The sequence below is a fragment of the Aquarana catesbeiana genome, linkage group LG01, assembly GCF_042186555.1.
Source record: "Aquarana catesbeiana isolate 2022-GZ linkage group LG01, ASM4218655v1, whole genome shotgun sequence".
Lineage (NCBI taxonomy): Eukaryota > Metazoa > Chordata > Amphibia > Anura > Ranidae > Aquarana > Aquarana catesbeiana.
This window is the reverse complement of record NC_133324.1, coordinates 729,546,264-730,122,979: the sequence shown is the minus strand read 5'-3', so window position 1 is coordinate 730,122,979 and position 576,716 is coordinate 729,546,264. Positions and strand designations below refer to the sequence as shown.

Below are 576,716 nucleotides of genomic sequence, written 5' to 3'. Positions count from 1 at the left end.
AAGAATTAAATAAATAAATAAAAATATCCCATAGTTTGATCCATCAATACATTTATTGGGTTTTTTCTTACCAAAAATATGTAGCAGAATACATATTGGCCAAAATTGATGAAGAAATTTAATTTTATCCATTTTGTTATTGGATATGTTTAATATTGACAGTAAACAAAAAAATGTTTTATTTTCAAAATTGTGGGTTTTCCTTTGTTTATAGCACAAATGAAACAAAAGGTGATCAAATACCATCAAAAGAAAGCTCTATTTGTGGGGAAAAAAGGACATACATTTTATATGGATACAGTGTCGCATGACAGATGCAATTGTCAGTTAAAGTAACCCAGTGCCGTAAGAAAAGAAAGAAAGGGAAATCTCATATAGATACCTCTATGAATATGAGTTGACTTTGAAGGCACATACAATGACTTCAGTAAAAACTTAATTTATTTAAACAATTCATAAAAGTAGATAATGGCAAAAGGTAGGTCTTGATACCAGGGCCGACCAGGTAGGGAAGAGATGGCCTTCCTATAGCAACAATATACAGTATGTGTGTACCCTACACTTCAAACATAGACAAATGAGATAGTGATTATACAAATAGTGGATACATAAATACAGATATTCTTGTCCGATGGCTTGGTCAGGAGGGGGGGTAAATCTTCCGGTGGGCAAGTAGTTAAAGTAGTAAACTCTTTTATTATTTCAGTTAAGTATTTATATGCATAATGTAATTTTTCACAGTAATGTTTTTTTTTTTTTTTTTCGACAAAATACATTTTTAAGCACTGGATTCTTTTTTATAAACTGTGCTGGCTCCCTCTTACTCAGTGGTGTTGCCCTGAACAATGTGCATAGCACATGACTGATCCTCCACTCGAAAAGCAGCCTAAAAACAAAAAAAATTACACTGTATGAGTAGGCTTGTATTCTGAGCTGCCTGTGTGTGTGAGCACGTGGGAACACACTAATAAGGTTGGCTCCAGGGGATCCTGAGAGGCAGTGGAGCCACCCTGCAAACAGGAACTGAGGAGGGTGATATTTTCAGAGGAAATTAAAAAGTGGTTGAAAACAGAAGACAGAAGGGGAACTCTAATTGCATTTCACCGATCCACACCATTCACCTTATCATCAGAAATTAAAGACCCAGAAGGTAGATACCTGATACTCATGGGTTATATAATGGATACAGCAATCACGGTGATTTCCTACTACGCTCCTAACAAACAACCTACACCATTCCTCTCACATATATTACAAGTGATTAATACACACAAAATAGGAACAGTGATAATGTGTGGGGATTCAAACCAGGTCCTCCTCCCATTTCTAGATAAATCACCTTTTACACCATCCAAAATAACCTCTAGATTACCTTTTTCTCAACTTCTTTCCAAATACAATCTGGTAGATTCATGGAGAGAAAGTAACCCAATGAAAAAGAAATTCACTTATTTCTCGCACCCTCATCAAACCTTCACCAGAATAGATCATATTTTTCTAACAATAGGAATGATACCAGAAATTATTGCATCAGATATAATTCCGATTCCGTGGTCTGACCATAATGCAGTATACACTACTATAGCCTCAGCCATACCAAAAGCGCATGACCCAACGTGGTACTTACCGGACATAATGCTCAAACACCCACTACATCAGAAGGCCATTGAACAAGCTTTAAAGGAATACATATCAATTAATAATACAACAGACATCTCCCCAATAACACTGTGGGAAGCTCATAAGCCTGTCTTGCGTGGTACAATACAAAGACAAATGGCACTATTTAAACGGGAACGCAAAAATCTAGCAAAAAAACTAGAACTCAATTTTAATGCAGCCTACATATCATTTCAAGATAATCCATCCCAGAGTACAAAATCTCATCTGGAAAAATCTAGATTGGAATACGATCTATTTCTCACTGAGTCAGTTGATAAATCCCTCAAACGCTCCAAACACAATTTCTACATGAATACAAACAAACCAGGTACATATTTGGCTCGGGCATTAAATTCAACTAACAAATCTTTCAAACCAATACGTTTGAAATTATCAAAAAATGTTTACACTTGTAATCCAGTTAAAATAGTCCATAAATTTCACTCACATCTCGCAACTTTATACAAGACAAACAATGAATTTAATCCTACAGAGGCTGAATCCTTCTTCTCAAAAATAACCTTACCTGAGTTATCTCAGAATCAAAAAAGCAGTTTGGATGAGCCTATAACTATAGATGAAGTTGCTAACGCCATAAAAGACCTAAAACTTAACAAAAGACCAGGCCCAGACGGCTACTCGGCTTTATACTATAAAACATTCTCAGAAATACTCTCTCCCATTCTCACTGAAACTTTTAACAAACTTCTAGATGGACATTCTTTTCGGCAAGAAACACTAATGGCAATTGTTTGTATGATCCCAAAACCCCTTTCTGATGATACTTCCTGTGTGAATTATCGGCCTATCTCTCTGTTAAACCTCGATATTAAATTATTAGCAAAAATAATAGCAAAACGCCTCAATAGCATTATAGGAAAATTAATACATAGAGATCAAGTAGGCTTCATGCCAAATAGACAGGCAGGCGATAATATACGCAGGGCAGTGTTATTGGCACATATTGCTAAAAAACGGAAAATCCCTTTATGTTTTCTATCTCTCGATATTAAGAGGGCATTTGACACAGTATCCTGGCAATATATGCAATATTCATTACAAAAATGGGGTTTTGGACCCCACTTTTTAACATGGATCAAAGCATTATATAATAAACCCAAAGCCTATATAAAATATGCTGGATACAAATCTGAAGCCTTTAATATCGAAAGAGGTACCCGACAGGGTTGCCCATTATCTCCCTTATTATTTGCCCTTATACTCGAACCCATGGCCCAATACATCAGAACAAACCAAACTATAACTGGCATTGAAGTAGGAGGTATTACACACAAATTATGTATATTTGCAGACGATATATTACTTTTTCTATCATCACCACAGGTCTCTGGTCCTAACTTAATACCAGCTCTTGATGGATTTGCAGCCCTATCCGGCCTTATGATTAATCCTAAGAAATGCCTAGTGCTTAATATTTCACTCACAAACATGGAATTGATCCCGGCTAGGGCTGCACTCCCATTCACATGGGCAGAAAAATCAATCACATATCTTGGAATTCATTTAACAGCATCTCATTCTGACTTATTCTCAACCAATTATCCTCCTGTATTAAGACAGATCACAAATCTAATAAAACAATGGTCGCAACTTCCTTTATCCTGGATAGGGAAGATTAATGCAATCAAAATGACTATTCTACCCAAATTGCTTTATCTATTCAGAGTCCTCCTTATTCCAATTCCTTCCTATTTTTTGAGAATAGTACAAAAAAGAGCAACTTCGTTTATATGGGGCTCTTCTAAACCACGTATACCTATACACACACTACATCTTCCCAAAAATAAAGGAGGCCTGGGATACCCTAATTTTACTAACTACTACAGAGCAGCACATTTGGCCAGTCTGTCCAAATACCATGCAAAACAGGAAATCCCATTATGGGTATTTATAGAGGCTTCAGAAAATGACCCTCTATTAATATCAAATTTATTATGGCTTGATCCTAAAGACCGCTTTAAAATTCATAATCCCATAACTAAGCACTTCTTATCTCTCTGGGATAAACTAAAAACCAAATATCAGTTACAATCTCCACACAATCCTCTCCTTTCTTTTATCAGAAATCCGGCCTTTTATCCGGCATGGATCTACCCAAATTCTTTTAAAGCTTGGACAACATCAGGCATTCAGACACTAAATGACTTCATAGCATCTAAATCATTCCTTTCATTCCCATCGCTTAGAGAAAAATATGATCTACCAAACTCTGAGATATTTAGATATCTCCAAATCAAAAATTTCTATACACCATTCCTAAAGGGGGATACACCATTATCCCAATTATCCATTTTTGAATCAATCTGTACAAAAGATCCATTTGCTAAAGGTACAATTTCATCACTTTATAATCAATTATATGGAGTAGTAAATCTTAATAGACCCTCTTACGTTCAGAGGTGGGAGGAGGACCTGGGACGAACTTTAGAAGACACGGACTGGTCTAACATATGGCTCACATCTAAGTCATCTTCACCCAACATCTTAGCACTGGAGACAAATTATAAAGTCCTAACTCACTGGTACCTTGTACCCGCTAGAGTGGCAAAATATTCACCTAATACCTCAGCTCTTTGTTTTCGAGGATGCCCAGAAATAGGCACATATTTACACATATGGTGGACGTGCCCAGTAATCCAAACTTTCTGGAAGGAAGTCTTCGTGATCGCATCTAAAATATTTAAAAAAATAATACAACCAGATACATATTTAACTTTACTTAATCTAAAACCGGAATGGTTAACACTCTCTCAATTCAAACTTATGATCCAACTAATAACGGCTGCAAAACAAACAGTGGCCAAGGCATGGAAATCTCCTACATTGGTACTAGTAGAAACAATTCACAGAATGAATAATACAATGTCCCATGCTAAGATGGTAGCCATCGATCAAAATCAAATTCCAAAATTTGAAAAACTTTGGCATCCTTGGATAAAACAACAGTTCCTGTCAAACTTCAATGACTCTGTCCTGTTGCCATGGTAACAGATTAAATGACTTACAGTGACACCCATTCTAATGCCCCGTACACACGGTCGGATTTTCCGATGGACAATGTCCGATCGGAGCGTGTTGTCGGAAATTCCGACCGTGTGTGGGCGCCATCGGACATTTTCCATCGGATTTTCCGACACACAAAGTTGGACAGCAGGAGATAAAATTTTCCGACAACAAAATCCGATCGCGTCAATTCCGACCGTGTGTGGCCTGTTCCGACGCACAAAGTGCCACGCATGCTCAGAAGAAATTCCGACACGGGACAGCTCGTTCTGGTAAACTTAGCGTTCGCAATGGATACAGCACTTTCGTCACGCTGCAATGTAAAAAATGGTTTAATACAGCGCACTCTCTTCTTCTTTATAATGTGACAAGAATTAAGTAGTTTTCCTGCTCATATTCACACACACTTCTCACAAACTTTTATTTGTGTTTTTTTAGTGGGATTCCCTCAATATAATGTTATTAGTTGTCACATCTGACAGTTTTATATTTTTTATGTTTTTTTTTTTTTGTTTTTAAGCCTTTTTTTTTCTTTAATGTTTGGATTTTTTCCAAGGCTGATCTTTGTTCAATGTTATTTTTATTTTTACTCCAGAATATTTTTGTGTGTGTTTTGTGTGGCAAGTTACCCCAACACCATTGATATCTTTTATTATTTAATCTCAAGGAGATTGTTTGTTGTTGGTGTCCCTTGTTCATTTCACATTGTATATTTGAAATGTACCTGAATCCTCACAAACCAACTGTCATTTTTGAAGTAAAACACATAGGAGAGTAGAATTCAAAACAAAAATATTTTATTAAGGGATCAGAACCAAACAAAGAGGAAGGCAACACTGGATCAACAGGAGAAATTAGCGAAGCCTGGGACCCCCACGGCAGACATCAATTCTTAAACATCAAAATTGGTGGCCTGAGGAGTCCATATGTAAGGGAGGGCAGTCTGGTCCAGAATTCACAGAGACTTGGATAGCAGCAGATGACATCTGTGTCCCCAGGCTGTGGTACCACAAGAGGCTGCATTTTTTGGCCGACCAGACTGGACCCAGGGTCCTCACTTTCTGGTCTTCCTTTCACACTTCCTTCCGGGCTGTGGCTGTGCAGTTGGAGATGTGGCAGGAGGAGGAGTAGGACCTGGAGGAGGAGGAGGACTGGGAGGACCTGGAGGAGGACTGGGAGGACCTGGAGGAGAGGGAGGAGGAGGAGGACCATCCCAAAGCTGTGTGTGAGGTGTAATTTGGCCCCTCATACCTTTCTCCAGAGCCTCTGATATGAGGGCCTCACACATGGCTTTTTGGCCCTCCTCCATCCTCTGCATTTTATATGCTATGAAGGCAGCAATGTTCTCCTGCCTGGTCTGTGGTGCTCCCAGGACCTCTGTAGCCCTCCAAAAGAATCTGATAGCCGCCACCTCTAGGGCACTCGTCCTACTGCCACTTTCTCTTTTCAGGTGTGGTGGAGGGACCTGCAGATCAGCCAGCCGGCTCGGCCCGGCCACCTCCTGGCTGAGACTTCCCTGTGTATGAAAAAGGGACATAGTTGTAATGTTTTGCATCATCAATCACAATCCTAAATTAGTACTCCAAACTAACATCTAGTTAACATCATTGATTGGACAAGCAGAAATATTTAGAGGAATGCTATACCTGGCTCAATCTGGGCTCCTCCACATGTGGCCTGGAAGGCCCAGGTTGGGCGTCAGAAGCCTCAGCCAGGGGGGAAGGAAGTGTGGAAGGAAGACTGGAGAGGGATGGCCTGGGTTCAGTCTGGCCTGCCAGAAAGTGCAGCCTGTCGTAGTACAGCATCCTGGGGACATAGATGTCATCTGCTGCTCCGGATCTCTGTGAATCCTGGACTTTCTTGCGCTCCCTCAGATATGTGCTCCTCAGGCCACCAATGAAAATCTTTAAATAAGTGATGTCTGCCGTGGGGATCACCTGCTTCACAATTTCACACAATTGCTCCAGTGCTGCCTTCCTCTTTGCTTGGTTCTTGAAATGGGGGTGGGTAATCTCCCACAGACAGGGCAGCTCACTTAGCATATCAATGAATAGTGACATGAAGTCAGTATCTCTCATTAAGATATCCATGTTCACTGCAAGACACAACACAAGACAAAGCCTAATGTCAGACAAAACTCTCCTAATCTTGTTACAATATAGGCCTCAATCTAGAAGCAGTATAGGCACAAGTTTGTCTCTTACCTTCGTTCTTACGATCGGCGCGTCCAATGCTCCTTCCTCCGCTCACAGATCGTACGTAATACGCACGCGTGTTACGCTTTATGCACACTGCGCATGCATGTAACTCCGCCCGCCCCTGACGTTCTTTCTAGTGTATTCCCCGCCCCTTTTCGTTCGGCGCAGTGGGTGAAGAGCATGATGGCAGAGTTACAGCAGGTGCGGGCTAATTATAGCAACGAGGAGGAGGAGGAGGAAAGGCCGGATCCAGGCACGTCCCGATCCAGAAGGAGACGTTTTAAGGCCACAAATATGTCATTTGGGGAGATGTTGGAGATGGTACACATCATGAGGAAGTCCGACTATGACGGAAAATATGGGCCTTACCCCAACCCCAACATCCGAAAGGCAAAAATCATTGGTAAAGTGGTCAGGAGTCTAGAGCGGAATTTCAGGGTACGAAGATCTAAAGATCAGCTCAGGAAGCGGTGGTCGGACCTGAAGTTGAGAGAGCCAGAGCAGTACCGAAAGATCCGGAGAGTGCTGCAAAAAAGTAAGTAGTTGTGCTGTGTTCCTATTCTTTCTGTCTTTATTACGTTCGTTCTGCTCCATATGCTTTTATTAATTGTAACGTTTAAAAGGGCAACTTTAATGTTCATGGGCCCATTATTCGTTCGTATCAAACATTTTTATTTCGGCCTCTAGAACACCATTGTTTAGGCCATATGCATTTTCACACATTTTTTGGGGCCTACTTGGATGCCAAAGATTTGTTTGTGTAGATGGGTTTGTTACTAGAATGAAATGACAACTAGATTGTGTGTAAAGAGAGGACACTGAGCAGCTGTTTTCACATCTGGACACTGGAGCACTAGTGTGGGACCCCAGAACACCATTTTTATTAGGGGGGCACACAGGTGCTCCAGTGTATACTATAGGGGGGGCTACATCTGTGAAGCTTGTACCAAACATGTAAAGTATTGCAGCTTGACAAAGGGCAATAAAAAAAATATACATCTTGGAACTCTGCTAAAATAGACAATTGTACCCCACTTCCAAGCAATGTTTCCTATTTCTAGTTCTGCCATCAAATATCTGTGTGCTAATTATACCATTTTTGTTTTACATAGGGGAGAAAAGACTCGGAGGACAGCCCTCATCCGAGGAGACCACAGACCCCCCACCTATGGAAGAAGGTGAAATACCCCCAAACGAAGAAGAAGAGCAGGAGGAAGAAGAAGACGTGGTGGAGATTGGCACCACAACAGGTGAGTGTCTGCGACCACAGGCTCAGGTAAAAGAGATGGATGGTGGCAGATTTTTGAGACCTTTTTTTTGTTCTTTATCTCTTTTTAGGTGATCGTGATGTGAGGGATCCTGAACGCTTTACTTCAGAAAGTGCCCAGATACTTATCGGGGAGATCATGGGGTGTAATCTCCAATTGCAAAACATCCAGAACCAAATCAGTGATGTTATTAAAAAAAATAATAACATCATTGATGTTTTGGGGCGAATTTAAACCCCACAAAATCACCTGTTTTATTAATGTGGTCCAATCTTCAAAAAATTTTTAAAATGTTTAGAAAAGCCAAATTTGGAGGATGCACACAGTGTGCCAACATGTGCTATCTGCCATCACGGGAGATCAATGGACGCGTTTTGGGGGTGCAACACCTTCCTCAATTATAAAGTCGCATTGAGGAAGGGCTTTCTCCCCCAAAACACGTCCCTTGATCCCCCCTGATGGCAGATAGCACATGTTGCCATTCGTAAATTGGTGTGCATCTTCCAAATTTGGCTTTTCCAGGGGTGATTTCCCCCCATCTGAACGCTAGATCAAACCCAGTTCCTAAATACTGATGTCTGATCTAGCCTTCAGGTTTTACCTAATGTGAACTTTGTAAGTTCAAGTTTTTTGGCTTTCTTGTTGGTTTTACACAGGCCTGTTTTATCTGAAATGGATATTTTGATTTTTCATAATGCTACTGCAAACATTGTTATACAACAAACATGTTGGTTTGTTTTAAAAACCTTTGGTAAATGCGCATGTGATTGTGCAGGTATAAAAAAGTGCCTTACTCAAGAATGTGTGGATTATTGTCTCAACACTACAACACTTTTGGGGTGATGTAATTGTTGTTTTATGCACAAATGGGGGTTATTTCCTAAGGGCAAATCCTCTTTGCACTACAAGTGCAGGTTCAGTGCAGTTGCAAGTGCACTTGTAGTGAAATGTGTTTTTGCATTTAGGAAGTACCAGCCAACACTGTTTTTTATAAGGTTACCCAATCACGACATTTTCTGCACTCAACACATTTCTGTCAGGGTCAGCTAAAACAAACACAAGCAGTAAATGTCCACCAAGAATTTCTTTTGGTTGTTTTTTATTTGAAAAAGGTGTCACAGATTGTCTGGCATATTGATAGCCCCCCTACCCGCAAAGAACTCCAGGTATCGTAACCGGACATCACGGGCATTCAGGGAGGGCAAGCCAGGACGGCTGCTTTCAAGTGCCGTCATTGTTGATGTATTTGGGATTCTGGCCTCAGGCCCAACTGAGCCAGCATAGTTGGCTGAATGTTTTTGTAGAAAATTATGGAGAACACAGCAGGCAAGTATTATATGGTTCAGTTTATACGCCGCCATATGGATGGGTGTCATAAATAATCGGAACCGGCTGGCCAGGATTCCAAATGTGTTCTCCACCACTCTTCGGGCTCTGGCCAGCCGGTAATTAAAAACCCTCTGTTCCGGGGTGAGGGTCCTCATCGGGAATGGCCGCATCAGGTGGTCCCCCAGCGCAAATGCTTCATCAGCAACGAACACAAATGGGAGACCTTCAACATTGTCCTCTGGAGGTGGCAAGTCCAAGCTGCCATTCTGGAGACGCCTGTAGAACTCCGTCTGGGCGATGACTCCACCATCGGACATCCGGCCATTCTTCCCCACGTCCACATACAAGAAGTCGTAATTAGCCGACACCACCGCCAACATCACTATACTATTAAACCCCTTGTAATTATAATAGTACGACCCCGAGTTGGGTGGTGGGACGATGTGGACGTGTTTCCCATCAATTGCCCCTCCGCAGTTAGGAAAGTCCCACCGCTGGGCAAAGTGGGAGGCCACAGTCTGCCATTCCTGTGGCGTGGAAGGAAACTGTTGAGGAAAAAACAATAAACATTACTATTTTTTCACAGAAACCTGGCAAGCAGATTAGACACAAACATTATGGGTCAACCTCCAGATAGCATTTATTAAGGGGAATTTAACAACAACAAAGTATAAGGTACACCTATCATATTCCCCCTCCCCCCCTCATGGGCCATTTCTAACATTATAGGGGGGGGGGAACTCTTGGACAGGTAACCCTCTTCACTTCATTGAGAGATGAATGCCTAAATACAGGGTATTACTTGGAACAGCCCCTCCTTAGTTACACTATTGGCAGCCCACTGGACAGGTAAGAAGTGTCATAATACAAAGATATAAATACACACTGTACACATTTGAGGACATTTGGACATTCTGCTATGACCTATCAAGATCATAATAGGATACAAGAACTTTAAACAGTACCATTGGAAAGTATACAGGCAGGCCCTTGCACTACATGCTTTGGGGAATTAATCCATAAATCTGAGCACTAAAGAGATGGGTATAGTGTGTATGGGTTTGGCAAAGTCAGCAGATAGATGATTGAAGATAGATAATTGGGATCAGCTGACTTAGCAGTTGGGGGAAGGAGGGTTACAAAAAATTTGGGGACACCACAAAAAAAAGCCTCTGCCACTCTGCCTGAATTTAAATCAAAAATAACATTTCAAAACATTTTAGGGGGTGTTTGGGGTAAAGCGCTACTATGGAGCTGATAAAATACATTGTTAAGTGACTACATGAGGTGAATATAGGGCAGGAGACACCATGCTGGGGAGGTTATTGAAGGGCAAATATGTATGAAGGACCTAAAATAATAATTACATAAAAATCCAGCATGCATGAGGACAAAGGGGACATTCACAGCATATTACAATCATGGTAATTATGGAATGAGGGAAGAAATACAATATATTATCAAACATTCAATACAATAAAATGTGATATAAAAGGATAAAAATCTTACCTTCATATACTCCTTCTGTAGGACCTGTATGATGGCAGAACAGGTCTCTGGGATGATGATCCCCAGAGCCTGGGGGGAGATGCCTGTCGAGAACTTCAAGTCCTGCAGACTTCTCCCTGTGGCCAAATACCGCAAGGTAGCGACCAACCTCTGCTCCGGAGTGATGACTTGCCTCATGCAGGTATCCTGCCTGCTGATATAGGGGGTCAGCGAAGCCAACAAACGGTGAAATACGGGGTCCGTCATCCGGAGAAAGTTCCTGAAATCATCAGGATTATTCTCACAGATCTCACGGAGCAAAGGCATATGACAGAACTGGTCACGCTGAAGCAACCAATTCTTGGTCCATGAACTCCTCCCCACCCTGTTCATGGACTGGACTTGTGTCAAGGTCAGGACCCCAACACCAAGCCCCCGCACAGCACGAACTCTACGAGGAGTACGCATACGAAACATGGCTAGAAAACGGTTGGCTGCTCAGAACAAAGTAACAGAACGCACTGAAGAACAGCAAGGCCTGTGAAGAGCGACCTGAAAAACAGCAACGAGCGGACAAGATCGCACAGAAAACTCCAATACGAACTGACTGCACGCACTGAAGAGCAGATACAAACCCACAAGCACAAACTGAACGTCAGAAAACGATCTGAAAGCCACGAGTCTGAAAAAGCGCGAATCGTCTCTCACCAAACTTTTACTAACACGAGATTAGCAAAAGGAGCCGAAAAGGTGCCGCGCTTGGTTCTGAACTGGCCTTTTCTAGTCTCGTCGTACGTGCTTGACGTCACCGCGTTCTTGGCGATCGGAAATTCCGACAACTTTGTGCGACCGTGTGTAGGCAAAACAAGTTTGAGCCAACATCCGTCGGAAAAAATCCGAGGATTTTGTTGTCGGAATGTCCGAACAAAGTCCGACCGTGTGTACGGGGCATAAGGCTTCAAAGAGAACTAAAAAGAATAATAAACTGACGAGCGGGACAACCTTGTGGACCATACCTCTACCTTTCAACCCTTTTTCTTCTTTCTCTTTCCTTTTCTCCACCTTACGATTAAAGCTCATTATCAGAATTTATTTGACCTATATACACTCTACTTGTAAACAATATGTATAGTAGGTATAAATCATTTAAATACCTACAAAAGTAACTAAGGAAATGATATATATCTTTAATTTAGGTTTACGTGAACCCAATGTTTAATATTTGAAATTTCATGATATTTACCTATATAAACCCTACTGTAAAACAATGAGCTTACTTTATAGATCCTTGTAAACTTACTTTATGTATCTTTATAACATTGTATACTCAATAAACTTCTTTTGACAAGGAAAACAGAAGACAGACATGAAAACTTGTAAGTGCCTAAGTATGCTGGTGAAAATCAATTTTAAGGACTCCTCACAGTAGCCCTATTAAAATGTCACTAAGGGACTTTTCGTTAACTTCTTTGCACAGCAGATCAGCTGCAGTGCAAAGAATCACAAGGTGTTACAGAGAGTTGTGGTGCTGAAAAATGCATGTTGCATTTTTCTGCACTGCAATTCTCCACAGCTTCCGCCTGTTTTCCAGTGTGAACAGGGCACATGAAAAACAATTGTTTTCTGTGTGCCCTTGTGAAGACCTGCCTTTTTCCATTCCTGAAAATTGTAGATCTAACAAGTGTGAATGAGCCCTAACATGGCAAGATTAAAGGGGTTGTAAATCCTCGTGTTTTTTCACCTTAGTGCATCCTATGCATTAAGGTGAAAAAACTTCTGTCACTAAGCAGCACCCCCCCCCCCCATTTTACTCACCTGAGCCCGTTCTTTAACACACCAGAGACGCGCACACCCTCTCTGGCCGGGGTCTCAGCTCTTGATTGGATAGATTAATAGCATTGCAGCCATTGTCTCCCGCCACTGTCAATCAAATCCAATGACGCGCCCGCCGCGGGCAGGGCCGAGTCCGGCTTTTTGTGTCTATGGATGCAAAAGCTGGACTCGGGAGCGCACCCACACGGGTACCCCCAAGGAGAACACTTCTCCTAGGTGGTTTCCCGATGCAGGAAGGAGCTACTAGTGCTGCTGAGGGATCCCAGAAGAGGAGGATCAGGGCCACTCTGTGCAAAACAAACTGAACAGTGGAGGTAAGTATGACATGTTTGTTATTTAAAAAAAAACACAAGGGTTTAGTGTTTTTTTTAAAATAACAAACGTGCTATACTTACCTCCTCTGTGCAAGGGTTTTGCAAAGAGCGGCCCCGATCCTCCTTTTCTGGGGTCCCTCCTCGGTGCTCCTGACTCCTCTTCTTCTCGAGCGCCCCCATGGAGAGCCACATTCTATGGAAGCACTGGTGTGGGCGCATCCCCAAATCCTGCTGACACAGACAGCAGGACTCGGCCCTGCCACCCGTGTCACTGGATTTGATTAACAGCAGCGGGAACCAATGGCTCCTGCTGCTATCAATCTATCCAATGAGGACCCGAGACAGCAGCTGGAGCTGCTGTGCAGGTCCCTGTCGCTGGAACGATCAGGTTCAGGTAAAAAAAGGGGGGGATCTGGGGGGGTGCTGCAGTACAAAAGGTTTTTCATTATAATGCATAAAATGCATTAAGGTGTAAAACCGTGAGGGTTTACAACCCCTTTAACCCCCCCATTTAATTCCCTATGTGCTGTCCACTGTAGGCTCATGCTTCCTGATGAATATAGAACATTACCTCTGACTTAGCAGCCACTGTGTTAGACTTCTGTAGAGAGACAACTGCTTACACAGAGAATAAGGGAGTACAATCTGGTCCAGAAGTCCAAGAGATCATGAACAGCAGCAGATGACATGTATGTTTCCAGGCTGTGGTCATACAAGAGCCTGCACCTTTTGCCAGACCAAACTGAACCCAGGGCCATCACTCTCTGGTCTTCCTTACACGCTTCCTTCCCGGCTGTGGCTCTGGTGTTGGAGGTGTGGCAGGAGGAGGAGTAGGACCTGGAGGAGGAGGACCTGGAGGAGGAGGAGGAGGGCCATTGGTGAGCTCACAAATGTGGCTTTGGCATGTGAGTTGGTCCCTCAACCCTTTATTTAGTGCTTCTAAAATGAGAAACTCAGATAAGAGGCATTGGCCCTCCTCCATTTGCAGCATTTTGCATGCTGTTAGGTCAGCCAAATCCTCTTCAACTCTGTGGGGTGTTCTGAGGGCCTCATTAGCCTTCCAAAATAGGCCAATTGCTGCCTCCTCCAGGTTACTCCTCTTCCTGCCACTTTTTCTTTGAAGGCGGAGGGGAGGGACCTGGGTATCGGGCAGCCTACTTGGCCCGGCCACCTCCTGTGTATGAAAAAGGGACATCGTTTTAGTTTTTGGTTCATCAATCACAATCAGAAATTAGTACTCCAAACTAACATATATTTAACATCATTAATTTGACCAACAGAAATATTTAGAAGAATGCTATACCTGGCTCAAGCTGGGCTCCTCCACATGTTGCTGCCTGGAAGGCCCAGGTTGGATGTCAGAAGCCTCAGCTGGCGGGGAAGGAAGCGTGGAAGGAAGATTGGAGAGTGCTGGCCTGGGTTCAGTCTGACCTGCCAGAAAATGCAGTCTGTCATAGTACCACAGCCCTGGTACATAAATGTCATCTGCAGCTGCTGATCTTTGGGAATCCTGGACCTTCTTGCGCTCCCTCAAATAAGTGCTCCTCATGCCACCAATTAGGGACTTCAAATAGGTGATGTCTGCCGTGGGGATCACCGGCTTCACAATTTCCAGCAATTTATCCAGCGCTGCCTTCCTCTTTGTTTGGTTCTTATAATGTGGGTGGTTTACCAGCTACAGACAGGGCAGCTCCCTGAACATATCAATGAATATGGGGATAAAGACCTGATCCTTCAATATATCCATTTTCTCTGCAAGACACAACACAAGACAAACCCTAATGTCAGGCTAAACTCTCCTAATCTTGTCCCAATATAGGCCTCAATCTATAAGCAGTATAGGCCCAAGTTTAAATGTTACCTTCGTTATCAAGATCGGCGCTTCCGATACTCCTTCCTCCGCTCACAGATCGTATGTACTACGCATGTGCGTTACGCTTTACATACACTGCGCGTGCGTGAAACTCCGCCCGCCCCTGACGTTCTTTCTAGTCTATTCCCCGCCCCTTCTCGTTCGGCGCAGTGGAGAAGAGCACATGGCAGAGACACAACAGGTGCGTGCTAATTACAGCAACGAGGAGGAGGAGGAGGAAATCCCGGAGCCATAAACGTCACAATCGAGAGGAGGAGGAGAAGATTTAAGGGATTCCAATATGTCCTGTGTGGAGATGTTGGAGATGGTCGACATATTGAAAAGGGCCGACTATGATGTGAAGTATGGACCTTACCCCAACCCCAATGTCAGAAAGGCCAAGATCATGGCGAAAGTTGTGAAGAGTCTGCACAGGAATTTTGGGGTACGACGATCCAAGGATTAACTGAGGAAGCGGTGGTCGGACCTCAAATTAAGGGAGCACGATCAGTATAGAAGGATCAGGAGAGTGCTGCAAAAAAGTAAGTTGTTGTCCCGTGTTCCTATTCTTTATTTTTATTACGTTCATGCTGCTCCATGTGTTTTTCTTTATACTGTTGTAAAATAGCAACTTTCATGTTCATGGACATATTATTCTTTCGTAGGAAACATTGTTCGTTCGGCCTATAAAACACCATGTTTTGTCCAGATGCAGTTCTATACATTTTTTCTGGCCTACTTTTCCTAAAATAATTTTGGTGTCTAGATGGGTTAGTAACTAGAATGAAATGCAAACTAGATTCTCTGTAAGGAGAGGACACTCAGCAGCTGTTTACACATCTGGACGCTGGAGCACTAGTATGGGACACCAGAACACCCTTTTTATTAGGGGGCCCACACAGATGCTCCAGTGTATACTATAGGGGTGTCTCCATCTGTGAAGCTTGTACAAAACAGGTAAGTATTCAAGCTTGACAAAGGACAAAAATATTTCTTCATCTTGGAACTCTGCCAAAATAGACAATTGTACCCCACTTCCAAGCAATGTTTCATATTCCTATTTCTGCCAGCAAATATCTGTGTGCTAAGTATAGCTATTTTTTTTTACATAGGGGAGAAAAGACTCGGAGGACACCACTCATCAGAAGAGACCACAGACCCCCCACCTCAGGAAGAAGTGGAAATGCCACAAAGCCAACAGGAGGAGGGAGACGTTGTGGAAATTGTCACCACAACAGGTGAGTGTCTGCGACCACAGGCTCAGGTAAGGGATGGTATGCCGGCATATTTATAATACATGGTGTTTTTTTTCTATATTTGTAGGTGATCGTGATGTTGTGGATGAAGCTCATTTCACCAGTGAAAGTGCCCAGATCCTGATCGGGGAGATAATGGGTTGTAATAGGGACTTGGAAAACATCAAGCAAAACATCAATGATGTTCAAAACAAAATGAAGAACATCATTGATGTTTTAGGGAGAGTTTAAAACCCCTCGAAATCCCGAATTATTTCTGGTTTTTGCTCCGGATAATTTTTTGTCCTTTCTTTGACATATCCTCGAAAAGTCAAATTTTGAAGATGCACACAGTGTGTCTACATGTGCTATCTGCCATCCCGGGAGACCAATGTATGCATTTTGGGGGTGCAACCCCTTTCTCAATAATAAAGTAGCTGAGAGGAAGGGGTTGCACTCACAAAACACGTCCCTTGATCCCCCATTCCAGGGGTGACTTCACCCCATCTGCTGAATGCAATATCAAACATAGTTTATAAATACTCATGTCTGATATTGCCTTCAAATTCTACAAAAGTTGAACTTTGTAAGTTCCAGATTTGTGTATTTCTTGTTTGTTTTAAACATGCCTGTTTTACCTTAAAAGGACATTTCTACTTTTATTAATGTGACCTAAAAATTTTTTAGACAACAAACATGTTGGTTTGTTTTAAAAAACCTTTTATAAATGCACATGTGATTGTGCTTGTATTAAAAAGATTGATAATCAACAATGTGTGGCTTCTTCTTTCAATGCTCAAAAACTTTTTTTGTGGTAAAATTGGTGTTTTCTGTGACAATGGGGGTTATTTCCTAAGGGCAAATCCACTTTACACAACAAGTGCAGTTTCTGTGCAGTCTCAAGTGTACTTGGAGTGCAAAGTGTCTTTGCCTTTAGTAAATAACACCCAACAGTGCTTTAGAATTTTACACAATCACGCCATTTTCAGGACTCCCCAAATTTCAGTCATGGTCAGCTAAAAGAAACACAATCAGTAAATGTAAGCAAATATTTGTTCAGTTTAAAATATTTTTTTATTTAAAAAATGTCTCAGACATTGTCTGGCATATTGATGGTCCCCCTACCTGCAAAGTATTCCATGTATCTTAGACGGACCTTGTGGGCACTCAGGGGGGCAAGCCAGGACGGCCAGCCTCAAGTGCCATCAGGGTTGGTTCATTGAGATTAATTCCTGCTTCAGGCCCAACTGAGCCAGCATAGTTCACAGAATTTCTCCTTAAAAAGTTGTGGAGAACACAGCCAGCCACTATGATGTGATTGAGTTTATACTCCGCCATGTGTATCGGTGTAAGAAATAGGTGGAACTGGCTGGCCATTATTCCAAACGTGTTCTCCACCACTCTTCTGGCTCTGGCCAGCCGGTAATTAAAAACCCTCTGGTCCGGGGTGAGGCTCCTCATATGAAATGGCCGCATAAGATGGTCCCCCAGCGCAAACACTTCATCCCCAACGAAGACGAATGGGAGTCCTTCCGCATTGTCTTCTGGAGGCGGCAAGTCCAAGCTGCCATTCTGGAGACGCCTGTAGAACTCCGTGTGGGTGATGACTCCACCATCTGACATCCGGCCATTCTTCCCCAGGTCCACATACAGGAACTCGTAAGTAGCCGACACCAGCGCCAACATCACAATAATATTGAACCCCTTGGAGTTGTAATAGTATGACCCCGAGTTGGGTGGTGGGATGATATGGACGTGTTTCCCATCAATTGCCCCTCTGCAGTTAGGAAAGTCCCACTGCTGGGCAAAGTGGGAAGCCACAGTCTGCCATTCCTGTGGGTTGGAAGGAAACTGTGGAGTCAAACAAGAAAAAAAATTATTCATTTTGCACATAAACATGGAAAGCAGATAGGACACAAACATTCTTGGCCAACGTCAATATAACATTTATTTTAGGGAGTATTTAAAGACAAATGTATAAGGTCCACCTATCAGATTCCTCCCCCCCCCCTCTCATGGGCCATTTAAAAAAATTTATGGTAGTGAGGAGATGTTTTGGACAGGTAACCCTCTCCACTTCATTGAAAGATGAATGCCTAAATAATGTGTATTACTTTGGCCAGCCCCTCCTTACTTTACACTATTGGCAGCCCACTGGACAGGTAAGAAATGTCATAATACAAAGAGATAAATAAACACTGTACAAATTTTAGCACATTTTTCCATTCTGCTATTACCTATCAAGATAATAATAGGATACAAAAACTTTAAACAGTACCATTTGAAAGTATTCAGGCAGGCCCATGCACTACATGCTTTGGGGGAATTCATCCATAAATCTGACCACAAAAGAGGTGGGTATAGTGTGTATGGGTTTGGCAAAGTCAGCAGATAGAGGATTGAGGATAGATAGAGGATTGGTATCAGCTGAGTTAGCAGTTGGGGGAGGAAGGGTTCCAAATGATTTTGGGACCGAAAAAAAAAAGCCTCTGGCACTCTGCCTGAATTTCAAGCACACATCACAATTTTCAACATTTTAGGGGGTATTTAGGGTAAAGCACTACTATGGAGCTGACAAAATACATTGTTAATTTAGTAGACGAGGTGGATATAGGGCCAGCAGAGCATGCTGGGGAGGTAAGTGAAGGCAAATATGCATGAAGAACAAAAAAATTTAACATAAAATTCCAGCATGCATGAGGACAAAGGGGACATTCAAAGCATATTACAATCATGGTAATTAGGGAATGAGGAAAGAAATAAAATACATTATCAAACATTAAAAACAATAAAATGTGATGTTAAAGGATAAATCTTACCTTAATATACTCCTTCTGCAGGACCTGGATGATGGCAGAACAGGTCTCCGGGATAATGATCCCCAGAGCCTGGGGGGAGATGCCTGTCGAGAACTTAAGGTCCTGCAGGCTTCTCCCCGCCTCCAAGTACCGCAGGGTGGCGACTAGCCTCTGCTCCGGAGTGATGGCTTGCCTCATGCAGGTATCCTGCCTGCTGATATAGGGGGTCAGCAAAGCCAATGAGCGGTGAAATACGGGGTCCGTCATCCCAAGAAAGTTCCTGAAATCGTCAGGATTATTCTCACAGGTCTCAAAGGCATATGACAGAACTGGTCACGCTGGACCAACCAATTCTTGGTCCATGAACTCTTCCCCACCCTGTTCATTGACTGGGCTTGTGTCAAAGTAGGACCTGAACACCAAGCCCCAGCACAGCACGAACTCTACGATGAGTACGTATACGCAACATGGCTAGAAAACGGTCGGCTGCTCAGAACGAAGTAACAGAACACACTGAAGAACAGCAAAGCCTGTGAAGAGCGACCTGAAAATCAGTAACCAACGAACAAGAACACAATGACAAGTCAACGGTAACTCGCTGCACGCACTGAAGACCAGCTACAAACCCACAAGCACAAACTGAACAGCAGAAATACGATCTGAAAACCACGAGTCTGAAAAAGTGTGAATCGTCTCTCACCAAACTTTTACTAACACGAGATTAACAAAAGGAGCCCAAAGGGTGCCGCGCTTAGTACTAAACTGCCCTTTTATAGTCTCGTCGTACGTGGCGTACGTGACCGCGGTCTTGGCGTTCGGAAATTCCGACAACTTTGTGCGACCATGTGTATGCAAAACAAGTTTGAGCCAACATCCATCGGAAAAAATCCATGGATTTTGTTGTTGGAATGTCTGATCAATGTCCGATCGTGTGTACGGGGCATAACAGAGAAAGTGGTGACTATGCTGTCTGTCAGCGCTGTATGAATTACAAAAGTGGCAGGACAATATTACAGTTCCTTTGACAAATAAAACAGTTCACATATGTGTATTTCAACTGTATATTTAGCTGTTTACTTGGAGTTTAGCTTTAAATAAGCTATATATTTAGTTTAAAGGAAGACTTTTTTTACTGAAATATCCATTTACTAGGTTTCCATTTTTGTAATATCAATTTAAAGCATCATATCAATTATGTGCTTCAGCACATGCTGTACGTTTCTGTTACATTTCAGTGATCATTTGCTATGGACAGTTCATTAGCTGGGGAGGGAGCATACATATTATTTTGAAACCGTTTTAAATTACTTCTGAACAAAAGACAGATTTTCCATAAGTGCAGTCATATTAAAATGTACATTTCAAATGACCATGTTAAAGAGCACAACCAACATTATAATTATTTGAATATCCACAAACCATTTTTATACTTACACAGCACAGTTACACAGTTGTTAGCACTAAAAACTGGAGCAAAATAGATCTGAAACCCCTTGTCCCAAAAGCATTTGGGATAAGGATGGTGCAATAGGCACAAATGCTTTGCACAGTATTTAATTATTTTCTTAGGGCAAATAGATCAGGACAAATGCTGCTGTTCAATGAACCCTAAGGGGTAGGACTGTGTAACCAGGTGCTAGAAGAATGTGCCAAATTCAAGTTACTTATATTATAAGCAGTGGCTGCTCAGTTTTAGACACAGCTGAATGCAAATGGGACAGCCCTATAAAAACAGATTAGAAATCAAAGTTGTGGCAGAAATACACTCCAGAGTGTCACTGAGCAGAAAAACAGTCTTGTTCTGTGAGCTAATGGAGGATCCATCCTTTACCTGAGAACTCTTTTTAGGCACATCTACTCATCTTGTTGCTGATGGTTGCCATCTTTGTGTCAGCAATATCCCTGGTATAGCCATTCACGTTACCCCCTTTGATTTCACTAACACCAAAAAACCCTCTTACAACTTATCTGTGTAGCACCCTCCTAGGTAAGTGCTAGAAGAGAGAGTATAGTTTTTGGTCTTTCTGCTTACCAGGAAGATGGTCAGATAAAACTTAGAGTGCTCTCTGCCTACTGCTAGAGTCAGTGGATGGGTGTCAGTAAAGGGTATGCTAGAGAGCATTCTGAAGATAAGATGAAGTGCAACAAGTCTGCTGCTAGTGAGAGCAAGAAGACTTAATTCATCCATACATGTGGCATTATGGTTAAAACAGTGTGTCTGCTTCCACACATCTTCTGGTGAGGCCAAGTGGGAGTTGTCCTCATCCACTGTGAAAAGTTTAAGTTTGAGTATCCCACTAATCCCTTCCAAGTTCCCAAAATAAAATACAAAAACACCAATACCCTGGACTGGTCATTGAGTTATGAGCAAGTGGGAGTAAGGGTGGGACAGTTAGAAACCCTTAGTAACCAGCTGCAGGTAATCAGAGAGAAGCCTAAGAAGTCAACACTCAGCAAGCCCTACGGGGACAGTGCTACATCTGAATGGTACAGTTACTGAAATATAGCCTGGTCTCGAACCTGGGCAATCAACAGTGGAAGGGTAGACAGCCACACAACCCCCTATTTCATCAGGTCCTCAAACAGAGTTCCACTGCTGATGGTAGCAACAACATTTCCTGGAGGAATAGCACCTGTAACAACCAATGGTTCATCATGATCTGGCATCACTGGAATCCCAGTACCACTAGAACCACCAGCAGGTACAATTTCACCACTTCTTTCTAGGATCTGATCAACGTAATATTCTATCATCAGTAATTTGTATGACAAAGGTCCTATAGCCACAAGCACCTTTGCCGGTTTTCAACGAGGCCCAGCAGCATAGTTTCTGACATAGACAGCACTGTCAGGCTCAAACAATCTCACAGAAACATTAGCATCCTTTTTACAATGCAGTTCTTGCTTTTCATGTAGCTCCGATGTCAGATCAGGGTGTAAACGAATCAAACATGTTTTTAGATGACGGTTGATTAGGAGCTCTGCTGGGCTACAACCAGTGCTTGAGCATGGTGTCACATGTTGTTGCAGAAGGAAATTTGCAAGTATCTGATTCCAATCTCCTTGAACAATTCTCTTCAATGAGTCTTTGATGGTCTGAACCATACGTTCAGCTTGACCATTTGATGACGGGTGAAATGGTGCAATCGTAACATGTCGAATAAGATTGCATGCCATAAAGGATTTGAATTCTGAGGAGGTAAATTGTGTTCCATTATCAGACACGATTGTATCTGGCAACCCATGTGTAGAAAACAGCCTCTTTAAAACTCTTATGCCAGTGGCTGAGCAGGGGGATGTAACTGAAACAACTTCCAGCCATTTTGAGAAGGAATCGACAACAAAAAAAAATCTGTTCTTAAAAAGGCCCCACAAAATATATATGCAACCATGACCAAGGTGACCTAGTCACTTCTCAGGGATGGACTGAGGCTTTAGGTGGAGCATGACGGGTGGATTGACATGGTACACAGTTCTATACCCAATTCTCAATAATTTTATCTATTCTAGGCTACCAAACATAAGTTCTGGCTAACGCTTTCATGTGGACTATTCCAGGATGTCCTTCGTGGAGAGCATGCAGTACTTGGGCTTGTACTGCCTTTGGAATTACCACTCTGTTTTCCCATAATAGGCAAATTTTATAGGCAGACAGCTCATGTTGGCGCACTAAAAATGGTTTGAACTTCTCTTCAACTTTTGATTTGGGCCATCCCCTCCACACCCAATTGAGCACACGGGCCAGCAAGGGATTTTTAGCAATCATACCGGCAATGTCTCTAGCATGTAATGGAGGGTTTGGAATGGATTCCAACATGAGAACCTCAGTCACAGGAGGGACAAGGAAATCAGGAGAAAACAAAGGCAACCAGCTCAAACCATCAGCATGAGTGATATTCTTGCAAGGACGATATTCAAAATTACAGTCATAGGCATTCAGCATTAGTGACCATCTGAGCATTCGTGGGGAAATAATTTAAGGAGTGGGAGTACTTCTGGAGAACAACCCCAGCAAAGGCTTATATTCTGTTACAATGGTAAACCTCCGCCCATACAAATAGTCATGAAAATTTTTTACCCCGGACACAATAGCTAAAGCCTCCTTGTCAATTTGAGCATAATTCCTCTCTGTCGTAGACAAGGTCCTTGAATAAGATGCAATAGGAGCTTCAACACCACTTTCCAAAACATGACTCAATACAGCTCCAATGCCATATGGAGAAGCCTCACAAGTAAGAGTGAGTGTTTTTTTTTTTTAATCATGGTGTACAAGTACACTGTCAGAATATAACAGCTTTTATGGCTCAATGAAAGCTGTAGAATGAACGTCAGTTCACTGCCATGGAACATCTTTATCTAGTAAACGATGCAAGGGTTCCGCAACAGTGGCTTTGTCAGGCAGAAAAGAATGGTAAAAATTAAGTAACCCTAGGAAAGCTTGCAGCTCTTGTTTGTTTGTTGGGACTGGAGCTTAATGGATAGCTTCAACCTTAGAATCAGTTGAATGGATTCTGTGTTCATCAATTCTATATCCATCGAAAGTCCAGGCTGTTTACCCCAAAAACATACTTTTTAAGTTTGAGACCAGCATTAAAAAAAGTTTCAAAACAAGTTGTAGTTGTGAAGCCAAAGACTGAATGCAATCCGCTCCAATAAGAACATCATCAAAATAAGGTACTACACCTGGAAGTCCAGATAAGAGGTCCTCTATTAATTTCTGGAATATGCCAGGAGCAGTGGAAACTCCAAACTGCAAATGTTTTGCTCAGAAAGCTCCTTTGTGTGTTATTATTGTTTGTGCATCCGCAGCGTCGTCATCCACAGGTAATTGTTGGTAAGCTTGTGCCATATCCAGTTTGGAAAATACTTTTCCTTTTGCTAACGTAGTCAGAATTTCATGTACAGCTGGAATTTGATAGGATTGTTCCTGCAGTGCTTTGTTGATTGTACATTTATAGTCAGCACAAATTCTAACGTCACCATTTGGCTTTAATACTGGAACTATTGGGGTACACCACCTAGACCTCTTTCACACTGAGGCCGTTGGCAGGTGCTATAGCGTTAAAAATAGCATCTGCAAAGCGCCCTGAAACAACAGCTCCATTCACTCCAGTGTGAAAGCCCTCAGGCTTTCACACTGGAGCAGTGTGCTGGCAGGGCGTCAGAAAAAGTCCTGCCAGCAGCTTCTTTGGAGCGCATTAGGAGCAGTGAACTCACCGTTCCTAAAGCAGCCCTGCCCATTGAAATCAATGGGCAGCGACGCGGAACCGCCAGCAAAGCGCCGCTGTAGCAGTGCTTTGCGGGCGGTTTTAACCCTTTTTCGGCCACAAGCGTTGGTTGAAAGTGCCCCGATAGCAGCCGAATAGCGCTGCAAAAATGACGGTAAAACGTCGTTTTACCGCAGATGCCCAGGGCGGCTCAGTATGAAAGGGCTCTTAGGTTATGTTACAGATTTAAGTATACCTTGCTCCACAAAACGTGTAGTCTCGGCATCAATTTTTGGTCTGAGAGCTAATGCAACTTTGTGCGGTTCCATACGAATTGGGGTTACTGTAGGGTCTAATTTGAAAGAAACAGGAGGGCCTTTATACATGCCAAGGCCTTCTACAAAAAACACACTAAAGTCCTCTATCACATTCTGTAGAGTAACTGGAGATACATTATGAACTCTCGATAATGAAATTTCAAGGGGTTCAAACCACTCCCTACCCAACAAACTTGCTCTTTGTCCCTTAGTAATTATTAAGCGTAAACATCCTCTGAAATTTCCATATTTCACTGGTACAAAGCAAGCACCCTTAACTTCCACTACTTGTTTGTTGTAGTCTACCAACTGGATATCACAGGGTACTATTGAAAGAGCATTGTGAGGCCATAATGAGGTAAACGTTGCTTTTGAAATCAAGGAATATGCACACCCTGAATCTATCTCCATTTTGCATGGAACATCTTGTAACACAATCTCGGTATAACTAACTCTTCAGTCCTAATGAAGAGTTTTCCACTTTATACATATAGTCAATTGTTTAAACACCTGTAGGGGTTTCATCATTCGGAACAACAATTGGCGCATTCATGGAGTGTGCTGCCGTTGATATTGTCTGACAGACTGTCTGTATGTGACCTCTACGTTTGCACGTGTGACAAAATGTATTTCCAAAACGAAATATATTACGTCTGTGTTTTCCGGCGCAGCTGTAACCCTTCCTGTAAATGGAGCTGCGACATCAGTGTATGGTGGAAAGTCCTTTGATTTAACATTTACCTTTGCCACTTGATTTATATCTGGTGAATTATCTTTGCTGGATGAAGATTGAATTTCTTTTGAATGAAGGTATGCATCCTCATATGCAAGCGCTTCCTCTTGTACAGTAATAAAAGTTCTGTTTGGCTAGAAGTCTCTTCTGCAGTGCTTCATCTTGTACTCCACACACTAGCCTGTCCCTTAGCAAGAATTCTAAACTGGCACCAAAATTGCAATTTTCGGATAGCTTGCGCAGTTCTGCAATATATGCTGCAATGCTCTCGCCCAGTTTTTGGTTTCGTCTGTTGAAATGGAAACGCCTCACTGTTTCACAATGCAGTGGGTGAAATTTTTTTTTTTAACAGTGCCAGTATATCCTCATGTGGACAGTCTTTTGGTTTAGCAGGAGATATCAGTGAGTGGACAATATCTAAAGTCTTAGATCCAATAACACTCAGTAACACAGCTCTTTTCTACACAACATCGTCCACCTTATTAGCTTCCAGGAAAAACTCTAACCTGTCAGCATAAGAGTCCCATGAGGATGGATTAGCCACATCAAATTTCTCCATGTGTCCCAGAGAAGTCATGCTGGAGATATTTATAGATGTGTCTCTAAAAACACAAGTTCCGATTCTTCACTCAACTGGTTTCATGTGTTTCTGCAGTGTCCATTCACTGGTATCCCATCCTCGTAGCCAGTTTTGTATACTTTAAAATGTATTTGAACCGTCAACACAAACAGATATTTGACAGGACTTTTTACCTATATACAAAAACACCAATACCCTGGACTGGTCATTGAGTAATGAGCAAGCGGGAGTAAGGGTGGGACAGTTAGAAACCCTTAGTAACCAGCTGCAGGTAACCAAAGAGAAGTCTAAGAAGTCAACACTCAGCAAGCCCTACGGGGACAGTGCTACATCTGAATGGTACAGTTACTGAAATACAGCCTGGTCCCGAACCTGGGCAATCAACAGTGGAAGGGTAGACAGCCACACAACCCCCTATTCCATCAGGTCCTCAAATAAAGTTCCACTGCTGATGGTAGCCTTTTTGAGCTGGCTTGTCTTTAGGGGCCCCTGCACAAAAGCACAAACTACATAGGCAATATGTAAACCCGTGAATAACTATGATTTACTTTTGTATATTTTAAAATGTATTCGAACCATCGACACGGACATCTTTTATGTTTTAATTTTATTTTTATTTTTATTCTATTATATTCTATTTTTTGCTTATATCACTCTGATTTAATGATACGCATATAGATACATATATGTAACAACTGCATTTGGCCATTGTTCCTGATTTGCTTTATTATATATGCATGTGCTCTGCCCTCCTCCTGCAATACAAAATGCTCATTTCCCCTCCCTGGGGACACCGGAAGTCGAGCGCATTGGAGCGCTCCGGACCGATGCGCTATGACAGCCCTCCTTGGCCATTGTGGGTGTAACTGTTCCACTGCTTGGCCTATTACCTCCCTGTATGAAAAGGAGGCTTGGAGCGCGACGTCCGTTGCGCGATGATGTCACGCGCAGTGAAGTCATCACGTGACTCCGCTTTGAGTTCCCTGATTGGAGGATGGCTCTGAGCTAGGTTTAGAACTGTCATCAATGTAGGATATCACAAGGAAGTTAATAAAGGCTGGCTGCTTTATGCAGCTGATTAATATTCTGTGTAATTACCTATTCATGCTTTATGCAGCTGATGAGTATTTAGAGTGATTATCCATGTATATATGTGAGCGTGGTACAGACATTCAGGTTTATGCCCCAGTAGAAGGACGATGGTCTGAAACATGTCGGGTTGCTAAAGCCTACAGATGCTCTGTTACCACGCGATTTTATCTTATGCTCTTTTGTGATCACGTTTTATCTATTTAAGTGCACTGTCTAGCGCTTTCCAGCTTTTCAATAAAAGCATTTTTTATCGGATTCATGCCCTATGTGGAGATTTTTTTGCTCTTTTCTTCTTCCATGAATGGGACCCCGGTGAGCCCTAGCCATTTGTCTCTGCATACTCACCTTATCTAAGAGAGAGATCTGGATTGGTCGTGGACCCACATATCATTGGATAGCTACGGTCACCCCGGAGGGGACTCCCTGTCAGGATTTCTTCAGCCAGATTTCCCTGAGATTGTTGGATCCCTCAAGCTCGTTTGACACTCCACCGTACGGTGACTGTGTCCATCCCTTCTGGTAAGGTTATTCACTCCTATCGTTTAACGTTTTGAGTGGGATTTTTAGAAGATCCATGTGTAAAGTGCTTTCTTATACATAGCTTGCTCCAGTCTCCGCTCCACGTGCAGATGTGACACCACATATACCTACGAACCCCCAGTTTATGTGGACTAATATATGGTTCATCACACACTAATGGACTTTTTTCTTTAATTTGTTTATTTGTGATATGCTCAAAATATTACGCTCATTGCCTATATTGGTATAGGTTATGCATTTAGCATTTGGCCACTGATTCACGATATATTATTATGCTATATATGTTTAAGATGTATTTGCATATTTTTAGCGCTGCATGTGTTTAGTATCTATTTATTTCTACACTGTCTACCACATTGTTACATGCTGGCAGCTATCACTTGCACTACTTTTTTGTAATAGCGCAATTATTTATTGGCTTTATTTGTTCATCGACACGGACAGACATTCGACAGGACTTATTTTACATATATCCGACACAGCATACAGGAACCATAGATGCTAAAGATACATAGCTCTACCAAAACAATAAACAAATGAACATATTTACAATGCTTCCCCATACTGGATAGAGAGCAGTATAACACACTAATACATAACATTTACAATCTTACATAAAGGTAATTTTGGTAAACCACGAATATCAGTTCATAGGAACCCTGCATTGTAGATGGCTCCACAATTAGTAGTTGTGTTTGCATTAACAAAGGATAAGTTTGATTAGGACTGGCATGATTAAAAAAAACTTTAGAGGGAGAGTGTGGGCTTACTCAAACTATATGAAAGTCCCATTGCAATTTACCTTATGTCATGTTAGCTCAGTTCACAGCAATGTGCTATAGAACATACTGCATTTGCACGCAGCACAATGAATGAAATGCCATTTTGTGATATTTCAATAAAGTTAAAGAAAAGTAAACAGCGCAATGCATTGTAACAACATCACCCCTACACAGTGCACAGCAGCGGCAGCATCTTGCACAGAATATGTCATGCTGCTGCTGTGATTTGGCCCTAAGAATGGGGCTACTCAGGCTCTGTTTCCACTACTGCAAGTTGTTTTGCGACTTGACACATGCCAAGTCGCATGACAAGTCAAAACCTATGTATTTCAATGGTCCCCATTCTAATTGGTGCGACTCAAGTCGCAGCGACTCCAAAAAAGGTTCTTGCACTACTTTGTTCCGTCTTCGGTGCAACTTTTTCTCCATAGAAAGGTATTAAGTCGCAATGCAGTCGTATGTACATGTCTGACACCGCGACTATGTTACAACTTCCACGGAAGTCTACGGAAGCACATGATCTCTGCTCCTCCCAAATACATCACTTCCTATATTGATGTATGTGAGTGTGGAAGACATCAGGAAGCATGCCTAGGGCTAGAAAAAACAAGCGACAAGTTCATGACAATGAGGAAATTATTAGGCTTGTCAGACAACGTCCGGCAATATATGACCTCAGAGACCCAGGTTACAAAGATCATGCAAAGAAGGAGAGAGCATGGTTGGAAGTGGCTCGCATATATTATGAGACCTGGGACTCTTTATCAGCCACAGAACGTTCTTCAAAAAGTAAGTGGTTGATATATGCTGCTTAGCACTTTGCGCCTTGCACCTATTTAAATATTCTGCAACCAATGGGTGTGTATTAACAATGTGCACTGTGTTTTCTTGGTGGGGACTGCTTCTCCTGCCAGGAGATCACAATGGTTTGGCAGGAGGGAATCCCCTGTCAACACTATCTGTGTTGATGGTGGAATTTATATAGTTACTTTCCTGTAACCTGTGGCTGCAGGAAAGTAAATCTGTGTGTGTGTGTGGGCCAGCAAATAATATTTGACCACGGTCCAAATAATATTAAGTAATATTAAAGATGGCCCTGTCAACATCCTTCAGCACATGGCAAATTATGCAGGTGTCATGGGTAATATATTTAGTGGTTGTTTTAACACCATCCATATCAATTATGCAGCCTAGCAAATGAATGACCTATAGGCAGTTAATAAAGTTTATTTTTTTAATTTATTATTTGCTTTATATTTTGTAGTGCACTCGTTACAAACTCGATGGAGAAATCTCAAAGACTGCTACAACCGGTACTTACGAAAATTAAAAGAAGGAAGGAGTAGTTCCGGCTCAAAAAGATTAGCCCCATATGCCCATGCCGGGGATCTTGATTTTTTAAAACCAGTGTTGGAAATGCGAGAGTAAGTTATCAGCAGGCATATGTTACGAATTGTACATATCAAAATGTAATGCTTACTTAAAAAATATGTGATTTGTATTTCAGAACCCAAGCAAGCTGGGAAGACAGCACACAGGGTTTGGCAGCAGAAGATGAGTCAGAGGAAGCTGCTGCGGAGGAGGAGCAAGAACAATTCCAAGACAATGTTGACAAGGAACTGTTTGTAGATGAATCAAGGTCAACATCAAACTCAATGAATGATAAGGATGCAGAACCAGGGCCTAGCAATGTCTCCAGGCCTTTGGGAAGATCTTCAAGGGGAAGTGCCCGGCCTGTGAAACCCATGGATAAAATTTTAGATGTAGTCAGTCAGATGTCCACTAAAATGGCTGAAAACCAGTGTGAAGACACAGCATTTCTCACTGTAATTTTAGGCATATGTAAACAGGTACCCCCTGAGAAAAAATATGCACTCAGGATGGCTTTGATGTCAACCGCTCAATCATTTGTGGGTGAGGGGCCAACAACATCCTCAGCATATATGCAACCCCCCCCCCTTCCCCAATATCCCTCTTATCAACAATACCCTCACTTTCCAAGTACACAGTATGCTCCACCAATAAACCATCCATACTGTGACCAGTATGGTAATATGCTGAATCCCTCAAGGCCACGCATGTTGCATCTAATTCCTGCCCCCACTACCTCTACCCTTGGCCCCCCAACCACTCACCAACTTAGGCAGCCTACACCCAGTCAGGTTCCACCTTTTCTTGAAAGGAAATATTACTCTGGTCCATCAGTGGATTTCCCTGGACCAACCAATAGTTCAGTTTCCGGGACCACTGAAAACAAAACATACGAGCAATTGTAATTTTCTATTATTTTTGCTGTGGGTTTAAGACTTGTTCTATATTTTTTGGTTGGTTGTGGATGCCAAAACAACAACTGTTGAATTTTTGAGTTCATGGAACTTATTTCTTTATTTTTGCCTTCTTGCAAAAAGATTTGTCTTGTAAAAAAGATTCGGATTATATATTTTATTTTTTTTATGACTTTTATTTTTGTGTTGTTCAAAGTGAAATATTTTATTATCTTAATATTTGTTGTGCTTGTTAAAAAATAACAAAAAATGGTGTAGTTCACCAAAACAAAAACAAAAAAAAGCCAACAATTCATCAAAACTGTAAAGAGAAAAAATATGGCTATTATCTACATTGACCATGTAAAAATCAAACATTTAAAAATCGAGTTCCATTTTTTAAACAATTTGATCAGGTTATAGTTAACACTTCTAGCTATTCAAACCTAAAAATTATAAAAAGAGTCATACTGACCAGGCATATACACATTTTCATAAATATACCTGGCAGCATTTGCAAGTTGACATCAAAAAATGTTCTCACCTTCTAATTGACATCCTTGTGTAGTTGAAGAATTTGTCTTCATGAGCACGGAGGTCATTGTAAAGGACCCCAAACTGGCCTCTCACTTCCCTTTGGGCGATGATGGGATGGATCCAAAACCTATGCCTTCTCCTCCTCCGGTTATCCTCCTCTTCTTCATCTATAAATGCTGCTACAGCAGCCAAAATGACTGCTGACCCAACATATTGCATAGCCAACATGTTTGCTAACAAACATACAACACGTGACAATAAAAGAGGAAGGGGAAATAACTAAGCAGGATAAGGAATTACATCACTATGACTAAATAGCAGAACATCCAAGTCGCACAAAGTCGTTTTTAAAGTCGCAACAAATCGCACCACAAATCGCATCGCAAAGTCGCAGTGTAATTCGCGCGACTTTGGGGACGCACTAGTGGAAACATAGCCTTAGGCAATTTTCAAATGCAAAGTTGCACAGTAAAAAGCTTTCACAATCACTGAATATCTTTATGTGATATGAGTTTTCTTCGGCAAGGTTTTTATACATGAATGTATACAGCGGTATAAATGTGTCGAGTTTGCAGGAAACACCACCTGAACTACATATACTGCTCAGGCACATTGTTGGATTATATACATATACACCCCAATTGGGACTTTTTTTGAATAATAAGGTCCAAGTAAAAATGTTTGTTATTCCCTTTTTTAATGAATCTTGTAATAAACTGTATATATTTACCTAGAATTTAGATCTGTGCCATTAAAATCCTGCCATACCTATGGGTCTCCAATACTTTTGAACTAAAACCAGGGATATGGCACAGGCCAACCGAATAAGTTGTAACTTATTCAGCTGTATTTGACAATAAATGGTTACAGTATGTTAAAGTGGTTGTAAACCCTCACATATACTCAGTGAAGCGAATAGCCTCATATGATACACAAAGACAAATCCTCCTACATAAGTTTTACTTGTTTATCTGCAGTCTTCTATTGTCTACAACCCTTCAAAAGTGCAGATTAGATCCTTATGCATCTGTAAGGAGTACTGAGGAGGGGGCGGAGAGCTGCAGTTATAGCTCTTATACACTGTGAGAGCTGATTGAAGGAAAGGGACCCCCCCCCCCTCCACATAGGCAGAGGAACAAAGGAACATGCAGAGCTATATTCTAGCTGGGTGCGTATCTCCTCCCTGTCACAAATTGTATCTCGTGTGTCGGGAAAACTTCTCAGAAGTGACTCATGCTACTAACAGAGGAACAAAGCACCAGAGAGAAATGACACTTAGAGCTTTGGAGTCTGGACTTTTCTCTTTTTTTTTGCATTTGGATTGTTTACAAGCTTGAACCAATGGCCTGGCAGCAAGAAGCACATATTCTGCTAGTTTTCTTTTGGGTTTGGAAAGGTCAGAGACAGACCTATGTAGTAATGCTTCCCAGTGATTCTGATTTGACCGGGAACACATTTGGCAATGTGGTTCAGGTCATGTACCAGTGGGAAAACACTTTATAAGAGTTTGCATGAGCTAATATGTTAGGTAAGCATTTCACAATAGCAACCCAAATTTTGTTTCAGTCAGCTATATCTAAGGATTCTCTAAGGTCCTTCTCTCATTTTTCCATATATTGAAGCTTTAATGAGCCAGTGGAATTGGTGAGGACTTTGTAAAGAACAGAAGCGAGGCCCATAACGGAATGCATCTGCAATCAGATGCGTTCCCATAGAAGATAATGTGCTTGCAATTCGCACCGCAATGCCCAGAAAACGCACACTTTTTCGGGCAATGCGGAGTGCGAATGCAACGCACATATGTGAACCAGCCTCATTCAAATTAAGGTATTTTAAAATGTCATGCAAATTGGATACAGTGTAAGCCGCATCCAATTCGCATAGGTGTGAACCGGGCCTAATTCGCATGACATGTGAAAGGAAATTGTGTTTTATTGTTCCTGTTCACTCATGTCCTGTGCAGCCAAAGTGTGGATTCAGTGTGAATTGAAAAAGAGTCCTGTCGGTTTTCTAAGCAGTGCAGTCCAGCTCAGGTGCAAATTCAGGCTCATTGACTTCTATGGGAATGCTTGTGAATCGCACATGTCATTCAGTTGCGAACAGGATAAAATCCTGACCTGATCCTGATGTAAACCTGACCTGATACTGATCAAAAATTGACCTGAAACGCTGAACAACTACTTGTTTCCAAATTTAGAAATGGGCAGCTATAGATTGTATTTCAATGCTTTCAAATACTTAATCTTAGATAGCTAAAAATGAAAAATATTTATTGAATCTCCAGCTATATTTGGTATCCAATTCAATATGAAAATGCAGAGCGCTGATACATTTAGCTTTCATAAGTTAAAGCATCACTTTGTTGAAAAGTATTGTATTCTTGTAACTGTATTTGGTTTATCTAACTTATATTAGTAATATGTAGTATATTATTTCTTTTTTTCCAATTCATATGCCTTTTCTATAATTTAACCACATTTATATGCAGACCAAGCTTTTCAACAAAAGAGACCGTTACAAGAGTCCAGGACAAAAAATATTATGCTGACAGGGGTGCTTACAATAGTCAGCTTTAATTCATATTGTTTAAACTTTTATCCCATAGAAGAAACTGTTGCTTTACCTACTTAAAAAGTGTTGGCTTGAGTTAGACTTAATTTTTTTTTTCTTATTTAAAGTCAATCTAAAATTGCAAATCTATGTCCACAGGGTGCAACTCTGCTGTGATTTCCCTGCAAAACAAACAGCATTGTCAAGTTATTAAAGGAAATTGATAATAAAAGCTCTACTGGCCGGACTAAAAAAAAACACGTTACAGGGGGACTCAGAAAAACAAAACCTGCTTTGTTAATTCTATTGCCAGACTGCTATTGCTGATTTTGCCCATAGTTTCACTGTAATGGGTGGCAGAACAATGAATGATCTTTTCAGATTGGTTGGTATTGTTTGGTGCATATCTTTTATTACTTTTCAAGAGTTTACATCTTAAGCAACTTATATAAAAATTACTGAACCCACATTTTTCCACCACAGTAGAATTATTTGATAGTGAAGTGCCAAGTGCAGTAACAACGCAATGTATAGTAACTAACCAGACTTCGTCTCTCTTATAATAGATTTAATAAATATTAATTTGAAATCTGATCAGCTGGTTCAAGTTATTTCCCTTTGTGCGGATATACACATTGCAGTGCATAGGGCTGCATGTGTTTAGAATATTAATAAATTGTTTTAGCAAGCCAGACAAAATAATCATGTACACTGCATTTATCGCTAGACAATACAAAATATATCTGACACCAGCACAATACAACCCATGTACCTAGAGCTATGTAAAGAACATAAGTTGACAGCAATTCTTCTATAATTATTACTTATCACCAGAGCCTCCAAGATGAGTCACAAAAGTAATGTTACATTTAAAAAAAAAAAGTTCTTAGGAGGTACATAAACTGAAGACTCAGAATGGATAAACGAGCAACAAAAAATAATCTAACAAAATAAAAAAGCTTGCTTTTTAAAGAGATCCAAATTTATGATTAAAGATGGGGAAAATGTATATAAATGAAGGTGGCACACTAATTCCAGATCTCCATTATGTATTCTGGTTTAGTACAAAGTAGTGCTAGACAAAAAGAGTCGCAGAGTACAGCCATGCTTCAATCCACTCCAATTCAATAGCTGTGGCAGGTTTTAGGGCTTAAATCATTAACAACCTTGGAATGAACTTTTATCCAAATGACTGCAAACTGCATAAAGAAGCAAAGAAGCATTCTCAGTTGCTAACAACTATTTTATGCTTAAGGGAGAACCAAATCTTAAGCTTCTTTTTTTCTCTAATTACATTCTTGATATTTGTTTTTAAAGGTGCATCTGAAGTTCAAAGCATTTTACCATATTTGTCCATTAATACTATTATTTTTCCAAGATTAGTAATTAACATGAATTGTAATAATATGAACATGGCTTAAAACAATACCACCATTTTCTGGGTGACCCAAGCCCGCTGTGCTTTTGTACTGCCAGTCACCAGGTTGATATTTTTTTCTTGAAAAAGATATGTGTTGTGAACATAAAAGAGCTTTTATGATATAGAAATAGCCTTCTCCTGGTTTTACATTGTTGTTTTGCATATGGCAGCATGTGTCAGATATACAGAGCAAGCAGTAATGTCACCCCAGAGAGCACTAATATATTTTATTTATTTTATTTTGTGTTAAATCTAATTACCAACTCAGATATTATTTTGGATCATCGTCACTCAGTACAGTCTATCATAGCAATCACAGCCAAATGTGTGAATCACCAGTTTGTTGCACATTGACATTTCTCTGAACCCTGACCATGACATTGAACTGGGTCATCATATTTAGGGCTTATGTCAACTGCTTTGTTTTCCTGCAGATGCTGCATGTACTATTAGGGTGTGTTTGAATTGCATGTAAAAGAGGTAAAAAATAGCCTTTCTTGTGAAATTAACATTTTATTATACTGTAGCTGTCTGAACTGGCAACTCCTCTCTACCTCCTTACCTAACCTTTTATGTAGCTGCCGGGGTGGAACAAAGGGGAATACAATAGAGCAGCACGTGAGTTTTGGGGCTGTTGGCATCACATCCAAGATGGCAGCACCCAGCAGCAGCCTAAAGACTTTTGAATGAAGCTTTTACAAATAAATAACATGCATTAAATACATTAAATGCAAACATACACTATATTGTCAAAAGTATTGCGACACCTGCCTATACACGCACTTGAACTTTAATGGCATCCCAGTCTCAGTATGTAGGATTCAATATTGAGTTGGCCCACCCTTTGCAGCTATAACAGCTTCAACTCTTCTGGGAAGGCTGTCCACAAGGTTTAGAAGTGTGTCTAAGGGAATGTTTGACCATTCTTCCAGAAGCGCATTTGTGAGGTCAGGCACTGATGTTGGACAATAAGGCCTGGCTTGCAGTCTCCGCTCTAATTCATTTCAAAGGTGTTCTATCGGGTTGAGGTCAGGACTCTGTGCAAGTTCCTCCACTCCAAACTCGCTTATCCATGCCTTTATGGACCTTGCTTTGTACACTAGTCCAAATCATTTGGTGGAGGGGGGATTATGGTGTGTGGTTGTTTCCAGGGGTTGGGCTTGGCCCCTTAGTTCCAGTGAAAGGAACTCTTAAGGGAACAGTTTGGGAATGGCCAATTCCTGTTCCAACATGACTGTGCACCAGTGCAAACATTCCCATAGACACATGCCTAAACCTTGTGGACAGCCTTCCCAGAAGAGTTGAAGCTGTTCTAGCTGCAAAGGGTAAGCCAACTCAATATTGAACTCTATGGACTAATGCCATTAAATTTAATGTGCGTGTAAAGGCAGGTGTCACACTACTTTTGACACTATAGTGTATAATCTTATGGGAAGATTGTGGTTGAAGTGAATGTTCTAGCAACTCTCTTTAAATCTCTCAGAAGCAAGAACTTAAAACTGCTTGGGCAGTCCTGCCTAAAAGGTCAACTGTTACAGCAAGATGTCTACAGTGCATCATTCTGGGCACTTTCAAGCTTCTTCTTCAAAATTGTTCCATACAAGCTGGGGTAGGTGATGAAGGCCTTTTCAAAGAAATGAATGGTGATTACAAAGGGAGAGTGCAGACCCCACCTAGAAAAAGATCTCGCCAAAGCAAGAATTAGCGCTAACAGAAATCTAGCAGCTTCCACGCTAACAATACCGTCAGAATATTGTATTCTGACAACCGCCACTATATCTGACTGGACGGATGTGCTGTTCAATGCAAAATTCTCCCTTGGGCTTCTTCAACAGAATTTGAATGAACATTCAATTTTTGTCAACTGGAGTGGTGCCAGCAGGGCCATACACTATATGGTCAGCTTACCACTTTAAAGGGGAGCTGGGGAGAATTTTTTATCCTAAATATGATAAGTGTACTAATAGTTCATTTTTCCTTAAAACACACTTGTTCTCTAGGGCACTTCATAGTTAGAAAAGGAAGTGCATGACAAGTTAGATATGTTTTTTTCTTCATCTTCCATTTTCTGTACAAGCAAGAACAAACAGCAGGCTTGTCTCATATGTGCTGTGATTAATATTCTAAAACTGAACAGGTTTGTATAACAAAAATTTCACTAAATTATATAAGTACAACATGGTGTGTTACCACAGCCTATTTATGAAAGTAAGAAAGGCTACACAATATATATATATATATATATATATATATATATATATATATATATATATATATATATATATATATATATATATATATATATAGTGGGGACAGAAAGTATTCAGACCCCCTTACATTTTTCACTCTTTGTTGTTATATTGCAGCCATTTGCTAAAATCATTTTTTAAGTTCATTTTTTTCCTCATTAATGTACACACAGCACCCCATATTGACAGAAAAACACAGGATTGTTGACATTTTTGCAGATTTATTAAAAAAGAAAAACTGAAATATCACATGGTCCTAAGTATTCAGACCCTTTGCTGTGACACTCATATATTTAACTCAGGTGCTGTCCATTTCTTCTGATCATCCTTGAGATGGTTCTACACCTTCATTTGAGTCCAGCTGTGTTTGATTATACTGATTGGACTTGATTAGGAAAGCCACACACCTGTCTATATAAGACCTTACAGCTCACAGTGCATGTCAGAGCAAATGAGAATCATGAGGTCAAAGGAACTACCTGAAGAGCTCAGAGACAGAATTGTGGCAAGGCACAGATCTGGCCAAGGTTACAAAAACATTTCTGCTGCACTTAAGGTTCCTAAGAGCACAATGGCCTCCATAATCCTTAAATGTAAGACGTTTGGGATGACCAGAACCCTTCCTAGAGCTGGCCGTCCGGCCAAACTGAGCTATCGGGGGAGAAGAGTCTTGGTGAGAGAGCTAAAGAAGAACCCAAAGATCACTGTGGCTGAGCTCCAGAGATGCAGTCGGGAGATGGGAGAAAGTTGTAGAAAGTCAACCATCACTGCAGCCCTCCACCAGTCGGGGCTTTATGGCAGAGTGGCCCGACGGAAGCCTCTCCTCAGTGCAAGACACATGAAAGCCCACATGGAGTTTGCGAAAAAACACCTGAAGGACTCCAAGGTGGTGAGAATAAGATTCTCTGGTCTGATGAGACCAAGATAGAACTTTTTGGCCTTAATTCTAAGCGGTATGTGTGGAGAAAACCAGGCACTGCTCATCACCTGTCCAATACAGTCCCAACAGTGAAGCATGGTGGTGGCAGCATCATGCTGTGGGGGTGTTTTTCAGCTGCAGGGACAGGACCACTGGTTGCAATTGAGGGAAAGAGGAATGCAGAAAAGTACAGGGATATCCCAGATGAAAACCTTCTCCAGGGCCGAAGGTTTACCTTCCAACAAGACAATGACCCTAAGCACACAGCTAAAATAACGAAGGAATGGCTTCACAGCTCTGTGACTGTTCCTGAATGTGTGACTGTTCCTGAATGGCCCAGCCAGGGCCCTGACTTAAACCTAATTGAGCATCTCTGGAGAGACCTAAAAATGGCTGTCCACCAACGTTTACCATCCAACCTGACAGAACTGGAGAGGATCTGCAAGGAGGAATGGCAGAGGATCCCCAAATACAGGTGTGAAAAACTTGTTGCATCTTTCCCAAAAAGACTCATGGCTGTATTAGATCAAAAGGGTGCTTCTACTAAATACTGAGCAAAGAGTTTGAATACTTAGGACCATGTGATATTTCAGTTTTTCTTTTTTAATAAATCTGCAAAAATGTCAACAATTCTGTGTTTTTCTGTCAATATGGAGTGCTGGGTGTACATTAATGAGGAAAAAAATGAACTTAAATGATTTTAGCAAATGGCTGCAATATAACAAAGTGTGAAAAATTTAAGGGGGTCTGAATACTTTCCGCCCCCCTGTATATATGCACATACACAGTATATATTCCTTCCCCGCTCAAACATGCACTGGTTACCCCCATACTTAAAAAACCCTCACTAGACCCCACCTGTTTGAATATCTTAAGACCCATCTCCCTGCTCCCATTTGCCTCCCATCTCGTCGAACACCTTGTCCATGACCGAATGAGTCGCTACCTCACGGACAACAACCTTCTCGACCCCCTACAGTCCGGCTTCCATCCACAACATTCCACTGAAACTGCCCTACTAAAACTCACCAATGACCTACTAACTGCTAAAACCAATGGCCATTACTCTATACTCATACTCTTAGACCTCTCTGCTGCCTTCGACACAGTTGACCACCTGCTCCTCCTCAGCAAACTACACTCCCTTGGCCTCCGTGATTCTGCTTTATCCTGGTTCTTCTCCTACCTATCTCAGTGCACTTTCAGTGTCACTTACAACTCCATCTCCTCCGTTCCACTTCTTTGTACCACCACTCCCTCCCTTTAGAAAGTAAGCTCTATGAACAGGGCCGTCCTGTCCCTTCTGTATTGAACTGTACTGTAATTGTGCTGTCCCCCTCTACATTGTAAAGTGCTGCGTAAACTGTTGGCGCTATTTAAATCGTGTATAATAATAATTTTTATATATATATATATATATATATATATATATATATATATATATATATATTTATATACATGCACAGTCATGTAAAAAAAGTAAGTACACCTCATGAAAATTGTTGACCTTTTCAACATATTTGACCAGTCAAGGATACTGGATAAAGCTGGGTGTACATGAATAGTTTTTTTCTTGTTCAACCAGCGGGATTCCTACATTCACACAAGTGATGTTGCTACGGAAATCCCTCCTGCTGCGCTATTGTCATGGTCAGACGCAGAGATCAGTAGCTAGAGCAGTAGAGGGACTCCCACCAACCAGCAGGATTTGTACACACACAGGTCATCCTGGCAAATAAGGCAGGCTCACCTGAGGTGCGGAGTCTAAGTACTATCACCAGAGCTCCTGATGGTGGAGATGGGTTTTGCTGCTTGTTAGTACCAGGTGAATTCATAGCTGAATCAGGATGAATCAGAAGTGATGAATCAGAAGCGTAGTCAGTAAACAAGCCAAAAGTCGGTAACAAGTACAGTAGTTGCAAGTTGAGATCAAGCTGAAGCGTAGTCAAGGAACAAGCTAATGGTCAGTAACAAGTGGTAGTAAAGATACGGACGGCAGCAGGAAAGACAAAATCAAGATACTGGCTGGAGAGAGCATTATAATCTGGCAAACAGGAAGTGCGGAGACATGGTTTAAATCAGGAAGTTCATGGGAGGAGCAAAGAGTTCAAGGTTCAAGACAAACAAGGTTCAAGGCAGGATCATTCAAGGAATTGTCCAGAGAACTGTCCGTCGTTCCAGGTGGTTCAGCAAGAAGAGACATTCCTTGACACAGCAGAGGTTCTGGGTTCAAATTCAGGCTCTGACAGCTATTGTATTCTAACAGAAAGGACTCTCCTTCCTGTCAGAATACACAGATCAGCGCTGATCAAATGCTGGCTTTCCAGCAGGACCCTTCAACAGAAGCCAGTCTAATGACTGGCTTTTGTTGAACGGAGGGATATACACACATTGATCCTTGCCAGGTTCCTTTAGTAAAGTAAACTTTTATCTTAAATCATTGAGTACAATTAAGCAGGGCCAGGGAAAATGTCCAATTTACTCTCTGTAGCTTGCTGTCCATGTTGAAGCCAACACGGTCCTGCAAACTGACAACTTGTAAATATAGGATAACCAAAAGGATTATAACCAACGCTTTTCTTTGAAATTTCCAAAAATCACCTGTAGTTCAGTAGAACCAAAAGTCTACTTCAAGATTAATGTAACTTTGGGAAATTGGACTTCAGGGCCAAAGTACATATTGAACATCTGTTTTACCATTTACAACTGTTCCCAATTGTATTCTTATGAGTAATCTTTTTGTTCCTTTCCATTTGCAAGAAGAGTTGAAACACAGTATCTCCAGTTAAAAAGGAATGATTTTAACTTTGCATATCTCAACTGATAAAATCATGAAGCCCCAAGCCAGTCATGGACGGATAAAATCTACGCCAGGCCAGCAGGGGCCAGCCGAGATTTGATCCATCTAAGGGCAGCCTGGTCATACTGAAATTGATCTATCCATAGACTTCTGTATAACCAGCCTGTCAGATTTTTCATGTGATCACTGCCGGGTGCTATAGAAGCCAGCAGTGATCATTGTGTTCTGCTGGCAAGGAAGGCTCCCCCCCCTCCCGACAGAACACAATAGCACTGCAGGAGGGAGTTCCCTATCAACACTGACTGTTGATGGGGAAATCTAGGGATTTTCTTTCCCTCCACCTGTAGTAGAAGAAATAAAAATTGTATAATCTATGACTTGCTTTAATATATAGTATATGGTTGATGTTGTATTGAGTGATATAAAAAAAATCATACAGTAATATCATTTTTATATCCTATCCACACACTTCTTTCCCAATTACAAGAGTTGTTACTGGAAATTGTTCCAAAAGTGCATCTGATATTTCTAAGCTGTCTAACAATTAAATATCCAACGGCATATGTTATTCCTAGTCAAAATAGCTTGTATCAGAAATCATCAGAGAGTGTAACTAATATTTGTAGCTGAGTGCCACAGAAAACGCTATTTATTTAATTTATTTTTTTCCTAGCAAAATCAACCAACCATCTTTATCTCCATGCTTTATTATGTTGAGAGATCAATTTGAAAACACGCCCCTAGCATTTCTAGCCCTGGTCAACTTGAATAAGAGCAGATGATTCATGTATCATTTACTTCCTGAAATCAATCTGCCCTTAGCTCAGACATGCATTCAGAAAGGTATGCTTAGCTGAGAAAGCCCCTATGTCAGAAACCTGGAAGTAACTGAAGAAACGAAGAAACGAATACAAAAAAAGTTTAAAACAAGTAAACATAATATACTTTCCTATCTATTTCCTAATGCTAGCAGCATAAGAATTAAAAATAGTTGAAGTTGAATCTGTTCACAACAGAACATCGTAAAAGTTTGGACCCAAACTACAAACCCTATTAAAGTCTATGGGACCCGAACTTGAAAAATCTAAATTTTGAAGGCTTATATGCAAGTTATTGGCCATAAAAAGGGATTGGGGCCATTTTTTTTTTTTTATATAGTTTTTAAAGGAGCAGTGATTTTAATGATGCTTAAAGTAAAACAATAAAAATGAAAAGTTCCTTTAAATATTGTGCCTGGGGTGCCCCCTTAATCAGCCTGTAAAGTGGCGCATTTGTACCGTGTATAGAACCTGCTGCAACAAAGCTGACATTTATAAAGAAAACAAATGACATTTATATAGATTTTCCCTGCAAGCTTTCTTCATTTAGTAAACAACCACTGGGGGCCAAAATTGAGTGCACTCGGAACAAGATTAGAGATTTTTTTTGCAAACCTTGGATGGAAAGTTTTGCACCACAGTGAGCAAGCCTTATGTGAAGAAGCCAAATTATGGTACACTGAGGCCAAGATTAACATTTTTTTTAGATAAATTCTAGTGCCTGTTTTGCAGACTTTGGAAAGAAGTAACAGGTGCGGAAAAATTTGGGCTTTGGGTGTTGGTGTTGCCTTCGCACCAAAACCCTATACAGGTACTCTTCATAAAAGCAAGAATTGGCCTTGCTGTAAAAAAATGTAATTTGATGCCCCTGTCACATGGTTGTGGAAAAATTGGTCTTTTGGTGTTGGTGGTGCCTCCATCCCGTAACCTTCTAGCACCAAAACCCTATACAGGTACTCTTGATGAAAGCAAGAATTGACCTTAGTGTAAAAAATACAAATTTGATGCCCTTGTCACACAATTGCGGAAAAATTGCATGCTGGAAGTTTTTAAACTTCCTTTTTTGTCATTCATGCATATTTGCCTTCACTAACCTCCCCAGCATGCTATCCTGGGCCCATCCACACCTAGCCTAGTCACTTAGCAATGTATTTTGTCAGCTCCATTACCCTAAACATCCCCTAAAATGTTTACAAATGTTATTTGTGTCCTTAAATTCAGGCAGAGTGCAAGAGGCTTTTTTGGGGGGGCCCAAACTCATTTGGAACCCTCCCTCCCCCCCAACCGCTAAGTCAACCGATACCAATCCTCTATCTGCTGACTTTGCCAAATCCATACACACTATACCTACCTCTTTTGTGGTCATATTTATGTAGGTACTGTTTCAAGTTTTGTTCTCCTATTATCTTGATAGGTAATTGCAGAATGTAAAATTGTGCTTTAATTTGTACAGTGTGTATTCCTATTTTTGTATTATGACACTTTTTAACTGTCCAGTGGGCTGCCAATAGTGTAAGTAAGGAGGGGCTGGCCAAAGTAACACACATTATTTATGCATTCAGATCTTAATGAAGTGGAGACGGTTACCTGTCCAAAACTCCCCCCCCTAAAATTTTTACAATGGGCCATCAGAGGGGGTGAGGAATCTAATAAGTGGACCTTATACTTTTATCTTTAAATACTCCTTAAAATAAATGTTATACTGATGTTGGCCAAGAATGTTTGTGTCCAATCTGCTTGCAATGTTATGTGCATAAGTACTACCGTAATTTTTGTTGTTCTTGTTTGACTCCACAGTTTCCTTCAACCTCACAGGAATGGCAGACTGTGGCATCCCACTTTGCCCAGCGGTGGGACTTTCCTAACTGCAGAGGGGCAATCAATGGGAAACACGTCCACATCGTCCCACCCCCCAACTCGGGCTCATGCTATTATAATTACAAGGTGTTTAATAGTATTGTGTTGTTGGCGGTGGTGTCGGCGTCATATATGTGTTTTTGTATGTGGACGTGGGGAAGAATGACTGGATGTTGGATGGTGGAGTCATCGCCCAGACAGAGTTCTACAGACGGCTCCTGAATGGTTGCTTGGGCTTGCAACCTGTGGAAGACAATGTGGGTGGTCTTCCGTTTGTTTTTGTCACTGATGAAGTGTTTGGGCGAAGAGAACATCTGATGTGGCCGTTCCCCATGAGGACCCTCACCCCGCACCAGAGGGTTTAATTAATTAACCGCTGGCCAGAGCCAGAAGAGTGGTGGAGAATGCTTTTGGCATAATGGCCAGCCAGTTCAGTCTATTTCTAACACCAATCCACATGGCGCAATATAAACTCAACCATATTGTGCTTGCCTGCTGCATTATGCACAATTTGCTACGTAAAAATGCTACGAACTATGTAGCCTCAGTTGGGACTGAGGCTGGATTTCTTGATCAATCAACCCTGACGGCACTTGAATCTGGCCGTCCTGGCTTGCCCCCTCAAAGCGCCCGCAAAGTCAGACAAAAATATCTGGAGTACTTTGCGGGTAGGGGGGCCATTGATATGCCAGCAAATGTGTAAAACATTTTTTTTATATATTTTCTTTTTAAATGAACTAATATTTCATTGGATTTACTGCTTGTGTTTCTTTTAGCTGTCTCCTAGGTTCTCCAATGGGCTTTTCTTTTTGGCCATTTTCTTCAATAGTGCAAACGTAATTTATTTGATACATGAGGTGACAATCTCTTCTTCAGCTAACTATTATGTTGTGGGTCTGCTACACACACACATTGTTTTTGTTGTTAATGTATGTAATGCCTTAATGATAAAAATAATCATCCTTTTCAGCACCATGAATTAATTGTTTAGAGTCCCTAAAATGGCCTGATTGGGGCCAATTTTAGAGCACTGTGGGGGTTGTTTACTAAAGGAAAATCCACTTTGCACTACAAGTGCACTTTCAGTGCACTTGAAAGTGCACTTGTAGTGCAAAGTGTATTTGCCTTTAGTAAATAACCCCCATTGTCACTGTAAACTAAACACCAACTTATTCCAAAAACTGGTATTGAGCATTGAAAGAAGAAGCCGCACATTGTTGAGTATAAAACATTTTACTCTGCACATTCACATGTGCGTTAGAAAAGGGTTTTTGAACAATCCAACATCTTTGGTGTATAATATTTTTATGTTTGACATTAAAAATATCCTTTTTTTGGTTAAACAGGCATGTTTAAAACCATAACATACACAACTCAGAAACTTACAAAGTTCAACTTTGAAAAAGTGAAGGCAATATCAGACATGAGTATGTTAAAACTGTTGATCTTGCCTTCATCAGATGGGGTGATATCACCCCTGTAAAAGCCAAATTTTGAAGATGCACACAAATTGTGAGTCAAATGTGGATTTCACTCCTTATCTCATGCCTAATGTCAACATGTGCTAGCTCCCATCATGAGGGATCAATGGACGTGTATCGGGGGTGCAACCCCTTCCTCTCACCTACTTGACTTGGGAGGAAGGGGTTGCACCCCCAAAACGCGTACATTGATATCCCGTGATGGCAGATAGCACATGTTGACACACTTTAAAACTTGATTTAAAATCAAAAATTCCTCGACAAAACTGTATAATTTGTGTGTGTTTTAGATTCTGCCTAAAACATCAATGATGTTCTTCATTTTTTGTTGAACATCATTGATGTTTTCCTTTATCTTTTCTAAATCCCGATTGCACACCATGATCTCTCCGATGAGGACGTGTGCACTTGCACTGGTGAAATGAGTTTCTTCTTCCACAAGATCCACATCACCTAAAAAGAATAAAACACATAATGTATTATAAATATGCAGGCATACATCTATTACCTGAAGTTTTGTGTTCCCAGACACTCACCTGTTGTGGTCACTATTTCAACCACGTCATGAACCTCTCCTCCCTCCACATCCTCAGGTTGTGGTGTGGTGACTTCCCCTTCTTTAGGAGGTTGGGGGTCCCTGGTGTCCTCAGATGTCCCAAGTCTTTTCTCCACTATGTGAATTAAATAAAAGGTATACTTAGCACACAGATAGATGAGGCAAGAAATATGAAAATGAAACATTCCTTGGAAGTGTCGTACAATTTTTTGTTTTGGCAGAGTTCCAAGCTGAAGACATGATTTTTTCCCTTTCTTAAAGCTGGAATACTTACCTTTTTTGGTAAAGTATGACACATGTAGAGACCCCTAGTATCCACTGGAGCATCTGCGTGGGACACCCTAAAAAGGGTGTTCTGGTGTCCCACACTAGTGCTCCTGCATCCAGATGTGTAAACAGCTGCTGAGTGTCCTCTCCTTACACTGAATCAAATTTGCATTTCATTCTAGTTACAAACCCATCTAGACAGCAAACCTCTTTTAATACAAATAGGCATGAACAAATGTAGTTAACCTGCATCTGCCAAAAACATGGTTTAGTGAGCAAACAAACGATGTTTACTACGAATGATTACTGTGCTCACAAACCTGAAACTTAACCTTTAAATGCCATTTTAAACTGTACAACAGTAAAGAAAAGCACATTTAGCAGCACGAAAGTAATAATAATAATTATATAAGGAACACACGACAAAATACTTACTTTTTTGCAGCACTCTCTTGATTCATCTGTACTGATCCTGCTCTCTCAATTTGAGGTTTGACCATCATTTCCTCAGTTGATCCTTGGATCGTCGTACCCCAAAATTCTTCTGCAGACTTTTCACAACTTTACTCATGATTTTGGCCTTTCTCACATTTGGGTTTCTGTACGGTCCATATTTCCCGTCATAGTCGGCCCTCTTCAAGAAGTCCACCATCTCAACAAAGGCCATATTTGAGGCCTTAAATCTCCTGGATTGTGGTGTTTGTGGCTCCGGGCTTTCCTCATCGTTGCTGCTCTCCTCTGCATGCACCTGCTCTGTCTCCGCCATGTGATCTCCCACTGCGCCGAAAGAGAAGGGGCGGGGAATATACTAGAAAGAAGATCGGGGCAGGCAGAGTTTCACACACACGCAGTGTATATAAAGCGAAACACGCGTACGTCGTACACACGATCTGTGAGCGGAGGATGGAGTAGCATAAGCGCGGATCGTGCTAACGAAGGTACAATTTTAACTTGGGGCATCAGTGGCCTATACTGCTTATAGATTGAGACCTATATTGGGACAAGATTAGGAGAGTTTAGCCTGACATTAGGGTTTGTCTTGTGTTGTGTCTTGCAGATAAAATGAATAGATTCAACGATTATGACTTCCTCCCTAACTTCACTGATAAATACAGGGAGCTTCCCTGTCTGTGGCAGGTGAAACACCCTTTTTATAATAATAATAAAGTAAAGAGGAAAGCAGCGCTGGATCAATTGCTGGAATTGGTGAAGCTGGTGATTCCCACATTCCACCAAGGAAGAAGATGTGGAGGAGTCCAGCTTGAGTCAGGTATAGCATTGTTCAACATATTTCTTGTCACAAAATTAATGATGTTAACTAGATGTTATTATTGATCACTCATTTCTGATTTAACAAAGTGGTTTACATATCAATCGACAGTAGTAGCCAAAAATGATTGGGACAAGAATGAAAAATTCTGGGGTCAGAAGGATAGTCTTTTCTATTTGTTAACATTGAATTTGCAACAGTCATGAGCTCAAAATTGTGTGTGATTGATGACCAAAAAACTAAAACTATGTCCCATTTTCATACACAGGAAAGTGTCAGCCAGGAGGAGCGGAGGGGAAAGTGGCAGCCAGGAAGTGGCCGTGGAAAGTGTCAGCCAGGAGGTGGCCGGGCCCAGTAGCCTGACCGAATCGCTGGTTCCCCCCCTCTGCCTTCCAACAAAAAGGCCCAGGAAGGGGAGTAACGTGGAGGAGTCAGCGATTTCTTTGATTCAGCAGGCTACTGCAGCCCTCAGAACCACCCCCAATTTTCAAGAGGCCTATGCCTGCATGGCAGCCAGCAAAATGCAGGAAATGGAGGTGGGCCAACGCCTCATTTGTGAGGAAGTCATCTATCAGGCCCTAAATAAGGGGGTAATGGACAAACTCAAAAAAAAAAGTCACGTATGTAAGTTGGACCACACTCCTCCTCCACCTCCTGCCACAACTCCAACACCACAGCCACAGTCTGGAAGGAAGGGTGCAAGGAAGTCTTGAGAGTGATGGCCTGGGTTCGGTCTGGTCTGGCAAAAGATGCAGACTGTTGTAAGACCACAGCCTCAGATATGTCATCTGCTGCTGCTCCCGATCTCTCGGAGTCCTGGACCGGATTGTGCTCCCTATTAACCACCTCAATACAGAGCACTTTCACCCCCTTCCTGCCCAAGCCATTTTTCAGCTTTCAGCACTGTTGCACTTTGAATGACAATTGCGCGGTCATGTTACACTGCACCCTAATGAAATTTTTATCATTTTTTTCCCACAAATAGAGCTTTCTTTTGGTGGCATTTGATCACCTCTGCGGTTTTTATTTATTGTGCTATAAACAAAAGAAGAGGGACAAGTTTAAAAAAACACAATATTTTTTATTTTTTGCTATAATAAATATCCAAATTTTTTTTTTTTTTTAAAAACAATTTTTTTCCTCAGTTTAGGCCGATACGTATTCTTCTACATATTTTTGGTAAAAAAAATCACAATAAGCGTATATTGATTGGTTTGCGCAAAAGTTATAGCGTCTCCAAATGGGGTTAGATTTATAGCATTTTATTTTTTATTTATTTTTTTTTACTAGTAATGGCGGCGATCTGCAATTTTTATTGTGACTGCAATATTGTGGCGGACATATCGGACACTTTTGACACATTTTTGAAACCATTCACATTAATACAGCGATCCGTGCTATAAAAATGCATTGATTACTGTGTAAATGTGACTGGCAGGGAAGGGGTTAACACTAGGGGGTGATCGAAGGGTTAATATGTGTCCTAGGGAGGTGATTCTAACTGTGGGGGGAGGGGACTGACTGGGGGAGGTGACCGATCGGTGTCCCTATGTACAAGGGACACACATCGGTCTCCTCTCCTCTCTGACAGGACGTGGATCTGTGTGTTTACACACACAGATCCACGGTCCTGCTCGGTTGCTGGGTAATCGCGGGTGCCCGGCGGACATTGCGGCGGGCGCGCGCCCCCTAGTGGCTCGGGAAGGCGGTCACGTCATATGACGTCCGCCCAGAACGAGAGCTGCCTCGTCTCGCAGTCATATGACAGTGGGCGGGCAGCTAGTAGTTAAATGGACTCCTCAGGCTACTAATTTTGCCTGTCAAATAAATTATGTCTGCCCTGGGGTACAAAGGCTTCGCCAATTTCAACAGTGGAACATAATTTAACTCTAGGATATTACAGTTTCAAGCCAAAGTAAAACTGCTGTGGCTGAGGCAAAAACCATCATGGTAGTCAGGGGACTACTGGCACCACACAGGCTGATGCTTGATATAGAATCTTCTATCTCTAAATGGCCTTAACAAATATACCAGAAGTACTTTGCAAATGAACTACTTACTGCACCTACTCCAAAACTGGGTAGCATCTTACAGACCTTATACCTGTGCTTGGTTGTCTGCCAGTGACTGTAAAATTTCAATGAACTAGTGTGCAAGCTGAATTATATATTCTAAAGAGAGGCACAACTTATATGGTCAGGGATCTTTTTACTGCACTAAATCTACAATCAGTGGATGGTTTTATCACAACAGATCCAGTTGCCCCTGTGCTATAAGGTGTCCAAGATTTCCCCACTCAGTGACACCTCACTGGGCTGTGCAAAATACTGTATACACAAAACAAAAGTGTGATCAGATATAAAACCAGTGTCTTAGAAATGAAGACGCTTATCATTCTCTCTAAAGCTCGCCAAAGATGGAAAATCGCTCGATTGCCCCGTCAACACAGTCAGTGTGACGGGAGAAAAAAATCAGAAAATCTGACACACTGGTTGTACCCAAGTTGATCGATCAATCAACTTGGGTACATTCAGCCTGCCCATAAAAGGTTTGAATCTCGGCCGGTGAACCTCTCGGCCGGTGAACCTCGGTCCCTGCTGAACCGGCCAAGATTCGAACTGTCTATGGCCAGCTCAAGAGAAATTGTTTCCCAAGCACTTAATACTTTTTTATTTGCACTAACATACAATTTTTCAGGACAAGCTTTCAGGGTATGTCATCTTCTTCAAGGTCCCAGCAGTACTGATTCACAAAAGTTTCAGCAGAATGTTAAAAAAACACAATCTCTGAGGGAAAGGAAAAAAAGAAAAATAAACACACATAAACAAATGTACCTGGCAATGGTAATAAAACTATTATTACCATTGCCAGGTACATTTGTTTGTGTGTGTTTATTTTTCTTTTTTTCCCTTTCCCTCAGAGATTGTGTTAAAAACATTCTGCTAAAACTTTTGTGAATCAGTACTGCTGGGACCTTGAAGAAGATGACATACCCTGAAAGCTTGTCCTGAAAAATTGTATGTTTGCAAATAAAAAAAGTATCACGGACAGTACTCAATTGTCTCTGTTGCAAGTGCATTATACGGCTACAATCACCTCAACCAAGAACTTAAAACGGAGTTCCAGGCTTTTTCGCTTATTAAAAGTCAGCAGCTACAAAAAGTATAGATACTTAATTTTAATAAACAGACACTCACCTGTCCCATGGTCCAGCGATGCGGCCACCTTGCTCCGCTCTCCCTCCTCTCCGCGGCGCCTCTATTGAAACTGTGGGCACCCAGCCGTGACAGCTTGCGACTTCACGGCCGGGCACGCACTTCCCTTGCGCGAGTCGCGCTGTGCTCTCCGAGTGGACAGGCAATCTTCTGGGACCTGTGACATGTCCCATGAGATTGCTGAGAGAGAGGGGTCGCCTAGGGGATGAGGAGGAGTCAACTAGGCGGCCCATAGTCAGAAAGCAGGAAGTGAGACAGGAAGTCCCGCTCAAAACTAGGCACCCTCTCCCCCCCAAAAAAAGTTACATGACAAATGTGGCATGTAAGGGGGCGACGAGTGCTTAAAGCGGAAGTTCCACTTTTAGGTGGAACTCCGCTTTAAGAAATACTAAAACCAGTATTGCATGCCCAGTACGAGTACAATTACTTGCAAACTTAAAAAATAAAATGAGCCCTGTTTTATAACCTAACTACAGGATTAGACATGAACTGCCCTGCATTGATGGCTATAATGTCTTTGGATCTCATCACCTCCTAAGACCCAAGACAATTTGAACATGGGAGGGAGTCACCAAGGAACTGTAAGAGCAAAGCAATAACTATGTGAACTATACTGATGGTCAGACATACAGTAAATGCCCAAATACTATCTGATGTTTAAGCATGTGTTACTTGCCAGAGTCATGACAAATCCACTGTCACACACACCATTATTCCAGGAAATGACATCTCCAGATTCTTCTTGGGAGAAGCTTGTGATTCATATTCCAGGACTGCCAATTTCCTGTAGAACCGTGGACAGACAATTCGCTATAACATTTAAAGCTGATCTTTACTCCCAAAAAGCACTTTCCATCTTTTCAACACCATGCTTCTGAAATCTTAAAGTCAAGTTAAATTTGTTTATTCTATTTTTTATTTTTTATTCTGGCCTCCATTCAAAGGGACAAAGGGCTGGTGGAGGGCAGACCTGGTGGCTTAGCTTCCAAGGCCTGCTGTAAAAACACAGAAGAGATGGCCTGCTCCCAATGATGTCAGAAAGGAAAATGGTGGTTCAGGACCCTGTGTGAGGTAGCAGAGTGGCATATCATAGCAAGATAGCACATTGGTAAACCAAAGGAAGTAGTGTCTGAAAATGGACCACAATTTGTTTTAACTAAGTTTTTAATCCTTCCTTTGAGAGAGAAATATTGTGTAATGGAAATCACCCCAAGCAAATTTAATATTCATTAGAAGTAGGGTTGCACCGTTACCGATACCAGTATCAGTGCTGATACTAAGCATTTGCACGAGTATCAGTACTTGTGCAAATACTCCGATACCTGAAACCTATACTTTCAGGCTCAGTTCTTTCAGCTGTCAGCAGGATTCCCCCACTGACAGCTGAAATGTAAAAAGAAAAAAAAAAAAAAAAAGCTGGCAATTATCGGTTGTTAAGGCGAAGGGCCGCTGTGTCCTTTCCTTAACAACCGATGACTCATTCAGCTGTCAGTGGGGTTCCCCTGTTGACAGCTGAAGTGTAAATGAAGTCCTGGCAATTGGAGCTGTCAAAAAAGAAGCAGCCGGGCAATGTTTATCAACAACATTGCTCAGCTACTGAAATGGAAAGATATAAAGAAACATTGTTTCTTTTTGTATCTCTCTGTTTATTCATCTACAGATCAAAGGGATGAACTTCGATCTGCAGATGAAATCAGTTGAAAGCAACCTGTCTAATAATTTTTTTTTAATTTGTTTATTAAATGTTCCTCTGTTTAACCCCTTATTAACTCTTTACTCTAATCAGTTTTAAATAACTCCTTATTCTCCTTCTCCATGTGTATTATCATTTTCCTGCTGATTTTTTTGTTGTTCACTTGTGTTTTATAGACTATTAATAATTAAAACTTTTTTTTGTTTACTTTGTTAATATTTTTACACCTTTAATATATATTTACATATTTCAAAAAGCACAAAATAAAAAAAAAATACATTTATTTAATTTGTAAATAACTTTTCAATGCTTTGTACCATCGCTGACAGCTAAAGTGTTAACAAAACAGATGTGGTAGGTCTCAGTAATTGGTATTGGTGAGTACTAAAAAAAAAAAAAAGTATCTGTACTCGTACTCATTGTGAAAAAATGGTAATGGTGCATCCCTAATTTGATTTGAAGCCTTACGCCTGCCATACATAGATAAGATTTCAGCCAATTCCTGCTGAATAGCCCAAAATGTGTTCCGCAGGTGGTCCTGTCAACATCACCCAGCTTTACAATAGTAGATTTGTTCAATCACCTTTTGTTGAAGGAGAAAGGCAGAACAGCACCTGCATCCAGTCAAATGTAAGCACTGTTCAGGTATTCTGACAGCTGTGGGTGTCAGCTGTCAGAATACAATAGCTGGCACCAGTGCCGGGACAAGGTCATCCAGCGCCCAGGACAAAGATGCCAAGCCACGCCCCCCTCCCCTGTTCATGATGTGCAAGCTTAGGGGATCCTACGCCCAGTAGTCACTCGCTTGTCAAAATCACTGCCGCTGTCACTACTGCTGTCAGCCTTGTAACAGAAGGAAGGAACCCTCATCCCTTTAGTAAACCACTGGGCCCAGGGCAGCCGCCCTTCTTGCCCACCCCTTGTCCTGGCTGGCACTGCAGGTTAACCCATCCATGGTATTCAGCTTAACTGTGGCCCATTAAAGAACCTGAAAAAGAATTAAAGTGTAACTAAAGGCAAAACTTTTTTTTAGTTTTGGACCAAGTGGAAATGGATTAGAACACCTCTCAGGCTTTATCAACGCATGTGCCCCTGCTAGGGAGATTCACCCTCTCTATTTGTCTTGTTTACATTTATCATTGAAAATCAAAGTAAAAAAACCCCACATTTTAAGTTGTCCCCACAAAGGAAATTCAAATCTTACAAGGGGGACCCTAGTTCTGGTGTCCTGGGTGAAGGGGGTCCTAGGGATTGCCTTAATTTGCATGGATTTCCTCTCACTTCCTCTTCTTGCTATGAGACAAGAAATTAAGGTACGTCTCCCCAATTGGACACAGATGGGGGGCAAAAAAAAACAGAGAGGGGTTCTAATCTTCCCTTGCTCTTCACCAAAATGAACAAAACAATTGCCTATAGTTTTACTTTAAAACAAATTCATGGTGCATGTCACACAGCAGAAGGAAAGCTGCTGTTTTTAGCACCAAGAATTTTATCACATGTACAAATTGAAAAAGAATTGCTGCCAACTGTGTAGACATTAAAAAAAAACATGTAACCATGTAACCATGCTGTCTGCGTAAAAACTACTGAAAGCTATTATTCCAAAACCCACTGGCCACTTTCTCTGTCACCACTGATAGCTGTGGGTCTCTTTCTTCTAATGTTGGATGTTTAAAGCATAACTCCACTTTTGTTGAGAAAAAAACATTGCCCTCTGGGTGATCAGTGTACATTGCAAGGATTATAGCAAACTTTGTTGCAGATTCCTACCTTTTGTTATTCTGAAGAAACCTATGTGTGTTTGTCTGTGCCTACTGAGTAGGTCTAATGGGGGTGGTTTCATAATTAACTGTCAGGTATAGAGCTACAGGGCAATAATGAGGAAATCTGCTGGGCCTGCATCCCTTTAGACGGGTTCTTATTGAAAGTATCTCTCCAAAAATGACATTTTTGCTGCAAGGGATGCCTGAAATCTGACTTTTATCTTAGGCAGACTTCTGAGAAAATTGGTGCGCCAATCACACAAGCAGGAAATTATGTTTCTGGGGAGTGGTCAGTACACATTCTGTGTACAGGAAACTCCCGGTAGCCATATTGCAATGTATTCTCAGGATATTACATTGGCTGCAGATTGAAAATGAAAGGTAATTTTTAATACCATTCAATTAAAAAATGATTCGTGTCACAATTATATGCGCAATATTATTTTTTCTTTATTTGCTATTTTTTTTTCTCCACGTAAGTGGAGTTGCCCTTTAACCGCTGCCGACCAGCCGCTGCAGTTGTACTGCGCGAATCGCCCTCATGTTACATCGTTAACATATTCGGCCACCAGGGGGCACCCCCTGCTCGCCCACGGAGCCGATGTGAAGGCCCGGCGGTCGCGATCACCACCTGGCTCCTGCGATCGATCGGGGCACACCGAGAACCAGGACGAGAACCACACAGTTTCTGGTTCTCTGAGGCGAGAACAGAAAGATTGTCTGTTCATACAGAGTATGAACAGCGATCTGTCATCTCCCCTGCACAGTCCCCTCCCCCCTTCAGTTAGAACACACAATAGGGAACACATTAAACCCTTGATCGCCTCCTAGTGTTAACCCCTTCACTGCCAGTGACGTTTTTACAGTAATCAATGCATTTTCATAGCACTGATCGCTGTATTAATGCCAATGGTCCCAAAAATGTGTCAAAATTGTCCGATGTGTCCGCCATAATGTCACAGTCCAGATAAAAATTGCAGAACGCTCTCATTACTAGTAAAAAAAAAATTATTAATAAAAATGCCATAAATCTATCCCCTATTTTGTAGATGCTATAACTTTTGCGCAAACCAATCAATATACACTTATTGCGATTTTTTTTACCAAAAATATGTAGAAGAATATCGGCCTAAACTGAGGAAAAAAATAGTTTTTTTATATATTTTTGGGGGATATTTATTATAGCAAAAAGTAAAAAATATTGCGTTTTTTTTTCAAAACTTTCGCTCTTTTTTTGTTTATAGCGCAAAAAGTAAAAACCGCAGAGGTGATCAAATACCACCAAAAGAAAGCTCTATTTGTGGGGAAAAAAGGACGTCAATTTTGTTTGGGTGCAACGTCGCACGACCGCGCAATTGTCAGTTAAAGCGACGCAGTGCCACATCGCAAAAAGCGCTCTGGTCAGGAAGGGGGTAAAATCTTCCGGGGTTGAAGCAGTTAAAGTGTGTGTATAGTCATTTTTTTAGATTTGTATAGTGTAGGGCAGAGTTAAAGTCCCTGCTGGGTTATTTTTTTCTGTTTGTGTACCATTGAGGAAATTATAAGAAATCTACAAAGTGGGGGGAATTCCCTCCTTAGACTGTTGTCCCTGTAACAGGTGTCCCCATTGGAAGGTTTCCTTTTAACTCCTGTTCAGAGGACTCTGGATTTTCCCCTCACTTTCTTTCTCTGTGACAATGGTTAACATTAAAAATAGAGGGGAGAATCTTCCCAATTGGGACATAGATAGCAATAAAAACTTGACAGAGGGTCTTACTTTTTGCCTAGAGATGTGCCACTGTGTGTCCCTGCTTTTGCAGCCTCCTGGGATATTTGAAATGGATATCCAAGGAGGCTGCAGCAGCAGGAACACGCCATTCTCCCCTAGGTGAGAATGGAGTCAGGGGGCTGCCTTGGGTAAAGAAAACGCAAAATTGTATCGATTACTTACCGTAATTTTTCTATCCTGGTGCCAATCCATGGCAGCATAGTAGTGATAGAGCTCCACCTCTATCCCCTCCCTCAGGAATAGTGAATGGTATAAGGAGGCCAGAGGGAGCAGATCATCCAGGTAGTGGTGGACCCAAAGGCACCTCTCTCTGAGATTTGCTAGGGCTGCTATCAAGACTTTGGTGAAAGTTCTCAGGGAGGTGTGGAGACCAAACCGAGGGCAGAAGAATTGGAGGTGGACCTGGCCAACTGCAAACCTGAGATATCTTTGCAAGGATGGCAGGATAGGAATGTGCAGGTAGGCTTCCTGTAGATCTAATCAAAGCATTCAGTCTCCTGGCTGTACTATCTGGGCTATAGTCTGCAGAGACTCAATCTTGAATCTCTCCAAGAAGTTGTATCAGTTTAACTTCTTGAAGTCTATGACTGGCTTCCAACTGCTGTTCTTTTTCTGGACCAGAAAGAGAGTTGAGTAGAACCCAGTGTATCTTCCAGAGGATGGAATTGGTACCACTGTCTTTTGGTCTAATAATGTATGAATGTATCCCAGAATATCTGCTTTTTAAGGTGAGGTTGGGATTTTGGCGAGCGTGAAGCACCTGGTCAGTGGTGACCGCACGAATGTCCAGAAATGGCCGTGCGTGATAGTTGACAACACCTACCCATCCTTGCAGAGCCTCGCTCAGACCCCTGCAAAGTTAGCCAATATAGCCCCCACTGCAAGAGCCTAGATGGTCTGATTTTTAAAAACGATCTTGTGAGATCCTGGGGAACACTCTTTTCCCTTTGGGACCTCAGGAATGAAGCCTGGGTGCCCTTCCAACCTCTCCTCATTTCTCTGCCCTGGCAGAAGGCCTTGGAATCTCTTGCCCTTGAAGCATGGAAAGCATGGAAAGGCCTTGAACTTTGCAACTTCCTATCCAGTTACGCTGTTTCCAGTCTATATCAAAGAAAGACCTCCCATCAAATAGGATTTGCCAGCAACTTTGTTTGGATAAAACATCTACCACCCATGGTTTTAGCCAAAGGGCTATTTTTTCCATTACGGAATGGAGTATTGCCCTTGCTGAGCACCTGATGGTGTCAATGATTGCCTCCCCTATAAAGTCAGCCAACTTTAGCTTCTGTAGAGCCTGAATAATGTCCTTTTGAACACCTTCTTATACGGCCATTTCAATGTTTTGTGTCTATACCTTGATTGCAATAGCGACTGATGTTAGAGGGACCACTGGATTACAGGCTACCCCTGTGGACTGGTAGACCTTCTTGAGGTCCAAATCGATCCTCCTATCCATGATATCCTTAAAAGTGTCAGAATCTTCCATTCGGAAGGGGACATTCTTGGCCAAGTCAAAATCATTGCCGCATCCACAATCTGTGGCGTATCCAGGAAAGCCGCACCAGAATGGTATAATGGATAACTTGCCAGGCTGCGCTGTGGCGTGATCTGTCACCCACTGTATTCACCAGACACATTGGATGACATATCAGTGTACTGGTCCACTGCCGGTACCATGGGATCGCTGTGGTCAATCACCACAGATCACATGACAATTGTACAAAATAGATGGCTTCAATTCATGCCATTCATTGTGTACTATTGTGTTGGTTGTACTATTATGATTGGTCACAGTGATCACAAGGTACAGACAAGGCCAATCACAGCTCATCTGGACCATGTGATTAGCTGTGGCCAATCACAGCTAATCACAATAGTAAACACTGAATGAATAGCTTTCATTCAGGAAAAATGGTTGCTTATAACAGTGAAATTCACTGTTATAATCAATCATAGTGTGTAAAAAAAAATCCCGATCACCTCCCCAGAGTAGTACAGTGTTACTCTGGTCACAGTATGTAAAAAAAAATGTAATAAAAGTTATTTTTTAATTTTTTTACATACTGTCGCCAGTCTGTGTCCCTGATCACTGCCACACCTCGATACTCCATGACAGGGGTCTACGAGTGATACAGAAGGTCCTAAATATTTGAGCACTGAACAAGAGTAGACACAAATTTTTTGTGTTGGAACTCTTGGAATTCCTATTAACACATAACTAGTTTATTCATCAAAAGTTTTTTTGCCAGGTACAGGGAACTGCCATGGCAAAAACTCCCCACTCCCATTGTTATATATTTGTATTTTAGTTTGTATTCTTCTTTCATGAATTTTGTGCTGGAATAGGTATACAATGATGTTTATTTTGCCTCCTGGTGTCCCTTGGGTATTGTAGGAGCTGCCACACTTACTGCACATGCGCGGCATGTGTCATGACGTTTATTTACGATGGGCACGACAATGTCAAAAGCGTCCATTTTAGGTATATTTAAAGACATGGAAAGGTGACAGCTGCCTCTGAAGCAGCTGGTGTGTCCGGCGAAACCAGTCAGTTTCCAGCTTGGTCCCATAAAACCAGCCTTTGGGATACCTCCTCTCCTACCTCCCCCATTCCTTTAGGGGCTGACATCATCCTAGATATGGACTGATATACCTTTATTGCCACAAACAGAGAGCCACATGGATGGCTAAGTACATTTCCTTTACTTGAGTGTTAAATGGCTTTTTTGTTTCTCTTCAAATTACACTGATGACTCCCACACTGGGCAATAATAAACCACATATTACACAGTTGGAGAAGTTTTCATATGTGATTCATTTGCCATTTAAGGGAGGACAGCAGATGCCTCGCTAATGAACCACAAGAGCACTATATGTGATATTAAGGACATCCCTGCCTTGGAGTTTTCCAGTTTTATTTGGTGCTCACCATATAAGCCACCATTTCACTCTCATTTCAAGCAGGATACATAAGGACTAATCCCACACAGGATACCCTTATAGACTTCACAGGTTAGTAACCACACGCAGTGGCCCACCGTATCACCCTCAGCTGGGTAGATCTCACATCACGGCCCAACCAGTGTTGGCCACATGGGGGCGCCATTGTCTCCATGTGGTTTCGACTTTCTTGCATATCCATTAGCAGATGAGAAGATCCCTTATGCCGTGTGCACACGACTGGACTTTTCGTCAGACTGAACCCCGAAGGACTTTTCGACGGAGTTCCGACAGAGTTCCACTGAAGAGGACTTGCCTACACACGATCACACCAAAGTCCAATCGTTTCTAACGTGATGACGTACGACCAGACTAGAATAAGGAAGTTCATAGCCAGGAGCCAATAGCTGCCCTTGCGTCCTTTTTTGTCCATCGGACTAGCATACAGACGAACTGATTTTTCGACCGGACTCGAGTCCGTCGGAAAGATTTGAAACATGTTCTATTTCTTTTTTTTTTTTAATTTTTTATTTATAACAGACAGAGGGGGCCCACATGGACCAATGCAATACAATATATAGCATATCTTCACCACAGATCATTACATAGCATACCTATATGGTACAACAAGCCTTGTTATTGACAGATAAACTAGGATCACTCTCAGTCACCGTGTGATGTCACCGGTTTCTTAACCTGGGAGTATGTATGTTAATATCATGAGGCCTTGTTACTATGGTAAAACAAACATATGTGTTTACAGAGCCGTGCCGAATTAATTAAATACGGTCCCATGTGCTCCCTCCCTCCTTTTTCCTTTTTTTTCCAAAAAATTATAGAAAGGTCCTGTAAGCAGGAGAAGAAAGAGAGTGAGAGGAGTAAAAGAGAGGGGGAAGGGTGGGGGGGGGGATGGTCCCCAGGATCATGGAGCGAATTGAGTAGTTGTTGAGATGCAACTGTAATGCTAACTATCCTGTGTCCAGCATGTAGAAAACTGAGTTAAGCCGGTGTAGTTTCTCCTAGAGCCTGACCCTCATTAGAGTATATGAACATGTTCCACAACTGCCACGTTTTGGAGAATTTATCCTGTCTATTTTGTGCAGTATGGATGTGGTCTTCCATATGTTTAATTTCTTCTACTTTTTTGATCCATAAGTCTATGGATGGTTGAGTTGTGGACTTCCAATGTAATGGAATGCAGGCTTTAGCTGCGTCTAGAAGATGACGAAGCACGGACTTTTTATATGTCTTTGTGGGGATGTTTGCTGCATGCAGGAGGAAAAATGTTGGGTCATCAGTAATAGTGTAATCTGTAAATTTCTGTATCGTCTGTCTAACAGTTTGCCAAAAGTTTGTCAGTCTAGGGCATGACCAAAAAACATGCAGTAGTGTCCCTTTTTCCTTTTGGCATCACCAACAGAGGTCAGATGCCGTCGGGAAAAATCTGTGTAACTGTGCTGGGGTTCTGTACCAATGTGATAGAATTTTGTAGTTCGTCTCTTGGGTTTTGGCGCATATGGAGGATTTGTGTGTGAATCTCAGTATTTGTTGTTTCTTGGCCATGCTAAAGCTACAGTTCAGTTCTTTTTCCCATTTGGTTAGGCCTGGTGGAACGAAGTCTGATGGGGGTGTATTTAGAATGTTGTAGGTCAGAGAAAGTGTATGTGGTAGAATCCCCGGAGTTGAGTATATATCTTCAAATGTGGTGGGTATCTGTTCTGCTGGTGGGGGGTTGGATGGTTTTGAGGAAATGACTCAGCTGAAACGCCCTCAGGAAGTCCAGTCTATATGGGCCTGTAGGGTCAGTAAGTTCTGCGGTTGTTTTCCAGCGTCCTCCAACGCTAAAGTGGGAGGCTTGATGGAGGTCCAGCCTAACTAAATTCCCAAATACCGCATCTTGTAGTCCTGGTGTAAACAATGGGTTCCCTAATATTGGGTATAAAGGGAAATTCAACGAAGACAGGGTTGCCCGCGTAAGAATTCGAGCGCAGATTTGTATAGTGTTTCCTATTAATGGGTGTTACCTAATCTCTATCGGGATAGCTGAGTGACACCAAGGAGCCCTCCGAAGAGGAACTGGGCTTTGGTTTTGTTCCAGACTGGACCAGAGCTTGGTCTCTTGGTGACGACACCAGTCAATTAATCTTCCCAGATGTACTGCCTGATAATAGGCAGGGACATCTGGTAGTGCTAGGCCACCGGACTGTTTGGGAAGAACCAATATTTTGTTTGCAAGTCTCGGTCTTTGTTTAGCCCATACGAATTCCGTAAATGTCGATTGTACCTTCTTGAAGTAAGTTGCAGGTATGTTTACAGGTAGTATAAACCAGGAGAAAAAGGGGGTTAATTGGCGCTACCTAGAAACCCAAATGCTACTGCATATATAGGGAAAAAAAACATCCAAGTGGTTTTATATTAATACAGTGTTGCACACCAATGTGCATATCATCCCAGTATGTAGGTTAAAGAAAATACCACAGTGCCTGGTAGGAGTGAGGGGTCCTGGGATCTCTAATCAGTAGGATAATTTGTTGTACATATAAGCATAAGTTATATAACCAGTAAACAAAGTATTATATAAATGAACTTCCTGAGCTGGTGCAGCGTACTACCAGAAATAATCTGTTTTGTACATACTGACATACACTGTGTCAACTGTATAGAACATGGACAAACAGTCATTCAATTCAGTACATTTTGACTTAAAACAGCCATTCAGTTGCATATAATAAAGCTGGAACAAAACATATGCCTTAATGAGTATATCCAAGTGATGTATATTAGTCCCATCCGTTTATGTACATGGCTTGGGCATAGGCTATGGATCTCATAAATACCCTACAGTTCATTAAAGCCTGGACCCAGCATGTACTACAATACTTCAATCAAAGGTAATATGCAATAGTCCCAAAAGATGGTATCTGCATCAAAACAGGAATTCCCAGGGGTGACTTTGGTGCTTAGAAGGTTGTCTAGGTGACTTTTGTGCTCCCCCTTCTGATTTCCTACTCACCAGCTCCTGGTACCCCTGCAGTAGGCATGTAATACTTTAAATAGGAATCCTACGGGTATATCCTGGCCGATAGAGATGTTGCAATGCCCTCATGCATTAAAGAAAAAAAGGGGCTTCCAAAGCGTGATAACGTAAGAAAAACCTTTTATTTATAAAACCATAAATAAAATAAGAAGAGTTGAGTATAAGAGAGTTGAGTATGTTCGTAAGGTGAGTCCTTCTTTATTCGCGTGTCTTCATTTAAAGCAAAGTGTTTTTTAAGATTGAGCTTTCTCATAAATTTCTGTAGATCTATATAAGTTTCAAATTTATCCAGAGACTTCTCTGGAGCATACTTTAATCCAAGGTCCAGGATCTTCATTTCTTCATCGGTGAAGTGGACATTACCAAGGTTGTAGATTCCCTTCCCTAATACTCCCTTCTTCTTTTTCTTCTTCCCCCCTCTGGATATATAGGTTGAACTCCCTGGCCCCTAGGGGCCTCAACTTGGACATAGATCTTAACTGTTTTATAGCTAACCCATGAGGGGAATGTGTATGTCTATCAACCCCAATGGTTTGGGGATGGGATAGTTATACTACATCTTTGTCTATTATATACCATCTGACCCCCATTCTTGATTTCCTACAGATGTTGTACCACCTTAGTTAAATCCACTTCTATAAAATTAACAGTGCCCAGAAGGGTAGATTTAGAAGTCTACAATTCTATGGGCACTAGTGCAAGTTTAGGCACCTTTAGGTTACGCCTAGGCTGGGATGGCCCAATGTACTCCACTACAAGTTGCAAACCTACCCCTTTCTTTATACACATATGATCACAATAGACCCTTTGCTAGTATTCTCTACTAGGCATCTAATACACATAGTATATCTCTAAGTTCACTGTATACAGTATACACCTTATAGACTACCCCAAGGGCCTATATAAATTACTTCACAATAAATATGTTCTAATATTTTTAATAATGATTTACAATATATCACTATATATGAGTTCGTCTATTATTCCCTCTAATATTAATGAGGTGTAACATTAAACGTTCCACGTAGGTATAGAAATTATGTGCTCACTATACATATTTAATTTTCATATAAAGCATTTTTGTATATGTAGAATTTTTCATCACTAAGGGGGATATACCCTCTCTTAAAATATAGCCTTGAATATTTGACAAAATATACCATGTATATAATCTAGAGGTCTGCTTTTAACTATGATGGCCTTTGTATACATAAATATACAATATTATTCTACCCTCCTTACAATCACTTATAATGGTTATAATTAAAGCCAACAATAATCATGTAAGATGGAAATGTACCTTCCTCCATACACAACCAATTTTTTGACCTATAACTCCTTTCCGTTAGTGGCAGTTGTTCGCTAGATTTCTGACAATTCATACTTAACGTATGGGTAATGCTGCGGGTAACAAACCCTTATTTAACTAAATTAAAGTTTACTGTTAGATATACCTGGATGCCCCAATATTAATTCTTTAATTGCTTATCTGTATATGCATTCTGATTTGTATATTCATTTTTTTAGCTGCAATCAGGGGCGTTGCTAGGTCTACAAAAGATCTGGGGCTGGAGCCCATAGCAGCGTAGTAAAGAAAGTCATACGCTTGGGCGGGCATACACATGTATATACAGTAATATACGTGTGGGTGTATATATATCCCCAGAGAGGCCCACCGCTTACATCAGGGTCCCCAGAGAGCCCCCCCTTACATCAGAGTCCTCAGAGAGCCTCCCCCTTCCATCAGGGTACCCAGAGGGCCCCCCCACTTACATCAGGGTTCCCAGAGAGGCCCCCTTACATTAGGGTCCCCAGAGAGCCTCCCCCTTAAATCTGGGTCCCTAGAGAGCCTAGGCCTTAAAATCAGGGTCCCCAGAGAGCCTCTCCCTTACATCAGGGTCCCCAGAAAGCCCCCCCACTTACATAAGGGTCCCCAGAGAGCCTCCCCTCCCCTTGGGGACCCCTGCAGAGACTCGTGGCTATTGGCCTCAGATTCGGGGCTATAGCCCCAAAAGCCACCCCCTAGCAACGCCCGTGGCTGCAATATTGTTTTAGTGTTGATTATTACTTAATGACACCTCAGAACATTGCACTGCCCTGTATAGGGTATATCACATACCTACCAGCAGGGGGAGTCTCTTAATTGTACGTATTTCACAAAGCACACACTATATATATGGTATTCTAATGTAACACAAATGTGAGGGAGAGCGATACCTTAATGTCTACTATAATAATTCCACTCCAATTACTAAGTGCCATATAAATATTGAGACCCAGCTCTGGGAAATATATGACCACTTTGACTCTCCGGGGATTACACATGCAATCGAGCTCATTGGCTGCTTTATCCAAAAAAGGGGCGGGATAGACATGGACGCTCTCCCCATAAAATGCATAGTGTGTAATAGCGTGGTTACCGTCGCTGAAGATGTCACATGACGAAGCGCGCACGACGGAACTACGCACACCACGCCACTTCCGTATGAGTGGGTGGAATGCACATGCAACGCACAGCTGCTGCTATCCCCCATCTCTTTATGCGGTCTGGCTTTTAATGTTTTTTTAACTTGTTTACTGTTGGGAATCAGTTTTATCCTGCCCTAGTGTATACTGGGCAGGAATATACAATACTGTTTTGGACACTTTCTTATTTTATTTACGGTTTTATAAATAAAAGGTTTTTCTTACGTTATCACGCTATGGAAGCCCCTTTTTTTCTTTAATGCATGAGGGCATTGCAACATCTCTATCAGCCAGGATATACCCATAGGATCCGCTGTAAACAACAAGGAGCCGGGATTCCTATTTAAAGTATTACATGCCTACTACCCCTGCAGGGGTACCAGGAGCTGGTGAGTAGGAAATCAGAAGGGGGAGCACAAAAGTCACCTAGACAACCTTCTAAGCACCAAAGTCACCCCTGGAAATTCCTGTTTTGATGCAGATACCATCTTTTGGAACTATTGCATATTACCTTTGATTAAAGTATTGTAGTACATGCTGGGTCCAAGCTTTAATGAACTGTAGGGTATTTATGAGATCCATAGCCTATGCCCAAGCCATGTACATAAACGGATGGGACTAATATACATCACTTGGATTAAGGCATATGTTTTGTTCCAGCTTTATTATATGCAACTGTATGGCTGTTTTAAGTCAAAATGTACTGAATTGGATGACTGTTTGTCCATGTTCTATACAGTTGACACAGTGTATGTCAGTATGTACAAAACAGATCATTTCTGGTAGTACGCTGCACCAACTCAGGCAGTTCATTTATATAATACTTTGTTTACTGGTTATATAACTTATGCTTATATGTACAACAAATTATCCTACTGATTAGGGATCCCAGGACCCCTCACTCCTACCAGGCACTGTGGTATTTTCTTTAACCTACAGACTGGGATGATATGCACATTGGTGTGCAACACTGTATTAATATAAAACCACTTGTATGTTTTTTTTCCCTATATATGCAGTAGCATTTGGATTTCTAGGTAGCGCCAATTAACCCCCTTTTTCTCCTGGTTTATGCACAATTAGTAGAGTATCCTTGTGAAAGCTCTATATGGGGGAGGCAGCAATCTGTGTTTGTACCATATAGACCCATCCTAAGCGCAGTTTCTTTTCGTGTTGCTAACTATGTTTACAGGTAGAGAATGCATAAGGTAGAGGAATTTTGGGAGTATGGACATTTTCAGTATGTTGCACCGTCCCACCCAGGAGTGCAAGCCCGCGCCCCAGTTGTTTAGAAGTACCTGCACCGTTTTAAGTAATGGTGGGAAATTTAATTCATAGAGCCGTGATAGCGTGTGGGGGATCCGTGTACCTAAATACTTTAGAGCCGTGTTGGTCCATTTCAAATGAAAGCTGGATTGGAGGTGTAACAGCTGTGAGTGTGGAATTCCAACCCCCATAGCTTCTGATTTGGCGAAGTTGATCTTCAAATTAGAAAGGTTACCGTATAGTTCAAACTCTTTAAGTAGATTCGGGAGGGATATTGTTGGGTTCGTAATTGAGAACATAAGGTCATCCGCGTATGCGGACACCTTGTATTGGGTTTGATTTACCTCCACCCCCTTGATGTTGGGGTTTAGTCTTACGTGGCATAGAAAGGGTTCAAGAGAAAGAGCGAAGAGGAGGCGAGAGAGAGGGCAACCCTGTCTCGTCCCATTGGTGATTGGGAACAGGTCTGATAGCACCCCGTTTGCCCTGACTCTAGCGGTTGGTGTTGTATAAACTGCCATTATCCATCTCAACATGTTGTTACCAACTCCCACGTGTCGAAGTGTTTTGAACATAAAGGCCCAGTTTACACGGTCGAACGCTTTTTCAGCATCTGTGCTGACGAAGACACTCTGTGTTTTTGTGTGGTTGGCTGTGTGGATTAGGTTCAGATCCTTAATAGTGTTGTCCCTTGCTTCATTAGTGGGCACGAAACCTACCTGATCTAAATGTATTAAGTGAGGGAGGTTCAGTTGTAGTCTGGAAGCTATTATTTTGGTGAACAGTTTGAGATCCGTATTGAGCAGGGAGATTGGCCGGTAGCTTCCGCACTGGGTCGGATCTTTCCCTTCTTTTGGGATGACCGATATCTGGGCCTGCAAGGTAGAGTTGTGGAACATGCCCCCCTCTGTGTGGCTGTTAAACAGCTTTACCATGTGGATTCCCAGGGATGGCAGAAGGGCTTTATAATATTGAATTGTTAGTCCATCTGGGCCCGGAGCTTTCCCCGGTTTGGTGCTGCCTATTGCTGTTTGCAGTTCAGGTAGTGTTATAGGTTCTTCTAACAGGTCACGTGTTTCAGCGGATAATGTGGGCATTAGGGAGTCAGTCAAGTATTCCCTCATACGCTCTGCTGGTGGATGTGTCGTGGGAATATTATATAGTTTCTCGTAGTAAGATTTAAATTCATTTGTAATTTGTTGGGGAAGGGTCGTTTTTTGGCCTATATGTGAGGTTATGTGTGGTATATAAGATGCTGATCTTTGAGTCTGTAAGGATTGTGCCAGCAGTCTGCCACATTTGTTTCCAGATTCGTACACTTTTTTCCGGGTGATTTGCATTGCCGCCTTAGCTTTATATTAAAGTAAGTCGGTGATCTGCGTACGGACCGTGTCCAAATCAATTCCCAGTTGCCTGGTCGGGGTCTGTTTATGTGTAATTTCTATTGCCTGTAACTTGTTTATTAGTAAAGTCATTTGTTCAGTCCTCAGTTTTTTAAGTCGTGAACCATGTTGTATGAGGATGCCCCGTATCACTGCTTTGTGGGCCTCCTATACAAGACCCGTGTCACTGTCCGTGGTGTGATTGACTTGGAAATAGTGTGTTATTTCCCTGGTGACAGCTGCTAGCGTCTCCGGGTCCTGCAGTAGGCTCTCGTTAAGTCTCCATGGACTTCTTTGTCCCCTGTGGAAGTCTGTCAAAGCATAGCGCATCATAACTGGGGCGTGGCCTGACCATGTAATGGAGCCTATAGTGGTGCTCCTGACTGCTTGTAGTTGTCTATGGGGTATCAAGAGATAATCTATACGCGAGTACGTTTGGTGTGGACGGGAGTAAAATGTATAGTCCCGTTCGCCGGGGTGGAAAAGACGCCAGACATTTATTAATTGTACTGTATGCAGAGCCGAGTGAATTGCTTTACGTGTACCTTGGTGTATGGAAGAGGATCCCGTCAAGGTATCTTCTGAAGGGAGGAGGGGGATATTTAGATCTCCACCTACAATGAGTTGGCCCTCTGAGAAAGTTTCAGATGTTTCCTGATGAAAACGTCTTGGTGGCAATTTGGGGCGTATAGATTGGCTATAGTCACCTTCACGTCACCTATCATGCCCTTGAGGAAGAGGTATCTTCCCCCCCGGGTCTGTCTTTATAGCAGTCAGGGACCAAGGGATTTTAGCCGATATCTGAATGGAAACACCTCTGGATTTGGCCTCTGAATACGTTGAATGGTATACCGTCGGGTAGTATCTGTTTTTCAGGATGGGAAAAGCATTTTCCCGGAAGAGGGTCTCTTGCAGCAGAACGATGTCTGCCTTCATGTTTCATATCATTTTGTAGCATTCGTCTCTTTTCGGGGACGTTAAGGCCTTTAGCATTTAAGGTCACAATGTGAAGTTCGTCCATGATCCCGGGGAGCGGGGGTGAGGGGGACAAGGGATGGGAAGGTGTAATCAGAGAGGCGGTAGGAAGATGAAAGGAAAGTAAAAGAAATCAGAGGAAAGAGAGGAATGAGGGTAAAGATCCCTCTAACAGTGTTTTCAAGTTTCTAGTGAAATAGCAAAATATTGCTTAAACGCTCTACAGGAGAACCTGCGTATTGAGCGTGGGCCTAAGTGGGAGTGTGATCAGCGAGGGACTTGGGAGACACCCGGACACCGCCCGCATCCCCCCCCCGGCCCTAATTTGTATGTAAATTCAAGCATGTAGTAGATTGGTGTTTGTACAGGAGGCGAGAATTAAGAAGGTGCGGGAACCTCGGAAGACAACATTCCTATATAACAATTATTGCTTATCTAACACAAACGGCATCATGAGTATAGTAAGTATGCAAGCTGGACATCTAGCTAAAACAAAAACAAAAACATCCCCCTGATGGGTTACCTCCCCCCATCCCGTCCCCCGGGAACTAAATCATCAATTCTCTGGTACCACTCCTCTACAAATGATGTAGGACAGTCCGCGTGTCAGGGGCCGGCGGTGGAGCGAGGGACCGGCATCGAGGAAGTGACCTCGGCGTCCCCCCCAACAGCCCTCGAGTCACAGCCGCCCTGATAAACCCCCCCCCCTGTAGGTACCATGCTGTCGCCCATCCATGTATTTTCCTGGCAATGAGGCATCAACTTATTTGTGTAGAGGTTTCCCCCTCACAACAGAGTCTCGATCGTTTCATCTAAACACCTCCCTAGATTGAGTAATATGAGAAGAGTCACAGGGCCGAGAGCTCCCAATGGTATCAGGGATAAGGCATCCTTACAAGTCTTCTGGTCGGTGTGCGGACAGAATTTGTAATAGTAGTCAAGTTGCAAGGTGGGAGGAGTTAAGTTCTCTGTATGTGGCCCTCCGTTGTGCATCATGTGTTGGCATGGTCCCAGTAAGTATACTTTCGATGAGAATGACCACCGTGACTTGCAACTCGTGGTGAGGTGGTGGCAATACTCCGATGGGATAAGTACAAGCATTATGTTCGAGATGACGTGTCCCCCTATACGTATCCATAGATGACCCTTTGGGTGAAAGGGGGCATGAGTCCTCTCATTCTCTCCACTGTCTGTCCATGGGGTATTGCATAGGCCAACTGGTCAAAAAGAGAAAGAAAAAAAAAAAAAAAGGAAAAAAAACATCGCTAAACCAAAAGAGCAACAGTAGCGTGGCCCAAAAATAGCAACAATCACATGGCCCCCCTGTATCTCAGGATGTCCGGACAGTGTAGTGGGAGACTGCTGTCCTTTCCCAATAGTTGTGCCTTAGTTGCATGTATTGGAGCCAGAGGGGGGATAAATCGACCCTTGGCCAGGACGCCCCAACCAATTCAAAGTGTGTAAACCCCCCCGTCTCGTCTGGGTCCTGGTGACAGATAATAAGGGTGGTAGGTTAACAATCCGGGGGAACCGAACAGCAGGGAAGCCTCTCCGGGTTTTTAACAGAGAAAGTGCCATGGTGTCCATGCCTGCAGCTCACACATCATCAACTAGTAAAGCTCAAAAATCATGACTCACGTGTTCCGTTGCTATTGGAGGCCCGAGAGCGTCCCCGGTTTCTCTGAGAGCGGGCAGGCTGGTTGAGTCTGGACGTGAGCGGTCCTGAGCGGCCCGTCGGTTTTGGTATTTTCAGCAGCCAGTTGGGTACTGGGATCGGGTCAGACCCCAAGAAAGTGAAACAGGCAGGAAGATCCGCTTGCGAACGCAGCGTGAATGAGGATTGGTTGGAGCGGAATATGACCGCCAGGGGATACCCCCATCTATACGTGCATCCATGTTGTCTGGCTGCTTCCAATAGAGGTTTCAGCATAGCTCGGCGTTGGAGTGTGGCTCTGGAGATATCTGGGAGGATCTGTATGTGCGCTCCGTCAAATTCAATGTCGCCGTTATCCCAAGCGCTGTGCAGGATGGTCTCCTTTTGGGCGTACTGGTGCAGACGACAAAGAACATCGCGGGGCCTTGCAGGGTCTGTAGACTTTGGACCCAAGGTTCGGTGGACCCTGTCAATTTCCAGGGAGGGTGGAGGATTTTCCAAAAGTCTGTGAATAATAGCTGTTACCGTCTCCGCCAGGTCCTCAGGACCCGTTGCCTCTGGAATCCCCCACAGCCGCAGGTTGTTGCGGCGGCTACGGTCCTCCATTTCTTCAAGATGGAGCTGCATCTCCTGAATCTCCATGTTATGAGACTCATGAGCTTGATCTAAGGATAGAACTCGGGATTCCAGTGCAGAGGTCAGATTCTCCCCGGTGGACACTCGGTGATTGATCGTGTGCAGCTCTGATTTAATCTCCTGTATGTCCCTGCTATGTGCCTCCTCCACACGTTGTATTAAGGCCTCGATATCTGCCCTCGTAGATAGAGCCTACAGCATAGCGCGGAGGTCATCATCTAACCGGGTTTGACTTTGTGAGGGGTCTGCCGTCCAGGATCGGAATGCGGCCGGGGTCCCCATGTGTGGATCTGCGTCCATAGGAGTGTCAGGAGAGAATACCAGCGACACAGTGGGATTCCTCTCAGTGCGAGGGGCACATGGCGCGGATACAATGGCGCCCGGGGATAGTTCCTGCCTGGTAGCGTCGTATACCGAGCTGTGAGGTCGGGGTTCCTGTCCCTCTCGCTGTCGCTCTCGTCCTGTAATGTTTAGGGGTGGTCATGCCGTGTTCACCTGCAGTAAAAGCGGATTGTTTGGCCGGTGAAGTGCGGGTCGGGCCGGGAGCTCCTTCAGCACACGTCCTTACCCAGCCATCGCTAAGCCACGCCCCCAACATGTTCTATTTCTAAAGTCCTACAGATTTTTTGACAGAAAAGGTCAGATGAAGCCCACAAACGATCTGATCGGATTTGTTCCGTCGGACCAGCTCGGTCGAAAAGTCCAGTCATGTGTACACGGCATTAATGGACTTTAAATTAGCTCTGGAACATATTTTACCATGGTATTCCTCTTCAAGGAACCTTCAGCAACATTCAACCATGAGCTATATATCATCACTTTATAATATGGAAGAGGCAATGTCGCACAATTTTTGATTTAGTTGACACAAATTGTACCCCCTACTGGGGCACATACATTCATGAATATGTGCTAATATTTTTATGTTTTCACCTTTTGGGAGAGGAGGTTGTTTATACAACGTTCTTGCAGCTGCCATGGCTGTGTGTATTTTGGAATAATTGGCCAATTATGTTTTTATGAGATAGATAATGGATTTTGTACTGTTTAGATATTTGTGTTTAATAAAGCTGATTTTTATATTTCTATACATGTGTCAGATCACTGGGTCTTGTTACACCTATTTATGGATACAGCATAGTGTACAATTGAGGTTGAGCTCAGTCAGGCTTTTATGTCTCTCATATATGAATGTACCGACAGCTCCCTCTTAGTAGAAGTTAAGTTAAGTTCACCCCCTTTTTGGAATAATTCCCCACAATTTTTTTTTCTCCTTGTCTATTCTGTCTTGAGAACACATTTTAAACTTTTATTTTTCTCACAATGGTTATATGATAACACTGTACTACACTGATAGTATGTAAAAAAATAGATTTTTTTTTTAATTTCTTAATTTTCCAAAAAATTGTAACAAAAAAAAATGATAACTTCAAAAAACTTGCCATGCCCCTTATCAAATACCTCGGACTGTCTACTTTCCAGAAAGAGGATTTTTGAGGGATATTTATACTGTCCTGAAATTTTCGGGCCTCAAGAAATGGGATAGATTAGAACATCAGGATTGATCGATTGTTTTAGATATATTAACCATAGGTTGTGGACTTTCCTACAGACAAAATAATATACACTGATTTGGGTTATTTTCACCATAGAAATGTAGCAGACTACATTTTGCCCTAAATTTATGAAGAAATATTATTTATTTGCAAAATTTTATAACAAAAACAAAGAAAAACATATTTCTTTTTAATTTTCAGTCTTTTTTCGTTTATTTAGAAAAAACATATAAAACCAGTGGTAATTGTTATTAACCTCTTCCTGACTGTCTAAAGCACATAGATGGTGGCACAGGAGCAGCGCCGATGCGGGCTAATGTATCGGTACGTCAACTCGCATCTGAGGCTCGTGCACAGCTCCCAAAGCGCGCATCCACGAGCCTGATGATCGCTGTGTTGCCTGGACACAGCAGATCACATAACATGGTATAGGACCAATGAAATCGGTCTTATACTATGTGATCACCATGTCCAATGAGGACACAGTGTAAATATAAACAAAAGCTGCATGGTGCGACTTTCAGCTCCTTCTCCTCACAGGTCTGTCTGTGAGAGGACAAGGAGCCGGTGCAGCCATGCCAGACTGTGAGAGCATTGTAAAGTGTTTTTCAACACCACCAACCACTTCAAAGTGACCCTGATCATAACCTACCTATCACCTGTCACCTGTGCTGCCAGGATCAGTGTCCCTGATAGCAATGGGTCCTTGTGTCCGGTCATACCTGCCCCAATCACCAACCCAGTGTGCCCCAGTCACCAAACCAGTGTGCCCCAATCACCAAACCAGTGTGTGCCAATAACAAAATCAGTGTGCACTAAACACCACCAGGAACTTGGTTCCCAATCACCGCCACACCAGTTTGTTTCCTGATCACCACCACGCCAGCTCATTCCTGATCACCACCATGCCAGTTTGGTTCCTGATTACTGCCACGCCAGCTTGGTTCCTGACCACCGCCACGCCAGTTTTGTTCCTGACGACTGCCACTCCAGCTTGGTTCCTGACCACGGCCACGCCATCTTGGTTTATGACCACCACCACGCCAGTTTGGTTCCTGATCACCACCATGCCAGCTTGGTCCCTGACCACCACCACGCCAGCTGGTTCCTGATCACCACCATGCCATCCTGATCACCGCCATGCCAGCTTGGTTCCTGACTACCGCCACGCCAGCTCGTTCCTGATCACCACCACACCAGTTTGGTTCCTAATCACGCCACGCCAGTTTGGTCCCTGACCACCACCACGCCAGCTGGTTCTTGATCACCACCACGCCACCCTGATCACCACCATCGTCTGTGAGCCGTTACAGATAATTGTGAGTAATTTTCAGCTTATACACACACACACATAAAACATTGCCAGCCAGCTCACGGTGTCCCTGACCTCGGTCCAACAGTGTCTATTGTGCTTGATTCCTGACCACCGCCACACGCCAGATTGGTCACTGACTACCGCCACACCAGCTGGTTCCTAATCACCGCCACATCAGTTTGGTTCCTGATCACTGTCATGCCAGTTTGGTTTCTGATCACCGCCATGCCAGTTTGGTTCCTGATCACCGCCACGCCAGCTGGTTCCTGATCGCCACAACTCCAGTTGGTTCCTGATCTGTCACCAGTGTCCTGTTTATAACCACACCATCATCACGATCACTGCCATTCCAGCATCCTGATCACTATCCCAGTGGCTCCTGATCACCATCATCCTCTGTGAGCCATTAGAGCTAACTGTGAGTAATTTTCAGCCTCTGCACACAGTTTACACACACAGACAAAACATTGCCAGCCAGCTCACTGTGTCCCTGATCTGTGCCCAACAGTGTCTTTTTGTTAACCATACCAGTGGATACTCATCGCCTCCATACCAGTGGGTCCTAATCACTAGTGTTGACTACATGTCAAAAAAAACCTACACCACTGAAGAGGCCTTCCAAATTTTGAGTATGACGGACGAGAGTAGCAGGGATCGCTCCGACTCAGATTCAGAATATGATCCCATAGATGACAACGGTTCAGCATCAGATTCAGAAGAGGAACAGCCTCCAAGAAAAAGAATAAGGCACTCCGAGGAACAGCAGGCAACTACCTCTGTGACATGCCTAGAACTAGCAGTGCAGTTCATCCACCACGTCCATGTCAGCCACCAAGAACGATAGCCCATATTGTTGTTCCAGAGGCACTTTTAAATTCTGTGTTGCTACATTCAGATTCAGCAGTACCTATAATCACCCCATTCACAGCCCAGCTAGGCATTCAGGTAGAAACCCAAAATTTTACTCCAATTGATTTTTTAAAATTTACTTTTCACAGAAGCCTTTTTGAATTTGGTTGTTGACCAATGCAAACTATATACCCAGCAGTATATCACCCAAAATGTCAGCTCTATTTATGACCATTCATTTGAGTGGAAACCCCTGACAGTTCAAGAATTTAAATAGTTTCTTGGCCTTACACTAAACATGGGACTAACAAAAAAAATTAACTGCAGGCTTATTGGTCCACAAATGCCATACAACACATGTCAATCTATTCCACCACTATGTCCAGAACCTGCTATAAAATCATTATGCGATTTTTACACTTCAACGATAATATCCAGTGCCCTTCAAGAAATCACCCCGAGTATGACAAACTCAAAAATTCGGCCATTGATAAATTATTTTAACCAAAAATTTCCTGAATTATATTGTCCTGACTAACACATCTGTGTCGACGAATCCCTCATCCACTTCACTGGGAGGCTGGGCATAAAACAATATATCCCAAGCAAACAGGCCAGATACGGGGTGAAGATGTACAAGTCCCGCGAAAGGGCGACTGGGAATGCAAACAATTTCCGAATTTATGAAGGAAAGGACAGCAAGCTGAACCCCCCTGAATGCCCAGCCTATATGGGGACCAGTGGCAAAATTGTCTAGGACCTTGTATTCCCCCTTTTCAGGAAGGGGTACCACCTTTATGTGGATAATTTTATACAAGCTTGCCCCTTTTCCGCCACATTTACCTTAACAAAACTGTATCCTGTGGTACAGTTTGCCCCAGTTGGAAGGGCTTCCCACAACAACTAGTTACTACCAGGCTGAACAAGGGGGAGTTAGCCAGTCTGAGGAATGAGGAGATTTTGGCTTTAAGTAGCGAGAGAAACAGGATGTTTATGTCCTTTCCTCTATCCATAAAAGCAGCTCATTCGAAAATCAAACAAGGCAAGGTCCCATCCAAAAACCCCAGTTCATCCACGACTACAACCAGTTCATGGGGGAAGTGGATTTAAATGATCAGATATTACAGCTCTACTTAGCCACCAGAAGATCGATTCACTGGTATAAGTAAGTACCCATCTACATTTTTCACCTGGCCCTGTACAATTCCTACGTAGTCTCTCAGAAGTCCACACAAAGACCTGTCACTTTCTTAAACTATCAGGAAGAGATTGTCACATCCCTCATCTACCAGGAGAGTCCCGTACCTGAACAAATTTGTTCTGATGCAGTGAGCAGGCTGCACGAAAAACATTTTCTCAATATCTTCCCCCCTACCCAAACAGAACGCAAACCCCAAAGAAGATGCCATGTATGTTCCAAAAACAGAATTATTATTTGACAACTTTGCATAAAAAAAATACATTTTCATTTTCTTTCCACATTTTCCAAAATCTTGTGGCAAAAAAAAGGAAAATGTATTATCAAATACTTACTGTAATTTTCATTTCCTGATGGACTCCATGGCAGCCTACGTGTGGGTTAACCCCGCCTCCTCTCCAATGCTATAGGACCCCCTACCCTATAAGAATGAGCTCACCTGTACAGACTGTGTTCCGTAACTAGCCTACTCTTTGACCGATGGGTGGGAACTCCGTCTGCCATGGAGTCCATCAGGAAAGGAAAATTACGGTAAGTATTTGATAATAAATTTTCCTTTTTCCTGACAGACTCCATGTCAGCCTACGTGTGGGAAATAACTAGCCATTCCACACGGGTGGGTATGCTGAACAGCAATAAATATAATTTGACCCGTCAACCGACAGGATTTATAAACCAAAGCTCACAGAAGAAAGCGAAGCAGGCTCAGTAAAGTAATCTAACATTAAGGTTTTAATAGGGGCCCTTGAGGCCGCTTGCAGATAACGCCTGAACACACGTACCGGGCTGCTGCCCATGAAGCCGCTATACCCTTGGTGGAACGTGCCGTCACCGCCTCCGGAGGAGTCAGGATCCTATCTATATAAGGCTGATGAACAAACTGTACATTTCTGGACGAGGCTTGATTCAGTTTGTTACTGCCGAAATGCAGGATGGACAGGTAGACAGAATGTCCAAAAGGAAGGAAGTAGCTTGCAGGTATACCTTCAGAATTTCGTCCATGACCAGAGGATAGGACGATTTCCTGGATCCTATGGAACCTTGAGGTAATTCTTGGATTTGAGCTGAGCATGGGAAAAAGGACCATCTGGTCTGGGAAGAAGGACAGAAAAAGGTTCTTCGTAACCTAGGGACGTGACCTCCGAGACCCTCTAGCCAAGGTAATGGCTACTATGACATTGATTTCAGTTAAAAAGGCCTCCAATAGAAAGCGGGGAGGACCCCGTATTACTGAGTTCAGACAGTGAGCCAATGACAAGGGGAAGGTCTCAATTGGGAAATCTTGGTCTCCTTTTTGAGGGCTAAGCTTTAGTTGCCCTTGGAACGACTGGTGGACTAAAGGGTAAACAGCCCACGAAGTTCTGGAGAAGGCCAACAAGACTGAGACTTGGACCCTAAGAGAGCTGATGGATAGAGATAAATCTAGGCCGAAAAAGCTGAAGATATCCTGAGCTTTTGGATTTCTACATGACCTGCTCAGAGAATGAGAACTCAACCGACTTGTCCTGAATTCTCCTGTCGACCTAATTCATGCTCGTCCCAGTAGAGTTCATAAGAGTGGCAATCACCCTTGAAGCGCATCCGAGCCGGACAAGGGTGCAGAACTGTCCCTTGAGAAAGAAGGACCAGCCTGAGAGGGAGAGGCACCGGATCCCGGAAGCTGAGCTGGCTCAGGAGGGGGAGTCAGGGGCGATTGGCCAGTAAGGGGCTACTGCCACCACTTTGACTGCTTCCTCATGAGATCTTTGTAAGAACCTGAGAATTATTGGGATTGATAGAAAAGGCGTATGCCCTCTTGAAGCTAAAACGATCTGTCAGGGCACCCACTCCAGAGGCCTAGCTGTAATGACCCCGGGTTGTAACACCTCACCAGCTTGAGGTTGCCTGTGAAGAAAAAGAAAAAGATCCACTTCGGGATTGACTCCTAGGAACAGAATCCACTTGAATGTCTGCACACGAGAAGACCATTCTTTAGTGTCTGCGCATAGAAATACGATCAGACGATCTAGATTCGAGGAATATAGGCCATTGAAATGCCGGGCAGGCTCTACTGGGCCCAAGATATGATGGGCTCGATCTTCCGGCATAGTGTGGAGCTTCGAGTGCCCCTATGACTCTTCACATAGAAGATCGCCATTGTGTCATTCATTCTTTATAATACTGACTCTCCCTTCCGGAGATGGGAGAAGAACTGAAGGGCACACTAGGCTGTCCGAAGATCCGGGACATTCTAGCCCGGGTTGAGAAGATGCGTAGCCAACTTGCCTTAAGCCAGATCCTAACTGCAGAGGGCTCACCAACCGGAACCGCTGGCATCAGTCGTGACCTTGAACATGAGATGGGACAACGAAGTGGCAATTGAGCAGATTTTGCGCTGAAGACACCAGAAGAGGCTGCTCCACGTCGTTGATATGTAAATAGGTTGACTGTTGCCCCTTGATCTCCCTCGCTGCAGAAAACCTGACTGGAGCGGGTATAACCTCTGCAGAGACCACTTGACCATAGGGGTCGTGAAGACCGTTGAGGCGGTAGTTCTTTTTTTTTTTTTTTTAGGAGCCACCTGAAGCTGGTCAGGGTGGAGATAACCAGTTCCCTGAGAACCAGCAACTGGTCTTTGTGTTAGGATAGAAAGACGAGGTCATCGAAATAGTGATAAAGACGTACCCCTCTCGTTTAAATGAGGGCCACTATGGCCGGAGAAAATTTTTTTTTTTTTTTTTAAGACACGTGTGAGGTCATCAGCCCGATAAGGAAGAAGAAGAACTGTAGATGGTCTCGCCCAATTTGGAACTAGAGGTAAACATCTTTTAAGTCAATTGGGATTAGCCAATGTCCTGGCCGTATAGAAGGTCGACAGAGCCTTCCAACGTATCTACAAATTTTATATACTTGTATAGGTAAGATAGATCTAATACTAGACACCAAAACTGTTACTTTTGTGTTCAGAAGAGGGGAAAGTATACCCCTGGAATTCTATGTCCTTCGGGGCGTGTACAGTAACACCTGCTCCTGCTCTTCCAACTGAGTTAGCAGAGTGGAATAAATTTGGGGAAAGGGGTATTAGTGAAGGACCATGTGTGGCTCGATAAAACCATCTTGACAGCCCAGTAACCAGTGCTGGAGGCCACCCAGACGTGCCGGAAGAGGAGCAGACGAGCCTCCCCGCCCGAACTGCCCGGGGGGGGGCGTAACCCAAAAGTTTCGGCTGGTTCCCGACCATCAGACGCCCTACTCTTAGCGGGTTTTACGGAAGGATGCTTGCACTCTGCTCCAGTTCTTTATGAAGACCCAGCAAGGATTAAAACACAAGCTTCTCACGAGCGTTCAACACCTCCCGTACTGGGGACTCTTCCGACCGAGCAGACGCTTAATCTGGGGAAGGCGTAACTATAAGGCCCGTTGAACCATGACCGAGGATCATTTAGTCCAGGCCAACAGGTGAAGCAGATTGACGCCGGCTTCAGCTCCTTCACTGCTAAACTTCTGGAGAACTCTTCCGAAGCTCCCCTGAGTACGAAGACTGCAATCTCTGTCCAGGCTTCCATAACCTTTGGACATAGCTGCTAGGGCAGGGTTACAAGCCATACCGGCAAACCTGTAAGCTTCCTTGAGATCTTGATCTGACTTCTCTCGAGCCTGTCCTGCAGGACACGGCATCTTCTAAGGTAGAGCAACCTGTAATGTCAGACGCAACAACGCTGCATTTATAAGGGGAGTGTTTCCCCGACACTCCACTTCTTCTGTCTTGAAGGGATACACTCTGGAGGTATAGTTTGATGTGGAAGTTTTCTCGTCCACTTAGTTGCACTCCTCATCCTTTCATCCGTGAGGAGCAGAAAGAGAGAGAGAGAGAGCGCCCTTCCCCCAGGTGCTTAAAGAACTACTATGCTTAGGGGGGGAGGAAGGGTCTACTCACTTAAGGGCTTCCTTAATCGCTTTGACCCGTGGAGCATTCAGAGAGACATCAGAGCTTCCGACACATTCATCCCCTTCCAACTTGATGTCAGAAGAATCCGGAGAAGCAGCGTAGGGCTGGGAAGGAACCGAAACCCTTGGGCCACACCAGCCAAGGAGCCGGGTGGGATGGACAACTGGCTCCATGTGAGGGATTTCTCCCATCTCCTAGGGATTGCTTCCTCACCCCTTTCACAAGAGACTCCATAATCTTGTTTTCTGTTTCTTATCCCCAACCGCCCAGGCACAACGGTGGACACATACAGACTTGCCTTCCGAGACTCGTGTCCCACATCTCCAGCAGGCTCTGCTATCCGAGCGGCTGATAGGGTGGTGGGTACGGTGACTGGAGGAGGAATGGCAACATCTTTTCTAGATGGAGGAGGAATGGCAACATCTCCTCTGGATGGAGGAGGAATGGCAACATCTCCTCTGGATGGAGGAGGAATGGCAACATCTCCTCTGGATGGAGGAGGAATGGCAACATCTCCTCTGGATGGAGGAGGAATGGCAACATCTCCTCTGGATGGAGGAGGAATGGCAACATCTCCTCTGAATGGAGGAGGAATGGCAACATCTCCTCTGGATGGAGGAGGAATGGCAACGTCTCCTCTGGATGGAGGAGGAATGGCAACGTCTCCTCTCGATGGAGGAGGAATGGCAACGTCTCCTCTCGATGGAGGAGGAATGGCAACGTCTCCTCTAGTTGTAGGAGGAATGGCAACATCTCCTCTAGTTGGAGGAGGAATGGTGACATCTCCTCTTGTAAATGTTGTGGCCTGGCAAGGTCTCTGTCATCTGATCTCAAAAGGGCTGAAAAAAAAAGAATGGGGGGGGGGAACAAAACGCAATCTCAATCCCTTGAGACTTCAACCTCGGCCCCTCCCCTCGCCTGCACGTACCTTGTGCATGAGGGCTGGCTGTATGAAGGCAGTGACCTATCCATAACCGCTGGACAGAACGTCACCATGACACTGATGGTCTACAGATGACCCGGAAATGCTACACAAACCGAGCCAACCGGAAATATTATATATATATATATATATATAAGATATATATATATTTACATATATATTTTATTTATGATTATTATTATATATATATATATTTTTTTTTTACTCACAATCCAAACAGGAGTGTAGATACATGCTGTATAAAGTAAGAACGAGTATATAGAAGTATAAAGTCCTCTTTTATTTCTTTATTTATTTTCTTCAATATATGCATATATATTTATAAATTATTTATTTATTTTATCTTCAATTTTCCCCTTCAAGGGGAGAAAACTCAGTTAGACCAACACTGACCAGGCTGGGGGAAGTTGCCGCTCACTGTCTGCGGGAAATCCCGTCCTTGACAGGCGATGACAGACAATCAAGTCCCCCGCCTGAGTGACGTCACCGCTCCTCCACCACGCGCCTGCGCCGTGGGAGACAGCCATACGGCGCCTGTGCGGCCGCCGGAAGATTCGCCACTCCGCGCATGTGCGAGCCAAGCCTCGTTTTCACGAAGGCCCCGCGCATGCGCAGAACGACTGCGGCGGCCGCTACCCGGAGGCACCGCAGCGGCCTGGAACGCAGAAGCGTTCCGAATGCCATGAGGGGACACAGAGGTACCGGGGAGTACCGCGGAGAACCGGAAGACAAACAACATAATAGTATATACAAAGAAACGACTGCCATGGAAGAAGTAAGAAATTTGCAGACCTTGCCAGCCGATGATGCGTCCACCTTCAAGCATAATGAGGCATCCACCCTCCACGAGTGGGGTATTTTAGTGCCATGAAAGCTACTCGCCCGCTCATAGCTGGGCCCTGAGCCACACCGTACCATGGTATGCTAGATTCTGGAACAATCCGACCGGACGCCAACAGGAACAATCGTGATGTAGGTCCATGGAGGAGGACAAAAAAGGAACACAGTCTGTACAGGTGAGCTCATTCTTATAGGGTAGGGGGTCCTATAGCATTGGAGAGGAGGCGGGGTTAACCCACACGTAGGCTGCCATGGAGTCTGTCAGGAAAAGGAAGTTTCCAAAAGACTCCACGTGCCTCTTAGAAGATACCTTGGGGTGTTTGCTTTCCAAAATGTGGTAATTTTATATGTGTTTCCACTGTCCTGGTGCTCCAGGGCCTCTAAAAATGTGATATGTAGTCAAGAATTTAGATGTGCTTAATGGATGTGGGGCCCCTCTGTGTGACTAGGCTGTGAAAAAGTTTCACACATATGGTATCGCCACACTAGAGAATGTGTTTTGAGGTGTAATTTTAAGTACACCTCAAGCACCTTAAGTACACCTATGCTGTGTAATAGAAATATCCTATTAATTGACAACTTTGCATACAAAAAAAAAATCATTTTCTTTCCACATTTTCCAAAAACTTGTGACAAAAAATGAAGTCTTCAGAAGACTCCTCAAGCCTCTTAAACATACCTTGGGGTGTTTGCTTTCCAAAATGTGGTAATTTTGTGGGTATTTACATTGTCCTGGTGCACCGGGACCTCCAAAAATGTGATAGGTAGTCAAGAATTTAGATGTGTATTTGGCCCTAGAACACCTAAAGGTGTTTATTGGATGTGGGGCTCCTCTATCTGGCTAGGCTGTGAAAAAGTTTCACACATGTGGTATCGCCATACTCAGGAGGAGTTAGAGAATGTGTTTTTGGGGTGTAATTGCAAGTATGCTTGTGCTGTGTGAGAGAAATAGCTTTAGATGATTTTAATTACAGCTTTATGGAAAAAAAAAACACATTTTATTTACTTTCATCATTTTTATAAACATTTTTGCAAAAAATTACAACTCCAAAAAACTCACCATGCCTCTTATTAAATACACCAGACTATCTACTTTCCAAAAGGGGTCATTTGGGGGTTATTTGTACTGTCCTGGCATTTTAGGGCCCCAAAAAATTATATAGGTAGTCAGTACATCAGAATTGATCAATTTTCAAATATATATATATATATATATATATATATATATATATATATCAAAGTTTGTAAACTCTATAACTTTCACACTAACCGAATAATATACATTTGGGTTATTTTTACCAAAAAAAGTAGCACAATACATTTTGGCCCACATTTATGAAGAAAGTACATTTGTTTGTAAAATGTAATAACAATAACAGTTTTTTTTTTTTTTTTTTTACATTTTCAGTACAGTATTTTTTCGTTTTTTCATTTATATAGCAAAAAATTAAAAACCCGGTGGTCAATAAATACCACCAAAAGAAATCTCCAACAGGCCACGCGCCTTTCTTTTCCTTCTTTACATAATACTTTAGACTTCCCCTAATCAGCATAGGCAACGGGGTTGCATGATCTCTTCACATATAGTTACATAGTTGGTAAGGTTGAATAAAGACACCAGTCCATCCAGTTCAACCTGAGTGAGTGTGTGTGCTTGTCTACAATTGTCCCTATCCCTGTACATTGTGTCTCATTAAGATGCTCATCTATTATTATTTTTTTTTATTTAAGGCCTCCCATATAGCACCCGCAATTTACACAGCGCTCCACACATACATAACACACTCACATCAGTCCCTACCCTCAAGGAGCCCACAATCCAAGGTCTCCAACTCACACCCATATACCAAGGCCAATTTTGGACAGAAGCCAATTAACCTACCAGCATGTCTTTGGAGTGTGGGAGGAAACCCACATAGGCACAGGGAAAACATGCAAACTCCAGGCAGGTAGTGTCTGCTAGGTGAGAATGCTAACCACTACACCACTGTGTCGCCCATATATATCGTTAAGAAATACTACTACCCTTACTAAGGTCCTCTGCACCAGCGCAGGAGAATATCTTTTCTGTGTATACCTTTAAACACCTTACCTTACCTGACCTTAGGTTCCCTAACTTTTATGCAAATGGACCATGGACCTTGCCTGGCCAAGGCTGATCCCAGACTGGTACATGAGTTATTAGCAAAAAAAAAGAATACCAGGGCGCTAACTTACTTTTATGTTATTCGTAGTCCTGAGGGAGGGGGTTAGAGGTGGAGCTCTATCACTACTATGCTGCCTGCCAAAGATTGGAGCCAGGAAAATGTTTTAAAAAAGTAAACAGACACTTGCTTTATTAAAAAGTAGAGGAGGAGGGTTTTTTAGTGGGGGAGAGTCCTTTTTTGGATTAAAGATCAGTTTTTAGCACAGCTGTTTCAGGTACGACTATTACACCTACTCATTTACTGTGGGAAAGATTTTTCTAGCTAAAATTGGGCAGATCTTACAAAACATTGCTAAAGGCAAAAGAACTGTTGATTTTTCATCCAGAAGACAGAATAAGAATGCAAAGAATGGAAAACAATAAGCAGTAGCTGTACAGCCTACACAAGAACCGCAATCTTATATTATTATTTTTAGCAGGAACATGTTTAAGAAGAAACGGATATGATTAGAAACATAAGTAAAGCTTCTTCCACTGATGTACATGAAAGTTTATGAAATTATATAAACATTGCATCCAGTCTGAATGAAATTAAATCTAGAGAGTGGACCTAATTCCCTCTTTTACCTAAGGCAGGCCATAGACAGTGTAAATTTATTTCCTGCAACCAAGGGTTGCAGGAAAGAAATTTGTGCAATTCCCTCATCAACACAGACAGTACTGACAGGGAAATCCTTCCTATTGAGCAATTGTCTGCTTCCGGCGGGGTGGGGGGGCGGAAGCGGGCGGGGAAAGCCAGTGATCATTATTAGCGGCTAAAGTATAAGCTAAAGCTAAGCGATAATCGCAAGTGAATCCAGTAGGCTGGTTGTACCCAAGTTGATTGATTGTTCAACTTGATACATTCAGCCTGCCCACACATGATTCGAATCTCAGCCAGTTTAGCGTCTCAGGTTTAACAGCAAACTGACTTCTACTTCACTATATCTAAAGACAACACTTTTCCTTCTTTTTATGGGAGGATTATGTTTTTTCTTTGCCATCTGTGTATAATTGGGGATATTTCCTTTAACCTCCTGTCCTGTAGACTCAACAGAAAGTGGGAGGAAATCTTTCCAGTGTGAGGAAAATACGTATGTCAAAATTGCAGCATACAAATGATAGAGCCTATCTCTGTTCAGCCTTTCCCTGGTGCAGTCCTGCATCTTAGGTTGCTAAACATACCAACAAGATGAGGAACCCCTTCTGGAAGTCTTTGAGGGTTGAGGAATTCCCTAACTAGCGTAAATAAAGCTCTGGTGGTACACCTGGACTGGTGTTCGGATGCTGGAGTTAGAGCTGCATTTCCTATTCTATTTTTTTGTCTCTCCTGAAGCTTTCCCTTCTGTCTCCTGCTTTCATCATTGTTTTTTTTTTTTGTAGGTCATTTATTTTATTGCTGTCAAGTGTATTTATCCAAGCATTCTAGTTCCAGGTTTCTAAGGCCTGGTCTGTGTGTCAGTGGTGGCTTCCATGCATGCGCTGTGCAGGGAAGCTCGCTGCGGCGGCCATCTTTTTTATGGTAGCTGGGTTCACACATGTGCAGTGTAGATGGGCCTCTCAGCAGCCATCGTGGATGTGGGCAGGAGGCTTTCCTGATTGACAGAGGTTCTCTGATAGAGGGGGGGGGGCTCACTGAGGGTGTGGATAATGGGTAGGTATGGTATTTAATATCCCCTGATGATTTAGAAATGGTGCCCTTCTGCTGTTTCCATGTTGGTCTTGCTATAGGTAAGGAGGGGGAGGAGAATTTTTTGGGGGGGGTCCACTTTGGTTTTGTGTGCTTCTGTACATGGGTCTAACCTTTTTTTAACAGTCTTTCTGCTTTCTATTCTGCACAGTTTTGATGCCTTGCTCTAATATGAGCCTTCCACCACGTGACCAAGATCTCCATGTAGGGACCATCATTTTTAGTAAGTAAATAGATGGGAGGGAAAGTGCAATTTTTTTTACGCGTGGGGCCTTTTTTCCTGTCTTTTCAATCTGGACTGCTGTCAATCTTATTCAAAAAAGTCCAAGAGATTGTCATTATAGAATGACAGATTCTAGAAGAACAGTAGTAGCCCCCACAAGTTCTGTCCAAGATACTGCAAGGGTGCTCAAAAACATAGGCACTCATCCTCTCCTAAACACTTACACTGACCGAAAAGGAAAAAAGTGCTGGCCTGCAGTGTGGCTCCCATGCCAGACAAATCCAGGAACAGGGACTTTGAAAGCCAGCAGGTCACAACTCTGATTAAACAAGTAGTCCAGGATTAGCTGTCTTAATTCTCTAGCCACTTTATTCTGGCTGAAGCCAGGTGCGGGCCTAAAGATAGCCCTCCCATCAACAGCGAGGCAGCATGATCAATCCTCCTCAACTAAGGAGGTTTCGGGCACTTCACACTCATACATTATGCCAGCACAAGAGCACCGCGGGCCAAGTCACCTACTGCCACCTTACGCCTAGCTTCACCAGAGCTGGAAGAAAGCCACTCATCCTCCTCAGAGGCGGAGCAACAGTTTTCAGGTTTTAAGTATAGTATGGTCCAGAAGTTTATCAAAGCGGTGAAACTGGCCTTGGAGCGGGGAAGACACAGAGCCTCCTCCCAAAAAGTCTAAAACTTAATTTCCTTTTCTCAAAAAACAACCAGTTTGTTTTTGTTTTTTTTGCTGATGGGGGAGATTAAAGATCCGTTCCAAGAGGAGTGGCAAAAAATGGATAAGAGGCCTGCCACTTAGACAATCTGCCAGTGATGAATGCAGCAGTGATGAGGCTAAACAGAAGTGTAACTCTTCAATGGAAGATTTCTCCTTCTGGTATGTTTTGGACAGGTGTTTTTCGACATGAATCTGCACAAGGCACATCTGGCAAAACTCATCTCTCTAGCAAGTGCCTGTCAGGGCTGGCTCAGCCCTTCCTTCTCTGAGCTGGCCGCTCAGCTGTCAGCTAATTGCCAGATCTCATCTCTCTCCACAGTTAACTAGCTGTTGTGGATCTGCTCGTCAGTCCTGCCTACTTAAAGATCTCCAGCTCACTTCATTCCCGCCTTCGCCTTGGTCACATTACAAGAAACCATCGCCTGTGTTCCTGTTTAAAGACTTGTTTTGCTGACATCCCTTCTGGCTCCTTATCCTGATTGCTGTTCCTCTACTTGGATCCCTGACTTCTGGCCTGGCTGATTACCTGATCTGGTTACTGAACTTTGGCTTGGCTGATTACCTGATCTGGTTACTGAACTCTGGCTTGGCTGACTACCTGATCCGGTTACTAGACTCTGGCTATGGAAGGACGGCGCCAAATCCGCTGCTGGAGGATCTGTTCTGCAGTCCTAGAGCATTTTTCCTGGATCTGTGGGGGATGTACATCCAATCTGAGTGTGCTGAGGGGAAAAGTTAGAGCATCTGATATATTTGGTGGCATCTCTCAAAGGGACAGGTTTATTTGACCTATTGATTATAGGTCAAATTGTGAGGTAAGCTGCTAATGGTGGTGATGTGTGCAGCATGGTGGTGTGTTATACTCACAGAAGAGATGGATATTAATTACCGGCAATTTTAAACATTATTTTTCTTTGTAAATGTCAGTCCAGCTGCAGCACTTTCTGTACATCACAGAGATGCACCCTTTCACAGGCAGGATTAGGATAGCCCCCTGCCTATTAGCCCATAAAATGGGCATTTTTAATTTAACAGATTTAGCTTCCACTGATTTAAATGGGATTTTGGGTTTTGCATCCAAAGAGTCTCCAAACCCTGCTCGGTTCAAACCCAGGAAAGTTCAGCTCATCCCTACCTGTGAGTATAGAAATATAGGTGTTGATGTGTCGCGGCCTAGTCGTGTGTCCTGCACATGTACAGACATGTGCTGGAGGAGCACTGGTACTTTTTAACTAATTCCTGGGCACTTAAAGAGGCTATTTGAGTAGAATCCTCCACTGATCACCAATACAGTAGCACACCCAAGAGCCCCCTGACAGGACAGAGAGGCAGCAATGGGAGCCATTGGCTCCTGCTGCTGTCAGTCAAATTCTGTGAGCAGAGTGGTGGGGGGGGCCTAGCCATGTTGTGTGTCTCTATAGATGCACATATCCCAGCTCGGGAGCGAGCCCGCAGGTGCACCACTATAGGAAGCTGTTTCCGATGGTGGCGCACTGAGAAGAGGAGGACCCTAGAGCGATGGCAGGAAACCAGAGAAGAGGAGATTTGGGGCCACTCTGTGCAATACTATTACACAAATCAGGTAAGTATAACATGTTTATCAAAAATAAAATGAAGCCTTTACAAACGCTTAAATGTTTTAATTTGTTGCCTGGAATTGCTTTTATATATATATATATATATATATATATATATATATATATATATATATATATATATATATATATTTAGAAATTATGTAATTGTTGTGTTGTACTTTATAGTAATCATATGTTATTCTGTTAAAGTACAGATTATTTTTTGTGCCGCACTTTTATAATTTAGGCAACACTAGGTCATATGGTTTTAAAGTGTTACTAAACCTAGGACCCTATATCTTATCTCCCATAGTACTCAGAACATGGAAATGCAACTATTTTAGTAAATATAGACTGCTATACACCTTTTCTCATCAGCAGTTAGAGCAGTCTTTTTACTTCTATCAATGTCTGCTTAAAGCTTGTAGGAGGAGTTTTCATTCTCCCCTGATTGTTCAATGAGGCTGCAGGACCCCTGACCCTCTGTCTGGACAGTGCTGATTGGCTCTGTGCTGATCACATGCACTCTCCCAAGAAAAAAAAAACTCTCTAACAATACACACTAAACTGAGCATGTGCAGCTTGCCCCCAAGGCTCTGTTCTATGAGCAGATAGAGTGGGGACTGTGGGAGAAGTGAAGGATCAGAGAAGATAGGATCAAACAGCCTTTTTACACAATGTGGAGGATTAACCCCTTAGGTTACACAATGAGTATAATAAGCATGCTTTACTGCATATACAGACTGATTTTACTGTTGTGGATTTAGTAACACTTTAACCACACGCCACCCGCCCGCTGTCATTTGACAGCGGCAGAATGGCTCCCCTGCGCAAATCGCCATAGCTGTATGGTGGCCGCTTTAAGGGGAATAGGGGGCGCACGTGCCACCGCATCACTGAGGAGCTGATGCGCGTGCCTGTGATATCCGCGGGGCACCCACGGTCGCTCCTGACAGAGCAGAAACGGGGATCTGTGTGTATAAACACACAAATCCACGTTCTGTCAGGGGAGAGGAGACAGATCGTGTGTTCCTAGTATATAGGAACACCGACCGGTCTTCTCCCCCAGTCAGTCCCATCCCTACACAGTTAGAACACACAGTGAGGGAACACATTTAACCCCTTGATTGCCCTCTAGTGTTAACCCCTTCCCTGCCAGTGTCATTTATACAGTAATCAGTGGCTATTTATAGCACTGATCGCTGTATAAATGTCAATGGTTTCAAAAAAGTGTCAAGTGTCCGATCTGTCCTCCACAATGTCGCAGTCTCGATAAAAAATGCAGATCGCCTCCATTACTAGTAAAAAATAAAACAATTATAAAAATGCCATAAATCAATAACCTATATTGTAGGCGCTATAACTTTTGCGCAAACCAATCAATATACGCTTATTGTGATTTTTTTTACCAAAAATATGTAGAAGAATACATATCGGCCTAAACTGAGGAAAAAATGTGTTTTTTTTTTAAAAATTGGGATATTTATTATAGCAAAAAGTAAAAAATATTGTGTTTTTTTCAAAATTGTTTCTCTTTTTTTGTTTATAGTGCAAAAAATAAAAACCACAGAGGTGATCAAGTACCACCAAAAAAAAGCTCTATTTGTGGGAAAAAACAGACATCAATTTTGTTTGGGTACAACGTCGCACGACTGCGCAATTGTCAGTTAAAGCGACACAGTGCCATTTTGCAAAAAATGGCCCAGTCTGGAAAGGGGTAAATTCTTCCGGGGCTAAAGTGGTTACGTTGCATTCCAGTTGTGTGTTGCAGAAGTCTGCTAAAATTGTTCTTAATTTTTTGTTTTTTAATTAGTAATTTAGGCTGTAAAGCTCTTGGTGCTATCTTCAGACCACAATTCTAGTGCCTTTACTTTGCCATAGTTGATTATCATCCAGAGACTGTTGTAAAGTACAAAAAAGCAAAAATATTGTAACAAAACAATCTGTTTTAGCAACTCTCTAATCATTTGTATTGTTATTCACAGAAGCTGTTTTGCTGCTATGTAAATAGAATTCTTTAGACTGAAGTCTTTTCTTGACCTTACCTGTCCATACATAAGGCTATGGTTTACATGTTTATTGTTGTCCTGACACTTTCTTGATCACCTGGAAGTTAATCCTTTTCACTTAGTAATGTTTTAGCTAGCTCCTGTATTGGCTAGGCATTGCCTGATGATATCATTTGTTTTCTAGAGGTTACATAGCTTTGGGAGTGATAATGGCCCAAGCCTTGTACAAACATGGTGTTTGCACTGTTAATTTTAATTTATGGACTTTTAGCAACAATATTTGACACTCTATACAACTATGACATCAATTAAAATATGTATGTAGCGCTACCCCCGCAGGAGCTGCTGGTATTTTTATTGGGTCCCTTCTGCCCTGCACCTGTGATGACTCTTTCTGGGACCCGAGAACACACCTTCAAGGTTTAAAAAGGCTTTATTTAATGGCAAAGCCCTAGAATGGAATGGGTTAATTAACAACAATTTATAATATAGCAATATAGGCACCTTGTTAAGTGACACAATTCAAAGGGTGTCAATGTTTGTTCGACACATCCGCCTGGGAAGCAACTGGTACACAAACGTGCACTAGGCAGGTAGAGATATTGCCTTGTAATTGTAGATTAATGACAATCCAACACAGTACAGCAGTACAAATGGCATTTTTCAAAGGCAATACAGCCTACCTACTACCTAATGCAGCGTTGCCCTGCCTAACCACTGGCCAGTGGGACTATGTAGAGAGTCGGTGATGGGGACCTTGCGTAGGAGTACTCACTAAAGTAAACAAAATGGTGTCTGGAAGCCTCTCACCACTGATGACTGATTCTAGTCTTGAGGGGTTCCCCTGTGGCTGGTTAAAGGGTCCTTCCTCTTGAGTTAGCTCTCTGCAGCTTTAGCAGGTAGCTGGAACATGTGGTCACTGGGAGCAACTGGAATACAAGCTCATCCCTCACTGCATTAAGTAGTGTTCAGCATAGCAGCAGCCCACAGCCTAGTCCCTGCACACAATTTTGCATGTGATTCAGGTGCAGCACACTTTTTCTGGCAGAACAGATCCTCTGGCAACAGCATGTGGTCAGCAGGTCACAACAACAGTCCTGTGGCTTCTTGCAGCCCTATGCCCCTGTAAGGCAAGCTTCCAGGCAGTGGCGGCCTGTCCATAGAGGGCGCACAGGCACCGCCTCCCCTACCCATGCGTCCGGCTCCCTAATCTACATATCAGGGCACCAGACCATGGATTTCAATGCTTTTTGAAGCACCTGATTAGAGCCAGAGGCTCTAATAGGCTTCTAAAAAGTGTGGCCTCGGAGAGCAGAGCATTGCTGACTATTGTCTGACTATCCGTTTCAGTTCCTGAACTCTGGCTATGTTTTGACTACGTTTACTCTGTTTACCTTTTTTTTATTATTATTAAACAAGTGAGATTTAACTGTACTTCTGTCTCAGTCTGATTCATGGTATCTGACAGTAGGCGAAGGCCATGAATTTAGAAGATGCAGTCAATTTGTCGGTAATATTTTTTCCAGATTGGATGAGCAGGATCACCGCGTGGATCAGTTTGCCATGGCGTTACAAACGCTCCTGAGTCGCAAGGCTCACCTGGAATCTCCCACTGTGGCTGCTCTGGTACAACCGTGTTGCAGGCCGTTCCTGCTGTTGCACCAGTCTCTATGCAGACACCCGCCTCGAGTATCACCTCTATAAGAGGTATGTCTGGTTCCGCTCCACTTCTCCAGCAATTTGGGGGCGATCCAGTCTAATGCAGAGGGTTTCTCAACCAGGTTGAGATATACTTTGAGATGCTGCCCCAGGTGTTTCCCAGGGACAGGAGCAAAGTAGGTTTTGTGATATCTTTGCTTTCTGAGAGAGCTTTGGCCTGGGCAAACCCTCTATGGTAGATGCAAAAACCTGTTGTCTTAAGTTGCCCTGAGTTTGTGGCTTCCTTTAAAAGGGTATTTGACGTTCCCGCACGCTCCGCTTCTGCTGCCAAGTGCCTCATGTCCATCAGTGTATGTATGAGTATGAGAACTGTTGCCGATTACGCCATTGAATTCCATACTCTGGCAGCAGAGTTTGCTTGGAACAATAAGACCCTCATGGCTGCTTTTTCTCATGGTCTCTTGGATACAATCAAGGATGAGATAGCAGCCCGACATATACCCACTGAGCTGGAGAAATTGATCACGTTTGCCATCCTCATCGACTCCAGACTCAGAGAAAGACTCTCTTTTAAGGAGCGCTTGCGGAAGCCTCCTGCATATTTGTCTCCGAGCTTTGCAGTCCCACCCTTGCCTCCCTCACCTCCCATGCTTCCTGGTACCGAGTTGGTCAGTGAAGATGAATCCATGTACTTGGGCTTCACGCGTCTCTCTGTGGATGAGAGAACCCTTAGGAGGAGGGAGAGATTGTGCCTTTATTGTGGCCAGGCAGGTCACTTTTTGAAGTCTTGTACTACCCGTCCAGGGAACACCTGAACCTTGAGGTCCTGTCACGGACAGACCTTAGGTGGCGTTGTTTTGTCCCCAGTTATCCAGAAGGATAAGCCCCTGGTTTTGGTTACCCTTGGGCTGAGTCGTCCGTTGTGATACAGGCTCTAATCAACTCTGGGGCTGCAGGCCTGTTCATTAACCACTTAAGCCCCAGACCATTTGGCTGGCCAAAGACCAGAGCACTTTTTGCAATTCGGCACTGCATCATTTAACTGACAATTGCGCAGTCGTGCGACGTGGCACCCAAACAAAATTACCGTCCTTTTTTTCCCACAAATAGAGCTTTCTTTTGGTGGTATTTGATCACCTCTGCGGTTTTTATTTTTTGCGCTATAAACAAAAAAATAGCGACAATTTTGAAAAAAACGCATTGTTTTTTACTTTTTGCTATAATAAATATCCCCAAAAAATATATAAAAAAACATTTTTTTTCCTCAGTTTAGGCCGATACGTATTCTTCTACATATTTTTGGTAAAAAAAACAATAAGTGTTTATTGATTGGTTTGCGCAAATTATTTGGTTATAGCGTCTACAAAATAGGGGATAGTTCTATGGCATTTTTATTGATATTTTTTTTTTTTTACTAGTAATGGCGGCGATCAGTGATTTTTATCGTGACTGCGACATTATGGCGGACACGTCGGACAATTTTGGCATGATTTTGGGACCATTCACATTTATACAGCGATCAGTGCGATTAAAAATGCAATAATTACTGTGTAACTGTGACTGGCAGTGAAGGGGTTAACCACTAGGTGGTACTGCAGGGGTTAAGTGTGTCCTAGGGAGTGATTCTAACTGTGGAGGGGAGGGGCTGTGTGTGACACTACACTGATCACTGCTCCTGATTACAGGGAGCGGTGATCAGTGAGAGTGTCATTAGGCAGAACGGGGAGATGCTTGTTTACATTAGCATCTCCCCGTTCTTCCTCACCGTGAGACGATCGTGGGTATCCCTGCGGACATCGAGTCCGCGGGACCCGTGATCACGGTCACGGAGCTCCCGGCTGTCGCCGCCCGCAAGCCGCCTATTAAAGGGCAACGTACAGGTACGTTAATCTGCCTGTACATTCCCTTCTGCCGCAGTATATCTGCGTGAGGCGGTCGAGAAGCGGTTAATGCTGCCTTTGTATCGAAGCACTCAATTCCGCTGCAGCTGTGTGACACTTGCCATTGAGGCTCTTGACAGGAGACCTCTACAGCCTGCCCATGTGACTCATGAGATTGTTCCATTGTCCATGGCCGTAGGGGCTTTTCACCATGAGATGATCCAATTCCTAGTTATTTTCTCAGCTAAGTTTCTGCTGGTTATTGGTTATCCTTGGTTACAGAGGCACAACCCCTCTTTTGATTGGCTCCGTGCTGAGGTTCTCTCTTGGTTGCCACAATGCAGTAAGACATCCTTCCAGAAGGTAGCCAAGGTCCTGCGCACTTCTTCTCTCTCCTCCCTGTCGGAGGAGAACCGTGATTTTAGTGATGTCTTTGACAAAGGTCAAGCCGGTAGTTTGCCTCCACACAGTGGTATGATTGCAGAATTGACCTTCAACCTGGTGTCATGCCCCCTCGTGGCAGGGTTTACCCTTTGTCGGTCTAGGAGGATAAGGCCATGTAGGAGTATGTTGCAGACGCACTTTGTCAAGGTTTCATTCGCAAATCCTCGTCTCCTGCTGGTGCTGGTTTCTTCTTTGTGAAGAAGAAGAGTGGTGAACTGAGACCTTGTATTGATATCCATTTCCGTTGATTACAGAGTTATTTGACCGCCTCAAGGGAGCAACGGTTTTCACCAAGCTTGATTTGAGAGGGGCATACAGTTTTGTGAGGCTTAAGGAGGGCGACGAGAACAGGCCATTATGAGTACCTCATAATGCCTTTTGGCCTTTGTAACGCCTCGGCAGTTTTCCAGGAATTTATTAACGATGTCCTCCAAGATTTGTTGCAGTTATGTGTGGTGGTTTATCCTCATATTTTCCAAGTCCCTGGAGAGCCACCACACAGATGTCTGTCGTGTGCTTCAAAAATTAAGAGAGAACAATCTCTATTGTAAATGGGAAAAGTGTGAATTCCATTATGAACAGGTTAAATTCCCGGGTTATGTCATTTCCACTGCTGGTTTTTCGATGGACCCATAGAAAGTTTCAGCAGTCCTACAGTGGCCCCGACCCGTGGGTTTACGTCCTCTGCATCATTTTCTTGGCTTTGCCAACTATTATCGGAAGTTTATTCGTAACTTCTCGTCTCTGGTCAAGCCCCTGACTGATATGACCAGAAAGGACAGTAACCCACAGTGTTGGTGTCCATAGTCCATTAAGGCCTTTGAGAGTCTCAAGGTTGCCTTTGTTTCTGCTCCTGTGTTGGCACATCCTGAGCCTACGTCAGGGCTGTGTTTTGGCCTAGGCCGACAAGGCCTAGGCCTCGGGCGGCACTTTGCGGGGGGCGGCAAAAAGGGCCGCCCCCCACATGAGATAAAGCCCCCCCACCCGTCTTGCTGATTCCCGGCTCCCGCTGCCGCCTCCCGCACACTTGCAGCCCACGGCGGCCGGCTTTCTGTAGCGGCGCCACTGTGTATGGGCGTGCTTGGCAGAGGATGGGGGCGTGTATCTCACGCCCCCCTACTCTCTGACAAGCACGCCCATACACCACGGAGCCGCTACAGAAAGCCGGCCGCCGTGGGCTGCAAGTGTGCGGGAGGCGGCAGCGGGAGCCGGGAATCAGCAAGACGGGTGGGGGGGCTTTATCTCATGCGGGGGGGGCGGCGTGTCACTCGCGCCCCCATAAGCAACAGGTGACAGGTGGAGCCTTAAGCTCCGCCTACCCTCCCCTGCACTGCATCTTCTCCTCGGCCCTGGGGCTGTGACGTCAGGAGGAGAGAGAGGAGCACGAGGGAAACCCCCAGGACAGCAGGTACAGTGTTTTAATAAAGTATATCAGTGTTATGGACACTGGCAGCATTTGATGGGCACTGGCAGCATTTGATGGGCACAGTGGCTGCATTTGATGGACACAGTGGCTGCGTTTGAGGGTACAATGGCTGCATTTGATGGGCACGGTGGCTTCATTTGATGGGCACGGTGGCTGTGTTTGAGGGCACAATGGCTACGTTTGATGGCACAGTGGCTGCAATTGATGGGCACAGTGGCTGCAATTGATGGGCACAGTGGCTGCGTTTGATGGCACAGTGGCTGCGTTTGAGGGCACAATGGCTACGTTTGATGGCACAGTGGCTACGTTTGATGGCACAGTGGCTACGTTTGATGGCACAGTGGCTGCGTTTGATGGGCACAATGGCTACGTTTGATGGGGCACAGTGGCTGCGTTTGATGGGGCACAGTGGCTGCGTTTGATGGGGCACAGTAGCTGCGTTTGATGGGCACAGTGGCTGTGTTTGATGGCACAGTGGCTGCGTTTGATGGCACAATGGCTACGTTTGATGGCACAGTGGCTGCGTTTGATGGGCACAGTGGCTGCGTTTGATGGGGCACAGTGGCTGCGTTTGATGGGGCACAGTGGCTGCAATTGATGGGGCACAGTGGCTGCAATTGATGGGGCACAGTGGCTGCAATTGATGGGCACAGTGGCTGCAATTGATGGGCACAGTGGCTGCAATTGATGGGCACAGTGGCTGCATTTGATGGGCACAGTGGCTGCATTTGATGGGCACAGTGACTGCGTTTGATGGGGCACAGTGAGGCTGCAATTGATGGGCACAGTGAGACCCCCCGTGATAGCATTAAAACTCAGCAGCTAAAAATACTGTAGCTGCTGACTTTTAATATTAGAACACTTACCTGTCCAGGGATCCAGCGATGTCGACACCTCAGCCGATTTTCGGATTGGCTCTCGGGTTTTGCCACTATCATTCATGGTAAGGGAAACCGACCGGTTCCCTACTGCACATGTGCGAAGCGCGTTGCACTTTCTGAATGGCCCAGTGGAGGAAGGAGGAGGGAGGGCAAACTTCAGAGGGGACAGCGCAGTCTCCCAGAAGTGGGGAAGGGTACCTGTCAGAAACAGGTACCCATTCCCCCCTGAAAGGTGCCAAATGAGCCTAAAGAGGAAGGGGTGTTGTTTACAGATGATAGGGTGGGTCTTAAACAGGAAGGGGTGTGGCCTCGGCAGGATGGGGTGGGTCGTATTTAAATTAGGGGGGTGCATGCGTTTAGTCAGGCCTAGGGCAGCACAAAACCTAAATACACCACTGGCCTACGTTACCTTTTATGCTTGAGGTTGATGCTTCTGAGACTGGAGTTGGTGCCCTTCTGTCTCAACGTCCTACCTCTGAGAGCGCTATGCATCCTTGTGGCTACTTTTCCAAGAAATTGTCACCTGCGGAGTGCAATTACGAGATTGGTGAGAGAGAGCTGTTAGAGATCATTTTATCCCTGAAAGAATGGAGACATCTCCTTGAAGGTATCACTGTGCCGGTTCTTATTCTTACTGACCATAAAAATCTCACATTCTTGTCTGAGGCTAAACGCCTCTCTTCCAGAAGGGCGCAATGGGCTCTTTTCTTGTCTAGTTTCAATTACATTGTCTCATTCTTACCCGGTACTAAGAATGTAAGGGCTCGCGCTTTATCACGACAATTTTCTTCCATGTCCAAGATGAAGTCGGTTCCAGTTCTTGCGATTCCTCCTGATCGTATTCTGGTTATGGTTCGCACCAGTCTCACTTCTCCTTTGGGTGACAAAATTCTTGCTGCTTGGGTTCATGCTCCTCCTGAGAAACCTTGTGACCGCTGCTTTGTCCCAGAGAGTCTCCGTACTGCCGTGCTCCAGACTTACCATTCTCCCAAGGCTGCTGGCTACCCTGGAAAGAATCATCTCTTTTGGGCCATTTCCCAACAATTCTGGTGGCCTAGTCTACGTGCTGATATAACTGCCTTCGTAGCTGCCTGTTCCGTGTGTGCTCAGAGTAAGACTCCATGATACCTTCCAGTGGGCCTCCTACAACCCATACCCAATGGAGAGAGGCCCTGGATCCACCTGTCTATGGCTTTCATTGTGGAGTTACCCAACTCCCAAGGCAACACAGTTATCCTTATGGTGGTTGACCGGTTCTTGAAAATATCTCATTGTCTTTCACTTAAGAAGTTGCCCACTTCTAAGGAACTGGCTTCCATTTTTGCTCGGGAGATCTTTCGCTTACATGGGCTACCCAAGGTGATGGACGGGGCTAGTCAGTTTGTGTCCCGGTTCTGGCGAGCCTTTTGTGCACAGCTGGGAATTCAGCTTGCTTTCTCCTCTGCGTATCACCCACAGTCTAATGGGGCTGCAGAACGAGCCAATCAGTCCTTGGAGCAATTCCTACATTGCTATATTTCTGACCTTCCTTCTCTGAGCTGGCCCGCTCAACTGTCGGCTAATTGCCAGCTCCTATCTCTCCACAGAGACTCACCTGTTGATGATATCCTGCTCATCAGCCCTGCCTACTTAAGCCATCCAGCCCAGATGATCTCTGCCTTCGCCTTGGTCACATCTCTAGAGACGCTCTCCTGTGTTCCTGTTAAAGACTTGCTTGGCTGACATTCCTTTTGGCTCCAGATCCTGCTTGCTGTTCTACTATGCTCATCTCTGGCTCCCTGACGTTTTGGCCTGTCTGACTATCCATTCCGGTTCCTGAACTCTGGCTATGTTTTGACTAAGTTTACTCTGTTTACCTTTTTTATTATTATTAAACAAGTGAGATTTAACTGTACTTCTGTATCATTCTGATTCATGGTTTTTGACAAGTTCCTCCCCGCCAATCAGGAGGCAGGTCGTGAAACATGTAGCGAGATTGGCCAAAGCGTGAGGCGATCCTATTGGATGCCTAGCGCTTTGGCAGAAGAGTGCCACATGAGTGGGTAAGTGCTGGACCGCGCGTGGGGGGTGCTCTCAGTGCCGCGCCACCGGGGGGGCGTGGTGTTGTTTGTTTGCCGCCCCCCCAAAAGAAAAACCCACCAGCCACTACTGCTTCCAGGCTAACACTCTCTGGGCACACACAGCACAGCACAGTTCGGCTCCCAGGCTCTGTAAAAGCAGTCACAGAAAGTTTTCAATTCTGTTTCTTTACTCACAGAACACTTCCCGGGAATATATTGTACTGGCCAGGCACTCTTGTTCCCCAAGTGGTTTTGTGGGCTCTCTAAATGGGTCTCAGAGCCCTCTAATAAGATGCCATATGGATCTCTTGCTTCTCAAAGTGGTGGTGGGGCTGAAAAACGTCCCACAGCCAATTGGGGACCAGCCTGGCTTAGGCAGCTAATCAAGAGTCCTCCTTCCCCAGGGTTGCTAGGGGCAGGTCCTCTTCAACTGTAGCAACCGCCAGTCAGGGCACAGTCCAGTCCCCTCTCTCCCTGCAGCTGTCCATCACAGGAGAGGAAAACATTTTTTCACGCATAGGATGCATTAAGGTGAAAAAAAATGAGGGTTACAACCCCTTTAAGGCCTCCTTTACACAACTATTTAGCTGCATACATCAGATTCCAGCAGCAAGAATCAGTGGATTCTTGCGACTAGAATCACAGGTGAATACGAATAGCGACATACGTCCCTAACCACCGGTTATGCTGTGGTGTGCTGGGTGCTGTGTAATTGGCTGGAGAGGAAAGACACCATCCAATATATGCAGAAGTGCCCCAGGCATGCGCAGCTCATTGTACATTTGGTAGAAAACTGCAAGCTGGCAGATAAGTTTATATTATTGCAGAAGAGATATAGCATTTTTGAAAAGTTAGGTTTAATTCCACTTTTGGGTTTCCTTTACACTGCTGTTTAGCTGCATACACTGGGTATTCGCATGTAACCACATTTTGCAGGGTGTTCGGTGGGTATTCGCCCCGTCAAATGCCCTGCAATGCACTGCGTGCTGCACAGTGCATTCTGAGTCCTGATTTGGCAAAGCTTTGGGCAGTGAATAGCTGGTTGTTAACCACCTCAATACAGGGCACTTACATCGCCTTCCTGCCCAGACCAATTTTTAGCTTTCAGCGCTCTCACATTTTGAATGACAATTACTTAGTCATGCAACACTGTACCCAAATAGAGCTTTCTTTTGGTGGTATTCAATCACTAGTGGGTTTTTTATTTTTTGTGCTATAAATAAAAAAGACTGTACATTTTGTGAAAAAAATGCCCTTTTCTTTGTTTCTGTCATAAAATTTTGCAAATTAGTAATTTTTCTTCATAAATTTTGGCCAAAATTTATACTGCTACATATCTTTGGTAAAAATAACCCAAATTAGTATATATTATTTGGTCTTTGTGAAAGTTATAGAGTATACAAACTATGGTGCCAATTACTGAAAATTGATCAAATCTGATCAGGCCTTCAGTACATCAGGTGTATCTCATTTCTTGAGACACTAACAAGTCAGGAAAGTAAACATACCCCCTAAATGACCCCTTTTTAGAAAGTAGACATTCCAAGGTATTAAGTAAGTAAAATGGTGAGTTTTTTAAAGTTGTATTTTTTTCCCCACAATTCGTTGCAAAATGAAGATTTTTTTTTTTACAAAATTGTCATATTAGCAGGTTACTTCTCACACACAGCATATGCATACAACAAATTACACCCCAAAATACATTCTGCTACTCTTGCCGAGTATGGCGATACCACATGTGTGAGACTTTTATACAGCCTAGCACCTTCAGGTGTTCTACGAGCATAAATGACACATCTCATTTCTCAACCACCTATTACACTTTTGAAGGCTCTGGAGCACCAGGACAATGGAATTGTTCACAAAATGACCCCATTTTGGAAAGCAAACACCCCAACATATAATCTATGAGGCAAATTGAGTATTTTGAACGGTTCATTTTTTTCCAGAAGTTTTTGGAAAATGTGTAAAAAAAATGAAAACGCATTTTTTTTACACAAAGTTGTCAATTTATAAGCTATTTCTAACACATAGCATGTATATAGAAAAAATGACACCCAAAATACATTCTGCTACTCTTCCCGAGTATGGCGATACCACATGTGTGAGACTTTTACACAGCCTGGCTACATACAGAGGCCCAACATTGAAGTAGTACCTTCAGGCGTTCTAGGAGCATAAATTACACATCTCATTTCATTCCTACCTATCACACTTTTGAAGGTCCTTGAGCACCAGGACAGTGGAATTACCCACAAAATGACCCCATTTTGGAAAGCAAACACCCCAACGTATAGTCTATGAGGCATGGGCTGCAGATAGGTACTCGGGTACTCTGATGGGCTGCAGCATCAGGAAAGTACTTACCGAGGCCGAAATGCCGAGAGCAGTTCACCCTTGCGACTAAGCGCAGTCCGCCCCCTGGAGATGAGACAGGGAGTGGATGCACGAAGAGGCATAGGCTACCTCAGGGAGCAGGAGGTTGCTGACGTGAAGTCCTTAGTAGAGGGAGGCAGCTGTGCAGCCACTGGCAGGTGGATGATTTGCTGAAGTGGGTACAAGAGACAGTCCAGAACCAGGATGAGGGTCAAACATACACAGGATAAGTATAATCACAGCAGGCTGAGGTATATGGCAGGAAGACACAAGGATAGTCCAGGATACAGGCAGAGGTTCAAGGGCAAGGAGACAGCAGGCAAATCTGGGTCACGGGCAGAGGGTCAAACACTGGAAAAGAGCGGAAGTCCGTGTAACAAGCCATGGGTCAGGTTCAGGAGACAAGCAGAATAGTCGAGGTCAATCCAGGTCAAAAGCGGGTAATCAGGTCACAACAACATGAAGCAGAGATATCACAGGAAGCTGAAGACAAACCAGCAATTGATCTGTGTGCCAGAGTTCCTTTTATAGGCCAGCCCAAGGATCACGTAGGGTGTGCGCTATTGGGCATGCGCGTGCGCCGGATTGCCGGCCCGCGAATGCGCATGCGCCGGAGCGCCGTTCCGCCGCGCATGCGCGCAGGAGCACAGTTTTGACGGCTGGGGGCCATATTCTCCTGACATGCAGATATGCACTCGGGTAACTTGATGAGCTGCAGACAGGTACTCGGGTACTCTGATGGCCTGGTGACAGGTACTCGGGTACTCTGATGGCCTGGTGACAGGTACTCGGGTACTCTGATGGCCTGGTGACAGGTACTCGGGTGCTCTGATGGGTTACAGATAGGTACTCGGGGACTATGATGGGCTGGTGACTGGTATTCGGGTACTCTGAAGGGTGGTGACAGGTACTCAGGTACTCGGATACGCATATGAACTGTGACAGGTACTCAGTTGGACTGTGACAGGTACTCGGGTACTCAGATGAACTGTGACAGGTACTCAGGTACTCAGATGAACTGTGACAGGTATTCGGGCACTCAGATGGACTGTGACAGGTACTCATATGGACTGTGACAGGTACTCAGATGGACCGCCGGCCAATGGCTGTTTACCAGCGTCGGTGACGAGCAGTGTTCCCGGGAACACGCCGCCACCAACGTGCACGCGCAGCGCACTCGTGATTGCGTTCATGCGCCGTGCAAAGTGGGGAGGCACCATCAGTGATCACGTGGTAAACAACCATGCCCAATGGCTGTTCACTCCCCTCGGTGGCGAGCGGTGTCCCCGTGACACGCCGCCACAAAGGTACAGGGCTGCGCTCACACGATCGTGCGCATGCCATGTTTAAATGGACGGATGTCATATGACGCCCACCCAGAACAAGAGCCATGCCGTCTGGCCATCATATAACAGCCGGCGGGTGGCAAGCGGTTAAGGAGCAGGCCGGGAAGCGTCTTTAACAACCGATGAGTCATCAGCTGTCATTGAGCTTCCCCGCTGACAGCTGAATAAAACATTGCTGTGAAACAAAAAGTGAAAAAAAAACGGTGTGGGCCCCCCCCCCCAAAATCCATACCAGACCCTTATCCGAGAATGCAGCCTGGCAGGCCAGGAAAGGGGGAACGAGCAAGTGCCCCCCTCCTGAATAAATACCAGGCCACAGGCTCTGCCCCCCTGCAAGAAAGCACTTTGTCCCCATGTTGATGGGGACAAGGGCCTCACCCCACAATCCTGGGCTGTGGTTGTGGGGGTTTGCGGGCAGGGGGCTTATCGGAATCTGGAAGCCCCCTTTAGGAAGGGGCCCCCAGATCCCACCCTTCTCCCCATGTGAATGAGTATGGCCTACCCATTCACTAAAAAAGTGTCAAAAAGTAATAAAAACACAGAGACAGTTTTTGACAATTCCTTTATTAAAAAATATAAAAAAAATGTCTCCCCCATTGTATATCCATCCTCAATCATGACGCTGACGCCACCGCTGAACCCCAAAAAGGAAAAAAATAATTGCTGTGCTGTCAACTAAGGCAAACGCAGAATGCCTGGCTTGTTATTTGACAGTTCTCATATAGGCAATGGGCGGAGCCACCTGGCGGTGATGTTGCCTGGTGGTACCGCCTCTTGTGACATCACGGACCGATGCATGCTGGGTTGGTGACATCACAAGGGGGTGGTGCTACCACATGACATTGCCAGGTGGCCCCGCCCTTGTCTTGGGTAACGACGGAGCCTTTTTATTTCCTTATTAGGACCGGCAGTGCGGCCGGCGTTGTGATTGACGATGGATTTACATCAGGGGACACAGTTTTTTTATTTATTAATAAAGGAATTGTCAAAAACTGTCTGTTTTTTATAACTTTTTAATAATTTTTTGGTGAATAGGTAGGGGTACTAACCCATACTCATTCACATGGTGGGGGGGTGGGATTTGGAGGCCCCTATCTTAAAGGGGGCTTCCAGATGCCAGTAAGCCCCCTGCCCGCAGACCCCCACAACCACAGCCCGGGGTTGTGGGGAGGAGACCCTTGTCCCCATCATTGATCGGGACAAGGTGCTTTGGGACGGGTGGACCCTTGCCCCAAAGCACCCACCCCCTATGTTCAGAGCATGTGACCTGGTATAGTTTAGGAGTGTGGCACTCACCTACATGGGTCCGTGCTCGGATAAGGGTCTGGTATGAATTTTGGAGGGACCTCTGTTTTTTTTTTTTTTCTATTGCCGGCAATGGTATTGTATTGCAGGCATTTTAAATGTCATTAGATGCATTTGTATTTCTTTAGAAAAGTCATTTTTGCTGCAGCATGTTCTATACATGCTACAGATGCGCCACATTACAGGCAGACTAAGGGGACCCCCCCAGGCACTATATTTGTATATATTTTTAATATATATTTATTGTTGCGCTTTAAGCATAATTAAAATCGCTGCTCCTGTAAAAACGATATTTAAAAAAAAATGTTTTGCATTGATACATGTCCCCCAGGGCAATACCTGGACCCTCATACCATTTTTTTGGCCAATTACTTGCATATAAGCCTTTAAAATGGGAAGTTTTGATTTTTCAAGTTGGGAACCCATATTGACTTTAATAGGGTTCGCTGTTTGGGTCAGAACCTTTTCTCTGTTTAGGAGTTCTAGTGTGTACAGAACAGGGGGGTGTTCAGCCCATCTCTACTTGTAAGTAAAGTATCTCTCCCTGCTTGTACACTCAAACACAATGCTAATGCTGATTTGCTTATGTTAGTATTCACAGTAGTAAACTGTACTACTATTAAATTAAGATGTTTGTGAAAAAAGCATAAACTGGAATGCATTAATGTAATTGAGTTTCCCAACTATATAATATTCCCTTGAAGCTGAACTCCATGCACAAAAACATTAATTTAAATATAGTCCTCAGTAACCTCAAAGGATATAAATCTACTTTGTGTGCACCAAATGTCTTTGTAAACTCAATTATTACCTTGTAAAAGTAGCAGTGACATTTTCATGTCTGTGCAGGGAGCAGAGCTGTGGGAGGGAACCAGAAGGCCACACCCATTAAAGGCTTCCAGCCAAAAACTACAAGGAGGGGTGGAGGCCAGACCAGTCACTCTGCACAAGGAGAGAAAGCAACAGTGAATTATCCTTTTTACAGGAAGCTCCTGCACAGAGGCAAAGTTTCAGTCTGGATTACTGCACAGATCTGGAAGCAGGGTTGCAAACCGTCAGTACATTTACTGACAATTTGTAAAAATCTGTTATTTTTACAGCTGTTAGTAGTTGTTCGTTAAAGTAATTTTATGTCAGCAAAAATAAGCCTTTTTTTCAGCCAGGTTAGTGTTGGCTTGAAATAACCCCTTGACAGTTTGATGCAGCTTCAGCAGCCATTTTCTCAGGCAGAGTTTGGAGTCAGTTGGAATTATTTTTAAAGAGAAGCAGGCTGGAGTTAGCAGTGAAGCATTTGCCAATCCTGCTCCTCTAGTTCCAGCTGTGGAGTGATCTCAACTGTGCTGCCGCCTCTCTGAATAGATAGTTAGTTGGAACCCGGTGCTTGTCTGGCGGCAACAGCGCTTGAAGCCTGTGCCCATTGCCCCACGTGCCCAGCAGCTACACTACACTCTCCTCCTGAGTAACCTATTCTGCTCTTCTGCAGACGCAGCTCTCTATTATTTACTGCAAAGGAGGAGGATTTGGGGATAGAGCATTGTAGTAGGGGAGGAGGAAATTTGGGGGAAAAGGGGGCACCCCTGAACCCTGCACTCTGTATGCAGCGCACCCTAGAACTCTACTCTGTATGTAGCGCACCCCCAAACCCTGCACTCTGTATGCAGCGCACCCCTGAACCCTGCACACTGTATGTAGCATACCCCTGAGCCTTACACTCTATACTTAACACATACTCCTGGTATTTAATGCCCCTTTAGGACCCTCCCACTGCACAGGAGGGGATACTGCTGCCTCCTAAATGTGTTTTTTTTTTTCCAGCCGAATAGGAACTTTTCATTGAAATATTGTGTAACAACCGCAAGCCAAGCGTTTGGCTTGTGACTGCTGCGCGGCACCATTGAGCTCAACAGGCAAGTTCCACAGGCAATGCTGCCTGTGAAACTTGACATGTTGAGTTAAAATTGCTGCACTATGAAGCTAAGCATTGAGGCCATGGCAATGTGTACTCACCCAAGCAGCTGCTATGTTCATTTAGAGGTAGGTGGTCAGGGAGCGGTTCTGTTTATTCATCCTCTTTTAGGCACTATTAGGTGCAATCTGGTCATGTCCATTGCTCTCTTTGGTATGCATAACAGAACTTGTTTTTCAACTGTATCCCAGCAGGGTTGCAGATAATTTTTCATGCTGTGTTGGCTTGTTAAATGTAAACCAGGCTAATTACCTGGTATGGGTATTGTCAGTGTTCACAGATTGTTTATACTGTTTAAATTTAGTTTAAATTTAGTTTTGAATAGGGTTTTATTCAGGCTGTCAGTAAAAAAAGTGCTATGTCAGTAAATTTTACATGTTCTGTCAGTAAAAAAGCTGCGGTAGATTGACAACCCTGTCTGGAAGAAATACACAAAACACACCAAGATTCAGATATGAATACACAAACCTCTTCTATTTAGACGATATTTACTGAGCCAAAGTTCAGCTTTAAATGAAACCTTTCACGTAGCTGATAATCAACTATAGAAAGCTGCTATAGGTGCTAGAGATGCCTGCAGCAACAGCAGCCTACAGTCCTGCCACTCTGTCCAGATTACCACTGCGTTCTAATCAGGCACAGCTCTGACCCTGCCTTGTAATGATGATGTTTGCTTGCTTTCTTCCCTTTTCCTTTTGGTCCATAATTGGCTACTTTACTTTCCAGTAGTTATGTGCATGAGGCAGGGTGGCCTGGACAAACTTTGATACTAGTAGGAAGTAGGGCCTCTGGATGACTGATTGATTGGACATAACAGTGTGACTACATGCTGCAGTCTAGGTGACTGTTATTTATATCCTTTATACTTGTTTGCAGCTTATTTGATTGGCTGCTAGGACTGCCCTGCAGGAAATCACCCACTAGTTAACTTGAAAAGTTAACTTCGACAGCTCCCAATCCTGCCCTCCGTTCAATGCTGTGCCTCCCAGAAATGTTCTATATCCTGCTCTGCTGTTATAATAACAGCAATGGAGACTGGGGGAAAGAAGCAGCTCCTAAATGGCATGACAGCAGGTCCGGATGGAACAGTTGCTTGGTTCAGATCCAGACGGTGGTCTGCCATTTAGTGATGCCTGGTCTATGACATCATCATTTTACATGGGCTTCCTGTTGAAATGAAGTGTTCCAGACTACAGACTGCAGTGCAGTCCTGTAGTGACTGTTCATCATAATGCTTGTAATGGCAAGCACTCACACCATGTGTCCGAGCTGACCAATGAGAAGTACTTCATTCTTCGGGGACACCTCATGCTCTTCTTATTTGTCAGCACAGTCACATGGCTGCATTGACCAATGAGCACTTGCAAGTGCAATCATTCTGGATACTCACTTGGTGCTTTGTAATGCGTTCTTTTCAGGTACATACTGCTACAACGGCAGCACAAGGCATCACGGTTCACTTTGTGCAGCGGAGTCTTAAGTGATAGCCAGGATATTTGGAGTTAGTTCACCTTTTCATTTTTTTGTGAACTTACCCTTTACAAAGTTTTACTTCCCACAGCTAATATAGATGGCTCCCCGAAAGCATATACCAATTTACTTTATACTGTGTGAATTAGTTTGTGTTCTGACTAATAAAGCTGCATGTGCAGTACACAGAAAATGCCATAATGGGCTTATTGACCAACAAAATTCAATAAAGGAGTAACCCATAACAATCAGCAATTAACTTTGATCAGCCTAGGGTAACTTAGATTATGAAAGATAATGTTTCTGGTACATTTTTTTCCAAAAGTCCCCCGTAAATGCATAATAATGCCGCACATTCCGACAACAAAATCCATAGGATTTTTTCTGACGGATGTTGGCTCAAACTTGTCTTGCATACACATGGTCACACAATGTTGTCGGAAATTCCGAACGTAAAGAATGCGTACAACACGTATGACGGGGCTAGAAAAAGGAAGTTCAATAGCCAGCGCGCCACCCTTTGGGCTCCTTCTGCTAATCTCGTGTTAGTAGAAGTTTGGTGACAGACCATTCGCGCTTTTCAGACTCGTGCTTTTCCAATCGTTACTGCTCTTCAGTTTGTGCCTGTGGGTGTAGTCAGTTCGCAATTTGTTTTTCAGTGTGTATTTTATAGTACGTATTTGAATTTGCAGTGCGTTCTTGTCGGCTCGTTTCTGATTTTCAGCTCGCTCTTCTCAGGCCTTTTTGTTTTTCAGTGTGTTCTGTTAATTCGTTCTGACCAGCCGACCGTTTTGAAGCCATGTTGCGGGTACGTACTCGTCATAGAGTTCGTGCTGTGCATGGGGCTTGGTGTTGGGGTTCTTACTTTGACCCAAAGCCCAGTCCATGAACAGGGCGGGGAGGAGTTAATGGACCAAGAATTGGTTGCTCCAGCGTGACCAATTCTCGCACATGCCTTTGTTGCAGAAGATCCAGGAGAATAATCCTGATGATTTCAGGAATTATCTCCGGGTGACGGACCCCGTTTTTCACCATCTGTTGGCTTTGCTGTCCCCTTATATAAGCAGGCAGGACACCTGCATGCGGCAAGTCATCACTCCTGAACAGAGGCTAGTCGCCACCTTGGGGTACTTGGCGACGGGGAGAAGTCTGCAGGACATCAAGTTCTCGACAGGCATCTCTCCCCAGGCTCTGGGAATCATTATTCCAGAGACCTGTTCTGCCATTATACAGGTCCTGCCGAAGGACTACATTAGGGTAAGATTTATCCTTTAACATCACATTCTATGTATTTAATGTTTGCTAATGTATTGTATTTATTTCATCATTCCATAATTAAAATCATAGTAATATGCTGTGAATGTCCTCTTTATCCTCATGCATGCTGGAATTTTTAAAACTTCCTTTTTTGTCCTTCAGGCATATTTGCCTTCATTAACTTCCCCAGCATGCTATCCTGGGCCTATACACACCTAGCCTAGTCACTTAACAATGTAGTTTGTAAGCTCCATAGTACTGCTTTACCCTAAACACCCCCTAAAAGTCAACCGATACCAATCCTCTATCTGCTGACTTTGCCAAACCCACTATACCTACCTCTTTTGTGTTCATATTTATGGATGAATTCACCAAAGCATGTAGTGAAAGGGCCTGCCTGAATACTTTCAAATGGTACTGTTTAAAGTTTTGTTCTCCAATTATCTTGATAGGTAATTGCAGAATGTAAAAAAGTGCTTCAATTAGGACAGTGTGTATTTATATTTTTGTATTATGACACATCTTACCTGTCCAGTGGGCTACCAATAGTGTAAGTAAGGAGGGGCTGGCCAAAGTTAAACACATTATTTATGCATTCAGCTCTCAATGAAGTGGAGAGGGTTACCTGTCCAAAACATCTCCCCCACCCTAAAATTTTTACAATGGGCCTTCAGAGGGGGTGAGTAATCTGATAAGTGGACCTTAGATTTTTGTCTTTAAGTACTCCTTAAAATAAATGTTATACTGATGATGGCCAAGAATGTTTGTGTCTAATCTGCTTGCAATGTTATGTACAAAAGTACTAAATTTTTTTTTATTGTTTGACTCCACGGTTTCCTTCAATGCCACAGGAATGGCAAACTCTGGCTTCCCAATTTGCCCAGCAGTGGGACTTTCCCAACTGTGGAGGGGCAATAGATGGGAAACACGTCCACATCTTCCCACCCCCAACTCGGGGTCATACTATTATAATTACAAGGGGTTTAATAGTATAATGATGTTGGCGGTGGTGGCGGCTACTTACGAGTTCCTGTATGTGGACGTGGGGAAAAATGGCCAGATGTCGGATGGTGGAGTTATCGCCCAGACCGAGTTTTACAGATGGCTCTAGAATGGCAGCTTGGGCTTGCCACCTCCGGAAGACAATGTGGATGGACGCCCGTTCGTCTTCGTGACGGATGAAGCATTTGCGCTGGGGAACCATCTTATGCGGCCTTTCCCTATGAGGACCCTCACCCCCGACCAGAGGGTTTTTAATATACCGGCTAGCCAGAGCCAGAAGAGTGGTGGAGAACACTTTCAGGATAATGGCCAGCCAGTTCCGCCTATTTCTGACACCAATCTACATGGCGGAATATAAACTCAACCATATTGTGCTTGCCTGCTGCCTTCTGCATAATTTTCTAAGAAAAAATGCAATAAACTATGTGGCCTCAGTTGGGACTGAGGCCGGCTTTCCTGATCCTTCAACCCTGACGGCACTTGAAGCTAGCCGTCCTGGTTTGACCCCCCCCAAAGCGCCCGCGAAGTGAGACAAAAATATCTGGAGTACTTTGCGGGTGGGGGGGCGGGCATCGATATGCCACAGAATCTCTAAACATTTTAAATCTAATTTTTTTTGGATAAACTGAAATAATATTTCCTTTGATTTACTGCTTGTGTTTCTTTCTTTTGTGATTTTTTAAGTGTCACGAAAATGATTGTGGCAAATTAAAAAGCACTGTGGGAGTTATTTACTAAAGGAAAATCCACTTTGCACTCCAAGTGCACTGCAAAAGTTCACTTGAAACTGCACTGAAAGTGCACTTCAAAATTTGTGCTTGCTGAAAGTGCACTTGCACTTGCTGCAAGTGCACTTGTAGTGCAAAGTGGATTTGCTTTTAGTAAATAACTCCCAGTACCAAAACTGCTATTGAGCATTGAAAGAAGAAGCCACACATTGTTGTTTTTCTAAATTTTTACTCTGTGCACATTTACATGTGCGTTAGAAAAAGGTTTTATGAACAAACCAACTTATTTTTGGAATGACATTTTTTGCGTTTGACAGTACTAAATAGCCTTTTTTGTGTTAAACAGGCATGTTTAAAAGCATAAAACAATACACAACTCAGGAACTTACAAAGTTCAACTTTGATAAATTGAAGGCAATAACAGACATTAGTATGTCCAAACTGTGTTGATATTGCCTTCATCAGATGGGGTGATGTCACCCCTGTGAAAGTCAAATTTTGCACACAAATTGACAGTCAAAATTGGGATTTCCCTCCTAAACCCATGCCTAATGTCAACATGTGCTAGCTCTCATCATGGGGGATCAATGGACGTGTTTCGGGGGTGCAACCCCTTCCTGTCAACTATTTTAGTTGCCAGGAAGGGGTTGCACCCCCAAAACGCGTACATTGATATCCCATGATGGCAGATAGCACATGTTGACACTTTGTGTGCATCTTCAAAATTTGGCTTTCAATAGACTTCAAAAAAGTTAACAAAAGATTTAAAATATCAACATATGTAAAAATGTTGTTATGTTTTAGATTCTGCCTAAAACATCAATGATGTTTTTGAGTCTTTTTTCCAGATCATTGATGTCTTCCTTGATCTTCTGTAAATCACGATTGCAGACCATGATCTCCCCAATAAGGACGTGTGCACTTGCACTTGTGAAATGTGTTTCTTCTTCCACAACATCAACATCACCTAAAATTTTAAAAAACACACCATTATTATAAATATGCAGGCATACATCTATTACCTGAAGCTGTGGTCTCAGACACTCACCTGTTGTGGTCACTATTTCACCCACTTCATAAACCTCTCCTTCCTCCACATCCTCTGGTTGTGGTGTGGGGATTTCCTTTTCTTTAGGAGGTGGGGGTCCCTGGTGTCCTCTGATGTCCCGAGTCTTTTCTCCCCTAAGTGAATAAAAAAAAGGTATACTTAGCACACAGATCTTGGAGGGCAGAAATAGGAATCTGAAATATTGCTTGGAAGTGTTGTACAATTGTCTGTTTTGGCAGAGTTGCAAGCTGAAGACATGATTTTTTACCTTTTTAAAGCTGGAATACTTACCTGTTTTGGTCAAATTTTACACATGGAGACACCCCTAGTGTCCCACACTAGTGCTCCTGCATCCAGATGTGTGAACAGCTGCTGAGTGTCCTCTCCTTACACTGAATCAAGTTTGCATTTCATTCTAGTTACAAACCCATCTAGACAACAATGTAATAAACTTCTTGGAATACAAATAGGGCTGAACAAATGTAGTTAACCTGCATCTGCCAAAAACATTGCATTAGTTGGCGAACGAACAATGTTTACTACGAACGATTACTGTGTCCACGAACCTGAAAGTTGCCATTTTAAACTGTACAACAGTATAAAGAAAAGCACATGGAGCAGCACAAACGTAATAATAAGAATAGGAACAGGATTCTTCTGTACTGATCCTGCTCCCTCAATTTGAGGTCTGACCATTGTTTCTTCAGTTGATCCTTGGATCGCCGTACCCCAAATTTATGGCGCAGACTCTTCACAACTTTAGTCATGATTTTGGCCTGTCTCACATTTGGGTTGCTGTACGGGCCATACTTCCCATCATAGTCGGCCCTCTTCAATATGTCCACCATCTCCACCATCTCACCAAAGGACATATTAGTGACCTTAAATCTCCTCCGGGATTGGGATGTTTGCAGCTCTGGGCTTTCCTTGTCCTCCTCGTTGCTGCTCTCCTCTGCATGCACTTTCTCTGTTTCCGCCATGTGTACTCCCACTGCGCCAAAAGACAAGGGGCGGGGAATAGACTAGAAAGAACGTCAGGGGCGGGCAGAGTTTCACGCATGCGCAGTGTATACAAAGTGTAACATGCGTGCATCGTACGTACAATCTGTGAGCGGAGGAAGGAGTATAGGAAGCGCCAATCGTTAGAACGAAGGTGCAATTTTAACTTGGTGCATCAGTGGCCTATACTGCTTCTAGATTAAGGCCTATATTGGGACAAGATTAGAAGAATTTAGCCTGACATTAGGGTTTTTCTTGTGTTGTGTCTTGCAGAGAAAATGGATGGATTCAATGATCATAATTTCCTCCCCCTATTCATAGACAGGTACAGGGAACTGCCCTGTCTGTGGCAGGTAAAACATCCGCATTATAATCATAAACAAAAGAGGAAAGAGGTAGGCAGCGCTGGAGAAACTGCTGGAGTTGGTGAACTCGGTGGTCCCCACGACAACCATCCCCTATTTGAAGGCAAAAATTGGTGGCCTGAGGAGCACTTATAATAGGGAGCGCAATAAGGTCCAGGATTCCATGAGATCAGGAGCAGCAACAGATGACATTTATGTCCCCAGGCTGTGGTACTATGACAGACTGCGGTTTCTGTTTGACCAGACTGAAGTCAGGTAATCACTCTCCACTCTTCCTTCCACGCTTCCTTCCACCTCAGCTGAGGCTTCCGACGTCCAACCTGGGCCTTCCAGCCAGGAAGAAGTGGAGGAGCCCAGCTTGAGCCAGGTATAGCATTGTTCAACATATTTCTTGTCGTAAAATGAATTATGTTAACTAGATGTTATTATTGCTCACTAATTGCTGATTTAATAAAGTGTTTTACATATCAATAGACAGTAGTGGCCAAAAATGTTTGGGACAAGAATGAAAAATGCTTGGGGTCAGAATGATAGTCTTTTTTATTTGTTAACATTCAATTTGCAACAGTCATGAGCTGAAAACTGTGTGTGATTGATGAACAAAATATTAAAACTATGTCCCTTTTTCATACACAGGAAAGCCTCAGCCAGGAGGAGGGTGTGGAATGTGGCAGCCAGGAGGAGGCTGTGGAATGTGGCAGCCAGGAGTTTGCGGGGGTAAGTGGCAGCCAAGAGGTGGCCGTGCCCAGTAGCCTGACAGAATCCCAGGTCCCTCCCCTCCGCCTTCCAACCAAAAGGAGCAGGAAGGGGAGCAATGTGCAGGAGGCAGCGCTTGGGCTGATTCAAGATGCTAAGGCGGCCCTCAGAACCACCCCCACTCCTCAAGAGGCCTTTGGCTACATGACTACCAGCAAAATGCAGCAAATGGAGGGGGACCAATGCCTCATCTGTGAGGAAATTATGTAGAAGACCCTAAATATGGGGGTTGAGGGGCCAACTCACAACCAAAACACACCTGTGTGAGTTGGACCATCCTCCTCCTCCACCTGCTGCCACAACTCTAAAAACACAGCCTGGAAGCAAGCGTGTAAGGAAGAGTGGAAGTAAGACAAGAAAGTGATGGCCCTGGTTCAGTCTGGTCTGACAAGACGCAGGTTGTTGTATGACCACAGCCTGGGGACAGATATGTCATCTGCTGCTGTTCCTGATCTCTTGTAGTCTGGGACCGGATTGTGCTCACTATTATATGGACTCTTCATGCTACCAATTTTGGCTGTAAAATAGTTGATGTGTGCCCTAGGGAGAGGAAGACTACGCATGCTAGGAAACAAAATAATACATTGCAATACAATACAATACATCACTTCCGAAGTTGTGTTCTGTCGTACAAGAATTTTCATAAGTTGAGCAACCTCTTCATTTTCGATATGAGTCTAGCATGCAAAAAAATTAATAAATCTTAAATCTTACATTTTCTCTCCCTCCTCTCCTTGCTGTGTGTCTCTGAAATTTTAGGTGCATTGCTTCCAGTCCTTGTCACAAAAGGCCGCATCAGCGTTAAAGAGTGCTTTCACACCCTATATGACGGGTACGTTTTGTATTCATGCCTGCATGAGAGTGACAACTTTTGATGCTTTGCTGGAGATCCAGAGACCCTGATTGATGCGAAGAACCAATATGAGGTGTCCGGATTCTCCAGAATGTCTCCTGGCAACACTGTGATAAGTCATTTTTCATTTATTTATAAACTATTTTCAGGGACAGCCCGTCCATAAAGGGCGCATGGGCGCCACCCCCTATTCATGCGTCCGGCCCCTTGCAGGAAACGGGTCTTGAGACCCATCACCCAATTGGCTAAAAAGGACAGGTGATCCTATTGGACGCCTAAGAGGAGGGGGGGGGCCGCATTACAAAAGCCGCCGTGATGGAGGAGAGGACACGGGAGCCGCTGCCCTCCACCTGCCACCGAGATGGGGTAAGTGCTGGAAAGGCCGGCAGAGAGTGTGGGGGGGTTCCGCTGGCCGCTCAGGGGTGGGGGTGTGTGGTTGTTTGCCCCCCCCACTGCCTATTTTCCTTATTAGTCTATTGTCACATACTTTAATTTTGAATAGAGTAAAGAAATGTATAATGCCGCGTACACACGATTGGAAATTCGGCCTGCAAAAGAGCTTTTGGTCGGAAAATGCGACCATGTGTATGCTCCATCGGACTTTTGCTGGCGGAATTCCTAAATTCCTAAACCCTGTGACCTAACAGTCTAGCCACGAACAGTCATACATTCATCACCAGCAAAGAAAAAGGGTTTTCTTTGTGGCTGCCTTGTGGTGGCCGTTCTGCGGGGACCTTTGTGAGGGCTGTTCTGAGCAAAGAAGGGGTCCATCGTTCCCGTTGGACTATCAGTGGCAAAATCAGGGTTTCCAAGTAAAATTTGTCTTCCTTTTAAACAAAACCAATATATTTTTTCATAATTGAATATACTATATCATCTCCTATAAACGCCTCTGAGGAAGGGATTTTTTCCTGAAACATGTCAGGCTATTTGGAGGAAAACTATATTCATCTTTGAAATATGTAAACAATATAATGTGACGAAAATGTCCCCATTTAGGGTCCTAATATACTAATATAAAGATTGAGAGCAGGTTCTCAATTTTTAGGTCGGAAAAAGTTCCTATCCGAAAATGCGATCGTCTGTACAAATTCCAACGCTCAAAATTCCTATGCATGCTCGGAAACAATTCCACGCATGCTAGGAAGCATTGAACTTCATTTTCTCAGCTGGTCGTAGTGTTGTACGTCACCGCGTTCTTGACGGTCGAAAGTTCAGAGAACTTTTGTGTGACCGTGTGTATGCAAGGCAAGCTTGAGCGGAATTCCGTCGGAAATTTTTTTTTGGTTCCGTAGGAACCATTTTTTTGGTTTGATTGCTGCCTGAGTTGCTTTTAGGCTCCCCATACATGTTAAAATCTAACCATACAATCTCTGTACTATCAACTTTAGATCTTATCCAACTTTAGATCTACCAAAACTATGTAATATAGGGACCTACCTGAACTATCCGATCAATTTGTATCCAGTCAAGCGGGCTTGCACTTGCAATACATACTTATTTGTACATTTGTACACTTATTTGTACATCTAAAAAAAATTGTACAATCAGAGTGTAGTGTGTGTAGTGAGCTTCAGGGAGATTTCCTTTTACTTTCTGTCAGGATAAGAAGTAATCAAATATCAGGAAGCTCAGTTGACTCGCAGGTTTTTAGAAAATTCCCTATGAGAAAAAGTATACTGGAAAGATGGTGTAACATTCCAAGTTCAAGGCCTTTTAAATGAACATTGTCATTCCTTTCCTTATTTATTAGTAGCCGATGATAGACATGTATGATTCTCCTCGTTACGAATCGAAATTTGGATAAAATTTGAGTGGTTCGGAAATTTGGATGCATCTGAATCTCTGAATCACAACAGTAACAAATTTCAATTGATCCAAAATAAATGATAAAGAAAACAACAAATGTATTCGTATTCATTTGGATGGCATGATGCAGTCATTTGTGCCTTTTGTTTTAGTTTGAAGCACCATAAATAGTGTAACAACATAACGAATGATCCGAATTTATTTGGAGCTATTCGTTTTTAATTCCTGTGAGCATAGTGTGAATATTTTAATAAGATTCTTTATGTATTGGAGCTGAGACCATTTGCTTAATTTGTATGTGTGTGGCCCAACAAACAAAGTCAGTTGGAAATGGGGAAATTAATTCAATTTAATAACATCATGAATGAATACTTATTAATTCAGATGAGAGTGGCACTGTAGTCTTTTTGTAATTTTAGGTAAAATTTGTAATGGTCATTAGTCAGTTCCACAGTCAAATTCAGTTCTTAGGTTTGAAAAATTTGGGGCCTAACTGCATGAATTCTGTTGCATCTGAAAAAAAAAAGAATAATTCTGAATATTTTTGTTATATATGAATGACTAATCTCTCAAAATAAGGAATTAACACAATCAAACAAATATATATCTTCTGAAATACCCAAAAAATTATTGAACTTCTGAAAATACGAATTGATGTGGAACAACTAATATATACTCTCCCGAAATAATGAATTGTTTTGAAAATGAATCCTAACAATTATGACAAAACAAAATGATTTACTTAGCAATTTAAACCAAAATTAATTTTTCCGTTGTGAACATCCCTAGCCACTTCAGCCCCGGAAGATTTGGCTGCTCAATAACCAGGCCATTTTTTGCAATACGGCACTGCGTCGCTTTAACTGACAACTGCGTGGTCGTGCGACGCTGTACCCAAACAAAACTGATGTCCTTTTTTTCCCAAAAAGTAGAGCTTTCTTTGGTGGTATTTGATCATCTCTGCGGTTTTTATTTTTTTCGCTATAAACAAAAAAAGAGCAACAATTTTGAAAAAAAAAAACACAATATTTTGTACTTTTTGCTGTAATATATAGCCCCCAATTTTTTTTTTCAAAAAGCAAATTATTTCCTCAGTTTACACCGATATGTATTCTTCTACATATTTTTGGTAATGAAAATGGCAAAAAGCGTATATTGATTGGTTTGCACAAAAGTTATAGTGTCTACAAAATAGGGGAAAGATTTTTGGCATTTTTATTATTATTATTTTTTTTTTTACAAGTAATGGCGGCGATCTGCGAATTTTTTTTTTTTTCTTTATATAGATGAGTGGTGCCGCGCTAATCCTATATGTAAAACCTCAGGTGGTTTAAAAATTGGTCATAATTTATGTCACCAAAGGGTATATAAATAAAAATAAAATAGTGATAATAAAAATATTAGAAAACCGGTGGGGTATTCCTACAAGTGGTGTGTCTCACTTGACTAAAATAAAAATATTGGTGTAAGCAGATAAAAGTATGCGTGTTATAAACTTAGATCACCATAATCAATACCTGGTTCAACATAAGTAACAAAAAACAATTTTAAATAAAGTGCAGCGTGATTTAGGCTAAATATATATACAATCCAAAAGTGACAATGTGCATTGTGCAAACACTGTGCATAATATAAATGGCTACACCTCTGATTTCTTACGGTGTTAAAAAACAAAACTTCATATAAAGTGCAAATGTGCAAAAAAAGACCAAAAACCTCCAAAAATAAAATATAATAGTTAATGTCCCAAAAATTATGATACATATAATGAAAAGGAATTTCACACAGAAAAAATGTCCTTATTTTTGATGAAATCTGTGACAGTAATGTGCTAGCATGCGCATGTGGCAGTTAGAGTGCCTGGTGACTCAAATCTCATGCATCTTCGTGTGCAGACACTTCAGTGGGTAGTGGCCCCTTACCTTAAAGTAATGGGGCAACAGCATATGACCAAAAGAGCTCTTTATCTCATCCACCTAGGGGCTCCTGCGCATCCCTCACCGTCCTAGGATAAGGTTCCCTCAGATGTGATGCAGGAAGGTGTTATAAATAAAGTAGAAAAGAGCCCAATAGTATAATTCCGTTTACTTAGGTAACTTGTTTTTATTAGGCAAAAGCAGGTACTCACATTAGCGATTGAGTAAGACAATGTTTGTATCCGACGAGCGGCGAGCTCGTATACTTCTCACAGTGTGTGCAGCCTATCCCATCCCTACGCGTGACGTCACACCACACGTGACTTCTTCAGGGGATAAGTATAGGCTGTAAGAGTGTCCTTAAATAGTTTAATATTGGCCGGCAATGGGGGGCCATTTTCCCGGAGTTTAATATGTTGTGTTACGGCGGCCATTTTCCTAGAGGTTTTTTTTTTTTTTTGAAGCTCAGGTTCCGCTTATGATGTATGTCAGATGACTTTTACTAGCCAATAAGGGCTGTCAGCTAGTTTAATACCGCTTGTACTGTCAGCAGAGGGGGACAAGTACTGCTTCTAATACTAGGAGCCGAGCGGAGGGGGGAGCCAAATTACGATTTGAGCTACAAATCTAGGATTGCCTGCGGGATGATGTAGATGGTCTGCAACCGCCCTAGATAAGGTTTAAATCGGGCAGAGCTTGTAACACAATAATATAAATAAATATGATACTAAAGCGAAGGAAGAGAGAGGCAGCAAACACTGATACCATGCTAGATATACATAGTGAGTAAAAATTATATATAAAAAAACATATATTGAAGAAGCAATGTTACAAATAAATAATATGTAATAAACTAAAATAGCATTAAATTGTAACCAAAGGGCCTAAAATCTATAATTAAAATTATATAGAGAGATTGTGTATCTTTAATTATATGTATATAATAAAAATTGTATATAAAAACTCAAAATTTATTTTATTAAAATAATCACTAAACTTGGTTAAAATTAGAAGAGAGGCTACTCCTGTAAGAGCTTTTAAATACTTCCTTATGTTGCAACTAAGTAACAAGGGGAAGTAAATAGGCATAGGGAAAAAAGGAGATATAAAGGAAGGGGAAAATAAGGTCTTTTATGCCTTCCTTTATATCTCTTTTTTTCCCTATGCCTATTTACTTCCCCTTGTTACTTAGTTGCAACATAAGGAAGTATTTAAAAGCTCTTACAGGAGTAGCCTCTCTTCTAATTTTAACCAAGTTTAGTGATTATTTTAATAAAATAAATTTTGAGTTTTTATATACAATTTTTATTATATACATATAATTAAAGATACACAATCTCTCTGTATAATTTTAATTATAGATTTTAGGCCCTTTGGTTACAATTTAATGCTATTTTAGTTTATTACATATTATTTATTTGTAACATTGCTTCTTCAATATATGTTTTTTTATATATAATTTTTACTCACTATGTATATCTAGCATGGTATCAGTGTTTGCTGCCTCTCTCTTCCTTCGATTTTAATATCATATTTATTTATATTATTGTGTTACAAGCTCTGCCCGATTTAAACCTTATCTAGGGTGGTTGCAGACCATCTACATCATCCCGCAGGCAATCCTAGATTTGTAGCTCAAATCGTAATTTGGCTCCCCCCTCCGCTTGGCTCCTAGTATTAGAAGCAGTACTTGTCCCCCTCTGCTGACAGTACAAGCGGTATTAAACTAGCTGACAGCCCTTATTGGCTAGTAAAAGTCAGCTGACATACATCATAAGCGGAACCTGAGCTTCAAAAAAAAACAAAACAAAAAAAACAAAAAAAACCTCTAGGAAAATGGCCGCCGTAACACAACATATTAAACTCCGGGAAAATGGCCGCCCATTGCCGGCCAATATTAAACTATTTAAGGACACTCTTACAGCCTATACCTATCCCCTGAAGAAGTCACGTGTGGTGTGACGTCATGCGTAGGGACGGGAAAGGCTGGACACACTGTGAGAAGTATACGAGCTCGCCGCTCGTCGGATACAAACATTGTCTTATCAATCGCTAATGTGAGTACCTGCTTTTGCCTAATAAAAACAAGTTACCTAAGTAAACGGAATTATACTATTGGGCTCTTTTCTACTTTATTTATAACACCTTCCTGCATCACATCTGAGGGAACCTTATCCTAGGACGGTGAGGGATGCGCAGGAGCCCCTAGGTGGATGAGATAAAGAGCCCTTTTGGTCATATGCTGTTGCCCCATTACTTTAAGGTAAGGGGCCACTACCCGCTGAAGTGTCTGCACACGAAGATGCATGAGATTTGAGTCACCAGGCACTCTAACTGCCACATGCGCATGCTAGCACATTACTGTCACAGATTTCATCAAAAATAAGGACATTTTTTTCTGTGTGAAATTCCTTTTCATTATATGTATCATAATTTTTGGGACATTAGCTATTATATTTTATTTTTGGAGGTTTTTGGTCTTTTTTTGCACATTTGCACTTTATATGAAGTTTTGTTTTTTAACACCGTAAGAAATCAGAGGTGTAGCCATTTTTATTATGCACAGTGTTTGCACAATGCACATTGTCACTTTTGGATTGTATATATATTTAGCCTAAATCACGCTGCACTTTATTTAAAATTGTTTTTTGTTACTTATGTTGAACCAGGTATTGATTATGGTGATCTAAGTTTATAACACGCATACTTTTATCTGCTTACACCAATATTTTTATTTTAGTCCAGTGAGACACACCACTTGTAGGAATACCCCACCGGTTTTCTAATATTTTTATTATCATTATTTTATTTTTATTTATATACCCTTTGGTGACATAAATTATGACCAATTTTTAAACCACCTGAGGTTTTACATATAGGATTAGCGCGGCACCACTCATCTATATAAAAATCAACTATAAGGTCAGGTGTTTACCCGAATAGGTGCATGCAGCTTTTCCACCTCCAGCCATCTCCATACTTGATAGCGCAGGAATATTTCTGTTAAATATTTGATCTGCGAATTTTATCGAGACTGCGACATTATGGCGGACACATCGGACACATTTTTGGGTCGACTGACAATTATACAGCGATCAGTGCTATAAAAATGCACTGATTGCTGGATAAATGTCACTGGCAGGGAAGGGGTTAACACTAGGGGGCGATCAAGGGGTTAACTGTGTTCCCCATGTGTGTGTTCTAACTGTGGGGGGTGGGACTGACTATAGGAGATGAGAGATCGTGGTTCCCAGTTCATAGGAACTCACGATCTCTCTCTCCTCTCCTCACAGAACTGGGATGTGTGTGTTTATACACACACATCCCTGTTCTGCCTCTCGTGCCCGCAATTGCCCGTGGCTGAGGGTCATGTGCATCGGCACCCCAGCTGTGTAGCGGGCGCGCGCCTGCTATCCCGCTTAAAGGGACCAATGTATAGCTACGACAGTTCGCGGGATCGTGCCGACCTGCCACAGTATAATGATGGCGGCTGGTCGGCAAGTGGCTAGCTGATAAGGAATTTGCTTTATTACCATCCATAATGTAGTGTTTTCCCAAGCGAGGCCTGGATATGAAAGGGAACATTTTCAATTGTCGTCTGACACAGGCTGGGCAATTTGTGGTGTGCCCCTTTGGTATAGTAGCCAATAAGTGGAGAATTTTTTTTCATTTAAGCGTGTTTATTTGATTTTTAGAAAAGTCATAGTATGCATTAGAGCCATAGCGATACAGTTAGTAACGTGTCCCTCACAGATAGTGAAATCGGCAACTTAGGGCTCCTTCACACGGACGTATCCATGTACGGAGCCCGCTCTGCTCAGCGGGGATCACTCCATCGATCCCTGCTGTGCAGGCAGATGACAGGTCCGTCTCTGCACACTGTGTAGGGCCAGACCTGTCAGAATGCGGCTCTCCCCTATGGGGGATCGGATGAAGACGGACCGCAGAGTCTGTCGTCACCCGATCTGATCAGCAGAAGGATGGAAAAGTAGGTTTTTCCTCTGTCACACTTTTTCAGGTCGGAGTGGGTCGGATATCAGCGGACGTCTATGGAGCGTCCGTTCAGGTCCGCCTAAAAAACTGACAGGCGGACCTGAACGGATTGTCCATGTGAAAGAGGCCTTAGACTATTATGTGAGTTAAGTGGACAATTTTTAGAGATGCTATTCAAATGGAATTAAGCAATTTCAACACTTTTGTCAAGGGTACTTGTGCTTTCCATAATTTTGTACAGCCGGGGTCGGGCTATATAAAATACATATTTTAATTTATTATGTACCTGTTGGAGAGATTTTTGAACATTTCCTGTCCTGACAGGAAACTAAAAAAAATTTCCCTAACAGGAACACAAATAGCAGTAAAAAAAAAGATGCTAAAATGAAATGGGAAAGCCAGTGCTGCTGATAGGGGGGTTACAAGCAGGCCTCCTTTACCAGGTCCCACTAGTTCAGGAGACAGGCCTGGTAAAAGCAGTTTCATGGATGTAAACACTGGCTTGTGGGGTTGCCATTCTAATGTTCCTATGTTCCTCACTGCAGACTCCAGGTGTGGTTGCCTGGTTGGATGCGCTCTGGGATCGGCTGGTGCTGTCTGTTTCCCTCAGGATGCCTGAACCTGAGGAGGGAAGCGAGTGATAGAGATGTGTGCATGCCCAGAAACCTGCGCAGACTTGGGATGCAAAACTAAAGTTGGATAACATGAGGTAAGATGGAACTAACATAAAAGGAAGGCTGAATAAAAAAATAGGTGAGAAAAGGAAGGAAAGGTAAGGAGAAAGTAGTTTGCTAAAAGTAGGGAGAGTCGACATGGACACTGTGCATTATTGGAATATAAGCAGGTAGAGGCTGACTGGAACCAGGCGCATGTGTGCAGGGTGGGGTGTAAGTGGAGTAACATATGGAAAATTAAGCTGAAAGGGACGCATACTTGAGCTTTAAAAGTGAGGTGATATAAGGGGTGCCAAACTGGCGGCCCTCCAGCTGTTGTAGAACTACAAGTCCCATCATGCCTCTGCCTGTGGGAGTCATGCTTGTAACTGTGAGCCTTGCAATGCCTGATGGGACTTGTAGTTCTGCAACAGCTGGAGGGCCTCCAGTTTGACACCAATAATTCAGGTATCATTGACTGAACAAAAGTGTGATGAGGAGCTAGAATACATGTGGGCACAGACATGGGCTGAATATATGGAAAGCTAAACAGAGGTAGACCACTACTGATGTGGGTGGAATACAAATGGAGTGCTATGGGAATTGTGTACAAGAAATGCGGTGACATTGTCATGGTGGAATATGAAGCCAGATGATAGGGGTACAGAGGGACTGTCAGGTAGGCTGTACGAGGGGGGTCCCTGTCAGGTAAACTGTGCTGGGCCCATGATTTCTAATGGTGGCCTTGGGGAAGGCACTCACAGCCTCAGTTCTATGGCAGTCTTCAAAAACTGCAACTCCTCAAAGCAGATGTGCATTCACAATTTCCATCCCCCAGATCCACTCAGCTGTTTAGCAATTACATTGGATCCCTTTTAAATCAGAAATATTTTTATTTTATGTATAACACTTAATAAATATGATAGCACAAGGAGGTTTTAAAATTTCTGTGATGATAACTCCAACATAATATATATACAGTATATATATATATATATATATATATATATATATATTATTATTATACAGGATTTATATAGCGCCAACAGTTTACGTAGCGCTTTACAACTTGAGGGTAGACAGTACAAATACAATACACTTTAATACAGTAGGAATCAGAGGGCCCTGCTCCTTAGAGCTTACAATCTAAGAATACTGTATATACAGTTGGTCTTTAGTTATGTATTTTGCAGTTACATCGTTTCAGCAGAATACTTAGGCCTCTTGCACACTGCAGCTTGAAAAAGCTCACTACAGCTTATTTTTTTACTGAGCTAAAATACAGCCCATTCATTGTAATGTGCATATGCACACAAGCGCGTAAAACAAGGGTCGTGTATTCTTAAAGAGGAGTTCCACCCAGGGGGTCCATTAAAAGAAAAAAATTAAAAGTCAGCAGCTACAAATACTGCAGCTGCTGACTTTTAATTGGACATTTACCTGTCCCTGGGTCCAGCGATGCGGGGGATCGAAGCCCCGCTCGTCCCCCCCCTCCGCTCGTCGGCACCGGCATTTCAACTGTGGGCGCCGGGCTGTGGCTTCACAGCCTGGCACCCACTGCGCATGTGCGAGCGGCGACGCGCGCCATGATTGGCCGCTCAATCACCTGGGACCTGTAATGGGTCCCAGATGATTGACAGGAGGGAGGGAGCAGAGCCGAGCCCTTCCTGTGCCGAGGGGGAAGTGATGTCACCAGCCCAGGCAAAGGAAGAGGCAGACTACGAGGGACCACCTAGCAACAGGCATTTAGAGGTAAGTAAAAAAAAAAAAAAAAATATTCAAATGTTTTTTTGTTTTTTTTTTTTAGAATTTTTCAGGTATTTTTGTTTTTTTGGGTGGAACCCCACTTTAAGTAAAAAAATAAATAGAAAAATCTGCATGTTTGGTCAGTAGTTTATGCCTCATGTGCAAATGCACGCGTTCGGGCACATTTGTGTGCATTCGCACACATTTGCACGTAAATGTGCGGGAATTTGCGCAAAAATACATTTGAAAAAAGTCTGAAAAAAAGTAGATGCTCAAACAGGAGTATCGTGTGCAAGAGGCCTTAGGGGTATAAATGTATATAGTTATACTGTATATTTAGTTATATACTTTATATAGATTAAATTTAATTGTAATGTTTTTTAAATACATTTAACACAATATTAAAGCCAAAAGCAAACATTTATTATATTGCAGCTTACCAATTTTTAGATGTGATGGCTGTATTAGTTTTCTTTTTTCTGTTTTCTATCTGGTAATTTGGCAAGTAAGTCTGTTGTTTCCCAAAAGAACAAGTGCTCTTGCAAATTTATCAGTTACAGGGATGAAACAAACCATTCAGCACTGGCAGGGGTGCTTACGATGAGCAGTTTTATTTGTTTGTGTAAAACCTTTATCCGGCTAGGAAAAAACAAACCTGTGTGCTGACAGGCTCCATTCACACCTGGGCATTTTGGGATCACATCGATTCTGCCCGCAATCTCAAAATGCATTACAATCGCAAAACACAGGTTCAGGTGCCATTATTTTTAATCGCAGCTAAAACGCAGAGTGGGTTTGCCACAGTTGTTGCGTGGCAAATCGCATTAGGTAAAGCTTGCTCCTTTTTGGGTGACAAGCTTCACGTAATGCCATTTGTCGCACAATAATTTGTGGCAAACCCACACCGCGTTTTAGGTGCCATTGAAAATAATGCCACTTGAACCTGCATTTTGCGATTGTAGTGCGTTTTGAGATTGCAGAGATTCTGCCATGATTCCAAAACGTCCAGATGTGAATGGAGCCTAACTAAAGTGAGAGCTGGAGCTTGGCTTGAATTTGTTACTGTATTTAAATCTAGAACTTCTAACACTCCCCTCCCCCCAGGCTGATATTGCTGTTGTCCAAATGTCCCCCCTGTGCTCCTTCATCCAGAGTAGAGGCACTCTAATACAGGAGTGGTGCTGCTAACCACATTATCAGATAAAAACAGAGGGAAAAAAAGCCTAAAAAAAAAAAGAAAACTGATGCAGCCACAGCACCTAGGGATTGGTAAACTGTAATATATTACACTTGGTTTTGGGTATTTTCACCTCTTTCATTTTAGTTATAACATTTGTTGAAATGCAGATTTTCTTGAATATAGATATATTTGTTTATATAGATAGTTATATACAATTAAACAAATCATTAGACCTTGTTCACACATGAATAAATGTTATTTTGGAGCAGTAGATTTGAAAGGAGTTTTAAAAAAGTTAAAAATACAGTGAGGATGTACAAAGGAATATAATCAATAATCATTCAAACTCACTTCTTTTAAGCTTTGCTTTGGAAGAAATACTTTCCTATTCTCTAGTAATTACATGCCTGCAAACTTCCACCTTGGCCTCTTTTTCTGTATGTTTCCTAGTAGCTGAGGGATCATACAGCTCAGAGTGCAGCCACATTCATTGAAGCCGTGATGTAGGGCAACCATCCTGCACCTATCATTTCCTGATGATATCAGGTTCCTCCAGAGGCTGTCCACAGCATCTGCAAAATGCATCCAAACTCATTGTACACGCTATGGGCATGTTTACGGTATTCTTATATTGACTTGAATTGAGATGTTGGCCAAGCATTTCATGTTTCCAGCACTTGCCAAATGTTGCTGACCAGATCAAAATCAAAGCAACACAACATTATTTTTAGACCCAAAAGAAGAAGTTGTACGTTGGACTTCACTGACATTTCAGAGTACACATACAGGTGATACTCGAAAAATTAGAATATCGTGCAAAAGTTCATTTATTTCACTAATGCAACTTAAAAGGTGAAACTATTATATGAGATAGACTCATTACATGCAAAGCAAGATAGTCCAAGCCGTGATTTATCATAATTGTGATGATGATGGCTTACAGCTCATGAAAACCCCAAATCCACAATCTCAGAAAATTAGAATATTGTGAAAAGGTACAATATTCTAGGCTCAAAGTGTCCCACTCTAATCAGCTAATTAAGCCATAACACCTGCAAAGGGTTCCTGAGCCTTTAAATCAGGGGTCTTCAAACTATGGCCCTCCAGTTGTTCAGGAACTACAGTTCCCATCATGCCTAGTCATGTCAGTGAATGTCAGAGTTTTAAAATGCCTCATGGGATGTGTAGTTCCACAACAGCTGGAGGGCCATAGTTTGAAGATCACGGCTTTAAATGGTCTCTCAGTCTGGTTCAGTAGGAATCGCAATCATGGGAAAGACTGCTGACCTGACAGTTGTGCAGAAAACCATAATTGACGCCAGAGGCGTAACTAGAACCTTCAGGGCCCCGGTGCAAGAAATCATAAAGGGCCCCCTGTTCCCCGGCCCCCCCCACGATGGCGAAACACCAGGGCCTGATTGCAAGTGCGACCTTTGTGACCCGGTAGTTCCATCACAGGTGTCAGTAGTTTTATTTTTGTTATTTTATTCGTTTTGACCATTTTATTTAATTTACTTTTACAATTTTATCTTTTATTATTTTTTACAATATTTTATGAGCCCCGTTGGGGGCTTTGGTGTAATATCAGGGGTCTAAACAGACCTCTGATGTTCCCCCTTTGAGACAGAGAAAGCAGACTGAGGACACAGCCCTCAATCTCCATATCTGCAGTCTCAGCTTGAATGAATGGACAGGAATAGCTCTGTACAGAACTTTCCCTTTATTTGAAGCATAGTAAACACAGTTTATATTGCCTCAGGTATGAATGAACAGAGTCAGCGATCGGTGTGGATCACTGACTTTAATCATTAAGACAGGGAAAGGGCTGGTAAATGACACATTTACCAGCCCCTTCCCCATTCTCCATCCTGACACATCCCCCGCAGCAGGCGGCGAGAGAGGGGGGAAGCCGGCAGTGTTGTTGGGGGGGCGGGGGGAGTCGAGGGAGCCAGGGGGTATACATGGGCCTGGAGGGAAGCAGGAGCTGGATAGGAGGGGTAGTGAGGGCGACATGTAGAGGAACAGATCCCCTCCATTTTCCTCCCGCAGCCGCTGAAAGGCTGCAGGAGTAAAATGGAGGGGATTGATTGCTTTATAGGCCACCCCCCACTATCCCTCCTCTAGATTCTGCATTTGCAATCCCTGTACATACGCCCCTGTCCTTTCCACCCTAGAACAAATCCACTCTACTCCCCTAATCCTCTGAAGCGCAAGTTTTCTTAATCCCCCTTCCCAGCGCAACACCCCCCCAGCGCGACACAAATCCCCCCTCCCCCCCAATGTTTCAGCTTGGGCACCAGGGGCACTTGCCCCGCATCTCTTACAGGGTGCCAGGGGTCCCAGATGCTGCAATTGCCCCCTCTGAGACAGATGGCATCTCTTTGATTGGGGGGGGTAAGAGGATATGTGCTGGGGGGGCACATATCTGCTTATCCCCCACTCATCACTCCTCCTGGTGTATTTTCGTTAACCCCCCTCTGAGTATATAAAAACACACAGACCTCAGCAGCGTGGCTCTTCCAGTTCTATACTCCTCCTCCCCAGCTCCTCCTGTCTGTATATGTACAGGAGAACATCGGAGGCAAGGAGGAGGAGCTGGCTTCAGTGAGGTCTGCAAGGTGTGCAGCCAATCAGCGGGGAGACATGTCGGCTGCCACAGGGGGGGCAATTGCTGCATGTATGTGACGCGGGGCACCCCGCAAGTGATGTGGGGCAGATGTCACGAGTGACCACGCTGCTGCACCCCATTTGCCAGAGAACTGGAGCTCAGTGCCGGAGCTTGCTCCCCAGCACTGTGCTCCGGGAATTAGCTCAACATATTTAAAACGGATTTTGCTGGGGTAGGGACCCAGGGCCCCCCACGATGGCGGAACGACAGGGCCCAGTCGCAACGGCAACTGCTGCGACCCTGATAATTCCGCCACTGATTGACACCCTCCATAAGGAGGGAAAGCTTCAAAAGGTAATTGCGAAAGAAGTTGGATGTCCCCAAAGTGCTGTATCAAAGCACATTAATAGACAGTTATGTTGAAGAAAAAGGTGCACAAGCAGCAGGGATGACCGCAGCCTGGAGAGGTTTGTCAGGAAAAGGCCATTTAAAAGTGTTGGGGACTTTCACAAGGAGTGGACTGAGGCTGGAGTCAGTGCATCAAGAGCAACCACACACAGACGGATCCTGGACATGGGCTTCAAATGTTGTATTCCTCTTGTCAAGCCACTCCTGAACAACAAACAACGTCAGAAGCATCTTACCTGGGCTAAAGAAAAACAGACCTGGTCTGTTGCTCAGTGGTCCAAAGTCCTCCTTTCTGATGAGAGCAAATTTTGCATCTCATTTGGAAACCAAGGACCCAGAGTATGGAGGAAGAATGGAGAGGCGCACACTGCAAGATGCTTGAAGTCCAGTGTGAAGTTTCCACAGTCTGTGTTGATTTGGGGAGCCATGTCATCTGCTGGTGTTGGTGCACTGTGCTTTATTAAGTCCAGGGTCAACGCAGCCATCTACCAGGAGATTTTGGAGCACTTCATGCTTCCTTCCGCAGACTAGCTCTATGGGGATGATGCTGACTTAATTTTCCAGCAGGACTTGGCACCTGCCCTCACTGTCAAAAGCGCCCAAACCTGGTTCAAAGACCGTGGGATTACTGTGCTTGATTGGCCAGCAAACTCGCCTGACCTGAACCCCATAGAGAATCTATGAGGCATTGCCAAGAGAAAGATGAGAGACATGAGACTGAACAATGCAAAAAAGCTGAAGGCCACTATTGAAGCATCCTTGTCTTCTATAATACCTCAGCGGTGCCACAGGCTGATAGCTTCCATGCCACGCCGCATTGAGGCAGTAATTGCTGCAAAAGGGGCCCAAACCAAGTACTGCGTACACATGCATGCTAATACTTTTCAGAGGTCCAATATGTACAATCCTTGTTTTATTGATTGCATGTAACATTCTAATTTTCTGAGATTGTGGATTTGGGGTTTTCATGAGCTGTAAGCCATAATCATCACAATTATGACAAATCACGACTTGAACTATCTTGCTTTGCATATAATGAGTCTATCTCATATATTAGTTTCACCTTTTAAGTTGCATTAGTGAAATAATTAAACTTTTGCACGATATTCAAATTTTTCGAGTATCACCTGTATTTCATAAAAATCCAAATTTTTTTACATAAATGTTAAAACATTATTAATATTATAGCAAGTTTTTTGGGTGTGCATAACAGCAAGAGCAATGCTATATGCCAAAAACTGGTGTAGCCAAGTACAGAATATCATTACATATACGATAATACATGTTGAAATGCTGTAATCATCATTGGTCAACGCGTTTCTCATTTAACCACGTCAATACTGGGCACTTTCACCCCCTTCCTTCCCAGACCAATTTTCAGCTTTCAGCGCTAGCACATTTTGAATGACAATTGCGCGGTCATGTAACACTGTACCCAAATGAAATTTTTATCATTTTTTTCACACAAATAGAGCTTTCTTTTGGTGGTATTTAATCACCGCTGTGGTTTTTATTTTTATACGCTACAAATAAAAAAAGACCAAAAATTTTCCAAAAAAATGCATTTTTCTTAGTTTCTGTTAGAAAATGTTGCAAATAAGTAATTTCTGTTGATACATTTTGACCAAAAATGATGCTGCTACATTTCTTCGGTAAAAATAACCCACATCAGTGTTTATTTGGTGTTGGCAGTGATGGGGGACAGACAGATTTTTTTATTGGGACACTGAAATGTGTATAGGGACAAGGGTATATCAGTGGTGCTTGGTGAACTTTGTGGGGTGATCTGTAACAGCTCTCTGTGTAAAATAATCCTCACACAGAGAGCTGTCACAGACCTGCAGATTCCCCCTCTTCCCCCCCAACCCCCCCCCCCCCCCCCGGACTGAGCTCTCACTGAGCTTGGCGGGGAGACCTGTCACAGAGACACGCGTCTCTGTTTACATAGTGACGGCTGTGATTGGATACAGCTGTCAGGTGATCGGGAGGGCCAATCACAGAGCCCATATTCCGATCTCTGCTCAGCTTGATCCTGTGATCAGAATGATCACAGGATTGAGCCACAGCACGGCTCATGGGCGCGCTGCGAGCACTCGTTCTGAGGGATGTTCCTGAATGTCCACTCAGAACGAAGAAAGGACCACCCGGCCGTTTATGGGCAGTGGCCGCGTGGGAAGTAGTTAAGCTTCCTCAGGACTCATGAAGATGACTGCAGCTGTAATACCACACCTTGAGAATAGTGTACACCATGCGTGCGAGATATCCCCTGGGTGGGCACCAGGGCAATAAGAAGAGCCAACTGAAGGCAACCAGATAATTATCAAGACACAAATAGGGTTTCAATGTGAAAGACCAAACTGGTAAATATATCCAGTGCTAATTTGAAGCCTTGCATATCACAATGTGAGGCCTCCTAACATAAATTACACAGGATGATATTCAGAAAGGGGAAAGCCAAACCTTAAGCATCCCAGAAAGCACTGCGTTAGTGCATATCCACTCAAGTGGCCCATAGAAATGTATTCTTGCTAATGGTATTATATAGGGAGGACCAATTAGTGCCCAGGAGAAAGCCTCCAGCTGCAGCATTGTACGCTGTTTAGGGAAATGAATGCCTTCATCTGGCATTCATCTCCATGGAGTAAACGGCATACCTTGTCTAGGCAATAATGGTGGCAGGGCCACCCACCATGTATAAACAAAGCAAAAAATCAGCAATTTGCATTGCAGGGGTGGGTGGGAGCAGGACTGCTAATATGGGGGTAGAGCCAGCCCTCCTGTGCGGGGCCCAGGGCCAGGGTCCCATTGGTGCAGCAGAAGACCCAGAGGACAGAAAAGAGACTCCCCAATTGCTTTTGGGCATAAAAGGTTTTACTCATTTTCTGGAGCAGGCAAAGTAATCCTCCGTGCTTCAACAATGAAATTAAAGTTCTGGCCTCTTCTTCTATAGCAATTTTGCGGGGCAGGACCTAGTGAATGACCTACAGAGAGCTGGGACTAACGTAACAAAGGCTACCATCAGTAACACACTACGCCGCCAGGCACTCAGATCCTACAGTGCCAGACTTTTTTGCCCCACTGTATCAACAGGTGTTCCCACTGAAACAATAGAATGATATTGTGTAATATATATATATATATATATATATATATATATATATATATATATATATATATATAGATATATATATATATAGATATATATTTATATATCTATATTATATTATATATTATATATAGAATACTAAGATTTTATGCTACATTCCCTTCCATTAAATGTGCATTATTTTTATTTTATAATTTCCATTATTATCATGTACCAGTACAAAGTATAGTAAAAAATACTGGATAGTACACCGTATAGTAAAAATACTGGAAGGTACGCCGTATAGTAAAAGTACTGGATGGTACGCTGTATAGTAAAAATACTGGATGGTACGCCGTATAGTTAAAATACTGGATGGTACGCCGTATAGTAAAAATACTGGATGGTACGCCATATAGTAAAAATACTGGATTATCATTATTATTATACAGGTTTTATATAGCGGCAACAGTTTGCACAACGCTTTACAACATGACGGCAGACATTACAGTTACATTACAATTTAGTACAAGAGGAATAAGAGGGCCCTGCTCGTTAGAGCTTACAATCTAAAAAGAGAGGGTCAATTGATACAAAAGGTAATAGCTGTGGGGGGGGATGAGCTGATGGAGGAAGTAAAACAGTGTTAGTTAGAAGCAGGATAGGCTTCTTTGAAGAGAAGAGTTTTCAGGGATCGCCTAAAGATGGATAGATTGGGGGACAGATTGGGGTATGGAGTTCCAAAGGATGGGAGAAGCTCTGGAGAAATCCTGGAGGCGAGCATGGGAGGAGGTGACAAGGGAACTAGAGAGTAGGAGGTCTTGGGATGACCAAAGAGAGCGGCTTGGTTGGTATTTTGGGACTAGGTTAGTGATGTAGCTGGGAGCAGAGTTATGAATGGCTTTGTAAATTATTGTTAGTACTTTGAATTTTATTCGTTGGGTGAGTGGAAGCGAGTAGAGGGATTGGCAGAGAGGGGTGGAGAACACTGAATGGTTGGTAAGGTGGATGAGTCTTGCAGCGGCATTCATTATGGACTGAAGGGGGGATAGTCTATGTAAAGGTAATCCAATGAGGAGGGAGTTGCAGTAATCGAGGCGAGAGATGACCAGGGAGTGAATTAGGAGCTTGGTGGTGTCATTAGTTAAAAAGTGGCGTATTCTGGAAATGTTGCGGAGGCTAAGGCGGCATGATTTGGACAGGGATTGTATGTGGGCCTAAAAGGACAGTTCAGAGTCTAAGGTTACCCCTTGCCCGCAGGCATGTGGGGACGGACTGATAGATGTGCCATTGATCTTGACAGAGAAGTCAGGGGAAGGGGCACGTGGGGGAGGAAATATTAAGAGCTCAGTTTTAGATAGATTCAGTTTGAGGAAGTGGTTTGACATCCAGGCTGACATGTCTGTTAGTAGATCAGTGATGTGTGAGGAGATTGATGGGGTGAGCTGAGGGGCAGAGAGATAGATTTGGGTGTCATCGGCATATAAATGGTAGTGAAAGCCAGCTGACCCAGGGAGGATGTGTAGATCAAGAAAAGTAGAGGTCCAAGGACAAAACCTTGGGCGACCCCAACGGTAAGAGGAGTTGGAGAAGAGGAAGTGGAGTTGTAAGTGACACTGAAGGTGCGATGAGATAGGTAAGATTCGAACCAACGGAGAGTGCAGCCATGGAGACCAAGCAAATTGGGTTTTTTGAGGAGGAGGGGGTGGTCAACTGTATCAAAGGCAGCAGAAAGGTCCAAGAGTAAGAGTATGGAATAATGACCGTTGGTTTTGGCTGTTAGTAAGTCGTCTGTGAGTTTTAGGAGGGCAGTTTCTGTGGAGTGCTGTGGGCGAAATCCAGACTGAAGGGGATCAAGAAGGTTATTCTCAATGAGGTGGTCGCTCAGTCGGTTGTAGACTAAACGTTCAAGGAGTTTGGAGGCAAAAGGGAGTAAAGATATTACGCCATATAGTAAAAATACTGGATGGTACGCCGTATAGTAAAAATACTGGATGGTACGCCATATAGTAAATATACTGGAAGGTACCCCGTATAGTAAAAATATTGGAAGGTACGCCGTATAGTAAAAATATTGGAAGGTACGCCGTATAGTAAAAATACTGGAAGGTATGCCGTATAGTAAAAATACTGGAAGGTATGCCGTATAGTAAAAATACTGGAAGGTATGCCGTATAGTAAAAATACTGGAAGGTATGCCGTATAGTAAAAATACTGGAAGGTATGCCGTATAGTAAAAATACTGGATGGTACGCCGTATAGTAAAAATACTGGATGGTACGCTGTATAGTAAAAATACTGGAAGGCGCACCGTATAGTAAAAGTACTGGAAGGTACGCCGTATAATAAAAGTACTGGAAGGTACGCCGTATAATAAAAGTACCGGAAGGCATGCCGTATACTAAAAATACTGGATGGTACGCCGTATAGTAAAAATACTGGAAGGTACCCCATATAGTAAAAATACTGGAAGGTACGCCGTATATTAAAAATACTGGAAGGTATGCCGTATAGTAAAAATACTGGAAGGTATGCCGTATAGTAAAAATACTGGAAGGTATGCCGTATAGTAAAAATACTGGAAGGTATGCCGTATAGTAAAAATACTGGAAGGTACGCCGTATAGGTCACAATGATACAAGATGCCATATACCTATTGCTGAATTGTCCAGAATAAAAAGTCACCCAGAGACACAAAAAAAAAAAAAAATGAAAATAATAAAATGTTGGTTTAAGGAAACGTGGTAAGGCATAAAAATTGTTGGAAGTTTTGCAGAAAAGGAGAAAAGGGCAGGCAGGCGGGCAGGCATGGGGCTGTGCTTTGTCAATGGCATTCTCCTCCAGAGTGGCTTGTACTGCAGTCCCTGCACATCTCTACCTCCTCCCTACAGGAGCTGAAGGGGAGCAGGGTGTGCAAAGTGCAAGGGGAGGAGGAGAGAGCCTAGGGCAGCTCTGCACTGTGACCCAGCCTTGGCTGTGAGCTTGTCTGCTGTATGTCTGAGACTGGGAGGCTGCCCCTCCATATGTAATAGCATGTGTGTGTGTGTGTATGTGTGTGAGCTCTACCGCCGCCACTGCTGCCCTTTGATCCTTGCACTAGTGTTAGGGGCTTGAAGACACACAGGAGCAGCCATAGACGGTGGCGGCTCCTCATCCTCCTGCTCCTCACCATGTAGCCCCCCAGCACAACCACACACCTATAGATCCGATCCATTGAAGGATATTATTTCTTACGGCTGGCTGGCTGGGGGAGGGAGGTGAAAGGGAGGACAAGCCAGGTGCACGGCGCCCCAGATCTCTGACTCCAGGAGCCCCGCAGGAGAAGCCGATCTGCTCCTTTCTTCCCATCACCGAGGACAAGGATGTGACCGACAGACAGCCGGGATCCCCCCTCTTCCTTCCCCCCCTGATCGTCATCTAAGGGGGACAAAATGCCCCGGAGGAAGCAGGAGCAGCCCAAGCGCCTGCCGTCACGTAAGTCGGGGGGTCGTGCTGTATGTATGGGGGGGGGGGGAGTTTAGGGTTACAGAGGTGACACTGACAAAGACAGCCCGGGGTGATTCCTCTTTTTGAGGTCTCCGCCAGGCAGCCATGTTGGTGATGATCAGCCTGTGTGCTCTCTTGCTATTTTTTTTTTTCTGATGATTTTGTTGGTAATAGTATATAGGGATGTTTTGTAGAGGGCGATCCTCCTCCCCGCCCCTCCCCCTTCTCTCCGGTGCCCCCCATCTTACACCCCGTTTTGTATTCAGCCCGGTGCTGCTCCTGCGGAATCAATAGGGCTCTGTCCCCGGGTGAAGGTTGTGGCCAGCTCCGGCTGCTGAGCCTGTCGGCCCCGGGAGGAGAGGCAGCGGCAGATGCAAAGGGGGAGGGAGGAGAGGTTTGTACAGCAAGAAACCCGAGGGGTGGGCCGAGGAGGGGAGAGAGAGAGAAAAGGGGGTGTCTGTCTGTGTGTGGAGGAATCCCGGATTACATCGGGGTGTGGGGTCACATGAGTCACTTTCCATGACAATCACCAGCCTGCCTACCTCCTTCATACACAACTTTCCTGACACTTTCCTATGCAGGAAACTCGGATCTTCTCATCCCTCAACTTTTATAACTTGGAGGAGCTCTCTAAGCATCACTTTCCCAGAGATTCCAGGGGTCTAGAGTGCCACTCTCTGGGTTAAATAAAGGACAGCCTTTCTCAACTTTTTACCACTGAGGGACCCTTCAAATAACCCCTGATAACATTTATTGATTGGGAAGAATGTCCTCTTACGTTGGTGATCAGGGAAGAATGCCCCATTGCCTTGGTAGTCAGGGAAGAATGCCCACTTATGTTGGTGATGAGGAAAGAATGCCCCTTGCCTTGGTAGTCAGGGAGGAATGTCCTCTTACGTTGGTGATCAGGAAAGAATGCCCCCTTACGTTGGTGATCAGGGAAGAATGCCCTCTTATGCTGGTCACAGAAGAATGCTTCTTATATTGGTGATCAGGGTAGAATGCCCTCTTAAGTTGGTGGTCACAGAAGAATGATCTGTATGTTGGTAATCGGTGAAGAATACCCCCTTATGTTGGTCAGGGAAAAATGCCCCCATACCCTGGTGGTCAGGGAAAAATGCCACTTACATTGATGATCAGTACAGAATGCCCCTGGCCTTGGTAGTTAGGGATTGTCTCCTCGTACGCTGGTCACAGAAGAATGCTCCTTTTATATTGATGTTTAGGGTAGAATGCTCTCCTATGTTGGAAGTCACAGAAGAATGCCCCCTTACCTTGGTGGTCATGAAAGATTGCCCCCTTACCTTGGTGGTCAGGGAAGAATGCCCCCTTACCTTGTTGGTTAAGGAAGAATGCCCCCTTACGTTGGTGGTCAGTGGGAAGAATGCCACCTTACCTCTGTGGTCAGTGGGAGGAATTCACCCTTACCTTGGTGATCAGTCGAAAGAATGCCCCCTTACCTTGGTGGTCAGTCTAAAGAATGCCCCCTTACCTAGGTGGTCAGTCGGAAAATGTCCCCTTACCTAGGTGGTCAGTTGAAAAATGCCCCCTTACCTAGGTGGTCAGTCGAAAGAATGCCCCCTTACCTAGGTGGTCAGTCGGAAGAACGCCCCCTTACCTAGGTGGTCAGTCGGAAGCACGCCCCCTTACCTTGGTGGTCAGTGGGAAGAATGCCCCCTTACCTTGGTGGTCAGTGGGAAGAATGCCCCCTTACGTTGGTGGTCAGTGGGAAGAATGCCCCCTTACGTTGGTGGTCAGTGGAAAGAATGCCACCTTACCTTGGTGGTCAGTGGGAAGAATGCCACTTACCTTGGTGGTGAGTGGGAAGAATGCCACCTTACGTTGGTGGTCAGTGGGAAGAATGCCACCTTACGTTGGTGGTCAGTGGGAAGAATGCCACCTTACCTTGGTGGTCAGTGGGAAGAATGCCACCTTACCTTGGTGGTCAGTGGGAAGAATGCCACTTACCTTGGTGGTCAGTGGGAAGAATGCCACCTTATGTTGGTGGTCAGTGGGAAGAATGCCACCTTACCTTGGTGGTCAGTGGGAAGAATGCCACTTACCTTGGTGGTGAGTGGGAAGAATGCCACCTTATGTTGGTGATCAGGGAAGAATACCTCCTTATGTTGGTGCTCAAGGAAGAATGACTCTTACTGTCTTGTCTATAGCCAACTTTACAGTGATGGTCAGAATGCCACCCTTATAGACACCTAAAACGGTCATTGGTGTCATGCTGCTGGCTCTGCCAAGTGGCATTGGACCTGAAACTATGCTGCATCATCAGATGGTAGGTCAGCCAAACACAACTCAAGGAACCTCTGGAGGATCTCTAGGATTCTACTAAACCTTGGCTGAGAATAACTGGGATAGTCCTAGGTAGCACAGTGGCCAAATGGGCCTTTGTGTTTAGTACTTATGTCATTCTTCACTGATCATTGGTTCGAATCCCAGCCAGGACACTCTGTGTGGAGTTTGTATCTTCCCCCTGTAGTTGTGTGGGTTTCTTTTGGGTACTCCAGTTTTCTTTCAGGCTCCAAAGACATGCTGGTATATGTGGACTGGTCCTAGTTTGTGTATAAAAATTGACTATGCACATGAGCTATCGCCTTCTGCATGCCAGCCCCAAGCTAAGCAAATGGGCAGGGTTGAGAAATGACCTGTCAACCTACCTTGTAAACAATTTGCCTAGAAAATATAATGGAAAAGGCTATTAAGTGTATCAGACTTGGTGCCCAGAGAGCTGGCCCATAGAATCAGGGACAGTTTGATACATACATAAAGTCTTTCTTGGAAGCCATGCATATAAATTTGATTGCCATGTATCATTTCTCATTTGCATCAATAATTTGTGCCATTCAGTTGATCCCAACTGTTGTTGCATTTTGTTGTTATTCTCCTAATTGCTACATTGCACATGTGTGGGATGTTGACATTTCACAGGATATGTTGAGGCTGATCAGCTAAGGGGTTGGGAATGTTCACACGATAAATAGTGTGAATATTCATATTAATTATCCAATCATGTGAAAATCAAATTCTTCTTGACTTCTTTTATCTGCAGACGATTGGATAATTGTACTGTTTATTCACACAATTTATTGGGCATGGATTCTCAGCTGGTTTAGTAAATCAGCTGGGCTGTGTCATTGCTACGCCAAGGGTTAAGTGATCATGGGCTGAGATGGGTATGTTTTCTAATGTGGCTGTATGTAGAGGAGGACATCATCCTTGTTTACCCTGTACACCCTAGTTCAGCTGAGGTTTTCTGCATGTCTGTGTTTTCGCTGCCTGTGTGAGTGTCAGCCACAGTCGGTCACCTGAAGTTCACAAGGTTGGGGGAAGGGAGGGAGGGGTCAGGTTGTTGCTTCCCATTTGCAGCCATTTGCTCTCTGCAGACAGATCACGATCAATATCCATAACATAAATATATGTATGCATGTCTCTGACACCGGTAGAAAGGAGAATAGAGGAGGGTGATGACTAGAGTCACCGTGCAGGATAGGCATTAATAAGCCCACTCCGGTGGCACGCCATCATTGCAGTTCTTGCATATTTTCCTGATCTCTATTTTTTTTCATTCTCTCGGGTGGTTTTGTTTGATGTTCAGTGCTGGACGTCTGCTTAGCAAGCTCCCATCGCTTCTGTTAGTTTTTTATTTTTCACCATGCAAGGGGATCTGATCAGAAAGACAAGAGTAATGCAGTCTAGTCCATGAAGTGTGAGCACCAGCCTTTTTATATAAATCAGTCTGGGGTTATCCTGCAGACCAAATTAATCTTTTTCTTTTATTCTCTTTTATCTTCCACAAAGACCAGCATGGAGGGTTGCAGACTCTTTTCATCAGCTTTTTAAAATAATTAAAACGCTCAGTCTGCGTCCAGGGTCTATAAGAATACGGCTTGTTCCTGTTTACTAATCACGTGTTACATATTGTTTTATGTTACCATTAGCTCATAAATGATGAAAAGACATTTGGCAACTGTCACTTTTGCACAGAACAGAATGACAGTTGTAAAGAAAATGCTTATTGGGTGTGTAAAGCGTTAAGACACGTTTGAACTGTGAAGAGGTGGTGCAGCAGTTCTATTCAAAAAAAAAAAAAATGAATGCTAAAGATGTTCAGCTAATGAATGATGACCTGGGGAAGGGGGGATATTTTGGCAACTGTTAGATTTGCACAGTACAGAATGTCAGTTGTTTGGTATATGAAGAGTTAAGACATGTTTAAACTGTGAAGAGGTGGTTCAGCAGTTCTATTCAATAAACAGCCAATGCTGAAGACGTTGAACTGCAATTGTGTCTGTGCCAGAAATGTGCAAGTATCAAGGAGCTCTGCAGAAGGCGACCTCTGCTGAACAGTAGATGTATGTCGAAGTGGCAGAACCATGTGACCTTGACCCCGACCTCAGCTACTCCCCTTCAGCTCTGAGTCATTCTCCATTTTAGCTCCGTCACTGTGGGCCTGTACAGTGCCTTTGTGCTTGCACTGGATCTCTCTGACAGGCTCATTGTAATCGACATTCTCAAAACTCCATGCCTTTCTCCATTTTATCTGGCAAACTTGTAACATCAAGTCTTTCAAAAGTCATGTGTTTAGGAACGTGTTATCAGAGGCTGACATCAAGTTTATTCAGTAATACAGGGCCAAAGAGGTCACCCCAGAACTGTGTTCCGTGGTAACACTACTTTATTTAATCATCGGAATTATTTGTTACTACAGCTAGGTTTAGGCCTCATTCACACGGGCTGATTTAGTCTGGCAGCTGATCAGAGGTGATTCCAGTCAGCTTCAGCCTGGACGCATGTACAAAGCAATGAAAGGCTGACAGGAGTTGCAGCGGTACGTCACAGCCAGCGATTACCTGCAGATAGGGGCATATGGTCAGACTGTCTGCATCCAAGGCCAGTCCTATTTCCCTAGGGACTAGTTTACACACACATTGCCCTCCTGAAGAGCAATCCATGGGTGCAATATGTTTCTGCCTCACCACCTGTTTTAACCCTTAAAATCCCACTCCACGATGCTGCAACTACGTTCAGGGTGGTTGTGGCACAGCCCCATTTACTACAACCATTACTGGATTCACACTAGTGCGAATTGGATGCTGTTTTCTCCGCATCCAATTTGCATGTCAGGAAATTGTGACCAGCTCTCTATGGAGCTGGTTCACACATCTCTGGGGCGGCCGTGGAGCAGCCTGCACAGGCATCCTGTGCATCTTTGGCTTCCTTTATTGGCCGAATTAAGGCAAAAATTAATCCCTGAAACAGAACAGGAACGCACTAAACCCCTGCTGTGAGCTGTGGCCATCTGCAGTGTGAACCCAACCTGAAAGCAAAGCGCTGTGGCAGGTATACAGCCCCATCCAGCTTAACTACTGGGGGGGGATCACAGCATTTATGACTAGCTGTGCGATTACCTGCAACACGGACAGCTACCACTCCTGTCAGCCTGTCATTTCTTTATACAGGCTTTGCTGCCGCAGCTGTCCAGACCCACTGCTGGAACCAAATTGGGCTGTGTCAATGAGGCCTTGAGGCGCATTCACACCAGAGTATGGTCTGTACATACAAGAGTCACAGCTGTTGCGTATGGCCAAGAGCTGCAGCCTGTGCAAATCAATGGCAGGCTGACAGATGCTGCAGCTGTACACACTTCATATCACTTACATTGGTAGAGGGATGGATGAGCAGCCCTGGACACAGTCTGCACACAGGGCCACTCACCCATCCCTGTTTTAAGGTAAATGTTCAGATGTGTGTTATCTTGTTATATGTTAATTTTTTTTTGTACAGACTGCTGCTCTTGGATATTCGCAAACACCTATGACTCCTGGGTGAGCAAATCACACTCCTTTGTAAGCTGTATTGCCCTTTGCGGTCATGTGAATAGGACCTGTAATGTGTGTGTACTGGAGTATGTTGTGCAGGTGACGTGTGATGCGTAGTTACAAAATATTGCATTGTTTACTTTTTCACTTTTGTGAAATGTCACAAAATGACACTTCATTCAACTCTATGTGCCACAGCATAGTGTGACATTCTGAGTGCGGTGCCATGCGTTGTGCTGTGTTTAAAATGCAGGCATATTCCATGAGCCCTTGCTTGGAGTGTGTGTTGCTCTATGCCAGGGGGTGTCCAAACTTTTTTTTTCAGAGGGCCAGATTTGATGAAGTGAACGTGCGTGAGGGCCGACCATTTTGCCTTACATTCTTCACTGCGGTCGTGCCCTGTTAACTTGTTGTATGTGCTATGTCTCAACTGGTAGTGTCTCTTGACATTAAATTCCTTATAAACAGCCACAGTCTCATATCAGACAAACACAGTGATTCCATATTTCAGTGAAGAAATAATCCACTTTCCACCTGTCCTGGAAGCGGCGGCCCTCACTGTCAAATTTTCTTCTTATTTACAGTAGCAATTTTAGAAATTGACCAGAAGGGGAAGGGATCATGTGAGCACAGTGCCAGAAGTTTTGGTCTAAGTGTGTTCGGCCGATAACTAATACACTGCCCAACAAGAATTCTTGTCTTTGTGTTTGTGTGGTGAAGACACAGGAGAGGGAATGCGCCAAATCTGGCGATGTCCGAGAGATCACAAGAACGCCGACTGAGGTTCAGTCCCGCGGCGTCGGAGTTGAGCGAACCAGGGGTCAGGGGCCACAGGAGATAGATTTTACAAAAATTCCCGGGGGGACGTATTAAACCGGAACACAGGGCGCTTTTGGCCCAGGGGCTGGAATTTGGACATGCCTGATCTATGCAGATCAACGCAGCTCAATGGACATGGTGTGAATGAGCACTTATCGACATTCCTGCCTTAAAAATAGGGAGTTTTTAGGACAGCAGCAGATAAACGTAAAAAGACGTCATCAGCAAACCAGTATAGCATTCCTAAAAAGAATCCGCATCTGATATTGACTATAAACCTGCCTCAGTAAAAGAGAAGCTTCCATTGCTGATTTAGCCTCATTTCTAAGGTGGTTGTGTTCATCCTATGGAGTGTTTACCTAAGGCCCCATTTGTAAAGCAACCTCACATTATAAAGTACACAGGAGTCCAATGCAAGCAAAGCTCCAATTAAAAAAAAGTGACAGGATAGCAGAGCTCTATCATGTTACTTTTCAGAATCATGTGACTGGCCTCTCCTCCAATCATGGAGTGTTCTTTCAGGCATAATTTTGAGAGCACTCGGTGGGATGCTACAGGCTCCATACTGCAGCCTGCATTTTATTAAAAGTGTGTAACATTCAGGGTCTTTGTGGAGTGAACCAGATTTTAGTGCCACTTTAAAGTGTATATAAACTTTAGGCAGACCATAGATGTGTGTTTTTTTTTTTTTTTTTTTTTTTTATTAAATCAGCGGGTTGAATGAAGAAAAAGATCTTATTTTCCCCCCATCCTTACACTCAGCTCCCCGCTGAGCTATTGTATTCTGACAGAAGAGAGACTTCCCCATGTTAGGATACACTGATCAGTGCTGCCTGCTATAGCCTGCAATGCTGATCGAGTGGCAAACCACCGACAGGATGGGTGTACAGAAATCGATCATTAGATCAACTTCTTCCTGTACAACCAGCCCGCTCATACATGAATCGAAATTCGTCCAGTCCTTGCTAAACCGACTGAATTTCAATGCATGTATGGCCTCATTCACACAGGCATTTACACCCACAGTCCATGAATGGCCTGTGTCTTCAACTGACTAAAGCTGCCAAGTGCTACTCAGCACTTGACAGGTTGGCTCATTAATGCCTATGGTAACACGGCAGCTGCACAGACACAGCAGCTCATCCCAATTTGACCACCATGCAGATGTGCACCAGAATGGCTGTCGGATTGGGACCAATGGCTGTGTTCATGCAGCTTCTACTTTCCTGTAGACATGAATGGGCTGCCTGTGCACTTCTCCAGTCACTTAACCGCTTGACGCCAGCCATACGCATCTATGCGGCTGCATAAATGCGGCCTTGTTAACCACTTCAGCCCCGGAAGGATTTACCCCCTTCCTGACCAGAGCACTTTTTGCGATTTGGAATTGCTTCGCTTTAACTGACAATTGCGCGGTCGTGCGATTTGGCTCCGAAACAAAATTGAGGTCCTTTTTTTCCCACAAATAGAGCTTTCTTTTGGTAGTATTGGATCATCTCTGTGATTTTTATTTTTTGCGCTCTAAACAAAATAAGAGCGACAATTTTGAAAAAAACGCCTTAAATTTTACATTTTGCTATAATAAATATCCCCAAAAAATATATAAAAAAAACATTTTTTTTCCTCAGTTTAGGCTGATATGTATTCTACATATTTTTAGTAAAAAAAAATTGCAACAAGTATTTGTTTGCGCAAAAGTTATAGCGTTTACAAAATAGGGGATATTTTGGCATTTTTATTAATAATTTTTTTTTTTTACCAGTAATGGCGGCGATCAGCGATTTTTTTTTTTTATTTTATTTTTTTTTATTGTGTCGGACATTTTTGGCATGTTTTTGGGACCATTGTCTTTTATACAGCTATCAGTATAAAAATGCCTTGATTCCTGTATAAATGACACTGGCAGTGAAGGGGTTAACCACTAGGGGGCGGGGAGGGGTTAAATCAGTACTAGGGAGTGATTACTAACTGTAAGGGGGGATGGGCTGTGTGTGTCACTACACTGATCTCTGCTCCGATGACAGGGAGCATAGATCCAGTGACACTGTCACTAGGCAGAATGGGGAGATGCTGTTTACATCTGCATCTCCCCGTTCATCCTCTTCGTGAGGCGATCGCGGGTATCGAGTCCGCAGGACCCCCGACCCGACTCACGGAGCTCGCGGCAGGCGCGCGCGTGCACACAAGGCGGCAAATTCAACGTACGGGTACGTTACTTTGTGCAGCCGTGCCATTCTGCCGACGTAAATGTACAGGAGCCGGTCGGGAAGCGGTTAAAACAACTTTCTATCCAGTGGGGATCGGTAAGCTCCTGATGCATATTTGCGATTGGGATATATTGATAATGTGACCACTGTGACAGTCACGGCGGTCACATGACACGAATGTCCACCTCTGCCTCTTAGCTTTTTTTTAACTCCCAAAGGGCCAGGAGGCGGTCGGCCAGAAGGGGTTAAAGATGCAGCCCTCAGGGACTAAGTGTTTAAGTGCCCATGTGAATAAAGCACAACAATGAGGTTCTAATTTTCTACCTTTTTGGTCACTTAAAGTGATACTAAAGGCAAAAGATTTTTTTTGCTCTAAATGCATTCTGTACATTAAGATAAAAACCTTCAGTCTGCAGCAGCCCCCCTATTACTTACATGATCCCAATCTCAATCCAGCGATGTACACGACTCCCTCGGCCGTCCGGGACTCTCCCTCCTGATTGGCTGAGACACAGCAGCACCATTGGCTCCTGCTACTGTCAATCAAAGTCAGTTAGCCAGTCAGGAGAGAAAGGGGGGGGAGTCCAAACCACAGCTCCGTGTCTGAATGGATACACAGAGCTGCGGCTCGGCTTGAGTGCCCCATAGCAAGCTGCTTGCTGTGGAGCACTCAACAGGAGGGAGGGACCAAGAGAGCCGGCGAGTAACCCGAGAAGAGGAGGAACGGGGCTGCTTTGTGCAAAACTACTACACAGGGCAGGTAAGTATAACATGTTTGTTATTTAATTACTTCCCAACTGGCCTATAGTCATATGACGTCCGCAAGAGCACTCTGTCATCTGGGCGGGCGTTACATGACATCCTCTGCTATTCGCCGCTCCTGCGGGCCCTGGGGGCCCGCTGTGCGGCAATTGGGGATGAGGTGTGTCCCTCGGACACAGCCCATCCCAGATCAGTGTAAAGAGCCAATAAAAATAGTCGTGCGTGCCCCTGGGGGTGATCGGCGACGAGGCTTGTCACCCTGATACAGCCCATCCCCGATCACGGTAAAGAGATAATGAAATTGGCTCTTTACCACGTGACCGGCTGTGTCCATTTACAGCCGGCCACAGAATGTCAACAAACCGCGGTAGGGAGCTGTTCTCGGGTTCTCCTCCTCACACACCAGTCGTGCGTGAGGAGGAGATTACGGTAACAGCTCATTACCACTTTCAGTGTGCACCCAAACACACTGCTTGCCCCCCCTATAAAAAGGACCTGTCACCAGTCTATCAAAGTACCTGTTGCCAGCCCATCTGAGTACCCGAGTACCTATCCGCAGCCCATGCCTCATAGAATATACCTTGGGGTGTTTGCTTTCCAAAATTGAATCATTTTGTGGGTAATTCCACTGTCCTGGTGCTCCAGGACCTTCAAAATGTTATAGGAAGGAATTAAATTATATGTATAATTTATGTTCCTAGAACGCTTGAAAGTACTACTTTAATATTGGACCTCTGTATGTGGCCAGGCTGTGTAAAAGTCTCACACATGTGGTATCGCTATACTCAGGAGAAGTAGCAGAATGTATTATGGGGTGTAATTTTTGCTGTATACATGTGTTAGAAATATCATATAAATGGACAACTTTGTGTAAAAAAAAAAAAAAAAAAAAGTTTTCATTTTCTTTCCACGTTTTCCGAAGACTTGAAAAAAACGACGGAAAAAAATGAAACATTCAACAGACTCATTATGCCTTATAGATAATACGTTGGGATGTTTGTTTTCCAAAATTGGGTCATTTTGTGGGTACTTCAATTGTCTTGGTGCTCCAGGGCCTTCAAAAGTGTGATAGACAGTGTGCAATTTATGCTTCTAGAACGCCTGACGGTGCTCCCTGCATGCTGGACCTCTCTATGTGGCCAGGCTTTGTAAAAGTCTCACACATGCAGTATCACCATACTTGAGAGGAGTAGCAGAATGTATTTTGGAGGTGTAATTTAAAGTATGCATATGCTGTTTGTGAGAAATAACTTGTTATTATGACCATTTTGTGTAAACAAAACAAAAAAAAACAATAATTTCTTAATGTTCCCAAGAATTGTGGGAAAAAATTACAACTTCAAAAAACTCACTATGCCTCTTACTAAATACCTAGGACTGTCATTGTGGGTCATTTGGGGGGTATTTGTACTTTCCTGACATTTCAGGGCCTCAAGAGATGAGATTGTCAGTGCATCAGGTGTGATTCATTTTCAATGATTGGCACCATAGATTGTAGACTCTATATCTTTCACACAGACCAAATAATATACACTTATTTGCGTTATTTTTATCAAAGATAAGTAGCAGTATACATTTTGGTCCAAATGTATGAACAAAATGTACTTATTTGCAAAATTTTATCATAGAAACTAAAAAAATTTGTTTTTTTTTTTCCAAAATTTTTCGCTCTTTTTTCACTTATTTTGCAAAAAAACCCAGTGGTGATTTAAATACCACCAAAAGAAAGCTCTATTTGTGTGAAAAAAATGATAAAAATTTTGTTTGGGTACAGTGTTGCATGACTGAGTAATTGGCATTGAAAATGCTAGAGCGCTAAAAGCTGAAAATTGGTCTGGGCAGGAAGGGTGTATAAGTGTCCTGTATTGAAGTGGTTACAAAAAAAAAAAAAACAAGACTTTTGTATCACTTTAAATATACTATTGGCATACTTTTGTTATCTGTTTGTTAAGTGCAAAAATATACCTGTTGATCATGTTAAATGCACCCCTTTGTGCCTACATGTTACATTGCATGTGTGTTGCTTGGAAAGGGCAAGGGATATTCTTCATATGACCTTTGTGTGACAGCATTCCATTTTGATGATGTGGACAAGAAACCCTTACTTATAGCTATGTTATATAGGAGATCTCTATCTCAGATTATTCTTGGAGGAAGATTGACACAGGCTGTGTTGTATATTGTAATTGCCATTGTGCTGAGAAGCGAGGATGCAGAACCTTCAAGTTCCTCTGACAGCCTCCTCTGCTGGTTTGCCATTGCCTTTCTTGTGTCCAAATAAATGGGCTGACAGCAAATGGTAGTGTTTGATGGAGTTCTGAGTAGTACATGGCTGGATCCAGGAATTCTGGATCTTTATGGTCAGCTAGTAGAATTAAAATTAACTAAAGACACACCTCTTTTTAAGTTTTGTATATTAGAACCCCTGCCGTTTTTTTTTTTTTTTTTGCTGTCTGTGTCCCCATCACTGACAGTGAAAGTGAAATAGAAAATCCCAAATTTTTGGGTTGTCACCAGGACAGGAATAGAGGGAAAATCTCCCATTGAGGACATTAGTTCAGGTGATCCTGGTGAGAGCCAGGGATTCCATCACTAACTTCCTGTACTTGCTGTGGGACAGGAAGTGAGGAGAGACTCCCCCCTTCCCTCCATGAGACACAGATGGCATAAAAAAACCTGATAGAGGTTAGAACATTCCCTTACAATTTGCCTTTAGTTTTGCTTTAAGTGCCATAAAGCCAGATATACTGTAGTTTTCTGATTTACTTACCAAAGGATCTGTACATTTGACCAGCCATTCTTGTGAGACAAACTTCTCTGCTGGTAAGGAAGATACCCCTTGGTTAAGATTCAAGGGCGGCCCCTCCATTAAGGGCGCACGGGCACCGTACCCTCTCTCCAGCCACCCCCCTCTATGAATAATGGATAGATTTGTGCATTGCATGAATCAATCCATGGCTGCCGCTGCCAACCCCTATTCGGCTGTCCGGCTGCTTTTTGGATGCCAGGTTACTGAATTCCAGTGGCGGGGGTGTTTTTTTTTTTTAAAGCACCTGATTAGAGCTATAGGCTCTAATAGGCTTCAAAAAAGGTGGACTTGGAGCTCAGAGCTTTGCGCCTCTCCGCCAATCAGGAAACACGGGTCTAATACCCGTCACCTGATTGGCTGAAGGCACAGGCGTCCCTATTGGACGCCTAACAGAACAGAAGAAGAGAGGAGGGGGGAAGCATGGAGGACATAGGAGCCGTCCCACAGCTCGCTGCCATCACCCGCTGTGTGCCCCGCCACCAAGATGGGGTAAGTGCCGGGCAGACAGCGGGTGGGGGTCACAGTGGCGGCATTGGATGGACACAAGTGGCGGCATTTGGCATCTCGCAGTGGCTGCGTTTGATGGGCACAGTGGCTGCAATTGATGGGGGTTTTTTTCCGGTATTTTTCAGTTTGTTTGCGCTCCCCCAAAAGTTCGGGCACCAGTTGCCACTGTTAAGACTACTACTTCTGGGTCATCTCTCATCTATTTGGGCAGAAGCTGAGCAAGTTGGAGACAAAGATGTGACATATTGAAAGAATACTTGACTTTTCATTGTGGCAGGTACATGAGCTGAGCTGGGGATGTAACATTGTGAAGCTACATGCTTTTCTATAAATGAAAAACTTTAAAGGCTCATTTACACTATATACAGTGCAGCATGATAAAATGCATGTGCCCAGGTTCCTCATGAATAACACAACTTTTTTTTTTTTAAATGAGTATTTCTGTTTTTAAATTGATATAAGAGTAAAAAATACTCATAAGTGACATACATAGAAAACAGGGTTACAACATACATCCGCATACAGTGCGATATGGTGATTACTAATAAATAGTAACGTGCATTATTCTAAAAGATGTACGATCTGGCACAATTCAACAATACAGCATTCAATATAGTTATACTCAAACATTGTAGGAGAGCATTATAAAGGGGTTGTAAACCCTTGTGTTTTTTCACCTTAAGGCCCCTTTCACGCGGGCGGTTGTTCTGCCGTTGCTAAAAACATGTTTTGTTATTTTGAAAATTCCAAGACTCCAGGCACAGCGATCACTTGCAATTGTACATTGCGATTAGCTGCATTTACGTGCATTTCTATGCGGCTGCGTTTAGCTGTGGTGGAACATTCTTGTCATTTCTGATGTGCTTTCTGTTGTTTTTCTTTTCTTGTTGCCACTGCTATCTGCAGGTAAAATAGTACACTGCGATTACCTGCAGATAGCTGCAATAAATCGGTCCTGGATGCAGTCAAATAAATTTTTTCTAACTGTAACAAACCCCATGTAACGAAACTGTTGCTTAATGCAATGTGTGAATGGGGCCATAGGAAAGCATTGTCTAAGTTTAGCTGTGGTAGATAACTTGATCTATCTGCTGCTGATGCGGGGAGGAGCCACGAGAGCCGCCGGGGGACCACAGAAGACTATGATCGGGGCCACACAAAGCAAACTGCACAGTGGAGGTAAGTATGACATGTTTGTCATTAAAAAAAAAAAAAAAACGAGGGTTTACAAACCCTATAGCAATAATATCACATCATATACTTCATGTGTAACCATCCTACAGTATCAGGTGTTAGGTATAGTATTTTGCGTTTTTTGTAAACTTCATGGGGCATCCACTAACCTCATAAGTTTATATATACATAGATATAATCTGATTAATAAATTGGAACCACTCTACCAAAGTTGGGGGGTCAGGGGCTTTCCAATGAATAGCTATAGTTTTTTTAGTATAGAAAAGTAATATACTGTACATAATTGGAGTTTTGTACAATTGGAGAAATCTGAGTCTTCTATGTAGCCTATATGACCTGGATTGGTAAATTTAAACAGTTGCTCTTAACATTTGTAATATCGGACCAAAAGGTCCGTATACCTGGGCATTCCAATACCATACAAAAAAAAGATCCATTATTTGATCGACACTTAGAGCGTAAAGGAGAATGTAGCTTGCCCATTTTTTACAGTAAATATGGAGTTTAATAGATACAGTGTAAGTATTTACCTTGAAAAGTGTTGCCCTCAGAGGAGATAACCGAGGACAATTGAGAGGCCAGAACCTCTTGCCAGGCATCTTCTGGTAGATCAGGAATATCTTTATACGATTGAGATTTAATTGTCATAAGTCTCAGAGCTTTAGAATAAAGTAATGCCGAATAGTATCCTGAGATCAATTTACTGTGTCCTGGCTGAAAAAGCAATATTTCTAGATTGGAGGTACTCAAAGTTACATTGGTTAGGCCAAACTGCGCTGTCTCTTTGTGTCTCACTTGCAAGTATTGAAAGTAGGCAAAGCGTGGTATACCAAACTCTCGCTGGAAGTCCAAAAAAAGGTTTAAAGGTACCACTATTGTATAATTCCATTTAAAAAGTGGTGCTTCTTAATGTGCTAAAACATGACCATGCATAGAGCTTTGTGAAAAAATTCCAGTTCATATACTATAATAACAGCCATGGGCTCCTCTGTATTATTACACCAAAGTAAATCTAAAACACCTCCTTGCCAATAAGACATCACTGAAGCCAGGGGGAATCCAGTAGAGGTAAGTACCATGCCACTGCTCTCCCCCAATTGTTCACATAAAATCCAAAATTAAAAGTGATAAACCCTAAATAAATACTGTTGAGTATTAGTGAAAATAATCTTATGCTGCCACTAATATAGTGCCCCAAGATTGTACTCAATTACTAAATTCAGTTAAAAAGTGGGGCTTCTTAATGTGCTAACACACTTCAATAAATCAGAACTTTTATATATTACAGTGAAGGCTTCTCGTGACGGTGCATAGAGCTTTGTGAAAAAATTCCAGTCCATATACTATAATAACAGTTCATATACATCTGTGTGGTCCACACTTTGATTCTTCACCACGTGCCCCCAACACCAAGAACACTCACCAGAGTGTAACCTCTTTTCTTGTACAAAGAGTTTTATTGAAAATATATATCAACAGAATAGTACAAAACAGTGATGGATACATCTAGAATTAACAGGTATAAAATTGCCGGTATCCGGCAGGTAATACTGACATTCAAAGATTTAAGCTATGTCTCAGGCCACTCAAGGCTTAGGACTGGCGACATATTAAGGAGAGTCTTCATCTCGGCTTACTAGCCTAGTGGTAAACTGTAAACACAGAATATTATGTTAGCAAGCACTCTTGAACATTTAGAGGATGTCTAGTGAGATGTTATTGTAATACGTAACATTGCATAGGTAATAAAGGAAAAGAAAAAAAAACAGAAACAAAATCAAGTTAAATTGGTTAACCTCAAAAAAGCTAACGTAGCTTTGTATGAAGTAGTTTTTTTTTTGTTTTTTTTTTCTCTGTCCTTTTTTCTTTTTTTCCCCTTTTGTCCTCCTCTTCGCTACCTTAAGTATCCATTCTCTGAAGACTTAAGCCCAAGGGCCTGAATAAGAAAAAGCAAAGAAGAATTGAAAGTGGGAGAGAGGGGGGTGGGAAAAGAGGGGAGGGGGGGACCCTGGGGTGGGGGCGGACGGAGGCTCATTATAGGGAAAGAAGCGTTAGGTCAAATCTTGATGGGTGATTATGGGTCACCCAGGGTTGCCATATCCTGAGGAATTTATCATGCGTGTCCAACAATATGGCCGTAAGTTTCTCGTTTACCATGATATCATTCACACAGTTTTTAACTGCCTCAAAACTGAGGTTCGGAGTTTTCCAGGCCCTTGCTATGGTCAATTTGGTTGCGGTAAAAATATGTGCTGCTAGTTGGCGTTCAGGACGAAGAAGTTCTGCAATTGGTTTCCATAAGAGGGCCTCAAAAGGGTCCTGCTTTATAGTGGTATTTAAAAGATTGCGTAGTAGTGCGTATACTCTGACCCATAATCTGCAAACCCTGGGGCAGGTCCACCAGATATGGGCCATCGTGCCCTCCTGTGAGCACCCACGAAAACAAAGTGGGGAATAAGATGGGATGAAGCTTGCTAATCTAGCCGGGGTATAGTACCATCTATAAAAAACATTGTAGGCGTTCTCCAAGAAGAGAACATTCTTAGAGCATTTGGATAGCATAATAGTCATACCTTGCCAATCCTCTGGGTCTAATTGTTTTCCGAGTTCGGCCTCCCACTGAAGATGTTAAGGTCTCAATGGTGGCGTCTTGGAGTTAATTATAGCAATATATATGAGGGAGATCAGACCTGAGGATTGGGGGCGCGATCTACAAAGACTTTCAAATGGGGTCATGGTAAAGGGGGCCGATTGGGATTTTGTAAGCTGTTGGAGAAAATGCCTAATTTGCAGGTAGCTATAATGTTCCTTAAGGGGGATATCATGTGAGGAGCGTAAAGCAGCGAAAGGGATGATCTTGGCTGGGGTGAATAACAAATGGATATCTGTAAAGCCGTTATCAGACCACCATTTAAACTGCAGTGGATTATCACAACCTGGTTGAAATAAAGGGCAATGGAGGAGGCGAAGTAATGGGAGATGAGGAGAAATTAGGCCTGCTGAGTATCTGACCGCATCCCACAGTTTAAGATAGTGAGCCAGACAGGGACCTATGGTAGAGGAGCGATGTGCTTTAGGAAGCCACGGAAGAGAAGCTAGAGGTGTTCGGTGTGCGTCGACTAAATCCATGGTGGCCCATAGTGGCATTTGTTGTTTCTCATGGAGGTGAGATATTGGGGCAATACCCACAGCCGTGTAATATGCTTGTAAATTAGGAACTGAAAGGCCACCATTGATTTTGCGCGTGTAAAGTACCTGCCTCTTGATCCTGGGTTTCTTAGGGCCCCATATAAACTGCATAATTTTACGTTGATGTATTCGAATGATATGGGGGGGCACATGGACTGGCAGAACTCTAAAATAATAGTTTAGGGAGGTACGTCATGCGTACTGTCGCTATTCTGCCGAACCAAGAAATCGGGAGTGTGGACCAAGCATAGCCTCCAGCTTTCGGAAAAGCGGGGGAAAATTGGCTTGGTACAATCCCGAGTATCTCGGAGTAAGTTTAATACCCAAATAGGGTAGTGAGGTTAACCACTGGAATGAGAATGCCGATTGTAGGGATTCTAGTTCCAGGGCCCAAAGGTTGATAGACATCGCTTTAGATTTTGCCGGATTAACCGAAAGGCCTGAGAATGAGGCAAAGGAGTCTAAGAGGGAGAATAAATTGGGGAGGGAGATTCTAGGTTTAGTAATGGTTAATAAAATGTTGTCCGCAAACAGTGACAATTTGTGCGCGGTGCCTGCTATTTCTACTCCTGATATATCTGGGTGAGAGCGTATGGCCTCTGCTAGGGGTTCAAGTGCTAGTATAAATAAAAGTGGGGAGAGCGGGCATCCCTGATGTGTTCCCCTCTTAATAGGGAAAATAGGCGATTCATGTCCATAATAACGCACTTTAGCCTGGGGGGAGCGATATATGGCTGAGACCCAACTCAAAAAGGAGGTGCCGAAACAGTAATGAGTAAGGACCTGTGTCAAATAGGGCCATGATAAAGTATCGAAGGCTTTATTGATATCTAAAGAAAGAAACATTGTCTCTAGGGATCTTTCGTGAGCTATATGTTGGATTTGGAGGAGTCGTCTAATGGCATCTCCCGCTTGCCTACGGGGGACGAATCCCACCTGATCCTTTTTTATCAGGCGAGGTAGAAAGGAGTTCAGGCGATTGGCCAGAATTTTCGTCAATATCTTCATATCAATATTTATTAAAGAGATTGGCCGAAAATTTGCCCAGGAAGAATGGTCCTGATCTGGCTTAGGGATCATTACTATGTTTGCAGTGAGCAAATCTGGTGTAAATGTGTGACCTCCTTTGACCGAGTTATACATAGCCGCTAGGTGTGGGGCCAGAACCTCAGCAAATTTTTGATAATACAAAGCGGTGAAACCATCTGGGCCTGGTCTTTTTCCCACTTTCAGTTCCTTAATGCATTGAAGAACCTCAGAGACCTGTATATCTCGGTCCATTAGGGAGATGTGGGATTTGGATAGGGAAGGTAGAGATAACTCTTTTAAGAAAGCGTTCAGGCCCTGCATTGAAGAGTGATTTGGGGGGGAGTAAAGTTTGGTAAGGCGATGGCAGAATTCTTCCAAGACTTTCTCAGGGTTCCCCGTGAGGATGTTATGGCGGGTGCGCAAGGTTATGGGGGTAAATTTCGGGGTAAAAGTGCGTAGCCTATTGGCCAACTGAGCATTGGGTTTGTTTGCCTTAGCATACCATTTCTGGCGGGCCCAACGTAAGGAACGGTCCACATCGTCTGTCAGACATAGATCCAAGTCTGTGCGGGCTTTGTCTAAAGATCTGCGATTAGCAGGGGTGGGGGTTAACTTAAAGGCCGCCGAGCGGTCCTCCAAGTTCTGCTCTAACTTGCGTCGGGCCTGAATCCTTTCTGTTTTGCGTTGGGAGGCTATTCTAATAACGCGACCCCGGAGGACAGCTTTATAAGCCTCCCATAGTGTTATTGGGGACGAGACAGAACCTGCATTGAGTCTAAAATATTCTGCAGAAGCTTCTTGAATTTCGCTGAGGATCGGTTTGAAGGATAAAAGCGAGTCATTCATCACCCATGGAGCATGTTGTGGTTTGCTATGTAGGGATCGACTCACGGTTAGAACAGGATCGTGATCTGACCAAGGGACTGCTGAAATCAAGACCGATTCTATTAAAGGGAGATGTTTCCGTAGCACAAATGAGTGATCGATTCTAGAATGGGAGTGATGAGGATGGGAATAGTGTGTGTAGTCCCTGCCCATGGGATGAAGCTCTCGCCATATGTCCACTAAATCAAAAGTTTGTAGGGTTAGCAAGACTTTTTTTGAAGCAAGGGAGGGAGCTTTAAGATCCGCCGAGTATTTATCAAGGGCAGGATTGAGTGTCACATTAGAATCACCCGCCAACAGGAGGGTGCCTCTCTGATGGACCTGCAACAAGGAGCAGACATGAGACAGAAATGGGCCCGGATTGTCATTCGGGGCATAATAAGTCATAATAGTTACTTCATTGTCCTGAACAGAACCCTGCAGGAGAAGGTATCTACCATTAGGGTCAGCTATCTGCTTGTTACAGATAAATGGGACTGATTTACGTATAGCTATAAGGACTCCTCTCTGTTTAGTGGGACCATTAGCCATATAGACTTGGGGATAGTTTGCCGCGAAGTATTTGGGGCAGGAAGAGGAAGAAAAGTGTGTTTCCTGTAAACAGGCAATGTCAATTTTTTGTTGCTTAAGGTAGTTAAAAACCTTAACCCGTTTTTGGGGGGAATTCATGCCCTGAACGTTCAGGGACAACCAATGAAGGGTCATTGGGTCTGAGATGTGACGTTATGGATTACTCCATCCGCACATCCCAGGGTCCGAGGGAATGGGGAAAGGGGGGGAGAGAGAGAGAAGAATAGTAAAAATAGGAAAGAACATAAGATATAGGAATACCGAGAAGAACTCGGAGAATAGTATGTAGTGTGTACATTGACGTATCACGTCGTGGGCAGCAGAGCCCACAATGGGGTGGGACCATAGCCAAGACAAGTATCTTAGCCAGGTGCCAACTTTTGAGGGGAGCAGTGGTCCGCCGGAACCACCGACCTATAGTGAAGATAATAGAATCAAGTTAAACAAAATTAACATAGAGTTTAAACATTACTTAGAAATAGCATCAATATAAGTAGCTTAAAATGAATTACAGTATGAGAACCTCAATGCGTTGTTAATATTTGAAGGTGTACATGCGGGAGACCCTCCCGCCCCCAGGGGCGACAGCCACAAGACCATCCCACCCCAGAGGGCGGGTCGGGAACCCCACATCAAAGTGAAAGTGCCAGCCCTGTCACTCCACTGAACAGGAGTGAAGGGCCTCGGTGTGTAATCAAAAACAGCCAAACTATATAACAGTCAGTGGAGGCATGTCCCCAGCCTAAAACCACCTACCCTTCTCCCCCCCACCCCAACAGATCTTAAAAGTGATGTCTTACGCCTGGTGAACCCTCTAGTCCATGAGAGCCACCAGCATGGTAGAAGTGGTTTGGGGGGCAGACCAGTGCCGGAGACCCAACAGGGGACCCCATATGGGGTGTTCCATGCCTGGGACCGCCATCTCACAAGCGGGGCAGTCAACATTCGGGCAACGCCCACCCCTGCCAAGCAGTAGTCGACTCAGTAGGGCAAAAGTACGGCTGGTGGACATCCTCCAAGACAAGCTGTTGAGCTCCTCAAGTTAGGTTGGAATTTAAAACAAGAACAGTGAGTAACACACCGGGTAAGCGACCAAAAAAAAGAAGAAAAACAAGTGAAATGCACATCAAGGGAGGATGGGGACTTTCATCCGTTATTGGCTTGTTGGAAACGTTGGGCCTGCAAGTCCCGCAGCACCTGGGATCAAGATTGTGATCTTTGTGATGCTTGAGAAGATTGACGAGGAGGTCTGGCGGGGCCTGGTCGGGAATTTGAAGCCTTGGCATCAGGTTGGGACAGAGGGATGTCTAGTTGCAGATCCTGGAGATGTTGTTTTAGGCCTGATGGGGAGGTGACATGAAACTGGCGACCCTGATGGGAGAAAGAAAGTTTGAAGGGGAACCCCCATCTGTACTTGATCTGATGGGATTGTAGAACTTGAAGATAAGGCTTAAGACCTCAGCGCCTGGCAATGGTGACCGGCGAGAGGTCTGCGAATATTTGGAGGGGGTTGCCTTGGAAAGAGATGTCCCGCTGCTCTCGTGCAGACTGTAAGAGCTTCTCCTTGGTCCTATAATAATGGAATTTGATGATAACATCCCTCGGAGGACCTTCGGAGGGTTTAGGGGCCAGTGACCGGTGGATGCGGTCAAATTCCAGCCTGTCCACCGGAATCTTAGGGGCCAGTTCTTCGAAAAAGGCTATGGCTGTTCCCTGCAGGTCAGTGACCGTTTCGGGGATGCCGCGGATACGAAGGTTGTCCCTGCGGGCCCTATTTTCTGCGTCCTCTAATTTATCTTTGAGAGCGTCTATTTCTGTGGACATTCTGTCTACCTCCTCCTCATGGCCTGCCAACACAGTGGTGGCCAAATCCATGCGGTGTTCCAACTGATTGGTACGGTGGCCTATCTCCTTGAGGCCACGGACCAGATCTGAGGAAAGCTTTCGGGAGGCCGCCGTTATTTCATCTCTGACAATGCTGCGGAACTTGGCTAGCATGGCATCAGAGTCAGCAGGGTGAGGACTTATGTGGTCCGTGGGAAAGAGATGGAGACTTTCGGCTGGAGATTCCTGTCCCAGTTCAGAGAGCTGTGTGTCCTCATCAGGTTCAGGAGGATTGGGCGCCATTTTAGATTTGTTTTTGGCTGCAGCTGGAGATTTGCTGTTGTTCTGCCGGTTTTTTAGCTTGTTTTTGGTGGAGCGGTACATCACCGCTTGTGGCTCCAGGTATTCCTCTATCCTGTGTGGTACAGTGTTCACCTCCTCGTATCGTCTATGTTGTATTAGGTCGGGTAACGGTTTCCGACGGCGCAGAACGGAGGGATCAGACTTCCATTACCTCCGCTCGCGCATATGCGCCCCCCGTAGGCAGTGATTTACAGAGCAAGGGAAAGGATTTTGTTAGATATGAGGGGGGCATTAGTCAGTAGCCCTGTGGGTTTGTATAGTATTTGTGGGGGGGTGATGGTTGAGGGAAGTGGTCCTTAATGTGCCGTGAAGAAATGGCCAGCTGGGTATTGTAGGATAGTCAATATTCACTTGTAGCCTCTTCCCTCACTGTAGCAAGCAGGCTGAGGCCATGTATGATGGATGATGTATTAGGGATGCCTGTGTGCAGAAGGTCCAGGACAGTGTGGCAGAGGCAGCAGCTAGTGGGGGACACCAGGCTTTCTATTCTTTTGGCTGAGCCAGGCAGACAATCTCTGGCAGTATCCCAGGCCATGGGAGGGACCAGGGGGTTAGAGGACACAGGTGAGGGAAGGAGGCCTGCTGTGAGATGTGGGCCGGACCAATCACGGAGTCCCTTGGCGGGGATAGGGCTTCAGGAGAGAGTGGGGATCTGCAGGCCTTACTAGGCCGCACTAGGCCGGACCGGGCCGCAGCCGCTACGGGCGTCCCCGGAGCTCGGCAGAGCCTCCAGACCGTGCTAGGAGTGCAGGGGGACAGTCTGTGAGTGCGGATGGGGGTCCCCTTACCTCCAGATCCGTCCGTTCAGCGATTCCCCTGATAGGCCTCGGAGTGGCAAAATGGCGGCGGCCGCGGGAGTCTGGAGGCTATGCCTTACTGCCTCTTACAGACCGGCTACCATCAAAATCGTCGTAGATGCCGCTGCAGGGAGTCCCGGAGGGTAATCTGGCAGATCGTTGAGATTTGTTTAGGGGCTATGTGCAGGGATGCAGGCGGATTGAGAAGCAGGGCTCCGGAGCTCTTCTACAAGACGTCCGCCGCTGTTCACATCCAGACACGCCCCGAGCGTAACCTCTTTTATAAGAAGGTTAGTAATTTTAGTTACACACAAAGGAGTCATTTCAGTAAGCACATATATATAAAAAGCCTACACACCCCTGTTAAAATGTCAGGTTTCTGTGATGTAAAAAAAATGAGAGACAGAAATAATTTCAGAACTTTTTCCACCTTTTAATGTGACCTATAAACTGTACAACCCATTTGAACAACAAACTAAAATATTTTAGGTGGAGGGTAGAAAAAAAATAAAAAAACAAAAACAATATGGTTGCATAAATGTGCACACCCTTAACCACTTGCTTTTTTTTTTTTTTTTTACAAAAAAAAGACCACAAATTTTGGAAAAAAAATGTTTTTTACTTTTTTTCTGTCAGTAAATTTTCTAACTAAGTAATTTTTCGCCTTCACTGATGTGCGCTGATGAGGCAGCACTGATGGGCACTGATAGGCTGAACTGGTGGGCATTGATGAGGTGGCACTTATGGGCATTGATTAGGTGGCACTGATGAGGAGGCACTAATATGCCGCACTTATGGACACTGATAAGTGGCACTGATGGGCACTGTTAGGTGGCACTGGGCACTGATAGGCGGCACTGGTGGGCACTGATAGGAGGCACGGATAGGCATACTAATGGGCATTGATGGGTGGCGCTGATGGGTCGACACTGGGCATTACTGATGGGCATTGATTGACAGCAGTGATGGGCATTGATGAGCAGCACTGATAGGCGGCACTGATTGCCAGCACTGTCTGTCTGATTGGTCACTGATTGGTGGCACTTGTGGGCACTGATTGCTGCCACTGGTGGGCACTGGTGGCTGGCATTGGTGGGCACTGATTTGTGACACTATTTTGCAATATTGTAATCGGGGCACTGATGATCAGTGCCCTGATTACATTCCTAGATGTCCTCCTGCGTGGAGATGCCGCTGATCGGCTCTCCTCGCCACACACTCTGTCAGTGTGAGGCGAGGAGCGCCGATTATGACACTTCCTTGTTTACATGTGACCGGCTGTGATTGGACACAGCCGATCACATGGTTAAAGAGCCACGGACGCGGCTCTTTCCAGAGATCGGGGTGGCGCGTGTCCGCGATCGCTGCGCTGACCCTGTGGGCAAGCGAGAGCGGCCGCTCTGGGACGCAGTCATATGACATCGCCCCAGAACGAGAGCCGCCCCGCCGTCATTTGATGGTGGGCGGGCAGGTGGCAAACATTTAAACTAATACTTTGTTAAAGAACCTTTTGACTTTAATACAGCACTCAGTCTTTTTGTTTATGAGCCACGGTACATCTTGACTTGGCAATATTTGCCCACTCTCCTTTGCAAAAACACTACAAATCTGTCAGATTGCGAGGACATCTCCTGTGCACAGCCCTCTTCAAATCACCCCACAGATTTTCAATCGGATTCAGGTCTGGGCTCTGGCTGTGTCATTCCAAAACTTTAATCTTCTTCTGGTGAAGCCATTCCTTTGTTGATTTGAATGTATGCTTTGGGTCGTTGTCATGATGAAAGATGAAGTTCCTCTTCATGTTCAGCTTCTTGCAGAAGCCTGAAGGTTTTGTGCCAATATTGACTGATATTTGGTACTGTTCAGAATTCCCTCTACCTTGACTAAGGCCCCTGTTCCAGCTGAAAAACAGAGCCGAAGCATGATGTTGCCACCACCATGACGATTGGTGGCTCTCGATAGGGGAGGTCTGTGCTGATTGTTTGTCAGCGCAGCTCCCCCACGGATGCCTGCCCAGGACCACCAGGGATGCCCTCACAGGACGCCCACCAGGTATGCCACCCTGGACCACCAGGGATATGCCAATCAGTGCCCAGGCAGATGCCAATTAGTGCCCATCAGCAATGCCTTTCCATGCCCATCAGTGTCGCCTATCAATGCCCACCAGTGCCGCCTATCAATGCCCATCAGTGCCCATCGTCATTACCACCTCCATTGGTGCCACCTCATCGGTAGTGCCTGTCAGTGCAGCCTCATCAGCGCCCATCAGTGAAGGAGAAAAATTACTTATTTACAACATTTTATAACAAAAACAAAGAAAAACTTTTTTTTTTTTTTTTCAAAATTTTCGGTCTTTTTAAATTTGTTTAGCATAGAATAAAAACCGCAGAGGTGATCAAATACCACCAAAAGAAAGCTCTGTTTGTGGGAACAAAATTATAAAAAATTTGTTTGGGTACAGTGTAGCATGACCGCACAATTGTCATTCAAATTGCGACAGCGCTGAAAGCTGAAAATTGGTCTGGGCAGGAAGAGGGGAAAGTGCCCAGCACAATTAAAATCACTACTTCTGAAAAAAAGAATGTTTTGGAAATTTTTTTTTTGCATTGATACATGTCTTTCAGGGCAGTACTCAGGTCCCCCATACCCCTTTAATTGCCAATTACTTGCATATAAGCCTTCAAAATGGGTACTTTTGATTTTTCCTGTTCGGCTCCCATAAACTTCAATGGGGTTCGCCGTTCAGGTTAGAACTTCCCCCCTGTTTGGGAGTTCTGCTGCATGTCCACTTATTATATTTACCTAAAAAATATTCTTTTGTACTGGCATTATTTGTTTTTATTTATACCGTATTTATTTATACTTTATTCAGCTTATTAAATTAAAGCTGACGTGCTGTCTATTCACACACATCCACCTCTCCTCTTCCTCCTGCATTGCTGCTCCTCGCTGTCCGCCCCTCCTCACTACAGTATTTATGCTAATGTGGTAATGGTGTACATTTTAAAACATTGGTGCAGGTGTTTGGTTGTTTTGCCACACACTTTTGGACAATGATGGAAATTGTGGCATATCACTTTTTAAGTAATCTGGAGCAGCTAGAGCAAAAACACAGAGCTTTTGTGATGACAATGTTGATTTGGCCAACGGAAAATGCGCAGATAGTTACACTAAAACATATTTGACTTTAATAATCTCCCCCAAAGCACTGTTTCTAGTGGAACTGGTTCATTTGCCCATCTAGGCCACATCAGTAGATTAGTGACTACTGTGTTAATGTGCACTTTGTGGCTACTTTGTGGCTGTCTGCTCCATTGTACATGGGCAGAGGTAGTAGAGTTTACAACATGTATCTTCTTATGCATATTGAACTCCAGTAGAAGACATGCAAAGAAAATGTTTGTACTGCATGAATGGTTACCAGTAGGCCCTTTACAGCACAGCTCAGTAACCATGTACTTAAAATGGTTCTAAAGCCTAAAGTTTTTATTTTTTAACCTTGATGCATTCTCTGTATTAAGGTTAAAAAATCTTCTGTGTAAAAGAATCCACCCCCTTATACTTAACTGAGCCAATTCACAATCCAATCCAGTGCTGTGCATGAGAGCCAAGGTTTTCCCGGCTCTGTCCCTCCTCTCTGGGCAGATTGATAGCAGCAGGGACTATTGGCTCCCGCTGCTGCCAATCAAATGCTGTGATGAGTGGCAGGGGGTGGGGTCGAGTCACCTGGTCTGTATCAATGGACACAGACAGGGCAGCTCGGGAGTTAGCCCACACGATTGCCCTCATAAGAAGTGTCTTTCTATGGGGGCACGTGCTGAAAAAGAGCCAGGAGTGACAGCGGGGGACCCAAGAAGAAGAGGATCAGGGCTGTTCTGAGCAAAACTATTGCACAGAGCAGGTAAGTATGACATCTTTATTTAAAAAAATAAATAAAATAAAAAACCTATAATATCACTTTTAAGCCGGCCATTGATGGATAGAATTTCAAATGAAGTCTTAGAAACATTTGTACGAAAAAGTCTCAGAACATTTAAATGTTGTTTGAACGATTTTGTTAGCTTTACATTTTGGAATCAGTGGACAAAAAAACCCACATAAACTGTTAAGCTAGGTTTACACTTATTGAAAATCGGTAGGTTCAGCAGGAACCGGGCAAATTTCAATACATGTGAACCGTTGTCTGTTCAACAGAATCCCTGTTGTCTGGTTACAGTAGCAGTAGTAGTAGGGGAGATCCCTTCATCCACATTGCTTGTGCTGATGATCGGATCTGTAAGGGTTAGATTAAAAAAAAAAAAAACTCAGCGTATACCCTGCTTTGTTCGCAAAAAATGTTCCATCCTGCTCCTTCGAATTTTCTTGTTGCTGCAGGCGAAAATTATTTGACCCACTGATGATTGAACGAACAAACTTTCTTAGAACCTTTTCCTAAGAATTTTCATTCAAAGTTCTTCCCATCTATGGCCAGCTTTCGTTTTGAACTGCCTTATATAAGTAAACAATCTCATTCCATATGTGAATGCAGAGCATAAAACACTGCTCAGAGCTTCTGATCACCTTTGAAAATGTATAATATACAGGGGGTCCCCTACTTACAAACATCCGACTTACAAACGACTCCTACTTACAAACGGAGGGAGACAGCAGGAAGTGAGATGAAATCTACCCCTAGGAAGGGAAATTCACTCCTGTAAGAGTTAATATGGGAAAAAGGTGTCTCCACTGATGCTTTATCACCAATCCTTGTTTCCCTAATAACCCCAAATTTTCAAAATCCAATTGTCATTGGGACAGAAAGTGAGGTGAAATCTTCTGAACAGGGGCACAGACAGCAAAACAAATGTTACAGGGGTGATAACCCTTCCCTATGCTATCTACAAAACTTAAAAATTGATTTTTTGGCTGGAGCTACACTTAAAAAATGTACCTGTTCCGACTAACTTACATAGTTACATAGTAGGTGAGGTTGAAAAAAGACACAAGTCCATCAAGTCCAACCTATGTGTGTGATTATGTGTCAGTATTACATTACATATCCCTGTATATTGCGGTCATTCAGGTGATTATCTAATAATTTCTTGAAGCTATCAATGCTCCCCGCTGAGACCACCGCCTGTGGAAGGGAATTCCACATCCTTGCCGCTCTTACAGTAAAGAACCCTCTACGTAGTTTAAGGTTAAACCTCTTTTCTTCTAATTGTAATGAGTGGCCACGAGTCTTATTAAACTCTCTTCTGCGAAAAAGTTTTATCCCTATTGTGGGGTCTCCAGTACAGTATTTGTAAATTGAAATCATATCCCCTCTCAAGCGTCTCTTCTCCAGAGAGAATAAGTTCAGTGCTCGCAACCTTTCCTCATAACTAAGATCCTCCAGACCCTTTATTAGCTTTGTTGCCCTTCTTTGTACTCGCTCCATTTCCAGTACGTCCCTCCTGAGGACTGGTGCCCAGAACTGGACAGCATACTCCAGGTGCGGGCGGACCAGAGTCTTGTAGAGCGGGAGAATTATCGTTTTATCTCTGCAGTTGATCCCCCTTTTAATGCATGCCAATATTCTGTTTGCTTTATTAGCAGCAGCTTGGCATTGCATGCCATTGCTGAGCCTATCATCCACTAGGACCCCCAGGTCCTTTTCCATCCTAGATTCCCCCAGAGGTTCTCCCCCCAGTGTATAGATTGCATTCACATTTTTGCCACCCAAATGCATTATTTTACATTTTTCTACATTGAACCTCATTTGCCATGTAGTCGCCCACCCCATTAATTTGTTCAGGTCTTTTTGCAAGATTTCCACATCCTGCGGAGAAGTTATTGCCCTGCTTAGCTTAGTATCGTCTGCAAATACAGAGATTGAACTGTTTATCCCATCCTCCAGGTCGTTTATGAACAAATTAAATAGGATTGGTCCCAGCACAGAACCCTGGGGAACCCCACTACCCACCCCTGACCATTCTGAGTACTCCCCATTTATCACCACCCTCTGAACACGCCCTTGTAGCCAGTTTTCAATTCATGTACTCACCCTATGGTCCATGCCAACGCACCTTATTTTGTACAGTAAACGTTTATGGGGAACTGTGTCAAATGCTTTTGCAAAATCCAGATACACCACGTCTATGGGCCTTCCTTTATCTAGATGGCAACTCACCTCCTCATAGAAGGTTAATAGATTGGTTTGGCAAGAACGATTCTTCATGAATCCATGCTGATTACTGCTAATGATATCATTCTTATTACTAAAATCTTGTATATAGTCCCTTATCATCCCCTCCAAGAGTTTACATACTATTGATGTTAGGCTAACTGGTCTGTAATTCCCAGGGATGTTTTTTGGGCCCTTTTTAAATATTGGTGCTACATTGGCTTTTCTCCAATCAGCTGGTACCATTCCAGTCAATAGACTGTCTGTAAAAATTAGGAACAACAGTCTGGCAATCACCTGACTGAGTTCCCTAAGTACCCTCGGATGCAAGCCATCTGGTCCCGGTGATTTATTAATGTTAAGTTTCTCAAGTCTAATTTTAATTCCGTCCTCTGTTAACCATGTAGGTGCTTCCTGTGTTGTGTCATGAGGATAAACACTGCAGTTTTGGTTACTGAAGCCCCCCGATTCACTCGTGAAGACTGAGGAGAAGAATAAATTCAATACCTTTGCCATCTCCCCAACTGTTCCACACAAAAATGGAACTTCCGCTTTTCGGAACCCTCCCCCCCTCCGGTGTCACATTTGGCACCTTTCAGGGGGGAGGGGGGGTGCAGATACCTGTCTAAGACAGGTATTTGCACCCACTTCCGGCATAGACTCCCATGGGAGTCTATGCCTCTTCCCGTCCCGACCGCGCTGTCTGCTGGGAACACACAGCTCCCAGGAGAGAGCGGGGACCTCTAGGGACGCGCAGCGCGACTCGCGCATGCGCAGTAGGGAACCGGGAAGTGAAGTCGCAACGCTTCACTTCCTGATTCCCTCACCTAGGATGGCGGCGGCAGCTGCCGAGAACCGAGCGGGTTCTAGGCGTCCCCTGCCGACATCGCTGGACCCTGGGACAGGTAAGTGGCCATGTATTAAAAGTCAGCAGCTGCAGTATTTGTAGCTGCTGGCTTTTAATATTTTTTTTTTTTGGCGGTGTGGGTGAACCCCCGCTTTAAACATTGATGACTATCCTTAGGCTCAGAGAGATTTACCTCACTTCCTGTTCTAGACATCAAACTGGAAATGTGTGCAAATCTCCAGTGGCAACAGAAGCAGAAGTAAAACCGTTTATTTTTACTAGGGTGTCTCGTACACATGATGAGAATATCAGACAAATGATCGTCCTTTTTTTTTTTTTTTTTTTTTTCTCCATGCTAGTCTCATATCCAAGACCAGTAGGCTACTAAAGTTACGAAAATTCTCACGACAGAATACAACTTCAAAAGTGATGTAATGTGTTGTATTGTAATGAATTATTTCATTTTTGAGCATGCGTGGTCTTGGTCTTCCAATTTTTTAAAAATTTTTTTTGACACAAAATGTGCAAACTAAATGAAAATCATACCTTCTAGTATTGCACAAGAAAAAATGTTGTGTTTTGTCCCTTCGGATAATTTCAGGCGAACTGTAGTGATCGGCTCTTGAAAGCTGTGTACTAACAATCAGATTATCGTACGATCGCTCAGAAAGCGGTATTTTTTTGTCCAATTTTCTCATTGCGTGTACTAGGATTTTTATTCCAATCTGTGTTGCTATTTTTTTCCCTTGTTCCTGTCTGGCAAAACAATTGTCAAGAGAACAGGTGTTGAGGGGAAATCTCTTTATCACTTCAATACAGGGCATTTATACACCTTCCTGCCCAGACCAATTTTCAGCTTTTAGCGCTGTCGCAGTTTGAATGACAATTGCGCGGTCATCCATCACTGTACCCAAACTAAATTTTTATCATTTTGTTCCCACAAATAGAGCTTTCTTTTGGTGGTATTTGATCACCTCTGCAGTTTTTATTTGTTGCTAAACAAATAAAAAAAAAAAAAAAAAAAAAAAAAATTTGAAAAAAATAAAAGTTTTGCTTTTGATTCTGTTAAAATTTTTTGTAAATAAGTACGTTTTCTCTTTCACTGATGGGCACTGATAAGGCGGCACTGACAGGCACTGATAAGGCGGCACCGATGAGGTGGCACCAATGAGCGGGCACTGACGATGGGCACTGGTAGGTGGCACTGATGGGTGGCACTGATGGGCATTGATAGGCGGCACTGGGCACTCATGGGTGGCACTGATGGGCACTGATAGGCAACACTGGGCACAGAAAGGCAATCAGCACAGACCCCCCCCGTCAGGAGAGCAGCCGATCGGCTCTCCTCTACTTGCGTCTGTCAGACGTGAGTGAGGAAAAGCCGATCACCAGCTCTTCCTATTTACATTATGATCAGCCGTGATTGGACACAGCTGATCACGTGGTAAAGAGTCTCCACCAGAGACTCTTTACCTAGATCGGTGTTGCGGGGTGTCAGACTGACACCCCGCAACCATGATCGCCGCAGTGCACGCCCCCGGGGGTGCGCAGCGGCTCAATATCCTGCGGACATCATATGACGCCCAGTCAGGATATTGAAACCACTTTGCCGCCGTCATTCTGCTATATGGCGGGCAGCAAGTGGTTAATGGAGTCTCAGATTTTACTTTGTATCAGCCGTTTGCAATCCCTTTTACAGTATCATCAGAGGAAGGAGCAATTCACCCTCCAGTCAAGTCTGCTGAATGCAAATGAGCTGACAAAGAACATGCTGATAGGAGGAGAGAGCACAGTGAGCAGAGAGATTAAATCTGTTACTAGTCCTTCACCTTCTAATCTGTAGGCAGGGAATGAGATGACACCACTGTATTCCTTAAAGCTTTTGTTAACCTAAAAAAAAAATGGATCCTGTTCCCTTAAAGCATGTTATACAGCACAGTGCTTGTGCTGTGTATTTGGCCCTCTCTATCACCCAAAATACCTGGCTGATCCTGCCAGTTTCTACCCTCCCCTTTGTAAACTGACCATGGTTAATCATGGCTGCTGAGCCCTGACACCGTGGTCAATTAACGTGCCTCCTCTCCCCCCCTTCCTTCCTGTCGACTCCTGTGTCAGGGCCCGCCCCCCTCCTGCTGCTGAAATAACTTTTGAATGCTTTATATAATCCACTCTGTCTCCTAAGGATATGTCTGTGTCTGTGTTTTATTAAAAAAATGAGGATTATACCTAATTTTAGAGCGGAGCTTGGCGATCATGTCCCCCACTGACGTCAGTGGGGGAATCTCAGCCCCGCCCTCTGCATCTGTCAGATGGGGAGAGGAGAGAACCGGCGGGTCACGTGAGCGGCGATCAGCGCTCAAAAATTAGGTATAATGGTAATTTTTTTTTTTTATAAAACAGACACAGAGGGACAGCAGATTATATAAAGTCCTTAGAGTGGGTTAACAACCACTTTAACTGTAATAGAGAAAGTGCTGGCATCCATCTAGCAGGGCTGTGTAAATTTTAAGACTGGATTAACCGAAATGCCAATCATATGACAGGCATACCTGTTTCCTTATTTGTATTTCAAATGCGTTTTTTTTTTTTTTCACCTAGGTGGATGCAAAATCGGTCCCTAATTCTGCATCTGTCCCCCATCACCTCTAAGACTGAGAGCTTAGCGCTCAAAGACTGCCAGTCGCTCAGCTCTCAGTGTTCTGTGAGCAGAGATCCAGTGACTGCCAGTCACCGGCCCTTTGCGCTGCCCCTCCAGCGTTCACTGGAGCGCTGGGCTGTGGCGGGGGTGGGAGCAGCTGGCTCAGGCTCTCAGTGGCTCTCTGTAAGACTGAGCCAACTGCCGATCCAGGCTTCTGGGCAGATCCCGACCATATGGTCAGGATCTTTTTGGAGCCTGGACCAGATCTTTGGCATCAGTCGACAGCAGGCTTTAGCCTACTGTCAGCTGAAACTGGGTCACAGGAGTGCAAAACGAACTGTACTTCTGTGATCCCCAGGAGATGTGCAGCCAAAAGATCTTTGGCTATACTTCTCGTTTAATGTTTGCCTGTAACTTTAAAACCTGACGAGTTCCAACCTGCCCTTGCTTTGGGCCAGAATAGTTCTAAATCTTTTATAATGTGAATGAATAGAGCTTTAAAGGGCAGATTTTGATTGCCCTAATATGATCAAATTTGGAGAAAATGTGACCAGTTTGGGGTTTCGACTTCATATGTCTGTTTAAATATTGGAAATCGAGGTGCATTCTGTCAACGAAAGCTAAACTTTCCATTAAAATATGTATGCACCCTTGAGGAGGAATGATGCAGGTCCTTGTGACCAGTGTTGTAGTTGTAGTTTTAATATGTGGTCACGGCATGTCAAGTGAGAGTCACTATGCACTATGATTTATGCCTGTGGTTACCTGGAATGTCTGTATACTGTTTGTTACATATGGGTATATTTACCACAAGTTTACTCATGCAGCCACTTGTGGTCGTTATTGAGATTATTATTATGATGTCTCTCACTGTAAATGTTTCTCATGGAACACCTTGAATATTGATTCCATTGGAGAAACCCTTATAATAGTGTGTGCGTTTTTTTGTTTTTTTGTGTGTGTCTGTGACATGTTCTGTTTCCACTTGTTTGTTTTGGTTATTATATCATGAATTGTCAAAGTAATGGCTGCTGCGTGTGTTTTGTTTAAGTGGCAGCGCACATTATTAAAGGACACGTATAGTTACTTTTATATATATATATATATATATATATATATATATATATATATATATATATATATATATATATATATATATATATATGATGACTCTAATCTTAAAACTTTTTTTATTTGGTTTTATGTATAGTTTGTATATGTGCACAGGAGCCCCATATTTACTCATTCATTGTTCAGACTCTCTTTCCTGTTGATTTGATTAAAAAAACTGGGAATGAACATATAGTCCATGCAGTCAAAACTCTTGGCCTAAATAGGCTTGAGGCCATTGGATTACCAAGACAGCCATCAATAGCATTTTCAGCAGGAAAGGTTAACTCTGCCATCCTATTGAACTTATTTTTAGTAGTAGTTTGATTGGAAAAGGAAGGAGCAGTAGCACCCTGGTGATTATCCCTTTCTGAGGCTCGATTCACACTGCTACGATGCGAGAACTCGTGCGAATCCAGTATGGATTCCCGCATCCCATACAACTCACAGGCAGTTCACACTGTCTGGGGGTGTCAATACAAAGTTAATGACAACCCCAAATCGGTTTGCATGTAGCAGTGCGAACTGTCAATTCGGACAGAAATCGGATCGCATGGATGTGAACACCCATGCAATCCGATTCTGGTGCGGACCAAAAAAAGGGTACTGCACAACTTTGGTCTGAATGCGATGCAAATTCAGTCATACAATCTGTATGGCTGAATTCACATTGCACAGACATCGCATGTGATTTGCACAGCAGTGCGGTGCGAATTACATGTGATGTCTGACATCGCAGCAGTGTGAACCCATCCTGAATGTATACTGTGTTAAACTGACCACATTGTACAAATCAAGAGGATTATAGGAAGCTAATACTGTATAAAGATCTATTTAGCTACTTGTAATAGTTGTATTTAAAAATAGGTTTAACAATATATTAGGGAATACATAAGTAGGTTAATGGCAATGGTTGAAAACAAGTTCCTACTGGGAGTTCTTGTAGTGTACCCTCACTTTGATTCCTTTTAGGAACTGCCATTCAATTCTAAGGATGGGAAACTTGAAAATAGATGTTAAAAAAAAAAAATCAGGCCCTAGTATTTTCTCTTTTGCCTTCGTTGCTCTAGGATTTGTCTAGCTCTGTAGAAACCTGAAACAAATTTGCAAAAACGTGGTAAAATTTCTGAATCTATCCCATTTTTGCTGGTGTGAAGGATTGATAAGCATTATGTTTTTGCAATTTTGTGCCTTTGTGTTTCCCCCTTTGGGTCAGTGTATGGATTTCAAGAACAACATATAAAGTAGCTATTGTTGGTCCCTGTTCATTTATATCCTGTATATACATATAATGCCGAATCAAGGTTTTGTTTCTTTTCTTTTCTTTTCTTTTTATATAAAGCACTACATTAGTGTTAATATATAATTGGATGTATATTACCTTGAACATTTAACTGAGATCTAAGCAGAACAGAGCATTTATTGCATTGTATCAAATAATTTACTTAATGTGTATTTCAAATTTATGCAACTATATAAATTCTCAGACAATTGGGCTTAGGTTCAAAGGTTGGCAAAGGTTAAATGCCAGCCAAATTAACAACTGATTAATTTCTTTTTAATATTACAAAAATTAAATAATTCATTACTGGACCTTTTATCATATGTTATTGTTCTTTTATGAATAGAAGACTGGGCTGATTTTTAAAAACTAGAGGAAACTCCAATTGTGTGATGCAATATAAAACTTGGATGAGAGTGGGTAAAATTGGTAGCCCCCCATATTTTTTTTTTTTTTTTTTTTTTGTGATTTTGTTTTTATGTGTTTCGTTGTTCTTTTTAACCACTTGCTTACTGGGCCCTTAAACCCCACTCCTGCCCAGACCAATTTTCAGCTTTCAGCGCTGACGCAGTTTGAAAGACAATTGTGCGGTCATACAACACTGTACCCAAATGAAATTTTTATCATTGTTTTCACACAAATAGAGCTTTCTTTTGGTGGTATTTAATCACAGCTGGGATTTTTTTTTTTTGCTAAACAAAAAAAGATGGAAAATTCAGAAAAAAAAATCATGTTTCATAGTTTGTTATAAAATTTTGCAAACAGGTAATTTTTCTTCTTCATTGATATGCGCTGATGAGGCGGCACTGGTGGGCACTGATAGGTGGCACTGATGGGGACAGATAAGGCGGCACTGATGGGTGGCACTGATGGGTACCACTGATGGGTGGCACTGATGGGCAGTGGTAGGTAACACTGATGGGTGGCGCTGATTGTGGGCATTGATGGGTGTCACTGTGGGCACTGATGGGTGTCACTGTGGGCACTGGGGGGCGGTGGTGGGCACTGGTAGGTGGCACTGTTGTGTACTGTTGGCACTGGCAGGTGGCACAGATGTGCACTGAGAAGCTGGTGGCAGCTCTCCGTGAGATCGACCCCTTACTCCGATCTGTGATCTAGCGAGTCTCATAGATTTGCTTATCACAGAGTGCGCCAGGCGCGCAGGCCGCTCAGGCACGGGAGAACGTCAATAGACGCCCTCCCGGCAAAGCAGGTCCACGCTGTAGCCGTTATTCGGCTATAGCGCGGATCTGAACAGGTTAAATACTTATGTCTCAAAGTGTGGGATTTCTATGATGCTTTGAGTAAGTGGATCTATGCGCAGAGTAGGCATATCACAGTACTTTATTTATATGTTTTCAACAAGCTGTAAAACCCTCATTCATCTGTGTGTGTGTGTGTGTGTGTGTGTGTGTATATGTATATATATATATATATTGTATGTATGTATACTGTATCTCACAAAAGTGAGTACACCCCTCACATTTTTGTAAATATTTAATTATTTCTTTTCATGGGACAACACTGATGAAATTACATTTTACTACAATGTAAAGTAGTGAGTGTACAGCTTGTATAACAGTGTCAATTTGCTGCCCCCTCAAAAGAACTCAACACACAGCCATTAATGTCTGTGTGCTGGTGGGATAGGACTGCCTGAAGGAGGAGACATATATCGCTGTTCATGCTTGGTATGAACAACAGATGTGTCTCCTCACCCCTGACAGAATGGAGATCTGTTTGTTTACAAACATCGTGGCCGTCGAGCATGCTCATCAGCTCCGTTGTTGCGCTGCGGGTGTACACGCGCACCCCCTAGTGGTCTTAAAGCGGCCAACGTATACCTACGGCTATTTTCCCAGTTAAGCCAACCTGCCACACTGCGGCAGCTGGTCGTCTAGTGGTTAACAAACTATTTGTAGCAGAGTCCTACCATTTTCTGTTCTGAAGAAAAAACTGTTTGTTCCACTAACTAAGCCCTTGCAAGACTGGTTCTTGAATAGGTGGGCCCGATCCATTATAACCACCTGGTGCACTTTCAGTGATCTGATCTGAGGAACGTTGCAGTGTGTGCACCCTTTAGATCAATTAAGGGAGATACTCCCTAATGCCGCGTACACACGACCGGACTTTATGGCATACTTGGTCCTGCGGACCGGAGTCCGTCGGACAATTCGATCGTGTGTGGGCTCCAGCAGACTTTTTTTCCCCCAAAAGTTCGGACCTAGAAATTAAACATGTTTCAAATCTTTTCGACGGACTCGAGTCCGGTTGAAAAGTCCGCTCGTCTGTATGCTAGTCCGACGGACAAAAACAAACGCTAGGGCAGCTATTGGCTACTGGCTATCAACTTCCTTGTTTTAGTCCAGTCGTACGTCATCACGTACGAATCCATCGGACTTTGGTTGATCCTGTGTAGGCAAATCCGTTCATTCGTAAAGTCCGTCAAAGTCTGCCGTAAAGTCCGGTCGTGTGTACGCGGCATAAGAGTTAAACCCCTTAAAAAGGAAACTTTTATTGCATATGATGCCTAAAATTTTACTTAATGTTAGCACACTAATTTTTCATCTGCATTAAAGTTTAAAAAAAAAAACATGTTATACTTACCCCCTCTGTGCAGTTTGTTTTGCACAAAGCAGCCTCGATCCTCCTCTTTTCGGGTCGCTCTTCGGCTCTCCTGGCCCCTCCCTTCTGTCAAGTGCCCCCACAGCAAGCAGCTTGCTTATGGGGGCACTTGAGCTGAGTCACAGCTCCCTGTGTCCATTCAGACATGGAGCCCCGACCCTCCCGTCTCTCTTCTGATTGGCTAACTGACTTTGACAGCCACTGGAGCCAATGGCACTGCTGCTGTGTCTCAGCCAATCAGGAGGAGAGTCCTAGACAGCTAAAACACTTGTGGACATTGCTGGACACAGATGGGACTCAGGTAGGCAATTGGGGGGTGCTGGGGAGGCTGCTACACACAGGAGGTTTTTTTTTATCTTAATGCATAGAATGCATTAAGATAAAAAACCTTCTGCCTTTACAACTTCTTTAACACACAAGCAGCAAATTACATTTCTGTGTTGTTTTAAACACAGAATGCCTTCAGGTTGCCATATTGCATTAAAATTTGCCTCTCGCAGCTAATTGCAGGAGCCACCTGGGGTTCTCCCATATGATCACAGCCAGGGTGCATTTCCAACTGTGAATGCACCCTTAAAGCTGACATTCACTAGGCATCACTGCACTCAAGCCCCCAGCCCCCCAACCTTCACCATCCATTCCAAAAGTATGTAGATGAATTATTATTTTGGGCTTGTGTAGCTTGCCCACTGTCGAAAACTAGCTAAATTGATCATTAAAGAATGTATAGTAGCTTGCACATATTTCTTTATCGTACATCACAGGACACAGAGAACCATAGTAATTACTATGTGGGTTATAGGCCACCTTCAGGTGATGGACACTGGCACACCCTAAACAGGAAGTTGCCTCCCTATATAACCCCTCCCACACAGGGAGCACCTCAGTTTTTTCACCAGTGTTTAAGGTGTTGGTCACGAGTGAAGATGTGCTCTGAAGAGCTCCGCTGGAGGGATCCTTACTGGATTTAAACAGCCTCTACAGACCGGATCCAACCATAGTGCCACTGATGCCAAAGTGGATGGTACCCGGGCCTCGTATTAGAAGAACAAGGTTTTGCCTGTAATGTCTCTTTGGAGGGCTGAACCCTGGGACCCAGTGCTTTTGGTCATGCTCACATTACCATAAAGTTTTCCTGGTGGGGTGCTATACAGGTCCAAGGGAGTAGAACCCCGATAAAAAGGGACCCGGTCCTTGAAGATTTACTAAACGCAGCCCGCCGTGATGGGTGAAGGATGGATCTGTCTGATATCAGCAGAATCCTGCGGCGGGGATCAGGTAAATGGAGAATCCTAGGAACTCTAAAGTCCACCTATGGATTTCTTCTGTGAGTAAATGTTGTCATGCCTAATTTCTCTACTAGAGGGGTAAAGTGCACATACCTTTTTTCATGCTCCTCAGATCTCGCCCTGTGTTAGCAGCAGACAGCATGCTTAGTCTCAGCCACCAGGAGGATATTACAGGGGGGATTCTTGGATATTCCATGAAAAGTTAGCACCTTACTGCAGCTTCTCCCCCCCGGGGAGCAAGGGTGTTGGAGGGTACAACAAATAGCTTGTGCCCCCCCCCCCCCTCGGGGGCGTGGTGGCTCCCTGTGTTTCTTCCTATATGTTTCCCCTTCTATCCTCTCACGCTGGACCTGCCATACGCCGTGTTGGGGGACGGAATGGGGTGTGACTTAGCGCCGCGCCATGTGCGAGATGCGGCAACCACATGTATCACACATGTGCAGGCAAGGCTGCCGAGCCCATAAGACAGCTTTGGAGACATACAGTGCAGCTGGCTGAATGGACACAGGAGCAGTAAGGTCATGTAAAGCTGGTGCATACAGACATTCCCAGTACACATTTACTCAGCATCAGGCTGAGCATTAATAGCAGTTTTTCTTTGCTGGACTATAGCTCAGCAGGTGGTGCGCTGGTTACTTTAGTACCTTTGCTTTGGTGCTTAGGACTATGCCTTCCAAGAAGGGTACAGACACCTCAAAGAAAGGCTTCTAAGGCATCTCCATCAGGCTCTGAGGATTCTAGTCATGCTTCCACAGTACCTTCCTCCCCGGAGAGACCAAATGTGGCTAATCAGGGTGAGCTGTTGGGATTGTCAGTTGCAGCTGTTTCTAAGCTTCCAGCCCCTGTTTATGTTACTGAAGACGTTTGCCCTCAGCTTTGGTTGGGTTACTATAGAGGTGAGCTGTTTAATCGTATCCTCCTCCCGAAGTGGAAAGAAACGTGATAGATCTCCCTTCCCCACACCAGGCCCTCAAGCAAGGGAGCAGCAGTGATCACAAAAAAACACGTGATCGCATAACATAATCATAAATGCATGTTTGGATGGATATGTGTGCTATTTACATAATCACATAAGATGCTTGATCGCACAAGGGTGCTTGATCGCACAAGATGCTGGATCGCACAAGGGTGCTGGATCGCACAAAATGCTTGATCGCATAAGGTGTTTTGATCACACAAAATGCTGGATCGCACAAGATGCTTGATCACATAAGATGCTGGATCGCACATGATGCTTGATCGCACAGAGAGCTTAATCGCACAAGGATGTTTGATCGCATAAGTTGCTTGATAGCACAAGGGTGCTTGAGCGCACAAGGATGCTTGATCACACAAGGATGTTTGATCACGCAGAGAGGCTTGATCGCCTCAAGTTGCATGATCGCCTAAAAGTTGCCTAAACATGCATGGTTGCATAATGAGGCATGTTAATACATGTTTACTTAAAATATACAGGATTCCTCATATTCGCATAGGAATGCATGTCTGCATAGATACGTATTGCGTAATGTGGCATAACACGTTTCATAAACGCATGCTTACTTTGCAAAGATGCTTGTTCCATGGCACGTGTTACATGGATGCGGCTGTACAGCGTGCACTTTTCATTTTTTGCCTAAAAGCATATTTGTATGGACCATGCTTCCATAAAGGCATATTGCTTTGATACATGCTGTATACATATGTACTTGCTTCTTTTGGAACTATTTTTTTATGTTTATTTGCATAAAACTAACTGCCTCAGGGGAGAAGCCTACAAAACAGAGTCTCAAGGCCTCCTTATGAGGGGGCGCCCCTGCTCGAGGTGGGGGGAGACTTCTGTGTTTTTTTCAGGGGCTTGGCAACCAGAGATCCTTGATGGATCAGTCCTCTCTGTGGTACCTCTAGGCTACTCCCCAAAGAACCTATGAAAGTAAGCCTTTATGTCTGGCGCTAAATCGCTTAGAGCGGCACTACACTCCGGCGAAGGGGAATCCGATCGCCGGTAGACTAAGCTGGGTACTGCATGGGCCCCGCCGCTCCTTACTAGGGAGGGGTGGAGGAGGCTCGGAAGGTTTGTAAGCCTCGACCCCTTGCGAGAGGGACGCTCACGGCCTAGGAGGGATTGATGTCTCAGGGTGTAATCACAGAAACCCCCTCAGAAGAAGCAGGGTATGTGGTTTTATTAAAATCTCTTCACGGTACCGAAACCGATTGGAGATGTCAGACCCATTTTTAGATCTCAAAGATCTGAATTGCTTCCTAAACATCCACTCCTGTCGCATGGAGTCAGTCCGGTCAGTCATATCCACCCTACGGGGAGGAGACGTTTTAGCATCAATAGCCATCAAACATGCATATCTATATGTGCCAATTTTCCCAGCTCATCAGAAATTTCTACTTTTTGCGGTGGGTATTTACAAAAGTTCTGGCCCCAGTACTAGCAAGACTAAGAGGCCAGGGTATAGTGGTAATGGCATACCTTGATCTACAGCAGCAGGTCGTCTGTCGTTGACACAATTAAACAAAGGGTGTCCAGTACAGTCGGTAATCTGGAACACCTGGGCTGGATTCTCAACCTAGAGAAATCATCCTTGCAATCAGTAAAGATTATTTTTGCCCCAGGCAAAATTAAGGCTGTAAGGAAGCTGGTCCAGGTGGTCAAGGCGAGGAAGGGTTCTTCCATTCACCTTGGCATGAGGTTGCTAGGGAAGATGCTGGCTTCATTCGAATGTCCTATGTCCAGTTATTCTGTCTGCTTGGAACAGGAAGGTCTAAGCCTTGGATTATCCAATGAATCTGGCCCCAAGGTTGCGCCAGAGTCTCAGTTGGTGGTTGATAACCAGGGATTTTCAGGAAGGGAAATCCTTCAGTCCGGTTACTTGGAAAATAGTAACAATGGATGCCAGCCTATGGGACTGGAAAGCAGTCCTAGAAGAGACCATTGTTCAAAGGACATAGTCAGAGTCTGAAAAGTCCTTGCCCATCAACATCCTGAAGATTCGCACAGTATGTTTGGCTCTAATAGCCTGGACGTTCAGGTTGTGGAATGGTCCTGTCAGGATACAGTTCGACTGTGCCACAGCAGTGGCCTATTTCAATCACCAAAAAGGGGGCACCAAAAAAAAACTCATGCAGCCCAGAGGGAGGTGAACCATGTTCTCTTGAGCAGAGGAATATGTTCCTTGCCTATCTGCAATCTTTATCCCAGGGGTGGAGAATTGGCAGGCAAATTTTTCTGAGCCACCAACAGTTGTGCCTGGGTGAATGGTCTGTACATCACGATGTCTTTCTAGCCATGTGCTAGAAAGGGGGTACCCCTGGACATAGATCTAAATTCCACATGAAGTTAGACAACTTTGTTTCAAGAACAAGGAATCTGCTCGCCTATGGGCTGGATGCTTTAATGACTCCTTGGGATCAGTTCTCACTGATCTGTGTTCCCGCCAGTTCAGCTGCTACCGCGACTGTTACGCAGGCTCAGGGAGAAACGGAAGACAGTAATTCTAGTGGCCCCGGTGCGGCCCAGTAGATCCTGGTATGCAGGAATCTTAAAGATGGCAGTAGGGGGATCCTTGGTCTCTTTCATCTCTGCCAGACCTGCTTTCGAAGGGGCCGGTGTTCCTTCCTGCCTTACAAGCGCTAAATGTGACGGTTTGGCTATTGAAACCCACATTCTAAGGAGTAGGGGGTTTTCAGGTTCAGTAGTAACTATCCTGATTAATGCAAGATAGCCGGCCTATAGGACCATTTACTATAGGGTCTGGAAGGCCTACGTTTCTTGGTGTGAAACCAAAAGATGGCATCCTCAGAAGTATGTCATAAGTAGAGTCCTTGCCTTCCTACAATTAGGAGTAGAAATTAAGTTAACCGCAAGCACTATCAAGGGTCAAATCTTGGCTGCTTGCTTTGCATTCTCGGTCCGGGGCATTTATACAAGGGGTTTAATTCCGCCAGTTAGGTCGCCCTTGTGCCTGTGGGATTTGAGTGTGGTTTTGTTGGCTTTACAAGGTCAGCCTTTTTTTTGAGCCCTTGCATCATGTCCTCTTGATCCTTGTGACAGGGAAATTGGTGTTCTTGGTTCCGGTAACTTCCGCAAAAAGAGTTCCAGAGTTGGCAGTTTTTTTTCTTCTAAAGAGCCATACTTGATCATTCTTAAGGATAAGGTGGTGCTGCGTCCTCACCCATCCTTTCTTTTTTACCTAAGGTAGTATCTAGTTTTCATAGGAACCAAAGATGTTTCCCTAACTTTGTTTTTTTCCAGAACTCCATTCTGCTGAAGAAGGATTATTACACTCTCTCAATGTAGTGAGAACGGTTAAAGTCTTCCTGAAAGCAACTGATCAGATACGGAAGACTGATGCTTTGTGCTGCCAGTAGGGCCCAGGAAGGGGCAGGCAGTGTCAAAATCCTACTATTTTTTTGAGTAGATTCAGCAGGTTATTAGTCAGGCTTATGATTTGAAAAGGAGGATTCAGCCTTTTCGAGTTAGGGCATGCTCTACCAGAGCTGTAAGTGCTTCATGGGCGATGCATCACCAAAGCCAGCATGACTCAGACGTGGTGATCTTCGGTCCATACATTCACTAGCTTCTATCAGGTGGATGTAAAAAAGGATGAGGATGCCGCCTTTGGGCGCAGTGTGCTGCAGGCAGCAGTATAGGTCCTCAAGTCTGATGACGCCCTGATTGTTTGTGTCTCCCTCCCCTCAGATAGCATTGCTTTGGGACATCCCACATAGAAATTACTATGGTGCTCTGTGTCCCGTGATGTACGATAAAGAAAATTAGGATTTTCTTAACAGCTTACCTATAAAATCTTTTTCTTGAAGTACATCACGGGACACAGAGGTCCCTCCCCTCTTTTGGGACGTATGTATATTGCCTTGCTACAAAAACTGAGGTGCTCCCTGTGTGGGAGGGGTTATGTAGGGAGGCAACTTCCTGTTTAGGGTGTGCTAGTGTCCATCACCTGAAGGTGGTTTATAACCCACATAGTAATTACCATGGTGCTCTGTGTCCCGTGATGTACTTCAAGAAAAGTATTTTACAGGTAAGCTGTTATAAAAATCCGATTTTTTTTTTTTTGTTTTTTCTTCATTGTGATCAGGACAAAAAAGGTAAGTAGCTGAACTTTACTGAATGTTTGCCCCCTTTACAAAAGGACTGGCAGAGGGAGGGGCAACATTTGTAGGCCAACTAGCTTGACAATGAACATGTTGACAGGAAGGGGCCTAGAATGAGGAGAGGGATGAACTGGTCATCTGCTGCTGTTCCTGCATTGCCCAGTCAACAGAGTAGGATTGTGTTCTTGCCTAGACTGTAATGTCTGTGTATGTAGCTATAATGATTGTGCTATCTGGCAGGGTTGCCTGTAACACAAAATTGTTTTTTGTTGAACTGACCTGCTGAAAGAGATGATGAGTGTATTCTGAATGCAATAGCGCAGTGGGGTAGATGCCTGCATCAACATCACTTGTGTGGATGCAGGAATCTGTGTTTTTTTTTTTTTTTTTTGTTCTGCTTAACCTGCTGGTTGAACAAACTGTATTTATTTTGTGAAAAAACCCAAGCAAGGTGGATGATAGAAGAATCCCCCTCCCCTGCTGATACAATGTATTCTGACAGCTGCACCTGCCATCGATCAGCAGCTGCAGCATTGATCAAGAAACATTTTCCAACATATCCATTTAACTGAAGTAGATCAAACAGTCAACTTCTGTAGAGGAGGGGCGGCCACACACTGATCGAAATTTGGCTGGTCCCAGCATTAATTTGGATTGGCTAGGATTATTCTAAATCAGATAACTCATAAGGAATAGAGGATAAAGCTAGATATTTTTATTTTATTCTAGATTAATGTTTTCATACAACCACGTAGCTCAGTCATTTTCATTATACAGGGTGATTCATAAAGAAGTATACAGTTTCAACGCACCATAAAACAAGAACAATGTAAGATGAATTGTAGGCGAATGTTTTAAGTTTTTTAGAGCCCGTCACAGATGTTCTATATGTGCACCCTTGGTCACACGACACACATCGAACCGGTAATCCATTTCAGCCCAAACGCGACTTAAGATATCTGAATCAAGTGCAGTGATAGTGGCTGTGATACTCTGTTTCAGCTCTGCTAGATCGACAGGAAGGGGAGGGGCGAATACCTTGTTCTTTATGGGACAGGAAAAAGTCATAAGGTGTTAAATCAGGACTCCTGGATGGCCATTGGATCAGTGGCATGTTGTAGTCCTTGACTCGTCCAATCCATTGATGAGGAAGATGTTCATTGAGGTAATCACGCATGTCGCCTAACCAGTGTGGTGGTGCACCATCCAATTGGAGAAAAAAGTTGTCACTGTCATCCTGCAACTGTGGCACCAACCAAAGACTTAACATATAGATTTTCTGGTTGGAGGTTGAGCAAAAATGCTGTTGCACAACAGTTACAGATTCCACTTGCTCTATTCAAGAACACAAAACGCCTTCTCCACTGCAGACGCTGCCATTTTGACTGACCAGTCACATGACATACGCGCCTACACGTGATCGCCTACGTCACTTACCTCAGTTGCGGACACAAACTTTATGAGTACATCTATCTAACAGTTCGCAGTTGTGGCTGTGTCTTCAGCTGTTATGCCCTGTACACACGGTCGGATTTTCTGACGGAAAATGTGTGATAGGACCTTGTTGTCGGAAATTCCGACCGTGTGTGTGCTCCATCACACATTTTCCATCGGAATTTCCGACACACAAGGTTTGAGAACTATAAAATCCGTTGTCGGAAATTCCGATCGTGTGTACACAAATCCGACGCACAAAGTGCCACGCATGCTCAGAATAAATTAAGAGACAAAAGCTATTGGCTACTCCCCCGTGTATAGTCCCGACGTACTTGTCCCGCGTTCAGAAAGATCGGATTTTCCGACAACTTTGTGTGACCATGTGTATGCAAGACAAGTTTGAGCCAACATCCGTCAGAAAAAAATCCATGGATTTTGTTGTCGGAATGTCCGATCAATGTTCGACCGTGTGTACAGGGCATAACTGTTTTACAGCATTTGGGAACTGTATAATTTATGAATCACCCTGTATAATGTTCGGTACATTAACTGACTTTATAATAGAGAAAGCTATGGGGTAGACATGTATTATTGGGGGGGGCACTACATACTTGAGAATGGGAAAAATTATGGCTTCGCTAGTGTTTAAAACCGGAAGTGCTAACTGATGGTAGGACCCCCTTTTTTTTTCGAAGATGGATTATATGGGGTACTTATGGTAATGTCCAGAGGAATGTCTAAATATCCGAAACTGGTATGTGACCTAACATGGTTTTTAGAAGTTGGCATAAACATACTGACACGGCAGATACTTTTATGAACTTTTTAATAACCTAGGTTAAAGTGCCCCCTTCTTAAATAACTACTCAGTTATCACTCTGGTTTGTTTCCTTCCACTGTGTTTTTTTTTATTTTTATTTTAAATGGAAGTCCAACCAAGACTGTTCCGTCTTTTGGCTTGTAGCATTACGCTATGTTCTTTGTCTCTGGGGGTGTCCACTTTTCTCAGCAGTATCCTATTTAGAAGTTATTTTACTGCACAAAAAGTAGTGCTGTGAAACAAACCACTAAAGTTCAATCCTTAGTCCAACTCCACTTTAACTCTAGACAGAAAAAGAACCGGAGACAGAAGATATAGCACATGTATGGGGTGCTGTTATAGTGAGAAAAGCTAGCTTTGTGGGGGGCTTTTTCTCTGTGGTATGTAATCATTGTAAAAAATGGCAGTAACTGACATCTTTGTTTAAAAAATTCATTTTTTTGTCATTTACCAGTAATATTCAGAAATATAAATAGCTAGTGGCAGTTTTTCAAAAAAATAAAAACGTTGTAAATACTACAGGGTGTCTTTAATTGTCAACTCTTTTTGAGTGATTTTAATGTTTTGGCATCGCTGAGACTGCAAAACTTTAAAAAATTCAAGAAAAATACAAGCGGATATCTAAAATAAATGCTGTTAACTCTAGACTGTGTGATTCCTGTATGCCAATAAATTACATGTGTGTTATCATTATGAACTGCCTAGAACACTCCAGCTGATGGCTGAGCGCGCTGATCGGGAGACATTTTTCGGTCATGCGCCATCAACAGAAGCCAGCTGAACAGCTGCAGTACATACGGGCCGAATGTCGGCCGGTTTCAATTGAACCGGCCGATGCCGTCCGATGTTCAGGCCCATGTGTACTAGGTTTAAAACCAAATTCACATCCATGTTTTGTATTAATGCACACTACCTCAATGCATAGAAACATGCTGTAGGTTAACATCACTAATAATTTTGAATGAAACTCCAAAACACCTAAACATATATATATATATATATATATATATATATATATATATATATATATATATATATATATATGGACTGCTTTCACTTTACATGCAAAGTTGTGAATTTGCCCCAAATTTTTTTCAAATAAAAAAGTATGTTGTTCTCTGAAATTGCAGGGGACAGTTTACATAGAACTTTCAGGTTTTTTTCCTTCATAAGAAATATGTGGGTTGGTTTTCTTCTTGGTAGTAGGTTTGTCAAGGTGTCTGCAGGAATTTTCATATTCTTGGTCCTGGAATCCCAGGTGTTTTATTGGTTGCCTCGGTGCTAAAATCATTCCTGAAAATTTACCTTCCTGTTGGCCAGGATTGTGATGGGTTGCTTCACTGGCTATAGGAAATATGAAGCAGTGGGGCGACCAAGTTGGTTGTGGTTTCCTTTTTATAAAGTACCTCATAATTTCAAAATGTATTTTTCATTTTGTAGTCAAATTTGAGAAAACCCCAGTATATGTTTTGTGTTCCAAATCACACAGCATACTAAAAAATACTCCTTAACTTTTGAGGTGTTTCTTAGGCAGGGCATACAAGGTTCAAATCTCAGTCGCTTCAGCAGGAAGCTGAGATTCGAAATGGGTATGGGCAGGCTGAATGTACCAAGTTTATCGATGCTATAGCCAGTAGCAATAATCACTGGCCCAGCAGGAGAGATTCCCGCATCAACACTGTCTGTGTTGACTGGGGAATCAAGCGATTTTCTTTCCTGCAACTCGTGGTTGCAGGAAAGAAATTTGGCCCGTGTATGCCCGGCCTTAGGCTGGTTATACAATAATAATTTTTTTACGTTCAACCAATCTAAATCCATCATCCACACACTTGATGTGGATGGGGGAATCCCCCCTGCTGTGCTGTTGTATTCTAACAGCAGGAAGACTTCCCGACTGCCACAATACAATGATCAGTGCTGCTATCTATATGCGGTGGCACTAATCATTCTGAGAAAAATCCAACAGGCTGGTTGTACTTAAGACGATCGATAGATGTCCATACATGGATTGAAATTTTGCCGGTTCAGCAGAACTGCGATCGATGTATGGCTGCCATTCGGAGAAGGCAAGCATTTCACAGACTGGGGATGCTCTAAGCTATTCCTTATTAACAGACAATGTAGGAAGCCAGTTTTTAATTCTATAACCCTTTGCTAGGACAGAAGAGGAGGTGAAGCTGATGGCTCCTTTTAGCTTAGCCCCCCCCCTCTGTTAAAATAACTAAAGTAGTCAGAGCATTTACTCATTACTTCTTCTGTCTCCAGAGTATTATGCTAGGTTTCAGTTAGGGGGTCTGAATGAAAACCTCTTCTGCTTTCTCTTTAGAAACATAATGATAATCTGGGAGCCCAGTGTTATGGGTGCATGCAAATTGGATTTTTAAAACAGCTTACCTGTAAAATCCTTTTCTTTGAAGTACATCACGGGACACAGAGCCATAGTAGTTACTATGTGGGTTATAGGCCACCTTCAGGTGATGGACACTGGCACGCCTTAAGATAAAGAGTGCACTCCCTATATAACCCCTCCCATTACTGGGAGTATCTCGGTTTTGTAGCAAAGCAATACACGTGTATACCAAAGAAGGGAGGGACCTCTGTGTCCCGTGATATACCGTATTTATCAGCGTATAACACGCACTTTTTTCCCCTTAAAATCAGGGGAAAACCGTGTGTGTGCGTTATACGCCGATCCCCCGCCGATTGTGAGCCTTTTGGAGGCTCTCGGCGGCTTTTGGCAGCTCTCGGCAGCTTTCGGCCATTCTCAGCGGCTTTCGGCCAGTCTCGGCTGCTCTCTGCAGCTTTCGGCCATTCTCGGCAGCTTTCGGCCATTCTCGGCGGCTCTCGCAGTTCCGCTTGAGCCGGCGAAAGCCGCCGAGAGTGGCCGAGAGCCGACGAGAACGGCGGCGCCATTTTAAAACGAATTTCTGCAAACGAAGGGCAAGGCTACAGATGGACACTGACAAGGCTGCAATGGGGGTCAAGATTACAGATAGACACTGACAAGGCTGCAATGGGGGACAAGGCTGAAATGGGGGACAAGGCTGCAATGGGGGACAAGGCTGCAATAAGGGACAAGGCTACAGATGGACACTGACAAGGCAGCAGATGGACACTGATGAGGCTGCATTGATGGGCATTTAAATGTAAGTTTTTTTCCTTAAACTTCCCTCCTAAACTTGGGGTGCGTGTTATACGCCGATAAATACGGTACTTCAAAGAAAAGGATTTTACAGGTAAGCTGTTTTAAAAATCCTTTTTTCTTATTGTACATCATGGGACACAGAGCCATAGTAGTTACTATGTGGGATGTCCCATAGCAATGCCAACTGAAGGGAGGGAGACACAACAAAAAGTAGGGCAATAAGAGATTAGAGGACTTATACTGCAGCCTGCAGTACACTGTGCCCAAAGGCGATATCCTCATAACCTTTTACATCTATTTGATAGAATCTGGTAAATGTATAGACTGAAGACCAAAATGCGGCCTTGCAGATTTGAGCCATGGAGGCTTGGTGATGCACTGCCCAGGAAGCACTAACAGCCCTAGAGAAGTGTGTCTTGATTAGAGAGGGTGGAATCCACCTCTTTAAACCATAAGCTTGAACGATTACTTGCCGAATCTATTTAGAATAGTAGATTTCGATGCTGCCTGTCCTCTTTTAGGACCTTCAGGCAACACAAACGAAAACATCATATTCCCAAATCTGAGCAATCGCCTTTAAGTAGACATTGACTGCTCTCACCACATCAGAAAAATGTAGTGATTTTTCTTCCAAAGAACAGGGTCCTGGAAAAGAGACAGTAGAACAATATCCTTCTTTAGATAAAAACCTGATTCTACCTTTGTTAAAAAGTTAGGATAAGGACGCCATACTACCTTATCCTTGTAAACAATAAAGATATGGCTCTTTACAAGAAAGAGCAGCCAATACTGATACAATTCTTGCAGCAGATATGGTTACCAGAAAAAAATTATTTCCTTGTCAAAAAAGGACCAAGGGAATGTGTCGTATCAGCCCAATAAAGGCTGTTTTGTAATGCCGACAAAACTAAATTCAAGTCCTAAGGGTTCAGGGGTTACTTAACCGGAGATTAAGCCGTGTTACCCCCTGAATAAAGTTATGGACCAAAGAATGCGAAGCAAGTGGTCATTGAAATAATACTGATAAGGCTTAGAAAGCACTCAAGGCCAGCTTTATTTCTCACCCCATCTGCAGAAAAATCAAGGACTCTACCTTGACCTATTTCCTGGGGTGCAGCTCCTGGTTTCACACCAGGAGACATGTTTCTCAGACTCCATAATATATAACCATGGAGGCCGGCTCTGCATCAATCAAGGGAGAAAACTACCGAATCTGGCAGCCCACGCTTCTCAGAGTGTGGGCCTCAATAGCCAAACCGTTAAATTTAGCGTTTGTAAAGTAGGATGGAACTCTGGACCTTGCGAGAGAAGGTCTGGCTGTGAAGGTAGGGCCCATCAGTTCCCTACTGCCATCTCTACAATCTCTGCATACCAAGATTTCCTGGACCCCGCTGGGGGTCACAAGAATCAATGACTTCCCTTCCTGCTTGATCCTGTGAAGAAGTCGTGGATGCAGGCAGAATAGGAGTGTAAGCACAAATCAGTGCGGACCGATTCCACGAGACTAGCAAGGCATCCGTTCTGCATGCTAGCGGATCCTTTGTTCTTGACACAAAGTTGTCGATCTTTATTGTTGACCCTGAATGCAAACCGATCTATGTCTGGGATCCCCCATCCTTGACATATTGACAGGAAGATATCGGGGAGAAGGAACCATTCTCCCAGGAACAACTGCTGGCGACTAAAGTAGTCCACCTGCCAACTTTCTATTCCTAAAATGAAAACTGCCGATAGGCAAAGTACATTGTTTTCTGCCCAAGATAGGAAAAGATTTACCTTTCTCTTGGCCGCACAACTTCTTGTGCCCCCTTGGTGATTAATATAGGCCATTGCTGTGGCATACACGGATTGAATCCTAGCAGGACAATACCTTAAACTGAACGTTCAGGCCCTCAGACCAAGTGTTCTGCCTGAATTTCTAAAATGTAGATGGGAAAGGCCATTTCTGATCTAGGCCACTTCTCTTGGACAGCTGCCTCTTTCCAGACTGTCCCCTAACCTACACAAAAAACAAGGTTGGCATATGCTGTTACTATTTCCCAGGTAACTGAAGGAAGGATTTTCCCCTTTGCAGACTTTTTGGATGTAAACCATAAACTGAGGCTCCGGCACACCCAGCCTACAGCACCTGGTATTTCCAGGTGGTCTTTCATCCAGGCACTAACCAGGCCTGACCCTGCTTAGCCTTCAAGATCAGATGAGATTGAGCGCTATCAGGGTGATGTGGCCGCAGGCTTTGGAATCAGACACATTGGGAATGTAGAGCTTGAACTCTTTGTTTCAAGCCGATAGGATACTGTTTTGCAGCATTCTAGAATGAGACAGAGCCTAAGGAACGCTCGAATGAAGCCACCATCTTTTCCGACAACCTCACGCAAAGTTGAATAGGAGAACATCATCTTGCTTCGACTACCTAAATCGGTTCCTTTATGGCGCTGATCTTAGCCTGGGGTACTAATACCCTTTTCTGGGTGTACCTATGATCAGACCCAAGTATTTTCTTCATGGTTTGAAAGAAGATTCCTCCTAGGTTGAGAATCCAACCTAGATAGGTAGTCGAATGTGGTGACCATACTTTGGTCTAAGCAGGCTACCAACTGGTCTAACAAGAACAGATTGACTAAGTAAACCATAATCCATTATACCTTGGGCCCTCAATCTGGCTAGAGAAGGAGCCAGAACCTTTGTACTCGAGGTGCAGCAGCTAGATCAGAAAGCAAAGCTACACACTGAAAATGAAGATTTTCCACTTTAACCACTTGACAACTTTCAGCTTTCGATGCTCTCACATTTTGAATGACAATTACTCAGTCATGCAACACTGTACCCATATGAAATTTTTTGTCCTCTTTTTCATACAAATAGAGCTTTCTTTTGGTGGTATTTAATCACCGCTCAGTTTTTTTATTAAAAAAATCAAAAAAAAATCTTTGTTTCTGTTAAAATTTATTGCAGAGTATTGGCAAAGTATTGGCAGAGTATTGCAGAGTATTGCACAGTATTGCAGAGTATTTGCACATTATTGCAGAGTTTTGCACAGTATGGGCACAGAGCAGCGCTGTGGGCACTACAGATCCAGCCCACAGCGCTGCTAAAAACGATCTCTCCCCCTCTCGCCCTCTCCCCTCGCACTGTACAGATCGGTACAGAGTGCGGAGGGGGGAACCAGCATCATGACATGACGCCGGTTTGTTTATAAGCGATCGCGGTCACGGATGTAGTCGTCTTTCGACTATGGCCCGGTTGGCAAGTGGTTAAAAGAAGATATTACTAGTGAGCGAGGAAATATGGAGATATGCATCTTTGACGTTGATTGACGCCAGAAGTTCTCCTCCTTGTAGGATGGAGATAACAGATTGGATTGACTTCATGCAAAAAAAGAGAGATTATATTCAGGAATTGGATTTTAGATCTTTTGAGATCCAGAATGTCCATTTGGATTTAACCAAACCCTAACCTCTGCTCTTACATAGGGGCCATTCATGAACAATTTTTTGCCAAAAGATGACCGAATGCTTGAGAGAAAGATTTCTTTTTCTCTGGAACCTTAGGAATGTTTGATCTGAGAAAAATGAGGAGATGGAAACTCTTGGAACTCCAGTTTGTACATTTGGAGCTATTGGGGACTTCCGTCGCGGCTGCCTGGAGGCTGATGCCCTTGGCACAGAAGAAGGAGCTTCACTTAAATGACAAAAGGGGGTATATTTCTTACTAGAAATTCTTTGGATATATCATCCAAAATATCTGTCATAGCAACTATTGCAAACATAAAGCTGCCTCCTGGACCTGCTGAGCAGGATAACCTTGAACACCTGTTTAAACTGGTTTCTCAATGATTAACCAATTACTTTCAGCGCAGGCTGAGACACTCAACCTGCCAGAGAAAAAAGCTTTTAATAGGAATTCCAACCTCTTATCCATTGGATCCCTAAGTATTTGAGTATTGTCTCCTAGACAAGTCAAACGTACACACAAAGGATATAGGAGCATTAGCTGCTGATATACCCCACTTTTTCTCTACCATAGGATAAAGTGTGAAAAACTTTTAGAAGGAAAATAATGCTTATCTGGGTAATCCTCCAGATACAAAAAAAACTTTTCTAACAAAGAATGGACAGGAAAAAGCATGCACAGCTCGAGGAGGCTTTGGCGAGCCCAAACATTCAGTTAAGGGTACATAAATTTGGAACGGATCATTCAGCAAAAAATTGTACCATCAATCTTACAGATTGTGAATGCTGACTCTCCCGCATTTGACACCTCAAAAGAGGAGTCATCAGCCTCACCACGATCCCCTGAGGGAATCGTCTTCTCCTGCCGCAGTTCCTCAGTCTGAGGGTCCTAGGAAAAAGGAAGAGAACCTGTTGCATCTTGACCACACTGGGATGCAATTAAAGTCGCTAAACTTTTTTTTTTAAAACCTACCATGGCTAAGGAAAAAGATTAAAAAGAACAGGGGCTGCAGCGTTGAAAACAAATGCAAATATTTCATGGCCCCGATGCTCACTCTGACCAGCCACCCCTTCTCAGGGGAGGATGACATTTGTAGAGTAGGTTTTCCAGAGCTTGAGGGAGACCCTTTAGCTCCTTTTTTTTGGGAGTGTTTCAACCCCCCCTTCTGAACATAGCCCGATTCACAAAGCAGAGGTACTCCAGAAGAAATTGCATCCATTGCTTGAGCAATAGTCAGCCACTGCCGCTGCTATCAATGCTCAGCCTGTCGCAATAGTAAATGTGTCAAAAAGAATGCTTGTGTCACCAACATTTTTCATGCCCCTCTAAGCTCTTGCGTCCCTCCACCAGCTTAAGCAGTAATAATGGTGCTTTAAAAAAAAAAAAAAACACATACCCGTGCTGGACGTTGGAGGACACCAACGCCGTGCTAAGCTCGGCCCCCCCCCCCCCTCCGTTGCCCTCGCCTTCCTCTCTTTTTTTTTTTTCAAGAAAAAAAGTTTTCCCGCAGAGCGTGGGCCTCTGATCCTACCGGACCGACAAGTGAGGGGAAAAAACATGTCGAGGAGAGAGCCTGAAAGCCACCGACTAGCAGCGTTCTGAACGTTTTTTTTTTTTTATTTCTTTTTTTTTGTTCTTCCTCCTGATGCTCTTCCTCGTGAAGAGGGGGAGAATACAGCACAGGTGGGGGGTGTCTGGAGAAGAGAAAAGACCACCCCCAGACTTACTGGAGGTCTGCTGCTAGCTAGAGAGGAAAGAAGCCTGCTGCTCCGACACAGCGTGTCTTTTGAGGAAGCATGAGAAGGTATGTGCTCCATACAGCCCCCAGTGCTGACACATAGGCATGACAACATGTACTAATAAAAGGAGACATTTCATAAGAAAATTCAAACATTTCTTAGAAAACTCCACTTACCTTTCCCGCCAAAGGGTTTTCTGTGGTAAAACCAACAGACCCAATCTTCACCCTTCACAGTGGGTTCCGTTAACAAACCTTCAGGAGCCTGGGATCCTCGGGAAAACCCACAATCCTGGACCTGTAATAGCACCACCGCCAGTAAAACTTTATGGCCTTAAAACCAAAAGTACTGGATCCTGGGGTCCAGCTCTCTAAAAAGAGAAACGTTTACAAGCAAAGACCTTGTTTCTGATGTAATGAATATGGAACAGGTGGGAGCGTGACCGGATGGATGGGTGTGTGTGGAGTCGTGAGATGGAGTGAGTGAGTGAGCGCACGGACGCTGTGCGGTTCTCCTCCCCACCCCCCGCTCCTCTGGATGGCCGGGCGCTCCCCTCGGGCATATCCTTAGGCTCACCTGGGCTTGGATGTAAGCCGTCGGAAGGTGCAGAGAGAGTCTTGGGCACCCAACTACCTTCCAGTCCCCTCCGTAGCCCCTCTTGTTCCTGGTGGGCTGTGCGAGCCAAAGAATCTTCAGGAGTTACGTCAATCCCCACTCACCGGCGAATACTCGGGCTAGCGGACCGAGCGAGGTGAGAGGTGACCGGCCGCACTCAGTATTACCTGGGAGGATCCTGTCACCTGGAGACCCGAAGGCGCCGCATGGGGTACAGTAAGTGGACCAGTGCACATAAAACATCTCTTCAATGCAGGTAACACTCAGTTTAACCCTGGTAATGTGAAGATCCTGCCTGTGAAATCCGGGATGCTTCTCATGTCTCATGCAGCTCTCCCTACCTAGCTGTGTGGATCGCTTGATTTGGTTCTTGCCGGGGAAAATGATTTAAATATATTCCAGCTATATTGCTCAGCGTGGGCTCGGTATGGATGTGGAATAAGGACTGTGGGACCGTGGTGGGAGTGCTATGTGGGGCGCTCAGTATCAATAGTGAGATCTGTCTCTTAGGGTGAAGATACCCCCCATATACTACCCTGTGCATTTGCTAACTGAAGGGCAATCCAGTCGGCGGCACCTTTTACTTACGCCATTGAGCGTGGGTCATACAGTTTGTCTCATAACTCGGTGCAACGGTGGAGCCTACTGAGGGGACAGCAAGTATCACCCCTGGTGAGGCGTATATAAACAGTGGGAACCGGTATACGCCTGGTCATTTTTAATAGCGGTGATTCTACCCTTTGTTGGACGAATAGGGGTGCAGCCCTTTTTGTTTATTTCTCCTCCTCATACTCCTCTCATATTAGCACAGTGTTGGCTATCAGTTTGGAGAAAAAGTACAATGCAGAACCTACGCTCTGCTAAAGATAAAAATCCGCAGCTCTCAGTAGCAGTGTCAGCAGCAGCGAAGTTAGAGCAATATGCTCATGTCCCTGCTGTGACTCCCCCAAAGAAAGGGTCACAGGGGAAAACACACCGGGGGGGGGGGCACCTGATAGGAAAAGACAGGGTCAACAGCAGGCACTGCCATCGGGTGTTACTCAGGCGGCCCACTCATCCAAAACGCACAATACAAAAGGATTGGGGTCAAGTGATCAAAATATAAATGCAAACATGGAGGTTAGTACCGACCCAAACTTGCCCCAAGAGAAAGAACCAACTCTTACGGACGTATTTATGGCAGTAGGGGTGTGTAAAGAACTTTGTGAGCAGATGAGGGGAGTAAAAGCAGACCTGTTGTTGGTCAGGCAGGACCTACAGAAAACTGCCGAGAGAACAACAGCTCTGGAAGAAAGAGTAGGCCTGCTGGAAGATGACATGTCCCCCCTGATTAAAGAAATGAAATGGTTGAAGGAGCAGTTTTCCAAACAAGCTTCCAAACTGGATGAAATGGAGAATAGGAGCCGAAGGGATAATGTGAGGCTGGTGGGACTACCTGAAAAAAGCGAGGGCACTGACCCGCCAGAATTTATAGAAAAGTGGTTGGTGGACTTATTTGGGAGAGAATCATTTTCAGCATCCTTTTCAGTAGTTAGGGCCCATAGGGTTCCCTTCAGGGCTCCCCCGGCAGGGGGCTTCCCCAGACCTCTACTTATAAGGTTTCTTAACTATAGGGACAAAGTGGTGCTGCTCCGTAAAATAAGGGAGGCAGGAAATGTCTTCTTTAAGGGGGCTAGAGTATCTTTCTATGCTGATTTTTCACCAGACTTGCAGAAGCGAAGGGCAGAGTTTATTCAATCAAAACGCACCTTACAAAAATGTAACCTTCCCTATGCCCTCCTCTACCCGGCGAGGCTACGGGTAACAGCTTTGGGGGGAACCCTGTTCTTCGATTCCCCTCTTGGTGTGGAGAAATGGCTGGAGGAGAATAGAGAGAAATTTTTAGGCTCAGTATAGAGTGATAAGGGAGATATGATAGGCTTGGGATATACTGGTTTATTGGGGTGGGGACACACAGGCGTCTGTTGTGGGGTGGTGAATGGGAAAGGAGTATAGGAGGCAGCGTATGGAATTAGTTGGAGTTAGATGGGTAATGGCCACGGTTAACCCCCAGGGGGTTCACCTAGGCAGGTGGTGGGGGGTTAGGAGGGGGGATGGAAGGGGGAAGGGTGGGGGTGGGGGTAGGGGTGGAAGGGGGGGTGGGAGGGGTAGTATGATTGGTAAAATTTTCACAGGTAGTATATACACTCTAGGAAAATACCTTGGTAGGATCCAGGGTTTCACATCTAGACACAATGACAGGAAACTGGCTCTTAAATCTGTACTTGTAAAGCACATCTGTTTGTTTTTCACGTTTATATTAAGGTAGTGTGGATGTGGTTTGTTTACACCTTTTTTCCTTTTTTAGTTTCACTAACGTTTAAATGGATAAGGAGATATGGCCTCCACTGGATGAGACTACACTTGTGGGTTGTAAGGCGCAAAATATATCGTACAGTAATCAATTCAGTTTGAGGCAGAGGTATCTGGGTTCTTTTTCCTTATATATATTTCTTAATAACTAAGATGCAGGCCGAAACAGTGAAAATAGGATCCTGGAATGTTAGGGGTTTAGGGACACCGCTCAAAAAGTTGGCAGTGCTCTCCGTGATGGAGAACTATGGGGCAGACCTGGTTTGCCTGCAGGAAACTCACCTTACCAAGGATACAACCCAGTACCTGCAGTCGCATAAATTTCAATGTCAATTCCATGCGGTCCATTCTTCCTATAGTAGAGGGGTGAGTGTCCTGGTGAAAACTGGGGTGAAATTTTCCTGCAGGCAATCCAGGATAGATGAAATGGGCCGATACATTTTTTTACTATGCTCTATTGACAGTGTTATGTATGTACTGGCAAATGTATATATCCCACCTCCTTTTAATTTAGATGTTATGCTTAAACTGAATGAATTTCTGTTAGATAAAAAGGAGTTTCCGGTTATAGCAGTGGGGGACATTAATGAGATCCTAGATAGAAAGCTGGACCGCTTCCCGGTGAGAACCCTCTCAGAGCATGCTGTAAAGAGTCGTTTGAGTCAGTTTCTGGATGAAGTGGGGTTGGTGGACTTGTGGAGGGTGCGTAATCCGGGAGTGTTACAATATTCCTGTAGCTCAGTAACACACTCTGCTCTCTCAAGGATAGACTTGGTCCTGGGGAACAATAGAGCACTTCAGTTATCAGGCAAGATTCTTTATGGGCCAAGAGGTATCTCAGACCACTCCCCCCATGGTAGTTACACTGAAGGTAGGAGGATACAGCCCCCAGAAGGAATGGAGAATAAGCCCGCACTGGTTTGAGGTAATCAGAAAGGAGAATGGGGTTCTCCCCTCTCTGAGGGAGTTTGTAGGTTTTAATCAGGGTACAATGTCATCCACTGTGCTATGGGATGCTCTTAAGGCCTTTCTTAGGGGGGTCTTAATACAGCAGATGGCCAAATTTAATAAAGAGGCTAGGAGGGAGGAAGAGAACTCACTAAGGGAGGCACTAGAGGCTGAAAATAACTTCATTAGAAACCCAACCCCGGAGAAGGAAAAGGTATGGCAAGAGAAACAAGTGTATAAACTGGTTACCATGCAGAAGGCAGAGGCTAGGCGGTTTCTCCAGCGTCAGGTATCCCTGGTGGAGGGGGAGAGGGTGGGAAGAGTGTTGGCACAGTTGGTGAAATCCAATACGGCTCCATCAATGGTCCTCGCTATTAGAGCACAGAGTGGAGATATACTTTCAAGCTCCCCAAAAATAGTGCAAACCTTTAGGGATTACTATAAAAAGCTGTACACCTCCCAGAAAAAAGGTAAAGATGTAGTGATGGAGGACTTCTTGGGGAAGTTGTCGATCCCGTTTTATCACAAGAGGAAAGGGACTTATTAGAATCCCCAATAACAATCGCAGAATTACAACAAGCAATTGGGAGTATGGCGTGCCTTAAGTCGCCTGGTCCCAACGGATTACCAATCGAGGCCTATAGGCACTTTGGGGAGGTGTTAATCCCTGAATTGCTGAAAGTATTGGGGGACGCATTTGAGGGGGGTCGACTGCCTGCATCAATGTTAGCAGCAACAATTATAGTGCTACAGAAAGAGGGGAAAGATCCCCTAGATGTGGCTGCTTATAGGCCAATCTCCCTACTATGTACAGATGCTAAAATCCTGGCCAAGGTCCTGGCTGCTAGATTGAATGGAGTTATTCACAAATTAATACACAAGGACCAGACGGGCTTTATGGCCAATAGATCCACAAGTTTGAACATTAGAAGGGCCTTCTTGAACCTACAGTCTCCTATGGAGAATGAGGGCTCAAGAGCCTTATTGACCCTAGATGTCTCCAGGGCATTCGATAGTGTGGAGTGGGATTATATGTGGCGCGTGTTGGGGAAATTTGGGTTTGGTCCCTCCTTCATTGGATGGATTAAAATGCTTTATAACAGCCCTAAGGCAAGAGTAAAAATAAACAATGAGTTCTCGGATTGGTTCGAGCTAGAGAGGGGGACGAGACAGGGGTGTCCACTCTCCCCATTGCTTTTTGCACTGGCGATGGAGCCCCTGGCTATCTCCATTAGAGCGAGCCATGAGATAACAGGTTTCCACAGGAGGTCTAGTGAAGAAAGAATTGCGCTATATGCGGATGACATCTTGTTATTCTTGGGAGATATTAGGAACTCAGTGCCGGGTGCAATGAGAATAGTGGAGAAATTTGGTAGCTTCTCCGGGCTGGAAATAAATTGGGAGAAATCCGAGTTCCTACCACTGGACCCCTTAGATGCGCCAACAGTATACGGATTGCCTCAGGTGGCAATAGTGGAAGCATTGAAGTATTTGGGAATTGTCCTGACGAAGGACCCCAATCAATATATTAGTAAAAATCTTGTACCTCTTTTGTCAAAATTCAAACAAAAGATAAGCATATGGAGACGCCTCCCCTTGTCAGTAGCAGGAAGATGCAGCTTAATAAAAATGATTTGGATGCCTCAACTGCTGTACGTCCTGCATAACTCCCCAGTCTGGATTTGCAAGAGCTGGTTTAAAAGAATTGAGGCTCTTTTCAGGGAACTGATATGGAAAGGGGGACAGGCCAGGATACGGCTTCAAGTACTCCAGCTCCCTATTCGGGAGGGGGAGTTTGCTCTTCCTCACCCAGAGCGTTATTTTCTTGCAACTCAACTGCAGCAATTAATGGTGTGCGGAACTCCGGAGGGTGGTACTTCGAATGGTAGGTTAATATTGACAAGTGCTCGGCATAATACGCTAATTGAGGCCTTGGAGGCGGACAAGTTTTATCATGAATCCCCAACAATTAAATTGTTAACTAAGCTCTGGAAAACTGTTAAGAAGTTAATGAGACATGAGGGGTTTACAGACTATACCCCTATTTGGAATAATCACAATTTACAGGAAATTTTAAAAATTGGAAAAGCTAGAGGGTGGGAGGCTTGCGGTATTAAAATGCTAAGACAGCTTTACTCAGGAAATACTCTAAAAAAATTCCCTGAGCTGGTTAGGGAATTTAAGATTCCACAGAGTTCCCTCTTTCTGTATGGTCAGATAGAACACGCCCTCAAAGCCCAATTTAGGGATCAGCCTCCGAGATGGGAGGAAATGCCCTTTTTTTGAAATATACTTCAGGTAGTCCCCACTAAGGGGTTAATATCTAAGATCTATGACCAACTAAGTAACTCAGAGAACAGCAGGGGGGTACTCCAGAGGGTAAGAGCTAAATGGGAAGAGGAGTTGGGGGTATTGTCCCAGAAACAATGGAAGAGGATACTTGAGATGGGGTCCCTGGTGTCAGTGTCCCCCTCACAGAAGATCTCGCATTTGATGCTGCTTAACAGAGCTTATTATACTCCAAAACGGCTCTTTAGATTTGGTAGAAGGCCCAACGATAGTTGTCCCAGGTGTTGGGAGCCTGGGGGCCTTACTCACATGTTCTGGAGGTGCCCCAAGCTGTTCCGATACTGGGAGGGGGTGACTAGTAGCCTGGGAGATATTTTTGGTACCTTAGTGAAAAGGGAGGCTGTGGAATGTATCTTGGGATATAGAAGGGTAGAAGGGGAGAGGAGGAGCACCACACTGGCAATTTTGAGAGGCTTGTTTCAAGCTAGGAAAATGATAACGCTAAGGTGGCAATCAAAGGATCCCCCAACTGTGAAAGATTGGATAGCTACACTTAGTGATTCCCTGTGTAGGGAAAGATTGGAGTACATTAAGAGAGGAAATCTTCAGGAATTTGATAGAATGTGGAGGCCGTGGGAGGAAAAGGTGGGCTGCCTCAAGGGAAAGTTTGGTGAGTAGCAGAGTGGGCCATATTCTCAGTATGACAAGTCCGGTAGGAATATAGAATTTTGGATTGCACCGGGGGATTTAGGGTTGGTGGTGACATGCCATGTTAGGCAACAGTAGAAATCATGTAAATTCTGTGTTTGTGTAGGTTTTTGTATTAGAGGGTGTATGGGGAAGGAGGGGGGTGGGATTGGGGGAATGGGAGGGTTGGGGGTAAAAAACCATAAAGACCTTGTTTCTTCAGACACAAGGCCCAGGTACCATTCAATTTGGCCTAAAAGACACCTTGAATGGACCTGGCTGCATAGCTAGCCCCAGCAAGGATTGCTCCAGTGGAGCTCAGCACAGCACATCTTCACTCGTGACCAACACCTTAGACACTGGCGAAAAAACTGAGATACTCCCAGTAGTGGGAGGGGTTATATAGGGAGTGCACTTTTTATCTTGGGGCGTGCCAGTGCCCATCACCTGAAGGTGGCCTATAACCCACATAGTAACTACTATGGCTCTCTGTGTCCCGTGATGTACGATAACAAATTTTTTTTGGAAAACAATTTATAAAGTGATAGAAAAATCACTTTAAACACCTTTTAAACTCTAAAGAATTTAAATGAAATTGACCCAAATCTATTGTATCATAGTTGATCTAAAAGGGAGCATTCATGTGATTTTTTTTTTTTTGTGTTCTGTGGTTTAAAGAACACTATTATCCCATAGCTGCTAATAGTTATTTATGTGCATTTACTAATTTAAGTTAGTTTAATAGGGCCCTTCAAAAGGTCTGTGAATTGCATATATTCACCTGTAATAACATGTTTGCTGGAAATTGAGTCTAATAAAATCATACACTGGTGAATGATGAAGAATACATGATGTGTTTATAAAAAGTGGCCTTAGTAGGATAAAATGTTAAAATGCTTTCTAATTGTGTGCTCAGATTCTCTAAACTAAAATGACGACAAAAAGGTCTTTGATATATACATTTCTAGTGTGGCTGTTGTGTTGCATTCTTTTAACGTGTAAAGAGATATAAAACCAAAGGGTGATTTTCCACCGTCAACATTTGATTAGTACTACTAAAGTACAGTAATTATGTATCACAATATTATAAAAAAGAATATAATCCACCTAATGTGTATTGTCAAGATCTTTTCTTTTAGCTGCCGTATTTGTTTGCAGGACCATTATATACCCGACTTACCAAAAAAGATACCTACTTGCTGTACCTATTTTTGTAGTACACACAGCACAGTGATTCAACATGACTGCATCCATATTAAAGTGTAACTGTACATGAAGACATACCTCTGCCTCATTTTCCCTAGGCCTTGCACGGCTGTCACAGACCCATGGCATTTTAAACATTATTTGGTTTACATTCTGCTTGTCTGTAGGCAGGGGCTAAGAACAAGGAAAATGTCTGCTCCCCACGTAACTGTTAAATTCAGGACCTGTTAATTTAAGCGTTCTATTGCAGTGGTACACGCATCAACTTGCTGCCTATTTGGCACCTCAATGTATCAAGGAAATGCATCACATTGCATTGTAATGCACTACTGTGTGCTGTAGTGTACTGTGTTGCAAAACTTGGTGCATGTCCAATTAGTGTTTTTTTTTTTTTTTTTTTTTTTTTACATCATGGTACGTTGAGAGCCCATTAATTTTAGTGGGCTGTTTCAGTGCAGTGAACGTTGACCCTCGCAGCAATGTGTGTTACCAACATACCAGGAACCAGGTGTGAATGGACCCTAAAATAAACCTCATCGATGTCAGTGAGAGTATAAATAAGTTTTATCTGTGGGAGTAAAATAGATCCCATCATTGGTGCCAGTGGGAATAAAATAAGTCCTGTTGTCATTTGTGGCAGTAAAATAGGCCAAATCATTTTGTCAATGTGAACAAAAAAAAGTCTCCATGCCTATTATTCATACCAGTGGTAATTAATAAAAGGCCCATCGTTGATGAAACCTAAAGCCCAACTCCAGGAGAAGTTTTAAAAATTCACCCTTGCATTGGTGAACCCCCTGTAGTGCAAGGGTTAAATGCTTGCTTTGTGTAGGGTTGCACAGAAGGGAGTAAATACTTACCTTCCTCCTGGCTCTAGCAGGATCCCCCCTGCTCTGTAACCAGTCCCCCACAGTCTGCAGTGCCTGTCCAGCTCCAGTCGCACTCCAGCCTCCTCAGCATACAATCCATGTTAATGTATCTGTATTGTACTTCATGACGCCGAGGCTCTGCCCACCGATGGGAGTTTTAGGTGGAGGAAAAGAGTGCTGGAGCTAGCCACAGCAGGGATTTAAAGTACATAAAGCTGCGTGTGCAGTTACTCTTAGAAATAATGAACTTTTAAAGCGGGGTTCCACTCAAATTTTTAACTTAATCTTGCCCCCTTCAGTTAATTGCATAGATGTTGAAATGCCGCACGAAAAACTTTTTTATCGCTGTAATTACCTTTATATTGTACTTTATTGTGGCACTTCCTGTCTCTCCTCCCATGGGAGTAGGCGTTTTTATTGCCTTTCCCCGGCGCCGCACTGTCTCCTGGAAGCTTAGTGTCAGGCTTCCCAAGATTCATTGCAGAAACAATGATCATGCGTGTGAACAAGCTGTGAATAAACAGCATTCACCGCATCCAGGAAATCAATGCTTGTGGGCTTCACATACCCACAAGCAAGATGGAAACAGCCAGCATCACATTTTTTAAGTTATTCTTCAGTACGAAAACAGACAGAGGCTGAAATATTACACCCAAACTGTGAGTATTATTTTGGGGTTAGCAAAGTGTCTCAATGACCTAAAAAAAAAAAAGATTGGTCGCGACTCCTGCTTTAACCCAAGCAGTCTGGAGGACCCAACTGCATGGATGGATTTTTTTTTTAATTTATTTGGAGTTGGGCTTTAAAATAAGCTCCATTATTGGTGTCAGTGGGTTAAAGAAAGCCCTTTGTTGGTGTCAGTGGGAGTAAAACCCTGCTATGTGTGTCAGAGAAAGTAAAATACCCACTATCATCCTCTTTGTCGGTGTGAGTGGGAATAAAAAAACACCTTTGTTGGTGTCAGTGGGAGTAAAATAAAGACCTTCATTGGTATAATTGGGAGCAAAATAAACCCAACATTTGGAGTTATTGGAAGCATAATGAACACTCTCATTAGGTGTCATTGGAAATAAAATGAACCCGTAATAGGTGCCAGTGGAAGTAAAACGAACCCCATTATTGTCAGTGTGAATAGTAATAAACTGTATCTTTGCATTAATGGTGCTTCTTACTGCAGCACACGTTCTGGTGCTGCTACCTCTCATTTAGTATTTTAAGCTCCATGCACACTAGCGTTTTTCATAAGCTCAAACACAGCAAGAAAAAAATGCTGGGTGAAAAATGCTCATAATTGCATTTTTGTGCCAGCTTCTAGTAGCTTTTGGAAGCATTTAGAAGCTTTTAGGAGCATTAGCATTTTATTAGTGTTTTTGCAGTACATGAAGGAAAAAAAATCTTTAAAAAAAGCATTTTAGTAGCATTTGGAAGCAATTAGGAATATTCAGCGTTTCTTTTTTCTGCTGGAAAAACACTCCAAAGAACTGTACAAAAATTTTTTTTTCTGCTCCTAGACGATGAAGCTCAAAAAAATGCTAATAGCCTAAAGTTGTGTGCATAGACACATAGGATAACACTATTTAGCTTCTAGAAGCAGAAAAAATGCTAATAACAGCTTCTAGGAGCTTAAAAAAATGCTAGTGTGCACAGAGCCTTAATGTACTATCCAATGTATCCAAATGTACTACAAAAAATGTAAAACAGAAAAAAAACGTACAGAAATATTCTATTCTTAAATTTTATCATAAAAAAAACAGAATACAGATAAAAAAATTGTTTAATTATGGTGGCATCGCTAGGTGCAGGCCCACCCGTCCTAACAGCCCACAAGCCTTGTCTCCTCACTGCACACCTCCCTCCCCCAGCTCTGACTCCCGGCCACACAGAGCGCTTGATCCGGGCTCTCCCTGGCTGGATGCTGAGGCGGAGAACAGGGGGGCTCTGTATGAAGACACTGTATGGCGGTATCCTGTTGTACTGAGCAGTGGGGCTCTTTCCCTTCTCCGTGTGCTGTCCGGCCAGCTTCTCTCCCGCGAGAGACTCCTGTACCATGCCTGCAGTCCCTGGCTCTCTCCTGTACCATGCCTGCAGTCCCCGGCTCTCTCCTGTACCATGCCTGCAGTCCCTGACTATCTCCTGTACCATGCCTTCAGTCTCTGGCTGCCTCCTGTACCATGCCTGCAGTCTCTGGCTGTTTCCTGTACCAGGCAGTCCCTGACAGTCTCCTGTACCATGCCTGCAGTCTCTGGCTGTTTCCTTAACCATGCAGTCTCTGGCTGTCTCCTGTACCATGCCTGCAGTCCCTGACGACTGTCTCCTGTACCATGCCTGCAGTCCCTGTCTGTATCCTGTACCATGCCTGCAGTCCCTGGCTGTCTCCTGTACCATGCCTGCAGTCCCTGGCTGTCTCCTGCACCATGCCTGCAGTCCCTGACTGTTTCCTGTACCATGCCTGGAGTCCCTGGCTGTTTCCTGTACCATGCCTGGAGTCCCTGGCTGTTTCCTGTACCATGCAGTCCCTGGCTGTTTCCTGTACCATGCAGTCCCTGGCTGTTTCCTGTACCATGCAGTCTCTGGCTGTTTCCTGTACAGTGCAGTCTCTGGCTGTTTCCTGTACCATGCAGTCTCTGGCTGTTTGCTGTACCATGTAGTCTCTGGCTGTTTTCTGTACCATGCAGTCTCAGGCTGTTTCCTGTGTCATGCAGTCTCTGGCTGTCTCCTGTACCATTCATGCAGTCTCTGACTGTCTCCTGTACCATGCCTGCAGTCCCGGACTGTCTCCTGTACCATGCCTGCAGTCCCAGACTGTCTCCTGTACCATAGGAAGAAAAACAGGAAAGGCGCTTCTTAGTAAAACTGTATTTTTAATGATAAAATTCCATTAAAACCACTCGCATATAAAACTTAGTTGGTCCGGCGTGGGAAGCCTCAGTATAGCTATACAAGATTGCGTCCTCCTATGTCACATAGTCACGCTCCTTCTCCTGCTGCCGGCCGGTCTGTGTAGCGCGGACTTCCGGGATTCAGTGAAAATCCAGAACGAGGCTTGGACATCTGCCGAGCAGTCGATAGGAGGGCTGGGACGCTGGAACGCAAATCCAAGTGTATTTGCTGTACTGCCGGTTCCAGCGTCCCAGCCCTCCTATCGACTGCTCGGCAGATGTCCAAGCCTCGTTCTGGATTTTCACTGAATCCCGGAAGTCCGCACTACACAGACCGGCCGGCAGCAGGAGAAGGAGCGTGACTATGTGACATAGGAGGACGCAATCTTGTATAGCTATACTGAGGCTTCCCACGCCGGACCAACTAAGTTTTATATGCGAGTGGTTTTAATGGAATTTTATCATTAAAAATACAGTTTTATTAAGAGGCGCCTTTCCTGTTTTTCTTCTTTTGCATATCTGGAGCTGCTTCACCTCCCCTCAAAAGGCTGCCCTGTACATAGACTGTATATATCTCACTAAGAGTGGTTTGCTCTAAAGGACATTTTTGCTGATAACATTGATATATTATGAACAATGGGACTTGCGCTGCTTGTTTTTTCTTTCTTGTCTCCTGTACCATGCCTGCAATCCCTGACTGTCTCCTGTACCATGCCTGCAGTCCCTAACAGTCTCCTGTACCATGCCTGCAGTCCCTGACAGTCTCCTGTACCATGCCTGCAGTCCCTGACAGTCTCCTGTACCATGCCTGCAGTCCCTGACAGTCTCCTGTACCATGTCTGCAGTCCCTGACAGTCTCCTGTACCATGCCTGCAGTCTCTGGCTGTTTCCTGTACCATGCAGGTTCTGGCTGTCTCCTGTACCATGCCTGCAGTCCCTGGCTGTCTCCTGTAACATGCCTGCAGTCTCTGGCTGTTTCCTTAACCATGCAGTCTCTGGCTGTCTTCTGTACCATGCATGCAGTCCCTGACAACTGTCTCCTGTACCATGCCTGCAGTCCCTGTCTGTATCCTGTACCATGTCTGCAGTCTCTGGCTGTCTCCTGTACCATGCCTGCAGTCCCTGGCTGTCTCCTGCACCATGCCTGCAGTCCCTGACTGTCTCCTGTACCATGCCTTCAGTCTCTTGCTGTCTCCTGCACCATGCAGTTCCTGACTGTCTTCTGTACCATGCCTAGAGTCCCTGGCTGTTTCCTGTACCATGCAGTCTCTGGCTGTTTCCTGTACAGTGCAGTCTTTGGCGGAGAACAGGGGGGCTCTGTAGGAAGACACTGTATGGCGGTATCCTGTTGTACTGAGCAGCGGGGCTCTTTCCCTTCTCCGTGTCCTGTCCGGCCAGCTTCTCTCCCGCGAGAGACTCCTATACCATGCCTGCAGTCCCCGGCTGTCTCCTGTACCATGCCTGCTGTCCCTGACTGTCTCCTGTACTATGCAGTCCCGGATTGTCTCCTGTACCATGCCTGCAGTCTTTGGCTGTTTCCTGTAGCATGCAGTCTCTGGCTGTTTCCTGTACCATGCAGTCTCTGGCTGTTTCCTTAACCATGCAGTCTCTGGCTGTCTCCTGTACCATTCATGCAGTCCCTGACTGTCTCCTGTACCATGCCTGCAGTCACTGTCTGTCTCCTGTACCATGCCTGCAGTCCCTGGCTGTCTCCTGTACCATGCCTGCAGTCCCTGGCTGTCTCCTGTACCATGCCTGCAGTCCCTGGCTGTCTCCTGCACCATGCCTGCAGTCCCTGACTGTCTCCTGTACCATGCCTTCAGTCTCTGGCTGCCTCCTGTACCATGTCTTCAGTCTCTTGCTGTCTCCTGCACCATGCAGTTCCTGACTGTCTTCTGTACCATGCCTGGAGTCTCTGGCTGTTTCCTGTACCATGCCTGGAGTCTCTGGCTGTTTCCTGTACCATGCCTGGAGTCTCTGGCTGTTTCCTGTACCATGCCTGGAGTCTCTGGCTGTTTCCTGTACCATGCCTGGAGTCCCTGGCTGTTTCCTGTACCATGCAGTCCCTGACTGTCTCCTGTACTATGCAGTCCCTGACAGTCTCCTGTACCATGCCTGCAGTCTCTGGCTGTTTCCTGTACCATGCAGTCCCTGACAGTCTCCTGTACCATGCCTGCAGTCTCTGGCTGTTTCCTGTACCATGCAGTCTCTGGCTGTCTCCTGTACCATTCATGCAGTCCCTGACTGTCTCCTGTACCATGCCTGCAGTCCCTGACTGTCTCCTGTACCATGCCTGCAGTCCCTGACTGTCTCCTGTACCATGCCTGCAGTCCCTGGCTGTCTCCTGTACCATGCCTGCAGTCCCTGACAGTCTCCTGTACCATGCCTGCAGTCCCTGACAGTCTCCTGTACCATGCCTGCAGTCCCTTACAGTCTCCTGTACCATGCCTGCAGTCCCTTACAGTCTCCTGTACCATGCCTGCAGTCCCTGACAGTCTCCTGTACCATGCCTGCAGTCCCTGACAGTCTCCTGTACCATGCCTGCAGTCCCTTACAGTCTCCTGTACCATGCCTGCAGTCCCTGACAGTCTCCTGTACCATGCCTGCAGTCCCTTACAGTCTCCTGTACCATGCCTGCAGTCCCTGACAGTCTCCTGTACCATGCCTGCAGTCTCTGGCTGTTTCCTGTACCATGCAGTCTCTGGCTGTCTCCTGTACCATTCACGCAGTCCCTGACTGTCTCCTGTACCATGCCTGCAGTCCCTGACTGTCTCCTGTACCATGCCTGCAGTCCCTGACTGTCTCCTGTACCATGCCTGCAGTCCCTGGCTGTCTCCTGTACCATGCCTGCAGTCCCTGGCTGTCTCCTGTACCATGCCTGCAGTCTTTGGCTGTTTCCTGTACCATGCAGTCTCTGGCTGTTTCCTGTACCATGCAGTCTCTGGCTGTTTCCTGTACCATGCAGTCTCTGGCTGTTTCCTGTGTCATGCAGTCTCTGGCTGTCTCCTGTACCATTCATGCAGTCCCTGACTGTCTCCTGTACCATGCCTGCAGTCCCTGACTGTCTCCTGTACCATGCCTGCAGTCCCTGACTGTCTCCTGTACCATGCCTGGCTGTACCATGCCTGCAGTCCCTGACTGTCTCCTGTACCATGCCTGCAGTCCCTGCCAGTCTCCTGTACCATGCCTGCAGTCTCTGGCTGTTTCCTGTACCATGCAGTCTCTGGCTGTCTCCTGTACCATGCCTGTAGTCCCTGGCTGTCTCCTGTACCATGCCTGCAGTCTCTGGCTGTTTCCTGTACCATGCAGTCTCTGACTGTCTCCTGTACCATTCATGCAGTCCCTGACTGTCTCCTGTACCATTCATGCAGTCCCTGACTGTCTCCTGTACCATTCATGCAGTCCCTGACTGTCTCCTGTACCATGCCTGCAGTCCCTGACTGTCTCCCGTACCATGCCTGCAGTCCCTGACTGTCTCCTGTACCATGTATGCAGTCCCTGACTGTCTCCTGTACCATGCCTGCAGTCCCTGCCAGTCTCCTGTACCATGCCTGCAGTCTCTGGCTGTTTCCTGTACCATGCAGTCTCTAGCTGTCTCCTGTACCATGCCTGCAGTCCCTGACGGTCTCCTGTACCATGCCTGCAGTCACCACTGTCACTTCTGCCTGTTTCCTCCTCCTTCTCTCCACTAGCTTTCACCTCTGCGCTCATGTCTCCCAATAACCCTCCTATCCCTATCCTCTTCCCCCTAGCGATCACAGCCTTTTCCATCCCAACTCTCCCACCCCACAATCCCTATTTCACTTCACCCTCAACTACCTTGCCCTCACTTACCCCTCCCCTCCCATCCTGCCGTCGCCCAACTGCCTGCCGTCACCAAACTCCCGAACAACAACCGCCCCACCACCTCACAAACCACCCCTCTTCCTAGGTGATAGGTATCGGTAATTGGTATCGGTGAGTACCTGCAAAAAAGTATCGGTGCTCCTACTCGCTGTTAAAAAAAACATTGTATCGGTGCATCCCTAGTGACCTCTCACAGTGCCAGAAAAGACAGCAACCATGTTTACATAAATCAGTCTTAGATTTCCTAATTTACGGCCTAAGGTGTGTAGTAATATGACTGAACAATAGAGGAAATAAATCATCTTCATGATTTGATTTCATGACTTAAAGAGGGGATTGTAGTAATATGACTGAACAATAGTGACTCCATCTTGTTCTGGCTTTAAGGCAATGTGCTTTAAATTCAGTCTTAATTGCTCATTCAGGTGTATTAAGGGTCATGAAACACTAGGGATCTGTTACCAGTTTCAACTCCGTCAATGGATCACTAAGACACCACCAAGACTTCTAGTGCATTGCCCCCTCACCAGCCAAACCAACAGGGCCTAGGTTTATCGCTGTTCCCTAGTTGGCAGGCAAGATTTCTTTTTTGTGATGTGGGGTTTGGCCAGTGGAGGGGAGTGTTGCCACAGTAGCAGGTGAATGTCCTCTTTAGTGATCTTGTTGACTACAGAGTCAGGATCGTTGAGGGGACATGGCTTTTACAAAGGTAATAAAAAATACAACAACATGGAACCATAACGTAGGGATTATTGGGCATGTTTATTGTTCATGCAAAGTAGGCGGCTTAGCCCTGCTCACTCCTCACATGATTTGATTGACAGCAGCAGGAGCCAATGGCTCCTGCTGCTCCTGGCTTTTGAAGTCCAGGTTTTTGTTTAATTTTGCTTGCATTATTGAAGGCTAGAGAGTCTAACATTGCATCTGGAAGGCTTATTTTCATCCCAGAAAGTACTTTGTGGGGTGAAGCCTGTCTTTTCTTTAGGCGGGTCTGTACCATTGCTTGGCTTACAGATTCCCTTAGCTGTTTCTCCAGCCCACAGTGGCTGGGAAATGACAGAGCGGAAACTGGAAGTGACATTTATAATACATGTCAAAGCCAGAAAGCAGACAGCTTGACAAGAGTGCAGTAGCAGTTGGGAGCGTGTTTTAAAAGCCCTTCATACCAGCACTGTTTATAAACCGTGCTGGGACATACTAAACATTATTTGCTCTCTTCAAACTAATGTAATGCATCAGATACTTTTACAACAATTACCTTTAGGCCAGTATTAAAAAATAATTATGTTGCTTAATGTGATTGTAAGCCCTTACCTATACCCAGTAAAGTGACTAGCCTCAGATGATACACACAGAAATGAAACAAATCATCCTACATAAGTTGTACCTGTTTATCTGCAGCAATCTGTCCTGTACAGCCTTCCACAACACACATTTTACACAGCGCATCTCAGCAACAAAAAGCAGGGAGCGGGGATCTGACATCACACACACTGCAGAGCTAATGCACACAGCTCCGTGAAATCTGAGCCCTGGTTGGAGGGAAGTGACACCCCCTCCCCCCCCTCCACAGTCTCAGAAACATTGTTAGAAGGGAATAAGTTATCTGACGTGTGCTGAAGGTGGGTGGGCCATTTCCTGGGAGTCTGGGGTGTCCGCTTACTCTGTTAGCAGTGAGGGATGCAGAGAGATCAGAGAGGAACCAGACTCTGTGCTTTGGATTTAGGTTAGTACACAATATTGTGGGATGTGCTTTGTTCATTTTTCATGTCACTATTGAACATGGTAGGCATACTGTACTGTAGTATGTAAAATTCAGATTAAGGCCCCTTTCACACAAGCGGCTGTTCTGCCACTGATAAAAGCATGTTTTATTATCTTGAAATTCAGAGAATCCTGGCACAGTGTTCACTTGCAGTTGTACATTGCGTTTAGCTGCGTTGGAACATTCTTGCCATTCCTGATGTGCTTCCTGTTGTTTTTCTTTCCTTATTGCCGCTGCTATCTGCTGGAGAAATAGTACACTGCGATTACCTGCGGTTATGTGCAGATGGTTGCAGATAGCTGCAAGAAATCGGACCTGGACGCAGTCAAATTTATTTTTTCTATCCGCACCAAACCCAATGTAACAAAACTGTTGCAAAATGCAGTGTGTGAATGGGGCCATAGGAAAGCATTGTGTGAGTTTAGCTGCGGTAGATAACTTGATCTATCCGCAGCTAAAAGCTGAATTCTATCCGCCCGTGTGAAAGGGGCCTAAGGATGTTCTTCCTGAATCTAGACCTATAGAAGTGGAATGTGTTTGGTGAAAGTTTTCTGTTTTAGGACATAGTCCTTTGTGGGTTTTTTTTGTTTTTTTAGTTCTAATACAACGTTACAATTTTATAACAAAACTGCTGCAATATTTAAAAGGAGAGGGAGAGCAATTTGAATTATTGTGTACCTGTTTCTTTCCCCCTATTGAGAAGGACTAAAATTGTAACTGGTAGAAAAAGGCAAGGCATCAGATAAGCAGTTGTGCATCACTGGAGCATGAGAAGACTAATATTCAATTCAGGGCAGCAATTAATCACTCACAATAAGCAGAGTGTTCTTGGCCTGCTCCTTAATGCAAATTTGTGACCTATTCTAAATTGTAGTGCCAAACAAATGCCCACTAATCCTAGTGAAATATTTTGCCAAATGTGTGCCCTGAACATACCAAAACTGTTTTAAGACCAAACATTTTCTAGCCATTGTATTCTGTGTTTTATTGTTAAAGATGCAGTGGACCAAATGATCCTTATTCCTATATGCGTTTCTCAGATATTTTCTGATTCCTCAGGAGGATAAGAGAGAACTAGCACTAAATAAATATAATTAAAATTACAACTCAAGTTGGTATAATTATATTTCTGCTTCCATTATATTTGAAAAAGAATATATAATACAAAAAGGCTTTTGTTGACCACACATTCAACAAAAGGCTTTTTTAATATATGGTATATTATTTTTCAGATATTCCTCTTTGTCCATGTATTCATTCACTTAGCTTGTTCCCCTTTGCTAAAGGCCCAGGGAGCTTTGTGTCCTGGGTAACACTGCATCCAATCCACGCCTTACCATTTGCTCTGTGTTTCATCACAAATGATTGCTAATGTGATGAAAAAAACATCTCTTCTGGTATGGTGATCAGATCTAGTTACAGTAAAACCTTGGATTGCGAGCATAATCCGTTCCGAAAACATGCTTGTAATCCAATATTTTGTATATCAAAGCGAATTTCCCCATAAGAAATAATGGAAACTCAAATGATTCGTTCCACAACCATTTATTCATAAGTCCTTCAGTTTATAGTCCATATAAAAATATTATAGCCATGTGATAGGTTTTGTAACCATAAAATGTTCATCAACAAATGGAAGCCTCTACAAGGGGATTAAAGGCAAAATCCAGCAGGAGCTACAGAGTATAAAAGAGAAGAGAGGCGCCTCTAAGTGTAGCAATATAATTACAATTAATGAAGGTACAACATTTAGCAACTCACATGGTTGATGATTAAAAGAGGCACATCTAAGTATGCAGGCATCCGGGGGAAAGCTGTCCACATAGACCATCCCACACACCGCCGGTTTTCACCGCTGTCAATCTGCGATCATGACCGGGAAGACTACCCTGCAGTAGAACGATTGGAAAGCAAGGCTTGAAGCCCTCGTGGAGCGCAGCGTGGAAGGGATGGGGTCGATGGCGGTGCGGAGGATGGTCTCTGTGGACAGCTTTACATATGTGGACAGCTTTACCCCGGATGCCTGCATACTTGGATGTGCCTGTTTTAATCATCAACCATGTGAGTTGCTAAATGTTGTACCTTCATTAAATGTAACCGTATTGTTACACTTAGAGGTGCCTCTCTTCTCTTTTACACTCAGTTGTGACATGACGTTACTTGTATATCAAGACATCGCTTGTATATCAAGTCAAAATTTATATAAAAATTTTGCTTGTCTTGCAAAACGCTCCTAAACCAAGTTACTCTCAAACCAAGGTTTTACTGTACTGTATAGCTCTCACCTGCAGCAGTGCTAGATTGAGAGACCCAGGGATTGTTGGATATATAGTTTCTTCACAGGGAGTGTCAATTTTTCCGGATGTTCTATTATGGCAAAAAAAAACCCTTATTGGTTTCATTATTATTTTTTTTTTTTTTTCCTTAGAAAAAAAAAGCAAAAAATGAAATAAAGTAAAGCTACAGTGCACAAATAATGATCAAATGCAACAAAAGGGAAAAACATGAATGCAAAAAACACTAAATAAACTTAATAAATGTTAAATAACTTGTATACCAAGAACACCCTCTAAATTAAGAAAAAAAAAAGAGTATATTTAAAAGTAGTACAGAAACTATTTTTGGGAATCGGTGCGGTGCCGCAAATTCGGCGTCACACCAAATCGGACAGTGCCATTGACGGCAATAGCTGCCGATTTGGCATGCGATGTGAACCAGGGCTCAATTCAATTTTTTCCCCACAGTGTATGGTCAATTTATGCTGTTATTTATCCTGTTATTTTACATTTGATTTCACCACATAACTTAACGCTAATGCAATGTCGGTACATAAACCTTTCTCTGGAAATACAAACTTGGGCTCAGTTGACTAAATGGCAGGTATTCTTTTCCAATGTTTATTTTTTCTCATGATGATCTTCTCATCAAAATTTAAAAAAAGTAAGTAATCATGATTTTTTTCAAATGAACGTAGTAATTTATTGAAATCCTTTATTTCCCATAAATTTGGAAGCTCTAAGCTATCAGTATTCTACCTTTGTGAATGTTTGCTTGTTGATTTTTCTTTACCGATAAATTTGGCTGATGTGTGCAATAACATTTTCCATGATTTGAAAAAAAAACACTCCCGACTGCGTAAGCCATCAAACTCGGTGTACAGAAAGTACTGCATACATTAAGCTTTCATGACTTGGCTCTAAACCGATAGGTTCCATGGTTTTAAAAGTGTAGCCAAAGGCAGACCTAAATGCCCAAAACATTTGGACTGTGAAAGGGTCTAGAATGCATAGATAATATCAACAGGAAAAAATTACAGAAAGAATGGGCATGCATTATATATAAACCATGTATAACAAACTGAGCACTGATGAACCAGGAAGCTTGTGAGAAAAATGGAGAAGAAAACCAATCAAAAGAGCGGACTATTGGAGAGCTTTAGGGAACTTTTGCTCCTTCATTAATCCAGGGAAGAAATTTCCTACAGGTCATGATTTTTTATTCTGTACCAGTCCTAACAACTTTTTAAACAGTTTACGTAAATTTCCACACAGAGGTGCAATTGTTTTTTTTTCCCTCATGCTACTTTTTTGGGCGCAGCTTGAGGGGTTGCAGTGGTGACCCCAACCATGCTCCAGGGGGCCCGTGCAGCCTCCTTGTCACATTAGGTTTTACACCAGGGTCAGCAAACCGTCGACTACATACAGGTGACTGGTAGCTCATGTCCCCCTGTCACAGACTTTGGGCTGCAGGAGAACCATGGCCTAGAGAACTCTGTGTTATAATGTGTTCTTAAAGCGGGAGTCCGGCGACCAATCCTTTTTTTTTTTTTTTTTTTTTTAGGTCATTGAGACAGTTTGCTAATCCCAAAATAATACTCACAGTTTGGGTGTAATATTTCAGCCTCTGTCTGTTTTCGTACTGAAGAATAACTTAAAAAATGTGATGCTGGCGTGCATGATCATTGTTTCCGCACTGAATCTTGGGAAGCCTGACACTAAGCTCCCAGGAGACAGTGCGGCGCCGGGAAAAGGAAATAAACACGCCTACTCCCATGGGAGGAGAGACAGGAAGTGCCACAATAAAGTGCAATATAAAGGTAATTACAGCGATAAAAAAAATGTACGGCATTTGAACATCTATGCAATTAACTGAAGGGGGTAAGATTAAGTTAAAAATTTGAGTGGAACCCCGCTTTAAGTTATCCAGAGCTGGTCACGAATTGCTTGTGGCTTCTTATGCAAGTTAGTCGGGGGAGTCAGACTGTCTAAGGAGGTCATTGTTATGATAATAGGACTAGCGCTACTGTGTAAGGTGACCTTTGTCTGAGATAATGGGAGTAGCCCTTATCTGATGGTTTGCTGTATAAATTCAGTTTGTTTATAAAAATAAAGTAGTTCATTTTCAGGTGTACTCCAAGACTGGTGTGGTCTGGTCCTTGGGGTTTCTATAGTCAGATCCATTGGTCTCGTGTTCCAGGACTTGGGAAGCAGCTTCTTGGCGGAAATACCCAACAGGGTGTCCGGAGTCCATCACATTTGGTTGGCAGCGGTGGGATGCTTTCTTGTGCCTGGAACATCCAAACCACCATCAGGACCTTGCCGGATGAATCTTTGCTACTCCGGCAAAGCACACTCAAGGATCTGCTGGAATAAAGGGGACAGAACGCCAGCAACAAGTCAAAGGCAACTCTATTGCCATGTTGATGATGGAGAGTGACCAGGCCAGCGCCCAAAGCAGAGAGCCAGCTATGGAGGGGTCCAGGATGGCCGAGCTTCAGCGAGAGATCCAGCTGTCGCTATATACAGCACCACTCCCCCCCCCCCCCCCAAAGACGTGATCACCCAGATAATTGCAGACACGACACGTTGTAAAATGCTTGAGGTTCAGAAGGATATCGGGGGTACTGCAGCTGCAGAACGGGGTAGCCACAAGAAACTTCCCTACACAGCTTTTTGACCCTTCCAGGATGGGGTGGAGGAAATCGACCGGTACCTTCATGTCTTTGAGACCTAGTGCGATCTCCAGGAAATTGACGAAGCTGACTGGGTCACTATCCTCATCAGCAAGCTGTCTGGTCGAGCACTTGATGCTTTTAAAGCCATACCTGGGGAAGACAAAAAAAGACTATGAGCGAGTCAAGGAGACAAGATACGCAATCACCCCCGTAGCTCATAGGTCCAAATTTCGCAGCCTACAACGGAAAGAGGGCCAGCCCTATACGAAATGGGCTCATCAGATGTCCCGATCGGTAGATGCATGGTTCTCCGGCTGTCAGGCAACTACCTTAGCGGATGCTGCCCAACTGATCCTACTGGAACAGTTTTACAACCAATCCCCTAGTGAAGTTCGCTAGTGGGTCCAAGACCAAAAGCCCTTGACGGTAGACAAAGCAGTGGAATTAGCCGACCAGTATATGGATACCCGGAGATTCCACCAACCGGAGCCTCGCGGCATCTCCAGACCACCGCCAGCACCTGCCCATATCCAGCCATCCACCCAGCAATCAGTCACCCTCCCTGCAATGGCCCAAACGGCTATACCATTAAGAAGACCGGGCCTCGCTGTTATGGGTGTAATCAAATGGGACACCAACGAGCTAACTGTCCTCAAAATGTCAACATCACTTCATGGAACCGTGCTGCCCCTGGCCTAGCCTGAGCAGCTGCTCATTACCTGGAAGCTGCCCCACCATCTACCTCAACTGGCTGGGGTGAAGAGGAATTTGGGCTACTCCATGAGGTGAACCCGATACAAGCTGTTGCCGATGACAATCACAGGCATCACCGACAGGCTGTAAGGGTGAATGGGCGATCCGCCCAAGGACTTTGGTGCAACCCAGGAGGGTTACAATGACTGGGAAAACCAGGAGGTCCATAGCTGTGCGAGCGGCTGGAGGCAAAGTTTTACGTTTCCCTACTGCTCATGGATATGGATTGGGGCTCAGGATACAGAGACGTGGAAGTTGGAGTTATGAGAGATATACCCGCAGATGTTCTACTCATGGAAATTATTTGGGACATGGAAATTATTTGGGACATCTTTCTTCATCTTTCCATGTGGATCTATCCCCAGAAGCCTTCCCTGTGACCACCCGGCAGCAAGCAAGGCGAGCGGTGGAGACACTCGATGATGAGACCCAGCTAATTTCCCTAACCACGACCAGACTGTACCACCCTTCACCTGGGCCACCCCGACTGACTTTACCTGGGAACTACTATCTGACTTGACGTTAGCTAGTTACCGGGAGAGGGCAGGGATGGACCCCGGGGGATTAGAAAGGGAACGGATAGAGTGGGATCAGGAATTACTTTATCGGGTGACTGAAGAGAAGGGATCTCATCCAGTGCCCAAGCGGGAGCTGGTCGCGCCGCAGAAATATTGGCGCAAACTGCTTAGCATCAGACATGACATTCCCCTAGCTGGTTACTTTGGAGTGACCAAAACTGTTCACCGTTTGACTCAGCTATTCTTCTGGCCAGGGATAACTGCGTATATTAGACAGTATTGCCGTGCCTGTGATACTTGTCAGCGTGTGGGAAAGAAGGGCAACCAATCTAAAGCTCCTTTTGTACCCCCTACCGACCATTTGGGGATGTTTGAAGCTGTGGTGAGACCCCTCCCTCTATTGGAAGCTGAGGATATTTGACGATTCATCTTGCCAGACCTGGTGGTCAATTAAGCTTCCTGAGACTTGTAAGACGTAGGTCTTTTCAAGTCACCTGATTCTGGTAAGCCTCTTTTGATGCTCCGGTGATGGTCCCGCCACCTATGTAGACCCTCCATCCATCCGTGGTTCCTTATCTATCCATTTATTCATCTGCCAGAAGTGATTAATTTTGTCTGTGAGGAAGCTTGGGAGTTTCATTTTTCAACACACAACCCTCATAGAATTTTGGGGGTGGTCTTCTATTCCACTAGTCACTATTAATTTTTATTTATGGACTATATTGGTTGATTCGTCACATATGTATGATTTTTCAGATTTATCACACTATTTTTGTATTATTGGTTTATTATATTCACTGTATCTCAAATGCTATTTTGAAGCTGTTGAGGCGGTTCCTCTGACAAACATCCATGGAGAGACAGTAGTGGAGGCCCTGCTCCGAATTGTTGCCAGGGTGGGTTTCCCTCAGGAGATTATCTCAGACCAAGGGACTCAGTTTACTGCAGACCTAACCTAGCAGTTGTTGAAGCAGTTCATTTTCTGGTGTACTCCAAGACTGGTGTTGTCTGGTCCTTGGGGTTTCTATAGTCAGACCCATTAGTCTCTTGTTCCAGGACTTGGGAAGCAGCTGTCCGGAGTCCGTCACACCCCCTTTGTGCTCCCCTGGCCCCCTTCAGGATTGGTTTCAGGATGGAGAGCAGGGGGAGTGACCAGTAAATATGTCATATTTACCGACCCCTTCCTTTTCTGAATGAACACAGGGAGTGATCAGTACTGACCGCTCCCTGTGTTCATTTATAACTGGGGCCTAGTAAACTGCGTTTACTAGGCTTCAGTTTGTGGATGAACAGGAAGCTTTGTACAGAGCTGTTCCTCTGCAGCTGAGGCCGCAGAGATTGAGATTAAGCACTTTATCCTTAACCACTTACGGACCGCCCGCCGCAGTTTTACATCGGCTGTTTGAAGGAGGATATCGTTGTTATGGCAGCAGCTAGCTGCCATAACCCCGGTATCCCCTTCTTCAGTGGGCGGTCCACTACAAGATAAAAGTGGTCTCTGCGCTCCAAGATCACTTTTATCCGGTGCTCTCCACTTACTGGAGCCGTCTGCAGCGGCAGAGGCAATCGGATCCTTCCCGTGGCTGTGCATGGAGACGAGTGAGGGGAAAATGGCCCCCACCCGTCTCCATCCAATTGCTGGGATCACCTGTGACCACGTCCGCTAGTGAACGAAACGACGTAGGGAGGAGGAGCTACATTCTGACGTCACCGCTGTAGAATCAGTCCCGGAAGCTACGGGCTGCTTAGAAGCCGGCCGGCTCGTTATTTTATGTTCTATTCGCCTATCTTTGTTCACCGTTCTGTAAGTGTTCAATTGTCTTCTTTTTAATTCTAATAAATGTAAGGATTTACGCTATGTGAGGCTTTTTATTTTCATGGTGAATACATTATCTACTATATCGATCCATCTAGGGACCGTTTACATTGTTGCTGAGGAACCCAGTGCATGCCAGTGAGATCCCGGGCTGGGGTTACAGCCATCTGTTCGGTGCGGTCCCCTGTAATAAGGGACCACTGACTTCTGGTAAGCGGCAGTCCTTTGTGGTGGAGGAAATTTTTCACCTGTCACTTTAGTGTGGAACTTCACTATTATGTTTTGTTCTTTCTTTTTAATTTTCTTTTCACCATGGATTGATTTTCCTTTCACTATGGATTAATTCATATTTTCAGTCACTGGACAACTCATTATCACTTTTTTACATTCATATTGTGTCATTTTTCTATTTGCATGTGTTTGATGCTCTATTCGGTTCACTCTATATTTAGTTGAGTGTACCCAGTTCTGTACATTTTATGTGCATCCAATGTGGTTTATTGGCATTTACCATTGGGAGCTCATATCATATTGCCTCACCAGTCTTATTAACTAGAGCAACTTTTTGTCTTTTTGTTTTTGTCTAGTGTTGTATAACATTTTTAGTCGCAGCTCTTTCCTTTTACACTTTTTAGCGCAATATTTTTCCCTTTTGCATATATGTGAGTAGCGCCCGCATATAAAAATGGTGTTCAAACCACAAATGTGAGGTATCACCGCGATCGGTAGAACAAGATTAATAATTCTAGCCCTAGACCACCTCTGTAACTTAAAACGTGCAACCTGTAAAATTTTTTAAACATCGCCTATGAAGCTTTTTAAGGGTAAAGGTTTGTCGAAATTCTACGAGCGGCGCAATTTTGAAGAGTGACATCTTGGGTATCAATTTACTCAGCGTAACATTATCTTTCACAATATAAAAAAAAAAAAAAAGGGCTAACTTTACTGTTGTCTTATTTTTTAATTCAAAAACGTGTATTTTTTCTAAAAACAGTGCACTTGTAAGATCGCTGCACAAATACTGTGTGACAGAAAGTATTGCAACGACCGCCATTTTATTCTCTAGGGTGTTAGAAAAAAATGTATAATGTTTGGGGGTTCTAAGTAATTTTCTAGCAAAAAAAAATGTTTTTAACTTGTAAACAACAAATCTCAGAAAGAGGCTCGGTCTTTAAGTGGTTAATCTTCTTTCTCTGTCTCAAAAGTGAGACCTCAGGAGTCTAGACCCATGATATTTAACTAAAACCCCCTCAACAGGGCTGCTAAAAAATTCTAAAAAATAAAATTGTAAAAAACTAAAAAATAAAAAACTACTGACACCGTCCTCTGCCCTACTGAAACTGCTCTACTGACACTGTCCTCTGCTCTACTGACACCATCCTCTGCCCTACTGAAACTGCTCTACTGACACTGTCCTCTGCTCTACTGACACTGTCCTCTGCTCTACTGACACTGTCCTCTGCTCTACTGACACTGTCCTCTGCTCTACTGACACTGTCCTCTGCTCTACTGACACTGTCCTCTGCTCTACTGACACCGTCCTCTGCCCTACTGAAACTGCTCTACTGACACTGTCCTCTGCTCTACTGACACTGTCCTCTGCTCTACTGACACTGTCCTCTGCTCTACTGACACTGTCCTCTGCTCTACTGACACCGTCCTCTGCCCTACTGAAACTGCTCTACTGACACTGTCCTCTGCTCTACTGACACTGTCCTCTGCTCTACTGACACTGTCCTCTGCTCTACTGACACTGTCCTCTGCTCTACTGACACTGTCCTCTGCTCTACTGACACCGTCCTCTGGCCTACTGACACTGTCCATTGCCCTACTGACACTGTGCACACACTAACTGTCCATTGCTCCATTGACACTGTCCACTACTCTACTGACTAACACTGTTCACCTTTAACCACTTCAGCCCCGGAAGGATTTGCCCCCTTAATGACCAGGCCATTTTTTGCAATACGACACTGCGTCGCTTTAACTGACAATTGCGCGGTCGTGCGATGTTGTACCCAAACAAAATTGATGTCCTTTTTTTCCGCACAAATAGACTTTCTTTTGGTGGTATTTGATCACCTCTGCGGTTTTTATTTTTTGCACTTTAAACAAAAAGAGTGACAAGTTTGAAAAAAAAGAAACAATTTTTACTTTCTGCTATAATATATATCCCAAACAACTATAGAAAAACAAATGTATTCATCAGTATAGGCCAATATGTTTTCTTCTACATATTTTTGGTAAATAAAATCGCAATAGGCGATTATTCATTGGTTTGCGCAAAAGTTATCGCATCTACAAACTATAGGATAGATTTATGGACTTTTATTTTTTTATTGTTTTTACTGGTAATGGCGACGATCTGTGGTTTTTAGCGGGACTGTGACATTGCGGCAAACAAATCTGACCCCAAATTACACTTTCTGGGGACCAGTGACATTATTTATTTTTCAGTGCTATAAAAATGCACTGATCAATGTATAAATGACACTTGCAGGGAAGGGGTTAACACTAGGGGGCGATCAAGTGGTTAAATGTGTTCCCTCAGCATGTTCTAACTGTAGGGGGGATGGGCTGCCAGAGAAATGACAGAGATAGCTGTTCCTGATCACTGGGAACAGCAGATCTCTAAATTGTCCCCTATCAGAACGGGGATCCGCCTTGTTTACAAGGGCAGATCCTCGTTCTGCCTCTGTATACAGCGGTCGCGGGGGCGACCGGCGGACATCGAGTCCGTCAGACCTGTGGGTACGCTCCTGCAATCTCACATGCACGGACCGATGTACAGGTACGTCAGTTCGCGCGGGAGAGACGACCTGCCACATTATAAGTACGGCGGCTGGTTGGCAAGTGGTTAAAGTAGGTTACGTTTATAATTTTACAGTGACGTATATTTTATTAAATTTTTCTAACTTTTGTATACTATTTAATTAGGCCTTGCTAGTTAATTTCTTTAAAAAAAAAAGGGTGCCGAACCCCGTTGATCTTTGATCTTTCATGTTGTTCAGGTAGATCTCCACCTCCTAAAGATTGCCTACTCCTGTTTTACACTGTGTCACTGGGAAAAAGCGATTGCCACAGTATTCCACATAGGTATTTGGGTAAACACAGAGGATGTCACAGGTCCATATACACAGATTGATGGGGCAAGCTCTTTTCCCCAGCAGTACACTCTCTGCTCCGCCCCCCTGCCCAGTCCAGTACAGGCCCTCCCCATCCTGCTCAGCCCTGCCCAACTGTTCACGTGCATACAAAGTGGAGGCAGGCAGGCAGGCCACACTCTGAGCTGCTGGGTGAGAAAGGTGGGCTTGTATGTGAATTTGGAAGGCTGGGCCCTCTAAGTTCCCTCTATTACATACAAGCCCACCGGGAGTATCTTGGGACGCGGTGGAAGTAGGAAGTAGCAGGCGGGCGCCCAGGTCAACTTTGGATTGGGGCCCAAAAAGCTTCAAGCTATGCCTCCTGAATTCTGGTATTCCCAAGCTTCAATGTGAACTCCAAATATATGTATCATTTTGGAATGACACTGGGAGAGGTTTTTTAACATTTTTTTTATTTGTGGCCCTATTGGGGACATAGCACCACACTTCCTGTTTCTGTGACAGCATGATAAGAAGTAAGAGTAGTAGTTGTCACTGGGTCAGGAAGGTACAGATAGTATTAATGACCTGATAAAGGTTCTAACCCTTAATTTTTCCATAGAAAAAAATTGCTGTTAGCTGGTTTTCAGTAGTATTGTCTGCAGTTCTCAATGATTTGAACTATTATTATTATTATTATGTGACTTACAAATAAATGACTGGATTTCTGAAATCTATAAAAACATTTTTACTTTCATCATTGACAAATGACTGTGCATAAACCAATTAATACTTTCCTTCGCAATGTGAAGACAATGTGAATCCACACCTGGGGACGTTGTCAGACTTGTGATGAAACGCGTCGGAGGGAGCAACGTGCTGATGTCACCACGCTGTTTTACGTCCCGTTTGCACAGGCATTCCTATTATTGTTGCCGGCCGGCTCTTTTCCTGTTCTTATTGGAACTTTCTATGCTTGTTGACGTACACTTTTAATGAATAAATTACCACCCGGTTTTATCTATGGCGATTTCCCTCTATTTTGTCTCCGGATCATTTTGATCATCTACATCGTGTGGATTAGAATGTTCGGCTGCTGGTCGAGAATAAACACCTTCAGTCTCTAGGAGTACCTGGCCTGATCGTCCATCGGAGACGCTGGGAGGATTAAAGGCCCGGGCTGGGTATTAGCCACAAGCTCTAACGCTTGTGCAGCTGGTAAGCTTGCACTCTATGTGGTGGTGGATTCATATTGTCCCATAAAGTCGCAGGAGACAGTCACCGTATTGTGTTGTTACAATCACTCACTTATTTTTCCTTTGGAGGATTTTTCAGGACTGTTTATTTTATACATCATTCAATATAAAATATTTTTTATTGTTTTATTTTTAATTTTTATGTTTTGGACTGTTTTTGTCACATTTATTCACTTGCAGGTTTTGGGATATCGTATGCCAATTTCATCTTTTTTTTTTTTTTAGATATGTGGTTTGTGAGTGCAGCTCCTTATGTTTATTTTATTTGTGTGTATTTCACTTTGAGTTGCAGCTTTTGTGGTAGGTAACAGTGCAGTTTTTTCTTTATATTATTGACGCTTTAAGTGTTAACCTATAACAAGTAGAAATAGAAGCACTTATGGAAATTTGCCTAATCTTCTGTTCAAACATTGCAGTGTGCAGTGAGTTAGGCGCCTTTCACACAGGCGGCTATTCTGCCGCAGTTAAAAGCATGTTTTTTTTCCTGTGGAGTTCAAGACTCCAGGCACTGCGATCAGCTGCATTTGCACAGTGCGATTAGCTACGGTCGCGCTTGGCTGCGGTTTGCCATTTCCATGGCAACCCGACAGGTTGCCGAATCGCACTGAATCTTGAGGGGGGAACGCCAAAAATTATTTTTCCTTTCCCAATGAGCAACAAGCACGGGGATCCGACTCGGATCCCTGCCAATGCCCGACGCTGTTTGGTATGAATCTTGAAGGAGAACTCCACGCCAAATTTTAAATAAAAAAATGGCGTGGGTTCCCCCTCAGGGGCATACCAGGCCCTTCGGTCTGGTATGGATTTTAAGAGGAACCCCTATGCCGAAAAAACGGCGTGGGGCCCCCCCAAATCCATACCAGACCCTTATCCGAGCACGCAGCCTGGTCGGTCAGGAAAGGGGGTGGGGACGGGCGAGCGCCCCCCTCCTAAGCCGTACCAGGCTGCATGCCCTCAACATGGGGGGTGGGTGCTTTTTTTGGATATGTATTGTAGCAGAAAGTGAAAAATATATAGTTTTTTTTCTTTTCAAAATTGTTGGTCTTTTTTTGTTTATAGCGCAAAAAATAAGAACCGCAAAGGTGATCAAATACCACTAAAAGAAAGCTCTATTTGTGGGAAAAAAAGGACATCAATTTTGTTTGGGTACAGCGTCGCACAACCGTGCAATTGTCAGTTAAAGCGACGCAGTGCTGTATCGCAAAAAATGGTCTGGTCATTAAGGGGGTAAAACCTTCTTGGGTTGAAGTGGTTAAATGAAAATCGTATGATCTGCTATCATACAAGAAATTTTTTTCATGCTTGTCCATTCGTATGATTTCAGATGAATTATCATGATTGGCTTTCGAAAGCGATCACATTCGCTAATGATCAGATTATCATATGATCGCTTCTAGGCTTTGGGTGTATAAATATATTCCCTACAACTACTGCCATTTTTGTAATATGCATTAATGCGTATTATACTTCTACGTGGTATCTAGTGAAATACACAAATTACTCTTATGGCTTCATGTACACGGGACGTTTTTAACGATTTAACTTGACAGATAGTAACCCACGTTTAAAATGTCTGTTTTGCCACATTTACTTGCCACGTTTACTTGCCGCGTTTACATGCCGCGTTTAGCGGCTTAGCAGTTTGCGTTAACAAGCGTTTAAAAAAAAATAAATACATTTTTTTTTTTTCAAAATAGCCAAAAATTAAAAGCCTGTAAATGCGGCTAAACGCGAGTTACCAATTTTTTTGCGTTCCAAAAAAAAGCCTCTAAACTCAACTGCCTAGAAACAACTGTAAACTGTACATGTACTGATAAGATAACAGAGGAGAGTTCAGGAGCAGTTGAAAAAAAAAGCAGCAGTGTACATGAGGCCTAACTAGTACTAACTCCATCAACCTAGTTTGCATGAATATTGATCATGGCATATATCAACTCTTTCGTAATTGATTAGTAGACTCCAGCAGAAGTAATTTCATAACTGCAAACCATAAATTATCACCACTGGATTTGGTGCTAGAATTGTCTTGTGTGCAGCAGATTAACCTCTGAATTTAGTTTGTGGTTATACTGTGGTTACTGTCCAGTCATGAGTGATTACAGGTTTACCCAGATTACACAGTGGTACTTTTAGCTGTCTACACCGGTGTTTCTCAACCTTTTTTCAGTCAAGGCAACCTTTAAGAATTATGGACAAACTTGAGACACCCCATTCTAAAATGTAAAAACTATTCTAATAGCTTTACATAACGAAACAACATATACACGTAGGACACTCAGCATTTGGGGTGGTTTATTCTTCCAAAGAAAATACACTTTTGCAAACTGCTACTGAATAGTATTCCAATGTTTCTCTTCTCCCTCAGTTTCTGTCCATCATTTAGCTAATGTGACCCCCAACGCTGATGGGGAGGGTGAAACAAGGATGATATGCTGGAAAACTGACATCCTCTTTATCAACTGATGAAGCCATTGGTCATTAGGACGCCGGCAGCTAGAAGGTTGTAATGTTGCGCAATCAAAACCTGTCGCTTTGTGTAACTAAAAGGCAGGCTTCATCCATATTCCAGCTTGTATACAATTTGTGGGCAGTTTTTAGACATTTTGCCAAGGCACCCCTGAAGAAACCTTAAGGGACCCCACCCTGGTTGAAAAAGTTTGGTCTACACTAAGGCTCCTTTCACACTTGTGCGACTTGGGATTTGACTTGTGAGACCCCAAGTTGCAGGACATGTGAAATTCAATGTATTTCTATGAGAATCATTCCTACTGACACAGAAGTCTCTGCAACTTCAGAAAAGGTTCCTGCACTACTTTGGTCCGACTTTTAATGTAACTTTGGTCCAGAGAATGTAAAGTCCGATCAAAGTCACGCTCCAAAGTCGTGTTGGAAATCGTGTGACTTTGGAAACGAGCTAATGTAAAAGGAGACTAACAGACACTTTTTTTTTTTTTTTTTTTTTAACGTAGTCTTTGAAAATGAAAATGTAAATAATCATTCCTTTGTTGTAGACCATTTTCTAATATTTAAAAATTCAGAATACAACTTCTTTTTTTTTATTTTGTGTTCCTAAGCGTTTCTTTTTTTGCTTGTAGTAAATTAACATTGACATGCAGATATCTCCTTGAGAATTACAAACATTATTGCCAAGTTTACACCTGTGGCAGTGCTTGTCACCCCTTTGAAAAAGTGATATGCGGTGGATCACTTTTCACAGACTTTTGGCAGTAAGGAGGCTTTTTGTCACCTGTAAATGCATGCATTAAAATATTTTTTTGTGGTTGGTTGTGGCCCGGCCCAATTCACTTGAATAGGTCATGTTGGACGATGACACTGGGCACTGAACAAGGTAGGGGATAATATTTTTGCATGTGTACACCCCTGTCTGGCTTCCTTTGCAGCTTAAAGTGGTTGTATCGACATGTATTCTATAAATGAAGGTAAAAAACCTTCAGTGTGCAGCTCCCCCTCAGCCCCCCTAATACTTACCCAAGCACGAAGGATGTGCATGAGACCCGGGGCTCTCCCGGATCTCTCCTTCCTGATTGGCTTAGATGCAGCAGCAGGAGCCATTATGAGAACTAAATGTACCCATGTTAGCAATCAAATGGGCATTTAAATAGCAGCCAATTGTCTGCATGCCAAACCACAAGAGACATTTTCAGTAGAGGGTGCAATCACAGCCAGTGAGGGGGGAGCGGGGGGTGGGATTGAGCTGCCCTCTCTGTCTCATGGACGCAGAAAGCTGGCTCGGGAGCGAGTACACACATGAGTGCCCCCACTGCAAGTGGCTTGCTATGGGGGCACACAGCAAGGGGGTGGGGCCCAGAGCGCCAGCAGGTGACCCGAGAATTTTAGAATCGGGGCTGCTCTGTACAAATCCACTGCACAGAGCAGGTGGGTATAACATTTATTTATTTATTTTTTTTATTAAAAAATGACATTTACAATCATGGTAAAAACATGGTTTTCATTGTTTAACTGCCTATTTTACAGCACTGCAACTTTGTGCTCTCTGTCAGTAAGCTCCATTTATTCAGTTCACAGCGCTATGCAAGTCAATAAATTCTGGTTGATTTAAAGGACTTCTGTGTTCTCTCATCATCTAAATTTTGATGTATGTAGGATTACAGGAGAATAATTTATAGACAGATTAGGTCACGATTTACAAAGACAGTCACGGAACTTTTTTACATGTGGGTCTGCCTATAGTTGAATTTTGGAATTTTTCGGGTTTATCATTACCCCAACATATTAAACCAGCAACATGTTAAATATTTCAAAAACTTTATACTTCAATTTAGGTTGGAAATCTGTAAACTTCTTAATCATTCTGTCCTGCTTCTTTCCTGTATTTGAAATATCTTCATGATTATTTCACATTTTCTTAGGAACATACAACATTTGCATCTCGCCTTTCTTATTTAATTATAAGTGGCACAGTTTATGAATAAACTTGGTAGACATTAATGGTTTATTACACGGACAATTTTCTTACCTTTTACAGAGGCTGCTGGAAAGTGCTTTTCAAATTCTGTAATACTTGGCTTTCCTTGTTAACCTAAACAATCGTCTGAAGAGCATATGTGGCTGCTGTCTGGGTAACAGTGGAAGAAACCTTTTCTCTTAATACTCCCATTTTCTTGCCTTTATATTGCTAAGAGCATAGAACAAAAGAACAGCTAGGCTTGCTCTGATCTGATGGGAAGGTTTAATCAAAGTATAGTGTGCTCCAATCTCTTGACATGTAGTGATTTTACAGAACCCATCAGCAACAGTATAGTATTTTGCCTGTAAAAACACACTGCATTTGCATTGACAGCTACAGAGATGGGAAAATGTGCCCCTGAATTAGAAATAAGATGATGGAAAAAAGTGTACAGAGTTATCAGTCTGCAAATGAAGTAAAATATGTGATGTATGAATAGTAATGACTATTCTCAGAATGTGAACAAATAGGAGTAAGAGGTGATGTATGGCTAGGGGTTGATCTACTGTAAGTAAATTGGCAGAAGTGACAGGAGAATGTCGAAGCCCAGGGCAACTATATGTAAGATGTACTCATGTGGAAATAACCAGTGTATGAGCGTGAAATGTTGAGCCACTCACTTCATGTATGTTCATAATAATTTTCTGGATGTCAGTCCCCTTTTAAATTTCAGCTGGTGTATAAATGGAGTTCAAGGGTGCAAAAGTATTTTGAGTAATGGGGAATGTCATGTGTGTTTGATGGAATCGCTATGGCCATTAGGTATCCCAACACTCGCCATTTCAGATCATCCATTTTCAGTGTTTTACCTTACAGCCCCTTAGTTATAACAAGCCTCATTCTAGACGCAGGAAAACAGTTCTGGGTGCTCCCACTCTACTAATGGGGCTCCAGTGCTGCCTGCAGTACATCTACAAAGGTGGCCGATGTCTGCAACTTGGAATCATGTTGCCCTCTTCTAGAGTCTATCCCACTTTAATGCCCCGTACACACGGTCGGACTTTGTTCGGACATTCCGACAACAAAATCCTAGGATTTTTTCCGACGGATGTTGGCTCAAACTTGTCTTGCATACACATGGTCACACAAAGTTGTCGGAAAATCCGATCGTTTTAAACGCGGTGACGTAAAACATGTACGTCGGGACTATAAATGGGGCAGTGGCCAATAGCTTTCATCTCTTTATTTATTCTGAGCATGCGTGGCACTTTGTCCGTCGGATTTGTGTACACACGATCGGAATTTCCGACAACGGATTTTGTTGTCGGAAAATGTTATCTCCTGCTCTCCAACTTTGTGTGTCGGAAAATCTGAGGGAAAATGTCCGATGGAGCCCACACATGGTCGGAATTTCCGACAACACGCTCCGATCGGACATTTTCCATTGGAAAATCCGACCGTGTGTACGGGGCATAAGTCTCTTCCAATTTAGTCAGATGTGGCTGGTTTCTTTGCCCTATTGCAGGAGGTTTTTAAAGTCATGCATGACTTTATGGTCCGAATTACCCAGTTACTTACTGACTCTGCCTGCAGAGACCACAAACTACTTTCTCTACAGATTGTGTATCTGATCTGCCTGTGGCCTCTGAGCGATCTGCCGCTGAGACTTTATCTGATTCCAAAGCCGGCCATAGATTATTCATACCCTTGTATGGACAGGCTGATTGTACCCACGTTGATGTCAGATTTTTCATGCGATTATTGCCAGCTGCTATAGCTGCTAGCAATAATTCCTGTGTCCAGACCCAGTTCATCAAAAGGATATTTTTGATCTTTGTTTACATGTGGTTCATGCTGTGGTTCTACTGCTTCCTTAAAGCGGATGTTCAGTAATTTTTTCAGCTTTCCATCTATTAAATCATCTGCCCTTGTTGTTTTAACTTTGGATTGTAAAACATTTGTTTCTTCCAGTAAATACCTTATACAGCCCACTTCCTGTTTCTTGTCTGGTCATTAGCCTAGGCTTATGACTAAGGATGAGCTCCGACGTGTTCGCTTGCTGAACGTGCCGAGCTCGCCAGGAGGTCGGCACGGCGCAGCACTAATCACAATCAGTGAGACTATTACCTGATGTGCGGCTGCAGAGATCAGGAAATGTCTCCCTACCTGTGATTAGCGCTACGCCGTGCCGACTTCCTGGCGGGTTCGACACGTTCAGCATGCAAACACGCCGGAGCTCATCCTTATGACATCATGCACAGCTCTCTCTCTCACTCTTGTAAGAGATTGCCAGGAAGGGAGGAAGTCATACGAGGGCCAATGAAAGCTGCAGAGCTGGAGGTGTGTGTCTGTGTAAATCCAGGAAGTGAACAGGCAGCAGCTTCAGCTGGCCACAGTTAAAATGGTTGCAGCCGGACTTAGTGGAAGGAGATTTCTGCAGCATATTTGGCAAGTACAGAATCACAGTATATATAAAATAATATGCAAAGTGGTTGGAGGGAAGCTTCAGAATGGCAAAAGATGTTTTTATTACAAATTATGTGAGCAGACTGCAGTTCCTCTTTAAGGAAGACTGATTCCCTTTATGTCATCCCGGTGTGGTCTTCTAAGGGCACACCGACTTCTCACTTCACCATTTGCCTGGATTCTTTCCTAAATGCATATAACTGGGCACTAACATTTATACAGTGGGGATGGAAAGTATTCAGACCCCCTTAAATTTTTCACTCTTTGTTATATTGCAGCCATTTGCTAAAATCATTTAAGTTCATTTTTTTCCTCATCAATGTACATACAGCACCCCATATTGACAAAAAAACACAGGATTGTTGACATTTTTGCAGATTTATTAACCACTTCCCGCCCGCCCTATAGCGGATTGACGTCCGGGAAGTGGTTCTGTTATCCTGACTGGACGTCATATGACGTCCAGCAGGATAACATGCCACAGCGCGCCCCCGAGGGCGCGCATCGCGGCGATCAGTGGAGCGGTGTGTCAGTCTGACACACCGCTCCACTGATCTTGGTAAAAAGCCTCCGCCGGAGGCTCTTTACCACGTGATCAGCCGTGTCCAATCACGGCTGATCACGTTGTCAATAGGAAGAGCCGTTGATCGGCTCTTCCTCACTCGCGTCTGACAGACGCGATTAGAGGAGAGCCGATCGGCGGCTCTCCTGGCAGGGGGGGTCTGCGCTGATTGTTTATCAGCGCAGCCCCCCCCTCAGATCACCACACTGGACCACCAGGGATCGCCACTAGGACCACCAGGGAAGGGGCAACATGTGGATGGCCAGGTATGTACCCCATGGCCATCCACATGTGCCCAGTGTGCCAAATCTGTGCCAATCAGTGCCCACAAATGGGCACTGATTGGCACCATTATGTTGCAGTGATGCCCAGCAATGCCACCCTTAGGGGCATCACTGCAAACAAGCAGTGCCATCAGTGCCACCCATCAGTGTCCATTCATGCCACCTGTCAGTGCCCATCCATGCCCATCAGTGCCCATCTATCAGTGCCCATCCATGCCCATCTGTGCCAACTATCAGTGCCGCCTATAAGTGCCCATCTGTGCCACCTATGAGTGCCCATCAGTGCCGCATACCAGTGCCACCTATCAGTGCCCATCAGTGCCGCCTATCAGTGCCCATCAGTGCCCATCATCAGTGCCACCTCATCAGTGCCACCTCATTGGTGCCATCTCATCGGTGCCCATCAGTGCCGCCGTATCCGTGCCCGTCAGTGCAGCCATATCAGTGCCCGTCATTGAAGAAGAAAACGTACTTATTTACAAAAAAGTTTTAACAGAAACAAAGAAAAACTTGTTTTTTTTCAAAATTTTCGGTCTTTTTTTATTTGTTGCGCAAAAAATAAAAACTGCAGAGGTGATCAAATACCACCAAAAGAAAGCTCTATTTGTTGGAACAAAATGATAAAAAATTTGTTTGGGTACAGTGTAGCATGACCGCGCAATTGTCATTCAAATTGCGACAGCGCTGAAAGCTGAAAATTGGTCTGGGCGGGAAGGTGTCTAAGTGCCTGGTATTGAAGTGGTTAAAAAAGAAAAACTGAAATATCACATGGTTCTAAGTATTCAGACCCTTTGCTGTGACACTCATATATTTAACTCAGGTGCTGTCCATTTCTTCTGATCATCCTTGAGATGGTTCTACACCTTCATTTGAGTCCAGCTGTGTTTGATTATACTGATTGGACTTGATTAGGAAAGCCACACACCTGTCTATATAAGACCTTACAGCTCACAGTGCATGTCAGAGCAAATGAGAATCATGAGGTCAAAGGAACTGCCTGAAGAGCTCAGAGACAGAATTGTGGTACGGCACAGATCTGGCCAAGGTTGCAAAAAAAATTCTGCTGCACTTAAGGTTCCTAAGAGCACAGTGGCCTCCATAATCCTTAAATGGAAGACGTTTGGGATGACCAGAACCCTTACTAGAGCTGGCCGTCCGTCCAAACTGAGCTATCGGGGGAGAAGAGCCTTGGTGAGAGAGGTAAAGAAGAACCCAAAGATCACTGTGGCTGAGCTCCAGAAATGCAGTCGGGAGATGGGAGAAAGTTGTAGAAAGTTAACCATCACTGCAGCCCTCCACCAGTCGGGGCTTTATGGCAGAGTGGCCCGACGGAATCCTCTCCTCAGTGCAAGACACATGAAAGCCTGCATGGAGTTTGCTAAAAAAAACACCTGAAGGACTCCAAGATGATGAGAAATAAGATTCTCTGGTCTGATGAGACCAAGATAGAACTTTTTTACCTTAATTCTAAGTGTGGAGAAAACCAGGCACTGCTCATCACCTGTCCAATACAGTCCCAACAGTGAAGCATGGTGGTGGCAGCATCATGCTGTGGGGGGTGTTTTTCAGCTGCAGGGACAGGACGACTGGTTGCAATTGAGGGAAAGATGAATGCGACCAAGTACAGAGATATCCTGGACAAAAACCTTCTCCAGAGTGCTCAGGACCTCAGACTGGGCCGAAGGTTTACCTTCCAACAAGACAATGACCCTAAGCACACAGCTAAAATAACAAAGGAGTGGCTTCACAACAACTCCATGACTGTTCTTGAATGGCCCAGCCAGAGCCCTTACTTAAACCTAATTGAGCATCTCTGGAGAGACGTAAAAATGTCTGTCCACCAACGTTTACCATCCAACCTGACAGAACTGGAGAGGATCTGCAAGGAGGAATGGCAGAGGATCCCCAAATCCAGGTGTGAAAAACTTGTTTCCCATCTTTCCCAAAAAGACTTATGGCTGCATTAGATCAAAAGGGTGCTTCTACTAAATACTAAGCAAAGGGTCTGAATACTTAGGACCATGTGATATTTCAGTTTTTCTTTTTTAATAAATCTGCAAAAATGTCAACAATTCTGTGTTTTTCTGTCAATATGGGGTGCTGTGTGTACATTAATGAGGAAAAAAAATGAACTTAAATGATTTTAGCAAATGGCTGCAATATAACAAAGAGTGAAAAATTTAAGGGGGTCTGAATACTTTCCATCCCCACTGTAGGTAGGGAATCCAGGGAATATCCGATTGCCTCTTGGGGGATCAGGAAGGATTTTTTTCCCCTGTTGTAGCAAATTGGATCATGCTTTGCTGGGGTTTTGCAACCTCCTCTGGATCAGCTGTGGGTATAGGATTGTGTATATAGGATTGTATGATTTTTTTTTTTTTTTTTTTGGTTGAACTGGATGGACTTGTGTCTTTTTTCATCCTGACTATGTAACTATTTCAAGATGACTTAGACAGGCCATTCAGGCTTATGGTCTCAAGGTTCAGATAACTTCCTTTCCTGTTAAAATCCTTTTCTTAACCACTTCACTTCCTTAGGACATACCTGTACATCCTCAGACTGAAGTGGTTATAATGGCTGCAGCTTCAGGTATCCAATACTTTAGGGCCAGCAATGGGCCTTGCTGTAGAAGTGACCCAAGTGGCTCTACAGGGTGCAGAAGGGGGCCTCCCTCCTGCAGTCAGCTTTCCCCGTGCTCTCCGGTATGATTGAGAAGCCTGAGACCGCCACTGCAACTGGTCTGTCCGGCTGCTAGAACAAGGATAAGTACATGTGTACTCACCCCTCCTGTATGACGTCAGAAGCCGAAAGCGAAGGTTTAGTATATGGGGTTCACCATATGCACAGATGAGCCTTGTATACTATTTATTATAATTCCTGCCAATTGCACAGGATTGAGATTTATTAATGGGACCCGCTGCTGCACACCCTCTGTGTTGCGCTCTTTGTGCGTCACTATGCAACCTTAATTGGTATCCTGCGGGCGCAGTATAATCAGATTTCCGCAGTTGCCCTTTTTTCTTAGTGAATGACCCTGTAAGAGGCGTTCCTTGTTTTTATGAGCTCTCATATTTGTGGCTAATTCTGGTGCTTACACAGAATGAAATAGGATCTCTGGAGTTTGTTTTATGGCCTATCAGGCTGAGGAAGTTCCTTATGGAGAGGTTGCACTATTAATCTGTTGTTGACCTTAACATGACAGTGGGGTCCACCTAAATAGGTGAGGATACATTTGAGTCAATGCACCCTTTTAACATTCTGGACAATCTTGAGGGCATCCAATTCTAAAATGTAAAAAACAAATAATTTTTTATAACACAGCGACACCCAACGTTGGGGGCGATTTATTCTTTTAAAGCAAATACACAAGCAAATAAACAAGGATGTGCAGGTGTCCGACGTCCCCCTCAGCAAACAATAACTTAATTTGGTTATTAGAGAACTGGCAGCAGAAGGTTGTAATGGTGCACAATGAAAACCTGTGGTTATATTGTAAGGCTGTCGGGGTGATTAAGCTCTAGTGGTGCATGCGAGTTGAAGAAATTGTCAGTCCCAACTGCATTTTCAAGGGCATATCAGCCCATTTTTATTCAAAAGAAACAGAAAGTTAACTACAAGGCAGGCTTCATGCACTTGCTAGCTTGTATACGAGTTTTTGGCAATTTTTAGACACTTTGCCAAGGCACCCCTGAAGAAACCTTAGAATGTGGAATGCTTGCACAGAATGCAGATTTGAGATTTGAAATACATTTTTATTTTCACAGCAGTTGTGTGGAGCTCTTGCACAGTGGACTTGTAAAGACACCTTATTGTTTATGTGCACAGTATATGCATATATAGACATATATACTACAGTGGATATAAAAAGTCTGCACACCCCTGTTAAAATCTCAGGTTTCTGTAATGTAAAAAAATGAGACAAAGATAAATAATTTCAGAACTTTTTCCACCTTTTAATGTGACCTATAAACTGTACAACTCACTTGAACAACAAACTGAAATCTTTTAGGTGGAGGGAAGTAAAAATAAAAAACTAAAATAATATGGTTGCATAAGTGTGCACACCCTTAAACTGATACTTTGTTGAATCACCTTTTTATTTTATTACAGTACTCAGTCTTTTTGGGTATGAGTCTATCAGCATGGCACATCTAGATTTGCCAATATTTACCCACTTTTCTTTGCAAAAACACTCCAAATCTGTCAGATTGTGAGGGCATCACCTGTGCACAGCCCTCTTCAGATCACCCCACAGATTTTCAATCGGATTCAGGTCTGGGCTCTGTCTTGGCCATTCCAAAACTTAAATCTTCTTCTGGTGATGCCATGCCTTTGTTGATTTGGGTGTATGCTTTGGGTCGTTGTCATGCTGAAAGAAGTTCCTCTTCATGTTCATATTTCTAGCAGAAGCCTGAAGGTTTTGTGCCGATATTGACTGGTATTTGGAACCGATCATAATTCCCTCTACCTTGACTAAGGTCCCTGTTCCAGCTAAAGAAAAACAGCCCCAAAGCATGATGCTGCCACCAACATGCTTCACTGTGGGTATAGTGTTCTTTTGGTGATGCGCAGTGTTGTTTTTTGCGCCAAACATGCATATATATTGTAAGGTGTCGGGGTGATTAAGCACTAGTGGTGCATGCGTGTTGAAGAAATCGTGTCAGTCCCCACTGCATTTTCAAGGGCATGGGAGCCCATTTTTATTCAAAAGAAACAAAGTTAAAAAATAAACACCAGATTCCCTCGCAGGGGTATTCAGCATTACAGTCCTGCTTCAGAACAACCAGCATTCAGCCTTCCTGGCTAAAAACGCAGCACTCTTGCTCAGGCCTTACACTTTAGGCCTTGGTCTATCTCCCTTGATGCTCAGCACCTCTGTGCTTGCAGCTTCATGCGCTCTGGCTTCCACCTAACTCCTAAGCTAGAACTCCTGTCTGCCTGGCGGAGCTGTCTCCAAGGATGAGTACTGACCTGTATTCCTGGGATGATTATGAAGCCAGCTCACAGGTGTGCAATTAGTATTTCTGCCAAAATCAGAACACTGCTCATATGCATCTGTGACACGGGGTCGCATCTCATACATACACATATATATATATATATATATATATATATATATATATATACAGTGCCTTGCAAAAGTATTCACCCTCCTTGCCATTTTTCGTGTTTTGTTGCCTCACAACCTGGAATTAACATGGATTGTTTGAGGAATAACATCATTTAATTTACAGAACATGCCCACAATTTTGAAGATGTTTGTTTGCTTCACAAAAATGAAAAAAATTAGAACAAAATAACAGAAAAAGTCAATGTGCATAACTATTCACCCCCCTAAAGTCAATACTTTGTAGAGTCACCTTTTGCGGCTATCACAGCTCCAAGTCGCTTTGGATAAGTCGCTATCACTCACCTTGCCACATCTTACCACTGGGATTTTTGCCCATTCCTCCTTGCAAAACTGCTCCAGCTCCTTCAAGTTGGATGGTTTGAACAGCAATCTTTAAGTCTAACCACAGATTTTCAATTGGATTGAGGTCACAATTTTGAGTTGTCTTCAGAACAGAAATAGAAAGGAAGTCTTTCATCTGGATATTTGTAGATGTAACAAATGTCTGCGATTTTCCTAAATTTAGAGAGGGTTTCTTCTACTTCCTATTTTATTTATGGTTTCCCATTGAATCCAGTGGGACACAGATGGCAAAAACCCTGGCAAAGGTTTCAAAGCAAAACTTCAGTGAGCAAGTCAATTAATACCAGTGTTGATCAGTGTCGTTACACAAATAAGGCACAGAACAGGGACTACAAAAACATTGATAATTCTCCCAGCAAGGGGCATATAGCAAGGTTTTTGGTAGGGCGTAGAAAGTTGACAAAAATTTGTAATGCTCCATGCTATGTCCAAACATCACAAAAAGAGCCAGATTGTACATACAATTTTGCTTGCCTATGCTTGCAGTATGCGGAACGCTATGGCAGCCATGACTGCACGCTGCAAGGTGACAGGTGTTAGTCGATTTATGTGAGTGTTACCGGGTAGGAGAAGATTACTTTGCCACTAGTAATGGCCATTAGCACAATACATCACCCCTATAGTCTGGACCAGCCTTTTTCAACCAGGGTGCCTTGAGGTTTCTTCAGGGGCGCCTTGGCAAAATGCCTAAAAATTGCCCCCAAATTGTATACAAGCCAGCATGCGGCTGAAACCTGCCTTTTAGTTACACAAAGCCATAGGTTTTCATTGTACACCATTACAACCTTTTTTTCTACCAACATCCTAACAACTGACATCAGTTGATAAGGAGGATGTCAGTTGCCAGCATATCATCCTTGTTTGACCCTCCCTTGCCCCTCTCCATCAGCTTTGGGGTCTCATTAGCTAGTGATAGAGAAAAACTGAGGGAGAAGAGAAATATTGGAATACTAGTCAGTACCAGTTTGCAAAAGTGTATTTGCTTTAGAAGAATAAATCACCTCTAACGTTGGGTGTCCTACATGTGTTGGAGTTACTGCATTATGTTAAACTATTAGATTAGATTTTAGAATGGGGCACTTCTAACCTGTCCATAATTTTGGAGGGTGACGAGAGATTGTCTATCATTTTAAAGGCTACTTTCACACTGAGTCGCTTTACAGGTGCTACAGAGCTAAAAAAAAGGGCCTGTAAAGAGCCTCTTCTGTCTCTCCAGTGTGAAAGCCCGAGTGCTTTCACACTGGAGTGGTGCGCTTGCAGGACAGTAAAAAAAAGTCTTTGAAACCAATGGGGCATCGCCACCAAACCACCGGCAAAGCGCGGTTTTAACCCTTTTTCAGCCGCTAGCAGGGGCTAAAAGCGCCCCGCTAGCAGCCAAATAGCGCCGCTAAAATGACGGTAAAGCGCCGCTAAAAATAGCAGCGTTTTACCGCCGACACCTGCCTGCCCCAGTGTGAAAGTAGCCTAAGGGTGCCTTGACTAAAAAAAGGTTGAGAAACACTGATCTGGACAACTACAGCAGGGCATCAACAAGGTAGCCAGTTGGGACAGCAAACATCTTTGCATATTATCATTTAAGCGCCAATCAGACAGGTAACTGTCATACTGAGAATCAAGGGGACAGCAGTCATGATACCCTATGCTCTATTGGGTAACTATTCCATTCTAATTTGGCGTTCTGCTTTAACACTTGCCCACTCTATAGAATGATGGCCATACATAACAAGCTTCATTATTTTATCATCCAATCAATGTGCAATTCAATCAAAGCGATTGTATCTGCAACAATTGAATAACCAGATCTTCCCTTTGGATTTGATGTAGACTCAATTTATATCAGATTCAATCAAACTAAGTCAATGGGCAAGGTTTTATAAAATTGCATGGTGGAAACAGATGAAATCAGTAATGTGCGATTATATCTTCCAGCTAGCAATCCAACTCTACTTCCCCATGTGTGGCATATCAGTTGATTGGGTTGTCGACTGTAGATCATTTATTCCTGTTGGTAGGTATCGACCAAAAAAGATATTAATCATTTATTAAAGTGTGTATGGCTACTATTAGTCATTGAAATATAAAGGGATAGGGGTGTGTGGCGCTACCTGTACCGGGGTAATCTGTAAAGTATCTGTGCTATACCTCTGAAAATAAACCTGATATACCCTCTTAGAGATTATTCCATAATACTGTGTGAAAAACTACATAAAACACATCCCATACTTCATATAAAGTGATTAAACCTTCTATTACCAGTGGGAGAGATAGTACCATCAGAGTCTCCCCTAATGTACCACAATATATAACATAACAGTTAATAAACACCCTGTAGGATACCTAGTGAAGTGATAAGTGTCCCACAGAACAAATAAGTGTACTGTCACAATAATCTAAAGTCCATTGTGATCAACAGTCCCATATATTCAAAATATAAAAAGTGAAAAAAATGAAAAAAATTTTTGAATAAAATATATGTGAAGCTCCAAAATGGCAAAATGTTCTTATAATTAGTGACTCTCGTGGTGAAAGATGATGATATCCGGTGACTTTCGTGCTCCCCCTCAAGGATCCCCACTCACCAGCTCCTCACACCCCTGCAGGGGTAATAGGCATGTGGCAGCAGAAGATGAAGGGCTTCCCAGATCCAGTGCAGGCGTCAACACGTGTCTCCTCTGTGACCCAGCTTCAAACAGTACAACAACTCCTTTCATCTCATCCTTATAGGGAAAAAACAGGGCTCCCATAGTGTAGTAGTTTTATAAAAAGGATTTTATCAAAACAACGTCGATGACGAAACGCATAAGGAGGAGCTACGCATCTACATCATACCCAGAAACCAGAGCGAGCTTGGAACGCAGCTGAGGCGCACGCCGCTCGGCTGATGTGTCTCTTCCATAGCTCCCTCTATTTACGCTTTCTCCCACGCTAGTGTGAGTACTGGCTGCCCTTGCATGGGGAGTCTAGAGTGGTTTTATTGTGTGTTTTATAATAAAATCCTTTTTATAAAACTACTACACTATGGGTGCCCTGTTTTTTCCCTATGAGGATGAGATGAAAGGAGTTGTTGTACCATCCACTGTTTGAAGCTGGGTCACGTGTTGACGCCTGCACTGGATCTGGGAAGCCCTTCATCTTCTGCTGCTACATACCTATTACCCCTGCAGGGGTGTGAGGAGCTGGTGAGTGGGGATCCTTGAGGGGGAGCACGAAAGTCACCGGATATCATCTTCTTTCACCACGAGAGTCACTAATTATAAGAACACACTGCCATTTTGGAGCTTCACATATATTTTATTCAAAAATTTTTTTCATTTTTTTCACTTTTTATATTTTGAATATATGGGACTGTTGATCACAATGGACTTTAGATTATTGTTACAGTACACTTGTTTGTTCTGTGGGACACTTATCACTTCACTAGCTATCCTACAGGGTGTTTATTAACTGTTATGTTATATATTGTGGTACATTAGGGGAGACTCTGATGGTACTATCTCTCCCACTGGTAATAGAAGGTTTAATCACTTTATATGAAGTATGGGATGTGTTTTATGTAGTTTTTCACACAGTTTTATGGAATAATCTGTAAGAGGGTATATCAGGTTTATTTTCAGAGGTATAGCACAGATACTTTACAGATTACCCCGGTACAGGTAGCGCCACACACCCCTATCCCTTTATATTTCAATACCTTATCCCACCCCCTATTGGAGGTGCGATTCAGGGGAGGCTGCACACCTGGTCTGTCTGTGAGCGCGGAAAATTTGTGGTTGCTACTATTAGTCATGTTTTTTTGTATATGGTGGCATGTTTGCCCTGCTGCATTTGTTTATAAAAATGTTGCCCGCTGAATAGGAATTTACCTACCTAAAGTGTGTATTGTGTATTCTGAGGAAATTCTTGGTAATACTAATATTTCATTTAAGTGATACTAAAGGTTCGTTAAAAAAATAAATAAAAATAATGTCATACTTGCCTCCTCTGTGAAAGGGTTTTGCACAGAGCTGCCCCGATACTCCTCTTCTGGGGTCCCCCAGCGGCGCTCCTCCCCGCATCAAGTGCCCCCACGGAGAGCCGCATTTGATGGGGGCACTCGTGCGAGAGCCAATAGCCCACCCCTCTGTTTTTAGCAGACTGGACTGGACTCGGATTCAGGCGGGTATAAACGGACACATGTCCATTTGCATCAGCCTCTCCATAGAGAACAATGGGTGGTCTGATTAGGCCCGCCTAAACGGACAGGCAGATCCGATCGGTGTGCTTGTGTGAAAGGTGCCTAAGACCTTGTTCACACAGGGCATACACAACGTACCTTTACAGGGATGCACAGGTGTTCCGTGCATCTCTGTGCAGGCAGTCCCATTGGTGACGTTTGGGATATAGCACCTGCACGAACAGAGCCGTTGCTCCCAATTTTACATCCATGTAGGTCTGCATGCATGTCCCTGAGCTCACACTGTCTGCGTTCGGGTTCATGTACCCACACCCACACGGATGTCTGATTGGAAACAGCAGCTATGCCTGTGCAGCCGTTGCATGGAACACCTGTGCATCCATGTGCGGGTAAAATATTGTTTTGATAAACATTTGTGCAAATATCGTGCTGTCTTAAAAATCAGTAGCAACTTCTTTTTATTCTACTGGTGATGTGCTTTCAGAAAATGTATGGTTTGGGGGGTCTTTTACAAATTCTGAAAGCTGTGTGTTCTAATAGGGGAATGGCGCTGTTCACAGACAATAGAAAAATCAGAAAAAACAACAAAACAAAACCCACCAAAAAATGAGAATGAGAAAATGTGGATGAAAAAATGTGAAAAATATTGGGAAAAAAATGAACAATAAATGTGCAGTGTGCACCAAAGTCCACAACAAACTATGTGAGAGATTCTGGCTAAAATCCTGTAGGTTAATCCATTACGTATATTACATGGGATGTGAATGTGCAAGTCACTACCATTAGTGAAAAAAATGCAAAATCATACATGATACAAGATGAATGAAAGTGACATAAAAAATTATATCAGCATTTGAAAATCCCACTCACGTGCCTAATAACATAAACAATACATAAAAAATACATGTAAATGGGCCAAATAAACATCTGTGATCCCTCTGACATAAATGGTAAAAAAAATGTTGATAGAAAATGTGTATGTTTTTAGGTGAATTAATCAAAAAATGAAATAATGAATATGTGCGATCAAACAAGATATAAATAAATTAATGTATGTGATACAAAAAAAATCGTCCAATGTAAATTGTCCAATGAAGGTATATCAAACAGATATGTAATCCCCAGCGAATTTTCAATAATAGTGTGTCTGTGTTTGGCAGGCCCCCTCTTGTGCCCTCACTCACCAGAAAGCCCAACCCCTGCAGGGGTGAAGGGCATGAATAGATCCTGTGGCCGGAATCCTGGAGACCCGGAATCCCCCTCTCAGGTTCAGCGAGCCCCTTCCACCTAGATCCACGTTGTTCTTTTGTTCTGAAGAAAAAAAAAAATTCTGAATTCCAAATTCTGAAAGCTGTAAATGAAAAAGGAAAACCTTCAGATTTTCTAAAACGTTTGCGTACCTCCGATTTTCACTATTTCTCAAAAAGGGGCAATTTAAAATTTACAAATATTTGTTATTTATTAACTCAATACAGGTTTAGCTTTTATATTTAGTAGGAATTTCGCAGAAATTTAATAAAATGTGCTTTGTTTGTATCTGCTAATAATGATTTTAGTTTATTTTTACCGAAAATATTGCTTTGGTAAACATTTGCGCAAATACCGTGGGACCTTAAAAATCAATAGCGCCTTCTATTACTTCTAATGGTCCTATGCTTTCGCAAATTCTGAATACTGTAATGCCGCATACACAAGGTCGGATTTTCCGATGGAAAATGTTCGATGGGAGCTTTTTGTCGGAAATTCCGACCGTGTGTAGGCTCTATCGGATGTTTTCCATCGGAACTTCCATCACACAAAATTTGAGATCTGGATCTCAGATTTTCCGACAACAAAATCCGTTCTCGTAAATTTCGATCGTATGTACACAATTCTGACGCACAAAGTTCCACGCATGCTCAGAATCAAGTGCGAGACGGAAGCGCTCGGTCTGGTAAAACTACCGTTCGTAATGAAGATAGCACATTCGTCACGCTGGTATTTTTTAAATCTTTTAATGCAGCACATTCTCTTCTTCTTTTAGGATGCTAGAATAATGAAGTTGTTTTGCTGCTGATATTCACACAGAGTTCTGACAAACTGATTTCTTTATTATTTCTCGTGATCTCCTGAATATTTTATATATATATATATATATATATATATATATATATATATATATATATATATATATATATATATATATATATATATATATATTAGGGATGAGCCGAACACCCCTGTGACAGACTCACCCGGGACAGAGGCTATTGGAGGGGACTGAACGCAAGCCTCTTGCCCACCGATTATGGGCCCTAGCATTTGGGGGAATGGTGCTCTCTGTGAGCTGTATGCCTGGGGACCCTGGGGTTGGTGTTACTTTGGATTCAGCTCCGTGTCCCCCCAAAACACACAAACTCTGGAACCCGTTATATGCCATATTAGAATGATAAGACTGAATTATACTGTTGGGACACATCGTGTGAGGAGATGCTAATGTCATCACCTCCACTCACCTGTCTGATGTCAGCTATAATGGGTTTAATGTAAATAAGTTTATTCTAGGTTCTAAGGGTATTCAACTCATTGTTGTTTGTTCTAATTAACCCTGTGTTGATGTTTATGGTAATGTATGTTAATTGAATGAGCTGATCACATTGTCCTCTATACAATGTAGGAGACGGGACGACTCCTATTGGAGCTCATGTTAATTAGGTTAATTAGGTTAGCTTTGAGTCAGCCTGGTGTATAAATGTGTGTGAGATCTCAAATAAAGAGTTAGTCCTGATGTACTCCAAGACTGGTGTTGTCTAGTTCTTGGGGGTTCCTATAGCCAGATCCATTGGACTCGTGTTCCAGAACTTAGGAAGCGGTATACTGATGGAAGCACTCAAGCGGAGTGTGGGACGTTCCGTGACTTTTGTGGCAAGCAGCGGGAAAGCTTCCTGCAGTCTGGGACATCCAAACCTCCAACTGGATCCAAGATCAGCATAGCAGACTTCAGTCACCCCAGCGGAAATATGGACCTGGCATCAGAGTTCCCGGGGCTGCTGCGGATCATCCTTTCCACATACACCAGGACTGTGTCTAAGGATGAATACCTGGAGCTCAGGCAGCAGATTCGGGTGGGGCTCTGGATCGGAGCCCTCCGGCTCGCTGGTATAAAACAGGGCAAGTGCTTTCCAACCCAAGAGCAATGGGCCAGTGACCAACGGGCATTGCAGATGGCATTCCTGGGAGAGCGACCCCAGGAGCAATGGGTGACTGAGTTGGACAGGCTGGTCCAGCAGGAGATAGAGCTGGACAATCGTTATCGGGCTCTGCAATGGCACGCAGAGGAGGGATATTTAGGGGAGACAACAGAATGCTCTCTGGAGGGATATGACTTTGGCGGCCCTGGATTGCTGTGGGAGAGCCTTACAGATCATTTTATGTTTGGCGATGAAGGGGAACCTGACCTTGAGGACCTGAGAGAATATAGAGAGTCTATGCTCGGTCTTGCAGGGGTCTCAGAGCTCAAACCTGATCTGGACCATTTGCTAAGGAAGGAACAGCATCTGGAAAGGGCATACAGGAAACTGCTAGAACAAGTTCAGCAGCATGCCAGAGAATCGGCAGTGGAAAAGCCGGAGATTGCCGTCCCCAAACCTGAAGTGCTGACCACAGGGCAGAGCTCTGCTAACCTCTGCCCAGAAATGATAGCATCTTCTGGGTTCCATGGACAGGAGATGGTGAACCTCTATCCCCAGACATCATTTGCAGAGACATGGGATTTGATAGACTTTTCTGCTGAGGAAGAACAACCTGATGAGCCTCCAGCAGAAGAGCTGCTATCAGGGCCAAAGTTCACTGTGTTCTGCCCAGCACCAACAGTGGCTTCGGCCTTCTTGAGAGAAGAGGTAGTCGGCCTTTCTCCCACAACACTGACAGGGACATGTGATTTTCTGCCAGCAGCATCTATGGAGTTAAAACAAACTTCTCCAGCTGAAGATCTGGTAACTGAACAGAGGGTCCAAGAGCTCTGTCCCACACTTTTACCAATTCCAGAGACTGGGGATTTAATAGATGTTTCTGTAGAGGAGGAACCACCTGGCAAACCCCCAGCAGAAGTGCTGGCAACCGGACAGAGGGTCCAAGACCTCTGCCCCACACCTGCAGCAATTGTGGAGGCTCAGGGTGAGAAGATGGCAATCACTTCCCAGCAGCAGATACAGGGGGAGAAGGAAGAGGAGGTGTGTGTTGTCCCTCCCCAACAGTTGGCCAGGGTGGAGGAAGCGGGCTTTCCTCCCCAGCAAAGATCCGTGCACCTGGGGGACAGTACCATCGACATGTCGTCCCAGCAGCCAGATGAGGGAATGGAAAAGGAAGCAGCCGGCTCACCTCCCCAATGGCAGCTACACAGTTTGGGAGTGGAGGAAGCCAGCCTCCTGCCCCAACGGTTAGCCGGAGCGGAGGATGCGGAGTCCCCAGCAGAAGTGCTGGCAACAGGGCAGAGTTGCCCAGCACCGGCAACAACTACAGAGTTCCAGGGAGGCGGGGCAGTCGGCCTCCCTCCCCAACAGTTAGCTGGAACAGATGGTGTGGGGTTTCCAGCAGAAGGGCTGGCAACAGGGCCGAGGACTGCTGGACTCTGCCCTCAACTAACAGAGGATGGATTTCCTGTGAAGGTGGATGGGACTTCAGTCTCCACCTGTATACCCCAGGGATGCTGGGCAGTGGGCCCAGATCCCCAACAGCATGACAGAGTGAGCCCAGTCACCCTGTCTTCTCTCCAGCAGCAGAAAGGACTCCAGGGAGAAGGGCCAGTCCAGGCCTCTCCCCAGCGGCAGATATGTTCTCTGAGAGAGGCAGAGGTTGGCTGGGTGAGTAATGCTTTGTTTGGAACAATTTATTTGGGGTACTGTGTGGGTACAGGCATTAGAGGACTGGAGCTACTTACTAACTTCGGAGTCAACCCGTCTGGGGTCTCCTCCTGTGTTAGTCTCCTGCCAAAAGGGGAGAAATGTGACAGACTCACCCGGGACAGAGGCTATTGGAGGGGACTGAACGCAAGCCTCTTGCCCACCGATTATGGGCCCTAGCATTTGGGGGAATGGTGCTCTCTGTGAGCTGTATGCCTGGGGACCCTGGGGTTGGTGTTACTTTGGATTCAGCTCCATGTCCCCCCAAAACACACAGACTCTGGAACCCGTTATATGCCATATTAGAATGATAAGACTGAATTATACTGTTGGGACACATCCTGTGAGGAGATGCTAATGTCATCAACTCCACTCACCTGTCTGATGTCAGCTGTAATGGGTTTAATGTAAATAAGTTTAGTCTAGGTTCTAAGGGTATTCAACTCATTGTTGTTTGTTCTAATTAACCCTGTGTTGATGTTTATGGTAATGTATGTTAATTGAATGAGCTGATCACATTGTCCTCTATACAATGTAGGAGACGGGACGACTCCTATTGGAGCTCATGTTAATTAGGTTAATTAGGTTAGCTTTGAGTCAGCCTGGTGTATAAATGTGTGTGAGATCTCAAATAAAGAGTTAGTCCTGATGTACTCCAAGACTGGTGTTGTCTAGTTCTTGGGGGTTCCTATAGCCAGATCCATTGGACTCGTGTTCCAGAACTTAGGAAGCGGTATACTGACGGAAGCACTCAAGCGGAGTGTGGGATGTTCCGTGACAACCCCCCTGTTCGGTTCGCACCAGAACATGCTAACAGGAAAAAAGTTCGTTCGAACACCGTTAAAGTCTATGGGACATGAACATGAATAATCAAAAGTGCTAATTTTAAAGGCTTATATGCAAGTTATTGTCATAAAAAGTGTTTGGGGACCTGGGTCCTGCCCCAGGGGACATGGATCAATGCAAAAAAAAGTTTTAAAAACGTCCGTTTTTTCAGGAGCAGTGATTTTAATAATGCTTAAAGTCAAACAATAGAAGTGTAATATCCCTTTAAATTTCGTAGCTGGGGGGTGTCTATAGTATGCCTGTAAAGGGGCGCATGTTTCCCGTGTTTAGAACAGTCTGACAGCAAAATGATATTTCAAAGGAAAAAAGCCATTTAAAACTACTCGCGGCTATTGCATTGCCGGTCCGACAATACACATAGAAGTTCATTGATAAAAACGGCATGGGAATTCCCCACAGGGGAACCCCGAACCAAAATTAAAAAAAAAAAAAATGACGTGGGGGTCCCCCTAAATTCCTTACCAGGCCCTTCAGGTCTGGTATGGATATTAAGGGGAACCCCGGCCAAAATTAAAAAAAAAGACGGGAGGGTCCCCCTAAATTCCATACCAGACCCTTCAGGTCTGGTATGGATTTTAGGAGAAACCCCGCGCCAAAAAAAAAAAAAAACGGCTTGGGGTCCCCCCAAAAATCCATACTAGACCCTTATCCGAGCACGCAACCTGGCAGGCCGCAGGAAAAGAGGGGGGGACGAGAGAACGGCCCCCCTCCTGAACCGTACCAGGCCACATGCCCTCAACATTGGGAGGGTGCTTTGGGGTAGCCCCCCAAAACACCTTGTCCCCATGTTGATGAGGACAAGGGCCTCATCCCCACAACCCTGGCCGGTGGTTGTGGGGATCTGCGAGCGGGGGGGCTTATCGGAATCTGGAAGCCCCCTTTAACAAGGGGACTCCCAGATCCCGGCCTCCCCCCTGTGTGAAATGGTAAGGGGGTACAAAAGTACCCCTACCATTTCACTAAAAAACTGTCAAAAATGTTAAAAATGACAAGAGGCAGTTTTTGACAATTCCTTTATTTAAATGCTTCTTCTTTCTTCTTTCTTTTATCTTCCTTCATCTTCTTCTTCTGGTTCTTCCTCTGGCGTTCTCGTCCAGCATCTCCTCCGCGGCGTCTTCTATCTTCTTCTCCTCGGGCTGCTCCGCACCCATGGCATGGGGGGAGGCTCCCGCTCTTCTCCTCATCTTCTCTTCTTCATCTGCTTCATCTTCTTCTCTGCTTCATCATCTTCTCTTCTTCTCTTCATTTTCTTCTCCAGGCCACTCCGCATCCATGCTGGCATGGAGGGAGGCTCCCGCTGTGTGACGGCATCTCCTCGTCTGACGGTTCTTAAATAACAGGGAACGGGGCCACCCGGTGACCCCGCCCCCCTCTGACGCACGGTGACTTGACGGGACTTCCCTGTGACGTCACAGGGAATGCCACAGGGAAGTCCCGTCATGTCCCATGCGTCAGAGGGGGAGGGGTCACCGGGTGGAGACGCCGAAGAGGAGAAGAGGAGACGCCGTCACACAGCGGGAGCCTCCCTCCATGCCAGCATGCATGCGGAGCGGCCCAGAGAAGATAATGGAGAAGAAGAGAAGAAGATGAAGAGAAGAGCGGGAGCCTCCCCCCATGCAATGAGTGCGGAGCGGGCCGAGGAGTAGAAGATAGAAGACGCCGCGGAGGAGATGCTGGATGAGAATGCCGGAGGAAGAACCAGAAGAGCCAGAAGAACCAGAAGAAGAAGATGAAGGAAGATAGAAGAAAGAAGAAGCATTTAAATAAAGGAATTGTCAAAAACTGTCTCTTGTCATTTTTAACATTTTTGACAGTTTTTTAGTGAAATGGTAGGGGTACTTTTGTACCCCCTTACCATTTCACACAGGGGGGAGGGCCGGGATCTGGGGGTCCCCTTGTTAAAGGGGGCTTCCAGATTCCGATAAGCCCCCCGCCCACAGACCCCCACAACCACCGGCCAGGGTTGTGGGGATGAGGCCCTTGTCCTCATCAACATGGGGACAAGGTGTTTTGGGGGGCTACCCCAAAGCACCCTCCCAATGTTGAGGGCATGTGGCCTGGTACGGTTCGGGGGGGGGGGCGCTCTTTCGTCCCCCCCTCTTTTCCTGTGGCCTGCCAGGTTGCGTGCTCGGATAAAGGTCTGGTATGGATTTTTGGGGGGACCCCACGCCGTTTTTTTTTTTTTAATTTTGGTTCGGGGTTCCCCTGTGGGGAATTCCCAGGCCGCTTTTATCAATGAAGTTCTATGTGTATTGTCGGACCGGCAATGCAATAGCCGCGAGTAGTTTTAAATGGCTTTTTTCCTTTGAAATATCATTTTGCTGTCAGACTGTTCTAAACACGGGAAACATGCGCCCCTTTACAGGCATACTATAGACACCCCCCAGCTATGAAATTTAAAGGGATATTACACTTTTATTGTTTGACTTTAATCATTATTAAAATCACTGCTCCTGAAAAAGCGGCCGTTTTTAAAACTTTTTTTTGCATTGATCCATGTCCCCTGGGGCAGGACCCAGGTCCCCAAACACTTTTTATGACAATAACTTGCATATAAGCCTTTAAAATTAGCACTTTTGATTTCTCCCATAGACTTTTAAAGGGTGTTCCGCGGCATTCGAATTTGCCACGAACACCCCAAATTGTTCGCTGTTCGGCGAACTTGCGAACAGCCAATGTTCGAGTCGAACATGAGTTTGACTCGAACTCGAAGCTCATCCCTTATATATATATATATATATATTTTTTTTTTTAATCAAGATCTTCTTGTTTGTTTTTTTTGTTTTTTTTTCCTAGTGCTCTCTATAATCTTGTTTTTATTTTTGCATGTCAAGTTACCACAACACCATTATTATGTTGTATTTTGTATTGGTTTGTGTTGGTGTCCCTTGTTAATTTGACATTGTATTGTCCTTTTTGAAGTAAAACACATAGGCAAGTATTAGTGAAAAAAATAGCCATTTATTATGGGTCATAAGAAAATAAAGAGGAAGGCAGCACTGGAGAAACTGGTGAAATTGGCGAAGCCTTTGTACCCCAGGGCACACATCAAGTATTTTACTGCCAAAATTGGTAGCCTGAGGAGTCTATATAAAAGTGAGCACAATCCGGTCCTGGACTACAAGAGATCAGGAACAGCAGCAGATGACATATATGTCCCCAGGCTGTGGTCATACCACAGCCTGCGTCTTTTGTCAGACCAGACTGAACCCAGGCCATCACTTTCTTGTCTTACTTCCACTCTTCCTTATACGCTTCCTTCCAGGCTGTGGCTGTGGTGTTGGTGGTGTGGCAGGAGGAGGATGGTGGAACTCACACAGGTGGATTTTGTTTGTGAGTTGGCCCCTCAACCCCTTATTTTTAGTGTTGTATACACTATTTCCTCACACAAGAGGCATTGGCCCTCCTCCATTTGCTACATTTTGCCAAAGGCCTCTTGAGAAGTGGGGGTGGCTCTGAGGGCAGCCTTAGCCTCCCGAATCAGCCCAAGAGCTGCCTCCTGCACATGACTCCCCTTTCTGGGCCTTTTGGTTGGAAGACGGAGGGGAGGGACCTGGGATTCTGTCAGGCTACTGGGCACGGCCACCTCCTGGCTGCCACATTTCACAGCCTCCTCCTGGCTGCCACATTCCACGCCCTCCTCCTGGCTGAGGCATTCCTGTGTATGAAAAAGGGACATAGATTTAGTTTTATATCCATTAATCACACAATTTTCAGCTCATATCTTTTGCAAATTGAATGTTAACAAAAAGAAAAGACTAACATTCTGACCCCAGTATTTTTCATTCTTGTCACAAACATTTTTGGTCACTACTGTCTATTGATATGTAAAACACTTTATTAAATTAGCTATTAGTGATCAATAATAACATCTAGTTAACATCATTCATTTTACGACCAGAAATATGCAGAACGATGCTATACCTGACTCCAGCTTGGCTCCTCCACTTCTTCCTAGCTGGATGGCCCAGGTTGGATGTCAGAATCCTCAGCTGGGGTGGAAGGAAGCGTGGAAGGAAGAGTGGAGAGTGATTGCCTGACTTCAGTCTGGTCTGACAGAAAACGCAGTCTGTCATAGTACCACAGCCTGGGGACATAAATGGCATCTGCTACAGCCCCTGATCTCATGGAATCCTGGACATTATTGCACTCCCTATTATATGTGCTCCTCAGGCCACCAAGTTTGGCTTTTAAATAGAGGATGGTTGCTGTGGGGACCACCGGCTTTACCAACTCCAGCAGTTTCTCCAGTGCTGCCTGCCTCTTTTGTTTATGATTATAATGCGGATGTTTCACCTGCCACAGACAGGGCAGCTCCCTGTACTTGTCTATGAATAGGGGGAAAAAGTTATGATCATTGAAGCCATCCATTTTCTCTGTAAGACACAACACAAGACAAACCCTAATGTCAGGCTAAACTCGCATAATCTTGTCTCAATATAGGCCTCAATCTAGAAGCAGTATAGGCCACTGATGTACCAAGTTAAAATTGTACCTTCGCTAGAACGATCGGCGCTTCCGCTACTCCTTCCTCCATTCACAGATCGTACGTACGACGCACGCGTGTTACGCTTTATGTACACTGCGCATGCGTGAAACTCCGGCCGCCCCAGACGTTCTTTCGAGTCTATTCCCTGCCCCATGTCTTTTGGCGCAGTGGGAGAGCACATGGCAGAGACAGAGCAAGTGCATATGCAGACAGCAGCAGCAACGTCAAAAGCCCGGAGCCACGAACGTCCCGATCCCGGAAGAGATTTAAGGCCTCAAATATGTCCTTTGTAGAGATGGTGGACATCTTGAAGAGGGCCGAATATGACGGGAAGCATGGACCTTGCCTAAACCCAAATGTGAGAAAGGCCAAGATCATGGCTAAAGTTGTGAAGAGCCTGCTCCAGAATTTTGGGGTACGGCAATCCAAGGATCAACTGAGGAAACGATGGTCAGACTTGAAATTAAGGGAGCACGATCAGTACAGAAGGATCAAGAGAGTTCTTCAAAAAAGTAAGTATTTGTCGTATGTTCCTATTATTATTATTATTATTATTATTACTTGCATGCTCCTCCATGTGCTTTTCTTTACTGTTGTACATTTTAAACTGGCAACTTTCAGGTTCGTGGGCACAGTTATCGTTTGTAGTAAACATCGTTCGTTCGCCCACTAATACGATCTTTGTGGCAGATGAAGGTTAACTACATTTGTTCATGCCTATTTATATTAAAAGAAGTTTAGTACATTGTTGTCTAGATGGGTTTGTAACTAGAATGAAATTCAAACTTGATTAAGTGTAAGGAGAGGACACTCAGCAGCTGTTTACACATCTGGACGCAGGAGCACTAGTGTGGGACACCAGAACAAACTTTTTAGGGTGTCCCACACAGGTGCTCCAGTGGATACTAGGGGTGTCTCCATGTGTGAAAATTGTACAAAAAAGGTAAGTATTCCAGCTTTAGAAAGGGAAAAAAAATGGCTTCAGCTTGGAACTCTGCCCAAAAAGACAATTGTAAGACACTTCCAAGCAATATTCCTATTTCTGGACTCAAATATCTGTGTGCTGGCATGGAGGGAGGCTTCCGCTGTGTGACGGCGTCTCCTCGTCTGACGGTTCTTAAATAACAGGGAACGGGGCCACCCGGTGACCCCGCCCCCCTCTGACGCACGGTGACTTGACGGGACTTCCCTGTGACGTCACAGGGAATGCCATAGGGAAGTCGCGTCATGTCCCATGCGTCAGAGGGGGCGTGGTCACTGGGTGCCCCCCCCCCCCGTTATTTAAGAACCGTCAGAAGAGGAGACGCCGTCACACAGCGGGAGCCTCCCTCCTTGCCAGCATGCATGCGGAGCGGCCCAGAGAAGATCATGGAGAAGAAGATGAAGAGAAGAGCGGGAGCCTCCCCCCATGCCATGGGTGCGGAGCGGGCCGAGGAGTAGAAGATAGAAGACGCCGCGGAGGAGATGCTGGATGAGAACACCGGAGGAAGAGCCAGAAGAACCAGAAGAAGAAGAAGATGAAGGAAGATAGAAGAAAGAAGAAGCATTTAAATAAAGGAATTGTCAAAAACTGTCTCTTGACGGGACTTCCCACACAGGTGCTCCAGTGGATACTAGGGGTGTCTCCATGTGTGAAAATTGTACAAAAAAGGTAAGTATTCCAGCTTTAGAAAGGGAAAAAAAATGGCTTCAGCTTGGAACTCTGCCCAAAAAGACAATTGTAAGACACTTCCAAGCAATATTCCTATTTCTGGACTCAAATATCTGTGTGCTAAGTATACCTACTTTTTATTCACATAGGGGAGAAAAGACTCGGGACATCTGAGGACACCAGGGACCCCCAACCTCCTAAAGAAAAGGAAATCCCCACACCACAACCTCAGGATGTGGAGAAAGGAGTGGTTTATGAAGTGGGCGAAATAGTGACCACAACAGGTGAGTGTCTGAGACCACAGCTTCAGGTAATAGATGGATGCCTGCATATTTATAATACATGGTGTGTTTTTTTATTTTAGGTGATGTGGATGTTGTGGAAGAAGAAACACATTTCACAAGTGCAAGTGCACACGTCCCCATCGGGGAGATCATGGTGTGCAATCGTGATTTACAGAAGATCAAGGAAGACATCAATGAAAAAAGACTCAAAAACATCATTGATGTTTTAGGCAGAATCTAAAACACACCAAAATTTTAAAATTTGTTGATATTTTTATTTTTTAAGAAACTTTTTTGAAGTATAAGCCAAATTTTGAAGATGCACACTGTGTTTCAAAATGTGCTATCTGTCATCACGGGATATCAAGGTACGCGTTTTGTGGGTGCAACCCCTTCCTCGCAACTCAAGTAGATGAGAGGAAGGGGTTGCACCCCCGAAACACATCCATTGATCCCCCATGATGGGAGCTAGCACATGTTGACATTAGGCATGGGATCAGGAAAGAAATCCCCATTTTGACTGTCAATTTGTGTGCATCTTCCAGATTTGGCTTTCACAGGGGTGACATCACTCCATCTGATGAAGGCAATATCAACACAGACATACTAATGTTTGATCTTGCCTTCAATTATGCTTTTAAACATGCCTGTTTACCACAAAAAAAGGCTATTTTGTCAAACGCAAAAATGTTATTCCAAAAATATGTTGATTCGTTCAAAAACCCTTTTCTTAACGCACATGTGAATGTGCACAGAGTAAAAATTGAGAAAATCAACAATGTGTGGCTTCTTCTTTCAGTGCTCAATAGCAGTTTTGGTACTAAGTTTGTGTTTACGGTGACAAAGGGGGTTATTTACTAAAGGCAAATCCACTTTGCACTACAAGTACACTTTCAGTGCAGTGCACTTGGAGCGCAAAGTGGATTTTCCTTTAGTAAATAACTCCCATAGTGCTTTATAATTTGCCACAATCACGCCATTTTCGTGGCTCCCAAAAATTCATTCATGGTGCTGAAAATGATGATTTTTTCTATCGTTAATGCATTACATACATTAACAAAAAAAACAAGGTGTGTGTGTGGCAGACCCACAACATAATAGTTCGCTGAAGAAGAGATTGTCACCTCATGTATCAAAGAAATTACGTTTGCACTATTGAAGAAAATGGCCAAAAAGAAAAGCCCATTGGAGAACCTAGGAGACAGCTAAAAGAAACACAAGCATTAAATCAAAGGAAATATTATTTCAGTTTACCAAAAAAATGTATTTTTAAAATGTTTCTTAAACACTGTCTGGCATATCAATGGCCCCCCTACCCACAAAGTGCTCTAGATACTTTTCGCAAACTTCGTGGGCGCTTTGGGGGGGGCCAGGATGGGGGGGCCAGGATGGCCAGCTTCAAGAGCCGTCAGATGTGTTGGATTGGGTAATAAGCCGGCCTTGGTCCCAACTGAGGCCATATAGTTGGATGCATTTTTTCTTAAAAAGTTATGTAAGATGCAGCATGCAAAAACAATGTGATTGATTTCATTTTCCGCCATGTTTATTGCAGTGAGGAATAGGCGGAAACGGCTGACCATTATCCCGAAAGTGTTCTCCATCACTTTTCTGGCCAGACGGTAGTTAAAAACCCTCTGGACCGGGGTGAGGGTCCTCATTGGGAACAGCCGCATCAAGTGTTCACCTAGCCCAAATGCTTCATCAGCGACAAAGACGAACGGGAGTCCTTCCACATTCTCTTCAGCATGTGGCAATCCCAAGCCACCATTCTGGAGCCGTCTATAAAATTCGGTCTGGGCAATGACTCCACCATCCGACATCCAGCTATTCTTCCCCACATCCACATAGAGAAACTCATATGTCGCCGACACCACCGCCAACATCACAATACTATTAAACCCCTTATAGTTGTAATAGTATGACCCCGAGTTGGGGGGTGGGACTATGTGGACGTGTTTCCCATCAATTGCCCCTCCTCATTTGGGAAAGTCCCACCGCTGGGCAAATTGGGAAGCCACGGTCTGCCATTCCTGTGGAGTAAAACAAGAAAAAATAAATTAGTAATTTTGCACATAAACATTGCAAGCAGATTAGACACAAACATTTTTGGCCAACATCAGTATAACATTCATTTGAAGGAGTATTTAAAGACAAATATATGAAGTACACTTATCAAATTCCTCACCCTCTCTGATGGCCCATTGTAAAAAATTTAGGGGGGGGGGAGATGTTTTGGACAGGTAACCCTCTCCACTTCATTGAGAGCTGAATGCCTAAATAATGTGTGTTAATTTAGCCAGCCCCTCCTTACTTACACTATTGGCAGACCACTGGACAGCAGTGTTAATTTCGTCGACTAAATGAGTATTATTTTAGTCAACTGAAATATGACTAAAACAACTGAGATTACTAAAATACAACTAAAAGTCTAAAACTAAAATGGCATTTTAGTCAAAAGACTAAGACTAAAACTAAATTGAAATTTGACTTCAAAATTAACACTGGTCTGTAGTGCATGTTCATACCTCAATACCATAATAAATAACATATTAGATTTTTCAATCCAGCAGTATATAATGAGTTTGGAAATTGTAGAGAAATGTTAACTAATGCATTACAATTTAATTACACCCATTAGATTTTAGATGACTAAAATTAGTTTTAGTCGACTAAAAAGTGCTGGAGATTTTAGTCAACTAAAACGTAGGACATTTTAGTTGAGTAAAATGTACTGGAGATTTAGTCGACTAAATAGGACTAAAACAATTGCAGAAGACTAAATCGGGACTAAAACTAAAATGCCATTTTAGTCCTAAGACTAAAACGACATCAAAATTTGCTGGCAAAATTAACACTGCTGGACAGGTAAGAAGTGTCATAATAAAATGTATTTAGGGTAAAGCACTACAATGGAGCTGACAAAATACATTGTTTAGTGACTAGGCTAGGTGTGTATGGGCCCAGGATAGCATGCTGGGGAGGTAAGTGAAGGCAAATATGCATGAAGGACAAAAAAGGTAGTTTTAAAGCTTCAAGCATGCATGAGGACAAAGAGGACATTAGCATATTACAATCATGGTAATTAGGGAATGATGAAACAAATACAATACATGAGCATACATTAAATATATAGAATGTGATGTTAAAGGATAAAACTTACCTTAACATAGTCCTTCTGCAGGACCTGAATGATGGCAGAACAGATCTTTGGAATAATGATTCCCAGAGCCTGGGGAGATGCCTGTCGAGAACTTGATGTCCTGTAGACTTCTCACTGCCGCCAAATACCACAATGTGGCAACGAGCCTCTGCATCACTCCATCACTCCATAGGGTGTGATGGCTTGCCGCATGCAGGTGTCCTGCTTCATAATATAAGGGGACAACAAAGCCAACAGACGGTGAAAAACGGGGTCCGTCATCCGGAGATAATTCCTGAAATCATCAGGATTATTCTCCTGGATCTCCCGCAACAAAGACATGTGCGAGAATTGGTTATGCTGGAGCAACCACTTCTTCCTCCATGAACTCCTCCCCATCCTATTCATGGACTGGGTTTGGGTCAAACTAAGAACCCCAACACCAAGCCCCCACATAGGGCGAACTCTACGAGGAGTATGTAACCACAACATGGCTTCAAAATGGTCAGCTGATCAGAACGAACTAACAGAATGCACTGAAAAACAGAAAGGCTTGAGAAGAGCGAGCTCAAAATTGGAAACGAGCGGACAAGAACGCACTGCACAATCAAATACGTACTATAAAATACGCACTGAAAAACAAATGCGAACAGACTACATGCACTGAAAACCAGATACGAACCCACAATCACAAACTGAAGAGCAGTAACGATCTGAAAAGCACGAGGCTGAAAAGCGCGAATCGTCTCTCGCCAAACTTCTACTAACACGAGATTAGCAGAAGGAGCCCAAAGGGTGGCGCACTTGGTATTGAACTTCCCTTTTATAGTGCTGTCGTACGTCACCGCGTTCTCGATGTTCGGAATTTCCAACAACATTGTGTGACCGTGTGTATGCAACACAAGTTTGAGCCAACATCCGTCAGAAAAAAAAACATGGATTTTGTTGTCGGAATGTGTGATCGCGTGTACGTGGCATTAGGGAAAAATGAAAACCTTCATATTTTTAAAGAAATTTACATTTTTTGCGTACATTCGATTTTGACCATTTTGCAAAAAAGGCGGAATGTAAAAATTACAAATATTTGTTATGTATTAACTCCATACAGGTAAAGCTTTTATATTTAGCAGGAATTTTGTAAAATTAGCGTTTTTTTTCTCTGCTAATGGTTTTCGTGTATTTTTTGAATATATTGGTTTGGTAAAAATTTGCGTAAATACCGTGGAGTCTAAAAATCTGTAGCACCTTCTTTTTTTTTTTCTAGAGGTCATATGCTTTCAGGAAATATATGGTTTTGGGGGTCTTTCACAAATTCTTAAAGCTGTAAGGGAAAAATGAAAACCCTTCAGATTTTTGGAGAAATTTGGATATTTATATATATAGACACTTTTGTGTCTGTTAAATTTTCACCATTTCGCAAAAAGGCGCAATTTAAAAGTTACAAATATTTGTTATTTATTAACTCAATACATGTTAAGCTTTTATATTTAGTAGGAATTTTGTAAAATTTGCTGTGTTTTTATCTGTAATGGTTTTAGTGTATTTTTTGCAAATATATTGGTTTGATAAACATTTGCGCAAATACCGGGGGGTCCAAAAATTAGTAGCATCTTTTTTTTTTATTCTACTGATCATGTGCTTTCAGAAAATATATGGTTGGGGGGGGGGGGGGGGGGGGGGGGGGCATTTTACAAACTCTGCTTTTTTATTTTTCACTTCTAGCTTTCAAGGAAAATGGCAAAAATGGTCTGGCCACCTGAGTGTACAAAATGGAGCATAGGGCCTGGCAGCGAAAGGGTTAAAGTTTTTTTGTATGGTGAACATTCCATCATGGAGGAACAAACCACTAAATACATGGTTGGAATAGGAGTTGGGTTGTATGCTAAATGATTTGTATACTCTGCAGGAGAAGAGAGGGGACATAATAGTGATTTACAAATAATGGTGATCCCAGCGTAGGAAAAAAAAACTATTCAATCCAGAGAGTGTAAGAGGACACAGGGCCACACAATGAGATTGGATGAGAAGCGGTTAAACCTTAAGTTGTGTAGGGGTTTTTTCCACTGTCAGGGTGATAAGTATGTTGAACTCTTCCACAATTGGTGGTGTCAGCGGGGAGTATTGATATTTTTTTGTAAATCACTTTTTATTAAGATTTATAATACAGGCATACAACATTAAGCTGCATATCGCGGCAACAAACAACCAGGTCACATTGAGTTGTAACCAATCTTCAAAAACCCAAAAACAACCCCCCCCCCCCCCCACAACACAGTCAACATTTACCCAGATAAAATATGCACAGTCCTTGAGCATCCGAATGAGGCAGATATATAGTCCACTGAGTCAGTGACACCCCATAATCCAGAAGAGATGATGCATGTATTACATTTCTAAACCCCCCACCCTCCACCTGATCAGGAGAAGTAAGGACCATAAAACCTTTCAGTAATTATAACTTTATAATGTATTCACTTAAAAATCACCCACCACCTCAGGAACTCAATCCTCCTGCTTATGTATCTATAACAAGGACCACCCGCCAAGTTGTCTATGGGTCTAATCTGTAACCGTGTCTGTGGATGCCATCCAGCCTCCCCACACCTTGTCAAATTTGGCCCCAACCCCCCTACTCAAATATGTTGCCTTGTAAAAAGGGCTTGCCATGTTGATCAGGGACTTCCAAGAAGCCAAAGTTGGGGCAGTAGATCTCTGGAGTATTGATAGTTTTAAAAGACTCTTGGACGTGCACAGAGGCGGCTCTAGACTTTGTGAGGCCTTAGGCAAAACTTAGACATGAGGCCCCACTCACTCCCGAAAGAAAGAAAGAAAGAAAGCTGCCGAGGAGAGTGGGCGGGGCAGACACAGGGGGAGAGGGTGGGAGGAGGAGCAGAAGCTCTCTCTCCTCTTCTGTCTGGCTGTGTGGGCAGCAGGGGGGGAGATTTGTCAGATCAGGCTCTGCTGAGCGGCTCTCCCTGTCTGTGATCCAGAGATGTAGATGAGCTCCGATCACACGTCTCACTCGCAGCCTGTATCTCTCCCTGTAGCAAAGTGAGGGGATACGGGACTGTGTGATGGCGGAGATCTCTGCTGCTGGAAGAGGCGGCTGTCTAATTTGGTACACTAGCCAGCTGTGCAAGGCCCCTATGACTGCGAGGCCTGAGGCCACCGCCTATTTCGCCTAATTAGAGAGCCGCCTCTGGACGTGCATCTTAAAGAACACAACATACAGGGCTAAGGGAAATTATTATCGACACTGACACACGTACACCTACACAGGTTCAACTGGATGAACTATTGTCTTTATTAAACCTTACCTACTATGTAACTATATATACTTGTCCTTTTGTTATGTGATTTATACAGCCCTGTCAGACAGCCTGGTGACTGGATTTTTCTCTGCTACAGTAAGGCTTCATTCACACTTGTGTGACTTCGGACATGACAATTAGCAACCTATTCTTTTCAATGGCACACATTCAGATCAGTGCAACTTTCAATGCGACTTAGGTCCAGAGTGTGTAAAGTCAGGTCAAAGTCACACTCCAAATCTCGCTCTAAAGTCGCACTGGAAATCATGCCACTTTGGAGTCGTGCAAGTGTGAATGGACACTTAAGCAACAATGTTAGGTTGTCTCCTTTCCCCCAGCTTGTGATTAGACAGCGGAGGAGCAGCAACAGATTGAGGCCATCATTCCATTCTCTCCTGTTGCCTGCTCTTTGTCAGCCCATGTGAATGCAGGATAGCCCTGTGTGCTTGATGGGGTGTATATATCTATCTATCACATACAACACCATGCATCTGTAAAGTATTCAGACCCCCTTCACTTTTTTCCAATTTTGCAGCCTGATACTACATTTGTTTAAAAAAAATATCATTAACCACTTCAGCCCCTGAAGGATTTACCCTCTTCCTGACCAGGCCAGTTTTTGCGATACGGCACTGCGTCGCTTTAACTGACAATTGGTTGTGCAACGATGTACCCAAACAAAATTGATGTCCTTTTTTTTTCCCCACAAATTTCTTTTGGTGGTATTTGATGATCTCTGCGGTTTTTATTTTTTGCACTATAAACAACAAAAGAGCGACAATTTTGAAAAAAAAAACAATATTTTTTACTTTTTGCTATAATAAATTTCCCAAATTAAAAAACAATAAACAAAAACGAATTTCTTCCTTAGTTTTAGGCCAATATATATTCTTCTACATATTTTTGGTAAAAAAAAATCGCAATAAGCGTATATTGATTGGTTTGCGCAAAAGTTATAGCGTCTACAAAATAGGGGATTGATTTATGGTATTTTTATTATTTATTTATTACTAGTAATGGTGGCTATGTGGAAAGGTACACACCTCTCTATAAAAGGCCTCACAGCAGACAATGCATACTGTATCAGAGCAAAAGCCATAAGGTCAAAGAACTGCCTGCAGAGCTCAGAGACAGGATTATTGCTAGTCACAGATCTGGGGAAGGCTACAAAAAAATTCTGCTGCACTCAAGGTTCCCAACAGCACAGTGGCCTCCATAATTCTCAAATGGAAGAGGTGTGGCACAACCAGGACTCTTCCAATAACTTGTCACCCGGCCAAACTGAGCCATTGATCCCTATGGTCACACTGACTGGACTCCAGAAATCCTGTGTGGAGATGAGACAAAGTTCCAGAAGGACAACCATCACTGCAGCCCTCCACTCATCTGGGCTTTATGGCAGACCAGAAGTCTCTCCTCAGTGCAAAACACATGAAAGCCCACTTGGAGTTTGCAGAAAAGTACCTGAAGAACTCTGACTGTGAGAAACAGGAACAAGATTCTCTGGTCTGATGAAACCAATCATGCTGTGGGGGTGTTTTTCAGCAGCAGGGACTGGTAGACTGTTTAGGGTTGAGGGTAAGCTGAACGGAGCAAAGTACAGAGATATCCTCAATGGAAACCTGTTCCACAATGCTCAGGACCTCAGACTGGGCCGAAGGTTCACTTTCTAACATGACAACCATCCTAAGCACACAGCCAAGACAACTTAGGAGTGGCTTAGGGACAACTCTCTGAATGTCCTAGAGTGGCCGAGCCAGAGCCCTTACTTGAACTCTAGTGAACATCTCTGGAGAGACCTCATAGTTGCTGTCCATCGACAGTTCCCATCCAACCTGACCGAGCTTGAGAGGATTTGCAAAATAGAATGGTAGAAAATCCCCCAATCCAGGTGTGCAAGGTTTGTCACATCATTCCCAAAAATACTTGAGGCTGTAATTGCCGCCAAAGGTGCTTCAACAAAGTACTGAAGTAATCCTGGTACCCACTACAACCTGCTGGGTTAAATGTAAAAAACTGACCGCTCCGGTTGGAGCCACTGTACTAACCATCCGAAGTTAGTATAGCAATCTTCCCCGCTGAGTTGTGTTCTGATAGGGGGACAGCCCCCACGATGACTCTCTGATCAGCAGCCTCTGCCATTGTCTGAGAACACTGATCAGGTGTTGGTCGGCTGCTGGTTTTCCAGCATGCTTGTCCGGCAGACCGACATGGCCGAATGTCGGCTGGTTTTTATTGAACTTTTTTTTATTGAGAATTTTATTGAACCAGCCAATGTCTCCTGACATTCGGTCCGTGTGTAAGGTGCTTAAAGGGTCTTAATATGTAAGTGCATGTGATAATTTTGTTTTTTCTTTTTAATAAATTCACAGACATTTCTAAAATTCTGTTTTTGCTTTGTCATTATGAAGTACTGAGTGTAGATTAATGAGAACTGCAACATAACAAAATTAAAAAAAAGTGAAGGAGGCCTCAATACTTTATGAATGCAGTGTGTGTGTGTGTGTGTGTGTGTGTGTGTATAAACATGCCTGAAGTTCACTTTTAATTTCATTTCAAGCCATGTTTACATATTGGTGAGCCCAGGGCAGAGCAGTGTGAGGGTTTTGAACTGCCTGCAAGTAGAAGCTTAGGCTGGCTGATCTGCTTTTAGCAGGAGTATAGTGGAAAAAGACAGCTGACTTTACTGATGTTTCACTTACAACCTTTGTTTAACTCTGTCCTTACAGTAGCCTTCAGCAATGCATGCTATTCAGTCCTCTTTGCCAGAGCACAGGTGTCTAGTGCACCCTCAAATATTTACTTGTGCTGTTTACCCATATGGCTGAAATGTTTGGGGAGATCCAGAAGCTATGCTCTGCTGCAGGGCGATAACCTTGAACCTGCATTCACACCTAAGCAGATGTATTGTTTTCAATGGAGATGTGCATACAAATGCGCAAACTTGCTCTGCGTTCAGATCCATCACCAAAAATTGAAAAAACTGCATCAGGGGCCAGTTTACATGCATACACGTGGTAAGAACAGGTAAATGCATATACATAGAAAAAAAGTGTATTCTGGGTTTGAAAACCGAGCAGGATGTAAAATCAGATATGAATTTAAATCCTAGGTGCAGTGAAAATAAAAAAAAACAAAACACACAAAATAAGCACAAAGTTCATAAACGACCTGGAGGATGGGGTAAACAGCTCAATCTCAGTATTTGCGGAGGATACTAAGATAAGCAGGGCAAATAAACTCTCCGCAGGATGTGGAAACCTTGCAAAAAGATCTGAACAAATTAATGGGGTGGGCAACTACATGGCAAATGAGATTTAATGTAGAAAAATGTAAAATAACGCATTTGGGTGGCAAACATATGAATGCAATCTATACACTGGGGGGGGGGAGAACCTCTGGGGGAATTTAGGATGGACAAGGACCTGGGGGTCCTAGTAGATGATAGGCTCAGCAATGACATGCAATGCCAAGCTGCTGCTAACAAAGCAAACAGAATATTGGCATGCATTAAAAAGGGGATCAACTCCAGAGATAAAGCGATTATTCCTTCACTCTACAAGACTCTGGTCCGGCCGCACCTGGAGTATGCTGTCCAGTTCTGGGCACCTGTCCTCAGGAAGGATGTACTGGAAATGGAGCGAGTACAAAGAAGGGCAACAAAGCTAATAAAGGGTCTGGAGGATATTAGTTATGAGGAAAGGTTGCGAGCACTGAACTTATTCTCTCTGGAGAAGAGACGCTTGAGAGGGGATATAATTTCAATTTACAAATACTGTACTGGTGACCCCACAATAGGGATAGAACTTTTTTGCGGAAGAGAGTTTAACAAGACACGTGGCCACTCATTAAAATTAGAAGAAAAGAGGTTTAACCTTAAACTACGTAGAGGGTTCTTTACTGTAAGAGCGGCAAGGATGTGGAATTCCCTTCCACAGGTGGTGGTCTCAGCAGGGAGCATCGATAGTTTCAAAATTAGATAAGCACCTGAACGACCACAACATGCAGGGATATACAATGTAATACTGACTATAATCTCACACATAACTCCCGCATAACTTACAGTTCGTAGTATATGTGCTGATGCCTCTTCTGTTAAGTTGAAATCCTTCTCCATCAATGCCCCCACCCCTCCCCCCCAACACACACACAACCATAATCTTCTGGTGTGTTGGGGAAAGGGGGGGAATTAATGGAGTTGTGGTTTCTGACACAGGCTGACATTAAAGCGTTTTTTACCCCAGCATTTCATTTTCCTGATATGTGTGTGCTGTACCATTTAGTTGTTTGAAAAAGTACCCTGTTCTCTCCGTATTGCTTCCTTTGTGTCCCCCTGCTTTACTATTAAAAACTGACCACGCTAAGCAGGAGAACACATCGTGGTCAGTCAGTTTTCTAGCAATGCTGGTAATTCAGCCTGCTCTCCCCTAATGATCAGACTTGCCCCCCCCCCCCCCCCGCACAACCTTTTACTGGGAAGCTCAGTGCATTGTTGCTTTTCCTCCCCCCACCTGAGAACAAGGGAAACTGAAAGAATGTGATCACAAAAAAGGGAAAAAAGGTATTTATTTTTTATATCTATACACAAATGTTTTGCCTTTCCTTTGTTTTAAGCTGAGTGGATTGTCTTACAAGGTGATCGTTTATAATCACTTTAATCTATGCCCACCCTTTCCACCTTGCTCTTACATTAATAGAAGCGATAGTATAGCATCTATGAATGGAGGGGGTAGACTGTTCAGTCATGTGCCCCTCCTCCATTCATTGATCATTTTTCATTTATTGAAGCTGTAATACAGGCTTCTGTGAATGGAGGAGCTGGGCAGAAAGGGCAGACATAGCCAGGCACTTTGTATTAGCGCCCGTGACAGCTCCCATAGTTCTATTACCCCAACCACACTGGAAGATTATGGTGGCTGTGATTTACCTAGCAGAAGAGGATTTAGCACAAGGGACACATCCTTCTGGTTTCTAATTTATGTCCCTCGTGCTGATTTTTTTTGGTAATTTGATTGTAAAGCACAGGCTTTCAATTCATTCTTGTCTTTACACTTTTAATCTGGATCTAAATACAGGAATTTTACTGGTCATTTATGCAGAAAAACCATGAGGATCAAGAAAATTCTTGCGCTCATGTGCATGCAGCCATACTGGCTTTTTAAGTGTTTTTGCATATGTATCAAGCTTCAGTGTTTTGTTTGCAGGACTGGGCAAGATGAGAGCAATTCTGGAGGACCCACATATACAGTATCACGGGTTTCAGGCACTCCCATTAAAGTCTATGGGCCCAAAAAGCCCTGAATACATATAAGTGTGAAAAGGAACAATTAGGGCTCGTTTACATGTGTGTTGATTATGAAGAATGAAGCAATGCTCATTCGACTTCTGTACAACCGCTTTGCTGGAAAAATTCTGCTTGATTAACGCCTCCGGCAATAGCTGGCAGCGCTGATCAGTGTATTCTGATGGTGGGGAAGTCTCCATGTTATTGTCAGAATACAAAGGCTCAGCAGGGATCATTCCCCCATCCACATCGAGTGTGTGGATGACGGAAGCAAGTATTTTTTTTTAACCTGCTGATTGAAAAAAAATGAATCCTCCATGGGCTGCCTTTGAGGAGGAGCTCCATGGTGCGTGTGTGTGGATTTACAGTTTGTGTGTAATCTGAACTGAGATATTTCTCAATGACCTTTCTACAACCTTTTGTGAGTTTTTGTTATATGAGATGTCTATAGAATTGTATTCAGACAGAAAGAGTTTAGTACAGTTTTTGTGCTGTGTGTCTAAAACAGGAAGTACAAGATAAACAAATATAGTAGCCTGTGATCACACTAAACTTCAAGCATTAAAGCTGAACTCTAGCACATAGAGAAAAACAAACATTAAAGTGTATCTTCACCCTGAAATGAAATTACCCTCCTCCCCTCCACTAAACAGGGCAATTTATTTATTTATTTTTTATATTCACCTGGCCTATTTAGTTTTACTGGCCTTACTGGCGACTGAGGACATCTAGCAACAGAAATAAATACTGCGGGGGGGGGGGGGGGGGGGATTTTGTGGATTGGAGGTAAATATTGCAGCAAAAGCTGTTATCTTATCACTTATTATCTTGTTTGTTTGGCTGGAATAATTTTGCACATCTGTCAAAATTTGAACATCAAACCACCAGATGCGTACAGGGAGCACAGCTCAGTAAACCACTGATATGGTAATCTGGGAACCCCCTATTGTAAAGCTGAGAAGAAATTCCCAGACACCCCCAGTGCAGACCGCTTACTCTCTCTGATATACAGAAAGCCTGATGTAAAGAAATTGCTCACACCACCTAATTCAAACCTGCTTTGGAAGTCGGAGTGTGATTGGTGATAGAAAATGCAGAGAGGCATAAGCTGTCACACAGCACAGACCTCAAGAAGTCTATACCTAGTGACCCCATAGACTGTATTCTGGGTTCAGGAATGGATATATAAAAATCAAATTACATAAATAGATGCCTTTTAAGTAATGGCTTGCACTAACCATTGATCATTGAAAAAGCATGAATCTTTAGGGCTGCACAGTGAACTGACCCTACTGGAAACAATCTGTTTCAGTTTGTGATTACTCTGGGCCTACGTTGATCAATGCCGCCCAACAGACGTAGTGTAATTATTATTTTGACCTTATTTCAAATTCTGTGTTACATGAGACAAAGTTCATAACAAATTACTTTGTAGCATACATACAGTACTTTGGCAGAACATTTTGATGCAAAATCCTGCCTGGATGTTTTCTCTATCTGTGCTCTGACTGGTACACAATATTAATGTCAACGTGGATTTCATCAGTAACCTTTTGCAGCTATTAAGCATATGTAGTGCATCTGATTTTTTTAATGTTATTTATTTTACAAAATAATTTGTACAATTTACAACAGTAAACTAAAGTTAAAGTGATTTATAAAGCTTTATTTTTTGTTTTTTTATCAATATGATAAACATGTCATACTTACCTGCTCTATGCCATGGTTTTGCACATAGCAGCCCTGATCCTCCTCTTCTGGGGTCCCCCACTAGCACTCCTGGTTATTCCTCTTTGGTGAATGCCCCATAGAAAGCCGCTTTCTATGGGGGCACTAGTGCGAGTTCGATCCCGAGCTGCCCTGTCTGCATCTATAAACATGACCCTTGACCCTGCCCGCGCTCCCTCGTCACAGAATTTAATTTATGGCTCCGGCTGCTAACAATCTGCCCTGTGAGAAGAAAGTGTGTGGAGAAAGCCACTGCTCTCGGACACAGTGCTGGTTTAAAACCGGGCCTAGGTAAGTATAAGGGGGAGAGGGGGAGATCCTTTAGCACGGAAAGTTTTTTCACCCTAATGCATATAATGTATTAGGGGAAAAAACCTTTAGGCCCCGTACGCACTTGAGCATATTGGAATTGCAGGCAGAATTGCATAATTCTGCCTGAGATTCCAGAATTGCAACAAAACACATCCCTTTATGACTACAGTGTACCCATCTTCTTTTTTTTGCTTCTAGAAGCTAAATAGTGTTATTCTATGTGTCTATCCACGCTACTCTAGGCTATTACCATTTTTCGAGCTTCTGTATCTAGGAGCAGAAAAAAAAAATGTTTTTATAGGGTTTTTGGGAGCGTTTTCCTGACAGACAAATATGCAAAATGCCTCTAAATGTTACTAAACACTACTAACCACTTTTTTCAATCAATTTTTTTCCTTCATATACTGTAAAAAATGCTAATAAAATGCTAACGCTCCTCAAAGCAACTAAAACACTACTAAAAGCTGGCACACAACCGCTATTATCAGCATTTTTTCTAGCTGTTTTTGAGCTTCTAAAAGACACTAGTGTGCTTGGGGCCTAAATGTTTTTTTTTTTTTTTTTTTTACAGCAGTCTTTTTATCCATCACTATACAGTCTTTGTTTTCCTTGTTTGCATATTGGTGTTTGAAGAACATGTTTTTCTTTTTAAGTGGTTGTAAACTCTCATATATACCCAGTGAAGTGACTGGTCTCAGATAATACACAGGGATGAAAAAAATCCTCCCACATAAGTTGTACCTGCTTATCTGCGGCCATATCTTATCCAGAGCCGATAATTTATACTACTTGTCTGAGCTGTCGCCAGAGAGCTGAAGTTACACTCTGCAGAGCTCAGTGAGAAAAGCTCTGAGAGCTGATTGGATGGAAGGGACACCCCCATCCCTTCACATAGCACACAGGAAAAGAGCTGAGGTTGTTGTCACCTTTTTTTCTCTTGATGTCAGGAAAACTTGTTAGAAGTGACTCTTGCAAATAGCAGAGGAATGAAGCAGCACTCAGAAATGTCACTTAGTGGTTGATTTAGACCCCTTTCACACTGAGGATTTTATGCACTAAAAATAGCGCCTAAAAAGCCACTGTAAACTGCCTCTTCTGCAGCCCCGGTGTGAAAGTGCTGTTACACTGGAGCAGTGTGCTTGCAGGATGGGAAAAAAAGTCCTGCAAGCAGCATCTTTGGGGCAGTGCGGGAGTGGTGTATACATTGCTCCTAAACTGCCAGAGCCATTAAAAACAATTTCACTTTTCGGGCGCTTTTAACCCTTTCCATGGCCGCTAGCGGGGGTTAAAAGCGCCCTGCTAATGGCCGAAAGCGCCGCTATAACAGCGGTAAAGAGCCACTGAAACTAGCGGCACTTTACCGCTAGCGCGCCCCCCCGCCCCAGTGTAAAAGTAGCCTTACTGAAACTGGAGAGTGCAAAATCTGGTGCAGCTCTACATAAAAACCAATCGGCTTCCAGGTTGTTTTGTCAAAGCTTAACTGAGCAAGCTGAAGTTAGAAGTCGATTGGTAACCATGAACAACTACACCAGATTTTGCACTCTCCAGTTTTAGTAAAATCAAACCCCTTAGTGCTTTGGATTGAGACAAGCACAACACTAGAGTGGGATATGCTTTGTTCATATTTCATGTCAGAGGTTTACAGTCACTTTAAATATCTAATAAAATCCAATGCAAGACAGTTTTATGGCCTATTAGAATTTTTTTATTGTTATATTGGATGTTAGTGGTGAAAGGAATTTCGTTTTTTATATTGGGCACAAGTGCAGAAAGACCATCAATATACACATATCATAGAAAGGACAATGGGAGCTGTGAATGTTTCACCTTGATGGAATTTAAATACTTCTGTTTTGCGAGGCGACTTAGTTGGGATAAAAAAAAAGTTTGGATAGAACGTGGAAGTGTTCACATTTCTGGCAACATTTACCTGCAGTCTGGTAACCTACTAGGGAGGATAATTGTTACGAACACAGCCAGGCTAAAAAATTAGAGTTTCTAAGCTTTATCGTTTATACTTAAAGCGGGGGTCCACCTATCTATCGTTTTTTTTTTTTTTTTAGTTCATTCACAAACTTTTCTTCTCAGCATTACATACTCACATATTGTGTGTAATATGTCCGCCTGTGTCAGATTTCATCGGAAAGAATAACTTATATTATTCATTGCAAGCGGTTTCCATCTTCATTGTGGGCATTTGAAGCCCACAAGCATTTATTTCCTGGATGCGGTGAATGATGTGCTCCCAGCATTCACCGCTCGTTCCTGCACATGCTCAGTGGCATCCTGGGAAGCCTGAGACTAGCTCCCAGGAGACTGTGAGGAGTCTGGGAGAGGCTAGAAACACGCCTACTCCCATGGGAGGAGAACCAGGAAGTGCAAAGAAGAATAGAAAAATAAAAGGTAATTACGGCGATTTAAATTGTTTTAAATGGCATGTCAGCATCTAGGCAAGGAAGAGAATACATACAGATATTGTTCAAAATTTGGGTGGAACCCCGCTTTAAATGTTGGTTTTATTATGTTTCCATCATAGGAATGGTGTCAGGCTTAAAAAGAAAAAAAATGGTTGTTTAAATCCAGTCCTATGCCTCTTCATTTTATATCAGACCTACAATTCTAACTCCTAAAGGTTTGACTGCTCAGAAGGTTGGACAGTTTCTGTTCATTGAACTTAATGGTAAAAGATTGCTGGAGTGATATTTTTGTTCACATTGCAAGGATGTAAAAAGAAATCTGTGCTCCTATTAACAGTAGCAGATACTTAACATAGTTTAAAGCCAGCATTTTTTAAATCAAAAGGCAACACTTGCTGCAATACTAACCCTACTTGATAGTGGTGAATCTGCAGGAGACATCATCAGAAGACCAGCACCAGTCCTTGTCTGAGTTGATTGACAACCAGCGTCACTCAGCCCACTTACTGTGAGCCCAAAGCATCACCCACCCTCTGGGGATGTGTCTTCAACTCTCTGGAGAATGGGCTCACGGATTTCTGAGAATAATGCAAAAAGCATTGCATGATTTGACCAGAGATCCCTGTGAAAAATGTATGTATACAAGGGGGCAAGGGGGATTTGTAAATTAAAATTGGGGTCCCCCCCCCTTCAATGTGCCTGCTTGTTTTCTTAAAGAGCACCTTATGTCTATAGAAACATTGGAACACTCTAACATGGAAAAAACGTCCACTTTTCCAAGACGCTGACTCTGACCAATCCCCAACCCCCCCCTCCCCCCCCGATCCATCCTGACTTCTTTCTCCTTTCCCCTCATTTGTTTCTCAGACACTTTGATATGATTCATGTACTTACCAAAAATAGAAAGATAGAGTAGGTGAAAGGGGGGGCAGGTCAGAATATATTGTGTAGTATGGCCACATAGACTAAAGCCTCATACACACTGCTAGTTTTTTTTTCGTTAAAACCCAGTAGGCTAAACAAAAAAAAACTTGACAGCTCAGGTCTGAGCCGATGTACTAACAATCCGATGTTAGTACAGTACAGCGATCCCCCCTGCTGTCCTATTGTGTTTTGACAGGGAGACGGCATCCTCAAACCCCCCCTGCAACCGCCAGAACACTCCGGTCAGCGCTCTCTTCTATTGGCCAGCCAAGAGACTTCAGCCCAGCCAACTGACTTTTTCACTTAAAGAGCAATTATCGGGGCAGTTTGTTAACCACTTGACCTCTGGAAGATTTACCCCCCTTCATGACCAAGCCATTTTTTGCTTTTTGGCACTGCGTTACTTTAATTGACAATTGCGTGGTCATGCAACACTGTACACAAAGGAAATTTATTCATTTTCTTCCCCACAAATAGATCTTTATTTTGGTGGTATTTGATCACTACTGTGTTTTTTATTTTTTGCGCTGTAAATGAAAAAATAACAAAAATTTTGAAAAACAAACAATATTTTTTATTTTCTGCTATAAAACATATTCAGTAAAAAAAAAAAAAAAATTAAATCAAATTTCTTCATAAATTTAGGCCAATATGTATTCTGCTACATCTTTGGTAAAAAAAAAAAAAATAAGTGTATATTGATTTATGCAAACGTTATAGCGTCTACAATCTATGGTATATATACAGGAATTTTTATTTATTTATTCACTTTGTATACTAGTAATGGTGGCGATCAGTAACTTCTAGTGGGACTGTAATATGGGCAGTCTGACACTAACTGACACTTTGTGGGAACCAGTGACCAGCTTTTACTAAGGGATGTGCCGGTTTTTATTCCCTGCCTTGCAGGGAAACAAAAACCGCCGCTTTGCCACCTACAGGACAGATATCTGCATTGTTTACATAAACAGAGCTCTGTCCTGTCTTTCCCCTCACTGCTCAGTGGGTGCCATTTGCCTGCACCCACTAATCGGCTTGTGCTGGGTCTAATCACACCACGAACGGCGCGTGCGCCCCCTACCTGGGATTGCCGAATCACGTACTAGGTACGTGATCCGACACAGGAGAGCCACTTTGCTGCTTTATAATGGAGTAAAGCGGGCAGCGAGTGGTTAAAGTTATTATGTACCCATTGATATTGCAACCAACTTTCACAAAGTCAAGAGAATCTCAGTCATAGTAGTTGATAGAAAATGTTGATAATTTTGATTATTGACCAAAGTCGATGATATCAGTACAACACAAAGACATAAAAGGGAGGTGAAAAACTCTTTTAAGCATCTACATCATATAGATTACATATCAATACAGAATAGCCCTATCCTAGCAATTATTCTGTAAAGTTTTTTGCATTTTCATAGAAATGCATATTCATATTACAAGGCTAGACACAGCATAGATTCAAAAGAAACTGTGTAAATAAAAAACAATTCTTTTTTCACTTGGTGTATAAATAAACTAGCAGAATGCAGCACAGTCGGCCTGAATACACAACCACAATCAAAAGCTATAAAAAAATAGGTTCTCAGTCTGTGAAAAGATTTTTAAACCAACATCCTTCAAATAAAACTGACATAAAATACTGAATGCATTCCTTGCTGTTTGTGAGTAACAATAAATGAGATGCAGTTTTAAACAGTATTGCGCAATGGAGTTTGCCTCTGTCCTTTTTCATGCACCCTGAGGGTATTTATGATCCCACTGTTGGAAGGATGAGTTGGGTGATGCTGTTGCCTCACTGAGGATTACTGATTAAGCACTTGTTGATCCCTTATAGTTTGGAGATCGTAAAGTCTAGGTTCACCTTTTTGTTTTGTTTTTTCTAAATTCCAGCTTCCCAATGTACCAATATACCATTAATGTACCGCTGTTGCAGTAAAGAAAAATATTTCTTTATGTTCTAAGACAAGCCTTACCTCTAGTTTCTCCTATAGAAAACTCCTTCATTACTTCTTGCTACTCATCCTGGTTTTTGGGACTTGAAAACTGTTCACAGGGGCACTTTCTATTTTGATCAGCAGGGGATTTGTCTGCTGATCAGCGCAGAGCGGATGACAGGTCTCTTGCTCAGTTTATTCAGAGTGGACACTGATGGCCTGCGCTGCTCTGCGGGCAGCCAGGTGTAAATGAACTCTACTGTCGGTTTACACCCAACTACCCCTGATACAATCTGCTTAAACAGAGAAGGAAGGAACCCCTTCTGTTTGTTTTCAGTGGACCAGAGGTAGGCGGGTGTAAATGGACACAAATCCCTTTACCACCCATCTGCCCATAGGGGTAAATGGACCATCCGATCAGGTCCGCCTGAAAAAACTGTGTGTGAAAGGGGAAATAGTGAACTAAGAAGTAGTTCAACAGCTGACCTCATTAACACACACCATGCTCCTGCCCTCCCCGTCCAGTAGATTGCTCCCGCCCACCTCTAGTTTTATGCTTTTACAATGCAGACATTGTTGTTTGTTGTTTGTTTTTTTTGTTTTTTTGTTTTTTTTTTAAAGGTATAATTTTTTTTTTTTTTTATTGTTTACATACAAACAAACAAATATATACACAAATGCATATGTAACATCAATGGAGCAAACAGTGCTCAATCAGCAATGAAATACAGTTACATGGTATCCAGTTAGTGAGTACAGATTAATAGAGGAGTCACATTGTTACCTTTTAAATTCCAGCATGAGGACAAGAAGTCAACTAACATTTTCAGAGAACTCAAAGAGCAGGTGGTATAGTGCAATCTGAGCTAACCCAGGGATTCCAGATCTTATGAATTTTTTGGGGGCATCCTCTGGCCTCATACGTCAATTTGTATAAAGGTATAGCCTGATTGACTATAGTGAGCCAGAAGGCTATGGTAGGTGGGGATTGGGATTTCCAATGCATATTTATCTTTTTTTTTTTTTTTTGCATAAAACAGGATAATTCTTAGAAAAGTTTGCATGTTCTTAGATATACCTTCACCATCCATATATCCTAGCAGGCAGCTCAGGGGATTACAGATGTTAGGTAGCTGAGTGAGGGACAATGCAGGCATTGTTAGTGAGCACTGTTCACCTTTTATACACAGCTAGTGATTGTTTTGTATCTTCTTCTTGCATAGATCATTCATTTGGCAGAGTGTGCAGGACCTGAGTGATCTCATTTCATGTGGAGCAAAGCAGTAGTATTGAAAACAGAAATGTGTCCCTGAAAGTCTGTAAAGCTCACCATACACTATATAACCTGATTTTACAATCTCCTTTAGATCTACCATCATCATGTAATACATGAATCTGCCTGATTGGATACAGAGTGATTGGATAGATAAATGTGTCTTCCTATTATAAAGTTTTGGTAAATCTTAAGGAGATTGTACAATCATATTGTATAGTGTATGGCTACCTCCTATACACCTAAAATGAAGTAGTTGCGATTGTCGAGTGCAAAAATGCGTGGCAAAAATTGTGCAAACTGCAATGCGCCAAAATGCTCCATGAGCTACTTTCGTGCAGTTGTTGCTGATGCTTGTTAGGGCAGCATATTGAAATCAATGGGCTGTCCTACTTATGTCGCAGGAAAAACAAACCAAAAACCATGCGCTTCCATTAAGCTGTGTGAATGGGGCCTGAAAGTGATATTGGAACAGGAGAACCCACCTGAACAGTCCATTAATTTGTATCAAATCAGACAGGCCCTTGCACAACTTAGCTGATGATAGATCCAAAAGAGATTGTATAATGAAACTATATAATGTATGGCGACCTTAAAGATGAGTTCAAGCCGTTTCTGTGTTTATTAAAAGTCAGCAGCTACAAAAAGTCTAGCTGCTGATTTTAATAAACACACACTCACCTGTCCCACGAACCTGCGACAGGGCCGCCGAAGGCAAGGTTCTCTTCCTCTCCTCTCTGCCGGCATTGCAAGTGTTGGCATCTGGCTTTGACAGTCGTGCTGCGTGTTCTGAATGGCTGGGCAATCTTCTGGAACCTGTAACGTGCCCAGAAGATAGCAGGAAGGGAGGGGGAGAGGAAAACATCCACTCGTGGTGCCACGAGCGGAAGTGGGAGCTGGATACCTGTCAAAACTAGGTACCCGCTAACCCCCCCACAAAAAACGACATGCCAAATGTGGCATGTCAGGAGTCTTTAAAGCGGAAGTTCCATTTTTGGGTGCAACTCTGCTTTTAAGGTTGTAGGAAAATGAGTGGAGATAAAAAAGCGGTGCTATAGTAATGAGAGAGGTGTGGTTAACAGAAGTAAACACATCCTATTATGAAGTAAGACAGTGCATGATGGAATATGAAGTTCCTGGAAGGTCTTATGACAATACAGGAAGTCAGGTCTCAGAAAGCATTTTTTTTTAATTTGGAATTTTGAGAGGTGAAAATTTAGAGCTTCCATGGACTAGATAAGTGAGTGATGAACACATTGAGATTGCTTGGCCTATATATCAAAGGCTTTTATTTATGATAAAAAGTGAAATTCTGTGAACTTGGCCTATATCATCTGCCAAGATGCCTGGACACGGAGGGAAGCATCAGATGGCACAGTTTTCTTATAGTCTCTTTGCGGAATTTGGGAACTGTTGTGCACTAAGACATCACACTTTCTTACTGTATTTGCTTACAATTTTTTTTAAATTGTCTTCCTATTTTATGTCACTTTCATTTGAAGAATGTTGGTTTAAATCTTTTTCACAGATTGCGCACCTATTTCTTATAACACAGCACAGATTGCTTATCACTTTTATTTTCTCCACACACCAGCTCTTAATCCTGTGATCTTTAATTAGCAGTTCCAATTTACAATGTAATTGACTTCTTTCAACCAATTTAATAGACTTTAAATTCAGTAAATTCATAAAGCGGGCAGAGGACACACACAGCAGCAGGTCCTGTGCAAAACAGAATGTATATGTTACAGGCAGCAAGTGACATTTATTATAGTAGTAGCAACTGATCTATTTCTTGCACCTTCTGGAAAAATGAAGTGCATTATAATAAGTAAAGGTGTGTCTTAATCCCAGTGTAAGGATAAAAAACTATGCTGGTATTTTATTCTCATGCTGCTGTGTGAGTGAATCACTTGTTGCCAGTCATTACTTTTACAACACATTGATTTTGGAGTGGTAAAATTTAACTGCCAAAAAGAGGTTGCATTATTCTAGCAAGATATTGAAATTTCTCTGTAAACAGATTGTATTTTGTTTTACTAGCAGTACTGGGGGGTTGATTTCCTCAAGCTCCAATGCCAAATAACTGAATATGGCAATGTCATTGCTGTTAAGTTACTGAACTGGAAATGTCATATTTTAGGTCATACCCATTATCACCATACCACACACATCATTTTTGAACTACGTATCTAAATTTCAGTGCTGAGCTATTTTTGTGCATGGTGTTGAGAAAGAAGTCAGAATAATTTAATAAGTTATAATGATCTTTCTACCTATATGTACAGCAATTTTTATTGTCCATGTTTCCAGGCCTCTGCTTTCTTATGGGTGAGGATAAAGGGGCTTGAAAAGCTAGATTTCACGGCCTTATCCTAATTTACAAAGGCATATATAAAACATATTATAAAGAATAGTACTGGGCACGATGGGCGCTCTCCTCCTGTGCATATGCTGAACGTATGTCAGCAAATGCTAAACGCAAGACTTTTTTTTACTCCGCAAAAATATTTTAAACATGGAAATTAAACTAGCCACTTGCTTGCCCATATGGCAAAACAACAATCTGGCAGTCTGGTAGTGACCAGATTAAAATATACGAACGGTAACTTTGTTAGCGATGCAGAGGAAATATTGTCTTGCTTCCATGACTTTTATACCAACATGTATGCTACTTCACTTACAAACAATGAGCAAGAAATAGACATGTACTTACATGACTTGCAGTTTTCCACTTTGATGGCAGAGCAGACCGCAGTGTTAGAGGAGGATTTCATAGAAGATAATGTCAGGGAAACCAAAGCTTCAATGGCTGCCGGTAAAGCATCTGGTCCAGACGGCCTCCCACTAGGAGTTTATAGTCACTATATGGATGTTATGGCCCCAATCTTGGTCCAAGTGTATTCAAATGCTTTTCAAGAGGGGAGATTGCCGTTGTCAATGTATTCTGCTACTGTAGTGCTCATACCTAAACCAGATAAGGATCTCACTGACTGTGCCTCCTATCACCCCATATAATTATTGAACATAGACTTTAAAATTCTTACAAAATGATGGCCAAGCATTTAAACTCAGTGATTCTTAAAGTGGTTGTAAACCCTAGAAAAAAAAAAAAAAAACCCTGCAAGACAAAGGCATGTATGCATAGCATACTAGCTCATTATGAATTACCTGAGATTAAAGCCCCTGCAGCCGTCTTCGTACCCCGCTCCGCCGGCCGACATCGCTCCCGGAATTACTTTCAGGTATCACGGCCTCCGTTTCTGTGATTGGCCGGAGCCGCGACGACGTCACTCCCGCCAGTAACGGCACAGCCTAACTGAAGCGACGGCATGTACTGCCATTGCTTCAGTGCGCATGTGCCGATGACATCGGCACATGCAAATACAGGGGATATCTCCTAAATCGTGCAGGTTTAGGAGATATCCAGTGTAGCTACAGGTAAGCCTAATTATAGGCTTACCTTAGCAAAAAGTGGTTGTAAAGGGTTTACAACCACTTTAATTCCATTCACTCGGATCTAACTGGATTCATGCCGGGGAAGTCCACCTCTATAAATCTCCGTAGGACCCAAATTATTGTGCAGCTTAAAGACCATCTACCTGATACCTGCGAATTGGCCTTGCTTGACACGGTAAAGGCCTTTGATTTAATAGAATAGCCTTTTCTACCAGCTGCCCTGCGGTCGTTTGGCTTTGGAGAGAAATTCTGTAAGTGCATCACCATATTATATGATAACCCTAAGTCTTATGGCCTATTATCCGCTCCTATACAGCTACACAGAGGCACACATCAGGGTTGCCTTTTATCCCCACTTCCCGTCTCCCTCTCTTGCTGGTATTACACTGGCCAATAGGATGTAGTCGTTCTATATGCTGATGATTTAATTCTTTACCTTAACAATGCACAGGCCTCCCTGCAAATGGCTGTGTGTATTATAGAAACATTTGGTTCCTACTCGGGCATCAAGATTAACTGGCAAATATCTGCTCTTATACACATGCATCTCCTTCGGGAGAATTTTAGGGATTGCTTATAAAGGTTATGTATTTTAAGTATTTAGGTATTATTATCACAGTGAAACCCTCCGAGGCCTTACAGGTTAACATAGACCCACTCATGCACACAATTAGAACCAAGTTGGCTACATGGGCTAAACTGCCACTGTCTGTAGCTGGCAGAATTAACTTAATTAAGATGATTCTCCTGCCCTCCTGTTGGGCTGTTATGCCAAGCAGTAGGAGGGGACACTTGCCACCTTCCGTGGCTCACCCGGACTCTCCCATCCTACTGGGAGGCCCGAGTGACCAGCCGGCACCTCCACCAGCTGGCCAGAAACCCGAACAAAGCCGGAATCGGCTTTAATCGGGATTCGGATATACCGGTAGTAACCTGGAAGCGAGACCCCAGATTCCTCCATAAAAACACCTGTCACTGCTTATTACTGTCAAAGAGATGTTTACATTCCTTCTGACAGCAATAAAAGTGATCAGAATTTTTTCTCCCTTCGCCTTTCAGGACAGCACCTTGGAGAGAGGAAACACTGCGTGACAACGCCCCTTTAAATTCAGCTGCTTCCACCATGCCATCAGTTTTAGTGTTTCCTCCACCATGGTGGAAGCGCTGCTGGGGAACCAGAGGGGCTGCGCTCTCTCCAAGGAGGGGGTTTTGGCAGTACCTTTTTTCAGTTTTGTTCACAGACCAGCTCAGCCCCCCCCCCCACGCGCACGAGAGGGGGTTGCTCTGGTGTCCGTTTCTTCTCTGGCTCTCAGGAGTAAGGGTCCGCTGGTGGCCTTCTGCCCCGGGTGCTCAGAAGGGTGCAGGTATGCTCAGTTAGAGCGTCCTTTCCAGTTCTCGGCATGACCGCGCCGAAACCCGGATGGCGGGTGACGTCATTCCGGGGGCGGAGACTTCCAGCGGGGCATAGCAGCACGTTGCTCTGGCTGCTGGAACGCAGGAGGAAGGGGAAGGTCATCTGTCCGGGACTTCCTTCCGCTCCTGAGCGAGGGACGCCGGAGGAGCTTCATTTAAAGATCACACAGGCGGTTGCTGCAGCGCTCGTGATGGAGGAGACAGAGTCGTCAGCAGCGATGGCGGATGCAGGCTCCCAGGTTCCCGGCCAGGCCCAGGTAGGAGAGGTGCAGAGGCGCCTCTTTCCTTTTATCACTGGGTGTTTTTTTGTCTGGTGTGATGGTTAGAGCTTGCAGCTGTCTGCTATGGTGACACGTTCGTTAGCAGCTCAGCGTGGAGGGAGACTCTGGGGCACGTTGGAGAGTCTGCTTTGGGCACTGTTTCTTTAGCTCTATGTTCCAGTAGTATCTCGCCCTGATAAAGGGGTATGGGGGTTTTTCTGTCTTATGGAAAGCCACCGCCAATACAGAGAGAACTGCAGGAAGAAAATGCCCTTCATGCAAAAACCCATTTAAGGGACTCATGGGCTAAACCGCTTTGCAGATCTTGCATCTCAGGTCTAGTAAGGGAAGAATCCACACAAGAGTGTAAGGAGCTCTTTTCCTCAGTGAGAAAGGAATTAGCAGAGACCCAAGGGACAGTGCGTTCCCTTATGAAGAAACAAGGCCAGAGTTCCAGCCAAGAACAGAGCTCCCAGTCCAGTCTTCCTCCTTCCACTTCAAGACCAGTTGAAAGTGAGTCAGAGGAGGAAAAGAGAGTATTCTCCCCCCCTCAACAATTGACTCTGAGGAAGATGAGGGGGAAGAGGAGACGAGAACGTCTAGATACAAATTAACGCTAGAAGAGGTGGATGACTTACTAAAAGCGGTCTATACCACTTTGGAAATTCAAGAAGAAAAAGCTCAGCCCTCATTATGTGACAAGATGTATCAGGGGTTAGAGGAGTCTAAACATAGTTTTTCCTGTCCATAAAGTTCTGACCAAGACAATTAAAGTGGTTGTAAACACACATGAAAAAAAAAAGACCTGCAAGACAAAGGCATAATGAGCTAGTATGCATAGCATTCTAGCTCATTATGTAATAATCACCTCAGATCGAAGCCCCTGCTGTGGTGCCCATACTGAGCCAGAAAACCGGGGGTCCCTGGTCTGGTGTCTTCGCTCTCTGGGATTTCGGCAGTGCACATCCTTTCTCCCCTGTATTGCACATTGGTCGCCACCAATGCCAGTTTGTCCGGGTGGGGAGGTGTCCTGGGACTGGGTTCTGCTCAGGGACGCTGGAGGAATCCAGACTGCCGATCGATTATCCTGGGATATCGAACGATCAGACCATGTATGGATCATGGATGTCGACTTCGGGGGCTCCGGGTACGGATCCAGTCGGATTATGCCATGACGGTGGTCTATGCCAATCACCTGGGCGGACGAAGAGTGTGTTGGCAGCCCTGACAGTAGCCAGCATCCTCCGGTGGGCAGAACGCTTTGTTCCGGCACCCTCTGCCGTATGCATTCTGGGAATGGAAAAATAGAAAAAATGGCAGGCGGTTGCCTCAGTCGGCTAGTCTTGGTCCACGGGGTGGTCCCTTCACCAGGACATGTTTCATCGGATATGTCTCCGATTGGGCACTCCGGAGGTAGACCTGTTGGCGTCCCAGCTTAACGGAACCGTACTGAGGTTTCTGGCTCCTCTGGTTGACATTGCAGACACTCTGGTGGCCCCGTGGGGCCGGTATAGTCGGATCTACGCCTCTCCTCCTCTCAAGATTCTGCTGCGGCTTTTGCGCAGGATTAAGGCCGAAGGGATTCCAGTCATTCTAGTGGGCATGGATGGTCTTGTCGGTCTTGGTACGCCGACCTGGTGCGCTTAGTCGCTGACGTCCCTTCGCGACTGCCTCTCAGGGAGGTTCTACTGTCCCAAGGGCCGATCTTCCACCCTGCTTCAGTCACTGGTTTTTGAAGGCCTGGCTGTTATGAGCTAGGTGCTGAAGTTACGATGCTGCTGAAGGCTAGAAAGCCTTCCTCTGGGAAGATTTACCACTGGACATGGATAGCATACATATCCTGGTGTGAGGCGCTTGCCATTTACCCTCATTCTTTCTCGGTGGCTCGGATTTCGACCTTCCTTCGCGTGTGGGAGGGGGGGTAGGAGCAGAACTTGGCCTTGAGTACCATCAAGGGCCAGGTGTCGGCCTTGGTGGCGGGTTTCTTCGGTGTCCCCTGGTCTCGCACTCCCTGATGCGTACTCTTAATCAAGGGGTTCGACATCTGCCTCCACCGGTGCGGTCTCTTCTACTGCCGTGGTATCTACTCTTGGTGTGTTCGGTTCTACAGGAGCCTCCCGTTGGAAATATTCGGGAGGTTCCTCTGCTTGCTCTGTCCCAGAAGGTGGCTTCTTTGGTTGCTATCACCTCTGCTTGCAGAGTGTCGGAACTGTAGGCGTTGCCATGTAATACTTCTTACCTGGTGATCCACAAAGATGAAGTGGTTCTTCGCCCTTGTCCGTGGTTCCCTCCTCTGATTCCTTTTGACTAAGGATGTTGTATTACCTTCCCTGTGTCCCAGGTCAAAATGTCCTAAGGGATTTACCTTACATGCCCTGGATGTGTTCGGGCGATTCGGGTGTATTTGGCAGTCACAGGACCGTTTCGGAGATCAGACTCACTGTTTGTGATCACGGACGGGTCAAAAAAGGGGCTGTCTGCTTCTTCTGCGACCTCTGTAGACGGATCAGACAGACGATGACTGGTCTAGTCTATCAAGGGTTGGGTTCCTCCTTTCCCTGTTACAGCGCATTCTACTTGGCTGCTTGTTGCTTCTTGGGCCTTCCAGCATCAGGCGTAAGCTGCACTGGTTTGCACGGCAGCCACTTGGTCGTTAGTGTACACTTTCACAAAATTCTACGTGGACGTGCTGACATCTGAGTATGCTTCTTTTGGCCGCAATGTGTTGCAGGTTGCTGTTTAGAGGGTCTATTCCCTCTTGAAGGAGTATTGTTCAAGTTGGGCTCCAGTTTGTTTCTGTGTTGAGCTCTTGTTACCTGATTGGCTATTGTTTTAGCCTTGGGATTTTTCATTGTCCCACCCGTCATGTTTGGCACTGCTTTGGGAAGTCCCTAAGGTTCTGAATAATTGAGCGCTGTGTCTGTCAATGAACGAATGAGAAAATAGGATTTTTGACTTACCGTAAAATCAGTTTCTCTGAGTTCATTGACAGACACATCACCCACCCCTCCTAAGAAGTTTGGATGCTTCTGACACTGCTCGTTACTAAACTGAGGGCCTATAGCAGAGAGGGGGGTGTATATTACCTAGGACTGCCCATAAGCGTAGCCAAGTCTTTTTTCTGCCTAGTGTCCTACTCCTGTAGGGGGCGATATAACCCTAAGGTTCTGAATAATGGAGCGCTGTGTCTGTCAATGAACTCAGAGAAACCTATTTTACGGTAAGTAAAAAATCCTATTTTTTTTAAAGGGACAGTGTAAAAAAAAAGATATATAAAAAAAATTTAAAAAACAAGACATTTTTTTTTTAAAGTGCCCCATCCCTCTCTGCTAGCACGCAGAAGTGAATGCATATGTAAGTCACTACTACAAATGTAATCAGTGTTCAAACCACACATGTGAGGTATCACCGCGATTTTTAGAGCGAGGGATGTGCAGGGCGGGCTGTGTAATATTCAGGGGGGGCTGTGTAATGTAAAGGGGTCCAGATGTACAGGGGCTGTGTAATGTAATAATGTAAAGGAGGCCAGAGGTGCGGGGGCTGTGTAATGTTATCTTAATTTATTAGCAGGTGAATGCGGCCCTCTGTGCATTCACATACATTGAATCCTCCCCTTAGGCCCCATTCACACTAGCGCGTTTTTTGATGCATTTTGCATTTTGCAGAAATGCACGGGAATTTTTTAACATGGGTTCCTATGGAACATGTTCACATCAATGCTTTTTTGTATCTCTGCGTTTTTGGAAAGGGTCGGGGACTTTTTTTCATGCAAAAAGCAGCATTTTGCATGTAATGGATTTCAATGGACAAGCATCAAAAACGCAAGTGCACCGTTTTTGCAGCGTTTTTGCAGCGTTTTTGGTGCGTTTTTGGTGCGTTTTTGCCGTTTTTTTTTTTTTTATTTTTTTTGTAATTTTTTTTTAAGACTAAAAAAAAATGAAAAAAAAAAAAAACGCAAATCGCGGCAAAAACGCCGCAAAAACGCGGCAAAAACGCGGCTCAAAAACGTGGCAAGCATGAAAAAAAAACCTCCAAAAACGCTCAAAAGCAACATGCATAGGTGTGAATCGAGCCTAAAAGAGGAAGTAAACCCTGGTGGGTTTTTCTTCCTTTCTAATTCCCTGCAAAGTAAAGTCATAATGTGCTAGTATGCATCGGATGCTAGCACATTGTATGACACTTACCTACAAACGAAGCCAGTGTCGTCCCCAGTGCAGGCCACATCTTCACCTGTCTTCCTTCCGGGGCTGTGGACTCCGGCTCTGTGACTGGCCGGAGCCGTGTGATGTCACTCCCGCGCATGCATGCGGGAGCTGCCAGTCACAGCACAATCGCCTGAAGAAACTGCATGGGCAGCCGTTCCTTCAGAGCGCATGCGGCAATGACATCATCGGAGCAGTAATCAGTAAATATCCCCTAAACGGCGCATGCTTAGGAGATAATTACAGTACCTATAGGTAAGCCTTATTCTATGCTTACCTATAGGTACAACTTACAAAGGGAGGTTTACAACCTCTTTAAGTGGAAAAAAGTTGCTGACCCCTGCCCTAGAGGTTACAATATGACAGGCTCCTTTTCTATACATCCTAAGATGGTTCTAATTATTGACAACAAATCTGATTAAAATTTTGTGGATTTGAACAAAACCGTCCATACATGGCTCAAATTAGGAAAGAATTTTCTTTCGAAAATCGTAACTAAGAATTTTAGTTTGATTTTCGCACTATTAGTGGGAAATTAAAAAAAAAAAAAAGGAACTAATTTCTAATCGATGGGAGAATTATGTGAGAAATATAATCGAAAAAGAAATGTGCACGAGTTGTGACCTGGAATGAAATAAAGGTTCCCGGCTACAAAATTTATTTATTTTCTGTAACAACATGAGGTGAAATTGAAGGCTTGGCTGGTCAAATTTTGAAATCACTGATGGCACCATTAGATTACAAAAGCCACGAAATTTCTGATTTTCAAAAGAAAATTAGTTCGGAATTCGAACCATGTATGGCCTGCATTAGTGGTAAATGAGGTGTACTCATTTTTTCCACAGGAAAAATCTACATTTTTGTTAGATGTGAAGACTGAATACACCCAGTCACTATTTATTTGAATTAAATAAAATGAGGTGGCAGCCATCCTCAGAGGGTGTCCATTGCCTCTGTCAGTAAGGAGAGTAAAAGCAGGGGGGTGGAAGCGTCAACTCTGATGATTTTATCATATCATTAAGTGTTAGTGTAATATATACACTTACTGGTTCACAGGGTGGGGATGCCCATCAGGGGTAGAGATGTCCTGGGGTGTGCTGGTGCTGTACTGCAGCCTCCGGTGGCGTTCCTTCGGCTGTAGAGATGTATAATCCTGGCCACAGGCTGTTCTACGGATTTTTAACACTGCAATGGAAGTGCAATGGACCTGTGTGAAGACACAGAATTTAAAGGGATGCATTTTTCTAGAGCTTTTCTTGCACTTTTTTATTGCAAAAGTGCTTCAAAAGCGATTAATTAAAAATTCGAATAAAATACAGTATATAAAAATATATATATATATTTTTTAAAACTGTACATTTTGGTTTTCGGCCAAGTGCATCCTGAATTTTCAGTTTTAGGCCAGAATTTTCATTTTGGTCTACCACTACCTGCTACGGCAACTAGGATAGTACTAAGCTTGAACAACACAACACAATATTACTTTGGGTATAAAGCAAGAATCGATGTAATGTTCATGCATATCTATCATTTGGTAATAACTTCTGTCTTCAATTAGCCACCCATTTGTGTGTGTAGATCTTCAGCATATAGGGTTTTAAAATTTAAAAGCATTAACAATAATTAGCATATTCCAGACTAAATTTATTTCATTTTAAAGTTGAAAAACATTGCAGTGTAGATGATTATAGTGCTCCTGTTCATGGGGTATTATATCATGGATATAAAATCATTACAGTTTAATAATAATATGCTGTGCATCAATATTATATTTGCAGCATAGTGGGTTTAGTATAATGTAGTGGGGTCTTAAGCACTGTTTATTGTAATGTCCTTTAAAATCACCCAAAGTTACCTTGGCAACTGATGAATTGGGAGCATTGGGGATATGTGGTTGACTGATGCATAAGACGTTTGTCTTTAGAGATCATCATATTTGAGATGACAAGATTTATTGTAATTTTTTTTTTGTTTTTACATAGCAATGACTTTTATATAAAAAAAAAGCAAGATATGTACTTATTATTCTTCTTGTCCTTGCCATATTAAAACTGTGCATAACCAGTATTTAATACATGCCTTGTCTCACTCGTTGAATGATAAACCCACTCATAATATAAAAATGATTGATTGGTGAAGCTGGTACCTTTTGATACGGAGCTCTCATATCTAGATTTTAGGAGGAATTTAAAAGGCTAATTTAGGCTAGGTTCGCACTAGTGCAGCTTCGACTTTCATTTTGAATTTGTAATGCATTTTTGATGCATTTTTCATGTGAATGTGTTTTTTTTTGTAGGAGAAGACGACTTTACAAAACTCTGCCCAAAATGCACAAAAACGCATTTACATGTGTTTTTAGTGCCTTTCCATTGTAGTCTTTCAATGCCTTTTCACACCAAAGTAGCACCTGTACATTCCCCAAAGTCGCATTGCAGTTGCATTGCATTGATGTGAACAGGCACTATTCGAATCAATGTGATTTCTATTGTGATGCAATTTCTGTGCGACCCAAGTCTAATCTGAAATATTACTAGTGTGAACTAGGCTTTGCTCCTTCTGACTAGCAATACTAAAATATCACATGGAAATGTAACCTGTAAAACCTTGTGTTTGTATTTAACCTATTTGAATTGTTGTGTGCGTTACAGGATTGCTGTCATTATTCATTAATCTCATCGTTTTTATTGTATCTATTTAGTTAGGTGGTGTTTGCTGTGTAAAAAAAAAAAAAAAAGCAATGTTTAAATTTGTACTATCATAGTACTGAGATTTGTTTTTTATTGTTTGCCTTTTAAGATGGTACCAGGCGAGAAGAGGTTGAAGGGGAAGTCAGTGAAGAAGAAACCTGGTTTGGAACAAATTCAGAAACGCCATCTGAAGATTCATACGGTGATGTAGCTGATAACTTTAAATTGTCTCCTGCTGATCGAGGTCGAGAATCAGCCACATCTCCTGATACCTCTTTAGGAAGTGCAACTCCAAGTTTGGGCACTGATCTGATATTAGAAAATGAAATTTTCAAAGAGGCCTCTCATTGTAAAGAACAGTTGTCAACTTCAGCATCTTCAGTGGATGAGGATGACCAAGCAGGTCTGAACAAGCCATTAAGCAGTAATCTTCGACGGCTGCTAGAAGCTGGCTCTGTGCAGCTAGGAACTGAGGTCTCTCAGAATGGTAGGGATGACTCGTCAGGTCTTCAGTTTTCTCCCACATCCCACCATGCAAAACAACTCAGTGTTCTTGCCAGGAAGCTAGCAGAAAAGCAGGATCATGGTGACCAATATGGAAATGTACCAACTAATCGGTTTATTTGGAGCCAGGATAGATGGCTGCAAAATTCAAATAACACATGTGGCTTGTCGCCAGATTCTGCCATTCTCAAACTGAAAGCTGCTGCTAATGCTGTTCTTCAAGACCAATCACAGTTAAGGACTGAAGAAACCCTGAGGTTTGAGTCCTTTACTTCACCATTTAGTTCTCAGTCAGCTAGTTCCACTTTGGCAGCTTTGTCCAAGAAAGTCAGTGAGCGAGGTATGACATCAGGACAAGAGCGTCATTCTCCAGCTGGCCCATTCCTTTCTCTAGCATCCATGACCTCATCCGCAGCACTGCTTAAGGAAGTTGCTGCACGAGCTGCTGGTAGCATGCTAGCTGAGAAGAAAAAGCCCCACATTTCAGAGGACCCATTGCCACTGCCCGAAGACAAACAAGAAAAGGGTACTTCAGTGCAATCCTTGGAACTGTTACTGCTCCCTTCACCAAAAGGACGGTCTTCAAAATCTGGAAGCCAAGGTATAAAGCCAATAAGATATACTTTCACTTCTGTATGTTAGGATTATGCCAAAGCCTTTAATATTTTTTTTTCTCTGATCATCTTTTAAATGATGTAGGACTTGAAGTGGTTGTAAACCCCATTCATGAAATCTGACCTGGGCACATATATCAGTAGTGTTTTCTTATCTCTTTCTAAAGCTCCATGTGCCTTGCCTTTCTGCTGCTCCATTCCATTGTTATTAGCAGAATCACTTCTAACAAGTTCTCTGACACATTAGATAACAGCAGCTGGAATTTTGTTTCGGGGAGGGAGCTTAGAGACAGATAAGTAGAGAGCTTGTCTATTCACAGTACAGCTCTGCAAGTTTCTTCATTCCTCTGCCTATGTGGAGGTGGGGGATGTGTGTCTTTCCACCAGTCAGCTCACACAGTGTATGCCCAGACTCCACCCCCACTGCTGGAAGAAGAAACAACATTTCTAACATGATGTGCACTTCCTAAAGAGTGTAGAATGGAAAGACAGCAGATAAACAAGTAAAACTTATGTAGGAAGATTTGTTTCATCTCTGTGTATCATCTGAGGCTGTTCATTTCACTGGGTATATGACAGAGTTTACAACCACTTTAAAATTGGCAACTAATCAAATGTTTAGAAAAGATATTCATGTTTAACAAGCTATTTTACACATCCAGTAAAGCTTTGTGTGAAGTACAAATACCAATCCCAAAATGTGATCATCTGATTATTATCAAGATTTTGCACAATGAAGGAGTATCTTTTTACACATAGAGCTAGACCAGTGTGTCATCTTTATAACTGTATTGAGCATTGGGTATTTAGAGACCGAATAGTATAAAGTGTGTACAGTAGGTTTATGGACAGACTAGAAGCAGATTACCTTGAATTTTTGTCACACTAACAACTCGTCTGTGACAGGATCACTATGCAGAGCAAATACTCGTTGCTATGTATCCCTCCTTTTCTGTCTAGGTGAGTGAGCAGTTGCTGTCGAGTGACTTTTTGCAGCATTTTTATCAATGACGGAGTGGTGACTCCTCATCTTGTCAGTGAGAGAGAAATGCGTGAAACCAAGCAAGTCTTTGCTTTGCATAGGGATCCTGTCGATAGTGAGTTATTGCAATTGGTGTTACATGGCCCTAAGAATAAGTTGTATAAAAGGAGTGATGTTCAGGATAATTAGGAAAGCACCTGATGGGTGACTAGGTTGTTTTACACTATAGATAAAGAATATTGTGATCCAGGGGTACAGGGACATTCTTGTTAATTTTAATTTACCTTCAGGAACAGCCATGAATGCATTCTTAGCACAAATCGTATTGCTAAATGTACTGAAGTGAGGAAGAATAAACTTGTGTTCAAACCAATTAATTCTGCTTAGAATCAGATATTTTTATTTCAACCTATTTCAATAGGTTTTTATTGAAAAGATTTCCAACAGCAAACAAAATGTGACTCTTTTCTATACCCACTTTACTTTACCTAACATTACTTAACACAAATTTACTCTTTAAAGTCAAAATCAGACAGATTTTGCAAAGTGAATTAAATTAACTGCAATATTTTTTTTTTTAAACCGACTGCATAAAAGAATACACCAATTTAATTGGACTTACCTAAACCATCATTGGAGCAAAGAAAATCAGAGGTTTAAAGCTCTGTGCAACATATAAAAAGCAGAAATAATTTGGTATAATTATAATTTGGGATCCACAGCAGCTGGGATTCTCCATCTACGCTTCTGTTTACAATCCAGGCCCGATACTAGGCTTAAAGTGATTGTTTGTTTTTATTTTTTTTAACAAACAGTTTTATTCTTAGCTGCTTTAAACCTCCTTTTCTCGGGTCCTCCATTGGCGCTCCTGGCTCCTCCTCACTGGAGTGCCTGCATAGGAAGCTGCTTTCTTTCAGGCACTTGTGTGGGCTCGCTCCCGAGCCTCGCTCTCTGAGTCTATAGATACAGATAGCAGAACTTAGCCCTGCCCTCTGCTCCCACGTTACTGGCTTTGATTGACAGCAAAGCCAATGAGACCAGGAAGTGAGGGGAGAGAAGAGCTGCCAAAGGGCACAGCGTTGAATCGAAAGAGGGCTTAGGTAAAAAAAAGGGGGAGAGTGACTGAGGATACTGATAACTAAAAAGTTTTTTACAAGAAATGAATTAAGGTAAAACAATGTTAAGGCTTTATAACCACTTTAAGAGAGAACAATAGGACTAATCATAAAAAGGACAAGCAAAAGAGAAGAAAAGGGGGAGGGGTGGGACAGGTTGGGTGGAAGAAAAGGCTAGTTAGATCACCCCCAAACCATTTCCCATGCTAGATGGCCCATATAGAATCAAAGTCACCTGGGACCAAACCTTTCTAATCTTTCCCAGTCTTATCATGGAGTACAGCTGCCAGTTTTTTGTTCACTAACTACCATGCCATTTTTTGCTTGCCTTTTGTGACTGTTGGGTGCTGGACCACCAGCCTTTAACCAGGGTTTGTTTGGGTGAAAAAGAACAATTTATGTAAGATATATTTCTCATGTTTATTGCATGCATTTTAAGTGTGTAATACTTTCAGGTACCGTGCCTACGTAAAAAACCCACTCCCTTGGAATATTTCATATATTTTTGGGGCTAATTCACACCACTGCGCAGATCAACACAGGATTAACTTCAGGGCACAATTGTTTTCTATGTGCTCTGTTCATGGCAAAATGCTCATTTGAAGTGAGTTGCAGTGCATTGTGTAAAAATTCAGATGTGATGCATTTTTTCACAACACACCACATCTAATCTCATGTCACTGCTGGTCACCATGTTGCAGGTGTGCTGCATAAAAATTATTAAAATGTCAGCAAATGACCTTTTTATTAAAAAAAAAAAAATAAAATGGTGAACCGCGCCTTGTGTTGTAACAATGCAAAGCACTGCCCCTTACCTTTGCTACACAAGGGACACCAGCCCACACCAATTTTAGCATGCAGGCTGGTGTGAAAGAGGTCTTATTGTCATAGTACTTTGAATCACAGAGGATTTAAAGCTGAAATTTACAAATCCTTTGCAAATGATCTATATTGGATTGAGATCCAGACTCTGACCTGATCATTGTGGGGTGTTGACAGTTGTTTTTGACCTATTCTTCTGTTGTGTCGGTGTTATTGACTTGCTTTTTCTTTTTGAAACTTTTCCATAATATGGTGATTGGCAACGCACCTGGGCAGAAGTCATATGCTTGACCACTCTGTCAGCCATTGATGCTTGTAAGAGTTACCACAAATCCTAACTATTGTCCTCCTCACACAATCATGTTTCGTGGATTTAAAGCCCTACCTTATAGTTTTAATTTCCTAATGCTTGGTTTTCCTATTACATGGGATTGTCAGTGACTTGGAATTGCATTTATCCATTTGTGCCTTTTTATTCACCTTTTCACAAAGCTGCTTAAGTGTTGCTTGTCTTCATGGTGTAGGTTATGCCATGATACTGACTCACCAAAAGGAAGGGGGATGGGTGTCTGTGCTGGCAAAGGTAAGACAGTCCTGTCCAGGATGGCGATTTGGTGGTGGAACTCTGCACACTGCATCCTGTACCTACCTGCACTCTGCACCCTGTACCTACCTGCACCCTGTACCTACCTGCACTCTGCACACAGTACCTACCTACCTGCACCCTGCACCCAAATGCACTCTGCACCCTGTACCTACCTGCACCCTGTACCTACCTGCACTCTGCACCCTTCACCCACCTGCACCCTGCACCCTCTACCTATCTGCACCCTGTACCTACCTGCACCCTGTACCTACCTGCACTCTGCACTCTTCACCCACCTGCACTCTGCACCCTTCACCCACCTGCACTCTGCACCCTTCACCCACCTGCATCCTGCACCCTCTACCTATCTGCACCCTGTACCTACCTGCACCCTGCATCCATCTGAACTCCGCACTCACCTGAATTCTCCACTCTGCACCCACCTGAACTCTACACTCTGTATGTAGCACCCTCATGGTATTTAAGGACCCTCCCACACCCAGTTGCTGTGGCATGCTCAACCCCCCACCCCTCTACTTAGGGGAAAGGTGTGTAGCATGGTTGAGTTCCTGCACTCTCTCTGAGAATAATGCCTTGGGTGACACTATCAGTTAGCATTGTGGCAGGTTGGGGATGGCGCGAGAGGCGCATGATGCTTTAACCTGCTCAGTGCCCTACTGCCTGTCCTGCTGGGGGGGGGGGTGACACCATGTTTTGCCGCACCGGGTGACACCAACCCTAGTGACGCCGCTGCCAGTCCCTGCTGCAGAGAAACACCCCCCACACCAGGATATCCCCACCTCCATGGTATAAATGGTGTTATTTGGATGGTGCGCTGTATTGGATTCCCGCCTAACATATAGTTTGGTGTTGAGGTCAAATAATTCAATTTTAGTCTCATCTCATCACCTTAAATGCACTGTGAAGATTTTGAGGCCACATGGAAAAAGGTGCTCTGGTCAGATGAGACTAAAATTTAATTATTTGGCCTAACAGGAAGTGAAAGCTGAGAAAGTGATGGAATCTGAAAATCCTTTTAACCACTTCCTGCCCGAGGTACTCATATGACGTCCTTGACTTTCAGTGGTGATATCATCTTTTAGAGCCAGCGATTCTGTGCACCGTAAGAATGGACATCCCGCCTCCGGTGCTTCTCTGGGCTCTCCTGTGCCATCGGGGACCCGGAGAAAGAATCCGACGCCGCGGTATGACGAGCATAGAGATTTCCGGTGACCAGATTATCTCTATGACCGCAGGCCCGGGCGCAACGTTATGATGTCACATCTGGGCCTTGGTTGTACGAAGCTGCAATCGCGGCTGTAAAGCATCAGATCGTTCTTTCCAGCCTGAAGGAGAGATGTGGGGTCTTATAGACCCCATATCTCTCCATAAAGAGGACCTGTCATGCACCATTCCTTTTACAAGAGATGTTTACATTCCTTGTAATAGGAATAAAAGTGATCAAAATAAATAAAGAGAAAGTGTAAAAAAAAATAAACAATAAAAAAATAAAATACATTTTAAGCGCCCTCGTCCCGTGTACTTGCACACAGAATCGAACGCAGACGCAAGTCCCGCCCAAATATGTAAACACCGTTCAAACCACACATGTGATGTATCGAAGCGGGCGAAAGCAACTATTTTAGCATTAGACATCCTCTGTAACTCTAAATTGGTAACCTGTAAAAAAAAATGTAAGCGTCGCCTATGGAGATTTTTAAGTACCGAAGTTTGGCGCCATTCCATGAGTGTGCGCAATTTTAACGCGTGACATGTTGGGTATCTATTTACTCAGTGTAACATCTTTCACATTATACAAAAAATTAGGTTAACTTTACTTTTGTTATTTTTTAATTTGTGAAACTGTTTTTTTTTCAAAATAAACACGTTTGAAAAATTGTTGCGCAAATACCGTGCGACATAAAAAAATTGCAACGGCCACCATTTTATTCCCTAGGGTGTCTGCTAAAAAAACATATATAATGTTTGGGGGTTCTGAGTAATTTTCTAGCAAAAAAATGATTATTTTTACATGTAGGAGAGGAGTGCCAAAATAGGATTGATAGTGGTTAAACATTCAAATAAACTGACAAGATTTTAAACCTCCCATGGATAAAGTAAGTGAGCGAAAAATACATTGGGATGGCTGGGCTAGAAATGGCATTGGAAAACGCTTCTATTTATAATGAAAACTGAAATTCTGCCCAAAAAGGTGAACTTATCCTTTAAATGCTTTGTCATAACACTCTAAATGCTGCTTTTTCTGAACAGATAGGTCTGTTAAAGAAAATTGAAAAATAACAGGCTTACTAGTCAGATCAACAGGTAAAAATAAAGGGAAAAAAATATATAAAAAATATATATAAAAAACGAATTCAGCCACCATGTCACATGTTTTGCTTTGGAGTTAACTACCGCTTTGTTAATTTAAAATGTACTTGCACTGAAAAGAACTAAACTGACTAAGGCAATTAAATAAAAATCTCTTGTATACCTTGACTTGCTGGCCAAAGACCAGAGCACTTTTTGCAATTCGGCACTGCGTCGCTTTAACTGACAATTGCGCGGTTGTGCGACGTGGCTCCCAAACAAAATTGACATCCTTTTTTTCCCCACAAATTGAGCTTTCTTTTGGTGGTATTTGATCACCTCTGCGGTTTTTATTTTTTGCACTATAAACAAAAAAATAGCGACAATTTTGAAAAAAACACATTATTTTTTACTTTTTGCTATAATAAATATCCCCTTTTCCTCAGTTTAGGCCGATACGTATTCTTCTATATATTTTTGGTAAAAAAATTGCAATAAGCATTTATTGATTGGTTTGCGCAAAAGTTATAGCGTCTACAAAATAGGGATAGTTTTATGGCATTTTTATTGAAAAATTTTTTTTTACTAGTAATGGCGGCGATCTGCGATTTTTATGGTGACTGCGACATGGCGGACACGTCGGACAACTTTGGCACGATTTTGGGACCACTCACATTTATACAGCGATCAGTGCGACTGGCAGTGAAGGGGTTAACCACTAGGTGGCGCTGTAGGGGTTAAGCGTGTCCTAGGGAGTGATTCTAACTGTGGGGGGGAGGGGCTGTGTGTGACACTACATTGATCACTGCTCCCGATTACAGGGAGATGTGATCAGTGAGAGTGTCATTAGGCAGAACGGGGAGATGCTTGTTTACATTAGCATCTCCCCGTTCTTCATCACCGTGAGACGATTGCGATCACGGAGCTCCCAGCGGGCGAGCGCCGCCCGCAAGCCACCTCTTAAAGGGCAACGTACAGGTACGTTAATCTGCCTGTACGTGCCCTTCTGCAGCAGTATATCTGTGGCGGCCGGGAAGCGGTTAAAGGAGTTGTAAAGGCAGAAGATATTTTATCTTAACCACTTCGCCCCCGCGCTATAGCTGAAAGACGGCTGCAGCGCGGACGCTACCTGCTGGGTGGCCGTCCCTGGATGTCCAGCTGTTTACCTCCGCGATGCGCGCTCCCGCGGGCGCGCATCGGGGAAGTTCTGTGCTGGCCGTGTCCCTTGGACACAACCAGTCACAGATCGCCGTAAACGGCCAATCACAGCCATTTACAGTGCGATCGGCGGTGCCAATGAGAGATGATCTCATATGTAAACACATGAGATCATCTCTCATCGCCAGCTCTCCCTCCTCACACAGAGACAGCGTGTGAGGAGGGAGAGCGAACCGCTGCAGCGGTGAGTGTAAAAAAAACGGAAAAAAAGTCTTCAGTGTCATCTGTCATCCCTCCCCACTGTCATCCCTCCCCATTGTCATCTGTCGCCAGTGCCATCCCTCCCCACTGCCATCCCTCCCCAGTGCCACCCGTCCCCAGTCCCATCCCTCCCTAGTGCCATCCCTCCCCAGTGCCACACGTCCCCAGTGCCATCCCTCCCCACTGCCATCCCTCCCCACTGCCATCCGTCCCCAGTGCCATCCCTCCCCAGTGCCATCCGTCCCCAGTGCCATCTGTCATCAGTGTCATGTGTCATCAGTGCCACGTATTAGTGCCATCTGTCAGTGCCACGTATTAGTGCCAAATGTTATCAGTGCCACGTATTAGTGCCATCTGTCATCAGTGCCACATATTAGTGCCATCTGTCATCAATGCCACGTCAGTGTCATCAGTGCCATCTGTCATAAGTGCCACGTCAGTGTCATCAGTGCCACGTATCAGTGCCACATCAGTGTCACGTGTCATTGTCCTGGTGCTCCAGGACCTTCAAAAGTGTAATAGGTAGTCAACAAGTTAGATGTGTAATTTATGCTCCTTGAACACGTGATGGCGCTCCCTGCATGTTGGGCCTCTGTATGTGGCCAGGCTGTGAAAAAGTCCCACACATGTGGTATCCCCATACTCAAGAGGAGTAGCAGAATGTATTTTTGGGCGTTATTTGTGGTATACACATGCCATGTGAGAGAAATAACCTATTACAATGACAATTTTGTGGGGAAAAAAAAATCTTCATTTTGCAAAGAATTGTGGGAAAAAATGACAACATCAAAAACCTCACCATGCATCTTACTAAATACCTTGGGATGTCTACTTTCAAAAAAGGGGTCATTTGGGGGGTATTTGTACTTTCCTGACTTGTTCGGGTCGCAAGAAATGAGATAGGCCGTCAGTACATCAGGTGTGATAATTTTTTTATGATTTGCACCACAGCTTGTAGACTCTCTAACTTTCACAAAGACCAAATAATATCCACTAATTTGGGTTATTTTTACCAAAGATATGTAGCAGTATAAATTGTGGCCAAAATTTTTGAAGAAAAATTAATAATTTGCAAAATTTTATCACAGAAACTAAGAAAAATGCGTTTTTTTTCAAAATTTTCGGTCTTTTTTTATTTATAGCGCAAAAAATAAAAAACCCAGAGGTGATCAAATACCACCAAAAAGGAAGCTCTATTTTTATGAAAAAAAAGGACAAAAAATTCATTTGGGTACAGTATTACATGACTGAGTAATTGTCATTCAAAGTGTGAGAGCACCGAAAGCTGAAAATTGGTCTGGGCAGGAGGGGGGTTTAAGTGCCCAGTAGGCAAGTGGTTAATGCATTCTATGCATTAAGATTAAAAAGCCTTTTGTGTGCAGCAGCCCCCCTAACACCTGAGGGTCCCTCTCTGTCCAGTGATGTCCACGAGTGTCTCAGCTGTCCGAGATTCTCCATCCTGATTGGCTGAGACACAGCAGTGGGGCCATTGGCTCCCACTGCTGTCAATCAAAGTCAGCTAGCCAATCAGGAGAGAGGGGGGCTGGGCTCCGTGTCTGAATGGACACGGGGAGCTGTGACTCGGCTCGGGTGCCCTCATAGCAAGCTGTTTGCTGTGGTGGCACTGAACATGAGGGAGGGGACGGGATCGCAGAAGAGGGACCCAAGAAGAGGAAGATTCGGGCTGCTCTGTGCAAAACCCCTGCAACAGAGCATGTAAATATGCTGTTTGTTATTTTTATAGGAAAAAAAACAAGACGTTACAATCACTCTAACACCCAGGAAACCCTATAATTTAGGTTGCTCCGTTTTACAAATCGGTTGGGCCCATGTCATAAGCCTTGGTATTGGCCAGTGGGCTGTCTATCACATTGTGAGGCCATAATCAAAAGCCATGATAGGAAATGGAACACTGAGAAATGGAAAAATAGGAAACTAGGTATGCAGATGAATGAAAGTCAGGTGAGGAATAGGTTTGAAAATTGTGATTATAGCTGAACAAGTCAGACAGGTATGGTACTCTTTAAGAGAAATGATGATATTATTTAGGATGAATTCACCTGGGCATCGTGTGAGGACAGGTATGTCTCCTTTGAAAAGCAGCTTGTTGAGATATTCTTATGTGTGGCTCTAGTTTGTTTTTATAGAATATCAGCATATGAAGACTTGTAGATATCCTCCACATCGTACTTTGCTTAGATCTCTGGTGTACAGAGTAGTGGTAATGTAAAATGACCTTGACTTTCAATCTCAGTGAAGATTTAGTACCATGTTTGCCATTTCTGCAATGGGAACTGAGAGTAGAGCTCTCCTGTACACATAGAGCCAGCTAGATATTTTTCAGTTAACTCTTCACCTGTAATGTACAGTGGGGAAAATAATTATTTGATCCCTTGCAGATTTTGTAAGTTTGCCCACTTAAAAAGAAATAAAGGGTCTATAATTTTTATCACGTGTGTATTTTAAATGATAGAGACAGAATATCAACCAGAAATCCAGAAAAAAAAAACATATAAAGCAAATGCTAAAAATTAAGTTGCAGTTCAGTGAGTAAAATGAGTATTTGATACCCAAGCAAAACATGACTTGGTACTTGGAGAAACCCTTGTTGGCAAGCACAGAGGTAAGACGTTTCTTGTAGTTGGTGACCAGCTTTGCACACATCTCAGGAGTGATTTTGGTCCACTCTTCTTTACAGATCTTATATAAATCCTTAAACTAATTGTAAAGTCTCGTTTTTTTATTCAATAATAACAAACATGCTACACTTATTTCCTCTGTGCAGTGGATTTGCACAGGGCAGCCTGGATCCTCCTTTTCTTGGGTCCCTCTTCTGTGGCCTTGGCCCCTCCTTCCTGTTGAGTGCCCCCACAGCAAGCAGTTTGCTATGGGGGGCACCCGAGTCGAGTCACAGCTCCCTGTGTCCATTCAGACACAGAGCTGCGGCCTGGCCCCACCCCCTCTCTCTCCTGATTGGCTGACTGACTTTGACACCAGCGGGAGCCAATGGAGTCGAGTTAATGCCAAAGAGCTCAATTTTGGTCTCATCTGACCACAGCACTTTCTCCCAATCATTCTCTGAATAATTTAGATGTTCATTGGTATAACTGTACATGTGCCTTTTTGAGGAGGGGAATTTGCTGTGTTTGGAGGAAGAAAAATGCTGACTATGACCCTAAGAACGCCATCCCTACAGTCAAGCTTGAAGGTGGAAACATTATGCTTTGGGGCTGTTTCTCTGCTAAAGGTACAGACCAATTTGGGCCACATTGAGGAGCCAATTGACGGGTCCATGTATTGTAAACTCTTGGATGAGACCCTTCTTTCGTCAGCCAGAACACTGAAGATGGGTCATGGGTCTTTCAGCAATGAACCAAAACATACCGCCAAGCCAACAAAGGAGTGGCTCAAGAAGAAGCACATTAAAGTCATGGAGTGGCCTAGCCAGTCTCCAGACTTTAATCCTATAAAAAATTGATGGAGAAAGCTGACACTTTGAGTTGGCAAGCGGCAGCAAAGAAACTTTAAGGATTTAGAGAAGATCTTTAAAGAAGAGTGAACCAAAATCCCTCCTGAGATGTGTGCAAACCTGGTCACTGACTACAAGAAACCTCTTACCTCTGTGCTTGCCAACAAGGGTTTCTCCACCAATTACTAACTCATGTTTTGCTTGGGGATCAAATACTTATTTTACTCACTGAACTGCAACTTAATTTATAACATTTGTATCATGTGTTTTTTCTAGATTTTTGGTTGATATTCTGTCTCTATCATTTAAAATACACCTATGATAAAAATTATAGACCCCTCATTTCTTTGTAAGTGGGCAAACTTACAAAATCTGCAGGGGATCAGATCATTATTTTCCCCACGGTATGCCTAAAGTCTGTGGGATTTATAGAAAAAAAAAAAAGATAGATTGGTGGAACATTTAATGTTCTTGTCTCTAAGGCTTTTGTGAAAAATTAGGTTTCTGAAAATGTAAGTGATTTAAGCATTTGTGATCCAGAAAACTTATTTGTTAAGACTAAAGCAAAAGTGGAACTGTGTTTTTTTTTTTTTTGTATCTCTTATGCTCTCAAGGAATCTTATTGGGTTCCTTGAGAGCATAGTAATGTCAGTTACTAGACGAAACGTATGTCGGGAAGGTGACGCTCTGACGTCATCGCCTCACAATAGGACGGGCACTCGCCAGCTGGCTGGCGGATTTTGCTCTCTTGTCACTACTAAAGTGTAAGTGTTTTATCTACTTTTTAATAAATGTCATCCTACGGAGTTACACTATGGATACCTCTTTTTTATTCCTATGGTGATATTCGGTGATTGGCATTTTCCCTTATCTGCCCGCGGCCACGCCTCCAGAGGGACGCCTTTGGGCTAGCGGGGTTTCCAGGTCTCCTTTCCAGCCAGTCCACCTGCTGTTTGGTTCAACACACAGAGTGACGCTGCAGATCCATGTCCATCTGACCTCCGGTTTATTTGATCAAGCTTATTTAGCTTGCTATTCGGTAAGCGTGCACTTCAGGTGGTGGAGGATCACTACAATGGGTGTTTTCCTACTCTTTCCCTCTACACATTGATCTCTCTATGAACGGCGATCGGGGACTTCCTCCCACTGCCTAGTGGACTATCTGTTCAATTGATTTATGGACTTGGTGTTGTTTATTTGGTTTCACTATAATTTTGTGGTATTGTACTTAAATACCAGTGTGTATTTCTCACAATTTCACCCAGGTACAGATTTTATAGTATTTGTCACATACATTTACACATATGGTTTTAGGGTATAGCGCAGTTCCTTTTTCTTTTTTCTATATAATAATGTGGACATCTCACATTTGAACTGCAGCTTAATAGTTTTCCACATTCTTTTGAGCGCAGTGTTTTTTACATTTCCACCGTCAATTTATGCAGCGCTTTACATATTCATTTTACATTCACGTCAGTCCCTGCCCTCAAGGAGCTTACAATATAAGGTTCCTAACTCACATTCATATATATATATATATATATATATATATATATATATATATATATATATATATATATATATATATATATAGACAGGAGCCATTTAACCTACCAGCATGTCTTTGGAGTATTTCTGAGGCCAAGTAAAATATCCCCTTTCCTTGCATGTGCCCGTGTCTTTTTATTTTGTTGCATAGCGTACAGTACGTTCATGTTCCCTGTGAAGTGTTTGTTGAGATTAGATGTGTCCGTAACAAGGGTGCCTTGCTAAATATGAGCACTAGACACATTGTAAGATAAATGGTCCTCATGCCACAGTGCATTCAGTTGTCTGATGAGAAGTTTATTCGTTCTTTATGGCTCTCCATTCTAAGCGTTAGCAGGATTTTACGCATAATGACCAATAATAATCATAATAAAACGTCTTCTGATTACCAGGCAGATTATTTGCCAGTTGACTTGCATAACACCTGACTAGATGTTCAAATCATTTGTGCTATGAGAAATTCAGCTAGTGGATCATATTGTATAGCAGAACTGTTTCCTAAAACATTTACCTTGAAGGCATGCCATGAATGATAACCATCACAGTTGCTTGTGCTCTTAACTGAACTGTCAAGCCATCAAATGGCTGGTGTCATAACTGATCACATGTGCAGCACTATGGCAACTACAGATCAAATAAAGACTAAGATGACAGCTATAAAGGATAGGAGGGTTTAGTTCCTCTTTACAGAAGAAATTAAATTACGACCTTCATTTTCAGTAGAGATTTGAGAGGGCATGTGCCGTTCAATATACTTTTCAACAACATTATATACTTTCATGCACTATTGGTTGAAAATAAGAATATTATTAATAATATGTTTGTATAAATATATAATATAATATATTATATAATATAATAATATAAATATGGAAATATATATATATATATATATATATATATATTACTGGTATGCATATCATTTGGCAACCTTACTATTGTATTAAAAAAGAATGAAGAAAGGTGTACCGGCTTTGTCTATTATTTTATTGGACCATTTATTAATGGAAAAAGTAGATAATATATACTCACAAACAATAAATAGTCGTAAGCCTATAAAATCATTGAAGTAGCAACCTGGACAGTCCTCAACAACAGAAACAAGAGTTAACGCATTTTACGGAGTACACCCTCTTTAGCTCTGATGAGGAGGGCGCACCCTTCATGCTGGCTCTTGTTTCGGTTGTGGAGTGTCTTCAGCTACGAAGAAAAGGGTATGCCCCTTGAAATGTATTAAAGGTGAAGTCCAGCTTAAGTTCGTTTGGCTGTACTTCTCCTATGGATCACAGGAGTGCAGTTCATTTTGCACTCCTGTGACCCGTTTTCACCAGAGAGCGGGCTGAAGTTCGCTCTCTGATGACATCATGGATGTCAGTCCAGGCACCGCATCATTGTGACAATAAAGTCTGGATCTGCCAGGTGCCTGGACTGACACCTGTCTCTGAGAGCCTGAGACAGCCGCTCCGCCCCATCCACATTCCAGCGAGGTAAGTATTGTTCTAACAATACAGGTTAAATTTGCCTGCTTTGTGCAGTGGTGTTACAAAGAGCCCTGACCCTTCCTTTCTCGGGTTCCCCCGACGGTGCTCTCAGCTCCTCCTCTTCTGTGTGTGCCCCCAAAGAAAGCCACTTCCTGTGGTCCCGACCCGGGCTGTGTTCTGCTGTATAGATGCACAGTGCAGCTCGGCTCTATGCCCTGCTCCCTCCCATCGGCTCCTGCTTCTCCCTCTATGTCTCTGTGATGAGCACAGCGCTGGATCGATATAGGACTCAAGTTTATAGCAAGGTGAGGGGGTGGTACACTTGATGAGACATTTGTTTACCTTAAAGAGAACGTAAACCCTGATGGGTTTTACTTCCTCCTTTTTGCCCTGCAAAGTAAAAGCATAATTGGCTAGTATGTATCGCATACTAGCCCGTTATGTGCCACTTACCTGCAATTGAAGCCCGTGCTGTCCCTGCTGGTGGGCGCATCCATCCTGGCCCCTTTTCCTTCCGGGGCCGCAGACTCCAGTTCTGTGACTGTCTGGAGTCGCGTGACATCACTCCCACGCATGCATATGGGAGCCGTTAGTCACGGCACGTGCTAGTGAAGAAACAGCACGTCGTTGCAAGCGAATATATGGTAAATATCTCCTAAACCATGCAGGTTTAGGAGATATTTACAGGTACAAGTGGTATAACTAGGTTTACAACCACTTTAATGTTGAGAATGCAGAAAGGCAAAACATGTCTTGCTGTTAGAACCACTTTAGCTCTTTTTCTGTTGTAGTGTGTCGTCCAGGCCCTTATATTGAACTTCTAGGTTCAGGTTCCACTCAGAGGTTGATACTAGTGATTTTATAGGTTTGTGACTGTATGTCGTTTGTGAGTATATTTTATCTACTTTCTCGTTAATAAATGACCCCTTAAAGTGGATGTAAACCCAATGTCATCCTTTCTAAACTACTGCCATAGGGGTTATCTATAAGGATATACATGCCTCCTGCATGTATCTTTACCTGTCAAATGTCTCCTCTCTGTCTGTTATGAGAGCTGAAAAACTGCAGATTCTGTGGGTGGGTCTATTATCTAGAGCTCGGTGGGTGGAGTCATGATGTCAGTAGACTCCCCACCCACCTCTACACTCCCCTATCCCCAATATGCATTTTCTCTGTGTATTTCTAACACTGAACTTCTGCTATTATCTCTAACATCCAGTGAAAAGACAGGAAAGTAACCACATGACTTCAGCATGCCAAATCATGCTGAGGTGTGGAATAGCCAATCCTTGCAGAGCTGCTGAAGAAAGGAGTGGGGGTGGGAATTAAAAAATAATGCATGTCTCTTAGGATAGTGCACGAGATATGTAAATCACCTGTCACTCACAGCAAGGGGGAGGATTTGACAAAGTTTTTTTCTGTTTGTCAAGTTTTATCTCACTGAACAATAAAAGAGGATTGCTCAGAGATGGATTAACTCTGTGTGGCAAGACTGGGCTCAAATGATAGGAAATCTTATACTCTACAGTATGATATAAAAAAAAAATAAATACATTTTCGGGTTTACATCCACTTTAAGGTAATGCACAAGGCTGGTGCACCCTCCTTATTCATTTAATACCAAGGATTTCGCTAATCTGAAGAGGGCAACAAAGCCTGAAGCCTACTTACACGCTGTTTTGAAGTATAGAGCCAACAAATCCTTGTTTCGTGTTCTTTCCCCCGGTTAACAACATCTTAGTACTGATTGTAAAGGTATCCGCGCTATACAATATTTTTATCATATATATCAAAATGAAGAATAAATGAAAGCAAAAATGTGTTGATTTCAAATGAAAACACATATAAAAGTTTGTATGCAGTGCTACAAGGGATTAAAGTGGTTGTAAACCCACATGAAAAAAAAAAAAAGACCTGCAAGACATAATGAGCTAGTATGCACAGCATACTAGCTTATTATGTAATACTCACCTGAGATCGAAGCTCCCGCTGCGGTGCCCGTACATAGCACTGGCCGACAACATTTCTCCACCGAGTTACTTCTGGGCATCGCGGCTCCGGCGCTGTGATTGGCCGGAGCTGCGATGACGTCACACTCACTGAAGCAAAGGGCACGTACGTGCCATTGCTTCAGTGCACATGTGCTGATGACGTCTGCAGATGCAGGGGATATCTCCAGAACCGTGTAAGTTTAGGAGATATCTGGGGTAGCTACAGGTAAACCTTATTATAGGCTTACCTGTAGCAAAACGTGGATTGTAATGGTTTACAACCACTTTAAATGCAGTCCATATTCTAGCTGTAAGTATAATTTAAATAAAGCTTTTCACATGCATTGCGGGCTGCTTCACTATGTATTGCTTAATTTTATCATGGTGACACTGTACTTGTGAACTGTACCCATTGGAGTTCAGTGTGGTGAAAGAGGATTGCGACAAGTTTTTCCAATCTTGGTGTTATCAGCATAGAGCTGTCCACCTGTTGATGGAAGCTGGTGCTATATAGATTCCTGTTGATGCCTACTTTTTTCCTTCTGGTAAGGAGATTGGATTGTCACTGTGGTGTGCTTCAAACTCACACTGAAGCTGGCGCGGGGTCTCATCATTTTTTTTCCATCATAGAATATGGACTGCATTTAACCCCTTGTAGCACTGCATTCAGACTTTTATATCTTAGCACTGATGTGATGTCTACTCATTGAACCTTATCATTGTGTGTCAGCATTGAGCAGAGAAAATGCACATTGCAAGTGTTAGCAGGGATGCCATTTTTTATAGCACTATTAAACATTTCCCATCTGTATGTAATGCACCAATTTCTGCCTGCTTTCACAATTTCTCAATTACGCAAAACAATAAAATGCTGATCTGTCGCTAAATTAAGTAGTTCTCTTAAACAGGTTCATAGGACTGAATTTAGGCAAATTGTGACAAGGAGATGCATCTTAGCAATGCATATTCAGATGGCGGCACAATTGCGAATGCAGCAATTGCGATTTTTTGAAAAGTGTTCCCCCAGGGACAATTCACTACCGTTCTAGAAGTCCATGATGTATTTTCCCCCAGGTGGTTAGGTTCCATATGACAGCAGTGGTAAAACATGCTAGACAACTGAAATTTGACATATCAGTAGGATGACACACTTCACTGAGAATTGTTTCTGGAAATGGAAGATCAGTGGCAGGAGCCCCCCATACTTCTTCGCACAAACACATGATTGACTACAATCATATAGAAATAAATGATATTAATTTTGGTATATTTTTCCTATACGACCCAGGGTTTAATACAGTATTTAAATATTGTAAATGAAATGCCATTGTATATGAATTATTCAGTAGACTGTTTGAAGGCTTGGAAAAAAACTTACTGTGTTGTGAGGTTACCTTAGGACACACTGACCTGTCAAAGACAGTATGCAATCATCTTCAAAGCTGACAAGTAATATTTTATTTTGTGGCAAAATGGATATTTGGGCATTCCTTTCTGAGCTGTCAAGATAAAATGTGCAGAACACACATACCACACAGAACATCTCTTTGTGGATTTTCCCCCTCTTTTTTTCTCTCTCTTCCCAGTCTTCTAGTTCAGTCTATTCTTTGCAATTGTAATCTTTTTTTACATTCAGGGAATATAAGCAAAGCATTTGGGGTATCTGGATTTTTTTTTAAGCATTATTGTTCAGGTATTTTATCTGGAGTGCACTTATCTACCCACAGCCATTTTTAATAAATTGCTGATCTAAGAACCACTGTTTGTGATGCAGTAGAGTCATTCTAAAACAGGCTCACTGTGGCCTCCTTGCTGAATGCAAAACGCCCGTATTAAACAGTTGTCAGAAGTAGTAAGACATTTCTTCCAGTCCCCAGTCAAACTGAAACCTGCTTTGAAAGTTTAAATATGACTGGCAGTACAGGAAGCAGAAAGCTTGGAAGTTACATTTGCTAACTAATTGCATTGCTATTACTTGGTGCAGAAATTGTCACTGCCCCCCCCCCCCCCCCCCCCCATATAGTAAGATGGTGAGCTCCCCAATTTATGCAGCCCTAGTGAGACTGAAGGACACTTGTGTTACAAGAGACTCCAGACTTAATTTTCAGCCCGACAGCCTTTGAAACTCCTATAAGCACAGAGCCTGTGCACTTTGCTTTAAAGAGTTTAAGCAGAGTGTCTAGACCTTATATAAAGGACTTTACTATATTAATGAGGATGAATTGAATGTTGGAGCACCTGGAATTAAATGTCCATAGCCTTGCAAAACTTGTATGTAAAAAAGTATCTGTTTAGATAAAATGGACAGGATGCTATTGAAATGTTACAATGTCACCTAGTAAAGCTAAAGAGCTGAGAACAGTTATGGGTTTTTCAGTGAAACAGTGTAAACTATAGAACCCATTCCAACCATTAATCCTTCTCATATTGGTTAGGCTTAAAAAACACAATTCCAATTGGTTGTTATGAGTTTTGGACTTAACTATTTGCCCCATGTGCTTAAATTGAATAAGTCCTTTGCTTTTCATTCTTGTCATCTCAACTTGGATATATTTGTTGGGCCCAACTCTGAGCTGTGTGTCCCGCACCCCCCTCAGAGGAGCCCGTTTTGAAGCCTTTTCCAGTAATATTTTCTGCTTTTCTTGAACATTTCTGATGTCTTCTGGCTGGTCTCTTGACATGCATGGTGCTCTTCATTAGTCTTTTCTGGCGGTGGGCAGTCCTGGATGATGCAGAAAGTAATGCTGATGTGGTGATGTCAGCACCACTCTCTGCACCAATACACTGTGAGTGCATGGTGCCACGCTCAGGGGCGGGACCACTCCCGCCACTCACACTCTTCCAGGTTGAATGATGACCAGTGACTCAACCCTTAAAGTGATACTAAACATACAATTACCTTATTTAATCATTGTTGTCCAGAGGTCACATGATGTTTCCCAGGTATTTCCTGTCCTCAGGGAGAGTTCTGAGGGAGGAGTTTCTAGTACTTTGCTTATGTATGAATCTGTGCCTGTCACTCACATGACATAACAAAAGGCATTTCCAAATAAAGAATTAAAATAACTATCAAATAGCAATAAAATGATTTAAAGCTTCATACAACCCTATATTTCAAAGCAAATGTTTATAATTTTTTGCAATAGAATGATAGAGGTGGAGATTTAGGTTGACTAACAATAGCTTACACTTTGTTCACACTGTAAAGAGATCTGAAGGAGGTACTTCCAATCACAGGCTGTGTTATACTCCTCCAGCCTGTGTCTGTGGTGTGTATGTGCTGGAATAAACAGGGAGGTGAAGCCTCCATCAGTCACCATCTTCTATCCTGCCTGCGTAGTGTTTAACAATATAAGGATATGAGAAGGGAGGAAGTGTCGTTTACCACTGTGTATATGCCCACATGTGTGACTCTATAGTCACAGATAAAAAAAAAAGCAAATGAACAACTTAGAGGGTAACTGAAATTGGAGCATACTCAGTAGAGCTCAACAGCAGGTCTGCACAATCTCAGGCTGCTGCTTGGACACAGCTAAGGAGGCAGGACAGTAAACAGCAGGATCAACCAGGATTTTTGCACAGCTTTGAACGAGAGAATATGGATGCCGCACACCGGATAAGGTTGAAAAAAGCGTCTTTATTGTAAAAGCTGGATCATCAAAAATACAGGACAATCTGGCAGAACGTTCAAACCCCACTGACGCGTTTCGCACTCATGATGAGCGCTTACTCATGAGTAAGCGCTCATCATGAGTGCGAAACGCGTCAGCTGAGCTTGTACGTTCTGCCAGATTGTCCTGTATTTTTGATGATCCAGCTTTTACAATAAAGACGCTTTTTTCAACCTTATCCGGTGTGCGGCATCCAGATTCTCTTTCAAAGCTGTACTGTACCTTGCATTTAGCCAGCACCTGGGACTCTTCATCTCTGAAGGATTCACGTTAATTACACACCTGAGTTCAGCCCTACCTGAGCGGTGAAACATTTTCTTTGTTTCGACAGGATTTTTGCAGCCTACAGAAAACAAATGCTCTAGTGCAGTGTTTCTCAACTCCTGTCCTCAGGACCCACTAACAGGCCAGATTTTAAGTATTACCTTGGGGAGATGCAGACTAGAATACTGCAGTCACTGAGAAGCAAATGATATCACCTGTGATGTGTTTCAGTTATCTTGCAAACCTGGCCTGTTAGTGGGTCCTGAGGACAGGAGTTGAGAACCACTGCTCTAGTGGATGAATGAGTATGAATACAATGTATAAACTCTCAAAAACAATAGGTTGATTGGCGCTACCTGGAAAACCTGATTTGCTAAGCATATACAGGAAAAAACCTTAGAGATGGTTTTATATTATTATAGTCTTACATACCAATGTACATATCACCTCAATCAATATATGACGAGGGAATATCCCAATAGTTGGTAGCTAATGGGAATGGGTAGGAGGCGTTTCTGAATCCCCTACACAGTAGGTATTGTTGTTGTGTATATATAAATACGATATAATATATAAATTATAACCAAAGTACTGTATAGGTAAGATACCTGAATGAGTGCAAAAATTCCCAAAATAATCAATTAGCACTGTATTAACTGTATATAGCAATGATAAGCACTCAGCCAGTTAGATACACTTCAAGCCTTTAAGCTATACCAACCACTTGGATGCACCTCAAGTGTTACAGTACATCTAAAGTATATGCTACAGTATATGCATCACAGTGATGTATATTGATCCCAAGGCTATGTATCTCTGCATCAGCCCCAAATGTACATATATCAAACTTGGAGTGTGGACCATATAGGTGCAATACAGTTACATAGTTACATAGTAGGTGAGGTTGAAAAAAGACACAAGTCCATCAAGTCCAACCTATGTGTGTGATTATGTGTCAGTATTACATTACATATCCCTGTATATTGCGGTCATTCAGGTGATTATCTAATAGTTTCTTGAAGCTATCAATGCTCCCCGCTGAGACCACCGCCTGTGGAAGGGAATTCCACATCCTTGCCGCTCTTACAGTAAAGAACCCTCTACGTAGTTTAAGGTTAAACCTCTTTTCTTCTAATTGTAATGAGTGGCCACGAGTCTTATTAAACTCTCTTCTGCGAAAAAGTTTTATCCCTATTGTGGGGTCACCAGTACAGTATTTGTAAATTGAAATCATATCCCCTCTCAAGCGTCTCTTCTCCAGAGAGAATAAGTTCAGCGCTCGCAACCTTTCCTCATAACTAAGATCCTCCAGACCCTTTATTAGCTTTGTTGCCCTTCTTTGTACTCGCTCCATTTCCAGTACGTCCCTCCTGAGGACTGGTGCCCAGAACTGGACAGCATACTCCAGGTGCGGCCGGACCAGAGTCTTGTAGAGCGGGAGAATTATCGTTTTATCTCTGCAGTTGATCCCCCTTTTAATGCATGCCAATATTCTGTTTGCTTTATTAGCAGCAGCTTGGCATTGCATGCCATTGCTGAGCCTATCATCCACTAGGACCCCCAAGTCCTTTTCCATCCTAGATTCCCCCAGAGGTTCTCCCCCCAGTGTATAGATTGCATTCATATTTTTGCCACCCAAATGCATTATTTTACATTTTTCTACATTGAACCTCATTTGCCATGTAGTCGCCCACCCCATTAATTTGTTCAGGTCTTTTTGCAAGATTTCCACATCCTGCGGAGAAGTTATTGCCCTGCTTAGCTTAGTATCGTCTGCAAATACAGAGATGGAACTGTTTATCCCATCCTCCAGGTCGTTTATGAACAAATTAAATAGGATTGGTCCCAGCACAGAACCCTGGGGGACCCCACTACCCACCCCTGACCATTCTGAGTACTCCCCATTTATCACCACCCTCTGAACACGCCCTTGTAGCCAGTTTTCAATCCATGTACTCACCCTATGGTCCATGCCAACGCACCTTATTTTGTACAGTAAACGTTTATGGGGAACTGTGTCAAATGCTTTTGCAAAATCCAGATACACCACGTCTACGGGCCTTCCTTTATCTAGATGGCAACTCACCTCCTCATAGAAGGTTAATAGATTGGTTTGGCAAGAACGATTCTTCATGAATCCATGCTGATTACTGCTAATGATATTCTTATTACTAAAATCTTGTATATAGTCCCTTATCATCCCCTCCAAGAGTTTACATACTATTGATGTTAGGCTAACTGGTCTGTAATTCCCAGGGATGTTTTTTGGGCCCTTTTTAAATATTGGTGCTACATTGGCTTTTCTCCAATCAGCTGGTACCATTCCAGTCAATAGACTATCTGTAACAATTAGGAACAACGGTCTGGCAATCACCTGACTGAGTTCCCTAAGTACCCTCGGATGCAAGCCATCTGGTCCCGGTGATTTATTAATGTTAAGTTTCTCAAGTCTAATTTTAATTCCGTCCTCTGTTAACCATGTAGGTGCTTCCTGTGTTGTGTCATGAGGATAAACACTGCAGTTTTGGTTACTGAAGCCCCCTGATTCACTCGTGAAGACTGAGGAGAAGAATAAATTCAATACCTCTGCCATCTCCCCATCCTTTGTAACCAGATGTCCTTCCTCATTCTTTATGGGGCCAATATGGTCTGTCCTCCCTTTTTTACTGTTTACATACTTAAAGAATTTCTTGGGATTTTTTTTGCTCTCCTCCGCTATGTGTCTTTCATGTTCTATCTTAGCCATCCTAATTGCACCCTTACATTTCTTATTGCATTCTTTATAAATTCTGAATGCGGTGGATGATCCCTCAACCTTGTATTTTTTGAAGGCCTTCTCCTTTGCTTTTATATGCATTTTTACATTGGAGTTAAGCCATCCAGGATGTTTGTTCGCTCTTTTAAATTTATTACCCAATGGGATACATTGGCTAATGCCCTTATTTAATATGCTCTTAAAGCAAACCCATCTCTCCTCCGTATTCTTTGTTCCTAATATTTTATCCCAATTTATGCCTTTTAGCAAGGTTTGTAGTTTAGGGAAGTTGGCTCTTTTGAAATTCAGTGTCTTTGTGTTCCCTTCATGTCTCCTATTTGTGTGATTTATACTGAAACTAGTTGACCTGTGATCGCTGTTACCTAAATTGCCCCGTATTTCCACATCTGTTATCAGGTCTGTATTGTTGGTAATCAGTAGATCTAGTAATGTTTTATTTCTAGTTTTATTTCTAGTTGGTGCGTCTACCATCTGACCCATAAAATTGTCCTGCAAGACATTAAGGAACTGGCGAGCCTTAAATGAATGCGCGGTTCCCTCCGCCCAGTCTATGTCTGGATAATTAAAATCCCAATCCCATATAGTGAGATCTGAACCCAGCATATGCTGCAGCAGGTTGAATCACAATAAAGTGCAATAGTCCCATAGGTTTATCACTGTATCAGGTCAGGAACTCCCAGGGGTGACTTTTGTGCATAAATTGTTGCCAGTTGACTTTTGTGCTCCCCCTTCTGATTTCCTACTCACCGACTCCTGGTACCCCTGCAGGGGTAATAGGCCTGTAATGCTTTAAGTGGAATTCACTGCTCCCCGTAGCTTGCGGTGGCTGCCTCGGATGTATCCTGGTTGGTAAAGATGTTGCAGTGCCCTCATACATCAGGAAATATAAAAAAGGGCTTCCATAGTGTGATACCGTAAAAGTCTTTTATTTTATTAAAAGCATATAGTAAAAACAAAACAAAAACGAAAGTAAAAACAAAATATCCCAAAGGAGCGTGTCTTCCCACCCAGTTATGCACTAGGGCTAGGATAACAGCAATTCCCGACAGGAAAACAGAGTTGGAAGTCACTGTATCAAAAGCGTGTATCGAGATGGGGGATGTGACAGCTATGCGCTGCACCTGCGTTCCATCCACTCGAATGCACGGAAGTGACGTAATGTGCGTGGTTCCGTCGTGCGCGCTTCGTCATCTGACGTCCTCAGCTACGGTAACCAGGCTACTGCACACAATGAATTTTATAAGGAGAGCGTCCATGTCTGTCCCGCCCCTAGGGGCGTGAATGCTAATTACATACACGTTCCCTGGGAGAGCAACTGGTCATGTATTTCAGCACAGGGAATATTCCACATGGGCCAAATTTAAATATCTATGTACCGATTCCTTAATTTAATTTTAAAAACAATTATTGTGCTAAACTCCATGGTAACGCTCTCCCCTGTATTAATATAAACTACTCATACATATTGCATACGATTGGGGGATTTACCCTGCTGGTCAGTGGATGATATGACATACATCGAGCCCAGACAATACTCACAAGTATCAATTATGGTTTACAATAAGGTTGGGTATAGGCAAATATAGTAAACATCAAGCAAAAAATATATATAATAGTAAAAATAAAATTGAGTGGACATTTTGATAACACCAATATTCTATATCCAAATTCACCTAACATTAGGCATTAAAAAAAATTACATAATAGAGAGAAAATATAATAAAAAATATAAAAAATATGTATATTTTTTTTGGTGTATCATTATTCATACACTTAAGAAAATACCAGGAATAAAGCAAATAGCTGGCACTGGTAAGAACCCATAGTGGTGGAGAGGAGGTATTATTAATCTGTATTCCGGTTACCCATATATCATAAGTAGACAGAACCTTCATTAGCCCCACATGTCATCAACATTAGTACCACCAGGGGGATACAGGTGTCAGTCCAATTATCATAGGTACCTTGGTGCAAAAGGGCCACCACATCTAGGCACCTAGTTAATGGATAAATACACGAATGTGTATTGGATATATCCCTAAGTGTATAATCCACTTTAGGGGTGTATGGACCTTGATGGTATAATCGTGCTTAAGAGGAAAATTAAAATTATTATGTAAAGTGATGAAAACCTATAGTGATCCCTAGTATTCTATTCCTAAGTGAAACAAGTGTATATTTCCATATAGTGTGGGTGAAATGGATATCACTACTTTTAACCCGTGTAGGATATTGCACCTTACTATTGTAAAGATATTTTTAAATTTAAATAGACCTCTGTGATATTGAGATATGGTGCTGCAAATGTGTTGCAGGTAGAAAAATATTAAAATAAAAATAAATATATTGACAAGGCCTCCATAGGCCCTTATTAGGTCTATAGCATGTGCACTGTGTATTGTGAGTATTAGGGGTAAACTAAGTGTGTCAATAAAAGTAAGGAATATATGTAAAAATTATATAAAAATATATATATAAAAGACATATAGGAGAAAGGGGGTTCTGATGATCCTAGGGTCGCTATTTATTTAATAAGTTTGAATACATATTAAAACATAAAGGGGGGGGAGCCAGAGCCTACTGAGCCATGTAGGCATTCCGTACCCTAATTGGAATGTACCGTACTCTGGGCCCATCCACCCAAACTTTAGTGGAGGTACCCAAACTTGTACTAACTGATGAATACAATGTAATATAGCATGTATTGACAATCCTTGATGATTTTGGTTTAATAAAACTTTAAGACTGAGGACATGTACTGGCCGATGCTTACTATTTGGGAAAGCTTTTTATTGAAGGTAGGTTTTGCAGCCAGAGATGCTTTTTTTTTTCTCCAGAAAGAACCTCCAGTGGGGACAATACAAATTGCCCGGAGTTGAGCGTTACATCCTGTACATGCAATATCATTGTTTATTATATGGTTTTTGATGTCTTGCACTTTTGTTTTTCTTTTCTTTCATGCTTCTTTGTAAAAGCTCCAGAAGAAGAAGGAGGAAAGCCTTTCCAATGCCCCATCTGTGGACTAGTAATAAAACGGAAAAGTTATTGGAAAAGGCACATGGTGATTCACACAGGTTTAAAAAGCCATCAGTGTCCACTGTGTCCATTTCGTTGTGCCCGCAAGGATAATCTGAAATCACACATGAAGGTGAGATTACAATTACATAGAAAGCTAAAGATTGCATTGTGTTCACAATATAAAATTGCTTGAGAAGACGATGCCAGTAGGCAATGATCGCCTTATGTCTGTAAGCCTTTTTTAAATGAGTATCGTACTTCGGTATTGCTAGCAGTTGATTCACTTTGTATGCTTTATTAAATACTATGGAGTTATAATGATTACTTGTATGTAAGGTAGGTTAAAAATGACAAAAAACAATGATAAAAAAACATATGCAGTTGTCCAAGAAAAAGCTTTGTTGGTGGTTTTGAAATTAAAATTGTTTTTCTTTTCTTTTTTTAATATTATATTTATTATTATATTTTTATTCAATATTCTCTGTGAATATAGTGTCTACTTCTTAATCCTCCTCCTGTTTATATTTCTTATTTTTATAAATTTATTTTTGCAAGTATTAAGAAGTTATATGCAGACTTATATTTACGCTTTGGACCACCTAAATCCAAAAGCTCATATGCAGTTTGTCAAAAATCCCTTCATTCTTTCCTAGGCTTTGTTACTGTATGGAGTTATTAGCTTTCCATAGCTGCTTCTAATGTTTTCTGTATGTTTGCAAAACCCAGAGAAAAATGGATGCTTCAAATAAAAATTCTGTTATACGTAGACAGGGGAAAGAAAGTTACCTGAAATTCCGTCCTCAAACATGCAGTATTCCAGCAAACGTATAGTCAAAAAACTGAGTAGCATGGTTTGAAAACCTTTCAATTACTAAGAAACATCAAAGTATCCCTGTAGAATCAGAGTTCACGAAAGCGATTTCCAGGTAGTTTTTTTTTTCCTTAGTTGATGCTTTATAGCTGGGTGCTCGATAAGTGCTGTTGTATTTTCACCTCTAAATTTGTAGCTGCTTTAACAAGCTGTATATAGACTACAGATAGATAGTGCTTTCTACACTCATAATCTCTCCTCTCTGATACAGCAGGACTTTGCACTGTATACTAATTCTACTGCCAGCTTATTTGGTTAGCCCAGTGATGCTGAAGGTAGAATTAAAAAACAAATTAAACAAATCCCATGAACCTATATATTTGCACCAATTTTTTTTTCTGATGTAGAGAAATATAGCAGGCCTGAAATACATACGTTGATTAGCCAACTTGAATCATATATTGATTAGACAACTTGCATCAAAGCCATACTCTGCTTAAATGTACCGTATTCTTGATTATTTCATTTCTGCTTTGCTGTATGGATTATTTCTACCAAATATAAACAGAGGGACTAATTAATTCTACAGCTGCCTACTTTATGTTGAATTGCTCATAAGTAAACACTGGAATTTAACATTGATTACATCTGCATGTCTTATTATACTAAAAGAAGATGTATGGGCCTCACAGTGAACTCTACCTTCCCAGTATACGCAGCTCTGTAGTTGGAGATATGAAAGAGGTTGGACAGTGCAGTTAAAGGGTAACTCCACTTTTGTGGGGGGAAAAAAAAAGCAAATTCATATTGTGAATAATCATATTGTAATTGAATGTTATTAAAAAACGACCTTTCCTGTTCAATCTGCAGCCGCTGTAATTTTCAGTAAAATGCAAAGCAATAAGGCTGCCTGGAGGTGTTCTGTACACAGAATGTGTACTGAACACACCCCAGAAACATAATTTCCTGCTTGTATGACTGGCTCACTGATTTTCCTATAAGTCTGCACTAAGATACAAGTCAGATTTCAGGCATCCTCTGCAACAAAAATGTCATTTTTGGTGAGATAATCCAATAGGAAATCATGGCTAAAGGGATGCAGGCCCAGCAACTTTCCTCATTAGTGCCCTGCAGCTGCCATAGCTGATTGATAATTATGAAACCACTCCCATTAGACTCCCTTTCCCACATTGACGCATACGAACACACAGGGATTTCTTCAGAATAACAAAAGGAAGGAATCTGCAACAAAGTTTAGGATCCTTGCAATGTACATAGATCACCCAGAGGGTAAAGTTTTTTGTGGAGGTACGATTTAAAGTGGTGTTAAACCAAAAAACAAAAATGTATTATGTTGCAGCTTAACAGTCCCTAAGGCTCGGTTCACACAGGGACGACTTGTCAGGCGACCTAGTCGCCTGACAAGTCGCCTCCCGTTCTGTGCTATGGAACCGTTCTAAGGGGAGCGACGCAAGTCGCTCCGACTTAGAAAAAGGTTCCTGTACGACTTTGGGGGCGACTTGGGGCGACTTGCATAGACTTCTATACAGAAGTCGTTTTGCAAGTCGCCCGGGCAGTCGTGTGCAGGTCGCCTCGGTGAGGCGACCTGCAAGTCGTGCCGCCTCTGGTGTGAATCGAGGCTTAATGTGATAGCTGCAGTAGTTTCCTTTTTTAAGTCTTTTTTTCTTTCACCTAGTGATCTGCCCAGTAACAAGCTTCCTGTCTTAGGAGATGTCCAGTTGAGACACCTTAGACAGCCATGTCTGGGGAGATGGAAGTCTAATATGAACTTGACTAAATCTGACCATAGATGGTTGCAGGAAAGAAAATTGCTTGATTGCCCCATCAACACAGTCAGTGTTGAAGGGGGAATCTCTCCCCCGGAGTTATTGTGTTCTCCCCGCTTGGGTATATTCAGCCTGCCCATACATGGTTGGAATCCCCGCTGATCTGGCAGAGATTCGAACCGTCAATGGCTGGCTTAATGAATTAAAGTCTAACGCCTTTATTGAATTGTATTGTAACTTTACTGTCTGCCCTCATGTTGTAAAGTGCTGTGCAAACTGTTGGCGCTGTATAAATCCTGTATAATAATAAATAGTTAAGTTTGGCCAAGCTGGCCCAAACAAACTATTTCCATAACTAAGAAATGCGCCCGCTGTATACTGTAAACCACATGCAGTATACAACGTTGTGTTATGGCAGCATTATAAGGATTCCCCGTTCCGTTTCTGGAACAAAATTGAGTTGAACTGAGTTTTGCTCAGTCATTCACTAAAAACTCTGCATTTTATAAATGAATAGCCTCTCCACCTCCAATATTACCGGAAGCCTTGTGTTCATTCATAAATACAAATCTTTTATGTGAACGCCTGAGCAGTGCTCAGCCCACACCAATTCTTTTTCTGGGAACCAGACGAGAAGTCCCTATACCGCTAGTGCAATACAACGCTGACAGTGGGCACATTTTTAGTGAAGGAAATCGTTCATATGGGCCAGCTTGGCCTAACAAACCTATTTGAATTGAAAGAAAACCTGGAGATAGGTTTTAAAGTTAAACTCCAGCTAACACTTTTTAAACAGTTACAGCAACGAGATTTCTTTTTTTTGGGATAAAGATTTTACATAAAAAAAGTAAAAGCTGATCATTGTATGCACCCCTGTCAGTGTTAAATTGTTTTTCTCAACCTTCTAACTGCTACTTTTGCCAGACTGCTTACATCTAGCTCCAACCACTTTCTTTACATAGAACAGTTTTACTTACAATAGATGATAGTTTTATTGATAATTGTTACCTTTTTTTGGAGGAGGGAGCAGCATAGGTTCAACTTCACCTTCTAATGGTCGTTTTATTATGTTTTTTGCTTATGCATGTGAGAAGAATTACAAGTTATACTTGGGATGAAGTAAGATATATATATATATAGTATAATGAATATTCATTCGTTTGGCACATCTTTATCATTTTGGTTGAGGACTTTGCCCAGTCATGATGCTGTAGCTGGCAAACACAACTCGGCTTCCTCTTTCCTGTGCACTGTGAATGCAAAACCACTTCTTTAAACTGTCATCTGGCAAGCGGGAGTTCTAAAGCTGCAGGATATTACTATTCCCTGAATGAAGCAAAACAGCACCACAAGTTTAGCCATGAAATAGATCAAATCAGCATGTAATGGTCTCCATGCATACTTATTGAAGTTTTGGTAAAGCTTTCCAGAGAAAGAATCGCAGAACTAGTTTTATTGGATAGAAAGACCAATAAAGAGTAGAAATAGATTTATACAGATTAAAACATGTGGAGAGGGGAGTTGCTTGAAAACTAAGCAGTGCTGTAAGGTAACGTTAGTCATGCACAGAAGATTTTTTTTTTTGTAATTAAACAGCTCCACAGATTTGTCAAAGATATATTGTTGGAACAGTGCTAAAAAAAAAACAAAACAGATGATCCGATCCATATATTACATGGTTGTTGGTAAAAGTATTGAACAGCCAAAATAAAATTATGCGGTGTATGGCCATTAAGTATAACTAAAGGCAAAACCTTTTTTTTTTTTAGTTTTGAATGGAGTGGAGAGGATTAGAATACATGCCAGGTTATATTCCAATAGGAACACTAGTACTGGTGACCCTGTTGGCAACCGAGGATTGTTTTGATTATGGGGCAGGAAATCTCTCCAATCGGACATGGATGGCAGAAAGGTTGTCAGGGGTTATAACCCTCCCTTTCTCTGTCCAAAATAAAAATAAAAGTTTTGCCTTTAATTCTACATTAACTGTAAAGTTTTTGGACATTGTGCTATACAGCAATTTATTAACTTGGGGGATGCATAATATAAAATTGCTTAGGTGACATTATTTTATGTGATGTTGACCAAAATAGCTGAAGTGTTGTAATTATTGAACCCTCTATCAGGTCCATCAGCACCAGGACAGAGGAGAGACTTTCCAATGTCAGCTCTGCCCTTTCACCTCTTCACGTCATTTCAGCTTAAAGCTTCACATGCGATGTCATCAGCACTTCCTACGGGCAGAGGCCAAAGTGAAGGAAGAGCCAAATGATGTCGACATAAAAGGATCTCCTTTTAATAACTCCTTGGGAAGCCATGATGAGGGAAGTACCTCACCTGGTCAGAACTCTCTTCTTCCTGAAACTTTAAGCCAGATCAGTTCTTTACCTGCCAGTTCACTACCTATCAAAGAGGAGCCAAAAGACAGTGACTGCCCCTCTGTGGTGCCCTTCATTGAAAGACCCAACAGCAACAGCAGCATGAAGCTGAAAGATTCTTTGGACTTTGTTACATGTCCCTCATCTCTTTTCAGCCAAGATATCTCTGTCAAGATGGCTTCTGATTTTCTGATGAAATTGTCAGGTATGTAACCCATAGTAATATACTAATAGTTTATTTATATATTGATGTGTTTAAACTTATCTATTATGTTAAGGTAAATGTACTATTAAACTGCCAGTTCAGTTACCTGCCAAGAAATTCTTCTTTGATGGCAGGCCCTAGTTATAGAAGCCTCGGGATATCTTCTAGTATTTCAGAATGCAAGAGTGGAAGATGTGATTGCCTAAGGTGGTTCACACTAGTGAAATTTCTGATGCGACTTGAGTCGCACAGAATCTCACAACACGACAATGGAAATCAAATTATTTTCAATGGTGCTCATTCACATCAATGCAACTCAGCACGGAGCGATTTTGGAAAAGGTTCCTGTACTACTTTGTTGCAATTCCTGTTCGATTTTCGCCTTAAGAAATGTGATTCTAATGCAATTTTGAAAGTGATTTCATTTTTAACCCTCAATTCACTTCCCAGGTAAGTCCTTGGTCCCTCAAAAAAAGTAGTAGTAGTAGTCAACAGTAGTAGCACTCTGCAACACCCAAGGCATAAAATTGCATAAAAAATGCACAGAAGTAAAATTGCATCAAAATTGCAAACAACTTGCACTACATAATCACACCTAAAATCACATCGCTCTAGTGTGAACCAGGCCTAAATAAATTTGGTAATTTAGGGATGGATGAGGAGGAAAACAACAAAATGTTCATATTAAAACGGCATAGAAGGAAAAAACCCTTCCCCAATTCAAGTTAAGAGAATAATGTGCTAGTATTCATACTAGAACATTTTGAACGGCTTACTTCATAACGTAGCCCCCCTTCTGTATGCTGTCACCACTGCCAGGGCTTTCATCTTCACCCACTTTTCCTTCCAGGTTTGTGGGCTCCAGCCGTTTGAATGGCTGAGCCGCGATCACGTTACAGTGGTGGAGCAGAAGAGCATGGGGAACAGAGGTGGGAAAGATGTGCAGGAGGTACAGTGGTGGGGCAGATGAGAAAGGGGGTTACAGTGGAGAGGCAGATGAGCAGATAAGTTCAGTGTTAGGACAGATGAGAAGATGGTTCAGCGGTGAGACAGAAGAGCACGGGGGTACAGCGGCAGAGCAGATGTGCAGGGAGGTACAGCGGTGGGGCAGATGAGCAGGGGTTACAGTGGTGAAACAGATGAGCAGGGGGTACAGTCAATTTCTTCAAAAACATTTTTCGGCACACTCTGCTCAAAAGGTTGCCTACCCCTGCAGTAAGCACACTAGTAACTGTAACAATTATCATTCAAGACATGTCTTGAATGTAACTGTTTCGGGAAACCGTAAGACCCCTTTCACACTGGGGCGCTTTGCAGGTACTACAGCTCTAAAAGTAGCGCCTGCAAAGCACCCTGAAAGAGCCGCTCCTGTCTCTCCAATGTAAAAGGCCGAGGGCTTTAACACTAGAGTGGTGCGCTGGCAGGACGCTAAAAAAAAGTCCTGCTACCACCATCTTTGGAGCGGGGAAGGAGCGATGTGTATACCGCTCCTCTACCACTCCTGCCAATGGGCAGCGTGGCTATACCGCCGGCAAAGCGCTGCAGGTAAAAGCGCCCCGCTAGCGGGCGAATAGTGCTGCGAAATTGACGGTAAAGCGCCGCTAAAAATAGCGGCACTTTACCGCCCACACACCCACTGCCCCAGTGTGAAAGGGGCCTTACATTGGTCGATTTAGTTCCGCTTTAATATAATTGACTAACAAATTGAAGTCTAATTCTGGCTAACACATTTTAAGCAGCTACAGAGACATTTTTTCCTTTTGGGATAAAGGTTTTAATGAAATAAATGAACGCTGACCATTGTAACCACCCCTGTCAACCTTAAACATTTTATCTCAATCCTCTAACTGACACTTTTCCTGCACAGCTTGGTCTGTTAAAGGTAGTTAAAAAAAAATATAACAAGATCAACGAGTTAAAATAAACTATCGTTCATGAGGGACTCCGAAAAAACTGTTTTGTTAATGCTAGCGACAGACTGCATCATATAAGTTATTTTTTGTTGTCTTTAGTTCCACTTTAAAGGGTCGCTCCACTTTTGTGGGCAAAATAGATTGCAAATAAAAAAAAAAAAATAAAATGTATACAATTGCTACACTCCTATTGTAAATGAATGTTATTAAAAGTTGCCTTTCTTTTTCAATCCATGGCAATGTAATTTTCTGTAAAATGCAATAGGGCTACTTGGAGGCATTCTGTACGTAGATGGTGTACAGAACGCCCCCCTGTAATTTCCTGCTTTTGTGATTGACTTACCGATTTTCCCCGAAGTCTGCGCTAAAATACAATCAGATTTTGGGCATCTTCTGCAACAAAAATGTCATTTTGGTGAGATACTTCCAAAGGTAAATCAGGAATTCAGACCCTCCCACTTTCCTCATTTGAACACTGCAAGTGGAACAGCTGATTGATAATTATAAAGTTACTCCCATTCACTTTGCACATGGACACAAGCAAACAGCCATTTCTTCAGAATAACAAAAGGTCGGACTTTGCAAGTTTGTTAAAATCCCTGCAATGTACATGGATCACCCAGAGGGGAATGTTTTTTTGTTCAACACAATTGGAGTTACTGTTTAAGCACAAATTTTAGACGTTTATTTATTTCAGGTACTTATATAGTGCCGTCAATTTACGCAGCGCTTTACATATCTATTGCACATTCGCATCAGTCTCTACCCTCAAGGAGCTTACAATCTAAGGTCCCTAACTCACATTCCTACATACTAGGCACAATTTAGACAGGATCCAATTAACCGACCAGCATGTCTTTGGAGTGTGGGAGGAAACCGGAGTACCCGGAGGAAACCCACGCAGGCACAGGGAGAACATGCAAACTCCAGGCAGGTACCAGCGACCCTTCTTACTGCTAGGCGAAAGTGCTACCCACTACACCACTGTGCCGCCCTAGACATTCTCATAACCTCCTGGCACTCCTAGAATAAGATCATTGCTGAAAAGGCAAACTCCACCCAAATGGATATGCTAGTTTTGTTAGCTTTTTAAATAATTTTCTCACTTGATTGGTAAGGTGTCCCTTCATTAAATCACATTTCTGATTTAACGTGATATTGACACCTTTGCTATGACATAGAATGGAGCAACGATACACACTATGGCCAGGGAATCTTACCTTTGTAGTCTTTGAGACAGACCTTATTTGGTAGACTTGCAAGCCAAAACTCCTGAGTGTCATTTGGCAGGAAACAGAGTTGGCATATATAGTAAACAATTATGGCAATTACAAACTATATGTAGAAACAAGGTTTTTAAAACATTAATGTGCATTAACATAATGTATTTATTGCATTAAACAGTTCTTTCATTTGTACATTTCAAACAAATAATCAAAGAGACTATAGGTTCCCATGTAATCTATGCCAGTATAATAAGAGCCGTATTAGAAGCTAAAATAGCCATAGCACCAGAAAACAACCATAGAAAGCATACTTTTGCCATTGAAGGCCATCTAGACATCCTACTTTACACTTATGACATATACAGTGGGGACGGAAAGTATTCAGACCCCCTTAAATTATTCACTTTGTTATATTGCAGCCATTTGCTAAAATCATTTAAGTTCATTTTTTTTCCTCATTAATGTACATACAGCACCCCATATTGACAGAAAAACACAGAATTGTTGACATTTTTGCAGATTTATTAAAAAGATAAACTGAAATATCACATGGTCCTAAGTAATCAGACCCTTTGCTGTGACACTCATATATTTAACTCAGGTGCTGACCATTTCTTCTGATCATCCTTGAGATGGTTCTACACCTTCATTTGAGTCCAGCTGTGTTTGATTATACTGATTGGACTTGATTAGAAAAGCCACATACCTGTCTATATAAGACCTTACAGCTCACAGTGCATGTCAGAGCAAATGAGAATCATGAGGTCAAAGGAACTTCCTGAAGAGCTCAGAGACAGAATTGTGGCAAGGCACAGATCTGGTCAGGGTTACAAAAAAATTTTCTGCTGCACTTAAGGTTCCTAAGAGCACAGTGGCCTCCATGATCCTCAAATGAAAGATGTTTGGGACCACCAGAACCCTTCCTAGAGCTGGCCGTTCGGCCAAACTGAGCTATCGGGGGAGAAGAGCCTTGGTGAGAGAGGTAAAGAAGAACCCAAAGATCACTGTGGCTGAGCTCCAGAGATGCAGTCGGGAGATGGGAGAAAGTTGTAGAAAGTCAACCATCACTGCAGCCCTCCACCAGTTGGGGCTTTATGGCAGAGGTACCGACTGAAGCCTCTCCTCAGTGCAAGACACATGAAAGCCCGCATGGAGTTTGCTAAAAAACACCTGAAGAACTCCAAGATGGTGAGAAATAAGATGCTCTGGTCTGATGAGACCAAGATAGAACTTTTTGGCCTTAATTCTAAGCGGTATGTGTGGAGAAAACCAGGCACTGCTCATCACCTGTCCAATACAGACCCAAGAGTGAAGCATGGCGGTGGCAGCATCATGCTGTGGGGGTGTTTTTCAGCTGCAGTGACAGGACGACTGGTTCCAATCGAGGGAAAGATGATTGTGGCCAAGTACAAGGATATCCTAGATGAAAACCTTCTCCAGAGTGCTCAGGACCTCAGACTGGGCCGAAGGTTTACCTTCCAACAAGACAATGACCCTAAGCACACAGCTAAAATAACGAGGGAGTGGCTTCACAACAACTCCGTGACTGTTCTTGAATGGCCCAGCCAGAGCCCTGACTTAAACCCAATTAAGCATCTCTGGAGAGACCTAAAAATGGCTGTCCACCAACGTTTACCATCCAACCTGACAGAACTGGAGAGGATCTGCAAGGAGGAATGGCAGAGGAGCCCCAAATCCAGGTGTGAAAAACGTGTTGCATCTTTCCCAAAAAGACTCATGGCTGTATTAGATCAAAAGGGTTCTTCTAAATACTGAGCAAAGGGTCTGAATACTTAGGACCATGTGATATTTCGTTTTTCTTTTTTAATAAATCTGCAAAAATGTCAACAATTCTGTGTTTATCTGTCAATATGGGGTGCTGTGTGTACATTAATGAGGAAAAAAAATGAACTTAAATGATTTTAGCAAATGGCTGCAATATAACAAAGAGTGAAAAATTGAATGGGGTCTGAATACTTTCCGTCCCCACTGTATATTTTCTTCACTGTCAGTGGTAGGCATACAGCTTCTGCTTTAAAAGCTTGCTGAGAGACTTGTATGTCACATGATGAGTGTCATAAAAGGGACTGTGCTCTGGATTATTCTTATACAAATCAAGCCAGCATTTGAATCAGATGAATGGTATCCCTAGTGCGTTATTATGTTTGCCAGTCAGTGATACAGATAACTGACCTAGTTTATGCATTATTTTCATCCTCTCAGACCACTGACAATGAAACGGACTTAGATCTTGTGCATTTACGAACAACCTCCTGAGTAATATGGAGACAAACCACAGGATAGAAGTGTAAGGATTAAGCATAAATGGCACAGATAGGTTCTGTCTTTGACTGCTTTATATCAACCAATCTGTATTTTAGCATTTATTTCAGTTATTTTGAATATTCATTCACAATATGGGCACATACAAATCTGTAGTAGGTGCAGTTCTTTCACTGACACTGCAGAATAGGGGACCTCTGAATTTAGTGTTGTTATTGAGGAACAATGTGATGACATCATCACCGTACTTATCATAATGAGATTTGCCTATGGAACTGGAACCTTTTAGTGATTTTGATAGTAAGATTTCTTATGGCACACCTTTTATCCCAAATTCAATCATAATGACTATGGAGATGGTGAAAATCAGTGAAATGTTACAAATGTGTAGCAATATTTTTCAATTACATGATCTATCCATAGAATGAACCAATTGTTTGCTTTGCTATGGCAACTGTCTCTCCTCTTCCTCTTTCTGTTGGGGTTCCCCAAGGTTCCATCCTTTGGACCTCTTCTTTTCTGTTCTGTATGTTCTACAACATCTCCCTGGGTCATCTGATAGCTTCCCACAGCTTTCAGTACTATTTCTGTGCTGATGACAAATCTATCTTTCTACCCATTAGCTTACCCCATAGGTCTCATGTAAATTTCAGTAAGGATGTCACAGCATTTCCTCAAACTCAACATATCCAAAACTGAGCCCCCCAACTTCTCTGTCAAAATCAGTGGCACAACTGACAGTTCTACCCCACATGCCAGGGGGTGTTAGGTGTAATCTTGGCCTCTGAATTCTCCTTTTGACACCCACTTCCAACCACTTTCCAAATATTGCCACCACAACTTCCAGAACATCCCCAAAATACACCCCTTCATAAAAAAACACTGCAAAGCTACTAATTGACTCCATAGTTTTCTCTCTCCCTAACTATTACAATTCAGTCCTCGTTGGCCTACCTTTAACTATCTTGTCTTAAAATATCAACCAAACCTTTCTCCTTCGCTCCTCCCAAGATCTACTGCTCTCTATCTTCTTGACACCTCCTCCCACGCTTGCCTCCAGGGCTTCTCTAGATCCTGTCCCATCCTCTGGAACTCCTTACCCCAAGCTATCCAACTATCTCCTACTCTATCCACCTTTAGGTCATCCATGAAAACTAATTTCTTCAGAGAGAACGTTCCTGCCTCTAACTAATAAACTGTACTTTTACTTTCTTCATCAGCTCATCCCCCTTTGTATTGTTTGACCCTTCCTTTTTGATTGTAAGCTATAATGAGCAGGGCCTTCTGATTACTCTTGTATTGAATTGTATGGTAACTGTACTGTCTCCCCTCGTTTTGTAAAGTGATGGGCAAACTGTTGACGCTTTATAAATCCTGTACAAGAAGAAGAAAAAGAGGAATTCCCCTCTCCAAAACTCCTCCTCCCTACTCCATTCAAAGCTATTAAAAAAAAAGTTTAGGCTATACATAAAGTTTAATGAGCCATGATTATATATTTATATAGATTATAAAATGGTTTTACAGCATCAAACTATTTTCACATGTCTACCGTAGTAGAGATAACACGTGAACCTTTAGATTGCACCGTATTTATTAGTTACTGAAGAAATAATTTTGCAATACTCTAAAACAAACGTTAGAATTTACCTGACAAATACCATGTTAGCATTATGATGCTAATCAATAATAGATCATTCTTGAAGTACCTTAATGTTTCCTTGGGTTTGGCATGCCAGAAGGCAGCCTAGAGGCTGGCACAGGGTTAGTAATTGCTTTGCGATTGGTGTGTATGATACAAGTATTCTTGTAATCTCCGTAGCTCCCTTTACAGCACTGATTCACTTTTCAGCCCTGTCAGAGGCAGTTAGTAAGTGAACGCAGATTTTAATAGCATTGATTGCTGAAAGAGCAAGCATATGATACAAACACTCAGTGAAATCGATACAGAAAAGCAGCAAGCTTTGGGTAAGGGACATGCTGGAATCTCAAGAAAAGTACCACTGTACAGAATATGATTGAATGATGTCACAATATGCCATGAGATATCAGTGTGTTTTTGCTCTCCGTACACAGCAGTCTCCTAAGTGTAAAAAATCTATTTGTTTGTTCTGAATGCATTTAAAATAGGTTCAGAACACATGATCTACATATTGAAATGTTTGGCACAAAGTGTCTTTCCAACGTGTTCACCCAAAACTGATATTGTTGGTGTAGTGAGGTGGGCTGATGTCCCACTTCCTTCTTGTATCTCATGTGGATTTCAGTGGTGAGATCTCCCCATCACAGTTTCAGCTCTTGTCCCATGCACCTTGAACTCTATCCTGCTACAGATGCAGTGTCCATCTGTGAATTTATTGTTTGCCACGCATGATCAGCCTAAAGAAGGACATGAGCTGGATACCATACACCCTTTTCCTATCTCTAACTGGCTACATCATCGGAAATAGGCCGTTTCACTCTGCTCCTCTATTCCTGCAAGATAACTCCACTCAGTCCCTAACGTGAAAAAGCTACTAGGAGGTATCACACACAGAAAAAGTTAAAAATAAAAATGTGCATTTTTATTGTACAAAAAAGATTAAAATACAAATGGTAAACATCCAAGTGTTTCAAAACAAATGCTGTTACATATCATGCCATTAATGATGACTATATCTGAGGTTGATCATAAAAAAGGTCTCATATACATATCTTCATCTCTGATATGCTTTGCAGGACAAAACTCACTTCCTTAGGGAGAGCTGGCATATATCTCTGCTATAAAGGTTTACCTTCCCAACACAAAGGGGAAAAAAAACATAAATAAATATATACTATATTTATCTTGGGTAAAGAGGAGCTGGTATATGTCCCCTTGGGAAAGACATGGAGGATGGGGTGGGGGGGGGGGTGGTAAAAGGTAAAGATGTCCTCACTGTTGAACATAATAATATTCCATGGTCCTACTCCCCAACGTTTTCCAGGTGTCCTGAAAACAGGCCGTTCCCTGCAGCTCACCAAGAAGCTAAGCTCAAAAAGTCCCCTCGCCACCCCCCCACATCTTTTCATATACCAGCTTCTCTTTCCCTGGGATATACAGTATATAACCTTTATTGGCGGGGTCCCTTTCCCTTTGTGGAGGCTGCCGGCCTCCAAGTCTGGGAACAAGCTACATGCAAGGCAAATCTTTACAGCAGAGATACCAGTTCTCCCTGAGGAAGCGGGCTTTGTCCTGCGAAGCATGTTGGCGATAAAGATATGTATATGAGACCTTCTTTATGACCAACCTGGGATATAGTCCTCATTGATGGCATGATATGTAACTGCACTTGGTTGTTTAACATTTACATATAATCTTTTTTTAATGATTTGTACAATAATAATGCATCCTTTATTTTTAACTTTTTCTTGGAGTTGTACCTTTTAAAGTCCCAGTAGTTTTTTCTGGTACAATTTTTTTATTGAGATATATGAAAAGCAAAAATAACTGTGATATGAGCAGTAATCATAGCATGGCACCACATAAGAATACACATTGAGAACATGTTTTGTAGAATGAACAACAATAACCCTCCGGCCGGGGGTCAACTTGGGGTGGCTAAGGTTAATTGCTGAGGGGGTTGAGGTGTGGATCAGTCCACAAAATTTTGAAAAACAAAACTTGGACCAAACTCTTACGAACAAACAAAAAAAAAAGGGGGGGGGGCAGGGGGTAGGCCAGATGGCAAAGGAGGGAAACAAGAGATGAAAAGGGGAGATGGAGAAGGAAAAGAATGTGCAGAATAGAAAAGATTTAAACAAAATAAGAAAAGAAAAAGGTTCCCCCAGTCCAAGTAGTTTTTCATGTTGGGGATTGAGTTATTTTTCGGTGTCCTGTAATAGAGGATGTGGTACCAGTAAAGCCTTTGGAACAAGTTAAGACTCTGGTGTTAAGTCTCCTTCCCAACTTTTCAAATTTACCGTACAGATCCTTTATTCCTGCAAAGTATTTTTGGTTTAATTTAGTATTCATCTTTTCACAATTTTAGGCTTTCATAAGCAATAAATAGGATTAATATAATGAAGTGGGGCAGTAAGCCTTCGTCCCTGAAAATGTCAGAGCTTGTCTGAGTTTGTATGGATTTTAAACGAATGCTGCCTTGCCTGATTTTCTTGTTGATAATAATGTTTTTAATAGGCTGAAAAGAATACACATTTTTACAGAATGTAAAATCATCCAAAATTTAAACAGAGGACCCAACTGGCCATAAGCCATTGCAGTTCAGCCCGACTCTTTATTAGCAGTGTTGACAAAGCCCAGAGGTAGCAGAAGTAATGGCTTGTATATTAGGCCTCGTGCACACTGGATGTTTAGGTGCTGGTGGAAGAGACAGGCACACCTTCTTTTCCTATTGATGGTAGTCTGACAGTTGCAATAGCATATTTAGGGCAGTAAGCTCCTGAAGACAAATTCCCAGAACTAAGACATGGGACTGTATGCAGAACAATTACATTTACAATTATTATAATTAATCAATATTAAACCAATACTACAATGGATTTGAATGGCCGGGGCCCTTTATTATTGGTATTATAATTTATTCACCAACTTATAACAATAATAAACATGCCCATTTTCTTTAAAACATAACACTCATTTATTTATACTGTAAACTATCACTATAACTCAGCCATGGCAGCTCGAGTTAATACCAAGACATGTTAAACAGTTCCATAACTGTCCCTTTTCTTGAGAAATGGACCAAACCACATAACAAGGGCCTCGACGATGGGAGGGAGGGTGGGATGCTTCTTCTTCTCAGCTGATCCTCCGCTGTCTGTTGTTCCTACGCAGTATTAATTCCTTATATAAGGGTTAGCTCGTGCCACCTTAACATGTGACCTGCCTTTTTAGCCAATAATATTTAAAATATTTATTTAAAAATTTACTAAATAACTGTCATTTTTTACATGTAGTCTGCCGCGGCCCCATGGGTGGGCGGAGCAAATTCTTTTGCTCCTCCCTTTTCCTTCTTGCATTCCTGGAATACACCCTGGGGCCAAACTGCCCATAATGTTACTACTGCTTAGTGCATCGTCCTGTCCTGCCCCGCCCCAGCCGCAGTAGCTGTCAGGCTGCTGGCAGCAGGGCTTGGCGATGCACCTGTGCCTTCTACCCATACCTAAACAATAGAGTCTCGTGCACCAGGGCTATACACTAGGGTGCAAAGTGAAAAAAATCTTTCATGCACCTTCAATAAAATGTGTGTTACATAGAGTTCAATGGTAATGCACATAAAAGCACCTAAAAATTCAGAGGTTAGAACCAGCCCGAGCTCTGCCACATATGCAGGGATGTATTCTTGGGTCATTTGAGTCAGGATGGGCCACTGTAATGTGAATTTTTAGATGCACACTCTTGGTTTATATTCTTGGGAGTAAGTCACTTTACTAATTGCATCACATTCTAATATGTTTGGTAATTTGTTGTGATTATGCCTCCCACTGAAGATTATGTCCTCTGCATGTAATTGGGAGTATTGTGGTGTGTGTGTTGAATGTAAAATCAAAAAACAAAAACAGGTTATGAACAAAAGCTAACATCCTGAAATGTAATACTGATTTTAGGAGACAAAGGATACCTAATGGGAATGGTTCACTAAACATTTTCCGAAATGACCAACACAGCAGTTAAATAATGCTGTTCATCTGCGAAGAATAAACTTTCTCTGCTCAGTTTTCATTGTGCGCCTTTATAATGTTTTTATCTTTATCATGTTGACCAATTGTATTCTTGTATTTTACAAAAATTACAAGTCAGCCATGCAAGTCAGGGAAGCAATCTCACGGTAACCAATTCGTATTTAGGGATTTCAAATAAAGCTGTTTTGGGGTTTGCTGAAATTGAGTTTTTTTGTTCCTTTGATGATTACAAATACCATTAGAAGCCTCGAGAGATTGACAGTAGTCTTAAAAGGATGGTAATTGGCTACTGGAAAATACAAGCTGCATTTCACTAAATGTCATAGCTAAATGACTTGTCGCTGGAAATATTACAGTATATTGTTCTCTGAAATTTTCTTTAATGCTTTGTGCTGTGTTCCTGGAAGAGCTTAGTGTTCTTATGTCCCTTGCTCCTTAGAGAGTGTAGCTCCTTTGACCTTTGAATGCAGGCGGGAGAGAGGATTCAACGGTTATAAAGATCACATTTTAGACAAAGGGGAAAAAAATATAAAAGTCAAAAAATAGGAAGGGGACTACCTGGATGATGGTCAATCATTAGATATTGTCCGTAATCAGTTTCTGCTTTTGCCAGGCCTTTCAGCGTGAAAACATATCCTTATTATCCTTTTTTTTAAGTTTTAATTAACCATGTTTATTAAATATCCCATATTTTTTAATCTGACCTCATATCTCTTCTTGTATGCGTAGATCCATAAAACATGCTGTCTATAACAAAATAGTAATGATTAGTTGTTTAATATTCAATATTTGTAGTTACTTTTACTCCAGGTTCCCATGAGGCTTTTGATATGGATTGTCTTGAAAATGCCAAACTGGTGGGAGGGCAGTAGGGATGCTTAAATGTCAGCTACCTATGACATATAAGTACCAACTTAACTACACTTTGTGGCCAGTTTCAAATAGAAAAATGTATGAATAATGTACAGTCACATTTAAAAAGCGATGATGGGCCTCAGGCATTAAAAGGTCTAAATGAGCAGATATTATACTAGCTAGGGTTGCCGGTATCAGTGCCGATACTAAGCATTTGTATGAGTACTCATGCAAATGCTCGGGTACCTGAAACCTATGCCTTTGTAGTGCGATTTGAGCCTATACAAAATGAATGGGCTCAAATTGCACTGCAAAGAATCACACATGATTTGAACAGGAATGTAGTGTGATACCTGTCTGAATTGCATGCAGTTTCCCCCATCGCTCCTGTGTGAACCCAGGCTTGTCATAGTGACTTCAGCCTAGTTTCACACAGGAGTGGTGCGGGAAACCACATGCGATTTGGAAATGAATCACATCGCATTCCTCTTCGAATAGCATGTGATTCTTTGCAGTGCGATTTGAGCCCATCCTTTTTTGTATGGGCTCAAATCGCACTGCGAAGGTATCGGCGAGTAGTTGAACACAAGTATTGGTACTCGTACTCGCCAATTACAAAATCGGTATTGGTGCAACCCTGATAGTAGCCACTGGTCAGATTACTTCGATGGTTTTGACTTGTTACTCTGGGTTTCTGTACTATGCACTTCACCATTGCGCTTTGTGTTGCCTTATAAACAGTCTAAATGATTCTATGTTTAACATGCATTTGCAATTGCATACATCGTTGCGGACATGACTGTAGATTTCCACAACCATCATCCCACACAATCAAAGTATCGTCAACTGTTAGCTTAGCATTTCTTAGAATGAGTTTAATTAGATTCCTAAACAAAAGCTTTGTTTTTATGATCATTTGAATAGCTCCTGTCATACAACTATTTGGTTAGTGGAGCTACATGTGTAGAACAGTTATTGTTGCCACAAATCGGAGATACTGTAATCCACAAGTAAGAAAATGAAATCATACTGGTCTTTAAATTCTCTACAATGGTAGAATACAAAAGGTCACAGCCAGCTGTCAGAATGAACTCTATACATCAGATTGCACAGTGAGAAATCTATTGAAATACTGATATGCCAGGAGACACATGCAAATGTGTTTCATTTATGCAAAAGGCCCAGCCATTTCATGGTGACTTACTAAAGGTCCCTGCACCTGACCTATAAGCTTTGTTGCCTAGCAACATGATATAAAGTCACAGGGGTTGAAGGATGTATCTGTAATATTTTCCTCACTTGGATGCAGCATTTGGATGGTAATGTAAATGTGTACACTCATCTTGTATGTGAAAAAGGATGTGTTTTTCAATGCTTCTAGTTTTAAGGAACACTTTTTGTTTTTTTCTATATCACAGGGCTACATGACATTGATGGCTCTCCAAAACGTATACTGGATTGTTAAAAATAATGATAGTGCTATTTCACAATACCAGTTTTGAGTTTGCCCGAGGTTGGTACTAGGTTTAAAGTGGTTGTAAACCCTTACATATACCCAGTGAAGTGACTTGCCTTAGGTGAAACAAATCCTCCTACATAAGAGCTTTTTCACACTGAGGCACTTGAAAACTGCCCATGAAATGCTGAGTGCTTTTGTGGCACTTTTGAGGCATTAGCAGTGCCCTTTTTTGAAGGTCACATGACTCAAAAATTGCTTCAAGAACCATTTTAAGGTGCTCTTGAAGCTCTTTTCATGTGCTTTTGAGGCGCTTCCCATTCATTTCAATGTAGAGGGGTGCTTTTGAGGCGCTATTTTATAGCACTACAAACATGCTCCAAAGATGCTGCTTGCAGGAGTTTTTTCACCTGCCCGGCAGCGCACCACCCCAGTGTGAAAAATGTAATTCATATTCCCATGTGAATGAGGAACAGGGTTGAGTTTTAACTGTCCATCAAAGACTAGCAAAGTTTGGGCTCATTAAAAAATAGTCATACTCTCTGCTGTTCCATGCCAGCTCTAGTACAAAGAGATGACCAATCGTGAACGCTGATCAGACAGCATCCAGTCTCTGATTCCAGTGGAGACTGGAGTGACAGGCAGTGGAGGGTTGGTCAGTGCTGGCTCTGGCTCTCAGCATGGGAGGTGAAACCAGCTCTCAGACCCCTTTCACACTGGGGAGGTTTTCAGGCACTTTAGCGCTGGAAATAGCCTCTGCTAAGTACATGAAAACCGCCTCCCATTCATTCAAATGTGACTTTTCACACTGGGGCGGTGCGCTTGTGGGACGTTCTGAAAAGTCCTGCAAGCAGCATCTTTGGGGCGGTTTGGGAGCGCTTCTAAAATGCCCTGCCCATTGGAAAGAATAAGCAGCGCTTTGGAAGCACCGCAACACAGGAGTTTTTAACCCCTTCTTTGGGGTTAAAAGCTCCCCGCTAGCACCCGAAAAGTGCAGCTTAAACAGCGCTAATGCACTGCAAAACAAGCGGCGCTATAGCGCTAGCGCGGGCGCGGCCCCAGTGTGAAAGGGGTGTTAATCAGAGAGCTTTTTGACCGTGGCTCAGCTCTGTTCTGTCAGCTGCTAGGGGGAAATAACCCACTATCCACTGATTTTAGATCACAGCAGTAATTAAGTAAATGTACTCCTGTGACCCAAAAAAAAAAAGTCTAGCTTTACTTATCTTTTAATTCTGAAACACCAGCTACAGAAAATACACAAATGAAATGCATGCATGTGATCTGTTTTACCTGCCAAAGGGCTATTTTTGTCCATCCTATTGTGTGATTTAGACAGCTTTGCCATACAGCACAGCCCTGTCTGGGAGGGCAGGAGACCTGATTTTTCTCTGCTGCAGATAAGTAACACTTATGCCCCGTACACACGGTCGGACTTTGTTCGGACATTCCGACAACAAAATCCTAGGATTTTTTCCGACGGATGTTGGCTCAAACTTGTCTTGCATACACACGGTCACACAAAGTTGTCGGAAAATCTGATCGTTTTAAACGCGGTGACGTAAAACACGTACGTCGGGACTATAAACGGGGCAGTGACCAATAGCTTTCATCTCTTTATTTATTCTGAGCATGCGTGGCACATTGTCCGTCGGATTTGTGTACACACGATCGGAATTTCCGACAACGGATTTTGTTGTTGGAAAATTTTATATCCTGCTCTCCAACTTTGTGTGTCGGAAAATCCGATGGAAAATGTGTGATGGAGCCTACACACGGTCGGAATTTCCGACAACAAGGTCCTATCACACATTTTCCGTCTGAAAATCCGACCGTGTGTACGGGGCATTACAGGTCTTGTCTCTCCCCTAGCTGACTGCTATTCAAAGAAATGTAAGACCAAGTCAAGATCAGGTACTTACACTGTTTTCATTCAAAAATACTGTACATGTATTGATGAATTAAATTTAATATTTAAATTTATACTAAAGTCTTGTTTTTTTTTTTTTTAAATAAACATGTTATACTTACCTGCTCTGTGCAGTGGTTTTGCACAGAACAGCCCAGATCCTCCTCTTCTATGGTCCATCTTCGATGCTCTTGGCCTGTCTCTCCTGTTGAGTGCCCCCTCAGTAAGCAGCTTGCTATGGGGGCACCCAAGCCGAGCTGCAGCTCCTTGTCTCCGTTCAGACACAGAGCCGCCGGCGGTTCCTGCCCCTCCCACCTCTCTCTCCTCATTTTCTCACTGACTTTGATTGACAGAAGCAGGAGCCAATGGTGCCGCATTGACATCTCAGCCAATGAGGAAGGAAAATCCCAGGCAGCTGAGACAGTCCTACAATATTGCTGGATCAAGATGGGCTCAGGTAAGTTTGAGGGGGGCTGCATGAAGATAAAAAAAACTTATGATGTTACAGCCACTTTAATGAATATAAAGCTGCATTCATTTCTGTCTTTTATATCGGCCTATCCAGCTTTAAGAGCAGGATTTTTTTGTTTTTTTTGTTTGCATATCCATTCAGTCACCTATAATGGTGCTAATCGGTGCTAATCAAGGGGGTGCTGTTTGTGTGAAAAAAGAAAACTTTAAAAATGTACTTTCTTTTCTGTACTTTCTTCTAGTGAGGAGACACTTGCAGTGCCTTGCAAAAGTATTCACCCCCTTGGCATTTTTCGCGTTTTGATGCCTCACAACCTGGAATTAACATGGATTGTTTGGGGATTTGCATCATTTAATTTACAGAACATGCCCACAACTTTGAAGATTTTTTTTTTTTTTTTTTTATTGTGAAGCAAACAACAAATAGGACAAAATAACAGAAAAAGTCAATGTGCATAACTATTCACCCCCCTAAATGCAATACTTTGTAGAGCCACCTTTTGTGGCTATCACAGCTCCACGTTGCTTTGGATAAGTCTCTATCACCTTGCCACATCTTACCACTGGGATTTTTGCCCATTCCTCCTGGCAAAACTGCTCCAGCTCCTTCAAGTTGGATGGTTTGCGCTTGTGAACAGCAATCTTTAAGTCTGACCACAGATCTTCTATTGGATTGAGGTCTGGGCTTTGACTGGGCCATTCCAACACATTTACATGTTTCCCCTTAAACCAAGTGTTGCTTTAGCAGTGTGTTTGGGGTCATTGTCCTGCTGGAAGGTGAAACTCCGTCCTAGCCTCAAATCACACACACAGAGTGGTACAGGTTTTGCTCAAGAATATCCCTGAATTGAGCACCATCCATCTTTCCCTCAACTCTGACCAGTTTCCTAGTCCCGACTACTGAAAAACATCCCCACAGGATGATGCTGCCACCACCATGTTTCACTGTGGGGATGGTGTTCTTTGAGTGATGTGATGTGTTGGGTTTGCGCCAGACATAGCGTTTTCTTTGGCCAAAATTTTAGTCTCATCAGACCAGAGCACCTTTCTCCATACATTTTGGGAATCTCCCACATGCCTTTTCGCAAACTCAAAACGTGCCATTTTGTTTTTAGCTGAAAGTAATGGCTTTCTTCTGGCCACTCTGCCATAAAGACCAACTCTATGGAGCATATGGCTTATTGTTGTCCTATGTACAGATACTCCAGTCTCTGCTGTGGAACTCTACAGCTCCTCCAGGGTTACCTTAGGTCTCTATGCTGCCTCTCTGATTAATGCCCTCCTTGCCCGGTCCGTGAGTTTTGGTGTGCGTCCATCTCTTGGCAGGTTTGCTGTTGTGCCATGTTCTTTCCATTTGGTTATGATAGATTTGATGGTTGTCCTAGGGATCATCAAAGATTTGGATATTTTTTTATAACCTAACCCTGACTTGTACTTCTCAACAACATTGTCCCTTCTTTGTTTGGAGAGTTCCTCGGTCTTCATGGCAGCGTTTGGTTAGTGGTGCCTTGTGCTTAGGTGTTGCAGCCTCTGGGGCGTTTCAAAAAGGTGTGTATATGTAATGACAGATCATGTGACACTTAAATTGCACACAGGTGGACGTCATTTCACTAATTATGTGACTTCTGAAGATAATTGGTTGCAACAGAGTTTTTTATGGGCTTCATAACAAAGGGGGTGAATACATACGCACATGCCAATTATTATTTTTTTATTCCTGAAAAATAGTTTTATGTATATATTTTCCTAATTTTACTTCACCAACTTAGACTATTGTGTTCTGATCCATCGCATATAATTCAGATTAAAAAAACATTGAACTAAAAGGCTGTAATGTAACAAAATAGGTAAAAAGCCAAGGGGGTGAATACTTTTGCAAGGCACTGTATGTATCACTATTAAAGCATTAGTATTTGTTGATGGATATTGTAAGCCGTGGGCATTTTACATACTGGTCAGTCTCTGCTTTATAGGTCAAACAAGTAGAGTGACATATGATAATATGCATGCAATATGCATAAGTATGCTAAGGTGGACTGAAAGAAGCATTTGTGTTGCCAGCTCTGACCAAGCTATCATTGTATCAATCTGGTTGTAAAGGCAATAATCACATGTCATTTCTCTGATAGCATCATATTCTGAAAAGATTCCAGGAGCTTGGTTTGACATCTGTAGTCCAGAGCTAAGAGAGAAGTGAACTTCCTGGAAAGCAGAACAATGGCATATCATCAGTTGGGGTCTCATTTTATGTGAAATTTGAACATGATAGGACCCTAAGCATCAGTTTCCCATTGTTCTAGGGCAGTGGTCATCAACCCTGTCCTCAGGGCCCACTAACAGGCCAGGTTTTATGTATTACCTCGGGGAGATGCAGACTAGAATACTGCAATCACTGAGCAGCAAATGAAATCACCTGTGATGTATTTCAGTTATCTTGCAAACCTGGCCTGTTAGTGGGCCCTGAGGACAGGGTTGATGACCACTGTTCTAGGGAACAAAAAAGTTCTCCTATAAAACACACAATGAATGTAAAATATTGTAAGCTGGAAACCCCAATATAACCTATTCACAGCTCTCATATACCTTCTATGAGAGACATCCAGTTTTCTGCTTATCCTGCCAGCCCTCACTCTGTGGCTTCCTCGCTCTTGGGCCAGGTGTTATTGCAAGGTATTTGCCTGTGTATTCTGCTAGCTTAACGTGTAGCTAAAGGGAACATTTTTTTTGTTAAATTTTGTATAGAGTTGAGAGGGATTAGAACCCCTGTCAGGTTTTTATTGCTGGCTGTGCCCCTGTTAGGGAGTTTCACTGTCTCTATTTGTCCTGTTTTCTTTCACTTTCGGTGATAATGGTAAATCTCACATTTTGGATTGACGTCAAGCACTAATATAAGTGAAATCTTCCAATGGGTACACTAGTTCTGGTGACACACTGGGATTCCCTCGCTGGGAATTCTCTCTCACTGAGACAGGAAGTTGAGGTAAATATCCCCAATGGAACACAGATGGCAAAAAAAACTGACGGGGCTATAACCTACTCTATCCAAAATTGTTTTGCTTTTAGTTACATTTTAACTGTGGAACTGCGTGCTGCACCTTGTAAGTCTGCCTCAGTGCACTGCTTCACTGTCTGGCCAAGATTCCCTTTGGTTCTACATAGTTACATAGTTAGGTTGAAAAAAGACACAAGTCCATCCAGTTCAACCTTAAAAACAATAAATAAATAAAATAAAAAATATCGTACAATCCAATATACCCAATTGTATACCCTCAGTTGATCCAGAGGAAGGCAAAAAACCCCAGCAGAGCATGCTCCAATTTGCTACAGCAGGGGAAAAAATTCCTTCCTGATCCCCCCAGAGGCAATCGGATTTTCCCTGGATCAACTTTAACTATAAATGTTAGTACCCAGTTATATTATGTACATTTAGGAAAGTATCCAGGCCTTTCTTAACCACTTGACGACCGCCTCATGCTGATGTACGTCAGCAGAATGGCACGGGCAGGCAAAATCACGTACCTGGTACGTGATTACCTTCCCGCGGGCGGGGGGTCCGATCGGACCCATCCCCCCCAGTGCCTGAGGCGGTCGCCGTTGGTCTGGCAGCGATCAGAGATGAGGGGGAGGCCATCCGATCATGGCCCCCCCCCTCGCGATCGCTCCCAGCCAATGAGAATCCTCCCCTGCCTGTGTGTAATACACACAGGCAGAGGATGTGATGTCATCTCTCCTCGGCTCGACAGTTTCCGTTCCGGCGCCGAGGAGAGAAGACTGTAATGTAAGTGCACAAACACACACAGTAGAACATGCCAGGCACACTTTACACCCCCGATCGCCCCCCGATCACCCCCCAATCACCCCTCCCCCCTCACTGTCACACCGACACCAAGCAGTTTTTTTTTTTTTTCTGACTACTGCATGGTGTCAGTTTGTGACAGTTACTGTGTTAGGGCAGTTAGTATTAGCCCCCTTTAGGTCTAGGGTACCCCCCTAACACACCCTAATAAAGTTTTAACCCCTTGATCACCCCCTGTCGCCAGTGTCGCTAAGCGATCATTTTTCTGATCGCTGTATTAGTGTCGCTGGTGACGCTAGTTAGGGACGTAAATATTTAGGTTCGCCGTCAGTGTTTTATAGCGACAGGGACCCCCATATACTATCTAATAAATGTTTTAACCCCTTGATTGCCCCCTAGTTAACCCTTTCACCACTGATCACCGTATAACCGTTACGGGTGACGCTGGTTAGTTTGTTTATTTTTTATAGTGTCAGGGCACCCGCCGTTTATTACCTAATAAAGGTTTAGCCCCCTGATCGCCCGGCGGTGATATGCGTCGCCCCAGGCAGCGTCAGATTAGCGCCAGTACCGCTAACACCCACGCACGCAGCATACGCCTCCCTTAGTGGTATAGTATCTGAACGGATCAATATCTGATCTGATCAGATCTATACTAGCGTCCCCAGCAGTTTAGGGTTCCCAAAAAACGCAGTGTTAGCAGGATCAGCCCAGATACCTGCTAGCACCTGCGTTTTGCCCCTCCGCCCGGCCCAGCCCAGCCCACCCAAGTGCAGTATCGATCGATCACTGTCGCTTACAAAACACTAAACGCATAACTGCAGCGTTCACAGAGTCAGGCCTGATCCCTGCGATCACTAACAGTTTTTTTGGTAGCGTTTTGGTGAACTGGCAAGCACCAGCTCCAAGCAGCGTCAGGTTAGCGCCAGTACCGCTAACACCCACGCACGCACCTTACACCTCCCTTAGTGGTATAGTATCTGAACGGATCAATATCTGATCCGATCAGATCTATACTAGCGTCCCCAGCAGTTTAGGGTTCCCAAAAACGCATTGTTAGCGGGATCAGCCCAGATACCTGCTAGCACCTGCGTTTTGCCCCTCCGCCCGGCCCGTCCCAGCCCACCCAAGTGCAGTATCGATCGATCACTGTCACTTACAAAACACTAAACGCAAAACTGCAGCGTTCGCAGAGTCAGGCCTGATCCCTGCGATCGCTAACAGTTTTTTTGGTAGCGTTTTGGTGAACTGGCAAGCACCAGCCCCAAGCAGCGTCAGGTTAGCGCCAGTACCGCGAACACCCACGCACGCAGAATACGCCTCCCTTAGTGGTATAGTATCTGAATGGATCAATATCTGATCCGATCAGACCTATACTAGTGTCCCCAGCAGTTTAGGGTTCCCAAAAACGCATTGTTAGCGGGATCAGCCCAGATACCTGCTAGGACCTGCGTTTTGCCCCTCCGCCCAGCCCAGCCCACCCCACCCAAGTGCAGTATCGATCGATCACTGTCACTTACAAAACACTAAACGCATAACTGCAGCATTCGCAGAGTCAGGCCTGATCCCTGCGATCGCTAACAGTTTTTTTGGTAGCGTTTTGGTGAATTGGCAAGCACCAGTGGCCTAGTACACCCCGGTCGTAGTCAAACCAGCACTGCAGTAACACTTGGTGACGTGGCGAGTCCCATAAGTGCAGTTCAAGCTGGTGAGGTGGCAAGCACAAGTAGTGTCCCGCTGCCACCAAGAAGACAAACACAGGCCCGTGGTGCCCATAGTGCCCTTCCAGCTGCATTCGCCAATCCTAATTGGGAACCCACCACTTCTGCAGCACCCGTACTTCCCCCATTCACATCTCCAACCAAATGCAGTCGGCTGCATGAGAGGCATTTTCTTTATGTCCTCCCGAGTACCCCTACCCAACGAACCCCCCCAAAAAAGATGTTGTGTCTGCAGCAAGCACGGATATAGGCGTGACACCCGCTATTATTGTCCCTCCTGTCCTGACAATCCTGGTCTTTGCATTGGTGAATGTTTTGAACGCTATCATACACTAGTTGAGTATTAGCGTAAGGTACAGCATTGCACAGACTAGGCACACTTTCACATGGTCTCCCAAGATGCCATCGCATTTTGAGAGACCCGAACCTGGAACCGGTTACCGTTATAAAAGTTACAGTTACAAAAACAGTAAAAAAAAAAAAAAAAAAAAAATAGTTGTAGTTTTATTGTTCTCTCTCTCTCTATTCTCTCTCTATTGTTCTGCTCTTTTTTACTGTATTCTATTCTGCAATGTTTTATTGTTATTATGTTTTATCATGTTTGCTTTTCAGGTATGCAATTTTTTATACTTTACTGTTTACTGTGCTTTATTGTTAACCATTTTTTTGTCTTCAGGTACGCCATTCACGACTTTGAGTGGTTATACCAGAATGATGCCTGCAGGTTTAGGTATCATCTTGGTATCATTCTTTTCAGCCAGCGGTCGGCTTTCATGTAAAAGCAATCCTAGCGGCTAATTAGCCTCTAGACTGCTTTTACAAGCAGTGGGAGGGAATGCCCCCCCCCCCATCGTCTTCCGTGTTTTTCTCTGGCTCTCCTGTCTCAACAGGGAACCTGAGAATGCAGCCGGTGATTCAGCCAGCTTACCATAGAGCTGATCAGAGACCAGAGTGGCTCCAAACATCTCTATGGCCTAAGAAACCAGAAGCTACGAGCATTTTATGACTTAGATTGCGCCGGATGTAAACAGCGCCATTGGGAAATTGGGAAAGCATTTTATCACAGCGATCTTGGTGTGGTCAGATGCTTTGAGGGCAGAGGAGAGATGTAGGGTCTAATAGACCCCAATTTTTTCAAAAAAGAGTACCTGTCACTACCTATTGCTATCATAGGGGATATTTACATTCCCTGAGATAACAATAAAAATGATTTAAAAAAAAAAAATGAAAGGAACAGTTTAAAAATAAGATAAAAAAGCAAAAAAATAATAAAGAAAAAAAAAAAAAAAAGCACCCCTGTCCCCCCCTGCTCTCGCGCTAAGGTGAACGCAAGCGTCGGTCTGGCGTCAAATGTAAACAGCAATTGCACCATGCATGTGAGGTATCACCGCGAAGGTCAGATTGAGGGCAGTGATTTTAGCAGTAGACCTCCTCTGTAAATCTAAAGTGGTAACCTGTAAAGGCATTTAAAGGCTTTTAAAAATGTATTTATTTTGTTGCCACTGCACGTTTGTGCGCAATTTTAAAGCATGTCATGTTTGGTATCCATGTACTTGGCCTAAGATCATCTTTTTTATTTCATCAAACATTTGGACAATATAGTGTGTTTTAGTGCATTAAAATTTTAAAAAGTGTGTTTTTTCCCCAAAAAATGCGTTTGAAAAATCACTGCGCAAATACTGTGTGAAAAAAAAAAAATGAAACACCCACCATTTTAATCTGTAGGGCATTTGCTTTAAAAAAAATATATAATGTTTGGGGGTTCAAAGTAATTTTCTTGCAAAAAAAAAAAATTTTTTTCATGTAAACAAAAAGTGTCAGAAAGGGCTTTGTCTTCAAGTGGTTAGAAGAGTGGGTGATGTGTGACATAAGCTTCTAAATGTTGTGCATAAAATGCCAGGACAGTTCAAAATCCCCCCAAATGACCCCATTTTGGAAAGTAGACACCCCAAGCTATTTGCTGAGAGGCATGTCGAGTCCATGGAATATTTTATATTGTGACACAAGTTGCGGGAAAGAGACAAATCTTTTTTGCACAAAGTTGTCACTAAATGATATATTGCTCAAACATGCCATGGGAATATGTGAAATTACACCCCAAAATGCATTCTGTTGCTTCTCCTGAGTACGGGGATACCACATGTGAGACTTTTTGGGAACCTAGCTGCGTAAGGGACCCCAAAAACCAAGCACCGCCTTCAGGCTTTCTATGTGCGTAATTTTTTGATTTCACTCTTCACTGCCTATCACAGTTTCGGAGGCCATGGAATGCCCAGGTGGCACAAACCCCCCCCAAATGACCCCATTTTGGAAAGTAGACACTCCAAGCTATTTGCTGAGAGGTATAGTGAGTATTTTGCAGACCCCACTTTTTGTCACAAAGTTTTGAAAATTGAAAAAAGAAAAAAACATTTTTTTTCTTGTCTTTCTTCATTTTCAAAAACAAATGAGAGCTGCAAAATACTCACCATGCCTCTCAGCAAATAGCTTGGGGTGTCTACTTTCCAAAATGGGGTCATTTGGGGGGGTTTTGTGCCATCTGGGCATTCCATGGCCTCCGAAACTGTGATAGGCAGTGAAGAGTGAAGTCAAAAATTTACACCCTTAGAAATCCTGAAGGCGGTGATTGGTTTTCGGGGCCCCGTACGCGGCTAGGCTCCCAAAAAGTCCCACAAATGTGGTATCCCCATACTCAGGAGAAGCAGCTAAACGTATTTTGGGGTGCAATTCCACATATGCCCATGGCCTGTGTGAGCAATATATCATTTAGTGACAACTTTGTGCAAAAAAAAAAAAAAAAATTGTCACTTTCCCGCAACTTGTGTCAAAATATAAAATATTCCAAGGACTCAACATGCCTCAAAGCAAATAGCTTGGGGTGTCTACTCTCCAAAATGGGGTCATTTGGGGGGGTTTTGTACCATCTGGGCATTTTATGGCCTTCAAAACTGTGATAGGTAATGAGGAGTAAAATCAAAAATTTACGCCCTTAGAAATCCTGAAGGCGGTGATTGGTTTTCGGGGCCCCGTACGCGGCTAGGCTCTCAAAAAGTCCCACACATGTGGTATCCCCGTACTCAGGAGAAGCAGCTGAATATATTTTGGGGTGCAATTCCACATATGCCCATGGCCTGTGTGAGCAATATATCATTTAGTGACAACTTTTTGTAATTTTTTTTTTTTTTTGTCATTATTCAATCACTTGGGACAAAAAAATTAATATTCAATGGGCTCAACATGCCTCTCAGCAATTTCCTTGGGGTGTCTACTTTCCAAAATGGGGTCATTTGGGGGGTTTTGTGCCACCCTGCCATTTTAGCACCTCAAGAAATGACATAGGCAGTCATAAACTAAAAGCTGTGTAAATTCCAGAAAATGTACCCTAGTTTGTAGACGCTATAACTTTTGCGCAAACCAATAAATATACGCTTATTGACATTTTTTTTACTAAAGACATGTGGCCGAATACATTTTGGCCTAAATGTATGACTAAAATTGAGTTTATTGGATTTTTTTTATAACAAAAAGTAGAAAATATCATTTTTTTTTCAAAATTTTCGGTCTTTTTCCGTTTATAGCGCAAAAAATAAAAACGGCAGAGGTGATCAAATAACATCAAAAGAAAGCTCTATTTGTGGGAAGAAAAGGACGCAAATTTCATTTGGGTACAGCATTGCATGACCGCGCAATTAGCAGTTAAAGCGACGCAGTGCCAAATTGGAAAAAGTCCTCTGGTCCTTATGCAGCATAATGGTCCGGAGCTGAAGTGGTTAAAGCAATCTACTGAGCTGGCCAGAACCACCTCTGTCGGGAGTCTATTCCACATTTTCACAGCTCTAATGGCCCGTACACACGGTCGGATTTTCCGATGGAAAATGTCCGATCGGAGCGTGTTGTCGGAAATTCCGACCGTGTGTGGGCTCCATCGGACATTTTCCATCGGATTTTCCGACACACAAAGTTGGAGAGCAGGAGATAAAATTTTCCGACAACAAAATCAGTTGTCGGAAATTCCGATCGTGTGTACACAAATCCGACGGACAAAGTGCCACGCATGCTCAGAATAAATAAAGAGATGAAAGCTATTGGCCACTGCCCCGTTTATAGTCCCGACGTACGTGTTTTACCTCACCGCGTTCAGAACGATCAGATTTTCCGACAACTTTGTGTGACCGTGTGTATGCAAGACAAGTCTGAGCCAACATCCGTCGGAAAAAATCCATGGATTTTGTTGTCGGAATGTCCGAACAAAGTCCGACCGTGTGTACGCCCTATTACTGTGAAGAAACCTTTGCGTATTTGGAGATGAAATCTTTTTTACTCTAGACATAAAGAGTGCCCCCGTGTCCTCTGGGTTGACCGTAAAGAGAATAACTCAACACCAAGATCACTATATGGACCCCTTATATATTTGAACATGTTGATCATATCCCCCCTTATTCTCCTCTTCTCAAGAGTGAATAAATTCAGTTCCTCTAATCTTTCCTCATAGCTGAGCTCCTCCATGCCTCTTATCAGTTTGGTTGCCCTTCTCTGCACTTTCTCCAGTTCCCCGATATCCTTTTTGAGAACTGGTGCCCAAAACTGAACTGCATATTCCAGATGAGGTCTTACTAATGATTTGTAGAGGGGCAAAATTATATCTCTCTCTCTAGAGTCCATACCTCTCTTAATACAAGAAAGGACTTTGCTCGCTTTGGAAACCGCAGCTTGGCATTGCATGCTATTATTGAGCTTATGATCTACCAAAACCCCCAGATACTTCTCCACCATGGATTCCCAGTTGTACTCCCTCTAGCATGTATGCTGCATGCATATTCTTAGCCCCTAAGTGCATAACTTTACATTTATCAACATTAAACCTCATCTGGCACATAGTCACCCAATCAGACAGTGCATTGAGGTCGGCTTGTAAATTGGAGACATCCTGTAAGGACGTTATTCCACTGCATAGCTTGGTGTCATCTGCAAAGACAGAAATGTTACTTTTGATCCCAGTCCCTATATCATTTATAAAGATATTAAAAAGTAAGGGTCCCAGCACTGAACCTTGGGGTATACCACTGATAACCTTAGACCATTCAGAGTAAGAATCATTAACCACTACTCTCTGAATTCTGTCTTTAAGCCAGTTTTCTATCCATTTACAAACTGATATTTCCAAGCTTGTAGACTTTACTTTACACATGAGCCGTATGTGGGGAACTGTATCGAACGCTTTTGCAAAATCCAAGTATACCACATCCACAGCCACCCCTCTGTCCAAGGTTTTACTTACCTCTTCATAAAAAGAAATCAGGTTTGTCTGACAACTTCTGTCTTTCATGAATCCATGCTGTCTGTTGCTTAAAATGTTTTTTTCCAGCAAGAACTCGTCTATGTGGTCTTTTATTAAACGCTCCATTATCCTCCCGACTATAGAAGTTAAACTAACAGGTCTATAGTTACTTAGTAACGACTTTGATCCTTTTTTAAATATAGGCACCACATTCGCCCTGCGCCAATCCAGTGGCACTGTTCCCGTCATTAATGAGTCCCTAAAAATTAGATACAATGGCTTTGAAACTACAGAGCTCAATTCTTTTAGGATCCGTGGGTGGATGCCATCAGGTCCAGGTGCTTTATCCATCTTTATTCTGTCTAAATAATTCTGGACCATATCACTTTTGAGCTATTGTGGATTATTCGGGGCTGTGTCACTACCACCCCCATTATGGACATGAGCTCCCCCATGCTCCTTTGTATACACAGAGCTGAAAAAAGAATTTAATAAATTTGCCTTCTCTTTGTCCTCAGTCACCCACTCTAGATTATTTTGTAAAGGGCCTACATGCTCAGACCTGGCCTTTTTACTATTAATATATTTGAAGAATTTTTTGGGGTTTGTCCTACTATCTTTTGCAATCTGTCGTTCGTTTTGAATTTTTGCATCCTTGATTTCCTTTTTTACATGTTCTGTTAAATTCTTGGTAACATTTAAATGACACTAGTGTTCCTTCATTTTTATATTTTTTTAAAAGCTCTTTTCTTATTGTTTATAGCTTCTTTAACTTTGGCCGTGAGCCACATTGGTTTTGTTTTTAGCCTTTTAAACTACCCATGGGAATATACTTTGCAGTGAGGTCCCAAACAGTCTTTTTGAAGAATTCCCATTTCTGTTCTGTGTTTATCAATGCAAATATTCCCTCCCAGTCTAAATCCTGGAGAGCAGCCCTCATCCTTGGAAAATTTGCTCTCTTGAAGTTAAGTGTTTTTATCTTTCCCGTATGTATTTCTTGTTTACAGCTAACATCAAATGAAATCATGTTATGATCACTGCTACCCAGGTGTTCCTTAATCTGGACACTAGTAATAAGCTCTGCATGGTTTGAGATTACCAGGTCCAACAGAGCTTCATTCCTAGTTGGGGCCTCAATAAACTGGACCATAAAATTGTCCTGTAATAGGTTTATAAATTTTTGCCCTTTAACTGTCCCAGTAGTGCCATTACTCCAGTCAATTTCTGGGTAGTTAAAATCCCCCTTTATTATCACTGTCCCAGCCCTTGCAGCCCTTTCTATCTGTGCAAGGAGCTGAGTCTCCACCTCCTCGTTAACATTGGGTGGTCTATAACAAACTCCAATGATTAAGTTTGAACTACGCACATCTATATGCAGTTCCACCCATAATGCTTCAGACTCATCACACTCTCCTTCAACCAGGTCCTCTTTCACACTTGCTTTGAGATCACTTCTCACATAGAGACATACCCGCCACCTTTTTACCCTGTCTCTCCGAAAGAGTGCATAGCCAGGAATATTGATAGCCCAGTCATGTGAGGATTGAAGCCAAGTTTCAGCCATACCGATTACATCATAGCTCTCCTCATGCACCAGAGCTTCCAACTCACCTATTTTGCTTGGCAGACTTCTGGCATTGGTGTACAAACACTTTAATGCATTATTACATTTTGCTCTGGTGTTTTTCATATCATTTTCAGTAGTACAAATGGCACTATAGTTTGCAATGGCTGTTTGCAACATGGGAAATTTCTTGTCACCTGCTATAACCTTCCCCCCCATCTATCCCCATTCCACCCTCCATTAATGTCTGACCCCTAACTGACCTGTCTGCCCGATGTAAATCTAGTTCACCCTAATTCTAGTGAGCTTTCTTTTCATGCCTCATCCTGATGATATTGATTCAGACCCTGGCCAGTCTACTAATCTGCTTTCCTGTCTTTCTGCCCCCTGCCCTAAACCTCTGCCTGGTTTTCCACTACACCTGTCTGACACCTACCTCAGCACCTGGACTAAATTGGGCTATATCTGTGTCTTTCAACTCAGTACTTTTAGTTAATTCTTTCTGATTGTCAGCATCACCAATGGGCCAAACCCAGCAGATAAAACCTGGAAATGGTATACATCCAAAATAATACATGCTTATGTGAGGAGCAAAGGTAAAGATCGGCTCCCTGGTGTGAGCCTACATCTGTCAACTGTATTTGTCATACTCAAAATGAATTGTACTACCCTTGCCCCAGGTTGACAATGTTATTGTCCAAAGGTATCTCAATTGTGTTGCTGCCCAAAATGGAGACATCTTAAACATCTTAAGACAGGAAATATGTTACTGGCAGGATCACCAGGTGAAAATAAAAAATTTGGTAAGCTGCAATATATAACATTTTTGTTTATTACTGCTTTAAGCTTGTAGCAGCTATTGCAAGTCTAGAGCAATTTAACCACTTACCCACCCAACGCCGGCCGTCATATGACGTCCTTGATTTTGTGGGGGTATATCTGAATGATGCCTGCAGCTACAGCTTCAGATATCAGTTTTTTCAGCCGGCGATTCCCTACACCACGTCCCCCCCCTCCCACCGCCCTCCGGTGCTTCTACCGACTCACCGCTTCCATCGGTGACCATAGAGATTTCTGGCGGACCAGATGGTCTATTTTGTTTTTTTTTTTTAAGCACAAAACAGTTTTTTTTTTCCAAACAAATCGCGTTTGAAAAATTGCTGTGCAAATACCATGCGAGATAAAAAACAATGACCGCCATTGTATTCTCTAGGGTCTTTGCCAAAAAACATATATAATGTTTGGGGGTTCTATGTAGTTTTCTAGCAAAAAAAATAAAAAATTATGATTTTTTCATGTAGGAGAGAAATGTCAGAATTGGCCTGGTTGGCAAGTGGTTAATGTGGTTATAAAGGCAAAACGTTTTTTTACCCTAATTACCTTCATTAAGGTAAAAAAAAACCTTTCAAAATTTGCTTCCCCTTAAACACTTACCTGAGCCCGATCTTGATCCAGTGCTGTGCCTATCTGAAACAGCTGTTCTCCCCTCTCTCTTTTATCACAGGAGACTCTGCAGCTGCGAGACCCACAAGTTTCTGCTGCTGTCAGTCAAATCCTTTAAAGAGGGGGGTACAGCCAAGCCACACTGTACGTGCCTATAGATGCACACAGCCTGGCTTGGGATCAAGCCTGCATGAGTTCCCCCTAGCAAGCGGGATCAATCTGAAAAGAACAGGAGCTGAGAGTCCCAGTGGGGGACCCCAGAAGAGGAGGTTCGGGACTGCTCTGTGCAAAACCATTACACAGAGCAGGTAAGTATAACACGTTTGTTATTTTGGGGGAGGGAAGAAGCTTTACAACCACTTCAGAATATTTAAATTAGTAAAGAAATAAACAAATTGTTTTTCTACAAATTCTTTCCGTAGTGCATGTCTCTTCAGTGGGAAGGGAATGCAGTCTTTTTTTATCCTTGACATTTTTTCTCAGCATTTTTATTCAGTATCATCGGTATTACACATACGTTTTTCGTCTTATCAGTTAAGCACGTCTTTCTCTTAGTTGGTCCACATAGCACTCCTTTTTTTATGATCTCAGTGCACTGCCTTACTGTGAATGGAAAACAAAGGCTGCTTTTTTAAAGGATAAAATTCAAGTTGGCTTTTATGAATCACATTTATAATTGCACTTGTTTCAGGAGATAAACAGATTTGTATAAAAGGAAACTGGACATATAGGAGCAGTTTCAAACATTTTTCAAGGTTTGAGCTCTAGGGTGCTCATCCTTTATCGTTTCTTCTGTTAGTGATGAGACACTGAGTCAGGACATGTATAGCAGGTGTTCATGCCCGTTCTAAGTCGGTAAAAAAGTGATACTAAAGTCTAGTTTTTATTTGTTTAAAAATAACAAACATGTCATACTTTCCTGCTGTGTGCAGTGTTTTTGCACAGAGCAGCCCAGATCCTCCTCTTCTCAGGTCCCCTGCCAGCACTCCTTGCCCCTCCCTTCTGCCGAGTGGCCCCAGAGCAAGCAGCTTGCTATGGGGGCACCCGAGCCAAGCCACTGCTCTGTGTCCATTCAGACAGAGCTACAGCTATGCCATGCCCCCCCTCTCTGCTCCTTTGCTCACAGACTTTGAGTGACAGCAGTGGGAGCCAATGGCCCCCACTGCTGTCTCAGCCAATGAGGAGGGAGAGTCCTGAACAGCCGAGACTCATGCAACATTACTGGATCGAGATGGGGCTCACGTAAGTATTAGGGGGGCTGCTGCACACAGAATGTATTTTATCTTAATGCATACAATGCATTAAGATAAAAAAACCTTCTGACTTTATTAAGTAACGATAAACACAACACCGTCAAACAATGCTGAATGCCATATCTTTATCTCAACAGACTTCCTTTACCTGCTTCCCGTTCACTGTATGAATATATACCTCCTCAGATGGGAGTGCTTATCACAATTTGCAGCCAGCAATGGGCTTTCATGTAGAAGTTCCAATCTCACACTCTACATGTTTCACGGCGTGCACATCGCAAAACTTGTAGAGCGTGAGATTGGAATTATGGGAATTGAGGTTCCTTATGACCGGGTTGATACCCAGACTTTTCCAGTCCATATTAGAGGATTTTTTTAATAGTACTGTTTGTCCTTATGGGATATACAGCTTGGTCCATATATATTTGGATACAGGCACAATTTTCATAATTTTCATAATTTTGGCTCTGTATGCCACCAGAATAAAAAGAAAATGAAACAATCCAAATTAATTAATTAAAAGTGCAGACTTTCAGCTTTAATTCAAGGTATTGAACATAAATATCATGTACAAATTTTAGGAACTGCAACCATTTTTATACACAGTCCCCCCATTTTTAGGGGCTCAAATGTAATTGGACAAATGAATATAATCATAAATAAAATGATCATTTTTAATGTTTTGTTGAGAATCCTTTACTGGCAATGACTGCCTAAAGTCTGGAACCCATGGACGTTTGGACGTTACCAAAGACTGTGTTTCCTCCTTTCTGATGGTTTGCCAGCCTCTAACTGCAGTTGTCTTCAGTTGTTCTTTGTGGGTCTTTCTGCCTTTAGTTTTCCTTCAGCAAGTGAAATGCATGCTCAATTGGGTTGAGATCAGGTGATTGACTCGTCCATTGCAGAATATTCCACTTCTTTTCATTCAAAAGCTCCTGGTTGCTTTTGCAGTGTGTTTTGGATCATTGACCATCTGTACTTTGAAGCGCCGTCCAATCAAATTTGCTGCATTTGGCTGAATCTGGGCTGACAGTATATCTCTAAACACTGCAGAATTCGTCTGGCTGCTTCTGTCTTCTGTCACATCATCAATAAACACCAATGACCCAGTGCCACTGGAAGCCATGCATGCCCATGCCATCACTGCAAGCTCTACCATGTGACCACAGATGGCGTTGTGTGCTTTGGATTATGAGCTGTTTCAAGCCTTCTCCACATATTTTTTCTTCCCGTCATTCTGGTACAGATTAATCTTAGTATCTTCCATCCAAAGAATGCTTTTCCAGAACTCGTCTGGCTTTTTTAGATTTTTTGGCAAATTCTAATCTGGCTTTTCTATTCTTCAGGCTTCTGAATTAGTTCGCACCTTTTTGGTGAACACTCTGTATTTGAGGAAGGAGTAGTCCACACCTGGCATGAAACAGCTTTTGATTCAATTGTCCAACTATTTTTGGTCCCTTGAAAAAGGGGGATGGCTTTTCTTAAAAGCTGTAATTCCTAAACCCTTTCTCCGATTTGGATATACATACCCTCAAATTAAACCTGAGAGTGTGCATTTTCATCCCATATCCATTATATAACTATAGCTTGAATATGTTTTGGTAAATACCTGAAAAACCCTAAAATTGTGCCTGTGTCTAAATATATATGGACCTAACTGTATGTATCTTTTCCTTCCCTTCCTTTTCCCCTATATGGGTGAACTTTTTAATATGTATTAATTCAATAAATTTGTATTTTTTTTAATAAAAATTGTTGTATTGTAGGTTCATACTGTACCATGAAAGTCCTCTTTGCCTCTCTTTAATACTCTATGCCATATTTGAATCTCTAGCACGTAGGTACTTTATGCTGCTTTATTTTTGTCGTAGTACTCTCATGTGAAGACTTTCCTGTAGAAGTGATCCGAGAGGCTATACAGCCACCTGATAAATTCTACAGGGAACGGAAAGGGGGGGCACACCTTCTGCTGTTTCCGCCCCTCCTCTGATGAATACAAGGATTTCGTCACTTTCACTTTGTTTAAAAGCTGCTGCCGGCTTGTAAAATATTTGATCAAAATCTGATCTTGGTTTGATCAGATGCTTTCGAGGGCAGAGGAGAAATCTCTCTCAGTGCAGAGTACCTATCACAAGTGTTATAAATAATTTCTGATTGGTACTCTAAAACAAAGTTAATACTGCAGCTGCAGGAACAGATTCACAGGACTCAATCACTGTGTTTAAAATGTCTGTTCAGTGTCAAAATGTATTATTAAGTTTTTTTTATACATAGATAAGAAAGTGGTGGTGTGAGATGTTATTAAAAATTAGCAAATAGAAATATGTTACTAAAAGCTACCAAATAGAAATATATTATTAAAAGCTAGTGAATAGAACAATTGCAAAAGTAAAACCTTGAGAGCTTCTAGTAGGAGATGTGTCTGTGTGTTAGGTGAAGGTTATAGAACACATTTCAACAGTGAGAACAAAATGGAGTCTCTTGTGCTTAAATGAACAGTACAGTGAATGTCCATGTCATTTCCCTCCTTTTGTTTATTTGACACCATTCTTCTCCGCGTTACTTTCAGCTGATTGCTGGTAACTCCTGTTACATTGGCGCAGAGAGAGGGCGTCCAGTTCAGCTCTCTCCTAACATTCTCACAATAATGGGTTCATCAGGGCTAGTGGACCATTTGTTGATACAGCGGGTAGTCACACAGAGGCATAGCCTGATGAGGAAGTAAATAACAAATATGAGAAATAGGAACATCACAATATAAGCGCCTAGTTTCTGTAACCATATTGCTATGCCATATAAAAAGTCACCAAAACTTCTTAAACCCTGAAATGGGTTCCATCCATCTTTAGCAATATCTCTGGCCTTATTCTGTAGTTCTTATCTTAGCAAGATGCCCTTTAATAATGTCCTCATTATCAGAAACATATATACAACAGTCAGTGTGAAAGACCTTACACATCCCACCTTGAGCTGCAATGAGATAATTTTGCGTTAATCTGTGCTCTAATACTACTTTTTTAAGCTGAGCCATTTCTTCACTTAATAAACCTATATCAGCGGTAGTAAGGTTAATAATCTCATCTACAATTCTAGTGTGATTATTTATTCTTTTCATAGCTTCATTTCTCCATCCTGTCCAGGAAGGGAACCATGACCATGCCATGTCGCCTTCAGTGAACAGCTCTCTTTTGAACACTAAAGGGTATTCTGGACTTTGATCTGGTCGCACTGTATCTTTGCGAACAGCCAAAGCAGGTGCTAACTTCCCAATATAACAAGTATCTGTAACATTAGTAGGAAGCCAGGCGTAAGCTTTATTTCCGCATATAAAATATAACCTATGTATGGATGGTATGCCTGCTCCTAAAAAACTGGAAGCAATAACATGGAATCTCAGGTAACCGATATTTTAACATATTGGGTACTGTGAGCAATTTGTACTATAAAGTGTTCTATTCAGTTCTGGATCTGGGATATAATAATATTGATCATAGTTTCCTCCATAAACTGTAATCTTTGCTCTGGTGCAATCTGAATTGCCCAACTGTGTACATTTAGTCTTAAACGGGCATGTAATGTTTAAACAAACCTGTGGAGTGTCTATCTGTTTTGAAACCATCAAAGTTACTGATCTGTGCTCATTAGCTGTGGAGACTATGTATGAGCCATTTTAGATCAGTGAATTTGAGAGGCATTGCTATCATGGGTATTGTTCCTGTTTGGGGATGTAAGTGGGAACACGCCCAGCAGTTACTAGCGTTGCTATGGGTTGCATACAATTTTAACATTTGGATGAAAGGGTTATTTTTCCATGTCTCAGTTCTCACAAACAAAAAAAGAAAAACATCATCATCATTTTTTCAAAGGATATCACTTCAGGATTTTCTTGCAGTGACTGGCGTGAATCCAGGTGGGCTTTCCTTCCAACCTGACAGCGGAACCGGTTGCCAAAAGCACCAAATGTGGTCCGTCAAATTTTGGTTCTAGCGGCTTTCTAACGTGTCGCTTGACCATTACCCAGTCACCTGGTTGGATTCTGTGAATACCTGAAACAATCTGGGTCAGGGATAGCTTTATAAACACCTTCATGTATTTTATTCAATGTTTTTTGCAAAATCTGAACATATTCTAACAGACTAGAGTGAGAAGCCTGCAAATGTTGGGGAAAATATAGCCCTGTTTTGGGTGGCCCTCCAAATAAAATCTCATAGGGGGACAGCCCATGTGGTTGTTTAGGGGTAGTTCGTACAGAATGTAGGGCTAATGGCAAAGCTTCCACCCATCCTTTTCCTGTATCTGCTTTAATTTTTGCACATCTGTTTTTCAAAATTCCATTAAGTCTCTCAACTTTACCACTACTTTGTGGATGATAAGGTGTGTGGAAAGCTTGCTGTATGTGAAGGCTTCCATTACCTCTTTCATTACTTCCCCAGTAAAATGGGTTCCTCTGTCACTCTCAATAGTTTCAGGAACTCCATATCTACAAACTATTTAAATCAAAATTTTCTTTGCTGTTTTTGCATTTGCTTTAGCTACTGGCCAGCACTCAGGCCAACCTGAGAACATGTCAACACACAATAAAGCGTACTCATAGGTGCCTATTCTGGGCATCTGAAGGTAGTCTATTTGAATTCTTTGGAAAGGGAAATCTGGCTTAGGAGAATGCTTTTGGGGAACATGGACAGGCCTCCCTGCATTGTACATAGCACAAGTGAGACATGAAGCACAAAACCTGGCTGCAAATGCAATAAATTTAGGTGCTATCCAATAGCAGTCAGTAAGTGCCACCATCGCGCCCTTAGCAAGATGACGCCATGTGCCAGTTGTGCTAAAACTGGGTACAAACTCCTGGTAGACACCACCTGTTGTCAGCGCTCCACAGACCCTGCTGATTTTGGGTAGCATTACATTTGATCCATTTATCCTTCTCTTCATCAGGGGCCTGGTTCTGCAACTGAATTAGAGTTTATACATCCCACTGCTCTTGATGAGGGGAATCTGTCCCCACTACCTGGGCAACCCCTACAGTGAGTGTGACTCCAAATGCCATAAGGGCAGCATCCTTTGTCGCTTGGTCCGCGAAAGCATTTCCTCTGGCTGTCATGTCATTCCCCCTTGCATGTCCTTTTACCTTCAAGATGGCAACTTCTGGTTTATGAAAGGCCTTAAATAGGAGTTTTGTATGTCTCACTGGCTTCCCTGCACTAGTCAGGAAGTTCCGTGCTTTCCAAATAGGCCCTAAAATCGTGAGCTATACCAAACGCATATCTGCTGTCAGTGTAAACGTTTCCCCTTTGGTTCTCTAGGAGATGACATGCTTTGATTACAGCACACAACTCCGCTTCCTGTGCTGACATCTGGGGTATCAATGCTTCCTGATGTAAAATGGTGTCTATAGTGGTTACAGCAAACCCTGTGTGTGGCTGACCATCATCAGTGTAAAATCTGGAACCATCTACGAATAAGTGTGTGTTACAATCTGATAAAGGCTCATCTTTTGCTGGTGTGACAGAGGCCCTTTCTACCTCCACCAGAGCCATACAATCATGAGAAAAACTCTCAGGTTCTACATCAGTACCATTCGTTGCATCTTCTGCATCAATTATAGGAAGAAGAGTAGCCGGATTTAAAGTAACACATCATTTGATTGTTAAATTCAATGGCGCAAAAAGAGCAGACTGGTACTTGTCAAATCTACTGGCAGACACATGTCTGGTATTTACTTGATTCATGATTTCCTGTACTGCATGTGGTACATACAGGATCAGAGCAGAATCTAGTACAAGCTCATTTACTTTGTCTAGCAGCAAAATGCAGACTGCTATGGCTCGCATACAACTGGGGGAGCCTTTGATGACCGGGTCTAATGAGGCTGATACATACATCACCGACTTCTGTTTGTCTCCATGTAGCTGGGTGAGTACACCTGCAGCAAATCCATTGACTTCATGACAGAACAATGAGAAAGTCTTAGTATAGTCAGGAAGTCCAATAGCGGGAGTTTCAGACAAAATTTTAATAAGCTCCTTCGTCTGCAATTCATTGTCCCATGTGAGTTTGAAAGGGTTTCTAGTGATAGCCTCATATAGAGGAGCCATAAATTCTGATGCATTTGGAATCCAGTCACTACAATATCTCATTAACCCCAGGAAGGCATGTAGTTGCCGTACATTTCTTGGCTTTTCAAATTTTTGTAGAGTTTTAACTTGATCTGGGGTTAGGTGACAGATTCCATGTGAAATGCAGTGACCCAGAAAGATCACTTTCTCTTGGCAGTATTGTAGCTTATCTTTGCTAACTTTGTTGTTACTGTTATAGAGAAACATGAGAAGGCTTACTGTTTCTCTGCTACAAATGTCCTTTGTATCAGAACAAATAAGCAAATCGTCTATGTACTGAAGCAAAACTGTGTTTGGGTGTGAGGGGGACCATTGGTCCAATACTTGCTTTAACGCAGTATTATATTCAGAGGGGCTACTCACACAGCCTTGGGGCAATCTTGTCCATGCTAACTTTTGGGCATCATGGGTAAATGAAAAAAGGTGCCAGCAATCTGGGTGCAGGGGGACCGAAAAGAAAGCGTTTGCAAGATCAATCACTGTAAAGCAGGTGCTGGAGGCAGGTATTCCACTTAGTAAAGTGCGGGGGTTGGGCACGATCGGGGTATCTGCCTCAATTATATTGTTAATGGCTCTCAAATCATGCACCATGCGGTATGTCACCTGCCCACCCTTCTTGTCTGGCTTCTTTGCAGTTGGGAACAGGGGTGTATTGACTTGGGACTTAATTGGTACAACAACCCCTGCTGCTTTCAGTTGAGTGATTTGATCCTTTATCCCCTCAGTCTGAGCAATACTCAGTGGGTACTGTTTAATCTGTGGGAGATGGGTTCCTGGTTTAATTTTTGTCATGACTGGGGTGCAGTCAAGCAGACCTACATCATATTTGTTGGTGGCCCATAATTCAGCAGGAATCTCTTTCAATTCTGGTGGAAATGGCAGGCAGAATCAAAAACTTCTCCTGACAGACTGCTGACCACTTGGACTCCTGTAGGAGTGTAGTCTGTTTGCTAAAATTTGGTTCAGAATGTCAGCTCCCAAAAGATTGGTAGGAACTGTGTCTTAAACTAACACATGTGACCATTCTGTTTGCTGTCTTAGCCTGAGTTTAAGTGGCTTGGACTCAGTACAGGTCCCGGTTAGGCCAACACCAGAGATAACGTTTGTAGATAATAATCCTGGAGGTAAGTCCTCTATATTATAAACACTTCAGCTTGCACCAGTATCGATTAAACAGATTAATTCTGTTTCTCCTGCAGGATAGGGGAGTTCTTGTAAAAATACTTTTACTCTGGCCTCGGGGACCATTGTCTCCCCTATTTAACATGATTGATACTGGCATGCCATTTTCTTATGCCTGATCCACTGCTTTTGGCAGAGAATTGGGATCAGCATGAGGTGCCTCTAAGCTTTTTTCCAGTCTACGGTCAGGAAGATGGCAGAATTAAGCTATGTGTCCTTCTCCATTACAATTGTAGCATATAATTGGCCCCGATTGCCATGATTTCTTACATTGCCTTTCTTTTGCTTTCTTTTTGGGTTTGCTTTCTTTTTGGTTAATCCTGTTTTCTATGGATAACAGGATAGGCAGGACTTCTCGAATAGACATTATGCCTGCCTCAGGCCTTGCTCTGAACAACTTTTCTTTCAACTGGGGTATTAAATCATCAAGAAACTTTTGTTTCACCAGTTGTGTAGATGGACCTGCAGTTTCTCCCACCTTCTCTTCCTCTATTTTAAGGCCTGCTTCCTCAGCCATATCGCTTAACCACCTCCAATAAGCCCCTGCGGCTTCCTCTTTCCCTTGCTTAGCATTCATAAATTCAGCATGCCTGGCTTGTCCATATATTTGGGGCAATTTTTCCTTCAATTTCTCACAAACCTCCTGTCCACTAACCAGCTTTCCTAGATTTTTGACGCCTACAACACATTCTTTAAGTATATAGCCAGACATGTTGCTTTCCACTGCTTTAATAAGAAGCTGATGAATGTCAGTAGCAGAAGCCTCATATGCTTCCTGTGCAGTGCTAAGTTTGTTTGCAAACCCAATTGCATTCTTTCTAGGATCTCCCAATCCCTCTAAAATGGCTCTCATTTCTTGGGGACTAAAAGGTACATGCCATTTAATTTGAGACTTACTGTAAACAGCATTACCTTCAAAAACGAATTGGGTTCTGACAGGATAAACTGCAACAGATTGCTCTGTGCCAGGGGCAGAAGGGGTGGCGTTTCCCTTCCTTCTCTCTTCATCTTGCTGCCACAATTTGTAAATTATGGTTTGCTCCGGAAGTTCAGACACTATCTCTCTGGCCAAAGCTTCAAGTTCAGAGAGATCTAGTTTTGCATATGTGCCTTTTGATTTATTCGAAATCATCTGTTTCTAGGATACGAGCCAAAACCCTCTTTGTAGGTTGATATGGGGCTGTTAAACCTCTGCTCTCTACTATATTGCCCAGCTCATCTTTTGTGTGTTCCATGTAATCTTAATTCTTTTTCTTTTGTGCGTGGACCCCTTAAAGCCAAACGGGCAGCCACATAAGGTGGGGGGTCCTCCTCTACAGAGGCCAAACATAGTAAATTTGGGCAGTACTTTTATTAAACATCTCCGTCAAGCCAGTTTGATTTGCTACTTTAGCTCCTGTCTCCCATGTGCAAGCTATTCTCCACGTTCCTTCACAGCACAGTAGTGGGCCATAATCGTCCAGAAAAGTTTGCCATACTTGTAAATCAAAAGTCCCTTCAGATTTTAAAGGTTTAGCTGTTCCCTTTGTCCATTCTACCCATTTATCTAGGGGCTCAGTATGGGCAGAACTGTACCTTCAGTTCATATATTCTCTATTGCTCATCTTGCGCTGGGCATTTTCTGAAGGCCTCTCACCCTTCATTTTATTCCCTTAATTAATTTAATGCCCATAATGACTGGCCAGTCTTCTCTACACAAACACATTCACACACACACACACACACACACGTTACCCAACCAGAAAGGTCTGAGAGTGGTCTGGTTTCCTTGAGAACTGACAGATAGGATACATAGGAAAGGCAGAAATATAGCAAGCTTAAGGACAGCGTACCTAGTCGGCATTTAGAGGTCTGCGTTCCCTATGATCCCGATCAAAGCGCAGTTCCTTCTGGAAACTCTGCCAAACTCCTGATATCTGACTCGCAAAAACTGGTATGACTAATTTCTGATTGGGACTCTAAAACAAAGTTAATACTGCAGCTGCAGGAACAGATTCACAGGACTCAATCACTGTGTTTAAAATGTCCGTTCAGTGTCAATTTATTATTACATGTTATTTTATACATAGATAAGAAAGGGGTGGTGTGAGATGTTATTAAAAACTAACAAATAGAATTATGTTATTAAAAGCTAAGAAATAGAAATATATTATTAAAAGCTAGCGAATAGAACAATTGCAAAAGTAAAACCTTGAGAGGGGAGGGGGGAGTAGAGAGCTCCTAGTAGGAGATGTGTCTGTGTGTTAGGTGAAGGTTACAGAACACATTTCAACAGTGAGAACAAAATGGAGTCTCTTGTGCTTAAATGAACAATACAGTGCATGTCCATGTCACAAGGGATGTTGTTTTTCTCCTGTGATAGCAATAAAACAAAACAAATAGAGGCTATGTAAAAAAAAATTTAATTTAAATAAATAGTAAAATTTAAAGTTTTTTGAAGCACCTCCATCCCCCCATACTTACACGCAAATTCATATATAGGTCCCACACGCATATGTAAACATGATCACACCACACATCGCTGAGAACATCTGAATGAGAGTAAAAATTCTAGCACCAAACTTCCTGCTTAAATCTAAACTGGTAACCTGTAAAGGCTTTTAAAGCGTCACCTATGAAGATTTTTAGGTACTGTAGTTTGGTGCCATAACAAAGGCATATGCAATTTTAAAGCGTGATGTGTTGGGTATCTATTTACTCAACTTAACATCATCTTTTATATTTAGAAAATTGGGCATGCTATTGTGTTTATGTGCACTAAAATTCATTAAAATTTGTTTTTTTTTTTCTTTCTGAAAATTTGATTTGATAAACGCCTGCACATAGAAATTGCAACAACCTCCATTTTATTCTCCAAGGCCTCTGCTTTCAGAAAATATACAATGTTTGGGGTCTTAAGTAGTTATCTAGCAAAAAAAAAAAACCCAGATTTTTACATGTATGAGAGAAACGTCAGAATTGGCCTGTACAGCAAGTAGTTAAAGAAAACTCCAAGCATGGTTTATTTTTACATGGTTGCATTGGACCTGCTCGAACCAGTGTACTAATTTATAAACCATACCTGGCCCATGCCCCTGGAAGCTGGAAATCACTGAAGTAGACAAAGCTACTCCACTTGCTTCTGGGTCCCGTGCTGAGCGGCTGACCTGGTGCAATGTGAACACAGGAGGTCAGCCACTCAGCAGAGGTACCATTCCGAGAATACTTTGCATTCTCTGAATCAATGCAAAGCGTTCTCCGATTGGATGAGGTGGAGAGGCATGGCTCTTTATTCTTTTTTAACAATATTTGAAAAAGATATTGCAACATACACACACATACACCGCTTAAAGAGGAGGTCCAGCCCAACCACGAAAAAATTAAGTCAGCAGCTACAAATACCGTAGCTGCTGACTTTTAGGCCTCATGTACACTGCTGCTGCTAAATGGACTGTTAGGAGCAGTTTTCTTTTCAACTGCTCCTGAAATCTCCACTATGTTATATTATCAGTACATGTACACAGGGTTTGTTTATAGTCATTTCTAGGCAGTTGAGTTTAGAGGCCTTTTTTGGAAAGCAAAAAACATGAGTTCAGACGCTGAGTTTAGAGGCATTTCAAGTGCCAAGCGCTTCTAAACGTGGCTAAACGTGGTAACTCGCATTTAGCCTTGTTTCGTTTACAGGCGTTTTTAATTTTTGGTTATTTTGAAGAAAAAAAAAAAAAAACGCTCCTAAAAGTAAACGTGGCAAAACTGACAGTTTAAACGTGGGTTACTATCTGTCAAGTTAAATCGTTCAAGAGAGGTTGTAAAAACATCCCGTGTACATTAAGCCTTAATATTCGAACACTTACCTGTCCTGGAATCCAGCGATGTTTCCATCGGCTCTCGGGTGCTGCTGCCACCATCGCCTATGTGGGTAACCGGCAGTGAAGCCGCAAGGCTTCACTGCCGGTTCCCTACTGCTCATGTGCGAAGCACGCTGTACTTTGTAAATGGCCCGGCGGTGAGGGAAGGAGGAGGGGAGGCAAACTTCCAGGGGACCTTGCTGCAGCCAGGTCTACCAGAAGTGGGGAAGGGTACCTGTCAACAACAGTTACCCATTCCCCCCCCCCCGAAAGGTGCCAAATGTGGAACCATAAGGGAGGAGGAAGCACATAAGCAGAGCTTAAACTTTTGGGTGGGACTCCACTTTAAGAGACCTGATGATAAAAAGAAAACTCCAGAACCCAAATCGTTGACAGGAGAGGCAGAACCGGTGGTCTGCCTATGTAAACAAGGCAGACCGCTGTTCCGTCTGAGAAGAAGATGGAGATCTCGTGTTTCTGCTAAGCAGGAAAACAGATCTCATTCTTCCTCCAGTTGAGACATCCCTCGCACACTCCCTAGAAGCACACTTAACACTTTGATCGCCACATTGTTAACCCCTTACCTGCCAGTGTCATTTATACAGTGACAGTGCATTTTTTTAGCACTGATCCCCAAAAAGTGTCACTTAGTGTCTGATTTGTCCGCCGCAATGACGCAGTCCCACTAAAAATTGCTGATCGCCGCCATTACTAGTAAAAATGCCATAAAAAATATCCCATAGTTTGTAGACGCAATAACTTTTGCGCAAAGTGATCGATAAACCCTGCTTGGGATTTCTTTGACCAAAAATATGTAGCAGAATACATATTGGCCTAAATTGATTAAGAAATTTGATTTTGTACATTTTTTTTATTGGGTGTCTTTTATAACAGAAAGTAAAAAATATTGTTTTTTTTTTCAAAATTGTTGTCTTTTTTTGGTTATAGTGCAAAAAATAAAAACTGCAGAGGTGATCAAATAACACCAAAAGAAAGCTCTATTTGTGGGGTAAAAAAATACATCAATTTTATTTGGGTACAGCATCGCACTTCCGTGCAATTGTCAGTTAAAATAACGCTGTGCCGTATCGCAAAAAATGGCCTGGTCAGGAGGTTGAAGTGGTTAAAGAAGCGCAGTGCTGACTAGCAAAAAATGGCCTGGTCATGAAGAGGGTAAAGTGGTTAATGTTTTATATATATATATACACACACAGTCAGGTCCATAAATATTGGGACATCGACACAATTCTAATCTTTTAGGCTCTATACGCCACCACAATGGATTTGAAATGAAATGAACAAGATGTGCTTTAACTGCAGACTTTCAGCTTTAATTTGAGGGTATTTACATCCAAATCAGGTGAACGGTGTAGGAATTACAACAGTTTGTATATGTGCCTCCCACTTTTTAAGAGAGCAAAAGTAATGGGACAATTGGCTGCTCAGCTATTCCATGGCCAGGTGTGTGTTATTCCCTCATTATCCCTCATGGGACAATTGGCTGCTGAGCTATTCCATGGCCAGGTGTGTGTTTTTCCCTCATTATCCCATTTACAAGGAGCAGATAAAAGGCCCAGAGTTCATTTCAAGTGTTCTATTTGCATTTGGAATCTGTTGCTGCCAACTCTCATTATGAGATCCAAAGAGCTGTCACTATCAGTGAAGCAAGTCATTATTAGGCTGACAAAACAAAACAAACCCATCAGAGGGATAGCAAAAACATTAGGTGTGGCCAAATCAACTGTTTGGAACATCCTTAAAAAGAAAGAATGCACCGATGAGCTCAGCAACACCAAAAAACCCGGAAGACCACGGAAAACAACTGTGGTGGATGACCGAAGAATTCTTTGCCTGGTGAAGAAAACACCCTTCACAACAGTTGGCCAGATCAAGAACACTCTCCAGGAGGTATGTGTATGTGTGTCAAGGTCAACAAGAGAAGACTTCACCAGAGTGAATACAGAGGGTTCACCACAAGATGTAAACCGTTGGTGAGCCTCAAAAACAGGAAGGCCAGATTAGAGCCAAACAACATTTAAAAAAGCCTTCACAGTTCTGGAACAACATCCTATGGACAGATGAGACCAAGATCAACTTGTACCAGAGTGATGGGAAGAGAAGAGTATGGAGAAGGAAAGGAACTGCTCATGATCCAAAGCATACCACCTCATCAGTGAAGCATGGTGGTGGTAGTGTCATGGTGTGGGCATGTATGGCTGCCAATGGAACTGGTTCTCTTGTATTTATTGATGATGTGATTGGTAACAAAAGCAGCAGGATGAATTCTGAAGTGTTTCGGGCAATATTATCTGCTCATATTCAGCAAAATGCTCATAAATCATTGGACGGCGCTTCACAGTGCAGATGGACAATGACGAAAGCAACCAAAGAGTTTTTTAAGGGAAAGAAGTGGAATGTTATGCAATGGCCAAGTCAATCACCTGACCTGAATCTGTTTGAGCATGCATTTCACTTGCCGAAGACAAAACTGAAGGAAAAATGCCCCAAGAACAAGCAGGAACTGAAGACAGTTGCAGTAAAGGCCTGGCAGAGCATCACCAGGGATGAAACCCAGCGTCTGGTGATGTCTATGCGTTCCAGACTTCAGGCTGTAATTGACTGCAAAGGATTTGCAACCAAGTATTAAAAAGTGAAAGTTTGATGGATGATTGTTAATCTGTCCCATTACTTTTGGTCCCACAAACCGTTGTAATTCCTACACCGTTCACCTGATTTGAATGTAAATATCCTCAAATTAAAGCTGAAAGTCTGCAGTTAAAGCACATCTTGTTTGTTTCATTTCAAATCCATTGTGGTGGTGTATATAGCCAATAAAATTAGAATTGTCTGTCACAATATTTATGGACCTGACTGTGTATATATTTTATATATATATATATATATATATATATATATATATATATATATATATATATATATATATATATATATTACATTTTTGCAATTTTGCATATTTAACAAAACCAATGCGCAAATAGACACAATACCATAACTTGCTGTTGTCATAACTGATGCATATCATCCTGAAAAGGAATTTCACAAGATTGCTGGATATTGACTGAGGCTATAAAAATAGATTAAGGGAACAAACAGAGGAAGGATATAACAATTAGTAGAAAAAGCATCAGGTCACCGCTTAGGTCAAAGAGTAAATGGAAAAAAATATCCAGTTGTTTAATTTAATCTCATGAAAAAGTCAGCAAACTAAGCCAGGGTGACAGTATGACCATGATGTAAGACTGCTGAATTTCCAGCAAACCAAATAAGTATTGACCCAGGAAACCAGCAGCTCTCTCAATACAATGATATAACATTAACAAGATCTGTGCGCAGACTAGACAGCTAGATTTTGTCCGAAACAACCATATTTCTGAACTGAGAGCTTCTAAGCTATGTGGGTAGTATAAACAATAGCTAGGCATCAGACATTAAGCAACACATAACAGGCTGTCAAAGCTTGCAGCAGCTTTCATTTTTGATGTTTAAAGTGACCCTGTCACTCCAGGGTTAAAAGTAATATAAATGCCAGCCTGTAAAACATGATGCTATGAAACTCCACCACGTTGTCATTTCTTTTACTAACTGTACTGGATGTATATGAATTGCACTCTTTATATCTACCATGTCCAGTGATGATAAAGTTAACCATATATATTCCTATAGAAATCTGATATGATAATTGGCTTGAATGAGCATGGTTTTATTGTATGTATATATATATATGTCTTGATGCTACATACATTTAATTTGAATTCTTAGATGGCTGGATTCAGCAGCAGTTACATTGCAGCCTCATTTGCAGGGACAACATTGGGTGTTTGTTATTTGCCTCTAGAAATATGTAATTTATATTTTAAACCAGGACCTAAGGAATCAAAATCATTTCCAATAAACATCAGAAGAGCCATTGATCTTCAATCTGAGACCTGCATTAAAACCAGCTTTGTAAGCTGGATATTGGAGACCTTTTTTTTTTTTTTTTTTTAATAATCTCAGCATAAGAGTTGTCAAAGTCCTTCTGAGACTTTAGGTTTGCCTAAGTATAATTTCAAGGGATATGTAGCATTTCTGAATGATTTATAGCAACCATGTCAAACAGTGCGCCCAACTGAAAGGCTGAATCTTCTGGGGGGGGGGGGGGGGGGGTGCCGCTCATTGTCTCTACTGTGGTCAACACCATTCAAGGAAAGGATTGGTACCTAGGAATTTAAAGTACATTAAAGTTTTTTTTTTGTTTTTTGTTTTTTTTGTGGAATGAAGGAGGGCTAAGAGGGCTGTCATATATTTTTGTTTTTTGCCATCTGTGGCTCATTAGCCAGAGTATATATTTTCAGTGTGAAGGATATCCCCTTTGGAATAGTTGTAATGTTTTTTCCATCTACCCCTGTTCTGGTGGCATCTCAAAATGTTGATGTTGAATTTTCCTTATTTCCAATTAAAGTAACATTGATAATCAGGGAAAATTAGAGAGTGAATCTACCTAAAGCGGACATAGACAGCAATAAAAACCTGACAATATTTTTAAACACTCACCACTCTATCCAATCCTAAGAACAAAAGTTTATAAGTAAATTGTGGTGGCTACAATTGGTGCTCTTTTTAGGCTAAGAACATTTTTAGCAAATGCAGAATATACTGTACCTTGCCAGAAACACAGTGTCTGTGTCACTTTCTGTGAATTCAACTGGAGGTAAAAACAATCTTCCTCTGTCTTCTGTAAACTACTAATCCCATCATCCTACATATAATATAGATGAACAAACATGTTTGAAGTCCATTAATAAACACAAGATATTGTAATTGTGCCCAGAATGTGACGGATAATTGGTCAACAGCTCTAAATAGGCTCTAGCCTGTTCTACATTGTTTACCTTATGTTTGGAGTCCAGTCTGGGTAGGTGCCCCAGCTTCTTTTAGACCCCTTTCACACTGAGCCGCCCCGGGCGTCAGCAGGAAAGCGGCACTATTTTTAGCGCCACTTTATCGTCGTTTTAGCAGCGCTATTCGGCCGCTAGCGGGGCGGTTTTAACCCCCCGCTAGCGGCCGAAAAGGGGTTAAATCCGCCCGCAAAACACCACTGCAGCAGCGCTTTGCCGGCGGTATGGCGGTGCTGCCCCATTGTTTTTAATGGGCAGGAGTGGTGGAGGAGCGATGTATTCATCGCTCCTCCACCGCTGCAAAGAAGCTGCTGGCAGGACTTTTGTGAGTTTGCAGCTGAGGCTTTTTTCAGGCACTATGCAGGCACTATTTTTAGCGCTGTAGCGCCTGAAAAACGCCTCCAATGTGAATGGGGTCTTCTAGATTCACTGGAGGAGTGAGCATAGCCACCCAGGAACAGGAATTGTGTTATGCCCTGGATTACAACAAGAAAATAAAGGGAAAAAAATCCTGAAAAAAGAAAAGTAGACACCTAATCTAAGGAATGGTAAGCTGCAATATATGACATTTTAGTTTTTGGTTTAGATATGCTTTGACATTATAATAAGAATTTTAAATGTCGTAGTTAATCCCAGAGAAAGGGGTCTTTAAATATTTCCTGAATTATTTTGCAAAATATATCTAAGGAAGAGTATTTAATCAACTAGAAAAAAAGTACAAGGGGGATTTTTTTCTTCTTCTTTTTATCCTTAAAGCAGTATTAACCCCAAAAGCAGACATTTATTATATTGCAGTTTACCAATTCTTAGATGTGATGGCTGCATTAGTTTTCTTGTTTAGCTTTTCACCTGGTGATCCAGCCAGTAAGTCTGTTTTTTTCCAAAAAGAACAAGCTCTCCTGCAAATGTACCTGTTAAGAGTAATAAAACAAACCATTTACCACTGACAGGGGTGCTTACAATGGTCAGCTCTTTTTAAATGTATGTAAAACCTTTATCCAAAAATATATATATATTTTTTTTTGCCATAACTGCTTATGAAGTGCTAGCTGGAGTTTGGCTTCCATTTGTTAGTGTATCTAAATCTAATTCCAGCTAATGCTCCCCTCCTTCCAGATTAACAATGCTGCTGTGCCCCCTGTGCTCCACCATCTAGAGTGGACACATTGTAATACAGAAAGTATGTTTAGTGGCCAGATCACCAGGTGAAAACATCGGGGAAATATTAATGCAGCAACCACATCTAATGATTGGTAAGCTGCAGTATAATAAAAACATAAAAAAGCTTAACAGATTCCTCCTTCCACTCAAATCGGGTGGATGGTGGAATCCCCTCACCTCCGGAAAATTGTATTGGGACAGCATGACTGTTGAACAGAAGCTGCCGCACATTGATCGAAATTCAGCCGATTCCTGCTGAACCAGACAAATTTTGGTCCATCTGGAGCTAACTTTAGTGCACAAGATCAAATTGTGACATGTTTAATAAATTGTATGGTTGCTACATACTTCTGTTTTTGTAATGCTCTTTACCAGCTAGTTCTATCTAAAGATATTTCACTTTATGGATGGACACAGGTTTGTTGAATTTTACACTGCTTCTTCCATCGCTTGGGGGTGGAGGGGGGCCTTTTGTAAGGATTAAACCTGCAGTAGTTTTTGTTTTGTTTCTCCCCTGAAGCTAAAAGGAAGGTGACACTTTCCCGCTGTTGGATGACCCATTTATTTATGCTTTCTACATTTGGCTTTGCAACAGCCATGGGAGCTGGGTGCAGTTGGGAATTCTGGTGGAATATCTTACCACATGAAACCAGCATGGGACAAAGAGAGCATCATATACAAGAACGATGGAAATCAGCAAATAGGAAAGAAAGGCTTTTCCAAGGAAAACATTTCCACAGGCAGAGCTTCAAAACTAGGTTTTAGGACAGGTTATTAGGTTTGGATCAGTTGTCAACTATGTAGCTATGAACACATATACGTAGATATAACTGATAGATTTCATTAGCCGTTTTTGCTTTTATATGTACACTTTTTCAGCTTATGTGTTCAAAGCATACATTTCTAAATTTATAATTTAGTTTTGAACATAATTGTCCAATTTGTTTAATGAGTAATGGTGGATCCTATGTATTACCAACAATAAACATAGGATCCCATCAAGGTACAAAATCTAAGGAGCTCCTTCTTCACCATTGCTCCGAACATAGAGGGTTGAAATGTATCTGCTCTGCCAAAAAAAGGTTGACTGTCAGTAACTGCTGTAGGCAATGGTTTAGTATGGGTTGCCAGCCCTCAGGGCAGGGCAAGTATTGTGCCCCCTAACCACTGAACTGTTGTCCCAAGTACAAATCCTCTCCCCTCCAACTTTCCCTTCTAGCACAAATCCCCCCCCCCTCCAATCCCCCCTTCTAGCACAAATCCTTCCCCCTTCAGCCATTCCTCTGCTTCTAGCACAAACTCTCCCCCTTCAAATTGTCCCCAAGCACAAATCCTCTTACCAACCGTCCCCTATCACTCCTCCTAGCATAAATCCACCCCCAGTGCAAATCTTTTAACTGCGCGTTTCACTCCTTTCAGGTCATATGCCCCCCCCAGAGAACCTTTCCCTACCTGAAACAGACCTCAAATCAGCATGGCTTACTACAGGAGGATCCCCCTCCTCCTGTGTACAATACTAATCAGAGTCGAGGAGGAGCCTAGCTTCCTTCGGCTCGTGTATTATTACAGGCAATCAATGGGAAGAAATGGCAGCTGCTGCAGAGAGGTAGATTATAATGCCAGGGACCTGGGGAACTCCACAGGGAATGCCGTACAGGTGCCTGGTGCTAGCGCACCCCTGCCAGGTGAATTTGTGGAGCCAAGTAACAGAACTAGTTCTGGCAATGGTCTGTGGGACTCAGCCCCCATTCTCAGGATGCTGGGATTTTGATGAATTGTGTATTTGTTTTGGAGGGTTTAAAGTTCATAATAGGGTCACTGCGTGTGCTATTTTCTCTAATCTTTTTCAGGGTAGGTTCGCATATATGCAGGTGTGAGAATGCTTGTAAATGGCACGCATGTTTGTGAATTTTGTGCGGATGCAATTTTACAAAGGTGCAGGGACCTTTTTCCTGCATTTCCTGCAGGTACATTTGAATAGGCTGCTGTGCATATGCAGATGCAAGATACACCAATCACTAGGTGTGAACCTAGCCTAATACTCCCCTTCCTCACACCAGTGCAGTAACCTTGTAAATGACCTTCTTCAAGAACTGAATTCTACGATCAGAGGAATGCCATCGAGAAGCTACACTACATATACACTTTCTATATATTCTATATAAGTTTTACCAGAAGTGTTACATCAAAATAAATTAAAGAGACATAAACATCTCCAGCATTACAGCTTTACTGAATAAATGCTCCTCTAAAATCAGCAGTAATCCACATGTGCTGCCTTGATGCTCGGATGCAAAAAACACTCTTATGATGCTGGAAATGAGCATCCAATGGTTTCCTGTCTTATCAGCAAGTCAGGTTGTAGCTTTTTCTAACCCCCAGGGGGTTCAAATGACCTACAGTTTAGCAGTAACCTAGTGAACATTTAGGAAAGCTGCACAGTTTTTTTTAATGCCTACTTGGACCTCTTAACTGCATATGCTATTTTTCTGAAAAAGGCCTTCAAAGTATGAAAGTGTCTGAAGGAAGAACTGGGTTCTTCATAGCAACCATTCTAAGTCATCCTCTTGTTTATTGATCAGTACTAGAAACCAAAAAATAAATCTATGGGCAACACAGACAGCATTTTTAGACAATTTTATATATGGGCTAAGCCCCCTTGTGTGAAAGCAGTTGAAGACCATTTATACTGTAAATATGCCACGAGCAGTGTAAAATATGGACAAATGCTGAGAATGTCTAGGTTTGGTAAGCAATTTCTCTAATTATTTTATCTTGATAATCACTGCATCTGCAATATTAATTTTATTTCGAAAACAGCTCTGTTAAACCGGTAAAATCTGCATAGTATCATTTTATTATATTGCGTGCCCCTGTTTAAAAGTAAACCTACTGTAACAGTTATAATTAAAGTGCTGATCGAACAGGCTGAATTTGATTAAATACTGACAATGGTCCAAACGTGATTATAAGCCATGGGCTCAAATAGTTCAGGGAGACTTTTATTACAATTTAGTGTTTCAACCCTTGGCTTCTCTTGCAAATTGAATATACACACTGTGTGACATATTACTTTGGACAAAGCCCAAGGAGATCATATTAGCCTTTACATTTTGCCTTATCTACACTGTCCAAGTCACAATGACTTTTCATTTCAACAGGATCAACCATTCTTTCCAAGCCTGCTGATGCTGTACTATTACTATTGTTGCTCAGGATGCGGCCTGCTGCTTGCCCATATCCAGTACAGCCAGGGAATGCAAAACAAAAAATCTGCTAGTTATTGCTATGCCAATAGCTTATTACCTGATGTATAATGCCCCGTACACACGGTCGGACTTTGTTCGGACATTCCGACAACAAAATCCTAGGATTTTTTTCTACGGATGTTGGCTCAAACTTGTCTTGCATACACACGGTCACACAAAGTTGTCGGAAAATCCGATCGTTCTAAACGCGGTGACGTAAAACACGTACGTCGGGACTATAAACGGGGCAGTGGCCAATAGCTTTCATCTGTTTATTTATTCTGAGCATGCGTGGCACTTTGTCCGTCGGATTTGTGTACACACGATCGGAATTTCCGACAATGGATTTTGTTGTCAGAAAATTTTATATCCTGCTCTCAAACTTTGTGTGTCGGAAAATCCGATGGAAAATGTGTGATGGAGCCCACACACGGTCGGAATTTCTGACAACAAGGTCCTATCACACATTTTCCGTCGGAAAATCCGACCGTGTGAACGGGGCATAAGAAGTTGGAATGCATGTTAGTACTTCTTTTACGGTTTCTTTTTATGTTAAAGAATTGTGAGCTATATTTGTTTTCAATGAAACAATTGAGAATGCCAACATTGTTACAAGTGAAAACTGGCATGCAGCTGTAACAGTAAAGGGTCACACCTTACTTCTTTGTTTATATGTGATCTACTGTATAGGGCTCACTACTATGGGTTCAAGGCAATTAAGCCTTGCTCACACAAAGGTTCTGCTCCACACACATACAAATAATAAATACATTGCCAGCAGCTGAAATTAGTTGGGTTTCTTTATCAAGTATCAGCAACAGGTGCAGAATTCCCACTGCGCACTAAAAATGGTACATATCTTCTTACCGGTTATATTGTGGAGGCCAATAGGCTGGCCCCTATGTTGTATTGACTCTCACAGTAAGATTTAGATTTTACCCTGGGGAGCTGATGGCATGTTTTTCTGCAGTCTCTCACACAGCAGTGACAAAAATAAATAGATTTTTTTTTTTATCAAACCAAATAGCCAACTGCCTTTCAATGTAGTCCAGATTTGCCAAATGCTAGCTAATCTGAAAAAAAACTAGCTCAATTACATATATATTAGAGCTGGTGTGACCATATAACCAGTCTGAGGCAGGCATGTAGTAAAATATAGAAATATGCATCTCTCTAACAATGTATTCCTATTATGCAAGAGAATCCCATAAGAGAAAGTGTATCCTATCGCTAATATACAAGTGTACTCTTGTATGGGTTTACCTACCTCCCTGTGATTTAGTATGCCCTCTCACAGACCTCAGAAGTCATGTGGGCTATATCCTTACTGCCTAGTTCTGTGCCATGCTAGGCAGAGCTAACAAATGACATTATAGAAAAGTTCAACTGCAAATTCAATCATCACTATAATTATTGTCAACCTGCTACGTAAAGTGCTACAATGAGCTAGATTGCCTACCTTGAAACAATACTTCTTATTGCATGAAATAAATTTAATGTAGAACAGTGCATTGCCTACTTCTCATACACAATATTTTTTCTTTATTCTTAGCTGCAAATCAAAAAGAGACTCTGACCCTGACCGTTAAAGTAAAAGAAGAACCTAAAGATGAAGAGCTTAGCAGTTCTCTGTCTCCACATTCTGGTTATACCTACAGCCATGAATCTGAGGCACGCCTTTCCAGCACACCAGATGAAGCCAAGACCCAGGAAACACAGCCAAACCTAATGTCACAGGATATCTCTGTCAAAGCAGCATCTGAGCTTCTTATGAAGCTTTCAGGTAATTAAAGCTTAAGTTTAATCTGTTTTTATTTTGCCTTCTCTGGTTCTTCCTTTCTCTCCTCATCAATATTCTAAATCATTTTTAAATAACACTTTTCTATTTGTATTACATACTTTTTTTTTTTTTTTTAGATTCAGTGATGTCATCACTGGATCTCTGTGCTTCTCTACGCAATGCAGGCAGATCAATGCTGGTGGGAGGCGCCAACAGGGTGCTGTACATAGCTTCCTGAAAGCATCATAGCACCCTGCCTTAATAGGTGGGTGTCAGTCTGGAAGATCAGGTTTTCCTAGGAAGGCTTCGTTTGCATGCATACTGCCTTAGGTATTGCCCACATGTGATGCTGAACTTCCATGATTAAAAGAACTGAAATCCAGTGAATGAAAGGGGTGGGCCAGTGTAACTGTACGAGACTTAAAGGTAAGGCTGGAGTTCAGCTTTAATACAGCAGTGCTGCTTCATCAGCTTTCTAGTGGATGCTCTGTAGAAATTCACCTTGCCCAGTGTCATTACAAGCTTGGCTAAAAAGCCAGGACCGATCTGTCAAAGTCATACCAGCTGTACAGAACATTTAAAGACCCACTGGAGAATAAAAACCTGTCCTACCATCTTAAAAGAAAAAAAAAAGATTACATTTTCATTTATAGGTGGAAATTGTATGAAGCAAAATTTCTTTAAATACATATATGCCTTTGATTAGCTTTTAAAAATGACCAATAAGATCCTTAAGTTTATATGGGGAGATAGGAGGCCCAGGGTGAGCAAAGCTACCTTGTTTAAACCAAAACAAAAGGGAGGTCTTGGACTGCCTGATCTGCAGAAATATTTCTATGTGGCCCAGTTGGCCCAGCTCACCAAGTTCCACTCCCAACAACCCCAAGCACTATGGATGACCATGGAGTCTTTCTTCTGTCACCCCAACCCAATATCCCATATTATGTGGCTACCGATGAAAGAGAGACCGACCATATTGTGCCCCACTCTCTCCTTGTCGTTAGACATTTGGGACAGACTTTCAAGGACACAGAAATTTAAATCACCCCTTGCACCTCTCTTGGGTAATAGAGAATTCACCCCGGGCCTCACCCCCCCTGCATTTAAGTGGTGGTCCAACAAGGGCTTTATGAGGATAGCAGATCTCTGCGACCACAAAGGTATGCTATCCAAAAGGTTACTAATAGATAAGTATCAACTACCAAACTCTGACTACTACAGATTCACCCAAATACACCATTATGTACAAACCTTAGCACGCAAGGGAGACCTAGCAACAATGTCTCCCATGGAACACATGTGTCGACAACATAATAACATTAGAGGTCACATATCAGCAATATATATACAATTTTGACATATGTTTCAGTAAAACTGACCTATATGACTCAATGGGAACAGGACTTACAAGAAACCCTGGACCTAGAGGAATGGAACGCAATAGCAATAGCAGCCTCTAGATCGCTTGTTAATATCTCAATTATAAAAGCAAATTATAAGGTCCTACTAAAGTGGTACATGGTACCGGCTAGACTGGCAAAATTTGTACCCGGAGCTACTCCAGAGTGCTTTCTGGGCTGCGGTCAGATGGGAGCGGCATACCATATATGATGGACGTGTCCCAAGGTACGGAGATTTTGGATCAGGGTCTACAATTTTATATACACTCTTACACAGATTAACCACTTCCCGACCGCCGCACGACTATATACGTCCTAAGTTTGAACGGGGATATCGTTGTTATGGCAGCAGCTAGCTGCCATAACCCCGATATCCCCGTTTTCGTGCGGCGGACGGCTTTCAGATAAAAGTGGTCCCTGCGGCGGATTCGCCGCGAGATCACTTTTATCGGTGGCGGGAGAGGGCCCGCCCCCCTCCCGCCGCGATCCGGTGCCCTCCGCCGCTTACCGGAGCCATCGGTAGCGGCGGAGGCGATCGCGTCCTTCTGCGTGGTGTGTCTGGAGACGAGTGAGGCCAAGATGGCACTCACTCGTCTCCATGATACTGCTCAGCGGAAGCGACGTCAAAACGTCACTTCCGTCCACGCCTCTTAAAGGCATATTTTTTCAAATGTAATTTTTCTAAATGACTTTTTTTTTTTTTTTTTTTTTATTGCATTTTAGTGTAAATATGAGATCTGAGGTCTTTTTGACCCCAGATCTCATATTTAAGAGGTCCTGCCATGCTTTTTTCTATTACAAGGGATGTTTACATTCCTTGTAATAGGAATAAAAGTGACACAATTTTTTTTTTTTTTAAACAGTGTAAAAATAAATAAAATATTTTAAAATAAATAATAAAAAAAAAAAAAAAAATTTTTAAAACCCCCCTGTCCCGACGAGCTCGCGCGCAGAAGCGAACGCATACGCGAGTAGCGCCCGCATATGAAAACGGTGGTCAAACCACACATGTGAGGTATCACAGCGACCGGTAGAGCGAGAGCAATAATTCTAGCCCTAGACCTCCTCTGTAGCGCAAAATATGCAACCTGTAGAATTTTTTAAATGTCGCCTATGGAGATTTTTGAGGGTAAAAGTTTGACGCCATTCCACGAGCGGGCGCAATTTTCAAGCATGACATGTTGGGTATCAATTTACTTGGCGTAACATTATATTTCACAATATAAAAAAAAATTGGGATAACTTTACTGTTGTTTTATTTTTTTATTCAAAAAAGTGAATTTTTTCCAAAAAAAGTGCGCTTATAAGACCGCTGCGCAAATACGGTGCAAAAAAAAGTATTGCAATGACCGCCATTGTATTCTCTAGGGTGTTAGAAGAAAAACCATATATAATGTTTCGGGGTTCTAAGTAATTTTCTAGCAGAAAAACCTGTTTTAAACATGTAAACACCTAAAATCCAAAACGAGGCTGGTCCTTAAGTGGTTAACCTGACCAAGTCCGCAAAGCATGCACTCTTAGGTAGCAGGGTAGTAGAAGCCTCAAAAAATCAAAAACGGCTCCTCACATTTATATTCATTACAAAAGCAAGAAACTCAAAGTCAGCGGCCCTACCATTTGACCAACTTAAACATAAAATGTCCTGGCTTATGCTAAATGAAAGACTAACGGCAATCATGCAGGATAAAATTACGTTGTTTAATAAAATATGGAACCCATGGATTAGATACTTGACAAATGACCCCCGGACAGTTACTAACCAGGACCCTTCCTGAATAACATTACCTGCAGCGTGATGTCTCTCCCCCCCCCCCAATCCTGTCTCTCATCCCCTCCGAGTTCATCTTTCCTCCCTTCTATTATCTATCCCCCCTCTTACCTTTCGTAAGACCCTGACATTGTGGAATCTGGAGGGTGTCCCTCCGTGGTCTGGGGAACCGGGCCCACCCAGAGTATTACTGGGGGGTGGGTGTCTCCTGACTCTGAGTGCGTGCTCTGGGACCTACATCAAGAAACCGACATAAGCCTACAGACTATAATAAACTGCTCAAGATAGAGAATCCACAGTATAGTCTGTTCTTTAAACCACAACTGATGTAGTGGATAAGGCAAAACAAGTACTAGAACCTTAGAAAAATAGTTTTAAAAGAACCAAAGGTATAGTTTTCATACCTGTATTATACGTTTGAAAAAGTATGCAAACTGTTAACAGTTAACCCTTTCATGACTAAGCCTATTTTTGAAATTTGGTGTTTACAAGTTAAAATCCGTATTTTTTGCGAGAAAATTACTTAGAGCCCCCAAACATTATATATATATATATATATATATATATATATATATATATATATATATATATATATATATATATATATATATATTTTAGCAGAGAATCTAGAGAATAAAATGGCGATTGTTGCAATATTTTATGTCACACGGTATTTGTGCAGCTGTGTTTTAAACACAACTTTTTGGGAAAAGGGACACTTTCATGAATTAAAAAAAAACAAACAGTAAAGTTACCCCAATTTTTTTGTATAATGTGAAAGATGATGTTACGCTGAGTAAATAGATACCAAACATGTCACGCTTTATAATTGCACGCACTCGTGGAATGGCGACAAACTACGGTACCTAAAAATCTGCATAGGCGACGCTTTTTACATTTTTTTTACAGTTACCAGGTTAGAGTTACAGAGGAGGTCTAGTGCTAGAATTATTGCTCTCGCTCTGACGATCGCGGCGATACCTCACATGTGTGATTTGAACACCGTTTACATATGCGGGCGCGACTTTCTTTGCTGTGCGAGCTCGCGGGGATGGGGGCCATTAAAAATTTTTTTTTTCTTATTTATTTTATTTATTTTTATATTAATAAACTGTGTTAAAAAAAAAAGATTTTGATCACTTTTATTGCTGTCACAAGGAATGTAAACATCCCTTGTGACAGTAATAGATGGTGACAGGTACTCTTTATGGAGGGATCGGGGGTGTAATAGACCCCCGATCCCTCCGTTGCACTTCAAAGTATTCAGATCGCCATTTTCGGCGATTCTGCATACTGTATATTTTTTTAAAACCGGTGCCATTGGCAGCCGAGTAAACAGGAAGTGAAGTCATGACGTCGCTCCCGTGTTCACTATTAGGAGGCTGGAACGAAGCCACTCACGGCTTCGTTCCAGTCCGTCCCCAGCCACCGGAGGCGGCCGATTGGTCAGGCCCGGTAAGAGCGTAAGGGGGACGTCCCCTCCCGCTCCCCCGGTATAACAGGCGAGCGGCTTTTAGCCGCATTAGTTGTTATACCCGTAAAGCTGATCGCCGGCTCTAAAAAACAGTACCGGGATGATGCCTGCAGCTGCGGGCATCATCCCGGTATAACCCCCAGAAGCCGAGTACGCACATCTGCGTACGCTCGGCGGGAAGGGGTTAAAACTTGATGTCAAGGTTCTTTCCTGTATTGTGAAAAACTTCAATAAAAACCATTGAAAACAAAAATGACCAGTAAACTCTCTATACTGTAAGTTGTGTAAAAATGACTGTTCTCTGTATTGTGTGGTCAGGAGACAGATGTTTTCAATATGCACGCCCTGGTAGTATTGTTATTATACAGGATTTATATAGTGCCAACAGTTTGCACAGCGTTTTACAACAGGGGTAGACAGTACAATTACAATGCAATTCAATACAGGAGGAATCAGGGGGCCCTCCTTAAAGCTTACAATCTAGAAGGGAGGGTCAAGAGATACAAAGGTAATAACTGTGGGGGATGAGCTGATGGAGAAAATAAAAGTACAGTTGTTAGGTAGGGGCAGGTAAGGCATCTCTGAAGAGAAGGGTTTTTGGGGATTCTCTAAAATTAGACCGAGTAGGAGATAGTTGGACGGATTGGGGTAGGGAGTTTCAGAGGATGGGAGAGGCTTGGGAAAAGTCCTGGAGGCGAGCATGGGATAAGGTGACAAGGGAACTAGAGAGCAGGGGGTCTTGGGAGGAACAAAGAGAATGATTTGGTTGGTATTTTGAGACTAGGTTAGTGATGTAGCTAAGAGCTACTTTGAATTTTTTAATTTAATTTTTTTTTTGTAGTTTGAATTTACTTCATTGGGTGAGAGGAAGTATGACAGCGTTCATTGTCGGTTTATAATTGCAGTCTAGACGATCAAGAGTATTTTAAATGCTTTTTTCTAATGCTTATGATCTGGAATGCCTCCCATCATCCATGTATTTCAGTTGTTTCTGATATCCATACTCCAAAACATGTAGGGAAGCACGTTAGCGTTTTGTTTTTTGTTTTTTCTGTTTGTTTGTTTTGGTTTTAATAACTGCATTTATGCATTGGTATATTTCAGTAAAATCTTGCACAGGCTTTCATGCTGACCCACTTGCTTTAATACTTTTTAAGCTACTGACCCTCATCAAGTACATACACCAGTAAAGCTGGAAACAAGTCAGAGACTTGTGGTAACACGATTCAAAGGACTGAAGCAAGATAGTCTGCATGATGGCCAGAAAAAGAACTTTAACCCACAAGCTATATATATTAATGGATTCTTTGCATTTTTTATTTGTATTTGTGTATTTGTATTTTTATCATGTGTTTTAAATGTAATTTATAGTTAGTTGCTTTGCTCTACTTTGTACTTTTTTTTGTGTCTTGGGATCCCTCAGGTCAAAAATTCTCAATCAGAAATGTGTTTGTAGCTCCTCAATTCAAAGCAATACAATTTTTTTGTTAAATTGATTTTGTTAGTTTTAAAGTGTGCTTTAGCAATCAACCTGCGGTAGCACATATTAGTATAAAATGTAACACAGGGCAGCCAATATAAACATATATGAGTAGAACAATTGAACATAAATAGGCAAATTCAATAAAGATCAATCCTGCGCCATTTATCTGGCGTTAATCCTTCTCGCTAATGTATTGTGCCAAAATCATTAAGCATATGTGACACACTGGGTTCTGACCACGACTTGTCCACCAAATTCAGGTAATTATAAAATGTGCCACTTTTACTTTGTGTCGCATAGAATGTACTACTTTACATTGTGTCGCATTGAATGTGCCAAATGTAAAAGTGGAGCTAATTAAGACCAACTCTCTTTTGGCGTACAGAGAAAAACTGATTCTGCTAAAGTGCTTCATGTGCATTCTAGTACATTCAAGTACAAATTCAAGACAGATTTATGATTTTGGCGCATTCGTTACCACCTTTTAGAATACATGAGAGACACTTTCGCAAAATCTGCCTGCGCCAGTTTTTATGAATTTCAGGGAATGTGTAGTAATATTCTTAATCATATTTAATATGGCTGAAAGAAAGATTGGGACTTTATATGAAACATGCAAATAAGGGTGATAATGGACAGTGGGTGTCTGACCAAAAAATTGTAATTATGACTGTACATACTGGATATAAATGTCACAGTAACACAGAACAATAATTGCATGGTAGTAATATTTATTCCATATATAATGCATAATAGCTTTAAAGCATAATATTAAATGATAATAACATTATAAAAAATCAGGCCCGTGAATCCATATATCACATAATAGGTATATAAAAGATCATGATTGTCACAACATAATACAATAAAACAAGGTACAAATGATGAAATTATTTCATATGGTGTATAACATAAGAACATCAGAATGGCTTGACGCGTTTTGTGGAACTTTCCACTCATTCGGAGCAGATGCTGGTAGTATCTGAAATTGATAAGGTTCAACTGTTGGTAAGGGGTCTCTAATAACAGGAGAGTGAGGGGGGAAAAAGATAATAAAGAAAAAAGAAGGTAAAAAATACCTATGGGGCGAAAAACATCCACTCAAACTTACAGATCACCTATGGGTCTGGCTGAAAACAGTGAGGGTCGTGCACCAGCTGGACAAAAAATCATATTAATCATATTTAATTTGATCTCATTTTGTATTCTTCCATTCTATCATGGTTAAGTGTGGATTTAGTAAAATAATTCCTCCTTCAAAAGTAAAAAATACAATTTATAGGGATTTACAAAATTATTTTTTCTCCTTTTGGACTTTTCCACATATTTCCACATATTCCACGTTTTACAAACTGAAAAGGAAATGCAGAAAATTTGTATTTGCACTATTTGATTTACACAATATACCTGACACATTTTAAAGGTGAAAATATATTGTCAAACAAAAGTTAACTAAACAAAAATGTACAAATTCACAAATGAAGTCACAAATTGGAGTAGATCACTTTAATTAAAAGAACCTTATGATTCAGCACCCTAGCATAAAACACAAGGTTTTTTTGTATTGTAAGGTGCTTATTTGAATAAAGTCTGTCTAATTTGTGGATGCTATCTGTACATTTGTATTGATGTACTGTACATCTGGTGACCCGGATGCAAGCTAATCGTATGGTGCCAGCAGCGTTTGTGTACAAAAACAGAAATGTAGAAATCAGTTGCATGTATTTCCTGAGTCAGTGCTGGGCAGAACCGCATTTGGGTTGCAGTTACAGTACATGTAATTTTGGCTACATATCTACCAGCTTTAAACATCAGTTTCTAGAAAATGTTGCCCTTTTTGTCTTGTCTAATCCGATCTAGCTCTGCTGGACTGGAGCTGCTGGTGAACTGCAATTGGCATAGACTCTCAATTGTGTTCTGGACTCTGGCTGAGCCATTTTAACATATTTAGGTTTACCTTCTGCATTTGGCTTCATCCATCTTTCCCTCAGCCTTATCGGGTATTGAAGTTTCTGCAAATGAAAATTCCACAACCTGATGCTACCACCACCATGGTTGGCTATGTTCCTCACATAGCTGACTAGATAAGCTACCCCCCCCCCATGTGTGGCATATCTCCCTTGCCTTTTGGCAAACCTTATATGGAAGTTGATATAGTTTTTCAGCAATGAGTTCTGGTAATCGTTTCATAAAACCGAGCTTTAGTAGTGAAGGGGTTTCTTACAGATTAGCTGTGGATCCCTGTAGCTAATGAAGAAATACCATTTATATCTTTGTTTCTTCTGTTAATAAAGTATATGTGAGCTCCCTATCTTACACTGGGACAGCGGGATATACTTTTTAGCATAGTCTCCTGTGTCTTGTGTTAAATGTGTACCATTTATGTATTTTAATATATAAAATAAAGATAATTATTCTAATGCAGTTGGGAGCTGTCATGCATGTATATACAGTGGGGATGGAAAGTATTCAGACCCCCTTAAATTTTTCACTCTTTGTTATATTGCAGCCATTTGCTAAAATCATTTAAGTTCATTTTTCTTCCTCATTAATGTACACACAGAACCCCATATTGACAGAAAAACACAGAATTGACATTTTTTGCAGATTTATTAAAAAAGAAAAACTGAAATGTCACATGGTCCTGAGTATTCAGACCCTTTGCTGTTACACTCATATATTTAACTGCTCTCCATTTCTTCTGATTATCCTTGAGATGGTTCTACACCTTCATTTGAGTCCAGCTGTGTTTGATTATACTGATTGGACTTGATTAGGAAAGCCACACCCCTGTCTATATAAGACCTTACAGCTCACAGTGCATGTCAGAGCAAATGAGAATCATGAGGTCAAAGGAACTGCCTGAAGAGCTCAGAGACAGAATTGTGGCAAGACACAGATCTGGCCAAGGTTACAAACAAATTTCTGCTGCACTTAAGGTTCCTATGAGCACAGTGGCCTCCATAATCCTTAAATGGAAGACGTTTGGGATGACCAGAACCCTTCCTAGAGCTAGCCATCCGGCCAAACTGAGCTATCGGAGAAGAGCCTTGGTGAGAGAGGTAAAGAAGAACCCAAAGATCACTGTGACTGAGCTCCAGAGATGCATTCGGGAGATGGGAGAAAGTTATAGAAAGTCAACCATCACTGCAGCCCTCCACCAATCGGGGCTTTATGGCAGAGTGGCCCGACGGAAGCATCTCCTCAGTGCAAGACACATGAAAGCCCACACGGAGTTTGCTAAAATACACCTGAAGGACTCCAAGATGGTGAGAAATAAGATTCGCTGGTCTGATGAGACCAAGATAGAACTTTTTGGCCTTAATTCTAAGCAGTATGTGTGGAGAAAACCAGGCACTGCTCATCATCTGTCTAATACAGTCCCAACAGTGAAGCATGGTGGTGGCAACATCATGCTGTGGGGATGTTTTTCAGCTGCAGGGACAGGACGACAGGTTGTAATCAAGGGAAAGATGAATGCGGCAAAGTACAGGGATATCCTGGATGAAAACCTTCTCCAGAGTGCTCAGGAACTCAGACTGGGCTGAAGATTTACCTTCCAACAAGACAATGACCCTAAGCACACAGCTAAAGTAACAAAGAAGTGGCTTCACAACAACTCCATGACTGTTCTTGAATGGCCCAGCCAGAGCCCTCATTTAAACCCAATTGAGCATCTCTGGAGAGACCTAAAAATGGCTGTCTACCAACGTTTACCACCCAACCTGACAGAACAGGAGAGGATCTGCAAGGAGGAATGGCAGATGATCCCCAAATCCAGGTGTAAAAAACTTGTTGCATCTTTCCCAAAAAGACTCATGGCTGTATTAGATCAAAAGGGTGCTTCTACTAAATACTGAGCAAAGGGTCTGAATACTTAGGACCATGTGATATTTCAGTTTTTCTTTTTTAATAAATCTGCAAAAATTTCAACAATTCTGTGTTTTTCTGTCAATATGGGATGCTGTGTGCACATTAATGAGGGAAAAAAATGAACTTAAATGATTTTAGCAAATGGCTGCAATATAACAAAGAGTGAAAAATTTAAGAGGGTCTGAATACTTTCTGTCCCCACTGTATATGTATATATATTATACTTTTTCAATCTTTGAACAAGCCTAATCTTCTCCATAGTATAGAATTACAGGTGCATCTCATAAAATTAGAATATCATCAAAAAGTTTTTTTCAGTAATTCAATTTAAAAAGTGAAAAGTCAAATATTTTATATAGATGCGTTACACACAGAGTGATATATTTCAAGCATTTCTTTCTTTTAATTTTGATGATTATGGCTTACAGCTAGTGAAAACCCAAAATTCAGTATCTCAGTATGTCCATGTACAGTATAGTATGCACTCAATACTTGGTCGGGGCTCCTTTTGCATGAATTACTGCATCAATGCGGCATGGCATGGAGGCGATTGTCCCAGCATGCCCTGGATGGTGACATCACAAAGGGGGCAGAGTCTCCAGATAATGTCACCGATTGGTCACGCCCCATGCCTCCAAACGAACCCACAGAGAGCGGAGCTCGCATAACTGCGGGAGCTAGCATCGGGAGAAGATTGGAGGAAGAAGACTCGAAGGCAGCAAAAGAGCCAGAGTAAGAAGACAGCAGAAGACAGCGGAGGGAGAAGAACCGGAGAGGGGAGAAGACATCTCTGAAGGAGGGCAAAGAACCATAGAGGGGAGAAGAACCAAAGAGGGGAGAAGGCATCGCTGTTGAGGGGAGAAGAGCGGAGGGAGAAGAGATGCTGGAGCTGATTTAATAAAGGACTTTGTCAAAAACCTGAGTGCTGGTTTTATTTCTTTGACACTTTTTTGGGTGATTGGGTACAATGTACCCCATACTCATTCACATTGGGTAGGTGAGTCAAGATCTGGGGGCCCCCTTGTTAAAGGGGGCTTCCAGATTTTGATGAGCCCCCCCGCCCGCAGACCCCGACAACCACCCCGCCCATGGTTGTGGTGAAGAGGTCCTTTTCCCCATCAACACAGGCACAAGGTGCTTTGGGGTGGAGGGGGGCCCTGCGATCCCCCCCCCCACCCCAAAGCATCCACAACCCTATGTTGAGGGAGTGTGGCCTAGTATGGTCCAGGGGGGGGCGCTTGCTCATTCCCCCCCCCCCTTTTCCTGACCTGCCGGGCTGCATTCTCAGATAAGGATCTGGTATGGATTTTGGGGGACCCCACGCTGTTTTTTTTTTTTTGGCGAGGGGTTCCCCTTTAAGATCCTCAGCGCACAAGTCGCACCACAAGTTGGTTCATCATGATCTCCGAGTTGGATGTGACTTCTATTCAAATCAATGAGCTCTCATAGTGAACCATTGATTTTGAATAGAGGCAGAAAAACGCTGCTAAAAGCTAGCACGGCTAAACGCGCATTAACGACAATGCAAAGAGCTACTAAAAGCACATTTTTACAGACGCTTTTTCCTGGCGTGGAAGTGGGCTTTGCAGCTCGTTTTTTTCTAACGCCCTGTATGCATGAGGCCTTAGGGCTTTCACAGCAGAATGTGTGAAAATGAATGCAATCAATATTTTTTCTAGTTTATATATTGTCATTTAGTTAGAAGAGGTTGTAGATTCTTTCCCACTTCAACATGTAGACTACTGTGTGTAGACAAACCTTTTAATTTCTGGTTGTAACACTACAAAAGGTGTAAAAGTTCATGCAGTGAATATTTAGGTAGAGCACTATAAATGTTATTTCTTTTCACATATTGTTGAACAGTATTGCGATCTACACGTGAAAAAGCATGATAGGCAGGGCTGTAGCTAAAATGTTCTCCATGTAAAGTGTGATGCTCGTAATTAATAAAAAAAAAAAATCTTGTAGAACCTTGGCATAAATTGGCATGATTCCATCCAGCAGTGCACATATAAGGAGTTTGGGGATATGAAACATAACAGAGTGAAACTACCATCTGTGACTGTCTGATCAAGCCCAGCTCACTGCTCTGCTGATTGTTGTATTAGCGGCTGCTATTACATCACCGGGGTCAGGCTGGTGCACGGATCATACAGCTCAGTGAACACAACACCTACTGACAGATAGTTGTTGAATGTCATGTGGTTTAAATATGCACAAATAAAATAAACATAAATGATATGAGTTCTGCCATCATGATAATTTTTCATCTGCCTCTTGAGTTTTATACTGTAGCATATATATAAATCTGAAATGCCGGTGATCTGTTTGAATAATATTCTAAAAAAATTCTTGCTTTTAAGTGTCTGATTTCTACACCGCGATAGTGATTCTGTAGGGTCACTCAGCTGACCCTGGTTGGGACTGTCTTGTCTTTTTATGACATTGGCTACTTTCACACTGGGGCGGTTCCGACATTAGCAGTAAAGCACTGCTAGTTTTAGTGGCGCTTTTCGGCCGCTAGCGGGACGCTTTTAACCCCCGCTAGCAGCCAAAAAAAAAGGGTTAAAAGGGCCAGTGTTGCGGCGCTGCCGAAGAGCTTTGTAGGCGCTTCAAGCGCACTGCTCATTCATTTCAATGGGCGGGGCGTTTTGGAAGCGGTATATACACCACTCCTAAACCGCCCCAAAGATGCTGCTTGCAGGACTTTTTTCCCATCCTGCAAGCGCACCGCCCCAGTGTGAAAGAACTTGAGCTTTTACACTGGGGAGACATGAGAGGTGCTTTTCAGGCGCTATTTTCAGAGCTAAAAAAAACCTGAAAAGCACCCCAGTGTGAAAGAGGTCTTATGCCCTGTACACACAATCGGACTTTTCGACGGAAAATGTGCAATCGGAGTTTGTTGTTGGAAATTCCGACCGTGTGTAGGCTCCATCCGACTTTTTCCATTGGAATTTCCGACAGACAAAGTTTGAGAGCTGGATCTAAAATTTTCTGACAACAAAATCCGTTTGCGTAAATTCCGATCGTGTGTAGACAATTCCGATGCACAAAGTGCCACGCATGCTCAGAATCAAGCAGAAGAGCCGCGTTCTTGACGTTCGGAATTTCCGACCAACTTTGTGTGACCATGTGTATGCAAGACAAGTTTGAGCCAGCATCTGTTGGAAAAAATCCAATGGATTCTGATGTCAGAATGTCCGATCGTGTGTACAGGGCATTAGTATTTTTCCACTTTTCAGCCACATTTCGAAAAACACCTACTTTATATTTGTTACATGTCCCATTAGAAATTGTAGCCTACTTTTTTTTAGATGCTCTATTGTGGACCCTCCAGCAAGGAAAATTGTAGGTGGTCTCATTGTTTATTTATTAGGGGCTGAGCAGTGGTTTTACCAACATTAACCCTGTCTGTACTGTGCAGGCAGATCTTAATTATTAATTGCCCACACTAACGAATAGTTAAAGGTTTAAAATGGGGCAGCAAACCATCAAACTCGATCTCCAAATCGACCTCAGCTAGAGGACTAATAGGTCCTACCCTCAGCTTGCTCATCCACCCTCTGCAGAACCTCAAACACAGTGAAGCCCATATATGAAGCAGAGGGATTATTTTTTACAGTTCGGAGCGCGCCTACCTGGATTCTGCTGTCCCTCTTTAAGCAACTAGATTCACGTATCTCTTCCTTCCTATGGAATAATCTGTATCCTCGATTCAGTCTGTCTACATTAAGACGTTCCTTAGCCTCTGGTTGATTTGCACTCCTGATTTTTTTCAATACTTCTTAGCTGGGTAGCTTGTTCATGCCCACAACTGGCTTATTGTCAACCGGATAATGCTGCAGTTGTAGTGGAAGCTGCTGTCCTTGGATCGTATGAGTCATTGCAGTCTCTCTTTTACAGAGGCTGTGGAGCCCCTTATCTCCTCACCTGCAAAATGAAAACAATTATTAGGCCTCATACGCTGGAAGTTTTTGAATGTTTTTACTGCTGCTGTTTTTGGCTTGAGACGTTTTTTTTTTCTACAGGCAATAAACTCCCCATCATATTATCCAATGTGTCCATGCACACATAGGTTGTTATGAGCTGTTTGTTTTTGGCTGGGGCTTTTTTGGTTGTAAAAAACCCAAAATAAATGTGAGTTCTGAGAGTAAAAATGCTCGAACGTCAAGCGCCAATAAACGCTCAAAAACGCTGCTCAACTGCGTTTCTTAAAGTGATAGCGGAGTAGTTTCTGTCTAAAAAAATGCAAAAAAACACTATTGCAAAAAAATGCTGAAAAACTCACTACAAAGCTACTGGCATTTTTATAACATTTTTAGAACGTCCAGTGTGCATGAGGCCTTAAGACTTGGAATAGGGTTGGCATATGTCATACAGATGTGGCTGGTCAGTGGTCACCGTACTTACCTCTGTGTAACAACCAAAATCTTTACCATCTTTTTCTGTTACCAATGCCAGCCATTTTGGGCATCGAGGGGAGTTAAAGTGTTTTTTGATTTTGCACAGAGCAGCCTCGATCCTCCTGCTTTTTTTCTCAAATTTGCGAAAGTAGAAATACACTTTAATGCATTTTGCCAAATATATGAGATCTTGATTTTCACAAACATGTTATGAAATTTCCTTGAAAATAAAGTCTCAAACTCTTAGTTAACAATACGATAGAAATCCCATATCTGCCTTTGACATCTCTATACCTCCCTATATTTGCTAGGACTAGAAGATAAGCTTTAGATGTCTAACCTTACTTGATGTTATTTGTGTGTGTGTTTGTCAGTTCAGCAGCGTCAACCTTATATATATGGAGTTTTTCTGTGCGTATGATTGTATCAGTGGTGCTTCAGTATTTCCAGCAGTCTGGATCAAGAGCTTGATAGGGCTCTATTACTGCTTATAAGAGGGAATTTGGAAGAAGTACCTTTCTGTAGTAGTCAAGTTCCCTCCTTCTTGTGTAGCCCTTTACAGTAGAGGATATAGGAACATTTGTTTTTTCATTCTACTTTTACTATCAATCTCCCATTTTTAAAATCAAACATATTTCCTTTAACTAAGCATTATATTTTATTTTTTTGTTTATGCTTTTGTTTTTTGAATCTAGCTAAAAGCTGGCAGTGTGGAGACAATCAAGAGTTTACATTATAGCAGTGTTTTTTCGCTTCATTAAACTATGCAAACTATTTATAAAAGCCCATATTTAGCAAGACCTCACTGATTTATCATCTTGTCTGTTATACCCCTATGCTGTTATGCAATGCCTAGTGTCTGCAGGATGTATCATAGGGCTTTGGCCTTCAGTTGGGTTCAGGGTACCTTTTGTTAATGCAAAGATCTGCTGTTGCCGTTGTCTTGCAAAATGCTAGGTGGTGTTGCAGTAGGATTTTCTTGCAAAATCTATGTGCATACAGCTGATGAGCTGATTGTATTTTAGTTTAGCCACTTAGTACACTTTAAGGAAGTTTCAATAGCAATATTTTAAACTGTAGCTTACAAATACCCACTGAACCACCCAGGTGTATGTATACTTATACCAAGTGCACTTTATGACATACTTCTCATATTTACTGTATGTTTATACTAGAGGTCGACCGATATATCGGCCGATATTTGGCGTTTTTTACTTAATTGGCATCAGCCGATTGTGCTGATAAAAAAGGCCGATTATAACTTCAGCGGGACTTGCAAATGACTTCTGTAATAGAAGTTAATGCAAGTTTCCTTAAGTTATCTGTGGAGAGGATTCTCTCCTCCTCTGGGCAGCCTGCCAAGTCTGATAAGAAGATACATTTGTATCTTTCAGGTTCTTTTTATCAATAGACTGAACTCTGTGTGGGAATTCTCAGTTTAACCATTTAAAGACTAAATCTTCTCTGACACTTGTTGCTTACAAGTAAAAATCCTGTATTTTCTGCTAGAAAATCACTTAGAACCCCCAAACATTATATATATTTTTTTAGCAGAGACCCTAGGGAATAAAATGGTGATTGTTGCAATATTTTATGTCACACGGTATTTGCGCAGCGGTCTTTCAAACGCAATTAAAAAAAAAAAAATACAGTAATGAATTAAAAAAAAAACTAAGCAGTAAAGTTAGCCCATTTTTTTTCGTCCAAAAGTTTTGATTACCTGTTTTTGTGTATTTATTATTTAAGATATTTTTTTTGTTTTTTTTGTTTTTTTTTCTAAATTATACATACAAGTGAACTGATTGAAGGTTTGTTTTGTTTAATGTTTAAATGAAAAAAAATTTCGGTATTACTTAAGGCTGCTTTCACACTGGAGCAGGCATGCGTTGATGGTAAAACGCTGCTAGTTTTAGCGGCGCTTTACCGTCATTTTAGAGGCGCTATTCGGCTGCTAGTGGGGCGCTTATAACCCAGCTAGCGGCCGAGGAAGGGGTTAAATGCGCCCCTGAAGCGCCGCTGCCAAAACGCTTTGCAGGCGCTTCGGCAGCGGTGCGCATTCATTTCAATGGGCAGGAGTGGTGGAGCAGCGGTATACACCGCTCCAAAGATGTCGTTTGCAGGACTTTTTTTTACATCCTGCCAGCGCATCGCCTCAGTGTGAAAGCACTCGGGATATCACACTGAGACTGCAGGGGAGCCGTTTTACAGGCGCTATTTTTAGCCCAAAAGCGCCTGAAAAACGCCCCAGTGTGAAAGGGGTCTAACTGTTAGATTTTATGAGATGAAGGGAAAAAACAAAGGAAAAAAAAAAATCGGCCCAAAAAAATCGGCATCACATATCGGCCACCACGATTTCTAAATATCGGCATCAGCATCGGCCAGAGAAAAACCCATATCGGTCGACCTCTAGTTTATACAAAAAAAAAATCTTCACTTTTTTTTAATGCATGTTGCTTCTATAGTACTGAAAACTGTTCATATAATTCGCTGCAAAAATTAGATAAATTCTAGTAACTCTTTTCTCTCTCAAGTATTTTATTAGTTATTTCAAAGTACAATAAAAGTTTCATAACAATAACTTTTGTAATAAAACAATGGTTATAAGCACAGGTAACAAGGCTTCTCTCTTTTCATGTTCACACTAACCTCTCAGTAGGCCGGCTGCTGAGGCGTACACTAACGCTGCAATTCTGTATGTTCTCTGGTGCTTTTAACATCTTCGAGCGCACATAGTACATTTCAGCGTGGGGACCCTGAGGCTAGTGTGAACATAAGAAGAGGCGCAAGACACAAGAGTTTGTCAGTGAAATCTGTGGTTTGCATACATTACATCAGTGGGCATGTGAGTAAATTGATTTTAATATATTTTTATTAATAAAGAATTTATTGCACTAGGGTGCACATGCTCTTTGTTGTTTCTCTTTTGCTCATAAAGTGCTTTCACCACCTGGTGGATGAAGTGTGAGCTGGAACTGTTTCTGTGGATATAAGGAGAAGCTTTAAGAGACAGTTTTTTTAGCAATTGGACTGTGGAGGTGCACATTCACATTGTGCTTTGTTTTATTACTTAGGGCTTGTTCACACTTGACTACATTTCTAACGCTCGACAAACGCTCCTATAGCATTTGTATGGCATTAGTATGGGCGTCAATGAGCTTTAGTATGGGCATTAGACAGGCATTTTACAAGCATTAACGAGGAATTAAATATGCTCCTCATACGCCCTATGAGCAGTTTTGAAGCGTTTGTGAGACATTAAAACTGCTCAACAAATGCCTATTCCATTACAGCAAATGAACAAATCTTAATGCCCAAAAACCTCCCCACAACTACCTGCCAGAGCATTTGCAAGGCATTACAATAGACTTGAATGGGAGGCGTTGAAAGGCTTCAAACACTTCTTGACTCGACATGAGGCTTCAGTTTTGAAGCAATGTGACGCTAACACTTAGTGTGAACAGCACTATGTGCTGTCTATTGTATCTTGTGCTTAGGCGTTTGAGGGGCCTTTTTAACTCCTCTCAAACACCTGCTCTTAATGCCAGTGTGAACTCAGCCTTAATTTGGCTTTTGCTCGCAGCACTCCACAGTATCTGCCCTGCTAAAACTCACTAACGATTTACTAACTGCTATAACCAATATAGCCACTACTCCATACTCTTACTACTAGACCTCTCTGCGTTGATACTATTCACCACCCACTCCTTTTCAATAAACTCCACTCCCTTGGTCTCCAAGATTGTCCTCTGTCCTGGTTCTCCTCCTACCTATCACAGCACTCCTTCAGTGTTACCTACAACCAGTGGCGGCTGGTGGGGTTTTTTTTTGGGGGGGGGGCGAAAAAAATTACCCCCCGACACTTCCCCCATCCAGGTTGCGGGCTCCTATGGCCGGGAGGAGGATCAGTGTGGCGATAGAGAATATTTATTCAGAGCACCCAAGCCCACCCTTTTTTTTTTTTTTTTTAAACAATAGTATTTATTCAGTTTTTTGGGTTTACAAAAAATAAGACAAAAACCAGGAACATTATATAACATACTATCACAGATATCATTGACTGTGGTAAAAGGTAAGGATTGTAAACAAAAAAAAAAAAAAAAGGGGGAAAAAGAGGGGGGGGGGGGGACACAAAATTATAGGGAAGAATAACCGCTCTCAGGGTAGTACTTTAGCTTACAGTTACCTCGTCTCAGCCTGGTTCATGGGAACTATACCTTATGCAGATGGCACTGCATTCCTCCGCCCGTCACCCCCCTGGGAGCTTGCTGTGACTAGGCGAAGGTACAGTCCCTTCAATTCAATATTCGTTTATTGGCTTCTAACTTTTATTCCTGTTATCAGCTAAACTCCCGAACCAGACTAGGAAATGGAAGTGTCTGTGTTCATTACCAGCATAAGGACTTTTATAACTGTAATGGACTCTACTGTTGACTTATTATATTATTGTAGCCTGTGTACTACCCGACTTATAAACATTTTACACTACTTTATGGGATGAGCTCAAAACGAGTCGTCAACCCATTAAAACATAACAGTCTTAGCAAAGAACCTGAGAAAAGAAAAAGAAAAGAGAAATAGGAAAAGAAAGGGTAAGAGAGAGAGTAGGAGGGGGTGGGGGGGGGGTTGATGGTGTGGGTGCGCTCCTGCCACGCCGTGGATGTCACAATCATTTGGCATCCTACGTATTGGTAAGGTATTTTATCCAGGGATCCCAAGTTTTATTGAATCCAGTCATCTTATCCTTCAAGATTGCCGTAAGGCGTTCGTTTACCATTATCCATGATAGTTTGGCTTTTAGTAAGTGAAAGGGGACTGTGGGAGACCTCCAGGACTTAGCTATTGAAATCCTGGCCGCCACAAATATGAATGTGATTAGTCTGCGCATTGACTTTGATGCCCCCTCCACTGGACGTCCCAACAGCGAGGTGATTTAACTAGATTCACTTGCGTGAGGGAGTATATGAGATTATACGTGCGTATCCAAAATGTCCTCACTTTGGGACATGTCCACCAAGTGTGGAACATAGTGCCATTTATATTACATCCTCTGAAGCACCGGGGGGACGCCCCTGGAACGAAAGTTGCTATCCTCTCTGGGACCATGTACCATCGCATCATTACTTTAGAATTTGCCTCTATCAGGGAGGTATTAACAAGCGACTTAGATGCATTCAGTATTATTTTGCTCCATTCTTCCATGTCCAAATCCATATCCATGTCTTGCTCCCATTTATGCATATAATACAGTTTTGAGGTAGATAAAGTCAAAATATTATATATCTGTGATATATGACCAGTGTGCTTATCAAAATTCCAACAGAGGCTTTCCATTGGGGTGAATGCGGTAAGATCAGAGGTGCGATTCAATGTCGCCAAGAAATGCCTTATCTGAGTAAAGCAGAAAAGTTCTGAATTTGGAAAGTTATATTTCTCCTGTAAAGTTGATTTCGACAAAGCACCTCTGTGGTCACAAAAATCTGCGATGCGCATTAAACCTTTGTTGGTCCACCACAAGAAATTCTGGGTTTGGAGACCCGGAGTGAACAGTGCATTTCCGAACAGAGGGGCCAATGGGGTGTGTTGGGACTTGAACTTGTGGGCTGTCAACAGTCTGTCCCACAAATCCAAGGAGAACGACAAGCTCGGGCACATCATGGCCGGCCTGTCCTTCGCCTTCATCCACATTAAATGACTAATCTCTCTGTCAGGGTACAGAGAGGATTCTATTGACATCCAAAGCGGTCTAGGCTGCCTTGTGTGGAATTTGATCAATTGGGACATTTGTGCTGCTTGGAAATATTTGAGTAAATCGGGCATTCCCAGGCCCCCTCTCAGCTTTGGTGTATATAGTGTTCGCCTGTTCACTCTAGGTCTCCTGTGTCCCCACACATAGTCCAACAATTTCCTCTGGAATATCTGTAAATCTTTCCTTACAATTGCTATTGGGAGGGTCCTAAACAGATATAGCACTTTCGGCAAGACCGTCATTTTAATTGAGCACAGCCTTCCAAACCATGACGGAGGGTTATTCGACCATTTTTTGAGATCATCTAGTATTTTCCAAAATAGTGGGGGATAATTATGTTTATACAGTGTAGTGAGGGTAGGAGTAAGGAAGATGCCTAAATATGGCATTGTCTCCTTTTGCCATTTAAAAGGGCAGGATTGTTGCAAGGCTTGGATTATGTGTGCTTGTAAGGAAACGTTAAGCGCCTGAGTTTTAGAGTGATTCACTTTGAGTCCCGAAAATTCCGTGAAGTGTCGCAGTACTAACTGTAGATTGGGTAAGTAGGTGACCGAAGAGGAGAGAAGTAGTAAGATGTCGTCCGCGAACATTGCACATTTGTGCTCCCGGTCGCCACATCGCACCCCCAGTATATCCTGATGTTCTCAGATTTTAATGGCCAGTGGCTCCAGGGCTAGAATAAATAATAGGGGGGACAGGGGACATCCCTGTCTAGTACCTCTAAGTATCTTTATGTTTTGGGATTTATATCCTTTGACTACTAGATTAGCTGTGGGGTAACTGTAAATTGTTTTAAGTGTGGTTAGAAAGTGAGGTCCAAACCCATATTTTCCAAAAAAAAAAAAATAGAAGGTAGTCCCAGGATAGGGAATCGAACGCTTTATGTAGGTCTAATGAGACCAGTAGTGCTCCTCTTCGGCCCCCTCCATCCCAACCCGAGTTTAAGGCAGAGATTATGTCAATAATGCGTCTAGTTTGGTCAGGGGCTTGTCTATTCAGGACAAATCCCGTCTGGTCAGGGTGAATATATTTCGAAATGAACGAGTTCATGCGAATGGTTAATATCTTAGTCAGTATTTTGAGGTCGACGTTGATCAACGATATGGGGCGGTAGTTCGCACAGTCCCCATGGTCTTTATTCGGTTTGGGGATAACATGTATGAAGGCCTTGTTTTCATGAAGTGGTATCGGAAGCCCCTTTCTTAGTGAATTATAGAAAGCGCAAAGATGAGGAGACAGAATTTCCATGTATTTGCGGTAATATTGGCCTGAGAATCCATCTGGACCCGGAGACTTCGACGGGTTCAGGGATTTAATAGCCGCCGCTACTTCGTTCGTCGTAAACTCTGTCTCCAAGTTCACTCGTAGTGGCATGTGGTTCACCTCCGGCACTATTTACTAGCTTCAGATGGGGGTGAGCGGGATCCACCCGCTAATTGATTGGGAAGCTTCACTACTAAGATTAAACAAAATAATGGAGGGGTGGGGAGAGGCGAAAAATGTGGAGGCAATTCTGCTGGTAAAAGCAGAGTTCCCTCTCGGGATGCTGAGACATCATAACTTTTAACCTGATACAGTGTCAACTTTTAAGTATGTATCAAACAGGAACGACTTCAACGGAAACGGCATCAGCGGGAACAGTCAGATGCTTGCATCAGGGTCTTCAAGAGTAGGATTTGGACCAACGCCAGAGTACTCGGTCACGAATACCGAAGTTATGATCTGCTTCTTGGGTAGAATTCAGGTGACTGACGGAAATTTTCTGGCTCTAGAACCTCCCTGCTGAGACCACAGGGGGGAAATTGGTCGGCTCTCGTCGAATTGGGTGCTAGATCCCTGTGGTTCTGTAGATAGAAGGCCCAGGTCCTGGAGTAGGGCCTCGCCCAACTGGAAGGTAGTGAATGAGTGGGACTTGCCTTTGTAAAAGAATGACAGTCGGAATGGAAACGACCACCGGTATTTGATCTGTCGGTTGATGAGTTGATTGAGCAACGGCTTCAAAGCTCTCCTTTTCTGGATCGTTACTTGTCCGCAAAAATCTAGATCGGGTAACCTGAGATAGTTATGTCTCCATGGTTTCTCGCCTCCAACATGATCTTTTCTTTGATGCTGTAAAAATGAGGCTTAACTATCACATCGCGTGGTTGTCCGTCCTGTCTAGGGGCTGTCAGGGCTCGGTACACCCCATCCAGTTCCAATTGGTGAGGAGAAATGTCCGGTATCAATTGTTTCATTAGATCATGGATCGAATCTTCCAGGTCTAGTTCTGATTCTGGGAGGCCTCGTACGCGGAAGTTATACCTCCTAGACCTGTTTTCCAAGTCTTCAATTTTTGCGTTTGCTTGGTCTAGTTGGTCCTGCAGGGATGTGATCATTTTGGAGTTTTGGTTTACCCGTTTTACTGTCCCATCCATTTTGGACTCGATCGTGTCCAGTCTCTCCCCTATATTTTGGAAGTTGTCCTTCATAACCGTAGTGATAATGTTGCAAGCTTTAGATAGTTCCTGCTGCAGGAGTGCTGAGAATCTGGCTAGAAGGACTGTGTCGCCTGAATACCCTGATGCAAGGGCAGGTGGTTGTGAGGAAGGCCCACTGTTTTGACTCATGGCTATTTCAGCAATTTCAGCCATTTGCCTGTCTGTGGAGGAAGCTGGGGAGTCAGTGAATAATAATGGTCTGTCCGAGGAGCCCGATAATGGGGACATCTGTGGGTGATCGCTCTGTGGGGAGCAAGGTCCCTCCTGGGACTGGGATGAGAAGGGGTCTCTGTGCACCTCAGCTAGGAAAGTAATTGCTGGGTGAAGCGGTTCCTTCTGCTGTGTCTGCATCTGGCTTCCCTCATGTGGGTAATCTCCCATGGCAGGCGCCATCTTAAGCTGGGGGGGCCGCAGCTCAGTCTGGGGACTAACCTTCTCAGGTGCTGTAGGCTTCGGTTGCTGTGGCGGCTGCTGGGTCTCCCAGTTCTGGATCTGGGCTTGAGTTGTGTGGCCCTCGGTGCGACCCCCTCCCTGTTGTGTGGAGGGCTGCGGGGTCCGTCGCTGTGCTGAGGCTCCGCCGCGTGTAGTGTCTCCCTTCCCAGGCGCCATCTTGGGAGAGGGAGGCTGCTGGGCCTTAGCAGCGCGGGTGTTCCTGAGGTGCTGTGGGGGGTTTCGGCTGTTTCCCGGCCCTCTCCGCTGCATCATCCGCTCCCAGGCTCCGGGATGTCGGTTTGGTGGTGGTTCGCTCGTCCCCCGTCGCTATTTTGTATGCTGTTCTGGCCGGAGGTGTGCGGAGCGGAGTCAGTTCATGTCCGACCTCGGCGCCGCGCGCATGCGCACTATGCCCACCCTTTTTTTAAGTCAATTAGAGCCTCTGGCTCCAATCACTTGCTTCAAAAAAAAAACACACCCCCACCATTGGAATTCATGCGTTCGGCGCCCTGCATGTAGATGTTTACTTGTTTATAGCAATTTTTTGGGGGGGATTTTAGTAGATATTTTGCATTTATACATTTGTTTGCACAATAGTAATAACACCGCGCTGCTTTTTTAGTTTGTTTTAACACAGAGAAATTATATGCAATTGTATTAAAACTGCCACTAGGAGAAGAAGGTATTCTAAGTAAAGCTTTAAAAACATCTCTCTGTTCCTGTTGGTGTACGAGATGCCTATGATCCCACTGTCGACAGCAGAGATTATAAGCTAACGGCACAGAGCCATTTGAAGTAATTGTTTACATTGGAGCCCTTCACTCCATTTCACAATGAAGAAAGTAGAATGGAAGAGGATTGGTATTGTCTGTGATTGAGAGGAGAGTGAGGCTGCAGTACAGAAAGCAGTACAGAAAGCATTCAAAGTGAAAGGGTTTCAAAGTGCCACTGATTATCAATCTTGTGGGAAAGTGGACACCCCCTAAAAAAAGAGATCATCTTGGGGTATTCATTTTCTAAAAAAGGTAAATTTGGTGGTGTTTGTAACATCCTAGAAATGTAGTTAATGTTTTTAATAACCAAAAGCACAGGAAACTTTCTAAAATCATTTAAGTTCATTTTTTTTCCTCATTAATGTACACACAGCACCCCATATTGACAGAAAAACACAGAATTGTTGACATTTTTGCAGATTTATTAAAAAAGAAAAACTGAAATATCCTAAGTAAGGTCCTAAGTATTCACACCCTTTACTGTAACACTCATATATTTAACTCAGGTGCTGTCCATTTCTACTGATCATCCTTGAGATGGTTCTACACCTTCATTTGAGTCCAGCTGGGTTTGATTATACTGATTGGACTTGATTAGGAAAGCCACACACCTGTCTATATAAGACCTTACAGCTCACAGTGCATGTCAGAGCAAATGAGAATCATGAGGTCAAAGGAACTGCCTGAAGAGCTCAGAGACAGAATTGTGGCAAGGCACAGATCTGGCCAAGGTTACAAAAAAATTTCTGTTGCACTTAAGGTTCCTAAGAGCACTGTGGCCTCCATAATCCTTAAATGGAAGACGTTTGGGACAACCAGAGCCTTTCCTAGAGCTGGCCGTCCGGCCAAACTGAGCTATCGGGAGAGAAGAGCCTTGGTGAGAGAGGTAAAAAAAAAAAAAAACCAAAGATCACTGTTGCTGAGCTCCAGAGATGCAGTCAGGAGATAGGAGAAAGTTGTAGAAAGTCAACCATCACTGCAGCCCTCCACCAGTCGGGGCTTTATGGCAGAGTGGCCCGACGGAAGCCTCTCCTCAGTGCAAGACACATGAAAGCCTGCATGGAGTTTGCTAAAAACACCTGAAGGACTCCAAGATGGTGAGAAATAAGATTCTCTGGTCTGATGAGACCAAGATAGAACTTTTTGGCCTTAATTCTAAGCAGTATATGTGGAGAAAACCGGGCACTGCTCATCAACTATCCAAAACAGTCCCAACAGTGAAGCATGGTGGTGGCAGCATCATGCTGTGGGGGTATTTTTCAGCTGTAGGGACAGGACGACTGGTTGCAATCGAAGGAAAGATGAATGCGGCCAAGTACAGGAATATCCTGGACGAAAACCTTCTCCAGAGTGCTCAGGACCTCAGACTGGGCTGAAGATTTACCTTCCAACAAGACAATGACCCTAAGCACACAGCTAAAGTAACGAAGGAGTGGCTTCACAACAACTCCATGACTGTGGCCCAGCCAGAGCCCTGGCTTAAACCCAATTGAGCATCTCTGAATATTTTTCTGAATATTTTATTATATCTTTTCATGTGACAAAACTGAAGAAATTACACTTTGCTACAATGTAAAGTAGTGAGTGTACAACTTGTATAACAGTGCACATTTGTTGTCCCCTCAAAATAAGTCAACAAACAGCCATTAATGTCTAAACAGCTGGCAACAAAAGTGAGTACACCCCTAATTAAAAATGTCCAAATTGGGCCCAATAAGCCATTATCCCTCCCCGGTGTCATGTGACTCGTTAGTGTTACAAGGTCTCAGGTGTAAATAGGGAGCAGGCGTGTTAAATTTGGTGTTATCGGTCTCACTCTGTCATACTGGTCACTGGCAGTTCAACATGGCACCTCATGGCAAAGAACTCTCTGAGGATCCGAAAGAAAGAATTGTTGCTCCACATAAAGATGGCCTAGGTTATACGAATGCCAAGACCCTGAAACTGAGCTGCAGCACGGTGGCCAAGACCATACAGCAGTTTAGCAAAATATGTTCCACTCAGAACAGGCCTCGCCATGGTCGACCAAAGAGGTTGAGTGCATGTGCTCAGCGTCACATCTAGATGTTTTCTTTGGGAAATAGACGTATGAGTGCTGCCAGCATTGCTGCAGAGGTTTAAGGGGTGGAGGGTCAGCCTGTCAGTGCTCATACCATATGCTGCACACTGCATCAAATTGGTCTGCATGGCTGTTGTCCCAGAAGGAAGCCTCTTCTAAAGATGATGCACAAGAAAGCCCACAAACAGTTAGCTGAAGACAAGCAGACTAAGGACATGGGTTACTGGAACCATGCCCTGTGGTCTGATGAGACCAAGATAAACGTATTTGGCTCAGATGGTGTCAAGCGTGTGTGGCGACAACCAGGTGAGGAGTACAAAGACAAGTGTGTCTTGCCTACAGTCAAGCATGGTGGTGGGAGTGTCATGGTCTGGGGTTGCATGAGTGCTGTCTGCACTGGGGAGCTACAGTTCATTGAGGGAATCATGAATGCCAACATGTACTGCGACATACGGAAGCAGAGCATGATCCCCTCCCTTCGGAGACTGGGCCGCAGGGCAGTATTTCTACATGATAATGACACCAAACACACCTCCAAGACAACCACTGCCTTTCTAAAGAAGCTGAGGGTAAAGGTGATGGACTGGTCAAGCATGCCTCCAGACCTAAACCCTATTGAGGATCGGTGGGACATCCTCAAACGGAAGGTGGAGGAGCGCAAGGTCTCTAACATCCACCAGCTCGGTGATGTCGTCATGGAGGAGTGGAAGAGGACTCCAGTGGCAATCAGTGATTGGCAGTGCTGGAAAAATAATGGTGACCACACAAAATATTGACACTTTGGGCCCAATTTGGACATTTTCACTTAGGGGTGTACTCACTTTTGTTGCCAGAGGTTTAGACATTAATGGCTGTGTGTTGAGATTTATTTTGAGGGGGCAGCAAATTTACACTGTTATACAAGCTGTACATTAACTGATTTACATTGTAGCAAAGTGTAATTTCTTCAGTGTTGTCACGTGAAAATATATGATAAAATATTTACAAAAATGTGAGGAGTGTACTTACTCACTTTTGTGAGGTGCTGTATATTTCATATATAGGATGCTGATATTATATTTGTTATATATTTTTATATGATATTATATATATATATATATATATATATATATTAATTACATTACCACTTCAAATTTAACCCTTCATGACTAGGCCATTTTCTTCTATGCGGCACTGTGCTACTTGAACACTTGAACTAGTAGATGCGCAGTCATACAACGCTGTACCAAAATGAAATTTATATCATTTTTTTTTACACAAATGGAGCCTTATTTTGGTGGTATTTGATCACCTCTGGGTTTTTTCTTTTTACTTTCGGCTATAAAACATATCCCATAAAAAAATGTAAAAAATAAAATCTCTTATAAGTTTTGGCCAAAATGTCTTTGGTAAAAAAATATATATATATATATATATATATATAAAATATACCAATAAGTTTATATTGATTGTTTTGTGTGAAGGTTATAGCATCTACAAACTATGGGCTATCTACTGGAATTTTTATTTCTTTATTTTATACTAGTAATGTCGGCGATCGGCGACCTATAATGGGACTACGATACTGCCGCGAGCAATCTGACACTAACTGACACTTTGTGGGAAATACCTGCCACTGACCTCACCAGTGAGATTATTACAGTGATCAGCACTAATAATATGCACTGTCACTGTACTAATGACACTGGGCAGAAAGGGGGTAACATCTACGGTGATCAAGGGGGTAAATATGTGCCTAACAAATGTGTGTGTGTTCTGTGCGCTGCTTTTACTGGGGATCTAGTTGTTTTCATCCCCTGCCTGAAAACAGCTCTGTGTTGTTTACATTCACAGAGCTGTAGTCGGTGAAGCTCAGAGCCGGGTTCTGGCCAATGATTGACCTCTGGCAGCATGTGACGCATCTATTGACACAGACTGGGCGACTCAGTCCCGCCAATTGCTCCCTCGTCACAGCATTTGATTGACAGCAGAAGGAGCCAATGGCTGCCGCTGTTATCAATCTGCCCAGGGAGGAGGGAGACAGCGGCGCAAGCCTCTGCTCTCATGCACGTCGCTGAATCAGATCAGGTTCAGGTAAGAATAAGAGGGGGGGCTCCTGCAGCATAGAAAGTTTTTTTACCCTAATGCATAGAATGCATTGAGGTAAAAGAAAAACTTTGAGGCTTCTGGTATGGAGGTGGTTAAACTGGATGGTGAGATTCAGTGACCAGCACTCAAGTGTTGGAGGAGCTGTGTCAGCCCCTGGATTTTATTATTTACATATTAGAGCACCCTGGTTTTTGAAGCTTCTGAGGTGCTTGGAAACGTGCTAAAAGGTTTATTTTCATTAATGTAGCCACTTTGTCTTTTTGTAAGGAAAGGTTGCCTTTTTCTGAGAATATGTTATGGTTTAGTCTGCTCTTATTTTATGTCCTGCCATGCCCTGGCAGATGTACGAGAAGTCATTTATCCTACAGTTATTGTTAAAAAGACTGCCACTTTGGGTTACCACAGAAACAAGAAATTAGTTACCAATGATAATATTTTCCAGTTCATTCTGTCCACAGAACCTGTTTAAATTAAATCTAAATCAAAATGTAAATTATTTACTAATCACATGGTGTTCATTTATGTTCATATTTGCTATGATTTGTAAACTATTTTTTACCTGAGAAGTACAGAACAGAGAAGTTCTTTCTTTCCTTTTCATTTTCAGGATTAGGGTTCCAGATAAAAGATCTTCATAATGGCATATGACACCTGAGGTTAACAAAGACAAATGACTATGCAAAATGATGGCTGTATGGACAGGGGGAGTGCTGTACTAAAGTGTGACTATTTTTCATTTTACGTATTAGCTGGTTATTATATCCGCATTCATCTCCTTCACTGGAGAATTTATAAATGGAAACAAAAGGCCCGGGGAGAACACCAGAAAAAAGGACTTGCATATCCATTTATCCATTTAATATGTTACATTTATTCCTAACCTTGGCAACAGTAACATCAGGTAAAAGTGCTTTTGTTGTAGAATACGGGAAACCTAAAGCACAGCTAGATTTTTTATTTTTCCTGAGAAGTTACAGTGCCTTGAAAAAGTATTCATACCCCTTGAAATTTTCCACATTTTGTCATGTTACAATCAAAAATGTAAATGTATTTTATTGGGATTTTATGTGATAGACCAACATAAAGTGGAACATAACTGTGAAGTGGAAGGAAAATGATAAATGGGTTTCAAATTTTGTTTTACAAATAAATATCTGAAAAGTGTGTGCGTTTGTATTCAGCCCCACGAGCCACCTTTTGCTGCAAGTCTTTTTGGGTATGTCTCTACCAGCTTTGCCCATGAGAGTGACATTTTTGCCCATTCTTCTTTGCAAAATAGCTCAAGCTCTGTCAGATTGGATGGAGAGCATCTGTGAATAGCAAATTTCAAGTCTTGCCACAGATTTTCAATTGGATTTAGGTCTGGACTTTGACTGGGCCACTCTAACACATGAATATGCTTTGATCTAAACCATTCCATTGTAGCTCTGGCTGTATGTTTAGGGTCGTTCTCTTGCTGGAAGTCTTTTGCAGATTCAAACAGGGTTTCTTCTAAGATTGCGCTGTATTTGGCTCCATCCATCTTCCCATCAACTCTGACCAGCTTTCCTGTCCCTGCTGAAGAAAAGCATCCCCACAACATGATGCTGCCACCTCCATTTTTCATGGTGGGGATGGTGTGTTCAGGGTAATGTGCAGTGTTAGTTTTCCGCCACACACAGCGTTTTGCTTTTAGGCCAAAAAGTTCAATTTTGGTCTCATCTGACCAGAGCACCATCTTCCACATGTTTGCTGTGCCCCCCACATGGCTTCTTGCAAACTGCAAATGGGTCTTCTTGTTGCTTTCTTTCAACAATGACTTTCTTCTTGTCACTCAACCCTTAAGCCAGATTTGTGGAGTGCCCGACTAATAGTTGTCCTGTGGACAGATTCTCCCACCTGAGCTGTGGATCTCTGTAGATCCTCCAGAGTTACCATGAGCCTGTTGGCTGCTCCTCTGATTAATGTTCTCCTTGCCCGGCCTGTCAGATTAGGTGGATGGCCATGTCTTGGTATGTTTGCAGCTGTGTCATACTCTTTCCATTTTTGGTTGATGGATTGAACAGTGCTCCATGAGACGTTCAAAGCTTGGGATTTTTTTTATAACCTAACCCTGCTCTAAACTTCTTCACAACTTTATCCCTGACCTGTCTGATGTGTTCCCTAGCCTTCATGATGCTGTTTGTTCACTAAGGTTCTCTAACAAACCTCTGAGGGCTTCACAGAACAGCTGTATTTATACTGAGATTAAGTTACACAAAGGTGGAGTCTATTTACTAAGTAGGTGACTTCTAAAGTCAATTGGTTCCACTAGATTTTAGTTAGGGGTATCAGTGTAAAGGGGGCTGAATACAAATGCATACCACACTTTTCAGATATTTATTTGTGAAAAAAATTGAAAACCATTTAGCATTTTCCTTCCACTTCACAATTATTTGCCACTTTGTGTTGGTCTATCACATAAAATACATTTACGATTTTGGTTGTAAAATGACAAAATGTGAAAATTTCAAGGGGTATGAATACTTTTTCAAGGCACTGTAATTGATTCCCCAATTCAAACTTCACTGCCTATGCCTACTATTGTGTTGAATACACAAACCGTGACTGCACTATTTGCCACCCACATCTCAAATTGTGGTGATCCAGCACAAATTGGTCTAAATTCAAGCTGGCCAAATTCTATGGCTAGCTTAAAGTGAGACTAAAAAATGTCCTTATTCTCCAAAAACAATCCATGCACATCCATTTCTTAATGATCCTGTAATGTATTTTTCATTAAATCATTTCTTACTGTGTTTTTCTGACTCCTTGTAATGTTGTTTGTGAGCTCTTAATCCTCTCCTTTTCCCTTTCATTTCCCTTTGTTTGTAATGAGTGGTGCATGTTAGTTGCGATCATGTACACTGCTCCATGCGCACCACATATCCCATAGACCAGGGGTCTTCAAACTACGGCCCTCCAGTTGTTCAGGAACTACAATTCCCTGCATGCCTAGTCATGTCTGTAAATGTCAGTGTTTTACAATGCCTCTTGGGATGTGTAGTTCCGTAACAGCTGTAGGGCCGAAGTTTGAGGATCCCTGCCATAGACCCTACTCCATTTCAGGAGTGAGCAAGAAAGGGTGGCTATGTTCCTTCATACATGGGACCATGGAGAACGGATATTGCCACCCTCTAACAGAAATTTGCATCACTGAGCTTTTTATCATAAAGAGGATATCTAGGAAAAATGGAAATCTGCTTTTTTTTTGAGGACTTTGAGTAGAAAATGGTGAATTTTTCACCTCCTATAACCCCAAATAACCACGTGAATATTTGTGACATTGGAGTCTAGACAGTAAACAAAGTGGTGATGACAGAGTACTGTCATATGTTATGTGTTATGGTTAAAATGTAATTTCAGACTTCTCCACTGGGTGACGCCGCAAGCAATAGATGCAAATTTAGTTATTTATCATAAGAAAACCAGGGAAATATTTGAGAGGGACACGACTTGATTATATACAGTGGGGATCTAAACACAAGGAATTTCTAGAATCATTTATCACCATGGGTCACCCACCTGAGTCCTTATTATGAATGTAAGGCATACCTGGGGGCCTTCCTTAGCTTGATACTTACTTTTACTTAAATATAACCATATGGACTCTCCTGCATGTACTGGCCTATGTTTCTGCTACAAAATATTTTCTTGTTAGTATTTTTTTAATGCTTTTGACTAGCTGTCTTGATATATTATGCAACCTTTTTGTGCTTCATATTCTTTTGATCGTTCATATGTTGAATATGATTGAATCTATTTTTCCTCATCAGTAAAGTACTTTGTGGCACAATAGCTACAAATTTTATTGCTAACATCCCTGTTTCATAGGTCCGAAATATATTGTTACTGTTATGCGTCTTAGGCCTCTTGCACACTGCAGCTTTTTTTACTGAGCTTAAATACAGCCCATTGATTGTAATGTGCCTGTGCACACAGGCGCATAAACAGCCGTGCATTCTTCAGTTAAAAGAAATAGAAAAATCTGAATTTTTGGTCAATAATTTACATCTCATGCGCGCAAAAATGTGTGCAAATGCCCATTACGTATTATGCAGAACAAACCACGAGAATAAATTTGCACGCACGAACACATGCATGAAATGCTCGAAAATGCATGCAAATACATACATACAAAAAAAAAAAAAGTCTTGAAAAAGTAGACGCTCAAACAGGTTCAAGAGGCCTTATATTGAGAGATGCTGCATGGAAAATTGGTTAGGGCTGGATTAAGTTAGTGTCCCTTTTATTGTGCAAGAGTTTATAACCACATATCCTTGTGTCAGGCCAGATCAATGTACCTTGTGTAAAATAAATGCGCATATTGTAGATTTATCATGAAATTTAGTACAATAATTTTCAAATAATTTTTATTAGGTTTTTCAAATTTAACACACACATATAAGAAAAGTCAGGTTGCAATATATGTGGCCTTTATATCATGGGTAAACAGTGACAAGTGGAGAAATTCATGCATATAATCTTTATAGACATCCACAATATTCTTTCCTCAAGTATAAAGGTATTCAAAGAAAAGAATTACAGCCCACATACAAAATTTTGTGCCGCTCTAAATTTTTCATGTAGAGGACTTAAGTGGCTACTCTGTGCCACACACTTCCTACAAAACAAGACAAGGCAGAACAAATGTTTGCTTTCAACACACATACTCAACACAGGGTATGTTCATTTGCCCTAATAATTTCTCTCCCACTACTTGACACTGGGGAAACTTGTATAATCACCCGGGTACAAATAAGTGCAATATTGTTGAAGCACATGACCCTTCCATTGGAGAAACATTTAATGCATGGAGTGGATTATCTGTTAAAAAAAAAACAAAAAAAAAAAAACCCTGGAGTAGATAACCATAGGTCCCAAAGTTAAAATCAAATCACTATTCCTCTATGGTAGGAGGGTGCGGGAACATCCATTTAAAAGTTATGAGTTTATGGGCCAAAAATAGCAGCCTAGTAACTGGAATCATATGTTCTAGAGTGTATAGTTCTGGATCTAGGCTTCCTAGTTAACTAACAAGGGGTTCCTGATCTATGGATGCTTGATATACCATGTTTATAATATTTACAATCATCTCCCAATAACTGAATAATTTAGGACACTTCCACAGCATGTGTAGAAGGTCATCCAGTCCCCCCGACCTCTCAGACAGCATGGGCTATACCTTCAGTGCCATTGAATCAATTTTTATGGGGTATAATATACCCTGTGTAGTATAAACAATTGTGTCAACCGTTGGGTAAGCGACAATGACATTGGGGTTACCTGTTCTAGAAGTGTTGTCCAGATGTCTTCCAAAATATTCCCAAGATCTCTCTCCTGCAGGTTAACATTAAGTTATCACTTAGACTACCATGTAAATAGGCATATAGGTCAGAAATGTATCCTTTCCGTGTATCTGTGCAGACTAGTTTATTAATTAATGGGGTAGTCCTCAGAGATAGAGGTATGCATAGTTTGAGCAGACAATGCATGCCTCAATTGGAAATATTGGTCAAATCTGCTGTTTGGCAATTCCAGTTGTAATATTTGGAACAATTTCAGGGTATCACCACCATATAATTGGGGGGCATAACGGATCCCAGCCTGGTACCAGTAGTCAAAACCTTCTAGCTGCACAATTTCCCTCTATTGGGCATTATCTCACAACAGAATGTAAATAAAACAGCCTTATATAAAACAGAATGTAAATAAATTGCATTATATAAAATAATAAAAAATAATCAGCGCTATCAACCTAATAAAATAAAATATCAAACACACATATGAATATGTAAAGTTGCCAGCTATAGCACTCAACAGTGATTCACACACCACATATAACCTTATAAGAAGTAAAATAGTGAAGTCCAACTTTACAACAAATGTATACAACATATAGTGCAAAATAATATGAATCCCACAGTTCATTTAAACATAAAGTGCCAAATAGTCAATTATGACATACTCTGTAAAGTCCAAACTTTCTGAACACTAAAAACACCCAGGTGTCTTCAAATCAATTTATGTTTCAGTGATCATATTCCACCAGGTGAATAACTTGCCCACCTTAAACACAAATAAACCACATGGTGTCTAATGCTCCAGGCTTGTGTATGCAGAGACCTGCTCCTTAAAGCGGGGGTTCACCTATCTATCGTTTATTTTTTTTTGGAGTTCATTCACAAACTTTTCTTCTCATGATTATCTACCCACATGTTCTGTGTAATAAGTCTGCCTGTGTCCGATTTCATTGTAAAGAATAACTTATAAAATTCACTGAAGGCGGTTTCCATCTTCATTGTGGGCATTTGAAGCCCACAAGCATGTATTTCCTGGATGCAGTGAATGCTGTGCTCCCAGCATTCACAGAGATGTTGTGATGATGCTGTTGCACAATGCATGCTGGGAAGCCTGAGACTAGCTCCCAGGGGATTGTGGGAGGTCTGGGAGAGGCTAGAAACACACCTACTCCCATGGGAGGAAAACCAGGAAGTGCTAAGAAGATTAGAAAAAAAAAGGTAATTACGGCGATTTAAATTTTTTTACACAGCATGTCAGCATCTAGGCAAGGAAGAGAATGCATAGAGATAATATTCAAAATTTTGGTGGAACCCCGCTTTAAACCTCCTTCTTGCACTCCGGATGGCTGTATCCTCCAGCTCCACCAACACAGCACACAGCTCCCCTGCAGGTTTATGGAAGAAACAAAGGCACAAACATAGTGTACTGTTTAAAGCTGTCTATTCCTGTAGACCAGTGGCTCTCAACCTTACTAATGCCGTGACCCCTTCATAAAATTTCCCAAATTGTGGGGACCCCTAACAGTAAAATTATTTTCATAGCCTGGGTTGTCAGCACCCAAGGCAAGACAAGTAATTTGCGCCCCTAACCCATGGACATTTAGCGCTCCCTGAGTCCCTTCCACTCGTGCAGTATTAAAACCCCTTATGATACCTTTTAGAATGTACCACTCTTTCTCTTTGTTCTCCTTTATTTCCCTTTTATCTCTCTCTATACTAGTTTATTGTTTTTTTGTTTTTTTTCCCCAGCCCTCTCTCTAGCCGTCTTTCTTGTTCTTTCTCTTATTCTTTCTCTTCCTTTTTCTTTGTTCCTCCCCCTCTTTTCCTCTCCCTTCTTGTATTCCCTATTTTTATTCCTCCTCTTACTCCTTGGTGGGGGGGGAATGGGATGGGTGGCAGTGCTGGCTGGGAGTTGAAATTAGTGGCAGTGCTGGTGGGGGGTGGGATCAGTGGCAGTGCTGGGGGGAGTTCTGATCATCCAACTTAGGTGCTCTTGATCAACGTCATCTGATCTGAGAACTGTAGTGGGGACTTTTAATGGCAACTATAATCACAGGTAGTGTTACTCACTGTGTCTCCAGCTTCACTGTGTCTCCCACTTTGTGGCATCTCGTAGCAGTGACACAGATGCCAAAATCGAGAGATGGATTCTGCTCCAGCCCCTCCCACTTCACATTCCTCACCAGTTAGCTGACCTCTAGTCTCTGCCCCACCGCCATGCCGTGAACCGAATGGGTGACTGCAAAGAGGCTAAGTGGGCGGCCGCGGGCTCCAGGAACAGCCCAGCTGGATGGCTGCAAAAAGTCTGGGAGAGCAGTGCTGGCTTCAGGAACAGCCCAGGATTTGGTGACCCCTGACAAATCATCATTTTACCCCCGAGGTGGTCTCTGTACTGGTTACAGCAATTAAAAGCAGTCACAAACTTTAGTGAATATCTTGTGTTACCAGAAGCTAAATACTGGCAAGGGAAATTTTTATTAAAAAAATTCAAGATTTTCTCCAGTGTTGCAAGCTGGTCACACCCCTCCCAACTACTGCAACTTAGTTACCCACACTCACTATGGTGTACATCCTGTCTAGATAAAAGGAAGGTGTTGAAGTGTTAGACTGCAAATTTTCAAATTAGAGGTGATTGGTATGATTGAAGGTATGAACGGAAGCCAAATGCTGATAAGGGGAATCATTATGCAAAAATTTAAAAATCCCTCCAGTGTTGAAGGCTGGCCACCCCTCCCACCTACTTCACCTTAGTTGCCCATCTCTATGATGGACATCCTGTCTGGATAATAGGAATGCATGGGAGTGGATTTGCCAGCACTACAACAAAGAGCCAAAGTTTGCATGTTAGAGGTGATCGGTATGTACTGGGAGTCAAATACTGTAAGGGGGATCTTTATATAGAAAAATCAAAAATCCCCTCTAGTGCTGAAGACTAGCCACCCCCTCCCACCTACTGCATCTTAGTGGCCCATTACTATGGTGTGCATGCTGTCTGGATAATAGGAAGGTGTAGAAGTAGGTTAGCCAGCACTACAAAGCAGGATCAGGGCTGGTTCACAGAATCACAAAGGAAAGTGGTCTGAGTTCCTGTGTGTTCCTCTGCAGTGCGATATGGCAGTCTATTATATGACATTTATAGGTAAAGTTGATCAGGGAAAATCTGATTGCCTCTTGGAGGTTAGAAAGGAGTTTTTTTCCCTGCTGTAGCAAATTGGATCATGTTTTGCTGGGGTTTTTCGCCTTCCTCAGCATCAACTGTGGGTAAAGGATTGGGTATGTGGGATTGTTTGATATTTATTTAAATTTTATTTATTTTTATAGTTGAACTGGATGGACTTGTGTCTTTTTTCAACCTGACTATGTAACTATATTCATTTGAATGGGCTGCAAATTGCATCAAACTGCACAAAAAGTAGTGCGTACACTACTTTTGAAAAACGCTCCTCACCAAATAACATGGTACTATGGTACCATGCGATCTGGTGTGCACAAATGCACTACATCTGTGATCTGCATTTGGGGTGGCAAAGGCAGTGCGTTTTGAAAGCAGTGCGGGAAAAACGCACAGAACACACTTTTCCCACACCATGTTGTGATGGGAACCAGCCCTCAAGTTTTCATATTAGAGTTGGTTAGGTACCAACCCCATTTATTAAAAGACTGGTAATATGTTTGGTAAGTTTGCATATGTCACAGGTGTTACTATCAGAAAAAAGAAATGAATATATACCTGTACAGTCCAGCATACAACACTATATTAAAGTGGTTGTAAAGGTAAAAGGTTTTTTACCTTACCACATTTTCTGCATTAAGATAAAATACTTAGTAAAAAATGGAACTAATAGTTTTATGTAATGCAGCAGCATCCACACACATGGGACACCCAATATTAAACATATTTTATTCCTCTAAAGCAAATATACCTTTAATTCTATTAGGTTCACTCACCTACTGTTATTTATGAATTTGATCTTATCTGCTCATGACTTTGATATTACATACTGTTATACTAGAATGCGGTTTATTAGGGATATCATCTATTTATAGGTATTTTCGATATTCAAACCTTTTCTCAAATCTTTTATCTTGGTTTTAATTGAGAATATTCGATCTGAGGTACATCGTTTGTTATTATTATTACTTTATTTTTTTGCTTTCATTCACCTTGGCATTATTTTTGTAATTGGTTTTATTATCGCAGACACTTTTGTGATCTTTGATGCACATGGGTCATACATTTTTATGGTGTTGTTCCCTTTCATTTTTGGCGTTGTACCCTCTGCATGGAATAACCATCCCCACAACTAAGCTCCGGGGGCGGAGCAAAATGTATTGATTGGGGGCGTGGCTTGGCTGGAGCCTGAGCTGAGGCTGTTATATTCTCCTATGCAGGGTTTGCATAGGATTTGGATTACATGGACACTGGACACCACCTTGCCCTATACAAACTGTGGAGGCACCCAACATTTTTGTTATCAACCAATGATGTCACCAGTTGTTAGGATGCCAGAAGCTTGTCAGTACAACAAAACCTGTGGGTTTGTGTGATGAGAAGGCAGGCTTGATAAACTTGTTGGCTGGTTGACAATTTTTGGCCAATTTGGAGCAATTTTTAGACATTTTGCAAAGGCACCCCTGAAGAACCCAGAAGGTACCTAGGGTGACATGGAACTCAAGTTGAAAAAAGATGATCTAAGCTATAAGATATTGGAGCACAAATGGTCAGTCTGGCCTTCTGAATTGATAGGACGGTGAAATCAGTAACACTGCACAAATACAAATTATATATTTTACTCACTAGTCTGTGGGAACAATGAATAAACCAGAAAGGTCATTCCCACAAAATGATCAACTGATTGTTAAAGGTGACTCATTAAATTACTGTAGTGGTGTCTAGTTACAAGCACCTCTTTAAAGACATACACATTCCTCCAAGTGACTTATAATTGTGAGCTACTGAACATGAAAGAATTGACGGCCCCTATGAACTGATGCTGAACTTTCTATTTAAAGATGTTTAAAGCAAATTCCTCTATCAGAGTATCTGGCAGCAATTCGACATTTTGCACAGACTAGAGCAGTGTTCACCTTTGAAACAAAGCATAAAGACCTTGTGTTTTTCTTTTCTTATTTTGTTTTCACAGTGCTTCATTCTTAGCCTCCTCCTTGTAAAATTTATCCTACTGACATTCACAGAATTTGTACAAGTTTTTGTCATGCAGTTAAACATGCTGCAAAGACATGCATGAAGATTACAGGCAAGAGACATATCAACTGGAAGAATAATAATCACAAACACATATATAAAACATTTTCAGGAGGTTAGCAGAGGTAATTGTTGGTGATGGTGTGATATTTTATTCTCATATTTGTATAATAGTTATATAGTTTATAAGCTTGGAAAAAGACACAGGTCCTTCTAGCTCAGCCTACATGTGTATGTACAGTGGATATAAAAAGTCTTCACACCCCTGGTAAAATGTCAGGTTACTGTGATGTAAAACATATAAATAATTTCAGACCTTTTTACACCTTTTAATGTGACCTATAAACTGCACAACTCAACTGAGAAAACTGAATTTTTTTTTTTTTTTTTTGGGGGGGGGGGGAGTAAAAATAAAAAACTAAAATAATGTGGTTGCATAAGTGTGCACACCCTCTTATAAGGGGGGAGTAGGGGATGTAGCTGTGTTCACAATTAAGCAATCACATTCACACTCATGTTAAATAGGAGTCAATACACACCTGCCATCATTTAAAGTGCCTCTGATTAACCCCAAATAAAGTTCAGCTGTTCTAGTAGGTCTTTCCTGACATTTTCTTAGTCGCATCCTACAGAAAAAGCCATGGTCTGCAGAGAGCTGCCAAATCATCAGAGGGATCTCATTGTTAAAAGGTATCAGTCAGGAGAAGGGTACAAAAGAATTTCCAAGGCATTAGATATACCATTGAACACAGTCATCATCAAGTGGAGAAAATATGGCACAAGGGTGACATTACCAAGAACTGGACGTCCCTCCAAAATTGATGAAAAGACGAGAAGAAAACTGGACAGGGAGGCTGCCAAGAGACCTACAGCAACATCAAAGGAGCTGCAGGGATATCAGGCAAGTACTGACTGTGTGGTACACGTGACAACAATCTCCTAAGCTAAATTTTGCAAAAACACATTGGAAGTCTCCCAATGTGGGAAAATGTGTTATGGTCTGATGAAACCAAGGTTGAACTTTTTGGCCATAATTCCAAAAGATGTTGGCACAAAAACAACACTGTACATCACCAAAAGAACACCATACCCACAGTGAAGCATGGTGGTGGCAGCATCATGCTTTGGGGCTGTTTTTCTTCAGCTGGAACAGAGGCCTTAGTCAATGTAGAGGGAATTATGAACAGTTCCAAATATCAGTCAATATTGGCACAAATCCTTCAGCTTTCTACTAGAAAGCTAAACATAAAGAGGGACTTTATCTTTCAGCATGACAACGACCCAAAGCATACATCCAAAACAACAAAGGAATGGCTTCATTAGAAGAAGATTAAAGTTTTGGAATGGCCCAGCCAGAGCTCAGACCTGAATCCTATTGAAAATCTGTGGGGTGATCTGAAGAGGGCTGTGCACAGGAGATGCCCTCGCAATCTGACAGATTTGGAGTGTTTTTGCAAAGAAGAGTGGGCAAATATTGCCAAGTCAAAATGTGCCATGCTGATAGACTCATACCCAAAAAGACTGAGTGCTGTAATAAAATTAAAAGGTGCTTCAATAAAGTATTAGTTTAAGGGTGTGCATACTTATGCAACCATATTTTATTTTTACTTCCCTCCACCTAAAAGACTTCAGTTTGTTGTTCAATTGAGTTGTACAGTTCATAGGTGGAAAAAGTTCTGAAATGATTTATTGTTTTGTCTCATTTTTTTACAACACAGAAACCTGACGTTTTAACAGGGGTATGTAGACTTTTTTATCCACTGTATGTGTAATTCTTATTCTCTATCAATTGCCATAGCCCTGTATATTCTGCTTCCTGAGGAAGTCCTCTAAAAGTTTTTTTTTTTTTTTTTTTAAGTTGTCAACACTCTCAGCTAGTTCCACTTCCTGGAGGAGGATGTTTTTTACTGCTCTAACCATAAAGAACCCCTTCCTTAATCTAAAGTTAAATCTAATTTCTTCTAACCTCAAAATCATGGCCACATGTCCTCTTCCTCTTCGTCCTCTTATTTACTCCAGAGTGAATAATTGTAATATATGTGATTGATCCTCATAGCTGAGGTCATCCCATCCCCTTTCTAATTTTGTTGCCCTTTGCGGAACTCATTCTAATTCAGCAATATTCCTGAGCATTGGTGACCAAAACTGAACTGCATATTCAAGAAGAGGCCAAACCAGTGTTTTCTAAAGGGGTAGAATGATTGAATTTATCTTTTCAATATGTATGCTATTTTTAATGCATGACAGTATTTTGCTAGCTTTGTTAGTTGTGGCTTGGCATTGCATGCTATTTGCTAATTCTGTAATCTGCAAGCATCCCCAGATCCTTTTTCAACACCAATTTTCCCAAGAAAGCTCTTCCTAATATGTAGTTTGCTTGTGTATCTTTAGCACTGAAGGACTATAGCTAAAATGTTTCTATTTTCATTTTGGATAGAGTAAGGGAGGGTTATAAAACCCAGTAAGTAGGGTTGCAACGATACCGTTTTTTTTACTGGCGAGTACAAGTACTGATACTTTCAGTCAAGTACTCGCCAATACTGAGTACTGATACCTTTGCGGTACAATTTGAGCCCATACAAAATGTAAAATAATTATTTGCACTCTGACCTTTTTGGACGGCAGTGGCCTCTACACTTAGCAATGTTACAGGTTTAAATATACCGGTTGATCCTCAAATATTACTGCTCATTATATTATGCTAGACGTGAAATTTTACTGAGATGGAAACTAGAGGAGCCTCCTACTCTGACCTCTTGGAGGAGGTCGGTGACTTTGGTACTTCCTCTTATAGAATGACATATAAAAGTAGACAATGCCCAGGGAAATTTGATAAAATCTGGTCCTCTTGGATAGATGCCTCTGATGACCCTGAACCCCCTTCCCCCTAACCATGACTTGAATCACACTAGCAGATATTCTCTATCTCATACATTTTCCCTAATACCTTGCCCCCCCCCCCCCCTTTTTTTTTCTTCCTTTACTTACTCTGATTACTCCTTGCTTTGCTGCACCTCCCCCCCTTCCCCCCCCCCCCCTCACCCCAGCCCACTCGAATATTGGATATTTACATAAGGTTTGCAAGGTTTTTCTAATGCTATAGTGCACTAATGTGCATTGATAAGTGATACTTATGACAACTGCACTGTTGGAATTTTTGATAAATTATGACTACCGGATGTAGGTAGATTTTCCTGTCTTTATTCTTATTTCGCTGAATGTACTATTTTATTTTGTATTGTAATGCTGATTTGTCTAATAAAATTTTCTGTTAAAAAAAACAAAAAAAATTATTTGCGATTTGAACAGGAATACGGTGTGATTCCTGTCCAAATCGAATGCGATTTCCTACACTGCTCCTGTGTGAGCCCAGGCTGAAGTCACTTTCACTATCACTGGGAAACCACATGCGATTCAGACAGGAATTACACTGCATTCCTGTTCAAATCACATGCGATTCTTTGCAGTGCGATTTGATACCATTCACTTTGTATGGGCTCAAATGGCACCACAAAGGTATCGGTTTTAGGTATCGGAGCATAGGTATCGTGCAAATATGGGTATCAGCGCAACCCTACCTGTAAGTTTTTGTCACAATGGGGAGATTGCCCTTCACTTCCTGTCCCATAGCCAGGAAGTGAGAGGAAGACCCTGCAAATTAAAGCAATCATCTGGAAGATTTCCCTTACTTTTTTGAGGGGGGGACAAAAAAAAAAAAAAGGGGGGGCATGGACAGCATTAAAAACTGACAGGCGTTTTAATCCATCTACCCTCTAGCCAAAACTAAAAAAAAAAAGTTTTGCCTTTAGTTAGTTATAACATTTCTCAGTGCTCAACACCCGCTTTTGTGAAGGTTTTCCTGTAATGATGATATATCTTATGCCAAATGTATTTCCCTTTATAATTTGGCATCATCCACTGAAAATGAGCCCTTGATTCCAACTTCTAAATCAATAATAAACACATTGAACAGCATTGTCCCAAATACAGAACCTTGTGGCACACCATTCACAACTTTAGACCATTCTGAGAATGAGTCAATCATTACTCTCTGAACCTGTTCACGTGACCAGTTTTTATGCAATATCATACATACAAACAATACATATGATACATACAATTTCTTCAACTCCAATTGACTTAAATCTATCAAATGGCTTAGCAAAATCTGGATAAACTACATCCACTGGACTTTCATCATCCAATTTCTCACTTACTTCCTAATGGAACAATAACAGGTTGATCTGACAATAACAGTCTTTCATTAATCCATGGAAATTTTCACTTATCACAGACAATTTTCTGTATAGTGTGCCCTACTATTCCATCAAATATCTTATATACTATTGATGTTAGGCTGACTGGTCTGTAGTTTCCTGGTATGCATCCCGATCCTATTTTGTAAACTGGTACCGCATTTGCTCTATGCAGTTGGTACCATTACAGTCATTAAAGTGTCTTTAACAGCTTGCCACCCGCCCACCGTCCACCCCCTGTCAAATGACGGCGGGGTATGGAGGCGCGGCTCTCGTTCTGGGATGCTGTCATATGACAGCGTCTCAGAACGGCCGCTTTCACACGCCTGCACCGTGTTGCTAGGACACGGCACAACCCCGATCTCTGAAAAGAGCCGCATCCGCGGCTCTTTAACCATGTGATCAGCTGTGTCCAATCACAGCCAGTCACATGTAAACAAGGAAGTGCCAGTAATCAGCGCTCCTTGCCTCACACTGACAGAGTGTGTGGCGAGGAGGGCCGATCAGTGGCATCTCCACGCAGGGGGACATCTAGGAATGTAATCAGGGCACTGGTCATCAGTGCCCTGATTACAATATTGCAAAATAGTGTCACAAATCAGTGCCCACCAATGCCAGCTATCAATGCCTACCAGTGGCAGCAATCAGTGCCACCAATCAGTGCCCATTAGCGATGCCAGTCAGTGCTGGCAATCAGTGCCACCTATCAGTACTGCCCATCAATGCCCATCACTGCTGTCAATCCATGCCCATCAGTAATGCCCATCAGTACCGCCTATCCGTGCCGCCTGTCAGTGCCCACCAGTGCCTCCTATTAGTGCCCATCAGTGCCACCTAACAGTGCTCATCAGTGCCACATATCAGTGCCCATAAATGCAACATTTTAGTGCCTCCTCATCAGTGCCACCTAATCAGTGTCCATAAGTGCCACCTTATCAATGCCCACCAGTTCAGCCTATCAGTGCCGCCTCATCAGCGCACATCGGTGAAGGAGAAAAATTACTTAGTTACATAATTTACTGACAGAAAAAAAGTAAAAAACTTTTTTTTTTCAAAATTTTTGGTCTTTTTTTTGTAAAAAATAAAAAACCCAGCAGTGATAAAATACCACCAAAAGAAAGCTCTATTTGTGTGAAGAAAATGATAAAAAAAAATGTGGGTACAGTGTAGCACGACCGCGCAATTGTCATTCAAAGTGCGACAGCACTGAAAAATGGCTTGGGCAGGAAGGGGGTGTAAGTGCCCGGTAGGCAAGTGGTTAAACATTAGAAGTATTGGGTTGGCTATAACTAGGCTAAGTTCTCTAAGGACTTGCAGGTGTATGTCATCTAGACCTGGTTATTTGTTAACATGAACCACTTCTTTACCAAGGTATGTATTTAAACAGGATGGTAAACAAGTAATTAAGCCTCGGTTCACACTGGGACGACTTGTCAGGCGACCTAGGTTGCCTGACAAGTAGTGTCCCGTTCAGTACAATGGAACCGTTCTAATCGGAGCGACGCAAGTCGCTCCGACTTAGAAAAAGGTTCCTGTACGACTTTGGGGGCGACTTGCATAGACTTCTATTTAGAAGTCGTTTTGCAAGTCGCCCCGGCAGTCGTGTGCAGGTCGCCTCGGTGAGGCGACCTGCAAGTCGTGCCGCCTCTGGTGTGAACCGAGGCTAAATCAAGCTCACTACTGCTGCTGCAAAAAGAAAAATTACATAAAATAAATGTAAAAATATTTTTTCTAAAAGAACCCCTGCACACACCCAGTATAAAAAAGCACAGCGTAGGGCAAGCATGTGTATGTAAATATCAATTGCGCCCCACATGAGAGGAAACCTCTGACTGAAAACAAAAATTCTAGGACCATAGTTCACAGTTATTTCTAAACTTATGACCTGTAAGGGTTTTTAAAGTGTCACCTACGAAGAGTTTTGGGTACCATAGTTGTTTGATTCCACAGGAGTGCACAATTTTAAGACTTGACATGTTTGGTATCAATTTACTCAACGCAACCCTATCTTTTATATTTTACAAAAAAGGGTACAATATTGTGTTTGCACTGAATTTCATATACTGTATTTTTTTCTTAAAATATATATTTGATAAATAACTATGCAAATATCATGCAATATGAAAAAAATTGCAACTACACCATTTTGTTCTCCAGGGTCTCTGCTTTCAGAAAATATATACCTTTGGGGGTAAAAATAATTTCTAACAATCAATGCAGATTTTAACACGTGGGCAAAATTGTTTGTTTTCTTACACTAGAATTTAGTGACATGTACCTAGGTTAGTTTATAGTCATTTCTAGGCAGTTGAGTTTAGAAGCATTTTTTGGAACGCAAAAAAATGGGTTCAGACGGATGTTCAGAAGCATTTGAAACGCCAAATGCTATAACAGCTTGTAAACGTTACTAAACGCAGTAACGTTTAGCAGCGTTTCGTTTACAGACGTTTTTCATTTTAACAGAAATAAAATTTTTTTTTTACAAATGCTTCTACACGCAAATGCGGCATGTAAACGTGGCTGGAAGTTTTTAGATGCCGGTTTCTAGCTGTCAAGCAAGGACGAATCAGAAGCGGTCGGTCTTGTAAACTAGCGTTCGTAATGGGGAATTAACATTCATGACATGGCAAATTATGAAATCTCGAAATGCAGCGCACAATTCTCTTCTTGTTTAATTGGATAATAATGAAGCTGCTTTGCTGGTGATACTGATGGAGTTCTGCCAAACGTATTTTAAAAGGTTTTTATTTTCTAGTAATATCAAGAATAATAATATGCTTTTTTGTTTTTTGTTTTTTGGGCAAGTTACCACAACACCATTATCCCGTAGTTTTTAAGATCAAAGATACAACTATGTTAGTGTCCCTTGTTAATTTTACATTGTATTTTTTTAAATGTAACTGCCTACTCCCAAACTGTCATTGGAAGTAAAACACATAGCCAAATATTTTTCTCCAATTTTTTTTTTTTTATTAAAAATGTATTAATTTATTTTATAAAAAAGAAAACAAATAAAATTAAACATGCTATCTGCCAATAGAACTTAAAGCGGTTGTATACCCGCAAAATTTTTTTTTTTTTTTACCCCTGTAAAGCAAAAGGCATAATGAGCTAGTATGCACCGCATACTAGCTCATTATGAAATACTTACCTTAGAACGAGGCGTCGGTATCTTACCTGGTCCACCCTGAGGGAGCTGTCATGTTGCCTCGGCGTGTCTTCCGGGTATCGCGGTTCCATAGCTGTGAGTGGCTGGAGCCGCGATGTCATCACTCCCGCGCATGCGCGCGGGAGATTTCTTACCCGGCAAGGTCCGGCAGTTGCCGGACCTTCAGCTGAGAATCCCCTGTGCGCTTGCGCTGCTGCAGTCAGCAGCACATAGCGAGGGGAATATCTCCTAAACCGTACAGGTTTAGGAGATATTTTTTTTACCTACAGGTAAGCCTTATTATAGGCTTACCTGTAGGTAAAAGTTACAAAAAACACTATACAACCACTTTAACCAAAAAGTGCATTCTATGCATCCATAAATATAGAAAATATACCAAATCAAATCATTATTCATCCAAAATATAAAATAAAAGCCTCATGCATGTGTCCTGCTTCTTAATATAGGGGGTCAACAATGTCAAGAGTTGGTGAAAGCAGGGGTCCGTCATCCGGAGATAATTACGAAAATTATCCGGATTATTCTCCTGGAGCTTCTGCAGCAATGGCATATGACATAATTGGTCACATTTAATAAAGCAACCAATTTTTGGTCCAAGAAATCCCCCTCCTCCTGTTCCTGGACTGGACTTGGGTCAAAGCAATAACTCCAAGTCCAATAATAATAAACACGTTATCTCCTCTGATTCCGCAACATGTCTGGTTGACAAACGGCCGTTCAGTAACTGAAAAGCACAAAATGAAAAGAGCAAAATAAAAAGCTTGAATCAACACCAAACTTCTACTAACACAAAATTAGCAGAAGGAGCCCAAAGGGTGGCGCCTGACAATTGAACTTCCTCTTTATCGTCTCGTAGTACGTCACTACATTCATGTTTGTTGCCCGACAACTGTGTACCGTTTGTATGCAAGACAAAATCCAGGCACACGCCCTTTTGGACAAAAGTCAGACGCTTTGTCTGCGGAAAAAAAACTGTAATAAAAAAAAAAAGCTTCTAAATGCAAACGTGGCAAAATGGACGTTTTAAACGTCGGTTACTATCTGTCAAGTTAAATTGTTCAGGAGAGGTTGTAAAAAAGTCCCGTGTACATGAAGCATTAAACTAAAAAAAAGCTGAAAAAACCATGGATAAAAATTGCTGGTAATAGCTTTTTGTAGCAGCATTTTAGGAGCGTTTAGGAACATTTAGGAGCGTTTAGCAGCATTTAGGAGCATTTCTGCTAGAAAAACGCGCCAAGAAACTCTACAAAAACAATTTTTTTTCTGCTCCTGGATGCTGAAGCTCGAAAACTGCTAATAGCCTAAAGTAGTGTGCATGGACACTTAGGATAACACTATTAGCTTCTAGGAGCAGAAAAAATGCTAATAACCGTTTCTAGGAGCTCCTAGAAGCTGTTATTAGCATGTTTTCTGCTCCTAGAACCTAAATTGTGCTATCCTATTTTTTGCGCTTCAGCATCTAGGAGCAGAAAATAAATTGTTTTTGTAGCGTTTCTTGGCGCTACTAATGCTACTGTGTGTACATTAATGAGGAAAAAAATGAACTTAAATGATTTTAGCAAATGGCTGCAATATAACAAAGAGTGAAGAATTTAAGGGGGTCTGAATACTTTCCGTCCCCACTGTATGTGGTAGTACGTATCTCATGCCAGTAGACTCCACCTATAATTGAATTAGCCTTATCAGGTGGGCAGTCCCTTTAAGTTTCTGTATGGTAACTTATAAAAAAAGGAACAATACAGTATTGCAGGCAGCAGAATTGTGGGATATCAAAAATTCTTATCTGAGTGCCAAGTTTGGTAGCCATGATGGTGGCACATCCCGGTAAGTAGATACAGAAAGAAGGTTTATGGAAGGGACTTTTGGAAAGGCACCACTATGACAAATATATATCTGTATTTTTTTATATACTGTATTTATCGGCGTATAACACACACTTTTTCCCCTGAAAACAGAGGGTAAACAGTGCCTGCGTGTTATACACTGATGCTATATTTTACCAACGGGGGGCAGGGATCGGGCGGTCCTTCCCGAGAGCCACCCATTGGGGGGTGTCAGGCCAGCCGCACCACCTCTCCTGGCCCTGGGACAGCGCTGCCTGCATAGTCTAAAGTTGATAAAAAAAAAAATCACTTGCCAGCCCCTTCTCATACACCACTCCTCCTGTGTCAGTGTCATTCTAAAACAAAACTTGTAAATATCTCAATAGCTCCATTTTTTCTGGCTGCTCTCCTCCTCCCGCTCCTCCTCCTCCTAGCTTTAGCTTTAGATTAGAGGAGGAGAGCGGTCACATGACCATCTATGTAACGTAAGAGAGAGCAGTCATGTGACCAGGTTAGTGGAAAAAATTGAGGTATATGGAAGATTAATTTTACAATATGTGTGACACAGGAGGAGCAGTGCGAAAGGGGCTGGCAGTGATTTTTTTCTTAACTGTAGAGAATGCTGGCAGCACTGTCCCAGGAGACTGGGGGTCTCCTGGGAGTGCAGGGGAGGGGGCTGTATACTGGATGGGGGGCTGTGGATTGGGGAGGGGGCTGTGTACTGGGGAGGGGGGGGGACTGTGTACTGTAAAGGGGCTGTGAAAATGTTTTTTTCCCCTAAACGTCCCTCTTAAAATTGGGGTGTGTGTTATAGGCCGATAAATACAGTAGTTGTCATAGTGGTGCCTTTCCAAAATTCCCTTCCATAAACCTTTTTTCTGTAATGTGGGATATCTGGTATTTGAAAAAAATATTTTCATAAAAGTATTGTCAGAAATACATATTAAATAACACAACTATCCTAAATTTAGAGATTGGAAATCTCAGCATATCTTTTTGGCCTCTGCTAAGGTCAAGAGAAATGGAATTGCCATCTTAATTGGAACAGAGGTCACCTTTCAAGTTATTTCAAGCACAGCTGACAAAGGAGGCAAGCCTTACAGTGCTAGGTACATTAGGGCTGACCCCAGCCACCCTGCTTAACATTTCTGCACCGGATTCACAACAAGAACATCACTTTTAAAAGCTCCTTTGGATCTTGGCTTCCATGAGCGATTTATTTTTGGAGTTGGTGATTTTAATTTAATCTTAATCATTTTGCCTTCTTCCTGCTCAAATGTTTGAAAGCAAATGAACATATCTTGATCCACTCACATTTACATGACATGTAGCATTAGCTTCATAACAGCTGAAAATAATTTTCTGTGTGCCTGCCCCTTCTAGAATGTTTTAGCAGAACGTTTCTGTAGAGCTTTGGCTAGTTTTATTTTGTTTTATTTTATTTATGGGACAAGAAGGGCTAGCAAAGCATACATGCATATTATGGCACATTTACCTCCTAGAGTGTCCTCCAGGGATGCTTCATCTGCTTTCCCCTTCGTTGCTATGTTGCCACTGCTCCCTACTTTCATGGTCTTCATTTGGATCGAAAGTCTTTGTCTTATGCATTGGCAAGCCACAGATGACGTAACTCCTGTGCATGCTTATGGGAGTTATGTTGGCTACAGAAGGTACATTGAGCTGTCAGTGTACCAACAGGAAAAAAAAATGTTACCATGAGGGAGATTCACCCTTTCTATTTGTGAATGAGAGAATATCAACTGTCTAAAAGGTGATTTCATTCACTTTGGAGAGATACCCTCTCACTTCCTGTTGAGTCTATTGGACTGAAACTGAAAAAACTGAAACACAGATGTCTGAAAAAGACAAGTAGGGGAATTTACCATGTCTGGAGCAGCCAGTAATTGGTGCAGCTGTGCATGGCAACCAATCAGCTACTAGTTTTTATTTTGAAAGCTTGACTGAAGCTAGAAGCTGATTGGTTAGTATACACAGTGCCTCCAGGTTCTGTCTTTTCCAGCTCTAGTAAACCCCCCCCCCCCCCCCAGGTTCACTAATCTATCCAAAGGGAAAATGAAACTTTTTACACATGCATGCTTGCAAATCTGTACAACATTTTACGTTATCCATATGCCATCTTATGTAGTTTGCTCATCAGCATTAGTGGGAAATGACCACTTAGCCAGCAGAGTTGACGCCAACAGGTCATAGAGGATTCTAGGTTCTCCACAGCAGCTGGTAGACCTTCTGGGAAGATACATAGTTTTGCAAGTGTGTATGCATGCACTATTTTTAAAGCGTATCTGTGGCCAAAATAATCCCAGACATCGCTTTGTTATACGTAGCTTCATTGGTCCAGCTTGGACCAACATAGCTATTTATATACCATACCTAATAAAATGCCCATGAAACTCGAAATCATGGAAGTAGATGCAGACTTCACTAGCTTCTGAGTCAAATACAAAAAAATAAACAATAATAATAATGAAAGGTTTAGAGCCTGGGTGTCCAACCTTTTGACCTTCCTGGGCCACATTGATAGAAGAAGGAATGTCTTGGGCCACACATGAAATACACTAACAATTAGGATAGCTGATGAGCAGTAAAGATCAGGCAGATCACAAAGTTAACGATCACTGATATAGATAATGTACCTATATGAGTGATAGTTTTCCTTGAACAATCTTCCTTAATCTACAGCTTTCCTTTTTTGGGGTTATGGTGATGTGGAAGCCATGTGAGAATAAAAAAAAAATAGATAAGGGGATTGGGTTTCAACTGTATATGTGCGGAGAGGTAGAGGTTGTGGACAGGGGGCGCAAATGAAATCCCACAGCCCACCCCAACACCCCCCTAGATACAGCCATGCAGCATTTACTTGCCTGGAGCTATCAGAAATCCACACGTTCACTGCTGGCAGTGCTATTACAAACATAGCAGCCCCAGCATCCCTCCAGATGTGCTTGTGCCTGGCTTCTCATTGTTAGCCACACCAGCTGCTATGCTTGCATGGCATCCCTCCATATGTGCACGTGCCTAGCTTGTCCCTGTCTGCCACCGTGGCTTCTATTGCTTGCACAGTGTCTCTCCAGACATGCCTGGGCCGCATGTTGAACTCTCTTGGGCCCTGGGTTGGACACCCCTGGTTATAAGAAAAATGGTCAGTAATCAGTGAGCACCATTCTGTATGCAAATAGTAAGATTAACCAGAAGAGAAAGGTTCACTACAGAGTTAAGTAGGATAATAAAGAAGCTAGAAGGAAACCGATCTTGTAGCTGATACAGAAGTGTGTAAAAACAGACAAAAGGCCAAACATATCAGTACTGCTGAAGCACTGAAAGAGGAGGCAATGGTTAAATCCTTTTTATGAAAGAAAGTAAAAATAGTTTTTAAGTATATTGTTGACAGGAATAAAAGATACTATGGAATCACAAAAACTAAAACTGGGTACAATACTTTTGTTGAGGGATACTTGGATGTAACAAACAATTTAAACAAAAATGTTATGTGGAGTCTTCTCAGACGTAAACAACACCAACAACAAGTTGGACTATCATATTAGTTAAAGTTCATTTAAAAGGCTAGTAGAGGCAAAGCTCACAGATGAACTGGCTTACTCTAGCTTAATATAGCAGTGAGTTCTGATAGCATTCATCTCAGAGTTCTAAGAGAACTTTGAGGTATAGTTGTTGGACCATTAACCTAACTGTATAATCTATTTTTTCTGACAGTAGAGGTTCTCAGTGACTGGCAGACATCTAAGAAGCTGGCATCTACAGATTCAGTGATAATTTAGAAACACACAACTTGCTGGATCCAAAGCAGCATGGCTTTACTGAGGACAGAAATGTTTTGGACTAGGGCAGTGTTGTGGACACAACCTATATAGATTTTAGCAAAGCATTTGATACAGTTCCACATAATGATCTAAAAAAAAAAATGTACAGGTTACACCAAAGGATATATATCAGCGTATGGTTGTAAATCGGATTCATTTAGAACAGAGACCAGTCACTAGTGCTATACCACAAGGGTCTGTATTAAAAATCCATAGTACATAGTACTGAAAAATGAGCATACACTGTGGCCTGTCAGCAGGAAAAGCAGATAGAATTCTAGGGTGCATCATTAGCGGGATCATCAGCAGGAAGAAGGAGGTCCTGATTCCCCTAAATAGATCTTTGGTTAGACCTCATTTAAAAATACTGTGTCCAATTCAGGAGACCTCACGTACAAAAATGTATTCATGAGACAGAACATATCAGAAGAGAATGCAGAAACCTAATATGTACAGCCTTGAGGAAAGAAAGGATGGGGGGATGGCATGATTACAACCTTTAAATAAATTCAAGTGTCATTAAGCCCAGACTATGAAAAACTATTATTACGTGCTAAAAAACTCACAAAGCCACTAAAGCATTTGTTTTATATAGAGTGAAATATACCTAGTTGATCCTGCCTTCAGCTGTCCTACAATCCCCACTACAGCCCGAGATTGTGTAGACCAGCTGTTGCCATCTACTGAGCATGCTCTAGTTTCAGTTTCATTCTAAGCTATTTATTTTCTCCTTTTTCTTATTTCTGCAGCTCATGTGACTATAGAGTCACACATGTGGACAAATACACAGTGGTAAATGACACTCCCCTCCCTCTCTCCTCCTCTATGTCCCCCTATTGCTAAACTCTATAGGTGCAGTATGCTGATTGATTAGATTCACAAAAAAAAAAAAATAATTTTAATACAAATAGGTATCAAATATATCAAATGCAATTGTTAATACTTGTATTGTACAAAAAAAAGAACCTTGGATGCAGATGCTGTCTGAACAAATGAAAGCTAGTGTCAGTCATCTTTGACTCAGCCTACACCATATCAATGCACACAAAAATAAACGTTTGATGTTCAATAAAGATTTATAGGGAGCTGTGAAACATTTTTTTTAGATATTTTTAATGTCATTTGAATTGCTCTTCTGAAACAGTTTTAGTCATGTCAACAGCAGAGCACCAATTTAGGGCTGTGCAGACACAGACTTGTACTGCAGATGTGCTAATGTAGAGAGCATACATCAACAGAGTAATAGAAGCCCTTCCCAAAAATTGTTTCCTGCAAATGCCAAAGAACAGGGAAAGATTATGTGACCACACAAAAGTGTTGCAGGAATAAGGAACTTAGAGGTATAAAAAACAAAATACAGTGCCATCATATGTATGATTTATGTGACTGAATTATGGAATTAACACTTCTATGTTTAGTATCACTTTTAACTTGTGAATAGGGTTCAAGATGGGCGTATTTTTAATAAGATACTAAAATCAAGAACAAGGGGCATGACGTCAAAATAGTAAGAGAAATAAATTATTTTACCGAAAGCGTAGTAGATTTCCAGCAGCGATAGTCCTCAGTAAATCCGGTTCCCGACCGGCGCACGGCGATGTACATCGGCAGAATGGCATGGCTGGGCATATGGGCATACCCGTACGTCCCTTTGAATTTGCCGCCGTGCCATTGCGTGCGCGCCGGCCAGAAGCTCCGTGAGTCGGGGCGCGGGTCCCGCGGACTCGATCGCCACGGGGATACCCGCAATCGCCTCATGGAGAGGACAAACGGGGAAATGCTAATGTAAACAAGCATCTCCCCATTCTGCCTAGTGATAGTGTCACTGATCTCTGCTCCCTGTGATCGGGAGCAGAGATCAATGACGTGTCACATGTAGCCACGCCCCCCCCGCACAGTTAGTAACACTCCCCATGACATATTTAACCCCTCCCTAGCCCCCTAGTGTTAACCCCTTCACTGCCAGTGTCATTTACACAGGAATCAGTGCATTTGTATAGCACTGATTGCTGTATAAATGACAATGGTCCCAAAAATGTCCGATGTGTCCGTCATAATGTTGCAGTCACGATAAAAATCGCTGATCGCTGCCATTACTAGTAAAAAATATGAATAATAAAAATGCCATAAAACTATCCCCTATTTTGTAAACACTATAACTTTTGCGTAAACAAATCAATAAATGCTTATTGCGATTTTCTTTACCAAAACTATGTAGAAGAACACGTATCCGCCTAAACTGAGGGAAAAAAAAAAATTTTAACATATTTTTGGGGGATATTTATTATAGCAAAAAGTAAAAAATAATTGTCGCTATTTTTTTGTTTATAGCGCAAAAAATAAAAACCGCAGAGGTGATCAAATACCACCAAAAGAAAGCTCTATTTGTGGGAAAAAAAGGACGTCCATTTTGTTTGGGAGCCACGTCGCAGGACCGCGCAATTGTCAGTTAAAGCGATGCTGTGCCGAATCGCAAAAAACACACTGGTCAGGAAGGGGGTAAATTCTTCCAAGGCTGAAGTGGTTAAACATGCTGGTTACAAACCTAGATCTATAAGCTAACAAGGTTAAAATAAAAAAGGGGCAGGCTTGATGGACTACTTAATTCTGCTGTCACTTTTCTGTGTTTCTTAAGCTTGCTCTAAACTGATTTTTTTTTTTTTTTGTTCAGCATACAGGCTGAACAAAAAGACATTAGAACCAATTCCTACATCCAGACTGACCGAATCTCCCACTCTGGCTGTGGCTATGGTATTTTGACATCCATCCCTGCCAGCTGTCAAAATACCTGTACAGCAGCTGCTGTTCAGTCAAAAAAATTTCAGCAGACTCCTTCAATGACAGTCGAATTCACACAATCTATAGCCAGCTTTACATTTCTTGGAGACTTTCGCCTTGTTGAATTTTCAGTTGGCTTTACACTGTAGAGAATGCAAAAGAAACAACAGTGAACATGTGAACATGCAGGCCTTCAAGGTGGGCAGGAACAGAGCAAGGACTTCTGGCAGATATCATTTCAAAAAGTTTTCAAAAGATATGAGAATGACTCTTGAATGGACATACCTAGGTAACCAGATTGGAAAAGATACATATATTTTTAGAGCTTGCAATGAACAGGGCTTCTTTCTCCCAATTTGGTGGCCCTGTAGGGATAGGACTATATGAAGTCAAACAAAGTAGATATGATTCTCAGAAACTAGTTATTTCAATACAGTCCACAGACTGATTGTAGCCAGTCTGCATATATGGGTACTTGCAGATCAGTGTGTTTAGGTGCTTTCCGGTGGGTTTTTGACGCATTTTACAGCATTCTAGTACAGTTTAGTGCAGAAAAAATTCAGCATCTTTTACTGTTTTTTTCTGGAACTGACCGCATGGGTGTGAATTATGCCCTTGGAAACCATATAACTTGGTGGCATTGTGGCCCCAGTTTCTTCGGTTTTTGGTTAGTTCTGGTTTCCGGCTTTTTCTGGCCTCTGGAACGCAAATGTCGGTGCAGCATTTCCTTTTCCGCCCGCCAGCTGTATATTGCGTAATGACCACTGTCGGCCATGCCCCTGGTGACGTGTCATGATGAAACGCATTGGGTTGAGCCACGTGTGACGTCATGAAGCACCCTGGAATGGACGGCAGCCATCTTGTTGGTTTGAAAAATTAATATATCGATATACTGGGATAGTTTTTAGTTCTATGTACCTTAAATAAATGCTGTTTTTTTGGAGTTACATTCCAAGAAAAAAAAAAAACTTTCTAGTAATACACGCCAAACTAAGCATGTGCAGAGTGATTCCAAACGCTCTGTGCTATCAGGAGATGGTTTTGGGGACAGTGGAAGAAGGGGGGATCAGAGAATATGGGGTCAAACAGCCTTTTTACACAATGTGAATTAACCCCTTAGGTTCCTCGGGGAATATAACACTCATGCTTTACTGCATGGACTGATTTTACTGTTGTGGTTTTATTAACACTTTAAAGTGAAAATTTGCTCTCTTAATCAACATTTTAAATCCTTATGCTGTTTGCATTAGTAAATAGATATGAAAGTATATCACATTTACTTGTTTTAAACTTTTTTTTTTTTTTACATTACTTCAGTTACTTCCTGGTTTCCATGCCTAGGCAAATTATGTCATACATACCAGGAGTCTTCGGGAGGGGAGGGTCATACATCTTAGGAGTCTTCAGGAGAGGAGGAGGGCCTTTCTCAGCTAAGAGCATACTCCTGTCTGCATGCCTGACCTTAGGGCAGATGGATTCCTAGAAGTAATTGCTACTAAAATCATCTTCCTTTACTCAAAATAGCTATGACCAGGAATGCTGGGGGGTGTTTTTCAAAGTGATTTCTCAACAAAATAAAGCATTGAGACATGGATGGATGGGCGAGTTTGCTTTGACTATTAAAAATTAAGTAGCGGTTTTGGTTTGTGGTGCTCAGATACAGTGCAGTTCTGCTTTTAAACGACTAATTATTATATAACTACAGTTTTCCTTCAAGTTCTGCCAAGTATGGAAAGAGAAAAATCCAAGGACTCCTCTTTATATGTCTGCAGAACTCTACATTACTGTATGGATTATAAATATTTTTTCAAGCATGTATGATAATGTTGGTTGGTATATCCATAGTGTTCCTATTTTGTAGGTTCATACAGTTCTAAATTGCTGCCAATGCTCACATTGCTCATATCTCCAGAGAAAATTGGGTAGTGTATAGAGAGTCAAAGAGGATAGATTTATGGCAACCTACTTCAGATAGCCAAATTAATTTGATATTTTGGTGCACTGCTTTTGCCACACTGATCTTCTTACGCAGGACAAGGCAGCTGATTTGATCAATCTTAACTATTTCAGTCTTTGCCCTGCTTTACTGAGGTGCAGCTTGTAATTGAATTTCCTTATTTTACCCTGTATAGCTGAAAGTTGTAAGGACATGCAGACTGTGAAGATTAAAGAAGAACCCATGGAGGTTGACATCCCTGACTCTTCCGTCTCCCCCAGACAAAACATTGGTTACAGCACTTTATTAAGGCAAGAAAAAACCGAGCACTTGCAGAAGATGCCAGAGTGCAGAGTTATTCCCGAGGGGAACCTCTTCAGCCAAGACATCTCTGTGAAGATGGCTTCAGAACTTCTCTTTAAATTGTCAGGTAATACGCCAATTTATAGCATGGCCTTTTAAATGTCAGCCTCCAAAAAGACAGATGTATAATATTCCCAGTGACGCCTGGCAGCATGCCAGATCAGAATTTACCTCTTTGACGCATAGCAGGTTGTAGAGTCATCCACAGCGTTTGCCCCTCTGGCAGTGAGAGTTAATAAAAGTCTTTACATTCAACATTTTGTTAAGGTTAACATTCAAAGCTCTTGATGTAGGGAGCAATTTTAGTGTATGAACACACAGATAAATTCATTTACAGCTGATAATCCAATTACGATTTGAAGCTTTAAAGTTTTTTTTTATCCTAAAGATGTGGGAATCCTGACATTTTATATAGTTACATGAATATTGGTGAAGTGTAAATGAACAGGTCCGCTTAAATTGTACTGACCAAAGCAGCACGAACCCACCTTTCCTTTGTTGCGCAACCGCCTCCCCCCTTCCTTACCACCACTACCACATTTGGCTGCCAAGAGAAATACTCAAAATGTATACTTCCAGGTATGGGGAGCTAAGATTCACTTCCTACACTATATTGTCAGAAGTATTGGGACTCCTGCCTTTACAAGCACATGAACTTTAATGGAATCCCAGTCTTAGTCCGTGGGGTTCAATATTGATTTGGTCCACCCTTTGCAGCTATAACAGCTTCAGCTCTTCTGGGAAGGCTGTCCACAAGGTTTAGAAGTGTGTCTATGGGAATGTTCTTCCAGAAGCGCATTTGTGAGGTCAGGCATTGATGTTGGACAAGAAGGCCTGGCTCGCAGTCTAATTCATCCCAAAGGTGTTTAGTCGGGTTGAGGTCAGGACTCTGTGTAGGACAGTCAAGTTCCTCTACCCCAAACTCGCTCATCCATGTCTTTATGGACATTACTTTGTGTACTGGTCCAAATCATTTGGTAGAGGGGGATTATGGTGTGGGATTGTTTTCCAGGGGTTGGCCCCTTAGTTCCAGTAAAGGGAACGCTTAAGGTGTCAACATACCAAGACATGCTGACGCATTGACACTGTTGTGCTCCCAACTTTGTGGGAACAGTTTAGGAATGGCCCCTTCCTGTTCCAACAGGATTGCGCACCAGTGCACAAAGCAAGGTTCATAAAGACATGGATGAGCAAGTTTGGGGTGGAGGAATGTGACCGGCCTGCACAGAGTGCTAACCTCAACCCAATAGAACACCTTTGGGATGACTGCGTGCCAGGCCTTCTCGTCCAACACCAGTGCCTGACCTCACAAATGCACTTCTGAAAGAATGGTCAAACATTCCATTAGACACACTCCTAAACCTTGTGGACAGCCTTCCCATAAGAGTTAAAGCTGTTATAGCTGCAAAGGGTGGGCCAACACAATATTGAACCCTACGGACTAAGACTGGGATGCCATTAAAGTTCATGTGCGTTTAAAGGCAGGTGTCACAATACTTTTGACAATATAGTGTATGTTACAGTGCTGGTGCTTGGTGTTTGCTTTCACATGGGTGTTGCTAGATTCTTTAGCCCTGTAAAGGCACATTGGCACCCTTTCTTCACTCCCATTGGCAGAATGTAACTGGCACCGGGAGGGGTTGGTACACATACCAAGGCAAATTTTTTTTGTTAGGCAGGTCAGTTTTGACAAGCGGCATTGGCTGTCAGACTTGCCTATTGAAGTCAATTAAAAATGTTTGGCTCTCAGTTTCAGTGTGGTACTCCAATGTAATATCTCCCTTCAGCTGGAAAAATAAACAGAGTGCTGAATGCCTGAAAAACACCTCTGAAAATCTGATCCACCGTTGATCGCTTCTCAAAGAGGTGGCAGACACTGCCTCTAATGTGAAATAGGCCTAACTTTGTAGCAAGGCTGGATTCATGTGAATGGAGTTTGTATCAAAAATATTTCTGAAGAGCCCCCTCTTTGAAATACACGTTTACTAAATGTACACTCATTTTCCATCCGAGAGGCAATGGCTTCACCTTAGCTTACTCATTTACATCTTTATGGACAACATACATATGCTATAAGTTCCAGTCTACCCTACTGGCTGATATTACTCTAAGAAAGATTATGAAGGAGTGGATTCCAGTGTACTGCATCTTTTACATGTTCTCCTGAAGGAGGAGTCCCGAAACGCGTTGTTCACATGTCAACTGTAATGGTAATCTTTGCATGTTGTATACCCCTATGTGGAGAGTAATTTGTAATGCTGTGTGATAGATTTTTAATGGTATATAATAAAGTTGTTTTTATGGTACTTGGTTCTTCTTTTTCATGTTCACACAAAGTCCTTGGCTACGTATTCTGTTCATAGTTGTACATGCCTTTTTAGTAAGTCACAAGGCCAGAGGTAGCGGCTAGAATTTCCTGTTTTCTTATGTCTGCAGTAGGCTGATTACACCATTCTCCCAAATGTCATCTCAGTCAAGGTAAAGTCACTTGACTGGAGACCTTTTTGAAAACCCATACTTTTTTGCCATATCTTGTGACATATCAGGAATAATTGTACATACATTTTTAAAATTAAGGAAATGTTCATTTTACAGTTTAAAAAAATAACAAAAAATAAAAATAACAGTGCTAGTCTCTGACATAATTACTGTATTTATTGGCGTATAACATGCACTTTTTCACCCTGAAAATCGGGTGCAAATAGCGCGTGCGTGTTATACGCCGATACTTCAATTTTAGCTGCTTCGTAGGGGACAGGGAGGGGGGGGCGGGACAAGCACAGTCAGATTACATACAGTGAGAATCTCCTGTTTACTTGGTGGCCTCTGTAATAGGAAGTCCCGTCTCTTGAGCCGCCATTGGGCCACTGTTCTGTCTATCATAGGAGATTCTCTCTGTATGTAATCTGTCGGCGCACGTCCCGCCCCCCCTCCCTGTCCCCTCCGAGGCTGCATATGGGCATTGATCAGGCTGCACTGTTGGCAATGTTGAGGCTGCTGCATTGAAGGCAACGGTAAGGCTGCTGCATTGATGGCAATGGTGAGGCTGCATTGATGTGGACTGATGAGGCTGCATTGATGGCACTTGTGAGGCTGCAGATGGACATTAATCAGGCTGCATTGATGGCAATGGTGAGGCTGCCGATGGGCACTGACCCTTATTTTGCTTCAAAGTTTCTTATTTTCAATTTGTGTTTTTTTCCTGAAACTTCCCTCTTAAAATGAATGTGCGTGTTATACGCCGATAAATACGGTAAATAAAAATGGCAATAGTGTCCCTTTAAAGGCAAATTGTTACTTTTTTATTACAGTATTGTACAGTGGGGATGGAAAGTATTCAGACCCCCTTAAATGTTTCACTCTTTGTTGTATTGCAGCCATTTGCTAAAATCATTTAAGTTCATTTTTATTTTCCTCATAAATGTACACACAGCACCTCATATTGACAGAAAAACACAGAATTGTTGACATTTTTGCTGATTTATTAAAAAAGAAAAACTGAAATATCACATGGTCCTAAGTATTCAGACCCTTTGCTGTGACACTCATATATTTAACTCAGGTGCTGTCCATTTCTTCTGATCATCCTTAACCACTTCAGCCCCGGACCATTATGCTGCATAAGGACCAGAGGACTTTTTCCAATTTGGCACTGCGTCGCTTTAACTGATAATTGCGCGGTCATGCAATGCTGTACCCAAACGAAATTTGCGTCCTTTTCTTCCCACAAATAGAGCTTTCTTTTGATGGTATTTGATCACGTCTGCCATTTTTATTTTTTGCGCTATAAACGGAAAAAGACCGAAAATTTTGAAAAAAAATGATATTTTCTACTTTTTGTTATAAACAAAATCCAATAAACTCAATTTTAGTCATACATTTAGGCCAAAATGTATTCGGCCACATGTCTTTGGTAAAAAAAATGTCAATAAGCGTATATTTATTGGTTTGCGCAAAAGTTATAGCGTCTACAAACTAGGGTACATTTTCTGGAATTTACACAGCTTTTAGTTTATGACTGCCTATGTCATTTCTTGAGGTGCTTAAATGGCAGGGCAGTACAAAACCCCCCCCCCCAAATGACCCCATTTTAGAAAGTAGACACCCAAAGGAAATTGCTGAGAGGCATGTTGAACCCACTGAATATTTATTTTTTTTGTCCCAAGTGATTGAATAATGACAAAAAAAAAAAAAATATTTACAAAAAGTTGTCACTAAATGATATATTGCTCACACAGGCCATGGGCCTATGTGGAATTGCACCCCAAAATATATTCAGCTGCTTCTCCTGAGTACGGGGATACCACATGTGTGGGACTTTTTGGGAGCCTATCCGCGTACGGGGCCCCTAAAACCAATCACTGCCTTCAGGATTTCTAAGGGCATACATTTTTGATTTCGCTCCTCACTACCTATCACAGTTTTGAAGGCCATAAAATGCCCAGATGGCACAAACCCCCCCAAATGACCCCATTTTGGAAAGTAGACACCCCAAGCTATTTGCTGAGAGGCATGTTGAGTCCATGGAATATTTTATTTTTTGACACAAGTTGCGGGAAAGTGACAATTTTTTTTTTTTTTTGCACAAAGTTGTCACTAAATGATATATTGCTCACACAGGCCATGGGCCTATGTGGAATTGCACCCCAAAATACATTCTGCTGCTTCTCCTGAGTAGGGGGATACCACATGTTTAGGACTTTTTGGGAGCCTAGCCGCGTACGGGGCCCCGAAAACCAAGCACCGCCTTCAGGATTTCTAAGGGCATACATTTTTGATTTTACTCCTCACTACCTATCACAGTTTTGAAGGCCATAAAATGCCAAGATGGCACAAAACCCCCCCAAATGACCCCATTTTGGAAAGTAGACACCCCAAGCTATTTGCTGAGAGGCATGTTGAGTTCATGGAATATTTTATTTTTTGACACAAGTTGCGGGAAAGTGACAATTTTTTTTTTTTTTTGCACAAAGTTGTCACTAAATAATATATTTCTCACACAGGCCATGGGCATATGTGGAATTGCACCCCAAAATATATTTAGCTGCTTCTCCTGAGTATGGGGATACCACATGTGTGGGACTTTTTGGGAGCCTAGCCGCATACGGGGCCCCGAAAACCAAGCACCGCCTTCAGGATTTCTAAGGGCGTAAATTTGTGATTTCACTCCTCACTACCTATCACAGTTTTGAAGGCCATACAATGCCCAGATGGCACAAACCCCCCCCAAATGACCCCATTTTGGAAAGTAGACACCCCAAGCTATTTGCTGAGAGGCATGTTGAGTCCATGGAATATTTTATATTTTGACACAAGTTGCAGGAAAGTGACAATTTTTTTTTTTTTTGCACAAAGTTGTCACTAAATGATATATTGCTCAAACATGCCATGGGCATATGTGGAATTACACCCCAAAATATATTCTGCTGCTTCTCCTGAGTACGGGGATACCACATGTGTGTGACTTTTTGCCAAGATAGCACAAAACCCCCCAAAATGACCCCATTTTGGAAGGTAGACACCCCAAGCTATTTGCTGAGAAGCATGGTGAGTATTTTGCAGCTCTCATTTGTTTTTGAAAATGAAGAAAGACAAGAAAAATTTATTTTTTTTTCTTTTTTCAATTTTCAAAAGTTTGTGACAAAAAGTGAGGTCTGGCAAATACTCACTATACCTCTCAGCAAATAACTTGGGGTGTCTATTTTCCAAAATGGGGTCATTTGGGGGGGGGGGGGTTGTGCCACCTGGGCATTCCATGGCCTCCGAAACTGTGATAGGCAGTGAAGAGTGAAATCAAAAATTTACGCCCTTAGAAAGCCTGAAGGCGTTGCTTGGTTTTCGGGGTCCCGTACGCGGCTAGGCTCCCAAAAAGTCTCACACATGTGGTATCCCCATACTCAGGAGAAGCAACAGAATTTATTTTGGGGTGTAATTTCACATATCCCCATGGCATGTTTGAGCAATATATCATTTAGTGACATCTTTGTGCATAAAAAAAAAAAAAAATGTGTCTTTTTCCCGCAACTTGCGTCACAATATAAAATATTCCATGTACTCGACATGCCTCTCAGCAAATAGCTTGGGGTGTCTACTTTCCAAAATGGGGTAATTTGGGGGGGGTTTGAACTGTCCTGGCATTTTATGCACAACATTTAGAAGCTTATGTCACACATCACCCACTCTTCTAACCACTTGAAGACAAAGCCCTTTCTGACACTTTTTGTTTACATGAAAAAATTTTTTTTTTTTTTTGCAAGAAAATTACTTTGAACCCCCAAACATTATATATTTTTTTAAAGCAAATGCCCTACAGATTAAAATGGTGGGTGTTTCATTTTTTTTTTCACACAGTAATTGCACAGCGATTTTTCAAACGCATTTTTGGGGGAAAAAACACACTTTTTTAAATTTTAATGCACTAAAACACACTATATTGCCCAAATGTTTGATGAAATAAAAAAGATGATCTTAGGCCGAGTACATGGATACCAAACATGACATGCTTTAAAATTGCGCACAAACGTGCAGTGGCGACAAACTGAATACATTTTTAAAAGCCTTTACAGGTTACCACTTTAGATTTACAGAGGAGGTCTACTGCTAAAATTACTGCCCTCGATCTGACCTTCGCGGTGATACCTCACATGCATGGTGCAATTGCTGTTTACATTTGACGCCAGACCGACGCTTGCGTTCGCCTTTGCGCGAGAGCAGGGGGGGACAGGGGTGCTTTTTTTTTTTTTCTTTATTATTTTTTGATTTTTTTTATCTTATTTTTAAACTGTTCCTTTCATTTTTATGTTTTTAAATCATTTTTATTGTTATCTCAGGGAATGTAAATATCCCCTATGATAGCAATAGGTAGTGACAGGTACTCTTTTTTTAAAAAAATTGGGGTCTATTAGACCCTAGATCTCTCCTCTGCCCTCAAAGCATCTGACCACACCAAGATCGGTGTGATAAAATGCTTTCCCAATTTCCCAATGGCGCTGTTTACATCCGGCGAAATCTAAGTCATGAAATGCTCGTAGCTTCCGGTTTCCTAGGCCATAGAGATGTTTGGAGCCACTCTGGTCTCTGATCAGCTCTATGGTCAGCTGGCTGAATCACCGGCTGCATTCTCAGGTTCCCTGTTGGGACAGGAGAGCCAGAGAAAAACATGGAAGACGGTGGGGGGGGGGCATTCCCTCCCACTGCTTGTAAAAGCAGTCTAGAGGCTAATTAGCCGCTAGGATTGCTTTTACATGAAAGCTGGCTGAAAAGAATGATACCTAAACCTGCAGGCATCATTCTGGTATAACCACCCAAAGTCCAGCAACATACCAGTACGTTGCTGGTCCTTGTTGGGCATATATTGTAAACTTTTTTTTCATGCAGCCTGTGGGCTGAACGAAAAAAAAGATATTGATAGGTGGGTATGCCCACCATTAGAATACCTCCCTTCATCCGCCCACTTCTAATGATGGGCATACATGCACCATTTATATAGGCCGAAGCATGGGGGCATCCTCCCGCAAAAGGCAGGAGCAAATCGCTCCTCCACCCACTGCTGCCCCCACGCTTCGGCATATATGCTGAAGTATGTAACTGTGGTGGTGAAATCACCTCCGACAGCGCTGGAGTCACGGCTTTATATATCGTGGGAGCAAACACTGTTGCTGTCAAGATAAATAAATCCGCGCTGCAACTGAATGGCGTACCTGCTAAGCAAATGATGGTTAACAATAAAACAAAGTAACATTACAGTATAACAGTAAGACTTACCATACCTGCAAAGCAAATACAAAAAAAAACATAGTAAAAAATAAAACATTTAACGCAACCTGTGCCTAAAATATATATATGCCGAAGCATGGGGGCATCCTCCCACAAAAGGCAGGAGCAAATTGCTCCTCCACCCACTGCTGCCCCCACGCTTCGGCATATATGCTGAAGTATGTAACTGTGGTGGTGAAATCACCTCCGACAGCGCTGGAGTCACGGCTTTATATATCGTGGGAGCAAACGCTGTTGCTGTCAAGATGGATAAATCCGCTCTGCAGCTGAATGGCGTACCTGAAAACGAAAAAGTGGTTAACAATAAAAAAACAAAGTATAAAAAAATTGCATACCTATAAAGCAAACATGATAAAAACATAACAATAAAACATTGCAGTATAGAATACAATAAAAAAAGCAGAACAATAGAGAGAGAATAGAGGTAGAACAATAAAACAACAACTATTTTTGTTTTTTTTATTTTATATTTTTTTTGTGGGTTTTTTTTTTTTTTTCACACTTTTTTTTGTAACTTTAACTTTTTTAACTGGTACCAGGTTTGGGTCTCTCAAAATGCAATGGCATCTTGGGAGACCCTGTGAAAGTGTGTCCTAGTCTGTGCAGTGCTGTACCCTATGCTAATACTCCACTAGTGTATGGTAGCGTTCAAAACATTCACCCATGCAAAGACCAGGATTGTCAGGACAGGAGGGACAATAATACCGGGTGTCACGCCTAAATCCGCTTGCTACAGACACAACATCTTTTTTGGGGGGCTCGTTGGGTAGGGGTACTCGGGAGGACATATTGAAAATGCCTCTCATGCAGCCGGCTTACTGCATTTGGTTGGGGAAGGTGAGGTGGAGCACCGTCTGGATACGGAAGGGCTCTGACGATCTCTTCCTGGAATTTAAGGAAGGATCCAGTCCCTCCTGAAGCTCTGTATAGCACATGAGCATTCAGCAAAGCCAATTGAAATAAATAAACAGACACTTTTTTGTACCAGCGTCTGGCCTTACGGGCAACTAGGTACGGCGCCAACATCTGGTCGTTGAGGTCCATCCCTCCCATATTTTGGTTATATTCGTGGACACAGAGGGGTTTCTCCACAACACCAGTCGCCATAGGAATTTGGACCGTCGTGTCTGCATGAAGGGAGGTAAGAACGAAAACATTCTTATTGTTCCTCCACTTCATAGCGAGCAAGTTATTACACTTCAAGCAGGCTCTCTCCCCAAGCCTAAGACGGGAATCTACAAGCCGCTGGGGAAAGCCCCGGCGATTAGGTCGCACGGTGCCACATGCTCCAATCTGTTGATCAAAAAGGTGACTAAAAAGTGGCACGCTCGTGTAATAATTGTCCATGTACAAGTGGTACCCCTTTCCGAATAAGGGTGACACCAAGTCCCACACTATCTTGCCAGCGCTTCCTATGTAGTCAGGGCAGTTTGTCGGCTCTACGTGACTATCTTTGCCCTCGTAAACCATAAAACTACATGTATAGCCTGTGGCCCTGTCACAGAGTTTATACATCTTGACCCCGTATCTGGCACGCTTGCTGGGAAGGTACTGTTTGAATGACAAGCGGCCAGAAAATTTAATCAGGGACTCATCAACGCAGACAACTTGATGGGGAGTAAACAAGTCTGCAAAACGTTGGTTGAAGTGGTTTACGAGGGGCCGAATTTTGTAGAGCCGATCGTATCCAGGGTCTCCACGAGGACGACAGAGTTCATTGTCGTTGAAGTGCATGAACCGCAAAATCTGCTCGTATCGTGCCCTGGCCATGGAGGCAGAGAACACGGGCATATGGTGAATTGGGTCAGTGGACCAATATGACCGCAACTTACTCTTTTTATTCAAGCCCATGTTGAGGGAAAGGCCCAGAAAGATCTTAAATTCGGAGACCGTAATTGGTCTCCAATATCTGGCAAGGGAGGACTGGGGAATAGTGGCGATGTGTTGACCAGCGTACAAATTGCTTTGGTCCACAATAGATCTATAGAGATCTTCGGTGAAAAACAGAGAAAAAAAATCCAGTGGCGTAAAATCAACTGTATCCACCTGAATTCCGGGTTGGCCAGTGAATGGGGGAAGTACGGGTGCTGCAGAAGTGGTGGGTTCCCAATTTGGATTGGCGAATGCAGCAGGAAGGGCACTATGGGCTCGACGGGCCTGTCTTTGTCTTCTTGGTGGCAGCGGGACACTACTAGTGCTTGCCACCTCACCAGCTTGAACTGCACTTATGGGACTCGCCACGTCACCAAGTGTTACTGCAGTGCTGGATGTACGACCAGGGTGTACTAGGCCGCTGGTGCTTGCCAGTTCACCAGAAGGAATAGCGGCACTAGTACTTCTCTGCTCCATACGAGAGCCCTGCGGTTCTTGCACTTCAAGGACAGAAGAAGAAGATTGGGGTCTGGTATGCCTGACCTTAGCAGGGACCACAACTCCGTCGTCAGAGCTATCTGTCATGGAGCCGCTGTCCTCTACAGGATCGTATTCTGAGCCTGAATCTGACAGATGAGTGACTTCTGCTTCACTATCTGTCATGCTCAGAAATGTGTAGGCCTCTTCACTAGTGTACCTTCGATTTGCCATTTTGGGCTCTAAATTTAGGGGTACACTAGTGAGACTCACAGGCAAAAAAGCTCCTGACTGTTAGCGACTGTATAAAAACGCTACCAAAAAACTGTTAGCGATCGCAGGGATCATCAGGCCTGACTCTGCGAATGCTGCAGTTATGTGTGCTTAGTGTTTTGTAAGTGTCAGTGATCGATCGATACTGCACTTGGGTGGGCTGGGCTGGGCTGGGCCGGGCCGAGGAGCAAAACGCAGGTGCTAGCAGGTATCTGGGCTGATCCCGCTAACATTGCGTTTATGGGAACCCTAAACTGCTGGGTAGTATAGATCTGATCGGATCAGATATCGATCCGTTCAGATACTATAGCACTAAGGGAGGTGTATGCTGCGTGCGTGGGTGTTAGTGGTACTGGCGCTAACCTGACGCTGCCTGGGGCAACGCAGACCTTATCTGATCCTGAAAACGTAACTTATATCACCGCCGGGCAATTAGGGGGTTAAACCTTTATAAGGTAATAAACGGCGGGTGCCCTAAAACTATAATAAACTACAAAAAACAAACTAACCAACCAGCGTCACCCGTAACACTTATACGGTGATCGCTGGTGAAAGGGTTAACTAGGGGGCAATCAGGGGGTTAAAACCTTTAGTTGGTAGTATATGGGGGTCCCTGTCGCTATAAAACACTGACAGCGAACCTATATACTTACCTCCCTAACTAGCGTCACCTGTGTCACTAATACAGCGATCAGAAAAACGATCGCTTAGCGACACTGGCGACGGGGGGTGATCACGGGGTTAACCTTTATTAGGGGGGGTCAGGGGGGTACCCTGGACCTAAAGGGGGGTACCCCAGACCTAAAGGGGGCTAACCTAACTGCCCTAACACTTATAACTGTCACAAACTGACACCAATGCAAAAAAAAAAAAATTGCTATTGGTGTCAGTGTGACAGGGGGTACAGGGGGGTGAAGGGGGGGACAAGTGTGCCTGGCGTGTTCTACTGGAAGTGTAGTGTTGGTGTAACTTACTTGATGTCTTCTCTCCTCGGCGCCGGATCGAAAAGACTGGCTCGAGGAGGGATGACATCACTTCCTGTGCCTCTGTTTACATTACAAAGGCACAGGAAGGATTTTCATTCGCCGGGAGCGATCGGGAGGGGGTGGCCACGAATGGATGGCCTCCCCCTCACCTCTCATCGCCCGGGAAAAGATGACGACCGCCTCTGGCACCGGGGGGGGTACGTGATTTTGCCTGCCCGTGCCATTCTGCTGACTTACATCAGCGTGAGGCGGTCGTCAAGTGGTTAAGGTGGTTCTACACCTTCATTTGAGTCCAGCTGTGTTTGATTATACTGATTGGATTTGATTAGGAAAGCCACACACCTGTCTATATAAGACCTTACAGCTCACAGTGCATGTCAGAGCAAATGAGAATTCTGAAGTCAAAGGAACTGCCTGAAGAGCTTAGAGACAGAATTGTGGCAAGGCACAGATCTTGCCAAGATGACAAAAAAAAATTCTGCTGCACTTAAGGTTCCTAAGAGCACAGTGGCCTCCATAATCCTTAAATGGAAGACGTTTGGGACGACCAGAACCCTTTCTAGAGCTGGCCGTCCAGCCAAACTGAGCTATCAGGGGAGAAGAGCCTTGGTGAGAGAGGTAAAGAAGAACCCAAAGATCACTGTGGCTGAGCTCCAGAGATGCAGTCGGGAGATGGTTGGAGAAAGTTGTAGAAAGTCAACCATCACTGCAGCCCTCCACCAGTCGGGGCTTTATGGCAGAGTGGCCCGACGGAAGCCTCTCCTCAGTGCAAGACACATGAAAGCCCACATGAAGTTTACTAAAAAACACCTGAAGGACTCCAAGATGGTGAGAAATAAGATTCTCTGGTCTGAGACCAAGATAGAACTTTTTGGCCTTAATTCTAAGCGGTATGTGTGGAGAAAACCAGGCACTGCTCATCACCTGTCCAATACAGTCCCAACAGTGAAGCATGGTGGTGGCAGCATCATGCTGTGGGGGTGTTTTTCAGCTGCAGGGACAGGACAGCTGGTTGCAATCGAGGTAAACATGAATGCGGCCAAGTACAGGGATATCCTGGATGAAAACCTTCTCCAGAGTGCTCAGGACCTCAGACTGGGCTGAAGGTTTACCTTCCAACAAGACAATGACCCTAACCACACAGCTAAAATGACGAAGGAGTGGCTTCACAACAACTCCGTGACTGTTCTTGAATGGCCCAGCCCGAGCCCTGACTTAAACCCAATCGAGCATCTCTGGAGAGACCTAAAAATGGCTGTCCAACAATGTTTACCATCCAGCCTGACAGAACTGGAAAGGATCTGCAAGGAGGAATGGCAGAGGATCCCCAAATCCAGGTGTGAAAAACGTGTTGCATCTTTCCCAAAAAGACTCATGGCTGTATTAGATCAAAAGGGTGCTTCTACTAAATACTGAGCAAAGGGTCTGAATACTTAGGACCATGTGATATTTCAGTTTTTCTTTTTTAATAAATCTGTAAAAATGTCAACAATTCTGTGTTTTTCTGTCAATATGGGGTGCTGTGTGTACATTAATGAGGAAAAAAAATTAACTTAAATGATTTTAGCAAATGGCTGCAATATAGCAAAGAGTGAAAAATTTAAGGGGGTCTGAATACTTTCCATCCCCACTGTACATTGATTATATCATAATAGGCAGAAGATGTTACCTTTTCCATTGCTCTGCCTACTCACCTGACCTCCACTACATGCTGTATGGAGACTTTTTCAGTGATTTGTTATGCCATCCTTTTCCAGCTGTTCTTCTTAAGGTTCCTACTTGGTCTGATCACGTGAGAAAGAATTGTTTACTCAACTTCATTCTTGTGATGCTGCTCTTTTACTTATTTAGGCCTCATGCACACGAGACGCTGTTAAACGCGCGTTCAGAGGCTGTTGGACACTTTTTTCAACTGCCCCTGAACCCATTCAATGTTATCCTATGTGTCCATGTACACAGTCTCGTTTTTTGGCGTTTTTAGGCAGTTGCGTTTAACCTCGTTTTTCAGACGCAAAAGTTTTCCACGTTTCAGACGCCAAACGCGGCTAAACGCCGGTACCGCATTTAGCCGCGTTTGCGTTTATAAGTGTTTTTAAAGGAACATTTTACAATCCGAATTTGGGGCCCCATATCTCGGGGTCACTTGGTGCTAGGAACCCCAAATTTGGTGTGCTAACACAGTTGGACTAACACTATAACATATCCAAATTCAGGTCGGAAAATGTCATTCTCTGCTCTGCAGAGGCTTCTAGACGCAAATGCGGTAAAACGCGGCTAAACGCGGCATGCAAACGCAGCAAAACGGGCGTTTCTAAATGCTGGTTTCAGCTTTTAAAAACATGTGTTCAGCAGAGTTTCTCGTGTGCATGAGGCCTTAGATTGCAAAGGAGAGTTGAACGAGTTGCAGACCGCAACATCTCTGTACATGTGTGTGGCAAAGGGTTCTAAGGATCGGGCAGGAAGGTTTAAAAGAAAAAAAAAAACCCTTGCAGACATCTTCATTTCTAACAGACAAAAGACCAAGAACAGCATGCTTTGTCTTTTCTGTACATTCCGCTATCTGATTCTGTACACAGTTTTCACCATTTTTGCATAAATGTCATGCTTCAAATGATGTCTATAAAATGTTAATGTATTTTTGTGTATGCCCTGCTCTGTTAGTAACGGTTCATTTTTTTAGCCCAGCTCTGCCCTCTGTTTTTTTGTCATATAGTGTGAACTGAAAAAAACACTAATGTATAACGTGTTTGGTGAAAATCTAGAAGAATAAAAGAAAAATTAGGCAAAAGAATAACTGCCTTTAGAAAATTACAAAGACACACTTCTACAAGATAAATGGACACCAGATAATGAAAGCGACTTGCATGTACAGGTTCCTACCTTCCATGCAAACATTGCTATGTGTATTTAGTAATTGTAGCTTTGTATATTTACTCTGCTGCTTCACCTTCACAAGTGCACAAGCAATGAACAGCTTAATAAACCTAAAATGCATTCTGCATAGTGTACCAGTTTAAGCATCCACTCTATGATATTATGTTAAAAATACTCCATAAACCCAGTTTACAGGCAGTTTTATCCCCTAACTTTTAAAGGATATCCTACCTACGCTACCGGTCTAAAGCTGGCCGTACATTATACAATGTACTTGTACAATTTTCCTTTAGATTTACCAAAGCCATATAATACAAGGTCAAACCTTAACACTTTGAATTTGTAGGCAATCAGGCAGGCCCTTGCACTACATAGTTGATGGTAAAGGAAATTGAACAAGAAAATTGTATAATGTATGGCCACCTTTAGGGGGACTACACTCATCCACCCATTGTATCTGTGGAGGAAACCATGGCTGTCACCCAGTCTGGGCTTCAGATGCCTTCCCCTTTTTATTTTTATTACAGGCTTGTTGATGGAACTAATAGCTTACAGAAGATAACATTGTTTTGCTTTCAGTTCAAGAGTTGACAGGGACACTGCATATCTGGAAAAATCAACAGGTATTTTCTGTACTTGCTGAAAAGGTTCTTAGCCCAAAAATTAAAAAATTATGCAGCCAGCCACCACATCTAAGAACTGGTAAGCTGCAATATATTAGATTTTCCTAATTTGCTCAATTGTATGGGATGTGATGCTGTAATTCTATGGCGATTCACCCACACGCACTCCTATATTAGATTTTTGTTTTTCGGTTTAGCTATTTTTTGACTTTACTCCTACTCTAGTTAAAGACAAGCTTTCCCATTCATAGCCCTTGATGTACATCTTGGGAATCATACCCAAACTCTGCAGCAGCAGGGTCAGTCTGTAATGTTTCAGGCACTGGATCCTGCGTTCGTCGCTCACCTTGGTATGTAGTGCAGTGAGTGCATTAGCTGCAGGGTGCTATGCAGGTCCAGGGTCATGGTCCATTCCTTTGGAACCCACACCCCGAGGACCCCTTCAGGGTTAAGCCCACTGTGATGGGCGAAGCCTGGACCCTAGATGGGACAAGTGAAGTGGACAAGGTAAGACAGGGTTTTCCTGTACCTTTACATACTGGTCCCTGGCTATAGTCGACTTAATGGATCATTACTTGTAGTACGCACTACATTTATATAATTTTATTGTACAAGATATACTGTAGTGTTACGCACACAAACCTTTTTGAAGACGCAGAATCAGGCCTCAACCCCTACAACCCTGGCAAACAGATGACACTAAAATTCTCAAAAAAGGTAGTCGCGCTCTTGAGCATCTGTGGCACAAGACTAATGCCCCGTACAAACGTTCGGACTTTGTTCGGACATTCCGACAACAAAATCCTAGGATTTTTTCCGACGGATGTTGGCTCAAGCTTGTCTTGCATACACACGGTCACAAAAAGTTGTCGGAAAATCCGATCATTCTGAACGCGGTGACGTAAAACACGTACGTCGGGACTATGAACGGGGCAGTAGCCAATAGCTTTCATCTCTTTATTTATTCTGAGCATGCGTGGCACTTTGTCCGTCGGATTTGTGTACACACGATCGGAAACTTTGTGTGTCGGAAAATCCGATGGAAAATGTGTGATGGAGCCTACACACGGTCGGAATTTCTGACAACAAGGTCCTATCACACATTTTCCGTCGGAAAATCCGACCGTGTGTACGGGGCATAAGTCTCTCAAAGACTTCAACCAATGCAAATCTGCCCTCCAAAAATACCATTCTTTCCTCCATACTGCCAAGCAAACCTATTTTACAACTCTTATTAACACCTTCTCATCCAGTCCCCGTAAACTCTTCTCTACCTTCAACTCTCTACTTTGTCCTCCACCGCCTCCACCCACTTACTTACTCACTGCCCAGGAGATCGCTAATCACTTCAAAAACAAGATTGATACAATCCGTGATGAAATCTCCACTCTACAGGTATCTCCCCTAGCTAAGACCCCATGTCAACAGGTACAACTGACACTCCCTCTATTCAAATCTGCTACTACAGATGAAGTTGCTAAACTCCTTTCTATTGCCAACCTAACCACCTGTCCCCTGGACCCTATTCCCTCTCAAATGCTACGGTCGCCCTCTGACCCCATCCTACACTCTAACCCACATCTTCAATCTCTCCCTCACCTCTGGCATCTTCCCCAATGCTCTAAAACATGCACTGGTCACTCCCATACTTAAAAAGCTGTCCTTGGACCCTACCAATCTTAACAACCTACGCCCTATCTCCTTCCTTCCCTTTTCCTCTAAACTACTTGAGCGCCTGGTTTACAACCAACTGAGTGACCACCTCATAAAAACAACCTTCTTGATCCCCTTCAATCTGGATTTCGCCCTCAACACTCCACAGAAACTGCTCTTTTAAAACGCACAAATGACCTACTAACTGCAAAAACCAACGGACACTATTCTGTACTCCTACTTCTGGATCTTTCAGCTGCCATTGACACGGTTGACCACCCCCTCCTTCTCAAAAAACTTTACTCCCTCGGTCTCCGTGACTGTGCACTTCAGTGGCTCTCATCCTACCTATCCCAACACACCTTCAGTGTCACTGACTTCTCTGTCAAGAGCAATGGCAAAACCATCCACCCGTCTCCACATGTCAGGGTGCTAGGTGTTATCCTGGACTCTGAACTCTCCTTTTGGCCCCACATCCAATCACTTTCCAAAGCTTGCCGCCTCAACCTCCGCAACATCTCTAAATTACGTCCTTTTCTAACCAATGAAACCACAAAGCTCCTGATTCACTCCCTGGTTATCTCTCACCTCGACTACTGCAACTCCCTCCTCATTGGCTTACCTTTAAATAGACTATCCCCCCTTCAGTCCATCATGAATGCTGCTGCCAGACTCATCCACCTTACAAACCGCTCAGTGTCTGCTACCCCTCTCTGCCAATCCCTCCATTGGCTACCACTCACCCAACTAATTAAATTCAAAATACTAATAATAAGTTACAAAGCCATCCACAACTCTGCCCCCAGCTACATCACTAACCTAGTCTCAAAATACCAACCTAATCGCCATCTCCGTTCCTCCCAAGACCTCCTGCTCTCTAGCTCCCTCATCACCTCCTCCCATATCCGCCTCCAGGACTTCTCCCGAGCCTCACCCATCCTCTGGAATTCCCTACCCCAATCCATCAGACTGTCTCCTAATTTATCCACCTTTAGGCGATCCCTGAAAACTTTCCTCTTCAGAGAAGCCTATCCTGCCTCCATCTAACAACTGCACTATTTTCTCCATTAGCTCATCCCCCACAGCTATTACCCTTTTGTATAACTTGACCCTCCTTCCTAGATTGTAAGCTCTAATGAGCAGGGCCCTCTGATTCCTCCTGTATTGAATTGTATTGTACTTTTACTGTCTGCCCTAATGTTGTAAAGCGCTGCATAAACTGTCGGCGCTATACAAATCCTGTATAATAATAAATAATAATAATAGGGTAATCTACACTTTGAGTGTTTGTACCCTGGCTATTTTTCTCGTGCTTTATCCAGTCTTCTAGATAATGTTATAGTGTTTACCTACTTGAATTTGGTCATCTTTTCTTCCACCTCACTACCAGAAGTTTCTCTCTGGCTAGTAGCGTAGTGTTCACAAGACTCCTAACTGCACACTTCTAGCCACCATTTTCTGCTGACAATGCAAGCTGATCATTTGCTGTCTCACCTGTTTCCTGATACCTGAGAGACACACCCACGGGAACTTGCTCAGTGCCTTGTTACTGTGATCTCCTTCATACCTGAACACTGCACCCCTTCAGTATACATTCATCCCTTGAGTACCTTGCGGGGAAGATTCTCACTTAGTAATGATCGTTTATAGGTACTTGAGAGCAGGAGTACATGGGACAGAGAGATCATTCTGCTGCAGGCTTGAGGAAACTTCAAGTTTCTCTCAAGTTGATATCAGTTCCCTGGTTTTGGGGCATGATCTTACACTGACACTTCATCCCCCTGATTCAGGCTCCCTTACAGATGTGCAACATGCAGCTTGTTTAATTGAAGCTGAATTTTCTGCCACCATGATCTACGCCAGAGGCTTTCGTCACTTCTGGAAATGGCAGAAAGCAAAGGTGACATAGACATCTTAGCAGAAGCAGCTGAAGATTTTCACTACCAGAATTTTGCAACGTTTATTTTACACCATCTCAACACATGCTGGCTACGGTAGACTCATTGATTGAGGCAGTGCATATTAGTCTTGGCTAAACACAACTAGCTTTGTACATGCTCCAGTAGGCAGGAGGCAAATGCTAAAAGCCTTTTATTATTCCTTATCAAGCAGACATATAGAAAGTTCCCACTGTGGACCTAGCTGATCTTGCACTAAATAATCAATCTACAGTTTCTATTAAAGGCATTACCTTCTTTAAGAAATCAGTTGATAGGTGTTTGTAGACTCCTTCAAAGTCCTCCTTTATCCTGGCAAGTCAAGCCCTGCAGCTGGCTATTGTCCCTATATCAGCTGCCCAGACTATGGCAAACTGGGCTGGAGCGCTCAATAGTGATCTGACTCCTGCTATAGATAATCCTATTTATTCTGCAAGATTACAGCTCTTGTTCTCAACCCTAATTTCCTGCACAGACGCCATGGAAAATGTAATTAGCCAAATCTCCAGAATGTCCTTAATTTCTGTGCATATGTGCAGAATTTTTAGGACTTAGAAGTTTGATCAGCTGAACCTGCTAAAGAAAAGTGCCTTGCTCATGCCCTTTTTAAAAGCGAGATGCTCTTTGGAAAACCTCTTGAGAATTACGTTGAGGCAGTTATGGAGGGAAGGGGGGTTTTAACCCACTATTCAGAATTACAGCTCCCTATTAATGTGGCCACTTCTGCTTTAAGATGGCCATGCATGTCAATTTTCAATATCAATATAATTTTCATGCCAATAGTCCAATGTTCACATTCAGCCAGCAAGTTGAACAAAAAAAAACTGACCTAATTCCCCTATCCACACATTCGAAGTGAATGCAAGAATCCTCTCCCTTTCTTATTGTATTCTGACAGTTTGGAGACTCCCCCTCCATCAAAATACACAGGTCAGCGCTGCAGCCTATTGCCAGCGGCACTGATTGAGTGGGGGTATACCTACAGGGTGGTTAAACACTGGGCCCTTTCTCAGGTGGTGTTGCCTATGGCAAAGCATTCCCTTTGTGCTCAAAGTGGTTACTCCCTTTAAAATGGCCTCTGTAAGAATTGAACCTTTTTCTCTCTTTGCCCCTGGCAGCCTCAGTTCTGTCCTGACTCCCCCTGTTTTCTTCCTGTGGCCCCCTCCTTTTCTTACTCTGCATTGGCACGAATCCATTCCTTCTAGCTCCCCTGGGGTTCTTTTTTTGCCTTCCCTGAGGTTGTCATTCTTCCTCCCCATTTCCTGTCTTAAAGGCTGATGATTCACCGTATGGGTGGGGTCAGTGAGACTGTTATCAATGGCTGACTGCCAAAAATTCTCTTGTATACGTACAACGGAAGGAAAGGGAATGGCTTGCTACATATGATCCACAGTGACAGGGAAATAGCTCAGGTGGGTTTGGGTAGAGTATCCAAAATGCCTGAGCTCCTCCCTAGTTTCAAGCAACCTATCAGTGATGCTTAACTTTCTGATTGGCATCATTTTTTATTATGACACCCATGGCCCATGTTTCCATAGGCTGCTACTGTTATCTACATTTATCTTAAAGCTTTACAGCAAAGCTAATATATAAAGCCTAGAAGATAGGAAAGTAAAGCTAGCTGCACACATGTACTCATTAATTTAACTCAAGCGTGCTGATAGTATTCTAATAGTTGAATTACCTCACCTCAGGGTTGAGATCTCAGTGCATTAGATCTTAGCACAGAAAATTCAAGGACTGTGCATGGAATACTTTTTAGTGCCGATAGGGTAAATCTGGTTTTAGAGCATGTTGGGGGTTAATTTAATATTGGCTTGAAGGTTAAGGTTAGTGTTAAGGGTTATATTTTATGTTTGGGATACAGCAGACTTGTCAAACTCAAATGAATCGGTGTGCTGAATTGGAATTCAGAATGAAACACCTAGGTGCCTCATTATGTCTACGAGGGCCACACCTGCCTAAACCCAGAAAAGGATTACCGTATATCAATTTAGTTACATAAATTCTACATAAATTCTAATTACATCTGTTAACTTACATTTTATCTAAAAAAAAATTAAAAATAGGGCCATAAGATTTTCCCTAACTTTTTCATTTGTAAAATGATGTACGGAAGTATAGCCTTATTCAACTGGAGAACAGCTGGGTCCTTGTTCAGTTGAAATTCTTAGTCCTCATGCACACGGACATTTTTACAGCTGCTTTTTTGAGCTTTTTTTGCAGCTTAAAAAGGCCTGTCTATGTTAGTCTATGGCTTCATGCCCACCTAGGCGTTTTTGAGCTGCAAGTGGCATAGGCGTTTTTAAGCTGTAAAAAAAACCCAGGACCAGTGGGTTCTGAAAGATGTTTTTCAGCTGTAAAAACGCTCTAACGCTGAAAAACGCTGAAAAACGTCATTCACCAACGTTTTTTAGCGTTTTTGATCCATTGAAAAAAAAAAAAAAAAAATTTGAAAAAAAAAACGCTTAAAAACACTAACGCGGAAAAATGCTCAAAAACGCTATTGCAAAAACGCTGAAAAAAGCTGAAAAAAGTTTTAAAAAATCACTGTAAAGATACTGGCGTTTTCATAACGTTTTTTTAACAGCCTGTGTGCATTAGGGCTTAAAGTGGAATCCCAGTATAAAATGATCTAATCTTAAAAATGCATCCATATCCCTTCTTACACCTTTACTAACTACCCTGTCGAAGAAAGATGCGTATAATTACCTGTTGTCCTGCTGCAGTTTTAAGATTAGAAAGTTGTATCGCAGAATTCCAATTTAAGACACGGAGAGTGCAAAATTACTAGTTTAAATTATCTGTGTTCGGGTTAAAATGCACCTTTTATCAATGTTATATACAGTGCTCAGCATTAATGAGTACACCCCAACACATTTGTCAGAAAGCCTTTCCTTTCCTTTCAACATTTTCTAATGGGCACTATACTACAGAATACTCCCACAAATGCGGGCCATTGATTGCAACCAAGATTTGTTAATTTGCACACAAAAAAAATATTTTTCTTAAATTCATTCAAGACCATGTTGCAAAAATACACCCCAATGAAAGTCTTAGGCAAAGCTAAATTTTAGATAACAAAATCCTAATTAACAAGAATTCAACTACAGGTGAGTCTAATTATTCATTAAACAGGTGTCCAGCAACAAGTTTTTACACAGAATTTACCTCACCCTGCTAGATTGTCTACGAACTTTCCCACTCAGTCATCCAGCTGCTGGTGGTGCACTTCTTCTACGGCGGATTTTATACATATATTCTGGGAGTGCACAGCTATACAAAGCTTTTGGAAGGAAGTTACACAAAGTATATGGGATGTTACAATACTTTTTATAAGGCCGTGTATTGAAATATGTCTTTTGGGATTGGTAGACTCCCTGGCCTCCAAAAAGGTGATCCGGACTCTGCTAACATTAGTACTCTATTATGCCGGGAAACGTATCATTATATCTTGGAAAAGATCCGCAGCTCCTACTGTCTCAGCCTGGAAAGCGCTCATCAACAAGGCTCTACTGTTTTATAGGGCAACTTATATTAGCAGAGGGGTTCCTAATAAATTTGATCGGGCGTGGGGAGGATGGACTAACAATATGTCTACTGTATCTGAATAGATGATTTTATTTTCTCGCCACTAGAATTTACAGTTTACCCAATGTATAGTGTTGTGGAATAGTGATATGGAGTTCTCTACTAGGATGCTCTATGTGTGGGAAAATCTATGCATTACTATGCATTACTATGCATTGCATTTGGGTATCTATTGCCTTATGTATATAATTCAAGGGTATGGGATCTGACAAAAATGTAATATTATAAAAGACCGTTCTGTTTAGACAAACGTATTCTGCAAATATTACCATGTTAGACGGGATTTACCTTAGCCTGGAGCTGTGCTGATGGTTTTGTGCTGCTGTCTAGTGTTCACTTCAGTTAGCTAGAAAGGTAAAAAGCCAAACTGGGGTGATTGTTTCCCGTGACACAATATGGCATGCACTGCAGAGGAATGGCATGCATGGGTGTCGTCCACGAAGTAAGCCTCTCCTAAATCCCATGCACAAAAATGCCTGCCTAGAATTTGCCAGGGCCCATGCTGAAAAACAAGAAGACTGCTGGGACTCTATACTCTGGAGTGATGAGACCAAGATAAATGTTTTTGGGACTGATGGCTTCAAAACTGTATGGTGTTGCAAAGGTGAGGAGTACAAAGAAAAATGCATGGTGCCTACAGTAAAACGTGGTGGTGGCGGCAGTGTCCTCCTGTGGGGCTGCATGAGTGCTGCTGATGTCGGGGAGCTGCATTTCATTGATGGTATCATGAATTCACAGATGTACGGCTCTATATTGAAAGAGAAGATGCTACCATCAATCTGTGCCCCTGGTTGTCGTGCACTTTTCCAACATGACAATGCTCCAAAACACACATCTAAGGCCACTGTTGTATTTCTAAAGAAGAACAGGGTGAGAGTGATTCAGTGGCCAAGTATGTCTCCTGATCTGAACCCAATCAAATACCTATGGGGAATTCTGAATAGACGAGCATCACTCTCCATCCAGCATCCAGGCTATAAAATAGGTCATTCTTGAAGAATGGAAAAAGATAGATGTTGCAATATATCCCCAACTTGTTCATTCCATGCCTAGAAGACTTGGTGCTGTCCTTACAAATCATGGAGGTCAAACAAAATACTAGATGTAGTAGTTTTTATTGTGGGTGTATTCATATTTCTATTAACTAATTTGAGTAAAACTGAGGATTTTGTATTCTAAGTTATATTATTAACCTTGCTTTCATGTTATGGAGCTAAACAAATGTTCTATAAAATGTTCTATAAAACTCAGTTTTGTTCAAATTTTGGAAATTGTTCTCGTGTTCATTGAGATATTGATTAAAATTGTACTTTTCAAAAGGTGTGTACATATTTATGCTGCGCACTGTAGGAGCCATGCAGACCTTGTTCTGAAATTGCCAGATACCTGTTTGTTTATGGCAGCTATGCTAACAAATTAGACGCCCAGGACAAAAATACAGCTAATGGAAGTAAGGTACAAGTCCGAATTCCTTGTCGCCATAAATGTTCCAGATGGGTGACTCAATAATGAAGCCAAGCATGATTTTAAGGTAAAAATAATAATAGACAAACCTTGCGAGCCACTTACGGATAAATGCCCAATCAAATATCAAAGTAGTGTATAACCAATCCTGAATGAAAACCAGCTGCAAACACTCAATCACGTTTCATAATCGTGCAAGTGGAAAATAGCAAAAAAATGTGTCTGCGCTAGATAAAAATTGCCATAAAAGTGTTATAGCTAACCAATAATAAATAAAAAATAAATCAAAGATAACCATAAGTACATAAAACTGTAAAGTGCTCAGTGCTGTATCAAACATGCAATGTAAGTGCTCAATCAGGGAACATATAAAAATTGAATAAAATATAAAAAGAAAATATAAAAAGAAAATATCTTCTTGTGAATCTAATCAAGTCCAAAACAGGGTGCATCCAGAGATATAAAAGTGCCCAAAAACATTGTCCGTATTCAGTGAAGTTCACACATCTTTCCTTCTGAAGGTGTATCACCATAAAACGTGCTATAGTGTCTTCCAGCGTTCCCCACAAGCATATATGCTCACCTTCTTGCGTGTGACACAGTGATTACACTCTGTCAAAACAAGCTTTGGAGACACTCCTGTGCTCTAATGGAAACCGCTGTGTAGACCTCCAATGCTCTCAATCAAGATTCTGTCGAAAATTGGAGTCCAAAGTGGTGCTTAGGCTGAGGGTGGAGGTGTTAGCATAGTCAGGCAGCCTGGGTCTTCAACAGAACTGGCAGAAAGGCCCAACATCAGAATCGTCAGGCAGAAGCGTCATCAAGAAATCAGGCAGAAGTGCGAAACCAGTAGTTTACACAAGAAGGCAGTCTACCAGTGAACAAACTCAACACAAACGGGCTTGTTTTGACAGAGTGTAATCACTGTGTCACACGCAAGAAGGTGAGCATATATGCTTGTGGGGAACGCTGGAAGACACTATAGCACGTTTTATGGTGATACACCTTCAGAAGGAAAGATGTGTGAACTTCACTGAATACGGACAATGTTTTTGGGCACTTTTATATCTCTGGATGCACCCTGTTTTGGACTTGATTAGATTCACAAGAAGATATTTTCTTTTTATATTTTCTTTTTATATTTTATTCAATTTTTATATGTTCCCTGATTGAGCACTTACATTGCATGTTTGATACAGCACTGAGCACTTTACAGTTTTATGTACTTATGGTTATCTTTGATTTATTTTTTATTTATTATTGGTTAGCTATAACACTTTTATGGCAATTTTTATCTAGCGCAGACACATTTTTTTCTATTTTCCACTTGCATGATTTTAAGGTAACCTTTTTTAAAAGGGAGAACCTATTTTTCTTGAGTGGGGCAGTTGAAGTACAGCCAAAGCTTTTTTGCAGAGAGTTCAATAATACAAGCCATTCACTTCTGAATGGCACATGTTTGCTAACTCTACTAGACTCCTGAAATACAATGAAATTGTCATATAAATCTCTTCCAGTAATGTGGACATCAGAAGTATAAATCTTCTATAAGTAAAGTGTGTCTAAAGCCAGCAACAAAAAATGTTATTGCAACATATCAGTCCTGAGATATGGTGGATATACTAATTTTCTTTTTTCAGAGTGTACTGCTTTTTTTTCAGAGGCTGATGCTGCCAGTAACACACTTTCTGTCCTAGGGTGACAACGCTCCTTGACTATACTGTACCTACAAAGGAAGAGCATTGTCACCCTAGGATAGGTAGTGACTGTAGATTACCTCCCTTCTCCTCATCTACATAACATAAGGGTGAGTTGTTCTGTACTTCATAGAATTAACCTGGGCAGGCCTGATAAGACTCTATGTTATTTTCAGTGCAACAGAGGTGTTGTGAGCTCCCTACAGAAGGTTAGGAGTTGACTGAAGTTCTGACAGGATTAACATTAATTTATTGTGTGCATTTACAGTATCTAGAAAGTATAACAAATTGTTTAATTTAGCAGACCGAAAGGGATCAGATAAGAGAAGTTTAATGTTTGGATTTACATATTGCATCTATTTGTAAAGCAGTCAATTTGATTTTCACCAAGCATTTATTTATCAATCACTGTAATTTAAAACACAGGCAACCTGAAGATTCCCCTGCATAGAACATTTGATGAATGCCAGATTCTCTGATTTAGGTCCTATGTTTTTTTTTTTTGTTTTTTTTTACAAATGTAGCTCCTGTGTTTAGCCCCGGTGCATGAGGCTCTGACGTTTACTGTCGCACTGCCCAGCCCCTCTGCCAGCAGCCTGTCAAACTCTGAGTCTGACACCAGCTGTGGCTGGACAGGGCTGGGTGGTGTACTCAGCGGTACTTCTGTTTAGGGCAGTATGTGCCCAAAGGCAAATGCGTGGAACGCAGGCTACTTGTGTTCTGGATGCATAGTGCCCTAAACGTGCCAGTTGCAACTTATTGCAGAGGTGAACGAGAAGATCTGGATGCCGCACACCGGACTAAATAACAAATGCCTTTATTATAAAAAGCTGGATCAGAGAGTATACAGGACACTACAGCGGGATGTACAGGGCTCATCTGACGCGTTTCACACTCATGACAAGTGCTTACTTATGAGTAAGCACTTGTCTTGAGTGCGAAACGCGTCAGCTGAGCCCTGTACATCCCGCTGTAGTGTCCTGTATACTCTGATCCAGCTTTTTATTTTTTCTCAACAAAGTTGATCTTTATTTGTAAAAAAGGAGAAAACAGTACAATACATAGCAGTTTTGAGATTAGATAATTGTAGTCATAATCATACAAGGAGCGCAGTCATGTACACTAACAGTATAGTATATGAAACATCTTAAACAATTAAGTTGTCATACTTTGCATAAAAAGCATACTAACAAGAAAAGGATGAGGGGAGGGAGGGGCAAGGGAAGGTTCATGGGGGAGACAAGCAACACGGGTACTTCCTATAGATTGGAACACCCACAACTCTCCTGAATTAAGGGTCAGCGATATACGTGGGATCCATCCACGGCCTCCAAATCCGGTCAAACGTCCGGGGACACCCTCTACTCATGTAGGTTAACTTATATAATGGTAAAACTGCATTAACCGAGTCCTCTCATGATCTCACCGTGGGGGGCCTATGTGAGGTATATTTCAGCAATATTTGTTTTTTTGCATAGAATAACAACAGTGAAATCAATATCTTAGTGTATCTGGGTCTCTGCTCATCATCCTGAATACCCAGCAGAGCCAGCTCCGCCGTCACTGGGACATTCAGCTGGAGCCTAATGTTAATAGAGTCCCCCACCGCAGCCCAGGATTCAGCTTTTTATAATAAAGGCATTTGTTATTTAGTCCGGTGTGCGGCATCCAGATCTTCTCATTCACCTCTGTTCTACCTCGCATTCAGCCAGCACTTGGTACTCTCCACCCCTGAAGGATTCACACTAGTTATTCCACTGTTGATCTAAACCTACTTGAGCGGTGGAACTTTCTTTGCTTCAGTTGCAACTTAATGCTGGAGCCTCATGCACTGTTGTGAAACACGCAATGTGCATAAGGCCAAGGACAATGTGCAAATTTGCCTCATGTATATTTCTGGAATGCTGTACAACTGTATATATTGTAGAAAAGATGTTTGTTAAATGCATTGTTCATTTCTGTTGCTTCACTTTATTGTTACAGAGAAAGTCAGCAAAGAACACAATCATAACAAGTCAAATATCATCAGGACAACCAGGTATTTAGATTTTATTATATTTTCCTTGTCAAAAGAAGTTTATTGAGTATACAATGTTATAAAGATACATAAAGATACATAAAGTAAGTTTACAAGGATCTATAAAGTAAGCTCATTGTTTTACAGTAGGGTTTATATAGGTAAATATCATGAAATTTCAAATATTAAACATTGGGTTCACGTAAACCTAAATTAAAGATATATATCATTTCCTTAGTTACTTTTGTAGGTATTTAAATGATTTATACCTACCATACATATTGTTTACAAGTAGAGTGTATATAGGTCAAATAAATTCTGATAATGAGCTTTAATCGTAAGGTGGAGAAAAGGAAAGAGAAAGAAGAAAAAGGGTTGAAAGGTAGAGGTATGGTCCACAAGGTTGTCCCGCTCGTCAGTTTATTATTCTATTTAGTTCTCTTTGAAGCCTTAGAATGGGTGTCTCTGTAAGTCATTTAATCTGTTACCATGGCAACAGGACAGAGTCATTGAAATTTGACAGGAACTGTTGTTTTATCCAAGGATGCCAAAGTTTTTCAAATTTTGGAATTTGATTTTGATCGATGGCTACCATCTTAGCATGGGACATTGTATTATTCATTCTGTGAATTGTTTCTGCTAGTACCAATGTAGGAGATTTCCATGCCTTGGCCACTGTTTGTTTTGCAGCCGTTATTAGTTGGATCATAAGTTTGAATTGAGAGAGTGTTAACCATTCCGGTTTTAGATTAAGTAAAGTTAAATATGGATCTGGTTGTATTATTTTTTTAAATATTTTAGATGCAATCACGAAGACTTCCTTCCAGAAGGTTTGGATTACTGGGCACGTCCACCATATGTGTAAATATGTGCCTATTTCTGGGCATCCTCGAAAACAAAGAGTTGAGGTATTAGGTGAATATTTTGCCACTCTAGCGGGTACAAGGTACCAGCGAGTTAGGACTTTATAATTTGTCTCCAGTGCTAAGATGTTGGGTGAAGATGACTTAGATGTGAGCCATATATTAGACCAGTCCGTGTCTTCTAAAGTTCGTCCCAGGTCCTCCTCCCACCTCTGAACGTAAGAGGGTCTATTAAGATTTGCTACTCCATATAATTGATTATAAAGTAATGAAATTGTACCTTTAGCAAATGGATCTTTTGTACAGATTGATTCAAAAATGGATAATTGGGATAATGGTGTATCCCCCTTTAGGAATGGTGTATAGAAATTTTTGATTTGGAGATATCTAAAAATCTCAGAGTTTGGTAGATCATATTTTTTTCTAAGCGATGGGAATGAAAGGAATGATTTAGATGCTATGAAGTCATTTAGTGTCTGAATGCCTGATGTTGTCCAAGCTTTAAAAGAATTTGGGTAGATCCATACCGGATAAAAGGCCGGATTTCTGATAAAAGAAAGGAGAGGATTGTGTGGAGATTGTAACTGATATTTGGTTTTTAGTTTATCCCAGAGAGATAAGAAGTGTTTAGTTATGGGATTATGAATTTTAAAGCGGTCTTTAGGATCAAGCCATAATAAATTTGATATTAATAGAGGGTCATTTTCTGAAGCTTCTATAAATACCCATAATGGGATTTCCTGTTTTGCATGGTATTTGGACAGACTGGCCAAATGTGCTGCTCTGTAGTAGTTAGTAAAATTAGGGTATCCCAGGCCTCCTTTATTTTTGGGAAGATGTAGTGTGTGTATAGGTATACGTGGTTTAGAAGAGCCCCATATAAACGAAGTTGCTCTTTTTTGTACTATTCTCAAAAAATAGGAAGGAATTGGAATAGGGAGGACTCTGAATAGATAAAGCAATTTGGGTAGAATAGTCATTTTGATTGCATTAATCTTCCCTATCCAGGATAAAGGAAGTTGCGACCATTGTTTTATTAGATTTGTGATCTGTCTTAATACAGGAGGATAATTGGTTGAAAATAAGTCAGAATGAGATGCTGTTAAATGAATTCCAAGATATGGGATTGATTTTTCTGCCCATGTGAATGGGAGTGCAGCCCTAGCCGGGATCAATTCCATGTTTGTGAGTGAAATATTAAGCACTAGGCATTTCTTAGGATTAATCATAAGGCCGGATAGGGCTGCAAATCCATCAAGAGCTGGTATTAAGTTAGGACCAGAGACCTGTGGTGATGATAGAAAAAGTAATATATCGTCTGCAAATATACATAATTTGTGTGTAATACCTCCTACTTCAATGCCAGTTATAGTTTGGTTTGTTCTGATGTATTGGGCCATGGGTTCGAGTATAAGGGCAAATAATAAGGGAGATAATGGGCAACCCTGTCGGGTACCTCTTTCGATATTAAAGGCTTCAGATTTGTATCCAGCATATTTTATATAGGCTTTGGGTTTATTATATAATGCTTTGATCCATGTTAAAAAGTGGGGTCCAAAACCCCATTTTTGTAATGAATATTGCATATATTGCCAGGATACTGTGTCAAATGCCCTCTTAATATCGAGAGATAGAAAACATAAAGGGATTTTCCGTTTTTTTAGCAATATGTGCCAATAACACTGCCCTGCGTATATTATCGCCTGCCTGTCTATTTGGCATGAAGCCTACTTGATCTCTATGTATTAATTTTCCTATAATGCTATTGAGGCGTTTTGCTATTATTTTTGCTAATAATTTAATATCGAGGTTTAACAGAGAGATAGGCCGATAATTCACACAGGAAGTATCATCAGAAAGGGGTTTTGGGATCATACAAACAATTGCCATTAGTGTTTCTTGCCGAAAAGAATGTCCATCTAGAAGTTTGTTAAAAGTTTCAGTGAGAATGGGAGAGAGTATTTCTGAGAATGTTTTATAGTATAAAGCCGAGTAGCCGTCTGGGCCTGGTCTTTTGTTAAGTTTTAGGTCTTTTATGGCGTTAGCAACTTCATCTATAGTTATAGGCTCATCCAAACTGCTTTTTTGATTCTGAGATAACTCAGGTAAGGTTATTTTTGAGAAGAAGGATTCAGCTTCTGTAGGATTAAATTCATTGTTTGTCTTGTATAAAGTTGCGAGATGTGAGTGAAATTTATGGACTATTTTAACTGGATTACAAGTGTAAACATTTTTTGATAATTTCAAACGTATTGGTTTGAAAGATTTGTTAGTTGAATTTAATGCCCGAGCCAAATATGTACCTGGTTTGTTTGTATTCATGTAGAAATTGTGTTTGGAGCGTTTGAGGGATTTATCAACTGACTCAGTGAGAAATAGATCGTATTCCAATCTAGATTTTTCCAGATGAGATTTTGTACTCTGAGATGGATTATCTTGAAATGATATGTAGGCTGCATTAAAATTGAGTTCTAGTTTTTTTGCTAGATTTTTGCGTTCCCGTTTAAATAGTGCCATTTGTCTTTGTATTGTACCACGCAAGACAGGCTTATGAGCTTCCCACAGTGTTATTGGGGAGATGTCTGTTGTATTATTAATTGATATGTATTCCTTTAAAGCTTGTTCAATGGCCATCTGATGTAGTGGGTGTTTGAGCATTATGTCCGGTAAGTACCACGTTGGGTCATGCGGTTTTGGTATGGCTGAGGCTATAGTAGTGTATACTGCATTATGGTCAGACCACGGAATCGGAATTATATCTGATGCAATAATTTCTGGTATCATTCCTATTGTTAGAAAAATATGATCTATTCTGGTGAAGGTTTGATGAGGGTGCGAGAAATAAGTGAATTTCTTTTTCATTGGGTTACTTTCTCTCCATGAATCTACCAGATTGTATTTGGAAAGAAGTTGAGAGAAAGGTAATCTAGAGGTTATTTTGGATGGTGTAAAAGGTGATTTATCTAGAAATGGGAGGAGGACCTGGTTCGAATCCCCACACATTATCACTGTTCCTATTTTGTGTGTATTAATCACTTGTAATATATGTGAGAGGAATGGTGTAGGTTGTTTGTTAGGAGCGTAGTAGGAAATCACCGTGATTGCTGTATCCATTATATAACCCATGAGTATCAGGTATCTACCTTCTGGGTCTTTAATTTCTGATGATAAGGTGAATGGTGTGGATCGGTGAAATGCAATTAGAGTTCCCCTTTGCTTGGTACAGGCAGAAGCCGTGTAAATTTGTTGATAAAAAGGAGAAATATATTTTGGAGTAGAATCTTTAGTGAAGTGTGTTTCTTGGAGGCATACTATGTGAGCCTTCTTGTTATGGAAAGTACGGAAGGCTTTGGTCCTTTTTTGAGGGACATTTATTCCCTGAACATTCAGGGAAATTATATTCAGTGGTGCCATGGCAAAAGATCAAATAGTTTTGACTTACTTTTTGTTATGCAGAGCTGACTGCGCAGATCAACCTGTGTGGAATGAAGAGATGAATAGATAGAAAAGAAACCAGTGAATTCTGGAGTAAAGAGTAAACAAAAAACATATGAGATTAGATGATACATTGTATAAATTATTTTTAGCAAGTAATCACAATTTACCCGTGAAAGAGAATAAATATCTCAGGGGAATAAGTGCCTTCGTCACACTCCCACATAATATGGTTGGGAGAATGAGGAGGGCTAATGGGGGTACACGGATCTTCCGCTTACAGGAGAGAAGTGCTATGTCAAAAGACACCAAAATGATGATTCATTAATTGGAGTGCAGAATATAGTTTTTGTTGAAATTATTTATTCCAGGGTGGTTGTATATGGTTAGTCTTGCCCTAGGCTAAATAATTCAGTTAGAAAGGTACTGTTAATAACTTTGGTATTGATGAAGATAGTTTGAATTATTTGGGATTTTAACCCTTTTAGAGTAAACAATTACATATTTTATTCATATGCAACTGTTTAGATATGTTAACTCATAAAATTGAGGTTGTATTGCTTCAGATTAGAATAAACAAAAACATAATTCTAGGAACTAGTTAGGTAATAATATATTTGTTTTAAGAAAAGAAAGAAAAAGCTTCCATTACTTCTGGATTATTGAATATATTTGTCCTAAAAAGTAATAAATCTATTGTTATTACCTGATAATATATAACTGAACAAGAATTTCCTTATTTCACTTATATATTCTAAGGCTATATGAATCAGAAGCAATAAGAAATATAACTGGAATGTAACATGATCCCACACAGTGTGTGACTATCAGAATGCAGTTACATTCAGTTATAAATATAGGTTTTTTATAGAGAACCATCTCTTAGTATAATAAATGAAGAGATATCAGGAATTAGGATGTCAGTCCATTGAATCTTCTTGGTCCATGGATGATGTGGCATAACGGCCTCTTTTGTGAGAATGATGATTCCCATTTTGTTCTGAAATTTTCTGGGTGCTGCCTGAAGGTGAAGATGATGCCATTCTTCTGCGTGTGGGAGTGTTGCTGCTTGTGGGTTCTGTCAGATTTAATTTTAAAAGGGTTTGTTGTAGTTCATCTGCTGATCTGCTTCTGTAAATTGTACCTTGGTAGTTAAATCTGACTGAAAAGGGGAAGCCCCATTGATACATAATGTTGTGGCGTTGCAGTTCCATTAGTTGGGGTTTCATGGATCGTCTTTTAGTAATAGTAAGTTGGGATAGGTCAGCAAAAATTTGATAATTGTGTTCTTGAAAATTAAGTTCCTTTTTTTCTCTTGCGGCAATTAGTATTTGTTCTTTCGTTCTGTAATAATGAAATTTTGTGATTATATCACGTGGGGGTCCATCTTTCTTTTTGGCTGTGAGGGCTCTGTGTACTCTGTCCAGTTCTAAACGTTCAATAGGGATATCTGGCTTTAGTTCTTGTAATAGAGCAGTAATAGTAGATTGCAGGTCTGTCACAGTTTCAGGTATTCCCCTTATGCGCAAGTTTGAACGTCTGGCTCTATTTTCGTAATCTTCGAGCTTAGTTTGAAGTATTAAATTCTCTTTTTTTAATTGTTCCAATTCTGTTATATTTTCTTGGGTTGTAATTTCAATTTCATCCATTTTTATTTCTAAGGCTGCGGTGCGGTTTCCCAGCTCTCTTATTTCTTTGGTTAGGCTTTTTGTTATTTGGTCTGAGGTTTGTTTTAAAGCCTTATGAAGCATCTTTTCAAATTGTAATAATATTACTGGGGATACTGAGGAGGCTTGTGGAGAAGTTTGTGAGAGGATTTGTTCTGTATCTGACTCAAATGGATAGTCTTGCTGTGACATTTTCTGTCTGTGAGAGCGCCCTGATGCTGTATATTGTGAGGTGACTGGAGCTGCTTCAGCTGCAGTGAGTGCCTGTGAGCTCTTTGTGAGGTGATTTTTATTTCTGCCACGGTTTCCTCCCAGTACCATATTTCCTGCCCAAACTTTCACAGTTTGTTCCCTGGGGCAAAAAGGTTCAAATGGATACCTTTTGAGCCTGCAGGCTCCGCTTTGTCCTTCTCTTCTCTCCTCAGCGGTGTGGAGCTCTAACAATGCATGTCTGCTCTGCTAGGCTCCGCCTCCTGCCCCCCGATTTTATTATATTTTCTATAAAAGAATGAACTGAATGGCTTGTGTCTTTTGCTTCTAACTTGTACTATAAGGCATATTCAGAGCTATGTTATTCATGTGAAGCACTTTCAAAGCCGCAAAATTTTAGGTGTTTTAGATCAGTGTTCCCCAACCTCTCTGGCTTCAGGGACTGGCCTCAGTGTCCAAAACCCCTCCAACCTTCCTCCTTCAGGGACCAGCCTCAGCGACCAAAGCCCCTCCACCGGAAAGGGGGGCGTTGTGGGGAGGTTGGGTTTGGAGGGAGGAAGCCGGGATGGTGTGTGCGCTGCCTGTCACCTCTGGGTTCGTTTAGGGGGGTGATTAGGGGTGATGTGCTGCTGTCACCTCCGGGGGGAGGGGTTTAGAAGGCTGGGGTGGTGTGTGTGCTGCCTTTCACCTCCCTTGTGTGAGTGCTGCCTGTCACCTGGGGAAGGGATGTTGGTGCAGACTGTCATCTCCTGGTGGTGTGCACCTCTCTTGTATGTGTGCTGCCTCTGTCACCTGGGGAGGGTGTTGCCACAAGTTGTCACCTCTGGGGGGGAGGGGGCATGTGCAGCCTTTCACCTTCAGGCTGGCACGGCTTCTTCTTTCCCTTCCTCTCTGTAGGTAAGGTAACCACAGAGAGGGTAGCGAGTAGTGGTGCTGGGAGAAAGGGAGCGGGTGCCCTCTGGTGGTGGCAGGGTGGCAGTGCAGGTTATGCTGGCTCGCTCACCTGCTGCCCACCCACTGCCGCACAGCCTGGCCCTCAACAAGCCTCGGACTGATACCAGTCCGCAGCCTGGGGGTCAGGGACCCCTGTTTTAGATGTTTTTTACATATATTTCTGTTCATCCCTTTAGAAGGTATTTTTTTAACAAGAAATTTTAGAAGGTATTTTACTAGAAACCATATTAAAGTGGTATATTTGCCTTCTATCAATAGATTTTTTAGAGACAGTTCTAGGCTTTCCATATATATGTAACCTTATGGTTTGCCCTTTGTGCATACTGGATAAACAACCAACATAGTATGAAAGTAGGGATGAGCTGAACACCCCCCGGTTCGGTTCGCATCCAGAACATGCGAACAGGCAAAAAATTTGTTTGAACACGCGAACATCGTTAAAGTCTATGGGACATGAACGTGAATAATCAAAAGTGCTCATTTTAATTGCTTATATGCAAGTTATTGTCATAAAAAGTGTTTGGGGACCTGGGTCCTGGCCCAGGGGACATGTATCAATGCAAAAAGAAGTTTTAAAAAATGACGTTTTTTCAGGGGGGAGTGATTTTAATAATGCTTAAAGTGAAACTATTAAAGTGTAATATTCATTTAAATTTCGTAACTGGGGGGTGTCTATAGTATGCCTGTAAAGGGGCGCATGTTTCCCGTGTTTAGAACAGTCTGACAGCAAAATTACATTTCTAAAGGAAAAAAAGTCATGTAAAACAACTATCGCTAGCACCGGCTATATTGAATTGTCGGTCCGGCAATACACATAAAAGTTCATTGATAAAAACTGCATTAAATTTCCCCACCGGGGAACCCCGAAACAAAATTAAAAAAGAAAAATGCGTGGGGGTCCCCCTAAATTCCATACCAGGCCCTTTAGGTCTGGTATGGATATTAAGGGGAACCCTGCGCCAAAATTTTAAAAAATAATGGCGTGGGGGGCCCCCCTCAAAATCCATACTAGACACTTCAGGTCTGGTATGGATTTTAATGGGAAAACCCATGCCAACATTTTTTTTTTAAATGGCGTGGGGTCCCCCCAAAAATCCATACCAGACCCTTATCCGAGCACGCAACCTGGCAGGCCGCAGGAAAAGAGGGGGGACGAGCCAGTGCCCCCCCCTCCTGAACCGTACCAGGCCATATGCCCTCCACATTGGAAGGATTCTTTGGGGTAGCCCCCCAAAGCACCTTGTCCCCATGTTGATGGGGAGAAGGGCCTCATCCCCACAACCCTTTCCCGGTGGTTGTGGGGGTCTGTGGGCGGGGGGATTATCAGAATCTGGAAGCCCCCTTTAACAAGGGGACCCCCAGATTCCGCCCCCTTGTGTGAATTGGTAATGGGGTACAAATGTACCCCTACCGTTTCACAAAAAAAGTGTCAAAAAGGTTAAAAAACACAAGTCCTTTATTAATTTCTTCTTCTTCCATCTTCTTTCTTCTCGTTTTCCTTCGGTGTTCTTCTTCTTCTCCATCTTCTTCTTCTCCATCTTCTTCTTCCTCGTCCCGCATCTTCCTCCGGCTTTTTCTCCGCTCCGTCCGCACGATCCGCCTCAGTGGGAGTCTTCCGCCGCGTGACGCTTCGGTTCGTCTGACACTTCTTATATAATGAAGGGTGGGGCCACCCAGTGACCCCGCCCTCCTCTGATGCACGGGGACTTCCCTGTGGCTTTCCCCTTGTTGTCAGTGGGGGGGCGGGGTCATCTGGTTACGTAAATTCACACAAGGGGGGGCCCCGGGATCTGGGGGTCCCCTTGTTAAAGGGGGATTCCGATAAGACCCCCACAACCACCAGGCAAGGGTTGTGGCGATGAGGCCCTTCTCCCCATCAACATGGGGACAAGGTGCTTTGGGGGGCTACCCCAAAGCACCCTCCCAATGTTGAGGGCATGTGGCCTGGTATGGTTCAGGAGGGGGGGCGCTCTCTCTTCCCCCTCTTTTCCTGCGGCCTGCCAGGTTGCGTGCTTGGATAAGGGTCTGGTATGGATTTTTGGGGGGACCCCACGCCATTTTTTTTTTAAATTTTGGGGTGGGGTTCCCCTTAATATCCACACCAGACCTGAAGGGCCTGGTATGGAATTTAGGGGGACCCCACACATTTTTTTTTTTTGTAATTTTGGTTCGGGGTTCCCCTGTGGGGAAATTCCATGCCGTTTTTATCAATAAACTTTTATGTGTATTGCCGGACCGACTGTTCATTATAGCCGGCGCTAGCGATAGTAGTTTTAAATGACTTTTTTTCCTTTGAAATGTCATTTTGCTGTCAGACTGTTCTAAACACGGGAAACATGCGCCCCTTTACAGGCATAATATAGACACCCCCCAGGTACAAAATTTAAAGGAATATTACACTTTTATTGTTTCACTTTAAGCATTATTAAAATCACTGCTCCCAAAAAAACGGCCGTTTTGAAAACTTTTTTTTGCATTGATACATGTCCCCTGGGGCAGGACCCAGGTCCCCAAACACTTTTTATGACAATACCATGCATATAAGCCTTTAAAATTAGCACTTTTGATTTCTCCCATAGACTTTTAAAGGGTGTTCCGCCTCTTTCGAATTTGCAGCGAATACCCCAAATTGTTCGCTGTTCAGCAAACGGGCGAACAGCCGATGTTCGAGTCAAACTCATGTTCGACCCAAACATAAAGCCCATCCCTATACAAAGTATTAAGAATTCTCCTCTTTTATGCCAAGCGGGCTATTCTAATATGAAGGACCTCCCCTCCCCCAACCATTGACACAAGGCTATCCATAACTATTTCATCATTCTTGGGGCCCTTGGCAACTATTTCCACAGTCCCTTATGCTGCTTATAATCCTTTTTATAATGTGCCTTCTACTAATAAGTCATGAATGTTCTTTTATTACTAAAATATTAGCAAACCTGTGTATGTAAGAAATGCTATATGGATGACCATTTTCTGTAAATGAGGGACAACAACAGTGGGTTCATTAATTGTGTTGTATTGTTTTATTGTTGTAATACACTGAAAATGTTAAAACATAATAGAAAAGCATCTTCACAAAAAAAAAAGAAACCAATGACATCAAGGATGTAGCAAGCAGATATTTTAATTCAATACAGCAGAGATGTGGATACTGTTTATTTATTTATTTTCTTTTGTATGTCATTAGGCAATACATGACCCTTTTTTCTTAAGGGAACCTTGTATAAAGAAATATGGGAGCTACTGTTGCTGACCTGGAAATGCTAGTTGTCCAGCTGTCTTTGGCAGCCAGGCACAGATCAACTTTAAAGTGTTTGTTAATAAAATAAAGATCCTGTTCCCTTAAAGCATGTTTACAACACAGTGCTTGTGCTGTGTCATTTGGACCCCTGTATCACCTGAAATACCTGTCTGATCCTGCCTGGCTATACCCTCCCCTCTGCAAACAGACCACGATAATCATTCCGTCAGCCGCAGCCTGCTATCTGTCGCCTGTATCCTTCTCCCCCCTCCTTCCCCCTCCCCTCTCTGCCTGTCTCTGCTCTACCAGTGCCCGCCCCCATACCCCCAATCCCCCCCCCCCCCACTCCTGCTGCTCTGATTTCAGCTATATAATTTATTATTATTATTATTATTCAGGATTTATATAGCGCCAACAGTCTACACAGCGCTTTACAATATAAAAGGGAGACAATATAGTTATAATACAATGAAATACAAGAGGATAATGCACCATTATAATAATTTTCCCTGTGCCTGTGTTCTGTAAAAAAAAAACTGCACAATTGTACCTGTGTGAGCTCCGCTCCCGCCACTCAGTCTTTGGCTCGGCGCTATCTCTCTCTCCTCTCTCCCCCTCGGCTGATGTCAGCGGGAAGGCTTGACCCCACCACTGCAGCTGTGAGACAAGGGAGGAGAGAAATCAGCTGAGCGCCAGTAGCGGAGCTCATACAAATACAATCGTGCTGTTTTTTTACAGAACACAGGGACAAGTATTATAATGGTGCAGAGAGGATGGCAGCATTTAATAAAAGTGGGTTAACAACCACTTTCAGTTACAGATCAGGGTTTCTGACTTTTCTGGCTGAAATTAGTTTTTTCCAGGTGAGTGTCTCAATTTTATGAAGTCAGAGTGCAGGTATTTTTAGAAGCAGCTAAAAGTTTAATCCTCAGAGGCCTTTAGGTGGTATGTTGTCTCTGTGATTCTCTGTGGAATTATTTGCAAGTCTGTGTTTCTTGCTCCGCAACAGCAGCATGACAATTTTTATATGATGATCTACGTGGACTTTGTATCGTTTGCCTTGCTAATTGTATTAATACTGTAGCTTGCATTTAGTTGAAGAAAAATACTGAAAGTACAATAGTCTTTGTACTAATACATTTTCTTTTTTAGCCCATTTTTCTCAGAAGAAAAGTTTAGACAATCACCTTTCACCTCAAAAGAGCTCCCAAAAAATGACACTTCTCTTCAAGGACGGCCATCCTTCTCAGGTACCAGATAAATACAGTAGAATTGTTTACATGTTTGTTTGTACTGACTGTATGTATTATATGACGCTATTAATGTAATTATTTGACATTTTTGTTTTTTGTTTTTAAAGTTTGCCTTTATAGCAACATCATCATAGCACTGTAAGGAAATAGAGGACGCAAAAAAACACAACATTCATATGTACATAGAAATTAGATTACTGTCTATAACAGCTTACAATTCAAAGGGGAAAAATTATTCTCCTTTGAGCAGCAGTTGTGTTAAGGATACTATAGCTTAAAGCAGAGCTCCACCCAAAAGGAGAAGTTTCGCTTGTTTGTATCCTCCCCCTCCACTGCCACATTTGGCAGTTTTTGGGGGAGAGCAGGTACCTGGTTTTGACAGGTACCTGCTCCCACTTCCAGCTCAGATCGCCTCTGCAATCTGAGCCGGAAGTTTGGCCCACCCTTCTTCCCTCGCAGTCTTCTGGGACACACCACTGGTCCCTGAAGACTACAGGACCATTCACAAGGCGCAGCAGTTTACACATGAAAAGTAGGAAAGCGGCTGTGAAGTCGCAAGGCTTCACTTCATAGAGAGAGCATGTACCGAGGTGCATTGGGAGATGCCCCCTTGGACTTTGATGGCAGAAGTAAATTTAAAGGGTCAAAGTAAGTAAAAAAGCACAAAGGCACCAACTTTATTAAAGTACAAAATAGTAGAAAAAGTATATATATATATCACATACAAACACAATTGGCTTAAAATGTATTGCAATGGTACATCAATAAATCAACATAAGCAAGAAATAATTGTACATAGTAACCCAAGCTGATGGTCAAAAGATCACTAGCCAAACCAGAAGAGGTCAGCCAACTGGATCTTTAGACATATACCCAACATAATTTTGGAATGGGTGATTATATTCTTGTCTGCAACATAAATATAGGTATATAATAATATTTGCATGGCAACATCCAATGAATATTAATACTGTCAACAAACCTTCTATGGATAATACCAAGTAACAAGACCAAAAGTACTTACATATAATAGACTCACTGTAAATTTAGCAAAGATGACGGACAATACAAGGAAGTTTTACATGCTGGCTGTACATATCGATACATATACACGATATGGGTGGTTAGAGCGTGTATCCACAACCCAGTTGTCGGAACGTGTTCACAAAAGGTGCCTGACAGTCACCACAGCAGCAGGATTGTGCACTGTGAAAACAATGGTAAGAGAAGGGGGGGTGAGTCTCTCTCTTGGCAGAGGTGCATGTGTGTATACAAAGTAAGTTGTATAATAAGCAGCAAAAGGTGCCTCAGGTAGCTGATCCATGCTCAGCATGTTTAAAAGTCAAAGTATTTACCTTCGGGACTGATGGCGTGAGTAATGCTGACACCAGGTCAACAGCTGGCATACTGACAGAGCCCTGTGGGCGTCGGTAGTTAACTACCAGGCTGTGTCCGGCATCCTGACACTAAGGACAACGAGGGGAACACAATTGCTCCTCCCAGCACAAGGGGCCGACACAGAACGGAACAATCCATCATCCAGTCAGCCTGCACTGGTGGAGCTTACCCGCCGGGTGTCTACGTAGGAACAATGGCAGGGGGAGATACGGCAGAGAGCCATCTAGTGGATGGATGAGTGAACAGCCAGAATGTTTACAGAGTACAAAAAAATCATTTTTTGTATGGGTTTGTATGTGATATATATATATACTTTTTCTACTATTTTGTACTTTAATAAAGTTGGCGCCTTTGTGCTTTTTTACTTACTTTGACCCTTTAAATTTACTTCTGCCATCAAAGTCCAAGGGAGCATCTCCCATTGCACCTCGGTACATGCTCTCTCTATAAAGTGAAGCCTTGCGACTTCACAGCCACTTTCTTACTTTTCATGCGCAAACTGCTGCTATGCTATTTAGGATGTTGGCAGTAATTTCACACCATTCAACTCTCTAAATTCTGTTTTTCAAGGCTTCACTTCCTGTTTCCCTTAATTGAGATGCCGGTGTTCTGACGAGAAAGGTCCCCCATCAGATAATAATGCCCGCCCTGTACTGCGCAGGCGCAGGACTTGCGCAGTACGGAGGACAAAGGAGCCTCCGAAAGTCCCCAAACTTTTCATCAGCTGTTGATCAGCTGTACACGGCACCTGCGCAATTAAGACTACATTGTGCCACACGCTCCCGATGCTCGTGCAACTCTGCAAGGGGCGGGTGTATTATTCATTGAACTCTGCAAGGGGCGGATGCATACAGAAGAGGCCACATGATGGGCAGAGCTCATACGATGGGGGTGGATTTCTCAAAGGGGCAGATGTATTATTGAGAAGCGTGTAAGGGGCTATACTCTGGAAAGTATTGAAATTGCTTGTGTTATGTATTTAACCCGCCCATCAACATTGAACTACCCGCCCTCATCAGCTCTGCCCATCATTGTAAAATACAGCCTCTTCTGTAGGCATCCGCCCCTTACATGCTCCTCAATAATACATCTGCCCCTTTGAGAATTGCGCCCCCATCGTATGAGCTCTGCCCATCATATGAGCTCTGCCCATCATGCGGCCTCTTCTGTATGTATCCGCCCCTTGCAGAGTTGCACGAACATCGGGGGCGTGCGGCACAATGTCATCTTGATTGCGCAGGTGCCGTATTCAGAGATTTTCGGCAGCTCCGTTGAGCTCCGAACTGCGCAAGCACTGCGCCTGCGCAGTACAGGGCGGGCATTATCCGATGGGCGACTTTCTCGGCACAACACCGGCGCCAACCCCAAAACCAATTGAAGAATCGCCTCAGATGAGGACATCGCTGGATCCCTGGACAGGTAAGTGTTCATATATTAAAAGTCAGTAGCTACAGTATTTGTAGCTGCTGACTTTGAATTTTTTTGGGGGGGGAGCCTGGAGCTTCTCTTTAAAGTACAGCTAAAGGCTTTCATATCACAGTATAAATATGTACCAAATCCAGTTACTATTTGATCAAGCCTCATATAGTAAATAAAACTTTTCCTTTAAATTATGTAAATTGCAAAAAGTGGCTGGGTCATGAAGGGGGTAAAATCTTCCAGCGCTGAAGTGGTTAAGGTTTTTGTGCAACCAGTTTTTTTGGGTTTTTTTGGATAGAGTGGGGAACCCCTGTTAGATTTGTATTGCTCTCTGTGCCCCGCTAGGTGAATTCACCCTTTCTATTTTTGTAGTAATTGCACCTCACAACAGAGGCATGGATCACAGCCTCTTTCCCTTTATTTTCTATGGAAGCAGAATCTTGTCAGCTTGTCAACCTTCCAATGTAAACGCACAGCAGGTGTTTGTAAGCTGTTAGAAACCGTATGAAATCCAACTTTAGAATCTCTGTTGTGATTGCGAGGATCTTTTAGGATGAGTTACATAACAGTACATGAGAGAGCTAGAGAGGTCAGGGGTGGCTTGTTTTTAGTTTGCTTGTTAAACATATGTAAATATTTTATTGTCCATAGTCTGGGCACACTAAGCTCTGTTTTCTTTATTGTTTTATTATTTTTATTTATTTTATTTTAATATGATTTTTTATTTTTTTTCATTTAAAAGCTAAGTTCATCTTTTTGGGGAAAAAATAAAAAATGCACATATTTTTGCACAAAAAAAAGGTGCATTTATTATTTTTTCCCACAGGAGCCTGTAAAGAAATGTACCCATGATCAATGGGGGAGAGGGGGAGAAGGTGAGGAGAACATGTGCTGGAGCATGTTCCACATGCTCCAAAAAGGTGAACTCTTCCTTTAACTTCATTGCTATCACAAGGAGACTAATAAGCATGGGCAGGCAGGTGACAGATCATCTTTACAGGGACATCGGGGATCAATTAGGCTCCTAATATCACCTCTGCCCTCCACTGTAGCTAATCAAGCACAGATTGTGCTTAAATAGCTGTTTACCCAGCCACAGCAACCAGGGAATGACAGCTCTGAACCCAGAAATGGTGAAATGTTCGTTGCTTCTGGGTTTATTCCCACAAATATTCCCAGAATTCCTGCTCGGTGTCTAGAGACTAGTTCTTGCAGTCCCAAGCTTCTCGGAGGAATTGGAGAGCCCAGAAACCACAGCAGGTTGATCACTTATACTGAAAAGCTAGGAGTTGGCTGAAAAAAACAGTACCAAATTACAGCTGTAGCCATGAGCTTGTTTAAATAACTTGAAATCCAGTGCTGCTGTCCTATCTCCACCCCTAACTATGCTTGGCCATTCACAAAATGCAGCACGTAAGTATGCTGTGACCAGCCTTGGTGTTCTGTCCTCATTCCCATTCCCATCTACTGTAGTGTCCATTCACAAAATGCAGCCTGTAATATCATACCTGTAGTGCTCATTCTTCCTGTCCTGGTGTACCTGATCTCCTTGTTTGTTGCACTGGTGTTACAGGAATGGAAAAGTAAAGAGAATCTCCACAATGGAGTCACAGACTTTCATTGCACCACATTGTATAAGTGTTCATGCAGTTTTCAGAACTATTCTACTATATGCAGCAGAGGCAGCACTTTCATTTAAAACCAAACTCACAGCTGCTATTGCTGACGCTGCTATTTACATTCCTTTATGGCCCTGCTGTAGTTGCATATATCATGCATATATGAATGTCCATAGCTTGGCCACTGTTCTACTTTTTAACAAGTCATCTCTGACCACTGGAACTGCAACCACTAGTATATAATTCAACAGCAGAACCACTTTTACTTTCAGAAGATTAGCCCATTCCGCTCCTCAATCCCAGCAGTGGATTGGCAACCTCCTAGTTTACTAATCTCTAATGTAAACACAGAGAAATTGCACAGGCACACTTCTTTTATTGTGAAATTTGGGGATGAATTGTTCCATAGTATCTACAGCTACATAGGTAAATGAGGGCTTGTTTTCAAGCTTATTTACTGCTTAAAAATTGCAAATACTTGAATGTCTATATAGCCTCACCACAGATTCGTTTTAAAGCTTTAGAGTTAAGCTCTGTAAAAACAGAAACACTAGCCAAGAAACTTGTCAGCATAGAATTATGTGTGCTGCAATTGCTGTTTGTTTTTGAAGGTGCAGGCTCCAGGCCATGGTTATCCTTGCTTCAGTGCAGCCAATAAAGTTTTGAGACACCTGACCTGCATACTTGTTTGGGGTCAGTTGCCTATTAGGTAATAAAGAAATATTAATATGGACAGCCTGCAGGTTGCACTGTTAAGGACGAGCTGGCAGTAGTAACCTATTTGATATATTGACTTGGCTTTTTAACGTATTTGAACAGAAACAGTAGATCTTCTTTCAAACAGATAAAGGTGATATACTTGAATAAAAACACAAGAACATGCAAGAAAGTAATTTATTTGACAAACTTATCAATAGATGGCAATGGTGTACTGTGGAAAAAGTAAGTATACTCTTGGCCTGAATTGTTGATATGCCCCCTTTAGCAGAAATAACTTCTTGTTCTTACTATTTTGCATAACTGCCCACCAGTCTCTGACATTGAACAGGTTACATTTCTGGGCACTTCGCCATGTAAATTTATTTTAGTTGCTGGATGTTTGTGGGTTTCATTGCATGAACTGCAACAGAATAGATAAATGTCCCCCAAAATACCTGCGCTACAGAACAACACTGGCCATGCACAGATCCAATTCTTAGTGTTTCCTGCAGAAACAGCCGAAATGTAAACTGTAGGTAGCCCTGCCAGCTCCATCTGGCTCAGCAAACCTCAATCTAAAATTCAAAGAAGCCTTATGGAAAATTGTTGGATGAACAGTAACTGCAGCCAAGTGTGGCTTTAGACCTACTAATGCCTCCTTGAAAACAAGTGGGGAGACGACTTCCTCTTTTCAAACAAGGTATTAAAGCATTGGGATCTATCATGAAATCTCACTTGTTGCTGATGAGGTATTCATGTGTTTTGATCCTTCCCCACTTGTCTATAAAAGAGGGCATGACCTGGTCCTACGTTCTGTACAAATTTTAAACAAATTGGAAAATCTACCTGGTAATGAGCACCTCTGACTGCCAGAGGTCCTTGGTAATCACCCCTTAGAACAAATCCTGGGCAAATTGTGGCCCTAAGGCCACGTTCGGCCCTTTGGCTGTCCCTCTCTGGCCCTTGATGCCTCCACTGTCAGAATCCCTCGCTGAGCCTGTTTGCATCCTCACTGAGGAAGCGGACAGGCTCAGAGAGGCACTCTGACAGATGTCCGTGTGGCGAGATGCAAGAACTGGAAGGAGAAAGCCTGTGAGCTGATCAGTACAGCAGGGAGGCTCAATTCTGGTGGGAGAGCATTGCTTAGGAGATGTTGCAACGCTGTCCCGCCACTGTGCTACCTGGTCAAGTTCTTCTGATATAGCGCCTGCATGTTGCAATCCACAGAAGCTGTGCAATTGTTCTTCAGGTCAGGATCTGAAGTAATCCCTGCCGTACCGAATTCAGGCACTCTCCTTCCAGTCACAGTGCTTTTCAGAAGACATTAACCCTATAATACTGCACTACCACACTGCAATCACATGCGTTTGCAGTGCCGCACTATTGAACTCAGTGGTGAGTTTGACCCCTTGTCAAACTCTGCGGCCCAAGTTAAAAATGCCACGACATGTGAAAATCTCCATCTGGTATTTTTACAGTTTTGGGGGGGGGGGGGGGGGGGGTTACCACCTCTCACCTCCTGACCATACATCTGAAAGAGACTTATTTTATGAGCAGTTGTATCTATTGTTCCTAGTTCCAGGTGTATGTTTTCTGTATGTTTGTGTACCTACAGACTTCCCAGGTCCAAAATTATTATTGAGCAGAAGTAAGTTCAGCCCTCCACAACAATCACAATTTCTCATGTGGCTCCTTTGGAAAATTGCCCACCGCTGCCCTTAGAAGTTACAAGTAATCTAACTGTAACAAGCAATGCTTAAAATTGGTAACATAGCTTTGATTTATCAGGGTGTTTGTGAACACCCATAAACATAACTGTATTTTTATATAGAGAGGGTGGTGATGTAAAATTCACTGGCTTCATTATGTGACAATAATGCTTTGAAGACTGGTGTCTTTAGCAGCTTTCTATTGAACTGTAAAGTAGAGCTGTACGATTAATCGTTAATCAAAATCGCGATTCTTTTCCCTTCCCGGTCTTCAAAACAGCATTTCACGATTCTTTCTAACAAGTGCAGAGAGTTCTCACAACTGAAAAAAAAAAAAAAAATCCAGACAGCCTGCCAAGTTTTATCACAGCATGTGGATAAGTATAAACAATGTAACATTTCTTCTTAGATTAAAGGAATGAACTTCTGCCTGTAGATGAGGGAAGTTTAACCACTAAGGCTAAACCTTTTTCTGACACTTGCTGCTTACAAGTTAAAATCAATAAGTATTGCTAGAAAATTACTCAGAACCCCCAAACATTACATATATTATTTTTTTTAGCAGTGACCCTAGAGAATAAAATGGTGGTTGTTGCACTATTTTATGTCACACGTTATTTGCGCAGCCATCTTTCAAACACATTTTTTTTTAAATACACTTTAATGAATAAAAAAAAACCTAAACAGTAAAGTTAGCCCAATTTTTTTTGTATAATGTGAAAGATGATGTTAGACCTCATGTATACTGCTGCTGGTAAACGGACGTTCAGAGGCAGTTGGCTGCTTTTTTTTTCAGCTGCCCCTGAACTCATCCAATGTTATCTTATCAGTACATGTACACAGGTTTGTTTAATGTCGTTTTTAGACAGTTGAGTTTAGAGGCCTTTTTTGGAAAGCAAAAAAATTACTTAGGACGCTGAGTCTAGAGGCATTTCAAGCTCTAAACGTGGTAACTCGGGTTTAGCCGCATTTCGGTTACAGGCGTTTTTCATTTTTGGCTATTTTGAAAAAAAAAAAAATGTTTTTTTTTCAAACGCTTCTAAACGCAAACGCGGCATTTAAACGCGGCAAAACGGACGTTTTAAACATGGGTTACTATCCGTCAAGTTAGATAGTTCAGAAGAGGTTGTAAAAACGGCCCGTGTACATTAAGCCTTACACCGCGAGAATCGTGAGAGAATTGTGATCTTTATTCAGAGCAAAAACATTGTGATTTTCATTTCAGCCAGAATCGTGCATCTCTATGTAAAGTCAAAATAGGTATGCTAGGTTGTCGCAAACAGTCATGTTTACAGGGCCATAGTATTTGCTATTTGCATTCAGAAGTAAATTAGCATTTAAAAATGATACAAATTAATGCTTGGCCTAGAAAAAAAAACAAATGGATATTTTGACCTCTGCTTCGAGGCGCAGCAGCTTAATCACCAAAATATGTACACTCATTTGTTTATGCTTGCCTATTCTATGTCTGCCAGGTCTGCGCTGCTTATGGCATTTAGCAAAGACTAATGAGCTTGTATCATGGCAGGTCTAAACTGTAGCAATAGGCCCATTCCAGTCAGAAGCTGGCTGCTATAAAAGTAGCTTGGTGGGAATTTCACCTTTGCCACAGTTTGCTGTGGTAGGTATACTGACAAGGGAGAGGCACATCTGCACAGTGATTAATCATGGACTGCTCGCCTGCAAGGAGATCTGTAAGAGCCCAAACTTTAATGACTAGCTGGACTTAGAATAGCTTCACAGCAGCTGTACATTAAAAGTAAAAACTTGGTATAAGAAATACAGTGTGAGAGAGGGCAACATCAGACACTGACGGAGGTTACACCGTTTAAAGCAGAGTTCAGAACTCAGCCTGCAGAGCTCTATTACAGTTAAATAATGGAAAGAAAAAATTTAAGATTAATGAAACCTAGAATCGACTTTCCATTTGCGCTTTGCTGAATTTTTAGCCATAAAATCTTCAATTATAGCCAAGTATTGGGACAAATACCTCCAATAACTATTAATTAAATGTTTTATTTTCCAGGCCCTGCAACAATTTATTTCAATAACAATCTATAACAAAAATGCAGTTCTCAGTAGAGATGCAGTCTTGTTCTTGATGTATTCCTGCGATAAGTTAAGTCTATTAAGGCTGAACTCCAGGCACTTAATGGTAGGAAGACATGCGTAGGAGTATTGTTTTAGCTGAAATGACGATTTCTAGTTAAACATTTCCAGCTTTTATCCAAGCAAGTCCCTTTAATTCAATGCTGTATATAAACTGCTTTCTGTAAGGTACCTGTCACACTGGAAGCTGGGGGGGGGGGGGTGCTAAAAATAGGCGACTGATCTGCGGTTTTACCATTTGGCAATTTATAAAGAAGTAAAAAGAAAAAGGTGTCACGAGGCAATAACGCCTTCTGAACGTCTGCCAGCTGCTGCTATACTGCCTTCTGAAAAGCAAGCCACCATGAATCGCTTTTCAGAGAGCATTAAGCATTACCACGTGTCTGAAAGAGCATTAATAGTGACTGGTCACTCCAGAAGGTTGCACATGGGTCACCCTAATGCCCCTTTTGTTGTTCTCATTAGGCAACATTGACATAATTACAAACACTGCTTCACGTGGCAATTACCCTGGCTGCTGAATGCAGTCTATCATTCTATTCAAATCTCACTCCACTACATTGATTGAATAGCCTTAGCAGATGGGAATTTTAGTTCAGGACAAGATAGAAGGTGCCCAGCTGATCCCTCCTTCTGCCGTTATTATGCTGCAAACTCTTGCTTGCAAATAGTGGAGTCCTTTAAATATCTTGGTTTGATTTGTCCAGTTACCTCTGCAGTCGTATATTGCCCACAATATACTTCCACTGGTGTCCCTCCTACGATCTAAGGCTGGCCATATATTATACAATTTTCCAGATTTACCAAAACCATAAAATATGAGGTCAAACCTAAACACTTTCAATTTGTATGCAATCAGGCAGGCCCTTGCACTACATAGTTGAAGGTAATTCTAAAGGAAATTGAATAAAACAATTGTATAATGTATTATCCTTCTCACAACTCAGAGGAAAGAAAACCTCCCAGACATTTATCTATTCTATTACTACCAATTGCGACATGCCATCCGGAAGCAATTTGGCTTCCTTGCCTACCATACAAGTGTGTCTGCCCTAGAAAAACTTTTGCGCACCTCGGGCCCTAATAGATTGATATCGGATTATTCATCTTCACTTTGTGCTAGTCTCGGCCTGGATAGTTTTAAGCTCAGTTGAAATGGACCCCGCCAGATCTTCCCTTTAAAGAGCAGGATTGGTCAGAATTTAAACATACTTATAGTAAATCAGTTATATCCTCTAAGGGTAAAATTATTCATCTAAATTTCTTTCAACATAGTTTATTTCAGATTGCACGGGTTGGGCCTTCGCCAGATGGCAATTTGTTTCAGGGGATGCGGAGCGACTGCTGATTTTATACACTGTGTGTGGAATTGCCCCTTGATCTCTGTCTTCTGGTCGGAAGTGAATTTATCTCTTTCTACTGCTCTTGGATTACCCAACATCCTGCACCCTAAGGCTGCATTCACACCTGAGTATCGGCTTTTTTCTGGCTATTTTTCAAGTGTTTATATACGTATTTGAGTTTTTGTGTACAGCGTTTTTTAAAAACAGTTTTGAGTTTGGTGTTTCTTAAGTAGCCAATAGAGAAAAAAATCATCGAATTCATCATTTGCTATGTTTTTCAGCTTTTTCATCCGCTTTTATTTATTTTTTATTACTATTATTTATTTATATTTTTGTAAGGGATTAGGGGTTAATTTATTTATTATTTACTTATTATTTATTTTGTTAGGTTAGGGTTAAGGGTTGGGGTTAGAGTTTTTTTTTTTATTATTTATTTTTATTATTTATTTGTTTATTATTTATTTTAAGTTAATTATTGCATTTGAGCAGAAAAACACTCAAAGGCGCGCAACAAAACACACTAAAATGCTCAAATCAGGTGTTTCCATGCATCTCTATGGAACAAAAACCGCTTCAAGAACTCACCAATCTGCTTGATTTGAGCTACTAAAAAAGCTGCAGAACTTTTTTGAGCTTCAGGCGACTTGTAGTGAAGATGTGAACCAAGTCGCTTCAAACTACAAAACGCTGAGGTGTGAGTGGAGCCTATGGAACTGTCTGTTAGTAATTTTTGGTGAATTGCAACTCTCTCAAAATGCTAAGCGCTTACTGCGCATTTTATTTTAGCTTTGGAAGAAACCCCAAACCTTGAGAAAGTATATTGACGGTTGTTACTTCTTGCACTCCCTCTTTGATGCTGCTAATATCATTTTGCATATCTCTGACCAAATGTGAGTGACATTTTCTCTACTTTTCTTATTTGTTTTTGGTTTTGTCAGGCTGACATCACCATATTTTTTTGCAGGTACATACTGTTTTTGCAATTGAAATTTGTATTAGTTTTTTTTTGGGGGGGGGGGGGACAGAAAACCTCAAACAATGTAGGCAGGTTCAGACTTATGTGAACCATTGTTTGAGACTGTAGATCCTAGGACTTGTAAAATGTTTGAACTGCAACTGATAAGACATGAATGTATCAGTATGCTTTGCACTTATTGCATCATACAATAAGAAATATACTATATTGTTACGGTAATATAACTTACTTTTTCTTGACTTTTTTCTATCACTGATACAGTGGATGAGCATTCAGTGCTGCATTTGGAGACTCTTCTTTCTTACCTTTGTAGAAAATGGCTGGAATGACAGTCAGGGCTAGAATGGTCAGAAGCCACGTAAGGCAAAAAAAGAAAATGGCAAGTGGTATAATTACCTGTGAGAGCAGGGGACACATTGGAAGTGCCATTGCTCTCTTTGCTGACCCACAGCAATTTCCCTGTGTAGCTCTGCTCTGAAGTATGTCACTCTCACCTTTGTATTTGACGCATACTTCATTAAAAGGAAGTGTTGCAGAAGGTGACATCATATGCTTTAAATGTGCTGATATCTCTCAGACAATGTTAGTATCTGGAAGTTACTTTAAATGTTGATAATTATGCAAATACAGTAATCCTGGGGGCTATTTTCATATTTTGGTCACAATTTACGATCCTTATTCTGAAAAAACATTATTCTAAAAAAAACCTTTATGCTCAAAGATCTGTCTAGTCTATGTACAGTGGCAAGTTTGGCGCAAGTCCTTCCTGACACACAGTATGGTTAGCAACATTTTATTTGTAGTTTCATCTCTGAGGCACAGTTTAGTCCTCATTGGTGTGAAGTCTGTGTACAGCATCCATTGCATGCACAGCATCCTTTTTCTTACCCACTTTTTTTTTTTTTTTAACAAATTGTATTTTATTATTATAGAAAGGCAGGATCCACAATGAACAAAGTAAAAGGCATCATGTACAAAGGAAGATACGGATCTTCTTACTGAATACAGAGATCATCAAAAAAACAATTGTGCTAAAGGGCTACACAAAAAAATGTAGTACATGACAAAAAGATCAGATAGCTTGAACAATAGGAAGATTAAATGCAGGAGCATCGCTAAGTTTGATGGCTTCCACACGTGAGTAGCTTTAGCGTGACATAAATAGAACATCTTGCACTAAAACCCTGTTAGAAAAGAGGGGTACTGCAAAGTTAAAACAAAGAAGCGCAAATTAGCAGGGGGGAGGTAGAAAGAGGGGAGCAGATGAGAGGGGGCAATGGGGTGTAGGGGATGAAATGGGGAAGAAGAAAAAAAAAAAGGGGGGGGCGTATTGTTGGTCTGGTCCAAGGGAGTGCACAGACTACCTTCTCACTCAGCAGAGCTCAGATCAAAGAGGGCTTTACCCTTCTCAGAGTAGATGAATATATTCCCTTTTTCTTACCCACTTTCATTTAAAAAGATGCTTTATAGTTTACATGCAATGCTCTGTGTTTTGCACAGTTAATATGAAGGGACTTTCACTGCCTACTTTGGTCTACAGCAGGGGTCTCCCAACTTTTTAGCCCAAGGGCCACATTGTAAATTTTACAAATATTCATGGGCAGAAACAATTAGTTATTTATAAATAAATGAATACAATTTAAATAATAACATCTGTGTCCCCTTTAGAGCCTTTACGCACTTCTGTGTCCTCATCAGAGTCTCCTACACGTCTGTGTCCCCCATGAGTGTCTCCTACATGTCTGTGTCCCTCATCAGAGTCGCCTACACATCTGTGCCCCCCATTAGAGTCTCCCCCACATCTGTGTCCTCCATCAGACGTCAAACACCATTGAAAATTGAGCTGTGCTGAACTTACACTAAATGGCAGTGTGTAACGAGGGGGCGAGATTTTGCATTTCCCAATTCCCCTCACTGGCCGCAGGCAAGGCCAACAAAAACTTCCAATGGCTGGGTTCCCCCATAAGCAAACCCTCAGATAACACCTCCCAGATACCCCTACCCACTCCGATCACACCCCTATATTCACACCCCCCCAATATCTATCCACTCTGATCACTCCCCCCCTAATATCACTCCACTGTGATCACTCCCCCCATATCTCTCCACTCAGATCGCATCCACCCACACAAGCACACCTCTCCCCTTCCCCCACCCTGATTACACCCCCAGATACCCCCCACTCCGATCACACCCCTAGATTCATCCCCCCCATATTGCTCCACTCTGATCACCCCCATATCTCTCCACTCTGATCACAACCCCACCCACACAAACATACCTCTCCGCTAACACACACACACAGAATCCCCACCCTGATTACACCCCCAGATACCCCCCAATCTGATCACACCAGCTCCTCAGCCTAATTGCCACCCCTCCAGATACCCCCAGTCTTATCACACCCCCATATCTCTCCACTCTGATCACACCCCCCATACCTTTCCCCTAACACACACCCCAGATACCCCCCTCCACCATCACACACACCTTACCAATCCCCCAGATCTCACCAGTTCTGCAGACAGTTCCTCCCAGTCATGCAGCTCCTCCTCCTGATGATGTCAGTGGAGGAATCTGCAGCACACCAGGGCAGGTTAACTGTCACTGGGGCAGGCATTACAAGACCTTCATCCAAATCTCTGGTGGCTGTGACCTCCAGCACCCTGGCCTGACTCCAGCATGCACAGCCAGCCCACACCTCTAAACTGCCTGACAGTGGGGCCCCGCCTCCTCCCTGCACACATGGGAATCTGCCAACTGCTCATTCATCCTCTGCCTAGATGTATCTGCTCTGACTAAGGTACACACACATTGCACCGCCTGCCTTCTGCTCTCTCTGGCGGTCCTGGAAAATAATGCACAGCACAAGTGGCATAGCGAGAGGGGAGTGCAGGGGAGCTGCTGTGTCTGATGTTTGTCAGGACTTCCTGCTGAGAACAGCAGGGGGAGGGGGAGCAAGCAGACCAGCAGTTCTGTGCCTGCAGTATCTAAAGGAGCTGCGGGCTGGACAGAACATACAAGCGGGCCAGATGTGGCCCGCGGGCTGTGGTTTGGAGACCCCTGGCCTACAAAGTCCTTTCTGGTACATCATCCCAATGTAAGGCACCACTTTAATATGAAGGGTCCTATTTAATGCACCTTAGTTCTATTCACAGTTTACAGTTGTTCCAAACAAGTTTTGGGTAAGCTCTTAAGTTGATCTGATGTATCTGAACGGGTCAATAAAAAACATTAAACAATAAAATATTTTAAATTGTAATACATTTGCTTAATTTTATTATGTGGTTATTCTTTAGCTTAGCCAAATGAGGGCCCAAGATGATTAATAGAATATCATATTTGGTAGGTCAGAGAAGAGAAGCATGGAACCTACAAAAGTAGAGTGGTATGCAGTATAGAATGCACACCACAGTGTACAGAGTGGAGTGGTGAGGAATCTAAAACATCAGTACAGTGTCTGAGCATGCAGTATAGAACATAATGCACAGCATAGGGAATAGAGATATGGTCAGATTTCAATTTCTGTGGGCTTCAGCCTTAATGACCAAGCCATTTTTTAAGATACGGCACTGTGTCCCTTTAACTGACAATTGCGCAGTCGTGTGACGTTGTACCCCAACAAAATTGACGTCATTTTTTTTCCCACAAATACCTCTGCGTTTTTTATTTTTTGCGTTATTAACAAAAAAAGTGCGACAATTTAAAAAAAACAATATTTTTTACTTTTTGCTATAATAAATATCCTAAAAAAAATGTAAAAAAAAAAAATTATTCATCAGTTTAGGCCAATATATATTCTTCTACATATTTTTGGTAAAAAAAAATTGATTGGTTTGTGCAAAAGTTATAGCGTTTACAAAATAGGGAATAGATTTATGGGATTTAAATTTTTTTAATTTTTTTTTTTTTTACTAGTAATAGTGGCGATCTGCGATTTTTAGCAGGACTGCAACATTGCGGCAGACAGATCGGACACTTTTAACATATTTTTGGGACCATTGACATTTATACAGTGATCAGTGCTATAAAAATGCAATGATTACTGTGTAAATGTCACTGGTAGGGAAGGGGTTAACACTAGGGGGCAATCAAGGGGTTAAATGTGTTCCCTCATGAGTGTTTCTAACTGTGGGGGGGGGGGTAGGACTGACTAGAGGAGGAGACATATCGTTGTTCCTAACTAGTAGGAACAGACGATGTCTCTCCTCTCCTGACAGAATGGGGATTTATGTGTTTTGCTTTTTCTCAGTGACTGCAAAGCATCCTCTGATAGTATGAGGTGGAGAACATTACATTACCATCTTGCTTCTCCACCTTGCCTAATTAGGGAATGCTTTGCATTCATAGAGATAATGTAAAGCAATCTCTGAATGGTACCTGTCCTAGGACCTGAAAGCTAGTCAAAATCACTGTAGTAGTGATGCCTTCTAAGAGGGATCCCACAAGCATGATATATGCATAGTTACCGTTGGTCCAAGCTGGACCAATGTGACTCTGTAAAAAAAAAATATACATACCTGTAATACTTCTTTAAGGGGTGCTCAGCGAAGAAGAGGGTAAGTGCAGGGGCCAGAGAGCTTTTTATTACATAACTGAGAGATCTGAGGAATAAAGCAGATGTGTGGGATGGTAAGACAGGGCAGCACAGTGCCTAAGTGCTTAGCACTTTTGTCTAACAGCACTAGCGTCATTGGTTTGAATCCCAACCACAGCACTACCTGCCTGGAGTTTGCATGTGTCTCCCCTGTATGTGTGGGTTTCCTTCGGGTACTGTACTCCGGTTTGCTTCCACACTCCAAAGACAGGCTGTTAGGTCAATTGGCTCCTGTCTAAAATGGCCCTGCTATATCTATGTATGAATTTGAGTTAGGGACCTTAGATTGTAAGCTCCTTGAATGCAGGGACTGATGTGAATGTACAATATATATGTAAAGTGCTGCATAAATTGACAGTGCTGTATAAGTACCTGTAAAAAATATATGTGAGCCAGAGCAAATCATGGATGAACAGTGAGGTTAACAGAGAGAAGACTGAACTGGGTGAGGGAGAGAGAAGATTTGAGAAGCAGATCATAAGCAGCAGAGAGGGGAAAGTAAATCATTAGGAGTGGATCATGGCTAGAGTGTGAGAAAGAGGAAGCAGATTGTGGATGTTGGGGTAGGGAAAAAGTAAAAACTGCCCAACAAAAATTGTAATCCTTTTCATTAAATACCTAAATAGGCTTTATTTTATGTCTGAAGTGCTGCTTTAATAAATACATACAAATATAGGAACGGCTCACATTGCAGTCTTTAAAATGGTTTATGTGGTATTTAAAATGCCACAAGGTGGCATTAGTGAGTGTCACAATAGCATGTAGAAAACACATACGGAAAATAACTATCGAATGCCTAAAATTAATTTAGAGTCTTCTCCATGCCAGACTCTTCTTTTATGAGAAGGTGACCTCCACAGCAATGGCAAGAAAACATGAGAGAAAAAGACCTTTGGGAGTACAGCAAGAAAATGTTTTATGCTTGGAATTTTTATTAAAACATTGCAGTCTTCTTTTGTGAGAGATAAAAAGCTGAATCTTGTTTCATATCTTTTGCACCCATGTATCATTTTACACTGCAGTATAATCAAACTTTCTTTTTTTCATTATAAACAAGTGTGCTGTGAGAGTAGTGATTTACATTTAAATAATGTGCTGTATTTTATAGATGATGCAGGAACCAGAATGCAGTCACCCATAGCAGCCAATCAGAATGAACTTTCCTGAGGCCAAACCAATGCACAGTTATATCTGACCGGCACTTTATATTTTGCTCTTTGCACCATTTTATTAAATAAACTTTAATAAGTGTAGGAAGGTAGACTGGGGTGAGTATAAGTAATAACACTGCAATGATGTTATAGCTGGCATTGTGGATTGAAAACTGTGCACTTGTCCCATATGTGTGCTTTAAAAAACACCCGTAGGCCTCATCCACATTGATACCGTCAAACCTGTGTTTTTATGCATTTGGAGGACATTTCCAAAAGCATTTCAATGCAGGCAAGGATTTTCCAATGGTGACATTCACACCTGCTTTTAGATGCGGACAGTTTAGCTGCATTTAGAGAAAATAGAATTCTGTGCATCCAGGATCCGTGTTAACAGCTTAGTGGAACTAAAGTCCCACTTTTAAAAACTGAGCAGGCAGGCTCTTTATTGCAAAGAGACATTCTTCAATAAAAGAAACCCACCTTCCTGCTCTCAGTCTTCTTTGGAATGTACACAGAGCTGCACAGCTCAGCTTAATTCCGGCACAGCTCCTGTGTGCCTGGAGAACTGCACCCCTGCGCGTGTGCAGGGGAGACTTCATCCTGTGCAGGGGAGACTTCATCCCATGCTGGGCAATGACTCGGACAGAAGATGCCAACACCTGCAAGGGACTTAATGCCATTGAAGGGAAGTAAGTATCGTGGTGTTTAGCTCTGCTTTAGCAAGTCTTAATACTGCTAAACCTGTTTTAAACCAGAAAAAGTGATGTGGGAGGCATAAAATGTGTTCATACTTCTCAGATCACTTCTCCTGTACTTAGAAAAGATAAACATAGGAATGCCAGTGTGAATGAGACCTTAATGTTGCAGCTTTACTCTGCTTCCTTTAAAGACTGTCATCTGTACTTGGATTGAATTTTTAGCTAAAATGTATTTTTATTAGAAGTGTCTCATGAAAACAATACTTTGAGAGAGGCCTCAGATTTTTTTTTATCACTGGCCTTATTCCACCAAGGAGTCTCTGTACTAAAATAAAATTTCACCCTTTTAAAGAGGAACTACAGTCTGCTCACATAATTTGTAATAAAAACATCTTTGCCATTCTGAAGCTTCCCTCCAACCACTTTGCATATTATTTTTTATATACTGTGATTCTGTACTTGCCAAATATGCTGCAGAAATCTCCCTCCACTAAGTCTGGCTGCATCCATTTCAACTGTGGGCAGCTGAAGCTGCTGCCTGTTCACTTCCTGGATTTACACAGACACACACCTCCAACTGTGCAGCCCTCATTGGCCCTCTTATGACTCATCCCTCCTCCCTTCTTGGCAAACTCTTAGGAGAGTGAGCTGTGCATGATGTCATAAGCCTAGGCTTTTTAGCAGACAAGAAACAGGAAGTGGGCTGTATAAGGTATTTACTGGCAGAAAAAAAAATTACTATCCAAAGTTAAACAACAACAAGGGCAGAAGATTTAATAGATGGAAAGTTGAAAAAATGACTGAAGGTCCGCTTTAAGCATTTAAAGAAGGGTTAGAACATCTTTTTTTTTTTGTTTTCTGTTAGGGTGGCAGGTGGTGACTGAGACAGGAAGTTATAGAAAACTTCTTCAACTGGGGCACTCACTGAAAGCAAAAAAAAAATCATTTTTTCCCAGTAGATTGGGGGAAGATTTGAAGACCGTGAATTTTTTTTTTTGTGTTATTTCTGTCATTGGATGATTTTCTCTCATGCCCTGTCTTGGTGGCAGAGTTCAACTAGACAGGAAGTGAGGCGATATCTTATGGTGGAGACATGGACAGCAGTAAAAACGCGACAGAGGTTTTAAACCCCTTCTTTCCCTCGTACATATCTCCAAAGCCCATGGAAAATGTTTTAGCTGCTTTCATTTTAAGTAGTAAATAAAAAATAGTCAATGCAGACTGAAGTTACATAGTATTACATTGTATATCCCTGTATGTTGCGTTCATATAGGTGCTTATCTAATAGTTTCTTGAAACTATCGTTGCTCCCCGCTGAGACCACCGCCTGTGGAAGGGAATTCCACATCCTTGCTGCCCTTACAGTAAAGAACCCTCTACGTAGTTTAAGGTTAAACCTCTTTTCTTCTAATTTTAATGAGTGGCCACAAGTCTTGTTTTCTATTGTAGGGTCACCAGTACGGTATTTGTATGTTGAAATCATATCCCCTCTCAAGCGTCTCTTCTCCAGAGAGAATAAGTTCAGTGCTCGCAACCTTTCCTCGTAACTAAGATCCTCCAGACCCTTTATTAGCTTTGTTGCCCTTCTTTGTACTTGCTCCATTTCCAGTATATCCTTCCTGAGGACTGGTGCCCAGAACTGGACAGCATACTCCAGGTGAGGCCGGACCAGAGTCTTGTAGAGTGGGAGAATTATCGTTTTATCTCTGGAGTTGATCCCCTTTTTAATGCATGCCAATATTCTGTTTGCTTTGTTAGCAGCAGATTGGCATTGCATGCCATTGCTGAGCCTATCATCTACTAGGACCCCCAGGTCCTTTTCCATCCTAGATTCCCCCAGAGGTTCTCCCCCCAGTGTATAAATTGCATTCATATTTTTGCCACCCAAATGCATTATTTTACATTTTTCTACATTGAACCCCATCTGCCATGTAGTTGCCCACCCCATTAATTTGTTCAGATCTTTTTGCAAGGTTTCCACATCCTGCGGAGAAGTTATTGCCCTGCTTAGCTTAGTATCATCTGCAAATACAGAGATTGAACTGTTTATCCCATCCTCCAGGTCGTTTATGAACAAATTAAATAGGATTGGTCCCAGCACAGAACCCTGGGGAACCCCACTACCCTCCCCTGACCATTCCAAGTACTCCCCATTTATCACCACCCTCTGAACTCGCCCTTGTAGCCAGTTTTCAATCCATGTACTCACCCCATGGTCCATGCCAACGGACCTTATTTTGTACAGTAAACGTTTATGGGGAACTGTGTCAAATGCTTTTGCAAAATCCAGATACACCACTTCTACGGGCCTTCCTTTATCTAGATGGCAACTCACCTCCTCATAGAAGGTTAGTAGATTGGTTTGGCAAGAACGATTCTTCATGAATCCATGCTGATTACTGCTAATGATACCGTTCTCATTACTAAAATCTTGTATATAGTCCCTTATCATCCCCTCCAAGAGTTTACATACTATTGATGTTAGGCTAACTAGTCTGTAATTCCCAGGGATGTATTTTGGGCCCTTTTTAAATATTGGTGCTACATTGGCTTTTTTCCAATCAGCTGGTACCATTCCAGTCAGTAGACTGTCTGTAAAAATTAGGAACAACGGTCTGGCAATCACTTGACCGAGTTCCCTAAGTACCCTCGGATGCAAGCCATCAGGTCCCGGTGATTTATTAATGTTACGTTTCTCAAGTCTAATTTTAATTCTGTCCTCTGTTAACCATGGAGGTGCTTCCCGTGTTGTGTCATGAGGATAAACACTGCAATTTTGATTACTGAAGCCCCCCGTTTCACTCGTGAAGACTGAGGAGAAGAATAAATTCAATACCTTCGCCATCTCCCCATCCTTTCTAACCAGATGTCCTCCCTCATTCTTTATGGGGCCAATATGGTCAGTCCTTCCTTTTTTACTGTTTACATATTTAAAGAATTTCTTGGGATTTTTTTTTGCTCTCCTCCGCTATGTGTCTTTCATGTTCTATCTTAGCCGTCCTAATTGCACGCTTACATTTCTTGTTGCATTCTTTATAAAGTCTGAATGCTGAGGATGATCCCTCAACTTTGTATTTTATGAAGGCCTTCTCCTTTGCTTTTATATGCATTTTTACATTGGAGTTAAGCCATCCAGGACTTTTGTTCGCCCTTTTAAATTTATTACCCAATGGGATACATTGGCTATTGCCCTTATTTAATATACTTTTAAAGCAAACCCATCTCTCCTCCGTATTCTTTGTTCCTAATATTTTATCCCAATTTATGCCTTTTAGCAAGGTTTGCAGTTTAGGGAAGTTGGCTCTTTTGAAATTCAGTGTCTTTGTATTCCCTTTATGTTTCCTATTTGTGTGATTTATACTGAAACTAATTGACCTGTGATCGCTGTTACCTAAATTTCCCCGTATTTCCACATCCGTGATCAGGTCTGTATTGTTGGTAATCAGTAGATCCAGTAATGTTTTATTTCTAGTTGGTGCGTCTACCATCTGACCCATAAAATTGTCCTGCAAGACATTAAGGAACTGGCGAGCCTTAAATGAATGTGCGGTTCCCTCCGCCCAGTCTATGTCTGGATAATTAAAATCCCGAATTATGATAACACTTCCCATCCTTGCTGCTAATCCAAATTGTGATAGGAGATCTGTCTCCACTTCCTCCCTCAGGTTAGGGGCCTATAGCATACTCCCAGTATTATTTTCCCCTTAGCTTCATCCCTTTGGAGCTCTACCCATAAGGATTCCACCTCCTCCCTAGCTCCCTCAGTGATGTCATCTCTCACATTCACTCATTATTCTTGATATATAGGCATACCCCTCCCCCTTTTTTACCCTCTCTATCCTTGCAGTAAAGGGTATACCCTTGAATGTTTGCCAGCCAATCATGAGAGCTGTTGAACCAGGTCTCTGAAATTCCCACAAAATCCAAATCCTCCTCGTACAACAGTATCTCTAGTTCACCCATCTTGTCTGCCATGCTCCTGGCATTGGTGAACGTGCCACATAGTTTAGACCGGTCGCATATTGTCCTCGTATTGGGTGTTTCGAGATTGCAACTAGGACTTGCTACTATACCTACCTTGTGTTTTTGTGCTTTGGTCAACCTACCACTAATGCCCCCAATACTACCCTCTGGAATATCTTCCACGCTGACTATCTCTACCTCTGGACCCTCCCCCCCATCGCCTAGTTTAAAAACCCCTCTAACTTTTTGGCCATCTTCATTCCCAGCAGATCTGCACCCCTCCTCATTTAGGTGCAGTCCGTCCCTTCTATAGTACCGGTTATCGACTGAGAAGTCGGCCCAGTCCTCCAGGAACCCAAACCCCTCCTTACTACACCAGCTCTTCAGCCACTTGTTTACTTCCCTGATCTCCCTCTGCCTTTCTGGTGTGGCTCGATGTACCGGTAGTATTCCTGAGAATACTACCTTGGAGGTCCTTTTCCTCAATTTAGCTCCTAAGTCCCTAAAATCGTTCTTTAGGACACTCCATCTGCCTCTGACTTTGTCATTGGTGCCAACGTGCACCATGACAGCTGGGTCTTTCCCAGCCCCTGACCACAAGATCCGTGATGTGCCGAACCCGAGTGCCCGGTAGACAACATACTGTTCGGCGCTTCAGGTCTTGGTTACAGATTGTTCTCTCTGTCCTTCTAAGAATTGAGTCCCCTACCACCAGAATCTGTCTTTCCTTTCCCTTCGCTGCCCCCCCACTCTCACTGGAGGAGTTCTTCCCCCGGCAGCTAGGAGAGTCCCTCAGCTCCAGCAGTGCTGGTCCCTGACTGGTTTCACCAATGTCACTCAATGGAGCGTACTTATTGGGATGCTCCAGTCCTGGATCGGCCTCCCTGGCACTTCCTCCTCTACCCTTCCTGACTGTCACCCATCTACTCTTTGCTAGTGCCTGCACCTCTTTGTCTCCACCCGCCTCTGTGCTGGCCCCTGCCGGCCCCTGCCGTGTACGTTCCTGGCTCTCCTTTAGTATGGAGGGACTTCTCAGTGCTGACAGTTGCTTCCCCAGATTCAGAACCTGGGCTTCCAGGGAAACAATGTGCTTACATTTTGCAAGCAGTATTCGCCCTCGATCGGATGATCAAGGAACGCATACATGCAGCAAGATGCCGGGCATCGTACCTATTAAATTTAGTGAGGATTGGGGATTATACCCTGTCCAAATTACCTAACAGCTAGCGTCCTGGCACTAATACTTAAGACAATACACAGGTACACAACAAGACAATACACAGGTACTCGCAGACCTACGTGCACCCGCAGGCCACTCGCAGACCTACGTGCACTCGCAGACCTACGTGCACCTGCAGGTCACTCGCAGACCTACGTACACTCGCAGGCCACTCGCAGACCTACGTGCACTCGCAGACCACTCGCAGACCTACGTACACTCGCAGGCCACTTGCAGACCTACGTGCACTCGCAGGCCACTCGCAGACCTACGTGCATTTGCAGACCTACGTGCATTTGCAATACACAAGTACTAAGGATCCACACACACTACTCAGACAACACTCAGGTACTCGCACTACACAGGTACTATGACCCCTGTTATAACCTCCTGTTTTAAACTCTGGTTTTAACTCACCACTTAGACTGGTTCCACTTGCACAGAGTTCCAACAGCCTCACAAATGAGCAGGCTCAGTATGAGTCCTACACCAGGTTATATAGGCCTCAAGCACATGTGAGCAATTAGCCACTCCCCTTAATTGGTAGTCTGAAGGAACCAAAGAAAAAAAAAAAAAAAAAGCTATTTAAAAAGTGACAGAAAAAGGTAAGTGCCGTAGGCCATAGCAACCACACAATCCATACTATACTGTCCTAATTTTTCTTTAACATATCTTTTTTATTAAGTTTTTGTTTTTAACATACAACATCACAAACTGTGCTTAATAAACAACAAACAAAACTACAATCAACAAGCAAGACCATAGCTATAGTCCGTAGGAATACTGCAAATGACAACAGCCAAAATCGTTAATTACTATTCTCGGTGTTACAAGTTTTGCTAACATTGTATAAACATGTTTATATACGGTAAATGTAAACTAAACATGCACAAGTGGACCTGAATTTGTTTCTTCTGTTGATAGCTTGGATCACAGTAAACTTGCCCCAGTATATTGATATTGAGACTTTGATTGTATGGTACTAACTCTGCACTCATAGGGAGAATAACCTGTCTGAAATTAAATGAAATGGAGCTCATCCGGGTAGCTAACCAGGGGTTCCGTAATTTTCTAATATAATTTCTATTCTGATATACTAGTTTTTCTCAGGAAATGTCAATATTAACTTGATTTTTCCACTCCATAAGCATGGGTGGGCTAGGCCAGGGGACATGCATTTTTGTGCAACAATTTCTGTGCTATGTAAAGCAGTCTAGTAATAGGAGCCATCGCCTCAGTGGGCACAAGGGAGTCATCAAACATGTTAGGAAGACATATTTTAGGTTCTTGTGGTAAGTTAACCTGAATAGAGGATGTAAGAGAAAATCTTGCTAGAATCTGCGGGATTTCAGGCACCTTCTTTCATATGAAATAAGTCTGCTGGCCCTCTAGCACATCTAGGAAACAGATCTGTGTCTCTAGGGATTCCATCTATGCAGTTTGGCAGGTATATGGTAAACTCTGTGGAGAATAAAAAGTTGAGTCTTTGTGGTAATAAAGGCACCAGAGGGAGGGATGTCAGAGCTTGTTCCCAGCTCAAGTCTTCCTCCCATCGTTTCAGTTTAGCTGGGATATGGGTGCAAGCATGTACATCATGTTACATATAGTTACATAGTAGGTGATGTTGAAAAAAGACACAAGTCCATCAAGCCCAACCTATGTGTGTGATTTTATGTCAGTATTACATTGTATATCCCTGTATGTTGTGGTCGTTCAGGTGCTTATCTAATAGTTTTTTGAAACTATCGATGCTCCCCGCTGAGACCTCAGGAATCAAAATCCCATATAATTGGGAAATTAGTCCTTTTTTAGAATCAGTTTGTGCCAGTAGGCATTATACCGTCCTCACTTTAGCAGCAGGAATTTTTAGATTTTGAGAGCATTTATTAATTTACTATTATAGTTGGTAATGTCAATGCTTTTTTATCTTGTAAAATTTGATGTAAAAGAAGGGAGACTTTTAGCTTTGGCTCACCTGATAAATGTCACAAACATGATAGACTGTATAAAATAACATAAAACATATGCATGTATACAAGCACAATAAATGCCTATACTGGATTTCCCCCTATATGTTAAAATGTGTGTGTATCTAATATACAAAGCATGTAATATCTTACAAATTACATGGTTTGTTCAAATAATGCCATAGCAGCAGATGTTGACCAGATGCTGCATGTAGCAGCTAATCCTCTTAGTTAAATGGCTATTTGTGTTTTAGAGGTTGAAAAAATACCTGTTACTTCCGCACAAAAAAATTGTGAGCAAGAAAACCTTTGCCACATGTTAAACATAATTAAAGGGGTTGTAAAGGCTGAAGGTTTTTTAACTTCAGTGTGCTGCTCCCCCCTCACTACTTACCTGAGCCTCCTCTCTATCCAGCAATGTGCACGGAAGCCTCGTCTGGTCCGGGTCTCTCTTTTTCCTCATTGGCTGAGACACAGCGGCGGGAGCCATTGGCACCTACTGCTGTCAGTCACAGCCAGTAAGCCAATGAGGAGAGAGAGGAGCTCTTGATGGTGATTTTCAGTCAAGCCCCCCAGCATAGTTACAATAATAAGCCTGCTGGAAGTACATAACCTCAGTTTGGACTGAAAATTGAAAGGACTGTTTTCTAGAACAAAAATCTATTGTAAGGCTGGCCATAGATGGATTTTTTTTTTCTTATGCCAGTGGGCTGAAAGAAAAAACAAACAGATTTCTCCTTCCACACAATAGAGGTATAGTGGATAGAGGAATCCTCCCTACTGAGACATAATATTCTGGCAATGGAACTCTGCTACACTGCTCAATATCTGCAACCAATGATCAAGAACATTTTTCCCAGGAGCCCATTCAACAGAAGTCGATCATTAGATTGACTTCTGTCAAGTGGGAGCGACCACACATAGATTGAAATTTGGCTGGTCCCTGCTGATTGGCCAGATTTCAATTTAGCAAAGGCCAGCTTAAGAAACATTTGACTGCCTAGGTGACCAGCCCATGCATGGTCAGCATAAACTGGAAGAGAGTTTTTGGAGTCTTTTGGTAGCTATTTCAGGTCTGTTGATGTCTGCTGATGTCAGTCTGACTGGAACAATAGTGTGACGGGAGCTGCTCTAGATGGCTTACTGTGCCTTTGATGTCTCCCCTGTATGCTGTTTACACACATAAAATGATCAGTGTATGCTTCTCTAGCCAAGAACATCTGTTTTCAGCCACAAACCATTTCTTTTGATGACCGTCCAGGTGGTATGCCTCTCAGACATAAGCCCCATGCATGTGTTGGCCAGACCTCATGGATCATCTTATGAGTTATGTGTCCTATGACAGCTGGGCCTCAATAAAAACATCGAACTTGGCATTCAGTCCTTGCTAAGACATCTTGAAGATGCTTTAGCCGATATACTAAATGTTAGCATTATTTTGTCCTGCAAGATATTTTATATAGACCTTGTACAGATTATGATAATTGGGACCTGAATTATTTAATTCAAACAAATTTATTTCCTATGCTTTTTTCCACTTTGTACACTGTACCAAAAAGTGGTTTAGGTCCATATAATAAACCACCTTTTAGAACATTTTGTCAATGCTCATTGGTATTAAAAACAGAAGTTAAAGCATATCATAAGAAAAGTACTAAGGCAGATTCTAGTAAGACAACGGCCCATGTAAACTGCCATTTTGACACACACACGCACAGTATCTTTAATGAGAAATATCAGCTGTAAATTCCCCCCTCTCCTTTCCCCTCCATTCAGTTTGTAGGGAAGTGTCACTCTTGATTAATTGCACAGTGCTAGAAGTAGTTATTCAAAGCTAAAGAAGACACCAATTACTACCCTCAAAAATTTAAACTAGCCTTTGGAAACAAGATTAGTCACCACCTTGTGCCAGTTAGTGATTGTCCTTTTTCATTGCATTGCTGCAGTATGGTCTGAAACCTCCCGCCCGCAGTATGTCACTTCCAAGTATCAGAAATTCTGCTTCTAAGACTCTGTTTCCACAATGCCAAGTGGCACACGTGCACTGATGCAGTGTATGAACAATGTTTCCATTCACACTTGGGCGACTCCAAAGTCATGCAATATCCATTGCAACTTTGGATGGGTGCAACAACTGTCACATTGATAACATTAAGATGCATGAAAGTTGCATCAAAGCAGTGCAGGAAGCTTTTAAAAGTTGCTGCGACTTTGTCGCATAGATTTGAATGGCTTCCATTGAAATACATGGGCTGCGACTTGTCACAGGACTTTGTATACAAAGTCCCGTGACAAGTCATACAAGTGTGAATGGAGCCTAAAAGACAGGATTTTCAATACTGCAGGTGCCGAACAAAATGCCTTGGGAAAGGATGGACACAATGAGAGTAATTGATCAAAACTGGAGCTGACAGAATTTGAGCAGCTGTGCACAGCAACCAACCAGGTTCAATCTTCAGCTTGTTCAGTTGAGCTGTGATAATGAAAGATAGAAGCTGATTGGCTGCCATGCACAGCTTATCCAGATTCTGGTTGCTCCAGTTTAAAAAGCTCCCCTCAATGTGTCACCTGGTGGTAATGGTTTTGTTTTCAAAGGTTTGTGTTAAAGTTATTCTCCATGCAGACCACCAAATGCACAGATGAAATACATTTATGTGTAGTATGTTACTTCCCCCAAATTTTATTTTTGTACACTAAATCCAGTGATTTATGCACCAGTGCATCCAGGCAAGTGGCATGCTAATTTTCTGGTTTAGGATTGCGCTGCCTGTGCAATGTGCAGTGCCACCGTTGGGATTAAGATCTCAACTGTAGCAGATAAAATAATAAACTTATATGTATTTCAGCCGTGTATTTAGATGTTGTTACTATACAGCTGGATCACAACACACATGCAAAACATACACATGCTTAGTGGCAATCCAAGGTTTGATGAAAACATTAAAGATTTGTTTTTGACAGCTGTACAGTGTCCTGAGAGACCTTTAAAGATCTGATTAGAGACTGACCACAGTCTTACTCTTCCAAAATAGAATAAACTGTTTTGGTGGGGTTCTTCTTTAAGTACAGTGTACATTTCTTTCAGTGTCCACTACTAATAAACACTATTTTATTTACCAAAGGAACTGGGCGGGGGGGGGGGGATTGTGACAGTTCAAATTTCAAGTTTCCTGGATTAGCCTTAAAGGTATGCAGAGATGTTCTCTCCTCATTACACATTACATATCCAAAGCCCAAGTTAAATTTTTGAAGCAAGATCAAGTACTGTTTTATTCATTGCAGACCTGCAGACTGTGTTGGGATGTATACCAAATATTCACACAAACAGATCACTCAGTGTGCTTTCTTTAATGTTACAGATGCAGAGCCACTTGGGCTGGAAGCAGGCAGTGGGTTAGCTGCCTGGAAACTTAACGAACAGCTCTATCCCTGCGATGTCTGTGGGAAAGTGTTTGGCCGACAGCAGACTTTATCCCGACATCTGTTATTGCACACAGGTAATAGTGTATAAAACTTCCAATTTTGTCAGTGGAATTGAAATACAGATCTGCTTGCAGCATACACATAACTGTTTGATAGCTGTGGCCGCCCACTGAATTTGAAGAGTAGTCGGACGTATGATCTAACTACCATGCTTTTGAATAGCCTGCCACTGGAGACTGTGATTTGAATCAAAACCTAGATCCGCCCAAATTCAGAGAGAATTATCTATATAGCAATTAGGAACTATGGGTGTTGGAATTTTAAACCCCAGCTCTGTCACACTCACATTTAAAGAAATATTAGGTGGGCATAAACTGATATTAAGTTTACTGATGATTTTGTCCCAGCCCTTATGTAAAGTAGACATAGAAATTAGACCCCTTTCAGCGTAATCCATCAAGTGCTTCTGCCTGCTCAGCAGGGGATCTCTCCGCTGATCCCCCGCTGAGCAGGCTGATGACAGGACCCAATAGACTTTAATAGGAGCTCTGAAAAAATGATTGAAAATGTGTGTATCACGTGCTTTTTTTTTTACCTAGTAACTAGCTTTCCCGTGGCCAAAACCATTTAAAAAATGCTCAAGCCTCAGACACCTGCAAAAATGATCAAAACCGTCCTGTGTAAATGCCCAAAAAATGCCTCTTAAAGGACCAAAAGCGCTAGCTCAAGTGTGATTGCAGCCTTAAAGACAGATATACTTTTAGAACAGATTGGCTAATTTATTTTATCCCAAAATACCATGCAAACATGCAAAATAACCTCTTACCCAACCTTTTTTCTTTACTGAGCTCATCATAGGCTCAGGACAATGTAAACGCTTTTGTTGTCAGATGTCTGCACTGTCTGAAGACAAGTACTGAGTTCTAAGAAAGTTTCTGAATTCAAAGTCTTTTGTGCCATGAGCTGTAATTGACGATTTAGATCAGTATAGATCACAAAGTGCAAGAGCCATACCCTGAATAAGTTTAGAGAAGCTCTGTCTTTTCTTCCATTTCATGTGATACTAAAAACCTGTTGCAGAGTGCAGATCTAGAGGGATGATGCCTTTGTTGTTCTCAGTCCTAGTGTGAATATTTTTCCACATTTAGCAGTTTGTGATCTCCCTTGATTACGTAGGTGCATTGCAGTATACAAATCATTTTATAAGGCTCCTGCCACTGAAGTCCCTAAAGCGGAATTCCACTCGTTTTTCAGTTTATTAAAAGTTAGCAGCTACAAAACGTGTAGCTGCTGACTTTTAATAAACAGACCCTCACCTGTCCCACAGTCCATTGATGCAGCCCCCCGAAGCCTCGCTCCTCTCCCCCTCCTCTCCGTGGTGCCGTCATTGCAAGTGTGGGCACCCAGCTTTGACAGCTTGCGAATCGCACTGCGTTCTCCTAGTGGCAGGCAATCTTCTGGGACCTATAACGTGTCCCAGAAGATTGAAGAGAGGGAGGGGCCGCCTAGCGGGAGAGGAGGCGTCACCTAGGCAGCCAAGTGACAGAAGGAGGAAGTACCTGTCAGAACGTGGCATGTAAGGGGGCGAGGAGTGCTTAAAGCGGAAGTTCCAGTTAGGTGGAACTCCGCTTTAAATCAAACAGGCATATGGAAAAAAAAGCTTCCATGATGTTCTGGTCTGCAATTACAGTGAAGGTGCAGGAAGAGTGGATAAAAAACAAACTAATGTTTATCCTGGGCCAAGACTTGTGTAACAGCCTTCATGGCACTGGAAGGCAGAGGTATAAGATTATATTTACAAAGTTGATCAATACTGCTTTTTTTAGTGAACATACTAATGTGTTTTTTATTTGTCATTCTTTAATTAAAGCTGTCTGCCTGATTTTTGCTGCTCTGTAGATTATATGTGGGCCCATTCAATTCTTTATGAAAAAGTGCCTATATCATGTTTGTAGTAGTAAGATATTAGACTTGCATTATAAGAGCTACCCACAGTGTCCTTAAAAATTAAATATAATATGATTTCCCTATTCACGTTCTCCGTCATATCTTCATTCATCCTTTTTTGTGCACATTTCAGCATTTAGCTAAACAACAGAGTTATATTGCAGAATAATATTTCCGCCTGAATTGTACCCAGAATTATTTAAATTAAGACCCACGGATCCTAAAAGAATTGCGCTCTGTCATTTCAAAACCATTGTTTCTAGTTTTTAGGGACTTTTTATTGACTGGAATAGTACCACTGGATTGGCGTAGGGCCAATGTGGTACCTATATTTAAAAAGGGATCAAAGCCTTTACCAAATAACTATAGACCTGTTAGTTTAACTTCTATAGTTTGGAAGATACTGGAGAGTTTAATAAAAGACCACATAGATGAGTTCTTGTTGGAAAAAAATATTTTAAGCAACAGACAGCATGGATTCATGAAAGACAGAAGTTGTCAAACAATTCTGATTTCTTTTTATGAGGAGGTAAGTAAAACCTTGGATAGAGGGGTGGCTGTGGATGTAGTATACTTGGATTTTGCAAAAGCGTTTGACACAGTTCCCCACACACGGCTAATGTGTAAGATTACAGGCCTGGAAAGAGCAGTTTGTAAATGGATAGAAAACTGACTAAAAGACAGAATTCAGAGAGTAGTGGTTAATGATTCTTACTCTGAATGGTCTAAGGTTATCAGTGGTGTACCCCAAGGTTCAGTGTTGGGACCCTTACTTTTTAATATCTTTATAAATGATATAGGGTCTGGGAATAAAAGTACAATTTCAGTCTTTGCAGATGACACCAAGGTACGCAGTGGATTAACGTTCACGTTACGTTAATCTATAGGATAATTTACAAGCCAACCTCAATGCAGTGTTTAGTTGGGCAACTAGGTGGCAAATGAGGTTTAATGTTGATTAATGTAAAGTTATGCACTTGGGGGCTAATATGCATGCATCACACATACTAGGGGTAGTACAACTGTGGGAATCAATGTTGGAGAAGGTTCTGGTAGAGCATGAGCTTAATAATAGCATGGAATGCTAAGCTGCAGTTTCCAAAGCAAGCAAAATCCTTTCTTGTATTAAGGGAGGTATGGACGCCAGAGAGAAAGATATAATTTTGCCCCTGTACAAATTATTAGTAAGACCTCATCTGGAATATGCAGTTCAGTTTTGGGCACCAGTTCTCAAAAAGGATATCGGGGAACTGGAGACAGTGCAGAAAAGGGCAACCAAACTGATAAGAGGCATAGAGGAGCTCAGCTATCAGGAAAGATTAGAGGAACTGAATTTATTCTCTCTTGAGGAGAGGAGATTAAAGGGGGGGGGGGTGTATAATCAACATGTACAAATACATAAGTGGTCCATATAGAGTTCTTCACTTTAAGGTCTTTACAGAGGACAACGGGGGACTCTTTACATCTGGAGGAAAAAAAATGTAATCTAATCCAAATATGGAAAGGTACTGTATCTTCACAGTAAGAGCTGTGAAAATGTGGACTCCCTCAAGAGCTGGTTCTGGACAGCTCAGTAGATTGCTTTAAAAAAAGGCCTGGATTCTTTCCTAAATGTACATAATATAACTTGGGTACTAACCTTTTTAGGTAAAGTTGATCCGGGGAATATCTGATTGCATCTCAGGGGATCAGGAAGGAATTTTTTTCCCCGCTGTAGCAAATTGGATGCTTTTCTAGGGTTTTTCGCCTTCTGGATGTGGGTATAGCATTGTGTATATATTGGTTGAACTAGATGGACTTGTTTTATTTTTTCAACCTGTCTGACTATGTAACTAAAGTCTTTTGGCATCCCTAATAAGGCCAACTTTTGAGTAGGGTTATGTTTTCAATACAACCCCAGTCCCAAAAAAGTTGGCATGCTGTGTAAAAGCTACATAAACACAGAATGCAATGACTTGCATATCTCATAAACCCAAAATTTATTCACAATAGAAAATAGAAAACATATCAAATGTTTAAACTGAGAAAATGTACCATTTTAACCCCTTCCCGACCGGCGCACGCCGATGTACGTCGGCAGAATGGCACGGCTGGGCAAATGGGCTTACAGGTACGTCCATTTAAATTTCCCGCCGCACCATTGCGTGCGCGCCACTGGCCGGGAGCTCCGTGAGTCGGTCGAGGGTCCCGCGGACTCAATCGCCGCGGGGATACCCACGATCGCTTCATGGAGAGGACGAACGGGGAGATGCTGATGTAAACAGCATCTCCCCGTTCTGCCTAGTGACAGTCTCACTGATCTCTGCTCCCTGTCATCGGGAGCAGTGATCAGTGTAGTGTCACAGCTAGCCCATCCCCCTACAGTTAGTAATCACTCCCCAGTACTGACTTAACCCCTCCCCGCCCCCTAGTGGTTAACCCCATTCACTGCCAGTGTCATTTACACAGGAATCAGTGCGTTGTTATAGCACTGATCGCTGTATAAATGACAATGGTCCCAAAAATGTCCGACATGTCCGCCATAATGTCGCAGTCACAATAAAAATCGCTGATCGCCGCCATTACTAGTAAAAAAAAAAATTATTAATAAAAATGTCATAAAACTATCCCCTATTTTGTAAAAGCTATAACTTTTGCGCAAACCAATCAATATACGCCTATGAAAAAAGGACGTCAACCACGTCACACGATCGCGCAATTGTCAGTTAAGGCGATGCAGTGCCGAATCGCAAAAAGTACTCTGGTCAGGAAGGGGGTAAAATCTTCCGGGGCTGAAGCGGTTAAGAAGAACAAAATAAGGTCATTTTGAAATTATTGGCAGCGACATGGCCATGTTTACCATGATGTAACATCCTCACTTCTTTTAACAACAAACACCTGGGAACTGAGGAGACCACTTGCTGGAGATTTGGGAGAGGAATGTTGTCCCATTCTTCCCTAATATAGGATTCTAACTGCTTAATAGTCCTTGGTCTTCTTTGTCATATTTGTATTCACACACAATGATTTTTGGAAGTATACCTGAGCCCATGCAGTGATGTCAATCACAGAATTATGTCTGTTTTTAATGCAGTGCTGCCTGAGGGCCCTGAAGATCGTCGGCATCTAATATGGCATTTTGACCTTGTCCCTTATACACACAAATTTCTCCAGATTCCGATTTCTCCAGCTCCACCTCTTGTCGGTGTGGGGCCTGCTGTGGGCTGCAAGTGCAGGGGATCTGAGTCCTAGTGCACTGCTACTCTCCACCACTAGAGGGCGCCCACTCCTTCTCCCAGCAATACCATTCCCCTTCCCTCTCTGTGGTCATGTCACTCAGTGTGTATGTAAAAAATAAATAAATAAATATATATATATATATATATATATATATATATATATATATCTTTCTTTGCACTTGTTTGGCTGACCACATGAGCTCAGTCTATTATTATTATAGAAAAAAATATTAATATGAAAAAATATTATTATTGAAAGAAATATATTTTTTTAATCTTTATTTCCATCTGTTTGATTACATGAGCTCAATTCAGTCTTATTAATAATCTTAAATAGGGCTCATGTGATCAGCCAAACAAATAGAAATAAATATTTTAAAAATGTATATATTTTGTTTCAAAAATAATAATTTATCATAATAAATAAATACAGATACAAATAAAGATGTGGCAGTTGAGGTAACAGTCTGCAAACCCCTGTTGCCTGTCCCAACTTTTTGGGGACGTGTTGCTACCATCAGTTTCAAAATTACCTCATTTATTTCCTAAAATGGTACATTTTCTCAGTTTAAACATTTGATATGTTTTCTATTTTCCGTAGTGAATAAAATATGAGTTTATGAGATTTGCAGATCATTGCATTCTGTTTTTAATGTGAATTTTATGTCACGTCCCAACTTTTTTAGAATTGGGGTTGTATTTCAATATTTCCTAGCAAAGGGAGCCTAAAGTAGAATCTCAAACATAAAGTAGGTCTTACCCAACAAATACAAAGTTCTTCAGCTTTATGGGAATACTTGCAGGAAATGACTATTACCGCTTTGCTTCTCTACACAGAAGAGAGAAAGTATAAGTGCCATTTGTGTCCATATGCTGCAAAGTGCCGTGCTAACTTGAACCAACACCTGACTGTCCATGCAGTGAAGTTGGTGAGCACTGACACAGAAGACATTGTCAGTGCTGTAATTTCTGAGACCAGTGAGAAAAAGAAGTATCCATATTACTATAGGTAAGAAACCTTTACGTACACATTATTGTGCATACCTTTAAAAGTATCTTTAATGTATTTTGAATTTAGTAGTGTTAATCATGATGCAACTCCCCTCCTCCCTTAAAGCTGAACTCCAGGCAAATAGCCATATACACAATTGAAATATCGGAGCTTCTTTTACATCCCAAATAATGTGTATTTCTGTCCCTCCATACAGGAGAGTTATACAGTCTTTTCAGACAGCAGAACTACCTTTTTAAACCTACTTTTCTTTACTGTAGTTTAGCATTACAGCTAGGTGACCTTCCTGCCTATGATTGGATAGTGAAGGAGCAGTACCAAACAGATGAGCTCATCACTTTACCTATCCCAGACCCAGCCTTATGGGCAGGCTACGAGATTAAGATATTACAACAAATAATGTCAGGGGGTAGAATCCTCCCTTATGATACTTTAAAACATAACTTTCAACTGCCCTCACGAATGTGCTTGCGATACCTACAACTGCGTCATGCAGTTCAGGCCCAATACCCGGCAGGGATTACTCTACAGTCTCATGGGGTAGAGACCTTCCTGATCTCCAAAAACATAGATCGCATACTGTCCTCTCTATATATTCAAATAGTAAGTGGAGAGCCCTCTGAGGGGACCAAGCTATATGACAAGTGGAAGGAGGATTTGCCTGCCCTGGCAGCTGATGATTGGGAGGAAGGGATACAACAGCACATTCCCCTTATGGTTTCAGCAAGGGATAGATATATTCAGTTCAAATTCCTCCATAGAGCGTACTATACGCCGCAGAGGTTGGCAAGGATATATCCGACACAAACAGACAGATGCCCGAAGTGCAATGGGGAATTGGGTACCTTTATACATGTTGTCTGGTCGTGCCCTATTATACAGCAGTTCTGGTCAGAAGTAGTAGATGTTATCAATTTGGTGGGCAACCTGCATGTCCCAGTGAACCCGATTATTCTACTTCTGGGAGTATGTGACAACATTATATCTAATACACACAAGAGATTGTTTGTGTTTTATGCCTCATTTTATGCTAGAAAAACTATACTGATTAAATGAAAGCAGCCCGATCCTCTTACGGTCTCCCAATGGAAAGCCTTGGTAGACTCCACATTACCACTTTACAAACTCACTTATATTACCGCAAATGCCCTAAGAAATTCACAAAGATCTGGGGAGCATGGTACAAGCAGTAAGATTGCCATGGCCTGATGGGGCGTGAGATGTGCCCTCGTTTGATATGTCCTCTCCCCCCTCTCATTCCGTCTTTCCCCTCCCCCTCTCATTCCCTCTTTCCCCCCTCTCATTCCCTCTTTCCCCTCCCCCTCCTCCTCTCCCCCCCCCCCCCCAACCCCTTGATCCTTCTCTATTCTATACACAGATACCCTGACAAATAGACAACATTACAACCTAACCCACCAAATGAAGGTGATATCAGATAGAAGATAGAACCCAAACTTTGTATATGTAGCTAGGGTTTGTCTTTTACGCTCTTATGTAATATTGCATATGTACTACGAATCATACACAACTTTGCATTATGATAACTATATTCTTCTGAATCAAAACTATTCACTATGATTGTATCCATTCATCATGTAGCAGCACTTTGTTTTTTATTTTTTTCATTTGTATTTTATGTTTTTATAGTTGTATACTTAAATCTTCCTCCTTCTGGAGACAAAAAAGTTTCTGTTAAAAAAAAAAAAAAAAAAAGATGCAAGTGTCGGGCCCCCAACATGTGTATGGGCTGTCCCCCCTGACGGAAGCCTTGGGGCCAAGAAGTGGAGGTGACTATGTTCCTACTTTCATTGGGACCATAGAGAACGTAGCCACCCTCCAACAAGAAGTCAGGATCACAGCAACAACAAAAAATTGAATTTGATGATTTGAGGAGGATAAGAGCAATAGAAGGTCCCTTTTTTTAGTTAAGAACTCAAAAAATACATATTTGAATAGAATTAAAATTTTAAAAAAGTTTAGTATTACTTTTAAGGATTAGTAAGCTGCAATATATAACATTTTTGTTTTTGTGTTTAATACCACTTTAACTATTTGTACCAGTATTGGCTCATTACAGTATTATGGACCAAATCAATATTTATAAATGGCCGTGAATCTTTCTGTCCACAAATTCCCTAAAATGTCAGTGGTTCTGGCTGATACCAGAATAGCCTGATAGCTAACCCATGGCTGCTTGATGTGGGATAGAGAACCTCCCTTCTATTTAATAAATAATGTGCTCTTTTTAAAAAAGGCGAGGAATGTTGTTAATCTTTTGTTTGGTGGAATAATATAAATGATTATTCTTCCGTGCTAGGTCTTGTTCACATAGATAACAGCTGGTGGCAGCATTGTGTTCATAATCCACCACTGACTGGGACATGAAGTTCCTGGAAGCTGGTAAAATAGTGCAGTGTAACCTGGCAAGCTGTCCAGAATTTGAATTGGTTTCTGAGATGCCATGTGCTCTCTACTTAGCAACAAACCAGCTTTTACAACTGTGTTTGGCAAGACTACATTGCTTCTCTGTTGCCCAGAGGAATCCGCTAGGTGATGTGCAGCATCTGGAACATGTAGTTCCCAATTAACATCATCATTATACTCTGCAGTGTAATGCCTTGTTACACATGCTGCAAAACATCTCTAAATGAGAACAATGCAGCTCTTGAAAGATCAGCAAGTATGGAATGGATTACTAAAAAACGCTCCCTCCCTATCTTTAACATGCATATGTGTAGTGTTCAGTGCTGCTGTAATCTCTGTGCAGTAGACACCTCTGCTGGACATAAATCTTTTTCATTTGGAAAAAATATATACTTGACTTTATAAGGAAAAAGTGTAAAATCATTTTTGGAAATTTCAAGGGTGGCATATTTTTAATGGACACAGAGACTGGGAAAAAAAGAAATATAATTCAATTCCTGCAAACATTACACAAAAAAGCAATTCACTAATAGATGCCAAGAATAAGGTTCCTTCTGTGCATGCACAGCACAGACAGAGCCTACAACAACATCTGCAAACTGATGTATTTCAGCGTTACTTACTGAATCTATTTTATTCCAATTTGTCTGTAGACCATACTCACAAAACTAGGCATTAAAGCTGAACTTCAGCATTCCCTTTAGTCTTATACCGTTGTATTAAAGTTGCATTCTCAGCATTCACTGAACACTGTGAGCTTCTCTTATGCACCGTACACACGGTCGGATTTTCCGATGGAAAATGTCCGATCGGAGCGTGTTGTAGGAAATTCCGACCGTGTGTGGGCTCCATCGGACATTTTCCATCGGATTTTCCGACACACAAAGTTTGAGAGCAGGCTATAAAATTTTCCGACAACAAAATCCCATCGCGTCAATTCCGACCGTGTGTGGCCTGTTCCGACGCACAAAGTGCCACGCATGCTCAGAAGAAATTCCGAGACGGAACAGCTCGGTCTGGTAAAATTAGCGTTCGCAATGGATACTGCACTTTCGTCACGCTGCAATGTTAAAAATGGTTTAATACAGCGCACTCTCTTCTTCTTTATAATGTGAGAAGAATTACCGTATTTATCGGCGTATAACACGCACCCCAATTTAGGAGGGAATTTTAAGGAAAAAAAAAACTTTTAGGAGGGAAGTTGAAGGGAAAAAAACTTACATTTAAATGCCCATCATTGCAGCCTTCTCAGTGCAGCCTTGCCCCAGTGCAGCCATGTCAGTGCAGCCTTCCCCAGTGCAGCCTTCCCCAGTGCAGCCATGTCAGTGCAGCCTTCTCAGTGCAGCCATGTCAGTGCAGCCATGTCAGTGCAGCCATGTCAGTGCAGCCTTCCCCAGTGCAGCCTTCCCCAGTGCAGCCTTGTCAGTGCAGCCTTCCCCAGTGCAGCCTTGCCCCAGTGCAGCCTTCGATCCCCTGTCCCTGCTTGCTGGGCTTCAAAATCGCTGACCGCGATTTGAAAATGGCACCGCCGGCGCCGAAATACACAGAGCCGGTCCTCGGCTCTTTCCGGCGGGTCTCGTTCACTTTCGGCTCCACTCGTAGTCCCGAGCGGAGCTATCCGAGTAGGTTCGGATAGCTCCGCTCGGGACTACGAGTGAAACCGAAAGTAAACGAGAGCCGCCGGAAAGAGCCGAGGACCGGCTCTGTGTATTTCGGCGCCGGCGGCGCCATTTTCAAATCGCGGTCGGCGATTTTGATATTTTGACAGCTCGGGATCGCAGGGGATCGGCGTATAACACGCACCTGCGACTTTCCCCTGATTTTAAGGGGAAAAAAGTGCGTGTTATACGCCGATAAATACGGTAAGTAGTTTTGCTGCTCATATTCACACACTTCTCACAAACTTATTTCTTTTTTTTTTTATTGGGATTACCTGAATATATTGTTATTTGTCACATCTGACATAAATAATTTTTTTTAATTTTTTCTTTTTAAAGCCATTTTTATTTTAGATTTTATGTTTGTATTTTTTCAAAGGCTGATCTTTGTTTAATGTTATTTTTAGTTTTACTCCAGAATATTTTTGTGTGTGTTTTGTGTGTCAAGTTACCACAACACCATTGATATCTTTTATTATTGAAGCTCAAGGAGATTGTTTGGTGTTGGTGTCCCTTGTTAATTTCACATTGTATATTTGAAATGTACCTGAATCCTCACAAACAAACTGTCCTTTTTGAAGTAAAACACACATAGGCAAGTATAATTCAAACCAAAATTCCTTTATTAAGAGCTCAGAACCAAACAAAGAGGGAGGCAACGCTGGATAAACAGCAGAAATTAGCGAAGCCTTTGACCCCCAGGGCAGACATCAATTCTTGAACATCAAAATTGGTGGCCTGAAGAGTCCACATGTAAGGGAGTGCAGTCTGGTCCAGAAGTCCCAGAGATCCGGAAAGCAGCAGATGACATCTGTGTCCCCAGGCTGTGGTACCACAAGAAGCTGCATCTTTTGTCAGACCAGACTGGATCCAGGGTCATCACTCTCTGGTCTTCCTTCCACGCTTCCTTCCACGCTGTGGCTCTGCTGTTGGAGATGTGGCAGAAGGAGGAGTAGGACCTGGAGGAGGAGGAGGACTAGTAGGACCTGGAGGAGAAATAGGAGGAGGACCTGCAGGAGGAGGAGTAGGACCGTGTGTGAGGTCACAAAGGTGTGTATCAGATGTTATTTGGACCCTCAACCCCTTATTGAGAGCCTCCAACATTAAGGACTCACACATGAGTTGTTGTCCCTCCTCCATACTCTGCATTTTACAGGCAATGATGGCAGCGAAGTCATCCTCCATGGTGTGTGGTGCCTCTGTAGCCTTCCAAAAGAGGCCTATGGCAGCCTCCTCTAGGGCACTCCTCCTCCTGCCACTTTCTCTTTCCAGGTGTAGGGGAGGGACCTGCAGATCAGGCAGCCTGCTCGGCCCGGCCACCTCCTGGCTGAGACTTCCCTGTGTATGAAAAAGGGACATGGTTTTAGTTTTTGCATCATCAATCACAATCATTAATTAGTACTCCAAACTAACATCTAGTTAACATCATTGATTGGACAAGCAGAAATATTTAGAGGAATGCTATACCTGGCTCAATCTGGGCTCCTCCACATGTTGCTGTCTGGAAGGCCCAGGTTGGGCGTCAGAAGCCTCAGCTGGAGGGGAAGGAAGCGTGGAAGGAAGACTGGAGAGTGATGACCTGGGTTCAGTCTGACCTCCCAGAAAATGCAGCCTGTCATAGTACCACATCCTGGGGACATAGATGTCATCTGCTGCTCCGGATCTCTGTGAATCCTGGACTTTCTGGCGCTCCCTTACATATGTGCTCCTCAGGCCACCAATTAGGATCTTCAAATATGTGATGTCTGCCGTGGGGATCACCTGCTTCACAATTTCCAACAATTGATCCAGCGCTGCCTTCCTTTGTTTTGGTTCCTATAATGTGGGTGGTTGATCTCCCACAGACAAGGCAGCTCCCTGAACATGTCAATGAATATTGCCATGAAGTCAGTATCTTGAAAGATATCCATTTTTACTGCAAGACACAACACAAGACAAACCCTAATGTCAGGCCAAACTCTCCTAATCTTGTTACAATATAGGCCTTTAATGTATAAGCAGTATAGGCACAAGTATGTCTCTTACCTTCGTTCTTACGATCGGCGCCTCCAATGCTCCTTCCTCCGCTCACAGATCGTACGTAATACGCACGCGTGGTACGCTTTATACACACTGCGCATGCGTGTAACTCCGCCCGCCCCTGACATTCTTTCTAGTCTATTCCCCGCCCCTTTTCGTTCTGCGCAGTGGGGGAAGAGCACATGGCGGATACACAGCAGGTGCGTGCTAATTACAGGAACGAGGAGGAGGAAAGCCCGGATCCGGACACGTCCCGATCCAGAAGGAGAAGATTTAAGGCCACAAATATGTCCTTTGGGGAGATGTTAGAGATGGTCAACATCCTGAAGAAGGCCAACTATGATGGAAAGTATGGGCCTTACCCCAACCCCAATATCAGAAAGGCCAAGATCATGGCGAAAGTGGTCAAAAGTCTGCACCGGAATTTCGGGGTACGACGATCGAAAGATCAGCTCAGGAAGCGGTGGTCGGACCTGAAATTAAGAGAGCCCGAGCAGTACCGAAAGATCCGGAGAGTGCTGCAAAAAAGTAAGTAGTTGTGCTGTGTTCCTATTCTTTTTGTCTTTATTACGTTCGTGCTGCTCCATATGCTTTTCTTAATTGTTGTACAGTTTAAAATGGCAACTTTAATGTTCATGGGCCCATTATTCGTTCGTATCAAACATTTTTCTTTCGGCCTCTAAAACACCATTGTTTTGGCCATATGCATTTTCCTACATTTTTTAGGGCCTACTTGTATGAAAAATATTTGGTTGTGTAGATGGGTTTGTTACTAGAATGAAATGCAAACTAAATTCTGTGTAAGGAGAGGACACTCAGCAGCTGTTTTCACATCTGGACGCTGGAGCACTAGTGTGGGACACAAGAACACCCTTTTTATTAGGGGGCCCACACAGGTGCTCCAGTGTATACTATAGGGGGGGGTCTCCATCTGTGAAGCTTGTACAAGACAGGTAAAGTATTGAAGCTTGACAAAGGACAATAAAAATGCTACATCTTGGAACTCTGCCCAAATAGACAATTGTACCCCACTTCCAAGCAATGTTTCCTATTTATAGTTCTTCCATCAAATATCTGTGTGCTAATTATACCATTTTTGTTTTACATAGGGGAGAAAAGACTCAGAGGACACCCCTCATCCGAGGAGACCACAGACCCCCCACCTCTGGAAGAAGGGGAAATACCCCCAACCCAAGATGAGCAGGAGGAGGAAGAAGATGTGGTGGAAATTGGCACCACAACAGGTGAGTGTCTGCGACCACAGACTCAGGTAAGAGATGGATGCCAGCAGATTTTTGATACCTGTTTTTGTTTGGTTTCTCTCTTTTTAAGTGATCGTGATGTTGTGGATCGAGATCCTTTCACATCAGAAAGTGCCCAGATCCTGATCGGGGAGATCATGGGGTGTAATTCAGAACTGGAAAACCTCAAGAAAAAAATCAATGATGTTATTCAAAAAAATAATAACATCATTGATGTTTTGGGGCGAATTTAAAACCCAACAAAATCACTTTGTTTTTTTGTGTGCTACAATCTTAAAAAAATTTTAGCGATGTTTCGAAAAGCCAAATTTGGAGGATGCACACAGTGTGCCAACATGTGCTATCTGCCATCACAGGAGATCAATGGACGCGTTTTGGGGGTGCAACCCCTTCCTCAATAATAAAGTAGCGGTGAGGAAGGGGTTGCTCCCCCAAAACACGTCCCTTGATCCCCCCGTGATGGCAGCTAGCACATGTTGACATTCGTAAATTGGTGTGCATCTTCCAAATTTGGCTTTTCAAGGAGTGACTTCACCCCATCTGAACGCAATATCAAACACAGTTCCAAAATACTCATGTCTGATATTGCCTTCAAGTTTTACCATATGTGAACTTTGTAAGTTCAAGATTTTTGTCTTTCTTGTTGGTTTTACACAGGCCTGTTTTATCGTAAATGGACATTTCTATTTTTGATAATGCCACCCCAAAAATTGTTATACAACAAACATGTTGGTTTGTTTTAAAAACCTTTTCTAAATGCACATGTGATTGTGCAGGTATTAAAAAGTTTGTTAATCAAGAATGTGTGGATTATTGTCTGAACGCTACAACACTTTTGTGGTGATGTAATTGCTGTTTTCTGTGAAAATGGGGGTTATTTCCTAAGGGCAAATCCTCTTTGCACTACAAGTGCAGTTTCAGTGCAGTTTCAAGTGCACTTGTAGTGCAAAGTGTCTACGCCTTTAGTAAATAACACCCAACAGTGCTTTGTATAAAAGGTTACACAGTCACGCCATTTTCAGGACTCCCCACATTGCTGTCAGGGTCAGCTAAAACAAACACAAACAGTAAATGTCACCAAAGATTAGCTTTTTTTTATTTGATAAATGCTTCTCAAATTGTCTGGCATATTGATGGCCCCCCTACCCGCAAAGAACTCAAGGTATCTTAACCGGACATCACGGGCACTCAGGGAGGGCAAGCCAGGACAGCCACTTTCAAGCGCCGTCAGGGTTGTATCATGTAGAATTCCAGCCTCAAGCCCAACTGAGCCAGCATAGTTGGCAGAATGTTGGCAAAAAAAGTTTTGTAGAACACAGCACGCCAGGATTATATGATTAAGTTTATACTCCGCCATATGGATGGGTGTCAGAAATAGGCGGAACCGGCTGGCCATGATTCCAAATATGTTCTCCACCACTCTTCTGGCTCTGGTCAGCCGGTAATTAAAAACCCTCTGTTCCGGGGTGAGGGTCCTCATCGGGAATGGCCGCATAAGATGGTCCCCCAGCGCAAATGCTTCATCCACAACGAAGACGAATGGGAGTCCTTCCACATTGTCCTCTGGAGGTGGCAAGTCCAAGCTGCCATTCTGGAGACGCCTGTAGAACTCCGTCTGGGCGATGACTCCACCATCGGACATCCGGCCATTCTTCCCCACGTCCACATACAAGAAGTTGTAATTAGCTGACACCACCGCCAACATCACAATACTATTGAACCCCTTATAGTTGAAATAGTACGACCCCAAGTTGGGTGGTGGGACGATGTGGACGTGTTTCCCATCAATTGCCCCTCCGCCGTTAGGAAAGTCCCACCGCTGGGCAAAGTGGGAGGCCACAGTCTGCCATTCCTGTGGCGTGGAAGGAAACTGTTGAGGAAAACAAAAAAAAATTAGTATTTTTGCACATAAACATGGCAAGCAGATTAGACACAAACATTCTTGGCCAACCTCCAGATAGCATTTATTAAGGGGAATTTACCAACACCAAAGTATAAGGTACACCTATCATATTCCCCCTCCCCCCCTCTCATGGGCCATTTCTAACATTATAGGGGGGGGGGATCTTGGACAGGTAACCCTCTCCACTTCATTGAGAGATGAATGCCTAAATACAGGGTATTACTTGGAACAGCCCCTCCTTAGTTACACTATTGGCAGCCCACTGGACAGGTAAGAAGTGTCATAATACAAAGATATAAATACACACTGTACACATTTGAGGACATTTGGACATTCTGCTATTACCTGTCAAAATAATAATAGGATACAAAAACTTTAAACAGTACCATTTGAAAGTATACAGGCAGGCCCTTGCACTACATGCTTTGGGGAATTCATCCATACATCTGAGCACAAAAGAGATGGGTATAGTGTGTATGGGTTTGGCAAAGTCAGCAGATAGATGATTGAGGATAGATAGAGAATTGGGATCAGCTGACTTAGCAGTTGGGGGGAGAGAGGGTTACTAAAAATGATTTGGGGACACCACAAAAAAAAAGCCTCTGGCACTCTGCCTGAATTTAAAGCACAAATCACATTTAAAATCATTTTAGGGGTAAAGCACTACTATGGAGCTGACAAAATACATTGTTAAGTGACTACATGAGGTGAATATAGGGCAGGAGAGCATGCTGGGGAGGTTATTGAAGGTCAATCTGTATGAAGGACTAAAAAAATAATTACATAAAAATCCAGCATGCATGAGTACAAAGGGGACATTCACAGTATATTACAATCATGGTAATTAGGGAATGAGGAAAGAAATACAATATATTATCAAACATTCAATACAATGAAATGTGATATTAAAGGATAAAAATCTTACCTTCATATACTCCTTCTGCAGGACCTGTATGATGGCAGAACAGGGATAATGATACCCAGAGCCTGGGGGAGATGCCTGTCGAGAACTTCAAGTCCTGCAGACTTCTCCCTGTCGCCAAGTACCGCAGGGTAGCGACGAGCCTCTGCTCCGGAGTGATGGCTTGCCTCATGCAGGTATCCTGCCTGCTGTTTTAGGGGGTCAGCAAAGCCAGCAGACGGTGAAATACGGGGTCCGTCATCCTGAGAAAGTTCCTGAAATCATCAGGATTATTCTCACGGAGCAAAGGCATATGAGAGAACTGGTCACGCTGAAGCAACCAATTCTTGGTCCATGAACTCCTCCCCGCCCTGTTCATGGACTGGACTTGTGTCAAGGTCAGGACCCCAACACCAAGCCCCCGCACAGCACGAACTCTACGAGGAGTACGTATACGCAACATGGCTAGAAAACGGTCGGCTGCTCAGAACGAAGTAACAGAACGCCACACTTATTATTTTTATAACAGAACGCACTGAAGAACAGCAAGGCCTGTGAAGAGCGACCTGAAAAACAGTAACAAACGAACAAGAACACAATGACTATAAGTCACGCAGAACTTGCTTGCACGCACTGAAGAGCAGATACAAACCCACAAGCACAAACTGAACCGCAGAAAACGATCTGAAAGCCACGAGTCTGAAAAAGTGCGAATCGTCTCTCACCAAACTTTTACTAACACGAGATTAGCAAAAGGAGCCCAAAGGGTGCCGCGCTTGGTTCTGAACTGGCCTTTTCTAGTCTCATCGTACGTGGTTGACGTCACCGCGTTGTTGGCGATCGGAAATTCCGACAACTTTGTGCGACCGTGTGTACGCAAAACAAGTTTGAACCAACATCCGTCGGAAAAAATCCTAGGATTTTGTTGTCGGAATGTCCGAACAAAGTCCGACCGTGTGTACGGGGCATTAGTGTGCATTAGAAGCTGCAGCAAGTCAGATACCGCCCACCCCATTTTTCCTGGCTAGAGGACATCCAGTATCATTTAGCATTTTCCTCCCCAGCCTGATTGTCCCTGGCCCACCTCTTTTGTTTATTGGATTTCACTTCCTTTAATCAGTGAGGTTCAGCATCACATGTGGGTGTTGGTACAGAAAGAAAGATTGTGGCACACCACGAATGAAGTCAAATTCTTAGAAGTCCTTTATTGTCACCAAGGCAGACATAAACACAGGTAAAGGTTGAAGCGTTTCATACGAATCACTCATGCTTACTCATACTTGGTGGCGACACGAGGTGAGCACCTGCAGCTGTCAACAATCTGTTGATTGCCTGAGTGGTGTACACTATGTGGTTGGACATGTGGGTGTTACCTAGGGCAGTCTGCATGCAAGTGAAGCCTGCCAGGAACACCCACTTCTCCAAACTAATATCCACTCATCAAGCATTTTGATATTTATATAACTCCCTCAAAGAGACAGCCCCCTGGTTGCATTAAGACTGATGACTCATAAGAGTGGTACAGGGGTGGGTTGCTGTGATGAGCGGTGTACAGTCTTCTAGATGGTCCGGTGATGTCATGGCAGCTTCCTATTTTCTGTACTAAACGACACTCATGTAAAGCTGGCCATACACTATGAATTTTGCTCAGTGAGTTGCCCTGCCAGACCCATTATGTTCGAAAAAAGTCAACCTTTTTGGCTGAATGGTGGCTGAATCCAGTTAGATGTAGCCACTACGGTTAAAGTACAATGTCAGCAGTGGGAGATTCATTCATCCGCACTGTATAGCCTGAATGGAGGATTACTTTTTTTTATTCGACCTGCAGGCTGAACAAAAACATTAGTACTATGAGCCCAACCTGCGTGATAGCTCACCTCCCATGGGGGCATTTAAACAATGGGCTGGGATCACAGGAAATGGGCTGAATGATGTAACTGTTCTGCCTGAAGAACTCCTCTAGTGCTCTCCTCTGGAGTGCTGGACCGAGGTGAAATCTTAGGACGGCGCTGGAGCATGAAGAGGGTAATTAGAAGACAGCGGGGGATGGGGGCAGTCTATATTACTTGGAGTTATACTTTAACCTTAAAGGCTAAGTTCACCTTTGCTCACCCCTTCTTTTTTTTTCCCTAAATTCCAGCTCCCCTATGTAACAATATAGCATTAATGTACTTATTTTGCATCATCCACCCTCAGCTTGTAAACTCCTTCCTGTGTCATGACCTAAAGTCTGTCCAGGAAGTAAGGCAGAAATAATCAAGCAGTGTTTTAACAGCTATGAAGAGAGTGAGGTAAGGGTGTGTAGAATAAATGGAAAGCTGTTTTATTTTTGCAAAATAAGTACATTAATACTATATTGGTACATAGGGGAGCTGGAATTTAGAAAAAAAAGGTAAGCAAAGGTGAACTTAGCCTTTAAAGGGTTAGTTCACCTTTTCAGAAAAAATGAAAAGGTGTACTAACACCGTACTAACACCATACTCCAACTAACCAGCTCTATATAATATGAATGGTAAGTGTTCTGACCTACTTTTACAAACCTTGGATGATCAAATTAATTTGTATAATCCAGAGGCAACTTTATTGAATTTCATGGATTTTTTTCATTACAGGTTTTCACTCAGCATTCCTCTTATGTATTATCATTGTATCACCCATTCTGGCCTTTTTGTTAGGTTGATATGTATGTGTAATAAAAATGTTTGCTAACATCTGATTCTCTTTGTAGTTGTCATGTGTGTGGCTTTGAGACTGAACTGAATGTCCAGTTTGTGAGCCACATGTCCCTCCATGTAGACAAACAACAATGGATGTATTCAATTTGCTGCAGTGCTTGTGACTTTGTTACCATGGAGGAATCGGATATGAAGACCCACATCAGCACCAAACACTCAGGTAAGAAGTCAGGCCGATTGACCCTGGGATTGATGTGTCCTCTTACAGAACTGTATGACGGTAGCTTAGAAACAAACCTTAACCAATAGAATGTTGGAATCCATTTTGTTCTGCTGTTGAGGCTTTTATGTGAAATGCATTTAAAACTGATATTGCCTTTTTGTTAGAATAATTTTGGGTTGAATCACATATTTTTAAGGATTGTTTTAAGTTCTACTATAGCGTTCTTCACTTTGCCATAGCATTTAAAAAGATGAGTCTCTCTGCTCCCAGTGCATTCCATGTAAAATAACGTAAAGGGTAACTCCACTTTTGTGATAAAAAAAATATAGCCAATAAGAAAAAATGAAAAACCAATACTATACAAGCCATATTATATTTCAGTGTTATAAAAATTATTTTTTTGTTTCGATCTGCAACCACTGTAATTTTCTGTAAAACCTGGCAACCTGAAGGCGTTCTGCACACCGTTGGTATACACTACCTTCAAAAATGTGATTTCTTGCTTTTTGTGATGGGTTCACTGATTTCCCCATAAATCTTCACGAAGATACAAGTCTGATTTTATGCATCCTGTGCAACAGAAATTTCAGTTTTGGTGAGGTACCGTCTAAGGGTTAATTATAAAGGGATGCAGACACTGCAACTTTTCTCATTAGAACACTGTGCATGCATCCAGTGATTATAACAAACTTCATAGAACAAAAGAAAATCTGGTTATCCACACATCCAGTGAAATCAGCAAATCCAGCTAATGTGTTTCACGCCAAATCAGCACTAATCATCATTAGAGCTATAACTAAGCACTGATTTGGCTTGAAACACGTTGGCTGGATTTGCTGTATTCCCCTGCTATGTTCTATAAAGGTGATTTTACTGGATTTGCAACCAACCAGATTTTCTTTTTGTTCTATGAAGACTGCTACAGACAGGACCAGCACCTGGTGATGGAACAGGGGAGCTACCTGGAGCAGTGTTTTGCTTTCCTTTGATTATAACAAATACAGACCCTCCCATTCAAAATCAGTCTACACAGAACATAGTAACGCAAACATCTACTTCTTCAGAGCAGAAACGGGTAGGAATCTGCTACAAAATTTGTTTAATTCCTTGTGATATGCATTGATCACCCAGAGGGGATTGCTTTTTTCTCAACAAAAGTGGAGTTGCTATTTAACCCCTTCCCGCCCATCTCAGCATACCTTTAAACAGTTCAGAATGCCCAGGGGGTGGGAAGGATCAGCAATTATGTGACCACTGACTGTCACTGTCACACCACCACTGTCACATGACTGAAAGACGTTCCCGCCAGCTACCGATCTTTAGCCTGGACCAAGAGCTGTCTTCAACAGCTTGGTCTTTGTTTGGGGAGCGTGCAGTGTGTTGCATGGGAGTTAAAGCCCACCCTTTTGCCCCCCGCACATATGTTTTGGGAAATCGTAAAGGGGTTAAATATATCTGTGTAAATGAGATCCCTTGTTAATGGTTGTGACAGGTGGACAGACTCTCAAGAGCAGAGACTTTGGCTTAAGAAGATTATGATTAATTTACCCACTGTCATCTACCCAGTATTATCAAACTTATTAGAGCAATAAGTTTACTTACAGCTTCTCCTTTAGTCATGTAAAGTTATACTGGCTCTTCTCCTGTACTGAAACAGCTTAGTCTGATTTCACTGCATACTGAGCGCTTCTCACAGTGTGCATTAGAAGCTGCAGCAAATCAGACAAAGCCCACTTCATTTCCTGGCTGGAGGTCATACAGCCCATCTAGCTCTTTTCTCCCAGGCCTGACTGTCCCTGACCCACCCCATTCATTCATTGGATTTCGGTTCTTCCTTCATGGAGGCAAAGCATCACATGTAAGTGTAAATTAGGCATGCAAATAAAGCCTGCCTAGGAATACTCATTTTTCCAGACTGACATCCACCCATCAAGGCATTTTTATATATGAGTAACTCCTCCTAAGAGCCAGCCTACTGCTTACATCAGGGCTTAGGGCTCATGAGCAGAGTGCTAAGGCAGCTGTTTTCAGCAAGCTATGTACAGCACCCTGCAAGCCTCTCTCATCAGCCATTATGTACCTGCATTTCATAGATAAGTGTAGAGAGCAAGTGATGACATTAAAGTGATGGTAAAGGGAAAAAAAAAACAAATATCTCTATACTTGCCTGTTCTGTGCAATGAAATTGCATAGAATGGCCCCAATCCTCCTCTTCTCGAGTCCCCCGCTGGCGCTCCTGGCCCTTCCTCTCTGTCCATGGGGGCACTTGTGTGTGCATGGTTAGTCTCAAGCCCCGCTGCTGCGTCCATTGACACAGACAGTGAGACTCGGCCCGCTCTCTTGTCACTGGCTTTAAATGACCACAGCAGGAGCCAGTGGCTCCCGGGGCCCCAGCAAAGCCGGGGAGAGAAGAGCTTCAGACGTGCGTGGCGCTAGATTAAATGAGAGCTCAAGTAAGTAAAAAATGAAGGGGGGTTAGGGGCCAAAACGGATGCCTAAACATTTTTTACCCAATGAACGAATCAATGAATTTACCTGATCAATGAATGATGGACCAGGAAAGGCAAATTTATCAGCAGAATAAACTTCAGCATTAACTGTTGGGTCTTAGGCCTCATGTACACTGCTGCTGGTAAACAGACGTTTAGGAGCAGTTTTTTTCAGCTGCCCCTGAACTCTCCTTTGTTATCTTATCAGTAAATGTACACAGGGTCGTTTATAGTCATTTCTAGGCAGTTGAGTTTAGAAGCATTTTTTGGAACGCAAAAAAATGGGTTCAGACGGATGTTCAGAGGCATTTGAAACACCAAATGCCTGTAACAGCTTGTAAACGCCGCTAAATGCGGTAACTCGCGTTTATCAGCGTTTGGTTAACAGATGTTTTTCATTTTAACAAAAAAAATAATTATTTTTTAATTTATCTTTACAAACGTTTCTAGATGCAAACGCGGCTAAACGGTTTTTAGACACCGGTTTCTAGCTGTCAAGTTAAATCGTTCAGAAGAGGTTAAACAGCATCCCATGTACATGAATCCTTACAGTACTGTGGAGGGAAAAAATGAAACAATGTGAACTAAAGAAATTATTTTCAAGAATTTTGATGATTGAGATAATTTGTTTAAAAAATGAAGAAGGGGGTAGAAAGGTAACAAATCGGCTTTCAGTTATAGTTTCTTTATTTTTCAACGTTTCTATTGCATTTGCATCATAAATAAAAAGATAACCATACAGAGGTTTACAAGAAAATCTCAAAATATAGTCGCAGGCATTTGTGAGTCAGGGTATCTCTATTAATATTTTTGAAAGTATCTTCAAATTCCCAAAATTCTAGTTGGGGAGAGTTTCAGCTGACTAAATGTTAAAGAATGCTCTGGGAGTAAATGCCTTGCATTGCTTATTGTTTGGATGTCCTAGAATTGTGTTAACATGTAGTGCTCCAATCCACAGCAACATATCTGTAAAGGTTCTCATTTATCCAGGTCATGGTATACACTATATTACCAAAAGTATTGGGTTGCCTGCCTTTACACGCACATGAACTTTAATGGCATCCCAGTCTTAGTCCGTAGGGTTCAATATTGAGTTGGCCCACCCTTTGCAGCTATAACAGCTTTAACTCTTATGGGAAGGCTGTCCACAAGGTTTAGGAGTGTGTCTAATGGAATGTTTGACCATTCTTTCAGAAGCGCATTTGTGAGGTCAGGCACTGGTGTTGGACGAGAAGGCCTGGCACGCAGTCTCCACTCTAATTCATCCCAAAGGTGTTCTATCGGGTTGAGGTTAGCACTCTGTGCAGGCCAGTCACGTTCCTCCACCCCAAACTTGCTCATCCATGTCTTTATGAACCTTGCTTTGTGCACTGGTGCGCAATACTGTTGGAACAGGAAGGGGCCATTCCTAAGCTGTTCCCACAAAGCCGAGTCTCGCTGTCTGTGTCAATAGCGGCTTCCCATGGGAGCACTGGACAGAGAGGGGGCACCCAAGGAGGTTGGCAGCCGCTCTGTGCAATTACATTGCACAGAGCAGTAAGTATAGGCATGTCTATTTTTTTAAAAAACATTTTTACCTTTAAAATTGCCTTAAAGGGTTTATTTGTCTGCCAAAAAAAAAGGAAAAGGTTTGCATCCTTTTCTGTTTTTGTGGACTCAAATTGATGTTGTCCTTTTGCATCCGTTCCATCTGTTTTTGGGCAAGAATGAATATATATATATATATATATATATATATATATATATATATATATATATATGTGTGTGTGTATATATATGTATATATATATATGTATATATATATATATATATTTATACATTTTGTCATTTTCTCCACCTATGACTTTATTCTTCAGCAACTTAAAATACCAGAAAAAAAATTTCTATTTACTTGCGCCAAACTGTGGTAATATCTCTAATAATACTGATAAAACTTAAAATACTGACAGATGATAGATGGATATATACTGATGTAAACTGAACAGAACTGAAGATGGATGTATAAACTGATGTAAAAGGATTCAGGTTTAATGTGTGTTTTTTTTTTTTCCTGTTTTGGTGATGGGACTAATGACTCTCATGAGAGAGGACCTTAAGTCTGGGGTCACACTATGCCAGTTTCAGCGGCGGCCACATTTGCGCAGGCACAGCAGCCCATTTATTTGAATACAATAGTTTATCTATGGAAAACGCAGGGAAAAGGTCCCTGCACTTTTCCAAAAATGCAGCCACAGGGAGACCGCATAGTGCTGTGTAGTTCCTAGCATGGGCAACCGCGCTAGGGTTTCCGGTGTTTGGAAGCATGTTTTTGGTGTGGGAAGGCATGCAATTTATATGCATTCCCGGGTCCGCTTAGATGTGAACCTTGCTTAAAGCAGTGAAAAAAGAAAATCTAGTCTCTCTTTATAGCACACAGTAAGAAGGATTCACACTCATCTGTCCTTTGAACAGCTGCCTAAGCCTGTGAATCATTGTGTATTGTGAGCAGCTGATAAGCAAATCTGGGCTCTGCTCTATACATTGAGCATTCACTGGAAACAGTGTTAGTGAAAAGAGCAAGTTCAGTTGCTTCATCTGGTTTTCAAATACACATATATATATATATATATATATATATATATATATATATATATATATGATACATATATAGATGGGATGATCTGTTATTCAAAAGGAATCAAAGCATTTCATGCTCGTAATAGTAGAAGTACTTACAAGCCGGCATTATGAGGTGTTTGCATGTACCTTTTATTGGAATCACCTTCCATAAAAAGTGTGCTAATAACTGTTTTTTGATAAGACCTAAACTTAAGCCTGCCATAGACTGCTGAACTGGCCGAAATTCAAACCATATCAGGGCAGGCTGAATGTACCCAAGTTGATTGATCGATCGATCAACTTGAGTACAACCAGCCTGTCGGAATCTGCATAGGATTATTGCTATTATAGCCGCCAGCAGTTATCAGTGTTCTCCTGTCTGGGACAGCTTCCTCCGCCGCAACCCCCCCCCCCAACCGGGCGAACACAATGGCTTAGTCAGTGTTGATGGGGGGCACCCCTGTGAATAAGGTGCCCTGCTAGCTAGTGGGACAGAACAATGTGTGCCTGAGGTTTGTGGACAGCCACCTCTTGAGCTTTTTTGTTTTGATTTAGATCGGGTTCAGGGGATCCCAATAAAAAGATATTGATGAGCACATTATGGTGCATGACAAGTTTGTCTTAACAAAAACAAATCCTGCTACATATTACAAGTAAAGCGGACATCTTATATTGTAAAATTCCAAAAACTAATAGTAGAGAGGTGCTGGATGCAGATTTTCACAGGTCACAAAGACAAGGATCCCACAGGAGGGGGCATTCATCCAAGCTGAGAAGTATAATGGGCCAAAGAAAGTGCAAATGAAAATCCTCAGAAGTGCAAAGTCTTTAATGTTCAGCTGGTTACAACAAACACAAGGCTGAGAGAATAGCAGGATGGTAAATCGACTCAATGATACACCTAAGCAGACTAATCTGCAGGCAGAGGGTTTTGTAGTCAACAGCCAGTGCTGGTATTCACAGTAAAAGTAGCACGGCTTGCTGTGCCTGCAGATCAGTCAGCCCGAGAGTATCATTGGATGTCTTTTGCCCTGCTTTTTTGGGTATTGTTGGATGTGCTTTGCCCTGCTTGATGTAACCAGTTGAACAATAAAGAATTTGGACATCTTAGGATTTTCCATTTGACACTCTCACCTACTATACTCAAACGTATATTGTAAGACTTTGTATCAGAATGTTAAATATGATTGCTAAAAGTATACAATTATTGCATAACAATTTTTAATTATATTTATATTTTGCTTTCTTACATAGTAAATAAAGATTATTATTAGATTTGCTTATATTGCTTTAATAAAGCTAATGATTTGTACAATCCTTAATTATATTTTGTGCAGGTGACGAAAGAAAGACCCCTAGTGAATCAATAAGCCCCTCTTCCTCCTCACTTTCTGCACTTAGTGACTCAGCCAACAGTAAAGAAGATTCAGACACCCCTTTAAGAAGCCAGACATCAAACAACTTGTTGGTTATTTCAGTAGGGCCTAATGCCCAGTCCTGTGTCAGCAGTGAAGAAAAGCCAGACAAAGGTAAACATAATTCACCAAGTTACTGGATCCATACCTATTATAGTTTGACAAAATCGACTTTTCACATTGAATGGCTGTTGCAAGTCTTAGTCACCTGCAATGACATGTCCATTGTGTAAATTCCAGCTGTTTTGCTACCGGCCAGAGGGCCACACTCTATCTGCAGTTTCTGTACTGTAAAGTAAGTGAAAAAAATCCAGCTTGAATAGGTGTAGAACAAGCTTCTTCTCCAGTCTCATTATGCTCTGTCCTGTGGCTACCTTCCAGGCACTTTAAGACCTTGAAATCTCACCCAGCTATTTAGGGGCCACCATCAAAGACATTCAACAGACTCTTCCACCTACTTGTGATATCCCCTCACCCCTGCCATATGATCCCTGTGCTGGGTAATCTGGATTTCTCTTACCTTTCCGTTACAATACAGTAAAAAAACACCTCAAACATATTATGGACATGGGAAAGGTTCTAATTTCACACATTTTGACTCCACGTGATAAAGTCAAGAAATGATCCAAAATTTTCTTTCACTACCTCTGGATATTTGGACCTTATACCTGTTCAGACTAGACCACAACCACCTCTCTAGACCTCTTTCCCCTTTCAAGTGGATTTTCCCTTCATTACATACGTAAATGAGTATTTGAACTATGTGTCTCACTTACTTTACCACAGATCACTAATGCTATTACTTTACAACAAAGGTCCTCTATCACTAATTGATTGCAGTAAAAGGGTTGCAAATTGCTGAAGTGCTTGTATCTGGTCTTGTTCCTTCTTCATGGAATCAACCCACAGATCCCATGTATTTGCTGGAAATGTCAGTCAGAGACACACAGCATTTGCTATCTATCATGTTCACAAGATCCCAATCCACTGTTTAAGTCTTCCTTGATGGTGCACCTGTTAAACTTAGCTTTCACATGCAATACTGCCTTATGGAAACAAACTGTACCCCCTTCTATACACTTGCGGTTTGCCAAAACCAACAAGATCAAAACAACGGAAGACCTGATAGCTAACTGTGAAGAACAATATTGCAATACATAGTTTCCATGAATAGACTTCACCTATGATTCTTCTTACACAACTATGCGGACCTCCCACCCTCGCCTCTAAATTTGCTTAAAAATGGCTACCCTTTCTACCCACCTTAATGATTGAAGATCTTCTGGCTAGAGTTCCTCGACTCTGTGGCAATGCAGTGGGATTAAACAACCGGGCCATTCAGTGGCTTGATTTTGGCGGCACCTCTGGCGCTCCTCCCTCCCCTCCCGTGGTAATAGACTGCTTGCCTCTCGTTTGAGAAACAGAGAAAATGGTACAGTAGGCATGCAAAATTAATCATGCATATGAAATGGCATCTACTTAGCAATGATAAAAACAGACCCCCCCCCTCCCAATTACAATTGTTCTCAGAGTTTAAATTGTGAACATTTTGGACATTTCACAATTATAGATTATAACCTAGATCTTTACATCAAGCAAGCTTGATGAATTAACCAGCCCAAATGGAACGGTACCCAACATAGGCAAAGACTTTGTATACTGTATATTTGCATTATTGTTTATGGGAAGTGTCATCCTTTACTGTTTAAATGGAATGTGGATGTAACTTCCGCTTTCATACAATGCACATGAATGCTCGATTGTTTATGTGTTTATTTTTTGTATTGTGGCCAATTAAAAAGAAAAAAATCCAGCTTGAACCTGGAGACCTTCATATTGGCTGCAACGGGTAGGATATGTTGCTGGTAGTTTTTTTTTTTTTTTTCAGGCATTGCTTGCAATAAATAGTCATGTGAGGCTTAATTGAAAATGATACTAAGCATTGTTGAGCATTTGACATTTCTACTGTGCTGAAATATTTTTGAAAACTTCTATTACTGACTGTTATAGGTTCTGATGGTCTTGCTTCTTTTTCTTTTCCTGCTCTGTTTCCTGTTGGTTTGGCTGCTTAGACAACAGCATAATGCTTACAGAAACAGGAATATTGGTTGGTGGACAGGCCCAAAAGTGTGTTTGGGGGGGGGGGGGGTTTCAATGCTGTCTCTGTGTAAACCAAATGCCCAGAATTCCTTCTGCCACCATTAAAGGATTCCAGTGAGTATTAGTAAATCTCTCATTGGCCATCATTGTCAGAATCTGTCTGTTAGGTCAGCCTAAAGTGAGATTGTTTTATGACACTAAACAATGGTGCTTTTCATTTGGATTTATATCTTAAGGGGCGCTGTAGTGAAATTCATATTGTGTCAGCCATTGCTGGCAGAGATATAGACTTAGAATTATATGAATCTTTGCTTTTTTTTTTTTTTTTGTAAAAGTTAGGCTTAATCCTGACCTTCTCTGTCTGCTAGGCCTCTGCTCTATTAGTCAGTGAGGCCATCCATCCCACTAAAAGTCCAATAGGGGAGGCTTTGTCTGTATCTTGGGATCCTCTGATCGTTTTGACAGTATTCACCAAAAACAACTGATTATGATACCAATAACATTCTGTAATCCTTTACCTTGCAGGATTTGAATGTGTTTTCTGCAATTTTGTCTGCAAAACAAAAACTATGTTTGAACGACACCTGCAGATTCACCTGATCACACGAATGTATGAGTGTGATGTGTGTCATAAGTTCATGAAGACGCCAGAGCAGCTGGTAGAACACAAGAAATGCCACACAGTCCCTACCGGTGGGCTCAAGTAAGGAAAGCAAGTACAAAAACTTTTCCTGTGTTAAGCACATGTGATGTCCTGTTGTACTTCGTATGATCATATCTGCATATGCTTATGAAAGTAACATTATTATTTACATACTGTATATGTTGTTTTTATCACATTATATGTTTATGGACTTTTCTGAACAAAATGTTAACAGAAGCCCTATGTTCCATTGGTTGGCATACAATACATAGCATTCTTAGTTTAGTGATAGCTTAGAAATGGGCTTGAAGTATTCCTAGGATAGACGTGTGAGTGTTGCTTTTCATTACTTCTTTTCATAGTGTGTATTTCAGGACTGTTATCCTGATCCTGACTGTGCTGCTTAGTGTGTTACTCTCCCTGAACAAGCACGCAGGAGGTAAATTATTTTTTTACTTTACTGGTTGCAGGCTTGACATGTCAGTGACACAGTACTTGCCATGCCATGATTAAGATGATACCCCTGGAAAATGCACCTTAAAAGGCAAGTCGGTGATGGCAGCTTCAATATTTCTCTCCTCCCACACTCATGTTGCAGTTAGTTACATGGGTGATTTTCATCCCCTTGATTTTTTTTTATTCTAACACCAGCTGAACTCTTAGTATAACAAAATCATACTGCCTGCAATAACAGTCCCCCCAAGAGTCATAGAAAAGATAGTGTTTTTTGCATAAGCAGTCTGGAGGCTTAGAAATCACAAATCCCAAACAGTCCCTTTTGTGCTGGAACACCAGCCAAGCGGCAACTTTTCCTGTTTATCTCTCCAGCATATTGCAAATCTATTTAAAATATTTTTTCCACCATATATTTAAAAAGCAATTTATTATTACACACTAGCACAGCCTATTTATTGTTTTATTGTGTGATTTTTTTTTTTCTAAACTAGGTGGCAGTGAGCCATTTGAAAAATAGGTGCACAGCCTGAAGGTTGGTTTTCAGTTGGCAGAATTGAAAATCTTAATATGTTGGGTCCCCAGATCAGATTTTGTCAATTGTGTTAAAGAACACTTCATCTGGACTCCCATATAGCATTATACATGATATGTACTAAAAAGCATGTGGTTGTACTTGGGGTCCTGGTCAGGAACTTATTTCACACAAAGCAGTCACGGGTGATTGCATAAGGCAGCAGAGCAATAGGGGACAACATCTATGCCCGACATTTACAGTTTTCATTTCTTGCTTGCTTTTCTTTTTGCTTTGTCTGGCCATGCTAGAAAATTTTAGCTAAATTACAGAGAAGTGCAGGGTCTGGTAAGAGTAGTCACAAGACACTCTGTAGCTCAGTTAGTATGTAACCACCTTGATTGGTGGACCGATACAGTCCATTGGTAGCCTTGCATACTGCAACCAGTAACATGATCATTTTGATTGCACACATGCCTATGGCTATATTTGCAAGATCTCAAAATACAGCTCTGGTCAGGACTGCAAAAAATGTTGAGCACTGTTGATAAGAAACACAGTCAAAATACCACATGTTCCTTCTGTCTTCACTCATTCCTTCTCATCTGACTTTGTTAGCTTCCAATAGAATGGGGACAAATGGGGAGTCTTTAAACATCTTCCCTGGCGTGTGGTCCTTTACAAATACAAACCTCATAAACGTATACCACATGCATAAGGTCCTAAAATGTCCATATTATTTAAGGAGCCATGAATGAATCTCAGTTATTTCCACTCAATAAAACCAACCACATTTCATAATCTGTTCTACATGGTGGTTCCTTGGGTCACATGTTGTATGTTTTCTGCTAGTCTACCATTAATTTCTGCCCCATTGTAAACACTCTCTGTGTCTAGCCATGTCAGGATCTGCTTCTGTCCCTTTCTTGCTTCTTTCTTTACCTATTGAGTCATTGACTCAGAACAAGCATGCAGTTACTGAGCAGTTCAGACATCTGATATGTACAAGGCTCCGAACTTGTACGGTGACTTAAAAAGTAATGACTGAAGGATAACCATGACAAACCCAGACGGTTTATACAGAGATAGTTGCCATTGCACGTTGATCCACAAACCTACTGCAGCTTCCCTGGGAGCCCCTATGGCTCATTACCACTTACACATAGATTAAAAATTACGCCTTTCTTAAAAAGAACTTTATCATAATCCAACAAAGTACATCAGAACTCTAGGTTTCCCTTTGAGGTGAATGATTAATTGCTTATCTCACCTATATACTCCTTAGGGACCAGAGAAATGTTCACATTTTTGATCTCCTTTGATTATCCCCTGCTGTGCTATTGTGTTCTGACAGGGGGAATGACCCCCTCCCCCTTCTCCAGAACACATCAGTCAGCGCTCACAGACATTGGCTGCTCTGATTGGATGCCGATCGGATGCTGCTTTTCCAGCATGCCCATTCGACCGAAGCTGGTTGCAAAAGCTGTACACACAGGTCGAAAATTGTCTGGTTCCTGCCGACCTGACAATTTTTGGCTGATTTTCGCCCCTTGTGTACCCAGCATTAAAAGTTTAAGTCACTTTCCATTCAATCCATAGTCAAAAAGACATAACAAAGCAGAAACAGGTTCACTTTTTTCTAGTTTGCTCAGTGTTATTTACATAAAATAGTGTTGCTATAATATAAAAAGTGCACAGATGTGGGGTTACCTCTTGTTCCCACTAAATTGCAGATGTGCATTTTTATGAATATGGCTTGATTTTTGAAAATGGCCACTGTATGTGACAAATCAGTTCATAAGACCATTACATCAGAATGTGGCATTCTAAAAATGCATGGGTCCAAAGTGCTTTACTAAAAATAATGTGATATACTTAATCCTTTTTTAATTTTCTAATATATGTTACCATTACATCAGCATAGGGACGGCCAGTCATACATGGGTCAAGAATTGGGCACTATACAAAAGTATCCAACTTATTCATCTGAAAATATTCCCGTATATACATGGGGTGCAGTCTTTTTGGCAGGCTGTGGATGAGCATGGCCACTGATCGAGTGCTTTACAATTCTTCATCCTACAGTGTGCTGGTAAAGCAAAGATGAACAGAAAAAGTCTCAAAAGTCGGTAATGGGGGTTTACCTCAGATGTACTGATGTGCATGAATACTAATGGGTGTTCAGTATTCGGTCTGATCATTGGTTTCCAATTCTTTTTCTAAAAATGACTTTTAGTTAAAAAAAAAAAAAAATCTAAAGTTTTGACATTGAAGAGCATGAGGATTTCTAAATGTGTTTCATTACCTAATATAGTCCTTTATCTATTTATAGTGTCCCTTGCTGGCAACTTCTTTGATTGCTTTTTCAGGGAAATATATATTAGTCAAGTTATGTTTCTGAATTGATTAAACGTATGTACAGTTGGATAAAATATGTATTAAACTGTCAAAAACAGTAATATGAGAAATATTACATTTTGGAAATGACAGTAAAGTTTTCTTTTGGATTCAGACAATAATATATGTTGACAATTTATAGGATCACCTTTGTTTTCATGCATTTATCTAAAGTGTTTAGCAGTAAATTCATAAAGTGTTCTTTAGTCCCTCAGTTTTTGGAGCATACGTTTCACAGAAATGAAAATGTCCACTTTATTTTGTCTATTCTCCTATTAGGTGTCCATTCTGCATTTACTCCACAAACCGCCCTGCAGCCATGGAATGTCACTTGAAAACGCACTACAAGATGGAGTACAAGTGTCGAATCTGCAAGACGGTCAAGGCAAACCAGCTGGAGCTGGAAATGCACATCCGTGAGCATCGGCTCGGGAATCATTATAAGTGCGACCAGTGTGGCTACCTCTCAAAGACGGCCAATAAGCTGATTGAGCATGTGCGCGTGCACACAGGGGAGCGCCCCTTTCACTGTGACCAGTGCAGCTACAGCTGCAAGCGCAAAGACAATCTCAATTTGCACAAGAAGCTTAAGCACTCCCCTCGCCAGACCTTCAGCTGCGAGGAGTGCCTTTTCAAGACCACCCACCCTTTTGTCTTCAGCCGTCATGTCAAGAAGCACCAGAACGGTGAATTCATAGAAGAGGAGAAGAAAATCCAGACTACAAACCAGAGAGAGGCTACCCCACTGCTCACAGTCAATGACTCTAGAAGTCTCCTGTCACCTCTTTCTCTTATGTCTGCCTCACAGGCCCTCCAGACGGTGGCTATGTCTGCTGCACAGGGCAGTGGCATGGAGACCCATTTAGTCCTTAAAGCCTTTGCAGTAAATGGTAACTTATCATCCTTGGATAGGTACCAAAACTCAGAATTTGCTCATCTCATTCCCTTAACAATGCTGTTCCCTAAGAATCATTATGACGTCACATTCCATCCTCCCAGACCTCAAACGGCACCACCTGGTGTCACTACACCGAAGCACTCCTTCCTTGCTTACCTTGGACTGACAGAAAGGGCAAAAACTGTTTAAAGGTGGCCCTTAATCTGTCTTGGAAACCCGGCAGGTTTACATTGCTGCAAAATTTAGATTTGAACGGTATGAAAATGTGTACTGTATATCATTAGCAAGATTAGATTATGGGCTCTGTGTATACGTATGGCATTTGCATAAAGCTGCTTAACTAAGTATTCAGAAAGGTAACCTACTGCATACTTCTACATATCAGGTTCTCTCCATCTTGCATTTAAAATTATAAAAACTATCAGTTGCTTGTGTAATTTTTACACATACCTGATTTACAACCAGTGATTGTGGGGAGTCCCCAGAATCTCTGTACACTAGGTCTCTAACAAAGAGTCAAGGAGAAATTTATACTATAGATTGAGAGACTGAGGCTTGTGATTAGAAATGTCTGAAGTAAGAGCTGTTTGCACTGACAGTAATAATTGTATTGCCTATGGCCAAGATACAGACCATGTGTTCTCAGATACTTGTAAACATGAGTCTCATTGCTCCACTGTACAGCAATGTACACTGGGCCAGTCTATCAAACTGCAGTCCAAGCTCTGTGGAAGCAGTGTCATATCTGGTTGTTTGTTTTTGGTGACACCCTTGATCTCATCACTTTAACCATTTATATGGTTTCTTTAAACTGCAAGTTTCAGTGACATGAAAAAGGAAATAGGACTAATTGCCAAGATGAAGCTGAACTGTATAATTCGAAGCATATATGAAAAAACAAGTTTGACTTCTTTGGTCATTTCGGTATCTTCATTAATGTATGGCTCTGCAGGTTATTCAGAGCGTGGCCCTTGTCTGTGGCTTGGTTTACCATTATTGGTCCTACATATTTCAGTTTGTGTACAGCCTTTGATATTTTCTTTTCACTTTTTCAAATCAAATACCTTATTTGTCCATATACTGTTAATATTATGGTGTACTACTGTATTTAGACACCTATGATGAACAATGTACATTACCTCTACGCCTGCACTTAGGACATAGATAGCCAGTCCTTCTGTAAGAATTATGGCTGTGCTTTTCATATACAGTGTGTGTGCATAAATAAATATATATATATATATATATATATATATAATATATATATATATATATATATTTAAGGAAGTACAGTAGTCTTTCAGCAGCTATGCTGACAAGTAAACACGCAGTGACCAGTGGCTGACACACCAGCCGGATGTGTAACAGGCAACTTTGCAACCCATTTCAGAGTGACTCAGACATGTGTTAACATGAAGGTTTTTTATTACCCATTCACTAATGATCTTCCTGCTGGAAAACAGGTCAAGGGCCCACACAGCTCAGATGATGAAACAGTGTTTTTACAGCTATTGTTTTATGGTATTTGTTTGGAAGTACACTTAGCAACTTGTTACAGCTACCAAAAATGGAACTAAGACAAAACAAAAGCAGGATGGTACATAATAGAGCACTGCTGTAATATTCTGGAAAGCCTGAAACAGATAAAGTGTACCTACCACAGTGAACTCAGCCATTTGATTTGCCATTTTGGGTGTTGCTCGCGTCAAAACATTTAATATCACTCTAAATTGGCAGGCTGCTTTTTATGAATGTAAGTTCAGAATGGAAAATTGGCTGCTTTTACTGTGATTAGGTGCATTTTTCACTTTGGTTGTATTTAATAAGTCAAAGAAAAAATGTTTGGTACTCATAAGCACACCAAATCATCTTCAATGTTCTAATTTCTGTAAACAGGTAAAATATAGGCTATAATGCACACCATTGCTGTTTGTTAGCTTAATATTTGAGCAATATCTTGGGGTAATGTAGTAAATATGCAGTGGGTACCTTTCTGTACCAAGATGAGATGAGTCCATCGATATTGATATCAGGAAATCCACTAACCAGGATTAAAAAGGGTGTTGGAGAAATGCTGGGTCCTAGCAGGTTCCCAGGCTAAAAAGGCAGTTTTGCACAGTGCTTTGTCTTGCACTATTTCATGTTTCCCAGTTACAGGAACAATATGATGCTTGTAATTGAGATTACTTCACTTCTGAACACGAGAAGGCTGACATTTCAGGCATTTAAAATGTACATGTATATAAGTCATTTTATTTCACATATATCCCCATATTAGTACATTTGTGGATAAATGCTTGTGTCATGTTATTCCCAGAACAAAAATGTATCTAACAGTAATTTGACAGAATGATTATAATGAGAAGTATGGAATGATTACAGAATGATTATAATGAGAAGTTTATGCACAGCATTAGTGAAGAGAAAAAAAATCAATATCCAAAAAAGTGTGTGTATATAGGTCCTAGACATATAATTAAACCCAAATAACTTGGGGCAATCTATATGTCAAGGTGGTAATTATTTACTCAAACAAAGCTGTGTGGAATTATTGTTTATCTGTAGGTGTGTATGTGTGTGTGTGTGTGTATATGTAATGTTGTACATGTATGTGTGTGTATATGTATATATAAACGAGGGATCTTCAAAAAGTTTCTGCACCTTTATATTTTCGATGAAAAAAGTGAGGACAGGAGGAGTATTCATTGGTCCTGTCTGAGAGTGTCATGTGATTAGTCTGTCTGGCAAGCCAACTAACCTTGCAATTTAGTATAAGAGTTGTAATTTGTTTTCAAAGTTCTTAATAAAAAGAGTTTAAAAAAAGTGTGGAAACTTTTTGAAGACCCCTGGTATAACACATTAAGGGTCCATGCACACTGGGCTTAAAAAAATGGCAGTTCTTTTGGCAGAAAATTTTTTTTATATAGAGCATACTTGTGCAGGCATTTTGGACCGCTTGTAGGAAGGATGATCCGCACACCGGTTGTTGCACTTAAAGAATCTTAATTTTATTGAAAAGTCACAGTGTATAAACGCAGATAAAATCAGTTGACGTGTTTCAGCCTATGAGGCCTTAGTCATAACCCATTTAGGACCAATTAGCGTTTTTTTTTCTGCCAGAAAACTCTGAGCTTAAAATATGCCTCTAAACGTCTTAATGTGCATGAACACATAGGATAACTTTGAGCTGCTTCTACAGGCAAAACTCCTGTAGAAGCAGCATTTTTTAAGCCCAATGTGCATGGACCCTTAAGCCTAGTACACACAGGCCAAATGTCGGGCGGCATCAGGTGGTTCAATAAAAACTGTCCGACATTTGGCACGTGTGTATGGCAGCTGGTCCGACAGAAGCCATCCGAGCATGCTGGAAAACTAGCAGCCGACCAGCTCCCGAACAGCGCTCTCAGCTAATGATCAGAGTAATCTGGCAGGGGGGCAGTCCCCCTGTCAGAACACAATAGGACAGCAGGGGAGTTGGAGCATAGTTGGAGTGATTTTCCCCCTCATTCACATCAAATGTATGGATGAGGGAATCAACTTTAAACACCCCCCCACCCCCACCCCCCCCGCTCTCTCCTCATTGTCTTACTGGACGTGAGACAATGGCTCCTGCTGCTGTGTGAGCCAATGAGGAGAGAGAGACTCAGAAGAGTTGCTGCTTTCATGCACATCGCTAGATCGAGATGGGACACAGGTAAGTATAAGGGGAGCTTGGGGGAGATGCATAGAATGCATTAAGGTTAAAAAAAACTGTCTTTAGAACCACTTTAAAGCATGGTAAAACAAGCCCCCATTCATTTCTGTAGCTATAAGCTCTCCCCCCCCCACAACCACCATTCAAGCTTTTTGCTTTATCAATATCTCCTGAGTTCCTGGCTAGAACTTGCTTGTTGCATCATTTCAGTGTTAATCAATGTAAAGTTAGGTCATTTAATGCAGGAATTTACATAAATATTTCCTGTTTTGTTTATTAACTTTCTGCTGTAATTACAGCAGCAAAAAAAACGTGGCTGATTTCTAATTTTGTGTGTTAAAGTATAGTTCTGCTTTATCCAACAAGGTCAGCATGACAGGTAGGCAACCAGTTATTTCAGGAGAATGTCAGCATTAATCTTTCTTTCTTAAAGTGATTGTAAAGTCCTTGTTTTTTTCCCAATAAAAATAACAAACATGGTATACTTACCAGCTCTGTTGCAGTGGATTTGCACAGAGCAGCCCAGATCCTCCTCTTATCTGGTGCCTTTCTGTACTTCTGGCCCCTACCTCCTGTTAAGTGGCCCCACAGCAAGCAGCTTGCTATGGAGGCACCCAAGCCGAGCTGCAGCTCCCTGTGTCCATTCAGACATGGAGCTGCAGTTCAGCCCCACCCTCTCTCCTGATTGGCTAACTGACTTTGACAACAGCGGGAGCCAATGGTGCCACTGCTGTGCCTCAGGAGGGAGAGTTCCAGATGGTCAAGACACTCATGGACATCGCTGGACAAAGATAGGGCTCAGGTAAGTATTAGGGGGGCTGAGATTGGCTTCTGCACTCAGAAGGCTTTTTATCTTAATGCATAGAACACATTAAGATAAAAAACCTTCTGCCTTTACAACCCCTTTAAGTATAGATAAACCTCAAGTAAGAAAGATTTGAGTAAGCCTGTCAATGAAAATATAATAGTTGCAGGTAAGGATATACAATAAACTTTGCTAAATTGTGTAAAATATTTTATAGTTGACCTGGAAAGGATTGCTTCAATGAAATTGGAGTTTTCTTTAGAGTAAAGTAATGTTGCTATTAGGTAGACATGTAAAAAAGATACAATTTGAAAACTTGAAAAACTATGGCCGGCCATTAAAAATATATTTTCCGTAGCACTTAATTATAAGTGAATTTACACTTAGTTTTCTCCTAATACCCCTGCAGAGTTCCTCAAATACCCGTTGAACCTGCCAGTGAAGTCCACCTAGTGCAGCTTCCTGTGATGGCGTGGATACGATGATGCACTGCTTCTCAATTCATAGCAGTATGTCCACTCTCAGCTTTGTCTGCTTGTACTATAGTGGAATCAAAGAATGTTGCAGAGAGTGTGGCTATCAGAATTGTCACTGCTGATTTACAAGCTTGTAACTTCTCATTCAGTACCTGACCAAACCTAGCCCTGTCCACTGCTTTCTGGATTGACAGCACTGTCTCAGTTGCTGAAACCCTCCCTGTGATCTGCAGTGTCTGGAAGGAAGAGAATGTGAGACACAAATGAAGGACGATTTGGTTCAGCAAGGGAGGGTGAAGGGAGTCTTTTGTTTACTATATGAGGCTTGTGCATTACACAAAATATGGATTTGGTACTTGTTTAGACTTTAATTCATGAGCATTTAATTGTACTGTAAACAGCCTTTTGAATGTGTGTTAATTTATTATAAACATTATTTTTATAGCTTGGCCATAGATAGGACAATTTTGTAAAGACCTGATGAATATTTCAAGACCACTCTAAGAACTTAAAGAATAATGTTACTCCCAACATTTCATATTCCTGGTATCTTTCTGTTGTACCAAGGTATTGGGGTTAAAAAGTATCCCGTTCCCTAAGCATTGCTTCCTTTGTGTGAAATACCTGGTGTTCTTGCCAGTCCCCCTGCTTTCCTATTTTAAACTGACCACACTGGGCATGAGAGCACATCCATCTCAGCGTAGTGAGTTTTCTGGCTGTTTTGAGAGAACACCCTGCCCGTCCTCCAATGATTAAACACCCTCCTGCACAGCCATTCACTGGGAATATCAGCATACTGCTGTTTCTCCACCTTTAGCTTTCTAAGCCCATGATACAGCTGAGCCCAGAGATTATGTGAGTAAAAGGGTATTTATGGTATATACTGTGTGTGCAGCACACACACAAACCTTTTGCACTTCACATATACTTTAAAGCCCAACTCTGGGCAAAAAGAAAAAGTATTCCCACACAGTGGGGCTGTGCGCGCACTGCACAGGTCAACTGCTCATCTCGTTTGTCCAGGAAAGAGGAGAAAGCTGTATACTCACTCAATCCTTCACTCCACCAGCAAACGGCGCTCCCCCACGATCCGGTGGTGGACTGTTCCTGGCATCCTCCCATCCAGAGCAGGTCTATGGGTGTGATGACATCAAGAATAGTCCACTGCACAAGTCCACTAGACCGTGTAGGGCAGGAGCCACAGGGACCGGTCTTGTGTGGGCAGGAAGATTAGGTAAGTATATCTCTGTTCTCCAATCCTCTCAACAAAAACAAGCAGTTAACCGGTGCAGTGCAGACTTTTTTTTTGCCCGGAGTTGGGAATTTAAGGCTTTGCATCTTTACAGAAATGATAGCTGAAAGGGGAGATATTGGACAAAATAACTTTCCAACTTGCTGAAAATGTTTGCAGCTCTCTATAATTGTACCATACAAATGCTTAGCAGACTATAAATTTGAAAACAACCAATTATGCTAAAGAGAGCTACACATAACAATTAAAGACTTTATTTCTGCTATTCTTATTTGAAATGATTTGAAAAGATATTTCTTGAATATAAAGGAAGAAATGTGTGAACTTTTCATCAGAGCTTCCCAAATTCATCCCATCTATGGCCAGCCTGTGTATAGTTTGTAATCGTGTATATGGAGTGAGTCTCTTATTCCACTGCTAGTTGAAAGCAGGATCAGTGACTGATAACCAGATACCATGTGATCATGGCTGAGAGGTGGGGAGCAGTAGTTTCTTCTTTTTTTTTTTTTTTTTTTTTATAGCATTTATGTTCATAATTCTGACAAAACAGTGAAAAAGAGAGTGCAAGGCAACCCAAGTGGGTATTTGATCAAAGTACATAACAAAAGGCCTGATTGGCCATCCAACATAGAGGGTGTTAGAGACGGAGGCGTCTACTTCGTGGTCATAAAAACATATAAGCCATATCACTATTATTTTGTCCCTGGCCCTGCTACCAAACTTAGCAGTAGTAATGAGCAAACACCACTGATTTGGGCAGAAAAGCTAGAGCCCAGAGGGCAGACCGATGTCAGCAATAGTTTCTAACAATGACTAAAATGTAATGTAGTGGTGATGAGAAGTCCACTTTAAAAATTATGTACATGAAGGTTTAACCTGCACAGCCACATCTGCATGGTACGTGGTATGCTCTAAGAGCATTTGGTAATAAAAATTAATGTACTGTTTATACTGGCAATATATGATTGAGAGGTTTTTGTTTTTTTTGTCAGATCATGTGCCCTTAAAGGATAGATTGCTGTGTATAACTTCTCATTAAAATAATTCTGTCAAATGCATTCCTTTACTAGTGGAATAGTCACATACAGAATACTTAAAGGAGCAAATTACACTCGCAGATGTTTCTTTTTGATATCTAGGTTGCCTCAGAAAGAGCTATAAAACAATGGTCCCTATTGGGAAAAAAACTGCACGAAAATGTATTGCCCAAAGCAGCCGGTCAGAGTATAGCTAGTAGCAGTTAGAAAATGAAAATACTTGTTGCTCGGGGCAGCATTTCCACTTTTCTTTTTCTCCAGTTTTCATAGACAAGGCCTAGTTTTCTCTTTGGCACCATTTCATGCTTGGTTGGTTTGACACACAGAAGGAAATTGTAAGTTGCATTTATAAGCTTCGATGCCTCCTGCTGGAAAGTGGGCTGTTTCTCCCATTTGCTGAATGAGACAAGCTATTCACTAGGCACTTTGATACATGATAACAAAGGGACTCAACATGAAGTCAAAAAACAAAAACTTAACCTTAAAGGAATATGTATTTTCTATCAAGGCAAATACTCCTCTACCGATGATGAGGTGCTGAACATGACCTCTGTAAATGATGCTAAAAGCATGGTTATAATTTAAATGTGGCAACTTATCTTGCACTTTACTGCTGCTAATTAAAGCAGCAACGGTTGCATAAAATTTGTTGGTATTGATAAGTAACCTGAAAAAATAAAGGTTTCTTTTCTAAACGTCGTACTTTTGAGGAATTTAATAAACTATTCTTTGTCTTCTGTTAAACAGACCAGAAAGCCTGAAAATACCTTGATGATATGTATGTTGATAAAAAAAAGTGCATTGTAATGTATTATGATCTGAGAACTTTCTCCCCATCTGACAACATAAACACTTTGGTGTACATGAATGCTTTCCTATATGATATTATTCTATATGATATTATTGCTATTCACAGCACTGTGTCCTTTATGTTATTTTGCTCACCTTGGAGCATGAAACAGACTGGGTATATATATATATATATATACTATGTTTTTTTTTTCTTTCTGGGAGAATGGTTACCTATTAGGTATAAAAAGCAGCAAATATGTTTACAATTAAAGCTTTCAGTTTTCTGTATGTGGTTTGTGACTTCAGTTTGTGTTTGTACACCACACACCATTTAAGTGTGTCTATGGTCAAAATGTAAAATAATATATTCATTTCTACATTGTATTTCAATTATTTCCAGCATTCTCCTATTGATATGAACAATCTTAAAGTTTGTAATTTGCAATGCTCCCCACACATTTACTTCTATGAATTCTTTGACAAGTATCCACTGTTTCACAGAGGTGCTGAGATGAGGAGTTTAGGCAGGCAGAATCAGTACAGGAATCCCTGTTTGCAGGTAGCAAGGTACCATGGGATATGTAGTCTTGAGAGATTGAAAGTACAGCAGAGAAAACGCTGTAAAGCTTGCAGGGAAGGCAGAATTTGTGGAAAGAGGTGGACAGCAGGCAGGCAGCAATCACAACATGAACGGAGAGTTTTCAAGTAAGCTTATATCGGATTGTTACAATGCCAATGGTTTAAAATGAAAGTATATGCTGTGACCTTTAAAGTGTTACTAAACCCAGGTCCCTGCATTCACTATAACTGGTCAACCACAGTACACAGCATGGAAATGCAATTATTTTAGTAAAAAAACAAAAAAACTGCTAAATACCTTTTCCCATCAGCAGTTAAAGCAGTCTTGTGACTTCTATCACTGTCTGGTTAAAGCTTGTAGAAGGTGTTTTCGTTCTCCTCTGATTGTCCTATGAGGCTGCAGGACCCCTGACTGTTTGTCTGGACAGTAAAGATTGGCCCTGGGCTGTTCACACGCGCTCTCCTAAGAAAAAAAGAAAACTCTCAATACACACTGGACTGAGCATTTGCAGCTTGCCCCCAAAGCTCTGTTCTATCAGCAGATGGACAGTGGAAGAAGGGGTGGATCAGAGAAGACAGGATCAAACAGCCTTTTTACACAATGCAGAGGATTAACCCCTTATGCGCCAGAGTGAGTATAACGAGGATGCTTTACTGCATATACAGACTGATTTTACTGTTGTGGGTTTAGTAACACGTTAAGCACACTTTGTTACCTTTAACATTTCATTTAACACTCAAATCAACATTACCTATATACGTACATGCACACTTTGGACTAGAGTGCATAGGCATTTAAGATGTGTTTATCTCAAATTCACATCGAATTGTATGGAGGAATAAAAGTAAAACACAAATTTACCTTAACCACTGTAAGTACTTTTACTGTGGGCGGGTGGCACGGGAAGGTTCAGCAACAAATATATATGTTGCTTCGCACTGGCGCACTACTTCCGTAACCCCTGTGTCCCCCAGACACAGAGATTTACAGTTACCAGTACCAGGCTGCTTTGAGCGCCCGGGCGATCACACGATTATACACAATTGTTATGAATCAGTTTCATTCATAGCAGCTGTGCTTTCTGTAGTGATGCTGTGATTGGCGCACAACTATCACATGGTACCTGAGCCGATCACAGCACCTTGTACCATGTGATTAGCTGTAGCCAAACACAGCATGTCAACAGAAAGCAAGCTGTCATGAATGGAAACCTATTCATGAAAATTCAAACGATTGCTGTTTGTAAAAGAGAAAATCCCTAATCACTCCCCCAGAGTAGTTTTGTGTCACTATTGTGACACAAAACTACTCTGATAAAAGTATGAAAAAAATATTAAAAAAAGAAAAAACATTTTTTTTAAATTAAATAAAAAATTATTAAGTAACATTTTTTTTTTCCTACTGTCACTAATAAGTATCCCTGATCACCGCTACACCAGTCATATGATGATGCTGTACTGCATTGATGATAGTATAAAAAATAAACAAAAATTGTGGGAAAAAATACAATTTCTTCATTTTCCAAACAATTGTGACAAAAAATTACAGCTTTAAAAAACTTGCCATTCATCTTTTTAAATACCTTGGACTGTCTACTTTCCAAAAAAGGGGTAATTTGGGGGTTATTTATACTGTCCTGTCATCACATCAGTATTGATCAATTTTCAAATATATATACCATAGCTTGTAGAAACTATAATCTTAATGAAAACCAATTAATTTGCTTATCTCACTTATTGAGATGTTTTATTACCAAACACATAACACATAACACACAGCAGAATACACGTTTGCCTAAATTTATGAAGACATTTGATTTCATTAGATATGTTTTATAACCGAAAGTAGAAAAATATTGGGTTTTTTTTTTAATCACAAAAAATAAAAAACCCAGTGGTGATCAAATACCACCAAAAGAAAGCTCCATTTGTATGAAAAAAAAATTATATCAATTTAATTTGCATACAGTGTGGCATGACTGCACAATTGCTAGTTAAAGTAGCACAGTGCTGAATACTGCTGGGACATGGTATTCTCTCCACAGTCAGAACACACTGCTCAGTGGCTGCACTCAATTGGCTGCAGGTGCTAAACAACAAAAGTCTTCCAACATTTTTCAATTCCCCATTTTTGGCCACATACGGATCCAAATTCAACCAGTCCCTTCTAAACTGGCTGAATTGCAGACCATCTATTGCCAGCTTTATTCCACAAATAGTTCTTATTCTTAAGCGCAGCAATTTATAGCCACCAATCAACCAATATGCCCTACTGGTTTGCAGGTTGGTTCTGATTTTTTGCAATGGGTAACTGCACTTAAAGTGTGTGTCTCAGCAAAAGACTAAAAAACATGCAGTACATTTCTGCGATATACAGTATCTTACAAAAGTGAGTACACCCCTCACATTTTTGTAAATATTTTATTATATCTTTTCATGTGACAACACTGAAGAAATTACACTTTGCTACAATGTAAAGTAGTGAGTGTACAGCTTGTATAACAGTGTAAATTTCCTTTCCCCTCAAAATAACTCAACAGACAGCCATTAATGTCTAGACCACTGGCAACAAAAGTGAGTACACCCCTAAGTGAAAATGTCGAAATTGGGCCCAATTAGCCATCCCCCCCGGTGTCATGTGAGTCATTAGATGGCCTAGGCTATAAGAAGATTGCCAAGACCCTGAAACTGAGCTGCAGCACGGTGGCCAAGACCATACAGCGGTTTAACAGGACAGGTTCCACTCAGAACAGGCCTCGCCATGGTCAACCAAAGTAGTTGAGTGTTCAGCGTCATATCCAGAGGTTGTCTTTAGGAAATAGTTATGAGTGCTGCCAGCATTGCTGCAGAAGTTGAAGGGGTGGGGGGTCAGCTTGTCAGTGCTCAGACCATATGCTGCACACTGTATCAAATTGGTCTGCATGGCTGTCGTCCCAGAAGGAAGCCTCTTCTAAAGATGATACACAAGAAAGCCCACAAACAGTTTGCTGAAGATAAGCAGACTAAGGACATGGATTACTGAAACCATGTCCTGTGGTCTGATGAGACCAAGATAAACTTATTTGGTTCAGATGGTGTCAAGCGTGTGTGGCAGCAACCAGGTGAGGAGTACAAAGACAAGTGTGTCTTGCCTACAGTCAAGCATATTGGTGGGAGTGTCATGGTCTGGGGCTGCATGAGTGCTGTCTGCACTGGGGAGCTACAGTTCATTGAGGGAGCCATGAATGCCAACATGGATTGTGACATACTGAAGCAGAGCATGATCCCCTCCCTTCAGGGGACTGGGCCGCAGGGCAGTATTCCAATATGATAACGACCACAAACTCACCTCCAAGATGACCACTGCCTTGCTAAAGAAGCTAAGGGTAAAGGTGATGGACTGGCCAAGCATGTCTCCAGACCTAAATGGGCATCCTCAAATGGAGGTTGGAGGAGGGCAAAGTCTCTAACATCCACCAGCTCTGTGATGTCGTCATGGAGGAGTGGAAGAGGACTCCCGTAGCAACCTGTGAGGCTCTGGTGAACTCCATGCCCAAGAGGGTTAAGGTAGTGCTGGAAAATAATGGTGGCCACACAAAATATTGACACTTTGGGCCCAATTTGGACATTTGCATTTAGGGGTGTACTCACTTTTGTTGCCAGCGGTTTAGACATTAATGGCTGTGTGTTGAGTTATTTTGAGGGGACAGCAAATTTACACTGTACACATTTACAAGCTGTACACTCACTACTTTGCATTATAGCAAAGTGTAATTTCTTCAGTGTTGTCACATGAAAAGATATAATAAAATATTTGAAAAAATGTGAGGGGTGTACTCCACACCCACTCCCCCAAGTACAGAAAAATGCCTGATAATCTGAAAGATATATACTCAGCTGTACACAGCCTGATTTTCTATTATTGGCTAACTACACACAGCATTTTGTGGACAGAATGTCAGCCGTGCCCAGTTGTCTTTTGCTAAACTGCTGAATGCCTCCCACTGTTCTCATCTGCACAGCACAAGGGACTAATTGTTTTGTAGTCCAAGATAAGAAAATGGAGGCCTGATTAAACCTATTGAGATAACACAGAATGTGTGCGCAAGACACTGAATAGCTCTGACCTGATCAACGGGCACTTTTCAAACTGATATAACAAAACATTTTCTTTGGATATTTAACATCAAAAGGGTGCAAATAAAGTCTAGTACTAGTTTTTTTTCCGCTCAACCCTGCAGGCTGAAGGAAATAAAACACTGAAGAGCTCCTCCCCCCTGCCAGAACATACCAATGTCTGAAAGCACTGATCAGGTGCCGTTCAGCAGACTTTTTTTTCGGTCATGCCCCCTCAACAGAAGCTGGCCGAACGGCCGGCTTTTGTCTGACTGGCTACAGTACACACTAGCAGAATCTCAGCCAGTTTCTATTGAAACGTCCCGACGCCGCCCAATATTCGGCCCGTGTGTACGGCCCTTATGTGTAGTTTATTGATAGAGTTTACTTTAAGTGATACTAAAGCGTCTGTTTTTTTTTGTTAAATAACATACATGTTATACTTACCTGCTCTGTGCAGTTGTTTTGCACAGAGCAGCCCAGATTCTCCTCTTCTCAGGTCCCTCTATGGTGCTCCTGGACCCTCTCTCCTGTTGAGTGCCCCCACAGCAAGCAGCTTGCTATGGGGGCACCCAAGCCGAGCCACAGCTCCATGTGTCCATTCAGACACAGAGCCACGGCCCAGCTTTGATTGACAGCAGCGGGAGCCAATAGCAGTTCGCTGCCGTATCAGCCAATGAGGAGGGAGAGTCCCAAATAGAAGTGATTGTTAACCCTTACATATACCAGTCAAGTGCCTAGCCACAGGTGCTACACAGAGATTAAACAAATCCTCCTACATAGGTTGTACCTGTTTAACAGCAACCATCTGTTCTCTACATCCTCCTAAATCACACAGTGCACAGCATCTCTGAACTCCAGCAGGCAGGGGGCCCGGGATCTGAGGTCACATACTACAGAGCATAAAGGAGAGCTGACTGTAACCTGAGCCCTGAGTGGTGGGAATGGACCCCCCCATACACACACAAATTCATAGGGAAACATGCACAGCTTAGGCTGTCAATTGCAGGCTGTGTAATGGAGCCTCCATCCCTTGGAGTCTGCATTAGCTGTCATAAATGATTCAAGCAGATCAAGCCAGTAACATACAGAAATCACTCACAGTGCTTTGGATTGAGGCAAGTAAATACTATAGAAGGATATTATTTGTTTATTTTTCGTGGTCAGAGGTTTTACAACCACTTTAAAGATGGTGTATGCCAAGGCAAACAAAAAAAAATCATGCAGTACGTTTCTGCAATGCACATTTCCCTAAGTTTTTTCCTTTAAAAATTGTACATGTATTGGTGTAGTTGCCAGTAGTAACAAACATTCACCAAATCACCCCGCTGCCAGACTCCCATATATCATTTGCAATGTTTTTTTTTTGTTTATTGGGGGGTACAACTTGGTTGGGGAAAGGAGTATATTGGTTGCCATTTGGATAGATCACTTTGCCATCATATTTGTAGATTCTTTCAGATTAACACATATTTTGAGCTTGAAGGAAGGATGTACATGTCTCAAAAGCTACAGTCTTTTTCCTGCATCACCATGCAGACTATTGCTCCTCTTCTGCTTAACTCCCGCAGACTATTGCTTCCAGGACTTCCTCATCCATGACCGTGTAAGGATGAGGACATCACTCTTGACTGTGTAAGGGTGATGTTCCAAGAAATCCTTTTTTTCCCCTCCTGCACAAACTTATACTGTAGTAATTAGTGTAGTAGCAGCGAGCAGGCTCTGGTTGCTCGCTGCTACTAGGCCAGAGGCCTAAAAGCACATACTGAGCGGTGGACTACTGTTCCCAGCTAGCCCTGCTTGCAAATCCTGTGCCCCCAGGCAACATCAATTTAACACAACTCCCCTCAGTCTCTCCTCTGATCCAGGACTCATCATTGACCGTGTAATGACGAGGACTTCACTAATGACCATGTAGAAGTGAAGTTCCCTCACAGATTTCCTGGCACATCCAACCCTCCACTGTGGTACACTCACCGACCTTTCTCTGACCCGAGTCTTTGATGGAGAAGTTAACCGGACCATACGTTCTGACAGCTTCACCTGCCCCTCTGCTCCAGGAGTTCCTCATCAATGACCGTGTACTTATGAGGACATTGCCAATGACCGTGTAGAGGCAAAGTTCCTTCACAGTTCTCCCCGGGCCGCCTCCTGCGATCGGTGCACCCCCCCAGATGGGGGTGCCCTCTTGCTGCTGTCTAGTACTTCATTCTCCACCTCCCCCGGCTGACAACTCCTCCCAGTGGCATGTTACCTTAGCTTATATAGGAGGCCCGCCCCCCCTGCCAATACCAGTTGGGGATTGTTCAGGGCTCCCACCTGAGCTGCCTGCCACTCCAGCTCTAGGCCCTGCCCCTCTTCCAGAACATTTTCCCTGGATGCAGGGGAGGCGCCTCAAAACTTTAGCACAGGTGGTCACACCCACTGCTACACTAACCACTCCCAGCCCCCAGATCAAAACAGACAGGCCTAGCTTAAAGCATAGGCCTGCCTAAATTTACCTGTACTGACAGTCTTTCTAGTAAAAATCCTATTACTAGCACCTACCTATTGGTAGAGGGTGCTACATACAAGTACAGAAAAATAATTTTTGCTCTGCCAAAAATGCACTCAGCTTCTAATTTCCTATTGTGGGCTGACAATGCATTTATGTGGACAGAGTACTGTCAGCCCGGCCTAGTTTATTTAGCTAAACTAGTCGACTACTTGTACTGTCTTCATCTCTAAAAAAACACAGTCACTAAGTGACTTGTAGTCCTAAGATGAGAACTAGAAAAACTAAAAAGACTTTTTGAGAATAGCAGAGAGCACAGGAAGCTCTGAAATTCTGCCGAGATCAACATATTTTTTTGCACTTATGAGACTAATACAGTAAAACAACATACTTTCTATGATATAATTAACAGACCGAAAGGGAGCAAATAAAAGAAGTTCATTGTTGGTTTACATACACTTCTTATTAGTTTGTAAACTCTCATTACATATTTGTAGTGCTCCGTAACTCATAAAAGGAATTCCAAAAAAAAAATTGAAACCATAAGAGAAAGTGTATAGTAGAACAGTAGACCTCTAAAAATATATAATCATTTATATGGGATGCTGGATGGCACAGGTTTCTTCTCTATAAAGAAAAATAAACACCTAAAATAAAAAGAATTATAAAACAATATATGTTTTGACATTGCAGTCTTATTTTAGAACGCTGATCTCTTTTGATTGTTCCTATTCTATTTGCTACAGATCTTCTTCACCTTCCCATCTGTGGGCACCATTATAACCACAATGAAGAATGTTAAAGCCGAGCTCCAGGCTCCTTCAGAAAAAATTTAAAGTCAGCAGCTACTAATACCGTAGCTGCTGACTTTTAATATTAGGACACTTACCTGTCCACGAATCAAGTGGTGTCTTCACCCGAGCCGATTTTTCAGCTCTCGGGTGCTGCCACCATCATCTCAGCTAAGGGAAACTAGCAGTATCATAAAATGTAGTGTGCAGTGGCGGCCCGTCCATAGGGGGCGGCTGGGCGCCGCCCCCCCCTCCTCACTGTGGCGCCGGACGCAGTGCACTATGGGAAGCTCCACGTCAATGCAATCACGAGATTGCAGACGTGGCGCTTCATTTGCGAGCTTTTAACCCGCCTTGTGGCGCAAACGAAAATGCCGATTAGCTTCCGCCCGTAGAATCAGTGTGATTCTATGGGCGGGAGCATTGCTTTTCAAATCTTGAGGTCACTTCCGGCTTTCGTGAAACAGACGAAAGCCGGAAGTGACGTAGGCAGCTCCGTTCTTAGGCGGAGCGGAGCTGCAGGAGGAAGGTAAGAGCAGTATGAGGGATGGGTTGCTGTCTGGCAAGGAGGGTGAGCTCCAGCACAGCACAGCTACATCTGTATCTGTCCCTATCTTCCCCATTCCCCCCCCCCCCTCCTGTCTCACTAACACACAGACTCTTCCTATACACAGACAGAGGGGGAGGAGAATGGACACATGCACAGGACGTGCTGATCTGAGGTCTGAATATGACACTGCAGGGGAAGGGGGGAAAGTTATCAAAGAAAGATAATCACAGTGATTTGGGGGGCTGGGAGAGGATGCTGTATGTGCTAGGGGCCACTTTGGGAGCAGAGATTTGTGCTAGAAGGGGGGTTGAATATAAAATTAGACCCCCCCCCCCCAGCACAAATCCTCTCTGCTCCCAAAGTGGCCCCTAGCACATACAGCCCCCCTTCCCCCCTTGTTCAAAGAGATGCTGGCTGCTATTAAGGAGACAATTGTGGTTTCTGGGATCAGTGGACACAGTGGATGCATTTTTGATGACACAGTGGATGCGTTTTTGATGACACAGTGAAAACGTTTTGATGACACAGTGGATGCGTTTTTGATGACACAGTGAATGCATTTTGATGACACAGTGGATGCGTTTTTGATGACACAGTGGATGCATTTTTGATGACATAGTAGATGCGTTTTTGATGACATAGTAGATGCGTTTTGATGACACAGTAGATGCGTTTTGATGACACAGTGGATGCGTTTTTGATGACAGTGGCTGCGATGGATAACACAGTGGCTGCGTTTTGATGACAGTGGCTGCGATTGATTTTTTTTTTCAGAATTTTTCAGTTTGTTTGCGCCCCCCCAAAAAATTTGGATTTTTCAGAAGTAGTACATTCACTATTTTTGCATTCTGGTGCAGCCCATTCAATTTTTCATATCCAGCTTCTCCGATAAAGCTAGAAAAGATCCTGTTGTATCATAGCAGAGTTTTTCACCTGGATTGGATCTACTCAGAACATATTGAGGGTAAGCAGTATCTCCCAAGGAATCCAAAATTCAAACTTAGCTAAGTGCTTGTCTTTTTTAACATCTAGGGTAATTTTTTTTTAAAATATTGTGCATTTCAGTATTCCAAACTGAAATAATAAAGATTATTGTTTAGCCTGACAACATTTAGGCCTCATGCATACTGGACATCTTTACAGCTGCTCCTAGGGGCGTCAGGCATTTTTTTTTCCTGCCTCTAAGCTCACCTGCATGTTAGCCTATGTGTCCATGCACACACAACTTTTTAGCAGCGTTTAGCCCAGGCTCACACTGATGCAGTATAGAAATTGGCGCGTTCAGCTGAACTCGTGAAACACGATTTCAAACCAACAATGCAGTCTGACTTCGGGGGCGATTTGACAGACATCTGTGCGGGTTCATACACAGATGTCTATTCAAATCGCCCCCTGAAGTCGCCAAAAGTAGTACAGGAACTACTTTTGGCAATCAGTGCGGAATCAGTCGGACGGTGCCATTGCCAGCAATAGCCACCGGTTTGGCATGCAATTTGACATGTCAGATCGCATGCCAAATTGACCCAATGTGAACGTGTGGGCTTAGAGGCAGGAAAAAAAAAACACTGCCAGTGTGTCAAGGAGCAGCAGAGTTTGAACAGAAAAACTTCCTGATGACGTGCTCATGCGTGAAATGCATTGAGGTTCGAACTGTTGAATACACTTCTGGGTCTGTTCCCTATGCCATTTTCGGGTCTGTGGAACGCTTGCCAATGCACGCCGTGGGAAGCTGTGTGTGTCAGTGCTGGCATGTTATCTACAGTATATGTGTGTGCATTCAGTTTTAAATTAGATTTCTCATGCTCAATAAAACATACTACACTATACAGTACCTTGCAAAAGTATTCACCCCCTTGGCTTTTTATTATTATTATTATTTAAGGTACTTATATAGCTATTTTTACCTATTTTGTTATATTACAGCCTTTATTTCAATGTTTTTTTTTTAATCTGAATAATATGTGATGGATCAGAACACAATAGTCTAAGTTGGTGAAGTAAAATTAGAAAAATATATACATAAAACTATTTTTCACAAAAAAAGAAATGATAATTGGCATGTGCGTATGTATTCACCCCCTTTGTTATGAAGCCCATAAAAATTTCTGGTGCAACCAATTACCTTCAGAACTCACATAATTAGTGAAATGATGTCCACCTGTGTTCAACCTAAGTTTCACATGATCTGTCATTACATATACACACCTTTTTGAAAGGCCCTAGAGGCTGCAACACCTAAGCAAGAGGCACCACTAACCAAACACTGCCATGAAGACCAAGGAACTCTCCAAACAAGTAAAGGACAATGTTGTTGAGAAGTACAAGTCAGGATTAGGTTATAAAAAAAATATACAAATCTTTCATGATCCCTAGGAGCACCATCAAATCTATCATAACCAAATGTAAAGAACATGGCACAACAGCAAACCTGCCAAGAGACGGCCGCACACCAAAACTCACTGACGAGGAGGGCATTAATCAGAGGCAGCACAGAGACCTAAGGTAACCCTGGAGGAGCTGCAGAGTTCCACAGCAGAGACTGGAGTATCTGTACATAGGACGACAATAAGCTGTATGCTCCATAGAGATGGGCTTTATGGCAGAGTGGCCAGAAGAATGCCATTACATTCAGCAAAAAACAAAATGGCACGTTTTGAGTTTGCGAAAAGGCATGTGGGAGACTCCCAAAATTTATGGAGGAAGATGCACTGGTCTGATGAGACTAAAATTGAACTTTTTGGCATTCACAACTCTGCCCGAGCTACATCACCAATCTTGTCTCCAAATATCACCCAAATCGTCCCCTCCGCTCTTCTCAAGACCTCCTACTCTTAAGCTCTCTCGTCTCCTCCTCCCATACTCGTCTCCAGGATTTCTCCAGAGCCTTTCCCATCCTCTGGAACTCGCTACCTCCACTGGTCCAGCTATCCCCTACTCTTGCTTCCTTCAGGCGATCCCTGAAAACTCATCTCTTCAGGGAAGCCTATCATGTCTCCAACTAATCTCCTACCACTTCCATCAGCTCATTCACACAGTTACAACCTTTTGTACCACCTGCTCTTCTGAGTAGGGCCCTCTTAATCCTCTTGTATTTTATTGTATTGTAACTGTATTGTCTCCTTTAATATTGTAAAGCGCTGCGTAAACTGTTGGCGCTATATAAATCCTTAGTTAAACAAAAATACCGCGCTGTAAGTAAACTAAAACAGTATGATAACATATAATGAAAAAATAATTATAAAAGCTGCTGCTAGAAGTGAGATACACACAACAATAAATAAACCAAAAAACAGCAGCGCTGAACCTACTAGGATTATACAGTACAAATCAATATACTTAAACAATGTGCAATAAGTGGAAGAGTGATTAGTAATTAAATTAAAGGTCCATGAATACACAGTACTCGAATAATTTAACCGGACTGTGAATGTGATTCAAAGGTTGATTTCATCCTCCACCACACCAGTGCTGAACACACAAAATGCTCGCTTACCAGACGGCAAGCCGTAAGAGCTTGCGACCTATACCCGGCCAGGGCCTTTATCCACTGAAGGGCCAAGTGAATGGATACCAGGAAGAACCCTCAAGATGGTCAGCACACACAAGATAGGGACCGCCAAACTCGTCAATCCCAGATCATTAGTATAGGCAGATAATGATGGTGTTCAGATGTATCCCAAAACAGAAGAGGGGCACCATAGCGTAATACTGATAAGCATGGTTTTATTAGGTAATAAGAAAGTCACTTACAAAATTGGAGTAGATAAAAGCAAGTAAGCCGGCCGGCTCATACAAACACCCGTCCCTCGAACAGCACACGCGAGACGTCAGCACGTCAGCTCCTCCCGACGCGCGTTTCGTCATACAATGACGTCTGGGGCACGTGCCCCAGACGACGTCATCGTATGACGAAACGCGCGTCAGCACAGCTGGGAACTAGCTCCATGTCAGCACAGCTGGGAACTAACTAGCCAAAACAGTGGAGGGATAATTCTACACACTCCTCAATTCTGACTAAAAAAACAAAAGCCAGGATGCTTCTGCCAAACTCAACTGTCATTAAGCCATGAATATTTTGGTGCCCACATAGCTGCCTTGCAGATAGTTTCAGACACTCTGCTGCCACTCTCAAGGTCGAGACCCTTCTAGTGAAGGGTGCCTGATTCTCCTGGCACGGCCAACCCTTTCAACTTGTAGGTCAAGGAGATGAGCTTTACCAACCAAGAGGCAATAATCTTGCTGGAAGCCGTAAAATCATTATGTGTTTCACTTGGAATGACAAACAGATACTCCGACTTCCTGATGGCAGAAGTTGCCTTGATTAAACATTTTAAAGCTTGGCCCACATCCAATGGGCTAATTTCTTGAGTACTCCCCAAAAGGAACGTAGGAGGATGACCTCTTGTTTGATATGGACTCTGAAGGTCAGTTCAGGCACAAAATTTGAGCATTGGCATGAGTACCACCCTGTCTGGAAGTACGCGAGTATGGGTTCTTTAAGGCCACCAATGCTGACTCTTCTGGCTGATGTTATTGCCACCAGTAAAGCAGTTTTCATTGAGAGGTACCACAGGGTGATTAAAGGCATCTAATGCAATAACGTCCAACAGCAATGGGAGATCCCATTTCGGAAACAATTCGAGGTTTCAACCACATTGCATCTTGAAAAACAGTATAATTAAATGTTGGATGCCCACTGTGTGCCGGTGAAGGCAGAGATAGCCGAAATGTGTGCCTATAGCATACTTACGCATATACCGAAATCAAGCCACGCCTGCAGGCATTTCAGAACAGTCTTCTGAAGAGTCCAGCGTAAAATCTTGATCAGCAATAATACTGGGAATGTATGCCATATTCTACTATAGGCACGGTTAGCACTGTCCTTTCTTGTTTTCATAAGAGTATTTACAATCTTCACAGAGCATTCAAAATCTATTAGCCTCTGCCTCTCTAGACCCAGGCCATCAGCCTGAGCCTGTCGGATGCTGGATGAATGGGACTTTGGAGAAGATTTGATCTTACGGAGGGAGTCAATCCTTGATGCTTATAAGGATGAGCAAAGGGTAACAAGGCCCCTTCGGCCAATCTGGGATCATCACCAGAACTGTCACCTTTCCCCGCCACAATCTCAGCTGGAAGCTGAGAATCAGAGGGAGCAGCAGAAAGGCATAAGCTGTCTTGGAGATCCACTCTGCAGTCAGCACCTCCACCCCGATTGCTTGCAGGCCCTGGGCCCTGGAATGGAACTTCAGCAACTTGGTGTTGACTGGGGATGTGAGCGGTCTACCTCTGGAAGACAAATACCAAGCACTGTTGGTTTTTAAAAGATTTGGAGTAGTCTGGACCATTCATTGTCGTCCAAACTTGTCCTGGACAGATAGTTTGCCTGATTCTTCTGACCAGGCACATAGGCCGCAGATAGCTGCAGAAGATTGACTTGGGCAGATTCTAGAATTAGAGAAACCTCCTTCAGAAGGGAGAGACTGAGCCTTGTTTCCAGATGTAGGCCACAGTTGTTGCGCTGTCCAGGACAGGCTTACCCCGGAGCATTGCAGACGATTTAGTTTCTTCAGCCACCAGTTTAGGCCACTGGTCCAGAAATCCGACTTGAACGGAAGCGAGAGTTAAACTGAGCCTACCTGAGCTGCTGGAGCGAGGCAATTTTTATGGCTCAATCTGAGACGTGAAGGATGAAAGATCCCCAAATATGGCCTAAAATGCTTGCCTTAATAGACCACGTGTCAATCACCAAAGCCGTACCTATGTCCACAGAGGAGCCACATAGTGCCCCTAAGGCATGTATTTGGGAGGCACAATCCCAAAATAACAGAAAGCATCCTAACATGGAACTCTTTACTGACTTATTGCGTTAGCTTCCCAGTTTTTCCTGGACTCCCAGCCAGAAATGCAAAAGCTAACCTCTCTGGAGTGAGAGTGAGTGTGGAAACTGACTCTTGAATTTTTCGGTCTCCCTTAACTCAGCAGACATTCATCTTGAGGCAGGAAGCCAAACTGACCACTATTAAATTTAGGCTTGACCTTTGACAATCAAAAAAAATGCAGTAATAGCGTTTGTCCTTGAAGGCCACAACATCTTCTGATGGTAAGGACATGTATATGGCCAATCCCACAAGGGACACACTGACTAGAGCGGTGATCCCAACACCTGGACATCTTTCAGTTCAAAAGGGCATAACTTTCACTGTGACGACATACTCTTGTAGACCGAGCACTTGATCCATCCAACATAAGAGAATTGTCAAGCTATCTTCTGGAGGTACTTCAAATACTTCCAAAGCTTCACTTCTATTTAAAGGCATTTCACCAACCTTACCAATCTGGACAAAGGTCATCCTCATCTTCCTGTTCAGAAGAGACTGAAGAGGATTGATTGGATTGAGAAGGCCCTGAAGAGAAGACTGGACGTTGCCAGAATAGATGGCCCTTGCAGAAGATGAATTCAGCAATTCCTTTAGAGTGTCTTGACCATATGCTTAATTTTGACAACTTGGTCACCATCATCTTAAACACAGCCTGCCTGAACAAAGTAGGAATCACATTCATCCCCCTCTACTTGGGAAGAAGAAAAACCGGTTAGGTGTCGTCATCATCTTTATCCTTGGTCGCTTGAACAGGGCAACATTCTTGCAGTCATGCTCATCTGTCTTCTCTTTGGAAGAAACCGAAGCAGATTGCTTGCCTGGGAAGGCTTGAGACTGCTCCATTTCACAGGGTGAGTGGAAACATTCCTTTAGAGTGTATTGACCACAGGCTTAATGAATGTGACAACCTGTTAGGTGTTGTCATCCTTATTCTCGATTGCTTGAACAAAGCAGAATTATGCAGTCATGTCCATTCGGAAATTCGGAAAATGGGCTGTTTCACCTGGTATGGCTAGGCAGCTTCTCATTGCTAGAGAAGATAACACTTTCAAAGGGTGAACAGAAAACACTCCCTTAGAATGTATTGACAATGTGTTTATTGAATGTGACATCCTATTAAGTGTCATCCTTATCCCTGGCTGCTTGAGCCAGTGGGATACATAATGTCATGTCCATCCGGAAATTCGGAAAATGGGCTGTTTCACCTGTTATGCCTAGGCAGCTTCTCATTGCCAGAGCAGGTAACCCTTTCAAAGGGTGAGCAGAAAACACTCCTTTAGAGTGTATTGACAATGTGTTTATTGAATGTGACATCCTATTAGGTGTCATCCTTATCCCTGGCTGCTTGAGCCAGTGGAATACATACTGTCATGCCCATCCATGTATTCCTCTTATGCCCCGTACACACGGTCGGATTTTCCGATGGACATTGTCCGATCGGAGCGTGTTGTCGGAAATTCCGACCGTGTGTGGGCTCCATCGGACATTTTCCATCGGATTTTCCGACACACAAAGTTGGAGAGCAGGAGATAAAATTTTCCGACAACAAAATCCGATCGCGTCAATTCCGACCGTGTGTGGCCTGTTCCGACGCACAAAGTGCCACGCATGCTCAGAAGAAATTCCGACACGGGACAGCTCGTTCTGGTAAACTTAGCGTTCGCAATGGATACAGCATTTTCGTCACGCTGCAATGTTAAAAATGGTTTAATACAGCGCACTCTCTTCTTCTTTATAATGTGACAAGAATTAAGTCGTTTTGCTGCTCATATTCACACACACTTCTCACAAACTTTTATTTGTGTTTTTTTAGTGGGATTCCCTGAATATATTGTTATTATTTGTCACATCTGACAGTTTTATATTTTTTAATTTTTTTTTATTATGGATTTTAAGCCTTTTTTTTTCTTTAATGTTTGGATTTTTTCCAAGGGTGATCTTTGTTCAATGTTATTTTTATTTTTACTCCCGAATATTTTTGTGTGTGTTTTGTGTGTCAAGTTACCCCAACACCATTGATATCTTTTATTATTTAATCTCCAGGAGATTGTTTGGTGTTGGTGTCCCTTGTTCATTTCACATTGTATATTTGAAATGTACCTGAATCCTCACAAACCAACTGTCATTTTTGAAGTAAAACACATAGGAGAGTATAATTCAAAACAAAAATCCTTTATTAAGGGATCAGAACCAAACAAAGAGGAAGGCAACACTGGATCAACATGAGAAATTAGCGAAGCCTGGGACCCCCACGGCAGACATCAATTCTTCAACATCAAAATTGGTGGCCTGAGGAGTCCATATGTAAGGGAGTGCAGTCTGGTCCGGGATTCACAGAGACTCGGATAGCAGCAGATGACATCTGTGTCCCCAGGCTGTGGTACCACAAGAGGCTGCATTTTTTGGCCGACCAGACTGGATCCAGGGTCCTCACTTTCTGGTCTTCCTTTCACGCTTCATTCCGGGCTGTGGCTGTGCAGTTGGAGATGTGGCAGGAGGAGGAGTAGGACCTGGAGGAGGAGGAGGAGGAGGACCTGCAGGAGGAGGAGGACCTGCAGGAGGAGGAAGACTGGGAGGACCTGGAGGAGGACTGGGAGGACCTGGAGGAGAGGGAGGAGGAGGAGGAGGACCTGCAGGAGGAGGAGGAGGACCATCCCAAAGATGTGTGTGAGGTGTAATTTGGCCCCTCTTTCTCCAGAGCCTCCGATATGAGGGCCTCACACAAGACTTTTTGTCCCTCCTCCATCCTCTGCATTTTATATGCTATGAAGGCAGCAATGTTCTCCTGCATGGTGTGGGGTGCTCCCAGGACCTCTGTAGCCCTCCAAAAGAATGCTATAGCCGCCTCCTCTAGGGTACTCGTCCTACTGCCACTTTCTCTTTTCAGGGGGGGTGGAGGGACCTTGATATCAGCCAGCCGGCTCGGCCCGGCCACCTCCTGGCTGAGACTTCCCTGTGTATGAAAAAGGGACATGGTTTTAGTTTTTGCTTCATCAATCACAATCCTAAATTAGTACTCCCAACTAACATCTAGTTAACATCATTGATTGGACAAGCAGAAATATTTAGAGGAATGCTATACCTGGCTCAATCTGGGCTCCTCCACATGTGGCCTGGAAGGCCCAGGTTGGGCGTCAGAAGCCTCAGCCGGGGGGGAAGGAAGCGTGGAAGGAAGACTGGAGAGGGATGGCCTGGGTTCAGTCTGGCCTGCCAGAAAATGCAGCCTGTCGTAGTACAACATCCTGGGGACATAGATGTCATCTGCTGCTCCGGATCTCTGTGAATCCAGGACTTTCTTGCACTCCCTTAGATATGTGCTCCTCAGGCCACCAATGAAAATCTTTAAATAAGTGATGTCTGCCGTGGGGATCACCTGCTTCACAATTTCACACAATTGCTCCAGTGTTGCCTTCCTCTTTGCTTGGTTCTTGAAATGGGGGTGGTTAATCTCCCACAGACAGGGCAGCTCCCTTAGCATATCTATGAATACTGACATGAAGTCATTATCTTTCATTAAGATATCTATGTGCACTGCAAGACACAACACAAGACAAAGCCTAATGTCAGACAAAACTCTCCTAATCTTGTTACAATATAGGCCTCAATCTAGAAGCAGTATAGGCACAAGTTTGTCTCTTACCTTCGTTCTTACGATCGGCGCGTCCAATGCTCCTTCCTCCGCTCACAGATCGCACGCGTGTTACGCTTTATACACACTGCGCATGCGTGTAACTCCGCCCACCCCTGACGTTCTTTCTAGTGTATTCCCCGCCCCTTTTCGTTCGGCGCAGTGGGTGAAGAGCACATGGCGGAGTTACAGCAGGTGCGTGCTAATTCTAGCAAGGGGGAGGAGGAGGAGGAAAGCCCGGATCCAGGCACGTCCCGATCCAGAAGGAGACGTTTTAAGGCCACAAATATGTCGTTTGGGGAGATGTTGGAGATGGTCGACATCATTAAGAAGTCCGACTATGACGGAAAATATGGGCCTTACCCCAACCCCAACATCCGAAAGGCCAAGATCATGGCGAAAGTGGTCAGGAGTCTTGAGAGGAATTTCGGGGTACGAAGATCAAAAGATCAGCTCGGGAAGCGGTGGTCGGACCTGAAGTTGGGAGAGCCAGAGCAGTACCGAAAGATCCGGAGAGTGCTGCAAAAAAGTAAGTAGTTGTGCTGTGTTCCCTTTCTTTCTGTCTTTATTCCGTTCGTTCTGCTCCATATGCTTTTATTAATTGTAACGTTTAAAAAGGTCAACTTTAATGTTCATGGGCCCATTATTCGTTCGTATCAAACATTTTTCTTTCGGCCTCTAGAACACCATTGTTTAGGCCATATGCATTTTCACACATTTTTGGGGGCCTACTTGGATGCCAAATATTTGTTTGTGTAGATGGATTTGTTACTAGAATGAAATGCAAACTAGATTGTGTGTAAGGAGAGGACACTGAGCAGCTGTTTTCTCATCTGGACACTGGAGCACTAGTGTGGGACACAAGAACACCATTTTTATTAGGGGGGCCACACAGGTGCTCCAATGTATACTATAGGGGGGTCTCCATCTGTGAAGCTTGTACCAAACAGGTAAAGTATTGCAGCTTGACAAAGGACACTAAAAAAGATACATCTTGGAACTCGGCTAAAATAGACAATTGTACCCCACTTCCAAGCAATGTTTCCTATTTCTAGTTCTGCCATCAAATATCTGTGTGCTAAGTATACCATTTTTGCTTTACATAGGGGAGAAAAGACTCGGAGGACACCCCTCATCCCAGGAGACCAGAGCCCCCCCCCCCCCCCCTCTGGAAGAAGGGGAAATACCAACCCAAGAAGCTGAGCAGGAGGAAGAAGAAGATGTGGTGGAGATTGGCACCACAACAGGTGAGTGTCTGCGACCACAGGCTCAGGTAAAAGAGATGGATTTTGGCAGATTTTTGAGACCTTTTTTTTTGTTCTTTATCTCTTTTTAGGTGATCGTGATCCAGAACGCTTTACATCTGAAAGTGCCCAGATACTCATCGGGGAGATCATGGGGTGTAATCTCCAATTGCAAAACATCCAGCAACAAATCAGTGATGTTATTAAAAAAAATAATAACATCATTAATGTTTTGGGGGCGAATTTAAACCCCACAAAATCACTTGTTTTATCTTACGAAAATTTTTACAATGTTTAGAAAAGCCAAATTTGGAGGATGCACACAGTGTGCCAACATGTGCTATCTGCCATGACGGGAGATCAATGGACGCGTTTTGGGGGTGCAACCCCTTCCTCAATTATAAAGTCGCATTGAGGAAGGGCTTGCTCCCCCAAAATACGTCCCTTGATCCCCCCTGATGGCAGATAGCACATGTTGACATTCGTAAATTGGTGTGCATCTTCCAAATTTGGCTTTTCCAGGGGTGATTTCCCCCCATTTGAACGCTATATCAAACACAGTTCCTAAATACTCATGTCTGATATAGCCTTCAGGTTTTACCATATGTGAACTTTGTAAGTTCAAGTTTTTTGGCTTTCTTGTTGGTTTTACACAGGCCTGTTTTATCTGAAATGGATATTTCGATTTTTGAGAATGCTACTGCAAACATTGTTATACAACAAACATGTTGGTTTGTTTTAAAAACCTTTGGGAAATGCACATGTGATTGTGTAGGTATAAAAAAGTGCCTTACTCAAGAATGTGTGGATTATTGTCTCAACACTACAACACTTTTGGGGTGATGTAATTGCTGTTTTATGCAAAAATGGGGGTTATTTCCTAAGGGCAAATACACTTTGCACTACAAGTGCAGGTTCAGTGCAGTTGCAAGTGCACTTGTAGTGAAATGTGTTTTGGCATTTAGGAAGTACCAGCCAACACTGTTTTTTATAAGGTTACCCAATCACGACATTTTCTGCACTCAACACATTTCTGTCAGGGTCAGCTAAAACAAACACAAGCAGTAAATGTCCACAAAGAATTTCTTTTGGTTGTTTTTTATTTGAAAAAGGTGTCACAGATTGTCTGGCATATTGATAGCCCCCCTACCCGCAAAGAACTCCAGGTAGCGTAACCGGACATCACAGGCATTCAGGGAGGGCAAGCCAGGACGGCCACTTTCAAGCGCCGTCAGTGTTGATGGATTAGGTATTCCGGCCTCAGGCCCAACTGAGCCAGCATAGTTGGCTGAATGTTTTCTTAAAAAATTATGGAGAACACAGCAGGCAAGTATTATATGGTTCAGTTTATACTCCGCCATATGGATGGGTGTCAGAAATAATCGGAACCGGCTGGCCAGGATTCCAAATGTGTTCTCCACCACTCTTCGGGCTCTGGCCAGCCGGTAATTAAAAACCCTCTGTTCCGGGGTGAGGGTCCTCATCGGGAATGGCTGCTTCAGGTGGTCCCCCAGCGCAAATGCTTCATCAGCAACGAACACAAATGGGAGACCTTCAACATTGTCCTCTGGAGGTGGCAAGTCCAAGCTGCCATTCTGGAGACGCCTGTAGAACTCCGTCTGGGCGATCACTCCACCATCGGACATCCGGCCATTCTTCCCCACGTTCACATACAAGAACTCGTAATTAGCCGACACCACCGCCAACATCACTATACTATTAAACCCTTTGTAATTATAATAGTACGACCCCGAGTTGGGTGGTGGGACGATGTGGACGTGTTTCCCATCAATTGCCCCTCCGCAGTTAGGAAAGTCCCACCGCTAGGCAAAGTGGGAGGCCACAGTCTGCCATTCCTGTGGCGTTGAAGGAAACTGTTGAGGAAAAAACAATAAACATTACTATTTTTTCTAAGATACATGGCAAGCAGATTAGACACAAACATTATGGGGCAACCTCCAGATAGCATTTACTAAGGGGAATTTAACAAGGCCAAAGTATAAGGTACACCTATCATATTCCCCCTCCCCCCCTCTCATGGGCCATTTCTAACATTATAGGGGGGGGAACTCTTGGACAGGTAACCCTCTTCACTTAATTGAGAGATGAATGCCTAAATACAGGGTATTACTTGTAACAGCCCCTCCTTAGTTACACTATTGGCAGCCCACTGGACAGGTAAGAAGTGTCATAATACAAAGATATAAATACACACAGTACACATTTGAGGACATTTGGACATTCTGCTATTACCTATCAAGATAATAATAGAATAACAAAACTTTAAACAGTACCATTGTAAAGTATACAGGCAGGCCCTTGCACTACATGCTTTGGGGAATTCATCCATACATCTGACCAGTAAAGAGATGTGTATAGTGTGTATGGGTTTGGCAAAGTCAGCAGATAGATGATTGAGGATAGAGAATTGGGATCAGCTGACTTAGCAGTTGGGGGAGGGAGGGTTAAAAAAAATTGGGGGACACCACAAAAAAAACCCTCTGGCACTCTGCCTGAATTGAAATCAAAAATCACATTTCCAAACATTTTAGGGGGTGTTTGGGGTAAAGCACTACTATAGAGCTGATAAAATACATTGTTAAGTGACTACATGAGGTGAATATAGGGCCAGGAGACACCATGCTGGAGAGGTTATTGAAGGGCAAATATGTATGAAGGACCTAACATAATAATTACATAACAATCCAGCATGCATGAGGACAAAGGGGACATTCACAGCATATTACAATCATGGTAATTAGGGAATGAGGGAAGAAATACAATATATTATCAAACATTCAATACAATAAAATGTGATATAAAAGGATAAAAATCTTACCTTCATATACTCCTTCTGCAGGACCTGGATGATGGCAGAACAGGTCTCTGGGATGATGATACCCAGAGCCTGGGGGGAGATGCCTGTCGAGAACTTTAAGTCCTGCAGACTTCTCCCTGTGGCCAAATACCGCAAGGTAGCGACCAACCTCTGCTCCGGAGTGATGGCTTGCCTCATGCAGGTATCCTGCCTGCTGATATAGGGGGTCAGCGAAGCCAACAGACGGTTAAACACGGGGTCCGTCATCCTGAGAAAGTTCCTGAAATCATCAGGATTATTCTCACGGATCTCACGGAGCAAAGGCATATGAGAGAACTGGTCACGCTGAAGCAACCAATTCTTGGTCCATGAACTCCTCCCCACCCTGTTTATGGACTGGACTTGTGTCAAGGTCAGGACCCCAACACCAAGCCCCCGCACAGCACGAACTCTACGAGGAGTACGCATACGAAACATGGCTAGAAAACGGTCGGCTGCTCAGAACAAAGTAACAGAACGCACTGAAGAACAGCAAGGCCTGTGAAGAGCGACCTGAAAAACAGCAACGAGCGGGCAAGATCGCACAGAAAACTCCGATACGAACTGACTGCACGCACTGAAGAGCAGATACAAACCCACAAGCACAAACTGAACGTCAGAAAACGATCTGAAAGCCACGAGTCTGAAAAAGCGCGAATCGTCTCTCACCAAACTTTTACTAACACGAGATTAGCAAAAGGAGCCCAAAGGGTGCCGCGCTTGGTTCTGAACCGGCCTTTTCTAGTCTCGTCGTACGTGGTGTACGTCACCGCGTTGTTGGCGATCAGAAATTCCGACAACTTTGTGCGACCGTGTGTAGGCAAAACAAGTTTGAGCCAACATCCGTCGGAAAAAATCCTAGGATTTTGTTGTCGGAATGTCCGAACAAAGTCCGACCGTGTGTACGGGGCATTAGAGTCTGAAGAGGGATGTTTTGCTTGGGAAAGCTGTGAGACTTCTCCTTGCCAGAGAATTCAACCCCTTCACAGGGTAAGTGGGAATAACTCTTTTGAGTGTATTGGCCACTTGTTCAATAAATAAGACAACCTGTTAGGTATCATCATCCTCATCTCTGGTTGCTTAATCAAAGCAAAATTCACACAGTCATGTTCCTCCACATCTTCCCCTTTGGAGAGTCTGAAAAGGCTGATTTGCCTGGGAAGGCTATTAGACTGGTCATTGCCAGAGCATATAACCATATAAAAGCAAGACTCATACAGCCATGTTCATCCACATCTTCTCTATTGAAGAGCCTTAAGGGGGCTGTTTTGCTCTGAGACTAGTAATTACCAATAGATAACCTTTCCACAGGGCTTTCGTGTAATTTAACAAACCAACCCATAAAAATAATTAAATGCAGTAAAATAGTTAGCTTAGTAAAAAAAAAAAAAAAAAAAACACTGCTAGAATGAGACTGAAGCCTCCATCTACAGCCCTGATTCAGCAGGTGGTTCATGAGCTAAACCTAGCCCTGCCAGGAATCAGGACATAATGAAAAAGTTTGCTCAGAACAGTGACAAAAAAGTAGGAATTTTCAACAGAATTACAATAATATTCTGCAATGTACACAAACCAAGGGAATTAGACATCATAAACATGTTTCTCCCCTTTTTTTTTTTTTTTTTTGCTTGAAAAACTGGAGAAGACATAGAAATAAAAAATGATATCCCATATCTCAACAGGCCAAGGCTGGCTCCAGTAGTCATCCACAGGTGACTCCTCTACCTTCTCTGGAAATGCTGGTCTTTTTAGGGGGTTGGCATAATGGCAACAGTAAAGCAAACATGAGAAGCCATCAACAGGTTATTGCCATGTGTGAACAGACAAAGTGTTGCTTTGTGTACCAGTTATGCAGAGTACTCCCTGTGGAGGAGCTCAGGCTATGCATAGAGGCTGCAGGGAGCAAGGCACCACAATACCCAGCAATGCAGCATTCATTTGGATACAAAACATTTTTCAAATTTAGCTCACCCATCCTCAGTCATCCGTCCGTAAACACCAGCACATCGAGGATGCGCGTGCATAGGGGAGACTCTGCCAACACCGCTGGCCTCTTTACATGGACCCAGCAGACCCCACACAAGGCTGTTAGCCCTGACAAGAGCTGCCCCGAGGACCAACAGAGGGGCTCCCTGGATCATGGGTCAATTAGCCGAGAGACCAGGGACTGCGTCCAGTCTAATCCACACACGGATGGACGGCCAGCCATTTAGACTAGCCAGGTAGAGGAGCACACCTAGGTCCTGTGCATAGGTGGAAAAAAGAAGAATGCCAGAGCTGTAGGTGGGCTCAAATTTATATGAATAAAGTCCAGGAGGCATAGGGGGCGGAGCCTATCCCCCAGTTGTGCCATGGAGACTTCAAGAAAACATGGTGGTGGCAGCATCATGCTGTGGGGATGTTTTTCAGCAGTTGGGACTGGGAAACTGGTCAGAGTTGAGGGAAAGATGGATGGTGCTAAATACAGGAATATTCTTGAGCAAAACCTGTACCACTCTGTGTGTGATTTGAGGCTAGGACGGAGGTTCACCTTCCAGCAGGACAATGACCCCAAACACACTGCTAAAGCAACACTTAAGTGGTTTAAGGGGAAACATGTAAATGTGTTGGAATGGCCTAGTCAAAGCCCAGACTTCAATCCAATAGAAAATTTGTGGTCAGACTTAAAGATTGCTGTTCACAAGCGCAAACCATCCAACGTAAAGGAGCTGGAGCAGTTTTGCAAGGAGGAATGGGCAAAAATCCTAGTAGTAAGCTGTGGCAAGCTCATTGAGACTTATCCAAAGCGACTTGGAGCTATGATAGCTGCAAAAGTTTGCTCTACAAAGTATTGACTTTAGTGGGGTAAATAGTTATGCACATTGACTTTTTCTGTTATTTTGTCCTATTTGTTTGCTTCACAATAAAAAAAAAAAAAATCTTCAAAGTTGTTCTGTAAATTAAATGATGCAAATCCTCAAACAATCTATATTAATTCCAGGTTGTGAGGCAACAAAACACGAAAAATGCCAAGGGGGGTGAATACTTTTGCAAGGCACTGTATATGTCCCCTTCTGCTGTTTTTTTTTTGGATCACCTAACCCTGGTGATTAAGAGCGATTGAAATTTTGTTCAATTTCCCCCATGGTTAATTTGTTGGCAGTAGTGTTCTGGTGCGTGTGGAGTGTATATGCACTTGGTGGAGCACATAAAAAGAAGGTTTGGGCACTTAGCACTTTGAAAACACGGTGTTTGGCAATTAACTATTGCATGTTTGGACTTTTATAATTTATATATGTTATATATTTGAATATGGTTTGTATAGGAATTGTTTGCGGTTAAGATAGCACCTACCTTCATTATTCACATACTACATAGTGTTTTTCTTGCACTTAGAGGCAGCAGCCTTAGTTTATATTTGGCAGTTGTTTGAAGTACAAGTGCTTCCGACCTACCAAAAGTTGGAAAGTTCAACTACCCATGTATTTAAAAATTAAAAGATAACAACACAGCCATCTTTATCTGATATAGTTAATGTCTAGAGAAGATAAAGGATGAGAAGATATGTTTAGCTTCTAAGAAGTGTCAGGGCATTCTGAAGTAACATAAAGATGCTGTGGGGCTGAGGATTGTTAATATTACAGAGGCATAGAAGAGAAGGCAGGAGATATAACTCAAAAAGGTGGAAGATGAGTGGGAGGGGGGAGGCAAGGAAGAGGGGAGAGGTAAAGAGTCTACAAACTAGGGTGCTGAGGAGTCTGTCCAATTTTTTTCAGGGGGCAATAATCAATCAATGGTTACCGTATCTGCAAGAAGGCTTCATGTTTATCTAGGAGGATATTTTTTCAATGATGAGGGTATCATTAATCCTCTGGGTCACATCTTAAGTTAAGGATGGCTGACAGTCAGTGTCCAGCTTTTCATTCCTATAGCTACTCATCACAGCAACACCTCTTCAGGCACTGGCCTGCAGCTGCCCCTTTTACTAGCACTCCTGGCTAATTCTCCTCAGTCCTTCCAGACTGACACCACAGTCCTCCCAGACTGTTCACTCACCAGACCACCCAGGTGACTCTCCTGGAGAACTCCTGGACGTGCTGACCTGCTCCTGCTGTTCTCTCCTTGCCCCCATGCCCCCAGGAAGGATATCCTCCATGTGTGGTAGAGGGTCCCTCCAACACCATAGTCTTAGGCCCGAGGTCAGCCCCCAGACTAGGGGGCACCCTCAAGGGCAAAGACAGCCTCCTCGTCACTTCGCCATCTTCCACCCGACTGCCCCTGCTGGCATGATTCATGAGTAATCATGAGGTACCTGGCACCCCATTTTGTTGGGGATTGGCTGGGGCCCTCATCAATATTCCAAGCAGCTCCTCCTAAACCCTACCCCCTACTTCTAGAAGCTTCTTCAAGTTTCTAGATAGCAGGGGGAGTTGCCAGAGATGCTGCTTGCTGAGTCATCCAGCCTCCCTGAGTCACTCAGCCCTAACCCAGATTTAACCCAGACCTGGCTCTCAGCCAGGCCAAACTTTTCTACACTAACAACTATGTGCACCTAGCTAGAGGGTGCTACAAAAACATTGGAAAATACAAAATAAACCGTGCAATGATTAGATTATATGCACAAGTGAATGTGGAATGTCCTGCTATAGGATGCTGTATGTAGCAATTCAAATGTACGTGTGTAATTCACAATGGTATATTATTTGGGGAAGTGGGCACTCTAACCTGCAGAGCTTCACAAGGAAGCATCCTGATACTCCCCCAACTGACTGAACAAGCTGAATCTTGTTACCTGCAATGTAATTTTCAGGGAACTGGATTTCTGCAGTAAAATGCTTCATTGTACAGGAAGGCATGTACTGACATTTGGGAGAAAAACAAGGTGCGCCAAAAACTAAGTGCAGCAGAAGATGCAACGAGTGATATATTTATTTAAAATCAGCTAAATGGAGACTCACACTAATATAAAGATCAATAGACATATAACAGTAATATACTGTAGTCACTCAGCGGGTTTCCGGTGGATAGTGGTGAGTAGATGTTGACACAAGAGGAGAGGAACAACCAGCCGGACATCTGTCTTGTCTTCTTGGAACCAGCAAGAAACACACCCCGAGTCACATAGGAAGTGATGTCAGAACATGGAGATAACGTTTCAAATCACCCACTTCTTTATCATATTGATATGGCTATTGATCTAAAGCAGTGGTTCTCAACTCCGGTCCTCAGGACCCACTAACAGGCCAGGTTTGCAAGATAACTGAAATACATCACAGGTGATATAATTTGCTGCTCAGTGATTGCAGTATTCTAGTCTGCATCTCCCCAAGGTAATACTTATAATCTGGCCTGTTGGGGGGTCCTGAGGACTGGAGTTGAGAACCACTGATCTAAAGTCTATATAGAGATTGACATGGAGCGTGGCCCGGGCTAGGTTCGGTGAGTATGAACGGTTCGTTCATGATGGTCTTCTCAAATACAGTGTCCCACGACATTTTGCCCAACACCACAGTAAAATACAGTGGATTATTGAATCCATACCTGAAAAATATTCACCTACTGAGCATTCTCAACTTATGTAAACAGGAAACATTTTGGATCTATACCTTAGATACTTTTGTGCCCAAAGGCCTTCATGAGGAAATTGAAATAAATACAGTTATTTAAATGCCTTGCTATATATATATATATATATATATTTTTTTTTTTTTTTCCTCATTAATGTACACACAGCACCCCATATTAACCTCCCTGGCGGTATGATTATTTCAGATTTTAGGTGCTGAAAGCGATACCATTATTTTGCACAGAAATTTGGCGTTTTATATTGTAGGCCTGTAATTCTTAGGAATAGTTCACTTAAATCTGTCCAAACAAGAGTCTAGTAGACATCCCGGGTATGATAAAGTTTGAAAAACGAAATAAAAAATTATAATATAATAAATAACTATAAATAATTATAACAAATAATAATATAATAATAATAAAAATTATATAATAATGTAATCAAATCAAAAACACTGAAATTTGCTCAGTTGCAGAATTGTAGCTTTTGTTACTTTTTGTGTTTGATGACGGATCTCCTCACAAATCACTATCGCTCAATTCTGCAAGTGATTATAATTTATTATCGCTTTTTTCTAGCTGGTCTAAAACCACTTTTGATGTAAAGGGACAGTTTTGGTTGCTATGGACAATCTCCAGTTTCCTGGCAGAAAGAACAGTTTTATATATATAAAACTGCATGCAGGACACTGGACAGACCACTAGGGACAAAGGGGATGTGTCATTATTTGATACAGTACTGTAATCTGTAAGATTACAGTATACTGTATCTGACTGTGTGTTTCACATTTGAATTTACCGCCGAACTCCGTCCCCGTGCGTCGCAACGCTCGCAGGGAACGGAGCTCGGCACTGTGAATCGAGCGAGACACAGCGGCTCGCCGATCACAGCGGAGAGACATCGCAGGATCCAGGGGACAAGGTAAGTAAACTCTTCCTGGATCCTGCAATGCAAGCCCGAGTCTGGCTTGGGGATACTGCTTTTGGTATGAAAAATCCACCCCGAGCCAGACTCGGGAATACCGCCAGGGAGGTTAACAGAAAAAAACAGAATTGTTGACATTTTTGCAGATTTATTAAAAAAGAAAAACTGAAATATCACATGGTCCTAAGTATTCAGACCCTTTGCTCAGTATTTAGTAGAAGCACCCTTTTGATCTAATACAGCCATGAGTCTTTTTGGGAAAGATGCAACAAGTTTTTCACACCTGGATTTGGGGATCTTCTGCAGTTCTGTCAGGTTGGATGGTAAACGTTGGTGGACAGCGACTCTCCAGAGATGCTCAATTGAGTTTAAGTCAGGTCTCTGGCTGGGCCATTCAAGAACAGTCATGGAGTTGTTGTGAAGCCACTCCTTCTTTATTTTAGCTGTGTGCTTAGGGTCATTGTCTTGTTGAAAGGTAAACCTTTGGCCCGGTCTGAGGTCCTGAGCACTCTGCAGAAGGTTTTCGTCCAGGATATCCCTGTACTTGGCCGCATTCATGTTTACCTCGATTGCAATCAGTTATCCTGTCCCTGCAGGTGAAAAACACCCCCACAGCATGATGCTGCCACCACCATGCTTCACTGTTGGGACTGTATTGGTCAGGTGATGAGCAGTGCCTGGTTTTCTCCACACATACCACTTAGAATTAAGGCCAAAACGTTCTATCTTGGTCTCATCAGACCAAAGAATCTTATTTCTCACCATCTTGGAGTCCTTCAGGTGTTTTTTTTAGCAAACTCCATGCGGGCTTTCATGTGTCTTGCACTGAGGAGAGGCCTCCGTCGGGACACTCTGCCATAAAGCCCCAACTGGTGGAGGGTTGCAGTGATGGTTGACCTTCTACAACTTTCTCCCATCTCCTGACTGCATCTCTGGAGCTCAGCCACAGTGATCTTTGGGTTCTTCTTTACTCTCTCATCAAGGCTATTCTCTCCCGATAGCTCAGTTTGGCTGGACGGCCAGCTCTAGGAAGGGTACTGGTCGTCCCAAACGTCTTCCATTTAAGGATTATGGAGGCCACTGTGCTCTTAGGAACCATAAGTGCAGCAGGATTTTTTTTGAAACCTTGGCCAGATCTGTGCCTTGCCACAATTCTGTCTCTGAGCTCTTCAGGCAGTTCCTTTGACCTCATGATTCTCATTTGCTCTGACATGCACTGCGAGCTGTAAGGTCTTATATAGACAGATGTGTGGCTTTCCTAATCAAGTCCAATCAGTATAATCAAACACAGCTGGACTAAAAATGAAGGTGTAGAACCATCTCAAGGATGATCAGAAGAAATGGACAGCACCTGAGTTAAATATATGAGTATTACCGCGAAGGGTCTGAATACTTAGGACCATGTGATATTTCAGTTTTTCTTTTTTAATAAATCTGCAAAAATGTCAACAATTCTGTGTTTTTCTGTCAATATGGGTTGCTGTGTGTACATTAATGAGGAAAAAAATGAACTTAAATGATTTTAGCAAATGGCTGCAATATAACAAAGAGTGAAAAATTTAAGGGGGTCTGAATACTTTCCATCCCCACTGTGTGTGTGTGTGTGTGTGTGTGTGTGTGTATGTATGTATATATATATATCCAGTATCTTGCCTCCTATTTTTCCTCCACTGATAATCGAATATATTTCTAGATTTTTAGGAGGTCTAGTTTTTCATTTGTGATTCCACCACCTGTTACTCATAGGGTAGTAAGTAAATGTGGATATGGTAATTTAGTGATTATAGCTATATTAACAATACATAGATAGAATAACTGTTTTTAAATCATTTTAACCACTGACAAATGGAACCTGAATCACCTCATTGAGACTGATATTGGTTGGAACTTTGTTTTTCCATAATAAATTCCTTTTAAATAATTTTTTCCCTCCTTTTAAATATTTTTCCCCTCATTTTAAAATAAATAATGCTCTCTCTTTAATTTTACTTATTTTAATATAACCTAATATGAATATATCATTTTTGGTAAATATCTCTCTCTCACATAACACACCCCTTATTTAAATAAATTCGTACTCATGGTCATTAGCTTTTTTATTGTCGATCATTACTGATTGTCTTACAAGACACAAGAACAAATAACAATACCCACATTTAGATATACAGTGGGGGCGGAAAGTATTCAGACCCCCTTAAATTTTTCACTCTTTGTTATATTGCAGCCATTTGCTAAAATCATTTAAGTTAATTTTTTTTCCTCATTAATGTACACACAGCACCCCATATTGACAGAAAAACACAGAATTGTTGACATTTTTGCAGATTTATTAAAAAAGAAAAACTGAAATATCAAATGGCCCTAAGTATTCAGACCCTTTGCTCAGTATTTAGTAGAAGCACCCTTTTGATCTAATACAGCCAGGAGTCTTTTTCGGAAAGATGCAACAAGTTTTTCACACCTGAATTTGGGGATCCTCTGCCATTCCTCCTTGCAAATCCTCTCCAGTTCTGTCAGGCTGGATGGTAAACATTGGTGGACAGACATTTTTAGGTCTCTCCAGAGATGCTCAATTGGGTTTAAGTCAGGGCTCTGGCTGGGTCATTCAAGAACAGTCACGGAGTTGTTGTGAAGCCACTCCTTCATTATTTTAGCTGTGTGCTTAGGGTCATTGTCTTGTTGGAAGGTAAACCTTCGGCTCAGTCTAAGGTCCAGAGCACTCTGGAGAAGGTTTTCGTCCAGGATATCTCTGTACTTGGCCGCAATCATCTTCCCCCCGATCCGTCCTGTCCCTGCAGCTGAAAAACACCCCCACAGCATGATGCTGCCACCACCATGCTTCACTGTTGGGACTGTATTGGACAGATGATGAGCAGTGCCTGGTTTTCTTCACACATACCACTTGCCAAAAAGTTCTATCTTGGTCTCATCAGACCAGAGAATCTTATTTCTCACCATCTTGGAATCCTTCAGGTGTTTTTTAGCAAACTCCATGTGGGCTTTTTATGTGTCTTGCACTGAGGAGAGGCTTCCATCGAGCCACTCTGCCATAAAGCCCCGACTGGTGGAGGGCTGCAGTGATGGTTGACTTTCTACAACTTTCTCCCATCTCCCGACTGCATCTCTGGAGCTCAGGCACAGTGATCTTTGGGTTTTTCTTTACCTCTTTCACCAAGGCTCTTCTCCCCCGATAGCTCAGTTTGGCTGGACGGCCAGCTCTAGGAAGGGTTCTGGTCGTCCCAAAGGTCTTCCATTTAAGGATTATGGAGGTCACTGTGCTCTTAGGAACCTTAAGTGCAGTAGAATTTTTTTGTAACCTTGGCCGGATCTGTGCCTTGCCACAATTCTGTCTCTGAGCTCTTCAGACAGTTCCTTTGACCTCATGATTCTCATTTGCTCTGACATGCACTGTGAGCTGTAAGGTCTTGTATAGAATGGTGTGTGGCTTTCCTAATCAAGTCCAATCACAGTGGCAGCCCATCCATAGGGGGCGCCCAGGCGCCGCCCCCCCCCCCCCCCAAGCTTTTGACAAAAAAAAAATGGTCACTTTAAGAGTGTCCGGGCGCCGGACACACGGCAGTCTATGGGAAGCTTCCCAGCTTGCAATCAGCTGATTGCAAGCTGGGAAGCTGATTTGCCTGTGTTTAAGGTGTGTGCAGGGCGCAAGCTGTGCGCCCGCACACACTCCCACTTGCCACTGATTTGTCCCTGGCTCCTGTTCTGCCTTTCTATTGGCCGGGACCGGAGGGTGATTGGGCGGTGCTTTTTCGGCACTGCCGCATCACTTCTAGTTTCCCGGCTGGCTCACTGACACTGACTTGTGGAGTGCGGACTCCGGAGACGTGACTGCAACTATCTGGGACCGAGACCCTTTGATGTGAGGCGGGAAGCGGATCACAGTGTCAGCGGATGAATGGATACAGAGCTGGCAGTGTACCAAAGAGCACCAGGTGAGTGCGGGGATCGTAGAGGATTGCTGACCTTCTGTATTTACTCCCCCTGCCTGCATGTCTCTCTCTGTCCCCGCATCATGCTTCCCCCTCCTCGGACTCCTCTGCAGAGCGGCAAACCGAGTGTGACTGTTCCAGAGAGTACTGTGTCCTGCCATAAGCCTGCCCCCCCCCCTCCCCCAGCTCTGACCACTTTCACTTTTCTCAGCTGCTGCAGAGCTTCATGGAGGGGGGGGTGGGGCTGCTGAGTGTTGTTGTGCGTGGCAGTGACTGGCAGCTGTGGGGTTTCTTCACCCTAAACACCCCCTCCCTGCATCTCCACCATAAACACCCCCCTCCCTGCATCTCCACCCTAAACACCCCCTCCCTGCATCTCCACCTGACTGCATCTCCACCCTAAACACCCCCCTGACTGCATCTCCACCCTAAACACCCCCCTTCCTGCATCTTTACCCTAAACACCCCCCTCCCTGCATCTCCACCCTAAACACCCCCTCCCTGCATCTCCACCCTAAACACCCCCCTCCCTGCATCTCCACCCTAAACACCCCCTCCCTGCATCTCCACCCTAAACACCCCCTCCCTGCATCTCCACCCTAAACACCCCCCTCCCTGCATCTCCACCCTAAACACCCCCCTCCCTGCATCTCCACCCTAAACACCCCCTCCCTGCATCTCCACCCTAAACACCCCCCCCTGCATCTCCACCCTAAACACCCCCCTCCCTGCATCTCCACCCTAAACACCCCCTCCCTGCATCTCCACCCTAAACACCCCCTTCCTGCATCTCCACCCTAAACACCCCCCTCCCTGCATCTCCACCCTAATCACCCCCAATCCCTGCCTCTCCACCCTAAACACCCCCCTCCCTTCCTCTCTACCCTAAACACCCCCCCTCCCTTCCTCTCTACCCTAAACAAATAACCTCTCTGTGTTTAATTATGGGGTTAGTATGAGGGAGGGGGTCCTGTGTAACAATGGGGGGTAGTTTTGAGGAAGGGGTCCTGTGTAATGATGGGGAGAGGGATGGTGGTAGGGGGGATTGGTTTTGTTTAACCATGGGAGGTATGTACTCTGTCCTGTGATGCTGGGGCTGTATACTCTGTCCTGTTATGCTGAGCTGTATACTCCTGACACTATGGGTGGAAGTTAGTGGAATAGAGGGGACGGAGTGGGTGGATTCTATAGTGGGTGGAGCTTAGGAGAAGTGGGATGGGTCAAAAGGGAGGGGCGGGGTCTGGCGCCCCCCATCCTAAGGCTGGGTTCACACTGGTCCGACAAACGCTCCGACATTGGGAGCTCATGTCGCATGACGTGTGAAATTTAATGTTTCCCTATGGGAGCCGTCCTAACTGGTCCGACACAAGTCGTTCCGACTTTAGAAATGCTCCCTGTACTACTTTGGTCCGACTTTGATCCTACTTCAGCCTATTGACTATCATTGAAGTCGGATCAAAGTCGGATTGCCGTCTTGCATGATCCGACTTCGGCACGCGACTTGTGCTCAGATGTTCTTGAGGGGGAACTCCGCGCCAAATTTTAAATAAAAAACCGGCATGGGTTCCCCCTCCAAGAGCATACCAGGCCCTTGGGTCTGGTATGGACCTTGAGGGGAACCCCCTACGCCGAAAAAACGGCGTGGGGGGTCGCCCCCAATCCATACCAGACCCTTATCCGAGCACGCAGCCCGGCCGGACAGGAATGGGGGTGGGGACGAGCGAGCGCCCCCCCCCCTGAACCGTACCAGGCTGCATGCCCTCAACATGGGGGGTGGTGCCTTGGGGGAGGGGGCGCGCTGCGGCCCCCCCACCCCAAAGCACCTTGTCCCCATGTTGATGAGGACAAGGGCCTCTTCCCGACAACCCTGGCCGTTGGTTGTCGGGGTCTGCGGGCGGGGGCTTATCGGAATCCGGGAGCCCACTTTAATAAGGGGGCCCCCAGATCCCGGCCCCCCACCCTATGTGAATGAGTATGGGGTACATCGTACCCCTACCCATTCACCTAGGGAAAAAGTGTCAATTAAAAAAAAACACTACACAGATTTTTAAAGTAATTTATTAGACAGCTCCGGGGGTCTTCTTCCGAATTCGGGGGTTTCTCCGGTTCTTCTCCGCGCTCTCCGGGTCTTCTGCCGGGCTCCTCCGCTATTTTCTGCTCTTTTGCTATAGCGGAGGAGCCCGGTCTGCTGCCTTCTTCTCTTCGGGGGTCTCTCCGTTTCTTCTCCGCGCTCTCCGGACCTTCTGCCGGGCTCCTCCGCTCTCTTCTGCTCTTTTGCCGCTCTTTTGCTATAGCGAAGGAGCCTGGTCTTCAATCTTCTGCCTTCTGCCTTCTGCTCTCTTCTCCTGATGTTGACACGACGCTCTCTGGGGCTGGAATGCACTCTAAGCGCTCCGCTCTGACTTATATAGGTGGTGACCACGCCCCCTTATGCCGTCACAGTCCCTGGGCATGCTGGGACTGTGACGTTTTAGGGGGCGTGGTCATCACCCGATGACCACGCCCCTTATGCCGTCATAGTCCCAGCATGCCCAGGGACTGTGACGGCATAAGGGGGCGTGGTCACCACCTATATAAGTCAGAGCGGAGCGCTCAGAGTGCATTCCAGCCCCAGAGAGCGTCGTGTCAACATCAGGAGAAGAGAGCAGAAGGCAGAAGGCAGAAGATTGAAGACCGGGCTCCTTCGCTATAGCAAAAGAGTGGCAAAAGAGCAGAAGAGAGCGGAGGAGCCCGGCAGAAGGTCCGGAGAGCGCGGAGAAGAACCGGAGAGACCCCCGAAGAGAAGAAGGCAGCAGACCGGGCTCCTCCGCTATAGCAAAAGAGCAGAAAATAGCGGAGGAGCCCGGCAGAAGACCCGGAGAGCGCGGAGAAGAACCGGAGAGACCCCCGAAGTTGGAAGAAGACCCCCGGAGCTGTCTAATAAATTACTTTAAAAATCTGTGTAGTGTTTTTTTTTAATTGACACTTTTTCCCTAGGTGAATGGGTAGGGGTACGATGTACCCCATATTCATTCACATAGGGTGGGGGGCCGGGATCTGGGGGCCCCCTTATTAAAGGGGGCTCCCGGATTCCGATAAGCCCCCGCCCGCAGACCCCGACAACCAACGGCCAGGGTTGTCGGGAAGAGGCCCTTGTCCTCATCAACATGGGGACAAGGTGCTTTGGGGTGGGGGGGGCCTCAGCGCGCCCCCTCCCCCAAGGCACCACCCCCCATGTTGAGGGCATGCGGCCTGGTACGGTTCAGGAGGGGGGGGGCGCTCGCTCGTCCCCACCCCCATTCCTGTCCGGCCGGGCTGCGTGCTCGGATAAGGGTCTGGTATGGATTGGGGGCGACCCCCCATGCCGTTTTTTCGGCGTAGGGGGTTCCCCTCAAGGTCCATACCAGACCCAAGGGCCTGGTATGCTCCTGGAGGGGGAACCCATGCCGGTTTTTTATTTAAAATTTGGCTCGGAGTTCCCCCTAATACCAAACAATGCCGGGCATTGGCGGGGATCCAAGTCGGATCCCCGTTCATTGAAAGTCGGACACATGCCGGCTTTATGTCGCAGGGCAAAGTCGGATCCAAAGTTGGACGGCTGTCGTGTCGCACCAGTGTGAACCCAGCCTAAAACTTCACCAGCCGCCACTGTCCAATCAGTATAATCAAACACAGCTGGACTCAAATAAAGGTGTAGAACTATCTCAAGGATGATCAGAAGAAATGGACAGCACCTGAGTTAAATATATGAGTGTCACAGCAAAGGGTCTGAATACTTAGGGCCATGTGATATTTCTGTTTTTTTTTTTTTTAATAAATCTGCAAAAATGTCAACAATTCTGTGTTTTTCTGTCAATATGGGGTGCTGTGTGTACATTAATGAGGACAAAAATGGACTTAAATGATTTTAGCAAATGGCTGCAATATAATGTAAGGGGGTCTGAATACTTTTCACCCCCACTGTATACTCTGTTTTGTCTGAAGATATTGGAATATCAATATTTAACATGTATTTTAATTAAACATGTATTTTTATTGTTTAGATGTTTTCTCACTATAAGGTATATTGCCTCTGGTCCACGCTTCGTGTGAATCTCTATATAGAGTGTTTAGATCAATAGCCATTTAGATCTGATGAAGAAGCGGATGCTTTGAAACGTTATCTCCATGTTCTGACATCACCTCCAATGCGACTCCGAGTGTGTTCCATGCTGGTTCCATGCTGATTCTGGGACGACAAGGCAGATGTCCGGCTGCATGTTCCTCTCCTCTCGTGTTAACATCTACACACTACCATCCACCGGGGACCTGCTGAGTGACCACAGTATTATATGCTTATTGATCTTTATATTAGTGTGAGTAGCCAATTGGCTGATTTTGATTAAATATACCATTAGTTGCATCTTCTGCTGCACTTAGTTTTTGATGGACCTTTTTTCTCCAATGCTGCATATGTATACTTCCTGGACTTTATAGACTTTTAGTTGTGCTATCAGTTTGTTTCGGTACCCTCTTGTGCGCCATTCTGTTTTTGTCTTTATGTACTGACATATGGACTGCAATACTAAAAGATTCTTAACGTAGTGTCTAATAATAAGCAAATTGGTAAAAATTTGCTTTACGTCGATTTTGGCAAGTCCATCATTAAATTCACCAATCTTGGGGGCGTGACCAGAAGCCGACCTCGATGGACGCTTGATCCCTTAGCTCCAGCAGCCCACAGCAATATAGGCACTTTGGGGGACAAACAACGACACCCACATGGGCAGATCGTGGACCACACGATCCTCAAAAAACAGGGGCACATCCCAACCCCCTCCGGGGACCTCCGCAGACCTCCGTACCTTCTTTCTGCAGTCAGAGGGCACTCCGGACGGAGGAGACAAGATGGCGCCGATCACACAGGCACATGGAGGACGGATGTCTCCACGGGACCAGCCGCCACAGCTCATACAGCAGGGATGCCTTATGGATCCCTCTTCAGGGTCCGGCATCCTCAGCCACACATACAGGAGCGGTGAGTCCGTCCACCCTCCCCGATCCCCAGGCCTGGCAGGCACGTGCGCCGCAGCCATCCGAGCCGCCCATCCCTTCACAGCACTATACCCAGTGCTCGGCGGCATTCCCGAGGCTGTTGAGGGCGGCTTCAGACCCTACCTCCAGGAACAGCCAATTCTGTCCCCAACACCCTCGGCCCTATCTCAGGACTTTCCTCCATTACCAGGCCCTGCTCATCCCCCAGTGGAGCTGCATCATGTGCAGGGAGAGGAAGATGGGACACTGTGGGCCATGGCAGCATCCTCCCCCCCACCTAAGACGCAAAGACTCTCTAGATCCAGGGACACTAGCGTCTCTAAACGGCTGCCTTCCATTAACCCCACGTATGCACAAAAAGCCAGCACCCCTCCATGCTCCTCTACGGACACCCATCATGCGAGACCCCCCCAGCTGCCACAGGCCTTGATGTGGTCTGAGCCATGGGAACCCCCAGCACCCGGGTCACACCGATCATCTGAGGCAGGATCGCTTAGCCCACGCTCTCCACCCCCAGCCCCAGCCTCGCCAAACCATCATCTGGGCCCTATACAAGACCAACATATGCCATCTCCATGGCACACATATTTCCAGGCGATGCCCACCAAGGAGGACTTTAAACAACTCATAGAGGATGTAAAATCAACCTGTCGCACAGAAATCCAGGTTCTTTAAACGGGACTTAAACATCTAGCGGATAGAGTGGAAATGGCGGAAGAAGAGATCCAAGAAACTAAAATAGCAGTCCACAGAACACAGCTGCAAGGAGCGGAACACCGTTCTCTCCTCAGAGACATGCAAAGGCACATAGAAGACTTGGCAATAGGGGGCGCCGCAACAATATCCGAGTGAGAGGGATCCCAGAACCAGAGGGCAACGAAGACCTGCAAATTACCCTGCAATCCATCTTTAACAATTTATTGGGTGAACCGCCTGCGAAACACATAGAAATGGACAGAGCCCACTGGGCCCTGTGACCCAAAGGACCTGCATCGAAATCGAGAGATGTTATATGCAGAATCACTTCCTATCCTCTCAAAGAGTCTATCATGAGACAAGCCCGCATCGCACGTAAAATCATCTTCGAAGGAGCCCAAATACAGCTGTACCCTGATCTGTCCTGGATCACCCTGCAAAAGCGCAAACGACTGCAACCTTTACTGCAAATACTGCAATCTAAAGCAATTCCTTACAGATAGGGTTTCCCCTTCACTCTCACTTCAAAACAACAGGGAACTTCCGCTGTGTTGAGATACCCGGAAGACCTCCGTGTTTTCTGCAACACCCTGGAGATTCAACCCCCACAGCTACCAGAATGGGACTTAGTGGCCATTCCCCCGTCACCGCCTACAGTCTGGCAGAAAGTACCCTCCTCTAACCGGCCCCGAAACGCAGAAGCACCCCGCAAGCCTGCCAAACACAGGAACTGATCAGTATTACTGTCCTAATATAGTTCACACCTCCTTTTTACAGGATGTGACTACACCGTCATAATGACTTCTCCTGCTCGGGACTCAAAAATTGGTCGATCATACTAGTTTAGTACCCCCCAAATTGCTCCTAAGTCACAGTTTACACTGCTACTAAGGGCTTGCTATGATCAGGCTCCGAAAGAGTAGACGCTCTACCGTTCACTTCCCACCCCCCCCTCCTGATTTTTAGTTCAGGGATTTATATAAGTGTTTTATACCACCTTATTGGCTGCGGATCCCCTGGTGACCCCTCCCTGCCATCCCAATCGGACTGGCAGCGAACGGACACTTGGAACTCCGTGTAACCTAGGCCTGTTGGCCATTTATAGTTTGATAATGTGTGCGTTCTGTTTCCACTTGGTTTTACTTAATCATCCTTTTCTTCCCCAACTCTTTTCCTTCTCTTTCCCTCTTTGTAGGAGTCAAGTTTATGCAGCGGTGCGGGTGAACGGTCCTGGTCTCCTCCCGGGGGGGTGCCGTCTCCGGGTTTTTGACCTCAGACCCTGGTGCATCATCACTGGGTAAGCAAACACACACCTGTCCACACGTAAATAGATGGCAAAGTTACTATCCTTAAATGTCCATGGCCTGAACTCTAACAGAAAAAGGCATCTGGCACTGCGGGAGTTCAGACAATCAGGAGCTGATATTATACTAGTACAAGAGACACATTTTAATAAAGAGGGCTTGTTCGCATTCGCTTCCAGATATTTTCCACAGGTGTATCTCTCATCTAGCACTCAAAAAAAAGCAGGAGTGGCCATACTACTCAAAAAGGGTATCCCTTTCATCTGCGCAAACCATTATTCTGATCCTGGAGGCCACTTTGTTATTCTACACGGACACTGGCATACACAACCTATTACACTGTGTGCTATATACGCACCTAACACTAAACAATATAATTTTCTCTCTAAAGTATACACACGCATCTTTAAATCAGATCCCGGGATTTTGGTGGTGGGGGGAGATTTTAATCTCATTCAATCAGCAACTGTCAATCGTCAGGTGGTGGGCCCCGGGTATCTCCACCAGGTGTCCTCCGGGACTCTAGATTGTTTCGACAAATCTCCAGACGATATGCGCTCTTTGATGCTTGGAGGGTCCTTCACCCAGGTGATCGGCAGTACACATTCTATTCCGCCCCCCACCGCACACACTCCCGCATAGACTACTTCTTTGTTAACAATCATACACTTAAACTTACACGAACAGCCCAAATACTCCCTATCTCGTGGTCGGATCACGCCCCTATTCTACTAGAACTAGAACTAGATAACCCCAACCGTAAATCCTATAACTGGAGGCTTAACACATTTCTTCTTCAACATCTCCCCTCCCAAGTTGAACTACAAACCACCCTAAAACATTACTTCATAGAAAATACCACCCCGGATATATTGCCAACCACCCTCTGGGAAGCCCATAAGGCGGTCCTACGCGGTAAATGTGTAGCTTTATCTTCCGCAATGAAAAAAGACTCCCTAGCTACAAAGACAAAAACTGAACAGGATCTTAGGTTGGCCGAATGTAAACTCCAAATTACCCGCTCCATACCCATCCTTCGGAAGATTGTTAGACTTCGCAAGGGAAACAAAGCGCACTCCCTCTTAGCTAACAAATTACGTGACAAATTTCACATGCAGACACCACATCAGATCAAAAACACATCGGGGCACATAGTCTCCCATCCTAAAGAGATTGCTCATGTCTTTGTAGACTTCTATAAACACTTATACAATAACCCAGATATACCTAGTAATCCCCCTTCGCCAGACTTATCCCACAAAATGCGAGAATACTTGGAACGCAGTGGAATTCCCCACCTAACACCCTCTGACCTGTTGACATTGAACACACAGATTACAGATGAGGAAATAGAAATGACCATTAAATCCCTTCCATCTCATAAAGCCCCGGGACCAGACGGATTCCCATACGAATACTACAAGACGTTTCTCCCCATACTGCTCCCACATATGCGCAAGGTCTTCCATACCTTTCTTCACGATGCCACCATACCTCCCGACATGCAACGTTCTTTTATAACTTTAATTCCTAAACCGGACAAAGACCCTTCCCTCTGCGCAAGTTACAGACCCATTGCATTACTGAATTCTGACCTTAAAATTTTCACCAAACTACTCTCCAACCGCCTAAACCAGATTCTCCCCTCCTTGGTCCATAAAGACCAGGTGGGGTTCGTCCCAATGAGACAGGCCGGCGACAATACCAGAAAGGTTATAGACCTAGTGGAGGTGGCGAATAGAGAATGCCAGGCAGCTTTGCTGCTAAGCTTAGACGCAGAAAAAGCGTTTGATCGCCTGGGATGGCCTTTTCTTTTTGCCACCTTACAATTCATGGGATTTCGGGGCCCCTTCTTACAAGCAATCAGGCATTTATACACCTGCCCGTCATCCCAAGTCAGGACTCCCTTCGCACTATCCCCGGTATTTTCAGTAGCGAATGGGACCAGGCAGGGGTGCCCACTTTCACCCCTGCTATTTGCACTATGCGTTGAACCCCTTGCCGCATCCATTAGGAGTAATCCGGATATACGGGGAATATCGGTTAGAGGAAGGGAGTTTAAAATCTCCCTCTTCGCGGACGATATCATACTCACATTAACTCAACCTCACATTACTCTCCCGATTTTGCAAACAGAACTAGATCGCTTCCGTGCTCCCTCAGGGTATAAGATAAACGCATCAAAATCGGAGGCCCTTCCTATCAATATCCCTCCCACGGAGGTCTCACTCTTAAAATCCAACTTTCCATTCACATGGAAGACGACCTCCCTGAAGTATCTGGGTACATGTATCACACCTAAATTCAATACGCTTTACCAAGAAAACTTTCCACCACTGTTCCGATCCATAAGATCCTCACTGACTCAATGGAAAAAACACCACATCTCACTACTAGGCCGAATAGCTTCAATAAAAATGAATATCCTCCCGAGGCTTCTATACCTCTTCCAAACACTACCCATACCAATTCCGATCTCCCAACTGAAAAAACTCCAATCCGACCTACTTCATTATACATGGAATTACAAAAGACACAGGGTTCCGAGATCGGTGCTGATGGCGTCTCGCAATGAAGGAGGACTAGCATTCCCTAATATTACTAAATATTATTACGCAGCTCAATTGCGAGCAATAGCCTCATGGTACACCCACAAATCTTACAACAAATGGACAGAAATTGAAAAATTATGGCTTGCTCCCATACATCCAAATAATCTGTTGTGGAGTGCGAATGCGGACGTAGCCCCTGAACGTATGCTGAGTCCCATGTCCCATTTGAGACGGACGTGACGCACTCTGGCCCCTAAACATGATCTTTCATCAGATAAATCGCTTCTGACCTCTTTCATATGCAACCCCAAAGTGCCAGATAGTCTAACTTACCAAATGTCACATCCTTGGACGTCCCCGAATTTGTTCCACTTTGGGAACCTGGTGGACCCCAGGACTAGGAAACTATTGCCGTTTGCCGAACTACAAAACAAACATGACCTCCCCAGACAGGCATTTTACGGGTATTTACAAATTCGGCATTATGCACTTACCATAACACCCACCCTACAATTCTCACCACCAACACCGTTTGAAACTACTATCCTGGCAGGTAACAACCAGAGGGGGCTTATATCGAGCATATACAGGATCCTGAACGTCTTCTCTGAGGATGGCCAGGGTAAAAACCTGTATATGACTAAATGGGAGGGGATCCTCGGTGAGGAACTCCCTATCTCACAATGGCAGATCATATGGAATCAAACAGCAAAGAGCTCACTATGTTCTTTATACAAGGAAAATTCTTATAATTTTTTTTTGTTGTGGTACATGACCCCAGAGGTTCTCCATGCCATCTTCCCCAATAGTTCCGATAGATGTTGGAGATGTCAGGGAGAAAGGGGCACCTTCATACATATATACTGGAGCTGCCCACTGTTAACTCCCTACTGGTCCACAGTCGAACAATTACTAGCAGGCCTCCTGGACACGCAAGTCCAGGCGTCCCCAAAATTCTTCCTATTAGGCCTATCGCCACTTAAACTTCCCACTCCATATAAAAAGCTGGTACGCCACATACTAACGGCGGCAAGATGCCTTATAGCACTACACTGGAAACGTTCTCCCCCCCCCTCTGCTGAGGATCTATATGCTAGAATAAAGGATATAGAGGTGATGGAGAAGATGACGGCCAGACTACAAGATAGACTGGAAGCACATAACAGGGTCCGGGAGCTATGGCACCTCCGGGAGGACCCACCATGACCAGGTAACACCACCGTTGATATACCTACCATACCCCCCCCCCTTTTACTTTCCTCTTTTCCTACTATCCCCTTCTACTCTTCTATACCATGTACACCTGTGATTTCTATAAGTTACAGAGAACTAGGTTGTGATTCTACAACCACATTAAAGTTATAAACTTGCCAATAGACATATTAAATGACAGAAGATGACGCTCAGTCGGCACTTTGCAAAGTTTAAATATTGGAACATAGCAATTGAATACCAGCACTCTATACAGAAAACCTGCATTTTTGTACTACTGTTACATTTACCACTTGTTAATGCATAATGTACTGCAAAAACGAAATAATAATAAAAACGTTATTTGAAAAAAAAAAATTCACCAATCTTGAACTTCAAATGCAAATTGCTCTGAAGTTAATGGGAGATAAATGTAAAGTTATGCACTTGGGGGCTAAGAATATGCATGCATCATACATACTAGGGGAGTACACTTGGGGGAATCCATAGTGAAGAAGGATCTGAGTGTTCTGGTAGATAATAGGCTTAATAATGGCACGCAATGCCAAGCAGCATTTTCCAAAGCGAGCAAAGTCCTTTCTTGTATTGAGAGGTGTAGACTCCAGAGAGAGAGATATCATTTTCCACTTTACAATTCATTAGTAAGACCTCATCTGGAATATGCAGTTCAGTTTTGGGCACCAGTTCACAAAAAGGATATTGGGGAACTAGAGAAAGTGCAGAGAAGGGCAACCAAACTGATAAGAGGCATGGAGGAGCTCAGCTATGAGGAAAGATTTGAGGAACTGAATTCATACTCTCTTGAGAAGAGGAGATTAAGGGGGGATATGATCAACATGTACAAATACATAAGTGGTCCATATAGTGAACTTGGTGTTGAGTTATTCACTTTAAGGTCATCACATAGAACAAGGGGTCAGTCTTTACATCTAGCGGAAAATAGATTTAATCTCCAAATATGGAAAGGCTTCTTCACAGTAAGAGCTTTGAAAATGTGGAATAGACTCTCTCAAGAGCTGGTTCTGTCCAGCTCAGGAGATTGCTTTAAAAAAGACCTGGATTCTTTCCTAAATATACATAATATTATAAGATACAAATATTTATAGGTAGGGTAGAGCCAGGGAATAGTCAATTGCCTGCTGGAGCAAATTGGATCATGTATTGTTTTTTGCTTTCCTCTGGAGTTATTCACTTTAACGTCATCACATAGGACAAGGGGTCACTCTTTACACCTGGTGGAAAAGAGATTTAACCTCCAAATATGGAAAGGCTTCTTCACAGTAAGAGCTTTGAAAATGTGGACTAGACTCCCACAAGAGCTGGTTCTGTCCAGCTCAGGAGATTGCTTTAAAAAAGACCTGGATTCTTTCCTAAATGTACATCATATTACAAGATACAAATATTTATAGGTAGGGTTGAGCCAGGGAATAGTCAATTGCCTGCTGGAGCAAATTGGATCATGTATTGTTTTTTGGGGTTTTTTTTGCCTTCCTCTGGATCAACTGTGGGTAATGGAATGTAAGTACAGTTTGATGGGCACCTGTGGTGGGCTTTACCCTGAATTTTTTTCTCACATTAAGCTTGGGTCCTAAAGCCAGCACAATGTACATTTGTAAAAGATGTGCATATTTTTTTTTTCAGCAACAGTGTGTCTGTAGCATGCTCATACTACTGCTACATGGACCCCTATGTATTTGGTGCCAATATTGTGCTTGCATGTAGAGAAACAGTGAATAGACTGCTAAATGATTACTAAATGATTGGACAGTAACAGAAGTCTGCTGATTACTACCAATAAAAGGGTTACATATTTTAATTACTTTGTATTACAGACAGTTCTGTATTTCCTATGAAAACATATATAGTACTCTTCATAAGTTCCAGGAGCACTGTGCTTTGAAGATGTGAGAAAATGACATATATATGGATGGAAGGTGATTTATCTGACATGTGTTTTAGAAAGTCCCAAAGCAATATTATTTTTTTACTTAAAATTCTTGACAGACATCTTCTTGGAAGTGAAGCAGATGTAAAGTTAGAGTTCCTGGATATACTGTAATGGAAATAGCTGGGACACAGATATCTAAAATGCTGGAAAGATTTACTTTTATAATTTGCATATTTGTATTTAGAATTCAACTGATGGTATGAACAGAAAAGAGTGGTTTTAACTGCTTATCAGAAGAACATAAAAGACGATTTTCTGTAAGACATTTGTGTAGCTAGGTGCTTGGCTAGAGAAAGGGAGCTATTTAGGACTCTGTGCTGCAGTGCTCTCTGTTGTCCCAATGGACTTCAGCTCCTTCCATTTACCAGAGAGAGCTGAGAAGGAGAAGACGCTTGATGGTTGATGGTTGGTAGCATTGAATAATGGGAGATGAAGTTTAGGAAATAAATTTTACTATGGCAGTTTATGGATAATTTCACTACTATTCCCAAATCGAAACAGTTATAAAGAGAGAGAGAGAGAGCTGTATTTTTCAAAGGCTGAATACTGAGGGGCTCTCTTTTTGCTGCCAGGCGACTGAAGTGTGCACATAGCTGCTCCTGTGTTCACACAACATGCCACAAGCCTGTGGCTGTGTTTGGAGGACTGAAGTCGCTCCAGGCAGATCCAGAAGTGAGCTGATATCTGAACAGTGGGACCCCCCTTGTATCACAGGGAATGGTGAAAGAACACAGCTGCCATTAACCAGTTGCTGCTAGCAGAGACTGAGCACATACGGACTGGCTATCAAACTAGCAGCAATTATTTACCACATGCAGAATTTACTAGGACTGCACTCATGTGCACCAATATAAAGACTGGGCCCCAACACTAGCTGGTCCTAAGAACTAGCTTGTTTAGCTGCTTCACAAGAACCTTGCCTATTGTGCATAGTAAGAGGTACCTCTTTAGGGAGTTTTAAATTTCATTAATGCTATTCATAAGGAGTGCACTCTAAAGTGGATATAGCCACATGTTGCAGTATTGATTATCATTGCTGTTACTGTTTTCTAATGTCATTACTTTTAGTTGATTTTATGGATTACTAGAATTATTCTAATTTAGATGCATAGAACTCCATTCTCCAGTATTCTGTTATAGCCTAAAGAACTTATTGTCTAGTGAACTGTGATTGACCAAATATTTTACCTAACCGTTTACAGGTACATTACAGGTACATCGCAAAAAATTAGAATGTCATCAAAAAGTTAATTTAGTTCAGTAATTCAATTCAAAAATTCAATTGTGATGGCTTACAGCTAGTGAAAACCCAAAATTCAGTATCTCAGAAAATTATAATATTACATAAGACCAATAAAAAAAAAGGATTTTTAATACAGAAATGTTGGCTTACTGAATAGTATGTCTATGTACATTATAATATATCTTAATGGCACCATAAATGCGGGTAGCCATGTGCTTGACGGATGACAAAACGCAGCAAAAATGTGCTTGGCTTAGTGCCAAAAAAGTACATTTGTCGCATGTAGAGCAGCCCATCCAAATGCTGTTATGTGACAAATGTGCTAAAAGACATAGTTAAACATATGCGAGGCTTCGCGTCACATAGGTGTGAATGTGGCCTTAAGCTAGATGAGGGATTAGTCAGGTATCCCTGGTGCCATCTTGATCACTAAATCCTAAATAGGTGATTAGTAAGAAGTATCTGATCCAACAGAGCTAAAACTCAGCACCAATAGGTTCAAGCACCTTTATTCATTTTCTAAGGTGCCTTGGGAGTTTCCATATACACGACTCTCTATAAGCAAATGTCAATACTAAGCTCCAAAATCAGAGCCAAGGCACACAACTCTTGTAATGCAAGACCCTCTGCTGGTTTACGATGTGGAGTAGACAGTGCTAAGGACATGGCAGGGCTCCAATCTAGTTCTGGTTTTATAGAGTAGCTTACAGTACATGCTGGTTCTCTGGCTATACATAGCTGAATAGTTGCAAGTAACGCACTAGATTTAAGTATTGCTAGCAACACTTGAAAGAGGATTAGACCATGGAAGGGTTTTACAAGCATACATTAAGCAATTCCAACATGTTAGAATATCTCAGTTCTAGAGGATGC

The 576,716-nt window shown here is 42.6% G+C and overlaps 1 protein-coding gene, 1 long non-coding RNA gene and 1 pseudogene across 3 annotated transcripts; 1 reads left to right on the top strand and 2 right to left on the bottom strand.

Moving 5' to 3' along the window:
* Positions 1-45,347: 45,347 nt before the first annotated feature.
* LOC141120821 (uncharacterized) lies at positions 45,348-46,126 on the bottom strand. The gene is made up of 3 exons (XR_012240022.1): positions 45,978-46,126; positions 45,684-45,818; positions 45,348-45,600 (listed from the first exon to the last, which is right to left on the bottom strand). It is a non-coding gene; the product is annotated as an uncharacterized lncRNA (long non-coding RNA).
* An 86,467-nt stretch (positions 46,127-132,593) lies between these two features.
* Positions 132,594-529,627, top strand: ZNF827 (zinc finger protein 827). 2 transcript variants are annotated; one of them, XM_073604600.1, is made up of 14 exons: positions 132,594-133,768; positions 280,029-281,024; positions 306,447-306,619; positions 311,214-311,670; positions 364,484-364,714; positions 421,212-421,445; positions 448,585-448,639; positions 460,141-460,238; positions 488,471-488,614; positions 494,537-494,708; positions 507,607-507,773; positions 514,201-514,392; positions 516,904-517,081; positions 520,665-529,627. In XM_073604600.1, exons 1-14 carry the CDS (start codon positions 133,726-133,728, stop codon positions 521,470-521,472), a joined length of 3,948 nt encoding a protein of 1,315 aa, XP_073460701.1. In that variant the 5' UTR covers positions 132,594-133,725; the 3' UTR covers positions 521,473-529,627. The 2 variants fall into 2 exon arrangements, with proteins under 2 accessions (XP_073460701.1, XP_073460709.1); XM_073604608.1 differs by having other exon boundaries at positions 132,596-133,768; positions 488,471-488,608.
* LOC141124393 (5S ribosomal RNA) lies at positions 185,124-185,242 on the bottom strand (annotated as a pseudogene).
* Positions 529,628-576,716: the final 47,089 nt, after the last annotated feature.

Coding starts and splice junctions, on each gene's coding strand:
- ZNF827 (XM_073604600.1), top strand. CDS start 133,726: ATGCCCCGGAGGAAGCAGGAGCAGCCCAAGCGCCTGCCGTCAC. Junction 311,671..364,483: donor TTTTCTGATGAAATTGTCAG/GTATGTAACCCA, acceptor CTTTATTCTTAG/CTGCAAATCAAAAAGAGACT. Junction 448,640..460,140: donor AATATCATCAGGACAACCAG/GTATTTAGATTT, acceptor TTTCTTTTTTAG/CCCATTTTTCTCAGAAGAAA.